General features: G+C 39.3%; 1 protein-coding gene and 1 long non-coding RNA gene across 6 annotated transcripts; one reads left to right on the top strand and one right to left on the bottom strand.

Moving 5' to 3' along the window:
- Positions 1–68992: 68992 nt before the first annotated feature.
- LOC116445857 lies at positions 68993–98132 on the bottom strand. Of its 2 annotated transcripts, XR_004240906.1 has the most exons (4): positions 95531–98132; positions 94116–94163; positions 77901–77991; positions 68993–69191 (listed from the first exon to the last, which is right to left on the bottom strand). It is a non-coding gene; the product is annotated as an uncharacterized LOC116445857 (long non-coding RNA). The 2 variants fall into 2 exon arrangements; XR_004240905.1 differs by lacking the exons at positions 68993–69191; positions 77901–77991 and adding an exon at positions 86671–89527.
- Positions 98133–98553: 421 nt separating this feature from the next.
- On the top strand, positions 98554–345736 carry ZNF804B (zinc finger protein 804B). 4 transcript variants are annotated; one of them, XR_004240899.1, is made up of 5 exons: positions 98554–98936; positions 299621–299764; positions 323102–323232; positions 325789–329736; positions 345725–345736. XR_004240899.1 is itself a non-coding variant. In XM_032112914.1 (4 exons), exons 1-4 carry the CDS (start codon positions 98580–98582, stop codon positions 329477–329479), a joined length of 4278 nt encoding a protein of 1425 aa, XP_031968805.1. In that variant the 5' UTR covers positions 98554–98579; the 3' UTR covers positions 329480–333412. The 4 variants fall into 4 exon arrangements, 3 of the variants coding, with proteins under 3 accessions (XP_031968805.1, XP_031968791.1, XP_031968813.1); XM_032112914.1 differs by lacking the exon at positions 345725–345736 and having other exon boundaries at positions 98554–98891; positions 325789–333412; XM_032112900.1 differs by lacking the exon at positions 345725–345736 and having other exon boundaries at positions 325789–333412.
- Positions 345737–539499: the final 193763 nt, after the last annotated feature.

The raw sequence follows: 539499 nt of genomic DNA, 5'->3' as shown, positions 1-539499 counted from the left end.
ACATCATTTCCAGGCTGATAACTATTAACAGATAAAAAACCTGGGACATTGATTTAAACAATATCACTGAGTTTTTTGGTTGGTAACAGAGGAAGTTTAGAAGAGATGAGAAGAATCATGACATCCCTCTTCACTTCAAACTGAAAAGCATGTCAGCCTTGAGGCAGATTACTCAACAGTAACACCACCTTTGTGACCTCTTTGCTGTTTCCTAGGGTTTCTCATTGCTCACTTACACCATCATCTTGTCTGAACTGTGTGTAAGACACATATACAATCCCATGTGTTTCATTCCGTTTTCATTCCTCACTGACAACCTGATCGATCTTGGTGACATCTCAGGGCCCCTTCTGGATCCTGCAGCTTCACCTGACTTGTGCAGTGCTGAGACATCCAGGCTGGAGAATCTGTTCTCTCCACATCTCACACTCTCAGGTCCAAAATCATCCCCTCTGACATGCAGTGCTGGAGAAGGACCTCCCACAGAATCACAGGAAATGTCCAGAATCAAGAATCCATGTTCTAAACCACAGGCCCCTTTTTTCTCTGTCATTTTCTATTACATGTTTTAGAGCTGTGTGCATCCATATGCACTCACATACCTGCATACACACCTTCTCATCGCAGAGTTAAGCAGGAACTGATGCAGTGTTACTCCCTTTCCCCTTATTTGGCCTTCCCAAAATCTGACCTTCCTCTGCTAGTTTGGAAAAAAACAAAGCAGATTTAGAAGAGAGTTAGGATGCAGGTGCTTATAGTGGACAAGCTGATGAGCAAACCTTACTCCTTTCCTGAGAAGAAAGAGACAGAAAATCAAATTACAGACCTGCTTCAGAATTTTCCCCTTCAGTAGTGAGACAGTACTTCTTGGATGGAAGAAAGGAACAGACAAACAACAAATACAGTTAATATTAAGACACACAGAGGGAGAACATCCTTTTGTTAAGTACATGGTACATTTTTCTTTAGGGGGACTTGCAACAGCTCTCCAGTATGCAATTCAACTATTATTAGCCTAAATGCACTATTTCAAATGGTTCGTAGAAGCAGTTTTCCTAATACTAATGCAACTTTAAAAATAATCTATAAAACTTTTTGCATGCATAATGAAAGATAACTATTTTGAAACTCCTAATTTCTTGCAGGCTTCCCGTCTGTTTACACAGAAAACCAAATTATTTCTGCTGCACACTTGGCACAGGAATAGGTACAACGTACTCTGCAAATTTTGAAAGACTTCAAGACATCCAGGATTTGAAAGCAGAATGGTAGATCCTCATCTTCATTTTATAGTATGGGATTGATAAAGCACTAACATACAAGTTACACATTCAGCATGTGGTATCTTTTACTAAAAGAAACATATCCAATCTTTTCTTAAACTACTATTCTTTAGTACTGCTCATAATTTTCTAGGCAAAGTGGAAAAATCAAGCTAAGACCATTTGTTGAAATCAAATATGTAAAAACTAATATGTACCACTGTATGAAACACATTTTTTTTTATCGTGCAATGGCATGATATCTTATAGATAATACTCCAGATAGCTCTGAAGAATCCTTTTGCAAGTCATTTAGAGGCCACATTTTCACTTTCCGTACTTTTGTGTTTCCAAGAAACTGAAAAGGTTAAGAGTTTTGTACTGATCTTTTCTGTGCTATTATTGTTCTGCAGCTGCCTCATTCACCTGCTGTATAAAACCTGTTAACACCACAAACAGTTTCCCAGGTACATTACAATCAGCCAGCTGATGGTTGATGACTTTTCAGGCACAAGGAGCCACATACAAGATTGATGTGTGAGAACATGTGCCTCCAAGAAAAGTGTTTTATGACACAGCCTTGTAGCACTTGTTGCCATCTTCCTTGATCCATGTAAAGTCTCCTCTTCACTTGTCCTGGACTGTGTGAAGACTTCATTTTCCTGACTGGGTAATGAGGAAAATAATGGAAAGTATAACAGCTGCCTCTAGGAGCTGTGATCTGTGGAGGGCTATAACTCTACATACAAAAATACATATAAACCATATTTTTAAATGTTGAGTCTTGGGTTATGATAATCTTGGTTGAACTCTAGCACGCAGGATTTACATAAAGGTCAGCTAGGAAAGCAAGGAAGGAAATGTTGACTTGTATTCATGTTCTTACCCTGACCTACAGAGAGCAGGGCAGTTGGACTTGCTGTGTTGCAAGGAGAGAGAACATATTTTTAGTAGGAAAGTTTACTGCACCCCCTGTGTTACTCTATCCATGCTAGAAAAATCCCATGAATGACGTGCACAAAATTACACAAAATAACTGATAACGCAGCCACAATGTGCATCTTCAGCTGAACCTGCTTTTAGCATCCTACTCCCTTCCCAATCTTTTCTTTCAGCAAAAAAGTTCTTTGTTGCAGTGGTTGAGTCCACCACGGGATTGGCCAGAGAGCCTCAGGACCCCAAAACAGTGGAGGTCCGCTGGTGGACAGTGGGCAGGCTCAGAGGTCTAAGACCACCCCCTTTTACCCTTTTTAAGTTCATGTTCTAGATAGTTCTCCTTTCCTTGATACCCCACTGGTTCCCGGGTCCCTTGTTCCACCCCTCGCCTTCCCCACTGCTCACTGTCCTGTCACCCCACGCCCTCTCCATCCCCTGGTCCCCAAAGGATAGGCTCTGATGTTCTGCTCTCCCCCGGTGCCGATCCGGATAAAACCCCGCACCCCTCAGTGTTCTTTGTTCCTGGATCCCTTCGGGCGGGGACCTCAATCAGCCCCTCGGAGCTCCATATAAAGGGCCCCTCCCGCCTCTGTGTCCCCAGTGACGCTGCAGGAGCTGTCCGGCTCTGTGGGTGTTTGTGAGTATCCACGCACTCCGGTGTGTCAGGGGGTGTCCGAGCGCGTTCGCGCAGCACCCCCGGAGCGGCTCCGGCGGGACGCGATCGAGATGGACGCGACGCTCTTTCCATCCCTCCGCCACTCGCGCATCGCGTCAGCTCTTTTTAACCAGCCTCTTTACCTCTAGAAGTGGATGATTTTTCTTCTAATTTCCCAACACAGGATTTGGACTAAAAGATCTGATCTCCGTTTTAGGATACCATGCCGTCATCTTGAGAAGGCTTCTCTATGATAGTTTGATGTCAATTTTACAAAACTTTCTGTCCATAGAAAATAAACAAAGTACATGATTTATTTATATTTTCTGATTTTCTTTTTATCGATACCAGTGTATTTTTGGTTAAATGGGCAGAAAAACCCAGCCTAATTCTTCCAGTGATTTTTTGAATGTTCCCCATTACGTCTGACATTTGATGAATATTTCAGTGGATAGATTCCTTTCTAGTAACTCCCTTAATGATTACATGAATTCCGTGTGCATGGTCCACATAGACAACAGTGCTGAGGTATTGATGAGCCATGACTGTTACAGAAGAACAACAAGGAAGAGCACAAGACAGAGTAATCTTAATTAGACTTTGGGGTGCTAGAGATAAAATACTGCCTATGTATTCAGAAGTAGTGTGTGCTGTGCCATTTCCAATAAATAAAAACCACGTGCAAGGTCCATTTCAACACACTTAACATGCAAACAAATAATGGAACATATGAATGCAAACTTACATTAAACCAGTGAGATTTTTACTGTTTCCTAAACACACGTATAATATATTAGATAGATATGTACAGTAAGTTGTTCTAAAGCTAGACATGAGAGAAGCCTGGATTTGCTTTTGAAAATAATTGTTTCTTGGAAGAACTACAGCATGAATAGATTTAGTTGAAAAATTAATAGAAACATTCCAGAATATAGATAACTGAAATACCATTAATTTCACACTAATTGGCAAAACCAGTTAGCTATCTTTCCACTTGATATTTATTTATTGTAACATTTCATTTTCTTTGTAGAAATGAAATGAAACATTTCACTGAAGTGCCGCTCTTACTAAGCAGCGGCGTGCTTGCAGAAGAATAGAATCATTTGCGGTAGAAGAGATTCCTCTTGGGTCATCTCAGTCCATCAGCCTGAATCATTGGTGGATGGCTTTCAATATTCTTAAAATAGATTTGAGTATCTTCGGTGATGGAAATGCTGTAACCTTCACTGGCAGGTTGTTCCATTGTGTAACTGTTCCTCTGGTTATAAATTTTCCCTGCCGCATTTTAATCTAGTTATTAGCATTTATTGATCAACCTTATTGACTAATGACAGTAATTGATCCTCATTCTCTTTATAGTGTTCTGTTAAGTATTTGTACATTCTTTGTTTCTCTCCAACTTACTTCTCCTTAGTTTTGCATGATCGTTTCTTTAAATCTGTCTCACATATCTGATTATCCATCTTTTCTCATATGCATTTGTATACCCTTTTAATCCCTACCTTTTTGGTGGGCTTTTGAAATTAAATTAAAACTGAAGAACTCCAATGGAGTCTGTAATACTATGGAATTCAGTAACACATCACAAATCATTTAGTCATATATAGGTTATATTTAATAAAAGCAGGTCAGTGAAGATGATTTGAGACACTCCTGGGAGTCATCAAACAAGACAATTCCATAGTTCTGTATGGGATAGGTAATTCCATTCATAAATTTAGAAGAACCATCTTAAACTGACATATATTTCTTGCACTTTTTCCTCCTACTGAAAAGCTGCTTCATCATTTCTGAAACAGAAAAGCTTTTAAAATTTCCTCTCCTTCCTACTTCATATTTTTTTTTGTTGTCCTGCCAACATTACCCCTTATTTTAAACATCTTTTTCCTTCTCGCTATTCTCCTTCTTCCATCCATCCATCCCTTCCAAATCCCCTCCTGTTTATCTCCCACATACACATACAGAAAAAAACCCCATGCCCTGGTTTTAAATGCCACTTTTGCTGAGGCCTTTCAGGCTTTTATTGCAAACTGTTGCAATACACACAAAGGAGGGTTGCTAGGATGACCAGGTGAATTGGCAGACCAAATTCAATTTCCCTGGAGTACAGACAGTGAAGGCTGTGTTCCCCAATCCTGAAGAAACTGATCTAGGTCTTGTGCAATGGGAGTAGTAAGTCTCTCTCCTGGTAGAAAGGCCTCACTTAATGCCTCTTGGGATCATTGTTTTCATTTCATGGCCCCTCTGTAGTGAAGGCTCACTGTGACCCTGGCTCTGCCTGGTGCAGGTCTTTCAGCTCTGTTATTGCTGTAGAATAAGCTTCTCCTTTATTTCAGAAATTCTTGCTTTGGGTCGTGGTGTGCTGTTGAATTCCACCTCACTCCATATATTCCACATCATTCCACATATTCCAATCTTGAAGGTGCATTCATATTTCAGACACAAGATTTTAGATGAGATGGCAGGTGACTGAAACCTGGTATCTGCTTGCAAAACAGCTGAGTAATTTTGAGTTTTCTTGTCTTCTTGTGGGAATGCGCTCTATAGCAACAGCTGGGTGGGTGTGGTGGGTTGGCCTTGGCTGGCTGTCAGGTGCCCCCAAGCTGTTCTCTCTCCTTCCTCAGCAAGATGGGGGGAAAAAATAAGATGAGAAATCTTCTTGGTTGAGATAAGGACAGGGAGATTGCTCACCAATCATCATCATGGCAAAACAGACTCAGTTTGGGGAAGATTAGTTTAATTTATCGCCAGTTAAAAATAGAGATAGTGAGAAACAGGAACAAAAATGAAACCACCTTCTCCCCAGTCCCTTTCTTCCCAGGCTCAATTTCACTCTCAATTCCTCAATCTTCTTCCTCCCTGCAGAGCACTGCAGGAAAATGGGAATGGGGGGAGTGGTCAGTTCATATCACCATATCTTCCACTCCTTCCTTCTCACTCTCTTCCCCATTCCAACGTGAGCTCCTACCCATACAATCCTTCATGATCTTCTGCAGCGTGGGTCCTTCTTGGAGACTGCAGTTCTTCAAAAGCTGCTCTCTAAGTCCCTCATGGGCTACATGTATTGCCAGAAATACTGATCCCATGTGGGCTCCTCTCCAGAGATCACAGCTCCTGCTGAGAGCCTGCTCCAGTGTGGGGTCTCCACAGGCTGCAGCTTCCTTCAGGGCACTTCAGTCTGCATCCCCACAGACCTCAGGGGCTGTGGAGGGGAGACATCCTGCCTCACCTTGGTCTGCACCACGGGATATCTGCTCCAGTGCCTGCAGCCTCTCCTCCCACTTTTTTCGGTGACCTTGGTGTCTGCAGAGATGTTTCGCTTACTTTTTTCTTGTTCCTATCTCCCACAGATGCTGTGCAGTGTATTTTACCCTTTGTTAAGTATGCTATTGAGAAGGTGCCACCAGTGTCACTGATGGGCTTAGCTTTGGGCAGCAGTGAGTTTATTTTGGGGACAGCTGGACCTGGCTCTGTTCAATACAGGGGCAGTTTCTGGTGACTTCTCACAAAAGCCACCTCTGAAGCCCCGGTTCAAAAACCTGACCATGTGCACAAAACGCAGTAGGGAATGCTCCTGTCTCAGTGAATCTGTCAGAGGCTTTGGGTGGAGGTGCCCTAAGCCAACAGCCTTTTTTCCTCCTCCAGTTCCCATGATTTGGTTACAACCTGGCTTCAGCAATTTGCACAGCATGAATTTAGTCCCAGCCTGAAACACATAGGCCTCAGCAGCTCCTCTGAGCAGCCTGAACACCCTTTGTTGGGCTTTCTGAGCTTTGAGAGTTTATTACGAGCAAGCACAAATATCTTTGAAAAGAGAATCAGCGATTCTGCACTGATTGTGGTTATGCTTAGAGGCACAAAGATGTGAAAACTTGTGTGTCACGTAGCCTTTGTTGCTTTCTGGGGGAGAGAGAGTGACAAATAAGTGGTTTTAGTACTACATTTGCAACCCTCCTTTAAAGGACAGCTGATGCACAAGATGTTTCCCACACCCTTTTCTTGGAATGCTGAGTGCCCCTCCCTTTGTCCTGGGTTTTGTTCTGATCCTGGTACTTGGTGGGGTGCCCTGTGTGGGAGGAGGCCATGGACTGATGTTTTCAGATGTCTTCAGATGTTTTCAGATGTCTTCAGAAAGGTGGGAAAACCCAGTGCCTACCAAGACTAAGGCAGGCAGGAAGCCTGTGGCAGCTCTGTGTGGACATGCTTGGGAAAGGGTGCTTGTCACCTGGGCAAGAGACACCAGAGGACACCTCTGAAGAGGCACAGCAGAAGATGCAAAAGGACACATGTGAGGGGCATGTGAGAAGGCATAAGAAGGAGATGCGAGAGGAAACACAGGAGGATACACAAAACAGGGACATGCGAGGAAGACTGTGAGGAGACACTTTTGGAGAGACAAAACGGAAAAGACAAAAGGAAAGGGACATTGTTGGGGTCATGACTGCAGAGCATTCATGGAAGGAGGAGAAGACTGAGTCTGTGGGCAACCCATGCTGGGACAGGGACACCTCTGAGGGACTGTGATCGATGGGTGACACACACCCTGGAGTTTTGAGAGCAGTAACAAGTGAGGGAGGAGGAGGGGAGGAAAAGGGTGAGAAACAGGACTGGTTTAAGAAACTATTATGCACTGACATTGACCTCTTGTGCTGCCCATTGCCCCATCAGTGGGACTGGGAAGGACTGAGATAAGTGTGATGAAAATAAGACCAGCAGATACAAGGCAAGGGGAGGAGCGGTGTTGAACTGGAGTTGAACCTGTGGAAGGGGAATGAAAAGTGATTGCCTTTGTTTTTTGTTCAGTTGTCTATGTCTTTTTTTTTGTTTCTCAATACCTGAATCAATAAGGAAAAGATTATGCTAATTTACAACAAATTATCCAAAAATCCCTGGATTGAGACTGTTTTGTCTGCAATAGCAGGTCAGAGTATCAAGGTTGGCCAAAGGGTGTAATGGGCATTGTGTATTCTGTCAAGTAAAAGGACAGCCCTACTCTGTATTTTCTCTGTGGGACCACCCTCGCAGTTTTTCTCTTCTTCAGCTCAGAAGAACAGGAGGCTCGTGAGTATTAGTATGTAATATAGGATTTACTTGTATGCCTTTGTTATTTAGTTTTCCATTTTCACTGACAGAGCTGGCTTACTAAATTAAATATTTTCTAGAAGCAGCTCATTGCTTGAAGAGTCTGTGCGTAGAAGAGCCACACGTTGTTTCTATCATGGCTGTACAAGGTCCTCTGTTGTGTCCCCAAAGAAGAGGAGGGCCTGGGGGTATCTGACACACCACAAAGAAATAAACTGGAGCAGTGTGCAGCTGCAGTGCTTTCAACAGTGTTCAGAGTATGTCCAGTATGTTCCAAGTATGTCCAGAACTCCTTCTGAACACAGAAACATAGTAAGGAGGTTTCCTTCTGCTCCTCTCCAGCTGCACGTCAACCCCTGCTGAAGCAGCTGCTCATAGCTCTACTTCTCCAAGTTGGCTTTTCACTGCGGAGAATTTAGCAGAACCAGATGTGGCACGGGTCTCTTTTGTGCTATTCCCTAATTGACAGGAAAGTATTTTGAATGATGAAAGTCTGTTTGGACCCCTGGAAGATCACTGCTCTTTATTTCAGAATAATGCCTTCCCAAATAACTGGTGAAATCACACAGAGGTTTTGGCTCTAAACTTTTTTGATAAAATACTCACATTAGTAGGTGAACTACGTATGGTGTACTTTAAATTGCTTGTTAACTTCCCAGTAGTGGTTGTGAGTATGAGCCATTGTATCAGCAGATAAAACTTTGATAAAATGGCAAGACTCCTCTATTCTTTCCTTTCAAAAGGGAATATCTCAGTGCTCATTCTTCTGTAAAGAAATAACATTCTCCTGTGGCTGGGAGATGATTTGGTGAAGCATCACATTAGCAGAACCATCCTGACAAGCTGTGCTGGGGCTTAACAAAAGGCAGCTCATTTACACAATAGCTGTGCTGCATTTTTGGCACTCAGCTCTGGTTTGGAAGGGCCTCTTTAAAATAATGCACAGACTGGCCTTTGCCTCCTGCATCATAAAGCTGTGAGGTTTATTTCTTCCCTGAGGTCAAATACCCTGGGGATCAAATGTCCTGCTCTCACTCTAGACATGTCCCTAGAGCACTGAACCCATTACAAGGTGGATAATCAACTGAAAAACACTACAATTATTACAAAAAATTCTCACCATGAAAATATAGTCTCTATTAAAAATACTGGGTTTTACTTTCTTAGAAACATTATTGTGTTAATACACTATGTCAAGTGAAACATCCTGAACGTCATATTTTATGTGAACTCTCTAAAGAAATGGAGGAATCAGTTGGAAAATGGTTTACAGCCTAGTTTTTGAGTTTAATACCGTCTTCTCTTACTCTGTCATTCCAAGTGTTGCAGCCTTCTTCTGAATACATGAAAGCGCAAATAGTTTATGCAACTAGAGATGTCACTGGGTCTCAGCCTCACTGCAGCACTCAGCCAGCAGCATTTTCTCATGAAATTCTCATACAAGTGAGATAATCAAAGTACTCTCTAAGCAATTGAGTTCATATGAAGTTCACAATTTATGTGTACTGTGGGAAGGAGGATATGATTGTTGCTTTATATTCGTTATAAGCAATTTCTGAGTTCTTGAAAATAAAATATATTTGAGGAATCAGTTTTATTATTACTGAGAAAAATCCTATCTTCATTATCTGTGGATCATTGTAGAAAAGTAGCCCGGCAAAACTGGCTGAATGAACTTATCCAATTAACCCCAGAATATTTTATTTCTTTGTTGTACTCTGTTATTGCATCTGACAGTTTTGCTGCTCCTCTGATCTAATTAAGAATTTTTGGCAAGCATCACAGTGTTATAAATTTTGAAAATGCAAACCAAACCTGGCTCACAGCACTTACTTCGAATAAAGAGGAGAGCTGAACTTTCATTTACTTCTTGAACTGACAGATGAGTTTGCATGAGAAATGTCGACTTCTATTTAGCTTGTATATAAATATATACTTATTTATGTATTTATATACACACATATCGATACATATGTGTGTATTTATATACACACATCACATTACATGATCATATTATGAATGCTTGTTTCTTCCTCAGAGTTTATTTTCTCTGTTTTTATTAATAAAGAAAACATTTTATGATGTGAATAAAGAAAACTAGCTTATCTGGCTTTCAAATTCAATGCCAGAACACGACATTTCAGTCTTCCACTTGGCAAACTAGGGGTTTATGACTGGGCTGTGTGAAGCTAACCAATTTTTCTGGGTCAGAGGATAGCAGGCAGGAGAATTGCAGTGCTCATACTTTCTCTGAGAAAAATCAGGTAGAAAATAAAGTTTTAACCTCTTCTGGACTGTTTTTCTACTCTTACATGGTGTTTGTAAATTCAGTAGCGTCAGAGATCTAGAGGTTTTCTTATGATAGATACAAGCTTCTAATCTCCCCTATGCTTTCTAGAAAGAAATCTGAAACCTACATGCTAGATTGTGCCCCAAATGCTGGCAGTTCCTCTGGCTGCTTTTCTACAGCCCCATTCCTCACTTAACTCCTATAGCTTGTTCAGTAAGAGTTGAAAGAGTGAGGTATTGCTGAAAATGCCTTTTCAGGTGAGGTAGACCCCTGCCCACCCCCTGCCACCCAGCTCAAACCCCATGCTGGCTCCAGGCCTCTGGCAGATGAAGCTCAGGAGTGCAGGTCCAACCCAGCACCGTGGGTGTCTCTCCCTGGTGCCTCCCGGCCCCATGTAATGCCCCCACCTGCAGGAGCCCACCCTGGGACTGCAGTGCTCAGATGGCATGGGGCAGATGAGCCCTAGGAGCCCCTGTCTTCATGTGCCTGACAGCTCTATGGGGACTTTGAGCAGGTGAGCCAGCTGCACCTGCACAGCTGTTATAGAGATATAGCCAGGTCTTTCCCATGCTCGCTGGCCCCAGCTGCAGCTGGAGACGGGCTGGCACCTGGCAGGACTTTGATGACAGGAAGCCAGGCTCCTTATCTTCCTTTAATCCTGAAATTCATTTGAGGCAGGAAACATTTTTATGTGATACAGCACCAACACTTTCCTAAGGTTTATCAAACACTAATGTTACTCTCCTGTTACTGTTTAACTGCCATTGTGTTCTAGAAATTTATCAGTGAGGTACTCAGTGAAGCTGTTTGTGATGTCTATTGTGCAATAATGACTTGGAGTATGTTTAGGTTACCTCTCCTCTGGTTTTAGTTAATTGGAGTTGCTCTACTCTCATGTTTGGCTGTACAAATCAATGGCCATAAAAGATTTAACTACAGGCTACGGCTTTGTGAAAAACAGCCCCCATTATTTTCCTGGATCCCAGTTCCTAAGATAGCCCTGAAGAAAGCCTGGTCTGCTGTGTGATGCTTAGGAAAATATTTAGCAGCTGAGCCCTGGAGTTGGGCAGTCCCTAGTATTAACCCAGAGCCTCTGCAAGTTGTTTTACAGCCATCTTTCAGCAAGTGAAAGCCTTTGATCTCTGTAGCAAGTACATTTAATAAGCTACCACGTCTCCATGAAAATCCATCCATTATTTTGACACAAAGAGGAGACTTCCCCAAGAGACTTGGTGTGTGTTTCAGTGGAAAACATGCATTTGTCAGTCCCTCTAGAGCAATAAAGAAGCTGGTGTAAAGTCACATCTACTGCCACAGAAGAAGAGGATATATATTTTTGTTGAGTAATGGCACAGAGATCTGTTACTGATGGTGTTAATGAGAATAGATTGTGTTAATGTACAGTAATGTACTATAATTTTTATGTTGTCAGCAGTGTGGAGGAGACCTTCCATGAATTTTCAGTGATACCAGCTTCTAATTAATAGTGGCCTCAGAGAAAGCTCCAGAAGTTTGCCACCAAGAAAGATAAACACTGTTAATTGACATATTCAAAAGCACTTAGCATTGCTTTAACACTAGTCTCTTATGAGTCTTGTTGGTTTTTTACCAATGATTTCAGTAGAAAAAAGGTTAGGGGCAACAGCAAATCTTAAAAGATTTTTTCTAAAATATATTATTTTCAAACAAGAAATGGGGATGACTTCAAGCACCTTTGCACAAGCTGACTTCTAACAGGCATATCTTTTAGAAGACTATTCCCAGAGCCATGTGCTTTTTAATACCTGTATTTTCTTAAATGTCTTCAATTCTCTGTATTCTGAACAAGCAAATCAAATTAATTTTAGGACTGATATGTTCACATTTTTGATATAAAATTACATCTCATGTTTAGTGCTGTAATCAGTATTTGAAGTGGTCCATCTGAATACTTAGAAAGGAACTTATTTTTATATCTATGAAAAGATAGTCAGATATTGAATTTGAAGTGAAAAAATAGAGAACAGATTAGGTTACAGCAACCTTTTCTCCATGTGCTTTCATTCAAAGTTTGCTAGACCTACAAGTGAACTTCCCTGCAGTTTATAAATAGTTGCTACCTTAAAAACTGCCGATTCTCTGCCGTGACACATGCAGTTATAGTCAGAAGGAAAAGTTACACTTTACCCTTATGATGTGATCGTTTAAAGTGGGGAGGAGGAGGGGGTTTCCCCCTGCATTTTGCAGTAGCTGTTTCATTACAAATGCAAAGGCCAGGGTCGATTAGCAGAATTCATTAGACTTTCCTGGTTTGCATAGAGCAAGCCTGAGCTCAAGAGCAATGATATAGTTAAGGCAGTATCATACTTTGTTCTCCTCATCAGTCAGAAGAATTTTCAGTGTCAGATAGAAAGTCTGCATATTGGTGACAAGTAAAATACAGTATAGAGACTGTGTGGGAGGAGTGGCTAATTCACCAGAAGGTTGTGCTTCTATCCAGAGGGACCTCTACCAGCAAAGTCCTGCGCCTGAGGAGGAAAAAACCAAGGCACCAGTGTGTACTGGGGGCCACAAACTGGAAAGCAGCTTGATATGAAAGCACCAGAAGGGCTGGGGGGAAACCAAGCTGAAGCCAAGGCAGCAGTGTGGCCTTGCAGCAGAAGGTGAGTGGTGTTCCAGGCTGCATTAGACAAAGCCAGGAGGTCAAGGGAGTTGATCATTCCTTTCCACTCAGCTCTGGTGAGGCCATACCTGCTGTGTCCAGCTCTGGGCTCAGTATGAGAGAGATATGGACATGCAGGAGAGAGTCCAACAGAGGGACAAAGAGATGATGAAGGGACTGGAGCATCTCTCCTATGAGAAAAGGCTGAGACCTGGAACTGTTAAGGCTTGAGAAGAGAAGGCTCAGGTAAACACTTGACGGGAGCAAAAAGGATGGAGAGTGGCTCTTTTCAGTTCCCGGTGCCTGGACCAGAGGCACAAACAGAAACACAGAAGGTTCCCTCTAAACATCAGGAAGCACTTCTTCACTGTGGGCTGGCTGAGCACTGGCACAGGTTACCCAGGGATGTTATGGACTCTCCAGCCTTGGAGATATTCAAGAGCCATCTGGATACAGTCCTGGGCAAACAGCTCTAAGTGGCCCTGCATGAGCTGAGGGAATCGGACCAGGTGATGACCAGAGGTCCCTTTCAAGTTTAACCACTCTGTGATTTTTATGGAGATGATGGTGAAGGATTTCACACTAAACATGTCAGCCATTCACTGGGTCTAAGAAGTTGGGAGGTGGCTGTGGAAAACCTCAGTTGTTCTACACAGGTAGCAATTAGTCTCAGCACTCAGGGCAGACTGACCAAGCAAGGGTATTTCAAAGCAGCTGTGTCACAGCTTGGGACCTGCATCCTAAACACATAAGAGATATTATAGTGAGGAGAACAAGCCACCCCTTTTTACTTGTCTAAGCTATCATACCTACCCAGTGCTCCTGCAAGCATGAGGCCTAGTCCTGCATCACATGCACAGGAAGGATTCATCTTTCTTAAACACCTCTGTAGAGTGCACCACCTTTGAGTTAGACATCAAGGCTCCTCCTGTAATCAACAGAAAGATAAACTCCCCCAGAAGGCCCTTGATCTGCCCCCAGAGTGTTGTTTGCAGCAGGTAGGATATATTTGGGTCTCTGGTAGTGACTACTGTATTGGACATTTAAGGCAAATAAACTAGATTGTACTCTCCAAGTTTCCAGCCAACAGTGCCTGTCCCTTACTTCCCAAGTGGGCCAGTACAGCTGTGTCTTTGGCAGCCCTAAATTACCTTCCATTGATTAGTTTTGGGTCAGTACAGCTTAACATTTTAAGACACATAGAGCGTCTTTTCCAGATATGTCACTGTTTTTTTAAACTTTCATTTGAAACAGAACTCTTCATCATGGAGCAAAACATTTATAACTGGATAAATACACAAACTGTTCAGTTTAAAGCTGTGTAAATCATATTGGCTTCAGTTAAGTTTATTCCATCTGCTTTTATCATCTGTTGTTACACTAATTTATAGTTACCCCATAATGTTAAAACATCAGTGAATCAAGAAAAGAAACACATCTATGGACCTCTAGTAGCTACTGGCATTACATTCAGCAAGTGAACCAAGTCATATAATTAATCATATTTCATCACCATAGATGCTTGTAATTGTGTAATTAATGTATATTTGCATAAGCACATAATGAGATCTCTATGATTCATGCTTTACAGTAATCTGGATGCACAAATTTCTATCTCAGAATTGTGACCACTTGCAAAGCTGTTATTGTAGTTTCTTTTTTCTCCTTGAAGAAATATGAAGATCCAATGAATGATCTGGTCTTGTCTCAGAACTTTTCTGTGACTTATCCACAGAAATAGCTTTCCATGCATACTAGTTACTTACAAAGAAATTGCCAATGATAAAAAAAATAATCACACAGACGAATCTATTATATAGATTAGGAAAACATACAATGTAATTTCACAGGGTTTCCCAGTTTTCATTAATGAGCTTATCTGCTTTCAGTCTTTTTCAATAATTGAAGAGAGGATTCTCCTTGTAGATCAAGTTTATGGGAAGGAATGAATGTATTTTAAATCCACAAACTTCCATCCTCCTTGATAAAAATGATTTTTCATTAACTTACTGAGGCATTTTATTGAATTTAACATTCAATCCACTGTGCTTAATTACATCTCCTTCCAGACAAGATGAACTAATCTGAGTAGCTGGGTTGTATTCAAATAAATGTAACCACCTTATGATATTTATTGCCCCAGATACTCTTTGTCAGGATTCTACCTGAAAAAATGTATTTTTAAAGCAGTGTAGAAAATGCAACACATGCTCAGCTTTTAGACGCATTTTATAAAGCCATAAACATTTGTATTCATAAATAAACCAAGTAAAATATGATAAATAAGTAGAATAAGAAACCAGAGCTGGTTTAAATCACTGATATGATCTATTCCTCAACAATGTAGACCAAGAAAAGATCTATAGAGACCCGTGTGGTGACTGTGAATGACAAGCATGTAGTCAGGAGCAAAAAAGATGACAGTACCTCTATGTATTTACAAAGGTTGACATTGTGCGTTAATGACAAATCTCTTCTAAACTGCAAAGGAATGTAAACAATGTCTGAGCTGGACTGGGATGTTAACACCTGCTTCTGTGCTTGGCTCTGCTGTCCATGTGCATCAGAGGGAGATTTTTATGGTGGCCAGGAACTACATGGGTTGGCCCTGTTACCTTATGGCTTTGAACATCAATTTTGTTCTCAACCACTCTGCTTCTGAAGGTCTTTTGGGTTTTGTTTCAAACACTGTTCAGAGTTCTTTATTTCTTTGCACTCAGAGGTTTCATTTTCGACCTGATACATGATCCAGGCCAGTTGTATTTATAACCTTTGTTTGCTGAGACAATGGCACAAAAGCAGAGGACAGGAGTTTCTGAGAGGGATTGCAGATTGCCAGTGTGACAGCAATGAGGTGTCCCTGCCCTTAGCTGTGTATAACACCAGAAGGAACCAAACCACATGAGCTTAAAAAGCTGCAAAAGTGATTTGAATGGTTTAGATTCCAAAGCAAGGTATTAAAATTCTTTTGCTCATTCATAATGCATATTTTGATTTTCTTCACAAGGGCATTATCCAAATAGAATTCACAATTTTAGCAATTTCCTTGAGTATAGCTAATATAATAAAGGATAATTAAAATAACTGCAAAATTTGATTTTCCCAAATCTCCCATACACTACTCAATTATTACTTACATCTCATTTCAGTCCTGCAAGCTACTGCAGTCAGATTGTTTTTTGTTTACATTGTCACTCTATCTCACACTCTGTCTGTGTAACATTTCAGAGGCAAATAATAAAAAGTATTTCTGCCCTTTAAGGTCCTGAAAAGAGTCCTCTTAGAATCAGTGGAATGCTACTGGCTGACGTGAAGAGCAGATGTATGTATGGATTCTAACTTTGGTCAAGGCAAAACCTTAATTATGGGGTTAGGCAAAAATTCGAATAGTGACATTTTAACCCACTTTTAATTCATATTATGGTGATACACTACATAGCTAAGCATGTTACTTTGTGAACATTTATTAAAAACAGAACAAGATGGGAAAATTCTGAGGAGGCAATGCTCACATTTATTTGGAAATAAAGTAGAGATAAATTCCCATGAGAAAATGTGCTATTTCTCTCTTTTTTTTTTTTTTTTTTTTTTTTTTTTTTTTTTTTTTTTTTTGGCTGTTCTATCTCCAGGCTGTTAGAGGTTTACTTCCTAGCAAAATAAAAAAAGAAACAGACATCAAATCCCTCAGTGAAATGTCAGATGACTGAGTCACTGAAGATTCTGGAGACTTAATACGCAAATCTGTCAGGACCTGTAGTCACAGCCTAGCAGACTCATCTTTCTTTGGCACCTTTTTGATAAGCTACCAGACCCACATTTATTTAACCCTGACACAATCACAGTTGGAAGCCCATTTTACACATGGAGAAATTAGTCAAGTAATAATTCTGCTAAAACTCAAAAAGCCTTGGGCTAAGATGGGTACAACTCTGATTTTTAGCAGCCAGTCCTCTTCTCATACCATGCACTCCTCAAATTCCTGCTCTTTCAGTTCCATTTCTCATTATATCTTTTATCTAAGGCAAACCAATACAGATTTCCTAGCAAATATTAATATCCAGCATTTCTCTTCTGTAGATGTGAAGGCAATTTATAAAGTAGATAAGTATCATCCTCCTTTACTCTGTGATAAATCTGGGGGCAGTCAGCATCATGAGCTCTTAAAGAAATTAAGCTGCCTGTGGGAGAGAAGTAAGTCATATTGTAGATTAACAACAGGTTAACAGGTAAGAAACAAAGAGAAGGAATGAATGTTTGGGCTTCACAAAGGAGGAAAGCCATAGATGACTGGGATCTTAGCACTGTCTGTTACACTCAGAATATACAGAAATGGAAGAGGATAGAGAACAAGGAGACTAATGGTGATGCAAAATTATTCAGGGTAATAAAAATGAAAGCTGATTGCAAAGAGCTGGGGAAAAATGTCATGGTACTAAGCAGGCAATAGGATGACAGACTAAATTCAATATAATAAATACCAAGTAACGCACAGGGGGAGAAACAGTCTGAGACAATGGATCCTAAACTATGTATTTCCATTCAGGAAAGAGAACTTGTGGTTATAATAATAGGTCTTTTCAAACATCAGCAAACTTCTCAATAGTGGATAAAAAAAACCTACTGTGTGTTGTGGCAATTACTGAGAAAAAAATAGAAAACAAAGCAGAAAAAAAAATTCTAAAGCCATTAAACCATTTTGTGAATACATCTTGAAATGTGTAGAACTGGTCATCTTCATCTCAAACAGGACTTAGAGGTACTACAAAAAGTTCAGAAAGGAGAAAGAAGGTGAAAGGTTTGGAGCATTTCTTTATGAGCAATGAAACTAATCAGGTAGCTGTGATGGGAATCCACAACAATACAGATTACAAGGGTAAGTGAAGAAGGAGCAGCTGTGGCAGCTGTTCATTGTTTCTTGTTATCTAAAAAAAAAGTCAGAATCAAATGAAATTGAGAGATGGTACATTCAAAATAATCAACAGGAGGCATTTTTTTCCACACTGCTTCTGTTTAAACTGTGTATCTCTCTGCCCTGAGATGTGGTAACACAGAATGGGCTTGACAAATGTATGGAAGAAACTTCCTTCAACAGCTATTAAGAAACAAGAAAGCACATCTGATTTAGAAGTCCCCTATAGGTCACTGGAACCTGAGAGCAGTTCTGCTCTTACAGTGCCAGTCACTGCTGGCCACTGTCACAGACAGGACAGATGGACCTTTAGTCTCTTCCAGTGAACTGTCCTTCAAGGCCTTAACTTTCCCAGAAGGGTGGTGGTTTAGACCAACAAGCAAAAGCTTCTCTTTGTAGTTTAGAACTGTCAATGCAAACCTTCACAGCGCCTCTTGCAGCCAGGTGGGAGATACACTGTTCCTGAAGACACTGATATTCAGCCCAGCTGCTAGGGTATATATTAAATGTTATGTTTTATATATATTCTTCTGCTTGGTCAAAGAGCAGAAAAGCTTATGGGTAGGAAGAAAACCCAATTTTCTTGACCAAAGACAAAAAGCTAAGAGTGGTTATATAGTCCTAGAAGTTTGTCCCCTCAAGACCCCCCCCCCCCCCGAAAAACAACACAAACCCCAACAAAACAGAATAGAAAAAAAACCCTTCAAACTCATAACAATGACCAAAAGCAATTCTAGACTTTGTGATGCATTCCTTTTTTAGTTGCTCTGTAGCATTGGTGAATGAACAGCTGTAATGTATTCCCTTTCTCCCTCCCCTGACATAATGGCTTACCCTTCTCAATTTTTTGAAACTAAAACTCCTCAAATTTTGCTTTTTAAGATTATTTTATTCCCTAAGCATTTACCTTTGATAATGCTGTGTTTTCTTACAGCCCTTCATCACTTATGGCTAGACTAGCTTACAAGATCTTTCATTCTTTTGCTCTTTGGAGTTGGATTTCTTTCTCCAGCCCTTATGTTTAAGTAAACAAAGCCTCTTCTGTCAGACTGCAGAAGTGATGAAGTACAAATCTTTATTTGTATTTCAGATATCCAAGGATGTTCAGTAGGAGCACATGACAGTGCCTTCTAGGACGTTGTAACAGGGTGTGTTCCAAACAAGAAAAGTTCACCATATGGACATTTTGCCAAAACCAGAGCTGGTAGCTGGCCATTAGTTCTTCAAGAATAACATATGAGATACTAATAATACAACTGATGGGGCTAAGAATCCTTCTTCTGCCCTCATATTTAATTGATTTTAGTAAGTTTTACCATTCTTACAGAAACTCACTTAAAAATGAAGAAAGGCATAGAAAATTAAGTGAGCTGGCTGGGTTGTGCCAGAGACAGGAGCTTTTAATTCTGTTGTCTTCTGGTATCTCTTTTCAGGATCTCATTCTGAGTGAAGCTTGAATCTTACTCTCAATTTTATAAGGCTTTTTTTTCCATTTAGAAACAAAAAAATTTTTCCCCTGTAATGGTAGGTACCCAATCAATCTGGTTGTATCTTGAGCTGTCTGTGTCCGCAAAAAGGTGCAGACAATGATAAAGTACTTGTGGAAAATTTTGAATACTTCACTATCCAAATGACCTAAATTTCAAAATTCTTATAGGATAAAATTACCTCAGCAATTAATGGTACCTAGAGCAGCTGCAGGCACTATGAAGGAAGGGATATTGGAATTTTGGCTGTGAAAACATAGCATGTTCTATATTTGTCTTTAGGGAAATCTGTTTTCTCTCTTTTATATTTTCAACCTCTTTTTTTTGGGCCCTTTCACATTTACTGCCAACGTTATAGTGATAGCTTCTTTCAGCTGTTCCCACATGCAAGCCCTTAATGTCAAGATCAAGATCAAGGACTGCTCTTACATCGTGGTGGTTTTTTTTTTTTTTCCAGTATATTCAAGGCCCTCATAATCTCTACATCTCTGTTCTTACCAGTCTATCTCTTAGAACTTCTTCCAGAAATACCTCATTCTAGTAAGTAGTTTAGTGTCTTACACTAGAAAAAATGCTGTGCAAAAAGGATTTTTCAGGATTAGTTCCTTCAGTTGGAAAGTTAATAATCTATTAAATGTGTCCAGCTGCTTTAGGAAGCAGCAGATATATTTCTGATGCAATATACTACAGTCATTGTTAAAACCAAAAATTATAACATAATTTAAAACATATGAAAACACTAGAATTTTCTCTACCCCATGAAAATTTTATTTACTCCTTTGATTGCACTGGATTGCTGCAAGGATACCCATTCCTTTTGCTGACAGACAAAAGACTTTTATATTTTCCTTGTGTGTGTTGCAGACAGCACATCAAATAGGTGAGATAGGAGAGAACTATTAATTACTGCAAATAAAGAGATTTATGGAGTGATTTAATAAAGTGTCAGACTATTTACAATTAAAAGAACAGATCCCCGAAGTGCTGCCTGCTAATGTTAGTCAACTTTACCAGTTGCAGCAACAACACTTAAAATGTTTCAGAGTTAATTTGTTGTATAATTGCCTCATATACAAGCCACCATAGCCATTTCATCATCTTCTTTCCCTCCTTAGTTAGAACACTGTGGTCTAAGCTTCAGAGTTAAACCACTGGAGTTAAACAAGTGTCAGAGAAAGAGGGCAAATAAGATTTGTTGAATTAGACTTTGGACACAGTCATGATCAAACAGGGAGATGAAGGCAAAATTCAAACTGAACTTTCAAACTGCAGGCAGGATTTTAGCCAAACAACATCTGTTAAAGCTGACACAAATCACAGAACTCAAATAATGCAATGGTCTCTGAGGGTCAGATTCAAGCCTGTGCTGAAGTCCACCCACCTGAGGAACATAAAGGGACCTTGAAGTAGCCTTTAATGTGCGGCAGAGGATTGCCCTAGAATGGAGAAATCTGCAGCTGGCATAAAACTGATGTTGCTATCTCTTCATCAGTCCCTCTGGCCCACAACATATAAGAGGCATGTCAAGGACATAAGGGAGAGCAGCCAGAATATATTGTGCCCTGCCAGCCTAATGGGAATTTTGGATACCAGGCACTAAAAAAGCACAGACAGGTGTTATGATGGAATTTCTCTCCTTACCTATATTTCCCCCCTTTAAGAAATACCTCAGCTTCCAAAATGATCCCTGCAGCTTGCTGGGGAGAACTAGTTTAAGGGTTTGCTGCAGGAGGAGGAGGATTACCAGAAATTTTAAAGGTTAAATAATAGAGGTTTATGGCTGTTGAAAACCAAAAACTTGTAACCTTGCAGAGATTCTTGACTATATAAAAGTCAGGCTCATTTCTGTTTCTGCTACGGCTGTTATCCAGCCAATCATGCAGAAAAATTAATGAGTCTACTGTTAGCTAATACAGAAGTTTCTAGCAAAGTAAGTTTGGCTGCAGCTGGCCTGGTGGAGGGGGTCAGGACAGGCTGGATAATTTTGCTCTGTGTAGAGTCAATTGGGAGTTCATTTTTCATTCCTCTGAAAGCACTCTGGGGTCAAACAGCAATTCTGAAGTCCTGGGTTTATTAGTGCTCTCAAGTCTTCTGGCAAGACAGACTGGATTCAGATCAAGTGTGAGCCTCTGATTGTATTTCTGTCAAATTAACCATAACACATCATGGTGTTTATGTCAGCTGGTTGCATAAAGATGGATGATATCTGATATGGCATGAAATGAGATATATTTGGATAAAAGATACTTGCTCACCACAAATCTCTGTGTTAAAACTATCTTTTGAAAAAAAGATATTTTTAGTGGGAGAAGGTGACTTCATCCCTTTCACTAAGGTGACTGTGTGTACTCTGTGTCTCTAGGCACCTTAAACCTAGACATACCATCTCTAGGAACCATTGATTGAGTAAGTACAATCAGAGCTGGCTGATGGCACCTTAAATAAAAGATCCCTTCCCACCTAGAAAGGCCTACGGTGCGGGGTAATAGGTCATAAGGAGTATAAGTGCATGTCAGTAGATCTGATAACCTTAGTCTTTCACCAGCAGCAAAGCCAATGGAAACATTTCCTCCTTTAGTTCCCTGATTTCTGAACTCTGCTCCCAAGACACTATTATGTCAGTGCAACCACCTCAGTGTAGGACTGCATCCATGTTCACTGAAATATAGAAAAAACTCTATTTTCTCTCTGATGCAGCACAAACAACATTGTCGTCATCTAAAGGAAGCAGAAGAATCTGCACAAGAATAGCAATAGTTAGCCAGACTAGGTGAAAGTGAAAATTCCTTAGACTAGTTTGCCACTAAATAAAACATAATTTGAAGTATTCCCTGAGGCAATCAAGCGCATAGAAGCTTGATTTGTCTCAGAGCCCTTTAAAAATTGCCATGCTGTTTTCAAGACATTGCAAAAAATTGGTGGGTGAGTAGCCAGAATCAGAGATTTTAATCACCCAATTATGTTCCTTTAGGGTGCAAAGAGACTGAGATAGGTGGAGGAAGCACACGCAGACATTGCTACTTGAGAGCTTTTTGGTTACACAGAACATAGACAAAATCACAGTTCTGTAAGTAAACAACAAGCCTGGGACTGAAGTTTGATTTGCTTAGTATGAGACTTCTGCTGTGTTTTCCTCAGGGATCTAGCCATGCTTCTTGTCCTGGGATGATGTTATGAAGCCACTTTAAGCCTTAACCGTCTGCTCAAGGCCCAAGGACGCTGTGCCTCGAAGATGGACCCGGGGGCGGAGCCACGGGCTCCAGTGCGGGGCAGTTGAACGGCTCAGCCCAAGGGCTCGGGGGCTCGGGGGCTCTGGGGGGGCTGGGAGGGCTCGGGAGGGCTCGGGAGGGAGTGCACCAGGAGCGCTGTGCTGCTCTTTGGGTTGCTTTTGTGTTCCGGCTAGCGGGAAAAAGGTTCTGCTGGTTTTTTCTCTTGTTCTTTTTTCCCTTTCCTTCCCCTTGCCTCACTGCCTCCCTTCCCTCCTCGCCGGTCTGGAGAGCCTGCAGGGGCAGCCCCAGTGGGCCCGCGGGAAGGTCCCGGCTGGTCCGAGCCCACGTGTCTGTTCCCTCTCCGGGAACTTGTTGTATTTTGAGGTTTTTTTTCCCTGTTATACCCTGTTTTGTTTGGTGTTAATAAACAGTTTGGTTTTTCCACTTTCACTTGCTGTGACCCACTTGTTTTATTGGTGGAGGAAAAGGGGACGCCCTTCTCCCTTAGGAGGAGACACTCATTCCGGAGTGTTTCCTCCTGAAGTTTTGTCTCCAAAACCGAGATGCTTCTACAGCATACCTTCATGCAGCGCACGTGAAACTTAGGAAAGATAATTCCTACTCTTACCACTTTCCCTTTGTCTCCTTTTTGTCATACAATAATTTCATTGTGTCCCTTTCCAGCACAAATTCTTTAAATCAAAGCACTGGAACTCGTTACTGGTGGATGCCTGTGATTACAACTGTATGTGCTGCATATAGGCTCCTCAGAGCCTTTCCAGACCTGTTCTTCAGTTCTGAACTGAGAGGATGAGTCCTGAAAGCTTCTGTGAGCAGGGAAGAGATCTTCAGGGAGGGAACAGGCCATAGCGAACGTTTTCAGTGTGTATTTTGATTCAAATGGTTTGCTGCTGCCTAAAATGAAAGTCCTGAATGTTTTATTGAGAAGCTGAAGCCAACACGTACTGTGTCTGCTTGCTCAGTGTGCAGGTCCTTAGTGTGTATAATTTCTCTTTCTATGCACAGTCCCAGGTCTGCAGCTCTCTCAGTGATGCTGCACTGATCAGGGATAACATTGCCACTGAAGCAATTTTCAGTAAAAACCTCATTAGACGAGTTAGTTTCTCATAAAATTACTTTCTGATGGATATTTGAGTGGTGGTTCTCAATTTATTGATTTTTAGCAGGTTCTTTAAAGCTTAGAGGACAAAAAAATTTCTTTTGATTTTAAAATTCTCTTTATTTGGCAGGTAAGTTCTTGCATTTATTTCTTTACTTTTATTTTTAATGAAATTTTTGGTAAATGTGATGGTTTTGAATTCATAAAATTTTTCCAGGGAATGGAAACAGAATAACAAAACTTTCTTTTTTGTGAATTCCAGTGAAAAATGAGGGAAGATTTCTATTCAAGCCAGTTTTAATATCTACAATTAATTAAAAGAACAGAAAACTTGATTGTAAGATGATATTTTTACATCCCCTCTTTCCATGACATCTTTCTAGTGATGACAAAAAATTAGCAAATTTTACTTATTATGATCATTATCACATAGAGTAATTTATATATTGTCTAAAAAATGTAAATACTTACATTTCCACCTAAGAAAATGTAGGCAAATTCATCCTATGGAGCACCTTCCAAACAATTGGTGCTCTGCTGCTCTTCAGGATAACTAGCACCAAGTAAGGAAGGATGATCCCTAAATTAAAAAAATAAAAAAGCATAGCAATTTCTTTAGAAGTCTGCATGTGCCCCGGAGCTCTTACCTCTGCTGCAATATATCAATACCTCTTTCAGAATAAGGTTACAATTTTCTCTGCTTCCTTCTTCAGCACTGTGACAACTTTTGTTCCCACTTGATGTCAATCAACAGGCTCACTTCAGATTCCATTAGAAAATCAATACTGTTAGTGAATTGAATCAAAAGAGGTCATAATTCCAGTATTTTTCCTCTTCAATGAAGACATAAATGAAAAATTCTTTCTGTCCAGCACACATTGGAGATAAAAATTAAAAAGCAGAGCTGCAGGCTGCTACATCTGTAGACTGAATGTATGTATTCAATATGCTGCTACTACAGGCTTTGTTCTATTCCACTGCTACCAGTTTTCATTCTGTGCAAATGAGGTGCAGGGCCAGGTTCAACGTGTTACGTAAGTGCACGTGTGGAGTTACTCCAAACCTGTGGTTTTCTATCACAATTTATGGAGTGCCCATTACAGCAATAGTGAAAGCACTCACTGGCAGTAGAATTTTAATGCATTTAATGAAACATGGAAATCAATAACAAGAACTTCAGTGAGAATATTTTTCAGTCAATAGATTTCTTGCAGATTCCTGGGGCATGTAACATGGCTTGCACTTCTAATGGCTTGTTTTGGTTAATGGTTATGGAACACATTCAGTTCCCAGCCTTATCTGCATGCACTGAAATAATTTCCAAGATGTCATTGATTCTCATCTGTTATGCTTTATTGAAAGTTCTGAAGTAATTTTCTCCCTCTCTCCCTCAGTACATATTAAGAAAACTCAGTTATTTGCATGATAAAGTACACTAGGCAATTAAATTTGACTAGTTTAAAGAATTAGTGTGGTTTTAATGTAAATTCAAAGAGCTCTTGTTATATTGTCTACAACAGTAGCAGTCCAGCAAATTTATTTACTGAGGCATTTGATTAATTCTGTTCTTGGAGGCTAATTCTGCTCTCAGCACTTTGTCATGATTGCCCATCTAGCAAGATCTTTGGACAAAAGCATATAATTTGTAATTTGCACAAATGTGATCCTTTCCTAGGTTGGAAATTGGCTCTGATTTCACAGTAACCTGGTGCAACCTAGAGAACAAACTGCAGAGAACACTGTTCGCACAGGAGAATTTATGTTGGTTACAAGCTACAGCTGGGGCCAAACTCCTTGCTAGACAAGACCTTAGTAGAGCTTCTGCTGAACAGGCTAAAACTTCTGTGTATGCCTAAAAACTCTTTGTTGTGATTTAACCCCAGCTTCCCTCCAGGGCCTCTTGCCCCTCTATAACATGTTCATTGTCCTGTACTCCTTGAAAAGCCCCATTCTATTTAAAATCACCCACATTTCAGCATGAATTAGGATGTCACGATCTAAAATCACCACAAAGATTTTGCTAGTGCTATTTCCATCTGCCTTAGCTATTTTCCCATATTTATACATAGACTCAGCTCTTTTTCCCTTCCTCAGTGGGCTACCAACCGGATTTCTGAGTCCAAGTAAGGAAAATATTCTCTTCTCATTTTCTCCTTTCCCTCCTGCCAGGAAAAATAAAGTATAAAAGCTGCAACCCCAAGCACAGAGCAGAAGAACTCATTGCCTGAGGAAAAGGGAAGACTGCAGGGGAAGCTTGGTCTATGCCAGGCAGTGAGCAAAGGGGTACTTCTGTATGAAAAAATTCTGCGTGATTGTCCCTCACAGGAAGAAATAAAAGACAGGGAGGCAACACAGATTGGACCATTTTCCTTGTGGAGAGACCTGAAAGCCTCCAGCCAAAGTGAGAGCCCCACAGTGCTTGCAGTCCTGCATCTCCCACTGATCTCAGTGAAGTGCACTCATGTAACTGAGGGGGGAAACAACACCTTTTGAAAGACATATGTGTCTTAGGGCAGCACATAAATCCAAATTCTAAATCTGTATCCATAAAAAATATCCAGACAAAAGCACCAATCTTGTTAACATGAACTTCAAATGAGTAAAGCTGCTATTACTTGGACTAATACAGCCAGTCATGCAGAGAGCGCAGCAAAGCTTTCTCTCTAGTCTTCTAATAGCTCTAGGACTTGTAAGGCAAATAATGAACTTTTACGGGGGGAAACTCATTTGAGTTTCATAAATTTCCTACCCTCAAAATCCAATTTCTGTGGTTTCTTACATATTAAGAATAGTCACTTCTGTCTCTGCTAGTGCTGTGGGCTTGATTACCCTGGCAAGCTTTGTTGCCTACAAGGAGGAACATACGAGATAATGTGGTATGTAAGAGACTCACTTAATAATTTAGTGTAATTGCTAATTGATCTAATTATTCAATTAATGCTGACAAGCTTGTGAAATCTGGCTTAATTTCCCTGCTCCCAGGAGCTAAATTGATAGGAATGTTTTTTATTGCCAAGAATCATCAATATGTACAGACTTGTATATTCACAAACATCTGAGAGGTTTTAGCCTCAGTATCCTTCTGCTCTATTGTTTGCTCTTTCATCTTCTCTCAAACATGGAGAGAGTGATTGATGTTTGATCTGCAGAGACTAAAAATAAAACACGTGTCACATTCAAGTCTCATTCTAGAAATTAAATATCATTTTGGCTGTTAAAGTGCCCTTCAATGAAACAATAAAATTCAGTTCTTATCCTTGTGTGAAAACAAAAATCCACCACAAATATCATATTAGCTAGGTTGTTTTTCTCCTGTGTTGCAGTTCTTTCTGCAGTAAGTAGTACCTATATGCAGGCACACACATAAGGCAGTTTCAGTAGTTTCCTTTCTCTTGTCCTTGCACACAATATACATTTTACATTTTTGAGTCCTCAGCTGTTAAACCTCAACACAAGCTTGATGAACAGATCATAAAAAATGTCACCTGGACTAAAAGTCAAAATATATGAAGCGTGTTGTAAATAAATTAGAGTAACGAAGATAAATTACAGGAACACTTGTGTAAATTCTAGATGAGGGGGAGATTGCAAATGTGTTGCATCAGTTGCTGCTTTACTATTTTTTCCTTTCACTCTTATTGCCACCGGGTCAAATGTCAAGTTTGACACACAAGAAGAATCACTCTCAACAACAAGGTGAGCATACAAGTTTAATTGCTCTTTTCACCTGTAAATTCAAGGAATGACAACTGTGTTTCTGGTGTACTTGAGTGAAATTACTTTGGTGGTAAGCAAGGAAGGAAATTTTCTGCAAAAGTGTGAGAAAAACAGCTACACTTTTTTTTTCCCTTAAGAAAGAAGATATAATTGCTACAGGCATCATAAAGAGATGGAGAATAGAGAAGAGCCTTTGTAAATACGCTGGGAAGAATGACTTCTGTGGGAATCCATTATGTGAATGTATTGATGAAGATAAATGAATATCCATTAAAAAATCCATTGCATCTATTAGAATCCAACACAGCTTGAATCTAAGCTGTGGCAGTTAGCAAAATATACTAAAACCTCTCTGTTATATATACAAGTAGATATGAGTGTAGGGGTCAGTTCAAAGGACCTTGCAGTTACCCCAGGTAAGGAAATATTTATGATCAATTAATGTGAAGTAGCTGATGAAAACTACTGGAAACCAGAAAATTCTTACCATATGGTAAATGCAAAGTAATTCGAAGAAGATCATACCAGACAGCTGGCCTTGCACACTGAACCAGTAAATACATGAATTACTTTCTACCGTGCTCCTTTGTCTCAAACATTTGTGAGCTACTCTATAATAAGAGCAGGACTAGAGGAGCATCTTATGAGAGAGAAAAATATGTCCAAGCATTACTGGCTTCCACTGCTGCTGAAGTCCTCCATAACTGGGATGCAACAGAAATGAATGAAAGGAGCAGCAGTGAGAGAAAAAGGCGGGGATGGAGTTCAGAGAGAGGTTGCCTCAACAAAGCTTGTTTGCAAGCGTAATGGGTGCTTAGGCTGTTGGTTACATCTGCATCTGTCGTGTGTTAAAGATCATTCACAATGAACTCTCACTTAGAGCTTCCTCTGCAAGGGGAAGGATAACATTTTACACTTATGCCTACTGACACATCAAAGCCAATTATTTTCCCTGTATATATACTATTTTATGCTTAAGTTAAAATTAATTTCATATTATTTCAATTACTTTTTCATAATTTATAGACCTAAGTTCCTCACTAGCTTCCAGTGTTTTGACTGCCACATAAATTTATTTAAGATATTATGTCAACTGGTAGTATAAGCCTAATTGTGGCAGAGCTTCATGGAAAATTTATTTTACACAGTTGAGAAACAGAATTTGGCAGGGATTTTTTTCTTACTACTAGAAAAAATCTAATGATTCTACCTAGAAAGCCCACATTTAGATAAATGACCAGTTAATCAGTTGAGAAATGTCTCAGTATGGCTCAGATCATCATAATCAATCATTTTTTAATATTGAGACACTGCAGAATTACCTCATTTCTTTTATACCATTTCAGTGTATCTCCCCAGCAGTAACCACATAAGAAATTTCACTGCATTACATTTTAAATTATATTTATATTGAAAAAAAATATAATATAAATATATTTATACAGAAAATTCTGTTTTCAAGATTAGTATATAATGTTACCACCCATTTTGAATGAATGTAGTAAAGGTACATTGTCCTAGAGCAAAACAGAGAGCAGCATCTGATAACAGCTCAGCCTGAGCTGCCTGTCTGTTGGCTTGTTCAAGAACTGATGATGGTGCAGCTGGGGCGGGAAAGAGCACAGGGACTTATCTTAGGCATTGTTTGCATCCTGCTGTGGAGTACACACTGCCCATGCTATGGTGCCCAAGTTAGTTCAGATTTAATGAGTGTAGTGGTTCTCTTAGAGCCCAGCGTGGGCACACACCTTGGGCAGTCAGCTTCTGGATGGTTAGCAGAAAATGCAGAGATGACTGTACATGTTCTTCCTCTCCATTTCCCCTCCTGCATACTCACAGGGTGAGATAATAGAAAGGGACTTGACACAAGTCAGGATATAAGCACTGAAAGTGGGAAGGCACTGCTGCACCCCATCCCACCTGGGACTGGGCATCCTTAATCTTCACTGATATGAGGCTGAAGTTCATGAAAACCCCATAGCTCATGCTTCACGCTGTCCTGATCCTAGATGTTTCTCCTGTCTCCTTTTATCAGGTCACATATTTGGAGACAATGGATTTCCTAATTAAAGTTGACAGCTAAATTTAGAATAGTTAATTAGTGGAAGCACCAGACTCACAGCCTGGGCACAGGTTCAAGGTTTGGAGGACATTGGTGTAGTTTGATTACAATGTTCCCATCAGGCAATAATGCCTGCTGCTGTGGGCAGAAATATGAGAGAGAAATTGATTGTGAGGTTGGAAGTGTACTCTGAGCTGAAAGAGAAGGTGAACGATGTCAATAAGGACAGGAATCTTGTCAATAAGGACACTAATCTCCCCATAGAATAATGAGGAAGGATATTATCTTTGGAGCTGCCTGAAATTTCCTCAGTAGACAGTGGCATTTGGGGTGTTAGGTGCTTCTGAAAATCAGACTATTTCAGATTTTTATTTACCTTCTCAACAGAAACAAAATCCACTCAATTATATTATACAATTGACTGTACAATTTATTTGTATTATATATAGTGATATTTTTTTCTTCCTATTAACAAGCTCAACATTAAAGAAATTAATTCCCCATGGAGAATAAATTAAAACAAATACATCCAGAAAAGACAAAACCTATAAAAAGCAGATGGTGCCACATATAAAATGCCATCAATTTTTATGCATCTGTGTAAAAAGGTTGAGATGTTCCCAGCTTTGATGCAAATTCTACCCATCAACCCCATCAAAATATCACAACTGTATTAATGATTGCAACAAATGACTTTCTACTCACTAATCCAAGCCCACCACACTTGCCTCAGCAGAAGCTGGGAGGAACTGTGCATGCTTATATATTACAGTAAGACTTCAGTGGAACCTATTGCTCTTCACATCAAATGTAAACCTGTAAATTTTTTACTTTGTTTAAGTTTTCTACTTCTGCTGCCACTAAACTTCCTTCCTAATATCTGATTTATATTTGGGCAAAGAAGAAGAATCCCTAATGACTACCCCTGGGTCTAGTTTAACAATGGATCATTAAGAAGCTTTTGCCTTTCACCTTTCAATTAATTTTTTTCAAATGCCATCTGTCACAGTCTATACCTTAATCTGTATTTGCTAAATTCAGTGTTTTAATCACAGAAAAAAAAAAAAAAAAAATCTAATTTGCTTAGATAGAAGAATGTATTGACACATGAAATGTGTGGTCAAAATCAGGTTCATGTACCCCTGTATGAGATTTAGTATCTGAGCCTGAATTCCACTGTGCCCAGAACAGCTCCAGTGCTCAAAATCACATTCTGGTACATCAAAACCAGGTGCTGATATACCTTGTCAGCTGTCCAGCACCAAATTAGCACTGCTGGACGGTATCATATTGTGGCAGTAGACACAAAAGTGAAAGATGCTCATGGGTTTAGCGTTAACAGCTAATGCCAACTTGCTCCCAGAGGTAGAGCTTGTTAAAGAAAATGGACTATAGCATTTAAGCATAAAGTTAACAGTATGGAAAATAAAATATGCGTATATGTAACACAAAACTAGAGAGTTTCTTACTGGGAAAAATACTTTTCAAGTAACTGGACACTGTGGGGGTTACCAACCCTTCCCAGTTAAAATCTGAGTCAGTAACAACTTTATAACTATTGGAATGACATGGCTCAGTACATCTGGTGTGATTCATGGACATCATTAGCTTCAAACTGATGAAAAGTTTCTTCTTTCTTCTTTCTTCTTTCACTGTTTCTATAATATTAGCTGCAGCAATTTTACAGTAGTTTGCATATAGTCAGCTTTACTTGTCCCCTGTAGAGTAACATATGTTATTTGTGTCATTCAAAGTCCTGTGGTAGATCTAAAGGCTGTTTAAAAAGTATAATCTACCACAATTGAAGTTGCAGACCTATATAATGCCAAAATACTTTGTATTTAGGCTTTTAAATGACAGGGAAATACCTCATGTATTATCAAACTTTTTTTCTTTCTTTAGGCATGATGTCATCAACTTAATCTATTTCGATACCAAGTTTTGCTGTGCACAGGTGCTCTTCTGGGTATCTATGGATTTCTTTCTCTCTCTCTCTAAATAGGAAAAAAACCCTTGGATCATATGGAGAACTAGTAAAAGAATAATGAGCTATTTTTAATAGAAGGAGGAACTGTGGAATGCTTAATCAGGGACGTTCCATGACGTTCCACATAAAATAAAAACATTTGGAATGAAAGCTGTCTATAAGTATTCATTACCACAGTGAGCCCATGTGACTGGATTTTTCTGAAAAATAGGTAGGATGACAAATCCAGGTTTTTACTCACTTTTGATTCAAGTGAACTCTCACTGAACTCCGGAGAATAACTATCCATTTTCCTATGAAAATTTACCCTCCATCATGTGTTACATATGCAAGCAGAAGTACATGTTCACATTTACATGTTCAACCTTTTTGGAGACTGGTCCTTAAACAAACTGTCCAAGGACACAGAATGAATCAGTAAATTGTGTAAATCATAATTTACTTGCATTTTGGTCACTTCAGTTTTTGTATGCAGTACTGTAGTCATACTAAAATAACAGCATTCAACATTATGTTAGATTAAAGTACACCTACTTTTATTTTCTGTTTTGTATCATCCATCTCTGCGGTTTTAATGTCTTATTCTCATCACATTTAAAATAAGAAACTTACATCTCTTTCTATAATGTGATTATAGCTCTTTTATCATTCCCCGCAGTATTGTGTCACAAAGAATTTTCTTCTGCTTCATGTACAATTTAATTTCCTTTTTAATTGGCATTGTGTAGTATGGTGTTTGTCAGGTATCTCCACATTTACATTTTTAGACCTGCATGTATTTTCAGAACAAGAAAAATTAAAAGTCAGTGAAGTGATTAATGCAAATATTATCTGACTGGGAGATCTTTAGGTCTCAAGTTCTGACTTTCCTTATGTGACTGTCGTATTTTCCTGAACTCAAAATTCTAAAGAAAACCATTATCCTGGCTTTCCTTGGTCGACAAATAGTGAATTAGACCTGCCTCACTTTTCTACACTGACTGAGTGAACCACAACCTAATACTGTTGGGGTCCCTCCCCTGCCGTGTAGCCCTGGGAGAGGGGCCCTGAGGGCACAGACACGGGGCTTCCCTGCCCCTGCTCAGCCTCGTTCCCATTGGTTGGTTTGTGTTCCCTGCGCGGGCAGAAGGACCCTTGGTCCCGTGACTGGAACAGTTCCTCGGCAGAGCTCCGGCCATGTGGCTGGAGAAATAAACACTTCTGAAACAGCTAGCAAGAATCTGTCTGTCCATATATATTTCCTTTCCACGGGACTCCTGGTTTGATATATGCGTGTTGCAGGATCCCCACTGCAACAAATGGTGGAGAATTGAGAGCAGAACGATCCCCGATCCCTAAGCGACTGATTTGTGTGAGTAAACCCTGGAAACTTTGGATTCCTCTTCTTGGTTTTGCTTTGCTATTCCGTATCTAAACTATGGAGGAACCGTGGGAAGACTCTTGGCTCTCAGAGCTGCATATGGACATTTATCTTAAACTTAAAATGATTCTTGAACAACGATTTGTAAATTTTAGCTTGATTCAAGCTCAAAAAGAACTGAAACACTTCCTGGCATGGTTGTTTAAGAACTTTTTCTATGTTTCTTGGGATTTAATTCTTACCAAGGGCTTTTGGAAAACCGTTTGGACACAGTTAATACTGGAGTCAAAATATATGCCGATGGAAGAATATTTTCGTGAATATTATTTAGTTACCGAGACTGCTGAGCAATGTCAGCTGTGTCCTGGCGCAGGGAAGCCTGGCACAGGGACCGTGCGGCCCAGGCCACGTGCACCGAGCGCTCTGCGAGCAGCAGCGAGGCAGTTCCTGCGTGCGGGCGGAGCCAAGCGAGCCGCAGTGTCGGCGGCGGAGCGAGGCGCGGCGGGACCCGGCGGTGCCCGCCCGGTCCCGCACAGCGCGTGGTGGAGCGAGCCCCGTGAACGCCCGACTGAGAGGGGAGGCGCGCAGGCGGCGGCGGGCGGCGATGGCGGTGGAACGGAGCCGCGCCGAACCGAAACACGCGCTGGAGCGGACCGCGGGGGAGTCATCACTCGGGGGCTCGGCCGAGACGTGGGTACAGCGCCCGGCATCGGCAGCGAAGCTGCGACCAGAGGAGGCGACGCACGGAGAACTGAGCGGCGCGGCCCGGCCCGGCCCGCGCAGCCCCGAACGCGACCCCGGGAAGAGCGCGCAGGCACCAGCAGCCCCGACAATTCCAACACGGGAGCGACCGAAGGAGAGAGCAAAGACGCAGCGAGACAGAAAACAGCAGCCACTCGGAAAAAGGAAAAGATCATAGTACCTAAGATCTTAGGGATAGTAAAATGCTATAATGTTAAGCAAAATTATGGTTTTATAACAAGGTGTGACAACCAGCAAGACATATTCGTGCATAGAACTGCTATTAAAAAGAATAACCCTGAAAAATGCATCCCAAGCTTGGGAGATGGAGAAGTCGTGGAATTCAAAATTATACGAGGTAGAAAAGGGTTACAAGCATCGCAGGTCACTGGGCCTGATGGTGTTCCTGTAAAAGGCAGTATATATGCAAAAAATCGTAGTCATGTTAGACAGTATCTCCATTGTAAGCCCCCCCTACAGTCTCCCTTTCCTAATCCCACCTTTCCCTTTTACCCTATGTCCTATTACCCCCAGTGTATTCCCAATCCGTTTTTTCATCCATGGTTTCCCTCGCAAAACCATGCTTTTGCCAATTGTTTCCCCAAAAATCCCTTTCCAATGCCGAGTGGGGGATGAAAAGGGGGAGGGAAGAAGTTAAACCCTCTCCAGCCTCAGTTTCCCCACAAAGCATGCTCAGAGAGTTCTGTCTCCCTTCTGTCAGCCCTAAGATGTTCCACAGAATCTGTTTGGACATTTAAAGACTCAGGAGGGTGGTTTGTTTTGTCTTGAAACTGTTCTTGTTATGTTTATCCAGTTGTTTTCATTCTCCTTTTATTAAAATAAAATGGGTGAGGTGTTGGGGTCCCTCCCCTGCCGTGTAGCCCTGGGAGAGGGACCCTGAGGGCACAGACACGGGGTTTCCCTGCCCCTGCTCAGCCTCGTTCCCATTGGTTGGTTTGTGTTCCCTGCGCGGGCAGAAGGACCCTTGGTCCCGTGACTGGAACAGTTCCTCGGCAGAGCTCCGGCCATGCGGCTGGAGAAATAAACATCTCTGAAACAGCTAGCAAGAATCTGTCTGTCCATATATATTTCCTTTCCACGGGACTCCTGGTTTGATATATGCGTGTTGCAGGATCCCCACTGCAACATAATACCATATCTCAAATAGGCTTGACAAGTTTCCTTTATGTTAAGTTTTTTACCCAAGTGTCATAAGTTAGCAAGCATAGTCCTGGAAGGGATGTCCTTGCTAAGGGGTGCTTACAGCTTCCTCTGGGACCTGATAGAACCTATCAGCTGGCCAGTTTGAATATGGACAATTCTTTGAGCCACTTAAAGTTGTGAACGCCTCTGTGATCCACACTTAAGAATAGACAACCCCCCACAGCTCTCTCTCGTTTCCTGCGCTGGGACAGGTGGCTGCGGGCCCCGTGCGGGGGCCAGCGGGCCCGGCCAGGCCCTGCTTGGGCCAGGCCGGGCCGGGCCACGGCCGTCCTGAAGCCATGGACCTGTTCCAGCCATGGAACCCCTCCACTGCCTTGCCGTGGGCAGCTGGAGCGGCTCGGCTCTCCCCCCTCTCCACTTCGATAAGAGAAATTCAACATTCCAGCTGCAAAGCTGCAAGGCCGAGGTGAGATTAACCCTTTTATTGCTGTGAAGAGCTGAAAACCTGAGGGAAGAGAGAGAGGAGATGCTTAAAGCTGAAATTCTGTTGTGAAGCTATGATATATCAGAGTATCCATTGTAATTTCATGAAGATATGGGGGGTGGAGTGTTCAACTCGTAAGCAAAAGCACCTGCGCTGAGATAGGCAGATGCTGCCGCAGCTGTAATTTCATGAGAAGTTTGGACAGGGAGAGATGGACCAGATGAGGACTTTTGCTCCAAACGGGAAAGGAGAAAACCTCAGTCCCTAGAGATGGACCAGATGAGGACTTTTGCTCCAAATGGGAAAGGAGAAAACCTCAGTTCCTAGAGATGCTCCCAGAGATAGTCCTAACGATGAAGATGATGAAGACCCTTTGCTCCCAGGGAAGGAGAAGGGCCTCTGTTTTTTGTTTCTGAACGGCTCAACCTTAAAATTGTACCCCAAAAAACTTCAAGAGTGGACCCTCGAAAGCAGTTGTGGGAAAAGCTGCAAGTTGGGGGAAGGGATTCACATGCGAGCAGAGACTCCTCTTCCTAAATGGACTGAACAATATTTGCAAGTGGGCGGCTGTCTCGTTGTGATAATGTTTTCATAGCATGAGCAAGAAGAGACTTCTCTTTCTAAATGGACTGAACAAGATTATTATGGAAGTGGTAAACAGACTGAACATCTTAAGGGTTGTCTTTTTTACATTGTCAGTGGGAGAAGGGAGGAAAGTGGGGGGAGGAGGAGAGTTCTGAAGGCGGTATAATTTTTTTTCCCCTCTTTTAGGTCTGTTAATAAACTTCTTTATATTCCTTCAAGTTTGGTGCCTGCTTTCCATTTCTCCTAATTCTTATCTCACAGAAGATAAACAGTAATGAGTATTTTGGACCAAACCACTACACTAAATTGGTGTTTCTGCCCGGTTGCAAACCCAACCTGCAACACCAAGTTAATCTAGATATAGAAAGTAAAATTCAAAAGATATTTACTTTAAATCTGCTAAACTCCAGACATAGTTCAACACAAAATTATGAATCTTGTATTGCAAAACTTGAACAAAACTAGGAAGATCAATCTGGATGGCATATTCCTCCTCCAGAAAAGACATTTGGTTGTCTTTGCTTGTCAGTGAAAACTTTGCAGAGCAAAAGATATTTCTTCTGAAGGACATTAGAGATCCCAACTTTCCAGTGCAGTTTTAGGGTTCCACTTGATTTTGGCTCCCATCATGACAGACTAGAGCTTGAAGTGAAGGGTTCTCAGGGTTGTCTTTAGGCCTGTCTCTCTCAGATATTCAATGGAGGTTTGGATTGGGCTCTGTGGGCTGAACAGGTGATGGAGGGACAGTTGGTATCATGACAGTGTTTAAAACACAGTTCATGGGTCAGTAATTTGATAACTGTTTCCTTAATTCTGCTGCTTCAGCTGAAGTCAATTGTGTCCTATGAGGATCATAATTTGAAATGGTCAGGAAACTGTAGTGAAAACATGGCTAACTTTCCACAAGCAACAGGAATGTGAATCAGCTGACTCAGTATTTTAAGAATGTGCTTTTTAAGTAAAGGTACTTTTTATGGCAGTGAGAAAACTAAGTACCTTACTGGACCTCGGCACCTAAGGCAGTGCTGTCTTTTTTTGTCTGGTTCTCTCTGGGAGTGAATCACAGTCACAAGAACTTTGGAGAAAAAAAAAGGCACTTCTGAGATTCCTTAAAGACACTGCATCATCTCATGATCCCATGGTTATTACTCTTATTAATGTTTTGCTTTGCTGTGGTTTCAGAGTTGTGATATTTTGCATGTTATTTCTAAAATGTAAATATAGGAGAAAAGCAGTAAAATGTAGAACAAACTTCTATCAACAGGTTTTCCAGCTGAAGTATGACCAGTGCCTTTTGGGTCATATTTAGGTGCTAACGTGTAATGCTACTTTTTGAGTGAACAAAGAAATCTGACATATGGGTTTAACCTTGAGAAAATGGAGAGCAAGAATGGCAATGTTGTTTACAGCTCCATAAAATTATGAGGTACTTAAGATAAATTCTGTTCCATTAACATACTTCCTGAGTTTTTAATTTTACTTTGTTCACTAGTCAGGGGAGGCACTAGATTTGAGTAGAACACCAACAGCTGGTAAGAGAGAAGAAAGTGAAAGAAGCTATTTTTACTTGTGAAACGCAAATCATTGAACTAAATAATTAATGCAATGCAGTCTAATTTCTTAGTCCTGAACGTCAGCTTTTATAACTTGTGCAAAATATGAAACACACCCAACTTTCTTTTTGGAAATAAAGACGTGTTAATTGTAGCTTGCAGATTTTATAACTGGATGAAGCTCCAGTATATTCATATGGAAAAACAAAATATTGATATTCATAATTAAAAATGTAATTAGCTTCCTAGAACCTCAAGAAAAGCTTACTTACATAAATAATGAAAGAGTTTAAGTTCCTGGGGTAAAATTTATAATGTGGTGGGTGCATGCAACTATAATTAAAAATCTGTCATAATGAGGATAAGTTAGAGGACTTTGATTATTTAGAAATGAAAAAACAATTAATACAAGAGAAAAATAGAAGAGACCTTATTTATTATAAAGTTTCTTCTATAGAAGACATTAATAACAAGAAGTTATCTTTTAAAATAATGATGCTGTAAATGGTAATTTAAGAAATAGCATATGATTTTCTTATGCATTAAAGTATAAAACAGTTTGATAGCTCCTGGTCAAATATGTTAAAGTGCCAGTGTGGCAGCAGGATAATCCATGGTCCAAAAGCCATGTCCATTTCCCAGAAGAATCCATTGACTCTCAAATTTCCTCAAGGCAGAGAATTTCTTGGTGACCTGGTACTGCTGCTGTGACTCCCTACCACATCAACACACAGAGTTCTGTATGTGTTTTGGATAAATAAGAAGGGTTTATTATGAGAGTATATGTATATGTCTATTGATCACTGTGTAAATGCTCCTGGCAATGAGGGTAAGTTAGCATAAATATTTGGCCCTTCTTTTTTTTTGTGCTTGTCAGTATACCTAGACTGCATGTATCAACAGGGGGAGGATGCACAGGGCTTGTTGTACCTTATTCTTGCTTTGCCTTACCTGGTCTCTAGGCCAGGACCAAAGAGTAAAACTCTCACTCAAAACATGAGATATAGGGGCCCCACTGAAACAGAGAAGCAGATCACAGACTTGCACCTGAGGGCACCTGGCGAGTACTACTATTCAAAGGAACAAACCCTTTGCTCAGTGCATATCTTGTAAACCCCAGAGATAGAAAAGTGGTAATTCTGGGGTTGGTAGAGAGGATGACTCTGGGAAGTGGCCTTTCTTTGGCCTTACAACTCCACTATATGGCTATGTGGGAGATGTGTTGGTCTAATTTGTTTAAACACGCTCTGGGAACCGTGTGGTAGCTGGACCATTAACTGATGTTATTGTCACATAGCAGAGTTCAGTTTCAGGGCTAGAAACTTCTACTCCTGGTGATTTCTTCATATTCTCATTTCACTGCTCACTGGGCTTAGCTTGGGGAAAGAAACCAAGCATAATAGAGCAGGGGGAAGATCCCTGAAAGTACAGCCCTTGTGCCAAGATCCACAGGGAATTTTTTTTCCTCTTTCCTTTACTTTTCCTAGTGTTTAAGTATGTGTGTCATACTTAAAGAGTTCCTAATTAAGTGGGCAAAAATTCTTGGAGTTCTCTGGTGCTTGTCACTCTCCTCTTTGGGTTGAGCTGCCTAAGATCCATGGCCAATTCTGATTCAGTTCAGCTGCATAACCTTGGTGTATACTCCTATGCAGACTGTTAGGTTGTGAGAGAACTGAGAGAAAGCACATAGCCTACAGCCATATGAGGTAAGAAAGATAAAACTGCAGAGGTAAGATTGTTGAGATGGGGATAGGCAGAAGTTCAAAGATTTAAGAGAAAAAATGTTGACATGAAAAGGCATAAAATCCTAAGAGAGAAAACAAAGAGTAGGAAGCCACCAACTCAGCAACATCAAGGGTCAGCCCACTCCAAAGAGCAATGGAGACCAACCCTTCCCCATCTGGCAGGCAATTGCTTGTCCAGTAAAGACTCACTGGGTGTGGTGAGCCTATTAATGTCTAGTCTAGTAGTCCTCGTCAGCCCTAGCTATTTAACATGTCTATTAGGAAACAAATAACGGTGGAGTTTCTTTACAGGTGGCAAAATGTGCCTGATCAAACCTATGAAGGCAATGGAGGAGATTTACCTGCAGCTTCACATTTTTTTCCCCCTCCAAAGCTCTCTTCTTGCCAGAGCTACATGTTTGTCAAAAGCCTGCCTTCCTCCTCCAAATACAGACTGATTATTTGAGGTTGAGCAGCAGACTCTGAATCTTCAGTTATATTTCAGGAGACATAAGGCATTCGCCTTCCTAGCCCCTTGACCACACCTTTTCCTTGTTTTCATGGACTTCTGGCATGATTATGATGTAAATATTTCTATTTGCTCTCAGTTAAAATGGTACTGGAAAATACTCAAGCTATAACCTGGGTAATAGTGCCAAAACTGTGATGAAATAATTTTCTACTTCAATTTGTATCCAAAGACTTCCCAACTATGTTTTTAAATGATGCATTTACAGAAGAGTTGTAAAACTAGAGTCAGTCTATTTGCTAGATTTTCACAACAGAGGAAATTTAACACTGACACACTCAACACTTACTACTTTTTTTTTTAAACAACTAAATATCATTTTGTTAAGGTGTATTTCACAGTGAATGTCATTCAAGCTGGCGTTGCAGTGATCAAGAATGATCACCGATATCAGGTTGTTGATGAAGATAAACATGATTATTACATAGGCTTTGGGTACCTAAAGCAATTGCACCTGATTTTTAGTTAATATACCCGTCCAGTTAGCTTTTATTTGTGTAGGAAAAACATGAAAGAGGGAGCATGTCCGATGTCAGTTCTATTACTTGTCATTGAGTAAAATAAGTACACACTTGTCATTTCACTTGCTTGGGGAAGGCATAATCCCTGCCTGTTAATGGATTACTAAATAGTGTTCTTTCCGCTTCACAACCTTACACCTCATTCATCTGTCAAAACAAGGATGCTAAGAGTAGATAGGAGCACAGTCTATGGATTCACTCTCATCCATCTTACTCTTCAATGAATGAGCAACAAAATATACACACAAGATGTACACAGTACTGTATTTGAAATTCTGTATCATTTACAAATGGGCACCTGATAAGGCACGGAATATGTAATAAATGACTGCTGAAGGCATGTGAATAGATGGGCCTGCAGGGATTTGTGATAGCTTTCTTTCTCTACTTCTTTTCATGATAAGTAGTGTATATAATCTAAATCCCTAGGAATACTTTCTTTGCAGGCATTGTCAGCAGTCCTGAAGAATCTGTAGGTTTTAATAGTGACCTTGAAAGATGCCTTTGGAAGACACACCATTAAAATCACACTGTTCTTACTAATCAAGTCAGGATTTCTTAGATGGGAAAGCATTGTCTGCTTATGTGGATATGGAATGAGGAATTTATATGTAATTGTACACACTCAGCTACAGGAAAGCTGCCACTAGTATTTAAAGAAAGTACACACAGTCTGTAGCTGCTGTGCAAGAAAATATTGAGTAACACAATACTTCTAGGGGGTTTTGCCCATTTATTATTATTATTTTTTTCCCTCTTAATGCTGAAAAGAATTGGTCCTCACTGAGATTTGAGAATTTCAGCAGCATGGCAGTGTTAGGTTTGGGTTATGTATGGCTTCTACCAGCACAGTTAACCAATGACATCCACAATTCATTGGTTTAGGCACTTTTTACCTTCATAGCTAAAACCAGTATACTAATGTATACTTTATACTAATATAACTAACTGGTGTGAAGAACTAAGTTGTACTTCTACAACTGTACCAGAACAGTGAAACTACAAAAAACTTCCTAGTGACTTTAAAACTAAATTTAAAATACAATTTTTTCAAGCAGATCTGAATTTTTTAAAAAGTTATCTAAGCTTCATACAAAGGAAGACTACCAGAAGAAAAAAATTAATGATTTACATTCTAAACTTTTGAGTGTGAATGCTTAAAGATGGGTGGAAGAATGTTTTTCTTTGGAAGTTTCTCTAGCCTTTTGCCAGGGAAAGAAAAAGGACCTCTCACAGGTATTTTTGCAGCATGTGAAAATGTCCAGGAAACTCCAATACAACTACATCAATCCAGGTTGCTGAAAAAAGAGCTTACACATACTTACAGCTTTAAAAGAGACAAGGACCTCTGGGTCAAGCATGCTATGCTATGTTCATCAGAGGCATTTATAGGAATTTATAACTCTACTCTGAGTTGTAAAAAGAAGACTTGGCCACAGTCTAAAAACAGAATCTTCATTTAGCTTTGACATTGGGCTACTCACTTTGTTCAGTAAATAATTCAAACCAAGATTTTGATCAAGACAGTATTCAGAAAGTCAACAATAATTATAGAATGTACTTGCTTCTACTGAATCTTCAAATGTCACTGTGGCAGTGTCATATTGAGTGGTGATATAGACAGTTACTTAATTGCTGTCTCTAGTTAGATTTTGAGGCAACATATTGGAATTTTATCAGACAAATCCTTCTTTATGTATATAGGAGAGTATGGTTGCTGGGCTTTGGAATATATGACATGCTGTTTAAATGGTAGGAAAACCTTTTTTTTTTAACATCTCTATTCTCTTTAGCACAGTGAATGTCAATACTGTGCTTTAAGAAAACCTTCTTGTAAAGTTTGCTTTGAAAGTCTTCTATGTGAAACTGGGAATTAACAAATAGCCCAGCTATAATCAAGTGTCCAGAGTGATTGTTTTGTTGCAAACCCTAAAATTGTTGTTTGTTGTTGTTCTGTATGTTACAAACCTCCAAAAGTTTAAAATGCTTCCTTAGGAGTAGTTGGTGGAAATTCAGAAGGGGAACCAAAGCTGGCGGAAATCAGGCATGGCAGATACAGGGAAGAGCAATGATGATTCTTGGTCATTTCTGTGCATTCTGAATGTATAAAAATCAGATCCTCAGGAACACTAAGAGTCTGATGGGACTGGTGATCAGATTGGCAGTAAGGTAGTTGATTTTGCTAAACTTGTAGTCTATGTGTAAAAGTTGTCTAACTGCAAACCAGAAGATGGCAATGACTGACATTCTGAAGAGCACAGGAGAAGGACCTGGTGTGGTCTTCTTCAGGCTATATAGTTTGACTGTCACCTCTCTTACCACAAAGAGTGCTGTGTTGCTGTCTCTAAGAGGTTCTTCTAGCCTGTGTGCAGGTGTGACATAGTTCCTCTGTCTCCTGTTCTTGGCTACAGGTCACATTTATGTTAATGACACAACCTATCAGGAATCAGTTCCAAGCTATTAAAATCTGCTCAGCTTGGGCATGAGTGCTGTGGCATTGCTTTCACTCCTTTTGGAGATATCACAGCTGTTGGTGGTTTGGAGGTGAAAATCTATAATTAGCTGTAGCTCAGCATCGTCTCCTTTGTCTGGGACAGGATGTCTAGAAAGAATGTATGGCCTTCACATTCAAAACTGTAATCTTACCTCTAAGTTAGTAACTTTCCTCCTTCAACTCGTATCACCTTGGTTCTTATCTTGGGAATTGTAAATGAAATCTCCATGCATAATCTGACTGATTATTGTTACGTTTCATCTGGAAAATTTCCTTGTACCTATGTTATGTTCTGTGCCTGCCATTCTTTCTTAGTTAAGTCAATTTGTGCCATTAAATTGGAAAGTTAACACATAAAGTTTTTAATTTCCCTTCTATTGGATAAATTTTGAAGAGTGCTGAGTATCCTCAACCATATTTAGCATGGCTTTTTAAATCCTAAAAGATGGCACTTCGAAAGCACAAGATGTATAAGAAACCCAACATTTCTGTGAGTGCCTTTATGGTGATAGTGCTCAGTGTCAGGATTTCAGCTTCACAAGATCCCTGTTTCAAAAAGAGTTAAATAATTTTACCAATGGCTTGTCAGCTCTGTTTAGCCTTAAGTTTCAATTTCTCTGACTATCAATATATTGTCTCCCTGTTGATATATCATCACCTTCTGAAGGGTCTCACTGTGATGCACTTAACACTTCAAATAATGACTGCAGACAGTGGAAGTTGGTGACAAATGACATCTTTCAGAAGCTATATTGGAGAGAAAGGAGCAAGAGAAGAATGGCTAAAACAGTTACTCTTGAGATGACACTGTGTAATCTGGGGCATGTATAGGTATAGACAGTGGTAGAAGACTAGTTTTTAATAGATTTGTATTGTCATGCAAGGAATTGTTGGTTAAATTTATGTAGATCAAAGTGTGCTAAACACATTAAAAAAAAATTTCATGATTGGAATCAGGAGTACATATACCTTTACTTCTATTAACTCCAAGAATTTAGTATGATATTGAAGTTTGTGATAATTTGTATATTTGATGGGTTAATGATGTAGTATGAATTTAATCAAGCAACAGCACAAAGAGGGCTGGGTAACTTGGCTCTCAACTCATGTAGGCTGTTACTAATATGTCTTCCAATTCCTTTCCTCTCTTTGCCAATTGCACCAGCAATTTGGCATGCATAGTAAGAAGTTATTATGGATTCTGCAGCAGCCTTCCTGTTGCATGGTACAGATAACACAAATCTTGTTAACAGTCTGACAAAATATAAATGGCTTCATAATGAACTGCCACCCTTTTAATATGTCAATAACTTCAGAAATGTTATCTGGCAACTGCAGGGGGCTAAAGTTATGCTTTTTGAAGGCTGAAATTTAGTACCATACTTGCACCTATCGTGTATCCCCCACCCCCAAATGTTTTTCTTAGCACAGAACAATAATTAAACTTAATCTTCTGTATCAAACACAGGCATATCCATCCATTTAATTATGGTCATATGGGAAATGTGGTAAAGCATAGCTTTTAAAACTGATGATATTTTACAATTTTTAGAGGAATCAGCAAAACTCAAACTCTCCCTAATTTTCCATGCTTTGGTGACTGTGTTGAAATTATCTCATAACCTTATGTATGTCTTGACAGGATATATCCTCTTGTAAGGTACCCTCATCCAGGCACAGGCACGGTGTAGGAGAGCTACAGGATGGGGAGAACAGGCATGCTCAGTTGGGAGGAAGAGCAGGAATCATCTTGTGAAGTGACTCACTCCACTGAGTATTGAGAAAGGCTCTAGAAAGGAAAGAGAGGAAATCTGTGTGGGAAGAAATGACAGAAGAGATTCTTAAACTGCAGGAATGTGTAGGTGTAGCTCCTCATGCACAGTCACTGTCTGCTCACTGGGTGTAAGCGGGAGGTGAATAGTTCTGGAAAGTGCAGCTGCAGTAGGACCAGAAGGCTATGGCACAGGAAGGCAGGCACTGAGAAAAGGAGTTTATAATCTGCTTCTCCAGTACCGGAAAAACAGGATTGGAAATAACTTTTTGGCTCCAAATTATAAAATGAAAAATATTCCCAAAGTGCAAAACTGACTTTTCCTTAATCCTATCTTTTCTTATATGCAAACTATTTGGTATGTAAGAAAAAAAAGTCTGCAGTCTTTCCAATGGGGCTGTTGTGTAGGGAACAAATGCTGAAGTAAGGGGTTGCAGATGCCCTACTCCTTTACAGCATCAGACTCTGAATTTCTTTCACCATAGAATGGGATTTTTCAACAGGTTACATCTCAAATCCTGTCATTTACTCACTCGCATCCTTTCTTTAATGCTTTTAGTTTCATGTAAACTTTAAGTATGGCAGAAGGTGACATTGGTGTTTTAAGGATTGTTGTCCCTTTGGGAAAAAAAAGGAAGGATAACAGAGCTTGTGATGTTATTTATGGCAGACAAATTTTCTGTGAATGTACAAAGCTTTGCTGCTGCATAGAAAATGCTTAGAAAATGAGACTAACATTCTGGGAAAAAACCCTCAAAACAACAAACCCAAAAAACCCCAAACTCCCCCGTCCTTAGGTATTTTCTACAGAGCATGGGTTGCTACTGTTTGCATGCAGTCTGCAGTTATTTTCTGGTTTGGGCTAGGTTCTGTGGCTTTACCTGGTGGAGTAATTCTTTATTTTGAATTGTCCCACCAAAGTCAACAGAGCTGGTCGTGAAATATTACTCAGTAAAAGCAGAAGTGCCAGAATCCACTGACATTTTGGTTTTGCTTGTGACTGGCCACCTAATTTCCAGATATTGTTTCATAAAATGCATGATGGCAGCTTTTAGAATATGTGAGTAAGAACCAAAAAATAGCAACAGGTAGCAATTATTTTTGCTCTGAGTGAATACCTTTGTTTCTTTCTGAGTGCAGGTATTCATATGAAAAATAGCCCTTCAGCAAGCATTTGTGTGAACAAAAAGCCTGTTTGTATGAATGCTCATAAATAAAAAATCATAAGAGTTGTAAACATGGTTGAACTGAATAGTCACTTCGCATTCAAATGAGCGTTAGCAAACACTGAACAAAGGGGAAGCTGCTGTAAGAGGTTTTTTTGATTGGGGAATTTCTCAGCAATCACAGAAAGTGTTTCAGGCTAAGTTGTGGGGACAGAGCATTCTGTCTTTGAGAACTGTAGACTTCTGACCTTGAACAGCTTGGACATTCCTATTTTCTTCTTCTACTACACACTGGTAGAAAGCTCACAGTCCTGTCTGAAGTCATCAGCAGTGGATAACCAGTTCCAGGAACTGGATAATAGAGGGTTCTGACTGTGTGAAATAGATGGGGTTTTTATCTAGTGCATGTGTCTGACTTGTGTCCACTTCTGTGCACCTGCACTATAGCTTTGAAGTTGGTGCTGAACAAATGGAATGATAGTTGTGTCACTTTAAGAGATGACTTGTTCAAATGTGTGTTTCAATTCTCCTCTAAGCTGAGTAATATGTCTGGTAACTGTGTGGCCCTTAGATCAAAAGTGAGGTAGAATGTCTCCAAGGAGATGAACGCATTTCAGACTAGGTGAATATCGAATACTACACTGGAACTAAACAATGATTTTGACTCTCCACAAAAAACCATTAATTTACTTTGCATGTCCTACTTGACGTGAAACTCCATGTGTAGCATGTGTAATACAAGCCTGCCAGGCTGCTCAGACTGGTTTCAAAAGGCCATGATTCTGCCCAGTTTTCCTGGGCTAAATGGGTAGTGGTGAACCAGCAAGCCAAAGGACAAACCAGTGCCTTAATCACCTATACAGTTAATTATTGGCAGACTCCTCAACCCAGTTTTGATCCCAGCTGAACAGTAGCCATCCAGCCATTGAACCCTGAACCTCAGTTCGAGCACATTAATACAGTCTGGAGATCATTACCTATAGGAAAATGTGAATGAATTGGAGTTAGGGAAACATGTCAGCACCAGCTATCCCACGTTGCATATTTTAAAGGCCAGAGGATGGATAGGCTTTAGTGTGCACTCCTTATTAGTATTAAAACAGCCTTTAGCTATAGTCCCTTAACGTCTCTCTAACTGGTTTCAATTTCCAAATTACTCCTGCCAGAGAAATCAGTATCTGCCAACAGCAATGCCAGCAAGACAACAGGTGACTTCAAGACAAACATGAAGCAATGGTCTCTGTCCCCAGAAATGTCCCCTGAGAAAGCTTCCAACACGTAACAATTGACCTTACCATAGTGAAGACCACGTGGTTCTGTGCTTTTGCCATACAGTACTCTAGGCATCTTTTCTGTATAGAAACAGAAACAGTGCAGAACAGAAATAAACTCGCAATTTTTAAGATTTTGCATGGTGTTTATTCATCTTTAGGTTAATTGCTGCATGCACAGAAGCACCATAGGCGGAAGAAGCAAATATCTGTAGAGGTTTTTATACAAGAATTTATACTAGAAGAAACTGGAAAAGTTTTATTAGCTGGGAAAAAACTTTTGATTAAAAATATTTGTCAATGTTTTGCAAAAGGGCATGACCTTCTGTTCTTTTTCTTCATCCCTTTGCAGGTGAGCAAATAGTTTCCATTTCCAGCAAGAAAAACCCCTGTGTATATGCAAAGCACCTATCTGGTGATGGCTTTGAACCAGCACACAGACTAAGTGCATCCTGCAAGGATTGCAGAATGCTAGATTAAAATGTCCATCTCGCTGTGAGTAAGCAAGCAATGATGCTACTTTGCTTTACCAATAAATTCAGACTGTCTTGAAGATTGACCTGTTTATGCAAGGTGTTGAGAGAAAAAATTGCCCGTGTTTTCCTCTATCTCTTCCAGCCATGGTTACATATTAACTACTCCTCAGTCAGCAATGAGGAATGAAAGAATGTTGCTTGTAATTTAACCTCTTCATGTGGGTTTTTACTGTGCTGGCTGATCTTGGGTGCTGCTTAAGAAGTCTCAGGAGCACTCTATAAATGCAACAGCCTTGGTAATGTCATCACATTTACAGCATCAGAAGGGTGTTCCTTGGAAAGGTGCTGCGATCTTCTTCATCTGCAGAGGTGGTTCACAACAGCAGAAGCATGTAGAGGTGGGTGGGCAAGTAGCAGCTTGGTCAGTGAGAGAGGAAGCCTTTGGGCTCATTTTGGGTGAGCATGTCACACTTGGTGTCTCTAGAAAAACCTGCCTCACCACTGGCAGCTTCCAGTGTCTTCTACTGTCTGAACAATGGACTATCAAAAAATTTGTTCTCCTGGTCATGTCTTCATCTCTGTGTGAGTGTAGTGAATGTCAGGGTTTTTTTCCTGTAATTTTAAAAAAGACCTCTGCACAACAAAGTTATTTCAAGCAAAAATGGTTCTGCCTCACACTTCACATGATCCAGAATACAAACCTGTCTGCAGGTAATAAAATGTTGTAGACTAACTTGTCCCATTTAGGGAAGGAAAGAAGTGTCTGTAATGATGTAGTTGCTAATGAGAAAATAATATGATCAGTTTTCCAGGGATATCCCATTACAAACAGGTATTTTTGTAGACAAAGGAGAGGGAGAGAGTGAATTTTTAGGTAAATTGAAGTTGTGACTACATAATTTCAGTCCTGTCATCTACTTGTTAATGATCCAGCTTTAGCTCCCTAAAGTCTAGTTTCTGCTAAAAATGCAAATAGAAGGAATCACCTTCTGAGGGTATTTATCCCTCTCCATTTTAAGAAGTCTGTGTGGCTTTGTTGACACAGCTAGTGTATGCAAGATGAATCTCACCCTGCCATATGTAGCCCCTTGGACTGGAAAGATTGGCAAGCTTAGGCATTTTTTCCAACTATTGAGTAGCATTATACTCTAATATTTTTACAAATTACTGTCTTGCATAATTAACCTCTTGACCTAGCGGTTTTCAAAAATCTTATTTGTGCATGTGCAGCAAGATGAGGTCCTTGAAATAATGAAGTCAGCTTAAAACTACTTGCTACAATTTATTCTGAGAATATGAATACTGCAGCTGGAAAGCAGTTGTCTGATTCCTGTAGAGCTAAACCACTTTTGCTATTTAAGTAAGTACTGCAATGAAAAAAAAGCCTATGGAAAACGTTTTATTCCAAACCAGTACATAGAATCTGGTTGACATCACTGTAAAGCCAAAGATCTAGGATATGACAGCTACCGATTGAGAAATATCTTGTTTTCCTTTAAAGATGGTTCTTGCTCTGCATTGCTAAATTGTGCAAATCTGTGAAATTGGCGTAATATACAGATTTTTTTAATATGTAAAAATGCAGAAAACAGTCTGGTTTTGTTCCAGCTTTCAAAGACACCTTTAAATATCAATGATCCCCAAGAAAGACAACACTGCATGGGCACCTTGTAGTGCACAAGGATAACTAGTTTTAAAAAGTATGCATTAATGCTCAGTATTTAAAATTAAATACTTCCTAGATTCAAATTACTGATATCAGATTTTCATTTAGAACGCCAGGGGAAAAAACCAAAACAACAAACAACAAACCCACTCAAATTATCCTTTGGCTAAGTTATCAAGTCACAGCAATAAGAAAGGGTCCTGCTTTCCTGACACAAAATTATACTGCATCATGAATCATTCAGCATTAAAACTAATCAGGCATTGGGTAAAAGTTAAACTTCATGCTGGGCTCTAATGGAGGAGGAGTACTCAAACCCAATTCCCTTTAAATTGCCCTTCTGTTAGACACATTAAAATAATTCCTGCACTTGTGCAGACATGATGGATCATGTTGCCTGCAAATGTTTGGGGTTTTTTTTAGTAGGAAGCCTGAGGTTTAAAGCCTTTCATACTTAGCTCTCTACATGATAAAACCTTATTTTACAGATTGGTTTGGTTTTTTCCTAATTCAATCAGATGCAGGACTCTTTAGAAAATTGTCTGTATTATTCCAATATTTTTATGGTTTTTAGCCATCAAGTTAAAGTGTAATTTAAGCAAATATCTTATTGGTAGTGATTTGTCTTTGCTGTGATAAGACACTTTGGAGGTCTTGTCTGAAGGCACTTCCTAGAGTCTCTGCCCTAGTGAAATCACAACCTCTAAATGATATAGTTGGAGAAAGATTAGAGCTTGGAGAAAGATTAGAGCATATTAAATGTACTGTGGTGGATAAACCCACCAAACTACTGCTCTCAGTGTTCACAAGATGATTCTATAATGGATATAATGGAAATCAAACAGGATTTTGTTAGGAAAAAAATACTATTAGTGCCTATAATAAACTATTGAAAAACTGCATGGAAAAATTAAAATCCAAGGCAGGATAATATATTTTAAAGCCACTTTTGAGTGCAGAGAAACAAAAAGCAAATATTCTAACATTGCACCTAGCAAACTGCTTTCTGCTTCCACTGAATTTGGTAGCAAGCTCCACTAGCGTAGTATGAGTGGGGTCTATTCCCTGTATATTGGGTGTTTGTGCCTGAATTTGGTTTGCTTCACTAAACATTGCTGGTGATCAGATGAGTACCAAGGCTGTCTATCAATCTAAAGCCAAATAATTGCTACTGGTCATACTCACAACTTGATTTTTTTCAGCAGAGTTTAAGGACTAAGCCTTCTGATCACATACTTCATTTTTGTGATGATTTAAGTATGATCGTAACCAAGTGAGGTCTGTGTGCAGCACTTCCAGGGAACTCTTAGACAGCATCTCTTATTCCTGCTTCCTGAGCTATATCATTGGCACATCCTTCTGTGCAACAGTTATAAAAAAAGAACAAAGCTTCAGTAGCTAAACATAACTGCAGTTCGCTGTATCTTAAACTCTGGCTCACATTCTTGGCTGTGTCTCAGAAATAGAGAAGGAACCCAAGAAGAGGCTCTGGATCACTGTTATTTGTCTCTATGCAGGCAAGAAATGGTCTTGCCCATTTTTTCTGGCCATGACAGTGTTATCCTTCACATATGCAGTTTCTGGGTTATGTTCTCTTCTTGGCTACAAGTGTACAGAAGAGCAAATTTGAATCCAGGCTTCGAAGTCATATTTGTTTGTGGAAAAATCTAACAGAAGGGACAATATTCACTGGTATGTAAACATGCAGGATCAGAGTAAAGAAGGAATGCTCTAGCATTTCTCAGCAAGCCAAAGGAATATGCACACTTGCAGAGAGAGGTTATAGTTTTTCTCCTTTGAACTATTCCGTGTCAGCTGCCCAGGGCAATTAAGGCTTACAGCATCTAATCAGGGCTGCAGTCACTCACTTGGTCTCCTGGAGAGCTCAGACTGAGATAAACCTACCTGCTGGCCAGGTAGACTGCTGGGGGCTTCCTCCCTTGTCCTGGCGGCCAACCGTGTGCTTACCTGTGGTGCTCTGAGCCTTGCTGCTGCCTTGCCCTGTCCCGGACCTGACTTCTTCCTTCCCGAAATTCTGTTTGACATCGTTCCCAACACCGTGGCACCATCAGGGGTGAGCATTAGGCACCAGAAATGACTCGGTGTCTATTGCTGGGCTCATCTGCAACATGATGAGCATTGAAATAGCATCAGTGACTTGGTAACTGATAGGAATGCAGAAAAGTAGCTTTTGCAGAAACTCAAGAAGATTATCCCTTTAGAAAGAAATACTCTTTTCATGAACACACCAGAGGGAAATTTCAGCTTTTCACAAGTCAGCTAGATTCCCAAATCTCCAAGTGGTTTTGTCAATGGTACTGAGGGTAAAAGAGAAAAATATGTACTTTTATTTATGATGTCTCCTATGTACATGCATTACTGCACTGAAATATTTTATCTCCCCAGTTAAACTGTATCAGTATATTTCTTCTGTTGTGATAAACACTAACAATTGTTCAATTGAGAATTAGAAACTCTGAAAAGAGTGTTTTCATTAGATTTTCAATCTGCAGACCTGACTCTACTACAAAGAATCTTCTTAGAATGGGAAAGTGACTGCTTATAGAAACGTGTCATTTTTCTGCACTTGTCTACTTGATCACTATGATCTACATCATTAAAATTCTCACAGAGTCCCATACCAAAGGAATTGAATAAATGCAGAGATACTAGCATGTTTATATTAAATTGCAGCCATTTTACATTTTGATTTTAGTGAATATTTTATTAATTACAGTGATATCAATAATTTTTTGTGTTGAGGCCAATCTATACAGCGTGCTTTTCTCCATCAAGCATAACTTGGGAATGCTGCTCTGTATTGTTTGACAAGAGCAAAGCTGTAACAGCATAAATGTTTGATACAGCTCTGCAGGGAAATATATTTCTACTTAGCTGTTTTTTCAAAGTTATAATGGAAGAGCAATTCCCTGTTAAGTTATTCTTTTTTGTCACAAATAGCAAACATAAGCCTGCATTGACGTTCCATTAACAGCATGGTTAAAATGACTAGCCAGGGTGGGGTTTTTTTCTTTTCTTTTTTTTTTTTTTATATTCTAACATATTTTTTCCCTCCTTAGACTTGGTTGGTAGAACTTGGTATTTTTTTCATTGTTTTGCAAGTAGAACACTTCTTTGCCTGCCTGCAGTCCTTGGTTAGAAGTGTTGGAGGTGGTGGTTTGGAAGTGACTTTAAATGGAGCATTAAGCTGAGTTCAGGGTACTGGACTTCAGGAATGCAGAAACAACTCTTCTGGGGTTTCTGGAGCCTTGCTTTTCTGCACAGAATTGCCTGAAATCCAGGCCCTCAGCCCAACTTGGAGTGAAAGCACAATGGACCTGATGTACTGTGATCAGGATAATTGTTAAGAACCGGAGCAGGTGGCAGCACAGGCTGAAGATTCATCATGGCAGGGAAGGAAACGAGTTGATCACACTGCCCTGTTGAGAAGAGCAGCGAAGGAAAACAAAGCATTCTCCTTCTGCATGAGCAACTGGAGAGCCAAGAGCCAGCAGCTTGTGTGACAGCTGGTGCTGCTAGTTGTCCTGGAGGGCGATGCTGGTCTCCTCCTCTCCTTTCCCCGGCTCTGGACTAAGCTCTAATTAACCAGGCAATAAAGAGCTTTGAGCAACAGTCTGGAAAACATCCCAAGACCCAAATGCTGAGACAATTTTTTTATAAGTGGCTAAATTAAAACTAAAGCAGAGGGACAATATTCTTACAGTTTGGGGTCTCTCATACCATGTGGTCTTTGATGAAAGCAGTGATGATGAGTTTTCTGTGAGCAGTTAAGATAAGGAACCAAAATGTTCTCCTTGTCAGTGTCTATGATTACTTACTTGCCTTCACTCTTTTCCCAGTTGTGACTTCAGCTGGCTTTTGTATGAGTTAGTTTTAATATTTAATGGATCTGCCCACATTAAAATTAGAACCACAAGTGAAAATAAGAAAATTATATATGTGCTGCAAGAAAGGAAATATTAAAAACCCCCAAAACTATTTGGTACTCTAATTTGTAACTGCATATACTATCTTCTCAAAAAGCAAATGTTTGAGCAAAGTGAGAAGAAGAACTTCTAGTTGTAACCTTCACTTTTGCTTTCTAAGAGGTTTAGGATATTCCTAAAAGTAATCTTTTCAAAATTTAAAGTGTCTGGTTTGAGGAATGTGGTCCATATGATTGTATAGATGTTCATAGTTCAAATATAGCTCAAATGGAGGGGCAAAAAAAGTAGAGGGAATGCATCTTCCTACTTAATTGAGAAAGAAAGAATGTTCATATTGTAAAAATGTGAAAACAAAAATCTCTTGTTACTGAGGTGTAAGTTCGAAACTGATTTGCTTTAGAATGGCTAAATATTTCCAATGTAGTATTGATGATGTTAAAGCTCAAATAAACAGAAAACCGTTGATTTATTAAATTCACATAATCTCAGTTTTATGACTCTCTTCCCACATACACAGAGCTGCATGCCTGCTACCAAAATTTTTATTGTGGTCCATAGCAATAATTCTTTTTGTGCTGGCTTTTAAAGTTAAGATTAGGATCTTGCTCTAAAAACCAACCCACCACCTCACCAAGGAAAAGAGGCTTAATTTGTTATACAAATCTTTATATGAAGCCAGGCCTTTTAGTTTCATAAAATCTTCAAGGTAGCATTGCATAACTTCCATGAACACTAACAAAGCAAATAGCAAACGGGGTATGTTGTTTAGTAATGCTAGTTAGCTGAGAGTTTCATAGATACAATGAATGATGTATACAATGTTTCACAGATACAATGAACATTTCACTTGAGAGAAAAGTGTCTGCAGATCACTCAGGGTTTAGTGAAGGCTTTATCCATAGCTAAAAGAATCTTCTTGCTAGGACAGGCGGGCTTAACTTAGGGACTTCCTGACCACCTTGGGAGGGGTATTGAAGAAATCCTTCTGGTATTTATATAATCTTCCCTAGAAGAACAGACCTTGCCAGAGAAGTCTGTGGCAGAGGATTTTTACTCTGTCAGCCTTTTCTGTCTCTTTCATTACTGTTCCCTCCACTTCCTCTCTTTGGGTTTTAGCTCAGACATGAGTTTCCAGCTGAGGAAACCTCATCTTCTGCCTCATCTGCTTGACTTCCTGAATTTTGGGATGGATTTTGTTTTTACTTATGCTTTGAGGAGATAGATCGTCCATGAGAATCAACCAACTCTCCTGAACTTTTGGTGATTTGGCACTCACAGGATCTTTCCTGCTTTTGTGTCCCCTGAACAAGGAAAAGTCTGCTCTGAACTCCAAAATATTTTTTCTAATACTTGTCTTCCATACTACCCTCAAGATCTTCCAGCTGGGACTACTCCACCATCTCATGGATAATCATTGCACCCAAAATTGCCAGATTGTTACATCCTTGACCTGTTATGTGTTTGTAAACATCCTGCTTTTATTAGTCTGGTCCACACCTTTGTTGAAAAACTGTCCCCAGCACACAGTAGAAATATCTAGTATTACTTGTAAACACCAAAATATCCATATGGTTAGAGGCTCCCATGAGCACTAAAGCATTTAAAAAAAAAAAAGAAGGCCCATTCTGGTTCTTGATATGGTGATCTGTAGCAGATGCCCACCAAGATGTTCTGTTTGTTGATTTCTTCGATCAGATTATTTTGACTCATTGACTATGGACAGTCATGCTACCCATCCCAGAGAATTCAGCATGTGAGCCAAAGTTTTGTACAGAATATACTTGTCCCACTCGTCCCCCCTGACTGATCTTGCTGAAGAACCCTTATCCAGCCAGCACTCCAGCTTTGTGCTGACTCACAGCGGGTCTCTGCCTTTCCGATTATGTCATTGCTCTCCATCTGCATACAGATGTTTGGGTTTTTTCTGCGCTATTTGTGTTTCAGGCATATGAGATAGGCTCCTGATCATCCTGCTTTCTTCTTGTGATTGTGGCCCTCACTATCTCACCCCCGGCGCTCTCCCACTCATCACCTCTTGCTCTGTTGTCGGTAGCCTTTAATCTCCATCTGCCAATGAAGACAGAAGCAGCTGTTGATTAGGGCAGAAGCAGTCCAACTGATTTCTTGTTGGTTGTATTTGAACTGTCTGGTAATTTTACATGGGCAACCAGGATATTATTTTGAAGTATCAAACTGAAATCTGGGGGGGAAAAAAAGATGTACTATAATCTGAAGAACCCCCAGAAATTGTGAAGACCTGATCAAAAGATGGCAAAATAATTGTCTTGCACAACATTTTTTATTCTGCAGAGATCATAATGGAAGCAGAAATTTATCTTCAGTAAAAAAATATGTTTCTGTCTTGGCTGTTAATATAATATTCATCATCCTCTGTAGTTGTGGTTCACATACAAACTGTAATACAGTATTTCAGTGAATTACTGTGTTTCTCTTCGCTTAAATGAGGGAGGTTTGTGCAGTGGTTCTGAGAGTTTAATTTGCTGGCGATCCGTCTGTGTCGGTGTGACGCCACATGGTGGAGTCAAAGCCGTGTTCTGCCTGTTCTGGTCCGCACCACAGCCACGAGAAGTTGCCTCTGTCTTTGCAGAGCTGTCCTTGCAATCTGGAACTTTTTGCTATCGATGGTCACTACAGAGGCATTATGTGTTAATCATTATGATTTATTAAAATAAAACGCAAAAGCACAGTCCTCCCACTGTTGGCTGGCTTGGCTGGATCTGTATTAAAAGTGAAAAATCCTCTGAAAAGACCCATGAAAAGGTCAAATTTAACCCTTCTTTGTCCCAAACAAATGTAAAGTCAGAACTGTTTTGGTTTGAATCGAATTCCAAATTAACTTTAGAAATAACTTTTCTCTAAAAAGCCAAAGCCGTGGAAGTAAAGAACTAATCAGCAAAAGGCTGTGATTCAACTCTCTGGCATGGCTGATGGTTCCCCCTGCGGAGAGCCCTGAGAGCTTTTGGGGATGGGAGAGGCCCAGATAGTTCTGTTCCCTCTGCCTGAGGGGTTCTAAACTATTCCTTCCTATAACGTAGTTTAGTGCTTTAAGCACTAGCCTGTATCCTCAGGATGAACGAATGGTTAAGTGTTACTTAAGTGGAATAGAAAGAATTGATTCTTGCTGCCATACATGTATATGTCCAACTTTGTGATTTAAGATTTGTCTGCTGTTCGCTGCAGGAATACTAGAATGAAGGAAAAATATCTACTTGTGTTCATTGTGTATTATCAAGGAATAATTAATTGTAAATAAAAACAGTGTGACTAAATTTTGCATTCGAATATAAATATAACTCATCAAGATTCTCAGCAGGCATTAGAGTTACAGCTTTGATCTGAGGGGGAAAAAGACCTTCATTTGTTAAAAGTGATGGAAGAGAATAATAGGCATTTGAAGAAGTGTGGGGGTAAAAAAGGGATAAAGAAGATTAAAAAGGAGCTCTGACACATGGACATGGGAGACATTTCTTGGATGCAATTATGTGAAGATCAGGCTTAAATCTTTGCTCCATGAGCTTTCACAACTGCTTATGTTGTTTGAAGTGTGTTTTCAGAAGTGATGCTTTGTTCATCATCAGAAAATCCCCATAAATTCTCATAAAATAACAGAAAGCAACAAAACCTCTACAAATCTGTTGTGCCAGATAATCATCCCTATTATTAATTCCAAGCTGATCAATGATTTTGATTGTACCCTTAGAACTATTCTTCTGGTATTGAACACTTTCCTCTACAAGATTATAAGAAGATTGAGTGTGCCCTGGAAAGATTTTTTTTCCCAGTCTTTACTGTCTTAGATAAAAATATTGGTAATATATATCCAGAAATACTGTTATTTTTCCAACAGAAAATATGGAGTTCCAACTCTTCAGATGACATTTTGAAAGAAACTTTCACATATAAAAATTATGTTACTTTTTCATCTAGTTTCATTTGCAATAAAGATTACTGTACTTCCTGATGGATTTTTCCATCTTTAATACAATACTAAGGCTTTGACAAAGAAGTAGCATTTTGTTTCAGAACCATTCTGTTTAAAAAGAGTTGGTTTTTATTTTCCATTGTGAATTATTTCATTCTGAACCAAAACTACTTACAGTAATGTCTCCTGGTCTCTGGGTAAGTCTGGAACTGAAGTGCCTGGTGAGCGTCTTATTTCTTTTTGAAACTACAGTTCCACCAAACTTCTGGAAGTTTTATTTTGCTCTGGATCCAGATTTCAACATTAGGATATAAGGCATTTTTAAAGTGAAAGATTCCAACTTGGAACACTTCTGAGTGTTCCACCTTTATCAAATATGTTTCAGAATACCTCCCTCCCTTCTGTAGTATCCTAAAAGTTGCCAACTAGGCTATTAGAGCAGAAGTTGTTAGGTTCTTGAGACTGCTTTGATTCTCTCCCCTACTCCCCCCCCCCCCTTTTTTTTTTTAATCACATCTCAGAAACATAATAAGGAATTTGAAAGAGATTCCATGGTGTAATTGCTTCTTGGAAGTTCTGGACTGAGCATGTGAACAGGTTTCTTTCATTTCAAACTCTGCAACTCTATCCATGTATTTACATATATGTGCATTTGTATTTGACTACATTTATACAGTATATACAACCACATGTAGTTAAATTTTTCTCAAACTTAGGATAATCAGAATAGACTTTATAATAAATATATATTATAATTTTAAATATTTAGGATTTGTATTTGAATTATTTGAATCAGTTATTACTATTTTATTGAACAAAATAGATCAAAATAGATCAAATAGATATTTGTCTTTGCAAAAATCTTATGATGAAAATAACAGTTTGTAACTTGTTATAGGTAATAAGCTATAAAGTGGTTGTGGCACTGATTTCTTCCCCTTTGATCCCTATCAAAAATTACATGTAATTTCTTCCTTTAACTGACTTCCCCCAAAGAGATGAATGTGTGATTAAAGCAAACATGCTCAGTACAAAGTTTTTTGGGTTTTTTTAAATTAAACTGACCAAGTTCCTACTGGGACTCGGAGAACTTACATCTATTGCTATATGAAAAACACACAAAAGATTAATTATTTAAGCAGTCTACTTTCTTAAAGGTTTTAGCTGTAATATCTGCTTTCAGAAGGAAGTGTATTAAGTAGGTTTAACCTTAGACATGTCAAAGTATAATCCTGCTGGTTGCCTTTATCTGATAGTGTATTCAGTTGGCTGAGAGATGGTCCACCAAACAGCATTGCCTTTCACAGCCTTGCCCTGGCTTCTGCTCTTTGAGTTTGTTCAGTCACATGTCCCCCAAGTCAGCAAAACACTCTCATCAGACTTCCCAGTTGTAAAAATCTGTATTTCTTTATATTTATATGCTTATTTGATTGTTTCTTTATATGTTTGTAAAAGGAAAAAAACACCCATCTTATAACAGCACTGTTGATTCAATGATTGTGCAACTGAAGTGTCGTTCTATGTTGATGTCAATTGTTAATTTAAGTGTAGCTACAAGAAAAATATCACTTTAACACCATTTTTGTCTCCATCCTATTTTAATCTCTCTGCTGCTGGACTCAGACTCCAGAATATTACTGAAAAGAGCTCAGTCTTTAAAAATAACTGATGTGAATTAAAAGGGAAAATGAGACAATTTCAGACAATCTAATGAAACATGTCATTATTTTTATATATAAGTATGTGTTCAGACATATGTGTGTATACATGCAAATAATACATCACATTTCTGCATATGAACTATGGAAAAATGAGTATTTTCCTGTTTCAACATTCTTTGAAAAAAATAATATTATATTGCTAATATATTTTAAGGGGCTGCTTTTGGGGAAAGAGTAGGAGTACAGGATATTGTTCAAGACACTGTACTTGGAGTTGGCCTTGTATTTTGGGGACTGTATTCTGTTAAACAGTGAATCCAGTGCAGAAGAGCATTTTAGAGGGTGTGCATATTTTTGTCATAATGGATGAGAGATGTTAATCATACACTTGCTGATGTTTCACCATCCTAAAAATCTGCAGAATGATAACAAATAATTTTGGATCAAGAACCAACATGATCAGAAAATGTTGTTTTTAGCAGAACTATTCTTGTAATTTAAAACTTTCATTTATGTAACATGATAATCATGTTAGCAAAGAGATTTATCTACCACAGAACCATAAAAGCCACCTGGGAAGAGTGAAGTGTACAGGAGCTTGAGGACCACCTCTGTGGATTCTGTCGGATTACTGCTAGAATCTTAGCCATCCAGGATGTCCAAATATTTCCCTTCTTCTTTGTGCTCCTTGTAGTGGAGGTATCTGAACTCTTTTGCTTGGCAAACAGAGGCACATTCCCAGGGATTCCCAACAAGACAGAATTTTAAAACTAATTTGGAAGTCCCCCTTGCAAATTCCAAATATACTTATGCCAAAAGCTGGAAGAAGAAAGCATCAAGCTCCACAAAGAATAGGAAACCGTCCAGCATAGAAATTAGTCCCTGCTGACAATGAAGATAGAAAAAGACAAATTATAGCTTGACAGGGAATGGCACAAATGAGATCAGGGTATGCTGATGTCTGTTTTTTACTTGAATAATGAGTTTCCTTCCCAGCTGACTTTTCCTTCACCAGTTTGAGAAACTGAAGGAAGGTTTTGATATATGATCTGATTTCTCCACAGTCTTAAGGACTCGGGAAAACTACAAGGCAAAGCAGCAAAACAGAAGGGAACTCGGTACAATTAATGATGTTCCCAATGCACTTAAATTAAGAATATGTTTTGGTGTTTCTGCATTTTGAGTATTTTCTTTCTGAGACATGTCGTTGACCACCATTTGCCTAGCATATAACATGTCCCCTAAGCTTAATAATTCATTCTGCTGCATATGATAAATGGCTCATCTGATCACTCATGTTGTTTCTTACTGAAGTACAGAAGTAGGATGCTGCCCTAGGTTAATAGACAGAAACCCATCCCACTGATTTAGTCAGTGAGTGCTGCTTAACAAATGCTTTAAGTTGGAGGTGTTGCATGTGGTCTGTTTTTCTCTGGGTGTTCACATATGTAATTAAAATTCATTATAATAATTATCCTTGTCTTGTTTTCATAATGGTTGTGGTGGCTTGACCTTGGCTGGCTGCCAGCTGTCCACCAAATCACTCTCTCAGTGCTCCCTCCATCAACAGGATGGGGGAGAAAATAAAAAAAAAATGGAGAGGGAAAGACAGTGAGATCACTTAGGAAGTACCATCATGGGCAAAACAGACTGAACTTGAGGAAAATTAATTTAATTTCTTGGCAATTAAACAGAGAAATAAGAACAAATCTGTAATCACTCCGTTCTTTCCAGGCTCACTTTCACTCCCAACTCTTCTACCTCCTACTTCCAAGCAATGCAAGGGAATGGGAAAAGGAAGCTGCAGTCTCTGCCATTCCTTCCCTCTCACACTCTTTCCCTGTTCCAGTTACATACAAATTCTCCAAAATGGGTCCTTTCCATGGGCTGCATTTCTGCAAGAACTGCTCCATTCTGGTCCTTTCCATGGGGTGTAGTCCTTCAGGAACAGACTGTGGGTGCCCCGAAGGGCCACAAATCCTGTCAGCAGCCCTGCTGCAGTGTGGTCTCTCCAAGGGGTCACATCTTCCTTTGGGGCACACCCCCCTGCTCCAGCACAGGGTCCTTCATGAGCTGCAGGTGGATCTCTGCTCTGTGTGCACTTTCAGGGGCTTCAGGGGCACAGCCTTGGCTCACCACAGTCTGCACCACGGGCTGCAAGGGAATCTCTGCTCCAACACCTGCAGCATGTCCTACTCCTCCTTCTGCACTGACCTTGGTGCCTGCAGAGTGTTTTCTCTCACATATTCTCACTCCTCTCTCCCAGTTGCTGATGTGCAGCATTTTTTGCCCTTTCCTAAATATGTAATCACAGAGACACTACCAGCGTTGCTGATGGACTCAGTTTTGGCCAGCAGTGGGTCCAACTTAGAGCCAGCTGGGACAGGCTCTGTCTGACATAGGGGAAGATCCTGGTGTTCTCTCACAGAGGTAACTTCTGCAGCCTCCCTGCTACCAAAGCTTTACCAGGTAAGCCCAAGACAGTGGTACATGTAATACGTTCAACAAAAAAACCCAAACACCCCCAAAACCCAACCAAACAAACCAACAGAAAAAAAGGAAAAAATAAAAAGAAGAAAACTCACCAAACCTGAGAGGATACAGACAGAAGAACTGATTAAAAGGCCTCACTCTCCTGGAAATAACCAGCTTTTTTTTATCTTCTGAACTCCAGCAGTTGTAGACATGGCTTTGTTGATGGCTAAAATAATACTTGATTTGGTATTTGGCTAGTAGATTGTACCAGGAAACTGCAGCAGTCATCTGCAAACTCTTCATGTGGGTCACAGGCACTTCAGGAACACACGTTTTGTAATTGGTCGTGATGGAAACTTCTCCAACTAGCTTCTTCAAAGCTCCTTTCAATTGTCCTTTTCCCCCAGAAAACAACTAATTCTGGCTAAAATTGTGTGAAAATGTAGCAAGATGTTACTGGTTCCAGTGGTTGTTACTGAACTCCTGCTGGAAAGGCTTCTACCAATCCTTCATTCTAATGCTGCCTTTGGAAAAGGAATGTTTTTATTGCTTACCAAGAGGAATGTTGTAACTAAAGGTCTAAGTGCTGTACTTCAGCCTTTGCTTTCCACTGGCAAGAAGAGATAAAGCAGAGCGGTGAAGAAGGCTAACATGGTTAATCTTATCTTCAGTTTAGGCAACGTAGTAATTTATGATGTAGTGAGTAACAGCTGGTCTTGATTTCTCTACTTATACACACTATTTAGGAGCAAACAGCTGGATGGTGCCCAGATGTTGGCAAACAACAATGCCCCATCGTTCTCCCTTCAGCCCTCCACAGCTCTCCAGACTCCTCTTTCTTTCTGCATATCAGTCTCTGTGGTACCAGCACAATTATGGTTTCCCTTTTCCATCACCACACGCAAAGGTCAAAGTTCAAAACAGTTAAGGACTGCTTAACCCATGTGGAAGCTGCTTCTAGGTACCGAAAGATGAAACTGTGCTTTTCTTAGTAGATTTTTCATCTCAATGTCAGTGGGAATTGGGCAAGTGCTCAAGCACTTTTCTGAGCCAAGGCTTGGATTCATAATTAAATTTGAAGACATTTGTAGCTGCAAGTTGCTAGTTCAGCTTGGAGGACTCCTTGATACTTAAATGCAAACTTTCAGAATAAACTTCGCAAAAAATGCATTTAATGTAATTAATCTTACAGAGCCTTTATATTTATAAGTAGATTTTAGGTTGCCTAATCACACTTCAGCATGAGCAGAATGAATTTGCCTGCTGTAGTGCATGCAGGTAGATTGAATGATGTTAATGAAAACAGTCATCAATAAAGGAGGTCTCTTTAAAACTGCTAAATATAATTTTACTAACTGTTTCTAGCAGCTCAATTGATGTTTGTCGGCACTTTTAATTTGTGTTTAGAAACATGAGTTTCACTGAATAGTTTCACTGTGTGACCCTATGGTTTTCAGAAATCAGTGGGAATGAATGAGGAATCACCTCTTTCTCCAGGCCAGACAGCAGCAGCTGCAGTCAGCAGGGCCACTGTAGCTGCATCCCTCCAGTTATTTTTTTAAAGGTGACTGGCAGGGCACCATCGGAGATGACTTCAGACTCTGGAATAAGCTCTCCCACAGCTTATTTCAAGGCATGCTGAATTTGGTGACCTTCTGGGCATGCTGCAAAGGACATCTCTGACAGGACAGACCTTTCTGGATTTGGCTGGCTAGATTCCTGGTGAATGGATCACTTAATTCTTCTGAGATTCCATTTTCCTGTTAATTATGTTAGAGTACCTCAGATCTGAGATAGGCATCTTCTCCCTTTTCTCTGTATTTTTGTTGGGGTTTTTTTTCTTTTGTTTTGTTATTTTAAAGTGAATGGGATTAGCTTGAGTATTTTGCTCAATCTCAGTGAAGATAAATATTGTATTATCTATTACTTTAATGTTATTTTGGTACTATATAGAAGAAATTACAGGATCAATTCATTTTTCTTTTTGATGTGGCCCAGAAAAAGTGGTTGTTTTACAAACTTCAAACTTTGTACAAAAGAACAAGAAAAATGTTGCTATTTACTAAATGGTTGAGGAAGTAGGAGAACTTAAAATCTGAAACTAAGACATTCAAGACCCTATTTGCAATTCATATGAAAGAAAACTCAGTACAACATTAAAGTTAGAAAAATAAGAATGAGAAATCAGTATATTAGGCTAGTTAAAAAAGCAGAGAACTTGTTCCTCACATGTAAGCTAATGCCTATTAATACTAACAGTTGGGTAATATTGTTTCTGGTTTTAATTAATGTTCTGCAGGTTTTCACAGCATAGTTTTATCTGTTCTCATAGGTTGTCCTTGGCACAGATCTCACACTACTTTAAATTTAAATAGAACACAGCACATTCTTGATCTGTGATTTTTTTTTTTTTTTTTTAAGCCCATTACATTAGTTTGCAAGGGTAAACCTGAAACCCCACAAATTCTTCAAGAGACTGATTCCCCTCCACTCAAATGAACATGTCCTGAGTGACATTTAGAGACCATACTTCTGCAGGTGTGAGCACCAGCCCTGACCCACATCCTGCATCCCTGAAGCCTGTGGTGTGGGAATCAAATTTTAACACTAAGCTTGCAAATCCCAGTTTGTAATATGTTTTACAAGATCATGTTCCTACGGAAAACTCAGGGGAGAAACAGCTCCTTATTTGCTTGTTCACTCTTCTGTTTTCCAAGCGTGTAAGCAAGCCAACAGAGGCAAAGAAATAATTCTGTGAGAGTGTGAAACCTCAGGAGCTGTGAAGTGCAAAGATTCTACTACTGCCTTAAGAAATCCCTAAATCACAGGGATTGTAGGGCTGGAAGATTACAAGGGGAAATACTGGTATATTCTTCCTCTCTTTTTATTCTCTGGTCATTCATTATCAGCCACTGTCAGAGACAAGATGCACTGAGGTGAACCTTTGATCTGAGCAAGTATGGCCATTTTTGTTCCATCACATTGTGTAAGCAAATGCTGGATATTGCTCTAATACCACTGTACACTGCTGCAGCTGAGCAGATTTTGGAATGGTAACCTTGCTTTTCCATTCCCTATATTGTAGCAAACTTAACCTTCTATCATAATTTGTATTTGTTGCTTGAATACATAGTTGGACTCATCACATCACTGGGTATATCTGTTTCTTCTGCTGTATAGGGTTGTGACTGTTCTAGGTAAGACTGGTATTTTTAGTGCATGCTTTCTCTCAACCTGTACTGTAATGTGCCAAGGTCATACTTATTACAAATACTGCATAATACTCCTAAAATACTTTGTGTACATTTGCGCACACACAGGCTTTTTGTAGAAAGATTCCTTTGCGTAAGTTTGTAAAGCATCAGCATGCAACAAATCTTTTACTTGTGAAATTGCCTTTCCCCTTTCTAGTCATCCTTTTGACACATAAATGATAATTTTGGATTTTTTAATAATAGTGCTGCACCGTTTACTTCAACCTGAACCATTTCACCAAATAATAGTCAACTTTTAACAATCTTCAAAGGTGATTTATGAAAGAATAGTTTGAATGTTCTTTGCATCTAGTAGTTTATCCCTTTATTCAGAGTATTTAATTTTGATTCATATGGGGGATTTTTATTTTATTTATTTTTTGTGCTTTAATCCATTTATCTGCCCACCTAGTACATAATAGGCACTTGTTTGTTGTCAAGGAGGTAACTACAAACTCCAGTATTTCTAAATATAGAGCACACCTCAAAAACACACCTGTGACCACAGCTGACTCCTGGGATCCAGTGCTTAGAAGCCATGAAGTCTTAGCAACACATTGTCACAGTACACAGGATTTGTAACTCTGCAAGGGATTAACGAAGGCCCCTAGAGGTATCAAATGCCAAAAAGGCCTAAGATCTGAACTGACTCATATGTGTAAAGATCTGAACCAAATTTTGCCCTCACGCTGTCCTACGTTATAAACTATAAGACAATCATCTTTCCTTTAGCTGTCATTGCTTTCAGATTCAAAGTCAATGAAGAAAGTGAACACTGTGGCTTAAGGCATAGCTCTGGTTTTAATAGACAATGTGTGATTTTTTTCTAATAATTCAGATTTAAATATATCTGTATCTATATATATTTAAGCAAAAAATAATAGAAAAGGGTTTAGAATTGGGTTAATTGGTGATTCACTGCACTCTCCCACTGCTGGTAAGGCAATCTTCCGACTTCCTCTTGTGCTTAGATTTCTTTTCTTGGTCTTGCCATTTGTAAAGGTGCAACCTGCTTTGAGAAGGAAAGAGAATATGTGACCAAGACTTACAGCATGTTTCACAGTGTGCTGAGTCACAATGCTGTCTTTTGTAACAGTGTTGCCTTTGAGACATTCATTTTTTCATCTGCAGCAGTTTTCATGAATAAATTACTTTAAAAAAACCCCAGTGAATTTGTGAAAAGGTCTTTTTGTGCCCTGTAATTATCTCATAGAATTTAATCTGGGAAGGTACTGCCTAAAATGCGCAAAGCAATGAAGTAGACAATGTTTAACTCATGCTCATTTTTAAAACAATCTGTTTTCTGATACTTAAAATAATGATGAGGTGTATTTTTAATATATTGTGTATTGTCCATGCTTGAATATTCTTTCTCTGACAGGACCATTATTCTACCTAAAACTAGCAGAATGAGGTTTTTTTCACTTGTAAAAAATTAAATTGCTATTTACTAGCTCCTATAACAAAAGAAAAAGCCCTAGAATTCATCACTTTTTAGACAACAGAGCTCTGTGTGAATTGAAAATTAAAAATAAACAAACCACCCCAGTGAATATCTGCCATGTAAATTTTAATTTGGCACTTTAAAGTCTGGATACATAACTTTCATACTATGAAAACTACCTAATTAAAAGATACCATTTTGTATTACGATAAGTGCTTAGCAAATTGAAGGTTCTACTAGCAGTTCTATTATAACAAGGTAGTTTCAGAAAGTTGTAAGTTAAATTTCCTATATCTTTGAGTGTGAGAATGCAATTTTTTTAAATGTAGGAATAATTATTGAAATCATCTTCAGATGCTGTTAGGTTCTGCCACTTAACTCCATTATGTGACATCATACATCAGCGCTTTTTGGAAGACAATTACTTAATTGGTGTTGACGACAGTTGATTTCTATTTCCCTCCAGACAAAGATCATTATGAACTCCCTTCTTTGAGCTCCTTTGTTCCACGAGGCTTTTGCATTGAACAAGGATTGACAGAAAGCTGTAACTACATTATAGCTGCTATCATCTACTATCTTATAGCTGCTATCTTCTTTCCCATGCCATTTAACTGGCAGTATCAGAAAGCACATCTTCATCATAGAGTCTGGTTCACCTGGGATTTAGCCCACCCAATCTCATTTTTTCTTTAGCTACTGTTAAATTATACAAGCTGAAGGCAGGATAGCATAAACAGAAACAGTTTTCCCATATGTTACGATCCAGTTTAAACCCAGAAAAGCAAAGAAAGCTAAGTCTCTGTGCACAAACCGGAAAGAACTTAGAAGGTTCAAAATATTCCCAGAAATGAGATTAAAACCAAACGAGATTAAATGTTGATGCCAAAAAATTGATGTATTTTATTTAATAGTAGAGAGGGAGAGAGAAAAGAAAGAAAGAAATAGAGAAAGAAGTGTGCGTGGGGGGCTGGGGGGACAGGGAGAGGTGACAGGGGTTAGGTGGAAGCATATCACCCATCTGAGGGTCCCAACAACGTCTCGTTGCTCCCCTCCATCTGGTCTGCTGGTGGTGAGGGTCCCCTGTCGCCGCCGCACCACGCCACCACACGCTGCCACACACCACCACACGCCACCACACGCCACGCCAAAGAGTACAGAATCCCGTGGATTAATATACGCTTTGGGCCAGGTGGGAATGCCCACATGTCTCCCCTTGCCAGGGGCCAACTTGACACTGTCCCTTGCAACACTGAGGGTCTGATGCATCATCTCTGGTGCTCTGGTGCAGGGTCTGGGGGCCCCTTTGAGGGGGGCCCCTTTGATGGGCCATGTCACCCCCTCCTGCTGTGGATAAGCTCCCCCCTCCTGCTCCCCCGGGTGAGAACCCCTCAGCTGGGCTCCTCTGCACAGTGGAGGATGGGCAGTCACTGCGCCTCTGACCAGAGGCTTTTACAAGATACCCAAAGCCTCTCCTCCCTCCACCCTTTGGTGCAGGGGGTCTGTGCGAGCCTGGCAGCTGATAGCCCTGGGGCTGTGGTCCTCATCTTGGAGGTGTTAAGCCTGTGCTCAGTGAATGTCCCCAGCCCTGAGTTGTTACTTAATCTTATCTTCATCAGCAAGCGGTGTAAGGCCTCAGTCAGGGCCCCATTCAGGGTGTGGGAGTCTTCTCTGCAGCTTTCATAATACAGTTTTAAAAGTCCTTCAAGAAAATGTTTAAGTCATAAACTATAATATTTCAGTCTCTGACACCATAATATAGACATTTGTGCAACTTGAAGTCAGAAGATAAGAATTATTCAACATCATCAAAGTTTGGTATTGTAGAGAGGATTTCAATGTCTCGCTAATGTCCATAATGATGAGGTCACTGACTACCTTAAAAGATGTGATTGTTGGAAATTAACATCCACAGAGCCATAAACAAGAAAGTTTTCTACGATGAGTAATAGGTCATAATTTTAGAAACCCAGCCTTCACTTCCACATGGACAATGATGCCCATTAAGACAATACTGTGCAGTTATTATCACTAATCTGTGCTTATGCAAGTAATGCATAGACCACACAGCAAAGAGGAAGAGGCAGACAAAATACTCTGTAAGCAGCTGAGAAATGTCTCACAATTGCTCACCTTTGTTCTCATGGGGGACTTAGAGATTTCTGCTGGAAATACAATGCAGCTGAGACGGGGCAGTCTAGGAGGTTCCTGGAGTGTGTGGAAGGGCCAGAAGGAGTATCTGGAGAACTATAAGCCTGACAGCTTCACCTTGTGCTGGGGAAGGTCATGGAGCAGATCATCTTGAGTGCCATCATGCAGCACGTGCAGGAGAACCAGGGGATCAGGCTCAGCCAACATGGGTTTGTGAAAGGCAGATCCTGCTTGACAAACCTGATCTCCTTACATGACAAGAGACCTGTGGATGAGGGCAAGGCTGTGGATGTGTCTACCTGGACTTCAGTAAAGTCTTTAACACCATTTCTCACAGTATTCTCCTGGAAAAACCAGCTTCTCATGACATGGGTGGGGGTTTTGTTCACTGGGTAAAAAACTGTCTGTACGCGTGGGCCCAGACAATGGTGGTGAAAGATGCTACGTCCAGCTGGTGGCTGGTCACTAGTGGATTTCCAGGTCTCAGTACTGGGGCCAGTTGTGTTTAATATCTTTATCCATGATCTGGATGAGGTGATCAAGGGTACCCTCAGTCAATTTGCAGATGACACCAAGCTGGGTGGGAGTGTTGATCTGTTGGAGGGTAGGAGGACTCTGCAGAGGGACCTGGGGCGGTTGGACAAAAGTGGCAAGACTAAGGACAGGAGGTTCAACAAGACCATGTGCCAGGTCCTACACTTTGACCACAATAACTCCAATGCTACAAGATGGGGCTGAGTGACTGGAAATTGACATAGTGGGGAAGGACCTGGAGGTGCTGGTCAATAGTGGCTGAAAATGAGCCAATGTGTGCCCAGGTGGTCAACAAGGCCAATGGCATCTTGGTCTGGATCAGCAACGGCGAGGCCAGCAGGACCAGGGCAATGATTGTCCCCCTGTACTCAGCACTGGTGAGGCCACACCTCAACTACTGCATTCCATTTTGGGCTCCTCAATTCAGGAAGAACATTGAGGTGCTGGAGTGTGTCCAGAGAAGGCCAACAGGGCTAATGAAGGGTCTGGAACACAGGTCCTGTGAGGAGTGGCTGAGGGTACTGGGGTTGTTTAGCCTGGACAAAAGGAGGCTCAGGAAAACCTTACTGCTCTCCACATCTGCCTAAAAGGAGGTCGTAGTGAGATTGGGGGTTGGTCTACTCTCCCATGTAACAAAACAAGACTCTTGTGAACAAATATTAGCAATAATGTTTGAATTTTAATAAATTTATAACCTATTTCACAGACCTGTTGCATGTATTCAGTGGCTTTCAGTAATTAAGTGCAGTGTACAATGACTTAAAATCATCTGTCAAACCCAGTTTAGCTGTTTATTTTATTATTGTCTATTCCTGAGCATGTCACATAATGTGAGGTGATGTGCAAGCACAGAATAAATAAGAGTTCTTGCTCTGAAGTTCCTTCTATTTCCTTGTAACACAGCCACACAAGAGAATCTGCAAGGAAACAATGAGATCACGCTGAATGGCAATGATCTTGGCATACCAGCAACTTAATCTAAATAAAGTTATTTTCCTATGCACTGTGACCAAATTTAGACAAAAGACTAAGGGATGTATTCAGTGAGATACTTCCCTGGAAAATACAGGGAATTGCGATGGTGGTGCAAGTGGTAACATAAAACCACAAATGTGTGTTTTGGAAATGCAGGTGGGCACGTGTTTTTTTCTTTGGATCCAAAGTTTATTGATCTACAAAGTTAAGCATAAATTTCAGCAAATATTTTTTGAAGAGGTAGAATAACAGAGGTCAAATAAAAAATATTGAAAAGGTTCATTTGGACTTTTTAGGTTAAATTCAGAAGAAGATTTAAGAGGCATTCAAGCAACAGAAGTCTTTGTGTTCAGTAATTACAACACATACACTGCTTGTGCAGACCAAGTTTTTCCTCAGTTCACCTCCTGAGTGGATGATGAAGGAATAATTCTCTTTTATTCTTTTCTCCTTTGTCTAAAACTGTATTTAACTCTTCTATCAAAATGCAAGGGTTAAACAGAAAGACATCACACCAAGAACATCACATAGACTAATGGCAAAAGCTGTTCCAGCAATGGGATACAGAAGGTGTCTCGGTTTTGAAAGACAGGTGTCTGCTAGGGAAGGCAGAGGCCCCCCTTGAAGTGGCAGATATAACCCCTTTTCCCTCCAAGTTATTATATTTTGAAATCAAGAGCCTTTAGGCGAAGAAGTGGGAAATAGGAATAACAGTTCTTTACTATATATATATATATGTATATAACCAGTCAAACAAAACAACAACAACTATGGCAGTAACAGCAATCACAAACCCAGTGCCAGCCTTCTCGGCTGTCAGGCTATTTCCCCTCGGGTGCAGTTCCGCTCGCAGCCGGCAGGGGCGCTGGCGGCTCCCGGTGAGCAGGGCAGGTGCGATGGTTCCCCCGCGGCTGCAGGGGGCGCTCCGGAGCGAGCTCGGGAAACCCGCGGCTCTGGTGCCCTGGGATCCCGGGAAGGGATGGAACAAAGGCTTCACAAACCGCTGGGCAGTTGATCCCGGGCTCTCAGGAACAGCATGCTGGAACGGCAGGGACGAACGCAAATCCCGGGTGGCAGACGAGATGTATCCAGATGGGAAAAACCCACGGAGGCCCAGGCAGGCAGGGCGAGCAGGGCTACAGCGTAGCGAAAGCTCGAAGCAGCAGCGGGGCAGGGCAGCCACAGCTCGGTCTCCAGCAGGGCAGGGAAAGCGGCTTTTGGGGTCCCGGCGTTGTTTCCAGCAGGAAGAAAGAACGGCCAAAAAGAAAGAAGCAGCAGCTCCTTTCTCTGCAGCTTCTCTCCCCGGACGCTCAGAGCGAACTGACCCCACACCCAGGTGTAGACAAAAGAGTAGCCAGGTCCGCCCCACTCCCCTTTTGTCTTTCTTAAGTACAGCTATTTGTCCCCTAGCAACATGCATATGGGAGAAAATTCCTTTAACAGAGAAAAAACAGACTAAACTAAAACCCCAACATTATCCACCCCGAATTTTTTCCCATACTAACATGTTACATGAAACTTAACTTTTTTAACCATATAAATCTATGCATTACCCAAATTATATACAAATATACATGCTGATACTGATACAAGTACAGAGCCATGGGTAGTTCACCCTAAAACAAGGTCCCCTTGAGGTAAGCATCGGGTCTCTCCATCCTTTTGCATCACCCACCAGGTGCAACCTGGTCCCTGAGCAAAAACAACCCCACGGATGGGTTTGTCTTTGCTCAAGGCAGACTTTACCCAAACAGTTTTTCCAAGCATACCTCTCATGTGCACCACTGGAACCTTATCCCCGTCTGTTGTTTGTAGGGGTTCAGATTGGGCAGGGCCTGCTCGGCTGGTGGAACCTCGAGTGTTAACTAACCAGGTGGCTCTTGCTAAATGCATCTCCCAGTTTTTGAAAGTCCCCCCACCCAGTGCCTTCAAGGTGGTTTTAAGCAGTCCATTACACCGCTCAACCTTCCCAGCTGCTGGTGCATGGTAAGGGATGTGGTACACCCACTCTATGCCATGTTCTCTAGCCCAGGTGTTTATAAGGCTGTTCTTGAAATGAGTCCCATTGTCAGACTCGATTCTCTCAGGGGTGCCATGCCTCCAAAGGACTTGCTTTTCCAGGCCCAGGATGGTGTTCCGGGCAGTAGCGTGAGGCACAGGGTAGGTCTCCAGCCACCCAGTGGTGGCTTCTACCATTGTGAGCACATAGCGCTTGCCTTGGCGGGTTTGAGGCAGTGTGATGTAATCAATCTGCCAGGCCTCCCCATACTTGTATTTGGACCATCGCCCACCGTACCACAGAGGCTTCACCCGCTTGGCCTGCTTGATCGCAGCGCATGTCTCACAATCATGGATAACCTGGGAGATACTGTCCATGGTTAGATCCACCCCTCGGTCTCGTGCCCACTTATAGGTGGCATCTCTGCCCTGATGACCTGAGGCATCATGGGCCCATCGAGCTAGGAACAGTTCTCCTTTATGTTGCCAATCCAAGTCTATCTGGGACACCTCTATTTCCGCAGCCTGATCTACCTGTTTGTTGTTACGATGTTCTTCATTAGCCCGGCTCTTGGGGATGTGAGCATCTACATGACGGACCTTCACGGATAGCTTCTCTACCCGAGTGGCAATGTCTTTCCACTCTTCAGCAGCCCAGATTGGTTTTCCTCTGCGCTGCCAGTTTGCCTTATTCCACCTTTCCAGCCAACCCCACAGAGCATTGGCTACCATCCATGAATCAGTGTAGAGGTAGAGCTTTGGCCACTTCTCTCTTTCAGCTATGTCCAGAGCTAATTGGACAGCTTTGAGCTCAGCAAATTGGCTCGATCCACCTTCTCCTTCAGTAGCCTGTGCAACTTGTCGTGTGGGGCTCCATACAGCGGCTTTCCATTTCCGGCTAGCGCCTACAATTCGGCAGGAACCATCAGTGAAGAGGGCGTATTGTCTTTCACTCTCTGGTAGCTCATTATATGGTGGGGCTTCTTCGGCACGTGTCACCTGCTCCTCTTCTTCTTCAGAAGATAACCCAAAAGTCTCACCTTCCGGCCAGTTTGTAATTATTTCCAAGATCCCAGGGCGACTTGGGTTTCCAATTCGGGCGCGCTGCGTGATGAGGGCAATCCATTTGCTCCAAGTAGCGTCGGTGGCGTGATGCGTGGAGGGAATCTTTCCTTTGAACATCCACCCCAGCACCGGTAGTCGGGGTGCCAGGAGGAGTTGTGCCTCTGTGCCGATTACTTCTGAGGCAGCCTGGACTCCTTCATAAGCTGCCAGGATTTCCTTCTCTGTGGGAGTGTAGTTGGCTTCAGATCCTCTGTAGCTTCGGCTCCAGAATCCCAGTGGTCGGCCCCGAGTCTCACCAGGCACCTTCTGCCAGAGGCTCCAGGACAGACCCTTGTTCCCGGCTGCAGAGTAGAGCACGTTCTTCACCTCTGGTCCTGTCCTGACTGGGCCAAGGGCTACGGCGTGAGCAATTTCCTGTTTGATCTGGGCGAAGGCCTGCTGCTGTTCAGGGCCCCAGTGGAAATCATTCTTCTTGCGGGTAACCAGGTAGAGAGGACTCACGATCTGGCTGTACTCGGGAATGTGCATCCTCCAGAAACCTATGGCGCCTAGGAAAGCTTGTGTTTCCTTCTTGTTGGTCGGCGGAGACATTGCTGTGATCTTATTGATGACCTCAATGGGAATCTGACGTCGTCCATCTTGCCACTTTACTCCCAGGAACTGGATCTCTCGGGCAGGTCCCTTGACCTTGCTCTTCTTGATGGCAAAACCAGCTTGCAGGAGAATTTGAATTATTCTCTCTCCTTTCTCAAACACTTCGGTTGCGGTGTTCCCCCACACAATGATGTCATCAATGTACTGCAGATGTTCTGGAGCCTCACCCTTTTCTAGTGCAGTCTGGATCAGTCCATGACAGATGGTGGGACTGTGCTTCCACCCCTGGGGCAGTCGGTTCCAGGTGTACTGCACGCCCCTCCAGGTGAAGGCAAACTGAGGCCTGCACTCTGCTGCCAGAGGAATGGAGAAAAATGCATTGGCAATGTCAATAGTGGCGTACCACTTTGCTGCTTTGGACTCCAGCTCGTACTGGAGCTCCAACATGTCTGGCACGGCAGCGCTCAACGGTGGAGTCACTTCATTCAGGGCACGATAGTCCACAGTCAATCTCCATTCCCCGTCAGACTTGCGCACAGGCCAGATGGGGCTGTTGAAGGGTGAGTGGGTCTTGCTGACCACCCCTTGACTCTCCAGCTCGCGGATCATCTTGTGGATGGGGATCACAGCATCTCGATTTGTCCGATACTGCCGGCGGTGCACTGTCGAGGTGGCAATTGGCACTCGTTGCTCTTCCACTTTCAGGAGCCCAACTGCAGAAGGATTCTCAGATAGTCCAGGCAGGGTGTTCAATTGCCTAATGCCCTCTGCCTCCACAGCAGCAATCCCAAATGCCCACCTGAGTCCTTTTGGGTCTTTGTAGTAGCCATTCCGGAGGAAGTCTATGCCCAGAATACACGGGGCCTCTGGGCCGGTCACAATCGGATGCTTTTGCCACTCCTTCCCAGTCAGGCTCACCTCAGCTTCCAAAAGGGTCAACTGCTGTGATCCCCCGGTCACCCCAGCGATGGATACAGGTTCTGCCCCCACATGTCCCGATGGCATTAAAGTACACTGTGCTCCAGTATCAACCAATGCATCATATTTTTGTGGCTCTGATGTGCCAGGCCATCGGATCCACACCGTCCAGAAAACTCGGTTCTCCCGTGCCTCTTCCTGGCTAGAGGCAGGGCCCCTCTAGCCCTGGTTATCATTCTTTCCCTGGGCGTACATGCTCGAGGTACCTTCAAGGGGATCCGACATATCATCCTCCCTTCTGTAGTGCCTGGCAGCTCGGTCACGGGAGGCTGAGGCTACCTTCACCTTAGCGGAACCCCCTCGGTTAGTGCCTCCCTCCTTGAGTTCACGCACCCGCGCTGCCAGGGCAGAGGTGGGTTTCCCATCCCACCTTCTCATGTCTTCCCCATGCTCACACAGGAAAAACCACAGCTCAGCTCGTGGGGTGTACCCTCTCTCTCTCGCAGGGGGACGACGGGCTCTGACTTGGGGGCCTGTGACTCGCACTGGTGCCACGCTGACCCTCCTCATCTCCTCCCTCATCTCCTCCCTCATCTCCTCCCTCATCTCCTTCATCTCCTCTTTGAGGTCCTGGACCACAGCAGAGACATGAGCTTTTAGCGGGCCATTGATCATGCTGTCATAATGCCTGAGCCTGTTGGCAACAGAGCCCACTGTTTCTCGGGTATTGTCAGCATCAATCGTTGCAATGAAGGTGGTGTATTGTGATGGCCCTAGCCTTGCCAGGTTCCACATCATCTGTCCTGTGCACCTGACCTTATCGGGGTCATTATCATGCTGTCCATCCTTCCCAAAGAGTACCTCTAATATTGCCACCTCTCTTAGCTGTTGGATCCCTTGCTCGAGTGTCTTCCACTGCATTCTATGATGATACTCCTGCATTCTTTCTTTGTGAATGAACCTTTCTCTCACACTCATTAAGAGCCGCTCCCAGAGAGAAAGGGGCCCTGGCTCCCTCACGAATATCTGGTCCACACCTGGGTCCTGGGTCAACGATCCCAGATACCTTGCCTCACCACTATCCAGTTGCATACTTGTGCCCATAAGGTCCCAAACCCGAAGCAGCCAGGTGGTATAAGGCTCACGCCCCCTTCGCACAATGTCGTTTCGCATAGCACGGAGACTGTCGTGCGACAGGGACTCAGTGATGACTTCTGGCTCTGGCTCTCCTGCTGGTTGTGAGGGCCCTGGTTGCCCATCATCATTAACTGGTCGTACTGATTTGGTCTTATACTTCCTCCTTTGCACAGGAGCGACTGCTGCTGGCTGTGGTTGTCCTTGTGGTTCAGCTGAAGCCTGGACGGTTGTAACATCCGTGGGTTCCACTGCTGCACCATCGGACTCACCCTCTTTGGGGCAGGGAGAGGGTTTTTCACTAGCTGAGGAGGTGTATTCCCTTAGCAATTGGCATATCTCCTGGCGCACCTGGCCCATCTCCTGGCACATCTCCTTGCGCACCTGGCCCATCTCCTGGCATATCTCCTGGCGCACCTGACCCATCTCCTGGCATATCCCCTGGCGCACCTGACCCATCTCTTGGCACATCTCCTGCATCCCTTTTGCCAGTACCCCCACCCAGTTTGGGTAGTCCATTTCTGAGGTGGACTGTTGGGCAGTATCAGTCTGTGGGGCGGGATCTCTAGTGTCTGGGGCTGTGGCAGGCTCTGGCTCTGGGGTAGGATCTCTAGTGTCTGGGGCCGTGTCAGGCTCTGGGGCAGGATCAGGCTCTGGGGTAGGAACTCTACTCTCTGGGGCCATGTCAGGTTCTGGGGCAGGATCAGGCTCTGGGGTAGGATCTCTAGTCTCTGGGGCTGGTGTCCGGGTAGATATCCAAGCCAATCTCAACTTATCCTTGAATGCTAAATAGAGTAGGCCTATCAGCAGCAGATGGTTAGTATTCAGAGGGAATTTAAACCCTTCGAAAATTGATGGGGTGGGCCCAAAGAACTGGTTGAGGGGTTGGGAGAAAACTTCCCCTGGTGTCATTTCCTCACAGAAGGTACCATTGTTAACATAACCCCAAAAACATGTGCTCAGTGTGTGATAGCTGTTTATCCATGTGCCCACATTCCGGAGGAAGTTAAAAACCCATGAATTCCTCACCTTCTCGACCCATAACGCAAGCTGGATAACAGCAATGGTAGCCTTAGTCAGAGGACCCATATTCAAGTAAGGAGCTGCAAAGGGGAAGAATATAGCCACGGCTACATGCCACCCGAACCAGGGTAAACTAGACCACATAGTGCTGCCTAACAAGGTTCCAATATCCAGCACACAAAATAAAGTTATCCAGGAACTGTTATTCCTTTTTCACCTCTATCTCTTAATGCCCTTAGGCCCCACGTTGGGCGCCAAGATCTGTCTCGGTTTTGAAAGACAGGTGTCTGCTAGGGAAGGCAGAGGCCCCCCTTGAAGTGGCAGATATAACCCCTTTTCCCTCCAAGTTATTATATTTTGAAATCAAGAGCCTTTAGGCGAAGAAGTGGGAAATAGGAATAACAGTTCTTTACTATATATATATATATGTATATAACCAGTCAAACAAAACAACAACAACTATGGCAGTAACAGCAATCACAAACCCAGTGCCAGCCTTCTCGGCTGTCAGGCTATTTCCCCTCGGGTGCAGTTCCGCTCGCAGCCGGCAGGGGCGCTGGCGGCTCCCGGTGAGCAGGGCAGGTGCGATGGTTCCCCCGCGGCTGCAGGGGGCGCTCCGGAGCGAGCTCGGGAAACCCGCGGCTCTGGTGCCCTGGGATCCCGGGAAGGGATGGAACAAAGGCTTCACAAACCGCTGGGCAGTTGATCCCGGGCTCTCAGGAACAGCATGCTGGAACGGCAGGGACGAACGCAAATCCCGGGTGGCAGACGAGATGTATCCAGATGGGAAAAACCCACGGAGGCCCAGGCAGGCAGGGCGAGCAGGGCTACAGCGTAGCGAAAGCTCGAAGCAGCAGCGGGGCAGGGCAGCCACAGCTCGGTCTCCAGCAGGGCAGGGAAAGCGGCTTTTGGGGTCCCGGCGTTGTTTCCAGCAGGAAGAAAGAACGGCCAAAAAGAAAGAAGCAGCAGCTCCTTTCTCTGCAGCTTCTCTCCCCGGACGCTCAGAGCGAACTGACCCCACACCCAGGTGTAGACAAAAGAGTAGCCAGGTCCGCCCCACTCCCCTTTTGTCTTTCTTAAGTACAGCTATTTGTCCCCTAGCAACATGCATATGGGAGAAAATTCCTTTAACAGAGAAAAAACAGACTAAACTAAAACCCCAACAGAAGGGTGAAACTGGTGGTCTGTATAGGGTAGGTGTTTCTGTGCTGGAGAAGATTCACAGCCGATGAACTGCTGAGCCTGGGTTTGTAAATACTATTTAAACAGACTTGTCAGCCTAGCCTTTTGCTTTATTAAAATGTCTACTTGGAAGCACAGTCAAGTCAAAATTATTTTCTTCCATTTAAATATGTTGATTATGTTTTGTTTTCTTTAAATTGCTTTACATCAACACTCAACTGAAAGTAGTTGCCTTCTGTTTCACTGAAAACAACAGCCATCTCTTCTTAGAAGTCAACATCATTATAATGTTTCTCATCCATATGATACATAAACAAGGTATTGATAATCCATGAGGGCACAGGGAAGGAGGATTTTACTTATGTCTGAGCAGGGAGGTGGACCAGTGGTGGGAAACCAAGAGCTAAAGCTCTGCAAGAAAAAATTGCCTTAATACCAACATTCCCAAAGGGCATGAGCAAGACAAAGGAAAGGCAGAGGGAAGATCATCGCAATTGTGAGAGTCTGGGTGAGCTGGGTGTTTAATGGGTGAACAAGAAAGGCTGGGCTGACTGTTCGTAGTGGGACTGGTCCATATTTACCTTCAGTCAGTGTGTATGGAACATGGGACAGTTCATAGCTTCCGGTTATGGGCAGGAATAAGAAGAGGTCTGTGTTCCCTTTCATGTGTTCATAGGCTGCCCTTGCATGCTATTGAGTTCAGCTGGACTGAAAAATACCAGTAAGTGGAGACTTACAGAAGCTGCACTGAGAGTTTCTGACTGTTCTTCTGGGCCGTTGTGAGAAGCTCTGGTTAGAGGCATGAGAGATGCTTGAATTTTCAAACCTCTGCAAAGTAAACATACAGAGCTGGTTACAGCATTTTTAAATTAAAGATTGCTTTAATCTTCAGTGACAGATTTATGAAATATTGCTTTAAATTCTGCTTCATGCTTCACAGCCAACTGAGTTTAATTCAGAAACAAAGGCAATTTAAAAGAACCCATAGATTACTTTGGCTACTGAAGATTATAAATTATCCCTAACTAAATTTTGTCAGTAGAGTATGTTGAGATATTTAGATAAAACACGCATTTGACATTTATTGCACAATGATCCCTTTCCAAGTACTTCAACTCACAAAAGGGGAACATGGGCTGAATTATTATGGGGCTGGGGATCTTTTTGCTGACATAAATGATAATCTCCAAGGATGGAAAGCTTAGACTTTCCTTTTAATTAGTTTTTCGGTTTGGTTTGTTTTTTTTTTTTTTAGTGTGGTGCAGTACCATGCAATCAGACAGCATTGCATTAAAATTCCAATGTTAAAAATACTGTAAACATGTAAAAATGTATCTTGATGTGGCAGATGCTGTTGCTAAATATATATTTACTAGGATGCAGAAGAAATCTTTCTGATGTAAAAGCAAGAAATCTAAGAAATCTCTTGCTTAAGTTAAATGTTTAGCAATGACTCCTGCCCCAGATTCCTCACAACTCAACAGTTTTTGAACACATAGTCTCAGCAAAATGCTATTTCCAGTCCAAGACTGTTGTGAAGATATATTTGTCAGGGTGGAATTCTGATTTTCACAGTTAATTTTGCTTTCCTCACATGGATATCCTCATTATCCCCAAGACTAAACACAAAACTTACTGTGGGAAATGAAGTATTTTTCACCAGCAAAAATGTAACTGTGGCAGATATCAACAGCATGCACCACTATGCATGAGCCAAGAAATCTGTGAGCGACCCTACCCTGGAAACACACACTGTTTTGCTACTAGCTGGTGGGTCTCGACTCTCTGCAAACCACCCTCGTGTTACACATCCAGGTTGCTGGGGTACATGAAATATATTCCCTGCCCTTGCTGGAGACATGGCTCTGCTTCCCAATTTATCCCACTCACCCCAGAGCACCTGGAACAGCTTTCTGGAACAGGTGCATGCCATTGGTGTCCTATAGGAGCCACCTGTATCTGTCCATACCTTTTGGCTGGAGACAATAGCTAACCTAGATTTGCTGCTGTCTGGGGCTGCAGAAAGAAGCCTAATGCAGTTAGCAAACTGTTAACAAGCTGTTAGCAAACAAAATTCTCTTATTTTATGAAATGTAATTACATACCATATTCCTTCTCCTGATCCTTGTTCCTTTAGGCTCAAAACAGAAAAAGAAAAAAGAAACCTCCTTGAAAACCATTTAAATATATTCCCTCAAAATTGTGCCTAATGCATGCCTTTGCAAATTGCCAGATGTGAGAGGAGAGGTAGTTACTGTCTACAAACTCTATCTTGTTTCTGTTTATGCAAGTGAACAGGCAAATACAGATGGTATTGGAGTGAGAGGCAAAAAACAATTTCCAAAGCACAGCTGGTTCTCCAAGATATGTGCAAATCCATACTATTTCTTATCATGTTTAGAGAAGATTCAACTACCCAGTCCACAAAACTCAAATTTTCATGGTTCTTCTGTTTTCTAGGTAATGGTCAGGCAGACTACTTGTTCTCCAGTTAAAACAGCGTTTCCCCAGTTTCCATCAATACTGACATTTTAAACACTAAAACTGAAGAAGTCTACAGTTTGTTCCTCTGTGCCTTTACTTTCCAGTTTTCCAGCTCTCATGCTTTTCCCATGAGACACTGTACTATGAATGAAAACTCATAATTGACTATATTTAATATAAGGTGTCATTTAGATAACTGCATGTTTCTAACAAAAGGTGCCAATGATTACCCAACACAGGACTTCAGGACAACTCGTTGGTCAAATTGAACACATTTTCAGTAGCAAATTCGATCCTTCTTCAACACCGGCCATTTCCCCGTTATTTCTTTATTCTGGAGCTTCTCTCTTTTATGTAATTCTTTTTCTGTGGGAGGAATCACAGGCAGTGCTTCTGCCCTTGATTTTCCAGTTTTGCAAAGCACATACAAAAGCCACTTTAATCTCATTAATATTCATATTCATATTTTTTACATGACAGAATTCAAGAAAACAGACTAAAGAGTTGTTGGTTACCTTTGAGACTTCTACTTCTTCATTTTATAAAAATGTATATTTTCTAACACTGCTTGAATATGTATAGAAACTCAAATAGTCTAATTTAGGGGAAAAAAAGTAATCTAAAGTCCTACTACTGTTTCAGGGTGTCATGGTTTAACCGCAGCCAGAAGCCAAGCCCCAGGCAGCCGCTGGCTCTCTCCCCCGCCAGTGAGACTGGGGAGAGAATTGGAAGAGTAAAAGGTAAAGAACTCATATGTTGAGATAAAAGCAGTTTAATAGGGAAAGCAAAAGCTGCACACACAAGCAAAGCAAAACAAGGAATTAGTCACTGCTTGCCATGGGCAGGCAGGTGTTCAGCCATCCCCAGGAGAGCAGGGCCCCATCACATGTAACAGTTACTTGGGAAGACAAACGCCATCACTCCAAACATCCCCCCTTCCACCTTCTGCCCCAAACTTTATATCCTGAGCATGATGCCATAGGGTCTGGAATATCTCTTTGGTCACTTTGGGTCACCTGTCCCAGCTGTGTCTCCTCCCAGCCTTCCACGCACCCCCAGCTCCATTGCCTTTGTGGCAGTAAAAGCAGAAAAGGCCTTGGCTCTGTGTAAGCCCTGATCAGCAACAACAAAAACATGTCTCTGTTATCAACCCTGTGTTCAGCACAAATCCAAAACACAGCCCTTTATCAGCCACTGTGAAGAAAATTAACTCTATCCCAGCTGAAACCACCATATCCTAATGACGTAACACACAAATTAAAAACTCTCCTGTGGTACCACTAATACTGCACGACTTGTTCAGGCAGAAGACTTCCTGACATTGTTCCTTAATTTAAATCAGGATGGTATCTTGTAATTCAATAAGGCAGAACTATTTCTGCGACAGAACTTCTTCCGTTTCAGGAAAAAAACCCCACAACTCTCTAAACCTCTCATCTTTATTAGCACACTCCCTTTTAAATACTCAAAATACAAAATACTCCTGCATACTGTGAACAACCACTCAATTTTAAAAGCTCATCATAAAGTGTAAATAAATCCATATCCACTGCATAATGATACTTTACTGTCAATATGAGTAAAGCAGAGATCTAACCTGCACAATCAAACAGCTGTTGAGCTGCCTAACACAGTAGCATCCTGTTCTTGACAAGGGCTTTGGTCATCTTGATAATTGCTTTAAGGCTTAGCTCATGTGCCAAAGCAAAACTGTAGCAATACACAGTTGGTTTTGTGCTAAAATATTTCTTTAACTAACACTAAAATTATATAAGCCTTAAAAACAATCATGCTCTGTGTTCTTGGAATGGTATGTAGCATATTTTTGCCAAATGAGTTGCATAAATGCTAATTATATTAAGGTTTGCAACAATTGGTCTTCAAAGAGTATCTTGAGATTCCTTCATTTGCAGTAGGTGAGCTCAAGAGGCCCATGGCACCTTCCCTTGGAGTTATGTGCAGCTTATTGATGTTTCCCCCGGGGCAGTGCCAGAGGTCTGTGCTCTGCTTTTCTGGCTGCTCTCAGCTGTAGCTCTGGGACAAAGAGGTCTTGAGATGTGTTCTGCATTATTCCTTGGTAACCTCATACTCTTTAGATCTCATCTTGCCTCTTCAATAAGTAATTTTAATATCGGTCTCTGGATTTCAGACACAGAATTCTAACAAACTTTCAAAGAGTTTACTAAGCCAAAATCATTCTTGAATTATCTCCCATGTTGACTTTGAACCAATACTTTTATTTATTTCATAGGAATGAACAGAATTTTCTGAAAACCAAATGCTGGTCTCATGTTGACTCTATTCCCATATTAATTCTAAGTGATATTTCTCTACTGTAACTGTTGCAGTGGGGATCCTGCAACATACATATACCAAACCAGGAGTCCCGTGGAAAGGAAATATATATGGACAGACAGATTCTTGCTAGCTGTTTCAGAGATGTTTATTTCTCCAGCCGCATGGCCGGGGCTCTGCCCAGGAACTGTTCCAATCACGGGACCAAGGGTCCTTCTGCCCGCGCAGGGAACACAAACCAACCAATGGGAACGAGGCTGACCAGGGACAGGGAAGCCCCGTGTCTGTGCCCTCAGGGCCCCTCTCCCAGGGCTACACGGCGGGGGAGGGACCCCAACAGCTCACCCGTTTTATTTTAATAAAAGGAGAATGAAAACAACTGGATAAACATAACAAGAACAGTTTCAAGACAAAACAAGCCACCCTCCTGAGTCTTTAAATGTCCAATCAGATTCTGTGGAACATCTTAGGGCTGACAGAAGGGAGGCAGAACTCTGAGCATGCTTTGTGGGGAAACTGAGGCATGTAACTGAAACAGAATTCAGACAAAAGTACCAGATCTTTCTTATCCCAGTTAAGTAAAATGTAAGAAGGATGCCGTATCTTTTCCAGTGATGCATCAGAATAAAAGGATGATACCTAAATCCTATTCTTTCAGAGCTGTGGCAAAGAAAAGACTTTTATACTACCTACAGATGAAGAAATAAATCTCTTGACCTTTAAAAACTAAGAAAAATATCAGTGGCACGATATTTTAAACTGTGTCTCAAATTACTATAAATGTGTAGCAGTAATAAAAAAGAAATCAATAAAAGAAATCTACAGGATCTATAATTCCATTTTGGATTACAGCTGGTGAAATAACTTCAGCTGGACAACACAGTACAAAAATTTCTGTGGAATATCACAAATATATTTTCAACAGAAAGATTATACATATTTAAAAAAATAATAAATGTATAATATATGTTACTGAAATTTGACCTCCCTTCGCCTTCCATCTTCCCCCCACAAAAAACAAAAGACAAAAAAAAAGACTTGTTTTGCTTTGGACAAATTTAATTTTAAAAAGATACAGCATCCTCAAAAAAATGAAATCTTTTGTTTTGGACAATTAAAGTATGAAAAGCAATTTATAGAAAGGCTGCTGCTTCAACTTCCTACCCAGTCTTTTTCACTTGCCTAAAAGTGGACCTATGTTGATTCCTCCTGCTTCATTCTTCCTCAAGCCCTTTTAGGATTAAGTGTATAGGAACTTCTATTGAAAACTGCATAAAAATGGGAAAGAACATTAGGATTTTGCTCACCTCTTCAATCATCAAAACTAGTAATTATGTAGCTTGCATTGTTTGATGCTCACCTGTGGCTGCCAGGAGCTGCAATTTATATTAGTGTGGGGTTTTTTTGATGGTGAGGGGGAGGCTGTGCATTTTTTTCGAAGACAAGCAAGTTGTATAACTCATGAGAAACTGCTGATGCAGACAGCTTAGCAAGTTTCAAGGAAGTGATTGCATATTTATGTGGAATAGAAGAACCTTCACATTTGCATTAGGTAGGATATAAATAAATCTGAAGGGCTTGTCTTCCCCTAATTGTATAGCATTTATCTTTATCAGTAGAATTTAAGTAATATAACCCTCAATTCAGAAATAACCCTTAATTTAGAATGAATGGAAATCTAGATGTAAAGAACACATGGTATCTATTTAATGGGAACAATCAAGCCATAATAGTCTTACTCTCGACTAGATACCTGTGCCCACACTTATGACCAAGGAATTTATAATTCCCAAGTGACTGGATTAATGAACTACTCGCAATGTCTGTAACCAAACACATGTATGTTTGTTGACCACTCAGTTGCAGAACACAAAAGTATTAACTTTTTTCAGGTCATGCTGCTTGCATGAGTGGTCTTCTTGAGCCTCTTCAACAGTTCAATGGTAAAGGGCATCTGCGTGTACCAAGAAGAGTTTTGAGGAGACACAGAGGTTGTATTCAGCACCTGAACAAGTGGCATCTTTGCCTTTGCCACAGATTTCTTCTGACACAAAACATGTCCTTCTTTGCTACTATAAATACATTTTTTTGCTAGCAGTTTCAGATGAGGAACTACAGCAAACATCTGCCCATCAAAAATCAGTGTTATGTTTTGTGCTTCCTTCTAAACAACATAAAAAGATCTCTGCCAACTACTTTCTTAAAAACAAGCAGCAATCTTGAAAATGTTGTGTATAAAAATCACCTATGATGAAGAATGGCCTCTTATAATTAGATAATTACATGGCCTACAATGTTAATGTATTTTCAATATATGTTCCTTTTGCTGTTAACTGTGGTTTGTAAGTTTAGAGACTAGAAGCACTTATAAACTTCTCTGGCTAAGTTTGATTATTTTTTGGAAACATTTTAAAAAATGAATAAATACAGATTCAGCTTGATGAAGTTATGTTACAAATATTTGTAGACTGAAAAATTATTCAATATGTCAGAACACAGAATCACAGGACAGTTAGGGTTGCAAGTGACCTCTGGATATTTTCTAGTCCAGGTCCCATGCCAAGGCAGGACACATTTTGATTTGAATATTTTGTTCTGACAGCAATGACCTATGCAGAATTTAATTTAGAAACTCATTGAATCTTCCTGGATTTAGTGTCTTCTCTGGAATTTTTTGGAATTAGGAGAAATTAAATCAAAGTATTTGTGGTATGAATTAACTCATAAGCTTGCTTACCAACAATCTGTCATTTGAATTAGATGTGTTACAGCTGAAATCTCTGATATATTTTCCCTTTTTTTATTCCCTAAATGTGACTTTTTTCAGCTATCCATCTGGCAATTTACCTCACATTTTGACAAAATAATTGAAAATTAAAGATAATGTCGATCCTAAAACAGGTCTACAATGATATATAAAATAGGATGTCAGTTTCTTATGTATACTTGTTTTCTACAGACTTTCAGCATCCACTGTTTCATGTAAAATGAGAACTATGTTAAGAACTTCAAATTTAATTCACCCTCACCAGTGAAGACATGCAGTAATTGTTCTGTCTTGAGATACTGTCTACAACTGTGACCCAGGTCCTCCTCACATTCTTACTGTTCCTCTGGCTTGTCTTTCTATGTAGTATAATTCATTTTACATTAGGGAGCTTTCTACATGTTTTCAGACCTTGGGATCTGTTTATATTAATCTGACTAAACCCAAGTAAGCTGTGGTTACACAAACCATGCAGCCACTAGATGGTGGCTCCAAGCAGCAAAGGAGTGATGTGCAGATGAAGTCAGGTTTTGCAGAGTGGGTCCTAGACAGGGTGTTTGTGCATGGCTTAACAGTACACCTAAAGAGATTTTCACTTCTCCGTATTATCGAACTTGTTCAATGGAAACATAGCATCACTGAACATCCAGTGCATCCAGTTCTTCACAGTCTCTCCTTTCTGATTATTTCCATGTCCATCTTATTGCAAAGTAAGGTAAACCAATTTCACTTATGTTTCAAATTCTCCTCAAAACAGCAAAATAATCAGTAGCAAAGAAGATGTGAGGGGAAAAAAATGAAGCTGCAGACAAAAAAAAAAAAGCCTTTTTCCTTTGAAGTTTTAAATAAGAGAGCACAGGATAAGAACCTATCCATGCAGACTCAAGGGATAAAGCTTTTGAGCTTTTGGCGGAGAGGAAGAGCTCATGTCCATGGTCTGCTAGGTTCATGCAAAAACCCCAAATGAGGGCTCCCTCATTTGTCTCTGCTTCAGCATCAAAAAAGTGAACAATACTATAAACATGACTTAATAAGAATTTTAAAGCCTTTTGGTGGCAAATACCCTCCTGGGTTTTCTGAGGGAGGTCAGAGTGAATGCCTCTGAGAACAGCCAGACCTGTATTTGTTACAGACAAAAACATACTTTATCATTTATTTTTGTTGGTAGTAAGTTACAGAAGGCTTAATATAGGGAAAGATCATTTCAGGATAATATATTCAAGAAAGTGGCACCCATCTGACTCTGGCAACCATCACTTTGTATGCTTTTGGAGAATATTATCAGACATCTCCACTTTCAACAGATATGCGATTCAAAACAGTATCTTCAGCTTTCAGTAATTCAAATGCAAATGTGAAGCTTCTGCATTTTGAAATAACACTGGTTCAAAGATGGTTGGCTATGTCATTACACAGTTGGCTTAAAATAAATTAATAATATACTATGTCACAGTTGCATACCATTATTTTTTATTACTTTCTTAAATATGTCCATAAAATTTTACAGTGCCTGTTGTACAACACCCACCATTTTCCTGATTCCTTAATGAACAATTCTGAGTGACAGCACCTCCATCTTGTGGTAAACTGGAGAAACAGATCTTCTTTACTTCTAAATGCCAAGAAGTACCTCTGAAAACATCACTGTAATATAGATCTATCCAGACTGGATCTTGGCTCCAGGTCCTTCAGAGAGTTTTAGTATGATGTCTCTTTACCTCCACGTGGCATGCCATGTGAGACAGTCCTCCTTGCAGAAACCCTGTGTCTTACAGGCAACAGCAGGGGAACTTTACCTCCCTAAGGAATGAGGGAGGTACTGTACCTCTGTGAACTAATGCTTTCAGTGAATAGCTGTAATTAGGCATCGAGAATTTTAAATGTTTATAAATACCTGCCACAGAGGAAACTTCCAATTACCATAATTCTGGTGCAATTGTAAAGGGTTTGTTTCCTGACTATGAGTGTGAATGAGCATGTGTGTGTAGTGTCTGTATTTTCGGTTTAAAGTTTAATTGTATAATTTGGACAAATCTAATATGAAAAGAGAAATGTTTTTCAAGTTCAAGAAGAGATCCTTCATGACTATTCAAAACTTAGCTAATCACTGGTCCTATCTGCACTTTTGAAAGCCACTGAGCATAGCTCAGACACCTGCACTGGGCTATCAGATCAAAGTCTAATTTACTCTTTCTACTTTGTTTCCATTGTTTTTTCTTGTTTTCTGACACTAAGATACTGTGTGCTGTGAATGCAGAAAGTGAGACATTTAGCAGGCGTCAGCTGGATGCCAAATACGAAATTCCTCCCGCTTTGTACTGTGCTATCACAGCAGTGCCCTGTTTTACAGGACAGCTCCCGATAATTAGAGTCATCCTGCCCAGTGCCCTCACCCTCTCATTGTGCCCAGTGTGCTACAGTCCAGTAACTTCTGTGGATTTACCCCAGTATATTAAATTCTTGCTTATTCTGGGAAGTTCAAAACTGGGCACAGTACTCAGTGTGGTCTCACAAGAGAAGAATAGACAGAATTAATCACATCCATTGATCTGTTGCCTACAGTCTTGCTCAGAGAGGAGTATGCTGGTAGTCTTCATCGCCACAGGGACACACTGCTGACTCAATGCAGCTCTCTTCCCCAGGACCTCCAGGTCTTTTTCTGCAGAGCTCCTTTTCAGCCTGTCAGTTTCCAGTCTGTGCTCTTGGATGGGATTACTGTGTACTGGCTGCTTTTGTCACTGTTGAACTTCATGGGATTTCTGTCAGATTCTGTTGTCAGCCTGTCAAAGCCACTTGAATGGCAATTCAAACCAATGTTCACAGGAGTAGCACATGATTTGGACCAGAAATTATAAACGCATATTAATTTAAGAACACAAAAACTTCTGTGCTGTGATGTCCAGTATTTTCTCTCTGACAGTGGTCATCAGCGAAAAGTACCATAAACCAAGAACATTTAAAATTATCTCTGCTCTTCTATGAGCTACTGTCTCTAGCAAATCAGTAGTTTAGGAGCCTCTTAATTTGATATGTGCATTTCAACCTTGCCTCTTCAATAGCAGGAAAGGAACTGACTCCATTTATATTTTTTGCTGACAAACCTGTAGCAATTAATTCATAATGGTGGATGATAATGGATTGTGCAAAGAAATGTTTCTATTGTTTAATTTAAGCTTGTTTCCTCAAAATGTTTTTGTTATACTTCTTTGTACTGAGAAATTGGAAAAAGTACTCCACATTTCAGCTCATGCACCATTCATGCTTCTCCAGTCCCAGCCTAGCTCCCCTTTGCTTTTAGAGCAGAATGTGTTGAAATGTTTTCTGTTTTGTTCTTCAATGCTTTCCTTGCAGTTTCTAACATTTGACTGGCATTTTTGACTGTTACTGTGCAATGAGCTGGCATTTTTGTTTAACCCTATCCAGACACCTTAACATTGCTTCCCAGCACGGCAGTAGGTGATTAACCAACATCTTGGATGTGTACTTTGATTTATTTTCCCCTCTACATATTGTTTTGTGTTTATTGGCACTGAGTTTCATCTGCCATTCTGCTGCCCTGTCACCTGCAGGATACTTCTGCAGCTTTCTGCACTCTGCTTTACTTTAGCCTGCTCTGAGCCATCCTGTAAAGGGAAGGGTGTGCCACAGCAAAGCCTTTACAGGCAAAAATTGGTTTGACTGAAATTTATTTCATTTAAAATCACAGGCTGGAAAGATCTTTATCCTTAAACATAGCTTCTTATTCACAGCTGCATACCATGGTCCCCCTGTACACAGCTCCTATGTGAGTTTTGGCTTTGTGGGGTGATGGAATGGAAAACACAACATAACCTGCCTGTTTTTCTGAAGGCTGAAACCTTCTTCCTTACCTGGATTCAACGTGTTTCCAGCAACTGCTGTTGGCTTTGGGCTGCTCCTATGTCATTACACACATGCATGGTCTCTTAACATAGTACCAACTTCCAAAGCTACACACACTTGTGAGGCATCTGATGGACACCCACATATTCACAGCTGCTCCCACAGCCGTGGGTGGCTGGAGCAGGGAAACTCCTGTCCTTCCCTTCTTGCGTTTCCACGTTCCTGGTGCTGCAGCACACTTAAGGTAAGCCCTGTTCAACAAAACTGACTTGAAATCCAGTTTATGCTCCTGGAGTGGCCCTCAATAACCAGCTTTCATAATACACATTTCTTTAGCTCTGTGCTGAGAAAAAAAAATAAAAGGCTGTCATCATAGGCATCTGCTACTTTATATTGGGTTATACACTAGCAGCAGAGCTACTTCCCTCCAGGAACTCCAGTCCTGCAAAATGTTATATAAACACACATAAATATGGAAAATACTATATACATGTGTATATACGTAAAATGTTATGCATAAAAAAGGTTATTTGCACACGTACAGAAGTGAACAATCAGACTCCAAAGAGTGGTTTGAAGCAAAACAAAGAAGAAAATGTATGTGTAGTGAGACAGAATTTCAAAGCCCTTTAGTTCTTCTGTTCCTTTAGTTTCAACAGGACATACAGAATGATAGAAAGTAGAAACTATTGATCATAAAAGTTAATGTTGACATTGAAATACTTTGTATGTTCTATATGGAGCCCTTTTGCATTTATTGCTTCAGATTAGCACCTGAATGATGACACGTAAACTGCTGGTACCTCCAGCTGGTTTTGCATCAGTGTTACTATTTGAAAATCATTATTTAAAAAATGGCACACATTTGCCTGCAAACACTGAGTGGTCTCTAATGACTGGATCCCAATCTCAGCCCATCCTTTTTTGATATCCACATCCAAAGATGTTCAGTCAATGCTGGGGAGAAAAAAAAGTAATGATAAAATAAGAATTGCTTTCCATGTTATCTCTACCCCTCTTTTTTAAAGTCAATTTACCTAAAATATGTTTGTTATATGCATAAATCCTTAGTACATTTTGCATATCCTTCATAAAATATTAATATGTTTTCAGGAAAATTGTATGCCTCATCCAAAAATAAAAAAAATTCCCCATCTGGATGGATTTAATAAAGTATTTTATTCTCTTCCATTTTCACCTCAGGTTCAATGCCTCTTGTACTTTTAGTTAAAAAGACCCAATATTATCCTTTCAAATATTACTTAATCTTTCACACATGAAATATGTTTTCTCTTTCAGAAGTTAGGTTCTACCAAGGGGCATTAAAACATAGTACACAAAATTTCTTGTCTTGTATTAATTCATGCTTAAGCTCTGGGTTTGCATAAATTGTATCTAGAAACCATACACAACCAAATCTTTGGCATGTTAAGTATCTGGAATTTACATGGAGGTCAGCAAATGTTGTAACATTCCTGTCTGCCCAAGAGAAGGACCAGGCCATCAGTTTGGGAAACCACTACCCCTTACTGCACTTTATGCCATACTTCATATTTATACTCTGGGTTTACACATGTGTTTGTATTGTAAGTCACTCTCAAAATCAGAAGGTGCAAAGGAAAGTGTATTGGTGAGGATCACAAGAGGAAAAGCAAAAATTGTTTTTCTCTTTACTTAAAAGGCAATGCTTCTGGTATTATTCAGCAGTCTTTGGCTCGCTTCCCCCTTACAATGGTATCTGTTTCCCATTGTTAAAGATTCTTCATCCAGGCTAGTCTATTATTTCTGGAATTTGTAGAAAGGTTAGTGAGTCTCTAGAGTTGTGATTACTTTTTCTAGCTGACATTTATTGATCTCATTACCTTCATGCTCATATTTCAAAAAACTTTTTTTTACATTTTGTTACCATTTCAAAGATGACAGAAATGCTGCAGTGCTCACTGTATTAGAACTGTATGTAATTAAAATTTGTACTCTGTGTTTCATCAGAAATTCACTGCCAAACCTCAGCATGTGTTGTTTACAAATTAGACTGTTATAATTAGAACACCAAATGACTGCAAAAATAGAGACTGAATTTATATTTGAAACAAACATCTATTTTATTTCTGCACAGAAAATTCTGACATTTTTGGTCATAAGCAAGTGCTAGATACCATACTTTGGAGAAATCAGGTAATATCCATACCTCTGCAGATGCCAGTAAGCCCATGAGACAGTTTAGGAGATACCATGGGGGTGGTAGGAGATGTAAAATTCTTTTCTAAAGTGCTTGCTTTTTACTAAGGAGTGAACTTCACCTTTTGATTTTACTGCATATTTCCTGTCTCTGTTATTATTATCAGTGCAATTCATGTGATTACAACAGTATTAGCCACTTTCTTTAAGGTAGAAAGAAATTTTGCTACGACTTGAATGGATTTTACAGAATTCTTGAAATACTTAGACCTATAAAGGAACAAAACTAGGACATGATACACTCCAAAACTTCTTAGTATATTTGTCTATTTTAGAGAAAGTATGTAGGTGTCAGTCTTAAAAAGTACTATTGCTTCATAGACACCTAATAACATGAGGGACTCCTGAATTCCAAAGGATTCCAGCTGACAAATGCTACTGCCAGCTTGAAATTTCTCCTGCACCTTTCATATCTTCCTTTGAAAAGCCTTTTTAAAGGTTGCTTGCTGAAGTATTAATGTGGATAGATGATGAAATGCTGGTAACAGGATATATACAGAACTAACGGGGTGTTCTTGTGGCAGTGCATAATAAATACTTCCATGGAAACATGAAGATCTGAGATAGCTTAGGTATTACAGTGGTTTAATGGGTGTGAACAGCTCAGACTCAAGTTCTGTACTGCTTTGCTGAGGACTGCTAAATCACTTCCCTGTCACTGAACTCCCTAAAATAATAGAATAAATTGTCACTTTGCTGAAGTGGGGAAAAACAGCACAGTAAATAAATTGGGACAGGTGTTGACATTTAAAGCATTTAAATATCTGTAGTATTCCATTAATAGATGGACACTAGACACAGTTATATATCTATAAAAATAATCCATATGTAACATACATATATATTTATATAAAATATATGTTAAAATGTATTTTATTGCTGGAAGTTCAGCAGAAATTATATCCATTTATTTCTCCTCAAGTTATGCAAGAGCTGCTTTCTCCTTATAATTTTTTTATCTGGAATGGCTTAGAGAACTACCATACTCAGTAGTCCCCTACACGGAGAAAATAGCTGTAGTTACTTGTCACTTACTTCTTATGATCAGAATGCACAGAGCTCCCAGATCAGTGATTTTTATCAAACTTGTGTGACATCTCACAATTCCTCCTTGACCCTCTTTTCCCAAGAAAAAGGGAATTCTCTTTCACTTTGGAAAAAGCAGTGTGAGTTTTTCTCCTGACAAATGTGACCTGAGAGTCCTTTGTAAACTGTACATGATCTTACGCCAATTGATAGGCTTCAAAGGCTGAAGATGCAGCCAGATTAAATAGTAACACATATGTGCTGACAGTCTCTAGGTGACTCAGGGCAGTGCTAGAACCAGACAAAAAGGGTGATACTAACTTGCCCAGCTGCCATTGTCTGTGGGTATCCCTGAGGTGTTGTGTCCATTAGCACACAGCAGGTGCGAGTGTACATGTTACTTGTGGCAGTGTAAGATAAAATACCTTTGCAGACAGTACTGGGAGAAAGAAGATGTCTTACTCTGAGAATGGAAATAACCACATGATGGAAGCTGCCTTCATCATTCCTTTGCAATGAGCGTCCTCTCCTGTTTCTAGGCTGCTTCATTACAGTTGTCCTTGGAGCATTCTTTGAATTAAATGAGTATGAGTTGGAAAAGGGATTGACAGCTGTGGTTACCTTAGTTATTGAAACTAATGTATCTGTGGCTGAAACATATGCTGCCAGCCTCTCTGGATGTGGATATCATGGGTAACTATGGAGAGTTTAGGCAGTATTTTCTCTCTTTACATTCTTCTAAAATAATTTCAAGATATCAGTTCTTCAGTTAATATTCAATTCTGATCCCTCATAATAAAAATGCAGTAACTTTACTCACCTTTTAGATTTTAAGGGCACTAGTACATACAGTGCTAGCCTCAGGATATCAGTCTGATGACCATCAACAAGCAACAAAACACATGAATCACCTGTCTTGTGGATGTCTAGTATATAATTGAAGTTTTGATAGGATTTAGCTGAAAGAAAATCTAACAAAACTACAAGATTTGAAATGCAAACCATATTGTTCCTCTAGAAAGAGATTGATGTATTAAATATTTATGCAAACATAATAAATTGGCAAGTGTATGAAAACACTGCTACACCTTCATCTCTTCCATATATCATCTGCTTGAAAAAAAGGATTTGCTGCTAAAATAGAATCGGTGTTCTGCTATATAATTTTCATTACAGTGGCTACTTGTCATTATTCTTTCTATATCCATCCTAATATAGGTGGAGATTATAGCTAACAATAAGAGGAAAACAGTGAATACTATTTCTGAATAGAAAATGGAAGATATATTTACATCTTTGGACACATACTCTGGAAATACTGAGCTCTTGTTATTATAAGGTTAATGGCCTATTCACGTTACTGATCTATGAATTTAAGTGAATGGCATGTCCAGCAACCTTCTGAAAATAATAGATTTATTGCATATTTTTAACTGATTATGAAATCAGCAGTTTTCCCGATATCCCAGAGCTAGTAATACTTAGCATTCTTCTCTATGACTGTAGTTACAGTATTGAGTAGTTCTCACAATAACTCCAAAGGAAACATTTTATTGTTTTTTAGTGACAGAGAAAGTAATACAGAGGGGTTGCTGAATGTCACATAAAAGGTGGATCTATGTAAAGTTGGAGTAAGGATGAATTATGAGTGAGAATGAGATTCTTGTTCAACTATATGACTTAAAACCAGTGATGCACGAGCCTATAGGGAAAGTAGGGCATGATTTACTGCTCTTCACTGATGTATACACACACACTTTGGTTTCATCACCATGAAGCCTGCTGTATTTGCTGGCTGCAAAATTAATAGCAAGCTGTAGACTATAAAGTGACTGTTCAGCACTTAAGACATCCCAAAAAGCTCCATCCAAAGTAAAACAGTGTCATTGATTCTGCACGGACTAGAGAGTAGAGTAACTTAACCATCAATGGTTTAAGTGCATAAACTTTGACAGATTCAACTTCTCTGTAACAGAAAGCTGCTTACATAAGTGATTTGCAAGACAAATATAACAACTATTTAGATTAAAATAGTCAGCCTGGGATTAAAAATGTTTGGATAAGCAGTATTATGTTTACTTCAAGTGGAATAAAATAGGAAAGGACTAAAATATCCTAAATTAATTAGTGAAATAAAGACAGATAAAATGAAGGCTTTTCTATAACTTATTTCAGGAAAAAATATAATTGTTTTATTTTAAGATTCAGAGGAAAAAAGAACAGAGGTTTGAAGTTTCCATTTCACTGAAAGCAAAACAAAGCTTTATGCAGACCAGCTTACCTTGTATTTTTCACATTCACCAGGATGTTCCCCAAAATATATGGTTCCCTAAGAAAAACAAATAAAACATTCAGAATAAAATTTATTCATGTGATCCACAGAAATGTTGACTATTTCTAATATATAGGTCTCACTTTCAAATAATTGTGACTCTTTTGGGATATTAGATGATTTATTTAAGTAGAATAACAGGACAACTAATGCAGTCATACATTTAAGGCTTGTTAGCATACATCAACACAGTTGAAAGTTTCTAAAGAAACTCTGATTTTGTCAACCTCAAAAAGCATCACTCATTTCGGTGGGGCAGGAGTTCCCTTTTCATATGAATGCAGAGGAATTACCTGTAGCTATGGACCACTAGAATGGAGAGGAGTGAGAGGCTGGATGTATGCGTTAGGGAAACTGAAAGTGGAGGGAAATGTAGTTTGGGCCATTATAGTCCAAAGATCTGCATATATTGCCAGGACTTAATCTACAGCTTTAAATTTTCCTTTATGCCTGAATATACCATAAAGCTACTAAGACCTTTCTGTTATATGTCAGGAACCTCACTGTGTGTTTTTATACCTGAATTGTCTTGCCAGGATGTTGATTTCCCCCACATCCTTCCCTCCCTCTCTACTGTGGGGAAGACCACCTGTAAAAATCACCTTGGTATTAGCATATGTTTTTACTGTAGGGTTAATTTGGGTTCTTCTACATTGGAAAATGTGTTAAGCGAAAATAATCAGACTGTGAAACAGTACTCAAGCTGTGTGTCTACACACCTCCTGTTCTTGTTTGATTGTGAAGGTAAAATTTCTAGAGGTGTAGTGCCAGAAGATGCTTTGCACTCTTGGAGTTTTCTCATATCTGGAGGAATGGGGAAGGATGTCTTTTTTCTTTCTAGGCACAGCAAACAGAATGTGGAAAACATTTTAGGACTGGGGCCCTTAAGCAGATCTAGCCCGTATCCACAGTGAGGGACGCTTAGGTTAGCAGCTGGCAAATCACGCTAACTGTAGTTTTTACCTATACAGCAGGGAATATCTATATAATGGACTCTGTGTGCAGGTGGAACTCAGATTAGGAGCAATACTTGAATTACAATTTAAATAAAATTCACAATGCAGACAAGGTTTTATGGGTATGTCTATACAGTACTGTCTAATGCTGCAAAAAAACATGACTTAGCTCAACCATTAAAATTAATATGACTGCATTAATATAGTACTGATATTCAGAGTATATTTGTATCAGAACTAGCATCCTTAGATCTAGGCTGGGTATTTCATTTAGACACTGCATTGTGCAATAAAGACAATCCCTACAAAGAATAATTAGGAAATGCTTATAGACTTTTTTTTTTGGGGGGGGGGGAGGCGCAACAATAAATACTAAGTAATCTTTATTAAAGATAAAATGTTTGTAACCTGAGAAGACAGATGAACTGGAGATTCTCATTTCATTATTCTAATAATCATCTCTTAGTGACAGCTGGCCTGCTTCTCAACCTCCTTGCATCTTGAAAAGTCACTAACACTTCTGCAAAGAAAGCATAATGTTCTGAAAGGTAGTGTGTTCTCAGCTGAAAATTACTTTATGAGGTCTAAGGTAGTGAAGGATTGGACCCAGATGAAATACTAATAGTTAAGGCTCGTATTTCTACATGACCTGTGATGAAAGAGAAGAAGGTCCTGCATCTCCAGAGACTTTGGGGAATGTTCAGGGAGTGATATAATTAATAACTAACTGTTCAATTGGACAACCCTTAATCTCATTTTCTCAGGCTTGTGTCCTACAGATTATTTATAAATTAGATTGGTGGTCATAGTAACTATTCCCCTGAGTTTTCAAAGTGAAGGGAGCCTAAAATGACTTCTACTTTTCACAGCATGGTCTATTGAGCACATCATCCTCCTCAGCAGGACAAAATGAATACTGTGCACTCTACTCTGGGGCAAATAATTTCCCTTTTGTACAATATTAGTAAACAAACTGTGGAAGACTCTGTAAGTTTGAGGAGCAAAGTACTGTCCCTTAAGTCTATGACAAAACACTTGCATCGTTTCAGCTTGTGCTGAACCTCCTGTGCCGGTGACATGTCCAGTCTGCCCACATGGCCGCAATACACCATCATGCATCTCCAGCGTACGCACATGGCCCAGGCCTTTTGCACCCTCTCCCTTACGTTGTAACAGAACATCAGCAGCCTCGTGGAGCAAAGGACTTTTCATGTCTCTTCACAACGGAAAAGAAGAGACGTCTATGCAAGTTGTTGAGATGAGACGTAAATTATCATTCTGTTTCTATTCTGAGAAACAACAGCTGCATCATAGAGAAGCAAAGGTTTTGGAAGTTCATTTCATTGCCAAAGAGAAAAGGTGCTTGTCTTTACTTCCAGATACATATTCAGTGCACAGTCAGAAACTTAAGCTGCAGACCAAAATTCAAAGTGAAGATAATACTTTTATCTTTAACAGGCTTGCAGAGGAATTATTTCAGGAAGAACTTGCAGTCAACAAAACATATATGCCAAGTCACTCACATACCTGTAGCTTCTGTGACTTGTAGGAGAAAATTGTAAAAGCTCCTTTTCACCACCAAATTAACCGTGGACAACTTTTTTTTATCAGTATGGTATCATAATTTCTTAAACTCCACTTTACAATGTGATTTCTTGCTTCAGGAAAGTCCTCCAGAGGTCTTTTTCAGGCACTGTATTACTCCCAGGCTTCAAAGCCTGATCTGTATGGGATTCATGATTCATGGGACTGTTTAATCTATGATCCATAACACCCTTTGGAAAGAAGTCCCACAGCTCAACTACACATTATGCAAAGAGACAAGTCCTTTCATTTATTTCTCATGTTGATTTTAACAGCTTTATCTGACCCCCACCTTAAAGTTTTTTACATTGCAAAACATTGTATGAAGGCTAACATATGGATGTTCTTAATACATTAGTTCCACTTTTGGTTATTCCAAATTCAGAAGTATTATGTTTTCTTTATAACATTGTGTATTTATTAATAAAATACATAATAATATATTTGACGATACATATACACACATGTAATAAAACTTAATATGGTATGTGAAACACTGCATACAATGCTGTAGACTAGGACTGTACAACACTATTTTACATAACACTATTTTACATAAACAGTCAAAAACCATTTGATTTGTCACGTTCTCTTTATCAGTTTGGTGGATTGTGTGAGATTTTCCTTTTATTTACATTAGGTTCATAGAAAAAAGCTCTTGAGGGGCTAAAATTAGAATGATTGTGGCTTATCGGTTTCATTCACTAAATAACTGAACGCATATGCTTTTAGGAGATTAAGTGAAAAAACTGAAACAATTCCTATCTACAGTTTAAAGCAACCTACTTCGAAGAAATGAATGATCTGCAGGTGACTACTAAGGCCGTGTGATTTATTGATTTATTTTATCGACTTAGCAAGCAGCAGAGCAGAGACAATACTTGTGACCTGATGAGAAGAAACTGAGTCTGCACAAGTGGGTTCGAGGTACCTCGCACCTCTGTCTTGCAGAAGGGGAGAGGAACAACCTGTTCCAGCGATTTAGTGGTAAAAGATGTTCACACCTGAGATTCTGTGTAAATCATTCAGGTGGTAAATGACACCATGCACCTAAATTCACGCGGTTTCAGGGGGGACGATGGAGACAAGCCCAGGCACAAGCCGCGGGGTGTCCAGGCAGCCCGGCAGCTGCGCGCAGCCCCGCCGCAGTCCGGGGCCAGCCCGCTCTCCCAGCCGGCGCAGCGCTGCTTCCCGGCACCGCGCCTGGATGCCGAGTGTCCGTGGCGTTCACGTCCCCTGCCCGGGACAGCCCCCGGGACAGCGGAGGGGAAGGGGGGTGAGGGGATGCGGGGGACAAGTGGAAGCGCAGCCAGAGGCAGGCGAGGAAGGGACGTTACCTGCCGACATCGAGGACGGGACAGTTGGGCGAGGAAAAGGAGAGCGGTCAGCGCACCCCGCTGCCTGCCCCCCTCCCGGGCTGCCGGCGTTGCTCCCCTCCCCGCGGCGGCGGGGGGCAATGTCCTCCCACCCACCGCCGCCGCCGCCGCCGCCCCCGCTCCGGCCCTACCCCTCCTCCGCCCCCCTCGCACCGCCCCCCCCCGCCGGCGGAGGTGAGGCGAGGCGCGGCGCCGACTGCGGCGGCCGTACGGGAGGAGTGGGGCGGCGGGGACTGTGCGCGGAGGCCGGCGGCATCCACCACCTAGCCCGGCGCTGGGATCAGCCATGGGGAGCAGCCGCCACTCCTGCGGCTGCGGACAAACTCCCCTCCGGATGTCGGCTGCCGGTGGCCTGGTCTGAGCAGGAGGAGGAGGAGAGAGAGGAGGAAGGGCCGTAGCAGCGGCGGACTGTGCAAGTTGCGCGCTCTGCCCTTCTTCTCCCCGGCGCGTCTCCCACCCGCGGAGCAGCATGCGGACTGGCCTCCGCGCTCCCTCAGATGTGCTCCGGCTGCCGCCGCCTTCAGTGCATCCTGCTGCTGGCAGCGCTCACCCGGGCGCTGGATGAGACGGGAGCAGGGAGATCGCTGCTGCGGTTCCGCCCGCTCCTTCATGCGGGCTTCTGCTCCGGCGGGGCTAGCACCGCCGCCGCGGAGGAGCCGGGCTGCCCTCCCGCCCCGCGCCCGCCCGCCTGGGGGGCCCGCATGGCGTGCTACCTGGTCATCAGCTCCCGGCACCTCAGCAACGGGCACTACCGCGGCATCAAAGGCGTCTTCAGGGGACCGCTCTGCAAGAAGGGCGCTCGCTCGCCGGTAACTGCCACCTCCTCGCCCCCTCCCTCACTTGCCCCCCGCACGGTAGGAGCGGTGCGGGCGGATGCCCACGCTGGGGGCGGCCGGCGCGGCACGGCTGCGGGGGTCGCGGGGCGTGGGCGCCTGCTCGGTCCCGCTCTGCGGGGCCCCGGCGTGGGCGCTGCCTCGCCGGGCGGCTCAGAAAAGTTTCTCGGTCGGCGGCTGCCTGCGTGTGGCCGCGGGGACGGGGCTGGGGGCGGTGCTGGTGCTCGGCGGTGGGGCGGGGGGGCCGAGGCTTAGCTGGGGTTATCCGTGGACCGCGTCTCGAGCTCGTGCTCAGAGAGAGGTTAATTTCTGACGCTGTGCTGAGAAGTTGGAGGCTGGTGGAGTGGAAGGCGCCGTGTTGGCTCCAGGTGTCGCGGTTTAGTACCTTGTCCAAGGTTTTGACGCGGCGGAGGAGGGAAGCGATCGTCCTTCTGGTTTCGTCTGCCAAAAAATGCACTTGCGAGTTTGGCTGCGGCGCGCTGTGAACTACCTGTCGAGACCGACATCTAGGTAGAACACGCGTGAAGTTTGGGGTGGTCCCGGGGAGACCTCAGACCGGTCGAGCTACCCTAGACGGTCTCCATGAGTCGCTAAAGGCGTTTTGTAGGGGCGAATGGGAGTCCTGTGCTGCGGGCGGGGTTCGCCGCCGGGGCGGGAGGCAGCGGGGGCCGGGGGAGCCGCCGAGCGGAGATGCCCGGGCGGCGGGGCGGCCCCGCTGCCTCTCCCCCGCCTCTCCGTGGTGGCGGTGGTATCGTAACCGCCTCCGAACTTTCCCTGTCGCTGTGCCTGGGTGTCCGTGTGTGACATACGGAGGGCTACGGACCTGCCACCCGCCATGCTGGCCTTGCACGAGTACCAGAGACACATTGACGCCACTGGTGGGGCTCCCTCGGCTTCGGCAGTGCCAGGTTGTGCCCCGTAACACACCTGCGTACTAAATACCTTTCAGGAACTAAAGTCTGCTTTCTCTTTCTTGACTTTCAATGGCGAAAAGACAAGTATTTCACTACGCTTCCAAAACCCCTTCTGTGTTGTGCACCAGCACTCTGATAGAGCACCTGCAGGTTCTTCCCTTGTACTGCTGTGTCTGTCGTGTGCAATATAACACAGCTGCGCCACAGGTAGCATCGATCAGACGTTGGCTGAGCTGTTTTTGTGTTTTTGACCCATGGAGCTGATTCACCTTCCACTTTCGTGTGTGGAACCCCCTGAAATTCGGGCAACATTTACTGAGGTCTCTGTCCAAAATTAGGTCAAAATGAAAAGATCTCAAAGATCTAAAATGGAAACAAGCTTGATAGTAGATACTTTTTATTTAGTAGAACTTTAACAACTGATGTTCAAGTCAAGTAGTATCAGAAGCATGGGAAGATATTACTCTCCAAATAGTCTTATGTTCCAAATCCTTCGCTTTTCAGTTTCTTTCCCTTTCTTTCTAACTGCCTAGTGAGTACGCACACCACTCCTCTCCATCTAAATATCTCATTAAATAAATTTGTCTGACTCCACTAATACATCATCATTTTAAACACAGTTCCACTAACAAATCATCATTTTAAACATAGCTCTGCTACAGGGTGGGAGTAATTTTTGTTTATATGGAAGTAACAGAGAACAAGACCAATGAAAATTGATGTTCCTTATTCTTTAAAGGTATATTTTTTAAAAGGATTTTGTTTTAAATGAAGCATCTTAGTCTTAAGCCAGCCATCTAGGGTTTAGTGGAAAAGGGAAAAAGCTATCAAGTTGGAAACGAATCTCAAGTCTGTTTCACTGTATAGAAATGTTCTTTCATGTGAGCTTTCCAGAGTTTGAAGTAGCAAGGGCACTTTGTATTGCTCTTCACTAAGACAGAACATCTTGTTTCCTAAATTTGTATTACCAGGAGTTGGTGTGTTTTCTGTATTTTGGGACCATTTCTACAGAAAGGACTGAAGACTGAATTTTAGCAATCCTTAGCTTTCATTCTGAATTCTTGAGGGAAAACTTTTATTTCTCTCTCTGTATTTCTTTTTTAAAAAAATGTTTCTTTATTTTCTTTTGCCTTTTTTAGTGGCTACTCTTTGAAGCTAGTCAGGCTTTTGAGGTCATAGGCTAAGCCCTTTGGAGAGGGAGTGTTGGACAGCTTATGGGAGTAAAGGCGCATGACACTGTTTATGCGGGGTAATGGTAGCTCTGTAACTTTTTCATGCATTTGATATTTTGAATTTACTATTGGTTTATATATGCTATTTTCATCTTTTGATATGGAAGTTCAGATTTTAGGAAATAAATAAAGGATGCTTAGTTGGCATCAGAGGGTAATAGTTTGCTATTAAATACTAAAAATAGTGAGTAATCTGCATGTGCCTACAAATTTATAACTTTCCAGGCCATATCCTTCTTGCTTATCAGTCTGCATAAAATTGGGACCAGTGAAAAGCAAACACCACCACCTGATTACATTTGGCATGATGGATGTGGGAGTCATGCACGCCGAGATTTAGTATTTTACTACTGAGGTAGTAAAATTGTTTTAAGCATGAAAAATGCCCCACACAATGCAAACAAACCCTCCAACTATTGAGTTAAACTGGGACCGCTTCTTATACTTAAGAAGAAAGTCTTAAGAAAGTGGTGTTTATTTGTATTCCCTGTGCTGTGCTTTTGTTTAGTCTGTCCTGATTACAACTTTGAAAGATACAAGTTATGTCTTGTAGTCATTTTTAAAATGTTGAATTGGAAGCAGCCTTGAAGATTTGATTTTATCATTTGTACCATTAAACTATCTTATATTTGTACACTATGACTGATCTTATGCATGAGTCTGTGTAGCCTTTAATGGATAACATGTACCTTTCTTTATTTAAATGTTCTGTATTAACAGACTGTGAAATGTCAGTAGACTTAAGGCTATGCTTTAAGAAATGAGAACAGTGGTGAATATTTTAAATACCTTTATCAAATTCCATCGTTTTATGGACAAGGATTTTTTCAGTCTGGTGTTTGTGTAGTATTTATTTAGCATACTTCACTATTATTGTGCCAGAAACAATTCTGGTCCTTCTTCCTCGTATGCAGAGACCTTCAGCTGTAGCAGTTCTAATGAGAACAAGATACACAGGACTACAAGGATAATGTACCTTGGGTATGTCATGAATTTGTTGTGATGTAGTCATAAAATCCTTTAAAAATTTTACCTTTCCTTTGCCCACTTGTACATATTGGAGAAGGGACTAGCTATGAATATCATGAAGTTAGTGGCAATGAATTCAGAAAGGGTGGAACTAGAAGCAGTCACCAGTGAATCCTTTATCAATGGAGTGTGATGGAGTTACATGGGGAAGGAAATGCTGAGTTTGAACATGATGCCAGCATTACTAAGGATAATGGACAATAAGCCAAAGAAGGAAGCTGCTTATTTTAGAGACTTTATTCTATGCTTTAAGCTTTTATATTTTATCTGAAAAGTTATATTCAGGAACATATTTTGAGCAAATTTTCTGTCTCTGAAAATTGCTATTTAAGGAAATGCATTATGATACAGAGATATTACTTACACTTCAGAGTGATGATAATGTCTACAGGATATTTGAGTCCTGAATAGATTTCGTTGATCAGTGTACTGTTTTTACTTTTTGAAGTCATGATAGATAATGCTGTCATATTCTCCTGCCACCCAGCCTGCTCAGAGGTTTACTGCCATGCTTCACAAGCCTGGCAAAGCTGACACTGAAAAGGACTTGCCTGTGAAACTTTTGAAGAAACTTCTAGGATACAGCAGAAAATGGTACTGGGAATTCAGCAGATGGCCCCCTTGCTTCTGAATCATTTCAAAGCCAAGGATGCTATTAGGGTGCACTGTTCTGCCTGTGGCTTTTTAAGATAAGATATAAACAAAGTCTCATTTACTACTCAGTATTTAAAGATTCCTTTGTATTTTGAAGGAAATAGAAGGCTCAGAAGACCCAGTGCCTTAGCTAGTTTCTGACTTGGCTAATTATTCTTCCGTTGTTCCCTGCAGCTTCAGCTGAATACAGTATTTTTCATGTACTTCTCTAAGCTGTTTTCAAATAAAGCTGTCAAGCAGCTGCTCCGTTGCACTTGGTGCTTGCCTGAGTTCTTTGGGTTGTTGGGGGTGGGACAGGCTTCTTTTCTGCTACACTGAGTTACCTTTAAAAAACCACAGCTCTCACCCCATGTCCAGAGGCTCCAGTAGTTCTAATTAAGTACATTGCAGGTACTTGCAAATAATGATGTTTTAGTTGATACTGAGCCATAAGCAAGCTGTTTTAGCACTAAAGCAGATATAACCAGGACTGAGTAGCACCTTATCACTCTCTGGAGCAGATAACATCACTAGGTGTTGCAGCGGGGATTACTGCAACAAGTATATTTCAAACAGGAGTTCCGTGGAAAGCGAAGTATATATGGACAGATTCGTGGTAGATGTTTCAGAGATGTTTATTTCTCCAGCCGCATGGCCGGGGCTCAGCTCAGGAACTCCGCAGTCACGGGACCCGAGGGTCCTTGGCCACCCCGGGGAACCCAAACCAACCAATGGGGAACAAAGGTGACCAGGGGCAGGGAAACCCCGTGTCTCCCCCCCAGGGCCCATCTCCCAGGGCTCCATGGCAGGGGAGGGACCCCAACATCTCACCCGTTTTATTTTAATAAAAGGAGAATGACAACAACTGGATAAACATAACAAGAACAGTTTCGAGACAAAACAAGCCACCCTTCTGAGTCTTTAAATGTCCAAACAGATTCTTTGGAACATCTTAGGGCTGACAGAAGGGAGACAGAACTCTCTGAGCATGCTTTGTGGGGAAACTGAGGCAGGAGAGGGTTTAATTTCTTCCCTCCCCCTTTTCATCCCCCCCTCGGTACCGGAGAGGAATTGTAGGGAAATGGAATTGTATAGGGAAGCCATGGGGTGAAAAACGGATTAGGAATAAACTGGGGATAGGGTAAACTTAGGAAGGGGTTCATATGGGGTATAGGGTAAAAGGGGGAAGTGGGCTGTGGGTAGGGAAATTGCTGGGATGGATAGTGTTTATAATTTTGTGCATAACGGCTGCCTTTGACGGGAATACCCCCAGGCCCAGTAACATTTGCTGCTTGTAAACCCTTCTTTCCTTGCACTGTATCAAATTGCACAACTTCCCCATCTCCTACACTTTGCAGGTAATTTTTAGGGTTATTCCTTTTAATGGCAGTTCTATGGATGAATAAATCTCCCCCTGTATCATCTCGTGTTATAAATCCATAGTTGTTTTTTACATTGTACCATTTCACAGCTCCTGAGATTTTTGTTGCTACAACTCCTCCTATCACGTGCTTGCGTGTTCGTTGTGGCTGCTGGTCCCGCGTGGCCGCCGCCTCGCCGACTCCGACGTCTCGGCCGGGCCCCCGCGTTGCGGCTGCTCCGCGCTCTCCCAGTGGCGCTGCTCCGGCGCGTGTCTGGGCTCTGCGGGGCCCCGCGTTGCCATCACCGCTGGCCCCGTGCCCTGTGAGCGGTTCCGCTCCGCAAACTCCACGCTGCTTTGAGAGCGGCCCCGTTCCGGCTCGGCGCTGCGCTGCGCGGCTTCTCGTGTCGCTGTGGAAACCGCCGCCTCTCCTTCCGCAGGGCTCTCCGAGCCGTGTGCTCAGAGCGGCCTGCCACGCCGATGCCCGGTTCCTGGCTGCTCGTGGCCCACGGCACCCGCGGCGCCTGCGGCATCGCTCCCTCACTCGCGGCCGCGTGGCCGGGGACCCCGAGACAGGGATGGGGTCCGCGATAAGGCGCGCACTCCCGAGGGGGCCGGGCGCATCCAGCACAGGCATCTCCGCCGGCACGGCTGCAGTCATGTGCTCCCGGGATGGCGGCCGCATGGTCTCGGCCACGGGATTAGTATGATCCTCTGCTTTAGGGGTAATGGGACCATACAAATGCTCCTCAAGAGCTTCCCTGATTATAAGGTATGCATGGAAAGCTTCTCTTTGATCCCATACTTTATCCCATATCTCGTCCCAGAAACACCCCTCACAAGATACAGGAGGTTCGATATCAAAAAGTAAGTCTTGAGAAATATAGGAGAACCTTTTGAAAAGCCAGATGAAAAAATGTTCTAGATCTCCCGGTTCCAATACTTTCTTGTTATGTTGTTCAAGGATTCCTTTAACTTCTAGGTACATTTCTTTCTGTGGCTCAGAGAGCCCCATTTCCCACGATTCTTCCATAGTCCAGAGAGAATATCCAAACCAAGATGAGAAGAGAGAGGTCTAGAGTGGTTATTTTACTCACGAATCTTCCTCAGGGATCGGTGTCTTGCCCGCATTCCTCCACCAGTTTGTTGCAGCGGGGATTACTGCAACAAGTATATTTCAAACCAGGAGTTCCGTGGAAAGCAAAGTATATATGGACAGATTCTTGCTGGATGTTTCAGAGATGTTTATTTCTCCAGCCGCATGGCCGGGGCTCAGCTCAGGAACTCCGCAGTCACGGGACCCGAGGGTCCTTGGCCACCCCGGGGAACCCAAACCAACCAATGGGGAACAAAGGTGACCAGGGGCAGGGAAACCCCGTGTCTGTCCCCTCAGGGCCCCTCTCCCAGGGCTCCATGGCAGGGGAGGGACCCCAACAACTAGGCACTTGGAAACTTTGAAAACTTAAGAGAGCCTGAGGACTGAGTGACTGTAAATATAGAACAGGAGGGCCATGGCATGGGCAGCTGTCTCTGTCTGCCTGAGATCAGTGCTAGAAACACTAGCATAACCAAGTCTGCCACAAAGTGACAGTATTGTGTTTGCCACCAGCCAGGAGAGGCACGTGCCAAGCACAGTTGCCACAATGCAATATGAAGGCTAGACATGGTGGATGTGCACCATGTGAAATATGGTTTAGGTGACAGAAGATTAAAGGAGGATCTGCCATATATCTGAGTGATTACTGGAAGACCAATTAACTTGTGAGTTTCTGACTATAAGCGAGTCATCCTTTAGCACTGTGATTGGACTCTCAACAGTACTGAAAGCAGAGAGGAAGGGTATGGTGGGGCATTACAAGGAAAATGCATGGAAAGTAAAATTTAAGTTAGGAAATACAGTATAAAGGGACCAATAATAAACCTGCAACTCTGATAAATAGTCCTTCTACAAAAGGAAAGGGGGGGAGGGAGAATCCAACTGCACTAACAAAATTTCATGAAAAGAAAAAAAGGGAGAAATCGTAAAGAAGATGGAAAATGGTACTTTCACTTTTCCCTGCCAAAAGCCTCTGGCAGCTGCCTCCAGCAGAAGTGGCTGCATGCCAAGGGGGATTCTGTGCACTCTTCTGAAAGCTTGGAGCTGGCTTACAGAGGTATCTGCCTTACACAAACCAAGGGCAGGCACTCCAGCTTAACTGTTTCTGATCTCATTGATTCCTGGCACTTTGTGTCTCAGAGTGGGCTGAGTATATTTCCTACCAGCCCTCCTGCCTCCGCTGTGCTGGAGAACGTAAGCATTCCTGCAGCCCACACGCAACCTTACAGTTACCTTATTTCCTTATTTCATGGTTCCTATTACAATGCTTTTTGTGCAATTCTGCAATTTGTGAGAGACAGAAAGAACTTCTAGAAAATGGGAGTGTGCTTTTTGCCACATGTAGCCTTGCTGCTCATGCCTTGTATTAAACCTGGTTTTGTGGAATTTATCACTTCTGAGCATATTTTGATTCTAATTCAGTGAGTGGGTAGCACTTTGTATATAGCATTGCAATTAAATTTAATCATCTTCAACCAATTTCTGCTGGGGCCATTTCCTTCACCCACAATTAGTAGTAATGTTAAACAGGTGCTTTATGTCTGACAGCACCTTTCCAGCATTTTAATATTTTTATTGGTCCCTCAATTTTGTTCATAAAAACAGATCAACTTCTCTGTTACTTTGCATGTGGCAATGCTTGTTTGTCCATTAGTTCCAGAATTATTGCTGTTACATCCATTTACATTCTCACTTTCAGTTCATATACATTTTACTCACCCAGAACATTTTAGTGGGTTTTCTTTTTTTTTTTTTCACCCCCTTAATTCTGCACTGTGTACAAATTTGAAAATGAATGTAGAGACCTAGTGATTGTGAAACAGGTGCTGCCTTCGATGGTGTTAACCAGGCTCTAAGCATTAAAGGCTGTCCCTCTGCCTCTTCAGACCTGTTTTCTGGACTCTTGCCCACATGTGCTGTCCATGGTAAGCACTTGCCTGGCTTCGTTGGGGAGGATGCTCCAGTTCCTTCTTCTGCCTAAATGAATGTTTTGTTTTGACCACTTTACAACTAAATAAGCTGAGTAACTTCGTTTATGCAAATGCTTGCATGTGAGATTAAATTCCTTGAAAAGAAAACTGTGATCAAAAAAATCTCATCATCTGAATGCACCGAAGTTTTGCAGTAGTTCCCTGTAAAAGGTACCTAAATGGAGAGGGAAAAGAAAATGTAGACATTTTTCCCTACTTGGGTTTTTCTAGTGGACTCTATAGCCTTTGGCTGTAATGCTTGGGGCTTTTTAGTTTGGAGGTTGGTTTGGGTTTTTTGGATGTTGTTATTATTTTCGTTTTTGTTTGTTTTGTTGCCATTTTTTTGGTTGTTGTTTTTGTTTTTTTGCATTTAGCATGAAGAACCTTTGTTAAGTCTTGTTAGTATATCACAACTGATCACTTTAGAAGACTCAATTATTACCCACAAATGTAATTACTCACTTGTTGTGGGGAAAACGTTGAATTTTCTGTGGAAAAAAATAGACATTCAAAATGTTTTTATCTGCCTGCTGAAATACTTTTATTTTAAAATGCCCCTGTGGTACACTGTGAGAGGTTTAGTTTTACTGCTTTACATGTCTATCCACCTGTATAAGCCTGGCTTCTTGTATGGACATACCTTCCATGGTGCCCTCAAGGTCTTCACTCTGAGAAACAGAGCATCACATTTGTTAAAAAACAGAGCAGAAGCTGTAGACCCTCTTTTAGAGCTCAAGAGTCAGGATCTTACTATGTAAGTTTTGTATACCTACAGTGGTAAAAAAAAAAAATGGATTAGGTATAATTTACATAAAAGGTCAAATTAAATTTATTACAACATCAAGTTAATGTCAAAGAGAAGTACAGATGCATGCACGTACTTGCAGGAACCAGAATTCCCAACATAACATGCAGTACCATTAAAATCCAGTGTGACCCTCCCAAGAATTAAGCAGTCTTCACTGGAGAATAAGGCATTTTGCAAAGCAGTGTGCATGCAGCAGTCTATGCATGTAAACATTTCTGAATAGCAATAAGAAGAGCCTTTAAAAGAACTTTTTAGCATCCACATTGACTGTTGTAAGCACCATTTTTTGAAGATTCAACCTGCTCTGCACTTAGCCTTTGAACCTTCCGAACTCTGAATGAACAGTATTAAAATGATTTATGTTGATAATCTGCATAGGTGATATGGCAGCTACTGCAGTATTAGAGCCAGATATCTAGATTTCAGTCCTGCATTTCTGTATTTTATGTGGGCACATATCACTTCTTGTCTTGTACAATCAACTGCAGTGCACAAGTGTCAAGATTTGTCATGAGGTAGGTACACATACCTGAAAATGCTCTCCACTGTGCAGAACATATTGTTCTGTACCCAGTCATAAGGCACTATAATGACAGCTTTTTATTTTTTCTTTTTTTTTTTTAAATACTAGACTAAATTTATGTGCATACTAGATAAGATGTAAACATCATCAAAATTTTGTCCCAGTTTCATAGTTATGCATAATGATAATTGGCAAGCTGGTTCAAGTAAAGAAATAGAACTATTGCTGCGAGATTGCATGCAGCTCTGAAACAATTCATACATTAATCAACTCTAGTTGAGATCAATTTTTCAATTGATGTTTTCCCTGGAACACATTCTAAAACAGATTTAGTGCTTTTGTGTCAACAGAAATATTCTATCAATATTCTGCTTAGACTGAACTGGAGAGCTGTATTTGGTGTCTTTGAGAACATTCTCAGTTGTAATCAGCTGTAAATCTGCAGCCCGATTTCCAGCTTACACTGCAACATGTGAGGAAGGCTTGTGAAATTAGATTAGAAAGTGTAAGAGACTTCCCTAAAATACACCCTTTGATTGCAAAATATTTGCTAGATTGTATTTTGGGGTTAAAGTTATAAAAGAAATCTGTAAGAATACTATGATCAGAGGGTCTGCTGGAAATGCAAATTCTTATAGTTATTAAGGTGTTCTGAGAATTCTTTTCAAAGAAAAGTTTTCATATTCAGATATTTATAACTCTAATTTTATTAGCTTTCGTGGGTTCCAGAAGTGATCAGTACAAATTGTTCATCTAAACCAATCTTCATTTCTCTGTGCTAATCATTACGCCTTCAGTTTAAGTATGACTTTGTGAGGTGTGTAAACTCTGGCCATTGACTTTACTGGGAGATCTAACAAGAGGCAGAATGTGTATATTTATGCCACCCTTTGTTAGACACTGAAAAACCGAATTATGATCTTGATGTATTGAGCCTGCTCTTGAGCCCTTGTCTTTGAGTGCAAGAAGCTTCTGGTGATGCATTACAGGTTGACAGAGAAGGAATCTGCAGGATCCTCGCATTGGTTGCTTGGTGAATATTGTGGTCCAAATGCTGGCTAAGGCAAGTGGTCGATGGACAGGATGATAACAAGGATTTCTCAGTGTGAGGAAGGCACTGCTTACTTCCAGATGCTGCACTGATGGCTCCTCTGTAGTGGGAGGCATTATGGTGTAGGAACACAATATCCAGGTTTCCCACAACCCACGTGGCCACAGGTCTGTGCCAAGCAGCAGCTGAGGGGTGTGCAGTCACCTCGGCACAGGGAGTGGCTGCCTGGCCTGATGGGCATGGGTCAGAAACTGTCACGTAGCTGTTGAGGACTAGTTCAGAAAACGAAACTAAAAAACACAATCGTGTAGGTCCCTGTAGAAAACAAACTCACAGTGTGATGTGCATGCAAGTAGTTTGTGTGTACCAAATAATAAATACACATCCCATAAATGTCACTGAATACATATGCAGCTCCTCCAAGCTGTCTGAATGCTTAACTGCTGTCCTTACAAAGCTGTACTACTGCTCTTCCTGTAAAGAAGTCCAAGGCTTCTTTGTTGTATACGTCTACAGAATGGACACTAGCATTTTTTCCCTTCTTTAATGTTTCAATATACACTTACTTCACTTTAAAGAGAAGATAGCAAAACCCATATGAAAAAATAGTTCAGTCAGACAAATGGAGAAAGATCAGGTTGGTAATACATACAAAGATTTCAATTTTCATTTGAATGATAAATATATCCTTGGCTATTAAATATGGAAAGGAGGCAATATAAGGAGCAATGTTGGAGACACTGCTTATTCACAAATAAGCATCACTTTAAAAAAGTTCTTTTTCTGGGAGTGAGTGATAAATTTTTGTGATGACTAATAATGGAGAAATCACAGATGTGTACTCTTTGATGCAGACATATTCATATCCTATAAAACAAAAATGAAATTGAAATAAGTATTCAATATGTAAACTTGCTGATTTTATACTTTGTTAGTCTTCTGATGAAGACCTGTTTATAACCAGTGTATTGTATACCATGTGCAACAGGAGATTCTTATTGTGTATATATACTGTACAATAGGTGGGTTTTATTCCTTAGCATTATAATAAGCGTCTTTTATAAGTTAAAACTTATAAAAATACAGATCCAGTATTGTGGTCATTTATCTCAAAAGTAAACCCTTCCTGCAAAATAAACAAAAAATGGCCTTCAAATTTATTCCCTAGAGGACATGTCTTACTTGAAACTGATAACACTTGGTGGAGAAAGATACGCCTTTCATTTTGGCTGGGTTAATAAATCTGTGCAGCACAGGGTTACAGCTGTCTTCTTATTATTGGGGAACAAGTTTTCATTCTGTGAAGTTAAAAAAAAAGACAGCACTGGGCTTTTTATTATATAAAGCAGATACGATGACTTGAAATAGAGGGTTGTATCCATATGCCATGTTATTACTTCTAATGGGGAAAGGATAATAGAACAAATAAATTTGTTGGTTTTTTTTTTCTTTTGACAGCTATCTGCTCTTTATATTGTTATTTCTTTGCCTTATGAATCACTGATGTAGGTGATTGAATTTGATATCCGTAGGTTGTGGAATCAGTCTTTAAATATTTATGTTGATTTGCATACGTGACAGATTTCATCAGTAAAGATCATTATAAACAACAAATTGGAAGAAGTTAGAAAATTCCTTTCCTTGAAAGGGATTCCTTGAAAGTTTACAGAATGACTTAACAGAGCCTGCATAATCTTCACAGTTAATAAAAACCAAAGGCAGAGAAATGTGCTTAAAATCTACAGCAAAAATGTTTCCAGTGTGTATTCTTGAAGACTTGCTTTTTGAGCTATAGCAAATGAGGCTTACTGAATATGTACACTTAGAAATATTCCAGTAGAAAAACAGTTTCGAAGGCCTTTCTTTTTAGATCTGGAGTTCATCTGTAAACTTCAGCAATAAGGACCTTGAACACCTTTTCCCTCTGCTGAAATACAGTTCCTTATCCCAAACATTTCGCAAAATATATCTTGTAGTAATATTATTTTCCTGATGCTCTGACTAGCACTGTCTGAAGAGAAAATTATGATATAAAGTGCTTGAAATATGTAATTTTAAAAACTATTTTAAGTGCTGTGATTCATTATTGCACCAGGCAATAGAATAACCTTGGATAATTAAAAAAAAAAAAATTCAAAACTCCGCAGCACCCCGAGCCACCCCAAACCATGCCCTCAAACATGGCAAAAAAATCAGTTAGCAGGTGAGATCACCATGAATGTGATGAATCACTGACAGCCTTTCTTCCTATCTCTGCTCAGGTAAAGTTCAGATCTTGACCTTCTGCTTGACTGGGAGCCATTACAGAAACCCTTAATGAGCTTCCTGATGGCCTTTTAAGAGTAATAACTGATTAAGTAATTGTAGCACCTTATGCTGAAGTGTTTTAAGCACTTAAAGACCTCTGAGCGTCTTCCTACAAAAACCAGCACGTCTGCTGAAGTTAGGTGATACAAAAGAAACTGTTCCTTTCTATCATTGTTAAGGTACTTCTCTATGTTTACTCTTCTAACCTCTGGCTAATAAGGATGGTGACTGCAGGCATTAGGTATTAGACAGCCTTTAAAAGACTGATGCTTTTGAGTACTGCATACTGTAGGATAAATTGTAGGGTTCAAATCTCTCACAGAGTTGAAAAGGATATGTGGTATCTTAAGAAACATAGGTGTCAATTTTCTGCTTGATGGTACTAATATATTGTGATAAGATCTGCATATTAAGAATGAGCCCTCAAACAGTGATTTAGTACTGCAGTTGTACACTACTTCACAATGAGGAGAACAAACAATAAAAATGTGAATCCTTGCCTCTGCTCTGAAGGACAGTGAACAAAGACTTCTAGGCATTACAGCTGGCCGGCGTGGAGAGGACTCGGTTTTCAGAAGTGACTGGTGAGAGGAATGGAAGGGGGATAGTAAATGTGAACAGGGAGGTTAATTGCAAAGTAAATGAGTTTACTACAGAAAGCACTGAGGCTCAGATTCTCAAAGGCAGTGCATGTGTATTAGTAAACAACACCAGGGAATGTGCCAGGCATTGGAGCTTAATTAGCTAAACCGTGAAATTGTGAGCATTGTTTCCAGTGTATTTGTGGTGTTGAACAAGTAGCACTGCCCCAGACATTTCTTGGAGAGGGTTTGGGAACTAGGGTAGGACCGAAACATTACCATCAATGCACTTTGAATTCCAAGAGAGTTTAACAGGATTGATGAGCTGCTCAGTAACGACAGGTAAAAGCCTCCATTTTTTAATTGGCTTTGAAATCCTACCCTTGTATGGAACTGCAAACCACCTGCAGGGCAAACCGCTCAGACATTGTTCCCAAAACTCTAACTGGGCATTGAGAGAATGGTGAGTGTCATGAGTCAAAATTGTCAAATTGGGAAACATTGTGAATAAAACAGCATTGACGGCGCCACTAGTGCTTGAGCCTGTGTCTGGGCTCTGTTCAGTAACTAGAACAAGTGTAGCCTGGGCTCCAGCCCCATCAAGCTCTGCAGAAAACAGGACTGTATCTTGGGGTATTGAGACATCTGAAGATTGAAGGGTAATGGCTGGATCTCCAGACAGCAATCTGGTGGTTGGATCAGACGAAGTGGCTGGATTTCCTCACAAATCCCACTACAAATCCATCTCATGCTCCTGACAGGAGGATTCCCAGTAAATGTGATATGCATATGCTGACTGAATGAGAGAAAGTTCAGCTTCACCACTCAGGCAGCAAACTTCAAAGATAAAGAGCAGATGAGAGAGTTTGGGTGAATTATAATGCGCTTCTTGGAGTACTTTCTATAGTTTCTTCAAGCATTCTTAAAATTCACAGGGAGCAGAAGTGCACAGTGACTGTTCAGGGTAGAATTTTAGCTTGTGTAAATAATTCTGTTAAATTCATTGCATTTTCTAAGGCTGTTTTACTCCAGCAGGATTTGGTCCTCAGATTCTATTTAGATTTTGTTAGTAAGTAATCTGGCTAAAGTTAGTGAGTACTAGTTGCTAGGACCTCCAGGGTTGAAGCATCACTGTGATTCAGTCACAGAATTTCAATTAGAAGGAAAATGCAACTGTGCTCCAAACATAAAACCTTGTATATTTTTGCTGGACTCTATAAAGTGACTGTCTTTCCTGTATTACTGAAACACAAACACTGCTGGTTAAATACAAACCATGCTGCTATAGCACATGTATTCAAGCAGTTAATATAACACCTTTCTTTTCACGGAGCACATCTTTGATTTGCACACTTCCCTGGGATAACACACACAGTTTGATGCAGAACTTGCTTCCACCTTCCTTATCCTCATAGAAAGTAGGTATTCATTAAGAAGGACAATTATGGGTTATTCACTGTGGGATGGTGTTATACTAGATATTGGGGGCCACTTTCAGGATCCAGATTTCTAGTTGAAATAAATCAGATCATAGTAAAAGACACATACAAATCACTTTTTGTCTTTCCAGAAGAGGAAAAAGTTCCACAGAAGTCAGTTGCAACTTTTGCTGGATTACAAATGCAGAGCTGTGCATTCTTGAAATATGAATTAGTGATCAGAGTATCTCAATATTAGCTAATATTAATTCCTAATTTAGTATTATCCTAATATCTGAATATTAAAGTAGTATCACATTCTCTGCTGTTACAATTTTTGTGCATAAGTGAGTGAGCGACTGGGCTAGTTAACCAGTTAACCACAGCTGTTGGCTTAGTGTTCAGTTTCTTATGAAAGACAAGTGTCATTTTCAGGTTTCGTTTGAAATCTAATGCATTATCCTTTCTTAACAATATAAGATGCATTTTCTGGATTTGTATGTTTAGCTGCCCTGTTAGGGATTTCTGTTTATTTTCCTTTAATTACAGTGTTGTGATGCTCTTAATTTCCTCTAACTTAATACGTACCAGAAACTTGCCAGCAGTCATTATCTGTAAGGCTGCTTGAGGAAGGATCCTGCCCTCTGATAAAACAGGAGGGATGGCATTGATTTCCACATGAGATGTGTCTCTTCACAAGACTAGAGAGTCACTGTGCTATTTTGGTCCTGCAGGTGAGTGCACACCAGGAATGCTGTGGGAATCTGTGTGACTGCGGGTCAGTGAGTTCCGGAAAGCTTTTGGGTTTGGTGCTTTGCTGGGCAAAAGGGATTCACCTTTGGGAGGTCTTACTGCTTCATGTTACTGATGGCACCATTCGGCAAGTGAGGGATCTAGTTGTCTTGGTCTACTACCTGAAGGTGGTAAATATTTCCATTGTGATTCTAAGTGATGATCTGATGAGTCTGGAAAATTGCAGCTATGAAATAAAGCCTGGGAAAATGACATCCATAGGCATACCAGAGGGTTTGTAAGACTGCTTCAGTTTCGCCAACTGGAGTGGGTGCATGTGATGACTTTCTGCTGGCCCATCTCTTGGTACATCTTCTAGCAGAGTTACATACGTGCACTGTGGTACCTACTAGGCAGTGCTCTCTGTCTGTCCAAAAGGTCAGGAGGAAACCAGCATGGGAATAAGGAGAATGGAATGGTGAAAGGCTCGGTCGCTCATCCTGCCAGAGACACACTTGGAGTTCATAATGGTTCAGCAGCCAGGGGATGATGTGGAGAACTGCCTTGGGAAGGTGAAAGGGACGGGAAAAAAAAGGGGAAGCAAAATATGGGAAAACTTTTTTTTTTTCCATTAGTTTTGTTTTCACAATGCTAGCAAACTAGAGAAAAGGTATTCATCCATAGCCAAAGGCCTGCAACACGATAGCAGGTCTAAAATAATTGACACAAAGAAGTAAAAGCTTTGGAAAGCAGAATTTTGGCAATTTTGAATGAGGATATTTTTGCTCTCCCTGTAGCTGGTTAATGAATTAGTCCACAACTGCAGCTGGAAATCAACTCAGCTCTTTCACTATGATATTTAGCCTTCTGGCACTGGTTTAATCCCACCCCAAAGCAACTGAAACACAGATACAGATTACATAGGTTTTCAGTTAATTTATGTGTGCTTACTCTGTGTATATGTATGGGTTACAGGCAATGAAATAGAAGTAGGGTTGGTTTTAGGATGCAGATGGGTGAACTGCCACCCCTGCATGACTTTAATTCCAGTGTTTCTATTAGTGTGTGTAAACTATAAACTATCACAGTGAGCCTGTTTATCACAAATTAAAAGTTGAGAAAAATGCAGCATTTTTCAGGAAAAAGAGTTCTCCTCTTCAAATATGGTGCTGAGAATGGTTTTGAGTAAAGGAGAGAATGAATCAATATCTTTTATTGTTGCAGGACCACAACTTTTCATGGTAGGTATGTCCCTAGGAAGAGTGTTTTTGGGGCAGGCATGTGCAATAATTTATGTCTGAGCCATTTGTTAATATTGGCAAAGTGTCACAGGTGCTCCAAGTGCTGATGGCAGGCTGGGGACAAGAAGGCAGCAGCAGGTCGCTGCTTCATCCCTGCACCGACGGCTGGCATTTTACACAGCGAGAGGTCAGAGAGGTGCATTATTTACCCCGTAACTAGTACAGGAATGAATCTGTGCTTCTCTGAGCTGTTCCCAAGGAGTTTTACTGAGTCTGACTTTCATGATTTTCAGCAAAATCTCTTAAAAAAAAAGTTTATAGAGAATCCTGGCTCCACACAATTACTCTGCCATATGCAGTGGCACATCTTACTCATTCTATGAATGTTTTATGCTCCCAGGGGGATTTAAGAGTAAATACGACCACAAGTACAAACTTAAAATATCAAATTAATTTTGTGTTACACACACAGAGTGATGGATAATGTCAGTTCAGGGCTTGATCCTGCATGTGTTGAAATTGAGAAGATTTCTTGGTGTTAGTTTGGTTTATGTTTGGCACATAAAGGTCTTGATTTTTTTGTAGTTGTATAAAACCCCATGTTATTAAATAAATATAGGCATACCGTATTAACAAAAAATGGCAAGTGAGGAATACTTCAAGTTCTTCCATAAGGAATATAATAGAAAATTTGTAGCAGCATTTTTTATTTTCATGGAGAAAAAATACATTTGCAATCCTATAATTATGTTCTGAAACAGAAATTTAGTCAGATTACTTTTGGGTCATTATCTGTGTCAGAAAGTGGTAATTGGGGATTACTGAGTTTCTATCAGGTTTGGCTTAGCAGCAAACAAGGTTAACATAAGTGGTTGTATAGCTGAGTTAATTTTAAATGATCTTTCAGGCTGAGATATTAAGGCTGAAATGCCTTTAAAGGAAGCTAAATGGGGCTTGTGTTTTGAATGTGATCTGATGTATAATTAGATTTCTCCTACAGAAAGGTTAGAAGCTGTAATCCAATGTTCAGAATCAACAGCAGAACTGTGTCTTTTTAAATTTAGGAATGTGTAAAACTTAATACAAGTTGATTTCAAACATTTACATGCATGTAAATGTGAGGGTAGTGGAAGGTACTGGATTTAAAACATGGAAAATTTGGGATTACACAGGATATTGTAAGTGATGTGAGTTCTTGCTCTGGGTGGTTTGGCTATTAACGAGAGTGTGTTTGGGCAGTTGGCATCATTATACATTAAAAATAAATATGTAGGGAAAATGATTGGGATGAAGGGCTGTGTGTAAGAGTTAGCACATCAAACACTATTCATTATAGTGCTTCTAAAGACTGCTGTATCTTTGCTAATATTTTGTCATTTTTGAAAACTGAACAATCTTAACACATTGCAGAGGCTGGTTAATTAATTTGTTGAGAGTTTTTGTGGCCAATAGCTGACTATTTCTCTCTATCCTTAATAAAGAAATTTTTGCAACTCCTTTTTTTTTTTTTTTCTTTTTTTCTCTTGAAAGAAGGAAGGATCAAAATAATGGCAGTTTTAGCTCAAAATTTAGGCCAGCTTCTTTTGGCTGACTGTTGAAATAGGGTTGCTGTGTTCTCTCATGAAGGGAGAACAATGTCTTTTTCACATGTACACTTCCCATGCTAAGTCAGCTTGAATTAAAGTCGCTGAATGTTCTATGGCAGAAAGAACTTTGAACCTAGATTTGATTTTAGCTTTCCTTACTGCAGCCTGAGGACAGGAGTAGGACACGTAGTGTTTTCACAGAATATGAGAAATCTTGTGGATGTTTGGCCACTTCCCTTTCTCCCTGTATTTATGCATTAATATGGTAAAAATATATTCATCAAGTATGGAAAAGGGAAAGTCAGAAGAAAAGGAAGGTTCCAATGAATGCTGTATGAAGGAATTCTTTCCTTGTTTCTGTATGTCTCCCTGGTTGCTCCTGGAAAGCTCCAGTGTGCTTTGCTCTTAGCGCTTGCTGTGCGATGGGTCAGTGCAGAGTGTCCACCCACGGCGAGTGACTGGACAGAGAAGGGCAAAGAGCAAAAGGTCAGGAAAGGAAGGCACGAAGAGGCAAAGATGACCCTGTCCTCTTCCTCCAAGAGCACCTGTGCAGACAGGACTGCATGATGCAGCAGCAGCAGTAGTAATTGGGAAGCTCCTCCATTAATCTTGGAGGGAAGTAAGAGGCAAATTGGGGGGGCCGTTTGCTTCCTGGTTATGAACTGCTTGCAGAAAGCAAAGGGACACCCCCTGGAGTCAAGGGAAATTAATGTGCATGTAGGCACTTAACATGATCCAGTTTCTAAGCCACAGTATCTAAATACTGCTGTCTTTACAAGATATAAAAATAGAGAAAAGTACATTTTCACTAAATCTAGAGAAGATGTGATCTAGTGCGGGAACTCATGCCTTCTGATCAATGAATCAATATGATACCACAGAAGCTTCTTATTGTTTAAAATACACTCCACTCACATATCTCACAACTTTGGCATAATACCCTACTTATACACTTCGTTTACGTATACATTCTACCTACTTATATATAACTTACACAGTTCAGTTACTTACACATTCTATAACTTAAAAAGTTCTTAATTACTTATAACTTTTACAACTTTTACCTAATACAGTATTTACGCACTTTACTTGCTTATTTTACACTACTTATACATGTTACTCACACATTTTACAACTTATCTGTAATACAGTACATACACATTTTACAACTGCTGTGCATGAGATCTCACATTGCTTGGTCGGTTTCTCTATTTTGTCCATGAGCTCCGCACACACTTTTCTGATAATATGATTGGTTTTAATCTAGTGCAGCACAGTCCTTTTTTATCTATTCCTTGCTGTCTTGGTATTTAGTTTTTCAGCTTCTTCTTTCCCAATTTAGCACAATTTACCTTTCAGTCCTTGATGAATTCCTGAGGGCTCTAACAGGCGGGGCTTCTGATCTAGGCAAGCAGTGTAGAGATGATAACAGCAACAAAACCCATCCAGTGATCAGCAGCCAAGTTAGTCCAGGAAATCCAAACAACAAGACAGCAAAGGGAGCAGATATAAGCCTGTCCCACCTCCCCCACTTCTCTCCCCAAACCTTCAGACTGGAGCTTAAAAACCCTCTTAGGGCTGATGTACTGTACCTGAAGGTGGAAAGGCCAGTGAGGGTAATTCCAGCCTGGTCCCCCTCCGAAGGCTCTAGTAAAAGTAACTAAAAGTGGTTTGGCTGGGGCACGCTATCAAGGTTCAAATACTTTACAACAATTCAGTATTCTCCTGATAAAATGTGATACTGTTACTGGAGAGGGAAGGAATGTGCGGGGGGGAATTAATGTTGAAATTAAAAATGTATATTACATTTCTATACATTCATTTTGTGTTAATATTAACAAGACTAAAAATTTATCCCATTAATACTATGAGAACAGTATCAGTAATTTTTGCCTGGGTCTAGTGGTAGCATATCACTTGACACATCTTGGCTCTGAAAATTTTAATGAGATTTCTTCCTTTTCCAGTCAGTGAAACTTTCTGTGCACCTAAATGTCTAGCTGGTACTTGAATTTTGAAAAAAAGTAATAATACATCAACCTTGTTAATGAAGGAGAAAATTCTGGCAGAACTTAGGTGTTAGTCACCTGTATTAAGCTCAGGATAATCTAAAAATGGCAGGCCACTGATACTGTTATATATTATTCAGTTAGTCACCTGTATTAAGCTCAGGATAATCTAAAAATGGCAGGCCACTGATACTGTTATATATTATTCAAAATAGTTAGTGTGAGCAGTCAGTCTTAAATCAGCTACTTTGAGTTTACAAGGTGAGGTGCAGTTCCAGGCTAGGGCCTTTCAGCACAGGTCCTTCAGCCTAGGGCTGTGCTTGAACTCAGAAGTTGGAGTTGCAGGTGGGATTCACTTGTGTAGGTGCATTTAACAGGGAGTATCTTTGAGCAGCTTTCTGGGTGAGATCATATGGAGGGCTGGAATGTGATTGTTCCTGACCACATAGGCATCATTTTATGCTACTTAAAAAAAAAAAAATCTACTCCCTCTTAATCAGTGAGCAAAAAAGAAAGTAGTTAGATTATGCAGTGTTTGCCTGAAAATAAGTGAATGGTTTTGTAAAATCTACCAGAATATTTTTTTTTTGTTGTGATAGACTATACTTTATTTCTTCACCAAAACAGTAAAAAAATGAGAGTAAATATTAATGGGTATTATAACATGTAAATGGATTGTTCATGTAATGCTACACGACACCTATCCTGGAAATGAAAGGACAGGGGTATATTTTCTAGTGTTATATCCTTAATTCTGTCATTTATAATGATAGGAAATGTAATGAAAACTACTTGTTGAAGACAGCTCACAAAAATGATAAGTGAGAGCAAATAAGTGACACATTGGAAAGAAGAATTCCTGGTAGTTAGAGATGACAGACAAGGTCTTATGTGCACTCTCTGTTGTGGTTCTGTGCCTGTCTCCTGGATAACTTTAGCAATTCAATTAACCGATATGAACCTGTGTTTCATCATCTATAAGAGGTAGATTATACTTACCCACCTCACAGACTCTTAATAATTGATTTTTGTAAAGTGTTTTGGGATCTCTCAGATGGAAGGCACTATACCAGTGTCAAGTATTATTATTATTGCTACTAGCAGTAGTAACAGTACTTGGCATTTATACTGCTCTTGCCCATTCACAATGCTTTAACTAATGCATTCCTGCAGTGCCTCTGTGAAGTAGGTGCCTGTGTGCTTTTAGAAGAAATTCAGCAATCACCATCTAGCTCTCCCATTTTCAGTGCTCCTAAGATTTTGAAAAAAAAAAAAAAAGAAGGATAAAAAATCCTGAAGTACAAACATCCGTGTGATCCTTAGAGCACTTGTGGGAAGCTGTAGATTAGGTTTAGGATTTGGTCAGTTACAAGGACACAAAACACACTTCTCACAATTTCTGGCAAGTTTTTTAACCATTGAAGTCCATAAAAGCTTTCCTTCTCTTCCTTTGTTTCTGAATGCCAAAGGGTAATCGTTTCAGGGGCAGGCTGGATGGAACTCTGAGCAACCTGGTCTACTGCAAGGTGACCCTGTCCATGGCAGAGGCATTGGAACTGGATAATCTTTAATGTTCCTTCTGACCCAGGCCGTTCTGATTCCATGAGTCTGTGTTTCTGTGTGTTTATCATGCTCCCACCATGCCTGTGTTTCCAGGCACTTTCAAGCAGTGCTGCCTGGTTTGGCAAACATGGGGAGCTCAGCCAAAGGGTCAGTGCTGGCTAACAGGGAGTTCTGGGCATGCTCAGAGCTCTTGGAAATGATCTTAGACAATCTTGAAGTTCGAACACATTTTTGGTATCTCCAGGTTTAAGATTGATCAGGAGATTTTGGAATGTCTTCCGGTTGAAAGGCTTAAAATCCACTAAATTCTGTTTTAGATACTTAATATTTTGTGCAGGGGTTGGGTTGGGATTTTTGTTTTAACTTCACTAAATCTGTCTTTTAGTATTCATCTGAGATTTTAGATTTGTCTTTTTTTTTTTTTTTCCTAAATGCACACATTTCTTTAATCTGCTCTAACTTGGAAAAGTGGATCAAATTCCACAGTAAAAAATACTTGCCCTTGGTTCCATTGCTGCATTTGTGGGGGCTCAACAGCTACAGATGTCATTGCATCTGGACGTGCTGTCTTCAAAAGCAGCTAATTTCTGAGATGGCAAATGGTCTTTGATTCACAGCAGCAATGGGCTTTGGGGCTCAGGCATTCTTCCCATGTTCAGCAGGTGTCTAAATGTCACTTACTGGAATTGAGATCTATCTGTTGCTGCACACATAGGCAGAGATGAGAGGAATGCACGGTGTGGACTCAGGCAGCAAGCCACAATTTTTATGCATTTCAGATATAACCATAATCAAGCATAAACTCTGTTTAGCTTATGTGGATATAGCATGATTATACTGACACACCATACAGGGTGCTGAAGTATTCTGGTCTGTGCAGAGACTCTTCTAAGCAAAGAACCAGGATATGTGATCTGTTCTTCAAAAGCCTTTTCCTAAGGCTTCACAGGAGGAGAGCTGCCGTGTGATCACGGGCTACAGCTTATGGCTTTGTCCCACGGTTTGCCTCTGAGGACTGCTCTGAACCTTCCCTGCTGTGGACATCCTTTAGTGAGCTTCTGCTTGAAACAGAATGAGGTATAAATAGTTTTCAATGCAAATAGCTTTCAGGGTTTTTTGGGGTTTTTTTGCAATCAAAAAAACTGAAATCAGATTTATCAAGAGAACTTGTTGGCTGCTGTGATCCAGGAGACCAGTTGTAGCTCAGGATCATGTATTTGGGATATACGTGGTTTGGGGAGTGGGGAAAACTTGGTTTTGAAAACAAAAGTTCAATAGTTATTTATATGCAGACAATCTCAAATAATCATTTATGTAGGAAATTTGTAAATGAGAGCAAAATGTGACTCAGCAGTTTGTGATGAAAAGTGGATACCCAGAAATGTCTCATTTTTTAAGTGTTACGTTCCCAGGCAGTCTCTAATTAGAGCTTTGGAAATCTGTAAGTAAATGTTTCTTCTTTGTGTCCTAAACATTAAAGGTTATCAATAGCAGCAGGCTGCTGAAGTCAGCTTATATGGCAAGAATGCTTTTCATGGAAACAGTAGTGGGTAAAAACAGACTGAGTTTGAAATTCAGTGCAGGCACATGCTTCAGGCTTGCCTGAGAGGGGAGCTGTCTAGAGACCTCTGTGTTTGTGTTGGGTTGACCCTGAGTTGATGGACAGTCTTTAAGACCAATTACGTTTCTCACAATTTACATATTTAAACCACACAGAAAGGCGGGACTTCCCCTTTTTGGTCGGAGCTCGCCTGCTGGAAGGTGGGGGGGCTCCGAGCCTCCCGGCCCCGCTGGGCCGGGCCGGGCCGGGGCCGCTACCTCTTTCCCCCTTTCCCAACACTGCGGCACGGACCCTGGGTCACTGGGGGGACTGTCCCAGAGCCGCAGGCAGCTCAAACCAGCCATGGACTGCCACAGCTAAACCCATCCAGCGCGGCTTCTGGGGACAGGCGGGTCCCTCTCCTCTCCATGCGGAGCCGGCGGAGCTAGCGGGAGCCGGCAGAGCCTCCTGTCTGCAGCCAGCACACTTCGTGCTGAACTGAAGAGGACACCGTGCAGCCAGCAGCACAGAGGGAGCGAGGCTTTCCCCACCGTAAAGCCTGAACAAGAACACCCTTCAGCATGGCGGCTTCAGAGTCAGAGAGAAAGAGAAGTGAGTCACGTGGGACGGAGCTGAGCATGGCGACGGGAGAAAAGAGGGCGGTGCCGCGATTCTGGCGCGCAGCTTAAAAGAAACCTTCTTGCATGCCGTGGTAAGAAACTGTAATACCACAAACTGTTTGTCTCTTTAATCCATTTGAAGAACATGGGGGATGGAGTATCTTCGTGTGCCTGTGAAGTTTGTGAAGAGTGCCTATGCCAGGATATATATAAGTAGTAAGAGGCTGTTAGAGACTTGTGGCGAAGAAAAAGCCTCTGTGTGCAGGCCAAAATAACTTATCCTTAAAAAGATGAATAACCCCATGTGATGGCCCATGTTTTGTAGTATGAATGAACTGTGAAATTCTTCATGGGAGAGATGTTCTACACACAGCAGACTGTTTGTTTCCGGGCGGGTCTGCTATTGGTGGCAGTTTGGGAACCACGTGCAACTGAAGGAAAACCTTTTCTTCCTTAAGCATAAGAGAAAGACTTTTCAAGAACTGCAACACTGACTAACATCCCATGTTTTGTTATCCCTTGTGTGAGCTGGATAAAAGGAGAGAAGTGCTGGAAAGAGGGGGGGGGGGGGGGGGGGGGGGGGTGGAATTTACTTTAATTTTGTTTTGTTGTTTTCTCTTTACTTTTAATTCTGTTAGTAATAAAGCTCTTTCATTGTACTGCAACTGTTTAAGGTTTGTGCCTGCTTTGCTTTTCTCCTAATTCTTATCTCACAGAAGAAAAATAAGTAAATAATGGATATTTTGAATCAAAACCACTACATTTAATTGGTGTTTCCGCCCGGTTTCGAACTCAACCCGCTACAGTGTTGCTCATGATGGTGAAAAACTGGAAAATGACTAATCGCAGAGCTGGTTAAATGTGCAATAGGCAGGCTTGGCTTCTGTGTGTCTCTGAGCCTTTTTGCTTTCTGCAGACTGGCAGGTACAGGGTCCTGCTGCCTCATGCAACAGAAGGAAGGGTATAAGAATTAATGAAGTATTATGCACAGAAATCATAATATAGACACAAACAGCAAGACTGCCTTGTGTCCCATATGGGCTCTGCATCTTTCTGCTTCCTTACTTTTGCTCACCAGTGGAACAGCTCCATCCACTTCCAATGCCACAGGGTTTGACTTTCTGCTTCAGAAAAGGGTATTTCTGTAACAAGTGGTTGTCACATACTCTCTATGCCTAGTTTTTGGGATACTACCTCATATCTTACTGTAGTTTTTGAAAATAAGATTCAGTCTTGAAAACATTACCTGAACCAATAGCTTTACTGGCACAAATAAAAGTTAAAATATTACTTAGAAGCACGTAGGCAATGCATGAAGTCATTAGTTTTGATGTAATCCTCATTTCTACTTACACTATTCTTCATAATTTCTTTTTAAGGACAAATTATCTCCTACTTTTATATCAGCTATATGCAAAAATGTTTTAAAACAAACTCTGAAACTTTTCTTTTGCATATAGCTTAAAATTACCCGAGTTATAAAATTGCATGCAAGTGTTATAAATTAAATGCAAGTTCACTTTCAAGCTTGTACAGTAAGAGATTTAAAAATCTCCCATATATATGGACATGTCAAGGTGTGTCATTGAACTGCAGAAAATTGTATTTGATACTTTCTTGATGCCACAAAAGATATTTTAAAACTTGTTTAATATTCTTAAACCTCATTTCAGGCTTAAACTTTTGAGGACAATTTGGTGCATTAGATCCCATTTGTTGAAGTTAGGTGAAAAGTAGCTGAACCAGGAGCTATTTATATGGTTATATTCTATGGTTGGTTTTATATTTTTATTTTCTAATATGATGTCTCCTCCGTATTACCTAAGGAAATTAAATTAAGGCACATATTTCTGAATAATTACTTTTTAAATGTACACCATGATGGAAATCTCATGCAGGCCATACTTTAATATATGAGTGTCAGTAGTCATCTGAATGTTGAATTTTACATTTTTGCTTTTAACCTGCATATGGTTTTAGGGCAGCTTTTCATTTTCTATATCATGAAAATAATTTGGCTTTTGTTTGTAATAAAATTCCTCAGTTCATCATTTTTCTATAGCCTAACCAGCAGTGTATCTGCCTTAATATCGATGAAGTCTGAGTGATTCAGATTCTTATTGATGAAGTCTGAGTGATTCAGATGTGGTTGTGATGTTTTATATCTTCTCCCTTTCCAGCAAGACTTGAAACAGGGATTCACTCATCACTTATAAGCATAATTGCTGAATATACAGAATGTTTAATGTTATGAATATGGAAAGTTCTTTGTGCCAAATGGTCTCAACACTTAAAGATGGAATATTTGGTAGTCATTGGGTTCTTAGAAATGAACTTATGTCTAGATAGAAAATGCATGTCCAGAATCTCATCTTGCTTCTTCCAGTTTTATAACCTTGTAGCTCTGTGGATGTCATGTCTGTTTTTCAATAACATTATGACTATCTCTTAAGTTTGGAGAGTGTGGCCTGCACCTTACTGATATAACTTATATCAGAGTATTATTACCTGTCCTTTAATCTGGCATACTTGTGCCTGTGTAGCATGTGAAAGAATATGTGGTGCTGCTGCTGTGCCATCGTAGGGGCCATTTTTGCATTTTCACGCAGCTGGTTACATCCATATATGCAAAACATTCTGTCTGTGCTGGTTTGGCTGGAGTAGAGTTTATTTTCTTCACAGTGGTCAGTATGGGGAGGCATTTTGGGTTTGTGCTGAGAACAGTTGATAATTCGGCAATGTTATTGCTGAGTGGGGCTTGCACAGAGCCAAGGCCTTTTCTGTCTCTCACCCCACCCCGTGAACAAGTGGGCTGGGGGTTCATGGGAAGCTGGGAGGGGAAACAGCCAGGACAGCTGACCCCAACTGACTAAAGGGATATCCCATACCATATGTCGTCATGGTCAGCATAAAAAGCTGGGGGAGGAAGAAGAAAGGGGACATTTGGAGTTACAGCATTTGTCTTCCCAAGTCACCATTAAATGTGATGGAGCCTTGTTTTCCTGGAGATGGCTGAGCACCTGCCTGCCCATGGGAAGAGTGAATTAATTCCTTGTTTTGCTTTGTTTGTGTGTGTGGCTTTTTCTTTCCCTATTAAACTGATTTTAATTCAACCGACGAGTTTTCTCACTTTTACCCTTACTAGTCTCTCCCTGATCCTGCCGCGGGGGGAGTGAGCGAGCGGCTGCGTGGGGCTGAGCTGCCAGCTGGGGTTAAACCATGACACTGTGAATACATTTCCTCTGAATGTGTGGAAATCTCCTGTACACAGTCTGCGACTCCTAGCAGGTACCAGGCAGGAGAAGAGCAGTAAAGGAGATACTCTAAGGGATTTAGATTGCTCTGGAGTTGGGAAAGGAGCCTGCTTCTGCCTGAGGACATAAGCTGGGAAGTGTACAATGTCCTTTTATTGATTCTTTATTAAGGCATGGTATAGAAGAAGACTATCTTTTAAGACAGAGTAACATACCAGGAATCTTTTCAAGTGATTCAGACAGGATTTTGCAGGGTAAAGGTAAGAGCTGCTCCTCACACCATTTATTGTCAGGAATTTACAACAGATACAACATAACCTATTGATGTGTTCCGGATGCAAGTTTCACTATTTACAAAAAAACCCCCACTAGAAGCAATAAAGTCATGCTCTTAACTAAAAAACGCTGTTTGTATTAAATATGTTTTTCAATTAAAAGAAGCAGTTTCAGTTAAGTTTGTCATCATCTGCTAGATGCTGATAGCTTACATAAAATGGTATAGTAATTGCAGGTTGATTCTTGTGGACAAATGCTTAGAACTCTAGATCATTGTGCAGCACAATGCTGGAGTACTGTTGGGAAGAAAATAAATGGGAATGAGGAGTAAAAGAATCTCTCATCTCTTAGGTGGTTCCTAATATTCACATATTTATTGCTGTCTTTTCTGTAATGGGGTAGACAAATTTCTAGGCTGTTCTCTTGAGTCATTTACATCTGCTTTAAATGTTTACATAGAGGAAATAAAATTTTTGAAGTTAGTTATAAGAATCCATAGCCTAATACAAAAGAAATTTAATACTAAAATGCACATAGATCTTTTTTCTTTTTTTCTTTTCATCCAACTCAAGGGATGCTTATCTGACTAATTGCATATTGACTGATATGAAAAGCTGCTCCAATTTAAGGTCAGTCTGATTTTTTTTTAAATCCTGTGACTCATCTCTAGTGGTACAAAATCTGTCTCCAGTTACATGCTTGAGGACAGGGTTACTAACCAGTGCTTTAGAAGAACTTACTCTAAGACATGCTTAGGGTCATTAGCAATCAAACTCTTAAGTGAACACATGTCCTTCCTCTCCCTCCAGTTTAATCTAAACCAAACACCCAACCTGCCCCTTCCTAGTCTCCAATTCCTTTATGTTCACTCTAGGTCACTACACTCCATCCAACCCAATTCCTCCAGACAGGCAATGGATGGTACCTGAGAAAGGTTGTGTTCCACCCTGGCTTGCTGAGGGCATTAATTGTTTATTGTGAGTAGGATAGTGCCCACAGAAAGAGAAATACAAATGCAGACACTACTGAGTGGAGTGGGAGATGCTGTTTGCTTTGAACCTGGAGGGTAGGGGTTTTAAGGATGTGCAATCTCGTAAGGCCGAGCCATTAATTTTTCTTGGAGTCTTTTTAAAAACTGCATTTTACAATGGAACAAACAAATAGTCTTTTTTGTAGCACTGAAAAAAAGGTGAGATCTTTTTTCTGTGGTTTTATGTATTTTTCATGTCTGGTAAATCCCATGATCATTATGAAATCAAATATTTTTCCAGTTAGGTATGTTGTGATTTTTTTTTTTTAATTTCTTCCAGGTGATTCTATTATGTACTTGCAGAAATAGTTAAGCTTTTTGTTATTTGCCATCAAACCAAGAAATTGAAGTGGGATGAAATCAGAATAACATGACTTTAAAGTTTATGTATTAAAATAAATAGGAAACATTTTTTGTCTATTAGGCTGATGACAGAAGTAAAATTAAATTCAGCCACAGAGTACAGAAGAACAAGATTAAATCTGTGATGCACTGTGGTTTGAGAGTGGAAAAGAATGATTCCTGCATATGTTTTACAACATCTGAGTGGAAACACTGATTCTGCAGCTTGGGATAGGAAATACAATCAGTGTAGCTGAAGCCAGGCATCTATTTATCTTAAATTAATCATTCTCCAAGTAGGCAATTGATATCCTAGTGCTGTGTGCCATCCTTTTTACATTCATGCAGCACACATTAAACCAAAGAGCTGTTACTGCACGAGCTGAAATATATTGCAGCACACAGACTGTGAATGTTTAAAAATACACTAACATTTCTGTATGTTCAGTTGGCAATTAAACTGTATTAATATTTTTTCTTTTAACACAATTATTAGACACTTGGAAACAGATATACTTAACAAAATTCTGAAAGTTTTCACAAGAGTAAAAATTAATTTAATGATCTTTAAATAGAGAAGAAAAGCTACAGGTACATTTCAAGCTAGAATAATTTATTTTTTGTTTTGTGCTTTTTAATTCAATAAAATTTAGTTCTGATTTTCTCCAACATGTCAACAAACAAAAATCTGAGTTATTGCTAGTTTTTGAATTTACGAGGAATGGATTGCATAACAGGAGGAAAGTTTTATTTTTTTTCTGTTTCAGTTTGGATACATGTAGTTTAATTTAAGAACAAAATAATCCAGTCAATAGGAATGCTGAAGAGACACCTGCCTTTGAGGCACAATTTCTTCAAAGCATTAAAATTAAATTTAAATTTTAATTTCATTCTAGGACAGAGCTTGAGGTTTTGTTGGATTTGACTTCAAATGTCATAAGAGCAAGTGAAATAAAATGATAATTTACTGTGTCCTACTGCAGTAATTAGAAGAAACTAAAGGGAAGAGGAGAGTCATCATAAAGCAAAAAGGAGGAAATTAAGCAGGCAATATTTTCTCTTAGAGCATCACTTTTTTTTCTCTTAAGTATTGATGGTATCTGACTGTAATTGCCTGCCAACAAAAGTATTGTAACTGGAATCTTACTTTTGTTGATTCTTAAATAATCACACCTTTTTTTAAATCTTCCTCCTCCAAGTTTTCTTTGTTTCTGGTTTTAAATCAAAGCTACTTTATATATATTTATCTATAAAATACGATTTAGAAATTCTAAATGTCAATTTTTAAGCACTGTTTTATCTTTTAATATTTTCAGCAGCCTTTTATCTGTGCCATGCAGTATGTATGCAGAAAAATTCTCATTTTACAGGGAAGTTTGCATTTGAGCTGTATAAGCTCTCATGGACATTCACTCTCTTCCTATCCTGACCACTCTTCAGATATGCCACGCTGCAACAGTTTTGAAGGACTTTGTCACCCCCAGATTTTTAACCTTCCAGGGGGGATTTTGACTGGACATTTGGAAGCATCTCTTTACTGAGAGGTTGGTCAGACACTGGGACAGTCTTCCTAGAAAGCTGGTTGATGCCCCCAGCCTGAGTGTTTAAGGGGCATTTGGACAATATCTTTAACCTGGTCAGGACTCGGTGATCATTGCAGGGTCCTTCCAACTGAAGGACATTCTATTCTATTCCATTCTATTCTATTCTATTCTATTCTATTCTATTCTATTCTATTCATGCTCATTATCCAGAGTTTGGAAGTAAGTGGAGCTATAAGTGGAACTTACCTGCAAAGTATTTGAAAAAATAGGTTGTTTAGAGTTTGATGAAACACCCAAGTCAGGGGAGTGGGTGTCTTTATTTTGACTTCTGGATTTTCTCATATACAAGGATGCTGTTAAAAAAACCCAAATATGGATTAAAGGATTACACACTTCCATTTGTTTGGAGTGGGTGCCAAAGAAGCCAGCCTTTGGAAGAGGAAAAATTTACAATGGAATTTGATCATCCAGGTAACAAGGCAGGCCAATTATGACTGAATGCGCAAAGCCACTTAAAGTCTGCCATTCTGTAGCTGTTCATTGTGGTATTTCTTCTGCTTATGTTGGAGGCCACTGTCAGAAAGGGCAGCAAACTGCACCCCTCATTGGGCTGGTCTGCTCTGGTTCTGGTATCTATACGGCGACTCCATACAGTGGACTGAGGCAAAGCAGAAAATGAAGATGTACTCAAATTTGAGTATTGCAATGGCCAAGTACACTTAAAAGGAGATGAAGATACAAGATTTATGAAGTTCTACTTGCTTAAAAGAGAGCGATAATGAGAACCCTTTCACCAGACTTGAGACTTCTGAAAAGAGAGACTTAAATGGAAATGCTGACAGATTTAACTACAGCAGTCTTGAATGGACCTGCCAAGACAAAAAGGGTGTCAGAAGTCTGCAAAGGATTATTACTCACCATGATGCAAAGAAAAAAACTTTTCATTTACAGCTCAAGGAAACTCCTTATCCATTGGTAGAAGGAAAATCACTTAGTTTTTCGTGTACTTAGAAGCAAAATTTGTTTTTGTGATGGAAATGTAGATTGAATGTGTTTTGCCTACCAATGATATTTCAAAAGCAGAGGTAGATGTGTAGACATACTTTTTAGTAGCAAGAATACCCTTGGCTGTGTGTCTGTTTGCACTGTATGTAATGAAGGGTTTATGCCTGCATGTTCTTTGGTGCATACAGGACATAATGTTTACAGAAGACTGCAATGTGTCAAAGCAAGACAGGGTTCTGCCAGACTAGGAAGCTTAGATAGCTCACGTTAGAGTAACTGCATGGCCACAGTCAAGTCTTACATTTCCAGGGCAACTGCTTATAAAGTTTAGAATTCTTATTCTAACTGAAGACTTTTTCCTTATGTCTGAAATGTAAGTGAAGGTCTGTTCTGTGAACAGATGGAAATGAAAAGAAAGCTTAGACAAATTTACTTCCTCAAGTTTTCATTTCAGCTGTAACACTCATTTGCGATTTTACACTCAAAGGGGAAGAGCAAGACAAGGTTTATTTTGAAAGCACCATATTTACTTTTTGTCCTCTACTGTGTACCTTTCAGACAAGCACAAGGTAAGACTTTATACATCCACAGCCCAGTTTTCAGAATCAGTGAGTACCACAGATTTCTATGACAACATCTGGAGCTGTATGTCTTAAAATCTCTAAAAAATCAAGCCTTCAGACATTATTGCTTCATTTCCCCAGGCAAATCGTCTCAGAGTACCTCACAAAATGAATGAGAAGTGCAGAGTGCCGCAGTTCAATTTGTACTAACATTTATGTCTTTTGAATGTCAGGATGGCTTTTTAAATGTTTCCTCATAAAACTAAGTCCACTGTCAACAGTATTCCTCACTCTGATTAGAGGAAGTACTTTACAGCTTAATAAAATCCTAAACCAAGCAGAGCTGCCAAAGTTTCAGAAGAAAATATGTGACAGACAAGCTTTTCTCTGAGCTACAGAAAAGTCATGGTGTGGTTAAATGTGTCTCTTGGGTTTGTGAGGCGAAGTTTTGGTAGCCAGGGGCTACTGGGGTGGCTTCTGTGAGAAGCTGCTTGAAGCTTCCTGCATGTCCAAAAAAGCCAATGCCAGCCAGCTCCAGACAAGACCCACTTCTGGCCAGGGCTGAGCTCATCAGGGATGGCGGAGGTGCCTCTGGGATAACACATGTAAGAAGTGGGGGAAATACTGCTGCACAACAGCAACTGCAGCCAGATGAGAGAGGAGTGAAAATACGTGAGAAAAAACCAACTCTTCAGACACACAGGTCAGTGCAGAAGGAGGGGCAGGACATGCTCCAGGCTCCAGAGCAGGGATTTTCCTGCAGTCTGTGGTGCAGACCATGGGGAGTCAAGCTGTGCCCTACAGCCCATGAAGGTCCATGGTGGAGCAGAGATCCACGTGCAGCCCATGCCAGAGCAGGTGGAAGTCCAAAGTAGTTTGTCATCTCAGAGGAAACCCATGCTGGAGCAGGCTTCTGGCAGGACCTCGTGGACACACAGATAGAGGAGGCCACGCTGGAACAGGTTTGCTGGCAGGACTTGTCACCCCTTGGAAGGGACCCACTCTGGAGCAGTTAATGAAGAACTACAGCTTGTGGGAAAAACTCAGAGAAGTTCATGGAGGACCCCATGCTGCAGGAGGGGAAGAATGTGAGGGGTCCTCCCCCTGAGGTGAAAGGAGCAGCTAAGAAGCTGACTGCAACCCCCATTTTCTGTCCTCCAGTGCTACTGGAGTGGAGAAGGTAGAGAATATCAGGAGTGAAATTGAGCCTGTGTAGAAGCGAGACGTGGGGAAAGATGTTTCTCAGATTTAGTTTTACTTCTCATTACCCTACTCTGGTGTCATTGTTAATAAATTCAATTAATTTCCCCAAGTCAAGTCTGTTTTGCCTGTGACAGTAATCAGTGATGATTTCACCTTGTCCTTATCTTGACCCACAAGCTTTTCATTATATCTTTTCCCCTGTCCAGTTGAGGAGAGGGAGTGCTAGAGTGGGTTTGGTGGGAGCCAGCTGTCCAGCCACAGTCAACTCACAACAGCAGCACGTAGGTGAACGCTGTTCTGTCTTTTACCTTGATGTGCAAAACAGCATTCCATGGTAGGCATGCATGTTTTCCTCTCTCACCACCTGTGGACAAGAAAAGGTAGGTGAAGCTTCCTTTGGTAAGTCTTTGCAAGGCAATAGTGGGACACTTTACACTATTACAATTTCTTTTACTCCTTCTCATAATTTGATCCTTTCGAAATGCTGTAGTGAGAATTTTTTGGTTTTGGATGTTGCCCGTTTGTTTTGAAAAAATAGTAAAGGGATTCTTTATGGATAATTGTTCCTGTGAAGTTGTCCTAGGCCAGGTTTTTTTCAGGAGATCAGACTGTTTCCTCAGAGAGTGTAAAATGCTTCAGGAGGTGTCAGGCTCTCCAGATGTCCCAAGATTGGGGTTCCCTGAAGAAGAATGAGAAGTTATGAACTTCTGCATCCTGCTCAAGTCAGTGCCATCCACGCAGTGATACATATATAAGCCCTCTCTGCTTTCTGTTAAGAAGAAAAGTAGCAGAAGTCCCAAAATGCATATAAAGTATCTTTTTCTGATACAGATTAGGGTTTATGGGTTTACTTACTCACAAGTACTTACTTGCGCTTGTTTTGACAGTGACTGAACTGCACAGAAAATCTCTTCTAGGGTAGCATTTACATTCCCCTGTCTGGTGGCTCAGATTTACTTGAAACTCTATGTGAAATAATGGCTTTGGCATGATTACTCTACGCGTGGCTTTCATCCCAAGTATGTCAAAGCTTTTGGTACAGAAACTTGAATGTCATGATGTAAACATGCCCCTATTCTGGAATGGTCCACGGGAATATTGTATTGTGTAGGTTAGAGCCAGCCTGCTGTTGGCTGAATGTTACGCAAAAAACAACTTTCTCCATTAAATGATCAGTATAATAGTTGTTTCCATTCTCTCCCTTTCTTTTAAATGAGCACTTCTGAAATGGGTTGAACCTGGATTGATGGGCAGACTTTTAGACCAGTGACGCTTCTCACAATTTACGTATTTAAACAGCGCCGAAAGGCGGGAATTCCCTTTCATTCCAGCTCGCCTGCTGGAAGGTGGAGGGGCCTCGGAGCTGCTGGGCCAGGGCCCCTGCCCCCTTCCCCTTGTCTAAAAGGACATGTTCAGTCTAAATTATCAAAAATACCATGAAAGTTCACATCCATTCAGGAGAATTAAAGAAACTTGGTAACGGTAGTATTAATCAGTTTATTATGTTGGAAAAAACAGGTAATGTTTCTGGCTAGGGTCTTGTGGGGAGATCTGTCTGGAATGTCTTCTGCCGACAAACCTAAGACATAAAGTAGGTTTAGCCAATGAGACATCTAGAAAAACCAAAATATCCATCATCTGGCCAATCAAGTGAACTCACCAGAGAATTACTTATGTTAGTTCTCCAACAAATGTTAAGTCCTCCTTTCTTGTGGCCTGTGGTCACATAGGTAGTATGTGTATGGCACTGAGTCCTTTAGGAGTCTCTGTGACTCTAGGTACACATAAAAGAACATTTATTTGTTAATGCGAAGTCTAAGATGGCAGGTTAAAAGAAGGTGGATACAGCTGTTTTTCCAGATGCAGACTGTGTTCTGCTATCAATAATGAATTGTGGACTCTGTTTAGATTGCCTATCTATGGTAACACTGAATTATAAAGAAAAAAGAATGCAGATTTATTCCAGCTTTTGAAAGTATGATTTTAAATTATAATTGCTTGTATTACTGGAGAGCCCCATTTGAGGCAAAAATATTATCTTAGGGGGTAGAGATGTAAAATTGAGATACACACCTGTCAAGTCTCATGAGGCATAATGGTTATTGATAGTGAACAATGTGATCCCTTCAGGATGAATGGCTGCACAGAAAGATTCAGTCCCATAAAGCTGGGCCTGTGTATGGATGCACTAATGATATTCCTCTGCCCAGATGGTCAAAAGCATTCCCTCATTTTTTAATTGTTTTTTTCCTAAGTTCTGCTTATGGAATTGAAATGTGTTCTACAAAATGGGAGGGTGGGGAAAGTGGAAAAAAGGACAGCATTCAAAAGAGGGATTTAGAAAGATTGTCCGGATATGCAGGAGGATTATAGGAAGAGCAACACTCAACAGTGATTGAAGCTTGTCAAGGTATCAAGCAGACCTTCTACCACTATGTTAGTAATACTAATGAGGACTAAATGAGGAAAATGTGGGCCTGTTGCTAAAAGGGTGGGAAAATCAGTGGCAGCAGACAGAGATACAGCTGAGGTGCTCACTGCTGTCTTTGCCTCAGTCTTCACTGACGTGGCACTAGTAAAATGTAACTAGTCTGACTTTGATGTCTCGAAGTTCAAGATGCAGCTGATGTGAAAGTGTTTTCTAATGTGAGGAAGCTCTTGCTTTCTGATAGTAGCGCACACTCTTTAATAGTGGTGTTTAGGTGGATTTTTGTTAAAAAGATGTTGGCAGATCGTGGGAATATCTTAATGCTTCAGAGCTGGTGCAGCTGTCAAGGAAGTACTTAAAGAAAAAAGCTTTGATTGTTGAAATGTACTGTGATGCACTAAACAGAGTATTAACATACAAAATACATTTAATTTGAATATTTATTCTAATGCTGGCACAATGAAAGGGTCACAGCAACAGAGACAGCTGGGAGTTAACTCACTGCTATGCTGTGTACGTCTAACCAGCCTGCAAAATACACTTCTTTCTGAAAGCATTATCTTCTTTCCAATTAACACTGTTCTACTTCTTGCTCAGCCTAATGCCCTGCCCCATAGTCATGCATTTCTGCGGTAGATGTGCATTTCTGTAACTCTTTATGGAGTATGATAAGCAGTGAGCTTCATGTCTCAGTTGAAGTACTTCTTCAAGACACCTGCGCCATGTGGAATGTCTTCCAGATGCCTAACTGAATCCAGCCTAAGGACTGACTGTGTGGACTTGTCACATGAATAGATGTGGAGTTAACTCAGTTTAGAGACTTGTGACTCTCATTCTTTATTGGAGGTGGCTGATCAGCCCCAAGTTTTCCAATCACAGTGATTGCTGTTGCAAATACACAGGAGAATAGACTCATGGAGCCTGTGGGAATCAAATACAAATGAATCAGCTTCAACAGACGTGGCAGATTTATAGAGGGTTAGAATCTACTTCATACAAGTAGTATGCTCTCAGAAAAGGTTGGGTTGAAAAGAGATAATGTCCAGGAAAAAAAGTATTTTCAAGTATAGCAAAATACTGGAAAATAGTTATTAAACCCTAAAGTAAAAGCATAAGGAAGAAACAGGAAAAAAACATGTTAAGAATACATGGGAATGAAGAAGAAAGAACGTAGATGAAGAAAAGAGAGATTTTGGAAGGTGCAAAGTTGCTGTAGGAAGTCAAGTCATTCACCTCAGATACATGTGGCACACCTTTTTCTCACTTGAACAGCTTGGTGTTAAAAGCAAGAACAGCGGCAAAGGAAAGTTTAATCTGTTCATATGGATAAGGTTTTGAGGATCAATAGCTCAAAAAATTCCTCTGAAAGGTGAATGCAGGTCTTTTACAAGATGTGCGCCAAAATCTGGTTTAGAACTTGAAATCCTGAAATGTGCTGTTAGACCCAAACTAACGTGGCAAAACACAGGAAAAAAATACAGTATCTTTTTTTCTTTTTTTTTTTAAATATGCTGCAAAATTTCCTATGTATTTTGTTTTTTTAAAAAATTAAAGGGAGCCTACTCTTTTGATAGTTTTGTACTTTGCTTAAGAATCATTAATAACTTATGCACCTTCCAGCCTAGCTTCTTTGTCTGACACCTATTCAGCTGTAACTATGAAAAATTACTTGCACACAAAGGCTTTTCACTCCCTGGAAGTACAGACTGAAGTTAAACCATTAATTTTTCAGGAAATTTAAACTGACTACTTGGCCATTGCCAGATGTATTTTTGTAAGGAAGGCTTTTTTCATGAAAAGTCTAGTCTTGCTTGTTCCTTTTTTGCTTTTAGAGTGCTTTTTAACACCTACATTTCTGGGCCTATGCTAAAGAAGGAAAAAGGATGTTTTTTCCCCTCTGTGAAGTGTTTAAACAAAATATCTTTTTCTGAGTAGGTCTCAATCTTTCTCATGGTATTATTTGGCAGCAGAAGCTGGAAGCTATCTCCAGCGTCAGAACATTACTCTGAATCCATCTTGTCTTTAGGGTCGATCTAAACCATTAGAAAAGATGAAATGGTAAAAATACAGCAGTATCAACACCAACAAAATAATTTGTCCCATTCCTTTTTGCTCTGGCAAAGAATTGCATTGCAACACTACCCAGTTCAGGTCTTGAAAAGGTCTGAAGCCTTGTTTTTGGCTTCAAAATAATTTTCCTTGAAATTAATTTTAACTACTTCTTTATATTGTTGGTCAATAAAGCCTTAAATTTAGAATTTGAGTCTGTAAAGCTGAAATATCTCTGAAAGAGCAAGCACAGGATCATTTCAAATTGTATTGACCATGAATGCCTTAAGAAATACCTTGAGAAATAAACAAGGATATCCTTTGTCCTTTCTTTGATATGATTTAAAAAGGTCTCCAGAAAACCTTTTTATTGCTCTCTAACTCGGTATATTACAGAAGTATTTTTTTCTAGTAACAAAGTTTTTGTCATTTAAGTTCACTTTTTGTCCACTTTTTAAAGTTACTTTCTAGTTCATAGGTTTTCCCATGTTGCAATTAGAATTAAAAAGTGAGATTATGCCACATATTAATTTTCCAGAATTACTTCTTGAAAATTTTGCGTATATTAACTGTTTTGTCAACACTTTAGAAAAGGGATTAGTGAAAAGGGATTTAATGAACTTTTCACTAAGTCTGAAAGACTTGCTTAGCAAGTTACTCCATGTGGCATAATTTTACTTATTTATGTATTGGTTTCAAAGCCAGTGAAGTTGAATCGACTTAAAATGAGTGTTAAAGTTTTGTAGTACTCTGTTGAATAGCACCATACAATGTGTTCAGGCAGTTTGGTTCATAAGAGCCTAGAAATAAAATACTGCAGTAACCTCAAAACTTAATTAACTGCTGAACGACAGAGACTGAATTTTAGTTTGGGTTGAGAAGGTGTTGAGAATTAATGCCCAAAAGTTTCTTCATATTGTTGATCCTCACCATGTTCTAATGAAATGGATATCACTTTTGTTTTTTATTTTAGGGGTTCCCCTTCCATTCTGAGTTTTTGCTGACTGGGTGAAATGTCGCAACCCTGTTTTGATAGTCAGAAGTAAAATAGTCCATTTAATGTTATAAATGATAGATTCTCTTTTCAAGACCAGGCTGATGTATGGGTGTCTATGTTAATTTTTCCTTTCTTTCTTTTCTTTTTTGTTAAAATATTCTGAATTTCATGGAGAACACATATGATCTTTTTATTTAAACATAGGGTATGACTTATACCTTTTCTCTAGTCTGTTGACCTTTCCCCCAGCCTTCATAACCAAGTCCTGTATTTTTGTGTCAACCTCAGCACGTATTGAATGGCTCCACAATCAGAGAGCTGTGCCAGCTGAAGACAGCATAGCTGTGCTTGTCTTACTGTCCCTTGGAAAGGCTTCTCTCACACGTGTCAAACCAGAAGAGCAGGCTGTGGGACTAATTGTGTTAAGCCAGCTCAACTACCACCTCGACTTCATCAGAGATTAAGCTACTGAAATGGTGCCACTCTCCTGCTGAGATGTGAAAATGTGTGGGGAAAAACCTGTGGTCAAGGTTTCAAAAGCCACGGAGAGTTCTGATAAATGTCCTGCATTAGTTCACTGCAGTAGTGAGCCACTGACCCAAGGAACCAGAATGGTCTTTGAACCAGAGAGTTTTAAATCAGATCACCTTGGGATCAGCGAAAGCTCAAAATTGTAACTTTCTCCATGGTCCTCTCTCTGGAAGAGGGAGGGAAAAAATCACAAGTCCAGCCTCAGAAATATTTCTAAATAGCTAGCAAAGTTGGTGCTTTAGTCTTTATACCCATAGCTGGGCCTCATCCCCATTGGGCTTACCATGGACTGGAAACCACATCATCACCAGCCCCTAACAACTCTGCTGCCTTTCTGGTTGGCAGAACCATAGCCTAAGGGTAGTAAGAGAGGATGGCTTGCTCTTCAGTGCTTTTCATCACTTCTCACACAGATCTCCGAATATTACATAGGTACTTTAGATAGGGATCTTTAATATAGAAAGTAATGAAATCCAGTTTCTAGTGGGAACACTAAGGCTGAAAAGGAAAAGAACTCAAGTATTTAGAATTAAGTATTTTTTCTGAGAGTTGTGGGTTTTTTCTTAGCATGAAGGAAGAAGAAATAGAAGACCTGTTTAAACTTTTAGAATGTAAATCTTAAACCTCAATTAGTTGGAATAAACTTCACTTTAGAAATTATGAATAAATGTAAATACAGTGGAAGCTATGGTTCAGGTAAAAAGTTCTTGAAGCCTTCTGCATACATAAAACTGATTTCTTGTCAAAATATTCGACCTGTGAAAAGTGTCATGTTTATGATTTTACTTGTCTGATGCCACCGTAATGCAATGAAGTTATTATAAGAGGAAAATTCAGCAGTGAAACAAAAAATAATCAGTAAGAATTTGTTTACAGTGATGCCATGAAGATTTTTGCCTTTTCTGACCAAGAAAAGGCATCAATAGAAAAAGGTCTGTGTTTATACATATAACATATTTATTTATTTAAATACTGCCAGTGTATCACATATGACAAAGGTTTTATGAATTTCAAGAAGTTTGAGTGACAGTTCTGGTAGTGTTATAGAGGAACTAGTGTAACTTGATTTACTGCTTTTATGTTTTCTGGCTGTAGGAATACCTGCCCTGTCTGTGTAGTTCTCAGTGTGGCTTTTAGTGACAAAATAAGTACTAAAACGAATGTGCCCCTCAGGACAGTGTTGTTCTATATGTTGTGTTGAAGAACACTTCAAGGCAGATCCAGCTTTACATTTTGACTCCCTTTCTTGCACCTTTGAACATGACGTCTCTGGTGGCATGTTAATTCCGTTTGTAGCTTCTAAGATGCTTTCCCACAGTATCTCCATGAGTGTGGCAGTATGCAGAAAGATCCTGTTATCAATTCGGTAGGCAGCATGGCTTGTTGAGGCAGTACCAGTATGGCCTCATCATGGGTTCTGTCTGTACTGGATGTTATACGACACTTCCCCGATTTAGCCACTAGTTTGATTCCATTGCTAATGCTCATGGAGAAGTATCTATAGGAAATAGGAATTGGATGAAAGATAAGAATATCATACATCTCTTGGCAGATTGAGGAAATGATAGATGAATGGATTTTTAGGTACACCCTTTGTTTTCTTCCCTTTAAGAGGCATGTGCTTTGTCCTTTTTGTGCCAGTTGCATGAATGTAGTTCAGTTAGAAGTTTTCCTAGTAATTTGAGTAAATAGAAACTTATATTTTTGACTCAACTCTGTCAGCAAGACTGTCCATGCTATTATGTAAATTCAACATCAGTTCACTAAGTGATTTTCCTGGTTTAACAACATGAGCTTATGCCATACTTTTATGGAAGCACAAAGGGAAGAATTGATATAAGAGGCCCAATATTAAAGGCCAGAATGAATGAACTAAAAAAATAAGCTTCTGGCGAATGTGGAAATATTTAGTGTATTTTGTTGCATAACAAGGGCTCTAATTTTTGGTGTTGCCAAAATATGCAAAATCTCAAATCCTTAGTAGTGAGTCAGAATCATCCTACTAGCCAAAATCTGTCATGTGAAACAAGAAACCTGTGAGTTCAAGGTACATTAGAAACTGGCAAAAGCATCTTAAAATATTGAAATAGATTCTAAATAAACTGGTTTGTGTAGGAAAATTTTGTCAAAATTAAGTGCTTTCAGTGGAATCTCAAATGGTTATGGTTCCAGGTTACTTCTGGGATGGTATTTGGTATATCCAGTATGTTTTGTTTACTGTGAAATATCTTTCTGCTCAATTGGTTTATTAAGAATCAATGGATGTGGCAGATCCTGTTACTCATACCTGTGTTGAGTTATATTTAAAATTTATGCATGAATTTTTGTATTTTTTATATTTTAAAACATTTATTTAATATTTATTTCTTTAACTTGCTCAGCATTTTCTGTCAATACTTTTTTTCTTTTGACATATTTTTAAACCTACAGAAAGAAAAGCATCTTTCAAAGGTTTGGAAGTTAGTACTAAATAATGACAAAAATGCCCCCCAAATCTCTGAGTATTTCTGATATGTGTATCTATTTTAATAGTTCTGATAAACATTCAAGCTTCACATCTAACACTGTGTACTGGTTGGGTGCATTTTCAACTTCTTGCATCAAGAAATATGATCGTATTTTGTGTATTATACTAGGTGTGGTACAGATTTTGCCAAAACGAGGGGAACTGAATTTCCCGTACAATGAAATGATCAGGGTGGCCCTGTTATATATGTTTATGACAAGTATCGTATACTGGGTCTTTATGCCGAAAGAAGCCTCTGCCAGAATCTTGTCCTTCAAGTGGTTAGGTATTAACGTGTTTGGATTTTGTTTCTCTGTTTGTTTTTTTTCATATCTGTTCTTATCCACTCAGCTCATGATATGCAGATACTATTCTTTTTAGAAGAAGTACCAGCATAAAATCTGATCTCTTGCTAACTTGAGTCAACAGAGCTGCAATTGTCATATGTTGTTTGTTATTCCTCAGAAGCAGGTAGCAGAGAGCCATCATTTGTAGTTTATTACCTTATTGATAGCACTGTATCATGCACTCAAAACTTCCATTAATGCCAGGGTTTTAAAATATAGACAGTGCATAATACTAAAGGGTTTTCCTTTTCTAGTTTTTTATTGAGCCACCAAGGCCATTTGTGCTTCAGTTAAAATTTCAGCAAAGACATAAAAGTAGTTTTCTCTTCAAAGCTGCTGAAATAGCAGCTTCTTAGATTTTTAACTCCTTTTACCTCTTCTCCACATTAAAAAAATTAAAAGTTGTTGTTCGACCCGGCATTTGGTCTTGTTGAATCTCATATTGTTGTATTCAGCCCATCTTTCCAGCCTGTTCAGGTCCCTCTGCAGAGCCCTCCTTCTCTCCTGCAGATCAGCACTCCCATTCCACTTGGTGTCATCTGTAAATTTGCAAATGGCAAACTCGATCACCCAGATCATCAATAAAGATATTAAACAGGACTGAGCCCAGCACCAATTCCAGGGAGGACACCACTAGTGACTGGCTGCCAACTGGATGTTATGCCTTCTCCTGTACTGTCATGTCAATAAACTACAGTGCTATCTTACAGTGTAATATTTCTCTCTTTCATGGGAAAAATATGTCTTTCATCAGTGGCACCTTTCCACAATGCTTTTTGTTCCTGCCAGGATTGCCCTAATGTTTTTATTGTGCTTGAGGTCTGTGTCAGTAATTTTAACACCTCCATTTTGTTGCTTTTCCCTTTCAGCAGTTCAGTTACTTCCTTTAGGAACTGGCAAATCTACCTTCTTCTCGACTGTGCAGGCTAGGCCAGCTCATTCCTTTCATTATCTATGTTGATTGCATATTTACTGTTCTCATCAACATTAATAGTTTCCTTCTCCTTATTGTACTTCCAAATTTTCCCTGGTAATCATTCTTCCACTGTCATATTCTTACTTACTCATTTTCCTCTTCCTGTAAACTGCAGCCATGCACAGACCTTCATCTGCTTTTAGAGCTTCATGTTTTCCTTTTTTCCTCCACACTGAAAAACCAAGCTAATGCAAATAAGGCAGATCTCTTTATAATTTTCCCCTGTACTCCTTAATTTAAAACTCATTTCATTAACCCCGCTATCATGAATTTTATCTTGATTCAACCTTCTCTATGGATTCGCATCCATGGAGCAGATACACATTCAATCAGTACTCATTCTAATGTTTCCTGTCCATTACTATCATTTTTCCACAGCACTAATTCTTGATCTGCGTTATTTTGCTGTTCTTCTTTCTTCCTTTGAGAAAAATCACAATTTCAGTGAAAATCACCCAGGATTCCAAATCAGAGGCATCATCCATAGCCCCTTTAACATGAGTTTTATGTTGTCAGCTTTGCTGATATGGTGGGTGGTCAGTGGGTTCTTCTGATTCTCACGAGAGTGTTTTTCAGACTCTCATGCTCCTCTCATGGCCTTGTTTTTGTAGACAACACATTTTGTAGACAACACATTATATGTGTTATAATGACAAAACCACTTATTCTTCCTCATTAAGAGCAACGCCAACCAAATTAGACAAACAGAAAACTGATTCTTTCACTATGTTTTTTTTATCCAAACTCCTCATGTTTTCATAATACCATTCTTAGCTTCCTGCAACTCAGGGGCACATTCTTGTTTCCCCCCACACACCTTGACCTTTCCAGTTCTGTTTCCAAGGCAGGGATTTGTGCTGGAATATGTTAAAATGGCTGTTGGGTAGAACTTAGAAATTAATGTTTTCAGTTGTTCTTCAAGACAAGGAAATTAAAGGGAGGCATTTTTATGAAGTTCGTTCATTCTGCAAACCCAGTATGCTCCTGAAACCCCATGCCATGTTTGTGTCATGGTCTTTGCTAGGAGCCTCAGAAACCCTTTGTAGGGAATGGCTTGTTTTCCAGAGAAATAACTGAAGAGTTAAAAAATATGTAAAATCCACATCTTTATCGGCTTTATGAAAAGCTTCATATGCCACTGCAACTGCAGTAGCAGCTGGTTGATTAAGATATTATTTGAAGTTAAATAAATATTTTTCCATTTTATACACCTTTTAATTTTTTTTATTTTGATTAGATAATTTATTTTATTTATTGTTATTTTTGTATCTTCCATACTCAGTAACTGAATGAACAGTAAACATGGCTTCTGTACCTAATAATCCAGTGTCATAAATTCCAGAGGGCCCAGACCTTTCCTTTGGCATTTACCAAACATACAAATCATACTAAGTTTAGTGGGAGGCTTATATGTAGAATCTTGGTAAAAACACACCCATAGGAAAACTGGGATTGTTGCATGGAATATTTTTAAACTCAATACAAACCCAGAGTTGTTTCCTTTATCAACCAAAAAAAATTTAAAGCAGAATATTTTTTGTGGTGTGCCAGAGAGTGCAACAGTGCAGAGAGGTTTGTTTTTATACTCCAGCATTGGGATCAGTGAAATTCCCTCTCCGATGATTTTTGTTACAGATGATGTTTAAGTGTATGATTGCATAAAAATTGTTCAGTTGTTGTTTTTTTCAGTTTTGACATAAAAGGAGTCATAACTTTTTCCTTTATTTTCCCCATTCTTTTAACTTGTTACATGTATTTGCATAGAACTTGTAGCTACAGCACCTAACAATTTCAAGACCCAGAAGGTGCCACGTAGCATGTGCAGTATATGGCATTATTCACTAGATTGGTGGCTGAAGAGTTTTCAAACTTCGTATCTCAAGAAAAATCTAGCAATTGATGACCCTTGTGAGGGGCTGATTTAAAGGGAGAACTACAGCTAACATAGCAGGAGTGTGATGAAGAGATTGTAGAGGAAGATTTCAAAGTGGCCGGCCAAGTTAAGTGAAACAAACTGCAGTAGTGCCCCCTGGTTCCCAGTTGTCAGAAAAACTTTATTCCTCTAAGGTACAGAGAATTTCTGCCATTTCATGCTTGGAATATTGCTTTGGGCTTGTTCTTCTGAAGTGTAATCTTTTTTTTTTTTCATTTTTATCTGGTTGACTAGGCAGAATGTGCAAAAATCCAATTTTCAATGGACGAAAGTAATTCTGTACAAGTGGAAAGTTATACCTGCATCATTAGAGGAGTAAGGGCTAAGTTTTTTTATTTGTATCCTTGGGGAGAGTCTGTCACATAGAGAGTGTTTCTGGTCCTTGTTTAGGGTCCTGTTCTTATTCAGACTCCGCCTGTAGTCCATGGAGAGGTTTGTCATTTGGGATGCAGGGAATGGCTGCCTCTGTCCGTGAGGCTGTCTCCCTTCACTAAGGCTTAATGCTTCTGAGCAGCCGCACGCTGCAGTGATGATTCTCAGATTTGGTGCCTAACTTAGTGGCTGTCCCTAAAACACCCATATCTGCTCTGGGGTGCGACAGCCCTGATTTTTGTGCTGTATGCTTCAAAATTAATTTTTGGGGTCAAGATACTCGTGCTATATTAGGATATTAGGATCCTGAGCTTAGGCTGTATTTAACTTAATATAAGAAAAGCAAGGAGAAGGAGCCAAAACATACAGGGGATTTTTACCTGAACACCAAGCAAACACACAGTAGAGACTCAATTGCTTTCTCATTTACTTATATTTATTTACCTACTCCACATTATCAGCAGATCAACAATTATAATGACTGAAAAGTTGTTTGTTCTCACCCCATAAGAAGTATTACCATCACTTATAGAAGGTACCAGCTCACAAAGCTGGGATACTCTGTAACATGCTTGTGAGAAAACTGCTGGAATATATATGTGCAGTTCCTTATCACCTACAGGTATCATTAAGAGGGTGGTCAGATGGAACTGAAAGAGCAAATCAAAACCTGCATATGCTGAAGACAACTGCATGAGCTTCAGTAAGATGAAGTGTCATGTCCTGCCCCTGTATCACAACAACCCCATGCAATGCTACAGGCGGGGGGAGGAGAGGCCTGAGAGCTGCTCAGCAGAACAGGACTTGGGGGTGCTGGTTGGCAGCAGCTGAACATGAACCAACCATGTGTCCAGGTGGCCAACAAGGCCAACAATGGCATCTTGGCTTGTATCAAGAAGAGTGTGGCCAGCAGGACTAAGAAAGTGATTGTCCCTTGGTACTGCTGAGGCTGCATTTTGAGTACTGGGTTTGGTTTTGGTCCCCTCACTTCAAAGAGGACCTTGAGGGGCTGGAGCATGTCCAGAGAAGGGCAACTAAGCTGGCGGAAGGTCTGGGAAATATGTCCTATGAGAAGCAGTTGAGGTAACTGGGGTGGTTTAGTCTGGAAGAGGCTTAGGGAAGACCTTATCAGTCTCTACAACTACTTGAGAAGAGATTGTAGTGAGGTGGGGCTTGGTCTCTTCTGCCATGTCTCAAAGTGAAATAATGAGAGGAAGTTTGTTTTAAGTTTATAACAGGTTCATATTAGATATTAGAAAAAAACATTTCCACTGAAAGAGTGGTTAGACATCTCAGTAAGTTCCCCAGGGAGGTGGTTGAGTCACCATTTCTGGAAGTGTTCAAGAGGCATCGAGGTGTCACTTGGGGATGTTGTTTAGGGATCATTGTGGTGGTGCTGGGTTGACAGTTGCACTCAATGATCTTGAAGGTCTTTACCAACACTGATGATTCTGTGACTCTGTATAGTTTGTCTAAATAGTGAATAATGGCAGCTAGAGAAACAGGAATTCTGTGTGTACCTGGGAGGCTGCAAAAATGTGGTTAAATGCTTTGCAATTATTAAGATAAGATTGCCTCTGTAATTACTGCATGTAAAATGTGCCAAAAGGAATGTGACTTGATGTAATGGGCTATAATTTAGTGAAGAGACAGTTTAGATCAATAACAAGACAACTACCTGACTTGGAGATCTATACAATTGCGGAAGAGCTTTTGTAAAAAAAAAATTAAAAGCTCCATCCTTTAAGATATTTAAAATTATAGTAGGAAACATCAGGGAAAAATTCTATTTTGACAGGTAGTATCTCTTTCTCCTATTTGCTTTCTAAAGCACCCATAAGTATTGCTGTAATACCTGGGTGCTTCAAGATGGACTATTGGGGCTTTTGTCTGTAATTCATATAATTTTCTGATATGGTTAGGCTTTTGAGTGGCCTGAGTATTTTGCAATATAGCCTACTGATAATGGTTTTTCTCCACTGAGATAAATGCTTACTAAGTGAATCCTATTTTGAAACTGTAACAATATGTTTTCATAATTTTCTATCAGTGTATTTTCTTGATAAAATTTATAGTTCATGTGTTGTTTAATTTTTTTTGCCAGACGTATTTTTGTAAGCATATCAGTTTGGCACTTACAGGCACTGTGAAAAGCAGTAAAAACAGTAATCTTCCTTTCTTCTTTTTCCTTTTTCTTTCTTTTCTCCCTTTTTATATGTTGGAATCTAGTACATGTAAACTAGTAATGTGTAAAGTATCAGCATGAGCTACTTTTTGATAGGAAGATCTGAAATGTTCAGTTATGACAGTGTTAGGTTAATTGTTGGGCTCAATGATTTTAAGGGTTTTTTTCAGGCTAAATGATTCTATGGAGAAGTATGAGGAGGGATAACTTCTGTTTATGTTCACTAGGTTTGAGGAAATTAGTAAGTTTATATCCAAAGTCTGGTATTTGTGTGTCTTCATGCAATGATGACAAGTTGCCTTGCTTTTGAGGTAATTCTAATCTCCAGAAAACAAGAACACCAGAAGCAGACATAAGGAGAACTTGAATGTAGAGGACTGATGGTACAGAGGGAAAGCAGTGGCGGCATGAAGTGAGGGCCTTGGGATACCAAATGTTCTGGGGAAATTCCCCCTTGTAATGATAATATGCACACAATCCAAACTGCTACTTAATTACAGGATGTTTTTAATATAAATGAAGTATATTAGTGCTATGACTTCTGCAAACAATGGAAACTTCCACGCTACCAGGTTTAAACTGAGGATGGGCCATTCCAGTGTGGAAAACAAGAGCTGCATTTTACCCCAGGAATATCTCCACCACTCTAAGCTTCAGCAGTCAGTGGGGCCACCTGCCTCCCTGCCAGCTCTTGGGTCTCACACCCCAACAATCTGCTGACTCTCACACCACACTCACAGCCATCCTCTAGTTGTTTATGTACTCAGTGACTTTTCCCTCCAGCTACTCTTGCTCTTAGACCTGGTGGTTACCACAGTAAATTGTGCCTCTGTCTCTCTTCTGTTCAGTCTGTGTTCAGCCCCCTCAGCCTGTGAAAAGGGTGACAGTTTTTTTCTCTTCTTCAAAAATACATGGTGCCATTTCTTATTTCTTAAATCCTGCCCAGATGATCAGAATAATGCAAGAATTCTTTATATGGTGCTGAATCAGTATACTTTTTCAAATATTCTTAAGAAAATTAGATTTAGTTTGGTACCTTTGGTACCTGAAGAAAAGATGGAGTGAGCTCTCCAGTTCATGTACTGATTATAAAACGTGTACTTTAGGAAAATACAGGTTTACAAAATTAAATCTATGCATTTTTCTTCCTGCCTTTGTTAAAAAATCTGGGTTTTGCTGCTTGCTGTTTGGGGTTTTTTTTTAGATTGGGTTTTTTGTTTTGGTTGTTGCTTTTCCTTTGTTTTGTAGTTTTTCTTCTAGCATATACGTCATTACTTCATCTAGTTTACTGCTATCTAAAGAGTAAAAGGAGAACCTGTCTGTAATTTCCGAGTCTTAACCTTGAGTCCTAATATTGTTCTGCCTGGTTTGTGCAGCATTATTTCAAACATTGTAATAATCTTGCTATGATTAGGTAATCAAAGAAACAGAGTGTACTTGACATACTGTGTTATTACTTTATGCAGTAACACTACCATATCTTCTGATTCACTACTTCTGCCTGTAGAATCCAATTCACCTTTGCTTTTTTCTTTATTTCTTGTTCTCATCTAAATGTCCTAATGTTTTCGTCTAGCTATGTGTATGTGTATCTTCCTGGATTTAAGATATATAATTTTCTATTGTACATTTTCTGTGTTTCTTTTCTTTGGCTTAGGTTTTGTGTTCTGTCCTCCTTTAAGCTCTCAGCTGTGAGTGCCTTGTAGCTCGCTTTGGATCTGAATGTGTTTCTTTCAGTAATATAGTATTTTTTATTTTGATGCTAATGAAGTCTGCTGCAGATATTTTCTTCAAAATTGTTAATCTGGCCTCCTTGGTTTAAAGAGTTAATTCTGTCCTAGAATTCGATGGTTCAAGACAATCAGGATTTCCTAATTGTCATCTTGTTTAACTTTGACACTATTAAGGCAGAATGTTGTTTATATACTATTAGTAAGTTGTGTTTAGTTTTCAGCTGATAATAAATTATTGATCAAATTAAAGCACAAATTGAAGAAAGGAGTTGAAACTTTCTGACTCTTAATTGCAGGTCTGCAAATATTGATACTAGACTTAGAAATGAAGAAATTTCTAACTCACGGTAATGCAAGTCAGGCCTTGGGTTTGCATATTTGCTTAATGAGCTTTTATAAAAGCCCTGTCTAGGAGTACTTTGTTAAGTCACAAAATTATACTTGATTAAACCCCAAGGATTTACTAAGCCTTGGAGAAAAGCTTGTGTTCTCTTCTGTGTGTGAAATCTGGTGTGTTGTAAGGCAAAGTCCTGTGGAAGGATATACTGATAACTAGCAATGAACAGCGCTCTGATGAGTTACACTAGCTACGATCTCCAGCAGACAGCTTTTGTATTACACCTCTAAAAAGGAAGTGTGACATGGAAAGTACAGCTGAACATTTTTCTGCTTTCCTGTTTCTGTGGTTCTTTCAAGGGACAGCAAAGGATGAGAAGTGAATATTCTGTCATAAACCCTGTATTTTTCCTCTCTTTTACATAGAAAAACCTTTGCAGCTTCATGGTGAGAACTGTTGAATGTAATTCATACTATGTATTTGTATTATTTTTCAATAATATAGTGCAAAAGATTTTTTAAAAATAGAACTGTCGGTAAACTTGTAATGTTTCACTGTTCTATATCTATTTATGAAATTCAAGCCAAATTTAATCATGAACAGCTTTTTGTGTTGTTGCTGAAGAGTTTTTTTCTCTTGGTTTGTTGTTTTTGTAAAAAGCAGTTTTAGTATATTGCCACTGCAACTAGGCATCACTAATGTTGGTTGTAAAACTTTTCACAACATTGTGAAATTTGGAGAGGCTTATTGATTTTAAGAGTTTCGGGGTCTGTCGTGCAAGCAAAAGTGTTTACTACACTTACTAAGGCTTTCAGAGCTATGGAAAATACTTAGCATCAACTCAGGCTAATTCACTGTCAGCTTTTTAAGTGTAAGGTACATGATTACTACACACAGCTTTCTATGCTGTTTTCAGTGGATGGTTAATTCAGTCCCTAATAAGCTATCAAAACAAATATTAATATCTTTAAGGGCACTGTCATTCATATAGATAATTAGAGGATAGCTGAGCCAGTACTGGCACGGGTTTTTTAAGGAAGAAACCAGAGCAAAAAAACCATGATCACATTATAAAATTAATGGAGGAAAGGAGTATAATAGAGACAATACATTTACATTTTAATAGAACATTTGATGGCGTCTTTCTCAAAAGCTTATTTTGAAAGAGCTCATTTCAGGTTGCCACCTGTGTTTAAACATAGGTGTGTGGAAATACTTTGCTAGTTGCTAATGTATTGAAGGGAAGTGGCCAGATGAGTGCCATGGAACCTTGTGTTGGGGTTTTTTTACCTGCTCTCTGTATGACTCTTTGAAAAGTGGGAGAAGATGCTCTGGGAACTGCTGAGAGAGTACGAGTGGCTCCCCTTCCCCATTCTGGAGCTGGACAAGGGAGTCCATTCTGTGATGCATGCAGGTGGTCCAGCAGATGCTGGGGTCTCCTGGCTGGCACAGATAAGCTGGCTGTCTGCCTGACAAGCCAGGAGAGGAAAATAAAGGAAACCAGAGTGCTTCAAGTTATGCCAGAGGAGTGCTGTGTATGAAGGTGAGTGGCAGGCTGAAAGCAGAAAACTTAGGGCAGGCTTTGGAGGAAAGGCAGGTCAGTGGCAACCTGAGCATTGTGTTTGGAGTCCAGGAAGCTCTCTCTGCAGGGAGCAGACTATTGCTGGCAGCAGTGGAAGGAGGATGCTCGAGGTTCCTTGCCTATGGTTAGGCTCTGCTAGTGAGGCAGAGGAGGAAGGAGCTCTCTTGAGTGCAGTCTGTAAATGGGCCTGAGGTTAATGGAACAATAAATAAGCTATGTCAGAAGCTTTATACTTGGAAAATTAGCCTGGGAAAAAAGTGGTGTAGTACCTGAATCTCTGCTTATAAAAAGTTAATAAAGGGCATATGTAATCAACCTAGCCCTCAGGGTATGGTTTGCAGTCTGATTGTTGCTTGTGTTGAGTGTCCAGCATGCAGGAATTGTTTCTTCCATATTATCAGATAGAGCAAGATGAGAAACATTGCACTTGGCAGCAGATCTATGGATTAATCGGCCTTTAACTAGGGAAATGAGGGATCAGAAGAATAAACTAGGTATTAGAAAAATAATGCTAGTTGTATATGAATGTCTGATAACTAGTGCTGTAAAATCTCAGAATCAGAGAATCAGAGAATATGGTAAGTCAGAATAAACCATCAGGATCATTGAATCCAACTCGTGGCCCTGCACAGGACCCATCAAGAGTCACACCATGTGCCTGAGAGCGCTTGTCCAAACGCTTCTTGAACTCTGCCAGGCTTGGTGCTGTGACCACTTCCCTGGGGAGCCTGTTCCAGTGCCCAACCACCCTCTGGGGGAAGAAACTTTTTCTGAAGTCCAACCAAAACCTCCCCTGACACAACTTCAGGATGTTCCTTCAAGTCCTGTCACTGGTCATGAGAGTGAAGAGATCAGTGCCTGCCCCTCCACTTTGCTTCGTGAGGATGTTGAAGGCTGTAGTGAGGTCTCCTCTCAGTCTTCTCTTCTCCAGGCTGAACAGACCAAGTGACCTCAGCCACCCCTGATATTGCTTCCCTTCAAGGTCCTTCACCAAGGCCTTCCTCTGGATGCTCCCTAATAACGTAATGTCTTTCTTATATTTTGGCACCCAAAACTGCACTCAGTATTCAAGGTGAGGCCACCCCAGTGCAGAGCATAGTGGGACAGTCCCCTCCCTTGCCTGGCTGGTGATGCTGTGCTAGATGTCCTCCATTCCTGGCTGACCGGGCTTACTCATATCCAACTTGCCATTGACCAGGATCCCTAGGTCCCTTTCCACAGTGCTTCTTTCCAGCTTGTTGTTCACAGTTACTTCAGTAATCCCTTTGTATTTTCCAGGTTGCTGTTATCTCACATTTAAGTCTGAATCAATCTGTGTTGATTACCAGCAATGATCAAAGTAGGTGAAACATACTTCAAGTCCTATTTAAGATCTATGTAAAGTATTCCAGACCTTTCTTACAAAACTTGAGGTCAACATCAGCACCTGTGAGGAGTAAAGGATAAATTCAGAGATTTAAAGCAGAGGTGCCATACACAGCTGAATAAACAGCCAAGCACCTTTGCTGTGTTTTGAGATCTAGCCTGCAGTTGACAAGTGTCAGAAAGCAGAGAGGCCATTTCAGAGAGAATTTTTATAGTTCTATGAAAATGAAACAGGTGTCTGTTACTTATTCTGCTTCTCTGAGTACCAGTAAAATCAAATGGGGTTAAAAATCCCTGGAATATTTATTGATGCACATGGCATCTGGAATCTGTGGTATGGACATGAACTAGCCATATATGTGTTACGCCTTTCCTTTGGTCCATCAAAAAGGAGGAAGGCTGGAAACATCAAACTTGAGACATCTGGAGAACAAAATACACAGAGGGAAGCCAGAATATCCAGACAGCTATCTTTTCCTAAGTGAATTCAAGTTTAAAATTTTTAAAGATTGAATGTAATAAAAGATTCTTTTCTAAAATTTGATTTCTCCTACAGTCTATCACTTTGTAATTCTTGGCTATATTTCAAAGAGCCAGCAGCTGTGTGTTGTGTACATAGACTTTATAATTGCACTGATTTTCTGATAAAGCTTCAGGAGCGGTTTTTGGCAAAGCTGGACATGTGATACTTTTGGAAAACTGAGCTTAACTACATTGTCCATATTTTATGGCAGACAGAAAATGCAGAATGTGGCCTAAAGCAAAAAGTGGAATTGAAATGATGGCTATTTCATGGAAATGACATGGAAAGACTGTGTTGTTGGGGTTTTTTTAATTTATGTAAAAGCACAGGAAAATTATAATCACAAACAACTTGAATTAACTGTATATAATATAAAGCTTTTACTTGTAACATTCGTCAAGTATTTCTGAAATAGATTAGTAGAAATAAACAGTCCAGAAAAATCTTCAAGTGAGAAGTGAAAGGAAAAAAAAGGATTCAAAAAGCGCAACAGGGTTTATTGCAAGGCATCATTGATGTAGATATCTACTAACTGGGCTCATCATCTTGGCTTGCCTTTTTGGTTGGGGGAATGGAAGAACAAGGGCTGAAATCCTCTTGTCTAACTCCTACATGAAATGCATTTCATCTGGGTAACATGACTGTATTTACTAGGCCTTCAATGACTACATTGGGGTGAAAGGGTAATATATATGTCTGGTTTGTAGAAACCTGTCTTGGTTTGATGGATTTCACCCCAGTCTTTTCAGCCTTCTTTTTTAAAAACTGCTTTAACATTTCTATAATCTGTCTCACTACCTGTCCCAGTTCTGTGAGGCTGGACTTCAAGGAACCTGGTTTGTTGCAGTGGGGATCCTGCAACACGCATATATCAAACCAGGAGTCCCGTGGAAAGGAAATATATAGGACAGACAGATTCTTGCTAGATGTTTCAGAGAGATGTTTATTTCTCCAGCCGCATGGCCGGGGCTCTGCCCAGGAACTGTTCCAGTCACGGGACCAAGGGTCCTTCTGCCCGCGCAGGGAACACAAACCAACCCATGGGAACGAGGCTGAGCAGGGGCAGGGAAGCCCCGTGTCTGTGCCCTCAGGGCCCCTCTCCCAGGGCTACACGGCAGGGGAGGGACCCCAACACTGGTTCTTCACTGACCCTCTGCAGTGAAGTGTTTTGCACTTGGGTGTTACAGAATTTGCTCAAAGCCTTTAAAAAAGCCTGATGTTTAGAATAAATTTCAAGCTATGAGAGAAGTAAACAGATTCCAGGCAACCTGATTTACTTCACATCTGCAACTAAAAAGTTGCTGTTAAAGAGATTCACGCATGTAAAAATGGAATGCATAGGCAGAGGCTCGTGCATCAGTCAAAGAAATAATCTGATTTTGAGTCATAGTGTTTGTGGATAGGAGTGTAGGTTCCTGATTGTACATTTCCTGGAAATGACAGCAAAACTAAGCTTGAATACCTTAACAACTACTTCATGTGGTCCCCAGTTCTCACGGTCAGTGATTAAGCCTGAATGTTTCCAGTAGAGCTACTCACTTGTTAATACAAGTGTCATACAGACACTTCCCATTTCCCCCCCAGCATGTGTCTCAATGTCCTTGGCCAGCTGTACAGGTACACTGAGACGTCTATGGGGACTGTTCCCACTGCTGAGTAAGGACAATATCAATAACATCCTTTGTGGGCTTTTTTTTCCTGTGTTTTATGCTGCACTGCTGAGGTTAGTATTAAAACGTAGACACTTGCTTGCAGCTGTGATTGCACATTAACGTTATAGATATCCTAACCATTTTCGGTAATAAATTCGGGTAAGTAGAAGAGTTTCATTTATTGTGTTGCAATTTTAGGAAAAAGCTTTCATGTTATCATTTTAGTATGCTTATGTTTTGGGATCTGCACACTTAAATGTGTAAAATTGGTTAAATATGCTTTTAAATTTTTTTTTAAAGCTTATTAGTTTCTCCATTTAAAAGCTATATTATATACATCTTTTGAGTCCTTGAGCACCAGGTTTCTGCCAAAGGCCAGATTTTATGGTTAAGCTGTAATATGCTGAAATGAGAGAATATAATGGAAATTCATATGCATTTTTATCAGTTGTAGCTAGAGGATGCACACTTGATTAATTTTTAACAAACCATGTAAAAAATAAATAAGGTCACTGACTAAATGACATCTACTTTATCTAACTGAGCCCTGTTGCATATTGCTAGCTGAGCTGGTCACGTGTTAAACTGGCCATATTATTCCTTGGATTATGAATTGTACAGATCTCCTTGGCTTAGTGATTCAAAAAATATGTCTGGATGAGTTAGCTTGTGGAAACCACACACTTGATCAATATAGATAGGGGAAATTAATCCTGTTTTTAAAATATGTTTGGAAGTTAATGGTGGAATTTGAACACTAACATTTATTTAGAATCTTTTTAGTCAAAGACTGGTCAAATATATGATTTGAAAATAATCTGTACTTTAAGTAGTAATTGCTACAAATTTGATTCACTATCTTACAATATTTGTGTCTAAAATAATTTTATCTAAAATCCCTGACTATCTTTTGCATGTAAATACCATATTGCCCATGTCCACTTGCAAAACCAAGGCCTACAAAACAACAGGCAGCAGATCTGTATAAGAATTGCTACTCCACCCCTGTCTCCACTGAGACAGTCTTAAGAGAAATATAGACTGGGTGCATTTTCCTGAGATCTCTTTCCCCACAGAACTCTCTTCCTGCATTCTCCTCCTTCTCCTTCCCTCTGTCCTGTTCTTCTCCTTCCTGACTCCCTACCCCCATTCCTCCATCCCCAGTATCCCAGGTGACTATATACTTGGAAAACTCTGAACTGTATTTCTCCTGGCCATGAAGTGTGGAAATGCACAGATCCTGGAAAAGGCATAACAGTACCATTTTTGCTTGCTGTCTTTCCCCCCAGGTAATGTCCACATTGAACTTGCAGCACTACTTCCATGAGGGAGGGGCTAGCGCTAGAGATGGGGCACTGACCTGCCTGCCCGGTAGGGGATAGACCACTCTATAAACTCATGTCTGTTATACCTGCTAGTGCTGCATGCTAAGTGCATACAGAAGTATTTCCTAATGGCCATGCTGCCACAGGAGTCCTTCCAGTAGAGGGGTGTATAATTGAGTCATATATCATGATGAAACGATGCAGGGGTGATATTTGTTATGGAAACATGCAGTGTTTTTCCTTGAAAGAGCCCATCTGGTTACACCTCTGAGGATGCGTGGTAGGTGGGTGATGGGTAAAAATCAGCTGTGTACCATATTCTGTGTTACATGCCTTCACAGTATCACATACCAATATTCAGTGTTTCTCCTAGAGCTCCAGCTATGAAATCAGATTACTTTCTGAGAAGCCAAGCTTCCCTTGAAAATAAATAACTCTTGGTATTGTGGAAAAAGAATAATTGTAAACTCTTCCATGGGAAGATAAAGGATTGTGTTGATTCTTATCTTTAAATCTCGTGATTTTTAGGCCTATATTTTAGGGGCTGGGGGGACTTGATAATATTGTTGCTCACAGGACTGACAATGTTGCAGTCATTTGATTTTGGAGGATCTCTTGAGATCTGTAGAGAGATAATACTGTATTACTTGTGCAGAAGCTATATGGATTGTTAAGCTCTGTGTCATAATCCCTGTTGATGTTTAAAGTTTAGTGATATATATTGTTCTGTTGTTGTGCAAGATTATTGGTAGCTATTCTGTGAAGCCCACTTTTCCCCTCTAATATGTAGTACAAAATACAGTTACTTCAAATGTCACAAATGAACCTGTATGCTGTTGGTCTGGGAATATTTGGCATTATATATTATTCGGGGGGTTTATTAATTACCTATCAATAATGCAGTATAAATGAGTAACAGTACTTCCTAAAATAGCAAGATTTTTTCAAGAAAGCTAGGCATTTGTCACTTGTGGTTTTAATAATGAGATTTTTTGCTGAGATCATTGTTCCATCGGCTAAATAGAAATAGGAAAGAAAGTTCAGTATTATTCTTTTTGACTACATGAAATTCTTTATACTGTTTTCTAGATGTATTGGTAAAAGAAAAACTACTTTTCACTAAAGAGGTAATGCACTGGAATAAACGGCCTGGCTAGTTTTAACAGTTCAGATGTCACAGAAGAGCCTACTTTTCTGTCTGGAATAATTGGCTCCTGATTGTGAAGTGTAACCTTCTTATTTTTATACTCTGAAATGAAAACAGCTGTTCAAGTTAACTCTACTTTTACTTTGCTTTACCTTGGAGATGAAACTCTGACCAGCAGTATGTTTCATGATGAAATTGCCAGTACTAATGATAATGTTAGGCGCAAATCAGGTATAAATTATCCATATAATTGCTAATAATCTTAAATTTACTTTGATTGCCCTTAGAAGGAGGAGTAAATGGGAATGGGGTGGGAGGGAAGATGCAGTGGAGTTGAGGTTTGCACTAGAATGAAATGTTTCAACTTGTAACGGTAGAGTCTTTAACCAGCATAACACTAGCATCATACTCAGTCTCACCAAAAGGTCTGCTATGTCCCTCAGCTTTATAAGGCTGAACGTGACATGTTTGTAGTATAACTAAATATGTGTCCCTTTACAGCCTGTGCACAGATAGTGGTGATGCCCTGCTTAGCTCTTGGTATAGTGTGTTTCAATATCCTGCTTTGTGTAGGCTTACTGTATAAGAATTCCAGGATATTCTGATAACTTTATTTGGACTTCCTGTGTTTCTTCCTCCAAGGTGGAAGGGAAATATATTTTTCCTGAAAGATCTGTGTAATTTCATCTGGGGTATTTAAGAGTGGTTTCCAAAGCCACTCCCTTCCCCCCCCCCCCACCCCCATTCTCTGTAGGTTTAAGCTGCCTGCCCATCCTAAAATCAGTCCATGCTGCTAGCTTTGTATCTGTTGTCTGAAATTTTTACTGCACATCATTTTTCTTTCCTTACCCCCCTTGACCCTCCAAAACTCTTATGAGTAATTTGTATCAGCATCATGGTTAGGTCTTGGGAAAGGTGGAGAAACTGGTTGTCCCTCAACAGTGCTCTTTGTATTCTAAAGAGTAGCTATTTTGCTGGCACAGGCATTCTTATGATTGAATTGTTCTGTGCTATGGACCTCTTGTAAAAACTGATATACCACTCTAATCTCTTGCCACTGCTGCTGCTGAAGTCAGGTTTATATTTCTACAAAACCAGTGACTAATTTCCACAGACTCTGCCCAACATCTGTGCTGCTACTTCCTGGGCAAGGTTGTACAATCCCTAGAACAATGATTTTTGAAGGTTTGCACACCTTTGTAGAGAACCGGAGCTAAAATCAAGATTGTATTGGACCTGGCCCTGAGCAGCACTGCCAGATGTCAGTGTATTAATTTTCCCACCCAGGTAGATTTTAACTCATGCAAGTCAGCTGTATGTTTTGGAATGTTTCAACCTTATTTTTATACTCTGGCCTACTGGTTATTTGAATATATATGGTTCATGTGCACTTTTGTAGCCTTTTGAGTCCCTTTGTCCCTGATCATTTTGTGTACCAGCAAAAACATTCACCTGTGTGTGCCAAATCCTGCCAGGTGAGTGATAAATGTTACATAAACCAGCCTTGAATGAGCTTCAGTCATTAAGATTCTACCCCAGTATCTAAGGATCATCTGCATGATACATAAATCACAGTAAAAATAGACCTGATATTTAAAAGGTCAGGCATGCAAGCATGCATGCAAAAATGTATGTGAATTTGCTTTTGTAACTTAATGATATTTTGCTAAGGAACTCCTGCACCAATGATCAGTTTGTTAAATTAATGGTTGGTTGACTGTAATCATGGTCGTCATTGTGCATGCAGAGTAAGTGTGTAAATATGTGTAAGTTTCTGTCTGTGCGTTTTCTGCCAAACCTCAAGGAAACCAGACAGTTTTATTTCTCTCATGTTCAGATTTCTATTTCTGGTCTTGAAGCAGTTTCTCCTTTGCAATTCAAGACACTTATAAAGGAAGTTATAAAATTTTAAAGAGCATAAAACCCCTAATAGAATGATATGAAATAGAATTAGAACAATTGATTGAGAAAGCTATTTTCTTATGTTTTTTACTTCACCATTAATAGCATTACTTGAATTCTCCATTAAAAAGAGACAAAGATTGTTATGCATCTTTAAACAGTGGAAAAGAGGCTCTGAATCTTACTTATTTTTATTGTCAAGAGGTAGTCTGACTACAGATTGGTGTGTAGGTTTCTCTGAACTAGCTTTCCTCTTTGGTAACAGTGTAGGTAAGTGAACAAAGCAAGTTCTAAGAAATTAGCAAAGTTTAATGTTCTGTAGCTTGTTATAGGATTATTTTAATTTAAAAATCATGATCAAGTAAAGTTGGGCTGTGAGCAATGGCATTTCTGTTAGACTACAAGTGTTTCTTATTTTCCCCATTCCATGTTTCTTTATCAGTTGGATAGCATGTACATCAGATGTAGATCATAAGAAAATTTTTAGAATAGTACTTCCTGAACTCTAGACATTGTATGTGTTCTAGTGTATATTTTGCAGAACGAATCAGCTTTTCATATTTGCTCAAATATTCTTTCCAGTAGTTAGTGATCCTGTAGGAATATGTCTAGACTTCCTGATGTATAGGGATTATTTGCATAATACATATATTTGAATACATTTACATATCGTCAAAGTACATTGGGTCATGCTATCTGGCATGATTTTTCATACAGTACATCTGTGTAAACTGAAGTCAATAAAAAGAAATGGGGACAAAGTCCTTAATTTTTTTTAAAAAAGTGTGATTAAAACTGGAGAGGTTTTTTCAGTGGTGAGGAAATGTAAACAAGCAAAAAATTACATAATTATCTAGATTGGTCTAAACATAAAGCAAGGCACTTTACCCATGTCAAATGAAATTTTGCAGGTTTACCCCTAAATAATTTTTGCAGAATGCAGAGTATTTTAGTTAAAAAGGTTAGGAGATATATGTTTTGATTAAACACAAACTAAATTTTTATCTAATTTTTTTTTCACAAGTGAATGAGAAGAATATTTTTTGCCATTGCCATTTTTTGGCATTATCTTTTCCTCTTCTGGTTACTGCAGATAAACCAGACTAGAAAACCCTCATAAAATGCTTAACAAAGTTTTATGATCTGGAATCTGTTTTTTCCATTTTTTTTGCCTTGCCAAGATGTGTCACTCTACATAGTTGAATGCATCCTTACTAGCTTTTTAAATTTTTACGTAGCAAAAGTGATCAGATATAATTTGACTCAATAAATATGTAAATGAAATGCTTCTCAAATGTATGAGAAGCAGCAATGGTCCACAGCATAAAAAATGTCTTTTTTGTAGTGCGGGGACTAAAAGTGAACCTGGTACTTGAGGTGTGGCTTCACCAGTGCCAAGTACAGGGGGACAATCACTGCCCTGGTCATGCTGGCCACACTATGTTTGATACAGGCCAGGACACCATTGGCCTTCTTGGCCACCTGGGCACACACTGGGTCATGTTCAGCCACTGTCTACCAGCATCCCCAGATCCTTTTTAGCTGGGCCACTTCCCAGCTGCTCTTCCCAAAGCCTGTAGCACTGCATAGGGTTGTTGTGACCCAAGGGCAGGACTTGGCACTTCGCCTTGTTGAATCCCATGTGAGTGGCCTTGGCTCATCCATCCAGCTTGTTCAGATCCCTCTGCAAGGGAGGGTGGATCTACCCTCCAGTAGATTGACATTCTCACCCAAATTGGTGTGTATGCAAACTGACTGAGGGTGCACTGAATCCCCTTTGAGGGTGCACTGGATCCCCTTATCAAAATAATTGATAATGATATTAAACAGGACTGGCCTCAGTACAGAGCCTTGGGGAGCACCACAAGTAACCAGCCACCAACTGGATGTAACTCTATTCACCATCACTCTCTGAGCCCAGACATCCAGAGACTTTTTAACCCATTGAAGAGTGCACCTGCCCAAGCCACGGGCTGCTGGCTTCACCAGGAAAATGGTGTGGGAAGCAGTATTGAAGACTTTACTGAAGTCCAGGTAGGCACATGCACACTTTCCCTCATCCACTAGGCAGGTTACCTCATTACAAAAGGAGATGAGTTGGTGAAGCTGGACATACATTTCCTAAACCCATGCTGGTTGAGCCTGATTCTCTTGCTGTCAATCCTCTGGAAGTCCAAGCTAGAGCTTTTGTTGACCCCCTTCCTTACTTCACCAAGAATTGAAAACTGTCATTTTGTGGTGACTATGCCCAAGACAGCCTCCCACCACAACCTCTCCCACCAGCTCTTTGTTCATAAACAACAGGTCTAGCAGGCCAGTGCTCCAGGAAGGCTCCTTTGTCAGCTCTGTGAGGGTGGTTTCATAGAGTATGCTGAGTTGGAAGGGACCTATCAGGATCATTGAGTCCAACCCCTGGCCTTGCACAGGATGTCCCCAAGAGTCACACCATATGCCTGAGAGTGCTGTCCAACGCTCCTTGTACTCTGTCAGGCTGGTGCTGTGACCACTTCCTTGGGGAGCCTGTTCTGCTGCCCAATCACCCACTGAATGAAGAACCTTTTCCTGATATCCAATCCAAACCTCCCCTGATTCAGCTTCATGCCATTTCCTCGAGTCCAGTCACTGGTCACAAGAGTGGTGAAATCAGTGTCTGCCCTTCCTCTTCCCCTTGTGATGAAGTTGAAGACTGCAGTGAGGTCTCCTCTGTCTCCTCCAGGCTGAACAGACCAAGTGATGTCAGGTGCTCCTCTTAAGGCTTCCCCTCAAGGTCCTTCACCATCTGCATAGCTCTCCTTTGAACATTCTCTAATAACTTCATGTCTTTTTTATATTGCAGTGCCCAAAACTGAACACAGGGCTTATGGTGATCCTCCACAAATTAATTAAAAGACATTTACATAGTTTGATGTAATGTGATGGTTTCCCTTTCTTCTTCATGTTCATAATTATTGTTTGTGGAGCTATGACCAATTGAAGCCGCTTTGAAAAATCAGGAGATAGGAACAGATGATGAGCATCCCCAGGGAGGTTGACCAGACCACATAAAGCGCAGAGTCTTGCCATTTGAAGTGAAGAAATAATAAGCATCTGAAAACAATTTGGTGTCTTAAAGCTCGTGAAGTTATGCTTAGAACTTTAACCTGAGTGAGCTGATGAAGTTCTCAGGTTTCTATAACAGATGATTAAAAGGTTTGTATAATTTAAGTAAAGTTCCTTTGAGCTATCTGTAGTCACAGCTTGGATCAATAGACTTATAATTGTTCTTCTGTAATAAAGGTAATTATGTATGCAGCTGTCTTGATTCACTCTGAACAATAAATCCCACTGGACTGGGCCTTGCAGATGGTCTTGTTGAGGGAACACTGGATCTTTGGGAAGTACTATATGATCAGTCCACAGATGCCAATCTTTATGTGTAAACATTCAAGAAAAGGACAGAACACAGTTGTGTTAAATGAAACAGGTGGTGAAGAAATCAGTTTTTGGATGAATTGATGATTGTGCTTATATGATTCACTGAGTATATTTTTTATATATATATAGTTAGACACCATGAATAAAGTTCCCCTAGAACTTCAACTTCCTTTTCTTCAGAGCTTCTTAGCTTTTAGTTTGTGATATTTTCAAATTTTCGGTATTCTTTCTGAAAATAATATTAGACATTTTGCTGTTAAAATTACGTTTAAAATTTTAAATTAAGGTGTTATAATTGTTTGTTTATTGGGTCTGAAAATTAGCACCATAATAAATACTGTCTTCATTATTTGATGTATTTAGGAATGCTCTTATGTGGTAAACACATATAACAAGGGCCTTTCTAGTTTTGCCCTGATCATCAAGTGGTTGAAACTGTAACTTACAACTTCCGAGCAGAAAATTTCCAAAGAAAGTAGCTGTCTCTTTTTCAGGTCTTGCTGTTCACTCATGACTTAAAATTAATCCACTGCTATAATCAATTGCTTTATCAAGCTGCAAATCCTGTAATTACATACCCTAATCTAGATGCAGTTTCCCAGGATGCTTCCTCCTCTTTAATTTGTTGTTTGCTCTCTGTTCAGATATTCTTCTGTTTTGTTTGCTTTTGAAGCTTTTAACATTGTCTGCTCTCTGCACCTTGATTTGATTTTTCAAATCAGTTTTCATGAGCATCTTTAAGGCGTATTTCCTCTTGCTACTCATTCATCCAAGCCTTGTTTCCTTATATTGTGTATATTAAATTAATAAATAAAGACAATATAGCCACCCATTCCTCATTGCTATTTCTGGATCTTTGTGCTATATTTCTCACCTGCTTGGTTCTCAGTAGTTTGGTTGCAAACATAAATATTCAAGTGTATTTTCTCTCTATCTGCAGACTACTAAGTATAGATAACATTTTTCATGTGTCAGTTTATAAGTTACCTATCAAATCTTTCAGTTAATTGGAAAGGAATATAAAAAAGCAGTAGTCAACAATTAAACCATTCTGAACAAGTCCATCAGAAAAACCCCTGGTATTATTATAATTAAAAATCTGTTAAAATTTCTTATTGTTGTTGAACATACGAAAGAACTGTTTTATCTTCCTGAGGCAATAGCACAAACATTGGAGAATTATCCTTTCAGAGTTAAGGAAGAGGATTTATCAGTTCATAAGCTGTGAAATGCTAGGTGCTCTTTCTTCAGTGTGAATGAAAAGGAAAAGCTATCAACTGTCAGGGCTCAGTTCACCTTCTTTGCTTTCAAGTTTTACCTCCACGTGAAAAAATTATGCTCTCAGTCCTTGGGTCTAAAAGCCAGATATAAAAGGATAGAGCAACTCTTTCACCTTGTGTTTCCCTTCTCCAAATCAAACTAGCTCAAAATGTCAGTGCCTCCGAAGTAAGCCAGTCTGTTCCTCATTCTTAAAAAGACATTCCATTCAAGGGATGATCAGTTCACCTGAGTCCTCAAGATAAGAAAATGTTTCAGAAATTTGAGATTTAGCATTTCAGATTTATATGAGAATCAGCCTTAACAAGTCCCAGAAAATCACAGATGCTATTGGAAAATTATGCGCTCTTTATATATTTTCAATTACGACATTTTAATTCCAGATTATGTTAAGCAAACTGTAAAAGACAGTTTTTCCATATACTTTCTACTCAAGGCTAGATTGAATTATGATTGTTTCTGTATATGGACTTTTATTTTCTTTTATTTCAATATTAGATTTTCCTGAGTATAAAACAGCCAAGCCTGGGATAATTGGATTGTACGACTATCACCCTTGAAGGGCAAAAATTTCCTGACAGGAAACTCTACTCACATGGACTTCGGAATGTTTGCCTTACATATGTAATATACTAAAACTGCAAACAGAATGACACTGTATGGTACTTGTAGTGATTTGAAGATGGGAAATATTTTAAGTTCAATGAGGAGTTCATGGAATCTTAATTTTGAGGCCCATCTGCACCTCAGCAAGGGAAAACACTGAAACAGCCTGTTGCACTGTTAGGATATCCTATGCCCCATCACAAGACCACAAAATCACACCAATGTATGGTGACCATCTTTTTTTAATTTACAGTTGTGTTACTGAACATCACCAGTTTGTCAAAAGGGAGCTGGTGGAAGAAATGCAATCCCTGAGCCCAGGCCCCTGAGTCCCCTGAGTGCTGTTCTTGTGCAGCCAGGGGAGCGGTGCCCTGCTGAGCCCTGCCCTGGCCACCTTTGGACCCCCACACCAAACACAAGTCGTTGTCAAACTGTTCACATAGTGCAGTGGAGAAAGTGGCTGCAGGAACGTCTCTGTGAAAGAGGGCAAATGAGATTTTGCTTGGTGCTGTGTGGCTCTCCTTAAAGCATCTCACTTGAACTGCTGTAGTGTATCTGGTCTAGATACGGTCATTTTTAACCTAATTCACTTGGTTATATAACCTAAATAAATAACCTAATTAAATAACCTAATTGTCTTCATAGAGTCTCTTAGATTTCAGTTAATACAAATATGCAGTTATAACTGCATTGCTACAGTAATAATGTCTCTGCTGGCATGTGCTGATTTTAACTGTGTATTTTTCAATACAATACTGAGACACTGTTCTGATCTTTTCTACTTCCATGTCTTTTTTCATGACACTTGTAGGAAGTTTTGGCACCTTTACCACTGTGCCAATTTTTGTTAGGCTTGATCTGAGTTCAAATTTGTTGTTAAGAGACCAAAAGTGATATTAGATATGACAGTGAAAGTTTGCCTCCTGTAAGAAACCAAACTAAAAATCTATATTGAAAATACATTCAGGCTGTAAAACGATGCGCTCAGAGCAAGGACACAGTGGTACTGAGGTTGCTGGAGAATCTGCAAACAGAGCTGGATTTTTCTTCAGTCATTCAAATCTGTCCTCTTAATGTCATAAGATGAAGAAAGGTGGGTGCCTCACCAAAAGTGAGAGATAATGTTACAAGAGGAGCCTGTTCAAATACAGTTCTGTATTACGGTATCATATCTTTCCATAACTAAAATTCTTAAATGTGTAGAAAGAGTCTGAATTATGACTATATTTTCCTGCAATTATTGTCTTTTCAATATCAATATTTTAATAAAAAATCACATATTTTGGGAAGAAAATATATATGTTCAACAATATATGTGTTTGTGGCAATTTATTTTATTATTTGGTAGATAATTTCCATGTACATTTTAGCAAAGCTCAAAGCAGAAACTGCATATTCAGAGACCATGCATTTAGTTGGCTATATTTAATAGATTATTCTATTTTTTGCTAAATGTTAGGTAAAAATGGGGAAGCATAAAATGAAAAACACTGCTTCCTTTTCACTTTCTGCCTTGAATAGATTTTACCCCCTTTGAAGAGGCCAAAGTTTTCCCCTGGGAGCCTTGGAAAATAAAATGAGAAATGCTGTTTATTAACTGCAGCCTCCTGTCTTTTACATATGGTGTAGAAAATAATAATTGCATTTATAACAGTTTTAGGAAAGACTTCAGCTAAAAATTAACCTGTCAGCTTCTGAATGGATTTTCCTGTTTCACTGTAAAACTGTAATTTACACTGAAATTGATTTTATTCTAACAGAGAATTTCTCCCAACATTAGACTGGATCCCCAATGTCACAAACTCTTGGCCGATACTTGATTTCACACACATTAGTCCCATTGTCTTTGGGGTCATCTGTGTGCATGAACTTAAACATGCATGATTGATTGCACTTCTGTGGTTAAGTGATCTTTTAAAAATAGTCTACTTCTAAAATATTCCTGCATTTTGCTTTGCCTTTGATTAATGTTTCGGTGAGTCCAAAGACTGCAAAATACAAAGTAGAGGAAGAAGATACTGGACTTCAACTTTGCACCTGCAGTGCAAAGTTACACATGTATTTAGTCTTTGTTGCAAGTTTCTTTACTGTCACTGAAAGTTAATTTTCCTGGAGGAAGTTTTATGGGAAATTAAATCTGTGGCCAAGAAAAGAGGTGGTATGTTCTTTCAGAACTTCTAGGATTGTTGGAGGACTTCTGGGATGCTATGAAACACTCTCTACTGGCTCCTTCATCCAAAGGTACCTACAAGAGGCTTCGACTTCTAGAAAAAGCTCTTGTGAGCTCTCAGGAGCTCTGCCAGCTGTCCCTCACCAGAGTGGGTTTGGAGCTCTTGCTCCAGCTGCCTTCTGAAGAGGGAGGGTGGAGGATCCCTGCAGTGGTACTGGGGAGTGTCCAGTGTAAGAGCCAGGACTTGGCCACAGCTCCCAGTACCCAGAACCCAGCTGAAGGATGCAGGAGTTTGTACAGGAGGCACCCTGTGACTTTGGACAATGGAGGACAATTCCTGGCTGCCCATGGATCTGTATCTACAGAGCAGATTTAGTGCTCTGGCTGCAGATCCTATAAAGCCTGGAGCTTTACAGGATCAGGAGAAAGTGGCAGGGATAGCTGTGGATGATTCCCTCCTATGCAGGATGAAGGCCCATGTTGTCTGACTTGATCTGCTATTTAGAGAGTTTGCTGCTTGCTTGGAAGTTGGATTCAGGATGTGGAGAGACTTCAGAGGCTTCTCTGATCTTAGGAGTCTGGCCCCACTCTCTGCCAGAAGAGATCTGGAACGTATAAAGCACGGCTACAGGGTTCTGGCGTGATTTTCAAGGGCATGGGGGCACAGGTGACCACCTGATCCTGTTACCGAGGTGCAAGGGCTTCAGGAAATCTTGAAATCTAACAGCTGTCGGCACAACTGCTGTTGACGCCAGATATTTGGGGGTGTATGACCATGGGACCATCTTTGAGGAACAAGGACTCCTAGGAAGAGAAAGAACTGTTAGGTCATGGTCATTGAGGGAGGCTTCTGGGGTCTCAAAGAATGTAAATGTTCATTCAAGTAAATTCCCTCATTCAAGACAGGGAACAAGGAGTATTTGGGGCCTACAATATAGTCAGCCTCACTTGACATCTGGGAAGATGATGGAGCAAATAATCCTGGAAACCATTTCCAAACATATGAAAAAGGGGGAAGTGACTGGAAGTAGTGAACATGGATTTAGGAAGGGCAAATCAAGCTTAACCAGTCTTCTATGATGAGGTGATGGATGAGGGAGGAGTAGGGGGTGTTTTTTATCTTGACTTCAGCTAGACTTTTATCATCCTCATAGACAAGCTGATGAAGTACAGACAAATGGATGGTGTTTCTATATACTTATAGTTAGTTTGGGTAAATACGAGCAAGTAGAAACACTGGGGTACTTTGACAGTATTAAAAATGTACATGTATAACCTGGATTTTCAGTGATCCCTCTTCAGGATCTAGTAGTATTTTATGTTATCTTCTTTGGCGCAACCTCTTCTCCAATATGTTCCCTGCCTCAGGATGTGTCTGTGGGATATTGCTGAGTTTGGGCCTTGCACAGGTTCAAGTATGGAGCAAATTTCTGCCCATGCCTGAAGACACACATTTGATGACATGTGACAGCTTTCCCTACCTTGTTTATGCTTTGCATCCTGAATTTATCTGATATACTGCCACTAGCTGTGCTACTTCTGACTGTATCTTACTAATTTATGACTAGAAGAGACATGCTTCATCTTAATGGTCAGCTGTGGAAATAAGTATGCTTAACTATCCCATCCTGGTAAGATGACACCAGGATTTATGGTTTGGATGACATAGAGATCCTCAGGTTATCTGGAGACAACTCATAGCCATATTCCAAGAAATGCCTTTTGTTCAGCCATAAAAGATTGCACTACATTCCCATTGCTGGAGATATGATGTTATTTTGGAAGTCTTTGAGGAAAATAGCAATTTTGTATTCTCTTCAAAGGTAAGGGAGTTTTATTATTATTATTATTATAATTTTACTGAAACTAGATTGACAATCACATTAGTCGTGCTTGAAACCCTTATGTTGTTGACATGATGAATTCATCCAGTCTTTCAGCATAAAAGCTGAAATTCACACTAATTCACACTCTAAACTCTACCATTAGCTTGTTTTTCTATTTGTTGCCATGAAAGTTGAAAACTGTGTTCTGAATTACAAAATACATTTCCTTTTTAGCCTGGTTTTCCTCATTTAAATGAAGCTGTTGTCAGCTGTTTCTTGCCACATATTGGCAGAGGCCAATGAAGATACACATTTTTTTGTTTTCACAAAACATGAAACTTCCTGGCCACTTAGTTTGCCATGACTCTAGCTTCTGATTTCTTACCTACATTTGTTCCTTCAGATACCTCTTGTATTGAAGGAATTTGTTCAATTCTTCAGAGGGAACATGGAGAGTCTCAGGTGACCTCACTGAATTTCACTGCTATGCAAGATTGCCAGCAATTCCCCTCTCAGTTCGGCTGGAATATTGTGATACCAGTTTTGATGGTGGCACCTGCAGGGTTTTGGGTTTTCCTGAGGTTTACTTTTCCTCTGGTTTTATTTTCTTTCTTTAATCATCTTGTTACTTGAAATAATAAAAGGCTTCATTTTCATACACTGCAGTTTAAGATCTGCTGTTATTTTACTTAACAGTAAGTCAAGACTCATTTCCCAAAAGTATTCTGATGCATTGATTGCTTTTTAGCTGATTTGAGTCCCTTGTCCTTTAACATGTGTTCAAGTCTTGGTGCCTGAGTGTACTGGATTTTTTCAGAACTATCAGAATGATGCCTTCCTTTGGATTCTGCTACTTTCAGAGCCATAAATAATTTTATATTGCTTTTTGAATATATTCATTAAATGCATCATTTTTATTGTTTGATTCCTTACATTTTTAATTTGGCTAACCACAGAAAGTTGTTTTGACAACATAGGGAGGTTGCCTGACTGTGTTCCAGGGTCCACTCAGTAGTCATTTGGTAATAGTGGATGACTTCATCAGCAGCTGTTGAGTGTCCTACCCACTTGTGGATGTTATGATTTACAGTGGGTGGTATTGTCAATAATATTAACATTGAGTTCCTGTTCTGAGTTTATTGCTGTGGAAGACACTGAAATCTGCCCTTTGTTGGTCTGCTTTTAATACAAGCTTCAAATACAAGCTTCCAATTCCTTTTGGTTGTCATTGTGCACCTGCAGCAGTCAGAAGACACAAGAGACTGTTCAGTTTTCATTGCTAGTGCCAGGCTGGGCCACACAACATTTTACTTGCATTTGCATTGCTGTCAGCTCTGTGTGTGTGTCTGTGAGGAGATCCAGCTCCACCTTGTACATTTGGTGAAACAGCAGGGCTTCTTTCACCCAATTCTGTGCTCTGCCTGTCTTCTGCCTCTGAGCAGGATTCCTCACTTAAGCCTGCTTTTAGGCCGGTCACTTGCCAAAGCAAAAGGACTCAGATACAAGTTTGAATTGCTCGTCTGGTTCTAATCTTTTTAATTTAGTGCCCTTGTGAGCAAACCTCTAAATTGTGGGGGTCTCATATGGATAAGCAGTCAGAAAGTTTGATGTCCTAGCTAGACTTTGAAGATTTCTTTGATCTCTTCAACATGCTCTTCCTGCTTTTAGCATTCCCAAATCCCTCTACTGACTTTGGACCTCAATTTTTTTTCTTTTCCCTTTTTGCAGACACTTTCTTCCTTTCATCCAAGAGCAACCAGCTTTGATTATCTGGTCATAGAATTACTTCCTTTGTTGGAGGGAAGATGTTCAGGGATCTCCTCCTTTTTCCTCTGGAGAAAACATGAGAGTGTAGATATTCTGTAGTTAAAAAACACGGCACTTAACCTGAAGGTCGCCAGCAACCTTCACAACCAGCATGTCTGCTGCCATGAGGATGTGTAGCCTTTGGTCATACTTTATTTATATTCTCCTTTAATTGTTTGAGTTTGGGGGTTTTTTTGAGTCCATATAGTTTTGAAAAAACTCAAATTTATCACTCCGAGTCATGGTGGAGAATGTCTTACTGGGTGGATGATTAGACTAATCTTAGACTCTGTCGCCTGGGTATATTTAGAAATTATTTCAGGGCTGGACTCTGACTTATAGTATGGAAGACAGCAGCCAGAGGATCATTCAGAGGCCTTTATTAATCAGAATGTCAAGCTAGTTTATCTAAGAATGCCTTCTGCATTTAAAATGAAAGAAGAGATTAACCTCTAGTAAAATGTAAAAACTTTATTTTAGACACATCTTTAGACACATTCTGTTTCAGTCCATACTTACTTAATGCCACTGCAGTGAACAATGCTGGTGTAGTTTGAGAGAGCAAAATTTGACCTCTCATTTATTGCTTTATAACTCAATTGTAATTCAATTACCACCCTTTGTGTATGGTCTCTGTCATGTTTAATGCTTTAAAACTGCATGTGTTAAATTAGTATTCTAGAAATCATACAGTTCTTGTCAGGTTTTTAAGCTAACCCCTTGCAGTAGAGCTCATTTTATATCAACAGGGCAGCAGATTTAATAAGAAATTCTGACATTGACTAATACATATTTTTCATTTTTTTCCAACTAATTTGATGGAGAAAACCATTGTATCCTTTTACTTGCTCAGCTTTAGCTGAATTTAGAGGAATGAGTAAACTGTCAAGTTTGGAACCAGAAGGGGGTAAAGAGTTTTCATATTTGACTTGCAAATCAGGAAGACTGAATAATGCTTTGAATAAGTATCCAGAATATCTGTGCAACAAAAAAATGGATAGGCAAGTTAAAAAATTAGTATCTACTCCCAGCTGTGTCTAGATTTCATGATTGGAAACTGTAGAGAACTGGGATTGCAAAGAAGTCTGTTGTAGCTAGAGGAGAGTCATTGAAGCAGGCAGAGAAGGGTTGTAAGCCCAGTTTCCTACCTAGCACCTGTAGTCATGGTTCATTTAGACAGGTTCCTTTGAACTTCAGCAGTCTAGCAAGAGTCAAGTGGCAAGAGTACAGGCTTACTGTGGGACTAAAATCCATTTAGAGGAAAAGCATTCTGTAGGACAGAGCACTACTTCTGAGTGAAGGAGTGAGGAGTAAGGCTAATGGTCCCGCAGTGCTGAGTAAAGATCTGCATAGAATCATAGGATGGTTTTGGTTGGAAAGGACCTGAAAGATCATCTAGTTCCAACCCCCTCACCATGGGCAAGGATGTCACTAGATCAGGCTGCTCAAGGCCCCATCCAACCTGGCCTTGAATGCTTCCAGGGATGGGGAATATATATATATGGAACAGATGTTCAATGACAAAGTTTCATTAAATACCCACATTCTTCTTAAGTTGTGGCTTGGATGGCAAGATGATACTGTGTGGAATCTTTTTGATAGATAAGTTCAGCATCTTAAAAAAGACCCTAAATAGCAAGAGAGCTTGTTAGCTGATTTAACTGGTAACAGCTTCCACTGGCTACTTACAGAGTCCTAGTGCATTTTGGGTGGAGTTATAACTCAAGATTACCTTTTTCTTTCTAATAGGTAGATAAAATACTGGATTAGTGGGATAGTGTTGATTCTCTTATGACTGCATTATAAATAAGTAGTTCTGGGAGCTTGTCAGAGCATTGTAGCCTGGACATTGTGATCTGGAGAATCCACCTGCCCTGTCCATCCTCCAGACCATGAGTCCATCTTTTTGAGGGTTCTAATGTTACCGTCCAAAAAAATCAGTGACTTGATTCAGGTTAAAACTAACTTTTTTTCTGACCAGATCTTATTTTTTCTGGCCGTGTCTAATTCAAACAAGATTCAGTCCTTGATCACAGCTTCACAACTGCTTGTGTCAGCACAAAAGAGAAGGGCATGTAGGGTGGGAGAACCGTGAATGAGGATGTAGTATCCTTGCAGGGATGTTGCAGGCCTTGGAACCTCCAGACATCCTTCTCATGTAAACCTCAAGCCACAAATATCTGGAAAAAATGCTTTACTGGACAGACTTGTTCCTGTATGGCCATAGACTTGTCCAGATCCCTCACAGAAAGGGGAATGCTCTTCTGTCCTTTCACAGGATGTCTCACAGAACCTTATATTACAACTTCAAGGGAGGGAATTCACACTGCCCAGCTCTGGAGGCTCTGAACATCACCTATGTATCTAGAGCAGCCTAAAAGCTATGATGTGTGGTGTCTCAAAGAACAATTTACATTAAAAATAATATTGAGGGATAGCCACATTACAAACATGATAAAGCAAGTGGTCACAAAATGATTGTTATTGTGATGCTTCCATACATCAGAACAGAACTGAGACTATAGTCTGGACATTTTCTGACTGTGGGATTAAATTGTGTATACAGCAGTGTAGTGCTCTAGAGCACTTGGTATGCTACAGTCTGACTCATTACTATAGGAAAACACCCAGGAGAAAGGATCAAATTAGTTTCTATTTTAATATCTATTTGCATTTTCCTGGAATGGAAATGAATACGTGTAGATTCACCGCCTTGATTGTAATAAGCTATTTTTCATTACAACTTATGCTGTCAGGAAATTGGTGTTATTGATTCATGAGTATTGTCTCCAACAGCAGGTAATATGGAATATATTTAAAATAATAGGTTTTCAGTTATTTATCCATGAAAAACTAAAAAAAAAAATTAACATTATGCTAATTTGTGTTATTAGAATCTTTTCATTTCTAATTGTATATGCAAGTATAGAATAGATATGAAAAAAAGTCAACCTTTTTTCCAGATCTTTTGCTATTCAGCCACAGTTCAATAGTTCTTAAGATGAATTATTGCATATAGCTTTTAGATAACTCTGGGGTTTTATCAACAGTATCTGTTTATAACTGAGCTTTTTATTGTGCCTTGAAATTCTGAGCACGTATAGGTCCTGTTGCAACATAAGACTTCATAACAATGCATTTGACATACGAATTTCCAGTCATATTATGGTTCTCATGGTCTACCATCTGGCTGAAACAATAGTGTAAAACTCTTTTTAGAGATTAAGAAGTTGTTGATTTGTGCTAGTGAGTGACAGGTGAAGTCAACCAGCCATAGCAAAAACCAAGTCTCATTTCAGTTTGCAATGGGATTTCTTACGTGGCTTGAGTGGGTAGGAAACTCCCTGTGAAGCCACAAATGTTTGCATGTTAAAGTGTAGCCATGATTAGAAATGCTCTTTTGAAAGATAGCAATAACATGTTTGGTTTGGGTTGTGCTTTGTTGGATACATCAGCTTTTGGTATAAAATCTTATGTATTTTAACGCAGTAATTTTACAGGAATGCAGCTGTGGTACACAGGAAATGACTGAGTGGCCAAAACCTTGAAAATGAAGACATTATGTGCACAAATGATTAAAAGGTTTTAAGGTAGACCTCATGAAATGAAAATCATTGCTAAATAAACTTAAATATATCTATTTAAAGAAGAATGACCTTAAGCCATAGATCATCTTAGGACATGTTGATTTGATTATTAACCAAGATACTGTAAAACACCATTTATAGTATAGTACACTAATTCTGGTTATAAACAGAAAGTCTGCAAGTTTAAAGTTAGATTTTCCAATGCTGAAATGCATACACTATTCATGAATTATCAAAAGGACGTAAGTGGTGGTGAACATGGTAATTTATAATATAATCAACCCTTCAAACCTGCAAGGAGAATTAAATGCAAGGAGAATTAAAAAGCCCCCCATTAAAAGGATATGAGTAAGCAAATATATGCAATCAACCATAGTCATGATCTCAGAACACCCTGTAGGCCCATGTTTACCTTTAATAGGTGTTTAGTTTCATAGTTACTTACCAGAGCGCATAAATGTTCTTTGAGGTATGTTTGTGGATAGTTTTTGTGGATAGTTTTCTCTGTGCAGACTCAAAAATTCTTCTAGAGTGCAGCTTCTAGGGAATGATTGCCATGACTGGACTTTTAAAGATCATGTACTGATGGAGTTTGGGATCCTGGGGGATATGGGTCAGGTAAGGAGCAAAGTTAGACCCCTGAACTTCAAGAAGGCAAGCTTCCAGCTCCTCAAGGAGGTGATCTGTAGGATTCTGTGAGAGACTTCCTTTGGAGACAAGGAATCAGATCAGAGCTGCAGATCTCTGAGGAAATCTTCCATAGAGCTTAAGAGCTGGTAATCCCCAGGAGCAAGAAATCAGACAAGGAAGTCAAGAGATGGCATGGCTGAGTAGGGACCTACTTGTCAAAGGCAAGGAGCAAATTCATAGGGAGTTTAAGCTAGAATAGCTGACCTGGGAAGAGTATAGAATAGAAGTTTGGTTGTGTAAGGATGGGGTGAGGAAGGTCAAGGCAAAGCTGGAACTAATCCTGGCAAGGGACACAAAGAATAACAGAAAAGGCTTCTACAAGTATGTTAACCAGAGAAGGAAGGTCAAAGAAGGTTTCCCCCTGGTAATGGATGCTAGTAAACTGATTACAATGGATGAGGAGAAGGCTGAGATGTTCAACAAATTTTCTGCCTCAGTCTTTGATGGCAACCTCTCTTCCCACACCTCTTGAGTGGATGGACAGCAGGATGGGGACTGGAGGAGCAAAGTTCCCCACGCTGTAAGTAAAGGTCAGGTTCATGAACACCTGAACAACGTGAACAAACATGCCTGTGGGAACCCATGGGATGCATCTAAAAGTCCTGAGAGAACTGGTTGATGGAGCTGCCAAGGCACTCACCATGATACTTGGAAAGTCATGGCAGTCAGGTGAAGCCCCAGGTGACTGGAAAAAGGGAAACATTGTTACCATCTTCAACAAGGGTAGAAAGGAGAAACCTGGGAACTACTGACTTGTCAACCTCAACCTTGTGCCTGGTAAAATCATGTAACAAATTCTCCCAGAAGCTATGCTCAGTCATGTGGGATAAGGAAAGTGATCTAAGACAGCAGCTCTTGTGGTCCAAGACAACACTGTGCTCTTGTGAGACCCCACCTGGAACATTCTATCCAGCTCTGGGATGCCCAGCACAGGAAGGACATGGACCTGTTGAAGCGAGTCCAGAGGAGGCCACCAAGATGATCAGAGAGCTGGAGAACCTCTCCTGTGAGAAAAGGCGGAGAGAATTGGGTTTTTTCAGCTTGGAAAAGAGAAGGCTTTGGGGTGACCTAATTGTGGCTTTCCAGTACCTGAAGGGAGCTTACAAGAGAGCTGGAGAAAGAATTATTTACAAGAGTGTGGAGTGACAGGACAAGGAGGAGTGGACTTAAACTGAAATAGAGTAGGTTTAAATTAGATATTAGGAGGAAATTCTTTACAATGAGGGTGGTGAGGCACTGGAACAGAGGAGTTGTAACTAGATGATCTTTTAAAGTTCCTTGCAACCCAAAGCATTCTGTGATTTTATGATGAAGGGTCATCTGGTCCCACCCCCCTGCTGTGGGCAGAGACATCTTTCTGTTGACCAGGTTCCTCAGAGCCCCATCCAGTCTGGCCTTGAACACTTCCAGGAATGGGGCATCCATGACTTCTCTGGGCAACCTGATCCAGTGTCCCACCACCTTAATTTTAAAGAATTTTTTCTCTACGTCTAACGTAAATTTACCCTCTTTCAGTTCAAAACCACTGCCCATTGTCACAGGTTTTTTTACTGCTTTATTTAACTCTTCTGGCTGAGCTTAAGAAGGACTCCAGTCATGAAGGAGTGAACCAGCTGTTCTTGCTTGCATGTGCTTTCCTTCTGTACAAGTTCCCCGTATCTCAGGGACTCTACTTTTCAAAGTCTAGGCTAAAACACTTGTCTGCTTTTGAGAGGGATTTTAAGCCTTGTGGGTTTCAATCACTGGGATCAAAGTTGGACAACCTCAGTTACAAAGTGATCATGTTACTGTCTTAAGCTATTCCCATTTGAATGGATAGTCATTAATATTTAACAGACTTCCCTGATCCCAGCCCTTGAAGATATGTGACACTGACATGTGACTGACATGTGCAATGAGGCACTAAGTGACACAATTTCTTTGTGAGAACAACTAGAATTCAGAAGGTGTACCAAGAAAGTGTTTCAAATTGTGATAGCAGAAACCTAGTATTTCGGGGAAAAAAATTCAAATAGGAAGAAAATCCATGAAAATTAGATCAAATGAAATATGACTTTTTTTTCTGTGTAACTGCTAATGAGAAATTAAAGAAGAGACATTACATGTAGGACATTATAAATTCCAATTAAGACACCAATGTTGTGGCACATAGGATGAAAATGGTTAAATGAAAACTAGGAAAAAAACATTTCCCAGGACCAAATAGATTAATAAAAAGAAGACCACACATAGAACAGCTACTTATTACTTGTGTCATGGTATTGCTAAATGCTCAAGTCTTGAGCTAGTGATGAACCCTGTATGAAATAATGAACAAAAATAGTTCAGGTCCCCAAAAATTTGTATCTGGTGGTTTCCAGTGTGTCTTAGTCATCATTATTCCATGTGACTGGTGCCTTACTGACCACAGTTCTCTTATTGTTCAGCTACATGTGGGAATATAGGAGTACCACATGTAAGTATTTTTGTGTATATATTAGTACGGATGTACATGTGCAACAGAATATTTCTGGTGGCTGAAAGGGAAAAAGCCTTTAAGGAGAAAGAAAATACGGAGAGTAAAGAAGAGCTACTGTTGAGGTGGAGGAACTTGAAACACAGAATAAAGGTAAAGAGACAGTTAATGCTTAAAAGCATATAATTTTACTTGAAAGATACAAGTTTTACTTGCTGTAAACCAAGTCTCCTTGTGCTTCTGTTTGCCAATTTGTAAATTGGAAATATTTAGTGACAACCTTGGTGCAGTCCTTTGAATATTACTCATTAAAAAAAAAAAAAAAAGAAGTTCATAATGTCTTGTTCATAAAAAACGTTTCTCCAAGAGGAGAAATTGTCAGAGCACAGGGCATATAGGAAAATGGCTAATGAGGTAGGTGGGTAAGAATATAAAAGTGCTATTAGAGAGACATGGACAACAAGATCATAAAACAGTCAAGAGAAAAGTGAAAATAAGAAAAATAAAAGAAAATGAGATAACAAAAACTGGGAAAGAGAAACAGATAAATGATGCAGAAAAGGAGATTGAACAAGGGAAACAAAGGAAGGAGTAGGGAAAGGTCAAAATATGTCTTCTTAGCTGGTTTATTTTATTTAGACTATTCACATGTTTTTCCAAACTGCCTTCCTAGTCTGCTTTCAGGGACTGATTTATTGTAGAGTGTGGTACTTCCAACAGTTTTTCTATTCACTCTCCCAGCAGCAAATGCTTCTAAAAATGCTTCACCTCTAAAGATCCAGTTCACTAAAGGCTAGGCTTTTCCTCTGAAATGTGCCATGAGATCAGGACTGTGTAAAGCCGTAGAGAAAAATGCTCACCCCCGTGGCCTGTTTGAGGCATGTTAGCTTGTAAAATTTGCATGTAACACAGAAACTGCAAGAATATCATGTTCTTCTGTAATAGTAGTAGGATTGTCAAGAAAAATAAAGCATTAGAATAAGTGAAGATTTTTTTGTTTTCTCCTTTGAAAATGTTAGGTCAGTCAAAAATATTTGCCATTAATAAAAACTTATTCACACTTGCATCAGTTCAAACTTTTTGTTGGGTAGCACAGGATCTACCCTGTGACATTTACACTCTGTTAAATATGTAGAAATGTCTCACCCTCAGCCTCCCACTGTGCTGTCACTTAGCCTTTATAAGGTTAACAAATTCAGTCTTTCTTCATAAAATTAATCCTGCTGGCTCTGTAAGGTCTTCTGGATGCTTATTGTCAACAACTCTCTTGGAAGGCCATATTCAATCCCTGCCTTGGCACTTCATCTTCCCTGCCTTAAAAGATTTCTTTGGAGTGACATCATACTTCAGATTAAAATCTGAATCAATTTGATACTGTTTGATCTGTGTATTGTGTGACTGCCTGTATATTGTGATATTGTGACGTCCCCTGTACCTCCCCTTTTGTCTTGTCTTTATGAAGTTTTTAAATTTTTACTATCATCAGAATAGGCTTTTTCAAAGCTCTACTCTTGAAAACGTTTAGTTGGTTTTTTTTTTATTTTCCAGTGTTACCTCTTATTTCCCCTGTCATATTTGGCCTCTCATTTTTAGATGTCTTTTCCCTGAATCCCATTTTTTGTTGCTGCAAGGCCCTCAAGCCTTCCCTCTTTTTATCACAGACATATACTATCTCATTTATCATGCACCTCGCACAGATATTGAAATTCCAGTAAATTGCAGTCCTATATTTAATCTGCTGCCTTTAATTTGTGCATGAAAGCCAGTTTAAAGTGTGTCAGGCAATGTGTCATGTGCTCTCCGTTTGTGGTTCATTAAGGCTCTTCCTTGTTCTTTAGATATGCTACTGCCACATCTTTTCATTGGACACAAATGTCAAATTCATTTGTCTTTTCCTAATGAATTCTCAATGTGTTTTCATTGCAAATTTTGAATTCCAGAGTTTTATGTATGCTAAACAGCTGGGCCAACTGGTTAAGAGCCAGTAAGTCTCTTAGAAAGGGTCTAGTTCTGCAAACGAGCTGAACATTATTAGGCTGTGATGGTGGTACTGGGAACTATGGCTCTCAGAACATGTGGACATACATTCAGTTTCCTGCCATATTATCTAAATGTTTCAAGATTTCTCATGAAAAATGCAATCTGTGAAGTGTTGTAGAATGTTGGTATGAGCTTCTAAACCACTTTTGATCAGTTAGATCAAATGTTCTGCAAGGTATTTCACTTAGTTGGAACATTGTTAATAGATCAGAACTCAGTAGCTTGAGGCAGAGCAGAAACCCTGAGCAAGCCCTGCTTGGATATCTGACATGTGAAGATGGGGGTGATGAGGACCTACGAGAAGCACCGGAAGGCAAGAGAGGATGGTGAGCAACATGAGAAACAGCAGCATGGGGAGGAAATCTCAGAAGTACAAAATACATACATAACAAAGGGCAAACTAAACCATTGCGCTTTCATCAGGCAAAATGCTTCTGAAAAACACCTGATGTAAATAAGATACAGCTCTCTCACAGGCAGCTATTTCTTTTTCAACATAACATCTAGAATACCGTGAAAACAGGTAAACTGTAAAACCTGTTTAAAAAAGTGCCTTAGATTTTTTCCACAATAACAGAGAAAAAAGATAAATGAGGAGGGAACACTTGGAAATCCTTGAAAGTTTTGATTGCCATCTGGACAGTCAGAAGGAAGAAGCAGACAGGGGCTGTCTCTCCGGTGCCTCTGACAGACACAGACCTGTCTCATAGAGAGCTAACATGCCCAAAATTGCATAAGAACCTTGTTGATTTAGATGGATGGATGAAAGAGCTTTTGTATATCTTTCCAAGATATACAATTCTTCTAAAGGCCAGATGTGAGAAAGGGTGAATGTTGCCACACATGTAAAAAAAGTGATTTATATTCTTGCTAAATAGCATCTTGACAGCCAGCGGGATATTATGCAGTCACTTACCCCTTGCTTTTTGGAAACACTGCAGGAAATTCCAGATTTTTTCCCATGTTCTCCTAGAAATTTAATTTTGTATCGGAAACCTACAATCATGCTACAGTTCTCTATTTGAAAATGTTTCAAATTGGGGGAAAGAAGCATGATCAAGGATTTGCATTTTTTAAGGTCACCTTTTCTGTTCCAGACCTGTAATTGTTCATCATTCCTAATTACAGACTGTAAATTATATGGGTAACTGCCTATTTTATTCACAGAAACACATGTTCTGTTCAATTGAATTGCACATTTTTGGGACTGTAACCCCAAATCGATAAATGAATGTTAATTTTTCATGCTCAATAACTTATTTCCCATTTTGAGCTTTTGATTCTCCTCACAAGATATTCATGCAGTCTATACTGAAGCTTTTACTTCATTGTGAGACATCCTCTATTAACTGTGTAGAAGATTCAGAAGATAAATTCCTTGAAAGACCTTTACCTTAAATTCCTGTGTTTTGAGCCCTATATAGGAACCAAAGAACTTTTTTTCATCTAATATTGCAGCAATTTGAGATTTCTGATGGCACTTCAGATCAACAAGATATAGGTTTAAAAAAATCCATTTCAGAGCAACAAGATTACCCTGAAAATTTGCTTTAGGTTTAAAGCTATGGCTTTCCCTTTGATCTAAGTATCTGAGACTCAGTGTATGAGGGAACACAGATGCTGCTTGAATATTTTTGAAGTTAAATACTTAGTGAATGAGGAAAGGAATGAAGTTGTGGCACTAAAATTAACAGTGTAATGTACTTTTAAATAAACTGAGCTATCAAAGTGCTTTTTTGTTAAATTGGGCTAGTGTAGAAAAAATGAAACATCATACAATTTTCATCAGGGAGCAATGAGGGAAAAGGCACGTCTTTCCCTGGAAAGTAGCTGTTAATTATTTTGCCTCTTTATTGTATGTTTATAAAATGTACTCTGGGCAAATGCAAGCTCTCTTTGAGCTGACCTGAATTTGTGCAATTGCCAAGATCAATCTAATAATTATTGACAGGAGAGTTTATCTCAGTTTATGAGCTTGAATTTGGAATTGCACTACAGTGGTTTCATGGGATTGTTTTGGTTCACAAGAAATTCAGATAAGGTAGTGACTCCCTTGGTGGACAGTGACATCAGATACCTTGGTGGGGTATGTATGCACCAAGAAATGTTTAAAATCTCTGGAATAACATGTCTGACAGGTAAAACAAATCAGCTTTAATTTATGGCATTTTTGAATGATGTGTTTACGTGACTGAAATGCTAGATTAACATAATATGGTGAACATAATTGTAAGAGGGCATGCTTGTAAATGTAACCTTTCCTTTTCAAAAGCATTAGATGGCCCTACAGGTAGCAGTCAGAGAGGAGCTACAGGTCACCTGATGTGACCCTTTTATGTATGTGCAGATATGGCTCACACAACACATAGAGAACTATGCTTTTTGAAAATCATTACTTCTTGAAAACTTAACTGGTTTGGTTACACTGTATTGATGATTGCTATGTCTCTCCAACATCTAGATGTGTGCTGTAACACTGCCCAGCTTTTAGGAAATTAGGATACACAAGATGTGGTTTAGGTCAAAATTTTGATCAGGTTACAAAGAAAAGCATCACAATTTTTCAAATGACATACAACTTTTGTCTGGAATTCAATGCACAAATTTGCTATATCTAAAACTATCATAGATTGATAGAATGAATGGATTTAGGTAATAAATGTTATAAAGATATTGCTCTAGGTGTACTAGTAATTAGTGCTAATGTATTTATTAAATAAATTCAGTGACATAATGGTGATAAAATGAAGAAAAATGATGATGATTATTTTCATTCATGTGACCTCATTTGCTTTCTCTAATGCTGAGGTCTAGAGAATGATACAGTGAACCTCACAATTAAACCCACACAGAAGTGACGACAGAATTTTATCTGTCTTTGTATTACAATTATTTCATTTTTGAAGCCCTGAATCCACCACCAGTGAGAAATTAATATAAAATTTAGCGTTCTGCCGTTATTTGCTATGGCCTGTCTCTCAAACAGCCACAGTTCCATATTCATATGTCTGTAATGCTGAAATGTCAGCTTAGATGTTTTTTCTTCTGCCCTTTGTTCCTTGAATAATAAAAATATTGGTATTAATATACTGGTCTCGCTAAAAGTGCCATATATTTCAGCTAAAATGAGTCACTGACTTTTATTCACTGGACATCATATAGCCCTAGAGATCAATTTATATGACGAATTAGCTGTCATTCAAGTAAAAATAAATCTTGCCAGAAATGCCTTCCATGCTCTTGTCCATGCTGACAAATAATACGACAGAGATGACAGATAATGCGAGTTCCCATTAGAAATGGAGGTTGTAGTTGCATCTTATCTTTCGACTTTCTTCAGTAATTTTATCCTGTATTCAAATCAGGTTTTACTATCTCCTCAATATCCACATCTGCCTGGCTTCAGTCCCTGAAGTCCAAGAGGTACTGTCTGAAATCAAGAATTACTGGCAACTCTTAAGCTGAATCCTAACCTTCGTAGTAAAATTGCACCTGACAATTACCCAAGACATGGGAAGCAAAGCCCTGAGCTCCCATGGTCAGATAGGCACTTTGTGTGGGAAAATTGCAGTAAGACAGTACTGCTCTCGGTGAAGGAAATGTTGAGATGTGGCTACAGATGCCCTATGGCTTCCAGACTCTTTTTGGAGAATAGGGCTTTGCTGGACATCCTTGTTTGGCTTACATTTCTCTTTTCATAGTGAATTTCACTCAACCATGTTAAATGGTGTTAGAATGAGAGCACTGGGAAAAATATATCCTTTAACAGTCAGAAGTCATTGGTCAGATGGGAAGATACCCTCTCTATCAGCATGGTACAGGAATCAGCAGAGAACAGACCCGTCTCTAGCAGAGGTAGACAGTCTAATATCAGAGGTTTCCATTAGGATGATACAGTTGAAGCATGGCCAGAAATTTCTCAAACCTGGCTTTGATCCATCTGGTGTACCTGGATAGTAGAAGAAATGGCCAGGACTCAATTTGAAGATTAACAGGTTATCTGAAGTGGAACAGAACAACAATTAAAACTATTTATCTGCAGAAAAGATGAATAAAATACCAAATCTTATAAGGCATAGGCTAGAAGAAGAAGTATTTGAAGTACTAGAATGAACAATGAAGTGGACAGTCTACAAGTTTTTAAAAGAGATTAATGCAGAAAGGCAGTATGGATTCATAAAAATAAATCATGTCAAGCTAACTTGATTTCTGCCTTTGATGAGATAATAAGCTTCATAGAAAAGTGGAATAAAGAGAACATATCTCTTGACTTCAGCAGAGCATTTGACATTACTCCACATCAGAAAAAAAGCCATGTGGTTAATGCTTTTGAAATTGCTAGACAGATGGCTGACTAACCACAATTGAAGAGTAATTATTAATGCAGTTCAGGAAAACTGCAAAGTGCATTCAAGGATTGGTGCTTTAAACAGATACGGATATTCACCATATCCACACAAAAATGGCAGTAGGATGTGCTAGTACCAGCCAGAGATTTTTATGTCACACTGTATGTCCAGTTTCAATCTGTCTAGCACCATGCTACTCGAGATGGCAGATTATAGCAGAGATAGTGGCAGGCAGGTTGGTGAGACAGAACTGATTAATTATTAATGTAATTGCTAAGCAATCTTTTCTAAGCTGCCGGAGACTACAGCACACATTACTGTAGGTTTCCTAGCAGCGGTTTCAAACCAGTCTTGTGGTTTGCCTATCAACTCACTTTAGTCTGCTCTGCTGCCTCGTCCGTTATCTCAGACCCACCAGGAGTTCCCGTAAGTTCTTCTTTTCTTGCTGTACCACCATTTATCGTAGTTCATTCCTGATCTTTCATTAATCTACTATATTTTTCTGACTTTGTTTTCACTTGGTCCCCTCAAAGTTCTTTTGTCCATGAATTCATGCCATTAGTGGTATGGGAGCCTCCCTGCTGCACCGGCGTGCCCCTGTGCTCCTGCCTTTCCAGCTGCCTTCACTCCATCATCTGTGGTACTCCTGAACCTCCTCCAGGGGGTTCAGACCCCATGAAGCTCCAGAAGCCCCCAAATCAGCTCCACCACCACACACTGCAATGTTTTGGATTAGAGGACCAGATGCTCAGATGTGCTGTTCTGCTTGTTCAGCTGCAGTATCTCTCGTCTGGGGCTGTTCCAAGGCTTGGAGAATGCTTTGTCCAACCAAAGCAATAGAAAAATAAGAGTGTTTGTTTGCTGTGTTGGGTTATATTGCTGAGGATGTCGAAGGATACAGAGCTGAGATCCACACCTGAGGCAGGGGTCAGTGCCTTGCACCATCCAGCAGTGTTTCATTTTCATTTCAGTGTGATCACTTTAGATTGTGATCCCCACTGGTACTCCTCGTAAGGTTTTAGGGCCAGGAGAACTGTTCATCTGGTACCCCATGTATTGTAACTCAATTTGCTGTTTCTTTCTCGTGTAACTTATAACTTGTCCACTGTCTCTCATAAAACATCTTAGTCAATTAAAGGGCAGGAAGTTTTAATCCTCATCAACAGACACTTTTCTCTAGAAAAACACATAATAAAGTCAAACATCAAAGGTTTGACCTTAAGCCTTAAACATCATAAGCCTCTCTATTGTTCATTTTTATGTCATGCATTGTAGCTAAACATTTTTCCTCAATAATACCACACTGCAATATTGTTTTACTTTTTGTGTTCTCCTACAACTCTTGTTATTTCCTGCATCTCAGCTGTAAATTCATTAAAATTACTGGATATACAGAGATGTAATTTTTTACTTTTTCCCCCTAAGGAGCCTTTTTTGTGCCATTGCCCTCCCAAAGATCCAATTTACATGCTTAAGGTACAGCTTTTGATTTTGATTGAAACAATTGATTCATGTGAATTCTGAGATAAATAGCTAACAGTCTGAGTTGGAGGAAGACATTGAAGAATTCAAATTCAATAAAACCCACTGTACCTTTACATGTGTGCAGATATTGGAGATGTCTGCAGGAATGATGTAATGCTCAGCAGATACTCTAAATAGCTGCTCTGCAGACATGAAGGGGGCAAATACTTTTTACATGTCTGTGAAATGAACACATCAAAGATCAAAACAATCTATACATTTAAGACAATCCTGTAGGCACAATATCCTTGTGGTACAGGATCAGAACTTACTTGTATTCTGATATGTCAAATACAGATTCTGTATTCCTGGTATCACTTGAAGAAATATTTATCTCTTGGATAAGATTTCAGAAGAATACATTTTTAGATCTGTTAAAAATCAAAAGTCTTCCCATGTTCTGTTAGAATATTGCCCTATAATTAACATGATTATATTTATATAATGAATTATTCTTATTGTTCTAATTGTTCTTATTTCAAGATTATTTCCAGTACTCTGCAAGTTTTCAATGTATTTTCATTGACTGATGTAATTTCATTATATTTTGTCTATTGTATTACATTTCCCTACTCCAGCTTAAAGAAAAACCTTCACAGCCATCGCTGGCTATGATTTGAGCTTGTTCTTCTCTCCCAGTAGTAAAGCAATGGGAGAAACTTCCTAGGGAACATTTAATGATTTTTCCTTTTCACCTGTGAATATATTAATTTTATATTTTTGTCTGATTTAGTTCCATGCTTCTTAATGCCAAACTACACTGTTTGATTCTTCTGCCTGCAATGCATTTGAGATTCCGACCCCCGAAAAAGATTTTTGAAATTACATTAAACTATAGAACTTGGTCTGTGCACTAGCTAGTTTAAGCTATTTTAAACTAAATTTAAGGATTGAAAAGGGGCTAAAATTTCATATAGTATTTTTGTGTTCATTTTTTCCCCTCACTTTTCCAGAATTTACAGGCCTCTATTCTCTTGCCTGAAGCACACATCTTCCATCTGGTATATACTGTATCATTCTGTTCAGCAGTATCCTTAAACAAGTATTTGATGGAGCAGTTCATACAACTCACAATTTTTTGTGTTTTGGTGATGAAGTCTTTCCCAAATAAGGAAATCTTTTTAAGGGTAAATGCTTAATATTCCACCAGCTGTGCCGGTGTCACTCAAGAAAAGCTTTTGTTGCCTGAACCAAATTCAACTATCTAGATGAAGTGCTAAAGTAAACAATTGCTTTCTGGGATATTGGTTGATTACCGCTTTGAGAATTTGTCACTTGTCAAAGTAGCTTGATTGACAGACCTAATGTTTGAATAACACTTAAACATCTTCTGTCCAAAGTTGTGCAATGCTCACATATCAAACTGCCATATACCAAAGTATCAATTTATGTTTTCACTTTGTACTTAGGATCATATTATTGATTTTTGTTCAATTTCTCACTGACTGTCTAGTAGCAGATAAAATATGGGATTTCTAATGCAGTAAGAACTGCCTTTTAAATGTTCCTTAAAAGTTTAATTCACGTTAACTCAAATTCATTTATCGAAAAGTCTGGCAATGCTCAGACCTTTTAAATAGATTGAACTGTCATTCATGCGGTAGTTGGAGTTCACATTTTCTGCTCACAAGCAAGTAACTACTGAATGAACAACATTATTTTATGAGGAAGTAATAATGTCAGTATTACAAAGGAAAATGAATTATTATTTGCTATATTAAATATTAAAATATCTATTAAAATAATCTGTAATTTCAAAGATGCAAGAAAAAAGTAAAATAATTCACTGTAACAGGATAAATAAGAACAGGGAAACTTAGATAGATGAGGTTATTATTTAGATTAATACAACCAATTTGATAATGTCTTCTTGATATGCTTTGGTGATAAAGACTTAAAGGTTCTTTGCAAAATAGGCCATATATGACCATTTCTATTAGGAAAGTTCAGAAAATTTTTTGCTTTAATTGTTATAGTTCAAACTGTTAGTTTTATATATTGCTTTTTGTATATAACAAGTAAAGCATACTAAGAAAGAGATAGCAAGAAAGTAGTATGGGCTTCATCTCAGAGAAGGGAGAGATGGTCAATATCTGGCCTTTTTCTTTAATCTGTTTGGCCAGGTTACAGAATTGTCAACATCCCTGTGAGCTAGTTCTCTCTGTTCAAAATGAGAAGTGAAAGGAGCAGAACTTCTAATCCAGGTGCCGCATCTCGGAGAGCTTAGGGAAAAGTGAGAGCTGAGGATGCAGAGGCTCCCTTTGACTCATCCCACCAAACTGCAGTGGCACTGACTGAAGCAGGAATAGGGTAGCCACTGTTCCTCAAAAATGGATTGCAGTCTTTGCCTCCCAGACCACACAGAGAAACTGATGACAGGGACATTTGAACATGCCAAAGGGGAAGCCTGGCCAGGAATCAGGCCATGCTCCCCATAGTATCATGCCAGGGGAAGGCTGGCCAGAGAGAAGAATAAGGTGGTGGAGAAGGTGGCTGAGGGACTTGCTCAAGAGAGGTGTGGGTTTGCTGGCCACAAATCTCAGCTAGTGGGACCAGGGCCAGCAGTTTAAACACCTTCTTACAGTGCCTCCTTCCTACACCAACATCTCTTCTACACACTTCTCCTGAGCCTTCCCTCCTGCCTGCACTTTCCTTCCTTGCTTCTTCTTCTGTTCTAGAAAGGACAGAGTAAGGACTGTTGGACCACTTGGGAAGTGCGATTTTATTTCTATTGTATTACATTTCCCTACTCCAGCTTAAAGAAAAACCTTCATAGCCATCGCTGGCTATGATTTGAGCTTGTTCTTCTCTCCCAGTAGTAAAGCAATGGGAGAAACTTCCTAGGGAACATTTAATTTTTTTCCTTTTCACCTGTGAATATATTAATTTTATATTTTTGTCTGATTTAGTTCCATGCTTCTTAATGCCAAACTCCACTGTCTCACCTGTACTGAGAAGCTGATCTCTTCCTGGGATTAAAAACTGCACTCTGTATCATCCTTTTTGCAACATTCAATTTTGGTTGGTGACTGGTGCTTTTCCATCTTAGTCCCAGTACCTGTACTGTCAATTATTTTTATCACTTATGTTGTTTTTACTGAATGATGTATGTGGGTGATTTTGCTTTAATATCAAGTCAGAACACTGCAGTCACTGTTCAACCAACAAGTACCTTGCTTCCCTTTATTTGAAGAAATGAAAGTTGCTGAATGCAGATGTATGTGTTTGATAACATCTTTGCTGTCTGTACATACAGTTAGAAAAAATCTGCTGCCTATGCTATTGTAATTTTTCATTTCCTAGTAATTGCTTTCCAGATGCATGTATTATGATCACAGCCAAAGCTGGAACCATTTTCATTTAATCTCTTTTTTTAACTGTACATTATCTTAGCCTGGAGTAAATCAATTTCCTATAGGTTTCCCTAAAGCTTTGAAGAAATGAGACCTTCGCTTCCTGCTTTTGGGTTTTGCACTACAGGTGGCAGCACAGACAAGAGAAGAACATTTAAGTTATGAATATAGTCAAAGCTATGAATATAAGGATTTGGGAGCAAAACCCATTTTTTTAATGTCTTCATGAGAATGGCAATGTGTGGTCCAGTTTCCATATGTTGGGAAAGAAGATGGAAATATATAATCTTACAGTTTCATCTGTCTGGGTTTCTAAATCCACAAGTGCATCCATTCCTGGTTTCCAAAAGCACCTCACATTCTGGCCATTTATTCTCTTGGTAGAACACAGCCACTACTGGAGAAAAAGCTCAGGAGGTGAGAACATTATGTCATGAAGGTTTGAGAGCCAAGTCAAAACACACAAGGTCAGATCTTGCTTAAGGCTATCTTCTCTCTGTGAAGATGAATTCTATTTTGTAATAGATCATTATCTTAAGGGTCTAATTTAACATCTGCACAGGTATGAATGAACTATGTCTATGTCAGCAAGTAGTGAAACCAGTGGGAGTGGATCAGCAGAGTAAAGCTACTGGTACTACAGACACAATATCCACACTAAAAAAATTTCAGGAATTTTGAAGGAACAAAACCTTAGTCTGGTCCAGTGTCCATCCACTACAGGTTGGAGTATAATGCAGGCACTCCTGGAGTGTGTCTTCAAGTCCATGTGCTTTGAGACTATAACGTGAACCAAAGCTCATTCAGTGACCAGGAGATCTGTTTCAAAAGGCATTCCTGAAAGGAATGAAAACTCTAATGCAGATGCACAGTATGAAATCATCTACTAGGTCATGAACCTCATAAAGTTTGAGAGCTAATGACATCCTACTACTTGGGGTTGAAGGTGTAGTCTATAATATAGAAGAAATTGAGAATATACCTTAAATCATGCCACCTCTTGGGTTTTAAGAGCACTTTAAAAGCTGTACAGGTCATAAGATGCATTTTGTATTGTGCTATATTTTAAGGCCTCATCTATTTCTCCATGGGTGATTTTTAAGCAGGCACAGTAATTATGCTAGAAGTATTTGAATCACGCAGTAGACATTTTCATGTTTTTATGCAAATACAGATCGCAGCCTATCTCTACAATTTAGAAAACTGTTTTCTTTGCCAAAGTGGTTTGGAAATCTGTGGCTCCTAATGGTACATTTTTTCTGTAATTTGCATCGAGTGTATATTGCATCTTCAAGGCTGAAGAAAGAAGGAAACACAACACTGAGGGCTACCTGAAAAGCTGCTCATTTGTGCATATATTAACATAAGAAGTGTGACCACCCCCTCATCTCTGGTAGGTGAAGACATACAGCTCATTCCTCTAACACAGGAACTAACACCATAATGGCTCTAGTATTGTCTTATTTAGAGTGCAAATGTGTTGTATTTACAGGTGATCTCTCACCAGCTGTTTATACCAAGTAGCTTTCACTTCCAAAGCCGTCTGTAAGAAACTGCCAGGAAACTACTGCTCTTTCCTTGCATCTCAGCCACTCTCACAGCCAGTATTTAGATTTTGTTTTATTCCTGTTAATGGCACGAGGATGTTGGAAGGTCAGGCATCCAGCTCAGTCATTCTAAACTCTGTGAAATGCACAATTTAAAGGCAGGAGCAAGGTTGGGAGGGCATAGGGTTTTTCAGACCTGTAAGGCTGTCATGGGTTAGCAAAGCATAGTCTCGGAAGTGATGTTCTTGCGAAAGGGTGCTTACAGCTCCTCTATGGCCTGACAGACCCTATCAGCTGGCCAGTTTGAATATGGACAATTTTTTAAGCCACTTAAATTCTGACTGCCTCTGTGATCCACACTTAAGAATAGACAACCCCCCCACAGCTCTGTCTCGTTTCCAGTGTTGGGACAGGTGGCTGCGGGCCCCGTATGGGGGCCTGGCGGGCCCAGCCCAGGCCCTGCTCGGGCCAGGCCGGGAGGGGCCACAGCCATCCTGGAGCCGATGGGCCCCGTTCCATCCACGGAACGCCCCCACAGCCCTGCTATGGGCAGCCAGAGCAGCTCAGCTCCCCCCCTCTCCAGTGCGGCCGAGATTCAGCTGAAGCTGCACTGCTGTCCGGCAGAGATCATGTGAGCAACAGTGATAAGCGAAATTCCAGCTGCAAGACCTAGGTGAGATTAACCCTTTTTGGTGCTGTGAAGAGCTAAAAACCTGAGGGAAGAGGAGATGCTTAAAGCTGAAATTCTGTTGTAAAGCTATGATGTATCAGAGTACCCGTTGTAATTTCATGAAGGCATGGGGGGGTGGAGCGTTGAACTTGTACTTGTGAGCAAAAGCACCTGCGCTGAGATAGGCAGATGCTGAAGCAGCTGTAATTTCATAAGAAATTTGAACAGGGAGAGATGGAAGCGATGAGGACTCTTACTCCATGTAGAAAGGGGAAGACCTCAATTCCTAGAGATGCTCCCAGAGATAGTCCTAAAGATGAAGATGAGGAAGACCCTTTGCTCCCAGGGAAGGAGGAGGGCCTCTGTTCTTAGAGATGAAATGCTCCCAGAGATGGGTGAAGAGAACTTTTGTTTCTGAACGGCTCAACCTTAAAATTGTACCCCAGTAATTCAAGAGTGGACCCTCGAAAGCAGTTGTGGGAAAAGCTGCAAGTCACGGGAAGGGACTCTCATATGATGCGAGCAGAGAACCAACCCGGGCGGCTGTCTTGTTGTGATAATGTTTTCATAGCATGGGCAAGAGAGACTCCTCTTCCTAAATGAACTGACCAAGGCTGTTACAGAAGGGGTAAACAGACTGAACATCTCAAGGGTTGTCTTTTTACATTGTCAGTGGGAGAAGGGAGAAAGGTGGGGGGAGGAGAAGTGTTCTGAAGGTGTGGTATGATTTTTTTTCCCCTTTTTCCTTATTTTAGGTCTATTAATAGACTTCTTTATATTCTTTCAAGTTTGGTGCCTGCTTTGTGTTTCTCCTAATTCTTATCTCACAGAAGGTAAATAGTAATGAGTATTTTGGACCAAACCACTACACTAAATTGGTATTTCTGCCTGGTTTCAAACCAAACCCCCTACAAAGGCACACAGAGGAGATATGCCAGTTCACACATTCAGCAGCCACAGCAAGTGCTTGCTCCTGTGGCCCCGTGCTCAGTGCTACTACGAGATACTAGCTTGGAATCCCTGTGCCAAAGACAAGGTGCGTAGGGTCCTGGAAGAAATGGGGGGGGGGGGGGGGGGGGGGGGGGGAAGGGCACATGTGTCAGATATTTAAAACAGTTCTCCCTCAGACCCGTTTAATCTTAAACATTTGTGATGAATCATGTGATGTTTTGGGAAGCTGGTAAGCCTGGGCCTGTAGGGGTCCAGTCCTGGTTCTGCAGTGCACATACTGATGATGAAGATGAGGAACATGAAGCATCCTTTGAGCAGATACATTAGTGTCATGGTAGATGTGTGAGGCTTGCTGATGAATAGTCTTTGAGCCCATGTTATTTTAGGATTTCTCTTCTGGCCAATGCCAGCTTTAGATGAGTTTAGGAGGTGTTTCCCCCCACTCATCAGCGAGTTTGTGGCATTGTGATGTATTTCCTCTTTCAGTTCAGAGCATTTTTATCCCTGCTATGAAAAGTTTGAGTGGGGGAGGGCTTCTTGTACCCTATTCCGGTTTCATATCCAATTATGGACATTTGCACTTGGGGTGCGGGGTGAGCTATGGTCCTTTATATTTCAGCCTTGTGATCTTTGATGAAAATGCATTCTACCTTACGCTTGGGATTCCTGTCTTACCTCACACTGCTACCCAGTGCTGCTGTATGGATTCTGCCTCTTTTCATTTGTAGCTAAAAGTAATAATAATGTGAGTGTTTTCTGTCAAGTATTAATGCTGCACAATCCCATCCAGTAACCACAAACTTCGTTATGGTAGGATTTTAGCGCTTGAATGCTAACTTGTTTGTGCTAGATATTCATGCCTGTGTACCTCCAAAGGTGGTTTGTGGGGTTTTTTCCACCCATGACCTAGAGGTTTGAAAGGATGTTGAGAGTATTTTTCTTGCTGTTAGGAGAAAGTTTTCTGAAGATAGCTAATTTTCAAGTTTTTAAATGCCAGGTTACTATTTGGAAGTCTTGTCTACGCTGACCAGTGTGACTGTTTATTTCCAGTGCTGATCTGTTACAGAATAAGACACAGACAAGCTTGATAAGTTTTTCCAGCTTTAAAGTTTTATTTTCTAATCTGTGTCTTAGTCTTCTGCACGATTGGTTGATTTCACATGTCTTGACCATTATTTCCTGCCACTTCAGAAGTAGAATAATTAAAATTGGACTGAATAATTCTAATCCATACATGCCTTTGCTAAATAGGCTTTTGTTTTGTATCTGGTACTTTATGGATAGTGTTCATTAATTTTTATGTTGTTTAGCTATGTCAAGCAGATTAAGGCTTGGTAAAATGTATGTAAAAATATAACAGGCTTCTAAATTCTTAGGCTAAAACCTGTAAAACAGAGTAACCCACTTTGGTTATAAAAGTGACTACTGAGATAGCTCCAGGTTCTTTTGCAGTGTTCTTGCCAAAGATGATTTTCAGCTTCTATGGTGACCAAATAATGTTGGAAAATTCTTGAGATAATTATCTCAGAATTTTCTCTTTTGTGGTCACATTATCCAGTGAAAAGGCAAGGCTCTTTTTTCTCTGTCTGGAGAAATAATAATGGTAATTGATGGTCCTTAATTATGATCCCTTCATTCTGCAATATAGCTTTTAAATAGAGAAAACAATCCTATTCTGGTTCATTTCATTTTCAGTCTTTTTAGATTCAGTCCTGAAATAAGCGAAAAGGACAATGTAGTGAACAGGACTGTGTAGAGTGAACTTAACTAGACACTTTTTTTCCAGGTATTCAGATTTAGGTCATGTGAAATGTTTTCAAAATCTACACTTTTGCAAATTGTTTTGATTTGAACAGCCCAAATATTTTGTAAACATATTTTCTAAATTAAATGCTTGAATTTTATTGTTAGGAAATAATTTATATTTTCAAAGTAACTGCTGAATAATGTTGACATGCGCTAGAAAGTACAAACATCAAAAATGCAGTGGTTTGGGTAGAGCAAAATATTTCCTTTGGATTGGTTGTGTTTTAAAATTGTCATCTAATCAAAATTATATTCATTGGTCAACCAGAAACAATATTTTTTTATTTCCCTGTGTTATTCAAAGGGCTGTTGTTCAATTCCTGTTTAAAGAATAGACCTGAATGCCTTTGAACAAGACATGTAATTTCTTTTCACTACTTTTTTCTTTCTTTTTTAAGAGGGAAAATGTCAAGAATCCGTAACTGCCAAGAGTATTGAACACAGTACTCTGTTAATTCTGGTGATATTTTAAGATTCTTAGCTAGTAAATTAAGCAATAGTATATAACACCCAAGAAATGCTTTACTCTGCAAACTACAATCTATGCTATCTAAGTGGGGTAAGGAAAACAATGAAATGTACTTGCTTATTTGGTTTTCAATCAGATTACATTACCTCTAGGAGAAAAGGAGTTGCAAAGAGAAGAAAGGTGGTGGTAATGCACAGGTACATTCTTTTAATGTCGGTGAAAATGCTGCTACACTGTTCCTCCTGGAGGAGATTTTCAAGTGCTTTCTTTCACAGCCAGTACAGGATCTGATATTGTTCTTATTTGAACTACTTTTTATTAGATGAGGTACAGATAATCCAGAAGATTGTATGATGATGATGCCTGTTTGCCCTTTTGCATCACGAAACTGCCATCTCTTCTGTCCTTCCTTTCCCAGTACCAAGTAGAGGCAGTGAAATCACCTGAGAAAGAAAGTAGTGGAAATTGTGATCATGGTGAGAAGTGTCCTGAGAGACTGCCAGTCATTCTTGGTTATGTCTCAGATACTTCAGCACCATCCTCAAAACATGCCAGATTTTCTCTGGCCATTGTAGAATTTTAATATGCTTCCAAAGGGCCTCTTTTGTTAATGTATTCAGGAAATACGTATGACATATCTTCCTTGAAGTGGATTTTTCTTTTGCTTTTAGTTGTGTCAAGCAGGAAAATCAATGAGCCTTATTGCTCCCAAAATCAATGAATGCTGGCTCGTACTGCTTTGTGGGACCCTAATGTTGTTGCTGTTATTGCTGCCCTTGTGACTTCAGGAGCTCTCTACCAGCAGGATATTGACTGCCCTTCCTAGCACCAAGGGCAGGAGATCCTTCCTAATTAGGCCTGGAAGTTTATTCTGGAAGCTTATTCTGTAAAATATTCTGTTGATGTAAGATACATATATATAGAGAGAGATACATATAGATATAAAAATATTATTATTAATTTCTCCCTCTAGGTTTTTTTCCATTGGAAGAAGCATGATCTTTAAAGTTCTTCTGTCTTCCACCACCCTTGTTTTGCCCCACTTTCATTGAATAAAACAAAATTTATATGTTTGAGGTGGAGGTTTTGTTTTCATGAAGGCCTCTTTTAACTTTTTCATTCTCAGGCTTTCTTTGCTGCTGGAAAGACAACAAGACTTTAAACATACTGTATTTTACTTGGCATCACGTTCTCAACACTGAGGAATTCTTATGAGTTGGTAACATAGCAAATGAGGGAGTTAGATGGGTCCATTCCCTGTCCATCACAGGTAACTGTACTAGAGGTGTCTAGTCCAGAAGGGTTGCTGAGCATGTGCCATCAGCACCATATTTGAAAGGAATGATGGTGATATCACCCTATAAACACATTGTCCAGCTTTTTACGTCACTTTTAGTAAAGAGATGTAGAAAAGGATCTCAGGGTTTCCAGGAAGTAAAGGAAAGTTATTTAGAGATTTATTTCCTGAATAATTTAAAAGGAATAGGAGGGTTTTTTTCTTGTTTTCAGGCTTTTGTGGTATTTGCTTTTGGTTTGCTTCAAAGTTACCATGATCTAGCTTGAACTAAAGCAGCACTGTGCAAGCTGAGCAGGGTTTAAAGCACTTTGAGTCTCGTGTAAGGGCCTTTCCCATATGTACCGTAAGAACATGAGGTCTGGGTAAACAGCTGGATTATTTGGGCAGTGAGGATAGCAGAGCAGTTCCCGTCCTTCCAAGGCTGAGTGGTGACAGCAGGGAAGGGAATAAGGATTCTGTCCCCATTAGTCTGAAGGCAGAAGTCTTGAGATAAATTATGACTGCAAGGAAAAAATGTGTACTTGCAATGTAAACTGCAGAGACTCTATCCTGGTGGGAAATGTGAATGCCATTATAATGCTACCTCCCGTACATAATACATGAATTAATGGATTAATTTAATTATTTATCTTTCAACATTTTCTCACCTGCCAGAATGGAAATGCTGGTAGTAGCTTTGATAAGCACAAAAAAATCTATGCTAGTCTTCCTTTATTAATGACTTTTAGTCACTGGAAAGTCTCAGACTATTAAGATATACAGAGCTATCTTCATAAGAGACAAGAAAAAATCACATGGGATTGTTATACATTTGTTGATTCAGTCCAAGACTGATACACAGTCACACATGAAATTGCTTCTAATGTTCTAATTTTTCTAAGTTCTTTGAACTTTCTAGGAATGTTGATAAAATTTTTTTTTCTTCACACTGTTTTTTGAAAATTGCGTGGTACCAGAAATAACCAATAGCTGGAGAAAAGAGTCCCAACAAAGGCCTTATGGTTCTGTTCATTTTTGGAGGTTTTGATTGCTGTTTTTCAGTTACCCCTTGTCCCACTGTGTAGCCCAAATTTTGGAGTCATTATTCCATCATTCACTCCTCCATGGGTTCCTAATGGGATAATTAGCTGGTGTAAAGACTTTGAACACAAACTAACTTGGGTGGTGAGCTGGAGCATGTGTGGTCCCATTGTGTCGAACTGATAATGCTCTGTTGTCACTTCTCAGGTCTACTCTGAAGGTTTCAACCAGAGTTAAAAGGTAGAGGGTATTTTTTCTTCATTTTTTCTGCATGAACATAACTTTGCTAATATTCTACGTAGTATGCAATATCCTATAACTGTCAGGGGCTGTATAAATAATAGAATTTGCATGCTTACCTGCCATTATGTCTGTTTAGAGCAGACAGTGAACTTGCTTGGCTTGTTAATATTCTAGTTCCCCAGCAATCAATCTGCTTCAATATTTATGTGACCCAATAAATTTTATTTTTCTTGGGTTTTAAATTATGTTGTTGTATCTTCCTTTATATCTCTAAAATTCAGTCTGGCTTGGATCGTAAAATGTGGATATCACACCTTCACCCTGCTCCTGTAGTCACTTGTCTGTGTGGACACAGAGGCTTACTTTGCTTTCCTGGGCACCTTGGACATGGTTAATCATTGTACAATTGCAATCTGTTGACCTCCATGTATCTCTTGTGTTTGTTTTTCTCGGGGTCTTTCTCCCTTTATGTAATTTAAAGCTCAGATCCTATGTATGGAAATTAACATTTTGATATAAAAATTCTGCTGTTATAAACAAATACCTCAGCTGCTATAAAACAAACAGATAAAAAGAATGAACATACTGAGTCAGTGGAGGCTGATAAAGTGCACACCCTGCCTTAGGCTATCTCTGCACAGTGCAGGCTTAACCCACCCATCAGATTTATCTCTTTTTTTTCTACGAGGTCACTAAAGACATTCTCTGTTTCTAAAAGTAATTTTCGGTCACTGGTGATAAGCAGAGTAATCTTTCCCAATATTTCTGGTAGCTTGGAAATTTAACTGGAGGTGGTAGGATGTGAGCAGACCAGATCTGCTCCTGCTCCCGGAAAGGCAAACCGCTGACTCTCCACCACCTGCAAGCGTACGAGCAGGAGAAGAGGATCACTTTACAGACCTTGAACTTGTAATGGCTCTGGGAGGTGCTTGAGTAATTGTCTTCTTGTCTGTTAATGAGATAAATGCTCTGTTTATCTCATTGAAATGTCGTATTAGTTTATAATAAATATTTTAATATGCCAACAATTCCAAAGAATAGTTGGAAAGACGTACTGTCTGTGATGAAAAAACATTTGTATCATACACAAAAGCATCTTATTAAGTGTTTTAGAGGATGACAACAGGTTGCATATTGTCCCTCTCTGCCAGTCTGAGGCCTGTGTAATGCTCCTCTTACACCTTCTCTGCAGTGACAGAACCAGCCTTCTCAGGGATGCCTGCTGCAGTCACACTGGTGCTTGGAAAGGGAAGGTCCTGGGTTTGATCATGCCTCAGACTTTTTACCCTTGTTCTCTTTGCGCCTAACTGTGTAGCAGTGGGTTAAGTGACAGCAGAGACCCCTCTACAGCAGGACCATGGTGGGAACACACATCTGGGCTGGGCACCCCTTGGAGCTCCTGCCTCAGTGCACCCAGCAGCTGCTGCCCTGCATGCCTGGCAGAGCTGGCCACAGACTGAGAGGCAGCTACCCTGGAAACGTATGAGACAGAGGAACTAGTGACCCAGAGGTGGGATGGAAATCAGTATCCCACCAGCACGAGGAAAGTGGATTTGTGTAAGAGACATGGCAGGTCTGCAGTTCTTTGCAATGTTGTTATTATCCAGCATCCTCCCAGTACCCTCTGTACTAGCATTTATCAGTCTACGTGTGAAAGTTCAGCAGGAAAACAATTACAGCCTTTCTGGATCTTGCTCGCCCCTATTCCAGGCATGTGTTGTAAACTCAAAATATAAAAGGCATTGGTGGACTGTTTCTGTCTTAACTTCAAAAGAAACAGAATTTTCTAAAGCTGTTTGGATCTGCTTTGGGCAGCATCAGAACAATTTATTCATCCAGAGTTACACATCACACCTTCTCTCAGAGAATTTCTGCTTCCCATATAATTTTAACCTCCTTTTTAGCTGTAGAATGACTGAACTGCCATTAAAATCAATGGAAAGTTCCCCTATCAGTTCACTAGAGCAGGGTAGAATCCTTAGCATCTATTCAAAGACCACAGAAATCACTGATATCAATAAAAATCCTCTTATTTGCATTGCTGAGCTCTTAAACCCCCACTGGAGAGGTAGGACAGGACATTCAGCTAATCTGTATGTAACATGCTAGGGAAGAAAAGCTTGTCATGGCAGTGCAGTTTTTCCTCTTTTTCATGCAGATTCATTTGCTAAACCAGAGGTTTCTGAGCCTGGCAGATCTATTAATCTGTATATTTTCCAGTGTGCCAAACATTAAATTACCAGAAAAGTAAATTGAAGCTCTCGTTTACTTCTAGTGCTTAAAATCTCCTAACATGATCTAAAAGTGCTTCAAGCAAGAAACAAAAGGGAATAACTGGAGCCTACAACATCCTTGAGGTTCCATTCATCTCCCCGTAAGGGAGCAGACTTCCTCTTCTGGAGGAGCTCTGTGCACATATATTAATTTCCTGTGACAATTCTCCTGATAGAGAGGAATATTCCTCCAGTTATCATATCTCCAGAGGCATCCCTGCATAAAAAGCATGTCTGCACTATTAGAGGAATCATATTAATGGGTCTAAAATGTTTCAGTCAGGGAACTGAAAAATTTAGTGAGGATATTACAGTGTAGAAGAATTTTGTTGTTGGGATATGTCCACATGTGAGCTATTGACTCACCTGTATTTAACTTTTCACAGCCTTTGACTTGACCTTTCACTTGACTCCCTCTCCTGTCATTTTCTTGGTATAAAAAATTTTAGCCTTTCACTTGACCTGTGTGAACTCATAAATTCTGGTTGCTCACACATGTAATCACAGAGCAAACAAAGCAGCTGGAAAAAAGCTCCTGCAGTAGGAAGCGAGATTTCTACAGTGCAGACAGAAGAGACCATGGAACATCCTGCTCCCCTCCAGACAACTTTGGTTTCTCTCACAAACACCCTTCCACATCTCCCCCTATGTGCTACATTAGGTGTAGCTTGAAACAGGCCGTGGTCTCCCAGTAACCTTGTCAACACGAGTATGTGCCTGTTTAGCCATCTCAGCCTGAAGTAATTTTGGGAGAACTGCTGGGCATTCATTCAGCTTATGGGCCCTCTTCTAGACCCATACCTTAGAGAAAAACCCAGGAGCATCACCGTTTAAGAAGATATTAGTGTGTAGAGTACCTCCTTATTGCTTAAAATAGAAAGATGTTCTTTTATTCTGAATTAATTTTTCCTACCTAGTGAATTTTTTATACATTCAGGAGTAAAAAAAAAAAAAAAGTGTGTGAAGGAACTTGTTCAGAAACAACTGTTAGAAAAGCTGTTTGGGTTTTCTTCTGGTTGGAAATTCAGCTGAATAGGGCTATTTCAATCACTCTTGTCTTCCAGACAAGAAGGGTTTTAAAATTCAAGGCTGTCATTGTAGTACCTCTGTGATCACTGAACTTACTGGAAACTTATAGGTAAAAAGAAGTTTTGAGAAGTGTTTGTAGCTATGAGCTTATTTTCTAAGGCTTTTCTATGATCTTTTTAACTGATAATTTGAACCTTGTTGTTTCTGCACCTACCAAAGTGATTTTTTAAAAAAATGTAACACTTCAGACAGGTGCAAAGGGAAGGGTTGGTATACTCAGACCATAAAACTGTTCTTATCCAAAATTAAAAATAAACAGCCCCTTCCCTTTTGGAAAAAAAAAAAAAAAATTGCTGACTAATGCATTCTTCATTCTTGTATCTTTGCTGTCCAAAGTAGTAACTAAAATCACACACACTAAGCTTCGTGTATTGATTGTCCTGAACTTGCTTGGCAAGGATGGAAACTAGGGATTCATATAAGAAGAATACTGCTTCTGGGTCCATCATTCATATTATGTGCTTGATGTTTGTTCTATAAAAGCAGAAGCCTCATGAACTCTGCATTTTTGATCTGAAAAATTAGGGCAGGACTGCCTTGACCACCTAGTGGTAGTGAAGTGAATGAGGAGATCAAGAAATTCAGTTTAGCACACACCCTGCTCTTTTTTCTGAATGAGGCTGCTGGTAAGAACAAGAACATTAATCTTTGGCTGTCACTGTCTAAAATATGCAGATCTAGAAGCCTTAACTTATCATGGGCATTACTAGTTAATTAAGGAGATTAATTGATTTATTCTTGGCAAAGGACTGTTAGCCAATGTTCACTGCTAGGGAATTATTGAATTCAGATAGAGCATAAGATAGGTGAGAAGAAATACTTTTCTTCCCTGGAATAATGTTTCTGTCTGGTTCTCAAAATAGCAATTATATATACTTTAAATTGTTAAATTATTATAATTACTAAAGTATTTTAATCTTTAAATAACTGCCTGTAATTTTATAGCAAAATATCAATTAACATATTTAATATTTATCATTGTTCAACAAAATATTACTGGGTTGGAAGTAAGGAGTACAAAGAGGCAAGTCATCTTGCCTCAGGAATTATTTTTGAAGCAACGCTTGGCACACATTTGACAGCTCACGATGAAATGTATGCTCTCGAGTGATCTGCTGATGTACAGGTTTTCAGATTGCATTGTAGCAATGCCTGTGCCTGGAACCCTAACCCTCATGATGCAAAGATTCAAAAATAGAAACGGTGCTATTTGTACTGCCTATTTGGCTGTGCATGAAATGATTCTGAATAAAAGGCTTGTAGAAATCTCTTTCATATTTTCATAGCAAATAATGAGCATACATTAAGAACAAATTATACGTATCTGAACTTAATGGGTGAGTTGACCCAGGCTTTTACAAATGAATACTAATGGAAGGAAGCTGTAATATATATTAAACATTTAATTAACTTTTTGAGCGTGGCTGTCAGTGCATGATAGAGTAGCAGAACATATAAGAAAAGAAAACAAACAAATAAAACCCAAGCCTGTATTTACAGGTACAAATCCAGAATGGGAAGCAAGAGACATTTTAGCAGCTATTTTTCTGCAGAAAAACCTAATACCTCCCTGCTGCATCATCTGGTACTTACACATGGAAGAAATCCAAATGGAATTGTTCTTTGGCTTCTGTGGCTCTTTTGTTTTATTTTTCTCTAGCATTGGAGACTATGATTGAGATGGCCATGGGTTTACTATGAATTGTTAGGAGCTAAATTGAAGTGTCTGTCCTGGTGTCAGAGGATGGAGCCATAAGGTGCCTTGCTGGGGTCTCTGTATGTATAAATGTACAACCAGAGTCAACCTACAAGCAGTGGCCCAAAGTTTCTTAAACCTGCACTGACTGCTGATATGTAGCTGATATTTTCATCCTGTGCAAGTTGGTGTCACCTGTAAATGGCAGAGAACAGAAGTTCTGTGTTTGCAGTTCCTCTGAATCACTGTGAATGTATTACATTATCACAGTAGGAAATGTATATCAAATACAACTCTGGCTGAAGCATTTGACTTTCTGGAAAACCAGCCAGTATGTCAGTGAAAGCAGATGAACACGAGGAAACTAGGATGTTTTCCCACTGCCTAGGCTAATTCTCCATCATACAAGTAGTCCATAGCAATGTTGGCTGTTTCAGTCTATGGCAATTCAGCCTAAGAAATTCTTTGTGTTGTGAGCAGCACATTACGATATCATTAACTAGTATATTGTTACAGTGGTGATACTGCAACATGCGTATCAAACAACGAGGCCCGTGGAAAAGAAATATATATGGACCGACTCTTGATAGATGTTTCAGAGATGTTTATTTCTCCAGCCGCATGGCCGGGGCTCTGCCGAGGAACTGCTCAATCACGGGACCCGAGGGTCCTTGCCCACGCAGGGGAACACAAACCAACCAATGGGGAACGAGGCTGAGCAGGGACAGGGAAACCCCGTGTCTGTCCCCAGGGCCCCTCTCCCAGGACTGCATGGCGGGGGGGAGACCCCAACAGTATATATATGACTAGTGATGCTAGACATCCTTGTGGTCTCTAATAGGAGGCTATTAAACAGTTTTTAGTCAGTTCCTTACCAAATAGAATGCTGTTTGTTATTCAAGAGGGTTTTTTCAAGGTCCGTCCAATGTTTGGCTTAACTACCATTTTTAGAGGTTGTTGGTGCAATAGTGAAATAATACCATGTGTTTCTAAGGAATTGTGATTATCTGAGAGGCATGTGAGAGGCAACTCAAAGACCAAATAGACTGATTACTCCATATCAAAGCTGAGCTAATCCCCTGATGTTTAGCTGGTGTACAGCTGGGAGTTGATCAGCTGGGGAACTACAAACAAATGATAAATAGCACCTATTCCTAAGAGCTAAATTTCCTCTCTGTGTTGAATATTGTGAGAAGGATTGAGTTCTCCATGAGTAGCTGTCAATTCCATCTTGGCTCATTTTGTTACATTTGGGAGTTCTGATTTGTGCCTTGGGAGAACAGTTACATTTTGTCCACCATTTCTGAGTGTATGGAGTTTTGGTATACAGTTTGATCTTTGAATACAGGGTAAACTTCACATTAAATGCGAGTATAGTGTTTGTTGTTGCTGAGTATTCATTTTCGTGAAAAGAAATTTTGGTCTTTTCGGCTCAAACTCCGTCATTTTTTGGTTGTGATGACTGTTTTACTGGTAATTCAGCAGTAAGTATGTCTGGCTGGCCACAGTCTGGCCCTACTCCATCTCCTGCAGAAGAGCTGTGGTGGTGTAGAGGCAGGGAAGCAAGACTCTCTAGCCCCAGAGGTCCTGTGTCCTCTGAGGTCCCCTGGTATTTTGAAGACTCGCAGCTTTTGGATTTCCAAACCTTTGCCTGCTTAGGGCTGAGGAGAGGCAAGCCCAGCTTTCTGCACTTGCCCCACTTTGCAAACACAAGCACAAATGCATGTGCATGTAAATGGACACCACCTCTCTTTCCAGCTGCTGCACAATAATTGTACCATGGACAAATTGCTCTTAACAATCTGCTTTTACATCTGTATAAACACTACCTATCCTTCTTTCTTGCACAAAGTGCAGTGACTTGGATTTACTTTGTGATGTCTGGAGCTTGAACTAAATCTCAGGAAATGTTCACATTTGCTGTTCACATACTCCAGACGTAGCAGGTGCTGTAGTCACTGTGGGAAGCAACCTCCACCCCCAGGGCAGCACTTTCTGCCAGAAATGTGGGTTTGGTTTTGACACGTTTGTAAGCTGGGGCACTTGCTTGTTTCCTGTTCTCTTAACTCAGAAAAAAGGTTTTACCTTCTGGCATTAACTAGAACAAGTCAGAGATGGGATAGCACTCCTCAGTTTTTTCCCGGGATAGGGAAGGGATCTGGTAATTTGCTGAAAACAGTGTTCTCAACATCAGTATCAAGTTTCTAGATACCCATATGGGAATTGACCCTCAACATTTTCCCATTAGCATGTGAGTGTTTGGAGTGAGGCAGAGAGGGACAGATTCAGTGAGTGCAAAGGGAATGCTACAGTTGAAGGATATCACAGCCTCACCGCTTGAAATGTGAATCGCATCTTATCAGACTGGCAGAAAAGCCAGAAAATAGTAAGTTGCATCCCGTTTTGTTTAGCTGGCAGGCAATAAACAGTGGTCAGCCTGCTGCCTCATAGCAGTCAATTTCTGCAGAATCTGTGGTTTGACTGCCTTTTATTACCACTGGCTTTTCTGCTGGTTTCATAAACTGTGATTTTAAGAGCTTGTGTGACCTCCTTAATTCATCTTGCAGTGCCTGTGTGTTTCAGGGACTTCACTATGTATATGTGATCTAACTTGATCAAATACAATGAACTGTAGATGCTGTGACACTTGAGAAGTGAGAAGAAAGACAAATATTGAATGGAAAAGGGAAGGTAAATCAAGTCCCTGCTAAACTGATAAGGGAGTATAGAATGGGAAGAGAAGAAAAACAGCAAAAGGTTGCTTAAAAGGCAAAACTTACATTTATGATATGTCACAGAGGTCAAGAGGGCAATGATATTTTGATGTGTGAAAATACACATGAAATTATAGTAGAAAAGCTTATTTATTTTAGAAAAACCTCATGTTATGTTGGCCAACACAGAGGCTGGAGGAAGACTTCTGTCAACAAATCTGACACTGCTGTCTGCATGCAGAAGTCAGGGCTGGGCAATGGTAGAAATGGGTGCTGCTGGGCTGTGTGTGCTGCTGGAAGTGGTGAGGAGTAGAGCCTAAAGCACCAGAATAAGCCCAGGATTGTACTCCATTTGTCTTCACTGAGGGTTATATCAGCTTCTGCTGCTAGGTTCAATTGTATCAAGGCTGGATTTTTCACTTTACAAATTAAATGTTTTCCATGTACAGGTATGCCAGGTACTGGCTTAAAGATGTTCCAAACAAGGAAAAACACAGGATAGATTAGAAGAGAAAGTGTAACAGCACCGAGGGAGAAAAAATAGGAAGTAATTGAGTTTTTCCTGTGTTTTGAAAGCTGTTTTTTCTTTCAATTTAACTCGGTTATCCTGTGATGAGATTCTTTTGGTTTTCTCCTTCACTGTGAATGTAGAATGCAGTAATTTTTCATATAAAAAGCATCCATTCAGATAAATTTCAGTGTGGCTTTTCAACATAACTTGTGACTTTCATGGGATATCCCTTAATTTGTGTCATCAAGGATTTTTTTACAAAGTATTTGCTTAAGATGGTTATGTCAGAAACATTAAGAAAACTTCATTTAATTCCAGCCAAAATATAAAACCAAACCAAATAATATCAAATCCAGAACATTTTTACCCTAATCTATTGAATCATTTATTATAATGTAATTACACTGTGTGATGATCTCTCATAATCTTTATGTTTTAATAGGAAAACTTGGTATGAACTAAGAGGAAGTTGATAATCTCTATCATTTCAGTTAGCATATTACGGAATCATAGAATAGTTTGTGTTGGAAGGGACCTTGAGAAGTGATCAAGTTACACCCCCCTGCAGTGAACAGGGACACCTTGAGCATCTTATTTCATGTTGATTTTTTCTTTTGTTTTTCTTCTTGGGACTTATTCTACTGTGTGAAAGTTTGACATCAAATGATGAAATTACATAATTGATCAGGTGTAATTTTTCATATTTGAAGTCTATTTTCAGCTGCACCAATAAAACGCCCTAGCCAATAGGAGCTACGGAGTGGTGTAGTGAACAGTCTTGGGAAACAAGTGTTAATTTAGGATGTAGATGGTGGTGGAAATCTGGTTAAATGAAAGAACCATCTCGCTGACAAGGTCCCGTCCATGAAACAGAGCTCCTCATAGAACACTGCCCCTATCACTGACAGCCACTTTTAAGTCATGGAAATAATGATAAATGAGGCACCACCAAAACAGCCCACCAAAACAGCCTTCACAAGCTGGAATTTATAAGTTTTACCTCAGTAGAGCAGCAGCAGAAAAGGGGTGACTTCATGCTCTGAATCAAAGGGTGCCTGATGATCCCCAAGTCCCTGCACTTCCTATGGCTCATCGCCCTCTGAGCTCCCCAAGAGAGTCTTCCACAGTTTGAGGTGCATCCTCAGGCACTACACATACTGCCACTTGTGCTGCTCTCTCTGTCTCTGATTCAGCCACTTAATCTGTTAGTTTGAAATAGAGTTGTGAACGTCTAATCTTAAAATTTCTGGGAGAAGCTTTATTTTCCATTTCAGTAATGAGGTTAAAGTCAGAGTTACAACATATAAGTGATGAAGATGAGATTCTCACAAGTGCTCGGTATCAGTTTATCCATAACTATGGAAATCAATATGCACTTAATGTTTTCACTAAACAGAGATTTAGTGTAGTTTTAAGCTAACCCTGAACATCTTTGAAAATCTCAGACATTATCTGGGAGATAGCATGCTCACAGCTTATACCTAAGGTTAGATTCAGAAGTAACTATTAAGAAAATGAAACAAAACTGGTTTGACTTTCCAAGTCATTGCAAACGCATTCATTATAGGGGTTGTGAAACCCTGGAAAGCAAAGGTACATAAAAAACAGAACCCTAATTTTAGGAAACTGGGTTTGAAGAATATTATCTCACATCTGTCCTATAAAACACAAAAATGTTTGTTCCAGTAATCTCAGATGAATGCCAGCTTTGGTATGTTCCAAACCATCTTTGAAAAATATGGCAATAAAATAGTTGAAAATAACACTGGCCACTAGGTTAAATGCTGCACAGTAAATAAAATTGGGCAGACTATCATTCAAGAAAATGGTGCAAAAATTCTTGTTGAGTTAATAGAGGGTTTATCTTGAAGATTTTCTTTCACAGGTTGAAACTAATTTGCAGGTTAACAAACTGTAATAGCTGGGCCCTTCTGCAAAATGTGGCCCTTCTGCACCACATTTTGAACATATTAAGTTGCTACAGAATGTCTGAGAGCTTGTAGGGAGTAGCTAAGTTTTCAGTTGTGCAGAAAGTGACTCCTAGATTTAAAATGCTAATCTGTAGTGTTTTATATCTGTCATAGGGTATCAAATTTGGCATATAAAAGGTACTCAAGTCCCTAACAAGTTTTACCCTCATTTTGACAAATGCTCTTCTACCTGCTGCTATTTCTGTGTGAAGAGGAAGGCGAGAAAATGCTTCAAGTTAGATGACAAAAATATCTTTCCTACTGTTCAGTAACCTCCATGCACCTGGTCTCCATGGTGCTGTGGGATGGGGAGGCCAAGAGGCAGGCAATTCAGTTATCAGCCTCTTCAGCATGCCTTCCTGTGTGGAGACAGGGCAGGCAGAGGTTAAGCAGCAACATTTCTGCTGCTAGACCAGCAGCATCTCTGCTAATGCTACCGTGTGCAGATACAGCTGAAGAAAAGAATAATGAAAAACCCCCAGCAAAACTGCAAAGGCCTTGCAGTTCACTTGCAAAGGCAGCAGAAGTATCTCTGCAATTCATTTTGCAAAATGTTCATAAGAAAAGCCAAATCTTAGAAAATTTCCTTTTTTTTTTACCCTTGTTTGTAGGTTGCCTGGAGGACAGAGACCAGAGGGAGGGGATTCCTGTGCTTTTTTCTCCTTTTGAACAAATGTATAGTCTGCACACTCCTGCATCACACGCTATGACCACGGACCCTTTTCCTCTCTGCTCCATTGTCCCAGTGTCCAGAGCAGTACTTCAGGAGCCGCTGGAGCAGAGACTGAAGTTAGGAGCACCTTGGAGGAAGTTGCCTGTATCAGTGTGGTTATATGGCAGCAGTTGCTCAAAACAGAGCTCTCAGCTCACCATAAGCCACACTGTTCCACCCTCATCCCCCAGCTTCTTTACAGGCAGAGACCTCAGCAAGGTCTATGAGCTGCAGCTGGTCCTGGTCCCATGTCTGTGATGCTCAGTGGCTGTCTTGCTTGGTGGCCACTCTCAGTGCTGGTCAACCTGGCAACAACAGCATTTGTCTGCTCCCAGTCTGTTTCTGCATTAAATTTTTGTACTTTATTTTTTCTGCTAAGGTTGGGGTTTTTTTTCCCCAAGCCCCTAATAGCCTGCTGTTAATATAAAATGAAAAGCCTTATATTTACTATCCTCGGGGAAACAGCTAGGGCTTATATGGAAGTCATTGTTCTTCAGAGGTGCTCGTGGCCGTGGATGGTGCTGAGTCTCCAGCTCTGATGGAGCACAGCAGATTCATCAGTAGCTAATGGAGCTCTGCCAGTGCTAGCCACTGCTTTACTTCCCAAATCTAGGCAGTGGCTTGGTAAGTCAACTGTGACACTTGTAATTCAGTAGAGTCTGTGCTCCCCTCTGCTGAGCCACTACGCCAGGCAGATTTAACTTGCTTGCTTTTTTTTTTTTCCCCAGGAAGTCAGCTGCTTTTATTCTGTAAACTACCTCTACAATATGAAGCACTCCCAAAATAAGTTGTTTCCTTTATTATATGGGCTATGCTACAAAGTTATTCCTGTCTTCTCAAATTAAGCAGAAGGATTGTATGGCGGTTTCAGGGAGAGGAGAACAAGCATAATTCTATTTTGTGTGGGTGAATTTCCATGGAAGGCAGCTTACTTTGCTTTGGGCAGCATTTGGCAGCATGTCAGTGTCTGTATGGGGAACTTGGCATATATTACCTCTTTATTCACTGGATCTCATTTATAAAAAGGAAAGGCAAGTCCAAAAGTTACTTAAGTCAGACTGAAGTCACAGAGATTGTTTAGATTATTTAAGAAAATATTCTGTTACAAACTCAAATTCCAGTTTGGGTTGACATAATATTGTTATATGTTTTCACCATATGTTTATAATTTTAAACAGCTTGGGGGAAAACAAACAAAAACTATGCTTCCTGCTAGAGGGACCTATTGGCAATATAATCCTGGGCAGAAAATTCAGATGGTGAACTGTGTCTCCCAGAATATCAATCAAACCTTGTCAGTAAAGAATGAGCAAACAATTCTTTTATTAACCTGAATTTAGTCAATGATAGTGTCTTACTTTCTTAAGAAGAAGAATTCAAGAAACAGGTTATGAGTTAAATTGCATTCTTTTTTTTCTCTAATGACACACTTTCTTACTATGCTTTACACTTCTAGTAAGGTTTTTTTTAAATGTATCACTTTTTACATTCCATACTTTTATGCAGTCCATAATGGAGAACTTATTTTAATTGAAAAATCTTTAAGGTATATCTCACCTGCCCAAGGAAAACAAAGAAAATTATTTGTATCAGTATTTAGTAATGGAAATACAATGACAAAAAAGAGATTTCTTAATATTTGGTGTTGTAAAATAATTGATGAAAAAAGTAATGCTTTTGCCTTGACATCTGTCTCTCCTTCCACAGTACAACACTGTCATTATTTCTATAGAGATTGTCTGAAAACACAGAATGAACAAGATGTGAGGGCATATTTTATTTCCATTTTCATACAGCTCATAGACACATGGAGAAGAAGGGATAGGAAATGGGATTCTTTGATTATCAGGTTATTTCTTGTGGAAAGAACCGCTTCCAGGCTAATGCCTGTCCCCAGCAGTCACTGGAATTAACCTTCTTTAGGGGTTGATGACTTTGTGTGAAAAAATTAAAACATTCCAACCTTTTCATCCACACACTCTAAATTATCATATGACATTGCTCAGTTTAGAAATTATTATCCTGAGAAACACTGTTTTTCAGCTGTACCCCTTCTGTCGTCATGCCTGCAGGTGGGATTCTTGGCCAGCTCATTGTATCCCATGTGGCACTGTCTCTGTCTTGTGGAGATGATGTGCCTGGTCCTCGCAGAAGTCATTGAGCTAGGCTACATCAGGAATCACCAGGCAGCTAAACTTCACCTCTTCATTACTTTAAGGAAGCATTTCCAGTTTGAAACTACTGTGGTTTTGTTCTGATAATTTTAATGAAAGGCTTGCTTGTTTGAAATACACCTATAATTTTCAATCAGCTCAGAATGATGAGGGTAAGTTGCAGTGATCTATGGAACCCATTCTTGTGAAGTTGGTGTTTCCATCCCTCTGTTTTCATCCCTCTATGTGCACAAGAGCACAAGAATTTGAAGCACTTTGTCATTGTTAATGTCATCTAAATCTTTACTTGGTGCTAGAGTAAGTGATGGAAGTTGCTTCTTTGTACACTATTCCACTTACTGGGAAAACAGAGCTTCCATGCAGTGTTGGTGCAGTAGGACCTGAGGCAGTGGAAACAGAGAAAACCTTCTTGCAGGAGGGTTTGTACTAAGCTCAGATTACATTTTCAGTCAGAGAGAGTGGGTTTGCTGCCAATGTCTCAGCATCCCAATTTGACATTATTCCCATTGCCTTCGCATCTAGAAAACATGTTTGGAGAAAAACCACACAGAATTAGACTTTAGCTAGGAAAGCACCAAAGGTCCAAGGCAGGTATTTAAATGCTTTGCAGAACTGGGTCCTTGCAGCAAAATGCAAATATATATATATGTGTGTATATATACATATATGTATATATGTACATATTTCAGAGCTGGAACCCTGGTACCTGGCACTAAACACTAATTAGCTACAATTATGCACCTATATTTGGGAAACATATAAATATGAGATATATAATATTAGGTTGTCTGCCCTATTGACAGACTGTTTCAAATAATATTAGCTGCTCATATTAATGGAAATCAAATGTAATAATTAGTGATTCAGAAAAATTGTGAGAAAAATCAGTGTTACTCAGAGCATTTGTAGGGAAAGAATAAAGAACTAAGATGGACAAATTGCATTTGATGAATGCCACACTTTTCAGTACACCTTTGCTGGGCTAATAGCAATAAATGAGGCTCTGAGCTCAGTGAGCGATACCAGGCAGTCTTCTAATAACAGTAATTCCAAAATAGTAGGTGAGAATGAGCTTAGAAATGAAAACGGGGAATCAAAATACTGCCTCAGTCTTGTTGAAAGCAGTCTTCAGCTTTTTTTTTTTAAATTTCTGACAAAAATGCCCCCAGAGCCAACCCTGAAGAACACAACTTTTTGCTGTATAACTTATCATTCCAGAAATGTGATAAATTTATTACAAACCAAGCTTTGGAGGACTGCAGAGTTTGAATCAAACCTGACAGAAGATTTCAGGGTAATAAATCACTGAGGAAGGTGAGGATCACAGAGGTAGCACCTCTGTGAGTAGCAAAAGGGATTAAAAGCATCAAGAGCATTTGGCGGTCATCAGCAGTGTTCTGGCTCTTGGGAATATTTACATCTAACTAGGTGTATACCCTGTACTGTCTACATGCTGAGATTTAATAACAAATTTTTAGGGAGTAGCTCCCACATTTGGGGGAATTTACAGACAGGCTTTTCCAGTTTAAGCATTCCTAGCTGAAATATTTATGTTCTGCCATTGTACCATAACTAATTTATCAGGAACTTTTACACAGGTAATAAAGAGATGGGGAGGACAGCAACATGTTTCACCTAGCAATATGGTAAATAACTCAGCTGCTTTTAGATACTGTGGATAACTATATTTCTTCCTTAGGTATCTAGTAATTTAAATTGATGAGCATATAACATCTGTTCTGCTAGTAAAGGTAAACTTTCATCTGGCTGAAAATATTTAGTATCATCACATATCTGAAACAGATAAAGGGGTGCAAAGCTGGGGATTTGTGCAGTGGGAATGTGTGGCAGTTGCTGCTCTTCAGCTGCAGGTGCAGCACAGGATTGCCCAGACTCCCTCTGTGATAAGACAACGAAGAGTTGTTATTTTGATCATCTCCTCTGCCTTTCTGCCTGCTTCAGACTTCTGAATTTCAAATATTTTTCTTTCAGCAAACCCACAATTTCCCATGGGGTCTGAAGCATTGCTCCAGATTCAGACTTCAGGCTCACCAGGGGTTACTCAGTTTCCTTTATGCTGCTCACTTGAGGAATGCTGCTGCTCCCAGTTTGTGCCAGCTGGGGTAATGGGGTTTGTTCTGTGTGGAAAGTTGTCAACAGAATCTGCACAAGTACATACACCTTATTCACTTTAGAGATTTTGCTTTTGCTGAGTACAGTATCCTCTCTCTGTCTCTTCTTGGGTGAAATTGTGCAGGATTCTTTAAAAATGTATTTATTTTGTCCTTGTAAAAATCAACTCGTTCAGAAAAGTAAGTACACCATCTTCAGAAGACACTTCTTCAATGCTTTGTTTCTCCAACTGTTTGAAAGCAATGATTTATAAAGCCATAGTGGAATGGCAAATGTAGATAAGGAAACCAGCCTGCAGGCGCTTGCCATCTGCATTTAATTGTAATATAAATGTCTATTAATGCAAATGATGACAATTTCTTAGATCTTTAATACCTATCTGAACAATAACCCAAAAAAGTCAGATTGGAACCACACTAAAATTACTTTTTTATGTAAGATATAGTTAATTGCTTGCACAGAGGGACTTTCCTTCAACAACCTGTCTGTCCTCCAGGTTATGGTTCAGAGGGCTTTGCAACTGCATTGAGAAGAGGTGATTGTGAAGGAATAACAGGAGATGCCAAGTGTGGAAATCTCACAGGTGGGAGGTATTGGTGGATGTTTCCTGGCTTGTCCCTCTTTGCTGTCTCTTGGGATACAGCAAACCTCCTGAAAATATGTGGCTGGTGTCAAGAGGAGAATGGATGTGCTGCTCCAGATTTGATTTTTTGTAGCAGGAGGTCACAGTCTTTCTGGCTAGCTCTCTGCAATAACTCTACTCACAGCCTTCTCCCAGTGCTTTTCCCTACAGAGAGCACTTCTGATCCAGTAGCTTGAGAATGATGCAGGATATCTGGATTTGGGCTGCTGCAAACTCCCTCAGAAAAATATCCATACTGTGTGTCATAGAAGTGCCTACATAGTTCAGCACTTCCTGTCATGTCAGCAGGGGCTCTCCCAAATCCGAGCTCCTGTCAGCCAAAGGGAGCTGAGAGGGGTCTGTCTCTGCAGCAGTGTGGCTGCTGATGGGTACATTCCACTTTGGTCAAGTGGGCAATTTGAAAAAAACAGCTAATGAGAAATCTGGATACTGTCCTCTGTACTCTCAAAGACATTTTCTGTGTAATCTAGAAGCTCTGAGTATATGTCTTTGACTCAGATACACAGGAAGGACAGGTAATTTAAATTACTAGAAGGAAAAGTCAGTTTATTGAATTAATTTGTTGAGGCCATATAGGTGCATTGTCACAGCTAAGCTTCATTTCCAAGTTTTTAACTTCTGGTTACTTGTTTGAGCATGAAGCTGTTCTTAGCTGGAAAATCCTCTCGTTAAAAATTTACTCTCTTCCAATCAGAAGTCTGAAGTAGAGCATTGGCCATGGGTATCTCCCACATCTTCTGTAATCATGTCCATTTAAAATCTACATGCTAAAATTAAGAGATCAAACTCAACCTATGCAACAACTGGTGGTTAATGAGCTCCTAGTACAGAGCAAGCAGGTAGGCACCTTGTTTTCTTTTAGCTGCTAGCAGTTGCTGTGTCTCACTCATGTTTACTACACGATGGAACAGATTTGAAGTATTGGCAGTATTTTGTAGCCTGCCCTGTAGCACTCCCTTCACGCTGCCAAACGTGGCATGAAACCAGGCCTCTGGTTTCAGCTGGAAGAAGCAAAAGAAGCAGATATACCTAAAAGAGGGGCTTACTTGTCATCTTTTCTTGTCTTTTGAAGACTGTGGTCACCCTTGACAACTGATCCTGTATAGTGCATATGCTGTTGAAATGGTTTCAGCTTATTAACTCCAAAATCATCAGAGTTGAATGTGCTCATTTAGAGATGCAGGTTTAATTACAACCTAAGTGCATCACAGAAGTGAATACAAATTGATGTTCCAGGAGGAGGCTGCAACATCAGTTGCAGGCAGAGATGGTTCGTCTCCCTAGCTTGCTGGCTGTTTGGGAGGTAGCTCCAGGGACAGCAGTTATTGTCACCAGAGTGTGCTGTGTTGCTGCTAACACCTAGCCAGGTGGGCTTTGGTGATAGGTGCAGAGCCGGATGCTACTGACGTGTACTACTGAGCAATCCCCTCTGTGCATGAAGCTGGGAGAGCTCCTGAACTCACTGCAGGATAAAAAGCCAATTCAATTGTTTTATCCAGAGTCTGAGGAGAGGATGTGCAAGATCAAAGTAAAAAACATTGCCTTGAAGTTGTGCTTTCCTTGTAGACTTCCCTCACTTGCAGCTGAAGTTACTCCCATCCTAGACCTGTAAGGAATCTCAGAAATGGGGAGCTGCATCTGACTTCGCAATATTGAGAAGAATAGAACTTGCTAAAACACGCAGGTGTTCTTGGGGCCAGGGCATAGGGAAAACTGCCCTTTTCTCACTCAAGCACTAGCAGAAGAAACCTGGCATGCCTTTCTGAGTGGTGTGCTGGCCCCAGGGACCCCAGCCACCAAAGCACCCCAGTGCCGCCTGCCCTCAGCCACACTGGCTACACGTGCATGGGGAGCTGTGGGGACATGCACAGCTTTCATCTGCTGTCCCCCATGGTGTGAGCTGCCACCACTGCCCCAAGGCTGATTTTGAAAACAGTGACATGTTTCATGAAAAAGACAGCAGGTTTAATCATTTGCTTTACTTAGACATGACAAAGATGATTAGAAATCACAACCTTGCATTTAGTCACTGAGGAGGTTAGAAATCCAGTACAGGAAGTTAGATTTTGCAAAAGATAAATGTACAAAGAATACAACAGGTGTACAAAAAAAGGAACAGTGAGTCTCTACATTTTAAAGAACATTTTTAGATGGCAATAGGTATCATGCACTTGTGGTTATTTTCTCATTTTGTTCAGTAACATGTTTTGGAGGCAGCATGTAAAAGGTGGCTTCCTATTGTCTCAACACATTAATGAGATTTTTTTGTTTGCAAAATGTGGCTGCAAAGGATTAATACACCAACAACTATGATCTTCATGCTTCTTTTTAAAGTTTGTATTCAATACTGACATCAAAGCAAAAATTGTAAGTATTATGCATTAATAAACATTTCATATATTTGTATGAAAGGAATCTGTGAACTAATAGCATTGCAATAGGTTTATTTATGAGAATATGTTTCTTAATTACAATAAGTCAGTGTTTCATCTTAGGATGATGAGTGGAGAGCATTTTCATGAGTCCTACCACAGTTAAGAGTGCCTTTCTTTGTTCTGCATTGTCAGGGGAAAAATTGTAGGTTTTACCTCTCTTAGAAAATTCATGCAAAAAAAAAAAGGTTTTCATAATAGTATCATGCTCAGTCCATGAAAAACATTTGTGCTATTTTACCAACTATTTATGAAGGGAATCTTGGACAAACGTTCTGAATATACTTTTCTGTTTTTCTTTGCTACCTATATTTTTTTAAATGGCACTATTATCTTGGTCTGAAGATAAAACTCTCCTTTTCTGCCACACAAACATAAGAACACAGGTAGATTAACCTTTTCAATGGATAATGGAAGGCTTTTTAATTTAGCAAACTGCAAAAAGTAAGCCAATACATGGAAGCTGTGGCTTGTGAAATTCAAACTTTAAATAAGTATTTTTAGCACTTTTAAAGAAGCAATATAAGTACTGGTTCCTCAGAGAAGTGCTAGATTTTTAACTGAAAATATGCTCCCAATACAAAGAAATGTAATTGCAGCTGTTGGACTGTAGGTAGGGACTGGATAGGTTCTCTATGATTACAGTGTTATGCTTAGAGTTATGCAAAGAGAGCAGGTGGCAAATTACTGTGGTTACTTCTTTTGCACTCAAAGCTATTAATTTATTCTGAGTTCTCAAAATAATATAAAATCCTTGTGATTGTTGGTTCTGCTCTCCATTCTTCTTTTATATGAGCTCTCTAAAGTTGTAACTTGATCTTTCTTTCTGAAATTTTCAGGATGCAATGGACTAGACAGTATCCCCAGCAGAGTCAGCCTGGGGATTTTTGTAAGGCAGCTGTTCTTCAGTAGTCAGTGGTTCTTCTATTTGGTTTACGACTTCATGCTCCTGTTTTATGTTCTATAGGAATAGGTCTACTCAAAATTGAAGAACAAGTAATACTTTTTCTTCAAAGCAGTCTAAATGCCATTCTCTAGTGTGATCAGTGACAGTCTGAATGTCTGTGACTTGTTACATTAGGGATGCCCAAGCACACACAGCAAGGCAAGGGAGCTAATCATGGCTACTTTGAGCTTGGAAAATAAAAACACAGCAGGAAAAACAAGTTCTAGTTGAGGAACTGGGAAATTTACTATCTGGTTTGACATCCTTCTGTTCGTTAAACATATCAGGGTCTAAGTGTATGTGAGATAAATAGTGTACAAACTCTTAATTTTTTTTCCTATACATGGACAATTTTATCGTGCATTATAACAAGAAAGAATATGAATGACCAAGAAATAACCCTTAATATAATCTAGGAATAAAGGAAGCAGTAAAAGCTTAACATAGCTAAACTGGCAAAACACCACTGTAGCATTTGTTGTTTTCATTAGATATCAAACTTGGTTGTTTTTGTGTTATTGCAGAGAATAACTGGTTGCTCCTGAAAAGTTGAAGGGTTCTGAATATTGACTTATTGAGAGATAGAGTACACAGGCACAGGTAAAAAAGGTAAGGTTGATTACTCTGCAGTTGAATCTTTTCTCTACCATAAATTATATCCCTTGCCTACAGCAGTTGCTGTCTCCAGTCCTGAATTGTGCCTGGGATTTGCAGTCTCTCCTGAGGACAGGGTGAGGTCGCACTGCTCGGTTTGTCCCAGCCCCAGGTGTGCAGGATTTCGCCTCCTCCTCCTGTGCTCCTGTGCCGATGGCCCGAATGTCCCTCCCCTCAGCTCCCATCTGGGCCCTTTTGGGATCATGGAGATGCTGGTCACAGCCAGAGCTGGTAGCAGCTGAGTTGTGTGACAAAAGTCTGTGGGTGTGATTTCTGGGAACACTTAGGAGTCTCAAACCAATTTTTCTAAGGAAAATTATCTCAGTTTTCTTCTGGGAAAAAAAAAAGAATTTTTTCTTCAAGTAGCAAACTTTAAAGGCACCTGTAACAGCAAAGCAGGAAAAATCCTCTAATAAACAAAACCTGTGACTGGTTCTGATGATCTATCAGAATAAGCTACTTACATGTTTTAAGAAATTTCAATAGACGTTTCAATAGATCAGGTCTTGGCTATGTGTGATTCCTTCTTATGCCATTATATTCATCCCTGTTATTCTTTTATACAATATAGATTGCCAATAAATCACTGTATTTTCAGTGTCTGGGATTTCATGTGTGTGGAAATGTCAGATTCATAAAACACCATGCTAAACCTGCTTGCATAGATCAAACACAAATGAGTTTCATTAAACTCAAAGTGTTAAAGGAAGGCAAAAGCTTAAGAAGATACATAAATAATGAAAAACTAATTGGAAGATATTTGCACAAAAGGTGATTAAAAGTCACCAATGTTTCTTCAAAACAGTCCAAATAGATTTTTAAGAAGCCAAGAAGTCCATAATTTCTTTTTATTTTTTAAAGCCTCATCTAGAAAGCATCTAGTTCTGCCTGCAAGCAGCAATCTTCATTTGTCAGACAGAGTAGCCTAGGATATTTTTTGCCAGGACTGAGAGAGGAGTTCAGGAAGAAAGTAGTGTGGTGTTATCTAGATTGTCATGGCTGCTGAAGTAAAGATATTTCATTCTCCATTTGTACCACCCGCAGAGCAAAGGATGCCACAGAGCGATACACAGCTCTGTGTAGCTGCCCAGCACTGACATGGAAAATCACCATCAGAGACAAGGTTGTGCTTGAGGATCTGCCAAGCTGCGACAGCGTGTAGCCTGTATCTCAGGTTACTGTTTTCTTTTTGCCAGTTCCTGTTGTCTGTGTGGGAGCAGCGGGACCTTGCCTGGTGCTGGTCTTTGTGTGAGTCCATGGGGCTGCAGATGAGGTGTAGCTGCCTTGTGGTATCTGATGTTTAAGTTGCTTTTCTCAGCTTTACTGGGGGTTTTCCCCGACTTAGCATCCTCAAGGTATTTGGATGAGTACCAATACCTCCTTGTAAGCTGTATCCTAGGCAAAGCTGTCTCAGGGACCACAGTAGATCTTGAAAACTGCTCCCATGCTGATCCAGTGAAGACTTCTCAGGAGGAGCTGCTCTTGGGCTGGAGAGATCATTACTGGAGAGAGAAAGGGCATACACAGTCCTGAGCCTGTGTGCCTGACATGCTCTCCATGCCACATCCATCCTGCTCTGGATTTGGCCCTGTAAAGGTCTCTTTCTGCACAACATATGTAATTTAGACTAATGCATTGTGATAATTTTTGCAGCTGTATGGGTAAAGCCTGATAATATAAACTTGTAGTTAAAAAGATGCAAGTTGTCCACTCTGCAGAATGTACCAGATGCCACAGTCCTGCCTTAGGAAGAGACAGACTTGCTGACCCGATGTTCTGGCTCTGTTACCTCTGAGTTACGTGGTTCTATTTTGCTGCACTGAGGGCGGTAGGTTAGGGTCAGATTGTTACCTTGGCCGTGTCATCGACCTTCACTTACACAAAAGTAAGCAGGCCCAAGAAATTTTCTCCTGATATTATTATTCTATATTTCAAGCCATTCCACAGTAAGCAGCTTTGAATGTAGCAGTGACCCCTTTACTACTTTCAAAATGAAAGATCTCTCAAGCCATATGTTTTATTCTTTTTTTCTTAAAAAGGTACAGAGCTAAAATGAAATTCCCTAAGCACAGCCAGTGTCTCCTGTGCTCTTTTGCACTATTTTCTATTTGGGGCACAAAATAAAAAGTGTATCTTGGCTGTGTATAATTAATGTCATGGAACTGTGATCCTGGCATGACATGAGCTGTATCACTGAGAGCAGAAGGTAAGAAGAAATCATGATTGCTCAGCAATTTACACGGGAGGATGAAGGGGAAAGGCATTTTAAATTAATGGTTCTAAGGCCTTGATGTTGCCCTGCCACATTTCATAAATCTTTTCTGAGCAATATCTCCTGTGAAAAGGACTTCACAGTCACTTAGGGAATACCAAACAGGTACCCATTTCAGGAGGAAACTGGTTTTACATTTTGCTTCAAAATGCAACCCATGGAAAGAAGCAGCATCTTACAGAGTAGCACTAAATGTCTACTGACTGCAAAAGAGAGTCCTGCATCTCAAAGCCATTTATCTTTGAAACAACACCTGTTCCCTTTGATAAAAGGTTCTCCCTGCTAGGCTTGAGTGCCATAGCAGAGGGCTCTCTGAAGGTTAGTCCCATGCCAGCAAGGTGGAAATGCCCCTTGCCATCTCTCAGGCCAGCTGTGAGCTCAGACCCCAGCACTCCATGACCCTCCATCAGAACATGGGTGGCTCTTGGCTCTGCCTTTACAGGGTGCTCTGAAGTTGTGTGTGTCCTGTAAAGTCAGTTCCTTCATGCAAGCACCACAGCACATCTCAGGCCTTCCTTTAAAACAACTGGGGAGCAGATGTGGGTACTTCTAAGGTTTTGGGAACATAGCAGGTGTGGGAAGTCCCAAACTATGGGGTATTTTCAATACTGAGCTTGCATTTGGAGAGTTTCAGCAGCAGCCCTGTTTGACAGTGGGAAGTGCTTCTCCGTGGCATTCTGCACCCACCCAATCCCCTGCCCCTCAACCCCGCTTCCCCTGCCCACCCCAAGGCTTTCTTCATCTTCCATCTGGAGTAGATAGCAGGTAACCTTACATGTTATGTATGTTCCTCTCAAAGGCTTCAGTGGTGTAGGAGCTCAGTGTTCATATGAACTAATTACATTAATTGGCATGTATAACACAGTAGTTAGTACATAGGGAGAGGAGGATAGATGACCTGCCTTAATATATTCAGTAGCTGTTTATGTCCCTTGTAGTATTGCATCCAATGCAAAAAAAGATTTTACCTCACATTGCCTGCTTCTGAGCACTAAAAACACTTGAGCGATAGCACAACTGACTCCCTTATGACAGTTATTTCCCAAAAATAATTCCTTATGCCTCCCTCATGACTGTCATTTGCTACAAAATCATTTCCACTATGATCTGTACAGAGCTGCTAATGCATTTTTTGACTAAAAGCAACCATTGCTTAGCACTGAGATCCTGAAAAGATTGCAGAGGAAAAACAAACAGGGAGAAAAGGGCACCATGTGTCCACAAGCAAAGACACAGTGAAGGGGTTGGAATTGGAGGGCAAACTTTCCCCTGAGCTGGCAGGGCTGGCAGCAGCTGTGAAGAAGGTCACAGTGCAGGGGCCAGGGGCCACTGAGCCATGATGGTTGCAGCAACCCCAGCAGCCACTGATCCTTAGGGACATATATGGGAGTAGCAGTATCATGCCCAGGGAGGAGAAGGGATGCTGAGAGGTTTAATTCATGTTTTCCTGATAAGCCTGGGTGGAAATGGCATGTACCTAACCCTGTACAGCACACTTGGGGGAGAGCACAGCCCCACATATAGGTCAGTGCTGCCTCTGGCCATGCCCAGCAACCTCATTTCACCTTCCCACCCTGCTAGCTGAGCAGCTGGTCCAGCAGCTATGGCTCTCCAATTATGTTTTCAGACACAATGGAAAAATGATTAATTCTCACTTTATTTAATTGCAGATAAATAAGGTATTTGTTGAATAGTGGTCAGTTTGCTCAGTGAATGTTTAATGCTGTCTATTTGATTGAATCTCCATATTATTTACTACCCCCCATTTTTGTTCTTGTCAGGCAGCTTTCAGCAATGGCTACCAATCTTTCTGCATTTCAGCAGCCTGCATAATAACAGTTTTAAGTAGAGTGATCTGTTACTTGTATAATACACTAATTGCAGGTGGAAATTAGGAAGCTTATTTGAGAAATACGAAGTCCATTAAAATAAAATAATCTCCCAAATGAGAACTAGGTTTCTTGTAAAAAATACCTTTTCTTTGGAAGTCAGAATTTACAAAGAGGTAAGGACTGTGGAAGTTTGATATGAGAAGTGTGACTTTTACAAGCGTGTGATATCAGCAGGACTAATTGGGCGTGATGGATTGAGAGTGCACTAATACCTGGAAAAAAATTAAATGCAAAACTCCTAGTGCAGGGTATCCCAGGAAACCTTCATTTTTGCTTAAGTGCAAGGGACATTTTGAACCTATGTTGCCTTTAGTAATAACTTCAATGACAGCAGATAAAAAGAAGCACTGTGCAAACACAATGGAATTCAGCAGTGTGAGAAGGCATTTGACTGGATCACGGTCCTTGTAAATTGGGATTCTGATCTGCTACCAAAATAACTCCCCTCTCTGGTTAGAAATGCTGTCCCATACTGTAAAAGTCAAACAGATCCAGGGGGCCAGTCACTGCTTCTTTCTGAATCTTAACAAGAATGGTCTTAGCAATAAAGGGTCCACAAGGCTGTATAGTGAGATTTTTAAATCCTTCATTGAATATGTAGACTTGGCCATCAGTATGAAGTTAAGATTTAAAAATAACTCTGTTTTTGAAAAGTTGAAACTGAACATGATTTGGGGGTAGTGCAAAAGTGGAACAAGAAACATCTTGTGGGAAATACTGTCCAAAGTCATAACCGTCTAGCTGAGATAAAGTGACTGTGCCAACACTCAACACTATCATGTGATGATGGTTTTTAACCTGTGACCACACTGCTCAAAAGGAGTTTTAACAGGATCTCAATGAAGCTGCTCATGAGGCAACATGGAAGTTACTCCACGACTTGCTTTTGAAGGACAAATCTGAATGAGGCTACAGATTTGGCTACTCTAATTCCAGCTTCCTTCTCCCTGTTCTGTACTGGTTTTGCTGTTCTGTATCTTCTCAAGCCTCTGCAGGTCCATTGGTACTTCACTTGGAGCTGGAGTGCATCAGCTGGGTCGCCTGGATCTGATTATAGGGCTGCTTGTGACACTGCAAGTCTAATGAGCAGGGCTCGAAATCTGTGTGGTCACAGCCAAAAAACTGTCCTGCCCATGCATCCTCCTGGCTTTGGAAAGGAGCTCTGAAACCCCATCAGGCTGTACACCTCTGGTGCAGAGGTGAGGGCGAATATTCCTCATAGATACTGGAATTAAATGGAGGCAGTTGTTTTAAAAGGTGTGACCTCTGGAGGAAGCAGCATCATTTTGAGGAGTTCTATTCAATGCCTGTGATTTCAAGAAGCTTCTGTAGAAAAAATTAAACGGATCTTAAAAAAATTACTGTAAAACATATATATATATGTAGGAAAATTGAATCTGCCTACATCCACCTTATTAGTAATTAGAAGTAGGAGACTTGGTTAGATCTTTAGATCTACCACCATGCTATCTAAAAACACGGTAATGGTTGATTTTTAAGAGGTTTTTTTTCACCTTCAGTAAAATGGAGACAATAATGTTCCTGTCATCCCATATTTAGTTGGCTTTCCTTACTGCCTCAGGAGGAGAAGTATTTTTCTTAACTAGTAGTACAAGAACAGAAGCCCTCAGCACTATCACTGTGTTAAAATAATTTAAAAAAAAATAGATCAGATGCTTCCTAACTTGCACAAATTGTTAGTATAGTCTAATGTGAAAAATAATAATGCTGAAAGGCAAGTCTGCAAAAAGAGTTGACTGAATAATTCATACTTAAATTGAATCTGATACATTTTGCTTTTTTCTCCATTGACAGAAAGCCTATATAATTTGACTATTTCTGCAGATTTGTTCTGTTATTCTGTGATTCATTTGCTCTATAGATCTCCTTTGGAGTATTGTCTGTATTGTTTAACTGTGATGGTTGCACAAGACACATGGCGCTGTTTCTCATTCTTGATAGTGCAGCACTAATGTAAACAACCAGGACTCTGATACTAATGTTTATAGAAAACAAACATAAAATCCACTTTCTATAAATATTTGAGCATAAAAACTTAGTACTTGCTTTACATGAATATTGATAATAGTAAAATATGGTGTTATGGTTTTTCCAAATGTTCATGCAAAGTTAAACAAGGTCGAAAGAAGATTGTTTGAAAATGTGACTGAATATTCATTGCTGTTTTTCCTAGTTTCAGAGGTCTGAAACAATTCTAAGCTGTGCCATTGTCAGCGAGATCCTTTTCTTCTTTCCTCACCTTAATGTATGTTTCTTATATGTGAATGCTGACATGGGTTTACAAACGGGAGACTCCACCTATTAGCATTGATGGTGTAAGGCATGTGCTAAGGGCACCCAAAACACTACAGCATTAGTTTAGATCCCTAGGAGCTTATTTTAAGGAATGGCATGACATCCCTGATGGCAAAATTGCTGCCACGTGTTCCCAGCACAAGCCTGCTGGCAGGTCAACTGGGAGGACACCATCCCACAACCTTACTGGTATTTTAAGATAACCACTGGAATACCAGCAGTGAGTCACTGGAAAACACATTGTGTCTGAGTTCACTCTGTCTGTTAGAGGGCCAGGAAGCCCAGTTAAGCTGTTTTTAAAATACCTCCATAGAACCAGATTTTTCTAAGTCCCCAAATAGCAAAGCAATTTCAGGAATACAACAAAATAAACAAGGAGAAAAATATGAAAGCACAACAGTAAGTGTAGGCTGGGTATTCTCTCAAAACACTATGTGTTAATCATAGACTGCAGCAAGGAAAGGGGAACATGGGAAAAATTCTGAATAGTGACTTTTGGTAATTGCAAATGGTACTGTGAGTACCAGTAACCTTCATCATACTCAGAAACCTTAGAAACACTGTCTCTGAGAGATGCTTGAGAGAATGAGAAAAAACTCTTTTCCTGTCAGAGTGCTTTTCCCTCTTGGTACTCAGCTTCTGCACAAATAGGCTGATAGTGGAGTAGAAGATGCCTTTTGTGAATGTATTTTAGCTCATGTGTTGCTGATATCGTGGAGCAACATGGTCCAGCTGGCAGCTTCTGGCTTGAATCTGGTGTGCAGAGCTCTGCAAGACTCCCTTCTCCCCAGGGCACCCAGAGACCAGCACTTCATCTGGTCTAACAGCTGCCCCTGCTGCTTGTGCCCTCACCTGCAGATGGTGCTCAGAGCATGAGCTGGTGTCTTTGTGGCTGTCCGTGTGTGTGTGCGAGTGGTGCAGGGGACAGAGGAGCTTGGGACACATGTCTGCCTGGCATCACTAGGGCAACTACGTCCTCTGCATCAGACTAGCCAAAATTGGAGTCCCTTCCTCTAGATGCAAAGGTTAGAGCACATTTGTTCACAAGCAGTATTTCCCCTCAGATATTTTTCATAAGGAGAAAAAAAGTTCTCTATAGGTACTCAAAAAAATGAAATTAGCCTGCAGTTTTATGTTTTGACCTATATTTTTGGATCAGTGGATTTTTTGAGAGGTTGTTTGTGGAAACAGAAATAGAAGGTGGAGGAGCTGACATTTCAAGGATGTCTTTTGTACACATAAGAAATCAACTGTAAATACATTTTGGATTAATGAATTTACATATTTGTATGGACGTATCTTTCTGATTGAAATACAAGGACAGCAGCTGTATGGATCCTATACTGAAATTCAAGATACAGTTTTTGCTAGTGAAGAGCAGGTGCTTTATCCTGTTGAAACACCTACAGCTTTAGGATGTATGAAATTATTGTTCATATTCTGCTCTTAGGTTTTTTTGTGCAAAAGCAGTATGTATTTAAATTAGCATTCTATTTTAATGAAATAATTCCCTGTTAATAATGACAGGGTTACAAGCTCCCTTCTCTAGTTACGGGAATTCTTCCACATTCAGGTTAGAAGCTTTCCTCCTTGATATTAATACATCAATCTAATTATAAAAGCCTTAGATAAATGGGCAGAACAAATTAATTTAATTCTGCCCTGCCCTGCAGTCACAAGAACATTTCTTTTCTGTTCACATATCTTTGCATTTCAGGTCATATATCCCAAAGTTTCCAAATAGATCCTGCTTATTACTAATTACATTTGCTTTCTCAGTGCCATCAAATTCCTTTTTCACTATAATGCTGTTACAAATATTCCATTTTGTTTCTAGCACTGAACATCTTTAAGAAGTCTTTGTCAACTTGTTATTACAGTAACATGTGGCTTATAACAAGATGTCTTATCCTTTTTTTTTGCCCTGTTTAAATATCAAGTTGCCTTTACTTTCCCTTATGTAAGAAACCACTGAATGTAACGGAAAAGGTTAATGTAATAGGCAAAATAAATCAATTTCATGTTTCAACTAATAGCCTTAATAGTTGGGTAAGTCTCATCAAAGTTTTCTGGTTGAGGCTAATTTGGTAGTGGGTCTAACATCAAGAAACAATTACTGGCTTTAAAGCTGTTCTTGTCTTTATGTCTCATTTTAAGACACATCAAATGAAAATTAGAAGTAAGGGAGATGTTGTTACAGTTAACAGTAAACTCCTGAGCATGTGAGTCAAGTTCAATCTGCTTGAATGGCTTGAGAGGCCAATGAAATGTAAGAGCTAGTACCTGCCCTTATTGCATTGTTTTTTAGTAATTACAGTTTATTGGAATTCATATGATTGTTTAGAGGAAGGATGCTGTTGGATCTCTATGTGAGTGAATTTCTTTGTATTTGTTTGAACATTTTTACTACAACCGTATCTGCCAGCTCATGTGTTCTTAAATGGAGACTCAAAGCAAGAAGCTTGTCTAAAATGAGATATAAAGATATCCCATTTTTGGCTTCATGAAGAAGTTTGCTAGTGCTTCCTCCTGGTGAGCATGGTCACCAATCCACGGATGCAGAGAATACGAATTATTTCAGAGATGAGCAGATGAGTGTGTAAGAGGTATTGATTTTAACAAGGGACCTGTGTCCCTTCCAACAGTCAGGTGACAGTCCCAGTTCCTGGTGCTAGATGTTCTCTTTCAAGATTTTTCAACTTGGTGTTAATTTTCTGCTAAAATGGGTTTTGGGATCTGAATAATGCATAAACAGGAATATAAACAGAGCTATTTCAGGATCCCCATAACTGGCGTGCCTTCCCTCTAATGATAAACATCTAGCTGTGTCTGTGAAGTTAGGCACATCAAAATGTCCTTGTGCTGTCCTAAATTCTAAAATTCAAACTAAAATAATTCAAAAATTTTATTCAGAAGTTCAAAGCCTGGTGTCAGTTTATTGACTGCTTGTGTGCTGTATTGTATCATTTGCCATACTCTGTGTAGACAGCAAATATGTCCACTTGATGCAGATTTCAAAAAAGCATGATTGGAGCTTTCCTTGATCCCAGTATTTGGATGGATAGTTCATACAGGACTGTCCCTAGAACATGCACTTTTACTGGCACTGATGAAGAATGTGATGTTCTTGCAATAAGTTTAACTGACATGATTTATCTGTACCATGGGCCCTGATGGGATACATCCATGAATGCTGAGAGAGTTGGCGGGCACCATAGTGAGGCCAGTCACAATCAAGACAAGTGTCTGAAGACTGAGAGAAAGCAAAATTCACCTCAGTCTTCAAAAAGGGCAAAAAAGGATAACTCATGGAACTACCATCCAGTCAGCCTCACCTCAATGCCCAGAGAAGTGATGGAGCACCTCATTCTGGAGGCCATCTCTAGCCACATGGATGACAAGAAGGTCACTAATGATAAATCACGCTTGACCAACCTGATTGTCTTCTACAATGAAACAACTACCTGGATGGATGAGGGAAGAGCAGTGGATATTGTTTACCTGAACTTCAGCAAGGTTTTCAACACTGTCTCTCACAACATCCCTCCACAGGCAAACTGATTGCCTTCCATAGGCAAACTCAGGAAGTGTGGACTGGGTGAGTGGGTGGTGAGGTGGATAGAGAACTGGCTGAGTGGCAGATCCTAGAGGGTTGTAACCAGTGGCACAGGGTCTAGTTGGAGGCCTGTCACTAGTGGTGTCCCCCAAGGTTCAATAGTGGACCCTAAACTGTTTAATTTGTTCATCAGTTACTTGCATATAGGGGCAGATGGCTCCTCAGCAAGTTCACTGATGACACAAAGCTGAGAGGAGTGTCCAATTCCCCAGAGTGCTGTGCAGCCCTTCGGAGGGACCTTGACAGGCTGGAGGGATTGGCAGTGAGGAACTGTCTGAAATTCACCAAAGGCAAATGCAGGGTCCTGCACCTGAGGAGGAATAATCCCATACACCAGAACAAGCAGGGGATTGACCTGCTGGAAAACAGCTCTGAGGAGAAGGACCTGGGAGTCCTGCTGGACAACAAGCTGTCCATGAGCCAGCAGCGTCCTTGTGGCCTTGCAGGCCAGGGGTATCCTGGGGTGCATTAGGAAGAGCATCGCCAGCAGATTGAGGGAGGTGATCCTGCCCCTCTAGTCAGCCCTGGTGAGGCCACATCTGGAGTGCTGTGTCCAGTTCTGGGCTCATCAGTACAAGGGAGGAATAGAGATCCTGGAGCAGGTCCAGCAGAGGTGGATTTTCAATGGCCTCTATTTAGCCTCCATAATTGTCCCTCTAGGAGCATGAGTCCAACATTTAGATAACTAAACATCTCACCATCTGACCTTAGAAGTGCCTAAGATCTGTAGTGGTCAGTAACCCGGTACATCTGCAGGGCACAGTGCAGTACTGCCCCGAAAGCAGTCAGACTCACATGGAAGTTGCATTGCACCTGAACTAAACATACTGCACCAGTTTGACAGCTGGCTTCATCAGTCCTGTCTCAAGGATTTCTGCACAATTTGTGCTACAGGAAGTCATGAAACAAGACTTACCTGTTATTGTTTTGGTACTGCAGATGTGTGTGACTAAATTGGAAAAAGTTCAGAAGTGAGTGAGAATTTAAATATTTCCTATTTGATTTTTTCGTTAGCTATTGCTGTTCTTGTGGTTGTTCATTACCATTATTCATGATGCACATCGTCAAGGCCCATTTGTAAACTCTCAGCTTTAATTCTTACATCCAGTTTTCAAGAGGAAGATTTGAGGGATGAAAACATTAAAAAAAACCCCAAAAATAAAACCAAATGAAAACTGCTTTTCCATTCAGGACAGCTCAACAATTGAGACCTATTTAAAATATTTTTATATAGCCACATATTTTCTGGGTTTGGATAAACAGAGAAATCTGGTGCATATTAACAATAACTTTGAAAGCTCAGTAATTATCACCAGAAATCATCATTAAGCCTTCAGATAAACAATGAAATGCCACTTGGTTTTACAATACAATAGGTATAATTTCTACTAATTATTCCTGTGATGAATTTTGCTCATTACCTTTTACTAGAGGAACAGGAAATTGAAAAATCAATATTTCAGGTTACTTTTTTTTCATCTGGGAAAGCTAGTTATGTATTTTGCACAGTATTAAAGGGAACCAAAGGGCAGTGAAGGAGATTAAGAAATATTAAATTTAGAACCAACAAATGCAGTTGTCATCAGCATGCAAACAACTGCTGATTCAGAGGAAGGTTCTGTCACTTACAGTCTTTCTTTAGAGACTTGGTTTTTCCTTTCCCTTAAAAAGATCATCTTGATGTCTCTTTTGGATAGATTATCTAGATTAATTTCTGTGTAAATTCAGCATCACTTCTTTCTTCCTTTGCTCATATAATGTCTAACTGTAACACTTGTTTCTTCCCACATTTGCTACGTAGCTTTACATTTAGTTTTGCCTTTTTTGAGTATCATCACTCAATCCCACTGATGCTGATGTGAGATCTTTTCTTTGCTGTCTGAACACAGCTAGAAAAGCCAATGAACAGTCTAAGCTTTTTACACACAGACATCTCAACCTGGGGAATCACTTTGTTTGGGGACACTGGTCAACCAGGTTTTCAACTTATACAGAAATTCGATTAACTGTGATGCCAGAGATGTCAGCATTGTGGTCAGCTGGTTTATGGTCTTTAGGGTGTCTATAAGGCTCAATCAAAACATCTACTCAATCTAGGATGCGTTGCAATTAATGAAAAAAAGAATCAATGCTGTTGAAGACTGAAACTGATCAGAAATTTTCTGCTGGAATGTTTTGCCCTCCAAAGATCCTGATCTATCAGGAAGAAATGTTTCTATGGAGTGTGGCACCTGGGGAAGCCCAACTTGTTCACCACTGGTCACCTTTCCTGACCTCAACCACCCTGATGCTGCCCAGATTCCCACTTTTGAGCACCTGAGGCTCCGAAATTTTGACCCTGAGGGGAAATTAGAGAAAGTCAAAGAATAGGATTGATTTTATTTTGGTTGTCTAAAGAAAGTTGACCTAAAGTTATGTACAGCACTCTTTGTAGTTTTTGCAGAAAATGGGTAAACCAGAGAATGGTTTCATCTCGTCTTTTTTGGGGTATTTTTCTTCAGTGGAAAGGGATCATCCTTTGGGAATGACTGCTTCCTTCCATTTTTCAGAAAGCCAAATTAGATTTCAATATAAAACTTTTAGACAGAAAATCTGGGACAGAAGAATCCTTCCCAAAATGGTGTGTAAAGTCATATATATGTTTATACTTATAGTTACAGCTGGGTATATGTATGCATATCTAAACATACAAAGATACAGACAGAGAGAGATTAATTCAAATTAATAAATAATAAATTGGTCATTGATTTTCCTTTTTTTTAAGAATAGAGTTTTGAAATCTGTCAATTTCTTGCAAGTGACAGTTACAGTTTTCCTAGAATTCTGTGTAAAACAAATATTTTGCTTTGTCTTTTCTGTGGATGAGGGAATCTAAAGTCTGATAGCCACATATGTGAATGATGTAGCATTCTAACAGAGTTTCAGGGAAAACAGAGCATGAAATTCAGAGTATTCCTGCAGTTTTGATATTAAAAAAAATAATTTTTTCTATGTTGAAAAATAATATTTTCAAAGGACACACCTTGCTGGCTATATCCAGATGCTTTTCATCAAAAGACTGCACATACATAGAATAAAAATATCTAAATGCAGTGCATATTTTTCAGTCTCCCAATGTGGCTATGGTATTACAAGACAAGATGTACACTAATTTACCATTGCTAGTTGAGCTGTTTCAGTGTGACGATGAGTAATTGACCAATAGGTTTGGAAACTGATGTAAAGTGGCAGTGCAATGTTTCCAGTGGGGTTATTATGAAGCACTTGCTTTCTTAGTTTCCAGTATAGACAGCTTTGGACCATATAATCCATCAACGAAATTGTTAACTAAATTAAATCCTGACTCAATTTAGAAATAAAATTTGATTTATGATATTTAGAAGGTCCTTTTAGTGTACTAGCTAAACACCTCACAAACCTCACAGTAGCTTCACTTGCATATAAGTTGCAAACAGAAAGCTCCTGAGTGAGTTCTCCACACTCATCAGAGTTCCGTGACATAGTGGTGCTGGGCACTCAAGTCTCCCTTCACACTAATGATCTAACTTCAAGCTCCTTTGTCTTTACTCCCAGTGGAACAAGTATAGCTGCATGCAACTTAAATTTATAAAGAAACTTGATACAGAAAACTGTAGGAGAGATAAAAGAATCAGTAAAAAGTTGAGGTTGTATCTAGGCTGAACGTCTTTATGACAGCAAAGAAAATAACTAGCTGTAAGCAGCTAAAGAACATTCTGCAGTTTCAGATACATATGCTGCTCCAGTTCCCATTCCCAAGGTTGTTTACTATTATGGCACCATGGCTTGTGATATCAAGTCATCTCATATAATGCTGCTGACATTTCAGTGCATGTCAGGTACATTTTAGGGTTGGATGAATGCATGAGATTTTTAAAAAAAGTATGTCTCAATGTATTCCATTGCATTTCAAACATTGAGCAAGAGCAGCCTTGGAAATGTGTCTTTGCTACCTTCTACAAAACAGAAGGCTGAATTCCATGGTTACACCCTGGCATCTGCGGAGTTTTCTCTGCAATTCAGAGCAAAACTGGGAGCAAAATATTTAAAATCATTTATCCATAACTGGAGTATGGTAAGTGTTTGGTCTTGTTACTGAAGCATACAGTATGTTTAATTGTGTTATCGACATTGGATGCAATCTCTGTCTATTTGTATGATTATAGCACGGTGAAAATATATGGCTAGATAGAAGAAGGCATATATATGTCTGGTACTGTTAATTTTGTGCTTCTGTGCTTATTTACATGCCTACATGTTGTGTAATACATAATGATAAAGCATGTACATATGACCGATAAGTCCATCTGAAATTCTGTAAGTTATGAAGATCAGGTAAATTAAATCAAATCGTATTTTAAGTTACTGCTAGAGAATCTCTGAAGTAAAAGTCTGTGTAAAGACGATTATTTTGATTTATCTGAAGACCAATATCTAAAGAGAGTTGAGAACAAAAGTGTTGTCTTTTGTTGTAATGGCAGTGGAAAATCTATGTCCTCAATTGTCTGAATTGCATCCACTAGCAGTACTCAGAAAAATGAACAGAATGCAGAGTAGTATTAGATCCCAAAGAGCATGTGTTACATATTTTATTTTAGAACATCAGTTATACTGCTGAAGTAGGATATTGAAGTTACCAGCTTATCAGAAAACTATGCATAACTCAAAAATTTTGGAGACTTTAGTCTCAGGCTTCCTAGTTAGTTGTTCAGTGTCTAAATTTTTAGATTGCTGCCCGGAGTTTGGTGCCTGGTTTTAGTACAGTGCTTCAGGAGACATAACTGCCAAATGATGAGATTTGCGAACTGTGCTGAGCTACTTAAGCTGGCCACCAGGAACTGCTAGGAACAAAGCTGGGCTTAAGCTGTCCTCCAGTACTTACAACTTTAGTGCCAGTGGGACTCACAAATCTGAAACTCTACGACATAGGGAGCTATTATTCATTTCTCATGAAATGCATCTGGAGAAGCCAATGGTGATCCTCCCCTAACCTTTTATCCAATAAGTCATGATTAAAGTACTCACCCAGGTTGCAGGAAAGGCACATTCAATTGTCTCCTCTACTTAATAGGATTCAACCCACTCCCCCATGTCCCAAAAGAACATCATAATGGGCACACTATAGGATATTCTGAGTAAAGGCTTTCTCAGTCCCATGAAAGCTGTTTCATGCTGTCTGAATAATTGAAGCCAGTGCTAGTGCTTTTGCCGTTGCAGTGTTCTAAGAATAATAATGGAAGAAAAGCTTGGTGGGGAAACGTAATATCTCCTATAAGACCATCTGATGTAGCTGAAAGAAAAGGAAAAGCTCAGGGTCATCTAAGACATTTCCCAGATCTACAGTAGAAATTTAATTTCAAAATAATACATTTCATGTAAAAGATGTAAGGCCAAAGAGAGAATTACTATGGCACCTGGGAATGTGGACTTTGTCCCTACTCAAATGAGTACTTAACACCATTCTTTAAATCGCGGGATGAGGATTCGGCATTCAGGTAGCCGAGTTAGATGGCTCTAGCTCCATTGTTGTTACATCCATTCACTGCGTAAAAAATGGATAAAACAGGACATGCAGCTGGAAGCTGTAAACTATTATATTTTTTTTCTAGCACAATTATTAAATACTCTTCATCCCTGTCAGCACACATAACCAACTTTATGTCCTGGTAGCTTGGGAAAGATGTCCTCATCAAAGGCAATATGTCAGGTTTTTCAAATGTGTTTCAGTGAGTTATTTCAGGCTGTCTCACCTCCATTTAATGTGGGACACTGTCTCTTTCATGAAATTTCTCACACCAAGTGCTTCTTCCTGCAGAAAACACCTGTTTTTCACCAGAGCTGCTTCACAACAGTTTTCCATTCCGAGCTGGGTTCTCCGGCATCTGCCTTTCCAGACGCTCACCTCCATGGTGGACGCCTGCAGGGCTCTGTAGAGGGATGCACACAGACTGGGCACACATGGGGCCCACCAATGTGTCTGCAAGGACAATGGGTGATGCTCATAGCCCTGTCTCCCAGCTCGGTTGGCCTGATGGCAGTTCAAAGTGGCGACTGTTACCTTCATCTCACCTTTTTTTCTCCATTATTAATTTTCACTGGGACATTAAAAAAGCTCTCCAGAGGCTATGTATGGTCTCCATGAGGAAATAACTCAGGAGGTGTTAGCTGAAGTTCGGAGACTACATTTTTACTGTTTTTCAGAATTACATGGAGAATGCCAGTTAAACAATGTCCAACAGCCAGGATAACATCCCAAAGGTCCACAAGTACAGCTGAACTGTTGCCAGGACTGCCAGGTCCCTCATATGCTGGTAACAACCTTGTCATTGTTGCTAAAGAAATAAGATTTTACTCTCATTTATCTTGAAAAATTGAGTACTGACAGCTCTATCCTTAAATTTTAGGGCAACCCATAAAACCAGAGCTAATTAATTAATTAATATAAATATATTTTCTCTAGGATTCTTTTATGCTTCAGCCTCACTTTTAACTGGTGAAATTGGGTTATATTTGAACTGTACACTTCCTTCCTGACCTGTCCTATTTTGCCTGTCATCAACAGAAACAGTTATGTCATACGAAAAACATGGGGTGAGCGGAACAAAATAGGATACAGATTAGGACAAAAAGCAAAAAATGCTAATTCCCATTCATGGTTAAGCAGTACAAAAGTTCAGTTAAAAAGTGAGGTCATACAGGGAATCTTTGGTTGGAAATTCTATGCTGTAGACCTTTAATAATACACAGAAAGCATAAAATTCAATCATATTAAGGCTTAAATCTAGTTTGAAAATGAGTTAGCCTTGGAGGTCTCAATTTTCTTGTTGCAATAATGTTTATTACACAAATATTTGTCATTAATGGTAAGCATTAAAATCAGAATTAAAACTCCATGGATTGGTCAAAAGTCCAGGTAACATATGTTTATACAAAGTCCAAAGAAGCAAAGAATGCATTTCTGCTTGGCATTGCAGTGTCATTAACAAGGTCAAGATTTCGCACAGAGCTGTCTCACTGCTGCTACAGGGCAGCTGTAAAGGAAGAACCTGTTGGTTGGCACTTAACAATTTCTAGAGTTGGAAACACTTAGACCACTGGAAGTGTTGTCCCAGTCACTTCTCAAGGCAATGATACTTCAAACAGGGTGAGAGTTCCTGCTTGCAGGGATGGCAGATGCAGAAGTATTGCCACAGCTTGTGGAAGTAGTTAGAGCTGAAACATGCATCAAAAATGGGGTTTTACTGAGGCAGCATCATCCAGCACAGGCAGCTGTGATCCACACAGCAGAGACTTCAATGAGCTATAACCAAAGTCTTTACAGGGAAACGGGGAAATTTTGCACTTGAAAATACAGTTCTTTGCATTTTTTTTATTTCTTATTTTGATAAAATTTTCAAACAAGTGTTGAAACTAATGCTCTTTGTTCTTCAGAATATGTATTAGAGAAAAAATCATTTTGCTATGACTCTATATAGTTTCATTCTGGTTGCTATGTTAGGAATGCGATATCACATATTTAGAGATGCTGTCACATTGACAGGCCACAGTGTTCATCTCTATTAAAATTTATATTAATTTGTATTTTTCCAGTGCTATTTAAATGGTTTTAACTTTCTGAGATAGTTCTAACATTAGCAAAGTGACAATTAGACATAAAACAAACAGTTCAATATTTCTGATTCGATATTTCTTGTAGGTCCCATTCTGTGAAAACTGATGACACTTTGATCTTTCTCTCTGATTTAGAATGAAAACATATTTTTATTCGTGAAAGCTTTTCATCTAAAGGAAACTCCATTTATGGATTGGACCCTGTTGTGACTCTGATACTATGGGGAGACAGCTAGCCATCACTTAGAAGAAGCAGGCGCCTCCAGAATGTGTTTCTGAAATAGATTTTTCACACTGTTGTGATAAATCATCAACCAGAGATGATCATTTCCCAGCACTGATTGGAAAATGTGTTACAGCAACTAGTTTAGACTTCAACAGAACATTTAGATGTTCTCGTCCAAAATGGAACCAAATTCAGAGATAACTTATTTATTACTACTGCAAGTAAGTGACTCTAAGTAGTTACAATCAACAAACTGTCCATGAACTGGTTTAGATTTGACTAGGTGGTGGGAAGGGAGTATTATTTTAATTTACACTATCTTACAGTTCCCCAGTAGGGTTTATTTTGTTTATTTCCTTTCTATATTTCTTCTATTGCATTCCTCTTGTGTGATTATAATTTTAAAAATCTAAAAATGGTTTGGAAAAATTTGGAAATATATCCTCTGAGACAAGGCAGGTTACAACCACCCCTTCCCCACCAGGTTCGGGAAAAAATGAATTTTCCTTGAAGGACAGCGAAAGAGACAAAAACTATTTATTTAACAAACACACCAGAAGAGGATAATAATACTAAATAATGAAACCTCTTGCTGTAGAGAGAAAACCTAGGAAAATTTCAGAGTCTTTCCATGGATAGCCTCTCTCCTCCTCCTCAGAGCTGGGACAGGGTGGGGCCCCCTCCTCCAGGGCCTCCACCTCGGTGGAAAAAGTCCCAATGTGTTCTGATGTTGAAACAGTCAAAAAAACCCCAAAAACAAACAACAAAAACAAAACAAAACAACAAAAAAAACCACAAACAAAAACAACAAAAAAACCCCCCACCAAACTCCCAGGAAGGCAAAGTTCAATTCTGTCTCTCTCCAGAGAAAAAGTAGCTGAAAACTGGCTGAGAAAGCCAGCAGAGTGCTTCCCCACTCTCGCTCTGCTGCCGCAGCTGAACACAGAGAGCCATCTCTATCTCTGTGTCCTTGAAAACAAACTGCTCTGAAGAGGTTTGCTGGGTTTTTCTCTCCCCCCTCTCAGGCTCAGTTTAAAGGCATAGAAAGGCACAAAATTAATTTCTGGGCATAGGACAGTGATATGGGATACACATCATAAAGTCACCCCAAGACAGTTGGGTCCCCTGAATCTGTGTTTGCACCACTTCTGATTTTGTCCTAATGTCTTTAGGCACACAAGTGAACTAATTACTTAAATCCAATCAATTGCCTGACCTGCAGCAAACACAGAATTAAGAATCCTGATTATCTGGTGAGGATGTTTGCTTTCCTTCTTTCTGGATGTTCTCTAAGAGTGGATTATGTTTTAAAAATAAACAAAGTCATGGGGAGACTAAGCTTTAGAAAAACACGTTTTCTGATCAATTACTCTTTTCCCAGGAGCCATATACGATGTCATTTTTCTTGAACTGCAGAATCTAAATACCCTTAGCCTTATTCTAGGGCTTCCTCTCTAATTTCATTCAGAAAACTGCTCTCTCTAAGTATAATTGGGACCCCAATGGCATGTTATACTCCAGAGAATTACAGCAAGAACTAAACTTGTGATTTGTACTGTTCTGCATACAGATCACATTATGCAGTGCTTTCGTCAGACTAGGACAGCGAAGCTTGGCGGATTTGTCAATTATTTTCTTTCCCAATTAAGACTCTTGAGTGATTGGAGCTCTGCTGAATTAAATAAAAGATTCCTGCTGGTGACAGTGACTCAGTCTATGGAAAACAGTCCCTTCTGCCTTTTTCACATGAGCAAAACCTCACAGCTCCATATCTCACATGAGTTCAAATGCTTACTTCAGGATTCCACTAAAATATTCTTCTTGACTCAGCCATGTCATCAGCAGTCTGTACTTTATGAGAAAAGTATATCCAAGATTTCATGTATTTTGGCTGAGAGCACCCAGGGAAAGCAGGAAACTTCTTTTATCTGTGTTTTCACCAATGTTAACTGAAGTGCAGAAAAGGTTAAAGCTTCCCTATACAGCAAAAGCAGATATACAGATGCTCCAAACCCAGCCCTGAGCCAGGCACAATCCCAAATCTGTACAGCTGCATTCCTGTGGCTGGGAGCCATCACCAGGGCCCAGCTGAGAAGAGGATGTGTCTGGTAAAAGCTTGGTTTCCTGATGGCCAGACTGCAGCTGTGGCATGGGCCTCAGGGACAAAATAGGGACAGAAAAAGACCTGGACTGGCTGCCCTTGGGTCAGCAGCATGCCCATCTGGGATTTCCCAACCACCCATGCTGTCTATGAAGGATCTGGACCAACTTAAGCAAACCTCATGCTTTGGAGGGTAGCAGTATGCCCATCTGTGTTCATTGAAAGTCTAGGGAAAATTACTTTAAAAAGTACTCAGCAACTGTACAAGCCCTGAGAATTGTTGTAGCATGCATTTCTGAAATATTCTGTAGATGCTCTGATTCATTATGTAAAGCTATGAAAAGCCAGTACTATCAGAGACGTGTCAAAGCTTTTAGGCATTCTACAGTCCAAATAGAAATGTTTAGCACTGCTCATTAGTGGAGTCACCTGATACGGAAAAGGCAGTCCTGGGGTTTCTTCCTCAGTTTGCTTGCCTATGATAGCTTGCAAAATTGTTGCTTAAGCAAGCAATTAACTTGTTGGGTTTCCAAAGTATGTGTTCCTAAAATTGAGGGTGTACCTGCAGAACAGTCAATCTCCTCCTGAGGAGAGTTGAAACTCTCAAGTTTTCAAGTGGCACTGGGCGCCTTGTTGATTCAAAGAGCTGCAGTGTTTTGCCTCTTGTTTTTCCTTCAAAGACTTGCATTATGTGGGGATATAACAGCTTTTCAATGCAGTGGATGACAAGACCATTGTGTTGTGATGGGTGTATGTGTGTGTAACCATGGCTACTACCATTTTTCAGACCATTTTTTTCTTTTACATCGCTGCAGTCGTACTTTGGGGTTACATTATTTGGGTTTCATTTCTAAACAGGAGTCTTTGAAATAGAAATCTTCTCTTATACAGAGTTGTCCACCAACTCCTGTCTTCCTGACTTTGTGAAAAGAGGTTAGAGTTGAATTATTTACAATTTGAGTGAACCTTTTAAAAGTTGATCACTTCTAGGCAAGTCTCCAAGCTCACATTTACTATTGACGCTGAGAGCTGCTGTTTGTGACACCCTTCAGGAAAAGCATCCTTTCCTTGAGATAAAGCCCAGCAAAGCAACCTTCACACCTTTTATCACAGTGTACAGTGGGAACAGGTGCTGAGCCAAAGTGTGCCGACATCAGTTGAATCTTTTAATCTACTTCAGTGTTATTGTTCAAGCCCTGCAGTAAGTGAGTCTTTCCCACTGTTAAGCAGCAAGCAGGAGGATCTGAGCTGTGGTAATGCAGAAGTACAGGGGTACAGTGCAGTGCTGTGAGGTCTGTCAGTACATTCAGAGGGAATGTCACTTGGGAGACCCTATCTAAGAGCTAGAATTGGTCTCTTAAAACCTGTTTTTCTGGCTTAGATGTAAAAGACACTGTCACCTTCACACAAAAAAAGAAAAAAATAGGCAAAACCAGTTCTTACAACTCAGTCAAGCAGCAAAACTATCTAACCTCTGACAGAAAAATACTGAAAGCACTAAAGAAAATTCTGCTGGTGTAATGAGTGCAACTGTTTCCTTCAGATCATTTAAATCAGAATGAGACTTCATGTAAACACCAGAGCAAAGCAGTATAAGCCTACAAAAAATCAGCAGAGCTCTTCCAACTGTGAATCTGGCCCCAAAGGCACACTTTGAAACTGATAACTAATTTTTTCAGGCTGGCTATTAAGAACAATCCATGACAACAATGGCTAATGGAAATAGCCAGTTCCAAAACATAGAGCTAATGTATTGCCTTCAGAAGAAATGGAGTTAATCAGTTATTACCATTAGCTGCCCTGCTTGGGCACAGCTTCTCCTGGAATATGCTGTCTGTGTGGATTCATAAAGCATACCCTGTAAACAAAAGTGCTAAGTAGATTGTAGCATCAATTTTCATTCTTCTTTTGTGGAGGATTACTTATTAATTGATTTATACATATGTATGTTTTATTGATCTCACCTTTTCACAGGACAGATGTCAGTTACCGATAGTTAAAAAACATCATTAAAATATTGGACCAGTATGTGAAGTGAGGTCATGTAGCTTATATTGCCTGGCTGTCATATGAGCTTCCTGGCCAGGGAGTTGGAAAGATTTGTTGAAGAATAATAATTCTAAATTTGCCATACTCATGAGTGCAATTAACTGAGAACAGACTTCAGGGAATAAGGAGTCTGCTGCTGCTGGCTAAGAAGTGATTAGTAACTGGCATAAAACTTCACTGTTCGGGTAAATACAAAAGTGAGACATTAAAATGCTAGAACCATCTAAGCTCTCGTTATCACTTCTTGTGACTACTGACAACAGGCGTGTTTGTGATATGACATGAAGCCAGAACTGACTTTACATATAGAATTTTCTGTTCTGCTCACACTCTATGGAGACAGTATTGCTGTCTGAGTGATCAGTTATCAGTGCAGCTTTTTGCTTTGATGCACTCTTCTCGAATCACATTTGCTTTTCACACAGTCTGTTTTCTCAAAGTTCATGCTACCCTCATTAGTATTTTAATCAATGCTCAAAAGAAGTGTGGAGGAAACTGCTGGTTAGTTAAAGCTAACTTTCAAACATCCTGACCCTGGAGCCATGGCGAATTTGCCTCTGCTGTCTCTTGAGGCCTGCTCTAACACCTGGTTCTCCAGCTGTACAGACACCTCAGGCAGCAGCCCAGTTGCCTGGCCCTGATGGGCAGTGTCCCAGTGTGGTTGGTATCCCATGTGCACACACACACTGCAGCACCCCAGACCCCACCACAACACATCCTCAGAGGCTGTTGAAGGCAATCTGTGAAGCACCTGTTGGGATGGAGGTGAAGGAGCAGACTGTGCCCTTACCTCCTCTATAGACTGCTCTTTAGCAGTGGTGTGGATATAGCCAAGTAATCTTCTAAATGTGGGTCTGTGCCTCTCTTCCACCACAGCCAAACCAATCCTGCATATCAGTCACAGAATGGTGTGCCACTCAAGATGCTATTTTATCTGATTTTTTTATGCATGCTATTGGGGAGCCTTGTTCTAATCCCACTTTCCATTCAAATTCATGGCTAAATGTGTTCCTTTCAGCCATAATCCCCCCTTTTTTCTGTCTTTGTGAGTATCCCATAATGGACTCTTCTTGCATTCCATATTTTTTTCTCAAATATCTTTCTCTCCCTCCTTCTCAGAACAAATTTTTGACTTTTCAGGCACTCGAGACTTCCCCCCTTCCCAGGGTATTTCTCAGTATTTTTACCACCATCAACTTCCCTTTCAACCTCCTCTTCCACTACAGAAACTGCGTCTGATATTTTTCTCCAAAATCTTTCTTCCCTGTCTGAGGCTGACCAGACTTTATGATCCATGGGAAGAATATTAAATGTTGTGATATCAGATGGTGGTTTGTAATATAAGTTTTGAGACAGATGTGTCTTCCAAGCCCACTCTAAGTGGATAGGAAAGTAAACACATATGTGAATAAGCACCAAATTGCCCAGTATCCTTAAGTGCAAGTGCAAAATGTTTCTGCCCAGGTATATGGAAGAATTGTTGAGAGAAACCATGCCAAAGTTAGTTCATGGCATGATAAATTACCATTTATGATGATGCAGAGACAGTAAAGTAGAAAAGTGTTAACTTAAGGCAGGCCTGCTGAACCTCTGATCACCATTTCAAGGTACACCAGCCTTTTGAATGTGACTCTGTGCTTGCTGGTACAGTGTAGAAACAGATGACAGGTAACTATTGCAGCCCTGCTGGCCCTGAGATTGTGCTTCCTTGCCACGGGCTTAACAACTCAGTGTCTGACTCTGTCCATTCATGCTACCACATGCACCTTTTCTAACTAGAAAGTAGCCAGGTAGAGCTTGTAGTGCTGAATGGGCAATTCATTTAGAGCATGAATAATCTACAGGTCTGTGCAAAAGCTTTGGTGAGCACAACTCTTTCAGAGTCCTGGTAGATTTGGACACTTGCCAGCTGCATAAATAAATATGAGTCCTTATGATTTTAGAGTGTATCTGCTTCTCAGTCTCTTCCCCTGTCACCTTTCTTCCCAGACACAGCAACTAAGTGATTTCCTAAGCTGCTGCGCTAAGTATTGGTTCTGTCCAGACTACCAACTGCTTCAAAGGGAAACAATATTTACCCAGGTCAAGCTGCCCCTCTGCCTCAGAGATGTACAGAAACCATTCAGGAGGCAGTCATTTCCTTTGGTAAACTAGAAGGAGGGGTCAGGTTCTAAGCTTTAATGACAGTAGCAGTTCACAAGTCTTAGTCTGCCATTCCCACCAGAGCATGGCAAAGGTGAGTAGGACAGCAGGGACAAGGTGACTGGTCAAGGAATTGCAGAGCTAGGGACAGGTTCTCCCTTGATGGGAGGTGGTGGAAGCTCAAGGGGAAAAGGGTTCTGCAGAAAACAGCCTCAGGAGCATTGGGCTCACAATGGGAGAGCCACCACCGGTACAAACCACTCCTGAAATGTTTGTCAGCAGACTGCCTAAGCTCAAGATATTTCTCAGAAACCCCCTTTCCATATCTGAACACTACTGATGGACTACGTATGTACCATTGACCACCCACTCCTCTCATGTGGCTGAAAATTGTTTCACGTGTGTTTCTTCACTCATCTGTTTTGGCATAGAGTACTTTACCTTTCTTGAGGCACACACATACATTAACAAAAAAAAAGGATTTTGAAGCGTTTATCAGTATACTGATTTTTGGTACAACACATTTAAATTTCCTCACGGTCCCTACTACGGGGCTGCGTTTTTGATTTGTGGTGAAAACAGTGTTGATAACACAGGGATATTTTAGTCATTGCTGAGCAGTGCTGACACAGCATGAAGACCTCTTCTACTTCTTGTACCACTTCACCAGCAAGGAGTCTGGGGATACACAAGGAGCTGGGAGAGGACACAGCTGGGACAGTTAACCCCGAGTGACCCATGGATATCCTACACTGTGTGGTGCTGTGTTTAGCATACAAACTTGGAAGGAAGGGGAGGGACATTTGGAGTGATGATGTTGCCTCCCAAAGTAACCGCTACGTGTGATGAGACTCTGCTTTCCTGGGGATGGCTGAAAATATCCCTGCCCACAGAAAGTGATGAAGGAATTCCTTGTTTTGCTTTCCCTATTGAACTGCTTTTATCTCAGCCCATGGGTTTTTACCCTCTTAGCCTTCCAATTCTCTCCCTCCATCCCACTGGGAAGTATGAACTAGTGGCTGCATTGTTAAACCACCATAGTAAGTTTCAGCACAAAGTTTAAGGGCTTGACTTCACTTACTAAACTAAGAAGTTTGCCCCAAACCATGAGCATTCTGGCTGGAGAGATGTCAGATCCAGTTCTGCTTTGGCTGTGAAAGCAGTAACCACTACTGTTGCATCAGCTAGTGTGGGGTTCATGGAATCAGTACAGTTTTACTACTTTGGTCAGTGAATGTAGATGTAATATAAATTATTAGATTTGGATATACCCCCAGAGTATATGTGTTTGTAAAGCAAGATGTTACTATTTTAGTATTTCTCACAACTTGACCCTTTAGATCTATTCCTGGGTAAACGAGAGCTTGTGTAATGCCAAATAATAAAGATGAATCTTCCTATAGATATTAAAAGGAAAAAACCAAAGTCAGGAAATGCCTTTTATGTAGATTTTCTTGATCAGAGAATCATGCTGTTGCAGTGCAAAATGTAACAGTGCCCTCAGCTGTGGCATCTGCAGCAAAGGTAGTGACACTATGGATCTTTGAACCCAAACAGTCATATAGGTACTTTTTCTTTTAAGTGTCTATTTCTTTTGGGGAGCTTAACAACATGAAGCAGACACGGGTGATGTGCTATGCTCAGCTCCGTAAGCTCAGGGGTTTTATAACTCTGCATTCCACAGTAAACTAACTAAACTTATTAAACTTACTAAACTTAATAAATTTAATGCTCAATAAACAGTTGGGCTAAACCATGGAATCCCTGGCTTGTCCTGTTTTTTGTGCTGTGCTGCAGTGTTCTGGACACCTACACCGAGGGGGGTGGGTAGGACATCAGCGCTCCTGGTCCCTGCCATGCACGGGCCCTCTGCCTGTAGTGAGTAAACCAAATCTTGGGATACCACAAACAAATGCTGAGGCTTATTAAGAATAAACAAATGTGTATATAAGTGCATGAGTGCTGTGTCTCTGTATACAGACCCAAAAAAGTATTTGATATATGTGGCAGAGTTAAGGCAGTATTTCCTTCAAGATATTTCTGACCCTGGCAGTGCCACACATCAGCAGCTCTTTCTTTTTGATAGGAGGAGCTGTGGTAGGTAGAAAAGCTGAATATACTATGGCATTTTTGTTCAAATAACACCCAGAAAGATGACAGCTATTTCATTCCGTCATCCCTACAGGTCTGCCTGAAGGAAAAATGTGCAAGTCCATCAAAGCCAAGCATTTCAACCTGCTGGTTTTTGAACCTTCAATCTTGCTGGTTTTTGAACCTTCAGTCTTGCTTGTCCTAAGGACCACTATGGTTTTCATGAAAATGAGTGCTAATATACATTGCTGAAATTTCAGAAATGGCTATAGAATAGGAATAACAAGAGTTTTAGTGGCACATCATCTCTAAGTTCCAAACTCACTAATTTTCATACTCACCTATTGTAGAATTTGCCATCTCCCATTGGAATCTAGGTTGTCCTCGCAATGCCTGGAAAGAGCTGGATGACTGGAGGGGAGATTCTTAGAAGTGAGTTTAGCTCACCAACAGAAAATGCTGTTTAGGGGGATGTTACTTGTGTCCTGGCCCCTTTAGGGAGGCAAGATTGTACCTGAGTGATATTCATGGGGGTAAAAGCTCCTCCATCTAAGATTCACTGTTCTGTCCTCTAACTTGAATTAGGTGCCAAAATAATCTGGTTTTAAAAGAAACCTAAAAAAGCAGAAGATTTTTTTCCCATGTAACTTGATTAGTACTTTTCCTTGAAGAGGAGACATAGGATCAGGTCCTCGCTTAGTCGGATTTAGAGAATGGGTTTTCCCTTTGATCACTCTCTCACTCTGCTGCCTTTTCCTCCATTATTCAAGGACAGCCCTGACCTGTTCTACATTGCAAATGCAAAATTAAAAAATTATGGAAATCTTTGCACACTATCTGAGGCCAGACTTTCTACTGTGTATCTCTTACTGGTTTGTGTAAATATTTCCCGTTTCCATGGATGTCCTGCATAGGATGTAAAGTGGAAGCAGTGTGTTTAATTTAGGGCTATTAATTACACTGCATCAGAGTACTGAATTTTGAAAACAAGGTCCTTTGTGAGTCTTTAACTCTTTAACAGGGTCAGGAAAAAAAGCTATTGAGTTCGGGCTTCCTATTAGTGAAAAATGTGGAATTAATCAACACTGATTTTGGTCTAACTACATAATGCCAATAAAAAACCACTGCTGGTAGTGGGTCTTCTGTCAATGTGGGTCTTCTGCTTCTGCCTTCACAAAAATTTGGATTAAGCTCTCCTTGCTTAATTCTGCCTTTCAGACACACATCTCTGAAATAGTCCATTTTGAGAGCAGAGTTTGAAAAAGGTTAAACTTAGCTTCTGCTAAAGATCTGAAACATGGTTTAGAAAAAATTAAATAAAATCTTAACTACCACTGCATGCAAATATCCTGTTTAAAAGAAGATAATAGCTATGGTTACAGTAAGCAAATCATGTCTTCCTGAATTTTTAAATAAGAAACTTTTGCTGCTAAGCACCTATATTCATTCTGCATGTCTCCTCTCATTTGTTTTGATCAATAGCCATTTTCTAAGTATGGCACAGCATATACAAAGCAGCACCAAATTATGACTTCGATATCAAATCCTAGTTCAGGTGACCAAACTTAAAGACAGAACATGTACAGCAGTTTTTCAGTTAATCATCTACCATAAAGGGAACACACAATTTTCTTTATGTCAGTGTGTATATGAATATCAGATTATTCTGAAGCAGTGCTTTTCAGCTTCTGACATGCAGACTGCCAGGTCTAGGGACTATTTCTAAATATTATGTGAAGAACATAAAAAAGAAACAGAGACATTACTATTAGAATTATGTTCTCTATTCAGCAGTCTATTTGTTTATTATAATATTCTTGGAAATGTATATAAAACATTTTTTTGGATGGCTGGTGTCCAGTCACTTGATCTATGTGTACTGTCAAATCTAAAAGACCTTATGCTGGTTTGCACAGAAGCTCTGAGAAACATAAACCAGACATTTTGACTGTGTTTGTATCCATACAGAAAGTAGTGTCAGGAAACAGCCGTAGGCCCTGGATCACAATTATCTTTGCTATTGAATTTTAGAATTATTCCTGGAACACATTTGGACCCAGGCCAGCTTGCATTTTCCCATACAGTTCCTGAGCACATTTGGAGAATTATTAAAAGGAGGAGACTACATTGTTTCTGTCTCGGAGAAAAAGGTATTTGTTAGTATGGGTGGATTCACGCTAGCCCGTTTCAGTGACAGAGAATGTTCCTACCACTGAATGTCATAAACACGGGTAGTCCTTTTGTAGTTACTTCAATTTGAGTAAAGTACCCAGTTCCCATCCTCTCTTGCTTATGAATATTTGTGTGTATGATTGAACACCTTTCTGGTTTTTGCCCTGAGGTCAGTCTCTCCAAATAGCAGCAAAGATTACAGTTAGGAAAGAGGTGTAAATGTCATAGATGTTTTTAAGTTTCTATCTCCTTCAGCAAAAAGATCTTGTTAGCATAGGTCAAATCTGATATTTATATTGCATATGTTATTTTGGTTCAGATTTTTGTTCTGAGGACATTCTGTTTTCCCATTCTTTTGGAACTGAGTCATAAATAAATTTCAATTTATAAGCAGACATTTTTACAGTGCTTGCATGTTTGTGTATGTTCAGTATTCATGCAATTTGTGCTCAGGTCTTAAAGATACCTGCATATTACCCCTCACTTCTGAACAGTTTTTCCTTTGTAAAACATCAAGAAAACACCAGCTTTTGTCCCCAATAAATAAGACAATCCCTGTTTGAAAGATGCCACAAGTTGCTGCATTTAGTTAGAAAGAAAAACTGCTTTTTAAAATACTTTTAATACAACACTCAATTTGAAAATAACATACCAAATTTTGATTATCAAGATTGTAAATCATAGAAGTGTCAGACTTGGGGTCTTGGGAAAATGAAAATTTGAAAAATTACAGCAACAAGAAATTGTGATTCCTGAAAGGCCACACAGGTAGAGGAGAGGGAGCAGGATTGGACGTGTGAGCAGAGTGGAGCCGAGGGGCGAAAGGAAGGTTAGGGGGAGGGAGTCCTTTGCCCTGCATAACAAGATAGCTGCTTCTCCTAAGGCTGTCCTTGAAGGTTGCAGCTTGCACACAGGTCTCTGGCCATTTCCCTTCCTCACTTCAAGCTATGGACACATATAGTGATCAACTTAACAAGGAAAAAATTAAGTAACAGGAGCTGTACAAAAATGTAAAAATGTGCTGGTGAACAAGAGACTGTTTCCTTTCGTATTTTTGATGGGGTTTTTCCTCAAAGATTGACCAGTATTATATGATGTATGTTGTTTAGCAGTTAGCAAGAAATTGCTGGGTAGTTGAAGTGCAAATATGTTCATGACCAAGCCAAAATCAAAACCAAAACATAGTAGAGCACAGATTGTGTGACTAAAGTTGTTACAATCTATGCCACAGAAAGGAGAGACATTAAATATCATTTGAAAAAGATAAAATTAGCGTAATGAGTTAGTAAAATTAATTTGGTGTGGAATTCAGTCCATGTAAAGTAGCTAAAATAAATCTCTGTTAGAGGTGTACAAGCAGTATATGGGACTTCTGTAGAGAGCAACCTTCACGCCTTGGCAGAAGTCAAAGTACTTTATAAAGGTCAGTATTATTCATTTTTATTGGTGTTACAAGAAATTACAGAGTGTTGAAATATGTGAAGACATTGTCCTTAGAGGTCCAACCAAGGAAACAATACCATATGCTATCAACACTGTTGGTAAACAGTGAATCTGCAGCTTAAAAAATGCCATTACAAACTGAACTATAGAATTCCACATAATGGAAATGTGTAAAAACAAATAATCAAATGACAAATAATGCACAAAAAATTTTTCTAAAAATGCTTACAGTTTAAACTTCACCCATTTTGTCAAAGAGAGTTTCCTCTGCAGTGTTGTAAACCTGTGATATATTTTTGTATTTTTAATTCTGGAGGGATGAAAAATAATTTTAAGATGTATAGGTACAGGATAACAAAGTTTTGTGTAGTAATTGTGAAAACACTTATTTTTTTAATCTGAAAGCACAATGTGAAGGTCCACAGGAAGTAAACTCCAGATGTACTTGTAGGCCATTCTTAGGAATTTGATTTTTTGGTCAGGTTGTCCAGGAAAATACAGTCTCCTTCTAAACAGCTTATTGCACATCTAGAAAATTTTAGCACTCTTTAGTTCAGAGGTTTTCCTGTTTATATATTTGCACAGTGTTTCTGAAAGAAACATCTCAGCTTTGGTTGTGTTGTGATTTCCATTCCACAAACTCCTCCCTAAGAATCGGCAAACCAGGTCCTCCTTGGCATAGTAGTTTCTTTAGTATATTTTTAATTACAAATTCTAAACACCATTCTTTTTCTAGACCAGTGGGCCAATATAATTATTGACTGCAAAAGGAGAGTCAGATACATTGCATAATACAGTCATTTTCCAGACTAGTGACTTCAGGTAACCCAAAATTTTAAGGTGTAGATGTAAAAGTTTCCTACCTACAAGAGTAACTCAGTATCTTCTGTTCATATTGGCAAAACATAGCAAACTCAATAAATTCCTCAGAGGATAGGGTGATTTTTTTCTTTTGCTGAAGTACACCAGATACCTGGTTAATTTTTGTACCAAATTAATTTAATCTACAGAAGAAAAGAGACTCCTGTGTTTTGGTTTATGTCTGCATACATCAAATAACTACTTCATTTTTCCTGCCCTGTTTCATAAAGAATTTTGTGTGGAAAATCCCTGTTATGTGCCACAATGATAACAGTGGAATCTTTATATTAGCAGAATTGATTTGTCAGTCTCAGGACATAAAGAAAAAAGCACATTTTGAAGAAAATCTCAATATTTTTAAAAGTTAGAAATACAGATCAGCTTTGGAAGAATGAGCCCTTCTTCAGGAATCCTTCATGCTTTTACAGATAATATATTAAGAAGTCAACTATCAAGAGATAGGGCATGTTATTCCACTTCCATTAGAAAAACTTTCTGTGTCTTACCAGAGTGAACACAATATGTGATGATTGGTAACAATGTACTCTGTCATAAATTGTTATTATTAATTATCTCTATAGTGCCATAGGTGTGTATACCATTGCGCAGACAAATAAAATCTGACAGCTGCTTACCTCAAGGAGCCTGCAATCTAAATTGCACATAACACAGCAAGGGATGGCAATAAACAAAGACAGAAGGTGGGGGAATGCAGAAGGCAAAACTTCCATGATTGTGAGACATGCATTTCATGAGATATGTATCTTTCTTTGCTGTCATTTAAAATGAGACACAGGAAAAAGTGCGAATAGTGTCTGGAATGGCAGCATATTGAAGCCATTTGTGTTTGAGTTGGAGAATTCTGGAAGAAGAGATATGAGATGGTCTTTGTGGTAAAAAAGGGCAGACAATTTCTGCCCTGGATGGCCTGATCTCACAGCGCAGTGGAGAGTTGTGTTCTTCATGAGATTGTGTGTTTGCAGCACCACCTACACAAGCCTTCCTGTCATATGCTTGGGAATTGCTCTGGTGCTGAGGGACAACAACAGACCATCTGAACTCAAGAACAATCAAGAAGGAAGTCTAGCAAAGTTGCAGAGAGTCTGCAGGTTTGAATAAGGAGCTCCTGACTAAATTGAAACAAAAAAAAGGAATCATACAAAGGTGGAAGTAGGATCAGAGCAGTCAGAAGGAAGATAGAGACACTGTCTGAGCATGCAGAAATGGAGCTAGGAAAGGCAAAGCCCACCTGGAGCTGAATCTTGGCAGGAGTTGCCACAGACAAGAAGAAGATCCAGCTACACTGGAAGCAAAAGGAAGGCTAGGGAAAATACAGGCTTTCTGTGAGTGGGCATGGGTCCTAGTGACAGAGGTTGTGTAAAAGGCTGAGGTCCTCTGTGTCCTCCTTCACCTCAGCACTGGTGAAGCCGCACTTGAAATACAGTGTCCACTTCTGGGTTCCTCTGTACAAAAGAGATGTGGACATATTGGAAAGAGTCCAGCAAAGGGATACAAAGGTTTTGAAGGGACTGGAGCATATTTTTCAATAGGAAAGGCTGAGAGAGCTGGGACTTGTCAGCCTGGAGAAGAAAAGGCTCAGTGGGAATATGATCAATGTATATAAATACCTAAAGGGAGGGTAAAAAGAGGATGGAGCCAGGGTCTTCTCAGTTTGTGCTCAGTGACAGAACAAAAGGCAATGGCCACAAACTCAAACACAGGAGGTTCTGTCTGAACATTAGGAGAACCTTTTTGTACTGTGTGGGTAACTGAGTACTGACACAGGTTGCTCAGCAATGTCCAGCCCTGGACACTGAAAACCTGACTGAACACAGCCCTGAGTGTCCTGCTCCAGCTGAGCCTGTCCAGAGCAGAGCACTAAACTGGATGGGCTCCAGTGGGGTCTCCTGGCATCAACCCCTCTGTGATAGACCAGGCAGTTACAATGTAGGTAAAATCACTGAGTTTTATTTCATACCACTTTTGGAAAAGACTCATCTGTAGAAAAAAAACCAAAAACCAGCATAATTATGATTACTGTTGTAATTATTCATAGAGATAAGATATTATATTATTTGCATAATTAATTTTATGTACAGATGCATCAAAGGCAATTTAGCGTGAAACATTTTATTAGGTTCTGTCAATAGCAATGAGGAGAGTTTTATTTCATTTCACTGTAGTTCAAAAATACTCCTAAGGGTGCTGTTTCTAATTTCCTGTTTGGGAAACCAATTGTGCTATTAGCAAAACAAAATCCTCTATTGTTTTTAGAAGCAATAGTCAGTTTTTATAATACTTACGTCTTGGGAGAGATATGCAGACATTGAAACAGAAGAGATAAGTCAAGTGACATATAAATCTTCAGTATTAAATCCTGAAAGCATGTTTAATGTGATGTTTGCTGTGACACATGGTTTATGGGTGTTTCTAACCTTGTGACACCCTTTTAGTTACATTTATAATTAATTTGATTTCAGCCCTATTGCTACCAGAATTTTATTTAGAAACTATCCAATGAAAATAGTGTTTTATTGGAAAATTCAGCAGCTCTTCTATCAGCATAGACACTGATATAATATAAATATAATTATTTTTGTTAATTAAATGCTAAGGTTGAGAGAGAGAATGACTAAGACATTCTCAGGATTGGTGTAATTGCCTAGACCACAAAAAAAAAATTGAATCGAACCCAACATTTCATCAAAGTGGAAAATTATTTCTTCTGCATATTTTGTACTGTGTAGATTAAATGAGTGCACTAAAATAAGACATTAACATTTGCATACAGGGTAAACAGGAGATATATTATATGTATGATGTAGCAATTTTAACAGTGCAGTACACATATACTAGATATCTATCTGATTAGATATTTAAATAATGTTTGTTTTTATTTCTAGCGCAGTTCTTGAGAGCTAAGTGCACTCAACTGAAGTTTATTTGCTGCTTGAGTCTCTCTAAACAGAATAATTTCTTAGAGTGCCTGTAAGCTACCCATGCAAAAGGAAAACATTAGTCAGTGTCAGAAAATATTACATGGTAGAGTGTTATTTGTCTAAAGACTATGTTGGTGTTTATTCTGGGTATGTTGTTTGTATTTAGCTTATGTTCTGTGTTTTTTAGAAGATTTTGTCCTTATGACTGTTTTCTTTTATAATTTGTTCAGATAAGAATCTTAGATCATTAGGAAAGCTACTGATTTAGTTCAATACCATTTAATTCATAAAAATTTCTTGTTCTACACTGTCTCTTGAGTATATTCTGAAATTTGCTGAATTTTTTTGACCTCATGATTATCCAAGTTGTGTATACTTCTGATTTTTTTATAGTAGCTTTAGAAAGTGCCCTTTTAGGGGCAGAGGAAATGTACAGTAATCTTTCTCTTTCTCCCTTTTTCTTCCTTTGTTTTGTTCTTCCATTCTGACTTCTTAGGACAACAATAAAGAAGATATTTAAGCATGAATATATGCCAGGGTCCTGTAGAATCCATCAGCTGTGTGTGTCTGAGTGTTTGTTTAAAGCTAATTAATGTAAGACAGGTTAAGAAAAGCCCCACCCAGATACAAAAAAAATCCCACAAAATTATTGATAAATTATAAATATTTGCATCCTTTAAATGCACCTATGAATACTACCAATAAATGATGGGTTTGATGCTTATAGCTATCTAAGAGATCTGAACTCGTGACACTGAGTCACCTCAGAAATTTATCTTACATTTGAGGGCTCTGTTTTGCCTGAGTACTAATATCAAATCAGTAAAATTACATAATATCTTACACAAAAATGCTGCCCATATTTTTTTTTCTCCTTCTTGCATTGCTAATATTTCTCATTTGAGAATAAATTTTACAAAGGAAGAAGTCGCTTAAAAAAAAAATTCCGCTTTGTGTTTCTGAACACTTATGAGATTAAATCATGAAAGTTATGATTGGGACAACTGAAAATGTTTTGAGCTACTTTCATTTTTATTAAGAGTATGTTGCATACCTTGTATAATAAAAAAAAAATGTTGTGGCTGTGTTCCTATCAAATTGGTTAGGACTTTCACAGGAACCATGTTTTATCACAGTTCTTAGCCACCAAGAAGAAAAAAACCTAGAGAATAAAAAAACTAAAAAGGATGTCAGAAATATTCCCAGTCTACACTGCCAGGCAAAGATTAAGAAATACTCTCTCACAAGACTTACAGTGTTCAAAGCTCTAATTTGACAGACGTGGAAGATTCATAATGACAGCAGATAAAATCAGTTTCAAGGGGGCGATGACAAGCCTAAAGACCAAAGAAAAGAGACAGGGCAAGAAACAATAGTCTTAGGATAAGTATCTTATGGCAGGACCCTGAGGATGCTAATAGAGAAAGTCTAAAGAGATGTTCAGATGGTGGATGTTGGAGGGTTTTGCCCGTTGGGAAAACTCAGCAAAACAATCAAAATTATCTTTTCTGTTTCATATTCCAAAATTGGAGCTCACAGATCCTAACTTCCAATCTTACTCTCAAAACTCTCACACTACTTTTTTACTCAAGAGTCATATGGGTACAATAACATAGGAGAAAAAGTAGTAGAAATGGGAGTAATTGAGCAAAAGAGATGTGATCTCTCTCAGCTCATTTAGAAAAATGAATTATTTTAATTGCAAGTCTGACACATCTTTATAGAGTGCATGAAAATATAGGCCTGGGGATTTTTTTTAAGGTTGGCCTACAGAGGTTCATTCAAATCTTTGCTGAACAGCTCGCTGAAGCTCTAATTGAAACATTTAATTTAGTACTCCATAAAACACCTCGAAATGCATTTTATCACAGCACCAGCAAATATTAAGTGTTACTTATTACAAGGAGGGAAAAATGATCCTGTGAAAAATTGATTTTTGCTTCAGAGGTGCCAGAAGGAAGCTAATTAACAAAATGCACACTGCATACATGAAGCAAGTCAGTTTTGATTATAAAGCGAGATTTTCAGTGTAAAAGGACGGTGCATTTTGTCGTTGTTTTATAATTCTCTTTTAAGTAGCATGTGCGAGGATCTGTAGCTATCTGCATGTACATAATACTGTGCACTCTTTACATAGCAGGTATTCATTTAAAACTCAAACAAAGGAATCAAGGACAAGTGTACCATAAATCAAGGACACATTGAAGAAAACTGAAGCCATATAAAATATAAATTTCTTTTTTTTTTTCTCTTTGTATGTGTGTAATAAAAATGGCTTTTGAAGAAATTCTTGGTTATGTCTGACATTTCTAGTGATGAATGCTGGTGTGCACCAGGGCATGCTAATAGGGAAAACAAGGAACAATTGGATGTCTTGAAGTAAAATGAGGGTCACTTTAAAGATATGCATAGAGGAGTCTTATGCACTAATAAATGCAGCCTGTGTAACCCGAGGTTGATAAGAAGATGAAGAGCCACATGTCTGCGAAAGAATGTGCAGATGTTAAATCCTTCTCCTGCATGAAAATCTGGCTACTTTTCCTTTTTCCTAATATTACCACAAAAAGTCAGATACTGTTCATTCTCAAACTGCTCTTCAGTTTGCTATGAGCCCAAGACAGAAATTTAAACAAGGCTTTAGTACTGCAAGGCAGTGGGAGCGTGGGGCTCTGCAAGCACTTATTGAAGGTGGTACATAGCAAAGTCACCACTAAAGGTGCCAAGGAGATATCCTGGAGATGGCCTAGGAACAATGAATACAGCTCATTCAGCAATTTGCTCTACCAAAACATTATATTGACGACATTGTCCTGTGAAGTGGTGGTGGCTCAGTTATTCCTGGGGAAAATATGCTTGCTTTCTTTTTTTCCTTATAGCAAATTATTAACATTCCTTTTAAGAATAAACAGGTAATTAATGACTTTGAGATATTTTCATTCTGCTGTTGCACTTATGAAGATTTACTTAATCAAGTGTGAAATTCCTGTGAATTTTAATGAATTAAAATAGTAATGTTTGACCAACTGATGAGCCATTATTTAAGAAAAACAAGAAAGAAACCTTATTCCAAATTGCTTGTTAAAACTCATCAGCCTAAGCAGAAGGAAGCTGCAATTGTATATTTTATCAGTATTTCAAAACTGCTTGGGTTAAAATAAGCCTGGTGAAATTAAAAAAAAATCCATTCCAAATTGGAAATAACAAGAGAAATGTCAAATTTCCAGAAAATATTGACTTAGGACCTTAGAATTGGTTTCGTATAAATTGTTACATATTTTTATATGGTAAGGAATACTCTTGAGACTTCAAAACTCATAATCTTGCTATTACTCTGCCTAAATTTATCTCAGGTTTTCTGGTGAGAGCAGTGTTTATTCTCTGCTCTAATAAAAGAAAAAAAATTATGCAGAAAGAGGTGATTGTGATCAAAAGACATAATGAATTAATGCATGAGAGCCTAAACCTTTAGAATGCCAGGGATTTTGTTATTTTTCAATAGTTTCTTTTAGACAAAACCAAAGAAGTAAACCTTAATATGCAAATTAGTGGAGCAGCTATAGAAGGTAGTGTATTAGTTAAGTAAAGATGTTCTGTGGGCAGCAGAATCATGGAAGAATGGATAGATAGATAGATAGACAGATATAGATAGATATTGATAAAGAGGGTTGAGACAAATGAAAATATGAGGGTTACATCTTTTGTTAAATATGAAACTGATGTTACACTGTTGTAAGCAATCCAGTCTTGAACAGTTTGAGTGTACTGAAATAGCTCCTAAAGTCCAATCAGTAAGAGGAACCAGCAACATCACAATAGCACAAGTCAGGACAAGAAGTAGAAATTGTCAGACATCTAAAATCAGAGGGATGGGGCTATTTTTAACAAAATAAAAGATCATTTAGTCCTGGAGAAGTTGCAGACAGAAAGTAGGAGTACCACCTGCCCTGGTCAGATCAAACCCTGACCCTGCTCAGATCATACCATCCTTTTTTGTGCTCAGCTCATGTCAAGATAATAGATCAAGATAAAGGCATGAGTTTTAAGACTGCCTTTTAGATGTCTTTTCACCTTTTTAGGACGCCAGTATGAAAAGTCATATCTCTTTATACTAATGAAAATCTTTTACTGTACTCTAAAATTATAATATTCCTAAAATGAGTGTAAATCAAAATGATGGAAAGAAGTATCTACTGCAAAGTGAAGTAGTAATACTTATTTTTCCAGTTGATGTCAAGATCTTAAAGTGATTCTGTTTTTATAGAGAAATAGTAACTCTAAAAACAATCATAATCATTTACATTTATTAGTACAGTAATGAGCAATGTTAAATGATTTCAGCTTTTTATTTTAAGTTCAGTAATAAAATTATGTGCAGAGGACAGTACACAGGACCACAGACCATACAAAGTAAAAACATGTTCTTCAGTAAGTCAATATTGCAACTCTGAAACAATAAGTTTTCTTAAATGTTTCCTGAAAGAGGAAATCTCATTGGTAGCATTCAAATATTGAATCAGAAAATCGCAGAATCATTTAGTTTGGAAAAGTCCTTAAAGATCTTCTAGTCCAACCATTAACTTGACACTTCCACATCCACCACTAAACCTTGTCCCTCAGTGCCGCATCTACACATCTTTTAAATACCTCCAGGGATGGTGACTCCACCACTTCCTTAGGAAGATTGTACCGGTGCTTGACAACCCCTTCAGTGAAGGGAGTGTTCCTTATATCCTGATGCAACTGGAGGCCATTTCCTCTCCTCCTGTCACTTATTACCTGGGAGAAGAGACTGATCCCCACCTGGCTCCAGACTCTTCTCAGGTAGTTGTAGAGAGTACAATAAGGTCCCTCCTGAGACTCCTCCAGGCTGAACAACGCCAGCTCCATCAGCAGCTCCTCACAAGACTTGTGTTGCCCATCTTCATTGCCCTTCTCTGGACATGCTGCAGCACCTCAATGTCTTTCTTGTAGTGAGGGGCTCAAAACTGAACATGACTTGTCTGAACATGTGGCCTCAGCAGTGCCAGCGTAGTGGGACGGTCACTGCCCTGGTCCTGCTGGCCACACTATTGCTGGTGATATGACAGAGCTCAGAGTACCATACTAAGATGTGTCAAAATTATATTTGAGCCCACAGGTGAGGAAATATTTTTCTAGGTTACTATGGTCAGCTGAAAATTCTTATGTTGTTTAAATAAAAACCAAGTAAGTTTCTTGCAGTCTACAGTAAGTTGTTGGACCATTTGCCACAAATGGTAGTACACATGTAAGAGTAAGAGTTGTGGGAGTCTACATGGCGTCAACACTTTGGTTTTGTTCCTCTTTTTTTCATTAGAAGAAAAATATATTTCTTTAAATATTTTGAATACTGTGAAAATCTTTTAAAGGCTGCAGTAGAGAGGAAAGTAACAAACTTATTTGTTCATGTTTCTATATAAGAAACAAGCTTAAATTCTCACAAATAAAATACAAGGGAAAAGCATTCTGAAGTAAGTTACCATTTGGAGTAAGCTTGTTGAAAGAGGTACAGTGAGCAATATTGACAGTTTTTGTAACTGCATTAGAAGAAAACATTTCAGGCATAGCTGCTCTTGTCTTTGAAAAACAGATGTGGACAAGATAAATAATTTTTTTCTGTTCTGGCACGTCTTGTTACTTCTTTATGGGATATCTAATATATTACAAAGTTCCAGTGTCATTTAAGTATACTAATGACCCTTTTTCAGGCACAATTTCTTCAGCAATGTTACTAATTTTTTATTTTTCAGGTATTATCTGAAAGTGTATTTCTGCTAACACTGATGCCAAAGCAATCTGAGAACAACTGAAACTTTTCAGTAAGGCAACATTTAGAAAGACTGTGTTCTGGTATTGCTTTCTATTACAACAATTTTTAATTTAGGCCACCTGTGGGCAAAGAGTAGAACTTTTATAACATTCTGAAGAGCTTCTAATGTTTCTTTTAAAAATATAGACAAAAACTTCAAGATATGAAAATGTTTTTGTGTTGGCATTCAGTGGCATATCATCTTATTACTTATAGTTTCATCGGTACGAGAGCTGAATGAGTTGTCTACCAGCCTGTTAATCTGTTTTTAAAGGCAATATATATCTTTCTGAAAAATGCATGTTTTCTCTAGTCTTACAATTGGAAATTGAATGTACTCCTGCACAAATTAACAACTTGATACTTTTAAGTGCTTCTTAAAGAAAGACATGTTTCGAATTTCCTCACTTTAAATTCTAGTTATTGGACATCATTGTGTTTAGGATGGAGTTTAGAACTTTAAAAAGAGTTGAATTTTGTTCTCCCACTGCCATTAGTTAATTTCTCCATCATTTTTTAATTCTAAAATAAGTATTTTAGCATCAATATCTTTCTTTTTCCCCATAATCATTTTATTAGGCATTCGGCCTTTATTAGTCCACACATTTAGAAGACTTCTAGCACTGTCCTACAGTTCAAATAGTTCTTACCTTTCCTTAAGGATATAAACCAGAAAGAAGTCATAATGACCCTCATTTTCTTCCTTGTGGCAACTGAAATGGCAAACTTTAATTTTGTCATTCCAGTGAGATGCCTTGAGGCGAGTAGAGCCTGGGTTTGGGTCCAGATGGGCTCACCATTGTACAGTCATATAATACTTGACTAGGTCAGTTGAAAATTTGAAAATTTTTCCCTGTTAAATTTTTTAATGTTATCATATCCAAGCTGGCAACAAACATAATTTATGACCACTATTAAACTCTGGCCTTTTTCTTCCTCCACTGGTTCCAAACTGCTTTGTAGCATACCAGCTTTTGTTTTTCATCCTGTTTCCAGCTTTCCTACCCTCAGGATGGTCCAACTGTACCATTTGGATATATATTTCATATGATGTGCATATGTGTTTGTACCTGTAATACATGAACTATAAGCTTCAAAATTTCCTTATCACACTGTAGCCTGTTGTGCTAAACATTCAGTGAAAGTATCTAACAAGGCTAGGTTTTCAATTGGTCCATCCTGTGCCAGTCTGGTGGTAATCAAGAGACCTGATGTTCCTGCCCAGCTCCTGCTTATCCCCAGAAACATCAGACCCGGCCAGAGCCACCCTGTAGCAGCTCTGGGCTCCAGTTCCTCACAGCTCTGCCCTGGGCTGCCTGTGAGCCCACATCCCAGCTCAGCCCATTCCCAGCTTAATGCCCAGTGCCTGGAGCTGGGGCTGCCCTGGCTGCCCCCCCTGCCCTGCTCCTGTCTGGGGATGGGATGGGCCCAAGCTATGGGGTCCTGCTTTGCCCCTTCAGAAAAGCCCTCATAGCTTCTGATCCCCAACATTCCCAGCCCATGAGCACCCTGAGACTTCCCGAACACCCTCTCTCCAGCCATATGAATCCTTTTGGTACAACCATAATGACCAGCTTCCTTCCCACTCGCATCTCTTTTTGCTAAACATTTCTATAACCATCTGCAAAGGTACGAGCTTTAAAATGCAGTTTAATTTGAACTTTACTTTGGTATAAAACAATACCGAGGAGGCCTTTGCCTCCTCTGGGAGTAAATCCTAGTCACCACTCTTACCTTGGCTAGCTATGAACCACAGAAAGGAGGAGCTGCTGCAAGTGAACCTTCAGAGAGACATAAGGAGTAAAGCTTTTTATGCCAAAGAGCTGCCAGAAACTTTTCCTGTCAACAGAACAATAAGGCAACATCACGTTAGTCAAAAATATGCTCTTGATGCATTTAGTTCAAGAATCTCTTTGGAAGCATGGTCCAAAATTGCTGATGTGATTGGTATTTGACAGGCTGTTGCTGAACCTTTTGTTATTTCTTGTCACCCTTCTCTTCTGTATTATACCACTGAGTCTGATGGGAGCTGAGAAAAGTAACCTCCTTATTCTGAAATAAGACTTGATATCAGATATCCAGCAAGAATATTTGGGGTTTGTGCATTCTGAGGAATTGGCAGCAATTCTGTGTGCACAACTTACAAAATGCAAGATGAGATGTAAAAGTCAATGTTGGAGTGTTTGCACGCTATAGTGGCTATTCCAGCCAGAAAATATTCAGTGTTTCAAAAGTTGTTAAAATCATTATCAGAAAATTCAGAGACACACAGTTCAGTAAGCATGATCAAGCGAAGTAGAAAAATTGCCAATGGAAGGCCAGTAAACTGGAGTTGGAGTAATATGAACATGCTTTCTGCCAGCTTAAAACTTAGTCTTTCCAGTAAGTATACCTAAAATAATTCATGGGCCAACGGAAAGTGTTAGGCAACATAATTTTATTGGTAACTTTCAAATGTGAGGTGAAAGTTCTTGCAGTGAAAGGTACATGTCTGGAGATGTTCTTGCATGCATGTAGGGGAGGATTTATGTAATCCAGCTTGAGCCATCTAAAAGTTTTCTTTAGACATCTCTCCTGCCATGACTATATTTAATGGTGAAAGAGCATTCAAGAGAGTCCTCTTACTAGTCATATTAAAAATCAGTCTTAGCACTCAAGTGAATGTTTTTTGTTAACTGTAAAGGGAACACTAATAAATAATAGCCAGAGTATCTACACCTTTGTGAAGTAATATTAGGTCAGAAAAATCATGCATCTTGCTGAACATGAAGCTTATCCTCATTGCCTGTTAGGTGCTGACCCTTTCATCAGTATCACAGTTTATGGGATTATGATGGTGGCAATAGCACAAGTGTGTTTTATGGAAAGGAACATAAGGAATGGCTGAATTACACAAAATGTATGGATAAAGATATGTCAGCCTTTAATAATGCATGACAGAAGTGAAATGGTGTGCAAAACGTTTCATTTGCTTGAGAATGACTCATCTATCCAAAAAATTGCATTATAAGAAAGACAAATCACAACCTCAAACAATATGCTGAAAAGGTTCATCTATCACGGCATGTTATGGACCATATATGATGGACACGTTACTGTGTTTGGGACCTGAGTCATCTCAGCCTCAACAGGCTGTTGCTCTATATAGTTCAGCAAGGAACTTGAATGTATGGAAATATTTTTCTCTGTGCAGTTGTGTGATAAAATTAAACATATGTGCTGCATTGAGACTTTTAGACAGACAATACTTCTGACTGTCAGGACAAGATAAATAGCTCTTCTTGCCTGTATCTGTGTTAGTTTCTGTCTTGTGTTTGGGATATGGTGTCTGCATTTAAACATTCCCTTGCAGTAGGTTCTTGGTACATAATGGGAGGTCACAAGCACTGCAGGAATATTAAAATTAAAGAATAGGAAAGGAATTTCAGATCACACTTCAGTTTCTTCAAGAAGAGTTGTGACTATCCTCACTCACAATTTTTCCTGTTCAATATGAAGATTAAAACATTTGTAAACATTACGGGCATACTTCAGCCCTCTGGCTAGATATTGAATGGATCCAAAGCCGTTAAAGATATTTTGCTTCTGTGTCAGCTGTTTGTGGACCTTGGACACGTGTTTCACTTTGAGTTGCAATGAAACAGCAGGAAAAATATCTTGTCAAGCAAAATTGGACACTTAAAATTTGTGAAAGACTGGACAAGGTTTAATTTCTCACCTTCTGTGTAAAAAATATGACACTTCAAAAGAAAAGAATCTGAGAAGTGGATGACAATGAGCATTGTCAGGTGATTCGGTAGAAGGCAGTAAAGGTGCTCCAAGTAAAGGATCTCATTCTGACATCCACAAAGTCCAGTCATCAACCAACAGTTTCATCTGTGTGAGGGACTGCTGCCTACAGGGTCCTCGTTGCTTGGAATAAAACAGATTTTGCAGTATTCAGTAAGTTTGTCTAGTTTGGAAACTGTCTAGTGGGGAAATCACCCAACAGCCTGATTGCTACTGGTGTCCCCAAGTCCTTTCCGAACAGCAAGTGGCTGAAAGTAAGAGCAAGTCCCTTTCACAGAAGTTCAACTTTATAATCCAAAACACTTCTTGCAGAGTGTACATGTAGACCAGGTGCAATCTGATTGCTGTTAGAGATGACCACCCTTCAGCACTTTACATGTAGATTGTTCTGTAGATTGCCTTGCTGAGTAGAATAAGAATGTTTGCATTTAAGATATGTTTGAAGTGCTGAAGAAGGGCAATTTGAGTGGACAATGATGAATGCATAAATAATTATTGATCCAGATTTTCAGTGTAAATTTAAACCTTTCATTACATTTATAAACCATCAGTGGTTTATATGCCGAGCTTTTTTCCTCTCTTATTGCATGCCCTTATTTTTTTTTCTGCTAGAGAAAGGGAAAATGTTTTGAAATACACAAAGAAAGACCACCCAGTAAATATAATGTGGTAGTGTCTGAAGAAATCTTGTGTTTCATTGGCCTGAATATGTCCTTAAGAGACCAGTTTTCTGAAAGTGTTTGGTTAGGATTTAGTAGGCATCTGACAAAATGGCACACAAACTTATTAAGTAAGAAAAAACATAATCTATAAAACCCCCTATATAAATAGAAACTTTAATCCTTCTGAGGTAAAACAAAGACAAGGAGCAAATTGTCTGTCAAATAAAAACATCTGGCACAATAAATATAAAAAGATTTGTCATTGACATTAGTCAAATTTCTGGTAGGGCAAAAAATGTCATGCAACTCTATATTAAAACAATAGAGTATGTTTTGATGCATGAAAACTGATGTGATGGAAGGTCAACAAATCCATCCATCCATATTAGATGATGGCTATTAAGTGAATTCCAGAAAAAAATAAAGGAAAAAAAAATGAAATCAAATTGTGCTCCTTGTGAGACTGAACCCTTACTAGTGCCATTCGCAGACATTTCCAATTCCTCAGGCTTCATAGAAAATAGTTCACAACTATGATCTGATCTTACTGCCATTGCAATTGTAGCAAAAGACCAAGTAACTTCCATCACTGGAAGACTGGAACTAAAAATCTTCTTTGCCCTCAGTGTCCATATGATATTCCAACAGTTTCTTTTAGGATTAGGAATAAGAAATTTCAGATGGAGTAGTGAAAAATGTTCTGATATGAATAACTTTGGAACTGGTAGAAAGGCTGGTCCTACAAAATGGAAAATAATGTCAATATTTTGCAGCAACTAGGCATAGCTAGACTTTATTAATATCCATGTTGTTCACATTCTCACATTCTATCCCACACTTTAGTTCAATTACACATCATTTTATAACTGTCAGAGAACACTCATCCTTGCCATTGTTCTGAAAGGAAGTGCGACACGCTAGGGAAAGTTGACATACCTAGATACGAGAAAGAGAAGCTACAAAGTGTTTCATTCTACAAAAGTATCTTCAGAAGCTACTGGAACACACATCTTTGATACTGTACTATCTACTTGCTCTGTGTAGTGTATGGAAAAGTCTCTGTAGTATTTGTCTGTGAAACGTCACACAGCTAAGAGATGTGTTTCTTACCAGAACTGTGCCGACTGTGTTTGTCTCCAGAGATTTGAATGCTGATGAACAAGCTTTTCTAGGCAGCCTGAAAAGACTATGAACAGACCTCTCTAAAGCAGCTGTGAGAATAGACTCAAAGAGGTGAAAAAACTTTCCAAAGGTCATGGCATTATACGGTAAAATCAGTCAGCCACAGAAAATAACTCCTGTCCAAGAATAGAGCAAGCAGAACACTTTAAACAACCCAGGAAAGGAGAATTTGGGAGATAATGTATAGGAAAACAGGAAAAAATATAACATTGCTGACTGACAGTATTAGACATGGATGATGTGATTAAAGTGAGAATAAAAGACAGAACTCCCTCAGGAATCTTACTTGAATTTATATCATTCCTTCTTTCCCTTTGCTTCTTAGGTGAAGTAGGAGAAAATAATAATTCAGAGAAACGTCAGATTTTTTTCTTTTTGCTTGCTGGCAGATGAAAAGGATTAAAAAAGCTTTTTTTTGTTCATATTATATCATAGAAAATATTTTATTAAGCATTTCAGCAAAATAAATTTATTATTTCTAGTGTCATGCAGATATTTTTCCTATAATTCTGAACTGACAAATTCCCATCCTGCATTTAAATAGTATGTAAAGAAGCAGGATTCCATCACCTGTTTCAATACAATACAAAGTTCCTTTCAATAGTTCTTTAAATTACAAATATAGAGGACAACTGAAGCATCTGAATTATTGATTTACCTAAAATTTAATTTTATGACTCACTGATAATCTGCATACATCTGAATCTGAGGCATATTTATAGGATTTAGTAAGAAAAGATTAGGGTTCTTACCTGTACTGGATCTCAGAAACATAGTTTTTAACACAGAAGACATAGTATTCCTTAGGTAATGCTGTTTAACCAAAAAAAAATCCTTGTGTGGTGAAAATGCCATTTCTGTCTTCCCTTTAGTAAGCCAATTTTGCATCAAAAGAAAATATTTACTTTATCAGATGCCTCTCACAGGAGCAACTATCAATCTTCCAATTGATGTGATCGTGCATAATTCTGCCTGGAGTCTATCAGCCCTCAAGAAACTTGTGTTCTTTGATAAGTACAGGGAGAACAAAGTACCCTGACATTTTAGAGTGCAGATGTGGATTGGGGTGATGTTCATGATTACTCTTGTTTCATCAGGGTAGATTGAAGTGGATGTAATTGAAATGTTATGGCATCTTAATTTTCTCTCTTAATCGCTACAAAGTATTGCAAACTATTTTGCTTGTTTCAGAAATGCAGAATTAGTAGAAGATTAATCAGCTTGGCCATTCATTCATCTATTTAAAGTTGTAGTGCTGAAAAAATCTGGATAAATGACTAAAAACTTCCATAATCTGTCTGAGAAAAGGACATAGGTGTTTAGGTATGGAACTACAACATAATTTTGCCAGTTCTGAAAGTACTTAGAGCAATTGGAAGCAGCACAAAGTAGAGGCAATTTGCTAAAGACAATGGAAACAATACAGATGACGGCCAGATATTATAAATATAAAAAAGACGGAAAGCATTTTTACTGTGATCTCTTCTCTGGCCTCATCTGGTAGCATTATTAGTGTTATTAACTGTATTAATTGTCTACTATTAATAGTAAAAGACTTTGTAATGAAATTTTCTATGTTTATGCAATGGAATCTGTGCTGACTTGTGGATCACACGTTTTTTTTCCAAACAAAGGTGCAGGTTTATCTGTTGTGCTCAAGAATTTAATTTCCCCTTAAAATTTTTTAGTTTTTATTTTTTACTCTTAACTATTTTCAAGGTTAATGAACAGAAAATTAATTCACCTGTGCAATGTGCAAAATCCAACATTGGTGGAATGTCCTGCCATGTGAAATATTGTGGCAAAGTGTAGGCAAAATAATATCAAAGAATGAAAAACATAGAGTACTTCTGCATGTGTATGTTTCTAATATTTTACATAAGTTAAAGACATTGATTAACACACTTGCAATTGATTCCATTTGTAATTGCTTTCTTCCTTCAGTAAGACTCAGTTTTAAGGGCAATAATAGCACAGAATGCTGTTGTTAATTGTGTGTTATGGCTTCTAAAATTGTGTACATGGTTCATTTGGAGATCTTGCAATGTACTTGCACAAACCAAATAAACAAAAATAAAGGCCCCTTATTAATAATGATTTTTTGACACTTGGCATAGTCTTTTGTGTTGCATGAAAAAATAGACACACAGCTGTTAATTGACAAGAAAAGTAATAATCCTTTGATTACAGTAGCTAAAGGCTGTCGTTTAATGGATTTTACTTGTCACTTTTAATTCTTTTTAATCTTTGTCTGCATTTCATTAGAACGGCTTTATCATTCTGATGGCCCTCCTGTCGTTATTCTGATTGAGTTAATGGGTTGTCATCATACCACGGAGCTCCAGTATAAAATATAATAGTTTTATTTATAATCTTCAGGGACATTTTAAAGATGATTGCTTTGCCAATCAGCTTTTCTGGTTTTACAAAGTACATTGTTTTAAATGGAGTGCTGTATTTTGCTTTCTCTTGCCTGGTAGGTGCTCTGAGCAAAGCTTCTATCTTAATCTTCCATGACTTAATCTACCTATAAAATTCAACAGCCAGTTGGTGAGGGAGCTAGGAAAGGACTGTTATCATTTTCTGTCCTACTCTTCATCTGTGATTTTGGCTTTCCATTTAAAAGCTACATGCCTGCACTGCAGCTTTCCTAACAGATGATACAGGTACTCGAATATTATTCAAAAACCTACCTGAGGTCTCATATTACATCTATTAAAGTAGATTTATTTTTATCTTGTGTTCTCAACTGCATCTGTACAGCTGAAGAATGCTTGATATTTAGGCATTTACTTATCTTTGAGAAAACTAGTGTTCAAGGTACTGTATTTTTTCTACTTTATTGCAGAGTCTGATAAATTGCTAATAATTTTAAATATAATACCATTTAATAGGGGAAAATCTTTTTATATAATTGTGGGACATGGGTTGGGGAGCTCATGATTACTTTTTCAATTATGTACTATGAAAAGTATGCTGATTGCATATAGAATAATGCTTGGATGGACAAGAGTATTTGTCTTGTTTTTAGGCTGAAAAGCAATATCAGAAAATTATTGTAGAGAATCCATTAATAAATTATCGGTGATTATATTTGTGATACAAATCCAGTTGTGACACCAAGCCATGCTGCTGTTATTGACCTATACAATACTCTGCTGCAGAACAGATGTCATAATTAAAATAGGCACAGTTTGTGATTTATTTTTGTAAAGTTACTAGAGCATGGCTTATATGATAGCCTTGCCAACAAGTTAGGAAATAAGGAAGATATGTGGAAAATAGCTGTCTAAACTCATACATTTTTATTTTAATTTCTATGTAACCATTTCAATTTTCCTATCTCTGTGGAGACTTTCTGAAATGGGGTGAAGTCTTCCAAGAACATTAGTTTATATATTTTTTGTCGAAAATATGTTGATGAAGAAACAGAGATATGCTAGCAATATACTGTATCTGTAGGTCAGGTTTTCAGGACAAGAAATAGAAATGCAGAGGATTTTTTAAAAACTGCTTTCTAGAAAAAAACAAGTATTGTATTTTGGAATAGTCAGAGTTTGTAGTGTTAAACAGCCTTTTCTTGGAGAGGGTTTCTTATATATCTTGAGTTTCTCAAATCTATTTATAAGTGTTGTACAATAAAATTGTTGTGTCTCTCAATATGTATATATTCATATCTACATGTATGTTTTCATGCTCACTGCTCTTGCAAATAACTGTTTAATCAGAGAGGGGAAATTAAACATTTGTTTCATTTTAATCAAACAAGTTTTTCTTATAGGCACACTTTCATATGCTACATTATTGGCAGACTTTAAACATATAACAAATACCCGACTGTTACCCTTGTTCTTTTGCTTTCTGATGCATTAAATTGCAGATGTTAAGAGATTGGAAAATCATGTGCTGCTGCTGGTACTTTTTAAGTTCCAGATGCAACCATATTTAAATGTTCTGACTAGTGACAGAGTCTCCAGAAGAACCACCTCTATGGTTTTCTCTTGGAACCACGAGAGAACAGCCTTTTGGCTGTCTAGTTTTTATGTAATTACTATTATTGTTATTATTTGCATTCTTGCAGTGCCCAGGAACCTGAGCTAGGTAGGCATTCCTTTTGAGTTCTCCTATATTATTCCTGCATAAGAACAATCTAGCATGAAACGTTTCCAGCACGGAGAAATGTCACTTTACACATTCCATTCTATTGAGTCCAAGAACAAGATCTGCAGAAGTTTTTTGTAGTAGCTACCTGTCCACATTTGAAAACTTTTCAAATATGAGTATTTTTAAAACGCTATGCTTGGTGCCCAGGGTCTTTTCTTCATCTTTCTGGTTTTGGGTCATTGCAGCAGAACGGCTCACATCAGCATTAGGATGTTGCCCAGAAGTCCATTTAAGAGCACTCTGATGAATCAAGAATTTCTTCTGGTTCACAGGCATTCCTATTCTCTTGTAATTTTTAATGATTTCTAATATTGCACCAACTATCTAAGCTGTTTTCCAATGTCAATACGGCATCAGTTACATAGATTACTGCTTGACATGGATGACATCAGCCTGTCCTGTTTTCTATATGTACTTGCTTCAGAATAGTTGTCTTCACAGCTTGCCTGAAGATTGGCACATGGATATGGATTGATTTGCATTTCTTTCTCTCCTCTATGAATTTACATTTGTGGATGTTGCCAGACTCAGTCAATTTACTATGGCATTGTTTTAGTCTGGTTAAATGATGGACAAGAGCAGATGATGGTTTCATATGGGAACTATTAAAATACACTGGTCATAGAATCGTTTTCATTTACCACAAGCCTACAAGGGGAAAAAAATGTCTCCCAGAAATGTTTTCCTGTAGATTTACTCCACTGAGCTGAATCAGCAGAGAAAAATTAATAAATTTAGAAGTGTTTTATGAAGGATCCATTTACTCTCAAGAGGTCTGCTGGACTACCCTAATCTATATCAAAAATGAGGGCTTGTTGACAGGGGTAGGTGAGTGGTGAAAAACAAAAGAGACATGAAGGACAGAACAGACATTTAGGCAAAATTGGAAGCAAAAATTGACAGAAACCAGGGAGGAAGGGGAAAAAAGGAGAACGAGAGTAAACCAAAAATACTTACAAGTGACAAGAGAGAATATACGCAAGCTGAAAATATCAGGATTTTGGTTTCAGCTTAGATGGATGATATTTAATGCCCTAAGTCTCTAGATATCCTAGCAATAGTTGGGCTTATCATTTTTCATCTCTCTTTGCTTCAGCACTGCACTGTGAGTTATAATTAAAGCTGGTCTAAGATAGCAACAAAACTGAATAAATTATTCATTGAAAACCAGCAACATTTTCTAAATAATGTATTCAATGAATAATATTCAACTAAAAATAGGTACAGTATACACAGTATTCTGTGCAGGCTCAGAGCTGGTCCTTGGCCCACATTTTATCATAACTAGTATGATGAAATTGATTTGTTTCTTTTTTAGAGGAGACAAACAAGAAAAAAGTTTTTCTTTCTAGCCTCACAGGATATGCTATATGAGTGCACTTTGCTGTTAAAATTCTAAAGTTAATTTCAGTATCTTAATGAGCAAAAATTAACTAATCCCTTCATGGAACTTAGTGGCAGCCTAAACATCAATGATGATGATATGATTATGGTCAGAAGACAAAAATAAAGATGGTTCCAACCAGCTAAAGGTATATTTAGTGCTTCAGAAAAGCTTCCAACATCCAAAGAAAATTGTGAATACCAACAAAATGGTATGTGGAAAATTTTGAGTGAAGTGGATATGAAAAAGAATTTCTCTAATAGATAGAAAAGTGCATTGCCTTACTGAGCTATTTTTTTCTAAAAGTCCTTTGCAGCTCAGTGGCAGTAGAAAGGACAGCAATTGTCAATGAAAAGCAATAGGGAGAAAATGGAAAAGAGAGGACATAAAAATTAACAAATAAGTATGGGAGTATAAAATACAGAGTATTTAAAGGAAGATAAAAGAAGCAGAGTAAAAGGCAGTCTGTTGATCTAAGGCCTATGAGCTTCAAAAAGTAAATTATGAGTAAAATAAACTTTGTCAAAGTTGTACACCATATAAGTATACAAAAATCACATTCTGAATATATTTTAAATTTATATATTAAAAAATGATGCAAAGAAGCCAAATATAATCAACATGTATTTGAGTAAAAATAATAAGTTGGGTATGAAGCTAATGAAAGTGAGATAAGAAAGTCTATCTGTTCTTTTACTAATCATTAATCTAAACACAAAGCTGCAATTTACAAAAAAAAGGGGTATTTTTTAAACCATCAGACCTAGCTCACTCATTGCTAGAAGTCTTCAGTCTTGCTGGACCTGTGAAATACTGAAGTAAATATTGGATTATGAGGGATACTCCAGAAAGCTGAAGGAGTACTGGTACTGTGTCAGAATTCAACAAGGTTGATAAGTTGTGCCAAATAAAACCATAATCCAACTTCACTTCTTAGCAAATTAATGTAAAAAAGCCACTGTGGAAAGATGTTCATCTCCTCAGATTTTCTCCTCTTTTTCTTTGGTTTCTTTCCAGGAGCAAACATTACTTTGTCCTGCTTGTGCTATCACTACAGATTAGCTTTCCTTCTTTGTGGTTGCCAGTGCAAAGGGAGAAGTACTGGTGAAACATAATTTTTTCTTAGTGCTCCTATCAATAGGATGTTTCTGGTGCGACCCCATCTTGCTTCATTTGCTACAGCTCTGGTTAAAGAAGACAATTAATTTAACGTAGTAGCTTGGTTAATTACTTTTTTATCAAGATTTTTAGGAAAGAACGTCAAGTCAACCAAACATTCCTTAGATAAAGGCAAATTTTTGCATGTGTGGACATGGAAAACATACAGTGGAAAAGATACTATTTTTTCTTGATAGTTTCCACATTTTAATTCTAAAAAAATACCTTCTTTTTTCTTCTACATAGGCATGGAAACTCATGTGGAGCTAGTTGTCAGTTCTGAACCCCCAGTGTAATGAGGCCGAGGTACATAATGTTTCATATTATATTCCGATAAGTTAGAAGTGTTCAAAGCACAACCCAAATGTTAAATATATTTAGAACTGTCTCTTTCCAACTGCTTGATAAAAAGTTGGGCCTGTTATAATTAGCATTACATTAACATTTACCGTTTAATTACATTACAAAAATATATGGTTTAGTGCTACCTTAAATAAAATCTTGTTGAAATGTGGGATAGTGAAGGAGGAGTTATTGAAAAAATACTGAATTTTATTATCAATTAAGTTGAATACATTGTTTGTGGCTTTATCGCACAAAAACATAGTTGCCATTCTGTACAGAAGTCATTACCAGCCCACTAGCCAGAACTTTGTGAAATAAAATCTATTAAAAACAGGAACACTGAAAGCAATTTAGGGAAAATACCTGTGTTTTGGCTCATTCAAATTGCTTTTTTTAAAGCATTTGAAATAAATAGAACCTCTCAAAAGTTTCTTGTTCAACAACAATCACTGTAATCTGCATCCATTATAATACTGTGCATTGTACTCCTTTGACAGCAGAGCTAAGCAATCAATATGCACCTTTTCAGCAATCTCTGCTGAACCAATCTCATATGGTTAATAGCTGAGACAGATGCATTCTATAAGTATTTCACAATTGTACCAAATGCATGTTGGCCTCTTACAGCCTTCTGTTAGCAAGCAAATGCTTAAAGCAATACTGCAATAATGTCTTCCTTAGCACTTAGAATAATTTAAATGGAAGAGCTAAAATCCATATTTTAAATCTAGAAGAAACAGTGGTATATAAATGTAGTTTAAAATACATAAAAAGAAATTATTATATAAAAACAGCACTTTAAAAAATCTAAAATGTCAGTATATGCAAATACTTAGCTAAGATACCCAAACAAACTTAACTTTATGTAGGCCATAAAGAACACAAACATCCATATTATATACAGCCTGTGCTTCTAAGTGATATAAACTTTCTTTTACTAATACATATATCTAGCTAACTATATTTGTTCCTCTCTTGTAAATCATTTTCTTTGAAGTTTAGTTGCCTTTTGTATTTAGAATAATGTCTCATTGAATGTATAAAAATGTCAGATAATAGTTAAATCTACATAATATATCTGCGTAGTGCCACAGCCATGTCAGGCAGAGAAACTAAGCCCAAGATGCCCTGAAGTAGCTGTTAAACAAGTCTGCACATAATATTTAGGATTGAAGTATTTATCTGAGTTTTAAGGTGTTTTAGATTTGATAAATTCCATATTGTTTCTAATATCTGCATGTGTCATCACAGAATCATAGAACCACAAGATAATTCAGTCTGGAAGAGGCCTCAGGAGGTCTCTGGTCCAATCTCCTGCTCAAGCAGGGTCAGATGTGAGTTCAGACCAGGTTGTCCAGGGCTTGTCCATTCTGGTATTGAAAATATCAAAGATATATAACATCCAACCTCTCTGGGCAGCCTGTGCCACTGTTTTATTCTTTTCATTGGGAGAACGCTTTTCATTATGTTTCAGTTCCCTTCTTTCCGCTTGTGCCCACTGCCTTTCTTCCTCCCACCATGCACTTCTGTGAAGACCCCAGATCCATCTTCTTGATCAGCCCTTCGTAAAGTACTGCTGTTAGGTCCCTAAAGGGTGACTAAGCCAAGGTCCTTCTCCTCTACTTACAGGGAAAGAGGTCCGTCTTGACCATTCTGGATGTCCTCACTCAACAAGGAAATATCTTGTAATTAGGTAGTGTAAATCTCTGGAATTGCCCTGGTAGTGTAATATGCCACCTTGCTAAGGTACTTTAGCTTTATTACAGAAGGACATTTCGAGAACACCAGCAGTTCTTCCTTTCCTCCACTTCTAGTCCCTCTCCACTGGCTGATGGCTCTATTTGTGGTCCTATTTTTCACTTTAAAAATCTGAGGAGGAGAAGATTAGACCTGGTTTCAGCAATCACTGGAAAAGAAATGAAATGTATTTTCAGTTCACATTTTGGGCTAAAGAAATCACTAGGGGTGTTATGAATTAGGTAGACACATGAAAAAAATGTGATGTTACATGTGTGTTAAACAGTAGATTTTTATGACAAGTGCAATATATAAACAATATTGAGTTACTCAGTGTACTCTACTAATCCATCTTCATAGATGAGTGACTTATTTAACCAGTTACAAACTTAGTATTGGATACTAAGTTTGGATACTCAAAAAGTCTATTTTCAATGAAAAATAAAACTTTGCTAAGTATTTTAGGACTGAGCTGTACCTTATCTTAAAATGATAGTCAATTAAGATCATAGCTTTTGTTCTAAAAGTACAATCAATTTCTCCATGATAGGTGAGACAAAATCATCCTATTCACCTCAGAAAAGAATGTATTTCAGGGGTCAATGTCTTCTAGAATTATTCAGTGAAGATAGTAATAATTATCATACCATATTTCTATTACGTTAAATTTCACTGAAATTTACTCTTTGCATAGACCAAATTTATCTTCCCTTAGTTACCCTGGAAAATATTATTTGCCTGAATGAACGTAAGACAGAATTTTTTCATCTGCCGCAGGATCCAAATTGTTAAAGGCCTTTCAGTTTAACTTTGACGTTTGCTGTGATCATTTTAATCCTAGACATGCCAAAGGTAGTCGTTGCAAGACAAATAAGGAAGAATGATAAGCTGGACTGAACTTTAGCTGACTGCACTTGGACAGAAATTTAAGTCTAGAAAAAAACCAGAAAGCCATTGTGTTTCTCAAATTCTAGGAACAAGTTTCCATAGTCATTATTCTTTCTTCATAAAACTTACCTAAGATTTCTTGTGCAAGAACACTCTGCTCATCTGTGTTTATGCCAGATTTTGATAAGGGATCTTGAGTACTCCTGCAATATAAATAATTAAATAATTAATAATTTGAATTATGCTAATAGTAGAGCTTTGAATGCCCAGGGAAGGGAACATTGATACTCAATTTAATGTTGATCTGATTAGCAATCATGCCTTCTGGGAACAACTGTAAAATGAAAAGTAAAATCTAAGTCATTATTTTGGCAAAAGAGTTTGTGATTTTTCCATAATTTCTGCCCTTTCCAGGGAAAAAATGTCCCAAATTACTTATTTCTTATAAGGCTGCATTTTTTTTCTGATATGGCAGCTGCATGCAGCATGAGCAATGGGTTTATGATGTCATTAAAGTCTGGCACCACAAACTGGCAAAAACCGTCTATTTTTATTTACTATTTAACTTGCACTTTAATGTGTCATTTAGTGCTTAGAACCAGAATACTTGCTCATCTTATTTGATTCGGCAGTTGCAGACAGTACAGACTATGTAAGGAAATAGAAAGGGTACTGCCAGTTTGATAAACACTTTTCATGAGAAGTTTCAAAACCTTAATAAATTAATAATGTGAGTAATACAAAACACTTCTAAATCCAAAAACATGAAATTGAGACTTTAGGCTATGGCAATTGACAAACTACACTTTGTAATAAATAAGAGAATCAATGTAGTATTTTTCTCCTTTGAGAATTTCCACAGAGAAAAAATATCTGCAGTTACTGTCATGGATTAAATATTTATTTAAAGCGGGGCACTGGAATCAGTCTCTTTTCAAATTTTCCTAAAACCACTGGGTATACTGAGCTATTAAAAATTGTTACAGTGAGTTTTAGTTGATTTCAGAGAAGCTATTCATTCTGCTAGAGAACTTATTGCTTTGCTAACATACTGGAGTTATGTTTTTTGCCAACTTCCTCATTAATTTCTAAACTTTCATGCACCTTTTTCTTAAATATGCAAATATTGATTAGAATTTTCAATAGAAAAAGGGCATTTACCTGTAACTGCTGCAGACTACCTAGTTGACAAGTTCATTATTAGTGGAAATAAATATTCCTGGAATTTTAGATGTTGCAAATGAGTTTGTCACTGCAACCATCTTCTGTTTGCTCCAGAATGATAAGGGATGATCAAACAGCTTATTTTGAACAACTGGGGGAAAAAAAAAAAAAAAAAAAAAAAAAAAAAGAAAAGCTGTATTTCTCTCATTATTAATAGTCTTCTTCATATCATGCAGGCCATTTAAAGGAATATCTTTGCAATAAAACCACTATTTAATAATATCTATCAGTGTTTTGGTTTGTGTAATCAAAGAACTAGAACTCATAGACCTATCTTCCAAAAAATTTCTTCTTCTTTCTGATTAATTTTTGAATAAATCAATTCACAGGAAAGTTGAATTCTCTAATTCAGGATGGTGCTTATACACCCTGCTTGATATCCAGTCCAAAGCCATACTCTCCTGAATGCTTTGGTCCTCCTTTCTTAACCCTGCAACCTGTGAACTCATCTGTGAAGGTGCTGGCAATGTACCAGAATAAACAGGGACCTTCAGTGTGCTTTGTCTCAGTCTCGACCTACAAAGACCATTAAGTTTCCAAATTATGTGTTTCAACCTGTTCTCCATGAAGTATTAGATTATTATCCATTATTAACATTTTTTCAGCCCTGATATTCAACATTTATGGACATCAAGGTGTGGACGGAAATATTGAGATGACCTATGTTTTACAACATAACTATCCAGAAAGAGAAGTAGAAAATTTGGGGGTAAAAATTAAATTTGTTATCACACAGGAAGAAGGAGATCAAATTCCTTACAGAGGATCAATATTAAATACCTGTTAGATTGCAACACTGCTTGTAAGAGTATTAGGAATATGAAGTTTTACTGAGCTCTAGGGATGAGATATAATTAAAAGACTCTGCCAAGATTAAAAAAATAAAATAAACTGGCTGAGAAGGCAGGTTTGATAATCATCTATAAAACCTAGCCATGCAGTGGTAAACAAAAAGTCACAATTTCCCCATAGAGCGTGGTAAACAAAAAGTCATAATCTCCCCACAGGCCCCCCTCACAATTTGACATTCAGGAAATAGTGGCACGAAGTCTTACACATCTTCAGGAGAGAGACAAAACCAGACAAACAACAATCCCAGAAATGATCAATCTCATTTAACTTTAGTTATCTAAATTCAGGTGTCTAATTTTTTTCATCCCAGGCCCTGAGCATTAGGAACAGTTTATCTCATCTATTTTAGGACCCCTATTTCACAAGCGCCCTTGTTCAGGGGAGAATTATTTCTCCATTGACTGTAAAGGCAGGCTACAGTGCATAGTCCAGTCTATGGCCAAACGTATTTTTGGATGGCTTAATCAGGGCAAGTAGATCTGTTGGGGTCCCTCCCCCCTGCCATGCAGTCCTGGGAGAGGGGCCCTGGGGACAGACACGGGGTTTCCCTGTCCCTGGTCAGCCTCGTTCCCATTGGTTGGTTTGTGTTCCCTGCGTGGGCAAGGACCCTCGGGTCCCGTGATTGAGCAGTTCCTCGGCAGAGCCCCGACCATGCGGCTGGAGAAATAAACATCTCTGAAACATCCATCAAGAATTGGTCCATATATATTTCTTTTCCACGGGCCTCGTTGTCTGATACACGTGTTGCAGTAATCCCCACTGTAACATAGATCTATCCATTAATTACAATTCACTTATAGTAAAGCAATATGTTGAATGAATTTTCACCATGGATCTATAGGTGTACCGTTGAGGGGTAGTTTCAGGACTCAGCAGTTTCCTATTAGATATGCCAGTAATAGGCAGATATTTGTGGGTATTCATATTATATTGTCACGGGGAAGTGTCCGAAGTGGTGCAGAAGCTGAATACCTTGGCTGGAGCAGTAAATTGCCATAACTCCCAAGGCTCAGAAAACGTGTGTATGTGTATCTCTGTGTGTGTCTCAATACGTAAATTTGTGGATAGCCACACTTGTCTGTCACTTATTATGCACAGTGTAGATTCAGGAAAAGGCATAAAAATGTTGAAAATTCCTGATCTCCTCAGAGCATTTCTCTTGACAGAAAAGTCTGATCAATGCTGAGGAAGAGAGTGCATCCTGCATATGGAATTTGTGGTTGATGCCCTGGGGAATTATGAGTTTATCTTTATTGTTTTTATTACAGTGCCATCTGGGACTACTAGGCTTGGAGCTAGAGCCTTCTGTGGCAAGTAACATGAAAACAGCCAGCAGGTGTCTGCCCTGCATTTGTCATAATTTAAATTAAAATACATATTAAAATACAGCATACAGCATATATATATATATATATATATTTATATATGTATGTAGACAAAAAAAGGAAAACACAGTTAAAAAAAAGGGAGGCACAGGGAGAGGAAAGTGACATAATACTGCATCAGTAGCCAAAACATCTATTTTTGCATTACAGCAAAGGAGAGGCTTCCCAAGGCAAGAGACATCATGACTTGCTGGATGCTCATAGGTAACCATCTCCCAACATATGGGAGATCCTGGAAGTGTGAAGGTATTTTGAAATCCAAGTACCTAAGAGATGCACATTGGTGAGGTCAGAACGTGGGCCTCAAGGAAGGAAGAATGAGATCTGAGAGATAATATCTAACACAAGCATAAGCTTTTCTGAGCTTTGATAGTAACAATAGATATTTCATGAGGTTCATTCAACTGGACAGACACCTTGTTCAAACACATTCAAACAAATGTATGTATTGCCACATAGTTGTATTTCTTGTCTTTCAATTACTGAAAGAGGAAATCTTCTGTAAATCCAGCACCGTGAAAGCATTTCAGCTTGTTTGTGACCTGTATAATCACTAGTTAGTTACCAGCTCTGAAATTTGTTTTGGGGAAATAGAGAAATAGTTACATAATTGAAGGATGATTAACTGGGACAACTCCAATAGCTTCATTATAAACCAAGAGTGAAAACATTAAAGTTTCTTTAAAACTTACTGAATATCTGTTCTAGCCTTCAGAGTTTCTTTATAGAAAGTCTGACAGCCTGAGAATCCATTTAATGGCATTGAATTTGAAGCTGCTCCATCACTGCTAGATTTTGTGCCATTTAATCAGTTATACCCTCAAGAACATCCTGCAACACAAATGACACAAGTTAATTCAAAGCTGTTAGATAAGGGGATCTGAGGCATTAAAAGCTTGGGGCTGAATTTCTGAAACACACCTCTCCTATGTGTTGGACAATTTTGACACACAAAGCCATGCACATCTGAAAAAAGGGAGTACAATAGAGACCCTTCAGAAAACTGTAAGCATTGCTCCTGCAGAGTGAGCTTCTGATCTTATCTCTGTAAGTAAAGCAGTAGATTATCATGGAATGTCTAATATCAAATAGAATATAAGTAATTACCTGCTTCACTACCAATGGGTTTAGTACAACAGAGAGAGACCATTAATCTCTAATAAAATCATAAACAGAAGTCATTCTGTTGCCTTTCTTCCTTTTCTTTTTCTCTGAATTCTTTAGCCTTTATTAATGGCAGAGGTAAAATAGTCAGAGGTATAAGATTAGATGTCTGTAAAATGTTAAAGCAGCGTAAATATTTTTTTATTTCTTTGTTAAAATTCTTCTCTGATTGTTAAAATTGTACAGTGTACAATTGAACAAACGTAAATAAAGCAGCAGTGGCTGAAATAGCACTGTCCATTTTGCAGATTGCCATTCTCTCAGTCTGAACTTCCATGGCTCTTTTAAGAGTTCTGTGTGCTGCTGAAATCCGTAAAGTATGATGAAATATTATTTAATTGACAAGACTTTGATTAATAAAACTGAAATGTCAAGTTATTTAAGATTAATAAGTGACCTATCTTCTTTCACTGGCATTATCAACAGTAGTTCAAATAGTGAAAGCATTGGAATTTGTTTCATGTAGTATTTGTCCTCATTTTAAAATGAAAAGCAAATTAAATTAATATTATCTTGTGTAGTTATTTTTCACAGCTGAGCAAGGAAGGAAGGTGAAATAAGGAATTTAACAAAGGGGATGAAGACATGCTTGGCTCTGGTGTGAACAGATTATGTAACTTTACCTAGGATTGCTCTGTCTGAGGTTCTAGGAAGAAGCAGGTGAGGTCTGTGGACTTGCTGTCCATCATAGAGCAGAATAAAATGTACCTTTTGAAGACCTGGTGTAGTTCATGGCATGTTCACGGTAGCAAAATTGCAAGCAGCTCTATTAGTCAAGTTAAGGAGCTGCTGCCTGCCAACACAGATGCAGCACCAGACATGCTCCAGCCCATTCAAAGAGTGTCACTGTTTTTTGCAGCTGCTGGAAGAGCCAAAATTACTGACTGGCAGGAGGCAAGTGCTACACTCAAAGGTCATATTCAAGACTGGATGTATTTCAAGACAAGGACACCATACTTAGTACCATGATCAGATTCTCCCTGCTTAGCACTTTGTAGAGACTGTGGAGTCCAGAAGAGCTGCACAGGGACCCCTCCTTGGTGCCCTGCCATCATCTGGCTGTGGTGGTGCTGTGGGGCTTGGGTATATAATGTGACAACGGCTGTGGTATTGAGGAGACAAGAAGTGGACATGAACAGTGGCATGGAAAATCAACTGTTATTCAAAATTTACTTGTTCTTTTACCTTGTATTTATAGGTTTGATGTTAAATCTCCAGAAGTAAAAGGAAGTTATGAAATACAGGCCAAATAACAGAAGAATATGCTAGACTAAAATCTCACATTTTACTTATTAAAAATATTGAATTACACAAAAAACAAATGCTGGCATAATCAATTTGAGTATATAGTCATATAGATCAACATCTTACTTGCCATTTAGTATCATTTATTGATTTGACATCATTGTCTTCATACACAGTTCTTAACATTCATCTAATTATAAACACACACTGTGGCAAAAATATACACTTCTGAAAATTCTTTGTAATATTAATATGGCAGATTGCTAAGGCAGCAGAAAACATGGTTTCTATGGCAGCATTTTTTGCTGCTGGTAGATACTTGAACAAGATTTGGCTGTGAAGGTACAGAGATCTATATAATTTTCTGTATTGGGTACAGCAGTGGCACCTGAATGGGTAAGTATTGAACTGGTAAAAACAAAAAGATTCAAAGAGCCAACATGGCCATATCATCATTAGGCTTCATCCATTTTGGAACACAGCCATGTGCTTTATATCTTTTAACTGACTGGAAAAAGACTTTGCACTGCTGCTGGTTTGACTTTGTACTTACACAGCAGCAGCCATACAGCATTGTCCAATGTTTTCCCATATAGGAACTCCCACTGTGCCATTTTGATTCTATTGATGTGTTTGATGTGCACCCAGAGCAGACTAGAAGTGCTAATGAAGAAGTGATGTTTATTAATGAGAATTTTTCTAGTATTGACTCAGACCTGAGGTTCCTTAAATCTCCAAAAACTTCTAATGAACTATAAATTGCATTTCTTATGTGTGTAAAACAGTGGAGCATTACAGTAGGCTTGATATTTTCTTGATGATAGAGAAAAATGCTAAAATAGGGCTCACTTTTTGCAGCCCACAAGATGTACAGGACACAAATGCATTAGAAGCGTGATAGGACCACTCTGAATGTGTGCACGCCCACTCAGGATGTATTAAGAGCTGTTTCCTCTGGCATGCTGGCACCTGCTGCATGGAGCACTATTGTAGGTCACATTTTGGCTTTGGAAAGTATTTTATACTTAAAGGTCTTGTGCTTGGTCATTCATCAAAGTTCAGACATGTGCCTTGTCAGTTTGGTGAGCATTGTGGAACAGACAGGAAAAAATGTGCTTTGGCAATGTATTTTTTAAAAGGCAAATTTTGCTGAACAGAAAAAGAAGATGGAATTACAAAATGCTGTAAGATTTTTTTAATTTTATCACCTCAAACCCTGTCTAATCTATATGAGGAGACAAGTACTTGTATGTGTATGGACTGATCCAAGCACTTTCAGTATTTTCTAAGGTACTAGAGAAAGAAACAATAGCAATCACTTCATGTTATCATGTGTTTTATACTAAAACCAACAGAAATTAGCTGGTGTGAAGAATGGGTAGTCTTATTTTGAAAAATATAGCAACTTGGAAGCATTCAGTTTATTGATCCTGTCTCTCCATTTTCCATTCTCATCTGTCCTTCTTTCTCCTCATCATAAGCAGTGAAGCAGACAAAGACAGTGTTGGAAACATTTGTAGTAACTCTGAGACCAAATCCCATGCAACAGAATAGATATTGCTAGTGGGGTTTTTTTTTTTTTTTTTTGGTTGGAACTTCTTGTGTTCTAAAATGTGGATTTTTGATTGCAATCTTTATATTAAAATGATCTTCATGTAATTATGCAGTAGCAAGTACAGTTCTATAAGTACAAGAGCCTTTTACCAGCAAGACCAGTGAGTCTTTCTCCCTCTAACTCCCACCAGTGTAAAGCTCAATCCAGTGATGTAAGGGAGATAGGGAACACACTGTGAGCAGTCTAGATAAATTATCCTCACGTATTTATCCAATTAGGTCTACTTTGCTGGATTTATGAACCAGAAAGTGAAACGAGTTCTTTAAAGGGCTCTCCCTACCTTCATGCCAGTTTTGCAGTCTGTTGTTGAAAATACACTTACACAACGTTGTTTGCCCAGTTTGACTAAAGAGAGTTCTGAAAGTATAAAAATTGGAACCCAACAGTAAGGAAATGCTCATAAGAAGCATCTGAAGAAGAACTGCCCCAGTCATCATGTAGTGGCAGAATATTCCTGTCTTGGAATCATCTGGAAGGAAAAATGAAACCTCATTAGAAACATAGAAAAAATGCTTGAAAGTCCCAGGATCACAAAGGATTACATTAAAAAGCATGAAAATATTCAGAAGTTTAATGAAATGACGGGGTCAGTAACAGTCCATTTCTTAGGTCCTTTCAGTACATTTCAGTCACTCCCTTTTTAAAATTAGATTATTGGTATTCTCTCCAGATTTAGCAGATCTCTAGCTATTTTATGATTGTATTACCCTCTGTTTTCTAACTGCACTTTTTTTCCCCAAGATGTGGCATTTACCCTTTTTTTGTTCCCAGTAGAACTTTTTGCATTCAGATTTTGTTCTTGCCTCTTGGTATTAATTTGTGGTGTTTTACATAATCTTTTTAATGTTCTACAAATGTGTATATGTAGTATTTCTGAAGATATGAAAAATGAGGCAGGCCCAGTAATGAATTATTAGTTAGAACTGTGTTTGCCATAGACCACAGAAAGGTTCAGACAAAAGATTCTTCAGTGTTTAAAGCCTTTTGGAGAACCAATTTTGGAGATGCTGAAGTCAGTGTTACTTCACAGTTTGCAAGCCTGAATTCTGAATATATACCCCTATTGAAGCATGGGATGAAGAAATCTTCAGCTTCTCAGACTGTTTTTGACTCCATGGAACAGAACATTTGCTTTTGGGCAGAGGTTCTAGGAAGGAAAGGTTATTTTTATTCAGAACACAGTTACATAAAGTTGAAGAACACTAGAGATAGCATGTCTAGTAATAATCTCTACAGTATTAAATCTATCTATCTTCTCAGCATTTTACATTTTCAAGAGTAGACTCCTCTTTTTGTGTTGTATGTCAGTCTTTATGAAAAAAGAGAAACCGTTCTAGAATGTATTTGAACAAAATATTAAACACTATCTGAATGAGAACAGAATTTTTAAAAATCAAACTGATGCTCTCCTTTCTTATTATTATAAAATGAAATTTGACAATGTTTTGAGCAGTCAATGTGGCTAAGACTTCAGCAGTCCATGTAGACTTCTTCAGGAGTAATGCCTATGAAATTGATTTTATCTAGACTATTGTACATAGTAACTCAAAATTGCCTGCCCAAAGTGTAATCACTCTTTTCATTTCTGCGCTGCTTGCAAGTGTTCATAGGGAAAAATTGCAGGTATGCTGTGCGATTATATGGCACACACTGAACTCTGGCATCCCTTGAACAGTCCAACACACCTCCATGAAATATCAGCAAAAGCTATCATTTGTTAAAAGTCCATTATCTTCTTTTAACTAAAAAATCCCATGGCTAGAGTACAACCACACAAACATATTTATCCTTACAGACAAAAATTTCTAAAGAGTCCCTTTTTAGTATCATTTACTTTACTGTAATAGTGATAGCACATTACAGGCACCTACTCTCCCTGTATTAACAGGAGGGGTTCTGGACTTTCTTACTTTCTGGTGAAAAATATCTAGCAGAATCAGGTTTTCACACTATTTGAACACTGATGGGGTCACACTGGTTACTCTCTATTTAATCTAATGTAAAAGAGAATTACATGTAGTGGACCAGCTGCAGAATAAGTGTTGTCCCTCACCCATTGTTTGGTTGACAGTTCCATTGTCCTTAGGGAGAAGGGCTGTCAAGGGACATCCTACCTGGGAAAAGATGCTTGGTCTCTACTGATGCTGGAAAATTCAAAGTAATAAATGACCTAAAAAAAAAAAGGTGTTGTGGGTTTTTTTCTCTATTCACTGGATACTCAGAGAAGTTAAAAGGACAGTGCAAGAACAAGTTTTTACTAACACGCTTTACTAGGAATACAGGCACCTGCAACTTAACACAGAAGAGGGTTTGAAGTTTTTAAAGTTTGGGAGTCAAAAAATGAAAAGGTCTCCAGATTCTTGTCCTAATCTGATGGGCTTGACCTCTTTCCCTTGTCAGCTACAAGTGCCAGCAGAAAAGATTGAAAAAGGTTTCAGTTTTTCCCTTTGCTGTAATCTGATCCACATTCCCAAATTATATTCATCTCCAGACTGAAAAATCAAGAAATATCTCTCCCCTAGAAATGGGCAATTGACGGGATTCAGCTGCCTGAGCTTCCTCATCTGGTAGCATTTTCTAGTGCCCAAGGATATTCCATCTGCTTCCCAGGCAGCTCTTCTAGAAAGGTGTGAGTCTTGAGTGGAGTCCAGTGCATCAAACAACCCTATGTGGATGCAATGATACCACAGGAATCTCAAAAGGAACTAAAAATCTCACACTAAGCCTACACAGGCCATGTAGTCTAGAGAACAGCTCATGTTGCTCTGAAGCGGATCCTGAGTACAGGACTTCTCACAGTCCACGCTCAGCTAACAAGATATCAAATGCACTTACCCTTGAGAGCATCTAAGTTAAAAGCTACTGCACAGGTGGGAGAGAGGATCTAAAGCAGACTGATGCTCTGACAGAGCAGGACTAGCATATACCAGGTAGCAGTGAATGTGTGTGGGCAGCAGAACCAAACCCCAGTACTCGACTCACTGTCATTGGAGAGTCTGGACAGTGCACGTTTAGATACCTGTCCTTAGGTGTCATAGTCATGAAATTAATACCTTTCCAAAGGCCTGCACTAGTGACTACACAAGTTTGTGCTCAGTATGACTACCTTGTTAAAGTCATCTTCTGTTACTCAGCTGCATGTACTGCTTTGGCAGTCCAAGGGAGCAATCATTCTTACAGTGCTCTCTGCGTCACTGCTCTTAGGAAAACTTTTCTTGGAGCTGGTAATGAGAACACCCTCCAGGATAATGGAAAACTGAGTGTGGAAATGTCCCGTGGGTGCCAGAGGTCAGCATCTGTTTTCTAGTTTTTCTTGCCCTGGCATTGAGTCTGTAGTTGGATCTTTTGTGCCTAAACTGAGCAAGCTAATGGAACCATGCAAGCTTACTGCTGTGCAAATAGCAGGCAACTACAGACTGATAACGTACTGTAGTATGCCTCTCTGTGGCCTCAGAAAAATCTAAGGATACAATTCAAAGCTGATGATGGCATTTTATTGGTAGATGTTTTATAAATAGGTAGGTGTTCTTACAACTAAATCAAGTCTGTGCTGTATCACCATGGTATGTGTGGTACATCATTATTTACATCAGAATTCACCCTGGGCAAAACTACAGCTAGTGAAAATTCATTCCTATAACTAGGGTAAAACTAGTCTTATACTACCAAAAAAATGTCTACTGCAACCCTCCTCCAAGCAAGCAAACATTACAGGGATGAATGGGAAACTTAACAAAAATTCTCATTTACTATAGGTTAATGTTGTATATAGGGTATATGAAAAGGACATGAACTGTTGGATTGAGTCCAGAGGAGGGACACAGAGATGATCAGAGCACTGAGCACTTCTGTGAAGACAGTGAGGGAGTTGGGGTTGTTCATCCTGGAGAAGGCTCCAGGGACACTTTATAGCACCTTCCAGTACCTAAAGGGGGCTACAAGAAAGCATGTAGTGGTAGGAAAAGAGGCAATGGCTTTAAACTGAAAAAGGATAGGTTTAAATTAGAAAATAGGGAGAAATTCTTTACAGTGAGGGTGGGGAGACACTGGAACAGGTCATCTTGAGGAGTTGTAGATGCCTATCCCTGAAAGTGTGCAGGTTGAATGGAGCTTCGAGCAGCCTGGTCTAGTGGAAGGTGTCCCTGCCCATAGCAGGCAGTCGGAACAGTATGTTTTCTAAGGTCACTTTCAACCCAAAACATTCTGTGATACAATGATGCTCTCATACAGCATATCTAGCATATACTAACTTTGTACACTGTAAAGCAAACTGAGGACAGGAAGCATAATTTGGTTAATGAGGATTCTGCCTCTAAATGGATCTTTGTATTGAATCACTTCAAAATCTGACTGAATCACTTCAAAATCCACCTGGCAGTACAAATTTCCTGACTGCTTCCAAGCCAGGTTGCCAGCTTTGGACTGCAGGAAAGCACTTGCCCATACCAAGCCAAAGTGTCCTTCCCCAAACAGACATCCTGTTCTGGGGAGATTAAGCCCTGAGGAAAATCTTCCGAGCATTTCTAAAAATAACATCTGGCTTCTTATCCTTCTATGCCAAAACAAATTACTTAGTATTTTCCCTATATAAAGACTCCAATAGCATTGCTATTGGGGACTCAGCTGCTCTGAATCTGAAAATCCACCCAATAAATCCAATAAAAAACCGCAGAGGAGCAGAAAAGCGGGTATTATTCTAATACACTTCAGGCATGTGGCCAGGCAACTTTCATGCTACAGGGAGATGGACAAGATGACCTAGACTATATGTCTTTTCTTCTCTATCAAAAATTGCTATGGTTCCATAATTACATCAAACAAAATCATGCTTTCTTCAGTCTGTAAGTGGTGCCAACTGTTATCAGTATGGAAAGGCAGGACATTTAAACCACTCAAGCAGGTGAAGTCAGTCACTGATATTATTTTCCTGAGTGCTGATAACGGCTGTTCAGCTAATCCAGTTCATAGACTGCTTTGCTATATTGTAATGATATTTGCATCCCTGGAGGACAGCCACAAGCTATTGAAATGATGCTTGATAATGTTTCTGTGCCAGTTCCACTTCAACTGACCTGCCTGCAGTGTTATCAAAATGTTCACTTTATAGAACCTAAGCTATATTTGTGTCTCCTTGATGGAAAAGAAAAATCAGTCTGTAAACACAGTGACCTTATTGTGTAAGTTAGCAATGACACCTTTCTTGAGTGCAAGAGGGGCAAAATTCACTTTGGGGGCTCACATTCTCTTCTCTGCTATTTTAAAGCTACAGGTTGCTAATGGACTGTCCTTCACTTCTACACAGAGCAACCCCAGTGTTTGAGCCCATCTGCTTGATGACAGGCTGAATGCAGGTTGATGGGTGGGCCATGGAGTGAGTTTTTATTAACATAACTCAGCAAGCTATTGTTCCTATTTTTAACATGAAACCCACAAATCCAGAAAGGTAGAGACAGAGTCTAACAACCCAGCTGTCAGCCAAGGAACAGCTGTACAATACAGTATGTTTTCAAATGGCCCACTGGTATGTAGCAAAACCTTTCTGCTCTACTGAGTTCAGGTGAATCAGGGCCAAATGTGGTAGAGAATCTGGTAGGGGAAGTTACAAAAGGGGATCATAAGCTGTTCTGACTACCATGTAGCCAAGCCTTGCCTACATGAACAAGTAATTTCATTTAGTAGGAGTGGATCTGTGAATTGAAACAGTTGGTTTTGAGGCACCTACATCAACCTTGTTCAGACACTTTTCTTTGGACAAGATTTAGGCTGATTACTAGGAGCAGTGGTCCCCCCTGCACATGTGGCTCAAAAGGGTTTACAGGGTAAGACACTGGTCTGCACTTTTATGTTTTCATTGGTGGTTGAGGCACATTTAGCATGTACCCTGGGCAGTTCTTATGCTGCAGTTTTTCTTGAAAGAAAGCCAGCTGCACACATCAAAGCTGCTTCCTGAACCAAGCCAATGTGCAGGAAGAGGAGAAGGCTTTTGAGTTTGCTTCAGAAGCTTGCTACTGCTCTGATCCAAAGTACTAAGGCAGAGGCAGCCACATTCCCTGAAGAATCGCTGCTTGACATCTGGTTTGTTTTGTTTTGTTTTGTTTTTTGGTTTTTTTTGGTTTTTTGGGTTTTTTTTTGTTTTTTTGGGTTTTTTTGGAGGTTTTTTTGGGGCTTTTTTTGTTTTTTTTTTTTAGTATAAATAGATTAAAAAAAAATAAAACCCATACCCTCAAATACAGATATTTTATAGATATTTTAAGTTTCTCAAGCCTGCACTGCAATTAATTTCATTTTGCCTTCACATTCTCAAATCTCTTGTATGAGGTGCCCTGGCTGAACTACAGATGGTGTTATGCCAGAGCAATGGTGACACTACTTAAACACAAGGTTCCAGAATCTGATAAGAGCACCTGAGCAGTTTTTACAATGCTAGAGTCCAGCCAATCCCAAATGCCCCCAACAACTGAAGAGACCAGAAGAAAAAAGCCTTATTTCAATGAAACCAAGATGAATGCAAGCATGGAAGCCACTGTTGCACATGAGAATTTCAGAATTCCCTTCTGGTTGAAAACAAAGGGGAAAATAAGCTTAAATTCCACTTAAAGTTGCAGCCTTTGCCTTTCCTCCAGTAACTTCAAAGTTTTTTTTTTTTTAAATCTACACACTGACACTCATTGTAAATGGAATTCAACCCAATGCAGAACACTAGTCAAGCTCCTAAATTTTGCTCAAGGCGAGGCAGAGAATCATAAGTAGGTTTTCTCTGCAGGGTTGAATTTATTCCAAAACTAGATGCCAGTGTCACATCATTGCATTTCAGGACAATAAAACTAATTATCAAATACAAGATCTGAGCAGAAATGAAGTAACTTCAGAAAATGTCTTGGTGAGGAATTAGTGTTTAAAAAAACCCAGATTTTTTTGTTTGTTTGTTTGATAGATGATAAATTTTCTGGGCAGGAGTATAATTTCTGAATTAAATAATGCCTGAAATGGGATGGGTTTCTGCCTGTTGCATAAATATCTTGTTTGCTTTGTCACTTTAATTTTCCATTATTTTATTGTATGCTGACTTCTTTTTTGTTTATTGAAAATATAAGCATGACATTAATTTCATTATCCTATTCTGCTTGCAAGCATGTATTACATTTGCAAATGAAGAAGTGCTAAGGAGAAGCAAATTCAGTAAGAGGGTTTATTATGCATGCATAACCAAGCAAGTGCTTGTTTTAGAACAGTACATCTTGAACAGTTGTGATAAGGATTGTCAGGATTTAACTGTGAGTTTTATGAAAAGAAATTTTTTAAAAGTATCTACTGCAGAAAATATTTTAGTTCATTGACCTCTGCATGTTTTATCTTGAGTAGCAGCCAAAATTATTATATTTATTATTAGACTGAGTTAAAATCTGAAACAGAGAAACTAGGGACAAATGTGATTATTGTTAAAAGATTAACTTGTCATAAACTCTCATTATTGTAAGTAACCTCCTCTTTTATGGCATCTTCAATAAAAATGAAACAAACTGAAAAAAGCTGTTTTTCAGCATTAACCATGAAATCAGAAATTATGAAAACAAGAATTTTGTACATTTAAAATAATTTCGAATACTCATTCCCTTAAAATCTGCACTCTGCTGTACATTTCAAGAGAATATTAATTCTATGCAAGAAGTGATGGCACCATATGTTTACTTGAAGTGATTTGTGAAAATACAGGGTATTAGGAGAGCCAAATTGGTAGCAGGGACAGTAGTAACACTATTTCTCCTTATGGCAGAGTATAATGTTGAAGCATTATTTAGATTTAGTGATGCCAAGTTCTTATAAATTATATACAGTAATATCATATATAAATTTAAAATATTAATAACATAATAAAAAATCTAATAATGTAAAATTAACATTAATTTGATATTATATAGAGCATATTTACATCACTATTTTACTACTGTTGTAATAGTGTAATAATATGAAGTATGTAATATATATATAAGACGGAACTATAAAATAGTTATACATACTATACTTCAGATGCTAAACAGACAAAGGTTGAAGAATGTATATCAATATGCTGAGGTTTCTTTTCATTTAGGTGAAAAGAAGATTTTTCACCTAGTGAAAGTGAAGTGGGAAGATTTTCTTTCCAACATCTTCCATGGCTATGTTTTCCCTTGTACATTCCCCCTGGTGATTTGTCATTTCTTCCTTTATTTTCCAATCATCTTTTTTGTCACATTTTTCCATGCTTTCTAGATATCTTCACTCACTAAAATTTTTGCAGATGAAGTCATGCAGTTCACTGGGCTAAGGGTGGAACACGGGGTGCTATTTCTGGCACAATTGCAAACCTACAGGCAAACCTTACTCCTGTCATTCAGTGCTTGCTTTCACTTTCTCCATGGTGCTGGAAGTGTGTAGTGTTGTACTGAACTCCTCTGTCTTCCTGGTGATTAGAAAAGGGTCGTGAATAAATGCAGTACCATGTTCCCAAATGGAACAGAAAATGCAGTGGGCAAGACATGAAATGAAGGCCAAGTTTGCAAGGAATTGCTTAGCTATTTGACTTCAGGAAGGCATCCCAACCCCTGAAGGAAGGATACATAAAGGCCCATTTTTTCTCTTGTTATTTCCAGATGATATCTCATTCAACATGCTGGTTTTAAACTGGGCTCACAAGAGGCTGCTGTGATGGCTACTGCAGCCCTACAGGTTCAAGGAAGGTGCATACAAGTCCGGTGCTCTAAAGCTGAGCCAAAGTCCTGACACTGTACTCAGTGTGGAAGACAGTCAAGCTTCAGAATGATGTTTCGAATATTAAATATAAGTTTATGCAACCATATGACAAATTGTCTTAGAGATGAAGACAGAGATGACCACATGTGGACATAGTTGTTTTTTTATTTCTCTCTGTCAAACATATAGAGCAATTCCAGCAAAACTTGTCACAGTTATTCTTCTAGAACAGGATAGATATTTTGAATATATGAAAATACCTTGTACTGAATTCATAACTGGAATTTTCTATATAAAGGTCACTGAATATGGCTGAGCCTCCAGCGTTTAAGAGCTGTGTTCCTCACAAATGGGGAAAAAGAAAATTTTCAGGCTAGCAGTAACTGCCGTTTTGAAGTATGAATGTCAAACAGGTCACACCTGTCATGATGCAGATGAAGGCCTGATTGCTTTTAAATTACTACAGACTTAACTTCCTGAATGAACTAGTCACAGCCCTAATGAATTGAGCCAGAACTTCTTTAGAAATTTCCCATGGCATAGTACTTATATTAGAAACGGAGGAGACTATCTCTAAATACAGGCAATGAGGCCTGACAAAAATATTTCCTGTACATTTCTGCAGTGCACTTGTGTTTTTTCTGACATGTGTGGGAGATGGTTGGGAATACTTGTGCTAGTGAACATGTCCCATCAGATAGCTGTTGATATCAGTGTGAGCCAGCTCAGAACAGTCCAGCTACACATTAAATACATCTAATCTTGTAATGGCTAATTTTCTGTTGGGTCTTCCAGACAGTATATTGACAGTGTAGAGAAAAGCTGTTCAGGGATGAAAGTTAAGTGCAGTAGACGAAATCACCAGCAATGGAAATTCACTAGAATAGGTTGCTTTAAACCAAAATATAAGCAGTGACGTGTCAATGGAATGGATACAAAATAACGAGATTTAGAAACTGTGGCAGTGTAAAGTTTGTGCAGAAGGAAGTAATGAAAAATACCATATAAAATAACTCCCCCAGGCTTATTAATATACTTGCTATGAACAGTTGTTGGGTTTTTTCTGCCCATTCACATTAATTCTTTGTTAAACTTTTCATTCATATTCTAACTCAGTCTGAGTTACCCAATAGTTTATTAATTGCATTCAGATTGATTGTGGGTACATGCATGACATTACAGAAAACACTGAGTGTGGTCCCCAGACCCTCTTGGGAAATTCAGTCAATTCTCAATGTACTAGAGGACTGCGTTGCTGAAAGAATCATAAAGTCTTCTAATATCTCGGGTTTGAAGGGCCCAGAAGGATGGTCAAGTCCAACTCCCAGGTCTTTTCAGCACTACCAAAAAATAAACCGTATGACTAAGGTGTCCAGATGAAAACGCTGTTCCTCTGCTTCTGCTTTCATACATACAGTTACGTAACAAAGCATCATTTTAGTGAAGCCAGAAAAACCACTGAGATTATGACCATGAGATTATGACCATGTTTTTTGTTTGTTGCATTTTTTTTAAGAACAGACCGTTTACATGTAAGTTTTAAATACTGGAAGAAATGTCTCATCATTAATTCATTGAGTCATCTATTTTAATTAGATCAAGAGTTAGAGAGCTCACACACTTGTATTCATATTCATTAAGGAAATGCACCATTACCTAATAAGATTGTGCACTGTTTCATGACACAAATGGTTAGACTAACACATTATAAAAATCAAAGTTAGGAACTACCTCTATTCACTTATTTTGCATTAAAATCATTAAATATTCAATACAGAATCACAGTTAAAAGATAAAGAATCCAGAGCGTCCTTAATGATTATAAATTCAGTCATTTCTTTAAGACTCATTCTTTAGAAATAGGACACAGTAAGGCAAGAAATTTAATGATGGTACTCCTGGAGCTGAGAACTGCCCATTTGTATTTATAACAGGTGATGGTGAAGCCAGAAATATTCTTTCAAGTTGAGAGATGTCAGCCTGGCTCATTTTTCTGAAATCAAGCACGTCTACATTGCCCTGTGTTCAGTAAATTCGTGGGATTAATGGACACCCCAGGAGGCCTCATTTTACAGCATCAAGCAGCAATCAGTTGCTTGAGTTGTTGTCTCAGGAAGCCTCAGGTCTCCACAGCAGCACTAGAAGTGCTCATTACGTCTGAGTAACATTCCCAACCAAACACTTGTGGCTCTGTGTTATATAGTTTATTCATTTGAGGGAAGATGAGGATGGATCATCTATTTGTTCAACAAAGTATCTGTTTAAGATCTTTTGTGTCCCAGACACTGACATTTTATTTTAAGTTGCATGTTGTATTATACAGTTCTGTTCCTAATACCAACAATCATATATGATGAATTCAAGAGCACAATAGATGTTTGCTATCAATTTGGTAGCATATTAGTATTTTACTCACAAAATACCATACCGCTGCAGAAAAAAAATGTAGCTTTGATTACAAACAGGCATTTTCCTTTTCCACACCTTGTTTTTCTTTTTTTTCAAATCCGCCTCTGCAAGAATGTGCTCACCCTCCCTTTTATTAATTGGAATAATCTCTGTAAATCCCCCTGGATTTAATTGTATCTTCCTTTTTGTTTGTTTTGTTTTCCCAGTTATTATGCTTGTTATAGCTGGATCTTATGGTCTCATTAGAATCAGTAGCAAAGCTTCCTTTGAGTCCAGCCGTGCTCAGCTGTGCTAGAGCCTGGGCTGGAGGTGGAGACAGCTACAGCTGTGGTTTGACACGCAGCTTCTGGGAAGGCACTTAACCAAGATGTGAGGATAGGGTGGAGCATTTCAGGCCAGCATTTTTTGATAGCTCTTCATGCCCTTTTGCAACATGTCCTTAACTTGGGTCATAGCACAGACAGAGAAATTGGTAAATGGCACAAAATGTCACAACTGATTGTGAGCATGGGGGTTTCTCCACACCTCATGAAGATCAGGAATTTTCTCTAAAGATATATTCTGGCTAATTTTTTCTTTTTCTATGAATAAGTAATTAAAAATATTGCAGACTTACAGCTGATTAATGAGCATCACTACCAATTATACAGCCTGGTAAACACAGAAACTGGCAGGAAGGACCAGGATTCTGTCTCTGCCATGGATTGCAACCTGAAGGAAAGGAAGGACCAGAAAAAATAGAAGGCAAGAGAACAAAGATGCAAAGTCATGCAGGATTATCTGTAAATCAAGCAGGATACCATGGGAGGTAAAGATTCTGTTGTGTACCCCTGGAGTTGTTGTACACTGAGCATGAAAACTGTGAAGAAAACCACTTAGCACTTGGATACCTGGGCTGCTACCAGGCAGTTATTCCTGCATCATGGATGAAGAACATGGGATGGCAGAGAGTCTTACTTTGGAAATTGCCATAATGGTGGCATTAAACTACAAGTTAAGTATCCAGTTGTATTTAAAAATTAACTAATTTTATTGCCGTGTGTGCTGCAGGGTGAGTTTCAAGCCATAAGCACTTGGCTAAAATGGAGGTAGAAAAAGTCTTCCTTCCTTCCTTCCTTCCTTCCTTCCTTCCTTCCTTCCTTCCTTCCTTCCTTCCTTCCGAATTCCTTCCGAATTCCTTCCGAATTCCTTCCTTCCGAATTCCTTCCTTCCTTCCGAATTCCTTCCTTCCTGTCACACTCATGTCTTTTCTATCTCCCTCTCTCTCTTCCTCCCATGCATTTTTTCCAATAAGAATGCAAATATGCTTTCATCTAAATGAAAAGATTATTTTTTGCTTTAGGTCAGGTCATGGAACTGTAGCTTGTATAAAATTGCAGAGTTAACAAAGAAAAGTATATAGAATTTTATAACTCACGTGAATGCATTTGGGGAGCTGCAGAGGAAGAGGGATATGTGCATGTGTAAATAAACTTCTTTTTCCATTTGGACTTCATAGAGCAATTTGGAATTCTTTCTTTTTCCCTTGGATAACCTCAAGTGCTGAGAAAAACCAAAGCTTTCATAAATCCATGTTCTGGGCTTCTGTTAAAAAAAAAAAAAAATGCATGGAAAGGTAATGCACAGAAATACCCTGATTTCTGGTTAAAAACGTGTCATCAAATGCTACACAATGCAACAGTGATGCAGTATTTTATGGATGAGTTTTAAGAGAAGGTGAATGGTATAAATATAATTCATATGTATGATTAATGTTTACCCTGCAAGACGTTTTCTGAAGTAGATTGCAAATATACATAATAGAAGAAATAAATTGACCTATCCGGATTTACTAATTGTTTATTAATATATTATCATAAAAATTAGTCTCTGTTGCTATAAGCAAAGAAGCCCACTGATATTAGACATATTGCATCATTTGTGATATTGAATAAGTCTACATGAGCTGGTTTTAATACTGAGGTATCTGCAAAGAAAGAGTCTAACAATATTAAAAGAGAGAGACTTAAATGTTTAATGCTATTAGTATTAAAGACTATAAAATGCTATCTGATAGGATTAGCCTGTATTTTGTGGAAAAGGCACTTAAAGAAAATGGTTCTAGCAGCCATATATGAGTTGTGAGATAACTATTATTATGCTCATATCAAATGCTGTATTTCCTACACAACTACTGCATGATCAATATCATTATTGCAAAGTGCTTTTAGCTAACTCATATATGAAAGACACTACATATAAGTTAAATTCCATTGTGTTCTATAGAAAAAGCCTTTAGGCCAAAATGTACAAAGATCTTAAAAAATGTCAAGTACATTTAATCTGAAAAGAAGTGACTGACAAAGAAATACATCACACAATCCATTAAATGCAGTGCTAGAACATGCATTGTACTCTAAAAATTGCAAGTGGAAAAGCAAGAATGGTAAGATATAAATGGAGGACTGACTCTTCAGATTAATTGATAATACCTCAATCATCACCAAAGGAGTAAAAGAAATGATCACCTGAGAGGAGGAGAGAGAAAGTAGTATGAATCAGTGAACAAATTGGAGGAATTGACTTTGAAGAGAAGGCAGACAAAAATGTCACAATCAGATTCGCTGAAGGACTTGCATTTGTGCAGAAAAGCAGGACTATAAGGAAAAAGGGAATGATGTTTTTTTTTCTTCTTCTCCTTAACAGGAACAGTTCTTCTGTCCAACTGAAAACAACCATTTCCATTCCACCTGCATTTTTCCACAGTCATATTGACATGTAAATTCAGTGAACCCTTTAGTAGGGCATATATTTAGAGCAGTTGCACCAATCACCATATCTACAGAGTAGCTGGAAATATATTGACATCCTCTATAATTTTTTATCTTTTTAATCTTACACATGAAGCTCTTAGAATTTGCTTTTAAACACCTAGACTATAACCCCAGCTGTAAGAATCATCCATTTCCAGTTACCCCAGAAATTGTTGCATCCTCTACCACCAGTAATTTTGACAGTTCTGATGCCCTTTGTGTTCTCAGGCTGTCCTTGAGTCATATTTCTTCATCTTCTTAGGGCTGTTGCTCTAGATACCGAATTGCAAACATTTTTATTTTTTTTTCTTTAGTGGCAGTGCTTGTATTTTTAAATTGTTCTTTAATGACTTTATGCTTGGAAATTCTGTCAAAGCAATAAATCAAATGCTAATGCTAGTATTAATATAGGGCATAGATTAACAATGAGGCTCAGAGATAAAAATAAAGCAGCAACACAGTAATCATTAAGCAGATTTAGTGTAATTTTTGATTTTACTAAATCTTGATATTAAATTTAGTCAACCAAATTGCTTCATATATTCCCCCTCATAAATATATCATGCTTCATCTTAAAATGACACCTGCAACATCAATGTGAAAATTGTCCGTAAGTCTTTCCCATTGATGGTAAGCAACCTTATGGATTCCAGCCTAAATATACCGAAGACTTTACATACATCTTCTGGTCTTTATGACTGAGTATATTTCCTGGTCTATTTGGAAATTGTGTGTTTGCTGTATTCAATTTATTTTTTTTTTTAATCTGCATCTCACTAATTGGTTAATACATGAAAGCAGATCCTTTATCACCTTCTTTTACAACTGGGAGTTGCCCTGACTCAGGTTCAGGACCTCACATCTGGCATTGTTGAACCTTATGAGGTTCACATGCATCCACTTGTAGAGCTTTTCCAGTTCTCTTCGGATGGCATCCCATCGCCCAGGCATTTCAACCACACCACTCAGCTTCTTGTCATCTGCAAACTTTCTGTAGGTGCACTTGATCCCACTATGCCATTGATGATGATATGGAACAGCACTGGTCCTAATATGGACCTGTGAGGACTCTGCTCATCGCTGATCTCCATTTTATCCCTTGATTTTCTCAAATTGAACTTTCTTTCCATTTATGTTATTTCCATTCTATTTTTAATACCCTCTTTAAGCTGGCTGTTTATCCCAGAGCTCTTATTTCTGCACTGCATGCAATTCCAGGCAGTTTTTTCTCAGGTCAATAAATTATAGTTTGATAATTACTTTGTCGTAGTTTAACCCCTGTTTAAAACTAAACTACTATGAAGAAAATTAACTCTATCCCAGTGAAAACCAGCAAATACTTCTTTTAAATATATCCCTTTGCAATACAAAATGATCTAAACTCTCAAATTTGATTAATTATATATTTCTCTAAGAATTAAACTGAATACATACAATTTTGTATGTATCTTACTGTTAGGTACCTAATTACCTTTGCAGGTCAACTCTTGATCCCATTTATAGAAAATCCAATATAAGCAGCTGCCTCAGTTCCACCAGTTTCTGAAAATGAGGAGAAAAGTGTTGAATCACACTGGGATGTTTGAAAAATGCCCCCTTGCTTCAGTCTGCAACATCCACAACAAAGAGTTTTAGTGGTTATATTCTCCATTTATAATGTTGAAAATGTGTATAGAAAATCTCAAAATTCAATTATTTTATAAAGTTACCAGAAGCCACAATGTATCTTAGAAAATAAAAGATTTTCTGAAGAACTGCATAGATCTACTTGTGTTCCTTGAATTATTTTGTTCCATAAGGTTTGTTACAATCAGCAGTGATGATTTTGATTGTAAATTAGGAATTGGTTTACATGTCCTATTAGTTCCAGCAGGTTTGTACTCTGAGAGGCATGTAGGACCTGCTAAATCATTGCACTTCTCAGGATTCTAGTAGCAAATGGATGTGCATATAATTGAAAATGTTGCAGTAATAGCTGAGTGTGAGAAATATGAAGATGTATTTATTTGCAGAAGTTAGGTGTTTCCTTCTGAGTCAGCTGAGAATGACAGCATTTACTGCCTTTGGAGGAAAAATCCTTTGCAATAGGTAACTCTGTAATTCCTCACTGTTGTCCTCACAGTGGCAGAAACTATGCATAGAGTTTTCAAGCTGGAGAATGGCAGAACATATGTGAGATAAATGAAAATGTTCTGTACTGCCAGCTATTGCAGCTGAACAAATCACTTGCTTTTTATTCTATCTCCACAGTTAAACTTCCCTAGGAAAGTCTTTAGGTAAGATTACAGTCTTCTCCAGGGAAGAAAAATAAAGAGAGTTTTCAGGGAAAAGTTCATTAATTTCAACCAATCTGATGTTCAGTTACATATCCTAATATCAGGACATTTTTGTGGTACTCACGTTTCACACTGCACACAAGTACTTTGATTACTTCCTGCATTCTATCACCTGCCTGCTGAGTTTTAAGGGTCTTTTAAAATCTATCTCACTCTAGCTGCAGAGGAAAATATATAAGGACATAAAAATTATGTGCAGCTATCCCTAAAACCGGTGAACGAGGAAGATGTGGTAAACGAGCACTCAAAATGAAGGTTCTAAAATTGCTGTTTCTACACATCTACGCACAGGTCCTGACGACCCAGAGATGTTCTGCACCAATCCAGGCAATTCTATATATTTTCCTCAAAAATGTTATTTACAAGTGTTCACATTAATGATCCAATGAAAATATGAATTACAGACTGAGGTCTAGTTTGCCTAATTTGGCCATGTAACTTACTTTTAAACCTCTTATCCCTCTCTTCTGCTCAAAGATCTCTCAAGTACATCTATGCCTTTCCCAAATTGTGGGAAGCAAACTGTCTCAAAGGCTACATCTACACTTTGGTCTTCCCCAAAAAGCATATACACCCCAGGGCAAACTGTCCATATGTCCATACTTGCCCTAAGTCTCCTCAAGTCTGTCTGGTACTGTCAGGTGTAATTATTGTGTTTGTTTTGATTTCAGTCTGCATGAAGAAGTGTAAAGGCTACATTAAACCGCTGTTGGGGTAGTTCTTTTGTGGCATGGTGCTGCATGTGCTTTTATGGCATGCAAGTGTTGCTTTCTTTGGAAAAAGTCATTTGGGTTTTCATAAGACTCTGCAGGGAATGGAGAGATTGGTAGTGTCTCATCTTTGCTGCCTGTAGAGTGTGGTCCCTGCACTGAATGTTATTCTGGAACTGTAGTAATTTTTATCTCAAAGGAAAGTATGAAATGAAAAAGCCTGAGAATGAACTATCACACATGGAGTGGGAATGATAGAGGGCTAGATTCTAGAAGCCAAGTTATTTGCCAGTGTAGATGTACCAAATAGTATTTTACAGCTGACATTTCACCAATACTAAATCGAGTGGAAAAATTACCCTCAGCATCTTACTTATAACATTACTATTAACATGTCAGAATGCGATTTGCCTTGACTTTCATTGTTGAGTTTCATTTAATTTCTTTTCCACTCTAACTCTTGGACCTTTCTCCTTGCACTTGCATTTACTCAGCTATTCACAATCCCGTATTGATGAATGTGATTTCCCTGTCCAAAGTGCAGCACTTAACACACATCTTACTGAATTTTATCTTGCTGATTTAAGACCATATCTGAAGACTATTACATTAATTTTGAATCTTCATCCTGGTCCCTAAAGCATTTGTGTACCCTGTGCTGTTAATTAGTATCATTCATAGATTTCATACATAATCAAAATTCATTTTGTTATCTAAATCACTAATGAAAATATGCTTAAAAGTCTTAGATGTAGACTGTAATCTGTAGCTAATTTATGTGCTTATATTTGTCCTATTTCTCCTTTAACCTGTAGTCTGAGAACCCCCAAGAAGCCCCACAGTATTTGCATAAGTATTTAATACCTGCATTCGTATCTAATCTTCACAAAAATATATTTAAGTTACCAAACTTATGTCCCCAAAGAGGGAGCAGTCTGTCACTTACTGAGCTCTGCATTAACATAAGTTAGCTGTTCTGTCACTAAGTTTGCATTCCAGTTTAGAAACAGGTAATCAAAAGTGGGCTAATGGTGCTGTATTTTTCTCGTGTTCTATTACAAGCACCCTGCATTGGCTCTACTATCTTTATAGAAATCTATGGGTTTGTAGAAAATTGTGTCTGAAAGTTTTATTGTATCAAGTGACCTACTTTTCACCTTAGTCCATTTGAACATAGCAGATATATTTACTATCGGTTACTGAGACAAGAAATGTGGTATTGTTTTGTCTAGATCAGCATCCTTTAATGGCCATGCAGTCTATTAAATATCTATTACAGACTCTGGATTTAATAAATGATTTCTAATTGACTATATGTCAGTGGCAACATTCAAGAAGACTCAGTTACATGGGATTTTTCATTGATTTTCCCTATATTAGAAAATGAAATGTCAGCTACCATTAATTGCATTTTCACAATAAGAAGCATACTGCAAAAGTAGCTGCTAAGTGAAAGCACTTCTAGCCTAACATACAATAGAAGTTTTTTTAAAAAATTAATCCAATATATAAACAATTATTACAGTTATGTGCCTCTGTGGGTCAAATTGATGACAATCTATACATATACAATCTATAATACAGAACCATTTTGCAGGCTTCTAGAAAAAAAATGCATTCAGATACATATTCTGCACTTGTTCATCCTTGTACACCACACTGTCTGCATCCAGCACCACAGAAGTTGGTTAACCCACAGTTTCCAGGAGTTCTTACCTACAAGGATGGCATCACCCCTGACATCAGCTTACACCACTGCTGTCCATGACTCAAAGACAGAACTGCTAACTTTTATTGTCTTATACACGTGTCTACCCAGGCTATGTGTACTGAGGAGGGTGTGATCCAGAATAAAGTTTATGAGACTGTGACACTTATATTCATTACCATGGATGATCCACAGTTCAACATGTGTTGGTGCATCTTTCCTGCTTGCGTGTGTCTGCACTGGTGTAATCAGGCCTTCATGATCACGTATGTTTTCTACAGGTGTAATTCTATAGATTTTCTTTCATGCGATCGCATTTATCATGCCAGAATTGACCATCTATATAATCCTGGTGAGATGATATTAGAAGTCTGGATGTGAAAATTCATTTGACTATGCACCATTTGCAGTAGTGAAGGAAGTTCTTATGTCTTTGTAGAGAAAGAAAAATGCATGATCTTTCTAAAGTATGTGATGTGGCATTCAATTTCCCTGCATCTGATCGATAAGCAAGCAGGAAGTTACATCTTTTGCCAAGATAGACAAGCATAATTAAGCAATAAGGCAATGGTTGTGATTATCTTAGGATGCACCTGGGAGCTGCCTTGTTGCTATTTTAAAACATCTTTATGTGAAAGGAACTGTATTAATTTCTGCTGAGAAAGATGAAGTTGGCAGTTTGGAATGCTCATGAGCAGCAGTTTCAGTCGTGCTTTACAGACAGTAAGGTGGTGTGTTCACCCCAAACAATTAGACTTCTCCTTCAGCAGAAGCAAAGATGGAGCAGGTTGTAAACATTTAATTGACAGTTCAGACCAAGGGGAAAAAAAAAAAGAAGCACAACCCCTCCCCCAAAACAATTATGCTTTGGCTGGCTTCCAGTGAGTGTGAAACTTACATTTTTACCAGTTTAGAATAAAAATATGTTGCCTCCAACACTTGACTTTCAGGGAAGACATCTCTGCATAATTAATACTATTGCATCCACATTCTAATTTATGCATTTTAATTATATCAAAGGCCTGGTGAATAATTAATGCTAGCAAAACAATGGGTCTGAAGCATAAGCTGAAAAGTATCACTTTTTAATGGGCTCAGTAAATTTAAATAACTAATGAAAGCTATTTAACTATTTGATTGTGAGAATATTTCTCCTGATACAATCAAGTATTAACTACCATAACTGAGCAGTCTCTCAACTGGAGAAATCTTAGCTCAGGCTAGTTGTTTTCTGAGTGTACTACAGTTCATTGACCCACCTGAGCTATATGCTTGCAGGAAAGACATTTATTTGGATGTTTCCCCTCTGGGAGGGACTGGCATGTCATTTGTATCATCTATAAGATGTAAAATCAAAATTCCAGGCACAGCGTTCCCCTTTGACTTACTGTCTTCAAGTAGGTCAGTTCATGCAAGTTTCATGGGGAGATTTAGAATTGAATCTAAAGAAATACAATATAGAATTTATTATCTTTGAGTTCAGCAATCTAAGAATTAAGGATGTAGGCCAGGTTAGTAATTTAGAGCCTTGCAGTGGTCAGAGAGAGGTAGAAACTCTGGAGAATTTAATCTCATCCTAAAATGGGTTTTTGAAATAGATGGGATTAATAACCATTTGGCAGTGTCTAGCATTTTTCTGTTTCTTACAGAGGAAGCTGTCTTACCCATACACCTAACTTCTAGACAGCCAAATTTAGATGAAGTTAATTTCACTAGCAAAGGCAGCCTCTAAAACTATGGTGCAAAAAAGACCTACTCACACCAATCTGAGGGTGCAAAGACCAAGGCAAAGCAGACGGGCTCACAGCACAGAGCTGTGCAAAGTTCAGCGTGTCACACTGACACGTGCCAAGCATCCGGTTGCTTGGCCAAGTCTCAGACTTGAACTGTGTCACTCATTAAGAAAGTCCTCCCCCTTTGAGGGGCTCAAAATGTATGTTCATGTTGATTTGCCATACCCAAATACTCGCCTCCACCCTGCTCTGGTCCCTGGAGCAGTGCTGAGCAGTGTGATGTGCTAGGAGCAGGCTGTCCCAGATGTGCAGTGTGTCCTAGCTTTGGTGTACTCTGAGTTTGTCACGCAAAGAGTGGTGAAAGCATGTGGACAGCAGACAACACTGACTGCACAGCATGGGAAGCCTGGCAGCAGAAAGTACTCATTTCTTTAGGAGAGTAAAACGATACAGCAAATGATGAATTACTGCAATCCCTGGCAATATATTACATACACTCAAGAAATATCAGCTTGTCAATATGAATATAAAATTAATAGCTTCTACCAACTTTTTTGTTCTTGTTTTCCACATCAGAAGTTTGCACTTCAATGCAAAACGTTTAAGGAAGTGCCATAATAATAACAATATAATGAAGGACTTTTAAAAGAAATAAGATTGACAAAGGCTGCTGCCAATTTTGCATATGAGGCCCTTTATTTAAGTGCATTAATTTGAGCTCAAAAATTTTTGGGTCCTATGTTTGAAGTTTTCTTTTTTTACCTAATATTGTATATTGAAATGAAAGTATTTGATTCTCCATAGCAATCACTTGTGTCACGGGGGAGATATGGAGGGTGACTATGCAGGAACTAATTGTGTTTTCCCTGTTCTCAGCTGTGTTTGCATGAGCCTAGATATGAGCTAGTGCTCTCCTCAGTGGTTGTGGCCTGTGTCAGGTGGGCAAGAGCTACTTTCAGTTTGGGTAGGTGGGTTGATGTGTCCCCTCATGCAGATGTTGGGAAGGACAGGGAAGAATGGCAAAGGCTCCTGCAGAGCTCTCTGCTCCAGGGAAATCTCAGCCAGCCATAGCAATCTGCTGCCTGGCCCCACTGAATATTTCATAGAAGGTAGAAAGTAGAACACAAAAAAAAATCTGCCATAGTATCAGATTAAACCAGTTTATTTCTTGTGAGCAATAGTACCTGAAAGAGCGGACAGGTGTTGGGGCAATCTAGGGCTGGTGTGAGAGTTAACACTGGGAATTTACTTATTCTTCACTGCTCGGCTTCCCTGCCCAGGAGCTAGGCAGTATCCTGATGCTCTTCCTCTGCACCCCATTCCTCTCTACTTTTCTTGCTGCAGAACCTACAATGAGTAGTAAGAACAATTCCTCAAGAAACTATTCTCTTATTAAATCCAGTTTAAGACCAAAACCTCATTAGCATGTTTGGGATGGAGTCTGGTGTTTTAGCTGTCCAGTGCTTGTCCAGTGGATGATGAAAAGATCTGCTGAAGCAGGAGTTCACGAGCTCAGGTGAAGTGTCTCCCTTTGCTTCTGCCTCTGCAGGACTATGCTGAGAAGGAGAAAGCTGCAGCCAAGGCCCTGGAGGATGTGAAGGCAAACTTCTACTGTGAACTGTGTGACAAGCAGTACCACAAACACCAGGAGTTTGACAACCACATCAATTCTTATGACCACGCTCACAAGCAGGTAAACTTGACAAATGTCTTGCATGTTACAGTGGTCTCTCTTCTTTCCTCATTGATTGTGGGAGGTTTCTAAATTCACTCAAGTAGAAGACAATTCATCACTTGATGTTTTCAACTTTAACTTGCTCCTTTCCATTAAAGTAAAATGGAAAATATTCATCTTCATCACAATTTCTTTTAAGCTACTCTGACTGAAAGACCTCCATCTGTAGTTTTAGATACATGCTTAATACCAATGTCCACACTAAATTTGGTATATTTAAATGCGGAATTACTTAAAAACCACGGGTGGGGGAAAGACCACTTCCTCAAATAACCAGGTCCCTCTTCTGGATGCAGAAGGCATATGACCATGCTGTTTGAAGCTGGTTGTGCTGTTTCAAGGGCAGAAAAGAGTTTGTCTATTTGTTTTTTTAAAGCATCTGTTTCTGGAGTTAAAATCTATGTTTCATAATGTTTCTCAGGGTGAAATACATTTTGCCTTGCATGCAGAACATGATATAAAATAATCCCTAATGAGATGTTGGATTCCTGGAAAAAGATAACAAATACTAATTTTTATCACTGTTTTTGCATCAGTTTTATCACATGTGTGCGTGGTAGGTATACCTATATGTGCCTATTAACCTTATTTCCTGCATCCTAATTTTCCTCCAATTTTAGCAAAATCCATATTTCAGTTGGCAATATGGAAGGAAAATGCAATTAATTCATAGAAACACTTTAGAATTTAAAGTAAATGGTTTGTGAGGTTCAGGAATGAACATTTCTGAACCTCTGAAGTGACAGATCATACCTGCTGGGCTGACATGCTAAGCACGTGTAACTAGATTCTACAGACGTATTTTTTCTCCTGTATTTCTGCTAGTGCTCGCATTTAAGCTCTCATGTATTGCGTGCATCCAAGTTGCCAGGGAATTTGTGTCCTCTGTGTGATCACACTTGTGGGTTCGTGGGGGTCAGGAGATGTGAAATCATTAGAAGTTGCAGGTATTTCTGATAGAGGATTAGAAATAATAATGTTGAATAAAATGAGCAATGCTAAAGGCAAAAGTCCTCACTCTCCCTGAAAGCAATCTTATTGTCTTCTGCAATATCACAGAGGATGTAAATCACCCTGGAATTTTTTTGTGTGCATCTATCACAGCACTTCATTAAAAAGGTGCCTAAGGTCTGCCCACTCATCATGCTGAACCATCCTGCTGAATTCAAGCACCCCAGTCAGTTACCCATGAGTAATAATGGGACTCTTTTGTCCCATCGCTCCCAAAACAGAGTTATGTATTTATGTATTAAATCAAAAGCAATTTCTCTCATCACCATTCCATTAATTAATCCATAAAAAATTCATAATAATACGAAACAAATGCTTTTCCAGATACTAAACATGTGACTCTAATCCCTATAAATCCTCATTTGCTGCACAAAGGAATTTTTCACCCTTCAGCTGTTTTTTTAAGTCATCAGAAGTGCGTCTGAACTCAAATTGAGCCATTTCTGCTCTTTTCTCTTCACACACTTCCCCTGCAAAAAGCAGTTTATGCTAAATCAAACAGCCTACTTCATGCACCAGCTATGATTGGGTTGTTGGGCAGGGTAGGTTTGGGAAAGGTCTGTTATAAAAGGGCTTGTTTAAGCAATAAAACTCTTCTTAATTTTCAGATAAATTTCCTCCTTTAAAAGCTGCCAGACATCGTGCTGGAAACTAAGAGTCTGCACAGAAATGCACGACACATACAGAATATCAACTGGCAGTGCAAGCTCACCTCATCCTGCCCTTTCAGATGTAGTTCAGAAGCTCAGTTAGTGCAGGATTAGCTAGCTACCCTCCTGATGTGACAGGGTAATTCAGTCTCTTCTCCCATCTCACTTCTTACCTGGTCAGCCAAGTCTGGGAACAGCATTAGTTTGCTTCTAGGAACAGTGTGGATGTACCCTTTTCTCTGACTTTTATAGTGAGTCACAGAAAAGCCTCTATTCTTCATGCTTTTTTCAGAGTAATCTTAAAAAAAAAAAAAAAAAAAAAAAAATATATATATATATAATTTATGGTTTTCTCTGGGTTTAGTTAGCTCAGTTTCAAAATGTTTATTCTGGGAGGGACATTAGCCACCACAAGAGCTTCTTCCTCTGAAGATAGGTTTTCTGTTTCCCAGCAGTAATTTGAGGGTAGCTTTAGTAATCAGCATGGATATGTTCTAAATATCATTCTTCTAATGGAGAGTAAATTAAAATAAGACACTCTTTGCATCTCAGTAACAATACAGTGTAGTCCTCCCATGTGATTTCCCACTTAAATGCTACTACTTCACAATTTGTATTATAGTGGCAATGATGTTTAGAGAAGATAGAAAGGCAGAAACAAGGATATTGCACTGAGTACTTAATCATAAGTCTTTTGTTTGTCTTCCAGAGGAAGCAGATTTTATTCAGAGAATTATGGCTTTAATCTCCAAATATTGTGGTTTCATAAAATTAATTTTGTGATCCATTTTCTTATAGATGATTTCAACCAGTTGTTATAGCAGGAAGTGCTGAGTCCTGGACCTAGAAGTTGGCATACCAGCCACTGCCCTCCCTGTCCTCAGAGGCTGCAAAATGTTATGATGACAGTCTGGTCTTGTTTGCATAACTGGTCTTTCTGCTGTCTTTCTGTGTTAGATTACTCTAAAGCAGTATACTCAGACAGACTTTCTCTCTCTCTCTCTCTGCTTGCTACATGCCTTCATACTTATAAAATATGATGTATGTGTACATATATATGCATAAAATTTTGACAGACCATCAAAGATCAATGCCTACATCTTCATTATATCCTAACACTGTAATGACCCTGGAGAGTTCCAATATTATTTATCTATTTTTGAGTAACATTGTCTGACTATTAAGCAATTTTTATTCCTTTGGTTGTCTTGTCAGCATTACTTTCAACATATTTCCTGACACACTACAAGAATTTTTCACTGATATTACCTGCTATTGGAAATTAATTTATTTTAGTGCAGGGCTGGATAAATTGAACACAGAAAATGTATCTGATTACAAGTTTGCACTCCCACCCAGATTTACCTGAGCTATCTGTTGTTAAGCCTGATACTCAACAAGGCTGGGGCAGGAGTGTGAGTGAACTTCCTGGAGAAACTTTCATCACCATACAGCCCTGTGCATACATGTCTCATTGGCCCACCACATATCAGCTAACCCACTTGAAATCACAGCTTTTTTCTTTGTGTTTTTTTCTATGACTTTATAAAGTCTGGGGCAGCAGTCACAGGGAGTAGCCCATTTGATAAATCTGCAGTTTCTCTCCTCAAGCATCAAGGTGAATGATGCTTGCTCTCGCTTGCTCACGGTATTCTCTGCAGCAGAAGTTAACTGAATCAGAACGGGGTACCTTGGCTCTGCTGAAGCTACCTGAACACTGAAAAGCACGAAGGTCCTGGTGTGAATAAATTCAGAAATGATCAGGATACAGATAACCAAGACAGGCTGCTATCTGAAAATGTAATATATGTGGAAGTAGGCTAAGCTGAAAATAACATATAAGAGCAGTTCTTTTAACCCATGTTGTGTGCATCTTTAAAATGAAGCCAAACTTGAACAGAGATGTCTATTTAATTGACATTATTAAATGGAATATTTTAATAACTCCAGGTCATGCACAGTGTTCATCCATTCAGTTAACATCAAAGTAGTTGGAGCTTTCAGTATTTTGTATAAATAATCCTTAGCAATCAGCAAGGTTTTTAGATGTCAGCAAATGAGAAAATCACAAATCTGTTCCATGTACTGCAATATAATAATTGTGATGATAATAATAATAATAGAAATAAGCAGCAAAGGAAAACAAGACTGTATTGCCATCTTGGGGTTTCTGATGACAAAGCAAGTCTCTAGTTTTGTTGTCAGAATTTAACAATACAGTTATATGCATCACATTCTCTCATAAGACAAAAAAAACCACAAACAAACAAAAACCTATAAAAAGCACCCCAGAACATAAATTTTAGTGTCTTTGAAGTAGGCAGTACTAAGTAAGCAAACAGAACTTTCATTCTACTCTATTTTACATGCACATACCTGTATTTCAGTATTTATATCCATGCATACTAGCATTTGGTTATATTTTTGGCATGAGAGTCTGATTTAGTGTGTACAGCTGTTGCCACTTACTGTTAAGCCTTTATGGTGCTTGTGGATTTAAGCTCTAATTCAGGCAGAGATTTAGCTCCTGTTAAACATCAAAGCTAGAAAATATGCTTACATTTTAGCTAGCATTGCTGCTACCACCCAGAAAATGCACTGATAAGTTAACTCAGAGAAAGCTCCAGGAATAAGTGTAAATGCTGAGATCTTGTTAGTTCATCTTGAGGGTGTTTTTTCCAGCATCTCCATGTTTATTGGAGGGAAAAGTAAGTCACATCTTTTGGCTCTAAAGTAAATCTCTATTATTCAAACAATTTTCATTTGGAGGAAAGAAAACTAGTTTGGCAATATCTGAGGAATTTCACCTTAGGATCTGGGAAATTAGGCAAACATACTAAGAAATCTTCTTATGGACAAAGTAACGTGTATTTAGCTGTAAGAACACACTAATCACAGACAGGACTACACCAGCATGAAGGCTCGCTACTGTGTGTGCTTGTGTAGTCTCTGCTTTTTCCCTTTGAAAATTAGGTGGACCCCCCATTCCTCTGGCGCTCCCATGTGGACAGGGCTGAGGTCCTTCCCTGTGGCCCCTGCTCCTGTACCTGTGCATCAGATATTGGCCTTTAAAAAGCTGGTCCTTTAAAGCAGGACACTGGCCCTGCTTTTGTAGGGCCAAGTTTTGCACATGGGGTCTGTACCCTGTGGCCTCCTCAGGAAACAACCTGAAAGGTAAAAGACCTCATAATTTCTTGCTCTCAGTTAGCAAGGGTTGCCGTCTGCAGTCACCAGCATTCTACTCCTGTAACTCACAAAAATCACCTTGGTTTGATGGTTGTCAAGAAATAAATGCATACTTGTAAGAAAACTTTGACATTTCTCACATCCCTAGTAAGATTAAAGAAAAGGAGTCAAGCAAGAGAAGCAGTAACATGATATTAGATTCCCTCAAAGAGCTGGTTTATAAGTGGCTTGAAATGATACAGGAATTTTGTATATGTGGTGGTTACTGCCCTCTTTAACTACCAATGGATTACTATGCTCAGAAGCAACTATCAAATGCATGAATTGTTATATGTGTGCAATTTAGAGGGTTTAAAACTAGGCCCAGTCCTGAAAACAATTTTGAACTTTCTAAGAGGTATGCCTATAAGCAGCTTCCCAAAAATAAATTAAAATATTTGAATGCATAAAATGAAGGATACTCATATGTTTATTTTCTTTATATTTCCATCTCCAGAATATTTACCATAAATATCTTTAGTCAGATTGGATGCTTTTGACACATACATCAGAATATTGATATTATGATTCAATATAGTCAACAGTTTCACAGATTTTTTTCCATAAAGTATTCTTTAATTTCAGTGAAATGCCTGCTTATTTCTAACTTTAGACAAATTTATTACCAGTTTATATTTAACTATCTCCAGCATACAATTATTTAGAATTATCACCTCTTCCCATATTAAATTTGTGAGACACTTCTGCTTCTTTGCAACATTTTTTTTCTTTTGTATTTGGGGGTATTGATGCTGAGGAATTCTCAACTGTTATTTTATTTATTCATTATTCTACAATACATATAACAATTCAATTTTCTCTGCTCTATTCTTTTAAGCACATCTTTCTCTTCCCTTGGAAACAATATACTCTTTACATTTCTAATCTACTCTAGTTTCTTTTTATACGAACACCAAAGCTAAAAGCAAAGAATTCATTTCTATAGTCTACCCTATCATTTCGGCGTATTTTTGCCTTAAAGACACACTGTTCTCTTGCTCATTGTGAAACCAGTGATTTTCTTGTTGCTGCTTATGCCTATGGCATTTATTACATTCTCTTATTTCTGTTATATCTTAACACTTTCTTAGCTGTTCGTCATACATTGATTTTTTAGTGCACGTTCTTGTTCATACTTCCAAAAATTAGTTCCACTCTGACTGTAGCTGTTCCTGAAGAGCAAGTTTTTGATAATTTCTTGCTGAATAGTTACGCTTTTTGCACACTGTCTTTTCCATAATTAAAAGTTTTTCTCACTCTTTCAGGATTTGTTCATGTGAATGAACTTCTTTCATTCATCATTTTGGTTTCTAAATTAGTTTTGATTACAAACTATATTACCCCGTGGTACTGGATTGTTAGATACAGAACTGATTATGATGCTTATAATTGAATAATTATATACAAACACTTTGTATTTTAAGAACAAACTTTCTATTGCTCTTATTTATTGGGCTGAAATTTTCTTTATGGATCACAAGCCTTAGTAAATGACAGTAAAAATACATAATATTTGCAAAGTCAAGAATAAAGAAGTGAGAAGGCTTCAGAATCAATACTGGTGGGACACCCCAATCTGATACTTTTATGTATCTGCCCTCTAATGATCTTTAATCTGAGGTTGCATGTTATTTTCACTGAGGAAAAATCCCTGACTCAGTACTGAAGATGGATTGTACTTTAGAATTTAAACAGTTTTGTGCAAGGGATGAAGCTGCTGCGTGCAAAAGAACGGATGATGTGAAATGAGGGGGAAACAGAAGAACAAGTGGGTTTGGGAAGCAATTATGGAAATAGGTGTGGACAGAAACTGCAAGAACAGAAAGGTATGCAAGTATCACTCAGAAATTAGAAGACAAGGGAGAAGAAGGAGTTACAAGACAAAGGACCAGGAGAACTTATCCATAAATGTGGAGAAATACCAGAATAAAGCACAGTAGGAAACTTAATGTCAGCCACTTACAGCCACCCATGTCTAAGTTATTGCATTTAGAGCTGAGGAATTGAGTGAATAGGCCACATTTCACAACTCTAATTCTGTTAAAGAGAGGGCCATAGATATTGTATTGGCAAACAGTTTTGTATTGAAAATAATACAAAGGATTTACACAACATAAAAAAATGGCTGGAATCTGGAAAAAAGCAAATAATTGAATGTATAATGCTGTTTTCACATACATTTTCATCTTTTACTACTGCTAGATAATATAAGACCAAAATTTTCTTGTCCTGAATGTTTCTTTCTGTTATTTAGACATAAAGAAATCCTGCCTTTCAAAAAACATGTTTGCATCACAGCTGCTGTGCTTCAGAGCACCTGCAATCCAGCAGTTTTGAAATGCTGAAGTGGCAGTTCAGGGGAATGGACAATCAGGTTGTGTCACATCACAGAAACTAATGTAAGTAAGGGTAACATAAAGCAAAATAGAATGACATCAGCATTTAAACAAAAGAATAGTGTACAACATATGCCCATAGCAGGACATAAACAACATGATAATTCTGTGGCTTCACTGTACTAAGAACATTTATTTTGCCAGTTTGAATTTTTTTTAAAGTGAATGCTTGCTTTATAATATCATGCAATATTTTCTTAAATGTTATGAGAGGAGGCTTGTATTTATAGGTCTGCTACACAGAGATGCTTCAGCTGCACGCCAGAACAAGTGCATGTACCACAGTAGCTCTGCAGCAGCAGAAGCAGCATTACCAAATACCACTGAGCACACTCCAGTGATTAGGAGCGACTAGAGGCAACACATTCCAAAGAAATGTCACCAGAAACAATTCTTTATTTTAAACTTACCAGTCTGTGCAGATCAGTGAACTTTATAAAGAGCTGTTAAGCCTGCTGCCCTGCCAGTGCTTTGCTGCTTTCTTATTACTCAGTGATAAAGTAAATAAATTGGCAGCATTCATCCTTTTTTAAATTGCATGTTACTTAGAATAATGAGATTCCTTTCATCATTAGCCCTTTTAAAAAAAAAAAAATCTTGCAAATAATGCAGAGCTTCTTTTGAATTTAATGTCTTGATAAGCTAAATTGTTAAATGCTAGATGCTATGGAATTACATTTGGTGTTCTTTAGAATGAATGCTAATTAACATGTAAATTAGCAATTTAACCCTCTTTAAATTGGGAAAAAACCCATGGGACATCTAATTTCATAGTTGTTAATGATGGTCCAATGACTGTAGAATATTTCTTAAGCATTTCATTATATAAGGAATTACAAAACTGTACTATCAGATTTTGGCATTTAAGACATAGCAATAACCAGAATGTCAGTTAGAGGAAGTGCTTTTCATTAATGCCTGTGTCATTGTTCTTTCTGTTCTTCTCAGATGGTACACTTTTTAATTACTAAAGTTTTAAAAGTTATTTTCCTAGCAGGAGGAATGGTTGATGCAGTGTAATGGATGGTTTATTAAAATAAGCAAGGAATTGTAAGGATTACAAAAACAAAACCAAAACAAAACCAAAAAGATTATGCCAAACCACAAAAAAAAATGAAATTCCACCTCAAAATATCAATTTAGGTTTTAATTTTGTATAATAATTCTTCACTCAGAGAATGAAGAAATACATTCTTCTTCAATTCTATTTAGACAAAAGGTGCAGTTAATCGGGTGGAAACTCAACATCTCTGGTTCAAATAATTTCCCATTGCTTCAAACTTTGCTTCTGTTTAAAATATAGAGAAAGAAGAAGATCCCAAACTAAATTAATTGAAACATTCTGTTACAACTGTTTAACATGGCAATGATAACTGAAACAAAAAAAAAAATTGAAACAAAAGATTTTCTGAAACATTTCTTTCAAATTAAAAAAATGGGTTTGAGACAGTCATACTTCTTTTTCCTAGTGCATAAAAGCCTTATCAAAATCAACATATTCCTTTTTGGTTCTGAGTTCTGAAATGCTAATACATGCAGAACATACAATATTACTTAATTAAATGAGATAGGCATGTAGAACCTAAATATTTATGTTTAGATTATTATTCCCTATTAACCTTTAGGGCAGCCAGGCTGGAGTTGTGCCTGTGTTTTTTAATAAATAAGATAAATTATATTGGGTGCTGTTGTCCTTTTTAACATCTCTGTATTCAGAGCTCTTTTTCATTTTTTAAATACCAGATATTAGGACAGAAGAAGCAGAATAAACAGCATATTTTCTACCTGCTCCTCTGCAAAATGTTACCAGTCATGCAAAACTGTCTGTTCATGATGAACTAGCAAGAACTGGGCAAGATTGAATGCAGACATACATTCTATTTCCTGTGCCAGCTTCAGGAGACTGGCAAACATTACATAATATTGAGTATAGGCCACTTACTTTGCATGGTTGGTTGGGGGTTTTGTGTTAAATCAGTAGATTTGTCATTTTAAGATCAGGCTCTACAGTATCTACAAACAGTGAGGTGAGGGGGGCAAAGTGATATGATTGGCTTTAATGACTGTGTCTTCACAAGTACTTGAACTCATATTTGTGGAATGACTTTTAGAATAAGGTATTATTCAGACAGATTAAGGAACCTTTTCCACAGGATATGACACATCTGTACCTATCTTCCTGAGGCAGTCCTGTGCCATAATCAGTTTTTTAGGAATATAGCAATTAGCTGTGCTAGCAAAATATTAAATGTTCACAGAAAAAATTACATTTCTCTTGGTTTCTGCATAAGTTTTGAACTTGCTCATAACTTTCCCTCACCTGAAAAAAGGATAATTCTTTTAATTCCATTGACATCCACAAAGTATATCTCGCAATATAAACATCTGTCTAGAATCTGCATCTATTATAGTTCTGTTCATTTTTAAATGTCTGCACCTTCCAAGCAGTAATTAATATGCAAGAATGTATCTGCACAATTGATTCCTGTGGAGCTTTAAGTCATGCTAATCAGCTATGTTTGTATTCAAGGAACCTTACAATGTGTCTTGTACATCTTTAAGGGGCATTCCTAGCGTAAACAAATATTTAAAAGCAAAACAGAAACATATCTGTGCATCACCAAGACAGCAATAAAAATGGTGAGATGAGTCATTTATTATCCTTGCTTAGTTAAATGCATTAATTAACATCTTTTAATAGATCTCTAAGGGAAAAAGAAAGGAGGTAACCCAGATGGATTATCATTTCACATTTTTTACAATTTTATAATAATTAGACTTCATCAGAAGCCATTATAAATACAAGAGCTCTTTAATCTTCTCAGATTAGATTTCAAGGGAATAGAGAAATGTAGGTGACATGCATGTGAATACCAAACAAACATACCAATGCAGGTGATGGGACAGTAAAAAACCACATATTTCTTGAAAAAAAACCCAAACCAAAACCAAACCAAAATGAAAAACCCTAAATACTAATTTTTCAGGAAATGTTTTTAGAGTGGAATGATTACTCAGGAATGTGAGAAGATCAAAACTATATTTACTACAGAAATTTGACATCATTTAGTTTCAATCAATTTGAAATGGTTCATAAAGATTGACATACTTTGCTTCAGCAGTGTTACTTTAGAAAAATACATTTCAAAATTTCTTGTAAGGCATGTAATAATACTTTCATAGTATTAATTATAACATAACCCCAACTTTTTTTTTTTTTTTTGCATTCTTGAGATACAGGAATTATAAAAATTGCAACTTTAAGGCATTATGTTGCATTGCTACTTAGATGTGTTAACATCAAGCCACTTGATACTTTTACTTTTTAAATAAATTTTCCAAATTTTATTCTCCCACTAAGACTAAAAAACAAAGAAATCCCAGATATCAAAGTTTTCGGCACAGGAGAAATTCTAGTCTTTTAACTAGTGTGTAAGTATAGAGGGATTGACAGTCACCCCGTGGAACCCTGTGACATACTTTATGCTTATAGTTAGCATTTCTTGGCTTGTTTTCAGCCCTTAGCATATTGATGGATTCCAAGTCCTGCTTCCTTCACAACAGACACCTAAATTCTTACGTTGAAAAGTCACAATCCATTGATGTGTGCTTACACTTTCCATTTAGGATCTGTGGTATTCAACAGGGTATTAAATCATACCTGGCAGAAGAAAAACAATGTATGGCTTGTGTTCTGAACCTGCCCTGGATCTCCAGTCTTAGCCTGGATTGTGTGAATATCAAACCATAATTAACTAAGAAACTATAGGGTAAAGTGATATCATGTTTAGGGGTAAACCAATGCAGTTTGTAAGTAACAATTTCCCCAGGCAAGTGGTTACAGCACCAAGCCTGAGAGTTCAAGAAGTATTTGGACAATGCTCTCAGGCACATGGTGTGAGACTTGGGGTGTCCTGTGCAGGGTCAGGATTTGGACCCAAGCATCCAGCTCAGAATATTCTGTGATTGTTACCAATATTTGCATACAAAAATATTACCTAAAAGTTACAATGTAATTTTCACCTTTCAAAAGGAATCCAGACTATTCAGATTAATCTCATCTTTACTTCAAAGCAACATTAATTCTTCTCATCAGCCCATAATGACCATCTTTTCTGAGTTTTGTGTTACTTTTATATAATTTGAGTCTGAGTATTCAATTCATTGACAGAATCATGGATCTTAATAGCTTGTGTCAGATTTTGATTTCCTTCCCAGTTTGAAACTTAGTGCACCATAATGTCAATTTGCTTGGTTAAAAAAAAAATGGGAAAAAGAATTAAGATTCTGGCTTTCAGTTTGAAAATAATAATGAATTGGAACAGTACACATGCCAAACAACAAGTCATAGCCTAACATATCAAGACATGGAGTGCATCAGAAATATACAGCAATTGTTACAGAAATGTCATTATTTCGGAGAAATGAACAAATTTTTTCCTTACATAATTCTTTTTACTGTTGCAAAAGGTTTCTCTAAAACCTAAACCTATGATACGTGGAAAAACAATCCATATTTTTTTTTCAGAAATTAAAATTATAACGTTTAATCCAGCTGCCCTACTTCTCCTTGTCTCCAGAATAGTTTCCAGTACTGTTTTAACTCACCTAGTCTAAAGAATGAGAAACCACCATCACCATATTATATCTGTGTTGATGCGAATTTTAAGAGGCTTCTTTTTCCCTTTCAGTACATATACTTATGGTATTTCTCTTTTTTTGCAAGAAATAATTAAAATGCAGGGGTGTAGAAAAGTATGAATTACAGGAATAAAAAACTGTGGTATAAATAAAAGAGCAACTTCAAATTTTACAGGAATTACAATTGCCTGGGAGGGAGTTGTAAAGCTTGCTTAAAAGGTTCTTTGTGTCAAGTGACAGGAAAGAATTTGAGAAGTGACAAAGTATTTCAGAAACAGTGAGTGATAGATCATCTTTAGAATATTAAACATGCTCATGTCTACATGAAAAACTAGATGTGTGTTTATAGCATCATTTGATATAAGAGTGAATACAAACAGACATCATTGGGAGCATGGCTAAGAGGATAACATTAAATGTCACCTCCCGTAACTCCAGAACTTATAAGTGGGTGAGAAAAGTAGTACAGGATTGTTGTTATAAACATACATCATGTCCATTTCTACTCTCTTTTCAGGGAGCAGTTTCTAGAATACTATTAAAAATTTTAAATTATGACATCTCAGTTGAAGTGTGTCAAGATTCAGCTCAGTGACATGTTGCGTACCAGCAAGTTAAAGGGGACCAAATACAAATCACAAGTTGCAAATAAATAGTATTTAAAGCATATGGCAGTAAAAAGGGAGCTAGATAGGATCAAAATATCTTTGCCTTTATAAACTGGAAAATTAGGACACTTTTCAGTCTTCACAGTTTGGTCATCTTTTTGCATGACACACTGAATTTGCTTAGGAAGCACCTTATTGCATTTGGTATTTCAGAAGGAAATTCTGCTTAACTGGGAGGAGAGCTGGATAAGCCAAGTAGAGGGCAGAAAGGACACTAACATCAAAGGAGAAAACACATAATAATAAGGTGAAGCAAATTTGGAAAATAATTAAATAAACTAAAAAATATAATGAAAATAACCTTTTTAAAAATCAGTGCAATGTACTGAGCTGTGTTCTCAGAAGATTGTCTCTGATAATCAAAGGCTAAACCAGGCGTTTGCAAGAGTCAATTATAAAAAAAAAAAAAAAAAGAAAAGAAAAGAAAAAAGAACACCTGTTCATATTTTTCTGTAAATAAACCAGAGACTGGAACATAAACTGCTACTCCAATCCCATGCATGAAGAAATTAAAATTAACAGATCTTCCATCTGAATGTGCTGCCTCTGTGGGCCTCCCTTATGACAAGAATAGCACAAATAAATTTCATCTATATTATGGGTCTCTAAAAGTAATAACATATGCATTAAAGCTGATCTTTAATCTATATGTTATTAGCATTATGATGATCAACACAGACATACAGGAAATAAAAAAAGAGAAGCAACTGTATTTAGCAAATGCAAATAAAATATTTGCATATATCTGTATAAATAACTAACTGCAACATACACTTCTGTTAGGAACCTAGCTTCATAAAGGTGAATGAGCTTGTCAAATGGGCTGGGAGGAGGAAAACAAATGGAAAGACATGAGAGAGAACAAAGAAATTTCAATGAGCACTTGGCAGATGGCTTAAGAACCCAAATCCCAGAACCGAAAAAGACCAAATAGGTTATAAACAGCTAATCTCATTTAGAAGGAAAGTCAATTCTCTCTGTCTTAAATTTATAACAACAGAGAGAGAGGAAAAATGGATGGTAAATACTATAAATCACAAGTGTACAAACTGGAAAAGAAGTGATGGAGGAAGTAAAAAGGGCAAAAGAAAAATCTGTAGCCATCAGACGTGAGGGCAAGAAAGTTTCTGAAAATATATTGAGAACATAAAGTATCTTCTGGTCCAAATTGAAATTATTTACTTGTTAGTAGTGATATAAAAAGGACTATTCAATACAGATTTCTGTTCTATACTTGGAACAAAGACAGATGACTTAGTCACATCCACGATGTTTAGGATGATTGTGAAGTACCACTGTACCAGTACTTAAGAAGGACATATTCTAGACATAAATATTAAATCTCTTTCTAAATATAGGGATAAACCAGTCTCAGCTGGTTCAGGCCATGAACTCTCCTAATAATTAATGTTGATTTTTAATGGGTCTCAGAGCACTAGAGGAAAAAGCATCAAGTTAGATGATGCCATAGTAGGATTTAAGAAGGATAAATAAGAAAATCTGTCATTCTGACATTACTGCCAGGGAAAATACCAGCGTGGCTGATACTGGTTTCCATAAAGTGTTGAAGAATTACAATGTAATTAATTTAATTTAATATGGATTATATTAAATAGCTCTTGTCAAAGTAACTTGAATTCATCAATTTATCTGGATGTCCCCTGTCTTGTGTTAATGGAAAGTTTTGATTGGATGATTACAAAATTCCTTTGTGGTCTTTTCTGATTGAGCAGAACTGCAAGGAAATGTCATTTATTAAAGCTCTTTTACTCTGAGCAGGCATTTTGTAATAGAATTGCTGCTATATTCCTGGTTACCTTTAACCATTCTACTCCAGAAGAGCTCAGTCTACTTTGAGCTAATACAAGAAAAAGAATATTTTGGTTTTGACTGATTAAAAAAAAAAAAAAGTGCCACCACGGGAAAAAAATACAAAGGGAAAGAAAGAAAGCCACAACCTAAAATATTTTGTATGGATAGCTATTACATCCTATTAAAAAAAGCAATATTTTATGATCCTTCATATATTTGATGAGGCTTCTGCTTATAACTCCCTTTTATGTCCTTGACATAGATTTGCCCAGTTAGTAACTTTTCACCTAAGGTTCAGTGACTGGTAACTATAAGCAAGGTTACATTTATCTCAAGTACGTATTAAAATGTCTCTTTTTGGACTTGTTCTCTTGTAGAGCACTTCAGATTTACTGTTCAGTGGCTGAGTCCACTTTCCTCTATGTAAACTATAAACATAGTACAATAATTTGGAAGAGGTTAATCCTTTATGCTCTATTGTTGTTCCCTCAGCATTACCATAGTTATCAACAATCAACCTACTATACAGCTAAATCAAAATTAGGTTTAATTCAGGTGTCTGACATCTTTTTTCAGTGGGTGTACAAAGATTTAGAGGTGATAATTAAGCATATACCTGTAAATGTTGATTCAGCCTCCTCCCTGCTCTTTCCAGAATTCACTCCATCTCTCTATGCCTTCATTTATTTATTTGTAAAATGATATCAGGGTAAAGCTGAAGTTTCATAAGAAATCGGAGATCTGTCTATGAAAAGTGCTATTTAAAATCCATGTATGGACATTTCCACTGTCATTTTTGTTACTCTGAAAGTATGCTGACTGCATTGAAGAAAGTTTGAGGCCAGGTTTTGGACTCACCTGTAGAATTCTAGGATAATTTAGACTCTCTCTCTTTTCACTAAAATGTAGGTGATTTTGTATTCTGCCTGCTACAGTTAGAACAAATAAAAACAAAGTGGTGAGACAGGCTTTAAAAACGTGGAAAATCTTAAATACTTTTAAAACAAGATTACAAGTACTGAAAGTTTTGAAAAGAGCTAGTCTGCACAAGATCTGTAACATCCGTTTCTTTTCTTTTAGCTGCTTAAATGAGAAGGAAAAAGAAATACAATATATGAGATGATGGTTTTGATCTAAGAAAGCCCAACACCCTGACAAGTAAGGTAATATAGGAACTTGAAGGGAATATATGGACCCTGCCCCAAGTTTTTTATCATTCAAATGTGTTATTTTTCTGGGTAAGTTGCTCTGTATTCCAAAGTGACACTAAATACATCTAATCGAAGTACACAGTATGCAGCCAGCTTGGTGGAGCCTATGGCAATACGTTTGTTGGAACTGATAGAAACGAGTGGTCAATAGCTCAGTCTTCCACAGGAATGAGTTGCTGGCACAAAGTTGCTGGCATGTTTTGTCCTCTTTCCTATGGAAACTGTCTCCACCAAATGCATCTGTTTTGACTTTATTTGGGGGATTCTTATGAGAAGTACAATTGGATCTTTTAAAATGGAAGGCATCCACAAATGGATACTTTCATCCAGCAATAGATTAAATCAGTTTAATTGGCAGGAATATTTGCAGGTCTGGTTAAACAGGAAAAAAACAAGCCCTCCAAAGGGCCATCTGTAATTTATACTTCAGGTTAGATCCATGATCAGCATCTCATTAACTGATAGATGGATTCTCTAGGGCACGTCTGAGGACTGAGTCTTCCTCCCTCCTGCTATCATCTCATTCCCTTATCCAATCAGACCAGGGTATTTTCTTTTTGTCTTCTCATTCACTTCCACTGCCTATATTGAAACTGTTACAGCTGACTATAATATAAAATATTCTGACAAATAATTACTTGCACACACTTCAAAGTGATCTGAGGCTATTTATGGGTAAAACAAATGAAAATTTATCAGCTAGCTTTTGGATTAATAGCTCATTGTTAATTCCTGTATACAACAGCTTTTCCAATTTATTTTTAGGATTTTATTTACCATAGTAAAGGCAAATTCCTTCATTGTTGTTTCCTCACTTCCACTTAGCAAGCTAATACTGTAAGCTTTAGACATGAAGTTAAAATATGTTCTCTAGTGACTATCATTCTCATTTGATGGTTTGCAGTGTGAAATCATTTTACAAATAATGCGTTTGGTTCCAATGTTAGGGTTACAGGCAAGAGAATAATTACTGAAATTAACATTCCTGTTTTCCTCAGTTAACCCTTCTATGGTGAATTTGGTTAGAACTTAATTAAGGAGCTTTTTTGCTGAGTGGAAATAAATCTTTAAAGCAAATCAGGCATTCAAACACTCACATTAGTTCAAGGACTTCAATTTAAAGAAGGCTCTCTTAATATAACAGAAGACATATACCTAATGTGGTATATACATTTTTACCTGGGGCTGGAATGCATTACGGAATAATGAGTAGTTTGGAGGTTGAGTTGTGAATGATATTCCAGAACAAAGATATTCTAAATGTAATGGGGAAAAAATATTAATTTATACTAAATGACATTTTCTAGCTTAATACATAGAATTTTTTTTCTCAAAGATGCCTTCTATTTACACCAATGCAGTTATACTACTGTGAACAAGAAGAGGATTTGCTACTCAGTATATTTGCAACAACAGTTCTTCTTCCCAGAATCTGAAGCAGTTAACACTTTGAACCCCTGTTAAATCTATATAATGGCTTAGCCCCTGACAGAATACTCGGAAGGAGAAGTAATGCTGTCTCCCAGTACCATACTCATATGGTCCTCAAACGGAGAGACTTGCCAGTTAAGAATGAGACAACAGAGTTGTTGAATAGCTCAGCCTTCTCCTCATTTGTTGTTACCAGTTCACCACTCATTTGCTTTCTTTATGTGGCAGTATGCTTTCTTTAACCTTCATTTTCTGGCTGACATTCCTGCTCTTCCTCTTATTCTTTTCATCCTTGGCCAAGACCAGCTCCAGCTGTACCTTGGCCTTCCTGACCGATCCTTACACAACTGAGTAGCATCACTATACTCTTCCCAGGATACCTGTCCTTGCTTTCACTACCTTTGCATTTCCTTCTTGCCTCTTTATTTGACCAGTAGGTCTCAACTCAGCCATGCCAGTCTCCTTTTCTCTTACAGCAGGGGATTGAGAGCTCTTGTGCTCTATGGAAAACTTTCTTAAAGATTTGCCAGCTTGGTTACGCTCCCTTGTCCCAGAGAGCCGTTTCTCAGGTGGCCCTATTGACTAAACGCTTGATTCCTCCAACCAGGTTGCAGTGATGGCAATTAGGTCCTAACTTTGCAGGAGCGCAGTGGGTTCCAGCTGCTCCAGTTTGTTGCCCATGCTCTGTGCGTTGGTGTAAAGGCACCTGAGCTGGGATGTCAGCTGTGTCTTCTTCTTAGAGGAACACCCTTTAATAACTAAGATAGACAGCTTTAATAGCCTCTGTACACAATGACAAGAAAGAGGTACTTTTACATTTCACTTTATCCCTCTTGTTTTAGACAGCTGCTTTAAAAAGAGGTGGTTAGGTCCCTAAAGTGCTTATTTCTTTCCAGTGGTTGTGAAGAAGGGCATCTGAAGTTGATCAGATGAATAGCAATCCAGATAAGCATTTACCTGCTTAGGGAAAAATAGAAATCAGGATCATAACTCTGGACAGAAAATAAACTCAGTACTGCAAATGCAGCCAGCAGTGAGTATTCTTCAGGTGCTTATAGGTCAGTGCAAAGCAAGTACTGGCCCAAATAAAGTGACAATTTAAAAAAGAACAAAACACATACCCCCAGACATTAATAATGGGAATAAATTGCTAAATTACAGGTATTTGACCACTGTTATTTCAGGTCTAGAAAAGGTAGGTAGTGAAGATGCAGCTCCATTAAGTCATTTAAATCTCCTGGTGATTCATACCAGAGTTCCAGGAGAAAAAACATAGATTCAGCAGTTTTTGACTGAGTCTTAGAGGGAAGAGCCAATGGGGCTCAGACCTGGTTCTACAAGTAAATCTTTCCACGAATATGAATATTATTTTGTAGCCTTCTAATACTCTCTGTGAGAATTTATAAAAAAGGGGTGGGTTACTTTTAGAAATGGAAATGTCCACACACACATGTACAAAAAATATAGAAAGAATAGAACATGAGTCTCAAAAAGAAATATAACTCCATGACAACTATATTTGTAGCAGGTGAAGGACAGAACACAAGAAAGCTATTAAATAAATCATATTTTATTATATGTGCCTGTATTTGGATGCCCAGTTAAGTACCTAATTACATGAAAAATGCAATTGCTGTGTAAAGCAACTTTAATTTTCAAGCACACCTGCTGAGCTTGGGGTTGTCATTCAGGTACCTGCTCAATTGCATGCTCTTGTACCCCACCTGCAGAAAATATCTGTGTGCCTGTCAGAAGTCTGGCACAGGTTATTAGTGAAGAAAACCAGGGCTTTGCAGGTTCAGCAGGCAGTCCCATGATCTATCCAACATAGCTGACAAATTTCATTATGATTCCTAACTAGAGCTCTGGCAGTGCAGCTTTGTTTTGTTTTGCTGAGGGGATGTGCAGGGAGAGCCCTTTCTCTCCTCAGACTGTATATGGTTTTGATTTCTTGGATTTCAGCTCCAGTTGATGAGTTCTCTGCTATGCTTACCTGCAATTCTTTTTCTTCTCTCTTCTGACACATGCTGCATGCCATTAGAGAGCAAAAAATACTGCTAGAACTCCTATTCTTAGTGTTGGTCCATTTGCTTTTTTGATTATCATTCTAACTGTCAAAGAAGTGAAATGGCATTGCTTTGCGCTCCATAGTTCTCGGTTTCTCACCGTTCTTTGTTTCCTTGACAGGTAGAAACTGTTTCTGTTTTTCCTCATGAGTGCTTTATGTGTGATGCTGAACAGCTCTTGGTGACAGCTAAAACATAGCAAGCTGCCCTAAAGGGCATTTCTCAAATGTGTTTCTTTGCCCTTTATTCATATTGGACGTGTTAATAAGGCTCAAGACCACGTATGGTTTTTTGTGGAGAATAGGATCCTTACAGCTTAAATATCTCTACACTCTTGTAAATATTACGTAAGTAACAGAACATTTGGATTTGTTCTGGGAAGATTCTCTGATTTCTTTTTCAGCTTTGGCTTTAATAGATTATTTGAAAAGCTTCTTTCTTGAACCAAAAGTAACATTGTCTTACATATTCATCCATTTTACTGTAAATTGCAGAAAATGAGGTTGAGGGAATGGAGTGCTATGTGACTGACCTGGCAAGGAACAAATGAATAATGAGAGAGGGCACATAAAGAGACAGGTAAGAGCTAAACATATGGTGGAGCAACCATTTCTTTCCAAGAAGCTGAAGTCTAAGAGCTTTAAAAACGACTTTGCAGCTGTCCTGTTTCAGAATCTAGTTCAATGAAGCACTGGATGTTTGAGCTGATAAAAACTTTACAGAGAAACATACAGATTTGACAGATTGTAGATAGTTCTGATGAAATGGTTAAACTTTCATCAGGCACTAGGCAGCCTGGTATTTCTTGCTTGTTGGTGGTGCACCAGTTCCTTGAGCAACTTTCTGGCTTTCTCATCCTCATCCAACAGAGATTGAAACATCAGGGTGGCTGACAGCCAGCTCTTAAACCCCCTGAGCAGCTGATTTGAGAACAGCCCAGCTCTCCCTGTCTCCAGATCAGTGCTCGGAGGCATATGTCTTGGGGTCCAAATGGCTGAGAGCAAACAAGAAACTTCTGCTCTCAGTCTCCCAGCATTAATTTTCTCTCACTGATGTTATCTGACTTTCTAAAAAATCCCATACTTGAAGGAAGCTGATGTGACAGCAGTGAGAGATGCTCGCTACAGCTTCCCAGCACTCTTCACAGAAAGAAATCACAGAAGGAAAAGACCTTTTACGGCCTGTTTCCACCAAGTTTTTCCATGCCTTTCTGTCATATTATGTCATTGCCACTAACTGGATTCTTCCATTTTAGATGGACAAAAAAGAAGTTGTCATCTCTTTAGATGGTGGTTTTCACCTATTTGCTTTGTCTTAATCTATTGGCAAAGGCTAGACCTCTCTCCAGAAAGCAGTTCTCTCATGCATTTATAATTTTTTTGACTTCTACAAGTTGAGGACTCTTTGCCTCCAGCCCTGTTTCTCAGAACCAGGTGCATGTTGGCCAGTGTACAGGTCTGTGCCATGGCTAGACTGCTCCCCATACCTGAGCTGCAGAAAGGCATATTTGCTGTTACAATGCTTGGTCAGCCTTCAATTTATCCTTCTGATACATATTGAGCTTTTGGCCATGCTACAGTGAAACAACAGCATGAGTTGATGGCAGTGATTGGGATGTTGATCTTTAGGTGCTGGTGGACACTCAAGTAGGCATAGATATTGAAAGAAGAGCAGCAGTTTAAAAGTGACTGGGATATCAAAACCTTTCTTCAAATCTACTTTGCAAAAACTGCTCCATGGAAAATTTAGCAGTTCATGGTGTTGATACTATAGTTCTAAATTACACAGATGAGCACAGGGTGGACCAAGGGGCAAGTGAATGCAGCAGTTTAGTTTCCATTCTGGTCCTCAAAGCTTCAATTTTGGGCATCTGACTGAATACAACTGAGCTCCCTCCCAGCTTGTAAACATTTTTCCCCAAACATCATGGCACTGGAGGAGTGGGGAAGAGGGAAGGCATTTCTGCCATGAAGTATGGAAGCATGGATCTGAAATGGGGAATTGTAAGGTTAGACATGACTTGCTGACTCCTAGAGAGTACAGTGAACTCAGAGACAACTGTCTTTTCAGAGGATGCTGTTGACATTTTCTGGTTTACATCTTCTCCTTCTCTCTCCTTGTGTTATCAGTAGTGCAAAATCAGGCAATAAAAAAATGTAATAAAGGCAAAGAATTTTGCTCTCTCCAACAGAAATTACCTGATTTATAGATGTGTGAGGAGATAAAAAAATTGTGAAAATACCTACAAAAGAGTTTCCTGATCAAATATTTCAGACAGTGGTTCTCTCTTGAGAAAATAATACAGCCTTAAAAAGGTACAAAACCAACAGAGAAGCCCCCACACATACATGCATACATGTGCAAGTAGAGAACTATAAAATATATTACACATAGGACCTCAGACTTATTCCAGCATATGCCTGCAGATTACATTTCAACAGGATTAATTAAACAGGAGAATTTTGACCTCATTAAATGGATTCTAGTGTTATGTCTGTAATTGTACACAACAGAATATTTGTGTGTTCATAAGAAAAAGTAAAAGCTATCATTCATATGTAGGTATAGATCAGCTAAATAGCAGAGGCCAAATCATGTTGTTTTTGTAAGCAAAAGTAGCATTTCCAATCTCTTCTCACTATTATAGTATTTTAAGTATATTTTCGCTCTCCGTTTACATACTAACCTCATGAAAAGTGACTAAATTGAGTAAGAGGAGCTGTATCTGCTGTTGTCATGGTTTAGCATAGTTTGGGTTCTCAGTAAAGAGGGCTTCAGCCATAGAAGTGATTTTTTGCAAAGAGGTGCTTACAGCTTCCTCTAGACACAATAGAAACAATCAACTGGCTAGTTTGAATATTGGCAACTTGTTAAAGCCACTTTAGAAGCTTGACACGCCTCTGTGATCCACATTTAAGAACGAACAAAGCCCAGGAAAGCTCTCTTGCTTCTGGCTTTCGGATGGGTAACTGGTGGGCCCGCGCGGCCCAGAGGGGCCAGGCCGGGAGACAGCCATCCTGGAGCCGTGAGGCCCTGTTCCACCCGCAGCCCCTCAGTGCGGGCAGCCCCGCAGCCCTGCTCCGTGCAGGCAGCACGGCGCTGCCAGGCTCCCCCCCAGTGCGGCCGAAAATTCATCTGAGGCCGCTGCCCAGCAAAGATCATGGGACCAACAGTGAGAGGTGAATTCCAGCTGCAAGGCCCAGGTGAGATGAACCCTTTTGGTGCTGTAAGATTCTTCCAGAACAGATGAAGCCTGCAGACATCAATCCTCTCCCAAGTCAGAGGAAGAGGAAAGGTGAAGGAACATGAAGAAAACACCATAAAGACACCAAAGTCAGTGAAGAGGGAGGGGCTGAAACCCCAAGAGAGGAGAAAGAGGAGATGCTTCAAACCTAGGAGCTGAAATTCTGTTGTAAAGCTATGGTGGTGATGGACTATGATACATCAGAGTACCCGTTGTAATTTCATGAAAGCATGGGGGGGTCGAAGCGTTCAAACTGCAATTGTGAGCAAAAGCACCTGCGCTGAAATAAGCAAATGCTGAAGTAGCTTGAACAGAGAGAGATGAAAGTGATGGGGACCCTTGCTCCCAGGGAAGGAGAAGACCTCTCTTCCTGGAGATGAAGATGCTCCCAGAGATAGATGAAGAGAACCTTTGCTTCTGAACAGCTCATCCTTAAAATGGAACCCCATTAGCTAAAGATTGGACCCTCGAAAGCAGTTGTGGGGAAAGCTGTAAATTGAGAGAAGGGACTCTCACATGCGAGCAGAGAACCAACCCGGGCGGCTGTCTTGCTGTGATATTGAAGCCATGATAGAACAGTTTCTTGTGGAGATGTCTCCATAGCATGAGCAAGAGAGACTCCTCTCCCTAAGTGAACTGAAGAAAGGTTATTATAGAGGTGGTAAACTGACTGAAAATCTCAAGGGTTGTCTTTTTACCTGGTCAGTGGGAGAAGGGAGAAAGGTGCAGGGAGGAAAGTGTTCTGAAGGTTTACTCTTTTTTTTTTTCTTTTAGGTCTGTTAATAAACTTCTTTATATTCTTTTAAGTTTTGTGCCTGCTTTGTTTTTCTCCTAATTCTTATCTCACAGAAGGAAAATAAGTAAGTAATGGATATTTTGAACCAAACCACTACAGCTGTGTACATCTCTAATCCCTTCTGTTTATATTCTTTTCACACAGAGATTGAAAGATTTAAAACAAAGGGAATTTGCTCGAAATGTGGCTTCAAAGTCATGGAAAGATGAGAAGAAACAGGAAAAAGCACTCAAGCGACTCCACCAGCTTGCAGAATTACGGAAGCAGTCAGAATGGCAAGTTTTTAAAACTTGTATGAGATTTTAATGCCCTCTTTCCTCCCTTCCAGAAGAAATATTAATATTTTTACTCCTCCACAATGTAATGTACAGATTGTGTGCACTGTAACCTGTTTTCAGCTGTCTTCAACTCCAAATGTTCCTGCTCTGCAAACCATACATTGAAAACCCCTGACTTAATTGCATGATGTTTAAGTTTGTTGTTTTCTCTCCTGTAGATAGTTATTATCATGTCTTCTAAATAGAATGTTTTGAAGACGCTTTTATAATATCACCATTTTACCTTATCCAAACTGACCTGAAAAGATTAGTATGACTGTCTTAACATTTGATTGCAAATTAATGGGAGAGGATAAAGCCTTTGTGAATAATTTTTACTACTTTTAGGGTACTGTTATTATGCTCACAGTTTCTCTGTAGGGTAATCATTATTTGAATGAAAAACAAGTAATTAACTGAATTAAGTTTGTCTAATACTGTTAGCTCTATTGATGAATATCAAGATAGAGAACAAAGATTGCACTAATAAACCTTTAAATTTGAGAAATCTCCTTTGTTTAATGACACTGAATGCTTCAGTAGAATAGATTGCCATCAGACCAATTGTTTATGTTAATCTATGACCACAATGAGTTAATCAGATAAATAAACTGGCATTCTTTTAAATTCATCTCAAGACTACTGTACCCTGGAAATAATAGCATTCTGAGTTTATTACAAACTCATTTTGGCCTATGTAATTGCTTTTGAGCAATCTGCTGAAATATAACCGTTTAGTGCTAATATATCACTTCTATGATTGCGACTCCATTTTCATACAAATCTGCTGAAACAAATGTAGCTGCCTGTGGGAAGCTTCCTTTATGCCCACACACTTGAAGATGTAGTCTCAAATAGACTGATAATGTCGGTGATAATAGGAAAGCCAGAATGAGACCAGGTGGGAAAGAGCAGGTTTGCTTTTAGAAAGAGCCAGGAGTTCATAATATTTTGCAAAGAGTGTGGAAAGACAGAGCTTGCTATTCCTCTCTGTAATCACTAATAGGCTCAGGGGAGACTGAGCACCGTGATTTTGGCAGAGGGGTAGCATTCCCAGTTGCTCAGGGAAGACAGAATGTCAGCCTTTGTAAGCAGAACTCTACACACACATATAATTGTTACCATCCCAGGCTCCAACACAGTTCCTTACAACAAACTAATTCAATTTGACAACAAAATTGTTGCTAATCTTGTGCACAGAAAAATTTTATTTTGCTATTCCGAGAAGACTTTGAAAAATATCTCTTTATATGCCTTCTCCAAGAGATTATTTGTTCTTGATACACGAATAGGGGTTCATTTGTATCTCCTGATGCCAAATTTCTGGGAAATGCAAAGATATTCTCTGAAATGTGCACATATTCTCATAGTATGAGTTGACCCTACTCCAGGGAGTCTTTCTGTCTTTCCCATTGCTGAAGATCAATATATTTTTATAGCATTTATAAAACATGATTGCCAATTATAGATAGCTTATATGCAGATCTAGCAGTTTTAATTTATTTACATTTAATTAAAATATTTTAAAATTTTTTTATCAAAATCTTTATTTAATCTGATTCCAATTTTTTTTCCTGATAGTGTACTGTAATACTGCATTGCTAGAAAATGTAGATAATTAGTCTAATGAAATGTGTATTTAAAATATATCTTGGAAAAACACTTTTATGGTGGCTATACATGTCATGTCTCTAATGGAAAATGGCAACAGTCATGTCAGTCTCAGTTAATCATCTGTTTCAAGAAATCAGTGGTTTGCCTTTTTTTTAAGGCCCTAGAATAGGTAAACATTTTTTTTAATTATAAGAAAACTAAATCATATTTAGAATCTGAGATATTTTGAAAAGAGGAATAATGTAATGATTGAAAGTAAAATAAAGAAAGAGAAAATGTGGCAAAGTAAGTCAAATCATGGTTGATAATGAGATCAGTGAAGTTGTGATTTTTTCCCCTCCAGTGTTTGCTGACAGCTTTAGTATGAATATCTCTGAATATTTTGAAAAGTCATTTATTGTGGAATAATTTAAAGATAAAATAAGAATCTACTCAAAAAATTCAAACAAACACATTCCCCCCTAATCAAGCAGAATGTTTCTCTTTCTCTTCCAGAGTTTGATTTTGCAGATACTCCAAGTGGAAGCATCTCTTTTTGAACATGGCACAATTTCCTATGCAGTGGCTTTTCAGAAAACCAAGACTTACCACTGATTAAATTCCCCTAAATATAAATTTGGAGTAAAACCAATATTTTTTCTGCTTGTACATGGGCACAACTCTGAAAAAGAGCATGTGCTGACATTAAACATGTAATTTTCTATGTGTAAAGACTGTCTTGCCCACAAAGAAGCCCAAACTGATGATAAACTGCTCATTTACCCTGTTGAAACTTAGCTTTCCCTTGTAAAAACTTGAGTGATACCCTCCTTCACCGGACAGACATTGTCAAATGCATGCTCTGTCATAACTTGGTTACTTAATACAGATTTCTTTTTTATTTATTTTTTTACCCTAAAGCATCACTGGGAGTGGACCATTGCTTAAAGCCCCCCGATTAGTCCTGGAAAAGCAGCAATCACCAGATGGCATTTTCCTGTACAAGGGCAGCAAGTTCACAGCAAGTTCTCAAAGAACCATCACAAGTGAAGGCCAAGGTTTCTCCAAAAGCATACTAGAGAAAAAACAACTTATTATAAGCAGGCACCATCCCCCTACTGAAAGACACCATGCACTTGGAAATCACGTCTCACAAATGTTCCCAGATAGCACCAGTACCTCTCAAAGGGCAGGGGTGTCTTTTTCATTCTCTAAAAAAGTCCCTTTGAAGCTTGAGTCCTCAGCGTCAGTCTTCAGTGAGAACTCTGAAGAAGGAAATGATTGTAGTGAACCCCCCAACCATAAAAAAAAGCAAGCTATTGAGGGCTGTCATTCTGCCACGCTTTTGGAGGAACACCTGAAAGCAAGTTTGGATAAAGAGTCACCTATTACACAAGACCAAATGGATTTGGATAACAGTGCATCAAGTCATGTAGCTGCAAAACCTAAAATGCTAAAGGAAAATGATAAAAGTAGTGATAGGGAATCAGAAGAAAAATTCAGAGCTAATCCTTTGTATTCTAAAGTCAAAATACAGCTTTCAAATTTGAATTTTTCTGCTTCACTGAGAGAAACAGAGAAAGAGAACAAACTGAATGAATCTGAACAATTCTTAGAAACTCCCATTTCATCTTCATGCCAAACCAGCAATTTTTGTACACAGCTGAACACCTACAAGCACAGCAATGCCCACCTGCCTGACCAGTTATCTGAGCTCCCACAACAGCCAGCACCTGAGCTGACCTGTTTAAGCAACATTAATGACGATCCTGGAGTGATAAAAAGAGAAAGATCTTTGGAGACTTCAGAAACCACAGATGGAAATATGGAAACACTTCTGAAGGAGACCATGGTCAAAGAAGTTAAGCCCCAGGGGTTGCCTTTCCTCCATGTAGTGAGCAAAGATGGCACCACTGCTCTGCAGTGGCCCACAGAATTACTTTTGTTTACAAAAACTGAGCCCTGTATTTCATATGGCTGTAATCCATTGTATTTTGACTTCAGACTCTCCTTAAATCACAGAGATGGTAAACAGCATGAAACAAACAAAGAAAGCTGTAAAGTGCTCTCTAAAAATAAGACTGTGGATGAAAATGAACCCTCAGGTTTAATAAAACACAAGCAAATGTCAAATGAACAAGATAATCAGTTGTTGAAACCAAAGAAGATGAAAGGCTCCCTAAACCCAAGAAAGTCCAAGCAAAAAGCTGGGTCAGACATAGGGAAAGAAATTAATGAAAATGGTCAAAAATGCATTGCAGATTATTTGCATGAAAATATACCCAAAGTGCCTGCTTACTTTGATGTCTCACAAAAGGATTACGTGACAGAAAAAAGTCTTTATACAACAACACTGAGAAGACCTTTAAAGCATCATTTCCATAGCTGTGAAAGAAAAACTCAGAACATTAGAAACGAAAGCATTTCCTTTTCTGCTTTTATGTCTAGGATTAAAAAATCTAAATCTGCAAAATGTCATTTAATTGATCCTGAAGAAAAATCTGAAAACCAAAATGACTGCAGATCCCTTCAAGATGTGGTCAGCTGCAGCAGTGACATAAGTGACAGTGGAAAATACTCTAGTGGAAGTTTCTGTAGTTGTAAATCCAGTTCAAACAGCAGGTATTCAGATAATGAAGGATGTGGAAGTTACACGAGATGCTGGAGATTCCCATCTCCTCAAAAGTCCTCCTGTGGCAGACATTCCAGCTATTCTGACACTTCAGTTAGCAGTACGAGTAGCTACATGAGCTACGCAAGTCCCACATCAAACAATCACGGCAGAAATCATTTGCTTTGTTGTTGTAAAAGAAAAAGCAAGACAGATGAAAGGCACAAATGTAAACACAGAAAGCACAAGTGTATTTTCACTTCAGATGACACAGACGAGGATTATCTTTGTCATAGTAGAATTCACAGAACTAGAAACTGTACTCAGAGGGGCACAATTAAATATCAAAGATGTTCAAGACATAAAGTTTTACGAATCAGAGACAGATCTAAACACAGCAGAAGTAGACATCAGCATTTTGGCAAAGCACATAGTAGGAGTAGCAGCTACCACAAATCCAAAAGTGGTTCCACCAGTGATTCAAGAAGCAGTGAAAGATCATCTAGCAGCAGAATATCAAGAGGCAGCAGTTCAGGATCCTTCTCAAAAGAGACTGACTACTGTGACAACAAAACAAAGGAGGATGCTGAGAGAGGTTGTAATGCTGAACCAGGAAAAGCTGAAACTGCACATTACAACTCCCTGAATGTGAATAGTCAGTCCAAAAACTTTGCCACCTGCTCTTCCAAAAACCTGGCAAAAGACATATGTGGAAAAAGAAAGTCAATGACAGCCAAGTTACTTTTAGAAAGAGTGCAGTCTAAGAAAACCCAGGAACAAATGCATGATTCAGAGAAATTTTCAAACATTAGTGGGGTAGAATTAAAGGATGACTCACAAAGTCACTTTGCTCTTCAGTTTTCATCATCAGTAGATGACATTGCAATGTTACCTTTGCCAGAGAAAGTGCTAAGCATGGGTAAAAATGATATGGGACATAATGAAATCAGTTTGTTGGAAAACAGTGTGAAGAAAAACAGCTCTGAAGCATCAGACATAACTAATGTTACTCTTTCACCTGGAACTGACTATGATCATTGTGCTCTTAAAGACATAATTCAAATTGAAACAGGCTATCAGAGCCCAAGCATAAAAAGGAACACAGCAATAAAGGAACAATCCAATCTCTTCATTAGTGAAGTGCAGCCCTTTATACAAAGCTGTGATCCAGTACCAAATGATTTCCCTGGTGCTTTTCCCTCTAATAGATATTCTGCTGTTGCTAATTCAACAGAGACCAAAGAAGAACTACATGATGTAAACATGGACTTGAACCGGGCAGAAGGCAGTTCAGACTCTCTTTGTGACAATGCTATGCAGAAGTATGGTAACACATTAAATGACCTAGAAGTGTACAGTAAATCCACCTCCCCTCCTTTAACACAGCAGCCTATCACATTCACACCAGAAGAAGTAGACAAATACAGGTTGCTGCAGCTGCAAGCCCAGCAGCACATGCAGAAACAACTTCTGGCAAAACATCTGAAAGTTTTGCCTGCCCCAGGACCAGCTGCCTTCTCTGCAACACCAGCAGTTCCTGCCCTCCCTGTTCAGCAGCAGGCTACTGTCACCACCATCCACCACACGCTGCTGCAACGCTTTGCTGTCTCGGCCTCTGTGCACCCCCATGGCAGCCATCTCTCCCTGGCACCCCTCCACCCCCTCTCGCAGGCACATTTTGCCCCCATATCACTTTCCCCGTTAGCACCAGCCCTTATTCCCACCTACCCTGCTTTGCTGACAGGACACCCATTGCACTTGGTTTCTGCCACTCCCCTCCACCCTTCTCCACTGACCTTCCCTGCACTGCCGCACACTGCATATATCCCAGCATTATTTGCACCACACCTGAACACAGCCACACCTTCTGCTATACACCCAAATCACTTAGTTCATCCCTTATTCCAAGGACAAGAGCCCCATCACTATTCTTGTTCCATCCAGACCCAACAGTTACCTGCAACAAAAGAAGTTTTCAGTGTTTCCAGCTACTTAAACTAGCCCAAATGATTTCACCATGGCTCCAACCCAAAATTTAAAGAAAATAAAGCATTCAGCATCCAATCATGTCGGAGAGGAAATCTACTGTTTTGCTGAGAGCACAACAGCAAATATTTTAAAGTCCACAATCTGGCTGACAGCATATGAATGTTGATTTTATTCTTGTATTACTGAGGAAGAGCTGCTTTAAAGCGTTTTGTGATACTATCACAAGAAGGATGGGTGGCCAGTGTCATTCTGACACTTCATAGCCAGAAGTCTATGATGGTCAGTAGGAATGGGACCACAGCACCCAGACAAAATGGGATCAGTATCAGCACTGATGAGGGATTTAAAGTAGCACAATTTAAAGTTGAGCAATCTTGGCACATCTCAAAGGTTTGGTTTTCTGAATGTGTATATGATAGGGTGCCTGGTTTGGTTAAGGTATTTTAGACTGAGCAGAAAATAAGGTATCTGGGACCACCAGACCCTGGGGCTGTCTCCTGACCAAAGTAAACTAGGGAGGCTCAGAGGGAGGGGTGATGAGTTAACACTAGAAGAAGAGGATCACAACATCTTGAAGATACTTTAGTGATTTCATCCCTGCATATGTTGCTTGGACAGTGTAAAGGGACTGCAGTCAGGCCACGGGTACAGAACAAAATATTCCCTTAGCATAGGGAGCTCTGTGCTGGCACAAGCAGGCTGCTACTTTTCTCTCTGAGCCAAGCATCCAAGAAGGCTCACCAAGAAGCTGAGTTCTTTGGCATTGCCTGTGTATGGCTGGATCATAGGGTATATCAGGGTGAGCCACAGCAGCCCAGAATTGCCGAGCAGCTAGTGCTGGCTCTGAACCTCAGAGGTCCTTGGCCAAAACTGCAACACTTTTTCCTACCAAACAGAGCTCTGATGTGTGGAAGAGTCTGTCCCAAAAAATGTGTAAATATTTTTCATCCCTTTCACAAACAGAAACAATTGGCTGGTCCTATAAAATCATGCTGATATTCATAAAAATGCAGAAGCAAAATTCTGATCAACTCTTCAAAAACTGGCTCTACTCAGAGAAAAACTTGTCCAAGTACTGAGAATTTAAAAGTATATTAAATCTAAGCAAATATGTCAGGATTCTCGCATGGCTTCTCAAACTCTCAACAAGCAAATTGAAATTCTGAATCTACAATGTTTGAATGCATGTATCCAACCTTCAGAGTAATGCGTGGTTGAAATTGTTCGTAATAACTGTGTATCTGGAAATACATGAAGGCTTCAGCATCTCTTCGAATGGCATAGTTTGCCTATTTTTATAACGTTTCTAACTGAACACAGGATATTTAGCATGAAATAAAGTTCATAATTATGGTTAAACTGCAGGCATGCTTCCCAGTAAAATTGGACCATGAAGTATCCAACAGACAGTACCTGTTTGTTCGGATTAAAAACACTTGAAATAACTTCAATTCATTAGCAATGATGTAGTGCACAAAATTTATCTTTCAGAATCAATATAAAACACATTAAAAAACTTTTGGAGGAACTTTATTCCAATATATTCAGCTACCTGAAGAAGCTGAAAAACATAATTGCAAGTAATTTGTGTCTTTAAAATACAACAGAACCAATTTTCTTAGTTTTAATCAAAATACATTGATCCATTGCAGTAAAATGGAATTGTTTTAATTTCTGTCTTTCTGGAGCTTCTTCAGCATAAACTGGTAATATGCCAAACTTTCCCAATCTCTTTACAAGTTGCGACTGCTAGTTTTGTATTTTCAAAGTTTGTGTTTCAAAGTAGCTTTGAATACATGATGTTTTAGCTATTGAATAAAAACCATCAGAAAAAAAAAATTACGGAGACTATGCTGAAGCAAAACATTTTGGTGTTGAAAAAGGTTGGTGACACCAGCACCCTCAAATATCTTTTGGTTTGATTCCCACCTTAACTTTTTCAATCCATTTTAACAAAATGGATTCATGCCATTTTGATGTTACTTATCTGTATGTAAGTAGCACATAAATTATATTTATTTTTCTCGTTTAAGTTGTAGATAAATTCTTTAATTGAAATTATGGCTTCAGAAAAAAGGAAATCAAAAATTTTATTTGGGAAAGATGTAAAACTAAATATTTCCACAGTTTAACAATTCTTCCTTTCAATTTTGGCTGAAATTTTTCCCAAAAGAAGATCTGAACTTACATATAGTTTCTGTATTTCCAATACTTTATTTTCTGAGAATCAAACATATTTCACTGACTGTGACTTAACACCTCTAAAAATTATTAGTTGCTTGGATGGAGATCACTCACTCAGTGGACCACTTGGAAACATTAATCATAACTTTGTAGAAACATTCTGAATTGGACATCTAAAGTAGCAGGTCATGCTGTGCCCTAGAAGGGGCTGACTGGGCTGCGTGGCCATCACCAGCAGTTCAGGGATAATACCAGCGTAAAAGGTGCGTTTCCAGCCCCACAGGCTTTTAAATTTATGGGCCCAGTTTCATCTCAATTGAAGTAAACCCAGCTGTTCTCAACAAGTATAAGAGTTCATTTGTATCCTAAGCAGGTAACACCAAAAGAAAAATATGGAACCGAAGGAATGATGGGCTAATCTCATCTTTAATGTGCGTACACGTATTTTGTATCCACACTTCCTACAGACAATGTTAATACTGTAGAAATTTCTGTGGCAAGAAACCTGACCAAATCAAACATAACCATATCCTACTACATAGATCATTTATGGAAATAGATGTATTTGTTTCCCTTAATGTATGCGCCACACAACGGGATCCTAGAAGAAATGAAATCATAGGATTTCCATGCATCATTGTACATACCGACATCGTAAGACTAATAAATTGGCAATGAAGATTAAATTTAATTCTTGGAAAAATGGAAATTAGGATTTTGAGATATTTTAAGTGGGAGAAAAAGAGAGATTAAGAACAGAAACAGCACAAGAGAAAAACATGAATCATTGATTACCAAAGGCGATGTCCAATACCGTTCTTAGCGCACAGAAGGGATTTTCTCGGAGAAATGTAATAAAGCTATTGGCACAGCTGAAATTATACATTTTCTCTAATTGCTGCCATATTTGTTTTTCATCAGTAATATACTTTAAATATGTATTATTATAATTATTAAAAGCTTTATTGAGCCTGATGTATGGAGCCATGCTACAATTTTGATTTTATTTAAACAGATTTTTTCAAGAGTTACGGTATCCTTATGGCAGTGATATACAAACACCAAGTTAATAATCTATTTTACCTTGATTGTATATTCTTGATACATACTCCAAGGAAACAGATCACCCACACATTAAAATTCCAATAAAAAAATTTCCTGAGTCACACCATGATACATTTTTTTGTTGCTGTTTGGGGCTTTTTCTTTGCATCTGATGCACTTCTGAAATACATTCAATATGTATATATGCTGTGCAAATTTGCATAAAAATGCCATTTGATCAGATTGATTTTAAAAGTGTCAACTTTATATTTAAAACTGGATAATACTCTGGCTAATATAATATGTAAACTAGTAATTTTGTTTTGTATTCTCTGTATAAAGTGTTTTATATTATACAGTAGCTAAGTGAATTGCACTATTGTACATGCAAAGCGACTTTTTTTTTAGCTTATTCAAGGAATCCCTGGGAATGTAGTTTAATGCAATAATATTTTTTTTCAATAAAAAGGCTTACTGGTATAAAGAGTGTCAGTCATGTATTTTTAATGTAAAGCATACCAAAAGGCAGCAACCTAATAAAATGCAGAATGATGCAAACATATTCTGTATTTTAATCTGCAGAACTGAAATACGTTTAATTCATTCCTGTGGTTATAATCCTGAAATTTCTTAGAATGTTTCCTAAAGATTTTAGTATGTGTTACAAAAGTGGGTTGTTTAAATGGAACTGAAAATAAATATTCCTTACAAAAATTATTCTATCTATGTGGTTTTTCCAAGTACTTTTAAAGAATCAGCATCCTCCTGGGTATTTTTAAGCACTAAGCAATTTATTTAGAATTACACATATAACTCACCTGTCAGGTTCCCCAAATAATTGTATAGCAAGTCCTTTGGTAAAGAATCTAACAGTAGGATCTACAAATGTGTCATTTATCCACTCTTTAATTATTCTTTAAAACTTCAAATACTCATGATAATTACCACTTTATCCCACATTTTCCCTATTACCTGGTATTTTTCCAGTTTTTTTTATTGCATCCTTTTCCATCTACGTTTCATTTATATTGTTTTCTGGCACAAGGCTTTGGATTTGGTCATATAGGTACTCAGCTTCAGTGGCCCCAGAACTGCTGCTGTACTTATACCCATCAGTGGATAGTTTCATAAGTGTCACGTCTCCAGGTGAGCACAAAGACTGAAGCAAGGTAAAAACAAGTGGGTTTTTTATCCAGTAGATAAAACTGTCTTTTGAGGTGTGATGTGACAGAGGTTCTTTTCTGTCCAGCCTATCTGCATAGCTGGAAATACCTTGGCCAATCTCTGGAACCAAATTAATCGACCATGCAGTGACATGTCATGACTCAGGCATTCTATAAAACCTTGAAACCACAGCAAATCCACAGAGACATAATTGACATAGTGTATATAATTCCATTCAATCGTGTTTCTTCTTCTAGTTGTTTCATAATAAAAACAAAACTCAGAATTAGACAAACATATAAAAGGTATGTGTGTCTGAAGGAAATCCCCTGCAAATTATTATCTATGACATTACTGTTAACTCTAGTAGGCTTCCAGCTGAGATCAGATCCTACCTGTTTGTTGCTGAACAAATCTTGGTACAAGCAGGGGAAAAAAAACCCCAAAAACAATTCACTCACCTTGCTTTGACTGTGTTATAATATGTGAATAAATGAAGTTGTCCACACCTTCCTGTTCTTGGTAAAGCTAACTATAATGGCAGCAAAATTCTTCATACACCCTGGTGGGAAGTGTATAACCTTATTATGCAAAGTAAGCATCTTAATATGTATTTTATACAGAAATATAAAGAATCACTGTGAATGCAGCTCATTACCTTTCTCTTTCTAAACACTAGACACAATGTGTGTGGGAACAACAGGAATCTGCAAGTCAGTGAGCCGCACTGCTGCTGTGTTGAGACTGGGGCATACTGTTGGGATGTGCTTGAATGCTTCTCTGCCCCAGGGCTAAGGGGAATTAACTCATTAACATTTCAGGTTATGAAAACACTCTCACTGTCTTCAGGACCATCAGGATGAGCCATAAGTCAACATGTTGCTTGTCTATAAAGCATGTGGTAATATTAACATACTTTTTATTATTCTTCAATGAACACATTATTTTCTTTAACAGAACATACAGAAGGTGCCAACCTGCAATTGCAGAAATTATAGACAGAAATAAATCTGCAGTTACATTAATGGGTATTTACTTTAAACATGTACAGCTTAACAGCAACCAGTCTGTTTTGTGAATGTGTTTAAAAGCACTCTTAGCTGAGATGTCAAGCAGTAGATACACAACTGTCTTAAAAGAAGATGCAGCCCAAACTCATTTTTTATGACCTAGCTATGAAGCCCTCAAAATAAAGATAAGATTGAAAAGCCTGTTAGACTTCCACCAAGCAGTATAAGCAGTTCTGCTGCCTCTACTTAAGTGCACATCTGCATATTATATTACTCACAAAAATCAATATTTCATTCTTAAGAACCAATAAAATTTTTAGATCAAATAAATTTTTCATTTGCAAATCAATAAATTAAATGTATTTATCAATTTTATATATAAAACTGTTTTGTGTATTCCAAACTGTGTATGAGCAAAATCAGCACCATTAATAAATAAGTCATTGAGAATGGAATGAGATAATTAGTTTTAGACAGCCACAAACCAACTATTCCTATGTAAACCAATATGTTCTATACAAAAATGGTTGAATTATAATTTGCTTTCATCTCTTTTGTAAGTAATTTATGGGCTGTTTTCTCCCAGTCCCAGTGGGAAACCCTACAGAATTTATTAGAAATTAGAAATTAGTTATGTGTGTCTGCTGGGGATGTGGGTGTGTCATCTTAAGGTCGAGCAGTTGCATCTAATAGAAACTTGTACACCTAACAACTGAGAGGTGGAGCTGTGCGAACCTCAGGAAATTCAGCAAGGCCAAGTGAAGGTTGTGCACCTGGGTTGAGGCAATTCCAAGCACAAGTACAGGCTGAATGGAGTGATGCAGTTTTGTTTTTTACTTTTTTTCTTTTATATATTCTCTGTATTCTTTACACATATATTTGTAGCCTAATGTATTAGTGGCTAGTTTTCCTAGTAGTTTTCCATGCCCTTTCCCTAGGCAGAAAGACAAAACCTATCCTATCCTGGGCCCCTATCCTTTCTTGGTTGTCCCTGGCTACTAAGGTTGAAAACAGCTCATTGAGACACATTTTCATCAACAAAGTACAGCTAGTACCAAGGGGGGGGCTCCAGAGAAGGGGCGTGACCTGGGGGGGAATTGCATCACCACTTGTGCTCCTAATTGGTGTTTTTTTGTCAATTATGCTAATTTACCAAATTTATAAAACTGTATGCACCCCTGTGGGGATTGGGGTTTTTGTGGACATTTTCTGTAACTGCACCTGGAGGCCTTCAATAAAGATCCACTTTTATATTACCTCCTATACTATAATTATCTCAAAAGTGTGTGTTGTTTCATTTCTAGGTTGAAAAGGGCATCAGGAAAATGGATCAAGAGCACCTGTGGGGAGAAGGACTCAGGGGTGGTGGTAGGTGAGAGGCTGGACATGAACCAGCCATGTGTACTGCAGCCCAGGAAGCCAGCTGTATCCTGAGCTGCATCCAAAGCAGTGTGGGCAGCAGGGAAAGGGGGGGATTCTGCCCCTCTGCTCTGCTCTGCTCTGCTCTGCTCTGGTGAGACCCCACCTGGAGTGCTTGCATCCAGCTTTGGGGTTCTCAGCAGAAGAACATGGACCTGTTCCAAAAGGCATAGAATTTTGTATGTAAATCAAAGATGCACAAGTAGGTGACATCATTAATCAATTGCTGCATATTTTCATAGGTGAAATACTGCAGAGTTCTTGAAACAGGAGAGTTTTTTCTCCTGTCCCTCATGCTTAGCTGCTGAGGAAATGCTTGTCTGTCAGCTGTACACATTGTTATGAATTGGAAATCCTATCTGCATCAGAGGAAGTCAAAACACTAGAAATGATTGCTCCTTGCTTGTACCAGGATTTCCCTGACAGGATTCCAGTATTCTTGAGAGTGCACTCCACTGTCAAGTGAGTTTGCTTTCTCCAGAGGGGTGGGGCAGCTACTATGGGTTTGAAGGTGGAGATGCAAATAGTCTGTTCTGCTTAAATGTTGATCCTCTTCATTTCAGTTCCAAATAAACACATATAGATCCAGGGGTAGATAATCAAATTTGATCCAGGGATAGATAACCAAGTTAACACTACATGCTTAGTTGCTAGCTGTGCACTGGGACAAGTTCCCATTTCTCATAGGACTGGATTTTTCCTGTCTTATCCTTAGCAGGCAACCAATGCCTCAAGTGCCTAGGAGAGTGTTCCAGACTGTTTCTCTCTCTCTTCCTGAGACACTCGAGAAACTGGCTGTGGAAAAAGCCACTGACAATAATATGAGATGATCCTTGGTCTACTTTTTAGTTTACTAGCCATTTCTTGAAAGGTATCTGTGACTTAAAGTACTTAATGGTTTTATTAATATCATATGTAATTACAGTACTGGTATCTACTGCTGACACAAGTTTAATCCCTAGCAATGAGCTTTCCCACCATGAGTTCCCCTCTCTTAGCTCTGCTCTATGACCACATATTTTCAAATGCTATGTTCCATGATTTTTTCTTAAATGATATGTTTGATAAGCAGTTCCTATATGATTTTTATAGGAAATTATGTGGGTCAGGGTGACATTTAATAATGAATCTTATTATGGATTATGATGAGAGTTTATGAATTGAAAATAACTTTGCCAACCCTACAACTGTTCACAATAGAGATCCTGAGATGCTCAGGGCTAGTGAGGGTGCTGAAACGGGACAGAAGAAGGAAGGAAATGAGCACAAGGGCTGCATGCAAATAATAAAGATAAAAGAGCATGTGCAAAGTCTGAAGAGCAATGTCACATTTGTGACACCTGGAGAAAAGGGTATGTCAATTCCAAAGGGTGCAGAGAACCCCAAGGAAAGGTCAGACTCATGATGAATAAAGCTAAAGAGACTTGAAAGCTCAAATAAGATCTCAGAGCAGAGTAATTACTGAAGTAAATATAATTAAGACAAACATTTCTGGTGGGGTTTTTTACTCATAATAGGCTGTAACTTTTGCAAAAATATTTTTTTTGCGTGTCTGCTCCCAGTCAAGCCCTAGGACAAATAGCATTGGATAATGATGAAAAATGATGGATAACTACAAGTGTTTCATAATGTACACAAAGACTTGTTTAGCTACCAAGTAAATGTTTCTGCAGTTCTTTTTTCTGAGGTCACTCATCTGCATTTGGAAGCAGAGAAAGAGTTAAGACTATTGCTAAGGATCTATTTTCGAACAGAATTCCCACTATAGGTAATACATTTGAAAGACTTTGTGACCTGTAGGTTAGAATACATGGGTTAATGTGGAACTTCATTTTTTCCTAAAAGTTTCTCAGGAAATTTGCTTTAGAAATTCAAAGTGGATATAAGTATGACCAGCAGGATCAGACAGATTCAAACTGAGAAAGCCTCCTTGGCAGCTTGGAAAACTGAAAGCATTGCAAGAAAGTTATAGCACAGTCCTATCTGTCAACTCCTGTTAGAAAAGTTTTAACTTTCTCTCAGAATTTCTTTGGTCTTCAAAAATCCAGGAGTAAATGCACCATGTAGCACTCCTGCTGAACAGTTTTCAGGTCTAAGCATATAAGTATTCAGTACTTATGGAAAAACTTAACATTGAGTCAAATACTGGCTTAGCCTTACATGCTCTGATTGTGGGACACCCCAGCTACTGTGCAAGCACTGCACATAGTGCCTACATAGTGGCCTAAAAACTGCCCCAGTATCTGTGTCTGGTTCCTTCCATCTTCATAACCCAGTGCTTAGAGCTTTCCAGACCAGAAGCCAAGGCCACACTTGTCTCCTGTAGGTGTGATAGATACACCTCAGTGCTCCCTTGACACTCTGTGTTAACAGATCTGCAATGAAAGCTCTCTGCATTGTGGAAATTACACACAATCAACTCATTGCATACAGCATGAAAGGATCTTCCCATCTAAATGGGACTGTGTAAAATCTAGCTGTCTACTCCTCTCTGTATTCGCCAAAAAGTGAAGAGCCCTTAACATGGGCTCATCCCACTTCCCTCAGGATCTCTAGAATCGCCCTTGGTAGGTGCTTACCTCTCCCCACTGAGTTCAAGAGGTGGCTGCATGGCAACTGGAGCTACATTTTAGAGTTCAAAGTAGGTCACCAGTGCAAGATACATATTGCTTTTTTTGGGCATCTGGAAATTTTTGAAACTGAAAACTGGAATCATTAAAGCTAAGTCAGTTCATCATGATGGAAGTACTACTCCTGCCTAAAGAGTAGAAGAGGAAAGCAAAATGGAAATAATATCAAACACTTATTTTCACCTATTTATAAAGAAATTGCATAGAATTATTCACCAAAATATTTTGTGAAAAATACAGGATAAGAATTATATTTTTAAGCAACTCATAACCAACTTGTAAAATTAAAAAGGTTATATTAAAATAGTTATTTGTTCCATATTATTTGTTCAGGGGAAATGACAATTAAATTCTTATATATTTGTACACAGTACCATATTCATTTCTTGCTTTTAATTTTATAATTTATGCATTTTTCTTCTTTCTCCACATGTAGATAGAGATCTCCACATGTAGAGATTCTTCATCATCAGATTGGTTGGCTTTCAGTGCTCTTAGTTGGTATTAAAAAGTCAATCATTAATGTTTTGTATGCCACATAAACATTGTCTACACTGTGATTTTTTCACCAGCTTTATCTGCTAGAAAAGAATGAGTGATGCAGATATGGAACATCTTGAAAGGTTTTCTGAAAGAAATGTGTGGGACTATCCTTGATGCAAGTCAAAAAAAATTCATATTAACAAATGTAGCTAAAATGATAACCACAGAAAGAAAAGGACAGGCAAAAAAAAGGGAGTCTTCAAAGACTCTTCTTTTGAAAAGACGCAATTACTACAGCAAATAATATTCAGATCATGGTCTTTACTCTGTGAAAAACCATTAAAGCATCTTTTACAAATCCTGGGCAAAGGACATGCCAGAGAATGATAGTCATAAATAGACATGAGACGATGATGTATCATGGTCTTCTTCCATGAATCAAATCATTGTACAGATCTGTGGCCCAAGCAACACTGCAAAGGATATTTCTCCACCCATGTTGGTCAGCTCTCTACTCTTCCTGATGTATTTCAGAACACAGGGAACAAACGGAAGTACAGACCTGCTGCAGTGCCTAGACAGCTTCACTGGGGAATGGATGCTTTCAGAAAATGTGAAGGCACAACGAGTCCCCAGGGGAGAAGAAGTCCTGTAACCAAACTTTCCATGCAGCAGGGAAGCTGAGGAAAGCTCCCACGCTGCAGCTAATGAGAGGAATGTGCTGAGGGGCAGCTGCACTGCTCAGCTTGCGTGGAAAAAGGCTTTAAAGGCTGAGCCTGGCCCAGCTGAGAACGACAGCATGGAGATAACCATGCAACTTCCCAAAGCAAATTGCCCTTCAAAAGAAAGCTGGCTCATGTTAACCCCCTTTAGTTAATGTGAGCTGCTGTGCTTAAACGAGCATGAAGACACAATCTAAGAGAAGGACAGCTCTCACATCCACATAAATCCCATGGTGGAGGAGGCATGTAATCAGGGCTGATTGCCATAATGTCTGTGCTTGATTGGAGTTGCTGTTCTTTGTATACAGACTTTCTACTACATAAATTCATTCAACTGCATTTTCTAACCTGGAAATATTACTTTCAGAGCTAAATAACTAGAGGTTTTACCTTTAAACTGTGACATTGAAGTATATAAAAATGCATTTAAGCAACCTACAGAACTACTTATAAACTGAGTACAGCTGTAGCAGATGGTGCTCATGCCAAGGTGGAGAAGACCTTCATACACTACGTGGGACTCATTATGTCTTGAAAGAATAAAAACAGCAGTTGGATATGGCATTAACTATAGATATCTTCAAAGCTTAGGCTGCCAAGCCATTACAGTTAGTGCCTGAAGATGAAAATTTCTCAGGTCGCTCCCATTAGGACCCAACAATTCACTGGAATGTGCTCAGAGCATATATTACACCACATGAAGTCCTATGTTTTGAAATAAGTAAGCAGGATAATTTCCACACTGCTAATGCAAAGACATGTAATTATGATAATTTCTAAAATAAGGTTCAAGCAAGAGGTGTGCAACAGAATCCATGCGGAAAACTTCAACCATCATAGATGTCAATATCCATATATATGTCTGTATCTGTTTACAGACATATTTCTGCATCAGCTGAAGTAGATTTCTGTCCTCACCCTGATTTCATAATTTGAATGACTCAATCACTAGAGTGCATCCTCAGTCACCTAACTAAATCTACACCTGTCACACACTGAGGAGGAATTGACCTTTTAGCCATCTTTTGGATGCTGTTGCCCAAACATGATGGGGACAACTCATAAAATCTTACACGACTGCTCTGCAACTCCTGGAATGTTCCAGAGTCCCACATTGTGCCATTTGCATGGTGGCAGCTGCGTCTGCTTTTGCTGCCACTTTAGGTGTGCAGAACACACTTACTCAGAATTTAGCAATGTTTGAAGTCTAAGACCAGATCCAAATTTTGCAGCTCTACTGCAGTTCTATTTTTACCATCTTAATTCATTGTGACCAGTTTAAATCTCTGTCCACCTTGCTGAGTCCCTCATGTTTTCCACCTGAATAATCCTTTAATACAGACATCCACTGATTCCATCTCTCACTTTCTTGTGTAAATTTTCATAATGCAAAAATATAAAGTATTTTAGATCTATACTTAAAATATAAACTACCAGCTTCTGTCACATTGAGGCCCTAAGGGTTTTTTAGGATCAGGCTGCTACTGCCAGAAATAGGAGGCTGCAATTGAGTCTGTGTTACGTTTTTATATTCTACACTATATCAGGCTTCCAAGTTGGGCATATTTACATGTACATTTGATGACATCTAATGCATGCATACAGCTAAAATAAAATTTGCATGATGGTAACTGATCACACGCAGGCTCTGATGAGTTCCTTTCCTTCTGCTAAGCTCCACATACCTTATTGAATTTCTCCATCAATTCACGTCCTGGATCAGAGTGATGCATACATATATCTGTGGGTAAGTACAAATATACACTTTTCTGTGACATCAACAATAAATCAACTATATAGTTAAAATATAGTTACATATATAGTTAAATAATAGTTAAAATTATGCTGGTTTATATTAGTTGTCAGATGAAAATAATTTCCATTGCTTTTTAATAACATTTCCAATCTCAGTTAAACATAGAGTAATGAAGTTCATCTGTATTGTGTCAGGGATTAGAAGAGTTGTTTTAGACTGTGTGTTTGAAGGTATTTTTGTTAAAGACAACAGTATAGATTGGCAGGAAAGACTCACTGACCTAGTACTAGTGAAACTGCTGATCACTGATGTTAAGCAATATATACAAGAAACAATCAAATTAAGAATTCTTGTTTAAAAGTAGAAAAACAGGCTTAACTTTTTCTCATAAGAATCTTAATAGTTTTCCTCTTACTCTGAGCAATCACTGGAGGGGGTTGCCTAGGTAGAGACACTTCAAATGAGCTCTGAACCTACTACTTAAAGCAGGGCAAAGGATCTTCCTTAGATTCTGCAATGAATGAATGAATGAATAATTAAGTGACACATTTCTGCTCAATAAACAAAACTGCAATGAATATAAAGGAAATTATAGATTTTATCATCTTCTGCAAATTCTTCCAATGAGCATCTGGGTTTCGCTGGCATACAGATTATTGATGGCCCAAACTTATTAAGCTTTCTGGTCGCTTTGTTCACAGGAGTAAATCAGCACAGCAGAAGGAATTAAAAACAGCATTAAAATAATTTTCTATTGTTTTACTGCAATGCTTTATGAATTCTTATATTTTATGGGCAAGTGGAACAATTCAAAGGCCGTATTTTCCAAAGGTATCTCATTATTTTACTGCTTATGAAAACTCCCTTCCTTTGACAACTAGTCAGCAAAGAAAGATTCTGCTGTGTGCTGTGAACTACTGAGGGTAACTCCCATAGAGCAGAAAAAGATAGAAATATAAATAAATACCTCACAATGGTAATGTCTTGATGGCACTTCTAACATTTTTTCATTGTTCCAGATGTCACATGTGAACCAAAATTTCAGCCAAGGCACTTTAAACATTTTTTTAAACCTAACACATACAAATACACTGGAAGTTAAAATTAACAAAACATGGCGGGGGGGGGGGGGGGGAGGAGTTGTGTAAGCAGTTCTGTTTAAAAAGAGGCTACTTAATACAAGTTATTTCATGAGCTGATAAAAAATCATATTCTTCTTTGAGTATTTTCTCAAATACATCACGCTATTATATCCAAAAAACTTCATTTTCTTCCCTCAAGGACATGGCTAAACTTGGACTTTTTATTTAATTTCCAGAAGATACACTGCTTCAGCAGGAATCTTTCTGCTCAGGTGATGAAGACATGATGAACAATATATCTGAAAGCAGCTGGCTGAAACATGGATTCCTGAAACATGGAAATTAAATACTCAAATTACAAGGAGGAGAGTGAAAAATAACTCTGCAGGTCAGAAACAGCACTGAAACCCCATGGAAGTGAAGAGTTTCTTTTACAGGAAAGGCTCCTCACCCGAATAGATACTATGTCTTCCCTTCCATTATTTCAGCTCTTAAACTTGATTTTATTCAATTTTCCTGATCTGTGTCCATCTCTTTGATTCTTAACTCTGAACCTTCTGTCCCTTGTTATTTTTGGTTCTATTACTCTATGACATGTTGCTATATATTTTCATTCTCTTTACATTTCCACCGAAATAGTATGACACCAGACACAAGGCCTCTCAAGAATTAAACTATTTGTCTTCTCTAGAGAGAAGGCTGTAGCAACTGAGCAAGTGACCAGGTATCACAAAAACAGTGATATGTATAAGCAAGAAGATCCCTGGCACGGTAATCAAAAGGTATACCTCAAGCAGAGGTGTTTCTATGCTCAGGAGTCCCATTTCATTTCTTGCATCAGCAGCCAACCCAAGTAGACTGCCCAAATTGGGACTTGCAGTTTACTCATATCTGGACTCTTGCCATGATAGATGAGAGGATAATCTTTCTGCCTTCAGTTTACTCTGATCCTGTCTACTAGTCTTTCTCCTGGAAAAAAATAAATCACTGAATGGGGTATGTACCTTAAAATAAAAGGATAAAAAGAGAAAGAGAATCAAAGACCTCATTTCTTGAAAAAGAGCCAAGTTACTTTCTTTTCTTTCCCAGTCTCTTTCTTACTGGCACTTTGTATGAAAATATGGGTTATCTCTGTTTCCTTATTTAGCTAGTACAGGAGTGTGTTGAGCTGTTCAGTGCCACCCTGGAATGTGCTGTACCTGTAGGATGGCACCACATAATATGATTCAAGGTGGCATTTTTCTCTAGGCTCACTGCTAGTGTTTCAGACCAGCAGGCACTAATCACAGAATATTTAAGCTTTATGCACATGTAAGTCAGCCTTGAAACTGGTGAAGAATAGTGAGAAAGAAGCGAGAAATACCTCTTTGAGACACTAAGAGCCTGTTTTTGAATTTGGATGGCCAGTTTGACAGCTTTCTACATGTTGGTATTCATGCAGTTTTCCAGTTTCCTAGAAAGCAGCTTATTACAGAACAAGATGACACAGACTGAATCCACAGAATTCTTGCTAAAGATGCAATTTTTGGGATATTGCCCTGATACACAGGCCAGAACTGTGGCTCTTTTGCCTCAGTGGATAGTGGAAACACAACTCCTACATTCCCTCTGGTCATATTAAAGGAAAACAGAAATTTTATCTCCTGATTTTCAAATCAGTTTTTTTCTCTGTTTTGGACATGTTTAAGAATTGGCTTTAAAAACTGCTCTAAAGAACTGGACATCTACGGTAGACACTCCTAAATAACAATTCTATGCAAGCACAAAAGCTGTACCAAGTCATTGGATATGAATTTCAACCTTCTAATTTCTCAGTTATACTTCAGTGCTTGTGTTTACCCAGAAAATGCTGGGAGTGTCTTCTCAGAAGACCTAATTGTTTAGGAACACAGTAACAACCTATGAATATTCTTGGTTTTATCAAAAAGGTTATACTTGCTGCTACTCTCTGCTGAACATACAAACACAGTCTGGCTTTTCTCTCTCTCTTATTCTCCATGCAGGGAAATGACTGCATCAGGTGGTCACCAGTTTTATTTTCTATCACTTTCTGAGAGCAAAGTCATGTATCTTTAAGTAAAATAAAAGAGAAGTGTAAGCAGGAGAGAAAGCTGCAGGTAAGCAAAGCATTGCCATTTTTTGAGATGGGATGTATTTCAGTGCAGAACAATAAACCCACTGCTACACATCAGTCCAGAGCTACCAGCTGAAAGAGGTATATTTCTGTTATGTAAATTGAAGTAAATACTTCTTTATTTTCAAATATAAATTCCCTGTCCAAAGTCACAACTTTTTATATTAAAATGTTAAGCATTATAAACTGAGGATATAAATCTCTTATGTCCATCATCGAACTTTACTCTTAAGAAGCAAGGGTTAGAGGTTCTCATCTGACCTTCCTGGGGTGAATCATCCACAATGTTCTGCTGCTTTCTGGTAGTGCAAATATAATGTGACGACCAGTCACATTCATATTCTGAAAACAAACATTTTTATCATATGAAAAATGCATAAATCATTCACAGTTGCATATATAAGAATAAACAATCAATGAGAATATGAGCTCTGTTTGCTCATAGAGGAGTAATCTTGGGCTAGTCATTGATGCCCCTGCAGAGATCCTGAAGCAGCCACCATGCAGGGCATCTCTATGCTGCAGTATAGCACTAGGCAGAGACGCCACCTTGGATCCAGAGCAAATCTCTGTTCAGTGCATTTACACCAAATATGCTAACAGGAGAGGCATGGCACAAGGGAAATAAGTGTTTTAAAATAGTTCCAAAGAAGTCAAGGTGCTTGGTTGAACCTTTGTGCCTTAGGTTAGCTGGACTATCTAACTCCTTTGGGCCAGGCCACAATGTTATTCCTAGTAAGGAGTTGAGATATGATCATTTGAGCTTGAAGAGACCAGACAACAGCCTGTCTGTAATGGCAAAGCTTAATTTAACAGAACATGTGAGGGTTGTGGACAGGTGACATCACAGTTCTCAAATAATTACTCTTCTGTTCACCCCTAGGTCAGCTTGCCTGTCTAAACTTTGATGATTAAATCATAGTTACTTTCCTTAGTTAATTATTTTTTTAATTATAACTCATTACAAAGTTTATGCATACACTGAACTTGGCATGCCAGTCAATTAATGTGTCAAAGAGTTTTCCATTTGTTACGTACATGAACAGCTGCCTCCTGCAGCAAATTCAAGAACTGAAGCAACACCAAAAAAAAAATTTCAGAGCCCTAACACACAAAATGAAAATCTGAACTACTTCTTAATTAACGTTTCTGTAATTGTTGTGCATACTTATTAACACAAGAAATATAGTGGCAAACATAATGGGACCAGAATTTGGCTTAGAAAAGAAGTATGGAATTCCATAATGTATATCTCTGCAAAGTATCCCACCTGCCACTGAGGAATGCCATGGTTTCAGGGTCTGAACACCTTGAGCCACTGACCCTTGGCACACACCTGAAAGACAGGCAGCCAAGAAGCACAGGTGGATCACAGAATGATAAAATCATAGAATTGTTTGGGTTGGAAGGGACCTTAGAGTTCATCCAGTTCCAACCCCCCCTCCCATGGGCAGGGACACCTTCCACTAAACCAGGTTACTCAAAGCTCCATCCAGCTTGGGCTTGAACACCTTCAGGGGTGGGGCATCCACAACTTCTCTGAGAAATCTGTGCCAGTGTCTCACCACTCTCACAATCAAGAATTTCTTCATAATATCGAATCTAAATCTGGCACATGCTGTCATTTTGAAATAATTTACTTCTGACATAACTCAGGCACAATTCCATGAAATCCCCTGCTCCCATCTCTTTTGCCAGCCTCCTCTGGACTTCAAACTGTGTATGGGGGGTCCCTGAGGACCCATTCCCATTGTGTTTTGGGAAGATTATAAGTGCCCTGTTTGCATGCAGTTTGATGCAGTGTGTGGATTTTTAATGGCTGTGACAAATACTAGAGGCACGTGATTTTTTAGGGACAGTGGCTGCTCCCACCTCTACTTAATTTGACTGAGAGCTGCAAGAGTGGGTAGAAAAATAAGGGTCCAGTAAGCCCTTCTGCATTAAATGGCTAGTGGCCGGCTGCCTGCAAGGTTGACATTAAATAAATTATACATATAGTCCTTTACCTGGAAATTAACATAAGTGGCATATTTGCTACATGCTGTTGCCTTCTAGATTTGCAAGCTGTTGTTTCTGAAGTTTTCAGATAGAACACATTTAATGTATGACTAAAACCTCATTCATGCAGTTTTAGATCAGCTCGGTTTCTGTGAAAACGTTTTCTTTCCTACTGCGCTGATGCTCGGTTCTCTGGGCTACGACAGATTGGGCACTGTCATTTCAGTGCTCACTGACACCAGGCAACAGAGCCAGTTCTCTCACTTCTGCACAAACCAGCCTTTCAATGCCCAGGCCTTGTCTCCAGGACTCTCAAAAGCACACAGCATTGTTGCGGTCTCCGGCTTGGCGGTGCTGGATGGTGAGGTGCTGCAACCTTCCTAAAAGCATCTCCAAGGTGAAGCTGCTCGGCAGGACCACCACACGCTCACACACAGCATGCACGCACACACGCATGGATAGCTCCAGAAAATGGGTCGATGACAAAGAGGCAGGAAGGGTCTTTATATGCAGTTCCACGGGAGAGGTTTATTGCAGCCACAGGCGTGAAGGGCTCCAGGGACGAAGAGAAAGAACACAGGAGGGTCCAGGTTTAAATACGGGAGCAGGGTGAGCACAAGGGACCAATGATCTGAGGGCACGGGGGCGGTACACAGGCGGGACTAGGGAATGGGAGCCAATAGGAAACTCTGAGGGAGTGGTGATGGGGCAAGGGCCTGTGGGGGGAACAAGGAGTGGAGAGCCTTCTAGGGCATGGAACATATAAGGTAACAAGGGGCAAGGAGGACAATGGGCCAACTGACGAAGCAGAACTGGGGTAGATTAACATAGCAGAAGAGAGCATCCTGGGAGAAGTCTTTTCTCTCACCCTAACCTAGGGAGGATCTTTTGGTACTAGGGACTGTCCCACCAGTGGATTCTCTTTGTCCCTTATACCACAGGCCACCAGCCACCACACAGCATCAGAAGCCAGAATTAACCAGATAGTGAGGAAGACATCAAATAGAAATGAAAAAGGAAAATCTAATGACCACAGAGTTAGAAGCTCAGTGATTTAATGGTATTCTCCAAGTGCCCATCTTGTTACAGGTGGGTAATTGCTGTTAGAAAAACATGGCTAGCACTTTATTTTTTCTACAGGAAATAATTACTTTGATTGAAAACACTGGTCGTCTGACAATGGAATACCTACTGCAGACCAGGAATGGACAGCTGCATTTATCTTGTAGCACTGCTAATCAGGTTCCTGTAACTGCCAGATATTTGACTGAGGTTGAGAGGACAGGTTGCCATCATGCTTTTGCAGTCTTTTTTCCTCTTTACTGATTGCTTTAGTCTCACCTCCTCCCTCCATAAAAGAGCCTTTTATGACTCCAAAATACATTATTGGCAGTAACAGCAAATACAGAGAAGAGAAACTGCCAGATAATCAACTGATATAAATTAATGGACTATTATAGTCAGCTGAGGTCTTTCAGTATATGCAAGATGAAACAATTAACCCCAAATCTGATCAAATGCTAGTTAGTATTTGATACTATCTGCAATGATTATGTGAGAAGGTAACTCCACGAAGGAAAATGCAGACTGGACTAACCTATCATACTCAGGTTAGCAGTCATCAGCTACGCAGTGTCCATTCTCAGCTAAGCTAGACAATTAAACATGCAATTATTTTTGTTTCAGTTCGCTATATTTTCAAGCATAATAAAAGAACCAATTAATACTTTTTATAAGCTGGGTGGAAGTGATGAAAGAAAAAAATCAGTTTCTTCTACAAATAATATGTGTTGCGCTGAAGAATTTCATAATAAAAAAAAAATGGACCAACATCAAGGGCAAAAATAAACTCACCTTAATCAACACAGTGACAAGCTAGATTTGATGACAATGGCCTTCACAGAGCCTGTCCTCAAAATGAATAGAAAGTTTTCTCTAAAGGCCTTATGGAAGTATGGGCTTATTTAGTGTACATAATTGTTTTCCTAGAACAAAAATCTCCAGGGAGGATTAGCTTTATCAACTGTAACCACAGCTATATAGTCTTATGTCACTTTCCTCTACACAGAGGTGGAGTGCTGTTTAAATCCATGTAGTTTGGCCCTATAGTATAATGACTAATCATGTTTATAAATAAGGATGTGTGCTGGTATTGACTGGGATAGAGTTAATTTTCTTCCCAGTAGTTGGTATGGGGCTGTCTTTTGGATTTGTGCTAGTAACAGTGGGATATTTTCATTATTGCTGAGCAGCACTTGTACCGAGTCAAGGCTCTTTCTGCTCTTCACCCCACACCATCAGTAAGTGGGCTGGGGGTTCATGAGAAGTTGGGAAGGGACACAGCTGGGACAGCTGACCTAAACTGAACCAGGGGATATTCCAGACCATATGGCATCGTGCTCAGCAAATAAAACTTTGGGGAAGAAGAAGGCAGCAGGATGTTAGGAATCACCATTACATGTGATGGAGCTGTGCTTACCTGGGGATGGCTTAACAACTGCCTGCCCATGTGAAGTGCTGAATGAATTAATTCCTTATTTTGTTTTGCTTGCATGTGCAGCTTTTTTCTTTCCCTATTAAACTGTCTTTATCTCAACCCACGAGTTTTCTTACTTTTTGTCTGCCAGTTCTCTCCTCCATCCCAGCATGGGGTGGGGATGAGCAAGCATCTGCATAGGGCTGAGCTACTGTCTGGGGTTAAACCATGAGAGCAAGAGAATTTGTAAGGACAGGCAATCTGTACTTTGAGAACTTTATAGAAATGTTTCTCTTATAATACACTCAGCAATCTGAATGATTTTTATTGTTTTAAAATTCAGTATGGCTCGAGGTTAGAAGATAGGCAGTCAAATAACCATTTGTAGGGAACTGAAGAGGAACCTTGAAGAGTCAGTTAAGATTTGCTGCAGATGATAATAATTATGAATGTATTAAAGTTAAATTGCATTTCTCAGCATCCTAGACATTGCAAAAAGACAGATATGACACTTGAAATGTGGTTTAAGTGACAGTTTAAATGTGGTTTAACCTGGTGGCAACTACATTACTGTAGCACAACCAGGAAAGTACATATTTATTATTTGCCCTACACTCTACTATTCTGTCTTCTTTCTTACCCAGCTGCCTCCAAAACTTTGAGGTCCTTGTACAGTCAACAGTGAAGAGCAGGTATTTCTTCAGTGTGATTTTGACATGGTTGTCATCCACTTTAGAGGACTTCTTTGTCTCATTCTCTTCTGAGATTCTTAAAAATGGATGACAACTTTATGGAACAGGTCCTAAGGAAGGCGATTGAGAAAGATGACCTCCTTGATCTGCTGCTTGTCAACAGAGTGGATCTTGTGAGTGAAGTGGAGATTGGCGGCCGTCTTGGCCACAGTGACCATGAAGAAATCACGTTTAAAATCTCTGTTAACAGGAGGAAAAGTGCAAGCAAAACCTTAACTCTGGATATGAGGAGAGCAGGCTTCAGGCTTCTCAGCAATTAGGAAGTAAGGTAGGTCCCCTGGGAAAATGTTTTTGCATGTGCTGGGGTCCATCGGTGCTGGTCACTTGTTGCAGAGGGGATACTGCAACATGCATATACCAAACCACAGTCCCGTGGAAAGGAAATATATATGGACAGACAGATTCTTGCTAGATGTTTCAGAGATGTTTATTTCTCCAGCCGCATGGCCGGGGCTCTGCCGAGGAACTGCTCAATCACGGGACCAAGGGTCCTTCTGCCCGCGCAGGGAACACAAACCAACCAATGGGAACGAGGCTGAGCAGAGGCAGGGAAGCCCCGTGTCTGTGCCCTCAGGGCCCCTCTCCCAGGGCTACACGGCGGGGGAGGAGACCCCAACAGTCACTTTTTAAACATCACCTCCTAAGGGCACCGGAGCAGGCAATTCCCAAAAGTCAGCAGTCAAGCAGGAGAGGCAGAAGGCCAGCTTGGCTGAATAGGAGTCTTCTCTTGGGAATAAGGCAAAAAGGAAGGTGTATACCCAGTGGAAGCAGGGCCGGGTAACATGGCAAGGATACAGAGATACTGTAGAGAGGAAATTCAGGCAGCCAAATCTGGAGTTGAAGGTGGCCAAAGCTGTGGGGGACAATAAAAAGGGTTTTTTCAAATGTATTAATGGCAACAGGCAGTGTAAAACTAACAGCAGCTCATTACAGTATGAGGGTGGTCTCCTCACAATCAGGAGCATGGACATGGCAGAGGTTTAATGTATTCTTTGCCTCTGTCATCAACACCAGATGGACCAAGAAGGTCTCAGTGCCCTGAGCTGGAGAACCATGACTGCAGAAATGATCAATTCCCAGTCAACCTGGGCCTCCAGCTGGATCCCTATAAATCTATGGAGCCTGACAGCCTGAAGCCAACATGGCTTCATGAGAGGAAAGTCCTGCTTATCAAACCTGATTTCCTTTTATGACAAGTCAACACACCTAGCTGATCAAGGACAGCCAGTTGATGTAATCTTTCTGGATTTCAACAAAGTTTTTGATACTAGTGTCCTTCTGCACAAAATGTCCAGCTCATAGCTGGATAAATGGATCATGTGATGGGTGAGCAACGGGCTCAGGGGTCAGGCACAAAGAGTTAAGTGAATGGGGTTACATCAGACTGGTGACCTGTCACTAGTGGGGTTCCACAGGGCTCCATTCTCAGCCCTGTCCTCTTCAACATCTTCATAAATTACTTGAATGCAGGACTGGAAGGGATACTACGCAGGTTCTCAGATGATACAAAACCAGGAGGGGCTGTTGACTCCCTCCAAGGCAGAAGACCTCAACACATCAGAGGGCTGGGCAATCACCAGCCACATGGAGTTCAACAAGGGAAAGTGCTGGATTCTGCACCTAGGAAGGAGCAACCCTGGATGTACAGACTGGGGAAGGAGATGCTGGAAAGCAGTGCCACAGAAAGGGACCTGGGGGTCCTGGTCCATGGCAAGTTGAACGTGAGTCAGCAGTGCCCTGGCAGCCAGGAGGGCCACCCGTGTCCTGGGGGGCATCAGGCACAGCATCACCAGTCGGGCAAGGGAGGGGATTGTCCAGCTCTGCTCTGCACTGGGGCAGCCTCACCTTGAGTGCTGGGGGCAGTTTTGGGAGCCACAATATAAAATAGATGTTAAGAAATTGAAGAGCATCCAAAGGAGGGCTAAGAGGATGCTGTATGAGGAACAACTGAGTTTACTTGGTCTGTTCAGCCTGGAGGAGACTGAGGGGAGACCTCATTGCAGTCTAAAACTTCCTCATGAGGGGAAGAGGAGAGGCAGGCACTGATCTCTTCTCTGTGGGGCACAGTGACAGGACCCAAGGGAATGGCCTGAAGTTGTGTCAGGAGAGGTTTAGGTTAGATGTAACAGAAAGGTTCTTCCACCAGAGGGTGGCTGGGCACTGGAACAGGCTCCCCAGGGAAGTGGTCACAGCACCACACCTGACAGTTCAAGAAGTGTTAGGACAACACTCTTGGGCACATGGTGTGACTCTTGGGGATGGTGCCGTGCAGGGCCAGGAGCTGGACTCGATGATCTGGATGGGTCCCTTCCAGCTCAGCATATTCTGTGGTTCTGTGAGATCTAATCCAGTACAAAGCAAAATCCTGTTGTATGACTTAGTGAGTGGGGCATGCTTTAACCTAAACTAGCCCTTGGGATTGTGTTGCAGAGAAATAAAGATACACAAGTTTAATTATCCTTCCTCCTTCTTACAAATAATTTGAAAATCAGTTCATAGAGCATATTACTGCCGTATGGCCCTTGGGATACTTTCCTTGTTCCTCATTTCTTTGTCATTATATTCTTTTATAATTACAGCAGGAAGCTGCCACTATTGCTCAACATCAGCTCTCCATAAGAAATGTAAATTTAGGCCCATCCAGGGAGGAGAACAAGAAGGATTCAGAGAGGTATTTAAGTATGTTTACTTAATAAAGGCATATTTTGGTGCACCCATGTGTATTCCAGTATAGAGTAAGGACTTGTACAGCAAAGAGGAAGGGTAGGATTTCATCCCTCTATTTTCAGGTAAGTCTCCTGAAGACTATGTGTACACCACATAGGCCCATTGGGAGAGGCCTCAAGGGGGACAGGAGCAGTTGGGAAAGCAAGACAGGGACACAGCTAACACAATTTCACCAAGCACATGGCTCAGTTGGACATAGTCTTTAGGCTTTCCCATTGAAATGGCTCAGGAGGGGAAAGATAAAACTGAAGGAACCAAAAGTCTACAATATTTCCATAAGGAAACACTGAAAAAGTGACTCTATCTGTGGAATGGAAATCCTGGGCTGTTAATGAGGCTAAACCACCTAAATTTTTGACTATCAAAGCAAGTGTTTTTCTCCGAGTTAGGGGACACAGCTGAGGTGGTCTATCACGGGTTTTATGTCAACTCTGCTGTTGGGTGACCAGGTGTCTGCAGTGATGCTGAGCCATCACTGTCCACCTTGAGATGAGCTGCTCCCCAGGCCGTGCACTCCTCACCAGAGACACAGTTCAGATGAATGAAGCTATTTCAGATTCTCAAGGGAAATCTTTCTGTTCTCAAGCTGCTGCCCAAGGACACAGAGCTGCTGTGTTGTATCTGACAGGGTTCTTCTGGTGTCTTGGATGCAAACATGCTTCTTACCTAAGTCTTTGTTTTTCACTTGTGAGCCATAGGAATGGGATTAACAAGACCTATTAATCTGAGTCTTCTTTTGCATGATAGAAAATGATGTGCTGGAAGTATGAACATGCTGAATACTCCAGAAATGAATACTCTGGGCTTCAAGACCCATTTGCTTCCTCAGGTTCAAGCACTAGTTTCCTAGACCATGCTTGAGACAAGTGAGGTGTAGAAGATGTCACAGACCCAGAAGCTGAACCCTGAAAACATGCCTTCAAACTTAAAATTTTGGGGCTTGATTCTTTGGGCACTGTGTCTCAGGCTGTGGGAGCTGAACATATGGGAAAACCAGATGGTCTGGGCTTCCCTGCGTGGGATTATTTTGCTCACTGGTTGTCCCAGATCTCAGAAACAAAGTGATTCAGAGGTTGTCCTCTTACCTGTCTGCAAAGGCAGACACACAAATGTTGCATGAGCCTAGTCAGAACGGGAAATTTGCCTAGGACAGAAGATGTGAAGTACAACTCTTCCCGTTAGAATTTCTAAAAGAAATAATTTCACGGAAATGTTTTGCCTTTTCTAGATCTCACTCTTCCTGTTAAAAAATTCCATTTCTCTGTAAAAGGTCAAATGATACCCAGTAAAATACCCTGATCAGAGATCAGGAGAGAAAAGAAAATCAAATTTCCACTTGCAAACAGTGGGATGAATAGCACAGCTATCAAAGTTGTGGCTCAAAATATGTGGGTCAAGTTACCTATGAGAAACAGCTGTTTTAATTAACAGCATATGTTACAGGTAACAATGGAACCCAAAACTAGATTTACAAACTGTTAAACATTTCAGTATGTTTCTAAATTAACAACCAATCTGGTTTATAATCTCCTCCACCACAGTATTTTGTTTTATTTACATAGTGGTAGATACTTAAGGATGTAGAAACAGTGATTTCAACACCACTTTATTTGGTTACATAAAGATATTAATTTGGGGTTTAGAACAAATTAGAAAACTACTTTTTTTTCCATAAAATTTATTTTTTTATGGAAAAGTGAAAACATCAAAAAACTAGAGCTAATAAAGCAAATATTTTGATTCAAAATGGAGCTGTGATTGTCTTGTCTTTCTCTTCCATCAGCAAAGTTCTTCATTTCATATAGGTGGTGATCATAGCTATTTGTTCTTCTTCTGTCTAGAAGCTTGGGCAAAGGATTTATGCTTCTTGAGTGAGCATTCTTTTGGTTCTTCATACATCACTACTTTATTAAACACAGATTTCACCACTCTGGGATACAATCAAGGAAGATTACCACACAGTTTATGAGGCAGCCTTTGAAATTCATCAGATAATATATTTGAAAAATAGGCTCTCCTAAGATAAGGCCAATATTAGCCAAATACTGCTTCTTCCAAAGAAAACTGGGCAACAGAAAATATCAAATATTTTTCTGGGCTGGTATAAGTATGCTATCTTGCTTCATTTTACACATATTATCATTGGAAGGGGTAGAAGTTTTGGCATGGGGATTCGAAATGTCTGTCTTTTGAAACCAGCTTTTTGAAATTCACAAATTGAGAAAACATCAGTGAGTTTCTACTCCCTTGCCAGCAAACAAGGAAATCTGCAGGAGGCCTGAAACTCTGAAATGGGTGAGAAAGACAAACATTTTGTTCAAGTTGTACATACAAAATGCTAATATGGAACATGCTTAAAATAAGGGGTTTTAACCACAGCACATCCAGCTGATTCATGCCCAGTAAAGCTCCTAGTCCTGCCTATATCCCCCACCTTTTATTGATGCCTAAAGATTTTTGCTTTTTATGTATTTTTCATATATTTTTAGCTTTGTAGACCATTAATACATGCTCATACAGCTCCTGATATTTTTCCTACCCTTTCTCTTAGATTTTAGAGTAATAAGCTAACCTTATAACACATTCCTGAAATACTTTTTAGTCTTATTTTGAGGTAGAGGACCTACAAGAAGAACATTTTGTTTTCTAATTAGCATCTGAGAAGACATAAAAAGGAGTGGGGCAAAGAAGCCCTGGACCAAGTCCAGTGGGGCAGTACCCGGGGAAAATTACATAATCAACTGCTCTTCTAATTGGACAATGCTTGCTAGATATGATAATTTGTTAAACGTATAAAAATTGTAGAAATCCAATACCATATGTGCCCATAAGTATGGACACACCTGGAAGCTTGCAATAAAGAATTGCTTTTTTATCTTACCATTTTAATACTTTTGCAAGGGTTTTTGTCTTTTGATATCAGGCAATATCATGAAGCAGGTTCCCATGGCTTCTCAGGTTTCTCACTGGTTATTTGTACAGAAGTTGTCTGAAAGAGCATGGTTTAGGGTTCTTCAGTGCTACATGTACATGTGCAGAGAAATTCTGTGGCACTGAAAAGCTAGTGCAGACATCTCAGTGAGAGCAGCAGGTACAGAGTGAAGCCAAAATGATCTACCACAGCAGAGTCTGGTCAGCATAAGGGTACTACTACTATCAGAAAAACCAGAGACAAATAATAACTTTTCTGAAACACGTAATATATGCTGGAAAGATTAGAACATATTTACCAAGACTTGCAAAGTCCCTCCAAATGTTTTTTTGCTACATATTGAAGAAGGTAAAGTTCAGGCACTGATAGCACTGTTACCAAATCTGAAAATAATAATTTTCTGCTCAACAATTCTCATGATTAGATGGGATGTCACAAAGGGAATTTCGAAATTTTGAGTGCTATTTAAGATTATGTAGGAAAAATGCTAAGTATTCAAAATAATTTTCTTTTGCTTTCAGTGTTTTCCTCAGTTTAACTTTGTAGTTTCACATAAAAGACATGCTCTGGAGTAGAGCTACAGCAATAATGGTGATATTTGCAGTTTATAACTCCAGTGATGTAAAATTTCACATTCACAGCAGTATGAAAAGTGAAATGTCCCTTTTTACTTTTTCTTTTTCCTTTTTTTTTTTTAAATTTGATATTGGTGGTTTGCAAGAAGAATGGATCACATGGTGGCCAGATTCTCATGTTGACCCTAGAATGACTTTCCTAGTGCCCTGTCAGAGGTAGAGCACTCCCGATGGTAGATCAAGGTCCAATCCGATAGACCATTACTTACATTCTTAAGTACAGGTGAGATCTCATTCTTACTGCCAGTGGGCAGACAGGAACCTAAATTTTCTTGCTTTCTTTGTTTTGTGAGAATGAAGTACAATATGGTCATTTGGAGTGTCCAGTGATGAAGCAGTCAAATACAAACTAAAACTGCAAATATTCCCAAAGAACATAACTACTGTCAAGCACAAAGTCCTAGAGTTCAAACTACATTTTAAGAACCTTTTTAATCTCTCCAAACACCAGCATACCATACGTGAGAAAAGTTATTTCAAAAGGCTTCTCTGCCTTTGATAACAAATTGACAAATGACAATAGATACGGAAAACAAAGTGGTGGGTCAGTCAGGAATTTAAGACCACAACTATGAGAGTGGTATAAAAGAACAGTTGAACAGTTTAGCTGGGAAACTACAAATAATATTCCAATTGCACAAAAACTTGAAAAGTAACAAGGGGCAGCGGGGAAAAGGTAAATCCCACAGTGGCAAATATCAGCTGAGACATTGTGAAAATAAACAATTACTTGTGCTATGTAGGAAAGGAAAATCACAGACTTGAAGTCTTCTAACTGGGAAGAATAAAATCTTTCAGCTGAAAGACAGAGAGAAACAATTGTGAGAAAATAATCAGGCAAGACAGAAAAGTCTAATTATGACATACCATGACCACTTTTATAAGGTTCCTAAGGTGGGAGAGGGCAGAGCATTTAAATAAAGTGTGCATATTCAAATCCAGTATTAAGTTTGAAAAGATATCTGGAGTTCATTGGCAGGAAGGCATCCAAGTGAACAGAAGGGATTTCTACTACCACTGGGAAATATTTAACCCAAGTATCATTAGCTCAAGTTTATTTTTCATCTGCTCTCTCCGCACCAAGTATCTGACAGTGCTTGCAGGAAATCATGCTCTGCCCAAACCTGAGTTGCCAGAGGAGTGCCTCTGGATGGGAGTGCACCACAGGACAGCTCCGAGCCTTCTCAATCTCTCCAGACTAAGAAATCAGCCCTTGGAGTAAAGTGTGTTCCATTCCCAAAGCTTCACAGAAAAATATAACTATAAATGAGATTGTACTAATAGCACCTCATCAGATCGTTCTAATCAGCTGTATAAAATTAAAAGCAACCATTCATTCACAATTTAAAAATTATGAGGCCAAGATTCCAACACAAAGTTGATAGTCAAGTTGTGAACCTTGGAAAATATGATTATGCTCTCAAAACAACAGTAAAAATCTGTAACTATTAAATCATAAACAATTCTGCTATAATTACAAATATTAGGAACAATAAGAGACTGCATTAAGTGAAGAACTAAGAGAACAGGTATTACAACCCCTGCTGTTTCTGCAAACATTTTTATTAGCTCAAGAAACAATGGAATGAGGCCAAAGGGAATGAGTTTCTAGAAGCTATTTACCCACTATAAACTAGCAAAGGAACAGGGAATTCTAGTTACATTGCAAGCTGTTAAAGTGTTTTTTTCTCTTTCTCTTTTCTCTCCCAAATGGCTGTTCAGTATGAAAAATGACTCTGTGTCAGCAGACACTCTTCACAACCCACCCTGCTCAGCAGCCTTGATTGTTTTATTGAGACAAACGGGCAATAGGTAACTAAAACATTTCACCTACATGGAGTTAAAAATGCAGAAACAACATTTTGCCGTGTGGCAACAGAAACCAAAGAATACATCTGGATCCACCCTGTAAAACCAATTAGCAATGAGCAGTCCATTCTGAACTATTCCTTGATTCAAATCCCCTCAGGTGGAGTTGGGCAAAATAATTTACACACTGAAACAACTTTTGAGTTGATTTAAGCCAGTGATTATTGTTACTACAAACACTAATTATTCCTAAAATTGTCTAGTACAAACACTATTTCTTGGTTGCATATGATAAACAGGGAATCGTGGTCACCTTTTTTTAATGTTCTGCTTTCCTCTCATAAAGAAAGAGGCATAAAAGCTTATTCTGTTCATTTAAACCTCATTAAATAAACATCCTGCAAACAATTTTTAAAAATTTAATTTTTTGTTGAAAAATAAGACTTTACCAAAACGAAAACATTTTACAATACAGCATCAAGTGTTACAAAATGTTTAAATCAAAATAATGTGAAATGCAGTTTGTTCCAAGTTTTTTTCTAATTTTTCTTGATATTTTCTAATTTAAAAAAAGTCATGCACTGCCCATGATATTTTGTTTCCTCATAATAAAAACTTCAATAACTCACATCTTATACTATTCCTGAATTAAAATTTGACAGAATGTCTTCTTATGACATTTAAACAAACAGTTTAGTCTTTCAGTGATAACCAGTAACTGTCTCCATCACAAGTCTCTAAAACACTCAGAGCTCAGGGCTTAGTGATGTCTCAACACACAAATCCTCGTTGTCCAAGATAGGACCGATTATACTGCTGACTTTCCTCTTTTTCCTTAATTTATTCTGTTCCTTTAACAAGGATTAAAAAAAATAAATGCTTTGCTTAAATCCTTGCTTTGAGGCTGAGAGAGTAACTATGAACCTGGGTTCCCAGCTTCCAGCGCAATGCTGTATCTCACTTAAATGTGCTGGGCAGACCTTTCCCACATTGCTGCAGGCAACTGATGTGGATTCAGGTTTCCTGGGAGGCCAGTAAATCACAATCTTCTGCTTCTGCATGCTGTGGCTTTAACACCAGGACACTGAACAAATACACACCCTTCTACCCTTGCTACCATTTTTGCAGCTCAAATCTTCTTGACCACCATTAGTCGACACTTTAATATTTTCTTTTTTTCTTTGTCACCAGCCACCCTACATTTTGTATTTTGTTATTCCTTTTGGCTATTTTTGAATTCTTTTGTTTCTTCTCTCTTCATAATCAGTTTAAAATCTCATGTCAGATTAAATCGTGGGAGGGTTTGCTTCAGAAGAAGAAAAACCAGGAAGCTTTATAGTCTCTTTTTTTTTCCTCTCAAATGAACAGAAAAAATCAATTATTAGCTAGCAGTATACAACAATTCCTGTTTCTGTACTGATCCAGGCTCTCCACAGATGAAGAAAAAAACAATAACCTGCTAAGCTACACACAGCAGAGCAAACCTGTAATCATTGGCTCCAGAAGCACTGAACCTTCCCAGCTGGGCTAAATGGAGAATCTCCATTAGTTGTCACTGGGGAGATACATATTCTCTTTGCAGGACAGCAAATTGAAATGAAATAGCTACAAAAACATGAAAAGGACTGAAACCACATGCAGAGAAAGGTACTAAGTCTGCTTTCCAGCTTCCTTATTTCCCACATTCCCATTAGGGACTTTCCTTGAAGAGTATGTGTTCTGGATGGAAAAAAATCCTCTTCACCTTGTGGAAAGATTGCAGAAGTATTTATTTGTGGCAGTTTTCTGTCAATACCTTCTTACCTGAGCCCTTCTTCCACTAGCTAGTTTCCCCACAGACGAAGGATTTCCAGTCCCCTATTAACCATGGGAGAGAATGGCCATGAGCATTTGTGTCTGCATATAAGATCACTAATGTGAGGCAGACAGAAATACATAAAAATTTATATCTTTCATAGGAAGAGCATCTTTTCATCTGTTTAAAAAACAGTGTTGTACTGGAATAAAGGTTTTCTCTTATTAAAAGCTTTTACTTAAGAAGATTTGCTGTGTCATAACCAGTGAAGTAATACCAGCGTGGCATAGACAACCAAAACTATTCCTACCCAGCTGAATTAGTGTGAAAATTATAACATCTAACCCTCAGAGGGAAAGAAGTGTCAGACATTAAATGTGTTATCCTGAGGTCTCTAATGGCAGATTCACATCCTGTGCAGGTGGGCACAGCCCCTTGCACATCTCCCCACCACATCTTGCCCCTACTGCACCTTCCTCTCTGGATCCTGACTCTGAGCTCTGCCCTCACCCTGCTGAGCCAGCCCTGCCCCAGCATTTCCCTTTGCCCATGCATCATGCCACCATGCACTATCCAGCCTATCCTTCCCTGCCAGGAGCTTCCTCCCTGCTTCCATTTCCATTCCCCATAGACTCAGATTTCTTCTCTGAGTCCTCACCCATTCTCTTCCCCACATGTGAACCTGGGGTTTGTAGTTGTGACACACTAGTGGCTATACTCCATTTTTTTCACCAGATATCAGTTCATCATAGGTTATAAGTACAGAACCAGAGCACATTATTCAACAAAGCATACTAGTTCTGGCTGCTTTCCAGCATATAAAAATACTAATTTCCAGTAAATTATATATGCTTGTAGGAAAGTTACAACACCCTGTTGGGAATCCAACATGGGTTCCCTCTATATCATTTTTTCCCCCTGCCTGCAATAAATTGCATTATGTGAAAAATTATAGAGCTCTCCAGTATTTTGATATAAATCTACCTGAAGAAAGTTAACACATATCTGACAACATGTATAACATGCATATAGCTACAGAAGTACTTCCACTTTGGGGTAAAAAGAACAAAGTTAAAGAGATTAAAACAGTGGTCGCTTGCTCCTTAGAATAAAGAATGAGAAATTAAACTTACATGCATAAAGAAACAGATCACAGCTTTAATTATATGCTTCCAGATTTATTTGTTCTAACTTATTCTGTAAACAGTATTTTCCACAAGAAAAGTTACTCTGACAGATGCAAATGTTTGTGGGAGGGCCTCCAGAAGTGAGTGGGGTGAAGTGAGTCAGGTTTTGCTGATTTTAGTATATGCAGTTTCAGCCTCCATGTTTTGCTGACCTTTCTTTTCATCAACTACTGCTAGTGATATACAAACTTGCTTTACCTGTACTTCAATTCCATACACCAAGTACATGAAGAGTGACAAATATTGTCAGAAATGTAAGCCTTCCAGAACAATTTCAGGTGTGGGAGTTAGCTAACATGAGTGCTCTGCTATTCGGAGTCACTGCTTCTGTCTAGCTATAGTTTACATGTTTTCTGGTTTGTGTTTGATGGGGAATAAAGATGCTAAATTTGCTAGCAACAGCACCTATTATTAACAGTAGTGTCTCTCTGGAAGGTGCTTGCAGTTTTAGTATCAGCATTTTCTGACGCAGGTATCCTTGTGAAGGACTCTGCAGTACATTCTGCAGTTATGCACACCATAGTTTCATTCTTATAACCATCCTCTAATGTCACAATTTTACATAGCTTTGTTGCAAACTTTACAGTGGCAATTTAGCCTAATTTGCTGAACCTCATTGTCTTTAAAGTCCTCTTAGATACAGCAGTCCTTTACAGTTTCCAGGTCTCTTCTCTCCCCAGTCACAGTACAAACCTACCTTGCATTATTAAAGGGACGGTCATACCTGCTTAAGCCACAGCATCTATGTCCACTGAATAAAACTCCTTGGGAAAAAAAGCCAGAGAAAAGAGTTCTTCTCTGCAGGATGCCAAGCTGAAAGTGTTGATGAAGAAGATACAACCAGCAATTCTCAGTTCCTGCTTCCTTCAACATGAGAAAATGTGCTATAAGATCCACAGGCATGGTTTTCCACTCTTGTCTTGGGGAGCCATTGAAATTCCTTTCACCTCATTGGGACAATGTGTGTCTGTAGCTAGTCTGTAATGCCCTGAGGTTTGTTCAGCCTCACTCTCTCTCTTTGCTCTGCTTATATCTTAGAAATTGTTCTCAGCCAGAGTCAGGAGCTCCCAATGCACCATGTGCATGAAGTATTCTCTCTTGCCCATATGTACATATATAAGCTCCCACAATTAGCCAGGGCACCTGCTCCCTGGATGGGACCCTACTGGTTTCCATCACAGCTTCTGCACAGTACTGCATCAGTGCTGGTGAATGATTAATGTGATAAAAAGGAGATCCTTGTGGGAATTATTGCCTTGAAAACATGAAATCATTCAATAATGCTTTGACAAGGCTCTATCACACTTTCCATCTCTCTCTTCCTAATGTCAGAGGTAAAAGCAAGCAAAAAACATTCTGACAATATTTCTCTGTTCAGAAATAGCAGTTCAAGCCTGACTAATCATCCCATATGCACTGGTCAGCTGCAGGTGAAGATGTAGGTACTGGTCTGGCAGCATATGGTATCATCCCCTGCCTTGCTAATGGGCTTCCTACCCCTTCTCCTGCTTGCTGTGTGGCCTCTGAGGCTGTCAGGTACTATGCCCATCCCAGAACCAGGCTGAGAAGTTCAGGCCAGTTGCTCTTCAGTTACCTCAGAGCCAAGTGGTCCCAAGCACCAGAGCAGCCCACCTGGCATCAGGACTCCCAGGTACTTCCAGACACGGGTTTTTCCTGTCCAGAGAAGGAAGAAGGTGGGATTTCCCACCTCTCATTCAGCCAGCCTTGCAGTCTGGGCTTTTGCTGGGAATTTTCTTGTGCCTCCTAGGGGCAACCCCAACAGACTGAAAACCTGGTAGAAAGAGGAGATGCAGTATGTTCCTGAATTGTGTTATTCCCTTTTCTGAAAAACTGCAATTACTCTGTTTTGAAATGAGACAGTATCTGAAGTGCTTGAATATTCAAGAGAAACTTGTTTCCCACCATTCTCTGTAAAAAGAGAGCATAATAGCAAATTGAGGTCTCACAGGTATGATGGGTTGACTGAAAAGTGTTTCAACAAAATTATTTTCAAGGGAAATACCTTTTCCTTTTCTTTCTAAATAAAATTGGTGTTTTCTCTTGCAAAGTCAAACATCCAGAGCATTTCTAGTTTTGCCTCTGGCTTATCAGGTTTCCTGGATAATGTGATCCATCTGGTTTTCCCCTTCCAGAGCTGGGCATCTTCTTCCATATCTTCCATGCTTTTGACCAAAAGTTTTAGTACCTGAGGGGCCTGGCAGGTGCTCTCCCTGCAGGGAAATCTGGCACTGCTGGCACTTATTTACAAGCCTCATGACATCAACATTCATACTCTGACACTGCTACACTGCATAATTACTTCTGATGTCCTGGTTGTTGCCATGGCACATGGAGCTCTTGGCCCTATGAGTCACACGCAATCACACAAACCTCTGTCCATGGGGGTTCACTTGGGTCCATTATTACCACCAGACACCTTTGCTTTAATAGCTTCTCATGAATAAGGTTGATGCCAGATACAAAATGTCAGACTCATTGTGGGTTACTCTGCACTTACCAGTGAATAAAAAGAGGAAGGTTATCCTGCCAGTCCAAGTGCTCCAGCCAGGCTGGACACCGCCATGGCTAGAGATAGCAGGGAAGGAAGGCTACGAATGAGGCCATCTGTGTCTGCCTTGGAAAGATTGCCTGGTGCCCGAGCACTTTAGTTATTTAAATGTCTGGTTTCAGCTCCCCTAAAACACTTAAATCTTTACCCCCTTTACAAAGTCATATTTCTTTTCCACTGCAAGCAATCCGACATTTTGTCTGCCAGCCTTACAGCCAACTTACCTTTCTAACCACCTCCAAATGCCAGATTGTCATCTTTTGTCATAAACATCAATTATTCAGGCAAAACAAATAAAACTGTCAGGCATTTGGGGCTTTTTTCTTTTTTTCTTCCACCTGGACAAAGTGATAGAATAGCCTGTTTCTATGCATCCCCTAACTGAAATATGTAAGAAACCAGTCTTCCTTCCTGGGATGAAGTCAAAATATGCAGAGTACAGTGAGGCATTATCTTCAAAGAGGCCACCCATGTTTTCCAGGATAAGCTTTTTACTGTTACAGAGCACCGACAGAAAGCTGACAAGGAATGGTACTAAAACTGTCAATGTCCACTCAGAATAAAAGTATTTTTAAAGACATTTTCTTAGGAGTGCCCTGGCACTGATGGCTCAGAGAAATATCGTTAAAAAACCAGATGAAACAGTTGTTGTTACAGTAAACATGAATTAAGTTTAATAGCCTTCTGCCCTCCATTTCAGGCCTCAAGTGCTCTCAAAAGGTCAATAAAACATCCCCTTTATTATAGTCTGTCAAATAATGCAGACAATGCAGGTGAAAGGTTGTCAAATAAGTAAAGAGAAATGTTGTGCTAAGTAAGTACACAGGAACAAACCAAAGGCACGTGACCGTATGTGTTCCTGAGTGGCTTGGCTTCCCAAGTACTGGGCAAAGCTGCCATGGATCCTCCTGCCCTGGTGATGGAGTTATCCTCTCAGACTGTTTCTCACAGCTATAAACCACACAGCTGGGCTTCACATCACAGTCAAAGGCCAGGGGCAGCACCGCCTAGGCAATGCCTGTGGCTGTCATGTTGGTACTTAAAGGAATCCTTGAGCTGCTCATCTGTAGACTGGGCAGTATCACAGGATAACTCTGGAAGGGGCTGGAAAGAGACCTCTAGTCCAACCTCCTGTTCAAAATCAAGGTCCCTCTGCACGAGCTCCCTGCCTTTGAGGGAGTAAACAACTCTCCCCAGTTCTGTCTTTCAAAATTTGCTTAGTATCCCTTCCAGTCCTGCACCCATTTATGAAGATGTTGAAGTGTACAGGACCTAATCCATTAAAATGATAAGTTTTTAGTTTTAGATGTATAAGGTGTTCTCTCTCTTTTCATACGAATAAGATTTTGACTTTAACCCCACTGTTTGTCATTCTCTGTGCAAAACTGTGAAGAACATCTCTCCGTCTTCAGAATAACCTCTCTGTAGGTTCTAGATAACAGCTACTAGGTTTCTCATAATGCATCCCTTTCCCCAGGCTGAGAAAACCTTGAACTCTCAGCCTCTCCTCACAGAGTAAATATACCCCCCGGGCATCTTGAGTGCCCTTTGTTGAACTCCCAGGTTCGCTTGTGCCTACCTGGTATTGAAGGGCCCCACAATGGCCTCAGTAATTAAGATGTGGTCTGAAGAGTGCTGAGCAGAGGGGGTGTTCACTTCCCTGGATGTGAACACCTGTGCTCCTGTTCGTGTAGCCCAGGGTGCTGTTGATCCTTGATACTGATGGGGTCATGGGGACTTGTACAGCTCCTCCTTGCCACATCCTCCAAGACTGTGTCTGCAGAGCTGCCCTTGCACAGTCAATCCACCGTATGTAGCATTGTGGTGGGGTGGGAGGCTTAATCCCAGCTACTGGGCTTTCCATTTGTCCATGCTGAAGTGCATGAGGGTTCCACCAGGCCATTCTTCCAAGCGTTCCTCTTTCCCCCTTCTCCAGGTTATTGATAAAGATGCTGAACAGGATAGGTCCCAGGATACAGCCTGTAATACTTCACTTCTACAGATTCTACTTCACTCAAACAGGTTTTTACCAAGCTAGTTTTCCATCAGTTCAGACCATAAAGTCTTAGTTTCAATTAAAAAATACCATGAGAGACTCTGTTGGAAACCTTACTAAGCTCATTCTGAACATTCACTGTTTCTCCATTGTCCACAAATCCAGTCACTTTGTCATAGAAGGGCTGCTCAGGCAAAGTCTACACTTGGCACATCTGTGATGACTGTTCCCAAGTAAAACTGCCTTTGTGCGCTAAGGAATGTGCTCCAAGAGGACATACTCCATGATGTTTCCAAGAATCAAAAGGAGGATGACAAATCTGGATTGGTCACAGGATTTTCTTATTGACCTGTTTTTATGATGGAAATAATATTTGCTGTTTTCAGGGTCTCCCCACCCTCCTAGTCACAACTGAAAGGAGCTGTGCAATGATATCAGACAGGGCTCCCAGTAGCCTTGCCCAGGTTGGAGGTGTGAGATGAATTTATGGAGCTCTTGCTGAAGCTGACAGGTGAAGTCTCAGTCTCCACTTCTGAGAGGTTCTCAGTGCACCAGTCCTCATGTTCTTGCAGGTTTTATGAAAGCCATACAAGGTTTTGCTGCATCTGCCTCAGGAATGATTTCTACAGAAGTTCTTTTTCAGAGATCAGCCCCCTTGAGCCTGCACCACATGAACAACAGGAGTCTTAATAAATTTAGAGGGGGCAAGAATTGATGGAAACCACTGCAAGAGTCTCTGACTGCCTTCTGGAATGATTATCTGGAGAACATGTTGGCGTGATACTTGAATGGCCAGACGGTCACACCTGACATATACACGATTGCTGGGCGAACATCGTTCGCTTGCAGAGAACAAATTCCACAAGTGGTCATCAATGAGTGCTCGTCGAGGTATGGTTATGACTTTATCACACCTCAGTGCTACGTCCCTATGCTTTGGTTAAGGGATGATGGGAGAGGGAAGGGAAAGAAGTGACAGCACTGCTGAGACAGCAGGTTCCAAGCTTGTTTCTGGGAGGAGGTTTTGTCCTGACAACTCTCAGCAAACTGCTCTCTCCAAGCTGTTCCACACAGAGTCTTTCTGGATCCCTCAGCTGAGATTTCCTCCATCCAAACACTGCTAAACTTGTAAGTACATTGCTTGTAAGAAGCTGGGTAGATGTAATAAAAATACAAGCAAAGTAACTGATTAGATCCATTCACTTAGGCCTCACAGATACAGCTTTGGGGATTATTAAGTTTGTCATGTAAACTAGTATTTGATATTACCATTTCACAGAGACTTGTACTTTTGTTTCAATTTGATAAACCAGAAACTACCTACTGGAAAATTATACCAAGAAGCTTTTCATCAGACTGATTCTAGCAGGATTTTATTAGGAAGCAGCAGAAACAGAGAGGTCCTATAAAGCAGGGCATGTCGTAAAATCATGAATTTAAATGGTTTTGAAGGAATTAATGGACTTTGGCAACCCAAGCAGTGGTAGAATGATAAATGAGTAAAAAAAATCAAATAGTCAGCAGCCTTCAGAAAAAAAAATATAACAATATAATGATTTAAACTGTACATAGAGTAATAAGTGTGCACTTGAAGTCACTGGGGAAATTCTGCCTCTGCTTTATGACAGTATAGTATTTCCAAACATTCCCTTTCTTGTGAAAAGGCATTTTTCCTGAATTATTGCATGAGTGACTCCTGGGGTATGAGTAGAAGCCTCTATGATTCAGCAGAAATGTTCAGGCAGTATAAGAGTAAATACAGCAAAAAGCTGACTTTTGTCCAGCAGGGCTGCTTTGATTTCACCATAAACTGCCACTCTGTTCAAGCAGAAACTCCCTTCTTCTGCCTCTTTCACTAATACTGTTGTCTGAGAAGGTGGGTTATCTGAGGACTTAGATAATCCAAACCTCCAGAAGTATCATTCCTTGAGACTGTGTTTTTTATGTCTGGAAACACAACCATTACTTGAAGGCAAATTAGTTCCTCTGTATAGTGCTGGAGTAGCTATACTGCATTGTCAGCTGGAGTGAGCTGTATGATGATTTACACCTGCTGAGTCCTTTATTTACCAAAATACTCATAGAATCATGCCCAGAAGACCTACAGACTTTTTAAAATCTGATATAAACCAATTTCCAAATAGTTACTCTTTCTGCCACAGTTCTCTCTGGATGTCACCAACACAGTTCCCTTTACAAAAGAGATCATCCACAGGGGATATTTTTCCCAGGAGCCCAGACCATTTCTCTGCTCAGCTATGTTGCACCATGCATATGTTGCAAATGCTTCTCACTATTTTCTCTTTCCATAACAGCCCTGGACTCCAACAAATAAAATCTATTGAAAAGTAATCAAAGTTCATACAAGGGATGAAATGTGGAATCAAACTAAAGAACAAAGTATCACGTACTTATTTAATTGCATTATTTTATTTAGTTGCATTATTTAATTGTACTTATTTAATTGCATTAGCAGGCAATAGGACAGCAAATATTAGTTTCTAAGTTAGCCAGGACAGGGAAAGCTCCTGGATTTCTACCCTGGAAAACCCTTTGAAATTTACCATTTCATTAAGGTATTCTGTCTGTACGTTGGAAAACCAGATGAGGTTGCATAGCCAGAGCTTAGATTGTCCTTCGAACTATTCTGTCAACAACTTGCAAAGCAGAGCTGCACAAATTCCTTTCCTGACTTGTCCTCTCTCTCTTTGCAGTTGGCATTTCAAACCACATGCCCATATAAAACTAGGCAAAGCAGGATGTATATAGGATGATCATGAATTGAAACATGCATCTGCCAGACATTCCTCTTAGTATTTTTCTACAAAAGAGAGCAAAGACAGTTTCCATAATTTAAACTACTTGAAGTCAGTATGATGCTGATGATTTTTCAGACTCCAAAGAGAGTTAAATTGAATTGAGTGATACCCATAACTTGAGGGACACCATAACACAACTCCAAGAAATCCCTCATATAAAGATTTGTTCAACACAGTCAACACTAGCAGAAACTGTCAGGCAAGATTTCAACAGAAAATACTTCATTTTACCCTAATCCAATGAAAAATTGGACCTGAGGAGTTATATTAGAGACTGACAAAACAATAAAACACTTAATTTGCTAGACTGGAAAAAACCTGAAAATATCCAGGATCATTAACTTGCCTGAAAAAGAAATAGCATATTTGTACCAAAATGCGAATTTCAAAGCCAGTTTTCCCTAGGGTTTTTTAAAAATATATTCTGTACAATCTTAAGTTCACAGGGGTAGACCTAGCCAAACTGGAAATGCTATTAGTCAGAATGCTGGTCTTTCTCCCCACAGAACTCAACTGTCCTATGCAAATAATTGACCTATTTGACTTCTTGCCAAGATGTCATCAATATTCCCAAAGATTGTAATGTCTCCACAGGTAGAAAGAAAATCCAGTTGCACTGACCAAAAAAAAAAAAAAAACAGAGAAATGGATGGATGGATATATAAATATCCCACTGTGAGACAAAGCCAATAAAGAGTGTGTAGGGTTAGGGAGAAATCTACTCAGCAAAAACTTTTCTTTGCATTTCCAAAACATCCATTCATCTGCTCTGAAGCATCTGGTGTTGCTCATTATTGGAGACAAAATTCCAGGCTTGATGGTCTATATTCTCATCTGTACTTCAACTCTTACGTGCATTCAAATATTTCATTACTTTTTTTCTATAGAGACATTGAAATTTTACAGCAATTTTTATTAACAAATATTTTTGACAAGCTCCTTGGCAGTACAGGATGAAAAGTGAGATGTGTTTCCTCATACTGTCAGGATGCCTTCCTGTGATGCATCGAATGAATAGACACATTATATATGTTTTAATCTTATGTTGAAAAAAATAAGCTTATTAATAAAACTTAATTTATTATCTTAATAACAAACTAGAGTAAATCAACTGGCTACTACATTCATCTAAATTAATTCTGCAAATTGAAATATATAAAAATTCTTATTACTGGGTGACTGCAGCTGCAGAAAGAACACCTCACTACATCTCAGTCTGGAATCTCAGCAATCCACTGCCCATACTACTGGGAATAAAACAGTACAGCTGGGTTAATGTCATCAGGTACTGGAGCTGTCTCCAGTATGTAAAGTCTCCTAAGTGCCTGGAGCATAAATACTCATAACAAAAGAGAAGCCAAATACGTCTTTCACAAGAAAAGGTTCATATTTTGACCTTGGTGATGACAGAAAGTATTTCAGTAATAAGGAGCTATGTTTTTCTCTGTGTGCTATAATCATGACTCACAGTCACTCTGGTTCTTGCTAAGGCACTGTCTTTGGACCCAAAAAACCTTCAGCAATTAATTTCATGCAAAATGGGACCGATTTAAGAGGACATAGTAGGAGCACTTCCTCTTAGGAATGGCAAATCTGAGTTAGCTTTCCTCTGGCAAAGAGGAAATGATCATGTGTTACATTCTGAGTCATACAGGGAAGTTTAAAGAAACTAGATTTCCATGGACAAACTGGGAAGGTCCTTTCACAGATTATTTTAATAGAAGTAAAAAAGTTTAAATTGATAGAAATTAAAACACAGGTCTAGTCTGAAACCTGGGCTCTATGAATTAATCATCAAACAGAGCCTATAAAGAGTTTATCAGCAGATTTAGTAACTGGTCTTTCCAGTGTAAAATAACCCAGTTTTCCCAAGCTTGGCTTCTAAATTAGCTATTACTAAGCAGGAAAGAAATCCTAAAATTACTGTTTTCTGAAATCTACACCCATTAACTTCATGCTCAGTGACTGGTAAATAGAAGAGTAGGAATGACAAAGAAATAGAGAATGAAACTGGAAGCATCACTGTGTTACTGCAGTATGACCACATCTTAAATGTTGCATGAAGTTCTTGGCAAACCTCTTCTAAAAACTTAATAGTGGAGTTAGAAAAGGACAGAGAAAGGCAGCAAAGACTATCAGATTTGTGGAATACATTCTACATTATATGAAAGTGTAAATAAGAGGGCTTTATGGCTTTAAAAAGTCAGTGAAGAGGATATGATGTTTCTTAATAGAATTAGGAATTCTAGGGAGAAGGGCATTTATTGCTCCTCAGAGTACACGGAAGAAATGGAAAGCAGCCCTTGCAAAATCATCAGGTAGCACATTTAAAATAAGAACTACATTTTTCATATGAATCTATTAAAATTGGAATCACATTGCCACTGAATTTTCACAGAATTTCACAAAGAGTCATAGGATAAATGGTTCGAAATACATAAAACAAATTTACAAAGATGAAGGCCATTAGTAGCTTTTGAAAACAGTGTTCTAAATGCTATCTCAAGCTTAAGCAGGTCTTTAACTGCTGATTGCCATAAATACATTTTTTAAAACATGTAAAGGTCACCTTATTATTATTGGAGTGCTCTGATCTGATAATGTGCTCTAAAAGTGTGCATTTTATTGATCCTACCATTCCAAAGATACATATTAATCACTGAGTCATGACAACACTGAGTTAGTTCTGAGCATACACAGGTACCTAAAGAACTTTAATGTGAAAAATAAAGACAGTTCCTCAATAAAACAGTGTCTTATTTACTAAGCCCTTCATACATTCCTTTGAAGTGCCCTAGTCATATATTAGTTATCACAGGTCCTTTTAAAAGTGAGATTGAGGGAACAGATTTTAGTTCAAAAGAAATCTGCAAACTCTCCATGAGAAAAAAAAAAACAAGACCAAACAAAAACCCCAAACAGTTTACCCAAAAAAGCACACAGAAAAAGGTCACAGTCTTACCTATTTCTGTTGAACAAATTAATCATATACATAGTTCCACATTTTTTGTGCAAAGGTCATAGTTTCTTTACCAAAATATTAAGTACAGTGACAGCCATTAATATCAACTTTTTAAGGGTTTTCTTTCTTCCACTTTCTACTGATGCCAGCCCTGTAAATGAACTTACAAAAGCTGATTCCTTGTGAAAAATTTTAAGCTTCTCCATTGCTGGATTTTTCTCTCTTTACTTGGAGGAAATCCAGTCTTTAAAATACCTTCACAGAAAAAAACCCTAAAGCTTCTCAATAATCAAAGTTCATGCACTACCTCTGCAGTTGAAGCCGGTATTTATTTTTACAAAAAATTAGGACCCATTTTCCAGGCATATGATACAGGATCCTGAAATACAATTTAAACACATGCTTATCTAGAAAATCAAAAACTTATTGGAAGAAAGTTTAATGTATTTTAGAGAAGAGAAGAGAAGAGAAGAGAAGAGAAGAGAAGAGGAGAAAAGAAAAGAGAAAAGAAAAGAAAAAAAAAGAAAAGAAAAGAAAAGAAAAGAAAAGAAAAGAAAAGAAAAGAAAAGAGAAAAAGAATCTCAGAATCACAGCAACTCTTTGCCCAAGTAGGTTCAGCTAGAGTTGGTTGCCCAGTACCTCATGAAGGTTTTTAATATTTCCAAGGATGAAGACCTTACTGCCTTTCTGGGCAACATGTGCCAGTTCTTGATCACTCTCAGCAAAACAAGTTTTGCCTTATGTTTAACCATTCTCCCTTGTTTCCATTTGTGACCACTGCTCTTGTCTTGTCACTGGACACCACTGAGAAGAGGATCTATTTGTCTTCTGAACTCTCTTCCATCAGGTATGATCATCAGGGTGAAGGCACCCCTGAGACTTCCCTTTCCTGCTGAATCCTCCCTGCTCTCTCACTCTCTCTTTGTACATCAGGTGCTGCAGCCCCTTGATAATATTTGTGCCTTTTTGCTGAACTTGTTGCAGTGTGTCCATGTCTCTCGGGTAGTGAGCCCACAACTGGAGCTAGGGCGCCAGGTTTCTTTCTCCAGTGCTGATTAATGGGAACAATCATCTTCCTCAACTTCCAGTCAAGGTGCAGTCTAGGAGGCTGTTGGCTTTCTTTGCTTCAAAAGCATGTTCCTTGCTCGTGTTCAACTTAGTGTCCCCCAGCACTCCCAGGTGTAGAGGGATTCCTTATGGAACAAGGGCATATGATACCCCTGGAAAGATTGGACAACCCTGGGTTGCTGAGGAAAAGCCCCTGAACAGGCCCCTGGCTGCCGGCAGCCCTGAGGGTCCTTGGCAAGGTATACACTGGTCGGCTCCCCCGCTGATTAGAGGCCGTCTAGAGGGACTGGGCGTGAATCTTTGCAAAAGTAGATATAAGCTTGCATAGTTGAACAATAAATGGAGAACAATGCTCAAATCATATCAGTGCATGTGTCGTTTATCTGGCCAGCTCTATGGACTCAGTCCCTAACACCCAGGCATCTTTGTCAAATCTGCTTTTCACCTTTCTGGCCCAAAACTGATGTAGGGACTGTTATTTTCAGTGAATCACAAGATAAAGTTGTCCAGAAAACAGAATTTCAAAAGAATGTGGAAAAAGTTAAGGAGAAATAGTAGAGGAGAAAGAAGACAGGGAAGAAGGAAGGATAAAGTCAACACAATCCTTTTTGATTCTCCTTCTGAAATACAAAATACAAATTATTCTTCTTCCTGGATGTTCACCCTTTGTGATCTAAATGTGCATCTCATACTGTTAATTTCTTACCAGCTTCTACTTTATTCATCTATTTGTGGGTGTTTTTTGTTCTCAAATCACGTTATTTCCTCTTCTACTACATTTTCCTGCTAGTTTTATTTTCCCTCCCAAGTTGCAGACTAAGTTCTGTGATTTCTATGATGACATCTAATAGTTTTTCTTTCTCTGCTTTTTTCACTCCCGTTAATTCCAAATTGTAGAAGCACTGGTCTGTGCCTCTCTGTCCCTTTATGTGGTGCTCTGCCAATGGATATTCCATCTCCGATCCAAATTAGTTGCTAAAATGCTTTTTCTTCTTTCCTTAAAGGATCTAATACTGGCTTTTGCTAGGAAAAAGTTATGTAGAAAAAAATGTTATATATTATGTTAAAAAAATCTTATGGTTTAATGTTTTCTTTTCTTTCTTTCTTTTCCTTTCCTCTTTTCTTTTCTTTTCTTTTCTTTTCTTTTCTTTTCTTTTCTTTTCTTTTCTTTTCTTTTTTCTTTTCTTTCAGTAGGTAGGTGGATAGGTAGGTAGCAATGATTAAAAACTTCTCCAAAATATCTGATCCTGTCACAGTGTCTTCCAACTGTACATGTCCCTTTGTACCTTCAGCTCCTCTAGTCCTCTCCTGAGTGTGTTATTCTCAGGATTGCCCTTTTCACCATCCAGTTCTGTGGGGTAAAGCCAGGGAAGAAGGGTATATTATAGGCCTGTTTCTTCGCTTCAGACATACCTCCTGTGTTCACATGAGCTGTCTCTCCAAAACATCCAGTGATGACAAGGAATCGGAATGTTTTCCTTTCTCTCCATGAAAACCTAGCAGGACCCAGGCACAGAATGTCTTGCAGTCAAACTGTAGATCATCATATCTGCTGGTGAAGATAATAAATTCTGACTATTTCCAACAAATTTTACCACAAAACAGCTGAGCTTTGTTTCCCCATTATTCCTTTACATAAGACAAGCATTCTGGAAAGCGTAATGTTTCCAGTAGTATTGAAATAAAAAAGGTGGATTAATGATATTATAGCTTCATTACTGCAAATGCTCATTGCCATGACCGAAAATATCTCCATGAAAGTGGAGGATAGTCAGGGAACTAGAGGATAGTCAGGGAACTAGCACTCTGAGACACAGGCTGGGAAATAATTTATCTGAAGTCACACAATAATCCTGTCAGAAGATGAAGATATCCAGACACTAACCTTGTAGAAGTTCTTCCTTAATATAGAAAATAGCAAAATAAGCTCAGTCATAAAGACTTGTCTGCAATCACATCTCATCCATTTGAGTGGCACACCTCTGTGGGAGATCCAGTTCTGTCAGAGAACAGTCCTGCAAATGCCACTGCATTCAGAATGTTGCAATTCATCACACTTGAAAAATCATTGGCTGAGAGCTTCTTAAATCGTGTACAGATATATACTACTTTTTCCTAATCTGGTTTCTTCATTCCCTTTTTTTTAGAGTAAGACATAGGAAATATACTTACTGAAAATTTTGAAGATAGGAATACAAGGTTAGATATAATTCAGAATAAAATGGATGAAATGTTTGAAATCTCTCACTTATGATTATAAGTGGCTTACAGAGAAATTGAAAAAAATTGAGATAACACTTGATGAACATTGTACTATCCATATGATGGTTCTTAGATTGCTATCTAACAAATCAAGCTGATGAACTGGAAATAAATTCATAATAGAAAATATTATATAGGTTCTGGTTCCTGAAGGCAAAATAACCAGAGAGGTTGAAATATAATCTTCTGCAAAAGATTGTATATAGGCCGGGCACAAATAAGTTTGAAATACATTTACAGTATTTCTTGGCTTATCAGATTTTCTCTTATGAATATAAATTCTACAACATCTCAAACAATAGTGGAAAATCTTAGTCTGAAAAAAATTGTAGTCTGTAAGGGTGATGAATCACATTTTGCTTTGATGATTTTTGGTAATCAATATTGATTCTATAAAAATTAGGCTTTGAGAAATAGGATAGGGAGAATAATAATTATGCCTTAAATTTTAATTCTGAAATCTGGGTAAAACTTAGAAATCATAAAAAACTAAGCTTCTGCCAGTAACTCCTCTGCTTATCACTAGTGATTATTGTTATCACTACCTTTCTAATCCTTACAGCATTGTTTGAACTATGGCACTTCATCTCTTGGCTTTTGAACAGTCCATGAGAAATGATTTAATGCACACAGGCACACGCATGCACATTTGAAAAATCTGCAGGCAACTCTGAGAAATCACCAGGAAATCCTGAACTGGAATGAGGTGAGACCTGCTCTTTGGATGGAGTCCAGCAGAGTTCTTGTGTGGTCTGAGCTGCTCTCATGTGGCTACAGCAATCTGCACCTGACCTTTACTTGAGAAAAAAGCAAATGGAACCCATTTATGCCCTCTTAGTCCTCTCTTCCATACACCACACTCAGTGCACCTTGCCTTGAGCACAGCACTATGCAGGTCAGAATGGAGCATGTTATCCTGGTCATTCAAACCAATGCAGTCAGCACTATGGGGTCCCAATTTCAGTCAGCAGGGTTTGACTCTAAAATACCTTTTTTTTTGTCAAAAGCCAAAGAATTTTAGAAAAGTTTATTATTTACTAAGTTCCTTCTTGCCTCTCAGAACTCTGAAGCTAAAATAATTTATAACATTGACATTTCACCATCCATAATTTTCCAGCCAATTTCCATTTGCCCTTTGCATTACATTTATGAATAGTTGTTGGATTAAGTTTGACTCTTGCCTACTCCGCTAACTGCATGAGCAAAACTGTGTTGAGCTGTAATTTGACTCACTGTTAATTGCTGACATATGGCATATTGAATAAGGAGGGGAGGGAAAAGCACTCCTGGGGGGTAAGTGATTAGCAGTCTAAACATGAGGATTACTGACATTCCATGACTTTACATTTTCTGACAGTTCCTTCTAAAATCCTGGATTTCAGAATGTGCAGATTCTCAGTTTATTTCAAAAGGAGGATGCAGGAGACACTATGGTGAATTATTTTATAAGAAAGAAGTCAAAAAACTCATAAATCCTGCAAGTAAAGCAATCTGCCAGAGATGATCATGCATATTTAAAACTATTTACAAATGGGGCAAAGCATGAGCAGCTGCATCCAATACTTTAAAGCTCTCAGATGGAGAACAGATCATTTACAAATGCCAATGAGCATTGCCTGGGAAACATGCTGTATATACACAGTGGGCACCTGGAGGAGAAACTCCTCATTTACCACTCATACTTTCTCTAATGAGGAGATTATTTGGAAATGAGAAAATAGTGTATCACCTACACTCTCATAATCAAATAGGTTCTGTTTGAAACATCCACCCACTACTAGTCACATCAAGAGTGCAATAATGTGAAAAGCCGAAGAGCAATCCTTCTCTTAATCAAGAGAGTCAGTAGCTAGAGTATTTTAAGAAAAGACTATTTGCTCAGGCATTGCTTATACTTTTGGTGATACAGTTTAAACAGTAAAAAATAGCAGAAGCCCTGCAAACTACTGCTATATCTTGAGCAATTCAGTCTTTAGGAGATCCTCCCATTCAGGGAGGATCAGATATACCTGTTATAAGGTAAGGATGGGTGTATTGCTACTATAGTAATCATCTAACTGTGTGAGTAGAAAACAAAATGGATTCTTCTCTAACGTAATAAAACTATCCCAGAAATTAACAGTACTAAAACATTACCAGAAATTTCTTTTAAATAAATTTATCCCCATTTTTAAGAAAATGGAATTTCCTCACCTATCTAATAGCTTCTAATCTAAATTCTGTGGCCTTCAATTTTGATTCCTGCTGCTTGAAGCTGTCCCTGCCCTGGGATATCACAACTCCTTACTGTCCTTTACTTTCCACAGTCTGAGGAAAAAATTATCTGATCAGGTAGGAGAAGAAAAAATGCATCTACAGGTGTGAAGACTGGACATTGAGATCTACAGCTAGGCTCTACTAAACTTCATTAGCTTTAGTTCAAACGGGGTGATAAGAAGAAGCCAGTTGTTTACCCAAAATGAAAAAGCCACTTCTGCAGTTGTTTTATGCCATAAGCAGAATTGCAATTCCCCTTGTCAGAAAGAGACCACAAGGGTCTCAGGGAAGAGAGGTATTGATATTTTGTTCATCTGCACATATAAAGGAAATGAAAAATAGAGAAAAGAAAAGGGAAAACCAGAGAAATATATGAAATTAACATAAGGCAGTCATGAAATGCTTCTTACACTTATAAAGTGACAGGTTTTTGTCTTACATGAACACAGACAACCTTCTGGGAACTCCACAGATTCTTCTAGAATGGGATTTTTAAAAACTTGGAGGAAAAAGCGTATTGCCAGACTTGTTCCTGTACAGATGTTTTATCAAAAAAGAATTGGCAAAAGAGCCTGTCCCTACTAAAGTATATTGCTTGGTGAGCTGCCATGCCATCACCTGAAGACAGGCACAGACACAGAGGTTATATCAAAGCAGGGGACCTGCGGTCACTTGGCTAAAATCATACCTTTAAGGAAGCATATGTTCTAGGCTAGTTTTTGGATGATTAATACACCCTTAGCCCAGATAGTAAATCTGTGCCTATGAATGACTAAAGAGCACAACAGAGCCTATAAAGGAAATGCAAAAACATGCATACATATATGTGTGCAGTTCCTCAAAATTTCAGAGAAAAAAAATCACTTTTCTCTGGAAGATTAAATATAGGTTTGGAATTATTTCCTGAGCTAAAAAGTATTTCTAACAAAATATTTCAAAAATATTTCTAAAAAATTTATAACTCCTCAAATTTGCTACTTTCTTATGAACAATTTGGACCCTTTCAAAGACTCCAAACACAAATTTATAATACCTTGGTCTCACAAACACTGGCATTTAACTTTTTTGTTTTATAATCTCACTTGTATGAAAGAACGTGCACAGGATCACAAATGTTTAGGGTTTATTGCATCCTGTCCCAAGCTACAACATTACATGGTGATAGTGTTGTCAAGACAGCAGCAGTCACCTGCAGGCCTTGCAGGCATAGGTGCTGCTCAAGAGAGGTGTCACCAGGGAAGGCACAAAGAGCTGGACGGAGTAGCAAAGCCCCCAGCCCATGGGAGCCAGCAGAGTTCATTTCTGGGAAGACATCTAGGAAGTCATAATCTTGGAATATGGAGACAAACTTTATATTTTACGCGGTGTGGATCCCCTTAAATAGGTTATTCAGTTAAGAGGATTCAGCACCAGTAAATCAGAATATAACCCTATTTCTGACTAGAATTCAACTGGAAAAACCAAATGTACTCCTATCCATTTAACACAGACTGAAGTGGATTTATTTGTCTTTTCAGCTGAAAAGCTACATCCAACGTATATAATGATGCAACTATCCTGTCTTGAGCCTTCAGATGCAAAACATGAGTTTCGACTCAGTGGCTCTCCTACATATACACACATGGGAGAAAAGGGAGCTTCTGCACCTAACCCATTGTAAAGCTGCACCTGCCTCTTTCAACCAAGAACATTTAGAATAAAATAGAAAGCAATACTGGGGAAAGTGGAAAAAGCAAAATAGTCAAATAAATGTCCTAGATCTATGAAATAAGCAACTGAAATGAAACAAGTTAACTGAAAGGAGATAAAGGCAAGGGTAACTGACAGCTCTGTGCCAGATACAGTCAAACTAAAACTTCATTCCCAATCTTCTTGGAATGCAATAAAGGACTCAGATGCTGGGCTTTGAAAGATATCTCTTTAGCAGCAGGATCTGACTCATTGACAGACTTGTTGAACAGTTTAGCTGGCAACCTTGAAGCTGCCTCTATGCAGTAGCACACAGCTCAAGGCAGGCTTATTTCCCTGTACACCACTTCCTAGGACAATGATTGTTCTTTCTGATGAAGCTAAAGCATCAAAATAATGTCCAGTGTGGGCTTTTTTTTCAAAGAGTAAAAGCTATTCTTTTGTTGAAGTATTTTTTTGCCAAACTAGACATGATTTTTTTTCTATTCCCTCACATGTGTGACATGTTGAATTGCACACAAAGTCAGTGACATAACAAGTACAGCAGTCTTGAATATGAAGCAAATACTGCAAACTATTGTTCTTTAACATTATTTTGGTAGCAACCAATAAATGATGCAAGTAATATTTGTGTCAGCTGCAAATTGCATGGAGAGCAACTTCAAGCAAATCCATTACTTTTTTACTTACTACAAACAAGGAAGAGTATGTATTATATCATGACAGGTATCCCCAAATAATGCTGCAGGTCTAATTTACTTGGTTATTTTTCTAACATCAAACTGAATATTTAGTTTAATGAAGACAAAGTGTGCAGCTGATTTGACTTTACTAGAGGTGTGAGTTGGCAAAGAGAAAAACATGTAATCAGCAAAAAAAATTGCAGTCTTTTCTGTTCTTTGACTATGATCAGAAGTGAAATTATTCCTTACATTAAAAAAACCAAACAGCAACTCTTTTATATTTTTGTTTACATAATGTAAGCAGAACACAAATGTAAAGAAAGTAAACTCCATTTTGAATATATTGAATATATTTCTCATGTCTCCTGTGCTGCAAAGGTGCAGACTGACAGACTCTAAATATCATGCAGGATTAATTGCACAGCGTTATAGCTGGCTGAAAGCTAATTGCCTAGTCTAAGCTGGGCAGTCAGTCTAGTTATCTCTGCTCCCCACAGAGTTATCAGTGAAAGACAGGTACTTATCTGAGTGCCATTCATCTGTCTCTCCAGTGCTTAACCTGGAATGGAGTATGTCCTTCTCCGTGGTGACTGTAGAGGAAACCTATGTAATTTAGGACACACACCTACATTTTATTTAGGCAGTTCTACTCAGATGAGAAGGCCACCAGCTTCCCTCCCATGTGGTGGAGCTGACTGGGTGATTATGAAGTGCAACGCGTTTGGCGTGACCAATGCTAGGCTTCCTCAGGCTGGTTGGTAAGTTGGTTTTGAAAACAGTAGGGAACTGCACAGTCTATTTCCAAAAGCAAAAAAAATATCTGCATGCAGTTGGGATAGAAAGGCACATGGGTTTGGGCAGGTATCAAGCCATTTTTTTGTCTGATTTTAAAACCTGTAAGTTTCTCAGTACTAGTTAGTGTACTACTCTTTCTTGCTGCACTCCTTCCAAAACGCTCAGCCAGTCACAGCCCACAAGGCAGCCCCTCCAAATAGCCCAGTGAGCTGGGCTGCCACAGAAATCCTCAGACAGGGCTGGTAACCCAAGCAGCAGCTTCATAGTCTTGAGCACTGGTTGCTAACAACTATTTAGGAGCAGGCTGCAGGTATTATCATGTGCCCTAAGCTATTGTTTTTTTAATTTCCATTGCAGTTTGGGATCAGGATGGTTACCATTCTGTGAATTCTTTGCAGAATCAAATTTTAGAGGGAAAATTCTAGATAACTGAATTCTACTTTTACATTGGATCATCTAAAGCAATGCACTCACCATCTGAAACAGGAGGTCATTCAACAACGATTTTATAATGATATTCCTTGAATAAATGGGCTTTAGGAAAAAAAAAAGGCAAGAGAGGGCTCTGGAACAAAACCAAAGGTGAAGCAGCATCCTCCAACAAAAGTAAGAAAAAAGAGGTCCATGGCCAAAAGGCAGACTGTGAGAAAAAAAAAACCAAAACCAGGCAAGCAGGCACAGAGAATAAGGATGAGAAAACAATTTCCTTCCAACTTTGCACTTTGTCCTGCAAGAATCTTCTGCTGGACAGACACACCTGGCTATAATCTGTGCATTAAGATAATTTTTCCTCCACCAGATAAGAAACAGCAGGATAATTAATAGTTACTCCTGGTCTTGAACAAGAATCAACAGGGGTTGTGGGAAATACCTCTAAGTAGTGAAGTAATTCTTCCAACTTCACAAAATCGACAATAAAAACATAACCCTGAAGTCTAAACTGTCGTGAAATCCCAGGTAATTAACAACCTGAATAACCCAAATCAACCAGTAACTGGAAGAACTTTCTGCAAAAGGGTAAAATTAAATGGGATCCGTTGGATAAGGAAATAGAGATTTTGAAAATACCCCTGTGCTTCAGAGAAAATAGGTTATTCTGTAGCAGATTTCGGGGCAGAGAATGTATTCAATGGCTTCAAGAACCTTCACTAGGAAAGAATATAAAGCCTTGCTGATTTGAGAGGAAAACCTGCACAGGGGTTGGGACCGGTCCAGACTGTCACAGCATGGGGGACTTGCAATATATTATGCAGCATCTATGGAAGATTTTAAATAGGTCACCCCCAAACATAAAAAGAAAAGCAAGGGCCTATGCAACTGAGTTCTCACTGAACACATTAATGATCACAGCACATTTCTGGACCTCTAGGTACTCCGTAATTTGATGAAACAGCCACTATAAGTTTTTTGTATAAAACTGATGTGATTTTTTTTTTAATATTTTAGTTTTTGTTAGTACTTATGAGAAAATTTGACTCTTAAAAGCTGTCCCAAACAAAATGCTTCCATGTTTATATTTCAAAAAGGACACTGATTTTTATCCATCCTGTGCACTCAATATTTCCACAAAAATATTTCTTCCCTGGGCAAAGTGCCTGTATCACTGTGCACCTGACACATGCTCTGCACCTTACCTGGAACTGTTGAAAGGAAGCATTTAGCTAGGAACTGAACAAAGCTACAAGTCAGCTTGGAAGGTATTATGAGATATTCTTAAAACACCAATAATTTAAAAAGCTAGTGGGGGATTTTTCCATCAGTCCTTCTGAATCTCTGATTTCTAGCTCTGTTCCCAGTCCGAAGAAATAAAAATGTTGTGATGCTGAAAATTAAATCCAAGACTGGCATATTATCACTTGGCTCCAGAATCTTTTAGAAGAGCTGAATGTGAGAAAACTCTTAATGAGAGTTTGCAATATTGACAGTGAACCTGCAGCCCCTTGAATGCGGGCCTGGTCTTTGGGAAAGTGAGATGTCTCAAGCCTCTCTCTGCAAGAAAGAAATTATCAGATTTTCAGAGTAGACACATTGGTTGCTGAGGAGCCTTGCAGTGAGTCCAGTATGTTTTGGGTTGAGCAGGACTGAGTAATTTTCCAAACTGCTTCATTAGGCAACAAGCAACCAGCAATTGAGATTGTTTGTCCTGTCTTCCTACATCATCTTGGTGCCCTCAAACCCCACCCAACTTTAGAGGGACAGCTCAGAGAAATTCTTTGTTTCCAAGTTCAAATACTTTGTCACTTTATGACCATTTGTCTCAAGGCAAACTGAATGTGTTGAAAATATGACAAGAGCCTGAGGAACAGAAAAGAGTTTGAAGAGTATCCTTCCTGTTTTAAAGCTGTGGCTTTGGTCATGACATGAGATAGGGAGATGTGAGGCACATCCAGTGCTGCAGAATTAGCTCCTTTTGTTTCTTTACATTTCCTGCCTGCTCAGTGACTCTACAGTGCAGAATTAACAGACAACCTGCTTACTTTGTAGCCAGATAAAGAAGCTTAGGTTTCTTTATTCACATGGCAAATAGGTTATCAAACAATTGTAGTAGCTGGTGCAGAAGTCTGTTGCCATGCTGGAGCCATCCAGCTATTTTGTTAGTTTGCTTTTCTAGCTGGCAGGAACAGAACAAATTGGTAGGTGATACACTTTCTATCCAGACAGGGATGATTATGGTCATCCATCATTGCTCTGTCAGACCAGCTCCTATCACATCTTCTGCTGTGCCAGCCACAGAGAAAAATTATCTGACTGCTTTGTTGCAAGCAATAGATGCTGTAAAAGAAAGATGCCAGGTGGCAAAATGGTTTAATCCACAGCCACCTGCAGATTAAGGTCCTAGTCCACATGCCATTATAGCAGCTATACTGGGCCAGGATTACAAAAGATCAAGGCTTCTAGATTTTTCTTTTTTTAATTAAATGAAACTTTTCTGTTCTACTTTACTTCCTTTTCATAGCTATTAATGGAGTCGAGCTGACACAATGGCTCAGTAAAAAGCTTGTCTAGTCCAAGTTGATCACCTTGACTCTTTTCATGACTGGACATAGACTCACCCTAGCCCATCACACTAGTCCTAGACACCCAGGGGAGGGTGGGATAAACTGGTTTCCTAAGCCCTCTTGCTCTTGGCCTAAACTCTTCTACTGTTGACCAGAGAAAAAGCATAGAACTAGCTTAGACTGCAATATACATTTTAATTTGTTAAAAGAGGCATGATACACCTACCTGCTGTTTGCAACCCACTTCAATCTGTTTTCAGTAGATACTTTAAAACTGAGAGGATTGTTGAGGGAAGGGGTAGGAACAGAGCTAGAAAGGAAGCAAAACACATCACTGGTAAAGATTAAGTCTTGAGTCTGCTGGGGGACCAACTTGAAGAATAAAGAAAAACCCAACCTTCTCTGCTTCTACCCCTTCCAGTCTTCAATTATTCATGAACAGTCCTGAGTTAACTTATTAAAAACATGTCTGTTGAGGAGGGCAACATATGGTAACATAATTAAATATGCCTGGAGTTCACCAGAGGTGGTATGTGGAGTAAGAATAACTTAGTAAAGAATAACCTCTGCTATATTATTTTTCATCTCAGAGTTACTCTGAACTGGCAAAATATTCATAGATACAGCCTTCTTTCTGTTTCAGTGAATCTGCACCAACTGTGTCAGCTGAGGATCTGACCCATGCTAAGTTATTTTCCTTAGGCAGTAAGGAAGACAAACTTACCATAATCACCTAATGTGCAGCACTTTGTTATTTTGCATCAGACCCATTTAGCCTTCTCTTTCATTGCATTTCTCACAAGAAAAGGGGTGTGTTTGATGTTCTCTTGTGCAACAACCAGAAACTTTGAGGAAACCAAGTCAAAAAAAATACAGTTACTTTACTTCCAAAAAACACTTGACATACCTATGCATCCTTGTGCATGGGTATGCCATTTCTTCTGCACTGCTCCATGTGTCATGGCTAAAGTATCATCTAGTATTAGGAAAACATGGATATAATTGTCACAGACTGTCAACAATGATTTCCTACTTGAGTAGGAAATCATTGCTCTCACCAGCACAGCCAATCCCACCGTCCATACACACAGGTTACTTGAAGCAAGAAGTGTCAAGCATCTGCTCTAAGTCTAGAATCCCTTGACAGCAAGGGACAGTGACACATCCAATATTATCTGAAATGGATGGAAATTAAGTTGCTCAGGTGCCTTTTGAGTGCAGAGGGACCACATTAGCAGACAGTAGTCTTTAAGGCAACTGAGGGTAGGATGATGGACTCCAAGCATGGGGACACTAACAGACAAGCATTTCTCAGAAATATGGCAGATGAGGATCAGTAATTTAGTTGTGACATCTCTTTTTCTGCTGCTACATGTAAATCCCACAGCTTTTCCTTGTAGTACCCTGCTGCATTGCTGGCAAGTGAGATGCAGCATTCCCCTGGACTGCTGCCTCTACAAGCAACAAAAGCCTTCAAAACTCATTTGAGTATTTGAGTAAGAGCTAGCTATCATTTTATTATCATTTTCTCTTACCCTGACAGAAACTGTGCTATCCTTTTTCAATTCTATTTCCACATTTCTTTCTTGTTTTCTTTGTGATCTTTTTGTGATGTTCTAACAGAACTGTTACTGCCTGTCATATCAGTGAAATTCAGCAGACCGAATATTCTGCACAAAACACAGTGAGTTTGCCTAATTAATAAAGATAACTGATTTATTTTAGATTAAATTATAGTTTATATATTAATAAAAATAGCACTGTAATATGTAAAATCAGCTTCAAACACTTGTATAATATGCACATGTATTTCATACAGAAGTTAAACTATTGAAATAAAAAAATTCCTCAGACCCTGCCCTTTTTAGAAGGTGAAAGGAATCTTATTTCAAGTAGACAGAGTTCACTATTTCAGTAGGGAACAAAGAATGTTTTTAAATAATTAATATAAGGAACAACAGTTTTTCTGCTGCTTATGAATCTAAAAACTAGATGGCAGCAAGAGAGAGACAGAGACTTTTGAAAAAAGTTTGTTCATTTTAGCATCATCCTTCAAATTGCTGTTCTCATAACAAAGACTTAAACCATAACTCGGGAATGTTACAGAGTGAGAAAGAACTATTACCCACTTAATAAATCAAAGACAAGTCTCTCGAGTTCTCTACTGGCTCTGCTTAAACATTAATTTTAGTCATCTATGACTCTTTGCTTAAAAACTCCATGTTAAAAAGGCTGGTGCATTTTGAGAGGTTTAGATGAGAATATAAATTTGGCTAGTAGAATGAACAGTAATGATATTGAAAGTTTCTCTAGGGCATGTGGCTTGGTATCATGCAAAGCCTTTGACCAAGAAATTTGGGGAACATAAAATCAACAGAACAGACATTAATTTATTAAAATCTGATTAATTAGCCTCAAAATACAGTTATTAATTATTATCAAGCATGAAGACTGTAGGAAAGCATTTGTTATTTTCTTCTATTTGTTAGAAAGAGACTCACAGCATGACAGGATTGTATATGTTGAAAGGGACCACAGTAAGAGGTCATCTGCTCCAATCTTCTACTCAGAGAAGTGTCAGCTGTGAAATCAGAAATGCTGCTACTAAAGAAGACTGGATGATTATACAGAACTTAAAGGCACTTAAAGACTGGGAGCAAACAGCTTGCTTAGACCTGGGTGGATGGATGGATGGATGGGTGGATGGAAGTTCAAGTGGAGTTTTATAGTGGAGTGGCTCATGCACCTGACGGCTGTGCTTCCATTAAGCAGGACCTTGATAGGCTGGAGAGTTGGGAAGTGCAGGGTCCTGCACCTGGGGAGGAATAACCCCAAGTACCAGAACAGGGTGGGGGCTGACCTGCTGGAGAACAGGTCTGCTGAGAAGGAACTGACAGCATTGTTAGGTGAAGTTGATCACGAGCTGGCAGTGTGTCCTTGTGGTCAGGAGGGCCAATGATATCCTGGGGTGCATCTGGAAGAGTGTGGCCAGCAGCTAAGAGAGGTGAGGCCACATCTGGAGTGCTTTGTCCAGTTCTGGAGTCTGCAGTGCAAAGAAGACAAGGAACTATTTGGAGAAGTTCCAGCATAGGCCACAAAGATGATAAGAGATCTGAAGCATCTCTCTTATGAGGAGGGACTCATTATGAGCAGCTGGGCCTGTTTAGTCTGAAGAAGACAAGACTGAGAGGGATCTCATCAATGCATATAAATATCTCAGAGGCGGGTGCCAAGAGGGTGGTGCCAGGCTCTTTTCAGTGGTACCCAGCAACAGGACAAGAAGCAATTGCCATAAACTAGAACACAAGAAGTTCCACCTCACCATGAAGTAGAACTTCTTTACATTGAGGGTAGCAGAACACTGGCACAGGCTGCCCAGGAATGTCATGGAATGTCCCTCTCTGGAGACATTCAAACCCACCTGGACACATCCCTGCTCCAGGTGTCACCTGTTCCAGATGACCCTGCCTTGGCAGGGAAGTTGGACTGGATGACCTCCAGAGGTCCCTTACAACCCTAACAGTTCTGGGATTCTGTGATTTTACCCTGACAAATAAAACTACATGCTGGTATATAAGAAAACATTTCACTATACAAAAGATTCAGCAGAGGATTGTAGCCAGGTCTTTCAGACTTATCATCTAGTATTCCAACAGTCAAGAAACCTTTCATTAATTTTTAAATCTATTAACTAAACAGGTATTAAAAACTATTTCTGCAGATGACCTGGAATTAGGTCTTTTACTCCCTAAGGAATTCTGAAATTTCATGACACACAGGGAAAAACTGAAAACAAATAAATGTCTGTGAACAATTTGATGAATTAACAAAAGGTAGGAATCTAGACAACATCTGAACTTGATGTGGAGGCAACAGCCAAACCTGAGCTGTAAGTCCTCTAAGTGTAAAATTAGCCAGAAAGGCTGACCATCCCCTCACAAGTGTGGATATCAGAATAATGATTATTACAAACTCTATATTTGCTACCAAGATATCAAGTGCTCTGCTGACTTATGGTGTCAGGGGAAGTTAAATGATGACATAATCCCAGTCCATAACACTGACAAGAAGAAAAATTTTAATTTCTTTAATCTAACATTAAAAAAAACAGAAAAAAAACAGTGGCTGGAGACTGAGGGAAACCAGTTTTGTATTGGCAATGAGGCATAAATTTGCAACATTGAAAGTAATTACAAGGGGCAATATAGCATGATTTACAGTGGGTTTGCTATATTAAATTCTAAGCACTAGGCTTTTGTTAAAGCAGGAATTGCTCAAGTGACATTCTATTATGTAAAGGACTGAGCAAGAGGATTGTAGCCATCTCTTTCTAATTTGTAATCTATTACTTCAGTGTTTAAGAAATTGAGTTATTAATTTTTAAATCAACTAGCTAAGAAAGTATTAGAAGTTATTTCTGTGCATGACTTGGAATGAGTTCTTTCATTCCACAAGGAATTCTGAAATTTCATATTGTTCAGTAAAAAAACTGAAGACAAATAAACATCTCAGAAGAATTCCATTAACTGACAAAAGCTTTCATTTCAATATTGCCAAAGTATCTCAGATTTCAAAATTCTGGCTCAATTCACTTAAGCTCTTGCATTAGAATGTCAAAGAGACTATATTATCTTTACGAAGTAAGTCAAATCAAATTGATATAAATATTTCAACACTGTAAAAGAGAAATATTAGACATCCCCATGCTCCCCTCACAGGAAGTTCCATGAAACATTAGATTCAAAAGAACTATTGTTCTTCATAGCTGTTCTTCATCAATCCTGTCTGATGCAGTTAGTTAACACTTTATTAAATTCTTGCCAAATGAATACTTTCCAAATATAACCATTGTTATTGCAGTAAGAGGCACTAAGTCTAAAAAGAAATTGCAACATAAACAGGTCAACAGAAAAACAATAGACTGACCCACGACTAAAGTGAACTGAGTAATTCTAGTCTCCCTTAGTTATTTTCCCTATTTCTCCATTTTTGTCTTTTTCCATACTCTGTTTTTCTTTAATCTGTAATTTTGTCCTGTTTGCCATTTCTCTATTGTCTAATAATGCAATAAGTCCTAATATATTCTATATATTTCTCTTGCCTTCCTGTCTTTCCCAAATACCTTTGCCATTCCCCCTTTTTCCAAATCTTGCTAGTCTCCTGCCTTGCTCCAACCTTTCCCATTATCATTCCACCATTTCATTTAAATTCCTTCCATTCCTACTGTCATCCCACCAGCTAAGATGGCATTCCATAGGTTTTCCCTCTTCCCTCCATGCCAGCTGGTGTCTGTTTTGCTTCTCATTTTCTAGAAGAACCAGCCTGACTCTCCTGGTGGGCAGCAGCACACCAGCAAAAGAAGATGCATATAACACTGCTGGTCAGTGACCAGGATAAATATGGTGCTCCTGCAGCACAACAGCCTCAGCTGATTTGGTACACATTTATAAGCTGACAACCAGCACAGAGCAAAGAGACAAATGGCCTGTTTTCAGGAGCATTAGACAACAGTTTTATTGGAGCATTTTTGTTGGTTTGGATTATTTTATGTGCTGTTGAATGTGAGTGCTGTCCTTGCTCTGCAATTAGCACCTATAGCCCCTCCCACAAGACCTTGCAGAACAGTGTGAGAAGGGCAGCATCAGCTGAGAACATGCCAGATTGCTGTGAGGAGGACAGTAAGCGAGTCAGAAATTATTCTAGATTGTATAGGTATAAGCAGAAAGGAAGCCTCTGACATTATCTCAGAAGTACCTAAGGAATAAGAGGCTCATCAAAGCTTGAGATTGGAGGGTGTGGAGAGGTCTTGGACAGTACAGGGAAGACTTGTCACTTGTCTTTTGGAGGAGGATGCTAAAATCCAAACTGTACTACGGTGTCGTGGTGGAGGCTGACCTGTGACACAGGACACACGAATAAATGGAGGGAGCTGCAGCACAAGTTCTAGTATTGAGAGCAAAACCTGAGCTGCTGGATATGAGTGTTTCTGAGGTTGATTGTAGCTACTAAGTGACCAGCAGCATCTTAATGTTTGTTGGTAGCCTGCCCTAGAGGCAGAATGTTTGAAAGGGACTGATGCTAGCCTTCAAAGGAGCACAACCACAGCCCAAATAGCCGTTTAGTAATGGTCTGACATTAACTGGTAGAGATTCATAAGCAGGTGACAGGTATCCCCAAAAAAAGCAAGGAAGAGCAGGAGCTGAACCATTGTCCTGCTGCTCTTCCCTCAAAGGTGGGGAAGCAGGGCAAGTGTAGGAGCAATTGCAGTTGCACCACAGTTAAAGCAAGCTAAGGATCAGGCAGTAGGTCAAACCAGAACACACTATTTGACTGCCTTATGCTGCTCTTTGGCACAAAAAAAAAAAAGATATAACAACATTTATTTATGTCTAGGGAATCTGGGTTTTAATCTGAAGCTTGGATAAAACTTCTTATCAATAAAGCAGAGGAATAAGGTGAAACAAACCATAAATAATGCCTTGGACTTTCTTCTCTAATTCATTTCCTGAGCTTGCTCCCAGGAATTGGCACTCAGTGGTCCCCAAAGACCTTACCAGAAGAAAAGAGAATAGATGAATGTTAAAACCAGAAGTCAAGACAATGGTTTCATGATATGAGCTCAGGCCACTGTCGTGGGTTGACACTGTTCAGATGCCAGGCACCCACCAAAGCTGCTCACTCACTCTCTTCTGAAGCTGAACAGAGGAAATTTAATGAAGGGTTCATGAGTTGAGGTATGGACAGGGAGAGTTTGCTCATCAAATACCATCAAGGGCAAAACAGGCTCAACTTAGAGACATAAAGTAATTCACTGCTAACAAAATCAGAGCAGGATCATGAGAAGTAAAATAAGGCCTTAAAAACACCTTCCCCTAACCTCTCCCTCCTTCTCAGCTCTACCTCCTACCCCAGCAGCACAAGGAGACAGGGAATGAGGGTTATGGTCAGTTCATCACCCGTGGCTTCTCCCACTGCTCAGGGAGAGGAGTCCTTCCCCTGCTGCACCGTGGGGTCCCTCCCACGGGAGACAGTTCTTCCCAAACTTCTCCAACGTGACTTCATCTCACGAGCAACAGTTCCCTGTGACCTGCTGCGACACGAGTCCATCCCATGGGCAACAGTCCTCCCCAAACTGCTGCAGCATGGGTCACTCTTCCATGGGGTGCAGTCCTCCAAGGACAGGCTGCTCCAGCCTGGGAGCCCCATGCTGCAGCGTGGGGCTCCTCCACGGGCTGTGGGTGGGTCCCTGCATCCCCACGGCCTTCCATGGGCTGCAGGGGCACAGCTGCTTCACCACGGTCATCACCGCGGCCTGCAGAGGAATCTCGGCTGCGGAGCCTGGAACACCTCCTCCCCCTCCTTCTCCACCAACCTTGGTGTCTGCAGAGTTGTTCTTCTCACATGTTCTCACTCTGCTCTTCTCTGGCCGCAGTTAAAACTGCCCCCACAAGCTTTGTTAGATTTCTTCATAAATCTGTTCTCACAGAGGCATTACCACCATTTCTAATTGGCCCAGCCTTGGCCAGCAGCACATCCATCTTTGGAGACACCAGGAACTGGCTCTGCCGGACATGGTGGAAGCTTCTGGCAGCTTGTCACAGAGGCCACCTCTGTGACACCCCCACTACCAGACCTCAGGCCATGCAAAACTAATACAGGCATTAAATCCAGACCCCAAATTAATTCCCCAGATGTTCATGCCCTCCCCTTTCAGCTAGCAAAGAGAAGGTGTCTCAGGAAAATTCTTCATTAATGGATTTCAATTGTCATGTAAAGTTATTGAGTAATTTCAGATTTCAAAGCAGATTTCAAGATTTAAAACACAACATATTTTTTTAATTAAGGGTTTCTTCCACCTCCCACTCAGCCCCCCTGGCAGACAACTAATGTTACTTACAAAAAATTTCACTTCAAAGAATATAATAAAAAAAAAAAAGATGGTCATAAGCCAGTGTATCATTAATAATATCCTTTAAGCTTTTTCAAATTTCTTTATTTTGCTAAGTAATACCATTTTTAATGCAATATATTAATATTTCAGGCAGAAATAAACACTGAGGACAGCTAATAAATTATATTCCGCAAAAAAAAAACTTCATAAAATTCTAAATATACTTTGTAAGTGAAAGCAAAAGATGCAAGTATGACACCATTATCTGTAGTTTCTAGCTGATATTTATTACTTTCCCACAGTTTAGGTAGAATCTTTTGTTAAATTCAGTTTATTTTCTTTAAATAGTTTAATTATTTCTCATAGGCCAGATGCAAAATATCTTTATTAATTTTACTCTTTGCTATTAGGTAGCTCTGCTGCACTCACTTTTTAAACGGTTGATTAAAACAAAATGGATGATGAATTGGCCTGCTGGAGATAAATCTCAGTTTAGAAACCCACATATTAAGGCATCTTTAGAAGACTAGGTGAAGCAAATTGAAGGCTTCCTGTTTTGCAGTCTCCATCCAGTTGACCTCTATTAATCACGAAATGGAATTTAGCTATAGAAAATCTATTGTTCATATTTCTGAAAAAAACTACATGCTGATGGATTTTAATAAACCACAGAAGTGCTACCAGCTGTACTTGTGGAGTCAGGCAAGACCAAAGGAGAGCAACACTTTCTGTGTGTACAGGCTGTAGAATTTTTCTTAAGAATCTGGATTAAAGTGTATTCATTAGAAAGCAGTGGAAGAAAACAAAGTTAAAAAAAAAAAAAGAAAAAGGAAAAAAAGGCATTAATTTTTAATTGTAAAACATATCACATTTCAAAATGTGATTAGTGAAATTTAAATTTCCAGCCACTGAAATCAGTCATATCCTCCTGTGGAGAGCTGAAAACTCTCTTTTCCACTTCAAGTTTCTTTTCTCTGTGCAGCAACTATATGTAACCACCAGTCTCCTGCAGCCAGCTTCCAGTATCTTTTTTGCAAACTGGTTAGGCTGAACTCTAAACTTCACAAGCCATCACAGGGCTTGTTTCCCTGGTCCTGAATCCTTTCTTCATCTATTTACTAAGAGTTCTCCAATATTTCTCTGTCTTTCTTAAGGGCTGATAAAAACACTTGGTCTTATTAAGGTTGGGTACCATAGGTATGAATCATTTCAGAATTAAATGCCATATTGCTTTGTGGAGGTTACAGGGCTGATAATGCAAGCCCATCTTTCTGCTCGAGCACTATGTTTCATGATGCAATATTTTTCTCCCCTTTGATCCAAGAGCATGACACAGACTAGTATTCACTTTATTGTTTACCTCCATTACTTTAGAGAAAGTAAAAGCATCCAGATACCCAGCTTCAAATGCTAGGAGGTCAAATCCAGGCATGGTGCTGTTCAATTTTGATGTTCAGCTGCATGAACAAGGCTGTTTGGTAATCTTCAGCCAAATATAAAATTTATGTCCTGGGATTTTAAAATGCAGAATTTTAAAGGCAACATTGTAAGCACAATGTACCATGAATTTTTTTAGATTTTTTTATCCAATTCTGAAACTTCTGTGGTTCTTTTTTTTTTCCCCTCTTATCAAAACTAGACAAATACCAGACATTTCTTTCTGAATGAAAGGGGTGGTTTCTGTTTATGGCTTGTTGCAACCAAATATAGTTTAAAGTGACAGCTCCAGTACCATGCCATGCCTTTCACACAGCGGGGATGAAGGAGCATTCCTCTGAGCAACTGGTGCAGGAAAGCCTCAGTAACAATGGACATAGAGATTGAATTTCTGTTCTATCTCCAGAGTCTCACCTGAAGACACCCATCATTGGCCAGATCTGCCAGATGTAAAATGAGGATAGCTGGGTAGATTGGCACAACACAGAATGCAATTCTAGAGCCAGTGCCATGGAACATGGATTTGCCAGCATGCTCTTAAGACAAGGCAACTGGTCTTAATTTATCTTTGTTTCCTACTCCTGTGGTTTTGGGGTTTTTTATATAACAAAAGGATGTGATACTTTCCATTGAAAATGTGCTGAAAAGATTTGGAAATGCTGGTACTCAGAAGACAATGGGACTCCCTTTTTCCAGCCAGATTTCTCTCCTCTCTCACACTGCCTCAAGGATTTTAGCTTGGATATTTGTGATCCAGGATGAGGGACGTGCTAGAAATAAGGCCAAGCAGAACACAACTGGGCAAAGCTTGCAATTGGAGAACAAAAAGGTATGAGAAAATTATAAAGCCCATGAAAATCATGCAAATATTTAAACTTTAAATAAAAGCTAACAAAAATTTTTAGTGGCTATAGTTAACTTCAAATACTGTGTTCTGTGAAAATAAATTTTATTCACCCAGGAGCATTTTATTTAATTTGTCCAATTTGTATCCACATATTAGAAATACAATTTTATCAATATTTACTAACCAGAAACATTTTAGTGTTTCAGAGATTTTGAAAGAGGAAATGCATACACAAATTCATGTATATATCATAGTATTTAATTCTACAGTATTTCCTACCCTGCAAAGCTTTTCCCACCACTCACTGAGAAAAGAAGGGGAAAGGAAGATAAAACAGGTAAAATGAGTTTTAAAAAGGCTATTAACCAGAGAGCTTACACCCCAGAGTCCAGATTCTCATGTACCTATACCATTTCTTCCCTTAGTAAAGAGAAGCTGAGGTGACTTTGCTGCTGCACTGCCCAGGTGTGGGGCAGGAGGTCAGGACACATCCTTGGGATCAGATCTCTGGTCCATGTCAGGCAGACCCCAGAGGAGGGAATAAGGATGTTCTAAGTGGGCCCTGATGTGGGTCTCAAACAAACAAACAAAAAGCCAAATTTCAGCCTCTGGCCCATCACTTCACGCTGCTTGGAAGCAGATAACAACTCATTTTGCAGTCTCCATGGACACAGATCTGCCTTATGTAACACAGGCATGCAGGTCTGCTGGGGGGAAGGCTGGGTTTGGCACAGGTCCATGGGTCCTCAACACTGGGGCTGGGCCCACATTATCAGTGCAGCTTTTCTCTGATGAGAAAAATAAAATATGGAGAACTCTCCACAGCACATTTTTAAAACTAGCAAGTAAATCAGGAGTTCAATTTACGTTAGTATATATCTGGCTTTTTAATAATCTGCTTTAGCCACTGAGACACATAGAATATTTTGCTTTGTAAATAACAGCATTAAAAAATGAGAGATAAACTTTCATTCCAAAAAGAACTAAAAAGTTTATTTTATATGCAGACAGTATATCTAAAGGAAGGTCTTATCTATTTATGGTCCCTGACCTTTAAGCTGAATTACCATTTTGTTTTAAAAAATCTTATAATAATGATGATAAAATAGCTAGCAATTTCAAAGAAATTATTCAGACATTGGCAATGCAAAGGTTTTTTTATACAGAATTTTCAGAGCACCGTTGTTTCTCAATAAGCTTTATCTTATGTTATTATGATATCCTTCATGGTTGTTTTTTATTAGTTACCTTAGTTATACTTATGAGCTAGCCTTGGATTGCTTGCAGTTTTATCTCTGACATTTTTACTGAGAGAGAAAATCAGAGTTATTCTGATTACTTATATTCATGTAAGCAGACTCATAGAAACAGGATAATGTAATGATGATTGTAAATATTTTAATGGCTGCTGAGGTGTGTCTTTCATGTTCTGATTGATGAAAACTTGATAATGATTGATAGTCAACAGTGACTTGTTTATAAACTAAAGCAAATAATACCTCCAGAAATCCACTATTGTTTTCTTATATTGCATAGATGATGAATATAAACATTACAGTGTCCTATCTCATTGCAAAGAATGATGAAAAATAAAATCTCAGTACACACGCTCTCATTATTCCACCAAACATTCAGTTGCAAAACAAATGCCTCTCTGGTTTACTGCAAGATTAAGGGCCCACTAGGGCAAGTTCTCCATGCTCAGAACACCCATCGATTTCAATGGCAGCTCCATACACAAAGCATTTCCAGGATTAGCCCTTAATTATTTACCAAAACCATGCCCTGGAGCTCTGAGTGCATTGCAAAGACAAATGGAAGGATTCATGCAGTAGATAATAGGGTGCATTTTTCTGCTCTCACAAAATATGTGGATGCTTTTATATAAGCAACTCACCTGCAGCCTGGTGAAAAAGGAGTTTATTGCTGAATAAATTGACCTGGGTGGGTAGAAGAATGGGCTAGCAAGAACAGTATGAAGTTAAAACAAACAAGTGCTAAGTCCTGAACTTGGGACAAAATAACCAAAGATCTCAGTACAGGTTAGGATCAGTGTGGTTCAGCCTTGCTGAAAGGGACCTGTGGGTGCTGGTGGACAGCAAGCTGAACGTGAGTGAGCAGTGCACCACTGCAGCAACAAAGGCAAATTGGATCCTGGGCTGCACCTGCAGAAGGGCTACCAGCAAGGATAGAAATGGGAAACTCCTGCTCTACCCAGCATTTGTTAGGCTGGGCTGGGAGTACTGTGTCCATTTCTGGTCCCCAGAATTCAAGAAAGGTGGAGACTGAATAGAGAAGGTCCAAATGAGGGCGCCAAAGGTGATCCAAGGGATGGGAGATCAAAGGGATGGGGAACCTGAGGAAACACTGAAGGCATTCAGTCTTTGCTCCCTGAGGAAGTGAAGCTTCAGGGAGGACTTGATCAGTTTTCTAGTACCAACATGGCAGCTCCAGAGAAGACAGATACTCTATGAGGAGCCACATGGAGAAGACAAGGACAAGTTGCACCAGGAGAGGTTTTATTTCAATATATGAATATTTTTGCCATAAGAATATTTGATTACTGGTGCAACCTCCCCATGGATGGGGTAGAGTCCCCACCACTGTGGGTTTTCAAGATGCAATTGTACAGGATACCAGAAAACCTCATGCAGTCTCCCTTTCCCAAGAAAGACTGGACCAGATGATCTTTTGAGGTCCCTTCCAACTTGGGCTGTTCTTCAATTCTGAGAAGCTTATTGCATTGAATATGCAAAATGCAGTAATGTGCCAGGCATTTGAGGATTCCAGTCAAGGTTCATACCTCCTTCCAATGTGTTTACAGTGATAAGGCAGGTTTTTAAATTTTTTATTTCCACAACTGTTTTTTTACTTCTCATTAAGTGCTCTGTGGAACACAGCTTAAAATAACAGGACAAGCAGGAACATTTAAAGTAGGGTTTGAATGCTCTCATGTGGACAGAGAAAGATTTTCTTTAGTCAGGTCAAACACTTCATTAGCTACCTCAGAGTAGCAAGTTCCTTGAAAAGCAGCTGAAGCTGCAACTTAGACAAACTTTGCTTTTCCAGAGTATTTAAAAAAGACATACAATGTTATTATGAGGTTTGCATTCAGGATTTGCATGAGGATGTACTACTGATGTCTGTAATACATAAAATTAAAACTTACTGCAATCAACAAGTGTTTTCAGTTTATTTTAAAATAATGCTTTTCCTTAACAAATACAAGGAAATGTAAATCACATAGGCCTTAATCCCTTGATTCTCTTTCGTTTCCATGGAAATTGAGAGTATTCAGAAGAGCACACAACTCATCAACACCAGGCAGGACTGGGTCACCAGCACCCAGTCATCAAAGGCTATTATTGTCACTTGGTATTTGGAGCAATGGTAAAGGTGTCTGCATCTTTTGGTAGTTAAAGGTGTCAGAGACGTCAAAGCAATTTAAAATCTTTTGAACCAGATTACAGACCCTGCATTTTTTCAGTTTCACTTGAGGGACTTATGTACAGTCAGAGATGTACATAAAGCACTGGGTTGCTGAGTTGTAAGAGACAGAAGAGATCCCCAGGGACACTCTCCATAAAACAGCAAGTAATATCAGTACACAGAACTGTGTACCCAGGATGTAGAAAACAAAGCATCATTTCCAGCTGTCCATCATGCCAGACACAGGCTGTTTAATTATGAAAAGTACTGCATGTTCAGTTCACTTGTCTCCTGGGAACAATTATTTGTCAATACACAGCAGCCAGATCAGCTGTGTCTCTCTTTGCTGAATTACACATTTTAAACAGAGAACAATGACTTCCATTTACACCTTATCCTTACTTTACTGGACCAGTATAGAGAGTGGGTAAAACTAACCATGGATGCTGACATACTACATAGTACACTAGCATAGTAATACACGCTGCTTTATTTAGTCATTAAGAAGAATCAACTCTCACAATGCAGTGATTTATGGGTCTGTATCCTGAGAATTGTAAAGATTTTCTTTTCTAGACAGGAGAAATTAAACTTAAGTTTGCTAACTTAGACCAATCTCTCTTCTGCTTATTTTGTTGATTCACAGTGCACATCCACAAAGGACATACTGATTCCTCCTCTATATGATCTTTCTCAAAGGTGTTCCCCTCTTGGACATTAGCTGTGATAGATTTTTTTAAGTCAGGTTCTTTTGGACACAGTCTCATCTCTCTAGGCTGTCATGCACTTCATAAAGTCAGGCTGGAATAAAGTCCTGCACTCCCATTTACATCTCTTGATGTGGTCCCAGTCAAAACACAGGTGAAGTAAAAGGAAAGCTCTGATTTGCCCTCAGTGGGTATTGGATCAGATCCCACCTACAGTACTTCACATTTCCAGCAAAGGTCACTGAGCTAAAAGAGACTACATGAGCTACCAAATGTCAGGTCAGATTACTTGTGCAGAACCATCTGGGATCCTGCTACTATTTATTTATTTATTTATTTATTAAAGTCAGCATCTATAGATTTATCAGCCAAAGGGAGAAAAGAACTCATGGTCTCCATCCCCCAGGGATGCCTTGAAAAGTCCACTTTATTCATTAGCAGCAGCAGCAGCAAGGGCAGTTAATATTTACTTAACACATGTAGGAAAGCAGTGGCATAAAGAAATTAGTCTTAGAATGGTTTATTACTAGAATTTGAGAAGGATTTGTTCTGCACTTATCTCAATGTATCGGTTGTGAAGTCATCAGCTGTAGGACTAGAGAACTGCCTTTATGGTCATCAGAGGAGCTATCAGTCTGTTGGTCTAGCAATTAAAGCAATTAATTCTAACATGGGTTTCATAGAACCAAAGCCACGGCCTTATAAATTACTCATTCAGCTTTTATGTAACAGACAGACATCTCCAGGGTTTGATTCTGTTTATCAATAGTTCCATGCAGAGAAGGAGCACAGAAATGCACATATTTAGGTAAGAGTCTATGGATCTTTTGCACCTATTCCTAAATTAATCTAATGCCTGCACAAACCAAACATCTAATTCAGAGCAATAACCTATGCCCTTTCTACTGTTAATCAAATATTTTTGCAGGACATTAAATCATGCAGAAACAATTTTCAGATTCTTGTGATAAAAACTGTTTGCTGTCCCATGGCTAAATCCTACATGTTAACCAAACCCCAAGCCCTTTGATACACATCTTTCCCACTGAACTGGGGTTTTTTTCTCCCAGAAATCAGCCCTTTCTCAGGAATAATCCCAGCTTTGTCTTGTTTTGGAAGGGCCAGTTCTCTCTGATAATATTTTTCCCATCCTGCATTGTAGATTTCCGACCAAAGATCTACAGCTGAGCGCATTTTTTTTTTTTACATTCCTCAAAAAATGACAATATGGCCTGAAGACAATCTACTTTGCATCTTGTCCTCTCTAGAATCACTTCCCTGGGAATCACCAAAGAGGTTGAAACCTGAGAAATTTCCTGTCTGCAGAGCTCTCATTAGTTTTCAATGCAGAGGCAGAGATCCTCAGACAATTTCTGCCAGCCATTTAATATCCTAAACTTTTGTAAAAAAGTATTATTTTGTTGTTTTCTCAGGGGAGGAGGGAAGGAGCAGATTATGTAAGTACAGACATGTTATGTTTAGTTGCAAAGTACATGAAGGGGAAAACATACGGAAAAAAGATTGATGATACATAAATAAATAATTATTTTAACATCAGGTTGCCAAGTCAAAACTACTGCATGCTAAATATTAATTTTTGAATTGATTGGACTTCATCTTTGTCTCTGCCATTTGTATTAAATGAGGCAGATATTTTTATTCTGAACAGTCTCTATTAGGAGGCATCACTGAAGAGATTCTGTTAAGTCTTGTGGAATTATAACACTTATACCCCAAACACAATACTGGAAGTTCTGAAGTAAAAAAGTAAAGAACAGAAAAAAATATGATGTCTTTCTAGGTACCAGAAGATTTTGAATGAATTCCAGGGAGAATGAGGCATGTTTTCTGAACCGCATGCAATCCTGAAAAAATTTTCTTACATAACTGGTAGATAAATTACTACTTAGCCCAAGTAATCATGATTCTGCTATGAATTAGGTGATTTTAGTAACAAACACATGTTACTGCTCTTGATATGCTGGTAGCCCAATGCAAATGAGACTAGGGAAAACCTAAAAAAAAGACGTTGACCTCAAGGAAACCTACACTGGAGGGATACAGGCATCCTTTTGCAAATAGGTTGATATATCTTCAGATTCTCCCATCCTTAAATTCCTGCCTCACCTCTGCCAAAAGCTGGTTGCTGACCCCTGGAGCAGGCTGCAAAGGGAATTTACATCCATCTGTGTTAACTTACATTTCCTTTACAGAGGGTTTGTGCCAATATGGGAAATGATGAACGAAAAAGGCTACAAAGGATCAATGACTGGACTACAGAAGCTTCAAGGAGAGAGACACTTTTTTTTTGCTAAGTCTGCTGGAGTAGCACTATTTTGGGTGGACAAATAGAGTGGGCAGCTGCAAGGAATCCAGTGTTAAACAACTTCATACCCATTTTTCCCACTGATTCACTTATTAAATGACTTTCACACTGTTCCCCCACTTTCCCCAGCTCCTAGCCCTGGCCACTCCCTCGGGGTCTCCCTATTGGTTCCTGTACCCCAACTCCGCCCATAGACCGCCCCTGAGCCCCTAAGAAAACCCCCCTGTGCCCTGACCACCTGGTCTCTCAGCCTCAGGTAACCACCTGGCCAAGATGCAACAATAAAAGTCCTCTGAGGCCTCTATGAGGGTCCCTTTTCTGCCTCCTTTGCTTTCACTGTGTTGCAGAGCCCAGCTAGCTGGAGCAGGAGCTCAGGGCTGTCCAAAAGGACTACGGGAGGGCAGAATGGCTGCCCTGCCCAAAGCAGCTCTGCTGAGCTCTCTGGGAAAGCTGCAGCTTGCTAAACCAAACCTAGCACTGCAGCACCCATTCACTATATTCCCTCTGTCACTGCTCATCCTCACCTGCTTGCTCACCTCCCTGATGAACAACTGTGCTGCCCATGAGTAACCAGAACTGTATTGCTTTCAATGGAAAAAGTTCTATCACCTCCTAATGGAACTGTGCCTGGATCCTCAGCTACGAGCAAATTTCAGCTGCAGTTCACTGATGGTTGATACCAGTAAAAATACAGCAGCCAATCTCCTGGTTACCCAGTATTTTGCAATTGTTTTCCTAACTACATAAAACAGTATCCCTTTAAATCCATGCCATGAGAATGGCCTATTTCCAGTTCCCAAAAGGAACAGAAGAGAAATAACATAGAACTTTTAGGTATTCACCTAAAAAACAGATGCAGCCAAGGAGCACTGAAATGAAACAGATATGGGATTGGGGGAGGGGCGGAGAATGAAAGTGGGGGCAGCATCAAACAGCTGTCACTCTTGTCTTGAAAGTAAAGATTAGTAACTAGAAAAGCAGGATAATGGAAAAAAACCTCTGTGAGAGCTAATGGGTCTTGGTCAGAACAGTGACAATTCTGCCTCTCTTTTTTCAAATTGATTGAGAACTATCCCGAGAAAATTTAATTTGCCATACACATGTATTTGCAACCCTCAAAATATGAATTGTTTAGACTACAAAAGCAGATAATGTAAAATGTAACTACTATTTACTGACACCACATCCACATTAGAGTAATCTGTGCAATGTCTGCTTGACTCTTGGCATGACTAGGAAATCTTCACTCCCTATAGTGAACAACTGAAAAAACTAATAACAGATGTAAATTAATAAAAATGACATGAAATCAAGGCTTAACTAATCACTCAGATTTAGGGTCAAGAAGATTTTTCTCCCAGTGCAGACTGAGATGTTTTTTGAAAATTGTTCACAACCTGCAGCACAGGTTGTGAAGGAACTGCTCAAATCCCATAATTTCAAGGCTTTGAGCCCTTGTGATACATCCTCCATTACATGCTTTTAGCCTTCTAGCACCACTTAATCTAACCTGGTGATAAACAAAATGGATAAATATAATGGGATTTATACATGTCCTGAATACAGAGCTGTGCTATTCTGTGTTGTCTGAGTTATTTGTGTCAATTCAAAAAAAAAAAAAAAGTGAAGGAATCTGTGGCAATCAGCAAATGATCCCATGAAGCACTAAAACTTCATCTCAAAATCAAAGTATTTTCTAATTCAATAGCAAACATTGGTTTATTGGGATTGGTCTTTGTTTCGTCTTCCCACCATTTCCAAGCAGAAAGAATTTTGGTAGAAAGTATTTGAACAACCAGTCTCTAGACTGACACTTTCATCACTGAGAACTCTTTTTTTGTCTCATTTCAGTTTGGTTTCCTGATATCCACTACTGAGCTTTGAAAAGATGCTCAGGTCTTTTTTTACACACACAGAGCAATTTCTCACCATAGTCAATGTACCTGGCTTGTGAAAGGCTTAAAGTTTTAAATTTTAAGCTAGGTCATGCCATTCAGGCATACATTTCCTGGTAGGAGTGAGGGCATCATCATGTACTGCTTTCTCAGAAGGCAGGAACTATTCAGAAAAGCTCCTCAGGACACTGGAGGCTTGAAAAATAAGTTGATGTCACTGAACTGGCACCTTTTGTGGATCTTTTTTTTTCCAAGGCTCTTTGTGTTTTTCCCTGGGCAAATTATGGAACAGATTTTTTCTTCCCAGAACAGATGAATTTCTAGAAGCAAGGACACTCATTTAGGACACAGAAGCCTCACGCTCACCTACAGCAGTCCAAGCAAAGGCTGAAACTTGCTTCACCTATATCTCAGCATCCCATAAGCATCACAGCCTTAATCATTCCTGGGAATGCTTATTATCCACAAGAAGGATGATATTGTCCACTCATTATATTATCTAGCAAGTTTACGTTATCCACAGATTAAAGAAAATGCTGTGATTTTGTGCCACACTGGAACAGACACTGATGATGAAAGTTCTATATTTTGTGGAAAACAGTAGGTTGGGATGGTTCATAACACTGCAGCTCCTACCAGCCCATCCAATCCCACAGCTGAATCCACCACTCAGCAGAGTTTATGCAGCCTTTCAAGCTAGAACAAACCCTGTGCAGATTTTTCTAAAGGCCCTACCTCAGTGAAGCAACATGGCATGTACAGCCTCTGAAACAGCTGTGGCTGCTCTGTACTTCTGCCCTTACAACTGGCTTGAGCTGGCAACTCTGGTTCAGTCCTTCCTTTTTATTCACACTCCTGATTTCTATTGACAGAATTTAAATTTCTTCCTTTTAATATTTGCTCATAAATCAGCTTCATTGCATAGGACTCAGATTTTCTGTCCGCTTACTCTAGAATGCTGAATGCTTCAGAGGAAGCCAAATAATTTGCCAGGCACTTCTGAGCACATTCTTCAAGATTGTAACATTTTAATTATGATGCTGGAAAAAACATCCATAAGAGGAAGCTTTGTCAGCACTGTGAGGCAACAGAGGAACAATTTTGTTAAATGTCTTTCTCAATTAAAACTAGGAAAAAAACTTCCTAGCGTCAATTTGGAATGCAAAATGCCAACATAGATAAGCATGAATACATGTGCTCATGTGCACAGAAGTTTACATATTGATTTATTTGTATGTGTCTATGTTCATGTATATTATTATAAATATGTGTACAAATATGCATTTTATATTGATGTGTATACACACACATATATTTGTGTGTGCTTATGGTGAGCTGATTAAGGATGGATCGACTTCTTCCTGGCCAACTGCTTCAGAAAATACCATAGAGCTGTGGTCTTCGTTCCCTGAGATGTGCATCTATCTCTTACTGTGTGACAGTCCCCCACATCCCACATGGCTTTTGTGGTGGGAATTCCATATCCAGTAACTGACAAGAGCTGTTAGGGAGAGTATGAAATCCATGCTGCATCTGACAGCACAGCAGTCTTCGGAGAGCTGGAATTGCAATCGATAGCTAACAAATGGCCATTCCACTTGCAGTATAATGAGCCCTGTCTCAGCCTGCTTTTCCCACAGAGATGCAGGCACTAATTCTAAGACCATTATCTCCTTCAGCTGGTCATAATGACAATTAAAACATGTGATAACATTTAAAACACAGACTGTAATTTCTTTTTCTCTGTTTAGAATTTGTACTTGGCCAGCAAATGGCTTAATGAACCAGTTTCGGAGACTTTCTAATTACCAGCTGTCCCTGGAGGATTTTTTTGTTCTTGTTGCTTAATTTTATTATGCTAGAAGTCACTAGACTAGCATCTATTTTTTCTGCTCTTAGAAACATTTTTACTTCTGCAGCTGAAATAGATTGCATCTTACACTAGGTACTAAGGCAGCACTCTAAACAGATTCAAAGTCACTCTCGCTGGCTTTCTTGTAAGTCTCTGCAGCTCTGTCAGGGTATAGTTGGGTCAGTTCACTAGGCTGAACTAATTGTTTTTCTTCCATAGTATTTTAGTTCTGGGTCAAAAAATCTACTTGCAATCTCCAGTTTTTATGGTTTTGACAACAGTCCTTTAAATTATGAGAGAGAGAGAGGAGGAATCAGTACATATGGTACATTAAAACTATTTTAAACTTGACTCCCTTCCCGGGGTCAGACTGAACCCTGGGTTTTAATCTGAGCCTGCTTTTTATTTTTTTTAGTTAGTTGCTGATTTTCCATCACATGTAAAAAGTAGAATTAAAATCAAAAACTCCTTGTGATTAGGATCAAATCACAATCCTTTTATGAGTGGCAGCAATTTTCTTTATATCTCTTCCAGCTTGATGCTGACAATCTGCTTGCTCTTGGGATGCAGGCTCTGCTCCTTTCAGGCTGCAGAGGGTTGGAGCACAGATTTGCACTCCTCTCCTGCACACTTCTGTCTGTAGCCTCCCACCAGGACTGGGGCTGGGGAAATGGGCTCCTTGCCTGCAGGAGGAGTGTGCTGGGCAAGGGTCTGTGTAGGAGCTGCACAAAGGAGCTGCAGGAGCTCAGCAGGTTTTGCAGCGTCAGCGATGCCAAAAAGAAGGTCAGATCTTCTCTAACACTCTGCAGGTTCACCAGCTGAAGCCCCAAATTGTGCTGAAAGAGGGGCAGGCAAAGCCTGTGCTTATCATGTTGGAAAATGGAGACTTCCCTGATGGTGAAGGCTGGGAACTTCTGACTTTTGGCACTGAAGGATGCATGTGCAATGAATAGAAGGATTTCTGCATGGAGTTACAGGGCTGTGATCTCATTGGGATCACGGAGATGTTGTGGGTTAGCTCACATGACCAGAGTGCTGGCATGAATGGATACAACTCCTTTAGAAAAGACAGGACAGTATGGTGGACGGGGCGAGTTGCACTTTACATGACAGAGCAGAGAGGATGCAGGGCACTCTGCCTTGGGACAGGTGATGAGCCAGATGAGAGTGATGCCATTGTTGCAGCATCTCTCACAGACTTCCCAGTCAGAAATAAGTAGGTAAGGACTATTTCAGAGAGCTGGAAGAAGCCTTTTGCTCTCAGGCCCTGGTTCTTGTGGGAAGCTTTAACTGCTCCAATGTCAGCTGAAAGGTCAGCACAGCAGGACACAGGCAGTCCAGGACATCTCTGGATAGTGTTGATGGGAACTTCCTGACATAGGTGATTAAGAAGGTGATGAGTGGAGATGCTCTGCTAAACCTCATAAATAAGGAATAACGAGTTAGAGATGTGGAGGCTGTGGGTGGCCTTTGCTTCAGTGACCATGAAATGATGGAGTTTAGGATCCTAAGAGCAGAGAACAAAAGGAAAAAAGTCATCACCACTCTGTACTTCAGAAGAGCAGATTTCATGAATCTTCTTAGAACACCATGATATCCATCCTCAAAAAGATGAGGGGTTCATAACAGCTGGTTGATTTTTAAAGACGCCTCTTCACGGCTCAGGAACTGTCTATCCCAATGAGCAGGAAATCAAGCAGTGAAGTCAGGAGGCCTGGGTGGATGAACAAGGAGCTTCTGACTATCGTGAAATATTAAAAGCAGGCATACAAGACACAGGGTCAGCTCACCCAGAAGGAATATAAAGATATTGTCTGAGTGGGCAGGAACTGTAATTGCTGCCAGCTAGGACTTAAAAATGCCTGAACTGAACAGTGCATCATAATTGATATTAACTATAGGTCTGTATCCTCACTATTTTTCTGCAGTCTATTGTAGCCTTCTAACAGGATCCTGCAACTACTGCCTTGGCCACCATAGGTGACCTGTGCTGTCTCAGGTACCTAATCATGCTCAAACACTGTGGCTGGAATAACCAGAGCATATCAACAGTGTATTGTTTCAACTGTTCCTTTGCAAAGCTACAGTGGCTTTTTAATTTCATATTCTACATAAACCTACAATCTTTCCATCTTGAGGTCAAATACCACATCAACTATTACTATAAACATTATCTAATTAAATTATTTCAGAGATAAGAAGTGAGATGCAAGTGCTGAGTATTGTTAACATTGATTTCAAGGGGTGTGACAGACTGCAGCAATGTCCCTGTTAAATTGTGACCTTGTTTTGGGTATGTCCTTCATTGTATTGTAATCCTACATTGGACTAGGATTTGTAGCGTTTGTAAGACTAATTGATATAGTTGGAAAAATTACAAACTTTGCAGCAGACAGAACTGTTGTCTTCCACTCCATTAAATTCTTTCTGGAATATCTTACAGTGCAGGAAAATCAAACAGTTATTTCTTTCCTACTTCACTAAGGCAGCAAAATTCCCCTTGATTAAAATTGGGTAGTGTCAATTAAACCATTCCCAGCATGTACTCAATTATGAAGACTACTGCTTAGATTTCAGACCTATACAAGTCTGCTCCAAACAGCTTGGCTTTTGCTGGATGTATGTATTGATCTAATAAAGATTAAATTTCTTCTTAGAAACCTGAAGTCACTTACACATTCTTAGGGAGTCATGTTTAGGAAGACGTCTTGGTTTTATCAAAGTATCTGCATTTTTCATCATACTCTGAATCCTCTTTACGTCTCAAATTAAACTCTCCTTACCCTCTTGTATTGATTCTTTCACTAATCTACTCATTTGAGAGTGGAGCTGTAGAAAGAGCTGCCTGATAGCCTGGACTTGGAAATCAGGATTTCCATGAGGCAAGACACGACATCATCTTCTTTTCTAAGTGCTCCTTATACCTTCTAAGACTCCCAAAAATTTTTGGTCAAAATTAAATTAAGGTGGAGATTACAAATGTCCTGAACTTTGCATATTTTGTGAAAGCTGGTAGGGGGACTGAAGACTTTCGTGAGCATTACACTGAGGGACAAGCAGTTGTCAATCACTTTCAAGAAGCAGCAAGCCATCTGCCACAGGCTCCTTTTTGCTGGATTAAACATGTAGAGCAAATGGAAGGGTCTAGGAGAAATGGAAGAAAGGCAGTGGAAATGATTCAGAGGTTTTTCAGCAAAAAACCTGGGAGAATTCGATGACTGTGTGGAGAGAAGCTTCATATTTTCATCACAGGATCTCTTGTCCTGACTGGTAGTGGCTGCTCTGTGCAGCTGCATTGGCAAGTCCATGTCCCAAACAGTGCATAAAGCCCAGAGAGGCTTCTTTGGCTCTGCTCGTGGCAAGAAATATTTTGAAGTCAGTATTTTACAGTCAGATAAATAATGTGTGGCCAGACATGCATTGTAGTCGTTTCTGAATTTCAGTTTGTATTTTGATTGTCAGACCACTGTGTGAGCTTGGAGAACAGCTTGTATTAGGCAGTGTTAATAATTATGCAAGAAGAAGAATCACAGTCAACAGCTATGACTGTGTCTCAGGCAATTGCCTTGTGATACTAAAGAAGAAAGATGTCAGGAAGGTCAAGAGACATTCCCCAAGCTCTGATACCTCCAGATTATTTTCAACAGGACAATTTATTTATGGCTGTTGATCTTTGTTTAGAGGGCCAATTTTTTACAAAGTGTGGGCTTTCCTTTTTATTCATGGTCTCTACTCTTTCGCAAAGCTGAAGCTGGGTACCTGCAACATAACAAGCATAAATTTAAGACAATATTTAGAAGCCTGTATAAAGGTGACCCTGAGACTCTCTCGTGACCCATGAATAACAAGTTAGTGTTTGTACCATATTTAATATGAAGATTGTGACCAAGCCATTAACCTTTAGTCACGGGCACTGAGTAAATGTGTCACATCATACAGAAGGCACAGTAAATCTGTGCAAACAGTGCACAGTATGTGGAGTGGCTTCTCAGCTGCAAGCTAAGATAAACAAAGAAATATCTATCCATTTATCTCTATTCCTTCTAAGTTTGGGACTTTATAAAGCATATTTTTAGACTTAAAATGGTTTTTCTTTAATTTTTTTTGTTGGCAATATTTTATATTTTTTAATTATATAATTACATTTTAACTCATTCTTTTTTCTGCTAATTCTCTATAACTGTAATGGCTATTGCTCAAGTACTGATTGCTGTTGAAAAGCACACTACAGTAGAGCTGAAAATTGAGAATTTAATATGCAAATATTCATTTGAACACCTTGGCCTAGGAAATCTGGTATTATATGGTTTTATGTCCAACTCCCACAGTTTCTTCTCTCTCAGACTGTTATATATATTTACAAACTTTCTGTCCACACTTCTGTTTCTAAACTGAGGTCTGAAGGCAGCCTCAGATCCAGCTTTCTTTTAAATACATAGTGCACTAATTGCATTGACAAGACAATCAGTCAGTTTGGGTACTGCACACTTCTGTGTGAACTATTATTGTAAAAAATTTAGGAAATGTTCTGAAGTATAACACTGAAATTCAGCTGTGCTGTTCTGAGACTTATATTTGCATTTCAGACAATGTAGCCAAAGTGTGCTCTTGAAGCCTATAGGCAGCTCTCAAAAATTTCCTTTTTTTGTGTCCAAGTTCCCTCCATGTCAACATTTCAAATGTTTTTTTTTTGTAAAGTGGATTAATTCATGCATTTCATATATGTATGAACTCACTTAAATGTGCAAGTTACAATGCTGAATTGCAGGCTTTATAGTTTCCCATGTTGCAGGAACATTGTGTTTCTAATTCACCTTTTTTCAGGAAGCAGACAGATTACTGCTCCTTTTTTGAATCTTTTTGCTTACACTCCCTTTGGGCCACATCTCGCCACTCAGCAACATTTGTTAAACACAAAAGTCTGTGACTTTTACCCATAAAAGGACGGAAAAGCTTTGAAAACTGTATTTAGTTCTAGCAAATCTTAAATACATCATCACAGACTAGGTACTTTAACTGGAAAGATGAAGTCAACATATTTAGAGAGAAAGAAGCCATGTTTAGGTGCAGAAGAACACTCCTATGTTTATAGCATTAAATGAAAGAGGAGCAACGGTCTGGCTCCTCAAATGAGTTCGCTGCCTACAACACTTTTCTGAAGGTGTCAGTCTGATTTAAGAGACTTGGAGTTACAGAGAGGATGTTTGTCAGGTTCCAGGGGAAATGTCAGCAGACACATCTCTGGGTAGAAAAGGCAGTTTCTCCTCCTAGGTAAGATACTACATACAACATCTGCTGCATACATGTTTTGCTGTATTTCCTCCATTAGGTCATTCGTAGATGAAACCCAAGAACTATAGAAAGACTTTTGTTTATTAAATCTGAGCTTTGACTGTCACTACCTCATAAAATCCATAACTCCAAACCAGGCCACTAAATTCATATAAATACTTAAAACAGGATGCATAAAAGCACATACATGAAGTATGAAACACGTAAGTTAATTATTAGAAAGAAACCTGTAACTGAGGTAACAAATCCTTGTGATTCTTTCCTTGGACAGGACAGCAGGGAAAAACATTTGTAAAATCCAGGTTCAAAGATCCAGGCAATTCATCTCATGAAGATCTTTCCTTGCTCCTTCTTGGGAAGCAATAGCTTCTTTCTAGCCCTTGCTCAAGTCTGATGTATTTCAGAGTTTGCAAAACCATCTTTTCATGCAAGAAGTGAAAACCCCAAGTGCTAGGATATAAAGATCCAATGATGCAATTCAGTGTTCATTACCATAAATTATTCAAATGCTTGTTATGTTTCAAGTTGGATTTTACATTATTTTATTCTGTAATTAGCTGTTTGTTATTTTGTAATTGTTATCATTTTATAGTCAAGCTAGTGGCAAATGATCTTATTGCTTAAGTCCTGCATAACAGAAAGTTTAGCATGAAATGTAGGTTCTGTTTCCTACGAAGTACTTGTGAACATAAATCTACCTCATACAATAGGCCTGTGCAAAAACTGGGGTTTGAAAAGAATATTGAGGACCTAAAGTAGATCTGCAGCTAAGAATGCTGTAAAGGCCACATCATGCCCTTTGAATCTTCTAAATTCATATCAGATTATACAATCTGAAAATGCAAAAAATAAAAATTCCATACCTCTCATCTAGTATTAATGCTCAGCTGAGAATGCTTGTAAAAGAGAAAGCAGCGTTAGAAGGTCAGCTGTAATACAGAAAGATTAAGTTAAAAAACCAAGATAAACCAGACATCTGGACATTCTAAAGTCATTCTGTAAAACAATAGAAGGTAAAAGAATGACAGAAATGTCATGAGATATACTTGCCTAAATTTCACATTCTACTACCATTTAATAATCTAAATTCCACAAATTCATTTTGTGGGTTGGAATTGAGTTAGCAGGGAACAGGAGAAAAAGATTACATTGATGAGGAATCCTCACATTAAATGTAGACAATTAAGGAAGACCTAAGCCTGAGGTCAGACAGAACTTCTCATTAAAAATTTTACAAATTGGATCATAACTAAAAATGTACCTTTAATAGACATTCTATTAATAATATTAATAGAATTGTTGTAGATAGGAATATCACTGTTATTCATGGTAACATGAAAAACATGTTTCTTTCGTTGTACAACATGACAAGACAAAAAATATCCACTAGGAAACACTAAGTTAAAAATATAAGAATAGGTATATATGGCCATATATAACACTGACTAGCAACATAGGTTTATCAAAAGATAACTGAACATTTGCTGGTTGTGTTAACCCACCATCCAGCAAGGTATGATTTTAGGTTCCTGATCCAAAGATTGAATCTGAATGCAAGCTAGCCATTTATTTTTAATGATTCCTGATGGATTGCTCTTTGTGAATTTGTTTCATTCTTTGCTGAGCTCATGTATACTTTCAGTATTAAAACCTTAAGGTTCATCTGCTTAATTATATTCTATGTGGAAAAACACTCCTTTTCTACTTGTTTTTGACAAGCCTCTTTATTTTTTCATACAATGCTGTCTTCTGAATACTTCAACCTTTTCCATGCAATTAGTAACTTTAGATTTTTCAGTCAAACAATTTTAGTCTGTTTTGGTTTTCCTTGCTTCATGTTATGGATCACATTTTTCAACCTTGTTAATCTTTTTTTGGATCAACACTACTTAAATGTTCATTATCCAATTTTTAATCCAGAAGTGAACAGTCTCTCTTCTCTATTTACAGCTCAATTTCTTTAAGTCTTCAGTAAGTGAAAAGATTTTCCTAAATCCAGATCTTCTGAATTCCCCCTCCTTAAGTAATTCTTTACCTCAAGTAATGCTAAGATTCACGGCTAAGTGACGTCTCCTTAGGCAAAGAAACAAAACATGTTCTTAATTATATAATTTCTCTGTGTGTTTTTATTATCTCTGTTTTCTCCTATAATTTGTTTTATAGCCTAAAAAAATTTCCAGTGTGGCAACATAACTTACACAGAGACAGGAGTGCCTTTTATAATTTTTTTGTTTAATGTTAAAATTTGGAAAATTTTTATATCAGTTTCCTTAGAACTCTTCAGAAAAAGCCACCTGACCCTGCAGTTTATCACTCATTTTATCAGTCTGCACTTCATATTCTTCTACTGAACATTTAATTTGAAACAATTCCTTAAATTCAACCCCTGTGAAGATAACTTTCAATGCGGGAACCTCCCTTTAGCTCCTTTGTAGCAAATGCTGGCACAAAGGATTCATTTAGGTTTTATGGAGGTTTGGGGCTTTTTTTAGCACCCTCTGCAAGTTTGCTGACTACACCAATCTGTAAAGTGCAGTTGACATGCTGGAGGGAAAGGACGCATCCAGAGGGACCTTGACACACTTGAGAGGTGGGCCTGTGGAAACCTTGTGAAGTTCACCAACACAAAGTGCAAGGTCTGAGTGTGGGCTGGGGCAATCCAAGGCACACCCACAGGCTGGGCTGAGAAGCGATTGAGAGCAGCCCTATGGAGAAGGACTTGATGAAAAACTCAGTGTGAGGTGGCAGTGTGTGCTCATAGCCCAGAAAGCCAAAAGAATCTTGGGCTGCATCCAAAGAAGTGTGGCCAGCGGGTCGAGGGAGGGGATTCTGCCCCTCTCTTCTGCTCTCGTGAGACCCCACCTGGAACACTCTGCACAGTTCTGGTGCCCCCAGTGTAAGAAGGACATGGAGCTGTTGGAGCAAGTCCAGAGGAGGCCACAGAGTTGGTAAGAGAACTGGAACACCTCCCCTATGAAGACAGGCTGAGAAAGTTGGGGCTGTTCAGCTTGGAGAAGAGAAGGTTGAGTGAAGACCTCATGGCAACTTTCTGGTGTCTGAAGGGGCCCTACAGGGAAGATGGAGAGGGAACCATAGTGATAGGACAAGAAGTAATGGTTCAAACTGAAAGAGGGGAAATTTAACTTCGATCTTAGGAGCAAATTCTTGACTGTGAGGGTGGTGAGGCACTGGTATAGCTTGCCCAGGAAGACTGTGGGTGCCCCATCCCTGGTAGTGTTCAAAAACAGGTTGGATAAGGCCTTGAGCAACCAGGTCTATCTGTCTGTGCACAGCAGTGGAGTTGGAACTAGATGATCTTTAGGGTCACTTCCAACCCTTAACATTCCAAGATTCTATGAGTTTTTGCTATGACCTTATTTTTGTGTTTATTATCTCAACAAGAAATCCCCAATACAAGCTGGAAAAATTCCTGCATTTGTTCTTTCTGAGGAAATTTCAGTATTTGTTAATGTTTTAAGGAAGTTCTACATCAAAATAATTTTTGTCCTCCCCTATTAGGGCCTTTTGTTTAACTAGAGAGCCTTTATGCTCCTTTAAAATTTTCTCATTTGAACAAGTCTTCCATTTATTTCTGAAGTGTGACTTTTAATTCTAACAGACTCCGTGGTTAATGATGTTAGAATTTTATCATTTTGGTTTTATATGGTTCTATCAGGATCTTTTCTTTTGATAAGTGATATATATTTGCTCAACACTTCCACTGTGATATCTGAAATCTTCATGCCATCTCCAAGAATTTTATGCTTTTCCACACTCTTATTCAGGCACTTTTATTCAAACCATATACTTTTTTTTTTCTTCCAATAATGCTGTTGAATTTTTATACTAATGTTAAAGAAAATTTTTTTGTGATTATGTCTTGAATTTTGTTCTACCTATTGTTCAGGACTTTATCAAAGGTAAGTAGCTTTTCTGTTGTAGCTTTTTGAAGTAACTGTTCTAAGAAACTGTTGTTTATGTTGTTAAAATTGTTCTCTGTAACACACTCCACTGTGATGAGTATACCACCTGTGCATAGCATAAATGAAACTTCCTGCTATTAGTCATGTTTCTGCTCTTCAATCACACAGATTTCCTTTAATGTACTGTAAGTATTGCCCCTATTACGATTGGGTTATCCTGGCTAATACTGTAGGCTAATACCACATTCATTCTCCTTATGTCTGAGAATTCAATCCTGGCAATTCAGTTGGTAAAGAATCTGTAGTTATGATGTTACTCAGATTTGTTTTCTCTAAGGTGTAATATCTCTTTGACATCAATAATATTTATCATTTGATCAAAAGGTTTAAAAGGACCAGTCAGATATAATAAGGAATTATAATGGCTGAAGCTGAGGATTAAAGCCGATCTGAAATTTTATGGTCTGACTTCTAATACAAACTTCAATTTTTTGTCATTTATTTAGTTTATTAGAATGTTAAAAGAACTGTTTCTTAAAAGAACTCAATTTCTAAACTTCTGACTAGATTCAGGTGGAAAAAGGTAAAATGCTAACTCACAAGAATCAAGACAAGCATGCAAAACTGGCTATCCTAAGCCTTGCTGCATCTAATAAATCTCACCATACCTACTTCAGACCCAAGTGACACACACTGGTGTTCCATAACTCACATATGTCTTTATTTCACCTTTTGGCTGTTCTATTGCACCTCACTATACAACCCAAAAAAACCCCTAAATGTCAGAAGATGGCAGTACATGAAAATTGGTTCGTTCTTTGGTCTTTCTAGGGTTTGATTCCTAGATACTCTACTGACTCCCTATGCCTTTTCCCCTTGCCTCTCTTTCAGGCCTTTGAATCAGACTCTATATATATGAGGTAGAGAGAGCAGGAAGCTGCCTAGAGACTGTAATAAATAGCATGAGTCACAAGGACTGTCAACTTAACACCCTACATTTTTGGAGACGGTTTTGGAGGTTGGCCTAATAGGATTACCTACTTATTACTGTAAAAGAAAGTAGTGGCAATATTTACTTGGGCAAAATTAATTTCTGTTCTTTTTTTTGTATATGACTCATCTAGGTATTAATATTATTCATCTGCTCATTTCTGCAGGTGATCTATTTTACAAAACATTTAATACATCAATATGCATTAAGGAAAATGCTTCTGTAATTTATTCCTACCAGGAAAAACACAATCCTGCTTAGTCATTGTCCTAGATTTTTTCTAGACATTTTGAAAAACTGTGAAGTGTAAAATGTTCCTAAGTCAGAAATAAGTCTACCTTGTTTTTGGTAAGTCTACCTTCATTTGGTACTAAGGAGATCATAAATTTTGTTTCTTGACTAGAAAATCCAGGAGGAAAATAGATGGTGGCAGATCTAGAAGGAATTCATGAGTCAGCATAGTTGAATGGTGCAGGGACTCCATGAATAGAACCAGGAAAGGTCAAGATTGCCTCGAAACACAAAAAGTCATGTTTTTGAAAGGAGAATTGGTGGTAATATGAAGCATGTGCCCTGGTCACTAAATCTACTGTGGGTGATGCTGACAGTCTAATGCTATTTAAAATGTAATGTTTAACACAGGCACAGAGGAGTATCAAGATTGCTCTTTATGTATTTCCTTGGAATCGACTGTAATGTGGTTGTTCTTGTAAGCTCTGCCCAGAATCTTTTTCACTGTAATAAATCAAAATAAATTTATAAGGTACCATGAGGTTAATTTCCGCTAATAATATGACATTAACGTGACACAATTCATTTTTTACATGAACTCTAAATCAGCAAATTTTTAAGTGTGGTTCTGTGTATATGCCCATTCAGGAAAATTCTTCAGCATATGCTTAGCCATAATATGCAGTACAATCCTTTATAGCAGTAGGAAGTGAATAAATGCCATATGCTTTCCTAAAAGGACTGAATTTCCAAATTTGACCCTGTAACATATTACTCAAGATAAATAAGTATCTGGTTCATAGATATCTGTTGGAGTGAAAGCTCCTCTGGACTCAGGCCCAGAGGGAAGCAAAAGCACAGGGGTTGAATTAAAACCTTTGAACAAGCTAAGATACATGGAGCCACACCAAAGTGAAATAGAAATATAGATTTTTAACTTTTAGTAGAAATATATGCTAAGTGCCTTAAACATTAAAAAGTTGTAGCAGAAATCTTAAACACAGTTCTTGCTGCAGCAGAGTTACCTTTTCACAGAATTCTTTACTTTAAACAAAATATAGATAGAATTATACTGTTCACATTTTTTAGATAGAGTGTTCACATAAACAATAAAAACTGATAGAAACTATATATGCAAATCTGTGTAATACCTATGTAACACTTGTGTAAGACTTACAATTGTTAGAATTAGATCAGGATAGGTTAAGAAAAGGTAAACTAGAATCGTGTGTTAATCTTATTGGTCAGTTAGCAAATATAATCCACAATTCTGTAAGAAAAAATATATGGAGCATATAGAGCATATAGAAGAAGAAGAAGCTGGTTTTGCCTGCTGTTGCTGTTGCTGCTTGCCTTTATCATGTGACCCCCTTGAACTCTGCATTCAAGAAAGCTATGAGACTATGAAATAAAGAACTTAGCAGAACAGCAGCCTCCTCTGCTCTCTTACCCTGGTCCAAGAAGGAAGGGTACCCTCTTAAAAGCTCAACAGATATCTATTTTAAAAATATCAGCGTCAACAAGTAGTAAGTGGAGAAGTGAAGTTCCTCTGCAAGTATAAGGTTTATTTTAAAAATGCATTGTTAGGAAAAAACCCCAAATTTTACTTTATTATTTCCCTGTTATGAAGTGTTCCAAATCCTGTGATATTTAATTTTCTCTTAAGGCACATTAATCCAAACCCAAGAATTATAGCAATTAATCTTACCTTTTGCTCATCCGAAACCAAGAAATTAAATACCTAATCTTTCTCTAATGTAATTTTAGTAATCAGTCCTTTTCTGTACAGGGTTTTTTTTTTTTGCTAGAGACACCCAGGGACCAAGTGAGGCTGTTTTTCTAAGCCTCAGGGTGAGAAGGCTGCTCTCTGCTGTTTGCATGTCTGGGCAGACCCTCTTCCTGCCTAGACCCTGGCAGGTTTCTGCATGGGAAGGCTCTGAAGACTGCCTTCAGCCTTGGCTTTCACCTTCAGGCAACCTCAGATCTTGATAAAGCTGTGGAGTGTTTGGCACCTTTAGGTACAATTAGAAGCAAATAGCCTTACTCTTTGTACACTCTGTAAAAGCATCAGCACCAAGGACAACGCCCAGCTTGTGTTACTATGTTCTCAAGGACAAGAAGCTGGCAAGATCCCAGCTAGTGACCAGCTGCTCAGGTCAGCAACACCAGTACACGAACACTGTAGCTTTTGAAAATGCTTACAAGTCAAAAAATTAAAAGTGAGATTTTGAGAATTCGCGTTTATGTGCTAAAGTACAGTAGCACAAAGAGAAGACAGCTCCTTGGAGAAAGAAATCAGCTTTGACAGTAAGAAGTGTATTCTCCGTTTAATATTTAACAGTTATGATGGAGAACACAACAAACTGAGGAAAGGTGCATGACTACTTGAGAGGCTATAGTTTTCCAAGATTAAGTTTTTTGGTACCAATACTGACTTTAAATGTTCCTGCCATCAGTGTCTCCCTTTCAGCTATATTGACACTATGAACTTGATTTGAGAAGTGATATGGCTAAAACTAAACAGGAAAAGTAACCTTTTGACTGAAAATTTTCATGCCAGAAATTTTCTGTTCCTTAGTCCAGGTCAGAGAAAGAATCCAGTTTCTGCATACCAAGGGGGCACAGAACTGTCATCTATAGTACATCAAGGGCAAAATATAGAAGGATTCACACTGTAAAAAACCACCTATACTATACCTTAAGCTCCCAGTGTAGATGCACTCAGAACGGCTGAGCTTGATTCTCTGTCAGATCTCTCCAAACTCATTCAAATCCAACTGGCTTCCTGTGAGCAGAGATCCTTTACCCCAACTATTATTTTGGTCAGTGAAGAAATTAATGCATGAGATACCCCAATGTGTTCTATTACTAAATGGTTAATAGGTATACTGACTGTAAGGCTCTGTGTTAATCTATAGTTACCTGATATCCCATGAGACAAAAACATCATGAAAATAAGAGTTTGCATTACATATTAGAAATTGCTTAGTGGCAGTAAAGTAAATCTGTTAAAGTTATATTCTCCTATATTTAACGTTTTATATATTCAATATGCATTTCATCTTAAATGCCTTATAACACATAAACCATGGAAAGAGCAAGTTATGACAGTGCCAGCACTGATTCTTTTTCATTTAAGATTGAAACAGTACAATAATTTCAGGGAATGCAGTACTAAACAATGTTATGTGAAGGACATCTGAATTCCAAGAATACTGCTTGTGAAAAATCCATCCCTGTCACTTCTGTCAAATTGCTGACTTGATTTGTTGGCTTGAATTTGGGACAGATCACAGTATGAGCAAAGAGAGAACAGCTCCATCAATGAACAAGCAGAAGAGGAATTAAGGCTTAAAACCTTCAAGTTAAAAAAAAAAGAAAAAAAGTTTTAAAAGACACCTTGAAAATGCAGTCCCGTTGAGTGTCTAAGGTGCTTTCTGCTGAGTGACTGGAGAAGTGGGAGAGGAGGAGGCCAAAACAATGATCTAGAAGATGGCATTTGTGATCTGATACTCTGTTGTTCTTACAACCTTAAATAAAGTTTAGGAGATCCAGCTGCAATGGGAAATATTAACCAGTTCCTGCAATTTTATATTGCAAGATGGTAAGCAATCTTATTGCAGAACAGTGGTAGGAAAATGTCAGCCAGGAGGAGATCGCCACCTGGCTCCCATCCTGGGTCCAAGGAAATTAAAATCTTCCCCATTCAGAAATTGAATTCAACTGTGTTGGTGAACTGAAAATGTTTTCTAACATTGCTGTTAATATTATTGCTAAAATCCCTCTAAAATCTTAAAAATTAAGCAATTTTTAGGAACTTCAGAATAGTAGCAAGAATAGCACCACCTCTTAGTAAGGTTACTCAGCCCTTTTCATTCTGTCTTCTAAGGTATTTGGGCTGTTAGTGCTGCAGTGCAATGGCAGGCTTTTTTTGGTCTGAATCATGTTTTATGTTAACATCAAAATGTTTCTACATAAATCAGTTTTAATCTTTACTCCTAAAAGAACATAAATTTGGAGGGTAAGATATCTAAAACCAAGAAACTAAATACAGATGCCTGAAAACAGACATGAAAGAACTACTCTGCGTTTTATAACTTAAGTTCAGACTTAGCACCAGAACAAAGGGTTTAGCTCTTATGAAACGGAAAATGACATGCTTTGCATAGCAGGAATCACCTGTAAACAATTCGGCTTTTTGCCACAATTTGAGTTTTCATGAATATTTTTGATACTAAATTTCATGCTCCAAAGAGCAAAAAATTACCTTTTGCAGAATAGTTTTTTATTAGCTAATTTTTTGTATGCGATCTCTGATCCAAATCAATACATTCATAAGGTCTTTTAGTGTTTGCAAGAATATAAACAACTGATTGATGAACAAGCCAGTCATGTGATGCCAAAAAATTTGAGTAAATGGAAGATAGGAAATATCATGATTTATAACTTGGAAATAATACTTTTCACTTATTATTTTCTCTCAGTGTGCAATACCCTTGCAATCAGAAATATTGACTGAAAAAATCAGACTGAAACACTGGTTTCTTTTTAAGCTGTTCAGGGCTATTATGGGTCCAGACTAGGGGAGTAATCCATAATGGACAACCTAGGGATATGAGTTCTTTGATCAGAGTAGTGTACCTGAGTGAGGTGAGCAGAGTGGGTCAGGTGATTGTGACAGACTCCACCAACAATCCAGTAACCATCAGTGAAATGTGAGATGGCAGGTGTAGGATCATCAATCTCAGGCAACAAGCCATCTCAGGCAACAAGCCAGACCCACCTACCACTGCTATAAGCAGGGCCCTGAGACCATACCTAGAACTCGGTGTTCTTCAATCCTACTCCACCACCTCAGTCCCCTGCAGCCAGAAACCCATCTTGTGCAGCTAGCAGAAAACCACAGGTCCAGGTGGTTTGGGGACAATGCTGGATCTGCTTCCAAGCTGAAGAATGGATGGTACTCATAGTCTCAAGGTTCTTGATGTAGGACAAAATGAAGCCTAAACTATACCCAGAAGACAACACAGCTACTCTGTATTGGCAGAGCTGAGACTTAACTCACATTCAAGTGTCCACTGGTGCTGCCAGTTGTTTAGTCTTCAATCACAAAGCTGCTACTGCCAAAATAGGGGGAGCAGTACAAGAGTTGTTATGAAATCTTACGCTGGGAGGTGTCTGGAACCCTTCACTGCCCTTAGCTCCCACTGGAAGCTAAAAGAACTTTACCACTTTTGAAGAAAATACTGCACAACCTCCTGGCTTTCACAAGACAAAGAACTATATGGAAATAAAAAGGCATTTTCTGTCCAAAACTGGAACAGGTAGGAAAGAAGCTTCTGCTTTAGTTAACCAGGTTAATGCCACTTCTTGTTCTCTGCTGCACTGCCAGGGGTTTCACACGCAACAGAGTAGCACATTGTGAGTCAGCTGAATATAAGTATAACCGGTTACTGACAGTCCATAAGTAAGTCCAGCTGGATACTGCAGGATGACTGAAGAACATGCACCATGTAGTAGCCTATTACTACTGCAGGCCATGAGGGAAGGGCAGTGGAGGAAGCATTTTAAGAGTCCTCTGTGTTTTCCTGCTCCTGAGCCTTGCAGTATCTAAATTCATCTTTGGTGTGATCTCAAATCTCCTTGCAGTTTCTTTGATCTTTTTGAGGTTGCTCACAAGCCACAGGATAATAGTTCAAATCAAAACTTTTTTCTATTTTTTCCATCTGCCTTCTTTAGATGAATCTTCCTTACAAAACTCAGGCTATCCCCAAACTACATGTGACTGGAGCCATAGGTAATGTCTGCATTGGTTTCCTTGGCAAATATTAAATAGTTCCAGAGCAAACAAACAGACAAAAACAATTTAAAAATAAAATTTAAAAAAATAAAGGACTAATGAAAAATGAAAGTACTTTGTTCTTCCTAGAATGGAAAAAAGGAAGATGATTTGGAGATAGGTAGAAAAGAGGGAACAGAGCCAAAACTGCTGCTTCGCAGGCCTTGCAGGCAGTCCACAGTTAGAGATGCAAACAAGAGCTGTGATCCAGCTCTTCAGTCCTAGCTACTGTTCATGTAAGATTATAATGTTTGCAAACACAACACAAACTTAGAAACTATGTGGGAAATAAGGTTGGTACTTACACCCAGAAGGAATCACAAGCTTCTCACTGATAGCTCAAGAGCAGAAATAGAAGCAAAATTTCCTATGGATTTGTCATTCGGCTCCAGTTAACAGTATGACAGCATGTTAGTAATGGCTGCTTTGCTCATTTCTGCCAAGGGAATTCCACAATCTGTTCTACATGGGCCTCAGAGTCCTCCAGGTTAATCTAATGTATGATCTCCAGCCTGAAAAGCTTAAATACTCACAGCTCTTCTCCCCAAGAAACAAACATATAATCAAATCTTATGCTTCAGGGAATAAGCTGATGGCTGCAGGCTCAGCAAGGAATACTTCTATTTTATGGCTTTGCACAAATTGTGGGGTTTGCCTTTCCTCTGAAGCATGACACATTAGCTACTGCTGGATGCAGAATACCCGGCTTAATAAAGCAATGTTCAGAGCTAGCTAGCAGAGTCTGTGCTTTTATGTTTTTGTCAGCAGCACTCTGGCTTTTTCATGCAGAATTTTGAGGCAAGGGAAAACTAATAATTGGCAGCACTGTTTGCAGTGGTATGTCTGAGAGCAGATGCATCAAAAATTACATTTCCTGTAAAGCAAACGTGACTGATTATCTGTGGATCATACCTATGCTTGGGATCTCCTTCAGGATCAGAGGGTGTGCTGCATGTAAATAGAAGTACAGCTTTCATGAAATTAGCAGATCTCAAATGAACAGATCTCTCAGAGCATTTTATAGCTCTCCCATTACTATTTTATGGGCCAGAAACCAGTTTGTCCTTATAGCACAGAAGTAATGCAGTTGCTGTTTGGCTTGCAGACATCTGACACAGTACAAGTGAATGCAAAAGGCTTTTCCATGGGAATAGAAATGCAGTTGTAAAAATACCTGCTGCACAGGTGGGCTCTCCTGAGTGAGGCAGCCTGCCCTCTTTGTCTCACAATTGATTCTCAGAAGATAGCAATTCTGACTCATTTCCACAAAATTAGGTTTCATTCCACCTTTACCCTTTCTCTATAAATTCTGCACAGTGTCAGGACAAAATGTGAAGCCCAGAAAAGACACTGCAGCTAAATTATCTCAAGCAAGGGAAAAGCCTTGAATATTTTACAGAACTGAGTGGCCCTGCAGATTGTGTTAGTCATAAACAAGCACAATGTGAACTCACATCTGGGTTCTCAGCTTCTAAATATACTGAAACTGCCAAGGCAACAGATGAGATTTTCCCATCAATAGCCATTGTGCAGACACTTATTCTGTGATCAGTTTTAGACCAAGAAGAAGTAATATGGCCTTGTCACAAGTAAGGCTTGCGATTAGAAATAAACAGCCTCCATTTTATGCCAATCTTCTTAAAGAAGCATGGCCACTTAAGCTGACAGCAGTAACAAAAGAACAGAGAAATGAGTTGACCTGCAGGTTCATTTAATAGTTGAGTAAATACAGGGGTGGCTTTTTGGTAGAAAGCCAAGTTTGGTAAAAGAAAACTGCAACTGAGCATGTTCAAACTATCTCTTCAGCTGCTTTTAAACAGATTCTTCTTTTAAATCCTAAATGTTTGGTGTAGTTAATTAATCTTCTAGTTCCCTTTCAGTTGGCATCTTTGGAAGTGGAACTAAGAACAAAACATCTCCTGGAAACTACTATGAGCCCCTCAGAACATTATCTGATGATCTTCACTCTCTCTAGGTGATTACTAGGGAACCTCCAAAACTACAGTTTCAAAGGAGAGATATGGCACCATAGCACATCTCTGCAACAGCCAGAACAGCCATCAGGAACCTTAGCTCAGGGAGTGCTTTATCAGGAAGATGATTACCTTGCATTTCCCCTGTCTAGTTCTTTTATTCATCGGATGCCTCTCATAGCACAGTTGATGCTGGAAGTTGTACAGGACAGGTGAGGTTCCCAAGGCAGACATGAGCAGCACCAGCCATGGAGCAGCTCCGACACTGCAGTGGAGCTCTGCAGTATGCAGGGAAGAGAGGTCATAACAATGGCTAAGAGAAACATCGAAGTAAGTTGGCAAAAGACACAGCTGAGAGCAAAATGCAATGGACAATCCAAAGTGCCTCGTAAGTGCAGCATAAGAGTAAGAAAATGTATAAGAATTAAAAAATATAGCTTCTAATCTCCCAGTTTGTAGTGGGAGAGAAGCAGGTGGAATTAAGACAGCAACACGCAGAGGATGGAATGCAATTCCAATAGCAGGACCCAGGACATGAAAAACAAAACCAAATGATTTATGGTTCTGATTCCCAAGTGATAAGAATGAATATAATAAAAGTAGAATAGTAAAACTAGTTAGACAGTAGAACAAATCACCTTGATACCAATTTGTAAAATAAATAACTTTTTCAATAAAAATTGAAACTGGAAAAAAAGTGCATTTTCACACATAGCTCAGAGATCACATAAATGCCAAGTGACATGACAGTTGCTGAAATAAATGCTCTTTTTATGAACAGCAGAGCAGTAAAGCAGGCAAAATAGATGCATAAAATGGGTAAATTTCCAGTGTATTAGTTATTGCTGCCTCTGAGCTGCAGTAAATTACAAACTCATTTTTAACTTTTTTTGTGTTCATGAATACATTTTTGGGACTTGTTTTCCACCCCCTTCTTTCAAAATTCCATTTTTCAGAGATTTATATTCTTCTTTAAAGTCTATAAATAAGAAGTATCCAGGTCCTTTCCATGGGAAGGAAGAGGACCGAAAACTCAGAACAAACTATTTATTATACATTTCTGAACTTTCATTGCATAAATTCTGCTATCTGTGAACACACTGCTTCCATAAAATTTGGTTTTGTCTGGATATTTTTCCCCTTACAAATGAAATCTAAAATAAGTTTAAAAAAAAGTCATGGACCTATCCACCCTGTAGTTTTCTCCTTCATTTTTTGTTTCTTGTTTATAGTACAAAATCACAGTATGTTGTCTTTATTTACTGCTCAGTATACCTATAAATAAAAGATGTAAGATTATCCAGACAGAATAGAATGGAGTAAAAAAGACAAAAGATTTATTTGAAATACAAGTTGGGTGTTCCCAGCTGAAAGGAGAAAACTAGTCAGTGACTCTGAAAGTGAATAAACTAAGTGCCACAGAGAAAATGTTAAACTCTGACTCTAATTGCATCCTCTACTATCCCTCTCAAAAATAAAACAACAAACCTACACCTTGAAAAAAGATGATTAAAGTTAAGGACCATTAAGTTCAGACATATCTTTGTTTTCATCACCTTGGTGCAAAGGTCTATCCTGCTTTGCATCCATGTACTGGATAAATTTTTGCACTGAGATAAAAAACCACGCAGAGAGGATGGCAAACATGAACCAGAGTTTTTCAGTACATTTATGAGTTCATACATACAAATACAAGGGGGGTTAACTACTTACTGTGCTTATATATAAGATACTGCTTAAAACTGCAACACAGCAACATAAGGATTATAGCTAATGTCTGAAATTAATGTCTCAGGTGTAATTCAAAAATGCATGCCAATATCTACTCTTATTTTCAAGTCAAAGTGAGGGACCTAAATCCTGTGACACTCCACTAATGCAGAAGAGGAATTGTCCATTTAACCAGCCATATGTGCCTGTTTTACAGACCAGATTCCCGGTACAGATTCCTTCAACTTTCTTGACTACTGTGAGCTCACAATCATCAAGATGTACTACCCAAACTGGATAAATCTTGTTTGTAATTTAATTTCTCAGTCACACCATTCAAGATTCATCCAGAACAGACTAATATACTCAAGCCCTATTTAATCTAGTTGCCCGATTAATGTGTAGCTCTGTGACTTTTGCATGAAATTCAAAACAGGCATTCCAAATTATCCAGCAACAGAAAATAAGCACAGCAAAGTTAAAAACATCCTGCTAATTTTCATTAAAAATCTTATTCATATTGACACAAAATTAATCAAGTAAAATAAGAAATATGTCAAACTTCAAGGATTCAGTTTTTTTCCTCCCAAACCACTGCTCCCAGTCTTTTTTACCTTTACTGATAAGTAAGTCTAATAAATGTACTGACAGTCCTCTACCCATGGAGCTGACAGAGTTGAAAAAGAGAAGAGTAAGGTCTAAGAACATTTTTAATTGAAGTGAACTAGGCACTCTTTAATGGGCTCTGCATCAAACACACATCCAAAGGCACCCCAGTTCTGATAGTCAGTGAAGGACAACTGATTACTTGCCTTTTCCCTGGCTGTAGTGTGCAAGCATAGCTGAGACCTAACATTGGAGCCAAGCTGGCATCAGTTTTCAGTCACTGTTCACATTCAGGCTGATGTATGCATCCACACCCTGTTAAGGGCAAACACTGGACTTGGTTACCCACACAATTTTGCTGCTTAGCAGCTTGAAGTTTTTCTTGCTTGCTTATTCCTCTAATTTTCGTTCTAGTTTGCTATGAATTATAAATCTTATAAGAAAGCCCACCCAGGAAATTGGGGGTTTAGCTTGGGTGTTATTTAGGCTGCACTTTCAAATTTCACAAGTTTTTATCTGTCTTTTTAAATGGGAAATAAACAGTATCACTGACTGAAATAAATGACAAGAAGACAAAACCATTATTTTCTTTGTTGTGTGATTCAAAAAATGTTTTATTTTCTCCTGACAGCAATGAATCACATGAGTCATGAAATATTTTCAACAATAGGACTGTCAAACACAAGATAAGCTAGATGTAGGAATCTACAAATCCAGTAAAATCGATTCCCAGATTTAAATTCCTCATAACCTTAAAATAACATTACAATCTAATTTTTTAAAATATTTATTTTTTTCCCCCAGACCAGATGACATTGCCTCCTATATTATTTAAAGGAAATTTATGAGAATTTAAAACTTCCTTCAACCTCATTGCTTTTAATGGTTTTTTAAAAATATTTTAGTCTTTTAATTATCTGTCTTTAGCCATATCATGCAGTTCATTCCTCCTTTCTCAAATCCTGAAGCTATACAGCAAAGCAGCTACTTGATGGGTAGCATTGTAAAATTCATGACCTGGGATGTACTAATAATGTCTCTCAGGTCATCATTATCAAGACTTAGAAGTATCATAAGGTCTTAGAGGTAACTCCACTGGCAAAAAAATACACTTATTTTAGGATATGTTTGTATGTAAAATGACATCTCCATTCACACTGATATTCCTGGGCACTAGACAATGGAAAGCACTGGCAGTATATGTGAAATTCACAAGATCTGTCTCCATTATCTATTCTCACCACATTTAAAATAATTAAATGTCTTAGATATTTCATCTACAGTGAAAGATGAGAAACAGAGCAGAAACTTTCCAAGTTACAGATTCTCCTTCAAGGATGCATAATGAAACTCCAGATTATCTAAGATATATGGATCTGTCATTTCAGGAAAATATTCGAAATATAATTCTTTAAAAGTTTCAAACTTTATTAATTCAGTATTGAGTGATAATAGATGGACAGAACATAAGAGCTTTTCATGGCAATTGCAAGCGATGAGTTTGGAATAGCACGTGGTGTTCAGCAATTGGATGTTCTTTAGGAGAAAAGGCATCTTTAGACATAATTCTATCTTGTACTATGAAGACTTTTTAACCCAAAGTTTGAAATTGAATAAAAATGGCAAGATAGAGCAATTTCAGTACTTCTTGTATAATCTTTTCAAAACCATGTTCTATTTGGTGCAATGCTACCTATTTAAAAAAAAAAAAAAAAAAGAGGAAAAGGAGTGCGAAAAGACTGTGGGTGAAGTGATGAAAAATAATTTTGTTCAATTTTCAGAATTTGATTCAATGAAAATAGCAAATTAGATCATCCCATCCCAGCATGGTTCCTTATTAGTTAGAACTGCAGTGTCACTGTGAAAACTGTAAAGGGAAGCAGAGAAAGGCTATCCATCATAACAGAAAAGAAAGACTGTGATAGTCCTTGAATGATCATTGCAAAATACCTGATTCCTATGCATTGCACAAAATCAGACATCATTCCCTTTTTGTTTTCCTCTATTACTGGATAGAGACCTGTGCATAACTCCAATTAGATCTTGTTTTACACTTTTAAGATAATGTTCTCCTAGTACATCCAAAAGTAAACTGGATAAGCTGTACATTCCAGAGTTGGTTTGTCACCTAAACCAGATCTAACCATGTGTCTCGGTTTTGAAAGACAGGTGTCTGCTAAGGAAGGCAGAGGCCCCCCTTGAAGTGGCAGATATAACCCCTTTTCCCTCCAAGTTATTATATTTTGAAATCAAGAGCCTTTAGGCGAAGATGTGGGAAATAGGAATAACAGTTTTTTACTCTATATATATATGTATATAACCAGTCAAACAAAACAACAACAACTCTGGCAGTAACAGCAATCACAAACCCAGTGCCAGCCTTCTCGGCTGTCGGGCCCTTTCCCCTCGGGTGCAGTTCCGCTCGCAGCCGGCAGGGGCGCTGGCGGCTCCCGGTGAGCAGGGCAGGTGCGATGGTTCCCCCGCGGCTGCAGGGGGCGCTCCGGAGCGAGCTCGGGAAACCCGCGGCTCTGGTGCCCTGGGATCCCGGGAAGGGATGGAACAAAGGCTTCACAAACCCCTGGGCAGCTGATCCCGGGCTCTCAGGAACAGCAGGCTGAAACGGCAGGCTGGAACGGCAGGGACAGACGCAAATCCCGGGTGGCAGGCGAGATGTATCCAGATGGGAGAACCCCACGGAGGCCCAGGCAGGCAGGGCGAGCAGGGCTACAGCGTAGTGAAAGCTCGAAGCAGCAGCGGGGCAGGGCAGCCACAGCCCGGTCTCCAGCAGGGCAGGGAAAGCGGCTTTTGGGGTCCCGGCGTTGCTTCCAGCAGGAAGAAAGAACGGCCAAAAAGAAAGAAGCAGCAGCTCCTTTCTCTGCAGCTTCTCTCTCCGGACGCTCAGAGCGAACTGACCCCACACCCAGGTGTAGACAAAGGAGTAGCCAGGCCCGCCCCACTCCCCTTTTTGTCTTTCTTAAGTACAGCTATTTGTCCCCTAGCAACATGCATATGGGAGAAAATTCCTTTAACAGGAAAAAAACTAAGACTAAACTAAAACCCCAACACCATGTTACAGTGCAGATACTGCAACACGCGTATCAAACAACGAGGCCCATGGAAAAGAAATCTATATGGACCGATTCTTGATAGATGTTTCAGAGATGTTTATTTCTCCAGCTGCATGGCCGGGGCTCTGCCGAGGAACTGCTCAGTCACGGGACCCGAGGATCCTTGCCCACGCAGGGGAACACAAACCAACCAATGGGGAACGAGGCTGACCAGGGACAGGGAAACCCCGTGTCTGTCCCCAGGGCCCCTCTCCCAGGACCACATGGCAGGAGGAGGGACCCAACATTTCACCCGTTTATTTTTAACAAAAAGAGATTTAAAACTTAACATTGAAAACAACTGGATAAACATAACAAGAACAGTTTCAAAATAAAACAAGCCACCCTCCTGAGTCTTTAAATGTCCAAACAGATTCTCTGGAACATCTTAAGGCTGACAGAGGGGAGACAGGACTCTCTGAGCATGCTTTGTGGGGAAACTGAGGCAGGAGAGGGTTTCTTCCATTTGTACCTGTTGGAACTCTAAACAACAATAGTTAATTTCTTCCCTCCCCCTCTTCATCCCCCACTTGGCATTGGAAAGGGATTTTTGGGGAAACAATTGGCAAAGGCATAGTTTTGTGAAGGAAACCATGGGTGAAAAAACGGATTGGGAATACACTGGGGGCAATAGGATAAAAGGGAAAGGTGGGATTAGAAAAGGGAGACTGTAGGGGGGGCTTATAATGGAGATACTGTCTAACATGACTATGATTTTTTGCATATATACTGCCTTTTACAGAAACACAGTCAGGCCCAGTGATCTCTGCTGCTTGTAACACTCTTCTACCTCGCACAATTTTGAATTCCACCACCTCTCCATCTCTCAAGCTTGGGATGCATTTTTCAGGGTTATTCTTTTTAATAGCAGTTCTATGAACAAATATGTCTTCTTGGTTATCACATCTTGTTATAAACCACAATTTTGTTTAACATTATACCATTTTACTATTCCTTAAACCCTTGCTACGATGATTTTTTCCTTTTTTCGAGTGGTTGCTGTTTTCTGTCTCGCTGTGTTTTTGCTTTCGCTTTCGCTCACTTCCGTATTGGAACTGCCAGGGCTGCTGGGGCCGCTGGGGCTGCTCGTGCCTGTGCGCTCTTCTTGGGGTCGCACTCGGGGCCGTGTGGGCCAGGCTGGGCTGCGCTGCTCAGCTCCCCACGCGCCGTCTCCTCTGCTGCTGCTGCCTGGAGCCACGCCCACGTCTCGGCCAGGCCCCCGAGCGATGACTCCCTCGCGCCCCGCTCCAGTGTGCATTTCGGCTGGATGCGGCTCTGCTCCGCCGCCACCGCCGCCAGCCGCTGCCCGTGCACTGCCCCTCTCAGTCAGGCGTTCACGGGGCTCGCTCTACCACGCGCTGCGCGGGGCCGGGCGGGCACCGCCGGGTCCTGCTGCTCCCATCGTGCCTCACTCCACCACCGACACTGCGGCTCGCTTGGCTCCACCCGCACACGGGAACTGCCTCGCTGCTGCTCGCAGAGCGCTCGGTCCACGTGGCCTGGGCCGCACGGTCCCTAAGGCACGCGTCCCTTCACCAAGACACAGCTGACATTGCTCAACAGTCTCGGTAATTAAATAATATTCACAAAAATATTCTTCTGTCCGCGTATATTTTAACTCAGAAATTAACTGAGTCCAAACGGTCTTCCAAAAGTCTTTGGTAAGAATCAGATCCCAAGAAACACAGAAAAAGTTCTTAAACAACCATGCCAGGAAGTGTTACAGCTCCTTTTGAGCTTGAATTAAGCTAAAATTTACAAATCGTTGTTCAAGAATCTTTTCAAGTTTAAGATAAATGTCCATGTGCAGCTCTGAGAGTCAAGAGTCTTTCCACGGTTCCTCCATAATTTAGAGAAAATATCCAAACCAAGGTGAGAAGAGAGAGATCTAGAGTGGTTTTTACTCACTAATTTTCTGTCCTAAGGGATTGGTGTCTTGCCAGCATTTCTCTACCATTTGTTACAGTGCAGATACTGCAACACGCTGTATCAGAAAACAAGGCCCGTGCAAAGAAATATATATGGACCGATTCTTGATAGATATTTCAGAGATGTTTATTTCCCAGATGCATGGCTGAGGATCTGCTGAGGAAATGATCAATCACAGGACCCGAGGGTCCTTGCCTGTGCAGGGGAACACAAAACAACCAATGGGGAATGAGGGCTAGGGAAACCCCATGTCTCCCCCCCAGAGCCCCTCTCCCAGGACTACATGGCAGGGGGAGGGGCCCAACATAACCAGAACGCTGGTTTATTGCAGTGTTCTCTACGCTGAAATGAAGGTTGTCCTGAAAGCGTGTGAGGGAATGGAAATAATTTGGTTTCCTTCTCATTCCTTTTGCAGACTTGCAAGTGTCAATCACAAAAGCAGATGTAAAGGATGAATGACTAAAGAAAAATATATGAGCTTTATTCAGCTTTTTTCAGGCTTTACTTTTTTTACTTACTTATAAAGTTAGTATGAACTTCTAAAGTAACTTGTCCTTGTTTTACTTTAGAAATTAAGATCTGGAATTTTAAAGGCTAGAGAACTGGGAAAATGAGATCATATGAAATAAGAGAATGAGAAATTAGCCCTTCCTAGGCTGAAGGATTACACTTGTGTTTTGACATGATTTTGCCAGCAACTAATCATTTTTAACAACAGACTTTTGAAGAAATATTAAAGAGTGAACACCCTCCAGTAGGAGACACTGGAAATCATAAACACATTCTCTAGGACTTCACACAGGCATGAAAACAAAGGCACGTAGTGCAATAATTGACATACCATTATTTGCAGAAAAAGCCTGAACATGGTATAATTCTTCTTCTACTGCTTTATCTGTTAAAAGAATCCTAAATGTGACAGTAAATGCCCTACAAATCTTAAATAAATTAGATTACCCTAAAGTAAGAGTCAGGTTTTCATGCCTAAGACAGATGCTAAGACAAGGAGAAATCTTAACCAGAATGGTTTTGCTGGGGTCAGCTCTGATAAGAGTTTTTGCAGCAGTCGTGACTTCTCATTGATGGTGGGAGAAAGAAGGACAATTGTTACATGTGCCCTTCAAGGAAGACATGACAGGCTAATTTAGAAACAGTTTCAAGAGAAAAGAAAAACAGCTGACAGCCATTGATCAGTACTACAAGAGAAACTAAATTAGACATTCTGAGAAGCAGAGAATATGTGCCAAGAACAAGAGGACCAGGAGACTGACAGGGTGATTTGCTTTAGGCCAATTTTCAGACGGTGTTAGCAAGTGTAATGAGGTAAGCAAGCAGTCTCTGCAGAAGCTTGACCATTGAAAGATCTACAGTTCAGCTTGTCCCAGGGATATTGACATGACGGTATGAGAGATCTGTTAATAAATCATAAACAAGTGGCCATGATCATGTGTGGCATGAAATAAAAACAAGGAGATCACTTCCCAATTACTGTCATGGGCAAAACCTGCTCAGCTTGGCAATTTAGCTTATTTTATTGCTCAGTTATGTAAATACTGAAGTATTTATTCAGGTATCAGGGAGGGGGGAGAAACATTAAAAAAAATTTTAGAAACATTAAAACACTTAAGGAAAACACACCCCTCCTCCTTTCCCAGGCTCAACTTGGCTCCTCTCCTTCCACTTGTTATCATTGCAGGTAACACTCAGTCACCTCAGTAAAGCAACCAAGGGGTGCTTGGGGCTGTGGTCAGGCTATAGCAGTTTCTCTCCTTTGCTGGTCCTCCACGGGCTATAGTGCCTTCAACTGTATCCAGAGGAAGCTGGTGGTATCTCAGTTGACCATATGAGCACACAGATATTTTCCCAAGGTTTGTTTTTTGTGGATTTTTTTTTTTTTTTTTTGCGGGGGTAAAGGAGTTTGGTGGGTTTGGGGGTTTTTTTTGATGGGGAGGTGGGGTTTTGGGGGGAGTTTTGTTTGTTTGTTTATTTTGGATAGATGTTCTTTTCTGATACCAGTTTTTCTTTAAGAACGGAAAAGTCTCAGCCTACCTAGGTTTCATGGAGTAAGTCATGCTATGTTTCACTTTAAAGCTGGGTAATATGTATGGCATATTATTAACTCCCTTCCTACCACCCTCATCATCACCCTTGAAACTATGAAAAGGCATTGCAAGGAGAGGTCATTTTTAAAAATGTCAAGAATTGTCCAACCATTATAGTGGATTGTCAGGTTTCTTAATTCATAAATAGCAGGTGATGAAAATTGCAGAAGAAACTGCCTCTATCTTCAAATAAAAGACATTGAATCAGAATTACAGTCTGGACATAGAATTTTATTAACGCATACAGGTGAAAACAAATTACATGAAGTTCTGATTTTCCTGACAATTTTAAAGTTTTGAGAACAAAGCTCAAGGTTCTGAATGCAAATAATTTATGTTAAAATACTTCATTTAAAAACCATCAGTGTTGAATCTGCATTCTACTCACAGTGGAGAAAGCTGAAAAAAAAGTTTATACAAATGAAGACATGACATAAATTTGATACTAAATACAAAGCCTTTTTAGAAGATTTCAGAACTATTGTTGAATTTTTGGCTAATCATTTGTACACGAACAAACATGCATTTCTGTGTGAAATCTGTGCAGATGGACTGGGTGTCCCATTTGCACACACCAAGTGCCAAGTCATAAGTGTGCAAATATCCTCCCATGGAGAAGTATAAACTAAATGGTACAAAGTTAGTGAACACTTAAAGCTTAACTTCTACAGTATTTGTAATGATAACTACCAAGTATAGAAGTTCTCAGATGTTTTGCTGGCTTCGTCAGTGAATGTTTATTTCAGATCCACTCAATACCTGCATTTCTCTGAGAACAAAATAATAAATTAATCTAAAGTAGAGATTTGAAGACATTTTTAAGACTACAGTTCAATTTATGTTGTTCAAGTAACATCCTACTTCTAAAATATATTTTAAAAGTTTGCCTAGTCCGTTTGACATTACTAGTTCTCAATACCTGTTTGACAGTTGAGTGCATGGAGTAATTAAAATGAGGGAACATTTTGTGGGCCACTTCCTTATATTTTGATTGGTCTGGCAGAAGAAATACAGGACTTTGTGAGTAATTCTGGCACTTTTGACTACAGCACTTACTGAATGTTCTCACTTCCAGGGAAATACTAAGGAATGAATCAAGATGGAGCAGTACTCAGGAGGGACACGAGAAATGGAAAGGGTTAATATCCAGGTCTAAATGTTTTGGAAGAACATGCTCATAATCCACCCATCTTCTCCTAATCCACCCATCTTCTCCTAATCCACCCATCTCAAAAAGTCTCTAACATCTCTGCCTTCCTAGCTCTGTTTTTCTCTCTGCATTAAATAAGTGCAGAAATCCTTCTTAAAGACATAAAGATTGAGAATGAAGTCATGGATCCTTTCAAATTCACAACAGAACTCCCAGAGATATAGCACAACAACAGGACATTTTACTAAGGCCTTATACATAACAAAGAACATCAAATAAGTAAAGTTGTGAAAATCATTAATTTGCCCTATCTGCACCCTATCAATCCTCCCAATCTCTTCTCCTTCACAAATAAAAAAAAAGTTTCTACTTTGCATAATCCTCAAAGAATTTTTTTTTCATAGAAAAAAGCCCAATTTCATAGAAGATAAAATGAAAAGTTAATCTTTTTCATTTAGAAAACATAAAAGGATAACATTTTTCACTTTTTTTTAATCTTATCCACTTTACTCATTTTATCTATTTACCAACTTTGCTCTAATGCATAAGTGTGTTCCTTTGCTAAGCTTCATTACTAATAAATTTACTATCTGCAATTCATCTACTCCAATCAATTTTTCTCTTTTCTCAGACTATTTCCTCACAAATAAAAATATTGTCTTCTATGTCTTCAACTGTATAAATATGTCTAGCTATATTATGAAGTAGTTGATCCATTTTTGTATATTCTAAATTAAAACTGAAAAAGCTCTGGCGCAGATCTCAATGGCAACTAACATTTCAGGCTTTAAGTAACAATCCCTCCCCTGTCATAGCTTTCACCTTAGTTCTTGAATATGATTTTCTATTCCTATGATCTAGTTCACAGAAACATATACTTCCAATGCCCATACCAACAGCTCTTCCAAAAACATGCTAATTGCATATGTTAACAAGTGACAAATATAGAACAGAAGTTCTACTATTTTGAGAAATATCCAGCCAGAAACAGTTTTGCTCAAAGTACAAAAACCAGAAATAACTGAGAAAGTTCAAATTTCCCAAGCCAGGTAATTTTTGAATTGTATGAAATCATCAATTTGCTACAATGACTCCTGAAGCTTTACGAAAAATTACACTATACGTTATAGATATCCAATATGCCGTAAAAAGTTCTCATTAAAATTCTAAATTTCTTTCTGTGATACATTCTAGCATACATTTGTCCACTGATAAAACATAATATTTATGTAAATATAGCTAATGGTTGCATAGCACCATAATTCTACTACACGCATTGATTACACAGCTATATAAACAAGCACATTTATCTAGATTAAACATCAAGGATTCAGGAGCTGGCAAGCTTTAGGTTGTTAAGTCATTAGCATCCTTCTGTGACAGGATGATTTTTTCAAACAGCACACAAGTGTCAAGATATCATGTAACTTAGCAAATTTTTCTTCAACAATCTTCATTACTGATCAGCAAAACACTGTATAAGTATTCTGTAATTAATTAAAGTAGCTTCATTCTCTGAAATGTATGGTAGCTGTTCAGTGTGATTTGTATAAGGAGAAACTTTATTTTTGCCAGGACATTTTTTTACAATCTTCTTCCTCACTTTTCTTTCTCCTGCAGTAATATCAAATTACATTCTCCTTCCTCCCTTTCTTGCCTTCTATTTTCCCCAAAATAAAGTAATATTCATTTTTTACAGAACAGTAAATCATGAGGGATCAGCAAACTATTTTTACTATTTGGTTGTCTGCCAGATGAGACTGATTAAAGACCCACTGGGGCCAGAGTACTTCTATTCATTTCATGGGGCATTGGCCCTATGCAGTTTTTTAATTGGGGCCAAGTAATTTTTCATGTATAAGGTAGTTTACATTAAGAAAATGAAAGGAAGACAGGTTACTTTTGTCCAACTTAGAGACACTCACAATTAATGCAAGATACTGAGGTGTCACCAACTGCTGAAGAAAGGCCTTTTTCAAGGATGACCTTTTGGTAAGACACAGAAATGGCCAGCAAGGAACCTGCAATATGCAAAATGAGCCAGACTGTTCCATTTTAGAAGGTGATGGTGCTTTTCTCCCAGCCCAGCTCATCTGAGTGACGCCATTCAGAATCAGTCCAATTGGTGTTTGACAAGGTGCTATAGACTAATGGACTAAAAGAGACAACGCTCACATTAGCCATTTTCCTGACACCAAAATGTACAGCAGAACATTCTTAATCAGTTGCCTAAGGGTGCTCAAAATCAGTTTAGCTGGGTAACTATTTAAACTAACCAACCTTTTCTCCTGATGAGATAAATGCCATCTGTATTCACTTGTGGATTGTGCAGGTCTGTAGCAGTGTAGCATAGTACAATCCAGCCTTTAGCATGACACTTGAGTTTGGAGATTAGTGGAACCTATGCACTGCGTCTCCACTTCTGAGTCCTCTGAGGCACAGTAGTTTCCTGTACTCAGCTTGTGCAATGTATTTAGTATTTGGTCAGCACACTCTCCTGCCCGTGTAAAGTGAGACACACCTGCCTATCTGTCAGAGACTCAAATATTATAGTTTATGACTTAAACATTTTCTTGAAGGACTTTTAAAACTGTATTACGAAAGCTGCAGAGAAGACTACCACACCCTGAATGGAGCCCTGACTGAGGCCTTACACCGCTTGCTGATGAAGATAAGATAAAGTAACAGCTCAGGCCTGGGGACATTGACAAAGCACAGGCTTAACACCTCCAAGATGAGGACCACAGCCCCAGGGCTATCAGCTGCCAGGCTCGAACAGACTTTTGAACCAAAGGGCGGGGGGGAGGAGAGGCTTTGGGTATCTTAGAAAAGCCTCTGATCAGATGCACAGTGACTGCCCATCCTCCACTGTGCAGAGCCCAGCTGAGGGGTCCTCACCAGGGAGCAGAAGGGGGTGACATGGCCCATCACAGGGGCCCCCAGACCCTGCACCAGAGCACCAGAGATGACGCAACAGACCCTCAGTGTTGCAAGGGACAGTGTGTCAAGCTGGCCCCTGCAAGGGGAGACACGTGGGCGTTCCCATCTGGCCCAAAGTGTACATAAATCCATGAGATTCTGTACTCTTTGGCGTGTGGCGGCGACGGGGGACCCTCACCACCAGAAGAACAGATGGAGGGGAGCAACGAGATGTCGTTGGGACCCCTGGATGGGTGATATGCTTCCACCTAACCCCTGTCACCTCTCCCTGTTCCCCCACCCCCCACGCACACTTCTTTTTTCTATTTCTTCCTCTCTCTCTTTTCTCTTCCCTTTTCTTTGCCTCTTTTACTATTAAATAAAATACATCCATATTTTGGCAACAACATCTAACCTCATTTGGTTTTAATCTCGTTTCTGGGAATATTTTGAACCTTCTAAGTTCTTTCCGGTTTGTGCACAGAGACTTAGCTTGCTTTGCTCTTCTGGGTTTAAACTGGATCGTAACACTATCCCTCAACATTCCTTAAAAAAAAAAAAAAATACAAACAACCAGACTTATTCTACTGAAAAGGTTGGGAATGAGGTGGCATGAGCATGTAGCTGTCATGTAGAATATAACGAGAAGTAGTGATGACCATGTGTGGGCATGCAAAGAGGAAACAGCAGGGACTGGGAAGACAGCAGTGGATTGTGTTGAAAAATGGGCAAGAAGGACCACACAGAATGACTTTAATTACAGTTTCACAAACAATGACCCATTTTAACAAGTCAAGATTTGTCAGAAGCAGTCTCAGAAATGATAACTATTAATTAAAACTTTATTTTCAACTTTACCCTACATTTTATAGGCTGACACAGGTCTCAGAAAAAGTTTAAGGGATCAGAACCTGCTGTTGCATTCACACAGCTCCTGCAGAAACCTGCAGGCTTATGCACCAAAATACTTACTTCTAATGTCAGACACACACCAAGTCATTGCACCTCTCTTGCCTCTAGTTGGAACTGAATACCTCTAAACTATTATAAAAGCAAGCTCAGATTTGTGTTACTTGGTATTTGTAGATGAGAGGATTTGTAGATGTTCACTAACAGATAGGAAACTGCCTCATCAAAAGGATGTACCTTTTACTGTTCTCCTGAGACAATGCTACTTAGCTTTAGAAGGTCTTTTCAGCACCAAATTATGGACAAATTTTACATAATAGGTACCAATTATAGTATGGGTGTAGGTCTTCAAGTTCATTTCACTGTAACTGGAATCTATTCAATGCTCAAAGACATCGTATTGCACTTTGTTTGAATTTAGAATCCTGTTAAAAATAAGTTTAACTCATACCTTTATGAGCCCTTTTCACCTTTCTGATTAACGCATGCTTTTTTGGCTCTGTCGTGGAATAAGCTGGCCACCACACCAGAGATGACAATCCCCAAATGCAAATGCAAGAAGTTAAAGTACTGCATCAAAATGCAAGATCATAAAAACTTCTCATCTGCCCAGTTCTGCAGATTGTTTTTAAGTCAGTTCTTTGCCTACTTTGAGCAGAGTACAGACGTATACAGATCACGAAAGAAACATGTCTTTAGTTCCGGGAGACCAAATCTTAAGTTAGTGTGACGTGTTTGAAATTACAGGCAGAAGTCGTCATGGGACATCATTTCAAAAACAGGAACAGTCTAATTCCCATATTTGGAAGATAGCATCCTTCCAAATAGAAAATTCACACCTCGTGGATTGGGAGGAAATGCAACACAAAGTATAGGACTCCTGAGTTTGTGTGTCCCAGGACATGTCATCTTTTTCCATCCAGAAATCTTTTTGGAAAAATCTGAGGACTCAGACTTTGCCTGCAGCCCTGCAGTAGCAGATGCACAGGGCAGCGAGATGGCAGGGATGTCAGGCATGTCCAGCGTAGAGTGCCACAGCAGAGCGGGCATGCCGAGCCGCGCCCCCCACGCCACGCAACAAACATGGCAGCCCTGGTGCGCCCATGAGGCGGGGCCTAGGGCTCTGTGGGCGGGGCTACAGCTGTGTGGGCGTGGCCATATCCCTGCCTATACCGTTATGTCAGCATGGGGACGTGCCTTCGGGGGCAGTGATGCGCTGTGGGAGCAGCGCCATTTTCCTCTGTTTCTTCCTCAGGGAAGTTGCTGGGACCAGCCCTGCAGACTTTGTTCTTCCACCGCTGCCCATCCCTTCCTGTCCCTTTAAGTCCTTTGGAAGAGCACAGCTGAGTTGCAGATGCTGCTCTGAAGCAGCAAATTAAGCTGAAAGGAGCCAAACCCAAGCCATGTCAAGAGGAGCAGAGCTGAGCCTGAGCCAGGAGGCAGGGTTGAGTTGAGCTAAATACTGCCAACCACGACCGAGCCCAGCCATCTGGGAATGACACAATGTGGACAACCTGGGTTGTGGAGGGGTTGTCAGTCATTGTTTGCTGTTGTCTTGGTCTCAGGGATGGGGAGAACCAGCTGCAGAGAGCATCCACCATCTTGTCTTTGCCCTGGCAGTCATGCAGGACTAAGTCAAGGGGTGAACACCTTTTGTGTGTAAATCACCATCTCTTATGTATATTTCCCTTATTAGTGTTGTTGTTACTGTGCATTTCTTATTCCATTGCCGTTTGCTTCCAATATATTGTTATCTCAACCCATTGTCTCTGCCTTTGTCCCTTTCTCCCTGGAGGGGGATGGATGAGGGGGAGAGGCTTATTTGCGGTTTAATTCCTACCTGGTGTTAAACCAGCACATACAGTATCTGAAAAATGCCAGGAAGCAGAATTGTGTCCAGAAAAAAAGAGATATAACTGAGGAATATGGCACAAGAGAAGCTTTCACAGGGAGTACTTTGAGTGAAATAAGTAACATTCAACTCAGCTGAGATGCAGGTAGTCTTAAACTGGCTGCAGCCAAACACTGTAAGGGTATTCTTTGATTCTATCAGTACTGTCTGGCCTTTTAAATTGATTTCTTGTCAGTAGATGGATTTTTATACCAATTTTAGATGATTTTTTATAAGTAATATTTGGCGGTACAGATGGATTGTATAGGCTGTCTACAATTTAGAATTCCATCTAGGTGATGCACAAAATTGAGCTGGAAGAATTTTTGTGAAAGGGTTTAATGACTATCAGTGAGTGAATCATTGATCTTGAATGAGCACAGGTTTTCTTCAGCTTCATAGGTGTCTGTGTACCATCCCTAGATATCCCTTGATACAGCAGTAACTAAAGGCAGCGGGAAGTCACTCAAGTCAGCAAATTCCAAGTCTAAGCCACGCTAACCAAAATGAGCTGGAATTATATTTTAGTAATTTGGTACTGCCCATGTGAAAGATGGGCACCAGTTCCTGAGCTGTTCCTTCCCTCTGGATCCAGCAGTCCATTGGTTTGATACCAACAACCCTAACTTGAAAGTGGCTACCAGCACTGGGATGAAGTGGTTTATTGGTTATAGTTGTGTGCTGCTGTTCTTGGCAGGAAAAAAAGCAGTTGAGAGTGAAAGAATGGTCGTGAGGCTGCCTCTGACAAGGCAAGGATACATGCAGCCATATGGGGAATATGGGAAAAGGGCAATCAGTACAGCATCACAGGGTGGGAACTCTACCACTGCAGCAGTCTGGAAAATGCTTAGGTCCCTGGTAACTGCAATGCTGCAAGAGCAGAGCAGAACATACAAAAGACAGCCTATGAAAGAGTAAACAACTTCTCTTGCTTTCAGAAATCCATTCATAGTCTTTCAAACAGTAACAGATTGTGGCAGAGAATTACCTGATGCAGATCAGTAGTTTCCCTTTCAGCAGAAATAATTCATCGTAGTCCTGTGTATTGGCCAAAAGATAAGCATTTAGTGACAATTACAGGGGAAAACCGCCCCCCCACACACACACAAAAACCCAACCCAAAGCAAAACAAAACAAAAGAAAAAATCGAAAACAAAAACAACCCAAAAACCCCACAGCAAACCTGCTGGAAGTGTTCTGGTTTGGATAATACAGAAAAGACAAGAACTAGAAAAACAGATATTCATTTCTGTTGTTCTATTATTTAAGAAAGTAAGCACAAAATCCAGGGAAGGGCTGTACTGCTGACATTTTATTAAACAGGAAGTTAAAAACAAAGCTACAAATGTACATTTAATAGCCACATAAGCACATGGAGAACACATAAAACACTGGAAAAAGAGTATAATATGTTTGTTAAAGATACTATACTGTAGCTGGCAAATAATTGGTCTAGCAGGATTTAGTTCAGCACTGAAGACACTGGAGATGTGAGCAGCATTGGAGTCCTACACACCTGAACAGATGTGTGTGGGAACTGCCTCTTGGGACATAAATAGCCTGTCAGACTCTAAATTTGCATGGGAAAGTAAAACACTGCTCAGGCTCAAGATTAGTTTTGTGGTAAATGAGAGGAAGAGGGAAACTTGTCAGATTAACCTACTGGTTTGGACATGTAACTGAGACAAATTGAGGACCAAATCCCTCGGCTATGCACCACAACAGCTAGTTCTGATCCTCTACATGCTTAATATTCAGGTCATCCACATCCAGGGCAAATGCTGTAGATTATGAAGCAGGAACAGTCCTGGGACAGGATAAAAAGAACATTAGAGACTTTGATGGATAAACCCACCTCATCCTGGACAGCCTTATACATCACTGTACACAGATGCAGTTTTATTGAAGGTCAAGAAGAAATTTGTATTGAAAACTGCAAATAAGAACAACATGCCATTGAAGTGACCTAGTTTGGTTTTCCTCAAACAGGATTCTAGTTTATGCACAACAATACCTCTCTGTAAACAAGAAACAGGAGGAGATCTGTAGCAAAACACCTATGTAGATTCAATCAGTGCTGTCTCCATTAGTAATGATTTTATGCTTCCCGTGGTTCCTGATACACACCTGTTGTCTCTCAGGAGGTTTGCACATAGGGTGTCTAAAGCTGCTGCTTCTCATCTTGGCATAGATTGGGTTAAAGTCAAAACAAGCCTGGCACAAACAAAATAGTGATGGGGAAAAACCACTTTTTTTTTAAATAGAGTGAGTACAGACTGTGATTCAGGAGTCACCAGAAGTGGTTCCGGTGGTTGCTCAATTAAGTGACCAGCAGACAAACATTGTGTGAGCCAGACTTACCAGGAAGCCTCTGAGCCATAGGGAACATGACATACTGAATGCTGTAGTTGCTCTTCAAGACAGTCAGAAAATGTTGGCTGTAAACAGCCCTTCTGCTGTGAGATATTTAGACAAAAGCACACATGGAGAGAGCACCACTTACATAAGCTCCAGAAAAAATAACTCTGTACTCAAATTCAGCAAATGCCCTTGCAAATTTCTTTAAAATTTTTTTTGTGTTCTTGACTTAGCACTTCCTGCATGTAGCATCTTTCAGCTTCCATCACCTTTGTCTTTTATCCAGGAAGGAAAACGTCTTTCTAAACCATTTGGACTCAAGGTAACTGCCAATGTTCTGGTTTCAAAAAGTATAATAATTTTCATTATGTTTTAGTGGAACTACTTGCTAACCTGAGAAAGAAATGGGGCATCTCGCAATGGGCACGTGGCACATCTGAATTGTAGCACCTGCACTTCAGGCTTATAACTCACAGGGAGAGCGAAGTTTATTTTTCAGGAGCGGAGAGGGCACATTTTCGATGCCATTGCCCCTAGGGCTCTACCAAGCCCACTGTGATGGTCAGGCTCCTTGCTGTGTTTCCTTGCTTAGCCAGGGTTTCCCAGCTGAGGGACTCACCATGCATTATTTGAGATACCACTCTATGCTGTTCAAATGCTGTAGAAGAAGCAGAAACTTCAAATTATCACTCTCATTTGAAAAAACAAATTTCCAAAGCTCAAATATGTTCTTTCACCTTAAACCTGGTCATTTGATATCTTCTACCTCTGTGAGTGACCGAGACACGGACCCAGACCGGCAGGGAATCTGAATCGTTTATTCAAAAGAAAGAAGCTGGTTTCATACACTTTTTCAAGGCACAGTATTTCCTTACATGGCAATTCTCACTACATGACCTATCCCATGTTGCCACATCAGTAACACGCTTCCTAAATGCCCTTCTGTGGGGTGATCACTCGCTGTTCACTCGTCTGTCAGCTCTCAGCAGGCTCCTCTCCATAGGGGTCTGCAGTGTGACACCTCCTCCCCCCAGGGTCCAGTGGAGACAAGCCTCTCTGTGCTGCCATGTGCTCTTTTGTGCTGCCATGTGCCTCTGCAGGTGTGTCCCACAGCCCATAACTCAACTCTATCTTCTCTTTCCCCACATACCGCAAACAACTTCTGCAGATCCAGTGTCATAATTCAATGTTTTGTTTAGCAGCAGTCTTATTTTAGGAGCCTAATTTTCCAGAATAGTCACCATTCAAGAAGTTTTCAGTGAATCCTAGTGACTGAGCATCCGCAGATCTTTATGACACCAGTCCTTCATCATGTAAAATCTTACCTAGAAACTGCAGCTGTTCTAAGGATCACATATTGGTTTTTTTAGTTTGGTTTGGTTTTGGGGTTTTCTTTGTAAGAAGAAGCCTTTTGCCTTTCCCACTCTGCCATGTTTTCCTGGACTCATCCCAGCAATAATGTGGCAGTGCTTCACATGGATCCCTCTTGCCAGATCGTCTCAACCCCAGCTGCTGTGGTTGTGACTCTGACAGGGCACCACTCCATTTTCTGGGGCTGGTCTGATGACAGATTTGTCAGTTTTTCTTACAAAGAGTCGCCAGTCACACAGATCTTCCTGTTACTGATGGTATGTCTCTTCAGTCCTTTCCCTTCTGCTCTGCCTTCTGTCTGCAGATCTTTTTCCCTTCTGTTCCCATCATCTCACACAGCCTTCTGCACACTGGCCTCATTTTCCCTCAAATTCCTCTCTCTCTCTACTCTTTCTTGTGTTTTGGGCTTGAGCTTCTCTTTGGTGGGAGATTGATTGATTGATTGATTGATTTATTACCATAAGTGTTCTTGCCTTCTTCGTTTCTGCTGTAATATTTTCTCTAATTCAACAGATCTTTTCATCAGCTGTTGCTTTCTCTTTTTTTCCTTATCACAGCATTTCCCTCACTTCCCACCAAGGAACCTGTCTCCCACAGAAAAGTTCCAACTTGTGGTACCACTCTTAGAGTTATGATTTAGATAGCCCAGGCACTGATATTTATTTTATAATGCATTTCAACGAATTCCCTTTAATAGCTGTTGAGTCAGGATTTATCATTAGTCATCTGTTAAATTTACAGCAATATACATTAGAATATTTGGATTTCTGGTGTCCTGGTGTCCCAGGACAACACTAGCTTACAGATTGAAGCATTCTTGCACACTGCTACAAGATTACATCAAGCTTTTTTGGAGATTTTCATGTCTCAGTACTGAACTTCACATCATAATGGGCCAAATCTTCCTAGCTTTATTCTCTTGGTACCTGCATGTCAGTGTTTGCAGGAAGAGCACTTTTCATTCCAACACAAATCCAAATGCAATTCAACATTTCACATTCCAGAAAATGAGTTTAGCATTTGACACCATGATATGCATCAGTAAACTCTAAAAGTAACATGTACTTTCTCCACTCACCCTTTCTATCTTGCAATGGTACAATTGTATTCTCTGTTTCTGAGGAAAAATCACAGCAGAAAATTTGTCCAAATGTCCATAGATTTGATGCTGCATTTTGCCTAAAATTAGTGAAAATGTAATTATGCCAAGTCAAAACCATAAGATTTTAAATGTTTCTCTATTTTATTTTGAAAATAAATACCTAGTTTCATGTAAAAATCCCTGAAATGCTACTATCTTCTGGAGAGAACATTTTTATTTTTTCATAGTAAGAAAACAGGTCAATATTTCATCATAAACCACTCTAATTTTGAACAAAATCCCCAAGACAATTCTACAGTGCATCAGAAGGAAAAGGGAAAAATCCTCTCCAGCAAGAAAGGAGACATCCTTGACTGCTGTTTCTTTCCAGAAACTTGGGAACAGCTGAGCATGTATAGGATCCTTTTCCTGCAGGCCTCTTTATGAAATCAGAGACACAGGCCTTCACATCTGTGAGCAAACAGCTCCTTCTCCAGCTTCTCAGCCAGACAGTGCACCTTCATCTGCCTGCACTGATTCATTTCTGCCGACTTCATCAACTGTTAGCTGAGATACCTTCAGGTGTCTGAGACCCCTGTGTTGCCTAAGTGACTTTCTCAGAGATATACGACATAGCTGTCACTGATAACTGAGGCATCTAATGAATGAACAACCCATGGTGCTGTTTCCTAATTTTCCAGAGTTTCAATTTTGCCTCATCAGCCATCACAGGAGCCTTACTCTTGGGGGAATACACTCCTGGCAACTTGGAAACAAAGTTCTTAAGAATCAGATTTAACCACTGAAAGTGCCTGTGCCGTCCACTTATTTTGTCTCTTCAGTGCAAAGAGGGAGAAACAGCAATGGAGGGAAGGAATTTCAGGCAAGGAACAACTCTTAGGATAGATTAGGTAGGGCCAAGGAACAGACAGGGGCTTAATAGGGTGAGTCCTGAGAGCTGTTGGATGAGGATAGCATGGGAAGAGACTGGTTTGCGCCTAGATGAAGGATAAGGGAAAGATGGAGATAGACCTGATTATAAATGGAAACAATTTAAAAATGGAAATTGAATACAGAATTCAGTAAAAATTATGTCTCAACTTCATTTCCTAGAACTTAACTTATTAAACAATGTGACAGATTTTTATCAGCTTCATAAATCTGTCTTGTGGAGTTCCTGCTAGTACTTATAATGCAATTGCTATTGCAGATTCATCTTGCATTTCCTCACTAACCAAAGCAATCCTCAGTAACAACCTATCCATAATAAAATATCAAGCGTCTATTTTCTTTTCTAAATAACAAACCACATTATTGTTCCTATTCTGCGTAATAGGTCAGCTTCATTATAGCAACATATCAACAGTGCTACTTATCTGGGGTTTCTTTTACATTCCTTTGTACCTTTTGCAAAACATCTAGTAGAGTCAACAGAGTATGTAGAGCATACTGGCACAATTCTTCACCAGAGAAGAGAAGAATGGTGCTCATGGCCACATAGTTCATATACCCCAAAACGGACCACATGGATTTCAATGTTAGATTCAGTAACATCTTTACCTTTAATATCATCCATAACATAAGATCGTCCCATATCAGAATAAAAAATGTTCTAATGGCATGGGAACTTCAAAAAAAGGTTACCTTTAGAACAGATTCTCCCTACACAGAGGTGAGACATGAGTCCTTGTAAGTCTGATGAGTTCTGTAGATATTCAGCTACAACCTTTATTAATTATGCACAAAAAAAAAAAAAAAATTACATCTGCAGCATTTTCTGTCAAAATGGGGTGGGTAGTTTCAAGATGATGAAAAATCACAGCTGACTTTATATCTACTTGACTTTACCCTTCTGCAGTTCTGAAGTTCTGATTCAGTCCTGTGCCTAAAAAGATAATCAGACTTTTTCTTTCCATGTAGTAACAAACTATGTCAGGATTTTAAGCTCACTTACTGAGCACTGACAGTTTCATCACATTGTGTGTTCTCTAGAAAACAACAGTTTTTCAAGAATGAAGAATCTGTTGTTGGATTGAAGCAAAAAGATTACTTTTCCTGAACCAAAGCAGTGATAAAAGATTTAGAAAGAAAGTCCTGATATTCTCAACAACAACGTTTGGCTAAGATAACTAACCCAGTTCATTTCATTTTTCTATGGTTGTCTGGTGGTGCAGAGAATGAATTCTTCAAAGAGGACTTCACAGGGCAAATCAAAATTCGTATATAAATGAAAGAGGAAATTCTCTTCATATAAGACACTTTTGCAGGAATGCCACTAACAGATCTAACTTCATCTGCTATCAGGTATGTATCATGACTTCCAACAACAGTTTGGAAGACAGAATGATGCCTTTACTGAGTTTTTTTGAGTTACCCTTGAAGATTCAAGTAGAAGTGGTGTAGCTTTTATTTATTTTCTTGTCTAATGACAGTAAATTCAAGATTTATCTTAACAACAAAAATGTGTTAAAAAGCAACAAGAAAGTAGAATACTTACTTTTGGAAGTCATGTTAGAGTTCAGGATGTATCCACTGAGAATAGAAAGATTTTTTTAAAATGCAAAGTTACTGTAATTGTGTCTTAATACCTGGTGTGTGTTGTGCATGGTGAGTTATCAATGCTTAAAAATGTGGATTGCCTGGAGCAGCCCTCATTAAAAGAGTAAAACTAATCAAGAATGTACTGGTGTAAATCACAGAAGAGACATATGTATCATCACAGGAGTCTGAAAAATTGTGATGATACCCTTCTTTATCATTCTTTTAAAAGAAACAGACATTGTCTACAGTGATAGCTTTCTAAATGGGATACTGCAATGTTCACTTCCAGTTTTGTAGTAAGTTCAGTGACATCATCCCAGCTTTACAAGCAATTCCCTTGGATCTTAAAGGAAGAACTGCCAAGCCCAGAAACTTTTCTGTTCCACTGCACCATTAACCTTCCCCTGAACAGACAGACAAGTGCATACTGCAGGCAACACTAGATCTCCAGCTGTGCTCTCACCTGGGGAGTCATGACCCTATCTCAATCTGAAAACCACATGACTATGTTATCAGATCATCAGAACAGAGCTAATATATTTTGTCTCGCAGCAGAATTTATTATCTTACCTTGAATACAGAGTTCTGAAAATTTTGCTTTTCCAGGAGTGCAGCAGTGCAAGTTTGTGTTTGTGTCTCTGGCCACATACAAATATTTAAAACACTGCTGCATTTCACACTGGTCATCTAAGGACAGAGCACATCTGGCCACAAAGGTATGAGTCCATGTTTGCTAATTACAATTCCTTTTTCTCTGTTCCAGGTGTTGCATCCTTTGGTTTATTCCAATTGCACTATTACAGTTTCCCTACATTTTGCTGTTCGATTTTATCTTTCACCTTTTCAGAAAGGAAAACTATCACAGAAATCTTCATTTTTGCTTCAACAGATTGCCCTCTACTTCTTGCACAAGTATTTTTCTAATATTTAAAATTACATCACACATTCAGCATAGCTGAAGGAAAAGTTTTCCTGCCTTCTGAGGTACTCTCTTGGGCCATCTTGAATTTTTTTTCTTCCAAACCAGGAAAAGATTCCTCAGTCTTTTACATTAGGTTCTTCAGACCTATCAAAATATTCTGTTGTGATATTAACCACTGTTACACAGAGTATTGAATATCAGAGAGATGCCTTCTACCATCACGTATTCTATTGATATTGTGACCCTACTACAAGCTGGTTTTAATTTTCTGTAGAACATACTGCTGTACTGAGTTGTTTCAGGAATTTCTCTCAGGATTCTCTAAGTAGCATGTATTTGTAGAGGGAAAATTATTTTTCACTTCTTTTCATTGATTTATGTGCATTTACGATCTGCTGCAAGCAGTAACTGGATAAACAGAATGTTTTTGAATTCTCTGTGCTCTTTCAGTTTCTTGTACCAACATTAGCAGTGTTAAATACTTTCTGGGACTTCTGAACCTGATTCACCTCATCTACAGGGGAGGAATATGGCACAGGAACTTGTTACAGTTTTAAAGATTCTGAGGTCTTCAGCTCTGAAACTGCTCTCTGGCCAGTTGGCCATCTGCCAGCAGAGGATAGACAGAACACTTGTAGAAGTAAGGCATGTCTGTGAACTTATTGTGCCCTGCAGTGGAGAAGCATCGAGCTACTGGTCATACAGAACACCATACAAGAACAGAACAGAGAATGCACCTTTCATTTTCAATTGACTGATGCAAATTGTGCAAATACATACATAAAAGTATCTTAAGGTATGTATTCATTTTGCACATTAATGCATATCAGAAAATAAGTATGCGTCAAGATGTTCGCATGTACTCTGAAAGTAAGACAGAGAAAAAGGGACTAATTAAGACTATCTGCAAATCGTCTAGATTATTCCCCTCTCTCCTTTTCTCTCCTCTCCTTTTCTCTTCTCTACTCTCTTATCCTCTTCTCTCTTCTCCTTTCCCATCTGCTACACTGTTCTGAAAGATCTTAAGCCACCAACAGTGTGTTAAGAGAAACTCTGAAAAATGCATTTTGAAGTTTTAAAAAGAGCACTGTCGTGAAAGTTCATTTCCATGAGGGCTTTCTCTGTGAGAGTCTCCAGTTCCCAGGGAGTCAGTCCTCAGGGATTTCTCTTCTGTATTTCTTCCGCGAGTTCTCTCTCTAGTTGTTCTGAGCACTGGTGTTTGCTATTGTATGAAACAGCTTTTTGGACAATAGGAAACTTGTTCTCAGAAATGTTTTCTGAACAGCTGCTCTCTTACTGGTCTATAGTCTCCCCCCTTCATCATGTGTTTTGTTTCCCAGTGGATTTGCTTCTGAAATCCCATAAATAGTGTCAGATTTACAAGCAATTCCCATGCTCCTACATAGGCATAAAATCATAAATTCTGCTGTTTTCCAGAATCCAAAATTCTGCAGGAGACTAATAAAATTTAAAATAAATTAACAAATACCTAAAAATGTGTAAGATCATGAGTCAAATTAATACTCATATTTCCACATGCAAAGGGAAAATAAATCTGCAAAGTCCCCTACAGCATATGGAGATTGATATAATAAAAAAAATAATAATTTTTCATTTTGTAGAAACATATTAATTCTAAAAATTCTATTGATCCAACAGGTACAAATGTGAAGGTTCTTTACCAAGAGTAAACCTTTTATGACATTTTTTCACTCTTCTGCTCTTACTCTGAAGGCCCTAAATATAGTCCACTTTTAGTTATAGAAAGACACAAGCAAACAGGCCTTTAAATGGAATGCTAATTTCCACAAGAAAATGACTTTTTTAATTTAAATATAAGCTTTTCACATGAGGCTTATTAACTGTGTTTTAATCTGCATTAGTCTTCTTAAAATATCCGATTTCCTTTTTTCGGCCTGTGAGTCTAGCAGTTTTTCTTTAGCCATTAGCAACAGTAATAGCAATTAGTAACATCACTTCCAGCACACAGTCATTTCAGGCTTAGCTGTGTAGGCTTCATGTTTAATGAATCCAAACATAACTAGGAAGGCATGAAATGGAAAATAAAATAATCACAGAGGAATTGCAGCCTTCACATAAGAGAAGTCCACAGTAAATCTTACGTGTCCAGTTCCTGGACTATTGACGCTCTACTTGACCCATAACTGTGAGGAAAACTACCATGTAGTTTCCTGCACTTTTGTTTAACCCTGGGAGAAGCAGAAAATTTCTCAGAGGCCTTCACCCTGATTTACCAGCATCCACTGCTTCCAGTCAGTCCCTAGCAATAGCTCCCAAGCAGGACATCATGACGTATGCTTGCTGTTTTAACTGAGCTCATTCTGCTGTGTACACATGTGTATTGGGTGAAAGTTACAGGAATAGAAGCTCAGTAAATGATCACATACAGATCACAGTAATGCAGGTTCTAGTTGCTTGCATGCTTTCTTCCTTGTGTGAATCTTTGACCCCTCTTTGATTAGAGGTGCTCTGGTGCTCAGCCTGGCTGAAGACATTATTAAAAGGGGTCTCTATGACTGGAACCCTCTAGTATATATTCACTTCACAGTGAAACTTCTCCAGCAGGATAAATCTCACTGAACTACATTTTATTAAATGGTAAGAGCCTGTTTCATTAGTCTGTTGGACATAAATAGTAGAATATATTAAAGGAATTATAGCATGCATGAAAAGTGTACATTGTTCACAGGATATCAATAAAGCAAACCTTTACACTGTCAGAAGTATCAGCCACATATATGATGCGCCTAGAAACACAAAGAAAATAAGTATCTTAAAAATAATTCTGACTTCAAATTCTAAATAGATTCCTAACTACTTCTTCTGAGGAACTTTTTCATGTGCTGTTCTCCAAGAGTTACTTTGTAATTTTGTTACAGCTATCTTCACAGACGTCATCAAAGTCCTAGGTAATATTTAAAAGACTTTTCTTTGGAAATATTATTATCAAATATAAAGATTGCTTTAATTTCTTTGGTCCAGTTTCTTACAATATTTTGGATCTAAAAGTAAAACCAGTACCTACAAGTGACTCTTGCTTGGCTATATGACAGTATCTTACCAATCGGTTGCAACCACTGCCATAGCAGCAGGGACCATTATGCCACACATGCGACCAAAGCTTTTTGTTACAATAGTTATCATCTGTCCCTAAACTGCATTTTCATATTTTGAAAAAAGGTTATTTCATCTTACAAGCCAAATCAGTTATTTACAGGACATGGTTTTCTTCTCTGTATTCCTAGAACTTCACAGTGTAAGCTCAGTCACTATGACAGTGTTTGAAGTAGTACAAACAGGCTGAGATCTACAGATTTAGATGTCTATGTCTGTGCTAATAAATTCATCACTAGGTATAAGGTATGAGACCTTGCCCCCTACTACCATCATTTTGGGCTCTTCACTCTAGCCAGATTTAATGAAGGTTCACATCATTTCTCTATATCAGATTTTTTAAGCCAATCTCTATATACAGATAGAGGGGGTTCAAATTAGATGATCTTAAGGGTCCCTTCCAAGCCCAAGTTATCCTATGATTCTATGACTTCATGTGCTTCTGTAAATAAGAATCTTTCTATAGATCTGCTGACGTTCTGCCTTTACAAAATTTTCCTTTAAATGAGACTTTTTTTAAAATTTGAAGCCTATCAAATTCTCTTCGTTGTGTTCTCACATAGGACTTCAGGAAGTATATCAGAGAAATCAACAGGAGAATCAGACTATGACTTAAGAGTCTTCCCACAAGGTTTTGCGTTAACTCCTATGCTCAGAGCAATAATTCCTTTGAAAGCAAAAGAAAACTACTCCAGGGTTCATTTCACAAGTTAGTATGCATTCAAAACCACCATCAGAAGCACTTTTTGAATCCCATTAAAATTAGAATGACTGAAGTTTGTATACAGAAAATGACTCTGCTGGTTTTTGAGGTATGCAATAGGAAACTAGAGCTAGAGCTAACGAAAGAGAAATGGCATTCTTTTAACAAGCTGATTATTTAATACAAGGCTTCCTCCGAGAAAATAGCAATGCACTGCCAAGTCAACGTTATGCAAACTTTACCAGGTTTTGATGCAATCTAATTTGGGGGGGGGGGGGGGGGGGGGGGCTGTTTTGGGTTGTTATTTTGGGGCTTTTTTAATCTGTAAGACAGCCGTATCAAAACTGGGTAAATTTTCCAAAAGAAGCATTCATTCAGACTCCAAATGCCTGTTGAAATTTGCTATTTTTGACCCCCTGACATTTCTGAGTTTCCATCAATGCCTATAAACTCTCACTTATTCTCATCTCTCAGATACACTTTTCATATAAAATCTGTACTGGTATATGAGAAAAGGGGCATGAGGTCCTTGGAAGGATCTGGGGAAGTGAGGAGAAGTATGAGAACAAGATATTTCACTGTTTGTCACGTGATCATTTATGCTCTCTTTGAAGGCCTCTTTCTTCCAAAGAAGAATCAAAGCCAATGTAAGTTAAAGCTATGCAATCCTACAACATATAAAATAATCATACTTCTGAAAGTTCTTATTTATGAAATAGTTTTAGATTTTTCCAAAGTACTGAAAATTCACAGACCTAGAGATGGTTTTGCTTGACAGATTGGGCATAAGTAATAATGAGTTCTAATTGTGCTATAATTTCTAATTGCTATAAATACTGAGCAGGTGGCAATGGACGTCACACACTGACTCCCAGTTTGAAAATATTTAAGATGTTTTCTAATCAAAATCCTAAGCTTTCTCCTCAGTTCCTACTTGAAAGGCAAATCCCATTAAAGGAAGTATTATAAAATTTTTCACAAATAGTGTAGAAACAATAGGAGATTTTTGTCCAAATTTGACACATGCTAATGCTGGTTCGTGTTATCAAATGTAAACATTTGTTCTTTCCAGAAAGCTTAGGAAACAATAAATTCAATACATGAGGATAGATTATCTTAATGTCAGTAGCAGAGAATAAAACATTTTATTTCCAGTAATGCACACACGTGTCCCCACACACACAAATACACGCAGAGTAAGCAGAGCCTTTGCCTTGCCAGCTCTGTTTTGTGTCAGTCTGGCACAACAAGTCGACTGATACATAACCAAGCAAAGAACACCAGTAGAGGAACAAAATTTCCAGGGAAAATTGGGCTGAAATAATGATCAGCAGATGGGTCTGGCTGAGGAAAAGAGGACATTTAGGCTTTGTGTGACTGTTGTCTTATAAAGTATCCAAAAGAACACTTCCTTCTGTTGAAACATACTTTACATACACACTGCTTTCATCCTCTTGCCACAGTCTGGCCTGCTCTGTGCATCACTGAGGATGGAGCCTTGGAGAACCAGCTCTTTGGAGGGAAGCTGCTGTGTGCCAGTGTTTGAAATGGTAGCCAATGCTAAGAGCAATTTGATGGTGGGTTCTCTAAACATTGGGCCGCACAGGACATTTATGATCTTCTTCATAGATCTGTTTCTGAAACAAGTGTGTGCATCAGCTACCGCAGAGTATTAAAGCACAAACATTACAGACTACTTATTTCTCATAAGTCAGATAAAATTCTTTTTCCATAAAATGAAAAATACATTTTTTTTCTTGAGTCTGAGGATGTTTAATTATTTCCTTGGGCTGAAACTCTGATTCATGAATTTGTTGACCATCCTGGCAACCCGGGGGTTGCTTTCACTACTTCTGTGCGTAACATGGAGATCAACATAATTTGTAACCACTTAAACTGGAGCATTTATTCCCCCTTCTCAGTACTGTGATAGAACTGCTGACCATTAATTAAAAAACTACTGAAAACATTGTTTCTAAAATATCAGCTGAAGGCTGATGCCACTTGCCAAGCAAATCACAAGTTCTCTTCTGTTTCATAGAGCAAATAGTAATCTCTGAGAATATCAAGCAAGTCATCTGTGCTGACTATTGACATAGGCTGTTAGAGACTGAACAAAATTAATCAAAAACACAGAAAGCCACTTATGTGGCAGCAGCAATGGACCTGAGGTTGTAAGTGATGTAGAAGAACAGAACTCAAGTTAGAATCCATAGTTATAATTGTGATGTAGCTGGATAGCAGGACTGCCCATGTGTGCACATTCAGAGAACTCAATTCACCAAGCTCCTGGTGTCCTGGAACTCTTCATCATGTCCCTGCACAGACAAGGCACTCAACTGGCTTGAGACAACAAGCTGCTCTGAGACAATGTGACAGATACAGTTCATCATCCCCCTCACCACAAAGGATCTAACTCTTGGAGGAGGTGTTTAGGTGGGGATATCAGATGGTCTTGAAGACTCTCCCCAGACCAGTCCTGATGTCACAAAACCGATTTTGTATTTAAAATAACGTGGGTGCAGAATCTGGCCCTTCCGGGTGGTTCATCTTGCAGAATTGACATTGATAAGATACTTATAAATAGTGGAAATCGTTTCTTCAAATGCAGAACAGTTTTGTAAATGGGAGTTGGAGATAATTCCATTCTGTGACTATGTGACAATCACTAACAATGGATGACACATGTACTGAGGTGGTCAGTAGGACCACAGCCCAGCTGGGTTCTGCTCTGGACTGAGCAGAACAGCACTTTGAGTAGTTTCATCTACAACAAGAGATTCTCTCACAAGGGATTCTAACTGCTACCCAGACAGCAATGGTATTTGATTGCCCATGCAACTATTCTTTCATGAGAAGATCCCAATAAAACATAGCTTTTAACAAACACTCTGTGGGTGTGTCTGTGCAACACTGGTTTTGGTGTAACCTACACAAGGTGTGGTCGATGAAAGTATTCCTAAAGAGACAAATGGGATAATGGAACGGATTGGCTCAAGTGGGATAGGGAGAAGGGGAGGTAAAAACCCTACTGCTGACAAGTAACAATACAAGTGCTGTCATCTGAGCAATAAATGCAAAATTATCAGCTCTTTTTTTTCCCCACCCACTTGATTTTTCATAGCATATGTGGATCCTGTAGGAGAGAAATTTACCCTTTTAGAGATGACACTGAAAAATCTTGGTCAAATCTTAAGTCTTGAGATTAACCCTCCCCCCCCCCCCACCCCAGTCAAGATCTTTAGCTCTATTGCATCTACTAGTCTCTTTTGATAAATGCCAGTTATTTTTTTTTTTAGAAATTAATTTCAGTGAAAACAAGGCACAAAATGCATTAAGACCTCTTTTGGGAGATGGAAAAAATAACTGAGTGATATGTTTGGTACTTGAAAATGTTGCAAAAAGCATCAGGTAAGGATCAAGCAAGCCTTGTCCTTTCAAGTTTAAATTATTCTTTATCATTTTTGGTGGATGATGTCTTTCTTGTCCAAACTACCAGTAAATAAAGGCTTTGGTGCTATTGTGCAAGGGATCCAACTCCTGATCTACATGCTTTCATAGATGAGCTTTCCAACCCTGTAGGAATGCTGTCACTTTGTACTGTGGTAAAGGACAAAAATCTTTACTGATTTTTTTTTTGTCCTAACTTGGCTAGGATGTAGTAATTATGTTGTAACCACTGTAAGGTAGCTAATCTGTTCTTAAATTTTTGTCATATAAATCTGCAGCTGCTAATCTCCAAAGAAAGACATCTCTTTCAATTCTCAGACTAGCAAGTAGTCTCTGGACCACGGAAGCAAGCTCACACTAGTTTTATAAATGGTGTTTATCTGTTTACCCATGTAAAATCTTAAGCATCAGCATATGGAGGCTTCTTAAGGAGAAAAGCTGCAACAAGATTTTGCTGGAATAAGTGCCACGGGCCTTTTAGCTTCTTTGAAATATTCAGGTTTAATTGTTGCTAAATCCGAAAGCAATTTCCCTTCCACACAGGAAAGATTCAGAACTTCTGACACTCTTTGCTACCTTTTCTGTTCTCACATATCAGTGTAACCACTACAAACCTAAATGATTTAAAGTCATAAATAATCCTTTTCCCAACAGAGAGAGCTGTTTTTGACTAAAAATGAAAAACTGACTAAGCATATTAGCAAATGAAGAGGGAACGAAAGAGGTTTTGTTGCAAATATTTCATACTGGCAACCATATATATACATATATAGTATGTGCATACAGAAGATACATTTATACCCTTTTTGAACACTGGCAGCATATTGTTCATCCCTAACTGTAGGTTCTCTTCTTAGGGACTAAACAGATTTAAATATAACTATTTCTATGTTTTGAAGTTTCACCTCGGGCCAAAAGCAACATAATTGTAAGAAAGTGATCCACTTTAAGAAGTATGTACAATTGAACATGATTGTATCACTGGATATCACTACATAAACTGTCCTAAAGAGAACATACTAACAGGTGCCATAATATTCAATGGCAACAAATAAATGCTTCATCAAAGCAGCCTTGGAAGGACAATTTATTCAGTTCACAGCAGTGCTGTAATATAATAGTAGCCAGAATGAAGAGGAAAGGAAGCACTGACAGAGATTTGAGAAAAAAGAAAGTGAATTTTGGCAAAACAAGGATAGAGAGAGAACATTTTTAGTCTTTAAAGAGGTAAAAGTTTCTAATACCATAGAGCAATACAGAATCATCCATCTGTTGCAGGAGCCTGTGATATCATAACTATCAAAAGTTTCAGGACTTGCTTTCAATATACAGTTAGTTTCCCTCCGAGTTATTATTGACAAGAGCAATTGCCAAATCTGGGTGCAAAAAATTTAATTTGGTCTCTTGGTAGTATTTTGTCAGAGTGGGGAACTCTTTCATAGCTCTACCAAAATAAAAAGAAAGGAAAGTTTTCGGGTACCAATCGCCATACTATCCCTTTCATACCATTTTTGTGCATTGGCTGGACTGTAATAGCTTTTGGACACCTGTACATTGTAGTGCAAGATGTAGTACATTATTGTTTGTGACACTTTCGAACATGAATTTACTAGGCTACAGATTGCTCTGAGCCCAATAAATCTTCACAATCCCATCTAGAGTGGCTGAGGAACATTTTCCTCTCCCCTATTTCTCCCTTCCCTTTGGTAGAGGTGGTATTTTTTGTGCAACCTTCTCCCTCAGATTCTGTCAGCCTGGGGTATTGCATTTTTCTGTTGTATAATGGTGGAGAAAGGTTTAGAAAGCTGTTTCAGTTTTTGTAACACAATAATTCACGTTGAGAAGAATCATTTATTTATGTAGTTAAAATTAAGAAAGAGAAAGTGGCTTTCTCATCAGCTAGGAATATTATTACTATCATATTTTAAATGCTGTGAAAGCTGTGAAATAAAGCCAGTTCCTAAGGAGAGTTCTCTTTTATTCTCACTTCCTCATTTTCTACATACAAAAGGCTGTTGAAAGCTGCTGGCTCTCTCTACTCTGTGTTATCTTTAAAGTCAGGTAAGATCAAGAGAGATGTTCTGGCTGTGTCTACACAGATACTCCCATCAAACAGTTCTCCAGCTAAATTTCAGTTTTCAGAAATCTTAAATTTGCATCTGCACTGCTGAGTTTATTGCACATTAAGCTCATCCATGCAGCAGGCAATTTTTTTGGACTAACAACAGTTTTCTGCTGTGGATAGGCACAATGCTGTACTAACCAAAGCCATGAACCCTGGGTTTATGGGGAAGGCAGGGAGCTGTGGGAAGAGAGAGAAAGAAAAAAACATCTCAATCGCTCTGAGATTCTGTGCATTTCCAATCACTTCAAGCAATTACTTTTGAGCATTTTTAACTCACAGGTGCAGAAACTGTACCATTCCCTCCTCTGCCTTGCTCTGTATGTTTGATTATTTTTATATTCTGCTTTCCCAGAAGTTACTGACAACATGCTGACAGTGGGGAATGCACAACACCTCACTCAGACACTCTGGGAGCGCATGTACAAGAACACATTTGCCACGTCACTCTCAGTGAATTTACAGCCCAATGTACTGAGAACAAACAGCAATCTGCTGCTCAGCGTCAGAGAGCTCAAGATCCATCCTTGAGAGAAATTTCTTCAAAGCAATTTTAGGTTCTGCTTCAAGCAAGCAAATGATGAGAACAAGCTGGCAAAAGGTGTGCAGAGATAGAAAGAACCAGCTGAACTACAGAAACCCTCTGGAGGCAAACTTGGTAGTCTGGCTCATTTACAAGGCTGTGGAAGGCAAGAGTGATTTCTTTAGCTTGTTTGCCCTTTTTTCCTTTTAGTTTGTTTAGGTAAGTATGGCTTTCAGGACTGACTTGTACATCATCATAATAAAAACAACACCCCAAAATAAAAACAAACAAACAAACAAACAAAACCCCCCTGGAACTGAAGGCAGGTTCAGTTGTCCAGGAAGGCAAACTCTCTGTGAATGCTAGAAAGCTATTTCCTCACTGAACTTCGGACTGGTGGTACTAACCAAAGGATAGTTACTGTTCGAAGTCATGAATCCCAGCCTTTCCAGCTCTAATCTCCCAGAATCAACATATATCACCGGCTAAAATTAACCCCTTTCCTTTCCATGTGCACATTAGTTGTGTTCACACAAATTAGTTTCCTGTAATTAGCGTGCAGTCACTTTTAGCCACATACTGAGGCTTGATTTCTCTTTAGATGACAGTAGAAAGCCAGATCCAAAAAGCTAAATTTTAAAGGTAACTTCAAGAGATGATCTCTGCTAAGATAGAAAGCATTAAAGTAAACTTCTTGTCGGTATTTGGTCAGGTTCCCCACAAATGTGAACAGTCAGTTCCACACCCAACTATAGCTAATGGTTTCTCTTCGGGGAAACTTCCTTCCAAGTTCAGTGCTAAAGCACTGGTGGACACTAGTCCAAATCCTGTTTACAATGAGCAATTTTCCCACACTGTACAAGGAAGGATAGATATACAGGGAGAAGTAGAGAAATGTTTCTTGTTTCTGGATCCCAAAGAAGGGCAAAATGCTAAATGGCCTCCTCCTTAGCATTTGATTCTCTTCTTACCTTATGAGCAATGAGACAGCAAAATTAAAATTAAAAATTCAAAGGGTTAAGAGACCTGGCATGACCAAGAATATTTATCTGAAGTGCAATGCAAGCCTTAAGGCGCCATAAATATTTACAGAAGAGGTTGCTTTGTATGCACAGGAGTCCTAAAATCACCCTAATTTGGGAGCTGACTGAAGTTCCAGCAGCATGAAACTCTCGTTAATCCTCTTTAAGATCAAGCATAAGACGTCAGTCTTTTGGTCAACACAGCTGAGGGGTTTTGCAAAATGTAGAAAAGGATCAGTTGCAACATTGTCAAACAGCAGCTGTTGGGAGAGGGTGGTATCTCATCTGACTTGTTTTAAAAGCACAAAAGGAAATAGAGAAAGGAAAGTCAGTCATGAAATTAGAAATACTTAAAAAAAAAAAAAGGGAGAAATCAATGTGGGTTTTTTTCTTTTTTTCTGCTCTGATTTTCCAGCTCTCTCCCATTGCTGAACTCAGGTATCAATTTGTAACTCAAGCCCTGTGGGCTGAGTGATGGGTTCTCTGAACCCCTTTAGGCTAGGGCCAGCAGCAGATTTCTGTTCAGACTGTTCAAATTGATTTTTTGAACACAAAAGCAGACTAGGGAAGGAAGGCACATGCTGTGCAGTGTAATCTAAGCAGAATGTCCTGGGGGGAAAAAAAGAATTCCTATCATGTATAAAATTCTGACATTTCAGTATTTGTTTTTGTCCCAGATCTGAATGCAAAAGTTTAAATTTAGATATTTGTGGGAGATGCAAATTTCTTCTGTCCCCTCAAAGAACCATTTCAAAAAAGAATTATAGTATTTTCTTTCAAAGCTGTCAGAACATTCTAAAGTGATATATATGTATTCCTAGATTTATGGTTAAAAAAAGAAATATAAAAGAGATTTAAAGATTATCCAAACAAAACACTTGAAGGCTTTTTCACTGAGAACTGTTAAAATGAAAAATCTCCATATTTCAAAAAAACTGCTCTTTTGGATAAAAACTTTTTCTTTTGAAAAAATTTTGTCTAGTTCTACCTAGATTTGCTTTCTACATTTAACCAAATTGCAGTTAGGCAGAGATGAATCAGCGTTCTTTGGGCAGCCTTGGTTTTATAATATATTCCATGCACACATCCCTGCTTGCCTGGGGACCTCAAAGCATGTTGCAGAGATGTCAGAGCCTCCATTGGCACTCAGCTGCATGGTGAACATGATGGTTCATATCCAGGCTTCTCTCCAGACTTAGCTGAACAGTTCTTCATAGGAAACCCTGTCTAGTGCACGCTGTGGTTCTGCCCACACAGAGAGGATTGACACCACTTGGTGACCGTATCTGCAATTTGAGTCAATCTGAGTCTGAGGGGAGATGCCCAGGGAGCAAAACTGGGTAGAGACAGTTTGCTGCCAACCTGCTTCCCACTTACTTGTATCCTATCCCTTATTCACACCAGGCAATGCCAGAGCTACAGTTTTACACAACCTCTGTACTAATTTGAATGACAAAGAAAGTGAGAAACAGTGAAATATCATGTTTCAGAAATCTTGAGGGGTTAGGTAGGAAAGAATTCAAATGTCTCCTGTCACCTTCAAGATTTTCCATGTCTGTCTTCCCAGGGGGTCAAGATTTATTAGGAAATCTTCTCTCATTCTCCTCCTTTCCATGGGATAGACTTAGAAAGAAAAGGAATCAAGGAGCTATTGCTCCCACCCTTTCCTCAGAGAAGGTTTTGCCCTGACCACCCTGTGGACTCTTTTTCCTCTCACAGTGTAATCATTATTCTTTTATAAGCTTTTGACATTAAAATAACATTCAGGATCATTACTCTTTCTTGCTCCCATCTAGAGCTGAAAGCACTCATCACAAGGGCATATTCATTGTGGTGACAAGTGGAAGTCATTCTCATCCCAATGTGGCATGAGATTTTACAATTCCATAAAAGATGTTGATTATAGTTTAATATCTCTCCCAATAAACATGATGCTGATTCTGCCCATAATCCATTGGCCAAAAATTTCCCTGTCTTTGCCCTCTGAGATCTGTAGCATAAGATCTTGTGCATTATCCTTAAAAGGTCATCAGATTTCATTCAGACCTACCAAATCCTAATCTACCAAACTGGTATCAAATCAGATCACTCTTGATTTCATGGTAGGCATATATTAAAGAAATATACAATAATGGGATGATATTAGGGAGGTAAAGAAGAGAATTTCCCTGTTGGAAATTGGTGTTCCCTCTTTCGGTAGAGCAGAGCAGCTGTAGGAAAAAGGCAGATTGCTTTTTCACTAGAAATTTTCATCAAGACTAGTCAAAACTTAATCATGAACACAAACCCATCACTTTCATCTTTTCTAATCCTCTTCCATTGAGACATTCATGTGATTTTCCAAAATGACAAGTTTGAAAAGGCTGATAGAAAGTTCATTGCAGTTGAAAGTGCTTGGACCTGCTGCAGTTGAGGCTGCTAATTAGCAAAAAATCCTTGCCAGTCCCAACTGCCAAGCTTTTGTCAAGTCTTCTGTTCCTCCACTCTATAGCTGTAACATAATAATGTGCTACTTCCACACAGTCAGGTGGATACTTGTGTGGGCAGAAATCTTGGCCCTGCTAAAGCTAATGGCACTGACTTGGAGGATTTCAGTCCAGTGAGTGTTTCACCCCAGATTTCTGTCACTCCCGTTACAGCCTGCCGCCTTCTCATCACAGCTGCTGCAAGCGAACGCTGTGTGCTTACCTATCTGGGTTTTATATTGTCATTCACCAAGAAGCTATAGTCAATTGTTAGTTTTTGATGTCTTCTTCCAAAAAATAAAAGTAGTTTCTGTATGGAATAATTGGTGATAAAAAATCTTCAGTCAGAGTATTTAATTGCCTGGAGGCTGAAAACCAATCTCTCTCACAAAAAACTGCTTGAAACCAAATCAGCCTGAAAAGATCTTTTCCTTTAAATTACAGTGGTGCTCAGTCTTTCTCAGATATTGTAGCTCAAGTGAATTACTGGAAAGAATGGATACTGAGAACAAAAGAAAAATGATTGGCAAGAATAGAGGCTGATAGGATTGAAATAAAAACCTTCCAGTGCAAGGGCCTGAGCGTAACCGCATGTCTTTGCATATTTCCCCAAGGAAGAAGGTAACAAATAGTTTTGGCAGGAGGGAGACATTTTAAGGCAGCAAAATAAAAGGGTCATGTATCAAACCAAATTGTGTTAGCTTTGAGATGTATTAAATCTTTAGATGATCTTGTTTTTCTTTGCAAACCTTTCTTTCTCTTTAAAGAACCTGAACATCTGACGCTTGAGTTTCTTTGCTGATAATTACACACTGCTTATTTTCTGCCTATATGCATTGTATGTAAGATTATAACATCCTCACAAAAAACAAACTTCAATTTAAGGAAACATTAAGGTTGCAAAGACTGTAAAATAAAGAAAAATTATGAGATGTCAAAATTCTGATTTATTTGTGCTTCCTTAATTGAACCTTCCCAAATAAAGCATAGGAAATAGCTTTAAATTACATTCTCACACATACCCAAAACCCTATAGTTTTCTTTGTCTCTTACAGTGAACAAAATGTTTTCCACCAATGTGGAGCTTTAGCATCTTGCTAAAGTAACACAGAACAGAAATTACTTTGAAGAGGCATCTAAAGTCTGGCCCACTGTGAGAATCAAACAAACTGATTTAAAAAACAAACTTCATGCAAAGAAGCAAAAAGAACAACCACACTGAGAATGCAGCAAAGAAGTGAAGTGAAGACATGAAAAAATAGAGACAAAGCACAGAAAGAAGAAGAAACAAAGCCTGTGGTAGGATGTGATACAGAGAAAACAATTTATTGACTCATGGGAATTGAGTGGGATTCAGAAGGCTCAAAAAATAGTCAAATGTTTAAGGACTGAAAAGAAATCTGAACTTGGCAAAAAAGAAACAGAGTTTCAAAAAGTTGTGTTTTCACATCTGCAATTTTCATTTGCCCTTTTTTGTTGAAGCAGCATCAGTTGGCTACCCAGTATAAAATCCTGAACCATTTCCCTCCTGCTGGAAGTCTCCAGTTTACACAAACAACCCAGTGATCACATAGCTCCCTATCTTTCTCGTTTTAAAATCTGCTGACAGGCTGTATGAAGACAGCAACACTTCACTGCTCTTAAATAAATCTGTGACAATTTTTCATTCGTTGTTTAAACTCCGGTATCCTACAGTCATGCAGAGAAATGTCAATCTCTTGCCAGTTCATTTAAGACAAGCTCTGGAAGGGGAAAAAAAAAAAAGTAATCCTTCACAAACATAGTTCTCCATAAGGATTCCAAACAGAAGGAAAAACAAAACAAAACATGGCAAAAATGATCCCCAAAAAATTTTGTATCCTGAGGCCCAGTCTTTCTAGAACATATATAAAGACATTTTTGCATCTCATGACTGGTCATTCAGGGCCCCAATATTACAGTCTTACTTAAATAAAGGAACAATATACCAAGCAAGGGTCTGAAATGTCATCCAGACCTTGATATGTGTGAGCAGCATACAATCTGCTTTATGCATTTAAAGCATTTTCTTCTACCAGAGTTCATTATTCTCAATGAATATAACACTCCAACAGTCAGTGATAGGAAAACCACAGGGAATGAAATACTTTTAGGCATGTATAGAGCAACAGCGTCTAATATCCTCATCAGACTTTCGCACTGAAGAGAACAACAGCTACCATATGGACAAATAAGGACCCATCTTCCAGCCACCCTCTGTTCAATGGAAAATAATTTCCAGTAGGAAAGGCCCCCTCAGGATATCAGAAGACTAAGCTGGCACTGTGTACATATGTCCAATTCAGCCATGCACAAAGAAATTATTCTGACAACTGGCATGACAAACCCAGGAAAACAAAACAATTAAGCTCTACAGTTGGGATCTCTCTCTGCGATGAGCAGAGCTGCAGTGGTGTTGCTGGCTCAGCTGCAAGATTTTGGCCCCTCCAGCCCACTGCCTTCTGCTTCCCCATTTTACATGCTTCCAGAAAGTGTTCCTGTCATCTCTGTCTCCTCTGGGGTACAGCAGTTTCTTCATGGGAAGCTCGTGTCAGGACTTGCCAGAAGATTGGAATGGTTTACATTTCTGTGCAAGATGTCCTGGGGAAAGCAGATTAGTACTGGAACAATACACGAGTAAAGGCACATAAGAAAAAACTGGGATACTGCTAAGGAGAAGGTTGAACTGAATTAATCTTGTGACATTCTTTTCTGTCTTCCCTCATATTTGGAAAAAAAAATAAAAAGAGAACATGAAGCAATTTTTTTCATTTTAAACAAAGATTGACTTGAATCTGCTGTTCCTGACCAAGGTCTTTTATTACTGGTTATTTCCCTAACTGGTGGTGATCTGGGTTCAAATCTCTCCTTTAGCCAAGGGAAAAAATATCCCTTATCATCCAGATGTGTGTTTTCATTCTGTAGTGAGACACTCACACTCCTTCCTCTGGAGGGTGCTTCATCTGGCACAGAATAATTACCATGCGTTCATAAGCAACAGAGAGAGTCCTAGTTGTTAGTCCACTCATCCAGAAAGGAGAAGACAAGTTATACTTAATATTCTCAAAACACAGAGTACTTAATTTTTTTTTTTTTTTAAATGGAGAGCAAATCATTGCTCAGTCTGCCATTTCCATTTATCTAAATACAGGATTATTCATGATGTTCAACCACCAAGCGATGAAGAAAGAACACTTTTCAAGGGGAGCCCCTAAAGATATTTCTCAGCCCTTTTTTATTTAGCTATACTTAGTTTCACAGTACAGCATAATTCACATTCAACATAATGTCACATACTCATTTAACTTTTATTTTATTCAGGGAGCAACATATTATGATTTTTGTACAGCTTGGATGAGTGTATTCAATAAATACCATTCAATCCATAAATAGATACACAACATCCTTCTGCTATATTCTGCAAAATAAGCCAGAATGCTTTTATCTGGATATAGTCTATTCATTATCTACAGGTAACAGCCTTACCCCTCCCACCTTCCCACTTCAAAGGGTGGATTCAGTGAACCTGTTTCTCTCCATATCCTAATTTCCTCCCATCCAGGATCTCTCTCTACACTAAAACCTGTTGTGCCAGTTCCTACATGTAGAGGTGATGACAGAAACACCCAGGCTTTTCAAAACACATCAGCCCCTACCCTTCAGGTCTTCAGACACGAAGTCATTGAGCAGTCTTCAAACTCCTAAATAGATCTCTTTCTCTCCAAAAATCCAAGAACAATCCTCAGAAGCCAGGGAAACAGAATTAACCTCCCAGAATAGCAAATGAAATCAGCTCAATTAACATTGGTAACAGACAAGCATTAGTGATGGTAACAGCAGAAGTGGAAAGTAACTACAGCACAAAGTCAAAGTGGTTACTATCCATAGTACATTATTGGTAGCACCTGTAATAGATGGCTCTTGAGAAAAGGCATTAGGGGCGTCAGTATTTGGGCAGGAGTAAAACAGTGTCCAGCAGTACACAAACCTGCTGTACAGTGATCTGGGATTGATCATGCTGTTTGGACAGGATAAAAGCAAACTGTTCAGAGACAGGAAACGACAGGTCACAGTGACACCAGCTATTCTGTTAATAAGAAATGGTACTTCACAATTCTACCAGTAGAATACAGCCCAAATACAGTGTGAGAGTATATATATCTGTATGCATGTATGTGTGTTGAGATATACATATATATATATATATATATATATATATAGAAAGAGAGATAGAGGTGCATATATAGTGCATATATGGTATTTATAGGGGGTTTTTTTTTCAGTTTAGGAAATGAAACTAGAAATATTAACAAGGATTAAGTAGGATTAAGCAGTATGAGTCAATGTCAGCCTGGTCTCACAGTGAGCAGTGGGCTCACAAGTCACATGGAGTGCCCATTCCAGAGCCCAAGGTAGCTGTAGCCCTATGTCGCATTGGGTTCTGTGTGCTGACCACACAGCCATTGCCAGACAACCCTACGGCACAGCTCTCCCAAGATCGAACCCATGCTCTAGGGAAACATCCCCTCCACTGAGAAGCTTTACAAAATGTGGAAATCCTAAAGCATTTCTGGCTCCTGTGCATTCCCTTGTGACATGGCACAGTAGCAGCCTTCTCACAGCACTGCAGCAACACAAGTGTGACAACCTCATAAGGATGTACCAGGAATGGAAGCAGCAAGATAAAGACATCCTTTTGAAGGTGATGGCAGCACTTTGCTGGTCCTTTTTTTGTGGGTACTCATACCACAGTCCTAGCTGGAACTACAGAGAGTTCCTTGAAAATAGGCTGAAACTATACAGCTATTTTTCCCCTTCTGAAAATCAGTTCATTTTTTCACCACAAACTGGGTAGCTGTCATGCCAAGATGTGGCCTAGAAAATGAAGTCTGGGCTAAGAATCCATAGAAAAATGTGAAACGATGTGCTCATATTCAAAACCTTGCTAAGATCATTTCAGAAGCCAGGGATGAGCTCTGACTTGGCCATGGTACTGGGACTGAATATACTCTGATCATCCTCTTCATGTCATGTAAAAGATTAGCACCATTTAGTTCTTGCATGCTTCCCGAGATTAAAAACAAGAGTGACAAATTGAGCCCTAATGCCAGCAGATGTAACTCCATTTGTGCCAGTGAACTTTCAGTCATTTCCCCTACAGCTACGCTTGCCACAATGAAGCTGTGGGAGCTGTGGGAGCTGACTGCAAAACATTGTTTTACTCAAATAATACTTTTTGTGGAAGTCTGAGAATAACTCTTGTCATGCTGGTGGATGCATTAAAGAGGTTTCAGGATTTGGGTTATTTACATAACTTTAGAATGTTGGATTTGGCTAGAATCACAAGAAGTTTTATGATCCATATGAGTTTATGTTGAAAAAGCCTTTTAAAAACTGCAGTTGGGAATATTCCTATGACTTTACCCCATCATGTTGTTCTTAGTTGTGTGCTTGTGTTGGACTCCATTCAATCCTACTAAACAGGTCTTAGAGCAACAACTTTTTGTTTAACAACTACCATTAATGTGATGAAGAAGCTGATTTTTCACTGTTTTCCTTATCTTTGTACCAGTCAAGGAATGTGCTTAAGGGAAAAAAAAACCCTAAAACAAAAGCCCACCACTAACACATGGAAGGGTGTATCTGAAAGAGAAGGAAGCCCTAGGGAACCAATTTAATACTTTTACTTTATCTTCTCATCCTGATATGTTCTGGAAAGCATTATACTGTCACTGCACTTTGACTAAGCACAGTGCACAAGAGCATACGCTGGCCAGGGGAATAATCCTCTTGCAGAGATATGGTTGACTTGTAAGCTAATCACAGTCAGCAGCCTTGTAAAAATACCGTTGTGCTATTGCCATTTGATTTGAAAGCCTGCTTCTGACTGAAAGCAGACAAAACATCAGCAAAGCTATAGAATAACATTTTCCCCTATTATCCAGGCACTTAGATTGCAATGTTCATTTAATACCTGACCAAAATATACATTGCTACACTTGAGCTAGCAAATACTTTTACCAACACAGAAACCAAAGAAGCTATTAACAATTGTTCAGCAGTAAGAGGATGCTTCCAAACTTTCAATGCAGTTATTCTTTCACTCACATGCACTCAATGTATTTTACACAGACTTAAGAAACATCTCTTCTGTCATTAATTAAGAAATTGTCCTCTTGCTACTTGAGTGCTTAGTTTGTATTTTTTCTGCAATATAGTTCTTGTTTCACTTTTTGTGATCATCTGTGTAAAAAAATCTACCTAATTTCTTACCATTGCAAGAATACACCATAAAAGGGACATATTTTTTTCATGTGTTTTCTTCCAGGGGCTTATTATGGTTTTAGCTTTTGGTCTTCTACTATCATATGAAAAAGTTACTGAGTATATGTGGTTATATGAATGGTGGAGGTTGGAGTGGATGTTCTGCATACCTTGAACAGTTTAGTATATAAGTTAGGAGTATACAATCTAACAAATCTAACAAATACTTGTAATTAAAAAAAAAAAAAAAAAGCAACCTCAGAGAAGAAATCTCCAGAAAAATCTAAAAGAAAACCTGCTTGAGAGAAAATGTTGCAGAATTTAGCATTTTGAACACAGTATTGCTATAAAGTAGTTATATGGCTCCCAGTTCAAAGCTGGCTTATGCCAGCCAGCTGACAGCACGTTTTACAGCATGAAAGAGACCAAAAAGATCGAATATGCCCACTAAAACAAAATATTTGTCTTATTTAGCTGGGTGAAAACATAATCATGTCCTATAAATGTACTTGTTGAGATAATACGAGAAGGGCATAAGACATACCTAAAAGAAAAAGGACAAGGATAGAACAAGAAAAAATGACAAGCAAAGGGGTGGTTTTTGACCATTAGGACGGTCATATTTTGAAGCAATAACTATACAGTTCAGGCAAATACCTAAACTAATTTTAAGATACAGCCAATCAGTTTATGAAAGATATTACATTAACTACTTGTCTCTAATAGCAAGAAACAGGACTTGATGAATGCTGGAGTTCCCTTCCTCCTGGGTCCTGTTCACTTCATCAAGCCTTCATATTTTGGTTGAGTGTTATTTTCACCACAGTTCTGAGCCAGCCTTCCTGCAAACTTTGATTTATCCAGTCATCAGGAGGAAAATACTGGAAATCACTGCTGACCTGCAATTTATCCCTAGAATGAAAGAACTTCAGTTCCTGCTGGGAAACTCCTTGATCTCAAGATTTTCTCTTTGAATGTATCGCTTTCTTTTCATCCCCTTTCATCTTTCCATCTTAAACAACTACATTTTATTCATCCATATTTCAAAACTGTCATCACTCATTCTCTCTGCTATGCTAACCAGATAATAAGTCCTAATTTTTAAGTTGCCAACATAGCATATGCAGTACTTGCCTTTCAAAAAAATTAAAAATTAGAGTGTAGGGATAATTAAAACATGAACGAAATGCAGTGCATCTGTCAGAGCATCCTCTCTTACAGGTAACAACCTGTCTAACATCTCTTTAAGGAACATAACTAGTTTCCAGAGGTCTAAAGTCAAATACATTGACTTAAAAAGTCGCTTTGGAGCAAACCGCAGAGCTCTCTACTTGGCAATTTAAATGACTGACCATTCAATTTATGAGCATTCTCAGCAATAAAATTCAGCTTGAACTTAATAATAGCACATTTTATGTGACAACGATGACAATTATAATCTATAGTTACCGCAGTCATCCTTTGGTCTAGGGGAAGATGACACTATTAATTACACACACTTGCCATTTTTCAGACTTAACTTGGCAGGAGATTGAGCTCTGAACCATCTTCAGCTTGACTTCTACATTTTCCATTTTCTAATCCACTGGAACGAAGATAATTAGAACAGAGAAAAATGAGAGGCTTTCTTTTTCCTGACTTGTTTAAAGATGTACCAAACCTCTACCACGTTTGTGGCATATTCAGTAACACCACAGTCACATTAAGGCTGTGCTACTTCAGTTAAGAAGCTGTTGGCATTTATTTTGTAAAAACTATGCTCCAGAGGTACTGCATTTATTATTCATTTTAATTTGCATTGGATGAAATGCAACATGGAAAGGCTCTCAGCCCGTATGTAACTTTCACATAATTCTAGCATTTCTTACTATTTTTGTCTGGAATTTTATTTTCCATGATTGTTGACATTTCTAGCCTTCTGGGGGAATTAAAATATATTGACTATCTTTAAAATTTTGTAAAAAGCATCTCTCTAAATTCTTTGTCAACTGAAAAGCAAATCATTGATTCCAAATTAGGAAATAAATCTCTATTTAGGATAATATCTAAATACTTGCTTGTTCTGTACCTAAGGATGCAATTTGACATAAGGATTCAGGGTCAAATTCTACAATAGAGACAAATTAAAGTATATGCAATAACATTTTCTTGACCTGGTAGATTCATCTAAATAATCCTCCTAGTCAGTTTCCCCAATACATACTTACCTGTGGAAAAGAAGAAAAAACCAAACACATCCCAAAACCTCTCCCCCCCCTCCAAGAAACCCCCAACAGACAAACAAAAACAACCAACAAACCAACCAACCAAAAAACACCTAACAGACAGACATTAGTTGCTTTCCCCAACCAATCCAACTCTTCCCAAGCATGCAGTTAAAAGGAGGAATTTCAAAGCAATAGATTTAAGTCAACAAATTTAGACCACTTTGGACTCACAACAAATGGTTAAAACAGAAAGGAGAAGGAAGTAAAGCATTTTAAAGTTGAAAGACCTCTTAAAAAATGGTTGTTCTTTGTCTTTCTCTTACAAATTTCCTCCAATGCTCATAGCTACAGCAACAAGCAGGCAGAAAACCTGTGGCTTCTGAGGCCACAATGCCTGAGCTGTTTGAGCTCCCCTGAAGTGTGGACCAGGTCCACCACACTTCCTTCTCCCCAGACCTATTTTTATCTCCTGTCTATTGCACTAGCACTGATGTTCACCTGGCCTCACAGAAAGCAGGTTCAGAGGGAGTAATCCTAGCAGAAGATTCACACCTTGTTATCGGCCAGATTTGTTGCATGAAGAAGTTCATCAGCAGATGAGATATCTGCTAACAATGTCACAGGAGAAGAAATACATCAAAAGAGAATAAAAGGTGACCTGAGAATTCTCTAGGCTCCTGTGGAAACAAAGGAAGTTTGGAGTGTTTCATAGGTAAAACACACACCTAAACCCTTCCCAGTAGTATTCAGCCATGTGAAATGCTTTGTCTGGTAAGGTTTTGCAAAACCTTGCAAATGTTTGCTCTTCAGCTCTGTAGACTCTTCTGTCTACAGACAATTCAAATGTCAGTACAAGAGAGTTTGCCTGGCCATCACCTCAGCTTCTAATACTGGTGTTTCACAGTTTCATATGTACCTACTTTAAAAAAAATCCGGTTTTAGAGATGATAAAGTTTTCAGAGCTATTCTCTGTACTTAAGGGTGAAAATACAGCTTGAACTAGTGACATTTAAAGAAATATTGTTTATGCTGAATAAACTCTTTTAAGTACATACATCAGTTTCAAGCATTCAATCACAAGCACTATTTATTGTGGAATGCATCTTATTTCTGGATTTAAAGGTATAGGACTGCAATACTGGATGCTATTTAGAAATAATTCAAGGCCTTAATATTTGATCTATGCTGTATGTCTTAAATAATATTAAGTAAGTGTGTCAGAGGAATTGTTGTGGGGCGATAAAGCAGAAAGTAATCATTAAAAGTGAATAAATCCAATACTTGAGGCAGAACACTTTCAAAGTAGTCAGATCCGTAATCTCAAATACTACTAAATATCCATTCTCAAATATCTACACTTAATAATCAGAGCACTTGGCAGAGCATTTTTTGAGTACTTAATAACATTTGTGGCTGTAAATCGAGTACACCAAAAATATTTTCTCCTATTTAATTCAAATCCCTGATTACGAATCCTGCAGTCTTTTACTTGAGACTGTTCCTCTCAGCATTGGCATGAACTACCATTGTTCCACAGAGACACACAAAAAAGGCATGGCCACAAAAACTGTGTGTATAAATACCACACAAAATTTCCTAGTAGGACAGACTGGGCAAGAAAAATTGCTGAAATGTTCCTTTTGCTGGACAGCCAAGGAAAATTGTAAAGCCCCAAAGTTACCGGCTCAGCTCCTATCCATGTCCTAGTTAACAATCCCTCAGCATTCTCTTCAAGCAACACTTCCATGGAGATTTTTTTAAGTTATTAAGAATTCTGGAAAAGACCTTGTTAAAGTTATGTAACAAAGCAAAATGGATCTGTGGGGAGATTTTCTTTCTCGGAGCGTATTTACACTTTTATTAGCATGCTTTTGAGGGAATAAAAAAAGTAAGATGCATTAAAATAGATAAACATATACAGGCAAACATGCACAGACAAACACATCTTCTTGTTCATTTGTACTGTGGCACTAATAGTAGCAGCAGCAATAAAAATTACAAAGGATTTAGAGTGAAGCTTTACTGCAGTTTGTACAGGTTCCAGTCTTGCTTTATTATCAGCAGAAACTTCCTTTCAAGCTAACAAAAGTTATGCCTTACTGAAGAAGCAATGTTTTGAAGTTTTGTGTTTTGTGTTTCTCAGAAAAGTTGCCATAGTCAGCTGCCAGCTGGAAAGAGGTTTTCAAGCACAAGCAGCTGTCCAGGTTCTGTGGCTGCCCTGGGCTGCAGCTGCCTGTGGACAGCCCCTGTCCCTTGGGATGAGGCTGCTCAGGCCAGATCTGGCTGCTTAGATCTCAGTGTGCCACTCTCAGGCTTCCCTTTCCCTGACACAGGAGACTGTATAATGAGGCAGTTTACATTCCTGCATAATCTTTAGAAATAACAACTTTGCCTACATTACATGTATGGAGAGGGGCTTTCAGGAACTCTAGGTGTTTGGATTGCCGTACAGAGAAATATCCCAATGTCTATCTACTTGCAGCTTCAATCCTGTCCATTAGTGGCTCAGCAAAATCCTTTGTTTCCAGTTTACTTTCAGATGCTTTGACTCTCTCTTGCTCCTTCATGTTCCTCTTTTCATAGGAATAAATTGCAGCTGTTCCCTCTTGTCCTAAAGCAAATCGCTCAAGAGATGGGAGCTCACATAAGAACATGGAGCAATCTTCCTGCCAACTACAGTCTTGTACACCCAAGCAAAGCACTTGTGTGCACAAACTGCATCTACAGACCACTGCACCCATAGCAAGACTCAGCAATATCTTCTATACATGGGATATCCCGATCTCTTGAATTTCATCCCTCTAAGCTCAATATTTTCTGCTGCAGTTAGGGATAGAATGAAAGACTTATCTTTCTGCTCAGTGAGTGTTCAGTCAGTAGCAGTTCACTTTTTAAAAAAATCTGTCAAGTCCAGTGCTACTGAATTTGTTTCACAGCTCTTAATCTCCATTTAGCAGTCTTTGGAGTGATGACGGCATTCATTCTCGACCAGACATTCTGCTGAGTAATTTGGGACTTGATACATGTTGAAATCTAGATTCTAGTACAAATATTTTGAGCTACATCAAATAAGATCTATGGGTTTCTACTTTCAGCAAATACAAATTTAATACAGATCATACTCTGTTTTAAATAGAATGTGCAATCTCAGAGAAAACTAAGTCAACATTTAAATGTACTCCTTGCAAGCATGTATATTTGTCTCCCTACCTCCTGACATCCTGATCAGTTCAACATTTCCTTTACATTTGTTTATGCCCAACTGACCTTTAGTCACTCTCTTAAGCAAGCCAAGGATTTGCCATTTCTTAGACTCATTATTGGCTCATTGTTCACAGTAAATAAACAGGCCCACTTTTTCTTACAGGTTTCCATACAAGTACATGTAATGCTTGAACAGCAGTTAGGTCTTCTCTGTGAGCCCTTAGTTGTAGCGGTTCTTGTTTTATGTATTTATGTTTCTTATCCCAATAATCTACAATATTTTCAGATATAACATTTACCCAAGCATTAGCTCCCTGTTAATATTTCACAGCAGTTGCACCAGTCTCCACTAAAGTAGTACATTTTCCTCTGTCAACTTCTGCATTCTGCCCCTATATAGAATTGTTCTTCACTCCTTTTTGTATTTCCATCCTGATAAACATATATCAGCACTGCCGGTGTGCTTGCTGGTTGTTTTAATTTTGCTGGTTCTGATTGCATACACTAATTTATCTTGCAGTTGGTTTAATGTTTTCCGGTTGTGAACATATCTCTGTGTCCATGTAAGTTTCCTGTTTCATGCTCTTGTTATAACTTTACAACTTCATAGATATTTTCTCATTAGTGTTTCTCTGATATATTTAGCTAATAATAACCCTAACCCTAACATGTTTCCTTAGTCAATGTCTACTGTATTTACCTCTTGCTTTCTAGCCTTTTAAAGTGTTTTTTAATATTTCCATTAGTCCAGGTTCAATATATTGGTTTAGATCTTTGATTTCAATCAAAATCAAATCTCAATAATGAAATCTGACAACATAGCATGATCTCATGCCTGATTTTCTAAGTTAATGTCAGTCAAGAACCTTTCAAAGAACTTTCCTTCCTTTTGCTGTTTTATTTGGAACTGATATTTCAATTACTTTGCTTTTCTTGAGAATACAGTATTCTTCACATGCAGGCAGTTTGAGATCTGTAGCTCCACATGCAGAAATAACGTGGAAATGCTAACTTTTCTAAATCTTCTTTCTCAAAAAGTACATCTGCCTGCATCTAGATATCACGTCCTTACTTTTCTCTTTTCCAGGACTCTGCTACTGCATTTCAGCTGAAGGTGATTTTGTTTGGGTGTTTTTTTAATGCTCCCACATCTCTTTTAGTTTGCTTTCTCTCCCTTCTGGTCTTTGCTTTGAATATTTACTCTTTTCCAAGTATTGCCTCTGGTGCTATGCAGTATTTACGATTTTTAAGGAGCCTTCATCATGACACACAGCGTAAAAAGCTATATAGAACTGTCTGCCACATGCCACTGATTTCAGCAGGCTGCTTGAGTGACCCTGACACACACCACCACAGCCTGTTCAGCTCTTAAAAGGCAGTGACACATTCCCTTACACTGACAGCCCAAAGTTATCCTCTCCAGGACATGATGGTTACTCAGGAAACTTGCTGAAGTCAACAAGGCACAATTGAACTACACACTGAAGCTGTTGGGAAACTGTCTAAGCATGAACACTCCCCAAAATGGGTTTTGGAGAGAGGGGTTTATCAAGTTAGGAAGCCAAGGCCAAGAGAATTCAGACTTTGTTGTTAGCAACATTTAAAACAAATCCCCAAGTTACTTTCTTCTCTGCTTCCACTCCTCAGCTTTGAATTGAGATCCTAAGAAAGAAAAATTAACATCTACCTTCTCAGCTTGCTGCATTCCTGGGACAGCTATTGAGAAGAAGTGACAAGAAAAAGAGGTAAAATTTGCCATATAAGACCTTTAATTTCTATTTTACCTTTGCATCTATAGTGGTTTATATTGTTTCTTGACAAGTCATAAAGTTGCATAATTAGGCAATCATAACAGGTCTGTGATCATTTTCCTCATAAAAAAAGTGACAATGTAAAAATGACAAAGTGACAAAATGGAACAACATATACTTTCACTAAAAAATTGTTTTTCTAAGTTCTCTAACAGATACAAAAAACACCAAGAAAAAAGAAAAGAAAAGAAAAAAAAAACATAAATATTATTTCACTCGAGGGAAAGCCTTGAGGTAAAAGCCTGGTGAATAATCCAAATAATTTTTCATTAATTCTTATTTTCACCTTGTAGAGAAGGAATAGGGAAGTGAAGGGAGGCGAACATTTATATACCACTGATGGTAGACTTCAGAAAAGTTGGATCTAAAGCAAATAAGGCATAATTTGATTGTAAGGTGCACTTTGTCAGACAAAGCAGAAGATGTTCAGACTTCAGGCTGTCTCTGCAGTGAAGAGATGGTTAAGTGCATGAAGGTGATGTCCCAGAGGTGAAAGTCTGAATGTCTTAAGATTCACAACTGTTCTTTTTTCATACACTCCTTACACACATAGAGTTGACTTCAAATTCTGGGGTTCTTTAATATAGTTTGTCTTGGACATCTCTGAACCAACTCCACAATTTCATAAGCATTGAAGCCAAACTTGGAGCCCTACAGCTACTACATCTTGTTCCACAGCTGTGCTGACTACAGCCGTTTTCATGCTTTTACCATCTTCATTTAAAGAAGCATTGTGCAAAAAAGGTTCCCAAAGTTCATGGTTTTTGTCTTGGTGGTTAAAGAACATTTTAAGGGAATTATATGCCTAAATATTCTTTCAGACTATAGTAGTCTCCTACCAAAAATAATTGTAGATCTCTGAATGTTAATATTTATTTATTTGCAACTTTGTGTTGTCCAGCAACTTGTCATATGTTTATTTACAAATATATACCAGCATATTATTTATTTTAAAATGTCAATAGGGACTTCATTCAATAAAAACCAAATTCAAAGGAAATATTTCTTCTTCTTTCAGTTCTGCATTGGATTAGATGCTGATCTACTTTGTTAGGTTTCACCCCATCACATTACATTCATTTACAACAGCAAAAACACTGATAGCGAGTACAACACAGGGAAAATCCAGCTGCTCACTGTTGCCAGAAGGGATTGTCCTGTAATTTTCAGCCAGGGCCCATGAGCCCACAAGCATCTTACAATAAAAGGAGCCTTGGTGATACAGGCTCAGGACAATTCTGGATGACCCGGAGCAGTAAACACAAAGTACAAATGCTGTTTGATAGTCAGTATGGGAATGCCACCTTGGAAGTGGGGCAGAACCAGGTGCAGTATGCAACTGTATCCAACACATGTGTATCCTCCAGTGCATGGTGGAACAGAGAAGGCAGAACAGGAAAGTGCCATCACAGCCCTGACAAGCCCTGGGATGATGGAGGAAAAGAAAGAAGGATCACTCCCATTCTGAGTCTCCCCATTGGGGATACAAAGCCTGATCTGCACTGCTGCCCTCCCAGAACAAGCTTCCTTCCTCATTTGCTAGCCCCCACAATTTTTTCTGTTGCAGCAATTGAATGTAAAGTGCTTTCTTTCCCTACACAGCTGGATCAAATGGAATTGTAAAGAAAAACATGTGCCTGTGTGTCTTTTCTGCTCCAGCCTTCTCACATAGAAAGGTGACTGACACCTCAGCAATGAGCCAGGCTAAACTCAGATACAGCAACTTCTTACTTCCCACCCACTTCCCTCCCTGCCCTCTCCTGTCCTCACTTCTCCCCAACACTTTGCTCCCCCAGCCTGTGTCAGCCCTGGACTTAATTTGGCTCCCTTGGGAGTGGGTTTCAGCTCACCATCTCAGCTAAATCAGGACCAGTTTAACAAACTGAATTAGCTCATCAAGGGCCAGGTGCATGCCTGCAGCAGCACAAGGAAGAGGAATACCTGTCTAAGCAGGGAAGGGACTGAAGGGAGGAAGTGACAAGATGAGGAAGAGCAGGATCACAACTAACTCTCTGTTGCAAGCACTGTTAGGTCAGCTCAGCCCTATTCAGTCATTCCACTATTCTCAGCACTGAACTCTCCTGACAGCTTCCAAGCACTAAACAAATCATTCTTAGTCACTTTGTTGCAGCAGTCAGTATTTAGGGGATTTGATATGCCATAAAAAGCCTATTTTTGTAACAGCAAACTTTCAGATACACAGAAAGGTAGAATATTTTTCACCAAGCTTTTACAACAATTACAATAGAGAAAATTCAATTAGAAAGCCTTGAAAAATTATTTAAGAGATGACACAAAGAAAAAAATAAACATTAAAATACTTCAAAGTTTTTTTACTTTAAGGGGTTTTCCTTCAAAACAATGTATAGCTGCTAGAATTGCTCCTATCATACCTCAAGACTACAAGCTATTTCAGCTGTATTTGTAACAAGTGCCATGTGGTAGCAGCCATAACACTTAAAGGGGATTTTTTAAAGGTTTTTGTAAAAACTACCCAATTTACTGCTTGAATTTTGATATCTATACGGTCACAAGCCTTGATCATTTGCCTTGAGCAAGGCAAATCCTAAGGTTTATCCCCATCTTCCCTTTGCAGTCAATGGGACTAAATTGTCACTGACTCCTAAAGGAACTGTTTTAAAATATATACGTATGCACAGGCAATATTACTACCATTATAAAATACTAGGCAAAGTATACTTGGCCTCATGAAATGCTTCTAAGCCATATATTAACTACAACTACAGTTCTCAGTTTCTCTAGAGAAACTCTCCATTTACTTGAGAACTGTAATCAGGTTGTCTACTCCACAGGGTTCACTCTGAGATGCTTTTGCAGAACAACATTAATATTGATTTTTTTTAGTTGGGGGGGGCTTTCTTCAATGTCTGCACTAGACATTTTTTGCTCCTTATAGAATGGTAGTGATTACCACATCTATCTATGACATCTACTGTCATAATACATAAAAATAATTATTTTGCATTGTTGCACATGCCAACAGCTACTGCCTTTAATGACCCAGTATTTCCCTTTTCATTCACTGATTACAACAGAAGTCTAAGAAAGACACTCATGGTCTTGCACAGATGGATATTACTAAAGGAATAAAAAATTATTTAAAAGAGACATTTCAATTAATCAGATAACATAGAAATGTTTTAATAGGTTGTCTCTGTAAAAAGTAGGTCTGGAAATCCAGTTTTAAACATATGAGTTCTCTAAGGCTAGAGATCTATCTGTCTGTACACACTAGCCACTACCATTAAGAAATGCCCAGTCTGTTACATGGAGGAGAATATATCCTACTGGATAGTAAATACTGCAGCTTAATCCAATTAATCTTAATTGGTGATTTAGGTCCTCTTTGTGTCTTAAGCATGTGTCTTTTCTGAGGCAGACATGTTAATATAGGACCTAGAGACAGTATAGTAGAATTGTGCTATTTATAAGGGAAAACAAAAAGTGGGTCTCTTGCCCTGAACAGACAGGCAGATGTGAGCTGTTTTCAGGCTGGTATTAGGCAGGATTTTGAAAAGCCACAGGGAATGAGTCATTGCATTGGAATAGTAAATGCATAGTTGAAAATAGCCATAACCTCAGGGGGCACAGACCTGCCTGAAGTGAGAATGTGTGAAAGAAAGCATCTCAAACAAGAGGTTCCAGCAACATTCCACTGCAAAAGGACCAGAGACATCTGGATGACACTCTTAGTATGGTTTGGTTTTAGGTAGCCGTGTAAGGAGCAGGATTAGATGATCCTTGTAGGGATTGGACTAGATGATCCTTATGCGTCCCTTGCAACATGAGCTGTTCTATGATTCTGTACATCACAAATGTTCAATGGCAGAATAAATTAGGGAGCTAATTATTCCTTCTTGGACAAACTGTCACCTTGTCAGCTGGTGTGTGGCCATCATGCCAAGACACTTCTTCCCACAAACATGAAAGCAGAGTTATGCTGAGCCAGGAGATGAGACACTGGAGGAAATACAGAGCCAGACTTAGGTGCTTCTCCAATAGGAAAGGGTTCATCTGCTGCTTAGAACCCCTCTGTGGGTCAGGTAGTATGTATCTGGATTTTAATTTCTACAAACTTGGACACAATAACATGGGGGATATAGATGCTCAATATCTAAGGTTACAACATTATGATGTGTTTGGAAGAATCTTCTGAGGAAAGGGCAGTCAACAACTAACCCATGTAAGCACAAGTTAACTACTGGGAGACAGCAAATGCTAGTTCAGACAGCAGATGTTAATTACAAAACCTAAGAAGCCGAATTCACCCTAATCTTGTCAAGATAGAGGGGACAAGGATCATCTCAGAGACTGCTGAATCATTCCTCAAAGGACTACGCATGCCCAGGGAGAAAGGTGAAAAGTGCACTGGGAGGAAGACTACTGGTCTTCATGAGAAAGATGCCTGAGGAAGAAGAGGAGCCTTCCTCAGTGAGACCACCAGGACACACAGCGCATGCGTGACCCCTATGCTAATGATATTAATGACTTCTGAGAAATAATTTGTATAACCATGCCTGTCCCAAGGAATGTGATGAATATTCATAACTTAACCCTTAATACTGTGCTATAGGAAGCACCGGTGTGTGTGTTTGGAGGAGCGAACCCCACACACCCGGCACGTTGAAAAAGCAAATACCCAATTCTCTGACTCTGTCTCTGAAGTGTCTCCTGGCCCAGTTGTGGCGCGATTCACTTCTAAAATGAAGGATTCGCACCTTTATAACTGAGAGTCATTTAACTCTGTGTTTTGGAAACCCAAGTAATTGATTTATACTGTGGTACTGTATGACCATTAGCTAGCAGAAACAAGGAGCCTCATAAATGACTTACCTTCTGTATTGAGAAGTTGCCTCAACAGACTATCTGTAGCTCCCTATGCCTCTTGCAAAACAATTTAAAGGTCTTATGTGTGCTGGGACATCTTAAATAAATAAGTTCTAGTTTTTCAATCCCTTTCTGCCACCACTTGGAAGTGATTTCTTTTTTAAGTCAGCAAAAAAAAAGTGACAAAGCTGTTGGCTCTGGGAATTGAATTGCCTTCATGGAGGATTGAACATACTGCATGAAGCTGATTAAAATATAAAAATGCGGGGGGAGAGCTGTTCTGTGTCTAAAAGAACATGAAGTTTTGGAAGTCTTTGTTTGTTTTCCTTTTAATCTTAGCTAGAATGTGTGTGGTGGATCAAATTTTGAAAGTCAGATAACAGCTAGATCAATTCAGTTTTGCTCTCTGGCTAATAGTTCTATGGGGTATTCACTAGACATATACATACAACTTGTTTTTCTTGAATGTGTATATTGTGAATGAAAGTCTGAAAGCTGCAGCTTTTATCTTTTGAGTGATTGATATATATATTTTTCCTCATTGTTGGCAGAAGACAAAATTCTGACAGATTTGCCAGCAACTTGCAAAGAGGATGCAGTCTACAAAAAGGTCCTTCAACATTCATATTTAAAGGTATTTGAAGTTGCCTGCAAATTTAGGGTGCTGGTAGGAGGGCATGTGGGAGGAATGTTGTTCTAGATATGAAAAGCTTAATCGAAGTCTTTGGACTTTTTCAGTGCTGCAAATAAATGTTTAGAAGTTCAGTCTGTTCTTTAGGCTCTCATTAATGAGACATTTGGTTAAATGTTTTCCTTTCACTTGAAATAGAAATTCAGAGCTACAAAATGCACCCTATCCTCCGCCTCCTCTCTTCCTCTGCCCTTCCTCTCCAAGAAGTTATTTAGTTTAGTAAATGGATGCTAAAGTGAAATGTTCAGTAATTTCCATTCTCTTCAGATTAAGAATTCTTCTGTCTGGGCTGAGATATCATATTCACAGATGCTTCAGCACAGATTAGAAATGAAATGAAAATAGCTAGGAGAGCAGAAAACTGTCTTTGTGAATGGGGAATCACATCCTGCTGCACACCTCAATGGAACACTTGGTTATACAGCAAGAGTCCTGTGACATATTTTTAAATAAATAGTGGATCCATAATAAATACAAAAGAGGGAACAATCTGTTTTTATCTATTTCAATACAGCACAAACAATTTCACATACAACCTTTGAGACTATGAACTCAAAGAGAATTTCTAGAATACAGCCCTTCAAGTTTCCTCAGCATGGTGTTTTAGCAAGAAGAGTGCTGTAGATAAAGAAGATGTCTTCTCCTTTTCAAGGCAAAGAAAAGCAGAGCTTGGACTATTCCACACTACCACACATTTTTTTCTATTTTGGGGAAAGACACCATTTGGGTTGGCTGAACCCCTGTGAACACCACAAGCAGCCTGGCCGTGGAGCAGCTATCTTAGATTAGGATAAGTTGAAACTTTACCCCATGTACACACCCAAGAGTTTCTGCTCCCACTGAACTCATCAGGAAGGCAAAACAGGGCTGAGCATATCTGTTCCTGGGAGGTATTGGGTTCCTGGTTTCCCTGTGAGCAGAATAACAATAAAAGGCTATAGAAAGAAGCTGCAGACCTGAGGACAAGGAAAGGAGACAGCAAAAGAGGCACAGCATAACCAGGGGGTCCTGAGAACTGGGACAGGTTTTGCTGGGGCCTCATTTCCAGTGCCCTCAAACATGCAGGCTCTGCCTGCCATGAGAAGGGAGGATCTTGAGCAGTTAAAGGCATCAACATGCCCTTTGAATCTTGCCAGGTGTTCTGCGATGTCCTGTCCATCCAAAAGGGAGTTGTGCCAGATGGTGAGTGATCCTTTCACCGCACTGCTGAATATGTTGTGTCTTGTACAGTCACCCTACAGAGGTTGTTGTGAAAGTATCGCTTATTGTGGATAACCTTTTCAAAAGCCCAGTGGATTTTGGCTCCTGACACCCTTGTACCTCTGTGGCTTCTGTAACACCACAAAAAAACCACAGCTTGGAACACATAGTTTTCAGCAGGATCCAATGTACTGTACTGAGCATGGTACAGTGCTCACAGCACCTTGCAATATAGGGCTAATGCACAAGTTGTTCAATTCTTTTCACTTTAAAAAACATTCGATCTCCAGTGATCAAAAGATTAACAGGACTCAGCTTCCCTGTTAAGTCCGAGGAACTTGCATTCAAACAAAATATATTAATACTGTTCAAATGCCCAGTTTCCTCAAAAGGAAACAATATATCTATAAAAATCATACATTTAAGATAGGATTTTGCTCCTTCAAGGGGCAACAAACACCATTTCAAAAATATAATGATTCTGGGAGTTAGCCTGTCACCATAAATAACTAGACAGGATTTCTTTCTTACTTTGGGGAGAAGGAGCTTAAAAGAATCAAGAGCTAAGCACTCACAGTATTACAGACGAAATAAATAATCCCGTATTTTTATCCACAGTCTGTAACATTTAAAAATCAACATTTTGCAGTATATTTCAAATTACTCCTGTTTCAAGCATGTGTGTGGGAGTAAGGGGAAGTGGTCTTTCATCTGCCACATTTATCTGCTAAGTGCTGACTTTTTAGTATCAACTAATGGAACCACCTCTAGCATGGTCTGAGCCTCACTTCTCCAACCCTGGAAATACAGCAAACGATATGTTACTTCTTGGGGAGTGCTGCTGTGTATGCACGTATGTATGTGTGTCTGTGTGGCAGAGAGCAGGTATGTGTGTGTGTGCGTGTGTGCATTTATACATCACTGACTTTGTAACCCTGTAACTTTGTTTTTCTCAAGATGACTAATCCTAGCCCAATTAAGGCAAAAAAGTTCTTATTGGTAAAATGTATGCATTTATTTCTAAACTTTCAATGTCAAATTGCTTGACTGGCTGCTCTGCCTAGGCCATGCAGCATGATGAGTACTGCAGTTGATAAACATTAAAGTGGCTTTTCTGGGACCTTCTAGAATGCCCCCATATAGGGGTGGCTGTTCTTCAATGTATCATTCTCCACATCTGGCAATGTCCTATCCCCACCACCACATGGTGTGACCTTGACAATGCTGTCATGTTCCAATGTCCTCAGGCACAGCCTCCCTATTCAAAATCTTCACAGAATAGATGTAAGGAGTTAAAGAGCACAGTTAAAGGGCACAATTGCCTGTCTCAAGCACTGTCAAGGCCACAGAAGGAACTTGAAATATGCAGAGAAGGGAGGAATTTGCAACAGGAGGGAGCTGATTCCAAGCCTGGCAGAGGCAAGCTCTGGTTAGCACATCCTTGTTAACACAGCCGAACAAAAACTCCCACCACAGTAAACTGTGTGGAAGGAAGCAACTGCTCATACACATATCACTAGTCAAACAAAGACCACTCCAAGTTATCTTTGGTCACATCTGTGACTGCCAACAACCCCCAAAGCACTCCCAGACTCATTTCTAGGGCCTTTCACCAAAGGACTGCACATGACCCACAGTCTGCCCCAGGCAGTGTAAAACTCTCCCCCAGGGTGGGTAACCTGGGCATTCCCCCTGAACCTGAAGGTATATTAACCCATTGAACTCTGTTTTGTGGGCTTCCCCCACTCCCAACAGATCGAGACTGTGACCATCACTTTGACAAACAGACATCAAAATTGCAACAATCAGGTCTCATTATTGCATCCACGTATCTTGCCTCTCCACTACCTACGCTTATCTTTTCTATCTCTTTCTTCCCTTTCCTTATATATTTTCTTAAGTGATCTTTATACTTTCGTATTGCTATATTACTGTAGATAATAATAAGCAAATTGGTTACATACCTCCTTTCCATTGCAACAAAATTGTTTTAAAACCTGCCATTTACCTATATTTATAAACACCAGTCATTCAGTGTCATTTCACTCTAATCCACCCCAAGAGACCCATTAACAAGAACCTCAGTTACCTTGCCTTCAGGGGCAGGTCATAAAAACAGGGAAGACATACATTTCCAGTACTATGTCTCTTGCCAAAAATACAGGAAAAATCTGGGATAGCTTCTCCTAGGAGAAAATTACCTCTCTTTACAGGCAGAGTATAGAGTGGCCTGAGAGTATGCCAGGATGTCTCAGTTCATCAGCTGTGTGAGAAGAGATCTTACTTGGTCTAGGAGGTTATATGCAGCTGTGCTACTAGTCTCAGACAGATGTCAAAGAACCAGTGAAATCTGAAATCAGTAAGGCTGAGGAGAAAAGGTTGGAGAGAGACAGAGAAGAAAGCACTTGGTCCCACAGTTTATGCAACAATGGGCTTTCAACAATGGGAAAGGAAACATTATATTGAGCCAGACTAAAGGTCTATGCAAACCAGTATTACGTCTCACACTGCCAGAGTTTCCCCCAGAGCCTCTGCAGTCCCATCCTCTTCCCAGTATGCATAATTGCTGGAATAAGGATGTTAGAAGGCACATTGCTGATGTTTACTTATAAAATCTGCCTAAGGACCTGTTGTCCATTAATTTGTCTAATTCCTTTTTTTGCAGAACCTTAGCAGTCTGCTGATATTCGTCTACCTCCACAGTCTCCTGCAAACAGCACAATGTCCAGCTGGAGGCCAGACACCAGCTATGTACCCAGGGATCAATGCTAACACTGATATTGTTTAATATATTTATTCATGACCTGGGTAGTGCACTGTCAGCAGTTTTGCAGATGACAAAGCTGGGAGGAGTGGTCAATACACCAGATGGCTGTGCTGCCATTTAGAGGCACCTTGACAGGCAGAAAGTGCAAAATTCTGTGCCTGGAGAAAAATGCACCAGTATATGTTGGGGGCCACTCAGCTGGAAAACATCTTGTCAGAAAAAGACCTGGGGATCCTCGTAACACTGAGTTGAACATGAGCCAGAACTGTGCCCTTGCAGCAACAGCTTCTTGGGCTGCATTAAGAATAACACTGTCAGCAAGTTCAGAGTGGTTGTCCGTCTCCTCTGCTCAGCACTGGTGAAACACACCTGGAGTGTTGTGTCCAGTTCTGGGCTACCTGTGCAACAGGGACAGGGACATACTGTAACAAGTGCAGCCAAGGATAGTGCAGAGGACTGAGACTGGAGCATACAAAGAGAGGCTGACGGACCTGGGCCTATTCAACCTATTGAAGAGAAGGCTTTTGGGGGGGATCTTCCCCATGAAAAAATACCTGATAATGCTAAGCAAAGATGGTGGAGCCAGACTCTTCTCAGTGGTGCCCAGTGACAGGGCAAGAGGCAATGGGCACAAACTGAAATGAAAGAAATTACATTTAGGCATAAGAAAAAGGTTTTCAGTATGAGGGTGATCAAGCACTGGCACATATTGCTCAGACAATTTGTGGACTTCATGGAGATAATCAACACATGGACACAGCCCTGAACATCTGGCTCTATCTGACCCTGCTCTGAGCTGGGAGGTTGGGCTAGATGATCTCTAGAGGCCCCTTCCAACCTCAGCAATTTGGTGAGATACTATTCTGTGAAGTCTGCAAACCAAGTGGTTGGAGAAGTGTTTTCTTTATTTGTTACTGATCTACAGGTTTCGTTGAGTCCAGCCTAAATATGGTCATGTGAAATTTGGTGAAAAATGGTTCTGTATTCCTTATATCCAGTCCCTCCATGGACACTCCTAGCTTTTGCAGTTTCTCTGCATAAAGCAGTCCCACCATCTTAATTTTATTTGTCCTTCTCTGTAGCTTCTCTAACTCCACCATGTTCTTCTTAAGATGCAGAGATTAGAACTGCACACAGCACTGAAGATGGGAGCGCGTTAAGGTTTTATATCACAGCAAAATGCTGATGTCTGTCTTGTTCTCAATACCCTTTCTGCTGATGTCCGATATTTTGCTGGCTTTTTTAGCTGCTGCTGCACATAGAGACAATGATTTCAGAGATCTGTCAATGATGATTCCAAGGTGTCTTTCCTGAACTGTAGCTGCAAAAAGCAGCTGTAATTCTCCATCTGCCCATTCTACTGGGGATACAACAGTAAAGACAGAGAAGCTGAGGGATGAATGGAAGGAAAAAATAGGTCTGCTTGAATGTGTAGCGGTTTTCTTGAACTTCTTGCCTACTAGAACACATCTGTCTGTGCTGGGACCTGTGCCTACAGCTGCCAGAACACACTGATGGAGGAACACCTCTGTGAGCAGGTCACAGCCTGCAGCACCGTCTCCCACCTTCTCTGCTTTCTTTGCTTGAAGTTCACTCGCAGCTGCCCCTGTGAAGCACCACTGCCAAGGAAGAGAGTTGGAGTTCTTGGAGTTGCAGCTCAACCTCTTATGATAATTATAAAGGTAAATCTTCGCCAAGGCTTGCATATGGCAATTGCATTATTAGCTTCCCATTACTGCCAAGGAAAGTATCTTAATTTAGCAACTGTCTGTTACTGAGACTGCTACTTGACAGCAGGGTTGACATAAATATTTATTGAACTCGCAAGGGGAAAACATCTACCAAGTAGGATGGAGTATTCATTCATGGTGGAAAATTATCAGCTGTTTCACTCACCTGCTTCTCCTATTGACTGCTTTACAGGGAGTACATGTTCAGAAATGAGTATGCTGAAATGATTGCCACAAGTGCCCCAAGTTGAAACCACATCTAACGAAAAATAATTTTGTACTCAAAGTCCAGCAGTGCTTTACAAGGATTCTTATCTAACTACCTTGCAAATGGCTAAATTACAAGGTGCAGGCAACTTCAACTTTTGCACTTCATGTAATCACTGTATTTGCTACTCCTGCTGCCCAATCTTTTCTAAATTTTAAACTTGTGCTGTCGAAAGGCAAAATAAACACTAGACAGGCTATCTTTAAAGCCAGAGAAGTGCTGAATGGGCTAGCATCCAAAGAACTAAGATTATAGGAATCTGTACAGCAGGAAAAAATACATGAACAGAGTTGTACTTCTCCCAGGGTGAAAGAAAAGCATCCATTAAATCCTCCAGTGTGCTTCAGGGTAATATCCACAAGAAGCCCCATCTTCCCTTTCCCTGGGCAGACATTTAATATAGGAATATTCCAAAAGTGCATCTTTATTAGTTGTTTCAGTCCATACCAGTGTAGTCTTCCTAGCAGAATGTCTGTATACCTGACTGAAGGGACTAAATCCTTCCCTACAGACTGCAATGCTTGTGGCATCTGATAAACTGATACCAGTAGGGTCCCCTCCCTATTAGACTGAATTGTTTTCAGCCTACAGAATACCCCTCGGGGTTTACAGACATTAACCTTCTGGATATCTATTATATCTAATCTGAAAAATCACATACACTAGAGCAATCCACCAAAAGTGAGGATATGCTCAGACAGACCCTGAGTACAGATCTAAGGCTAAAAATCTAATCCTCAAAAACCCTGAATGACTCCTCATAAAAAATGATATCTTTTTCTGGTAAAATTGAAAAGGTTCTGTTTCTATATGAAAACAGAACTGTCATCACCTTAATAAACCTCTGCCCATGTTACAGACAGTGTCTGAGAAGCCTGCTCTTGGTGACCTTGCTTGAGCAGGAGGGTTAGACAAAAGGTCCCTTCCAACCTCTTGTGATTTTGTGTTATCAGAGCCCGAGAAGGAGCCTCAAAGTTACTGCCTCTATGAGGTAGATTTCTAAGTGTTATTCAGCAGGTTTTTTTCCAAGCAGACTTAAGAGCTGCTGGTGACACTTAATACTGTATGCAAAAGAGATCTGCATAAGAAATGCGGGGAAGGATGTTGGCTCAGCTTTACCGAGCAGTTCAGTGCGTTATGGGACTTCCTTAGAATGTGACAGATTTGGTCTTCCTTCAGCTAAAGGTTTATATTTCCTATTTAAACATACCAGAATCAGTAAGGCAGCAGAAATGCAGTTCCTACCCTTCCCTGCAGCATGGGGCCATGCTGTGGAAAGACAAGGGTCACTGCATGAAAGAAAGGAAGAGCAGGAGATCACTGAGCATCAGCAACTGGACCCCTGGTTTCTGAGAGAAAGATTAAGAGATACCTTGTTTTGGTTCCTGCTCTTAGCCTTCCCTAGGCATTGTGCATAACAATCATAAGGAATGGTTTAACAGTCCTGGCACTGGAGCCTAGAAATAAAGGCTTTACCTCAAAAACAAAGCTTCTCTAGCTGCCAATTTTCCAAACAAAAACCCTTTTTGAAGAGGAAGATTAACAAAATTGTTCCCGGCATGAACCTTCATTTGATGCCTTCATTTGACCACTCCATACTCATGGGATTGAGTGCCCAAGACAATTTCAGACCTACTCTTATGTGTACTCAGTCACACCCTCTGTTTTATATTGCAATTCTGGGACTGTCACACTTCTCCCAATGCCTTGCAGGCAGCAGAGGTACCTCATCTGCAGCTACATGGTCCAAAATGACAGCACCCAACTGAGCATCACAACACTATATCCTGCTGCATATCAACAAGAAAATTCCAAGGTCAAGGCTCTAATATTCACAATTTTCCAGCTGCATCACTATCAGACTTAACTATTCCTTTAGGTATTTGAAAAAAAAGTGTGCTACAAATAAAACAATTAAGGGTTACAATATTTAAGTTGGTTATCAAATGCAGAAATTTCAAAACATTCAGAATTCATTGGGGCATTTCCGTATTCTATAAGTTTTTATTGATGTCTGGATTTAAGAATGGTCATTAGGGACACACCTCCCCCCAAACTATAGCAGTAGTAGTTTCTGTAGCCACATAAGCTCAATTTATTTTGACTGCAAAATGTGTATGATTAACTCTGTAATCCACAGCCATTACAAAGCACTTAAGGAATTCTCATCCAGTTATCCCTTCTGATCACTGATTTGAATAAACATGCCTAACACTATAATTTTGAAAACACTGGATCTTTCCCAGTACACATCTGACTGCCCTTAGACTATTCCTTTTTAATGCTTTTTAAAGACTACTTAATATTATAGTCAAGTCACAATTTTCAAAGCCCACAAAGACCTATAATGCTGTCCACATTATCTCTCTGAGCTGGCGCTATAATCTCCATGTGAGCTCATTTGTGTACGACTGAGTGTAACACTGAAGACTTTTTAAAGTCTTACTATAAAAGGAATCAGTTTCTATTTCATCATTCACTGCAAGGCTTGTGACTTCTCAATAGAAGTCCTGGTAATAAAGACAGCTCTGGCTGAGATGTAAAAGATAGGCAACAAGACTGCAGCTGCTCTCTGGTTCCCAGGGTAATCTGGGGGAAGGAACTACAGCCTCCTATGTTCTCTCCATGTAGTATTATACCTGTGTAATGACAGGTCAGATACCGAGGTGTTTGTGAAATATGGACCTATTTGTTAAAGTATCAAATGTTCTTTGAATAATGGGAAAAATTCAACACACAGAAGTAACACCTTTCCAGTGAAACTGTAGAATAGAAGGCACTGATGCTTGTACATCATGACACACCTCTAACCTCACTGAACTGTAGAACACATATATATAAACCTTAGCTATAAAAATAGGCAGCAGTAAAATCCTTATCCTAAATCAAACTCTCTGAGACTGCAGAGTGAAGTATGAGCTCTTTCACAGACAAAGACCATGCAGGCTAGATAGGTAAGGCAGGCAAAAGAGAAGTTGATGTCATTAGAAAAAAATATAGATGACTTATTGGACTTACGTTCATCATTTTCATTTGAAGATGGATTTGATTGCCTCTGAACTCTCCAGAAGCTTGAAAATAGGATTAAGTTTTTGCTCAGAACTTATTCATAAATGTAATGTTGGCTAAATTAGGAGGCTGTGTTAAAGGCAAGAGAGAAAAGAAGCTCATACATGGGCTTTGTGAAAGAAAGGTGAGAAGAAAAGGTGCTATTATTTTTCCAGTTATTACAGGACGTGATGCTTTGTCATGGAAAGATACATCTTGCAAAGCTTATCTGTACACACATTTTTGCTTCTCTTTCTTAAAAAAAAGTTAATTCAGAGCTACTTGTCTCAGGATCACAGGCCTGATATAACTAAGAATAAAGATTATAAGAAAAAAGGCTAAAATATCCATAATTTGAAAGCATTCTGCATGCTTAATTCTTGCTCCCCAAACTTACTACTTTCTAATGTTAAGGATGTGACTTTTGATTTTACCACATTTCTGATGTGGAAGGTATTTTCTGTCTCTCTGCACATTGCACTACAAACAGACTATTTGAGTTAAGTGGAACTTTGGCTTTTCCTGCCTCTTTCTCAATATGCAATCTTAAGCCAAGGTACAGAGATTTGATTTCCTCAAGAATGGGATCATTTCAAAAATTTCCTATTCCTAACACAGACAAAACAAAATTGCTTCATAAATCCTGATAATCTAAGTCCTACTTAAAGCCAATGGGATTCTCTTCATTGACTTGAATGGGAATTGAAGCAAATCTAGTGAGACTGGTACATCTATTGTCTGGCTCTGTTAGGACTAAAATTGCCTTTTAAAATATTGTGGAGGGGTTTTTGAGACTTTTCTTTCAACTCATCTCACAAATACAAAACTATATTTTCATTAACTTTCCTAAACACATTGAAAACACAGCAACTTTTGGGTTTGGAAGTCAAGGAGCATGCAGGGGGATCTGCCATTCCCAGTCAGCTGCTTTGCCATGAACTCTGGTCACCTAAGTTTTTTAACAGAAATCTTCATAATGAAGCTCTTTAAGAGTGTTCTTGGGGGGGGGAGTGCATAATCCAAGCTCTGAATTTACATAGACACACATACAAATCCAGTCTATCACTATATGTACTACAGCCAGTTGTCATGATGAGAACTGAAATATGGCACATAACCCACCACCAGGAAAGACCATACAATTTTAATTGATGTAAGTATGAAGTGTATTTCTATTTCATCAATAATTCTAAGTGATTTTGAATAGTTTTCCTATTTACTGTTCAAAAATTTTTGTGAACAGAAAAGTAAAACTTCAGCAATTACTTTATATTCATACTTCCTTTGGTTTGAATGCTGATATGGAAAACTGACAGGATTTGTCCACTGATTGTATAAGAAGGTAAGATGCTGTGGGGTGAGTATCTGCTCTCTGAATTGTTTCTCTGTAATTCCTGTAGCAAACAAAAAAACAAAACCAAAAACAAACAAACAAAAAAAACCAACAACAACAGGTTTACTTTTAATTGGATGAGGAAATTTTATCTTTTTTTTTTTACTTGTGCAACACATAGCTTGGGTTATTTCATTAGCCAAATAAATTTGTGCATAGCTTTTATCTTAGTCATTTTCTTTAACATTTCCCAACTTCTGTGCCTAAATTACCAAGGTACTATTGTACATCAGAACTTGGTGCCACCAGAACTTGGTATGAAGTAATTGACAACACTAGCATCCAGTATGCTACACAGTTATTGACCACAAGATTTAGAGCTACCATAGAAAAATGCTTAAAAGCTTAACGTTTCAGTCAAAATAAGCCTTTTAAAGTGTTTATGATTATACTGTTCATATCTTCACATCAAAATTTTCCTAACAATATAGGCTGTAACTCAAGCAATGAAACAAGAGTGGAGCTGGAATTACGGTGTACACAAAACTGCCCTAGACAGTTACCCTTAGGAAGGCTATCTGAATTTCAACTTTGCATTAGGACCTTCTTTGATTCTGAAAGATTTGTTATTTTGTCTGTCAGGTTGTCCTGGGAATATGGCTGCATAAAAATTTTCTGAAGTATCATGTTTCTATCCTCATTTTGATGCCCAGAAATTGCAGGAACAATCTGACAATGAAGAAAACAAATCTACTGGGAAGAAAAAGATAATGCTTCTGAAACCCCAAAGAAAACTGAGTTCTAGTTTCTTTCAATAATGACACAGAAAAACAACTAATTCAAAAATATTATTGCCTCTGAGAGAGGCATTTTTAGCATAAATGTAAAACTATGTTTTCTACAGACTTCTAGTTATGTTAGTTATGAATTCTCTACTTGAATACTAACAGTCTGCTAAAAACTACTCAGTGCAGGTCTGAAAATGTGGCCAATGAATGCTGAGGTCCAAAGAAAATCCAAAACTATGTACTGGTCAGCAGCCCACCTTAGAGCTTTAGGTGACAATAGTTTTTGTCAGTGAGTGCCTGCAAAAATGACAGCCAAAAAAGGGAGTGTGTTTCCACAGTCTGTCACTCTTGACATCCACAGGACCACAGTTGTGTTTTGTAGGAAATGCAAATTTGGGGAGCCCAATCACATTCACCCAGTATTTGACCTTTGCTGATCACAGGGCCAGTCCCAAACTTCAGGACTTCAAGCAGAAAACCCCAGATAATTATATTAAGATAAAGTTTCTAAAAATATTTGGTGGAACTTGTCAATATGAAGGAGACTGCAAGTCTTATCCCAGCAATTTTTTTTTTTTTTATCATCTAAGGCTTGATACAAGAGCAATTAGAAGTTCTCACGGAATGCACCTCATATGCAGTCTTGAACTGTGATGGGATTGGGAAGATCTCATCTGTCACAGCGCTGCAATAAACTAAAAAAGTTATTCTTACTAAAGCTGCTGGTGGTGTCAAGACAAGAAAGGTGCCGTGTATTCCAAACCCATATTGCTGTCAGGTTGTAGGATATGCCCTCAGAAATCACCTTCATAGGAATGGGAGTCAACTGGTTAAAGCAGCCTTTGCTGCAGCCTTTTTGCTGGCTTTCAGGATTAGCAATCTCTTTCTTCAGGCAGCCGAGGAGCAGCTCCAGGTGTGCGTTGGAATGACTGAATGGACAATTTATGCAATAAGCATTGCCACTAAAATTAATGTGCTCACAAAAGAACCAGCAGAGAAAGAGAGTCAGGGTCACACTAAATTAATATGGACACAGACACAGGTGTCCTCTGAAAGCTGATAAGGCTTTTTTAAGGTAAGCAATCTTCAATGCCAGGATCAAACATAAGCTTGGAATAAGTTTGAGAAGGGCATGATCACATTAACCATCTGAGCTACCTGTATTTTGCTATGGATTCTTGTAGGACTGTTTCAGAGCACCTGAGATGTCTGGATCCTAGAAGGCTTTGAGTTCTTCAGTGCTGGGAGTCAGATTTCACTAGGATATAAATGTGCCAAGCACATCCCTTGGCATTGCTGCAAATACAAAAAGTAAAATTCATTTCTAAATATGCAGGCACTCCAAATCTGCAGCTGGCCCAGCTGAATTATGCTGAAGTGGAAGACCCAAGGTATCCAGCTGTGATTCAGCAGAGAGCACACCATGGATTAACTGCTTCTGAAGCCACCAAGGAATGGCCCTCTGTAAGTAATTTCCCTTTGGATTTAAAAACGTGAGAAGAGTTGCACAGTGATGCCTAGTGGAATTAATTTATGAGGCTGTGCAGCATAAATTTATGATATATGGAAGCAGATTGTCAAAAAGTATATACACACTTTTTCACTTGCTTGCAATTACAGTACACCTTTCTCTATTCACTTGCTTCTGATCCTTAGTGCTCCTATTCTCACCAGTGGGAATGACTGTACCACAGAATGTGACATGGGCTAGACACTTCTGTTTTAATTCTTCACCAAAACCCACACTGACTCAACGTCTGGAGAAGATTAAGCCTTGAACAAGTCAAATTCTAGCCTTCACCCTTAGACATTCTTTTAAACCTTGGCAGTAGAAGGCACTTTCAGATAATTTGGAGATCTAAAAGTTATTTCTGTCAGCCTATATTTTTCATTTCTTTTCCCTCCCCCTATGATACAAGCACAGCAGGATATGAAATTTCCATATTCAGAAATGCAAGACAAATTTGTCCAGAATCACTCTATCTTTTCTCAGAGGTAAATGAGATAGAATTAGCTGATGGACCACAGCTAGATACATTCCATCTAATTTCAGATATTTAATCGATGTGTCTAGCTTAGGTTGCTGGTTGCTCCAAACTCCTATAGAGCCATTTGAGAACAGTAACCTCTTTGAGGGTGTTTATATTCCATCTCTGATTTCTTACATTTTCCACCAATTTGGGAAGTTCAGTGAGATTACTACAGTTATGCTGGTTGAATCCAGACTACCTAGGAGCAGAGAAATTTGAGACTTTAGGAGAATATTCTCTTGATAACTTCTATCCCAACTCCAAAGGCTATGCCCTTGTACAGGCTGAAGAGGGAGTTCTGCCACAAGTCACTGATTTCACGGCTGGACTCTTGTAACCATGCTCTGATGCCTAACCACCACCATTTTAAGTGTGATTTAGACATTTGCTGCCCAGCTGCTTTTGTAAAGCCATAGAGCTGAAGTCCTTCACATAAATCCACTTCTGAGTCTGTCATTCATTCTTCTGTGTGTTTTGATCAATACCTCAGAGCTCTTCAATATCATGTCACTGTATATGAGTTTGAAATTATACCCACGTTTTGGCTGTCAAAGTGTAAAATACAAACTCATATACAGGAAACATAATATTTTCCAGAAAATTATGAATATCCATAGTACATAAAATTCCTGGACATTCCAAGGTGTGTGGCAGCTTCTTCTGATTTCCCAGTACCCTACACTGCTGAATGCACTTACTGACATTATCAGAAATTGAGGGTGCTCAAAACCTACACAAGTAAACAGTGCTCAAATTTTGAAAACTTTTGGGGTTTTCATAGACAGATTACAGACTTACAAGAAGATAAGTTCAGTCATTCTTGCACAAAATGTGTGCAATTTGGGTAATAGAAGTAGGTTTTCTGCTGCTAGTTGCTCTCTCTGTTCCTACAGGTCTTTAAGCCTGAGATCTTCATGCAATTCATTATCCACGTGTGTTATGGCTGTTCTTTTCCAAATAACCTTTAATTTGGTACTTCTTTTTTCATGCTTTATTTTAAGATTCTCTGGAAAGGCATTGAGTATATGCTTCATTTACATGAGTTGTAGTTCTCCAAAATATTTTTTCCTTAAGTCTAAAAAGATCATATCTTTCTGCAAACTTAGCAAGGCCCTTTGATCCAAGCTTAGCTGTATGGGGACCTATGCAAAACACAGGTATGATCTCTCTGTTTTATCATTTGATGCACAAAAAGGACAAGCAACAGGAATTAGAAGGAGGTGCTTTTCTCCTCACTCCATCTCTTTGGTTTCTTATAGTCTAGGACACACCTCCACACTAATTTATTTTAAAGGAACCCTAAGACTGAAGAAGCACACATGCTTATTAGATTTCATTGTGGCACACTTTAGAGAATAACACCTAGCAAAAAGGAAGGCTATGTTAAAATTTCCTTTTGAGATTAATGCTAAAAATCTCTAAAATAAAGCAGAAATAATGGGGAACCAATTAGAATTAGTTTGATATTATTAATTTTAAAATGTTTTCCTAGACTATGTGGCTTATGAAGTCATTCACTGTGTCTGTGTCTCCTCCCTTCCCTCCCATTCAGTAATTTTCCTGCCTATTGCTTAACTAAAACTGGATTTGACAAAGGGGAAAAGGTCTCCGAAGTATTTTCTTCCCAACAGCCTCATGAAAGCAGTCTATCAAAAAGAAGCTTGAGGCAAAGCCTGAGGTATGCACTCACATCTTATTAGACACTGGAGAATTGACCCAGACCCCAGAGCAAGCATCTCTTCTTTAGCACTCACAAAACTATTTGTTCATTCCTTGTATTCTTGTTTAAATAATTGGTCCATTTTGCTTTGTAAATATCAAGGCTCCACAGAGCTGCCAAGTTAAAACCCCCAGGGTAAGATCCAGGCTCTGGTGAAGTCTATCAGCATTTCACTATTGACTTTACTGGGGTCAGGATACGACCAAAGAATTTTCTGTCTAAATGGACAAGACAGATAAAAAAGGTGAGAGGGCAGATCAATACATCAAATAAATTATTCTCTTCAAATTATTCTTTCAGCTTTAATATATATACACAATGTCACCATAGCTATTCCACATCTGAGCAAAGAGAAACTCTGTGCTATCAATGACATCAGTGCATTAAAACTGCCCAAAATTTTAATTTGGCAAGGAAGTATTTATAGAGATTTTACTTTGTCTTCTTTTCACCACATCTTTTCAGCAGTTGCTAAAAACAAAACTAGTGATGTTGCATTGGAAAATCAAAGAGTGCCCTCCTTGTACACTGACACAGAGCAGCTTACACAGCTGAGGTTAGAGCTACCCCATGGACACCACTGTTCACCATTTCTACCACCCACAAGTCTAGGACCTCAGGTGAGGGGGAGCCCCCTTTACCAACAATGCACTCATCAAATTACCCAACAGCTGCCCAGAACCTCTGCTGTCTCAGCCCACAAGAGGCTCCTGAGAGGAGGTTGCTGCAGTCCTCAATATTCCAAAATTATATTTTCATATTGGCCTGTGGAAATCCTAAAAGTGGCAGCTTCTACCTCTGAAAAAGTACAGCCCCTCTTACTTACTAGCTATAGCAAACCTGCCACACTTCATTCAATACATATATTATGAACTCCAACTGGAATATGAATATTTTATAGAGAAATATTATGCAAGGAGAGTGTGGTATCCAAACCTCTTCAATAAATACTTGCATCAATTGCCTAGTGCTTCTAGGCAACAATAAGAAAAGTGAGGGAAAGCACAAAGTTTCAGTCTACTTTTTATTGACTTTAGCTTTCTCATTCATTATGTGTTAAATATCACAATGCAAAATCCATTTTACCAGATGCAAGAGGCAATTACACTTTTACCTTTCAAGGCAGTAATGGAACCTGTTTAATTTAGCCATTGTCAGATTTTTTAAATTATTTTTGACTGCAAAACTGATACAATATAAGTGTTTACTGAGTTTGCCTGAAACAAGCAACATTAATTTAAGTTTTGATGTTAACTCCTGCTTCTTGACAACATGCACTCCTATGCCAGCTTGCCCACTTAATTATTGGGACAGTCTGTGCACAGAAAAAACAGAACCACCTATAAAAAAGCTGCCCTGCCCCTTTCCAGTTCTACAAAGAAAGTAGCAAAGGGACATTACTATGAATTCAGTCATATCATTGGATTTAAAAGCAAAAAAACTAACTCAACCGATCTTGATTCTTGTATCAATGTGAACAGGACAAATGTTGTGCCCAAAATATCAGGGAAAACACTGGGACACTTCTTTAAATGGAAGGTGACTTATTGAATCTGCATCTTCAATGTTTTGCAGTCTGTGTATTGTGGAATTCTGACAGCATGTACCTGAAAATGTGTATATGAAATCTGAGTATTTACATTCATATTCAAATTATTCTGTTACTATAGGAAAGAAAGCGGAGCACTACCAGGTGCTTTTATACAATATAGTGAGAAATTAAAAACCTCTATTTGTCCAGGACATTTGAAGAAGGGAGAAAGTGTTAGGTTTACAGTTGAACTTAATGATTGTATAGGTCTTTTCCAACCTAAGTGATTCTATAATTAGGGCCACCTTTTAGTGGTGGAATTGGCAGTGTTTGGTTTAGGGTTGGATGACGATCTTAAAGGTCTTTTTCAACCTAAATGATTCTATGAATCTATACTAATTATCCTAAGAGACAAACAAAGCTAATGGCCCATGATTATGAACTTTCATGTAACAGAATTTATGATTTCTAAATAGAAGATGTGAGTCAAGGCATGTGAATTTAGTACTGAAGAAGTCTGAGCAGCCTGTTCTTACACCCTCAATATTTTTCTACTGCTACCATTATTGCCAACAGGCTCCTACATGTGCAGGCACATTGATGACTGTAAAATAGGAAATCTTGAAGGAAAAACTAGAGATTTATAGACTGGTATAACAAATGAGGCTAGGTGCTCAGTGGGCACTATCATATCACTGCTGACAACACATGCTCAGATCATGGCAGAAGGCACAGGGTAAAATATATCTGATCTGCTTCTCTACATCCCCAAATTATCACCAAGCTTTGCAACACTGAGCAGGTACACTGAAGAGAGACTGAGCAGGATAAAGCAGGTCTGAACCGAGGTGCTTTCACAGATAAGACTGTTCACATGCACTGCTAGAGATAACTCCTATTCATGCTTCTGGGCAAGAACATCAATCAGCATTTCTCATATTTAGGAAGACAGAAAGGAATCATAATGCCTTGGGAAAGGAGATGTGAGATCCCACCCTGAGATACATCCCAAAGCCATCCAAGATTACTGCGGGATGCCATGGAAAGCTAGAAGGCTGGAATTCCCTGCCTCCCACCACAGCCAGATATATGGTAACTCAATAAATGAAGTGGATGTTGCCCCCATAACTCTCAAAATGAGCACTCTTCAAGGGACAGGAAATGAGGAGCAGGTGGCAAATAAGACTGGGAAGCAAGCACGATAAGCAATACTAGTAACCACAAGTCAGTAGGACTGATACCACATGCTAAAGTTAGAATATCTTTAAGAGCTTTGGTTGTTGTTCTTCTCTCTTAGTCTTGAAACACATTACAAGCATTTTGAAGTGTAGTAACTAGTCACTAGCAAGTGACACTTCTGTTGTTGCAAGCAGTATCATTAGAATTTCAGTTTGTGAGATAAACTAAATTACTTCTTCTGGAGTCCTGTGCTTCAGCTAAATGCTTTACTGCCAGTCCATATTTGCTGCCATAAGAGAGCCTGAGAACACTTTCCCTAGTCTGGGATCCCCCTATAGAAAGCCTCCATACCAAGAATATATAGAGATAGCTCTACTCAATTTTCCTTCTCGGTTCAGAGAGATATTTAAATTGTGGCAGTTTTTATTAACATCATGTCCCATTTATTTACTTGCATTCCTTCTTAGTTCAGCAAAAAAAGTATTAAAAATGAGTTCTCGTTTCATTTTACAGCAGCCAGGGATGAGAGCTTGCTTTGAGTTGAAATTGCCTTAAGAGCCCTCCTGCTCTCAATGAGAGCAGTGCTTGTAGCTGCTGGTGGTATTTCAGGACTTAAATTGCACAGGACTGTGGCATGACCTAACTGATGAGATAAATTATGCTGATTCAGAGCATTATAAAATATTAATATCCCTGCCAAAGTTCAGCTCACTGACCTCCTCTATACACTGGTGAGCTCACCTGCTGAAAGGCCAAGAGCTCAAAGCTTTGACATTTTCTTTCTTTTGAGAAAATAAACAACATTTCTGTGTTCTAAAAAAAACCAAATGAACACAGGAAGAAAAATACTGGCACACGCTTCTCACCAAGCAATTTCTGAAAGATATTCTCGGTCTCTTCTAACCAACAGCTGATCTCTGCTATGAAAACTCCAGGCCTTTTTGTCTTTAGCAGGATTTTTCCTCAAACAAAGCAAACCGCTTTTAATCCTGCTGAACATAGATTTTTGCATGGAGATGTTTGTGCAAACTCGAAGAAATAGACTCTCATTCCCATGCTGGAGTACTGTGCCCTCACAATACTGCAAGGGGCTTGACAGCTGCCTGGTCTGTGGCACCTTCATGACTGGCAACATCTTGGAGCAGAACCTGATCGTGCAGACCCCACACTATGCACAGCAATTTTGGCACTCAGCAAATGTTCCTGCAAGCAGCACTCTTTAGGATACTGAAATCGCCTAGGATACTCAATAGTACTTCAAATTCTTTTCAGTTTAATATATTTAGCTTTCTGGGCTGTAGCAATTTCTACTTTTAGCATTCTGATTTAAAATCTCTCCTGAAACAACAGTCTATGAACTTGCTTAGTTTCAAATTCAATTCTGTTGGGAAAGAATGGTAATTTGTGAAGAGTTTGACCTAAGTCATTCTCCATTTTCTGAGAATTCTTAGTTATGATTCTCTTCCTATATTAAATAAATTTTTAATGAACCCCTCTATTTAATTTAACCGAAAGTTTTCTCAGTTCATCTCCTGACTTCTTTTAATAACTCATCTATCATATAAAATAGTAGATCCCTTCTGGTAATTTTAAAAGACTGCAATATATGTGATCTTTATACTAAACAGTTCATTTGGATATCAAGGTCAACATAATTCAATATCAAGGGTGACATAAGTAATTTTCTTATTGACAATTATAAAAAATGTTCAGCTATTCTGAGACTCAAACTGAAGAAAGCAGGTATTACTTCAGATAGTGAATTCATCTGAATGTTGATACAATGTGGAATAAGGTAAACTCAGGAAATGTAACACGCCATAATAACATTTTGATTGTAATATAATGCACAGATTTTGAGATAGAATTCGTACCTTCTTTTTCACAGCATCCACATTTCTGATACACCAGTCTTAAACAACTGTGCCCAAAGGCAAGAGGAAAAGCAGAAATGGAAGGGCTGCTTTCCAGACACTCTCCCAGAAGAAGCTGTTTCAATGTGAAATTAACTTTGCTGCACAAGAAACTTGTTCCTTTCCATCCCAGGATCATGTAAGAGGCAGATTCTTACCCCTTGAAGCACAAAGAGAGATGACTAATCTCTGGTGAGTAGAAAGACAGGCAGAAAAGATGTGCCAGCTCCCTCAGCTCTAGTGGGTGCATCCCATCAGGACCCATGAATTTGTGGGTTTCAGATTTGTCCAAATTATCTCTAACCTGATTTTCTTCAACCAAGGAAAATTCTTCCTTTCTCCAGACTTTCTCTCTTGGTTCCAGGGTCTGGGGTTCCTGAGGGCTGGCCTTAGCAATAAAGACTGAAGCAAAGGTGTTCAGTAATTACACCTTCTCTGGGTCCTCCACCACCAGGGCACCCACCCCATTCAGTAGTGGTCCCACATTTTTCCTAGTCTTCCTTTTGGATTTGAAGAAGCCCTTCTTGATGTCCTTGACAACCCTTGCCAGATTTAGTTCCAAATAGACCTTAGCCTTCCTCTTTGCATCCTTGCATACTCTGATAAGGTTCCTGTATTCTTCCCAAGCAGCCTGTCCCTTCTTCCACATTCTGTACATGCCCTTCTTATGTCAGAAGCTCTTTGTTCCCCTTTGCAGGTCTCCTGCCTCTTTGTTTGATTTTTTACTCAGGAATGCATCAATCTTGAGCTTGGAGGAAGTGAATCATGAATATTACCCAGCTTTCTTGAGCCCCTCTCACCTTCAGGTCTCTATCCCGTGGTACTCTACCATGAAGAGACCAAAGTCTGCCCTCCTGAAGTCCAGAGTAGCAAGAATGCATTGATTTTTCTAGGAAGAAAGCAATATTTTTAATAGGATGCCTTAATGCTATTTTTACAGATTGTCATTAGAAGTATTTCATATTCTAGTCATAGCATTCTTCCAATGTTGATGGATTTATGTATTATACATAAAGCCATTAGATTGGAAAAAAATATCCAAAATCAGTTTTTAGTCAAAAGACTATTTAAAACTGTATTTTGATCCATTTTGCTCTTCTTATAGCATGGAATAAAATTGTAAATTTCAACATTTTTCACAGAGCAGAAATCCTTGGCTTTCAGTATTCCTGTGTAGAACAGCAAAGCCTTCCTCTTTAAACTCCAGAAGCAGACTGTTTTGCTTCAGTTGATCTTTAACAAGTTATTTTCTTTCTGGTCTTCACTCTGCATTACACTGGCCTCAGTGAAATATGCAAAGTGACTATCTTCTGATGAGCCATGATTCTATTTTCAGTGCTGCAGTTATCATTCAAGTCTGTCAAAACCAAATTGCAACACTTTGCAAAACAAGTACAGGAATATAAGCACAATCCTCAGCTGCATATGTCACGTTGGCACCACTTTCAATCCAGAAGGTATAGACTGGCTGTAAATTTCAAAGTGGTGCAGTATGTCCTGAATCCCATTTGCTGCAGTATGCTCTTCACCAAAACCTTAACGTGTAGCTCTGTGCATTTCCTAATGTCCTCTTGGCTGATTTGCAGATTTGACTTGAAACACTGCCTGATGGCCTGGCTGACGCACTGTGGAGCTGAATATTGGGTTGACTTGCCTTTGGACATATGAAAAATCTCTCCAAGCATCCTGCTTTGGGTTATTCATTACGCCCTTGCCAGCTTATTCATAAGACTGTGAAATAGCTTTTTACCAAAGACAAACCTGCAAGGAGGAGCAGAGTAATGGAGGTCAGATTCTGGCCAGCATATGATGAATGCTTCCCTGGTAACTATGATTCCATGGCAAAAATCAATCCAGAAATTTTCTCTGCTGCTATTTTATTCCTGTTCTCTGCAGCTGAGAGATTCGTTACAGATTGGTTTTTTATAACCAGTCATTTTAGGCAACTTTGCTTTCCTTAGAAAACCAAAAGCATGCATAATGAAGACTGATTATGTTCTGTTTAGGCATCCTCTGACCTTTTACATTCTTAGAAGTGTGTTTCTAATAACCATAGCAAGTGTTGAAAAGATGAGCTGCTCCATCTGAAATGCATTTGCTTTAGTGTCTTCCCCACTGAAGCTCTCTGTTTTCTATGCCTTTTGACACAGGTTCTGGTATTTCTCCCTTAAAATGGTATTCCAGACTGATAGTACCAGCTGTCCACCTTTTGTCCCCCCTACTGACTCTGGTGTGACAGATGGTGCAAACAGCCTGGCACATAGCTATTGGATCAATATAAGGGACAAAATACCTGCCAGATTGCTGATGACTAAGATGTTACATACTCTGGCACCATTGGACGGCTTAGCAAAAATGGCACTAGCCTGAAGGGAAAATATCCAAGATTCATTTTATTTTTGCAGGTTTTTTTCACGATAACTGTTATTTTGAATTCTGGGGGAAAAAAACCTTTGAAAACCTCCTAGAATTTTCACCTCCCAACCACAAAATCACTGTAAGACTAAGCCTCCAGTCCTTCTGTTTTATTATAGCTGGATAACTTGCCATTGCCTCTTGTCAGCTCCACTGCCAGATCTCAGCTACGCTTTCAGACCTTCCAAGAGTTCAATGACTATTTTGTGGAGTAACTGTCCACTCTAAGTGTGGGCTTGAATACTTTTATTTTTACTCTGAGAATTCAAGCAGAAGCCTTGATCCCTTTCTCACCCAAGCACTGGAGGACTCCAAAGAGGAAGTGAATGCTTGGAGGATATTTGCCTTGTGTGACTTGCACAGGATTTTGTGGATGTTCTGCAGTATAGCTGGCAATGCCCAAGCTGGCAGACATGACCTGTTCTGTTCTTGTCAGCTCTCCAGGTGCTTGGTCACAGATTTGTTACTGCATCTTCAAAGTTTGTACAACTGACATAAAGAGATAACAGGTAAAAATCAAGAGCCCCAGTCTTAAGGTTTTGTATATGACTGAAAAGCATAAGAAAAATAGAATCATGTTTAATGATGCATTCTCAGTCAAGAAGAGCAAAGGAAATGGCACAGACTTGCTAGAGGCGTGGGAATGGGAGAGGGGAAGGAACAAGAGCCATCAGCAACCGAAAGCAAACTGTGAAAGTGCATTCTCATCCAGCCTGTCTGCACTTCCCTATCACTGCCTGTAAAGTTTGCCTCTGACAGAGTTCAAAGACAGCTGAAAGTGCTTTGGCAATCCATGGCATCAGACCTCCAGAAAATCTTCTCAGTATTTCATAAGACAATTAAATACCTTCACTCTCTGGAGATAAGCAAAAGGATTCCTTTGGAATCCTGAAATTCTGAATGAGCACTTTTTTCACTTGTTTTAACAAGAGATGAAAATAAGACTCATAGTTAATTACTAGAAGGCTACTTTCCTTGATTGCCTCCCACACACGCTCAATGAAGTGTTTAGGAATATCACAGCTTTTAAAGAAAATCCTGGAGAAACTCAGAAGCAGTGCTAGTGCTCCCCCCGGGCCCAGGGCTGCACTCACTCCATCTCTTCTGGTGTCTGAGGTGGACTTAGGTGCCGCCTCTGACGTCTAGGATCCCCTAATGCTTCAGCTGATACGCTCTCCCAGTCTGTGTCTCCCTACACAGTCAGTAACAACCATAACGTGATTTTTAAGATGCAAGTATAGTACAGGTCTGAGCCTGTCCTTCTCTCTAGGGAGGAAGCCAAGGTCTGGCCTGTAGAAGGCATGAATTGCTTGTATCACTCTCAAGCGCTGATTTTATAACAAACAATCGGAATTCAACCCCTGGAGTCACACTGTTTGCTGCTGCGGGGGGTTCAAAGTCTGGTTTTCTGCTTGCCTGTGGAGATGAAGTGCAGAACTGGTGCTGGTGGCTGCAAGGAACAGCAAACAAGTAGCAGCAGCAGAAATTGATTTGGGGACTTTAGGGGTCAGAGAGGAAAAAGGAAAAAGAAAGGAGGTACAGTAACAGTGATGCCTGGAAAGAAAAACAAAGAAAACAAAGAAAACAAAGAAAACAAAGAAAACAAAGAAAACAAAGAAAACAAAGAAAACAAAGAAAACAAAGAAAGAAAGAAACAAACAAACAAACAAAGAGAAAAGAAAGGCAGAAAAAATAAGAACACATGGAAATAAAACCAGCATGAGAAGAAAGCAAGAAGAAAACTGAAGGCAAAGCATATTGGGAAAGAAAAGAGGATATAAAACGTGGATAAAAGTAACAAGAGAGATGGAATAACCAAGATGGGGATTTATATTGATGGTAGTTACCTGTCCTACTTCCCCTTGAGAATTCCTAAACCAGAAACCCATTAGAGTGATGTAGTCTCTCTGATTCTGGTCTCTGATCCAAATGCAAACCCATTCATAACTAGCCTGAGATATCAGTATTTTATTTTCAAACAAAATAACATAAAGATTTCTTCTAACTTGTTTTCATTTATTACATGACTATGCAAAAAATGTCACAGGGTAGCTCATCATTTTCATCAGCATTCTGTATCACTCAGAAATAAATTCTACCAATACTGAAATTAATATATATAAGGCATAAAGAGGAGATCTGAAAGGGGAAGAGTAAGTTTTTCTTGCATTACTCTCAATATTGTCTTGATTACATTTGTGTTCTGAGTTATTCCTTAGCTTGAACTAGACAGTCAAAAAATTTATTACCCCAGATAAAGAAGTCTTAGTTTCCTGAATCATCACTACCAAGACTGTCAGGATGTTCAATGAGTTCCTTTCTCAAGGTACTGTGCACTGCAGGAGCTCAGCTGCCTTACTTCCACCTCATCCACAATGCGCAGATGCATCTCAGAGGAGTAGCAAAGTGCACCTTCACATTAGCAGGGTTTGCAGGGTTCACACCCTGCTGCATCCCATTCTTTGGGGATGCAATTTGCCCCAAACGTTATGGGTCATGCAGGCTGGGGAGGTGCAGCCACAGTTTTCCAATTGTCTCACTGCCTAGCATCTTATCATGGAATCACAGAATGATTTGGGTTGGAAGGAACCTTAAAGATCATCTAGTTCCAACACCCCTGCCATGAGCAGGGATACCTTCCACTGGACCAGGTTGCTCAGAGCCCATCCAAACTGGCCTTGAACATTTCCACAGATGTTGTGGATTTCCATCTACAGTTTCCCTGGGCAAACTGTTCCTGTGCCTTACACTCTCACAATGAGTCTATCTTGGGGCCAGCTGGCATTGGCTCTGTCAGAGGTAGGGGAAGCTTCTGGCAGCTTCTCACTGTAGGCACCCCTGTAGTACGCCCACTACCAAAACCTTGCCCCACAAACCCAACACACCCCATGTTTTTTACAGGGAGGAAATGTGCATACAAAGCTTACTTGTATCTAAAATTTTCTCTTGGCTGAAAGAAAAAGTTTGTCTTTCAATCTCTTTCTTGCAGTTAGATTTAAAAATACTTTATCTTTCCTGGAATTCTTTTTATGTCAAAATACTGCAGCAGAAACATCACTTTGTTTCTGTGGCTACATGCTGGCTTTTATGATTAAAAAAAAAGAAATTTAAAAGCCCACTGAGAGAGGGTATATGCTTCACATTTTTACACTTGACCATTTTCCCTTTTACCTCATTGGCTTCAAAAAATGTACACATTGTAATACAAAAAAATAAATAAATAAAATAAAGACCTACATAAACTATTAAGAAAAAAACGGCCTAAACCTTGGTCCCTGGTATTTCATTTTGAAGGAAACTTTGGAAGTGTCTTCTTTCTGTTTTCATACTTAAAATTACAAAACTTCCCTGAAAGTTAGTTTCCACTTTCCCAAAGCTTTTTCTTTTAAATACGTACATTAAAAAAAAACTGCATCCAGAAGAATGAATGAGTTTTAAAATTTATTATTTTTGCTGTCATTGTTTATCATCATGTTTATCGGGGTTTTTTTAACTTAATCTTTTGGCTGGGATTTCTGATTTGAAGAAAATCCTAGCATTAAGTCAGAATGAAATGGTAAATTGCCTAATCTCGTTAAAAAATTGAAAGTCTTTCAGCCTGAATATTATTTAAAATAATAACTATATTTCTTTTCTTAAATTCTATTTTTTTAATTTATTGCCATGATTGAGGAGTTGGCTTACCTTTTTTTTTGAAGATTTTATATTCACTACATCAGCAACTAGAATGTATAAACAGATCTAGTATAACAGAGTTTCAGGAAATTATAACACTTCAAAAATCTTATATAATGACCAATTCAAAATGAAATTTAATTTCAATTAAACTTAATTTTAATTTCAAAATACTGAAGATAAGAAAATTTATAAAATGCTTTTTTCACGGAGAACATCTATTCCTTCATTTCAAAATGAAATGGATAATTTCCTCAGATCTGTTGGATGCCCACACAGAAACAAGGAGACACAAAAGACTCCTAAAACATAGATTTCTGCTGGAACTGAACTTCCCTGCTGTGGGACAGGCAAGCTCTGTCATCCCTGATGAGTCAGCTGGCACGTTGCTCTATGCTGTGGATGCCCTGGCCTCTGAAATTACAGACCACAAAGGTTTCTGTCCTTGTTTCTAGGGAAGTCCTTGAAAACCAAGCCATATCCAAGAAACATGCTGACTAAAAAGTGGGATATTCCCAGTAAAAAAAATGCTTTTATATGAAAGATATGCTTAACAGCTTTAACTGTAGCTCTGTCTGTGCTATCTTTGAGGAAAGAGTTTCCTATAGAATAAGCTGGAATTTTCAGGGCAGGAAAAGAAGCTACAACCTCACCCATCCTTTACTTGTTCCCTTGTTAAAAGACCATGCAAACCCTAGATCAGCGGCACAGGCAGAGCCTGTTGTTGAGCACAAGCATGAAATCAGCTTTTCCATGCAGGGCACGTAGACTTCCACTAGCCCCATTCCAACACTTCTCAGAATCTTCATTTGTCACATGCAAGGAAATCATTTGGATACATATTTATGGTTTCTTGTGGTCACATGCAAGGTCACTGAGCTCCAAACCAGACACAGATAGCATTGTGTATCAACACCATAGACAAAAAAATGGAAGTTTTCCAGTGTGGTGTATACATACGTATTCACTGTCATCTAAAATAGTTACACACATTTTCCATCTTGTGGCAAGGATAAAGTGAATTCATCCACCTGGAGGATGGATAAAGTGAATTCATCCACCTGGAGCAAGAGCAGAATGGCGTCCTCTTACAACACCCAGTGTAAATACACCTCAGCCATCATGAATATATAAGAGGTGTTTTAAGCATGAGAGCAGTCTGCTTGAAACCAAATATGTTACTTGAAGAGGCTAATTAAAAGCTTACTTTTGTAGAAAGATACATGCAGGACATCTAGGTGTTTCTTCATTACATATGAATAAAAATGCACTCAAGTCTCCCTATAAAACATATACAGTGCAGTGGCAGAACTGCACATTTTAACTGCTTGAATAAATACCAACTCCAAGTTTGTTGCTCCTACTTCAGATTTGAAATCTTGTCTGTTTTCTCCCAGGTGGATCAGATAACTAATTAAAGGTACTGCTTTGTTCATTTGCTTGACAATCATAATTACTGTTATTATAAATATCATGCTGCCTATTGGTTTCCAGACAACTTTCAGATATCAACAAATTTCCAATCAAGTCATGCATATAGGTATGAGAAGGCAGCTCTTGAAAGCCAAATAATTCTACAGTAAAAGACACACTCCTTCCCTCTCCTCTCAAGGTAATATGCTGCGTACATTCCTAATCTTTCTGCCTCTCTTGCTAGTTAACAGTGACCTGCTGTCTCTGTGCATAAAGATTAAAACTTGAATTAAAACATTACTCAGGGACTTGAATTACCCACTATGGATTTGCTGCCCCTGGACTTGATCCACTCCCCCAGCAAAAAATACTTACAGTGAAAAAAAAAAAATCAAGCTGGGACAAGACTTCCCATTTGGTCCCTAATACCGTCTGAGAACATAATAATTCATTTTACCCTCCGATTAATGGAGCAAGCTCAAGTATTATAAGAAGCACTTTAATTCCCTCTGATATTTTCATTATGAATTCCTTTGTGGCAGAACTCATTTGCAATAATGCATATGTAATTTTGGAAACCAAAAGGAAATCCTGTAGCCTTCAGGACATTATTAACCTGCAGAAATGCTGAGGCACATGTAAAACTCAAATATGCTAGCACTAGCAACCTCTTGAAACATTTTAGGAATTGAATTGGTAAGTAAAGCTGCATCTCACTACTGGGAAGTTAAAATGGCTGAATAATGGTTAAAACCCTAATGGTATTAGTGACACTTAAGCTGTCTGCTCAGATCATTTCTAAGGATTCAAAGATATACACTGAAATATTTTAAAATGTTCAGTAACTTTATTATCTAAAGACATTAGGAACTGAATCATTTGCACCAGTAATAGACTTTCCCTTTCTCTCTTTTTTTTTCTGCATGGTCTATTATGTTTCTTTTTTAAACAGTGTTTGTCATCCACAGATATAAGACCTGATATTTTTCCAAAGCAAAAAAATCAGTCTTAGTTGACTTATGCTTCTTTTAATAACTACACACTGCTGTATTTTGAAGCCAATGTTGCCTCATTTCATGCAATGAGTCCAAGACTATTGTCTCCAGTAATTTATAGAGTTACATAAAATAATCAGTGTCAGATTTCACTTTGAGGTGGTGGCATAACTCTGGATTTGATATCTCTAACTCTCTGTAACAGGGTAAAATATTTTTATGTATACTATTCACAATAAATGTAATCAGGGGCTGGTTAGGAAGTTAAGGAAACTTCCCTGCCTGACCATTTGGGGGGCACTCTGGCCATCACACTCCCACCATCAGAGATTTTTAACTGCTGGGCTCGAGGTCCCTTCACAACAGACAGCTCCAGTGAGCCAGCAGGTGCCTTGCTTGGCACCCGACTCACCCCATTCTCACAGTCAGACAACCTTTCCTGATCAGCTCCACCCCGAGTTTTCCATAGCAGAGTCCCAGATCTCTGGCTCCTTTAAGTGATTTTGTCATGGTGCAGCAGTAGAACAGCTGGACCTGTCTCCAAGGAGGGACCTTGGGCTTTTATACCCTCACAGTCTGTGATAGTCCGTGATTTCCAGCTGGGCCATTGGCTCCTGCTGTGTCTCTGGGTGTCTGGTCACCTGCCTGGTGACACAGGTCCCTGTGTGCCTTGTTGTACAAAGAGTTGGCACCAGGTCACAGTCTCTTGCCTCAAGTTCCCACCAGCCAGAGCTCTACCTGCAGCTCACACTGAAATACCTGCACTTAAGGTATTCCTCAGCATTCACTAACCAGCAGCTACAACCTCCATCCACTGTGTGAGAAATAGTAGGGACCAGAAGAAACCTGAAGCATCACTAAGAAGTATTTTAGTCTGCTTATGTCAACTTTTTTATTTTAGCAAAAATCAATGCATATCCCATTTCTTGTTTTGAATCCACAGGTTTGTATAAAGATATCAAATACCCTTTGTGATCCAACCCAGAATAAGAACAGAAGAATTTTCTGGTTCAGAGCAAGAATCCACCTAACTGATGGAGATAACTAGGAAGATGTGAAAACAAGGAAAATGTTTAACATCCTTTCCTAATTTTCTCATAGACTCAAACTCCTTTCATTCAGGGTATTTCCTAAACTTGGCATAGTATTGCTCATTGGCAAACTGCAATGGATTTCTTCTGTAAGTACTTTTCCAATCATTCTTTACATATATTCAAGGCTCCTTTTTTCACAATGTCTTTTGCAAGTATTCACACAAGACTGCTGTCTCTTGGCTGCAGAATCAGCTGATTTTGCTTGCCTTGAACCCAGCTTCTAGTGTTGCCTGAAAGATTATTTAATCTCACCTCAGGAAAGAGACATGTGAGGAGTGTCCCTTGCTGATGACACAGAATGGAAAAATCTTGCTTAAAGTTCCTGCTGAGGGGAAAAAAATCCAGCACTACTCAACATCTCTTGGAGAACCTTGGTGTTCATGAAGAACCTGGCCTTGAAAATAGGCTTTTCCCATGGGGCAACACACTACAGCCCAAAGGTCAACACTATGCCAATATCTGGCAGGGAGAATTCCCAGTTAATAACACAGCAGAGGACAGGTGCAAGGGGACGGCACCTGTCACTGCCTTTCCTCCCAATGGATATGGCCTGTACAACATGGTGGGAAATGCCTGGGAGTGGACATCTGACTGGTAGGCTGTGCATCATTCCCCAGATGAACTTCACAGCCCTAAAGGGCCATCCTCAGGCACAGACAGAGTGAAAAAGGGTAGGAAAAATAGCAGGAGCTACATAACTATACAATGAGCATAGTTATACAGAGCTACAAATATAAGAAAAATAGAGAAACAGCAAAAATCTATAGGCATCACTAGTAGTTGTGGGTTTTCCTGTATTCTTTTTGGACAAATTAATTTTTCTTTTCTCACTTTAAGCCATTTCTAATTTTGCAGTTGTCTTTTGCATCCTAAGTCATCTCTTCCACATCGAGAAGCCCCAGACAGCTCATTTATTCCTTATATCAGAGAACACACATTTCATCATGCTTGTCACCCTTCTCTGAGCCTGCACCAGTTCTAACTCATCCTTTCTGAGATGAGGGGAGTAGAGTGCACATGATATCCAGCATGGAGGTAAATGTGAATGTGTACAGGGCAAAATTCACCTTTAGTGTCCTATCTCCAAATGTACTAGAAGTTTGAACTGAATATGCATGATTTCTCTGAGAGACAAATGGGAAATAACCTGTCCTTCACCAGTTATCATTTATTCCTGACAAATTTTAGCTGTCAGGCATGAGGTTTAAACAGTTGCGCAGTTTGTTTTGTAGCACTAGTCGTATAACTGCAAATACTACTCTTACTAATAGTAAACACCTAATGTCATTGAGAACATTTTTGATTTCTTGACAATACTACTGTCCTGTAGGAGGCTCAGTTTGACTTCTGAACTCTGCAGATATGATACAAAATAATGAATATAGTGACATTCCTGGTTTCTGGACACCTGGTCCAGCTCCTTGGGTTCTTTGAATAAATTGGTGCAAAATTCCTAAATTCACCTATAATGTTAATCACTGCTAAATTAGTTTTATTTGATGCTGTACTATTTCAAAAAAACAGTCCAAAATCCTTTATAGAAGGTCAGCATTGGGTATGAAACCACACTGAAATGAAAATATTAGAATGGTAGGGCAAGAGACACAAAGATCAAGGAGCAGAGCCTCATTAAAATAATTGTATCATTTTTATTTCTGAATTCCTTGCTGTTTCAAGGACTGGTTGATGAAAAACAAACAAGACTTAACCTCCAGTTCATGCTATGATTAGTCATTATCTCTACAAAGATGTGATATAGTTCTGTCCAAAAAGCTGGAGTTCTAGTTCACAGATGTGTGAATTGACACAGGCAGGTGGCCAGAACAACCCCAAAACCACAGTTGAAATGAAAACAGTAAATTTGTTTCATTACCTTGCTAACTGGAGGATCCGGACACCGCATGTGGGCAGCAGAGACACTCCAGTGGGAATGCCGGCACCGTCAGGCTCAGCCCAGTCCTGGCAGGCAGTGGGGCTGCTGTTTGCACCCATTTATCAAGGGCCCACCTGCATGGAATTTACCAGCACGCTGTGATCTCCTTTGTGCCTTTTATGATCTCTGAGCTTTGGCCTCTCTCCCAAGACAGGGAGCTTGAGCATGTCCATGAGAGGGCCCTCAAGTGTCTGCAAACTCCTACGTTATCTCTACACAGAGATTCTACTTCTCAAAACAGACAGAGGATAAAGAGCTGTAGGCATTTCCACTTCCAAGTAGGTTTCCATCACTGATATTCTCCAAGCCCTGGTATTCCCAGCTGCAAGGTCACTTGAGCAATTCTACCACCCTCTTTGCTATTCTTCTGCTTTTAACCTTTCCTCCCAACAACACAAAACTTCACTTTTCTCAAAAGCCAGTTTAATTATGACATCCACATGAAGTAGAAACCTTCCCAATCTTCCTGTGAACTGAAAGACCTCCTGGATCTCAGCAGCTGAGTCATGCTCAGAAATCACAGGACTTGGAGTGGCAATCATAGCATCCCACTTCAAGTGCTGGTAGGTCACCCACTCTCTCTTTGTAGACAGTGGTGAGAAGTCCTGTAAGACACAGGTAGTTTGGGTCACTCATGCTCCAAGCCTTCATCTGTCTGTAAAGGGAGCCCAGGCCAAGTGACTCAGAGGTAAACATCTATTCTGCACACCTGATCAGCTCCTGACCCGGACAGATCCAGGCTACATGGCAGCACACATTGAGCCTCCGGCCTTCTGAACCTATCACAGGAGCCTGACTTGAAGCTGCTTTGCTCAAAAATCCACCTGTGTGCTGGAGCAGTACCTTGATGCCTCTTGTAGGCACAGATTGTGTCCATAACAGTAAATGAAGCAGTGCTAGCCAGCGCTGCAGGAACCCAAATGTTCGTACTGATAAACTGTTGGAGACATTCATGGCATGCTTTTAACTCTAACTGGCATGTCCCCAAGCAATGTCCTCAGGAAAATGAAACAGCCAGTACAAGCCAAGTACAGTTTCTGAAAGGCTCAGGTAAGAGAACAATTACACTCTCTTCAGGATGAGGTAATAAATAATCTGAGTTTGCCTTAATGCCATAAAAGGATCCTGGATCTGCTTAATTTACAAGATAGTCATAGCAAGCTGGATCCCCAGACCTTGTCCTGGATTTGTTGAGGGGTCACTGAATTCATGATGCTTCAAAAGAAATATTTCAGGCTATTGACACTAACGCTTTCTGATGAAAGCTGGGTTTGTCAGATATCCTGGGCATAGCTAGTGCCAGATCAATCGCTCTGATTCGGGAAAAAATTATTCTCATTTTTTATATGAGAAAACTGAAATTTATCTCAATTCTGAACCTGAAACGTATCTTATTTTTGACTGAAGGAATCACTAATAATGATGTAATTCAGTCTTTAGAGTTTGCTCAGACCTTGGTCTTATCTAGGATAGTCAGTAAAAGTGTCAATCAACAGACCAATGTTCACAAGGAATGGAAATAAATTACTGAATCATTTAGGATTGTTTATTAAAACCATAATTTTCTATCACAATTGAACCTAGCTAAACTGAAACTGGTACCTAAGACTAGTCTTTGTTTTAATTTACACCAGTCATTTCAAGCATCAGCTTAAAACTGCTTTATCTTAACTCTCTTTTCCACACACTGAAATTTTCATCTAGCTTTGATCATATCAGTAAATCATCTCAATGTCTACTTACTCTGATGTTTATTCAGGTTTAGTTCTATATCAATTAGTTCAGTCTTCAGGGATGTTGGAGCTGAGACTAAATTCAGCTTTTTAAAGGTCAATGCACAGCCACTCTACAAGTTATTTATACAGAAAATTAATTGCATAAATGTATGCACTTTTAGTAAATAATCCATTTTATACTGCTTTAAGAAATGCATGATTGACATGAATGTGTCTCTTGGCATATTAATCTGCTTTATAAATACTGGAAATCATAATTACTGGAGGTAAAATGGCCATAATACAGATGGAGAAAATATGTTAAATAGAAAACTACTGTCTGTGAGTGAAATTTAATTATTCTCAAGAAGTCTCAATCCTGACATTGTAGAAACCATGCAATCCCTTCTGAATACAACTACAGATTATAAAGCCAGTACTTTTCCCTTCTAATGGTAAAATTATTTTTATCCAACACTTCAGCTTGGCTCCATCTTTGTTCATCAATTTCCTTAATCTTTGGCTTTTCAGTGAATTTTTATTAGGGAGAAAGGGAAAGCCTTTTAATTTGAAGCAGCACTATGTGATTATCTGTCACTAGCCTGTTTTCCCATAGAATAATGCTCAGGAGGTGTGGAGAAACATAAAAGGTGGAAAAGCTCTTAGGTGTGAGCAAAAAGCAGGTTTCAGAAATAAAGCAAAGAGTTTAGGCACTGTTGAGGATTGGTTAAAACAGTTGTCTGTAACTTTGAGAAGCATGCTATTGGCTGAGAAGCTTTTAAGAATGCTCTGTAACCAGGAAGACTTTGGATGTCTGCAACAGCGTGAGCTTTGTACCATCTCTGTCTCAACTCTGTATGTGAGACTGATCACAGAATAAAATAATAAAAAGGCTCCTGGAGCACCTGTCCAGGCTTCCCGTCCCATTTGTTGCCGAAAACGCCAGCAAGGAGGGAAAGGGTTAAGAATTCTTTGAAAGCACTTGGCAGCATGCAGAAGGAAGGGTGAGAAAGCTGATGTTATACAGCAACTGTGAGAGCATTAGGGGAAGAGATGATACTGGATGAGAACAACAGGAGACTGTCAGGCCAAAGGAAAAAGAGGAAGAAAAATACCCTGTCTGGGTAGTACCACCTTCATCTGGGCATTTTACCTGTTCTTTCTTCAAGCACTAGGAAAATACTTTAACTGAAAATTTTCAATACTACAGAAAATGCACTTACCCTGTGCTGATTGTACTACACCAGATTTAGGCAGAGACTATGATCACAAAAAGCATTCCCAAGGCACTCTCCTCCCCTGTTACACAACTGTGCATTCCCCCACAGTCTCCACTCACACTGAGAGCAAAGATTGGTCACACCTGCTCACCAGAAGGACCAGGTTTCTGGGACACAAAGGTAAAGAGCTGTCCTGTGTGCAAGTCCTGTGTTTGCAACCCAGTTACACGATGCATGACAGAACAACCCCTCTCTGCTGAGCAGACCTATGGCAAAGCTCAGCACCATGCCTTACATGGAGCATAAGCCACACTTTCACTCTTTCAGAACCAAAACCAGGATATCCTCATGGGAATTAGACCTACTTTAAGAGGTCACCTCTAGGCAGCTTTCAGGTGGTGATGAATGCATTCATAATGAAGAGTTTGCCTAGCAAGGAACAAATAAATTTTTGGTATTTGTGACTTCAAAGGTACACAACACTCTGCTTTCTTGCAGTAGATGCTGGAGCTCACTGTGTCATTGTGGAATTCTTATGCTATTCATAGGTGGAAATAGATGCATACCTGATTCTAATAAGTGACATTTGTTGCTAGGGTAGGAGGTTTTTACAGGATTATATGCAAAAATAAAACATAAAATAGGAGCCTTAGCTCCTTGACATAATCCTTTCCTGACGGGGTTACATAATCCTTTCCTGACGGGGTTGAGACTTCTTTTTTGTTATTGTGTGAGCTCAGCAGATTCAGCCTAAGCACAGCTCATCAGCTTTCTATTTCTGCTGTCACTGGGTAAGCACGTCACAATTCACTGAACACCTCAAAGTCATTTACCAGCCCCTTCTTAAATCAGTTCTGTAACAGGATTTCCACAGGTGATGCAAACTACATGCTGGCAAGTTCACATTATTAAGCTGTCTAAAAGTCCTGCCCTGGGCCAGGATAAAGGGTATCCATGTTTTGCTTCATGTGTTAAGTATTCACACATTATAGTCCCAGAGCCAGAACGTCGAAAGAGAAAGGAGCTCTCTTTTACTTCTGTAGGAGAAAACCATTTCACTCCAGAAGACATCATCTATGGGAGTTGCAGAATTGCCTCAGGGATCACTCTGAAGTTCACAGAGCACACTCATAGACTGACACACGTGTGCCACCCCAAGCTGTCAGACACTGCCGTCCCCCTGCCTGCAGTCCCTGTGGATGCTACCAGGACTTTGGGCCTGGACCAAAATGCTTGGCCCTCAGCAACCTGTTTCTTGTCAAGAGCATCACCAAATGAGTCAGAACTCTGGGGCTGCCTCCTTTCAGGCCAGGCAGGAAATACGGAGCTGAGTTTGTGACTGAAAAAGGTAAAACCCGGTGAAAGGGGTCAATGCAGCATGGAAAAAAACTTCCTCAGGCTGAACAAGGAGCTCAGGCCTGGTGCCAGCTGAGGGGCTCAGCCCTACAGCTGCTGAAAGACCAAGGTCAGGGGTAGTATTTAGGCAGCAGTTCTCCAAAAGGAGCGAGTTTGTGGGCGTGCAAGGTGAACCCTTCCTTCAGCTGAAATCACAGAAACAGGAGCTTTCTTCAAAGGCAAGAAAGATGATAATCATCCATGTCCATCTCGATTTCTTTGAGAATTTAAACAGTTAAGCAGATTTAGCAAAATATGTCAAACCCAATTCCTAAAATGCTGTGTAACCCATAGATGAGAAAACTTTCTAGCAGAGCTTCACAGCCCATGAAATGGAACCTTCTGGGCAAGAAGGCAAAGGTTTCTGGCACAAAGTGGGGTCTGGGCATAGCCTGAGAATACTGGCAGGCTAGATGGGAGTAAACTCAGTCTTGAAATGCTAAAGGAGAGGTATGGACCAGGAAAGAGAGGACAGAAGTTGATTTAAGAGTTGGCCTTGACATAAACCTTCACCTGACTGGTCCTTTGACAACAAGGATTAGTTCATGGATTTAGGAATAGTTGTGATTTGTGGTGTTGTATTTCCCACTGATTCATTTATTAAATGCCTTTCACATTGTTCCCCCCACTTTCCCCTGCCCCCTAGCCCTGGCCACTCCCTTGGGCTCTCCCTGCTGGTTCCAGTACCCCAACTCCACCCATGTGCCCACCCCTCCGATCTGACAAAAACCGCTGCACCCGGATCACGAGGTCTCTCTGCCTCTGGGGGTCACCAGGACGAGATGTAACCATTAAAGGTCCTCTGAAACCCTTATGGAGAGACTCTTCTCGCCTCCTTCGCCGTCACTGTGCTGTAGAGCTGAGAGCTGCCGGAGCAAGAGTGCAGAGCCGTCCGAAAGGACTACGGGAGGACAGAATGGCTGCCCTGCCCTGAGAAGCCCCGCTGAGCTCCCAGGGAAAGCTGCAGCTTGCTAAACCAAACCTAGCACTACAACAGTGATTTCATTCTCTTAGACACACGGGCAGACTCTAGGACAGACCATTTAAATAACTTTAAATAATACGGGCAAAGCATGCTTTTACAAACATCATTTTTGACCAGTTTGTTTAACTTTTAAAAAAAATTTCTCTGTTTAATATTCTAGAGGGCTTCCATGAGGGTCTGTGGTAATGAAGAAATCCTGGGAAGTAAGTAGATTACTTCACTCTGTTTCTTTCCTAAAACGTGGTCCTGAGTAAGACACTAGCTGAAGTCTCTAACGAAATATCATCTTTATTTCCTAAAGGACCTGTAATTGAACTTAGCCCAGTTACTGCTGCTGGGCTGTAACACACTGCTCTACAAACTTTTGACACATTTTACGCTCATTAAGTTTTCTTTAATTTTAAAGATGCCTAGGACATCTTTTCACACAAACAGGATAAATATATGGTAAATACATAGAAGAAACCACTCAATTCAATTTCTTTTAAGGGAATAATATATGTGATATTAGTACATAGGCTTGATTTTGTTGTGTGGATGGGTAAAGTGCAAAACCATAGATATTCTCTGTTTTTATAAAACAGTTTTTTTCTTTGATGCTGCTAAGAAGTTCTAATGTTGCTGATTTCAGTACTACAGCAGTTACTCGTATCATCATACCAATAAACACTGAGCAAGCTTGGTCCTTAAATGCACTCCTCAAAGGCATGAAACACATAATACAATCAGTTGCACATGATCAAGCAGGTGTTTAGTATGGACTTCAATGGCAGCTTGCATCTCTAGATGCAAGTCTTTGATCTGTGTATCAAAGCACAGTGGTAATGAGTGTGCTCGCTGATCTATACCTTGGTACTTCAGGTACATTTCCCTCCCCTGAATGTTGAAGCGTTTAAACAGAACTTCAGCAACACCACTAACTAGCAAATTGCTGTGTCTCAGTCTCAGCATTTAACTCTATTTTATATGAGTTTGAGAGCATCACCCACTCTGCTCTTATACACTAAGTTATACTCATGGTCCATCCTGACACACTAATGGTTGATGTACTGCTTAGACGAGGGGTTAGAAAATGAGACAATCTCTTGTTGCACCATAGCTAACATGAGCAAGGACCACTGATAAGTCTGTGGGTGCTTAACAATGCTGACAAAACTGGCCAGAAGTGTCTTGTCTTTTCATGGCTCTCAGTTCCATTGCTTAACCACATCTGTAGGTTTATCAGTGTTGTGTGCCTGTCAGAGATGTTGCAGGAGGCTCTAGAGAGCAAACAAATTAGGGACAAAACATAACATACAACTGCCATTGGTTTTGAAAAGAAAATCCCCATTCTTTCTTCACTGTAATTCTGTCTATTATTCCAGTGGAAAGTTAATTTTACACCTTACAACAAGCTTACTCATGCAAAAGATGATTTGGCAAAGTACTCCTGAATTCTGCAGACACAGATAATTTGCCTAAAAAGAAACAACATTGTTTTCTCAATGAGGTTTGTTTAGAGGGGTATGTACATAAAGTATTATTGATAAGATTTACCTGTGGCAGCACTAGGAATTGGTTTGACTAGCAAAAACAATCAAACTGGAGTAGCATTCTTGACTTGAAGCTAAGATTCATTTGTGTCCTTTATGAGTGTGTTCTTCACTTACCCAATTTGATGCAATACTAATCTACCATAAATAAAGAGGATTTCTTTGGTATTAATACTTTCCATTTCCTCAATATTTGTCTTTGCTTCTTCATATTAATATAGTCTCATTGTTTTTTAAGGTCAGAATGATTTTTCTGATGCAAAGTTTTCTTTCTGATACTTTTCCAGCCTAATGTCATAAACATTTAGAAGCTGTACATTTATCAGAAAGTGTTAGTGTGCCCCTACCACTGTTTCTGGATATCTGAAGTGTTACTCTGGAGTTCCTTAGCTTTACTGCCTGAAGCTGGGCTGATACAATTTCCTACCACTGAAAAGTCCTAGAGTGGTAACAATTTTAATTGCAGCAGTATGTCAAATGCAAGCCTCTGGATCTTTAACATGAGAAAAGTCTATGAGACACTTCCCACACATACTGCTCTGTGAACCTAACTTGCTCTTTTTAGTTTGTGCTGATGAAGGTTATTTCTGTAAGAAGAGGGATATGCTGTAACTAGTGAAGATTTGTAGCTACAGTGCTGTTCTCTAGATTTCAAAAGATTTGAAATAAGAGGGTTTCTTCCTCCCACATTTGAAATCTATACTCAGTGAAACTGGCTGAGGTATAGAAATCAGCAAAAAAACCCAATTTGTTACTGAATAGATAACAAGTGTCAGCTATTTCCAAAGGGGAGAAAAAGAATTGCAGAGAGCCTCTACTATAAAACCTTAGTCCTGAAACAGAGCAAGAATGAAAGGGTTTTGGACTGTTTCCTGCCATTTCCAAGTGCAGAACCTGCACACTGCATGCATTCCACATGGAGATCCTCTGCTGGAAGTCAGCAAGAGACAATAATTTCACGAGACAAATAGCTGTCCCCATCCAAAGAATAATGGGTGCACTGCTCCTAGAAGTGTATGTATTCTGCATGTCCCAGAATGGCTTCTTAATATGATTCTTATTGTTCCTATTTCCAATACTGAAAATTAACCAGGGTATTTGGAAATAGTGCCACTACACAAACTTTTAAAGGTGACTCTGTAAAGCCTAAATCTGTTGAATTTCGATTTCAGAGGAACATGTGGGCAATTAACTTTCATGACAGAATTGCAGTTGGGCAAGACTAATAGTGACAGGAAAAAAAAAAATAAACAAAACCACAAAGATGAAAGCACAAAACACTTATTCTCTGGATAAAAGTTTTGTTTTGAAATTTTAAAACGAGGAAGCAAAGGTTCTTTTGGTGTTTTTTGAACAACTAGTTTCTTAACAGAGGAATTTAATAACCACGGACAAACAAGATTAAGTAGTTTAAGGGAGATTTGTCAGGGAAAAACAAGAATATAGCTTCTTGCAAGACACACATTCTAGATAAATTATTTCCTTCTGGAAAGAAATTGTCAAAAAATTAGAAGTAGACAACACCTTTCTCAGGACAGTTCAGATACCTGAACTATAAATACAGAAAGGTATACAAGTATTACGTTCCTCAAAGAAGACAAATTCTTCCACAAAGTTTCATCATTCTGACTGACTACAGGCCTAGGGCAGGAGTAGCACGTTACAAACACATTTTTCAGGTAAAATCTTGACCCAATTCAAAAATCTTTCACTGTCTCCATTTAGACTACAGTTTCACATTGGAATGGTTATATTTTATACTGAACTACCCAAAACCTTTACAGTAGTTTTTACTTGTAAGTATATGCTACTGATAATCAGCTCAATGACCAGACAAAATTTCTAACTATGTAGAAATTATAATTATGTTGTTTTACAACTCATGTGAGATAATACAATCCCTGCTGCAAGATAAAGAAAATTAGAAAAGTATATTATATATATTTTATTCTTTAAGGATATGCTAGCATTAAAATAAATAAATAAATAAATAAATGTGAATTTCAGACAATTGATAGTTAAACCAAGAATATGACAAGAAAACCTTTCAATAAGGAGGATTTCTGTGTAGTTTGCCTCTCATTCCTTTGCTTTCTAACAAACTAATGGTATACCCATAAATTGTATAAAATAATAAATGTGCTATATATTATAAAAAAATATTTTATGGATTGAGGTGACCACTGCAAACAAATCTCACGTGTGAAAAACTCACTTTGATTTACTGATCTCATTTTAAAAGTTGCATTAAAAATATCTGCTTATCATTTGTTTAATGCATCTCTAATAACAGAATATTTAAGGGTGGAACATCCAATATTCTAGTCCAATGACATCACAGTGTTAACTAGGTTGGAAAAGACCTTTGATATCAAGTCCAACCTGTGACCTAACACCACCTCATCAACTAAACCACGGCACGAAATGATTAGAAATGAAGAGATTTTGAAAAAAATATGGAGGAAATCACTACAAATGAGCTTAACACTTAGCTCACAGTTTACAAATTCTTGCAATGAAACCACCAACCCACTAAAGTATTTGAAGGAAAAGACTCCATAAGCTTCATGCAACTTGCCTGTAGAAGGGCTGTGAACAAACTAACAGCACAACCATTCCTAATTAGAGCTGAAATGTCAGGTTTAAAAAGTAAGAACATCTTCTCCTGCAGCTGTTGAAGTGACAACAGAAAAGCAATGTGAACAATATCTCAAACTGTCATTTCTAATTTAGCACTAAATGTAATTTCAATGGTATGCTAAAAGAATATATCCATGCCCAAAGACCTTGAGCAATCATATATTGAATAAAACTGCTTGATGAAATTTTAACTCTGCCCGTTTGCGCCACATTTAAGTTTTCTATTAATCTCTCCTTTTATATTACAAAAAAACTCCATACATTTTATCCATTTATTAGATATAATTGAGAGATATATTGAATGTAGAATACAACAGAACAGAATATTCCCTGTTACTAAGCATACAATGGGAAAATTTCTTCAATCTTCAAATTCACTGAAATTCATTATTATTTCTTTTATATCAGTGCAGCTATCAGAATTATGAAGAGGACCTAGTTTCTCTGAATGATACATTAAGCCCAAGAAGATATTTTTAAACCTGAAATTCTAACTCGTGAAATAATCTGAACAGGTCCTGATTTGTCTGTCTGGTAATTAACCAAGAAGTTAAGAACTTTTATCATACCAGATTATCAAGAGTTCAGGTTTTATTTATGAGAAAAAGCCTGATACAACTGAATTATGATTAAATAAACTGCAGGAATTCATGATTCTGCCTTTAATGGTGTGTATTAGAAGATGCAAAGTTACTTAGTCACCTTTTTGTCTCTTTTTTTTGTATCCAAAAAACATGCAAGTGGGACCAGAAGTGCATTGCCACACTGTTGTTTTCCTTCTAATTCAATAAGGAACTGCCAGTTGTTTTTTTTACTGGAAAGGTCAAAAGGCCAGAGGGGAAATTAGAAGGGATAACAGTGCATAGCTGAATCCTTATTCATTAAGATGAAAAATGATATCAGCATTTTCATCACAGCTAAACAGAAAAACATACACTTTGTTGTTGTTGTTAGACTAGAAATTATCCATTTTGGTGATATTGCAACACAATCCTTTTCCAGTGTGCTCATCCAAACTAGACAGCTGCATTGTCTACTGAGGGCACTGTGCTTCTTCACCCTGTGCTGAGTTTCTGTTTTCTTGGCATGCTTCAGAAAGCAGCTTCTCATGGAGGTAGAACTATACCAAAGCATTGGGAGGAGTGATTTTGTAAGCCTCCCTCACAGAAAAACAAGACTAGTGCTGGCCAAAAGTGTTGGAAAATACTGGGTCATAAAATAAATGTAGCATGATGTCAGTCTGGATGGAAGGAGCTGAAAATTGCCCTCATTCCACATTTGGAAAATAGCTTCAGTGGAAGACTGTTGAGAAAAGGAGATATTTTAGAAATGTTGACTCACTCTGTTTTGACATTTCATTTAATGTCAACTTTTATTTTTGTTTTGAAATGGTATTTTTCATTCCCAAATTGCCTTTTTCTAAAGGGAAGGTTAACAAACATTTCAATTGACATCTCTGAAGGTGTGGTTGTTTGAGGTTCTTTCCCCAAACAGACTTCAAATTTACTTTTTTTTTCCAACCAAAGCAAGAAGTCTACTAGATCAGGTTTAATTAAAAGGCTTAGAAAGCCAAAGCCTGTGGAGATCTTTGAATTATCACATCAGAAGATTACGACAAGAGCATAACATTTTGCTATTAAACAGAAAAAAATAATGAAAGGGCTCCTCTCCTGTCTCTCGTCTTTTCCTTCTCCCAGATCTCAGTAACTTTCCTCCTTTATCTGGGATTCATTTTCTCAGTTCTGTTTGTAAGCAGCAAGATCTGTCGCCAAGCAGCACTTTGCTGATATCTTCCTCTTCTCACAGTAAATCAATTAACTCCTTCCATGTATCGTTTCTGTATTCTAAGGTCTTCCCTAGACTTACCATCTTTTCAGCCTGGTGGATGTCTGGATTCCAACTCTGCTGGACCCAGGTCAATTCCACAGCCTCTTTCTGAGTGACACTATGGCCCAGTTCAGCAAGGTGTTAATGGTGAATAGTGAAAATAATTAAGCAATCCAAGCATTCATACATATAACTAATTAGTCTAGGAGAAGCAGGAAGCAGACAGTATATTCTGAATAAGTTCTGTTAATGAAAAATGGTCTGACAGAGACAATTCTAATTGCACCATGGTATGCCTAATCTTATTATGTTAATAGTTTATTTGCTCTCTAAATCATCTCTGTCAGCTCAGATATGGAAATCTGGTAATATCACACAGTGCTAGTGAAATCTAATGAGAACATCTCTCTTCCCTGAATGCTCGTTCTATCTGAGCATGAGTGTTGCATTGCTCTGAATACTAGGCCAGTTGGGAATTCCTTGATGAAAATGCTCTTTGAGTACTTTCCTTGGGAAAGACCAGTTCATCAGAGAAAAGTGTTTGCAGGAACATATTTGAGAGACTCCTCAGGTAGGTTGTTCTGAGTTGTTCCCCCTTTGGGACTTGTAGTCAGTAGTACTTTGGAGTACTTCTAAGGCCAGGACCAGAAGATCACCATTTGCATAAGGACTATTCATCCCACAACTGATTATTTTTCTTATAAATATATTCTTAACACCAACTCTTAGAATAAGCCCTCACCAGCCGGACCTATTCTTCTCTGTAGCAGATAGAGCAACCTCATTAAAGGACTGAAACAACACCTACTCTACATCACTTAAGGTTGGTGGAGAGAAGGTGGATGCAGTACTTGAAAGATTCTGGAAGTCAAAGGATGCTGACAACTAGGAAAATTAACCCAAGAGCCTGAAAAGTTATAACCTATACCAGTGTTTGACTGCATGATATTGCAAACTTCTAGGCAGAAAATTATTCAGAAAAATTGAGAGTATTCTGAGCAATAAAAATGGTCAAGGAATAAGGGAGGACAATTTCTTGACAGAAAACCAGAGAGTCAGACCCGACAGAGGAAGATGACCAGGTGCTATGTAACAAATGGTTGTACTAATCTCAGCCCTTACAGGTGGACTACTACCAATTCTTTAAAAAGCATATCATAAAGATGTGTTTAACTTCATTTAAGAAATCTAATTTTTAAACCAGTGTAGGCAAGCAAAAAAATAAAAGAAAGAAAAAGAAAATTCCTTTAGTACATCATCAGGGGCAGGAAGATATAATACATCTCAAAGGTAAAATAAATGACAGCAATCACAGCGCTCCTGCATTCTGTTCAAGTTACATGTATTCAGAGCTGCGTAACAAAGGTGTCATGTCATACTGCAACAGCCAACACTGAAACATCCCAGAAACTGCTTAGATATCTAGGCAGCCAGCTAAGAAACTTCAGGTGAGAGAGATCCCAAAAATATGTCCAGTCCTGTCAGGTGTTTGAGGATTTCAGAGCTTGGTTTACCCACACACACACTCGAGAGACCATTTGGGAGTCTTTAGTGTATTCCAGCTGGTCTCCATGTGTTGGGGTCTCCTCCCCTGCCATGTGGTCCTGGGAGAGGGGCCCTGGGGACAGACACGGTGTTTCCCTGGCCCTGCTCAGCCTCGTTCCCATTGGTTGTTTTGTGTTCCCCTGCGTGGGCAAGGACCCTCGGGTCCCGTGATTGAGCAGTTCCTCGGCAGAGCCCCGGCCATGCGGCTGGAAAAATAAACATCTCTGAAACATCTATCAAGAGTCAGTCCATATATATTTCTTTTCCACGGGCCTCGTTTTCTGATACACATGTCGCAGTATCCCCGCTGTAACAAATGGTGGGTAATGTGGGCAGAACAATCCCCAATCCTTAAGGCCACTGACTGATTTGTGAGTAAATTCTGGATTTCTCTTCTTGTTTTTGTTTTGCTGTTCTGTCTCTAAACTATGGAGGAACCGTGGAAAGACTCTTGGCTCTCAGAGCTGCATACATTTATCTTAAACTTGAAAAGATTCTTGAACAACGATTTGTAAATTTTAGCTTAATTCAAGCTCAAAAGGAGCTGTAACACTTCCTGGCATGGTTGTTTAAGAACTTTTTCTGTGTTTCTTGGGATCTGATTCTTACCAAAGACTTTTGGAAGACTGTTTGGACTCAGTTAATTTCTGAGTCAAAATATACGCCGATGGAAGAATATTTTTGTGAATATTATTTAATTACCAAGACTGTTGAGCAATGTCAGCTGTGTCTTGGCGAAGGGAAGCGCGCCTTAGGGACCGTGCGACCCAGGCCACGTGGACTGAGCCCTCTGCGAGCAGCAGCGAGGCAGTTCTCCCATGCGGGCGGAGCGACATGAGCTGCAGTGTCGGCAGGAGGGCGAGGCGCGGCGGGAGCGGCGGGACCCGGCGGTGCCCGCCCAGCCCCGCGCAGCGCGTGGTGGAGCGAGCCCTGTGAGAGGAGCGGCACATGGGCAGCGGCTAGTGGTGGAGCAGAGCCGCACCGAGCCGAAATGCACGCTGGAGCAGGGGCTGGGGGGTTCGTCGCACGAGGGCCCGGCTGAGACACGGGTGCGGCGCCAGGCAGCGGCAGCGCAGCTGAGAGCAGAGGAGACGGCGCGTGGGGAGCTGAGCAGCGCAGCCCAGCCTGGCCCACACGGCCCCGAGTGCGACCCCAAGAAGAGCGCACAGGCACGAGCAGCTCCGGCAGCACTGGCAGCCCTGGCAGTTCCAATATGGAAGCAAGTGAAAGCGAAAGCAAAAACACAGCGAGACAGAAAACAGCAACCACTTGAAAAAAGGAAAAAATCATCATAGCAAGGGTTTAAGAAACGGTGAAATGGTATAATGTTAAACAAAATTGTGGTTTATAACAAGATGTGACAACCAAGAAGACATATTTGTTCATAGAACTGCTATTAAAAAGAATAACCCTGAAAAATGCATCCCAAGCTTGGGAGATGGAGAGGTGGTGGAATTCAAAATTGTGTGAGGTAGAAGAGTGTTACAAGCAGCAGAGGTCACTGGGTCTGACAGTGTTTCTGTAAAAGGCAGTATATATGCAAAAATATATATTTTTAAATATATAAAAATAAATATATAAAATAAATATATAAAAAATCGTAGTCATGTTAGACAATATCTCCATTATAAGCCCCCCCTACAGTCTCCCTTTCCTAATCCCACCTTTCCCTTTTATCCTATTACCCCCAGTGTATTCCCAATCCATTTTTTCACCCATGGTTTCCTTCACAAAACCGTGCCTTTGCCAATTGTTTCCCCAAAAATCCCTTTCCAATGCCAAGTGGGGGATGAAGAGGGGGAGGGAAGAAATTAATTGTTTAGCTTTCCAACAGGTACAAATGGAAGAAACCCTCTCCTGCCTCAGTTTCCCCACAAAGCATGCTCGGAGAGTCCTGTCTCCCTTCTGTCAGCCTTAAGATGTTCCAGAGAATCTGTTTGGACATTAAAGACTCAAGAGGGTGGCTTGTTTTGTTTTGAAACTGTCCTTGTTATCTCATGTTTATCCAGTTGTTTTCAATGTTAAGTTTTAAATCTCTTTTTGTTAAAAATAAATGGGTGAAATGTTGGGGGTCTCCCCCTGCCATGTAGCCCTGGGAGAGGGGCCCTGGGGACAGACACGGGGTTTCCCTGTCCCTGCTCAGCCTCGTTCCCCATTGGTTGTTTTGTGTTCCCCTGCGTGGGCAAGGACCCTCGGGTCCCGTGATTGAGCAGTTCCTCGGCAGAGCCCCGGCCATGCGGCTGGAGAATAAACATCTCTGAAACATCTATCAAGAGTCAGTCCATATATATTTCTTTTCCACAGGCCTCATTGTCTGATACACGTTTCAGTATCACCACTGTAACATCCATGGCTGTGGATATCCCATACACCTCTATTACAGCTGTCAGTCCCTTATGGAGGTGGCCCATAAGGGCCCTGGCATGCTATACTAGGTACCTATGTGAACAATGGGTATAAAGCCTCACAGCAAGCTGAAGGTCCCAGAAAGGTCGATCCTGGTTGGGATCACCAGGGAGGAGTTCCTTTAAAGACCTGCCTCTCCATCAGTCATTAAGGGAAGAGGAAAGCATGTACAGAAAGTATTTCCATTTCTGAAATGCGTGGAAGAACTCTGAGACTGGAGGAATCAGTTGAGTTACCATCCCGAGGTGCCCACAGAGAAGCTGCATGTTCACAGAAAAACAGACTGATGACTATTCCTGTATAATAGTAGAGCTGTAGGTGGCAGCCCTGCATTCACAGAAAATCAAACTGATGAATTTTTCATCATAAACTCTGCTTTTGAGGTATGCATGGAGAATGTTACCAGTGTCTTAATAACTGTAAGAAGAATTTTGTGTTGACTGTGAAGAGTCTGAATGACATTCTTGTTGAGACACAATCCAATTTGTCATTCCTTTTGTGCCATTAACCCAGACTTCTCCCATTGACTGCCCTGTCTGTAGCAGAAACATCTGTCTTCCTCATACCTTCTATAGTTGGTAGTGCCAGTTACCAGCACCCTGGTTGATCCTTCTGGGAAATTTCTGCCCAGGGCAGAATATCCAAGAAATGTTGCACAACCACCACAAAAGTTTGTGGGGCCCAGAAGCCTCACTCACACCCAGCTGAATAGGAAGTGTTCCCTAATTCCTGTATTTGGGCTGTGGGAGAAAATGACAGTGGAAAAGTGCCTGCAGCCTAAATGCTTAAAATAGTCAAACTTCCATTATTATTGTCAGTTAACTGACCAATGTTTTGAAAATTTCCAGTAAGTGATTTTATCTGTATCTTTGAAAAGACCTAGGTGATCACTATTTATTGTGTCAGACCAGGTTGTTTGAGAGGTATAGTGGAAGGTTTTGAGCACCATCTTCTAAATCTAATTATATGGAGACAGACAGCAAGTCACTCTTCAAGATTAAATTCTTAAAGAGCAGCTTAACTGCTAAAGGATAGACAAGAAAATTCAAAAGGAGACATATCAGAAAGAGAACTATTCTCTTCTCACTGCAGACTTTGTTTGCGATAGTTTTTCTTTTTCCGATCCTCAAAGAGTTTGACAAACCCTTCCAAATAGCTGCTGTAATTTAAGAAAATGAGAAGCTTTATATATGTACTATATATGTACTTCCTAACTTACATATGTACTAATATTGCAGGTTTATGCAAGTGCATACATATGTACTTCTACCGTTCACACCCTCAGTATTGTTATACCCACCAGGCTACCAAAGTTTTCAGGGTGAGGTTAGTGACTCTCTGGAGCTGTATGTGGAGGGTTAGTAAGTATTTTGCTTAGGAGAATGAACCTTTCAAAGGTTTGACTGTACCACTGTGAATCAAGACTATATATATATATATATATATATATATATGTCTTCAAAATCTTTTCTGCTCAGATTGCATCTTCTTCCAAAATATATTTTAGATTTGAGAGAAAAAATGGCCATGGCAGGAGCATAAGAAAACATTTCTGGGTTTAGAGCCCGTGTTTATTTTTCTACCTTATTTCCTTATTTCTGCACAGATGCCTAAAACTAGGAAGTTGAGTAGATAGGATTTTTTTTAATGGGAATTCACATGAGGGGAAAACTCTTTGTACTCTGCCATAAGGTAACCAACACTCATGAGTTCATATGGAACTCCATTGCACAAAAACAAAATGTATTTTGCAGATGTAGGCCTTGATTCTGCAAAAAAAGTACAGCTTTCCTCAGATAAATAAATTGATCTGCACATGAGTTCAAAGGCAAATGAGCCCACATATTTGCAGGACTGAAGTTTCACTTTCATCCTTAACAGTGATAGCCCAAACCTTTCTTCCAAACTTGTTTTATTTGGATTTTGCCCCTCTAAAAGATGGAGAAAATATCAGAAGCTCTATAGGAGGACTTTTCTCTCTAAATATCTCAGACTGCTATAGCTGTTTTGAAAAAGAAAAGATATTTATTTCTGATAAGCACGAAGTCTTATTTGAAAATTATTTATGTTAACTGCTTTAACATTCTTCTATTAATACAATAGATTTCAGTGATAGTACTGCCTCTATTTAAAGTTGATTGACAGTGGATAAGACCCACATTTTGGTTACTTATAATTTCACTAATACTAACCATTAACTTCAGCATTCCCCAGTCCTTCTGATGTTTTTATTTCAGTTTAAAATTACTCAACTTTTCCACAGAACAAAACACTTCCTGATGTAACATTTTCTAGCCATTCTACTGAGAACCATCAGAGCCTTCCTCCTGGGGCAAAGGCGTTGTAACACAGTGAAAGGAAAACTCACCTTTACATCAAGGACAGGCATTTTTCTTCTCATGCAAAAATTCATCCAAATGTTCATATTCTGGGTTCTCCCCAAGAAATAAAAAATGTTTGCAGAGTGTTACTAAGACTAGGTCGTCCGTGAACCTCATCAGTTCCTTCTTCTGCACAATCCACCTTTATAGTACATCTTCTCTGTCATGTATTTCTCCAGAGACTACAGGAATTTTACCTCACAAGGACGCAAGAGGTACAGCCAAGGAAATCTAATAAAAACAGTCCATTAAGAAGTTCTCGAGTCAGTCAAGACCCCCTTATTTGGCCCCAGTAGCGACAATAAATACTCCTATACTATTTTTCTAAAGGATTCCCTATGGGCAACAAGACTAATTCAGGTTGTATAATACTCTTTTGTTTCTAGGAAACCTGTCACGTATTGTAGGAGATGGAAGATGTATTGAATGAAAAGCAAAAACAGGTTAAGGGAGTAAAATGGTGTCCTAGATAACTCCCTTCTACCCAAATGCCTACTAGAGATGCCAGATAAATAATTTCATAAAAATGTTTGGTTGATAACTGTGTTCCTTAGATTTTAAGGCTCATTTTTTAGACACTTGAAATCTGGCTGTGGAAGTACTGTATGCTCAGTCTTGCAACTGAAATTAATCATAACTAAGTTCTTGGAATATAAAATATTTTTTAATGATAAATGCCCTAGAAAATGTAAAAAAAAAAACAAAAAAACCAACCAAACAAAAAAACCCCACTAGGCTATAAAAACTCTTGTCATTTCTGAAGAAATATTAGTTTTAGTGTTTCAAGAACAACAAGAAAAGATAAGCATGGATTTTTTAAGTTTCAAGGAGACCAATTCAAGAGACACTCAGAACATGAAAATTCTGTTTTAAATCATTACTCTTCAGATGTCAGAAAATTAGTTCAAGGTCTCATAACTATTTGTTGTAGGGACTGATAGAAATTAGTTTAGGGGAATGAATAAATTTCTGAAAATATGAGTTGATAATCTGAGGCCCGTTGAAATCTGTTTTTCAAACAGGCTCAATAGTGAAAAAACCTCACTCACCCAATATTTGTTGAGGAATTGGAGCCCAGTGTTTTTGTGGCAAAATCACTGACCTCTACTACTACTTCACTTCAAGAGAACTCAGTTATCTGAAGCAATAACAAGTTATTTTTTCCCTCTGTGGAACAGTCACCAGAAAGCAATATATTGCACTGCTTCATAAAAAAAAAAAGGATCCAATACACCACAGCACCCTAAAAGTATCATTGTAAACTGAAAAGTTCAGTTGGTCAAGAATATAAAACTGTAATTTCTTTTGTAGAAAAAAATAATAATTTTTTCCACAGGAATTTTTTTTATTCTTTTTTTCTCATCTGTTTCAGTCAGAAGGAAAAAGAAGCAAACATATTTATTTTACATTTACCTGAATCTAAATATTTCAGTAGTCAAACTGAAACAAGCTACTATTTGTCTTCTTTAATATACTACCCATTTATCTATGTAATAAAGTCCCCAATTTTGGTAGAATTGTTTTCCTCCTGATGCAGTGGGGGGGCAGGGGAGGGATAATTGAATACTTAAATACGGGTATTTTTGAGGAAAAGACACACTTATTTGTGAGAAAGATTTATTTGTTATAGAGTTGTATCATTTAGTCTATTGGAATGGGTTTTATACTCAAAGGACAAATATTTCTTTGCTAGTGCTTTATTTAACCAAGTATTAATAGAAAAGCCCATTAGGTTATTAGCTTATCAGTTTTTATTTAATGTGACAAAGAGCAAACTATAATTTATCTTTTCCTGAAGTTATAGGAAATATTGCTTTCTCCTGTAGGCATATTGTCAACACAAAAAATGCTTGTCATACAACAAAAATAGAGTATTTGGCAAGCGCAAGACAGATCTGGTTTTGTTGGTATTTTAATTACATATTTTACAAAAATTCCACCTTCATGAGCTTGGACTTTTCAAGTCCATCTTATAAATAACTCCCCTGATGGAAATTACTCAGAGACCTACCTGACAGCATGAACAGCCCACACCTCAGCTGCTACACACCAGAATGGCTCACAGCTGAGGATCAGGACTAGCAAGAAACCTGAGGAGTGTGACAGAATGTTTCTCTAACACTTTCTATCCTCAGACCCTCTTGATGCAATTCTATTTTATTACAGCAGCGAAAGAGCAGCGTAAATGTGATACCTTTTCCTCTTTAACAGGAATATTTTGATTTACTGGAGGACTACTGGTGAAATATAAAATACATAGCATAAGAAAATTTTACATTCATCTCAATTAGTGGTACAGCAGAACTCTGCAGATGGCTGTGTGCATCCAGAAGATGAGTCTTGCATTCCAGACCATGCTTTAGTCTTTTTTCAAATGCAATTTTTAAAATAAGAAAAGGGGAGAGAGGGAAAGCATGTTTTTCCACAGGTACTGACACTGAAGGAGCCCGGTTTCCTATGGATTTAGATGTTGCATAATTTTATATCTCAGAGGCTATCTATGCTGGGAGAAAATAAGTTCCAAGTTTTACACTGGAAACTTGGTCCTTTAAGGCATACGTTGACCACATCTTAGTTTTATGATATGATGTGACAGGAACTCATAGCGTGGCTTGGATAAGGCAGATTGTAGATACAGTTAAGCATCACTGCTCTTGGTACCTAAAGCAGTGTACTGTACATTCCTTCTCTGTGCCCCTCATCAGATCTTTCCACCCAGAATTTCCTGGAATCCTGTGACGTGAGTACTCAACAGATCCCTCAGCTGAGCCACTTCAACAGACTTCCTCCTCCACTGGCTACACATTTTCACAAAGCTTTGAGAGTTTAATTACCTTTCAGGCTTCTACATGTTTGCAAAATTTAGCTGAAATATTTGAAGAAGACAGCTGTTAAAGGGTAGGAATGCTGGAAGAAAGGGAAAGGTGCTGGCTACCCTCCCAGACATGAAAAGTGCGCTGAAAAGAAAAAAGGCAAAGCAAACAAAAAATTCCAACTAAGTTCCACACATAATACGTTTCATAAAAGCTGCAATGTGCAAACTGAAGAGGGAAAACATGCTTTGCCATATATTATCAGATAATGTGCAGAAACAAACAAATGGATTATTCATTACAAACTGCAATGATTAATGTGTTTTCAAATTCATATTGCTTTTTCATATAGCTGTAAAGAGATTACTTTAAATGCATGAATTGTAGCTTCACAAAGATTACTAAATAATTTTAACCACATCTTCAACATTAGAAGAGTCAAAATTTCCCCTCAGAATGGCTCCATGCTCAACCCAAGTTGACCTAAACCAATAGAGAACACTATTTGCATATTCCTAAAAGACATAGTAGATGATGAAATTCCTACACTTATTTTCAGGCACAAGCATGGAAAACTTTGTTTAAACTACTGGTCATTATGGTTTAGTTTCATTTATAACACATAATTATATTACAATATATTTTTTTATTATAGGATACTGCAGACAAAAGTAATGATGTATAGATGGACCAGGGCATAGACACTGAGGCTTTCAGATACTATCAGGGCTCTATGATAATAAATACCTCGGTGTAAAAGCATAGACCTTCTAGTCTTTTGACCTTGTTAAAGGTCCTTCCCCAAGTCAGTGTCACAAAAAATAAATATTCTCTCTGAAACATCTATATGTATTCCTAAAAGATACACCAGGACTTTTGTAAGTGGTCATTGACAGCTGCTGGTTTACAGGTTATATAAAACATGTTCCTCTGTCTGCCACAGCAAGTACTTCTTTCTTTTTTTTTAGGTAATCCCAATTTAAATTTTTCAATAAAAGCAGTATTTACGTCTTTTTTCCTCAATCCTGGATACCAAAAATGTACCCTCTGCCTAAGAGTAGCTTCTGCCTTTTCTTTTTTAAAGTGTTTTTGTGTGCACTATGGCAGAAAGATCTCCTGAAACTTGCATATCTATGCCCAGTTGCCTTTCCCTATAAGCCCTTAACTCCTCAGCTTTTCCCCTCTCAAAAATAACTAACGAAAAAATCTTTTTTCCCCCCATCTCCACACCCCTCAGCAGCAACGCAACTAATTAAGGACAAAAAAAGTCTTTTCCAGTTTCCAAAGATGGTTAAAAGCAGACTCAACTGATAATTACCTCCTCTCTGAGCTTTCACTGATCAAAGCAAAACTTTTGCTCAAAGAAAGTTTCCTTCAGAAAATACTGAGTCCCGGCTGGTTCCAAATTATACTGTTAAATGAATAAGAGGTATTTAAATCAGGCTGCTCTCTAAACTGTACTAAATATTTTTTCCTGCGTGAGGAATCTCACAAGAGCGAAGTTGGGCCTATACGCCGATCTCAGAAAGGTTTCTCAATTACTAGTTCATTGAAATTATTCAATGTTTGATGATCTCTTACTATTTTCATAAACTTTGCTAAAATAAGACTGCTCGAGTGATGTCTGGTGAAACTTTCCCAAGAAACATGTTTAACTTTACTACCATAAACTATTTATCTGGCTGCATCTTAAATCCATACAAAAACTAAAGCCACAACAAAAGCTCTTGGGATAGATTTATTGTTAAAATGCACATTCATCAGACTTTGCAAGTTAGCTGGAATCCAAATACTTCCTGGCACCTTGCTCAGTTTTATAGAAATCTGCCAGAAGCTTAGAAAATTGAGTGACTTTCCACTGACAGATTGCTTCATGTCATGTCAGGTACTGAAATCTGAAAATGCTTACAGATAGCCAAGATTCCCAGCCTCATTCTCTTCAGACAAGGACTCCGCATTTCTACTTTTCTTTTAGAACTGAAGCAGCATCAGTGCTTAAAATCTCAGTCTCTGTGAAATGGACTTAAACAGTGACCTTCATTTGATACATCAGTGCCCAAAGCAGAGTATCGGCCTTGTATTTACATTTCCAGCCTCTGCCCAGTTCCCGCAGCAGACTCACCCTTGAAAAGTACTGTTTTCCAGAAAGCTCTTTCAGGCAAGGCCCCTTGGGCACTCACTTCCAGAAACAGATATGAAAAATAGAGTTATTAATCCCATGTAATTTCTCCCACCTTGACTATGCCTTTCCCTCCTCCTTCTTCCCTGTGTTCATCAGTTGGTGGTGACACTTTGCATTTCAGCCTATTCTGTAGCCCCAAAACTACAGGTTATTTTCATCTTCACAATGACAAGTTTAACAGACAGCAGCTGCAAAGCATGATTTCTCACCTGGAACCACAGTCCTCACCATTTGAGATCCCTCTGGTGCAGCTGCTGGCCTTGGGGTTGAATTCTGCCACAGCTCCTCACTGAGCTAAGTGAATCTTATTCAAAGGTTTTGCAAAGCACTGGAAGTTTATTTGTAGGACTAGGAACATAAGTGCCTTTCCAAGCATATGACCACCGACAAAACAGTCCCTTACTTTGTATCACTGAGGAACACTAGGTTGATTCCCAGGACCTTAAGATACATGATAAAATTATGGAATCATGGAACTTTTTTGGCTGGAAAAGACCTTTAAGACCTTTAAGACTTTTCACGGAGCACTGCCATGTCCACCATGAAATTATGTCCCCAAATACCACATCTACCTCCAGCGATGATGATTTCACCACTTCCCTGAACAGCCCATTCCAATGCTCAACAACCCTTTAGGTGAATACTTCTGTCCTCATATCCAACCTAAACCTCCCCTGGTGCAACTTGAGGCAATGTCCTCTCATCCTATCACTTGTTACCCAGAAGAAGACACCAATCACCACCTGGCTACAACAATCTCTTGAGTAGTAGTAGAGACCAATAAAGTTCCCCTGAGCCTCCTTTTCTCCAGGATAAATCACCCCAGCACCCAGATCCTCATTCCCAAGCCTGTAGCACTGCACGGGGTTCTGAACTATTTTGACAGAGTCCTGACAATTATCTGAGGATAGTGGAACAGGATTTTATTTTGTTTCTTTTCATTGGTTTAGAAGTTGATTTCTTGTGGCTCTGCAAAAAAGTCCTTGGCATGAAATAATGCAAAATAATCATTTATGTACCTAGAGCTGGTTTCATCCCAAAATTTGAAGTATAAAAACTGGATTAATGTAACTGCAACGTTTCTGCCAGGAACATAATGGAAGGAAAGGGTTCAAATTTGAAAGAGTTGCTAATGAGACATTGATTAAAAAGCTCATCTATAATGCTGGAAAAACTCAACAAAACATTCTGATGCTCAAAAAGCTAATCTAACATGAATCATCCGGCTTAACAAACCACATTACTTTAAAAAGAGAAAAGAAAAACACCAAAATGGTAGGTAACCAGGGAATTCATCCACTATGCACAGAAAAACACATTATGTCACAACATAAAAATTTTACAGTCCTGTCTTGGGGATGCAATTGCTAAGGCCAGCTCACTGCTTTCCTTTCATGCAAAAATGGCTCCTGCACTCCTGAGTGGCAAACCTAAGCTGTCCTGCCCTGCCTGGTTCACTGTGCTCCTCTCAGCTGAACTAGTAACTCCTGTTAGGCATCGCTTGCCACTGAATGCTCTGGTTAATCGTTTCAGCTTTGCTCATTTTAGTTTTTAGCAAAAGTACATGAAACATTGATGACTACCACAGTATCCTCACCTAACTTGCAGGCCATTAACATGTCTTTCTGTTTCTTAGCTGACAATAGGCCCTTAAGTAGCTTTTCTTGCTTCAAACTGTTTAATTAAACATACTTATGCAAACCCTCCAAACAGTTCTCCATTTTTCAAACTGCGCTTTCTCTTGCAGAGATGGATGATGTACAGGTTAGGACAACCACTTCTTTCCATCAGAAACAGTTTCAGGACTGTGCCCAGCTTCATTTTATTTGTTACTTCTCCCTGGCAGAAAAAGCATTTCTCATTTGGTAACTCCATTCTTCCCTGGACTACAGAAGAGCTGGTTATACTTTAACTTAAAGCCTTAGTTACCAATCTTTCACATCAAGTATGTGCACAAACAGACATAAAAGTATTCAGAAAGTTGTCTGAATATCACTTTGAAGAGCATTTTAGTCTGGTGCAATTCCCCCACCTAAGGATGTAATTATTCAGTGGCTGGTAGGTCAGCAAGTCCTTTAATTAGTGTATGTCATTTCAGAAGATGTACCAGCTGGTGCAATTTTCATAACACGTGAAATATAAAAATGAACAAATGAGATTATGGCACAGAAGGAGAGAACAGACATTAAATGATGAAAAAAAACCCCAAAACAAAAACCACACAATAAAAGAAACCAAAGGGTCATAGGCCTTTCTTCCAGTACTCAGCACTTTAAAAAAGGGTAAGAAAATTACTGCCAGAGTAGAGTTTTGACACTAGGGAATTGCATTTGTGGTAGGATCAGCTCTGAATGCATGTAAAACACAGGAATGACAACTCTGAAGAAGAAGGAGTTATTTTTAAGTGAAACATCTGTGATGAATAAACTGTCGAGATACTGAAGATTTTGTTCTTAACAAAGGCCAGAGCCTGACTGCTACAGATACAGCGGATAATAAACTAAATTCATGCCACAAGAAAAAGATCTCTAATTTCACAAAAATTACATCAGAACTTCCAGAGTGACAAGATGGGGAGACAGGGAAATACAGCTTGTGTGTAGAGGAGCACTGCATAAAGCTTCACTGCATAGGGTTAGGACACCACAGACTGTAAGAGTAAGATCTGCACATACCCCTGGAGGAAGGGCACAAGCACAGCACTGGTTTCCTTCCCTTCCACTTGTAGCAGTTCTTTAATTCTCTGGATGAAAAAAAAAAAAATAGCGGTCCTGGTTTCAGATGGCAATAGCTGAGGCACATAGCACAGACAAAGCTGCACCTAAGCCGTGCCCAGCCCTCTGACCTGCTCATGGCACACTGCACTGCAGACTGCCCCAGGCAGCCAGTGAGGCTGCAGCATCTTCCAGCACCCTTCGCCTGGGTGCTGGCTTCATGTTCAGCTGACTGTGCTGCCAGCAGAAGGAGGTTACACCCACATGCAGACCAAGGCACAGCTCCAGGCTCATGCACCCATGGACAGCCTAGCTCCAGAGGGATGCCAGGAGCTTTGGCAGCACATGCTGCCAGCCAGGCCATCTTCTCTTCCTCTGGGGAAGGGCAGCAGCTGTCAGACAAAACGTGCTGATTTGGAAATTAATGATTCACCTGCCAAGCCAATAACTCAGCTGTGCTCTCCTCTGCCAATGCTCTTCAGAGGAGCACAAAAGGGCCAGTGGCTTTGTCGGCATTTTGGCAAAGGAAGTTTCTTACACGTCTAAACAATTTCTTCCACCATCTTTGAAAATGCAGGTAATGCATTTCTAAGTTAAGGTGAGGAGTTAGGGGTTACTGTAGGAAGAACAGAGTTACTGTACAGGAGTATACATAACCTTACGTGAAGCTTTGCACTTTCAAGGTGCTTTGACTTTTTTGAACACTTGCTTTGTTGTTTCCTCAGATCTCACTACTGCAGAAAGCAATTTGCTTTTCTTTTTCAAAAGCTAATGTTGAATCAATAACTAGCTTCTGCTAGCAGCACCTCTTGCTAGATATTGTGCTGAATAGACCTTGAGCAACAGGTACCACAGCTTTCATATGAAAGCAACTTAAGGAACAAGAGTGTTCAAAATCAGGTTATTCCTCTATTTGTCATTAACCTCCAGTTTGATTTGGGGAATAAAGAATATTTTTTAAAAGGAGCTCAGAGAATTAGAGGGGATTTTTTCCTTGACTTAAGATAAAGTGTTTAGCTCAAACACACTCAAGGAATGCATGGAGGCAGCAAAATATGTGATATGTGGATAAATCAATAATATAGAATAAAATCAAAGAAAGGAAAGAGGGGACACCCCATGGAAGAGATGGAATGACAGAAGACAGGGTGCCTGGAGACACCACACCACAGCCACAGTACCACCAGGAGACACAGAACTAGGTTCATGGGACATCAGGCTTCAGCCTGTCATCAGTAGACAGATGAAGGCCTTTAGCACTAAATATATTTCAGTCACTAAGAGTAGTATTCCTTGCAAGCACAGGGCATGGGCTTTTTAAAAAAGAAAAATCTAGTATCAAAACCGAGTTGCCACATGAAGAAGCAAAATCTCCTTTGGAATATTAGTTGCTGCCCATATAAAATAGAAACTTAAAAGATGGCATCCTACCCAGTGTCAGGTTACAAAATAATCTGAAATGGCAGGCCAGATATGGAAGTGCCATACTTATTGAATGAAAATTAACAGGGTGATGTATTAACAGGGTAAAGACTGTGGTCAAAATTTTTTTGTTCTAGGTGACCACAGTAATTTATCTTTCTGGAAAGGCTTGTTTTTCAGAGATGTGAGCACCCCTATGTCCATCAACTTAAAAAGACTCAACCCTCATTTATGCTGCCAGTGCCAGACCTCACACTCCAGTTATCAATGACTCAAACCATAAGTATTAGACACTGAAGAGAACAAACAAACCAGGAAATGAGAACAATCTGTGCTTTGAAATCCTTGTAATGGAGTGTGAAATCCTTCATTACATGTAAGATGCATGAACTACAATACCATCCAAAACTCACACTTTCTCTAATTCTTATTTATAGATTGATATAGGTGTCCAACATACAGATTGGCTAATTATTTTATCATGAGGAATCCCATTTTACACAACTCTCTGCCAAAATACAATAGATTTTCACACAAAATAATCACTTACTTGTTCTTTGCTACATTTGCTTCATTGTTACATTTGCTTCATTGTTACAGTTTGGATTGCTGCTGTATAAAAATACCTAAAGTAACCAAAAAATTTAAAAATGCTTCAGAGATAACATTTGTGTTCTTGGAAAGTGCTAACTTAAGGTAAGTAGATTTTATTTATTTTAAAACCCTTCAATTCTATAGATAGAAAGAAAGAAGTTCATAAGGGTTCTGTTACTGAAAGTATTTCATACTCAGTAGAAGGAAATTTACTGAAGTTTGCTATAAACAATACCATTTCAACTGGCTGATTAACTTCTGATACTAAAAAAAAATCCCATGGAGCCTGACCCAAAGTAATACAAGTATGGTAGGCAAGACCTGACATCTGAAGGATCTGAAGTGACAAATTTTTGTCTCTCAGTTCAGAGACAGGCCTGGCTTGCAAGAAGTTTTTGTATGAGAATTGCACAGTTCCCAAAATGATCAGAATTTCCCCTGTACCGACTAATAAGGAAAGAGGGATTAAGAGGGAGTAATTAACAACCCACATTTAATGGCAGAAGCTGTTTGCAATGTGCAACAGGTACTTAAGCTCCCATGTTCTGCTGATTGTGCTCTAGTCAATGCAGTCACTGGAGGTCCCTGCCCACACAGCTCATGAAGTTAAGAGCTCTCTCTCATCGTCACCGACTGTACTGATTTCACCTCGTGACTGCACTTGGAGCAGAGACCCCTGCCTCACCTGCAGGTACCTCCACAGACCACCTCAGTGTACACCTTCCATTTGTGAGCTGAATCCGACCTCGAGTCTCCCTCCTCCAACCATGGTATTTTGCTCTCAAGCTGTGACATTTTGCAGCTGCATAAAGATGAAGCTCTCATAAATAGGGTACTTACTATCTGCTTCCCATATCTAATTTTTATGTGTTCCCTAACTTTTCTTCTCCAGAGCCACCAGGCTGGTACTCTCCTTGAGCAACATGCTGACTTCCTAAATAAGTCATGACCCTTCTCTACGCTGCCTGAAAATGTGAACTGCTGCACTATGTGGAAGAATAGGCAAAGCTCTCTGCCTCATGGAAAGGTGTCTTTCAAATCATGTACGCCTTAAAGTGTGATTTCTGCTCTTTTAAATGAGAAAACCTAGCAGGAGAGTTTAAAAAACATTTAGTACCCAGCCTCATCACCATCTGGTCAGATTTGATTATTATACATTTGAGCAATCTCCTGCTAGCTGCACCACAGGGGAATTTCTTAAAAGGCTGCTGTTTACCATTTATAACTGTAGCAGGGAATAAGTGGAATATATGACTAGCAGTTTGTGCCAAAAGAAGGGGCTTGCTTTGGTTTAGAGACCCTGATTATTTCACATGTAAACCAACATATTTGTGTAGATAAAATAATTTACAGGAAGAAAAGCAGCAGGTTTGCAAAGTGCCATTAAGGCTCATGAACCAAGCAGAACATCTAGACCTGCACTATAAATTGATCACAAGAGCTCCCAATGCCAACATGTGTGAAAAATGGTTCCCTTTAAGAGAACAGATGCTTCATTGTTAATAGGAGTTTCACACATAAAAAATTAAAAGTTGTGGAAGACTGCCTGTTCAGCCCCATATATTCACAATGAATATTAGAAGCTCTTAATTAAGCTCCATCCCATCACCATCAAAACTGCGTTATTGTAGGAAGCAGAAGTTGCAAGAACACAAAAATAGGACAATGTTTGATCACTAAAGTAAGAATATTGTGAGTAACCATTTGGAGACAAAACATCCATAGTCTGTTTCTTTCACACATGGATAAATAAGAAAAAGTACAACTGTGAATGTCATGCATCTGGAATGAAACAGCCATTGGCTATGTTACAGACCAAAAATGAGAAGCAAAACACAATGTGCTTGTTGCAAACACAGAAAATCTGTGTGAACTGTGATGCCACTATCACAGCATAATA

Source organism: Corvus moneduloides, chromosome 1 (assembly GCF_009650955.1).
Source record: "Corvus moneduloides isolate bCorMon1 chromosome 1, bCorMon1.pri, whole genome shotgun sequence".
Taxonomy (NCBI): Eukaryota; Metazoa; Chordata; class Aves; order Passeriformes; family Corvidae; genus Corvus; species Corvus moneduloides.
The sequence above is the reverse complement of the archived record's forward strand: the minus strand, read 5'-3'. Positions and strand labels throughout refer to the sequence as shown.

Bases quoted from the DNA above. Each gene is read 5' to 3' on its own strand.
- ZNF804B (XM_032112900.1), top strand. From the start codon at position 98,580: ATGTGCTCCGGCTGCCGCCGCCTTCAGTGCATCCTGCTGCTGGCAGCG. The intron at 299,765-323,101 runs GTAAACTTGACA...CTTTTCACACAG, and splicing joins ATGACCACGCTCACAAGCAG to AGATTGAAAGATTTAAAACA. The intron at 323,233-325,788 runs GCAAGTTTTTAA...TTTACCCTAAAG, and splicing joins TTACGGAAGCAGTCAGAATG to CATCACTGGGAGTGGACCAT.